The sequence below is a fragment of the Watersipora subatra genome, chromosome 2 (genome assembly GCF_963576615.1).
Source record: "Watersipora subatra chromosome 2, tzWatSuba1.1, whole genome shotgun sequence".
In the NCBI taxonomy this organism is placed as follows: Eukaryota; Metazoa; Bryozoa; class Gymnolaemata; order Cheilostomatida; family Watersiporidae; genus Watersipora; species Watersipora subatra.
The window spans coordinates 4,281,271-4,855,251 of NC_088709.1; the positions used below are offsets into that span (position 1 = coordinate 4,281,271).

The 573,981-nt window shown below is 37.4% G+C and overlaps 14 protein-coding genes, 1 long non-coding RNA gene and 188 other non-coding genes across 213 annotated transcripts; 58 read left to right on the forward strand and 145 right to left on the reverse strand.

The window, feature by feature from the left end:
* The first annotated feature begins 8,073 nt into the window (after window positions 1–8,073).
* On the forward strand, window positions 8,074–18,845 carry LOC137388711 (uncharacterized). The gene is made up of 5 exons (XR_010978004.1): window positions 8,074–8,383; window positions 9,058–9,124; window positions 12,244–12,321; window positions 18,068–18,136; window positions 18,451–18,845. It is a non-coding gene; the product is annotated as an uncharacterized lncRNA (long non-coding RNA).
* Window positions 18,846–34,355: 15,510 nt separating this feature from the next.
* Window positions 34,356–36,357, forward strand: LOC137387709 (transcription factor Sox-9-B-like). The gene is made up of 4 exons (XM_068074203.1): window positions 34,356–34,740; window positions 34,923–35,094; window positions 35,281–35,440; window positions 35,682–36,357. Exons 1-4 carry the CDS (start codon window positions 34,439–34,441, stop codon window positions 35,984–35,986), a joined length of 939 nt encoding a protein of 312 aa, XP_067930304.1. The 5' UTR covers window positions 34,356–34,438; the 3' UTR covers window positions 35,987–36,357.
* Window positions 36,358–51,680: 15,323 nt separating this feature from the next.
* LOC137387884 (keratin, type I cytoskeletal 9-like) lies at window positions 51,681–52,625 on the reverse strand. Its single transcript, XM_068074397.1, has one exon. The coding sequence runs from the start codon at window positions 52,623–52,625 to the stop codon at window positions 51,681–51,683; it is 945 nt and encodes a 314-aa protein (XP_067930498.1).
* A 7,141-nt stretch (window positions 52,626–59,766) lies between these two features.
* Window positions 59,767–79,989, forward strand: LOC137388772 (kinesin-like protein KIF28). The gene is made up of 20 exons (XM_068075222.1): window positions 59,767–59,811; window positions 61,243–61,449; window positions 62,457–62,589; window positions 63,205–63,396; window positions 63,713–63,932; window positions 64,456–64,657; window positions 66,373–66,616; window positions 68,006–68,133; window positions 68,337–68,502; window positions 69,030–69,168; window positions 72,273–72,409; window positions 73,580–73,728; window positions 73,965–74,108; window positions 74,324–74,470; window positions 74,923–75,069; window positions 75,281–75,406; window positions 75,760–75,912; window positions 76,213–76,296; window positions 76,849–77,114; window positions 77,506–79,989. The coding sequence occupies exons 1-20, from the start codon at window positions 59,767–59,769 to the stop codon at window positions 77,525–77,527; spliced, it is 3,051 nt and encodes a 1,016-aa protein (XP_067931323.1). The 3' UTR covers window positions 77,528–79,989.
* On the reverse strand, window positions 71,067–71,139 carry Trnat-cgu (transfer RNA threonine (anticodon CGU)). The gene has a single exon. It is a non-coding gene; the product is annotated as a tRNA-Thr (tRNA).
* Window positions 79,990–89,575: 9,586 nt separating the features above from the next.
* Trnat-ugu (transfer RNA threonine (anticodon UGU)) lies at window positions 89,576–89,648 on the reverse strand. Its single transcript has one exon. It is a non-coding gene; the product is annotated as a tRNA-Thr (tRNA).
* Window positions 89,649–90,518: 870 nt separating this feature from the next.
* Window positions 90,519–90,591, reverse strand: Trnat-ugu (transfer RNA threonine (anticodon UGU)). The gene has a single exon. It is a non-coding gene; the product is annotated as a tRNA-Thr (tRNA).
* A 1,194-nt stretch (window positions 90,592–91,785) lies between these two features.
* Trnat-agu (transfer RNA threonine (anticodon AGU)) lies at window positions 91,786–91,858 on the reverse strand. The gene has a single exon. It is a non-coding gene; the product is annotated as a tRNA-Thr (tRNA).
* Window positions 91,859–92,132: 274 nt separating this feature from the next.
* Window positions 92,133–92,205, reverse strand: Trnat-ugu (transfer RNA threonine (anticodon UGU)). The gene has a single exon. It is a non-coding gene; the product is annotated as a tRNA-Thr (tRNA).
* A 1,034-nt stretch (window positions 92,206–93,239) lies between these two features.
* On the reverse strand, window positions 93,240–93,312 carry Trnat-agu (transfer RNA threonine (anticodon AGU)). Its single transcript has one exon. It is a non-coding gene; the product is annotated as a tRNA-Thr (tRNA).
* A 275-nt stretch (window positions 93,313–93,587) lies between these two features.
* On the reverse strand, window positions 93,588–93,660 carry Trnat-ugu (transfer RNA threonine (anticodon UGU)). Its single transcript has one exon. It is a non-coding gene; the product is annotated as a tRNA-Thr (tRNA).
* Window positions 93,661–95,399: 1,739 nt separating this feature from the next.
* On the reverse strand, window positions 95,400–95,472 carry Trnat-agu (transfer RNA threonine (anticodon AGU)). The gene has a single exon. It is a non-coding gene; the product is annotated as a tRNA-Thr (tRNA).
* A 1,578-nt stretch (window positions 95,473–97,050) lies between these two features.
* Window positions 97,051–97,123, reverse strand: Trnat-agu (transfer RNA threonine (anticodon AGU)). Its single transcript has one exon. It is a non-coding gene; the product is annotated as a tRNA-Thr (tRNA).
* Window positions 97,124–97,411: 288 nt separating this feature from the next.
* On the reverse strand, window positions 97,412–97,484 carry Trnat-ugu (transfer RNA threonine (anticodon UGU)). Its single transcript has one exon. It is a non-coding gene; the product is annotated as a tRNA-Thr (tRNA).
* A 650-nt stretch (window positions 97,485–98,134) lies between these two features.
* On the reverse strand, window positions 98,135–98,207 carry Trnat-ugu (transfer RNA threonine (anticodon UGU)). The gene has a single exon. It is a non-coding gene; the product is annotated as a tRNA-Thr (tRNA).
* Window positions 98,208–104,174: 5,967 nt separating this feature from the next.
* Window positions 104,175–104,247, reverse strand: Trnat-ugu (transfer RNA threonine (anticodon UGU)). Its single transcript has one exon. It is a non-coding gene; the product is annotated as a tRNA-Thr (tRNA).
* A 279-nt stretch (window positions 104,248–104,526) lies between these two features.
* Trnat-ugu (transfer RNA threonine (anticodon UGU)) lies at window positions 104,527–104,599 on the reverse strand. The gene has a single exon. It is a non-coding gene; the product is annotated as a tRNA-Thr (tRNA).
* A 277-nt stretch (window positions 104,600–104,876) lies between these two features.
* Trnat-agu (transfer RNA threonine (anticodon AGU)) lies at window positions 104,877–104,949 on the reverse strand. Its single transcript has one exon. It is a non-coding gene; the product is annotated as a tRNA-Thr (tRNA).
* Window positions 104,950–105,404: 455 nt separating this feature from the next.
* Window positions 105,405–105,477, reverse strand: Trnat-ugu (transfer RNA threonine (anticodon UGU)). The gene has a single exon. It is a non-coding gene; the product is annotated as a tRNA-Thr (tRNA).
* A 1,769-nt stretch (window positions 105,478–107,246) lies between these two features.
* Window positions 107,247–107,319, reverse strand: Trnat-ugu (transfer RNA threonine (anticodon UGU)). Its single transcript has one exon. It is a non-coding gene; the product is annotated as a tRNA-Thr (tRNA).
* A 278-nt stretch (window positions 107,320–107,597) lies between these two features.
* Trnat-agu (transfer RNA threonine (anticodon AGU)) lies at window positions 107,598–107,670 on the reverse strand. The gene has a single exon. It is a non-coding gene; the product is annotated as a tRNA-Thr (tRNA).
* Window positions 107,671–108,125: 455 nt separating this feature from the next.
* On the reverse strand, window positions 108,126–108,198 carry Trnat-ugu (transfer RNA threonine (anticodon UGU)). The gene has a single exon. It is a non-coding gene; the product is annotated as a tRNA-Thr (tRNA).
* An 868-nt stretch (window positions 108,199–109,066) lies between these two features.
* Trnat-agu (transfer RNA threonine (anticodon AGU)) lies at window positions 109,067–109,139 on the reverse strand. The gene has a single exon. It is a non-coding gene; the product is annotated as a tRNA-Thr (tRNA).
* Window positions 109,140–109,247: 108 nt separating this feature from the next.
* On the reverse strand, window positions 109,248–109,320 carry Trnat-agu (transfer RNA threonine (anticodon AGU)). The gene has a single exon. It is a non-coding gene; the product is annotated as a tRNA-Thr (tRNA).
* Window positions 109,321–109,775: 455 nt separating this feature from the next.
* Window positions 109,776–109,848, reverse strand: Trnat-ugu (transfer RNA threonine (anticodon UGU)). The gene has a single exon. It is a non-coding gene; the product is annotated as a tRNA-Thr (tRNA).
* A 1,371-nt stretch (window positions 109,849–111,219) lies between these two features.
* Trnat-ugu (transfer RNA threonine (anticodon UGU)) lies at window positions 111,220–111,292 on the reverse strand. Its single transcript has one exon. It is a non-coding gene; the product is annotated as a tRNA-Thr (tRNA).
* A 278-nt stretch (window positions 111,293–111,570) lies between these two features.
* Trnat-agu (transfer RNA threonine (anticodon AGU)) lies at window positions 111,571–111,643 on the reverse strand. Its single transcript has one exon. It is a non-coding gene; the product is annotated as a tRNA-Thr (tRNA).
* A 289-nt stretch (window positions 111,644–111,932) lies between these two features.
* On the reverse strand, window positions 111,933–112,005 carry Trnat-ugu (transfer RNA threonine (anticodon UGU)). The gene has a single exon. It is a non-coding gene; the product is annotated as a tRNA-Thr (tRNA).
* Window positions 112,006–112,295: 290 nt separating this feature from the next.
* Trnat-ugu (transfer RNA threonine (anticodon UGU)) lies at window positions 112,296–112,368 on the reverse strand. The gene has a single exon. It is a non-coding gene; the product is annotated as a tRNA-Thr (tRNA).
* Window positions 112,369–112,658: 290 nt separating this feature from the next.
* On the reverse strand, window positions 112,659–112,731 carry Trnat-ugu (transfer RNA threonine (anticodon UGU)). The gene has a single exon. It is a non-coding gene; the product is annotated as a tRNA-Thr (tRNA).
* A 297-nt stretch (window positions 112,732–113,028) lies between these two features.
* Trnat-ugu (transfer RNA threonine (anticodon UGU)) lies at window positions 113,029–113,101 on the reverse strand. The gene has a single exon. It is a non-coding gene; the product is annotated as a tRNA-Thr (tRNA).
* Window positions 113,102–113,378: 277 nt separating this feature from the next.
* Window positions 113,379–113,451, reverse strand: Trnat-agu (transfer RNA threonine (anticodon AGU)). Its single transcript has one exon. It is a non-coding gene; the product is annotated as a tRNA-Thr (tRNA).
* A 456-nt stretch (window positions 113,452–113,907) lies between these two features.
* Window positions 113,908–113,980, reverse strand: Trnat-agu (transfer RNA threonine (anticodon AGU)). The gene has a single exon. It is a non-coding gene; the product is annotated as a tRNA-Thr (tRNA).
* Window positions 113,981–114,451: 471 nt separating this feature from the next.
* On the reverse strand, window positions 114,452–114,524 carry Trnat-ugu (transfer RNA threonine (anticodon UGU)). The gene has a single exon. It is a non-coding gene; the product is annotated as a tRNA-Thr (tRNA).
* A 1,371-nt stretch (window positions 114,525–115,895) lies between these two features.
* Trnat-ugu (transfer RNA threonine (anticodon UGU)) lies at window positions 115,896–115,968 on the reverse strand. Its single transcript has one exon. It is a non-coding gene; the product is annotated as a tRNA-Thr (tRNA).
* Window positions 115,969–116,246: 278 nt separating this feature from the next.
* Trnat-ugu (transfer RNA threonine (anticodon UGU)) lies at window positions 116,247–116,319 on the reverse strand. Its single transcript has one exon. It is a non-coding gene; the product is annotated as a tRNA-Thr (tRNA).
* Window positions 116,320–116,609: 290 nt separating this feature from the next.
* Window positions 116,610–116,682, reverse strand: Trnat-ugu (transfer RNA threonine (anticodon UGU)). The gene has a single exon. It is a non-coding gene; the product is annotated as a tRNA-Thr (tRNA).
* A 279-nt stretch (window positions 116,683–116,961) lies between these two features.
* Window positions 116,962–117,034, reverse strand: Trnat-agu (transfer RNA threonine (anticodon AGU)). Its single transcript has one exon. It is a non-coding gene; the product is annotated as a tRNA-Thr (tRNA).
* Window positions 117,035–117,323: 289 nt separating this feature from the next.
* On the reverse strand, window positions 117,324–117,396 carry Trnat-ugu (transfer RNA threonine (anticodon UGU)). The gene has a single exon. It is a non-coding gene; the product is annotated as a tRNA-Thr (tRNA).
* A 289-nt stretch (window positions 117,397–117,685) lies between these two features.
* On the reverse strand, window positions 117,686–117,758 carry Trnat-ugu (transfer RNA threonine (anticodon UGU)). Its single transcript has one exon. It is a non-coding gene; the product is annotated as a tRNA-Thr (tRNA).
* A 278-nt stretch (window positions 117,759–118,036) lies between these two features.
* On the reverse strand, window positions 118,037–118,109 carry Trnat-agu (transfer RNA threonine (anticodon AGU)). Its single transcript has one exon. It is a non-coding gene; the product is annotated as a tRNA-Thr (tRNA).
* Window positions 118,110–118,564: 455 nt separating this feature from the next.
* On the reverse strand, window positions 118,565–118,637 carry Trnat-ugu (transfer RNA threonine (anticodon UGU)). The gene has a single exon. It is a non-coding gene; the product is annotated as a tRNA-Thr (tRNA).
* Window positions 118,638–119,469: 832 nt separating this feature from the next.
* Trnat-agu (transfer RNA threonine (anticodon AGU)) lies at window positions 119,470–119,542 on the reverse strand. The gene has a single exon. It is a non-coding gene; the product is annotated as a tRNA-Thr (tRNA).
* Window positions 119,543–119,650: 108 nt separating this feature from the next.
* Trnat-agu (transfer RNA threonine (anticodon AGU)) lies at window positions 119,651–119,723 on the reverse strand. Its single transcript has one exon. It is a non-coding gene; the product is annotated as a tRNA-Thr (tRNA).
* A 455-nt stretch (window positions 119,724–120,178) lies between these two features.
* On the reverse strand, window positions 120,179–120,251 carry Trnat-ugu (transfer RNA threonine (anticodon UGU)). Its single transcript has one exon. It is a non-coding gene; the product is annotated as a tRNA-Thr (tRNA).
* A 1,010-nt stretch (window positions 120,252–121,261) lies between these two features.
* On the reverse strand, window positions 121,262–121,334 carry Trnat-ugu (transfer RNA threonine (anticodon UGU)). The gene has a single exon. It is a non-coding gene; the product is annotated as a tRNA-Thr (tRNA).
* Window positions 121,335–121,612: 278 nt separating this feature from the next.
* Trnat-agu (transfer RNA threonine (anticodon AGU)) lies at window positions 121,613–121,685 on the reverse strand. The gene has a single exon. It is a non-coding gene; the product is annotated as a tRNA-Thr (tRNA).
* A 455-nt stretch (window positions 121,686–122,140) lies between these two features.
* Trnat-ugu (transfer RNA threonine (anticodon UGU)) lies at window positions 122,141–122,213 on the reverse strand. The gene has a single exon. It is a non-coding gene; the product is annotated as a tRNA-Thr (tRNA).
* A 325-nt stretch (window positions 122,214–122,538) lies between these two features.
* On the reverse strand, window positions 122,539–122,610 carry Trnat-ugu (transfer RNA threonine (anticodon UGU)). Its single transcript has one exon. It is a non-coding gene; the product is annotated as a tRNA-Thr (tRNA).
* Window positions 122,611–122,889: 279 nt separating this feature from the next.
* On the reverse strand, window positions 122,890–122,962 carry Trnat-ugu (transfer RNA threonine (anticodon UGU)). Its single transcript has one exon. It is a non-coding gene; the product is annotated as a tRNA-Thr (tRNA).
* An 832-nt stretch (window positions 122,963–123,794) lies between these two features.
* Trnat-agu (transfer RNA threonine (anticodon AGU)) lies at window positions 123,795–123,867 on the reverse strand. The gene has a single exon. It is a non-coding gene; the product is annotated as a tRNA-Thr (tRNA).
* A 289-nt stretch (window positions 123,868–124,156) lies between these two features.
* Window positions 124,157–124,229, reverse strand: Trnat-agu (transfer RNA threonine (anticodon AGU)). Its single transcript has one exon. It is a non-coding gene; the product is annotated as a tRNA-Thr (tRNA).
* A 274-nt stretch (window positions 124,230–124,503) lies between these two features.
* Window positions 124,504–124,576, reverse strand: Trnat-ugu (transfer RNA threonine (anticodon UGU)). The gene has a single exon. It is a non-coding gene; the product is annotated as a tRNA-Thr (tRNA).
* An 832-nt stretch (window positions 124,577–125,408) lies between these two features.
* Window positions 125,409–125,481, reverse strand: Trnat-cgu (transfer RNA threonine (anticodon CGU)). Its single transcript has one exon. It is a non-coding gene; the product is annotated as a tRNA-Thr (tRNA).
* An 806-nt stretch (window positions 125,482–126,287) lies between these two features.
* Window positions 126,288–126,360, reverse strand: Trnai-gau (transfer RNA isoleucine (anticodon GAU)). The gene has a single exon. It is a non-coding gene; the product is annotated as a tRNA-Ile (tRNA).
* Window positions 126,361–127,192: 832 nt separating this feature from the next.
* On the reverse strand, window positions 127,193–127,265 carry Trnat-ugu (transfer RNA threonine (anticodon UGU)). The gene has a single exon. It is a non-coding gene; the product is annotated as a tRNA-Thr (tRNA).
* Window positions 127,266–130,582: 3,317 nt separating this feature from the next.
* Window positions 130,583–130,655, reverse strand: Trnat-cgu (transfer RNA threonine (anticodon CGU)). Its single transcript has one exon. It is a non-coding gene; the product is annotated as a tRNA-Thr (tRNA).
* A 1,714-nt stretch (window positions 130,656–132,369) lies between these two features.
* Window positions 132,370–132,451, reverse strand: Trnat-cgu (transfer RNA threonine (anticodon CGU)). The gene has a single exon. It is a non-coding gene; the product is annotated as a tRNA-Thr (tRNA).
* A 1,349-nt stretch (window positions 132,452–133,800) lies between these two features.
* On the reverse strand, window positions 133,801–133,873 carry Trnat-ugu (transfer RNA threonine (anticodon UGU)). The gene has a single exon. It is a non-coding gene; the product is annotated as a tRNA-Thr (tRNA).
* Window positions 133,874–134,345: 472 nt separating this feature from the next.
* Window positions 134,346–134,418, reverse strand: Trnat-cgu (transfer RNA threonine (anticodon CGU)). Its single transcript has one exon. It is a non-coding gene; the product is annotated as a tRNA-Thr (tRNA).
* A 2,317-nt stretch (window positions 134,419–136,735) lies between these two features.
* Window positions 136,736–136,808, reverse strand: Trnat-ugu (transfer RNA threonine (anticodon UGU)). The gene has a single exon. It is a non-coding gene; the product is annotated as a tRNA-Thr (tRNA).
* A 275-nt stretch (window positions 136,809–137,083) lies between these two features.
* Window positions 137,084–137,151, reverse strand: Trnat-ugu (transfer RNA threonine (anticodon UGU)). Its single transcript has one exon. It is a non-coding gene; the product is annotated as a tRNA-Thr (tRNA).
* A 1,367-nt stretch (window positions 137,152–138,518) lies between these two features.
* Trnat-ugu (transfer RNA threonine (anticodon UGU)) lies at window positions 138,519–138,591 on the reverse strand. Its single transcript has one exon. It is a non-coding gene; the product is annotated as a tRNA-Thr (tRNA).
* A 4,210-nt stretch (window positions 138,592–142,801) lies between these two features.
* Trnat-agu (transfer RNA threonine (anticodon AGU)) lies at window positions 142,802–142,874 on the reverse strand. Its single transcript has one exon. It is a non-coding gene; the product is annotated as a tRNA-Thr (tRNA).
* A 1,208-nt stretch (window positions 142,875–144,082) lies between these two features.
* On the reverse strand, window positions 144,083–144,155 carry Trnat-ugu (transfer RNA threonine (anticodon UGU)). The gene has a single exon. It is a non-coding gene; the product is annotated as a tRNA-Thr (tRNA).
* An 8,992-nt stretch (window positions 144,156–153,147) lies between these two features.
* Window positions 153,148–153,220, reverse strand: Trnat-agu (transfer RNA threonine (anticodon AGU)). Its single transcript has one exon. It is a non-coding gene; the product is annotated as a tRNA-Thr (tRNA).
* A 474-nt stretch (window positions 153,221–153,694) lies between these two features.
* Window positions 153,695–153,767, reverse strand: Trnat-cgu (transfer RNA threonine (anticodon CGU)). The gene has a single exon. It is a non-coding gene; the product is annotated as a tRNA-Thr (tRNA).
* A 1,369-nt stretch (window positions 153,768–155,136) lies between these two features.
* Window positions 155,137–155,209, reverse strand: Trnat-cgu (transfer RNA threonine (anticodon CGU)). The gene has a single exon. It is a non-coding gene; the product is annotated as a tRNA-Thr (tRNA).
* A 454-nt stretch (window positions 155,210–155,663) lies between these two features.
* On the reverse strand, window positions 155,664–155,736 carry Trnat-agu (transfer RNA threonine (anticodon AGU)). The gene has a single exon. It is a non-coding gene; the product is annotated as a tRNA-Thr (tRNA).
* Window positions 155,737–157,482: 1,746 nt separating this feature from the next.
* Trnat-agu (transfer RNA threonine (anticodon AGU)) lies at window positions 157,483–157,555 on the reverse strand. The gene has a single exon. It is a non-coding gene; the product is annotated as a tRNA-Thr (tRNA).
* A 1,541-nt stretch (window positions 157,556–159,096) lies between these two features.
* Trnat-ugu (transfer RNA threonine (anticodon UGU)) lies at window positions 159,097–159,169 on the reverse strand. Its single transcript has one exon. It is a non-coding gene; the product is annotated as a tRNA-Thr (tRNA).
* A 636-nt stretch (window positions 159,170–159,805) lies between these two features.
* Window positions 159,806–159,878, reverse strand: Trnat-ugu (transfer RNA threonine (anticodon UGU)). Its single transcript has one exon. It is a non-coding gene; the product is annotated as a tRNA-Thr (tRNA).
* A 249-nt stretch (window positions 159,879–160,127) lies between these two features.
* On the reverse strand, window positions 160,128–160,200 carry Trnat-ugu (transfer RNA threonine (anticodon UGU)). The gene has a single exon. It is a non-coding gene; the product is annotated as a tRNA-Thr (tRNA).
* Window positions 160,201–163,302: 3,102 nt separating this feature from the next.
* Trnat-agu (transfer RNA threonine (anticodon AGU)) lies at window positions 163,303–163,375 on the reverse strand. The gene has a single exon. It is a non-coding gene; the product is annotated as a tRNA-Thr (tRNA).
* Window positions 163,376–164,142: 767 nt separating this feature from the next.
* On the forward strand, window positions 164,143–164,215 carry Trnas-aga (transfer RNA serine (anticodon AGA)). The gene has a single exon. It is a non-coding gene; the product is annotated as a tRNA-Ser (tRNA).
* A 115-nt stretch (window positions 164,216–164,330) lies between these two features.
* Trnat-ugu (transfer RNA threonine (anticodon UGU)) lies at window positions 164,331–164,403 on the forward strand. Its single transcript has one exon. It is a non-coding gene; the product is annotated as a tRNA-Thr (tRNA).
* A 653-nt stretch (window positions 164,404–165,056) lies between these two features.
* Window positions 165,057–165,129, forward strand: Trnat-agu (transfer RNA threonine (anticodon AGU)). Its single transcript has one exon. It is a non-coding gene; the product is annotated as a tRNA-Thr (tRNA).
* Window positions 165,130–165,238: 109 nt separating this feature from the next.
* Window positions 165,239–165,311, forward strand: Trnal-aag (transfer RNA leucine (anticodon AAG)). The gene has a single exon. It is a non-coding gene; the product is annotated as a tRNA-Leu (tRNA).
* Window positions 165,312–166,870: 1,559 nt separating this feature from the next.
* On the forward strand, window positions 166,871–166,943 carry Trnat-agu (transfer RNA threonine (anticodon AGU)). The gene has a single exon. It is a non-coding gene; the product is annotated as a tRNA-Thr (tRNA).
* A 1,912-nt stretch (window positions 166,944–168,855) lies between these two features.
* Window positions 168,856–168,928, forward strand: Trnat-agu (transfer RNA threonine (anticodon AGU)). The gene has a single exon. It is a non-coding gene; the product is annotated as a tRNA-Thr (tRNA).
* A 289-nt stretch (window positions 168,929–169,217) lies between these two features.
* Window positions 169,218–169,290, forward strand: Trnat-cgu (transfer RNA threonine (anticodon CGU)). The gene has a single exon. It is a non-coding gene; the product is annotated as a tRNA-Thr (tRNA).
* Window positions 169,291–171,795: 2,505 nt separating this feature from the next.
* On the forward strand, window positions 171,796–171,868 carry Trnat-agu (transfer RNA threonine (anticodon AGU)). Its single transcript has one exon. It is a non-coding gene; the product is annotated as a tRNA-Thr (tRNA).
* Window positions 171,869–172,159: 291 nt separating this feature from the next.
* Trnat-agu (transfer RNA threonine (anticodon AGU)) lies at window positions 172,160–172,232 on the forward strand. Its single transcript has one exon. It is a non-coding gene; the product is annotated as a tRNA-Thr (tRNA).
* Window positions 172,233–172,521: 289 nt separating this feature from the next.
* Window positions 172,522–172,594, forward strand: Trnat-cgu (transfer RNA threonine (anticodon CGU)). Its single transcript has one exon. It is a non-coding gene; the product is annotated as a tRNA-Thr (tRNA).
* A 2,487-nt stretch (window positions 172,595–175,081) lies between these two features.
* Window positions 175,082–175,155, forward strand: Trnat-agu (transfer RNA threonine (anticodon AGU)). Its single transcript has one exon. It is a non-coding gene; the product is annotated as a tRNA-Thr (tRNA).
* Window positions 175,156–176,161: 1,006 nt separating this feature from the next.
* On the forward strand, window positions 176,162–176,234 carry Trnat-agu (transfer RNA threonine (anticodon AGU)). The gene has a single exon. It is a non-coding gene; the product is annotated as a tRNA-Thr (tRNA).
* Window positions 176,235–176,958: 724 nt separating this feature from the next.
* Trnat-ugu (transfer RNA threonine (anticodon UGU)) lies at window positions 176,959–177,031 on the reverse strand. Its single transcript has one exon. It is a non-coding gene; the product is annotated as a tRNA-Thr (tRNA).
* A 290-nt stretch (window positions 177,032–177,321) lies between these two features.
* Trnat-ugu (transfer RNA threonine (anticodon UGU)) lies at window positions 177,322–177,394 on the reverse strand. The gene has a single exon. It is a non-coding gene; the product is annotated as a tRNA-Thr (tRNA).
* A 280-nt stretch (window positions 177,395–177,674) lies between these two features.
* Trnat-ugu (transfer RNA threonine (anticodon UGU)) lies at window positions 177,675–177,747 on the reverse strand. Its single transcript has one exon. It is a non-coding gene; the product is annotated as a tRNA-Thr (tRNA).
* Window positions 177,748–178,615: 868 nt separating this feature from the next.
* On the reverse strand, window positions 178,616–178,688 carry Trnat-ugu (transfer RNA threonine (anticodon UGU)). Its single transcript has one exon. It is a non-coding gene; the product is annotated as a tRNA-Thr (tRNA).
* Window positions 178,689–178,977: 289 nt separating this feature from the next.
* On the reverse strand, window positions 178,978–179,050 carry Trnat-ugu (transfer RNA threonine (anticodon UGU)). Its single transcript has one exon. It is a non-coding gene; the product is annotated as a tRNA-Thr (tRNA).
* A 998-nt stretch (window positions 179,051–180,048) lies between these two features.
* Trnaa-ugc (transfer RNA alanine (anticodon UGC)) lies at window positions 180,049–180,124 on the reverse strand. Its single transcript has one exon. It is a non-coding gene; the product is annotated as a tRNA-Ala (tRNA).
* An 829-nt stretch (window positions 180,125–180,953) lies between these two features.
* On the reverse strand, window positions 180,954–181,026 carry Trnat-agu (transfer RNA threonine (anticodon AGU)). The gene has a single exon. It is a non-coding gene; the product is annotated as a tRNA-Thr (tRNA).
* Window positions 181,027–182,554: 1,528 nt separating this feature from the next.
* On the reverse strand, window positions 182,555–182,627 carry Trnat-agu (transfer RNA threonine (anticodon AGU)). The gene has a single exon. It is a non-coding gene; the product is annotated as a tRNA-Thr (tRNA).
* Window positions 182,628–182,992: 365 nt separating this feature from the next.
* Window positions 182,993–183,065, forward strand: Trnat-cgu (transfer RNA threonine (anticodon CGU)). Its single transcript has one exon. It is a non-coding gene; the product is annotated as a tRNA-Thr (tRNA).
* A 13,919-nt stretch (window positions 183,066–196,984) lies between these two features.
* Trnat-agu (transfer RNA threonine (anticodon AGU)) lies at window positions 196,985–197,057 on the reverse strand. The gene has a single exon. It is a non-coding gene; the product is annotated as a tRNA-Thr (tRNA).
* Window positions 197,058–199,677: 2,620 nt separating this feature from the next.
* On the reverse strand, window positions 199,678–199,750 carry Trnat-ugu (transfer RNA threonine (anticodon UGU)). The gene has a single exon. It is a non-coding gene; the product is annotated as a tRNA-Thr (tRNA).
* Window positions 199,751–200,239: 489 nt separating this feature from the next.
* On the reverse strand, window positions 200,240–200,312 carry Trnat-ugu (transfer RNA threonine (anticodon UGU)). Its single transcript has one exon. It is a non-coding gene; the product is annotated as a tRNA-Thr (tRNA).
* Window positions 200,313–200,785: 473 nt separating this feature from the next.
* Trnat-ugu (transfer RNA threonine (anticodon UGU)) lies at window positions 200,786–200,858 on the reverse strand. The gene has a single exon. It is a non-coding gene; the product is annotated as a tRNA-Thr (tRNA).
* Window positions 200,859–202,233: 1,375 nt separating this feature from the next.
* Trnat-cgu (transfer RNA threonine (anticodon CGU)) lies at window positions 202,234–202,306 on the reverse strand. Its single transcript has one exon. It is a non-coding gene; the product is annotated as a tRNA-Thr (tRNA).
* A 638-nt stretch (window positions 202,307–202,944) lies between these two features.
* Window positions 202,945–203,017, reverse strand: Trnat-cgu (transfer RNA threonine (anticodon CGU)). Its single transcript has one exon. It is a non-coding gene; the product is annotated as a tRNA-Thr (tRNA).
* Window positions 203,018–204,386: 1,369 nt separating this feature from the next.
* Trnat-agu (transfer RNA threonine (anticodon AGU)) lies at window positions 204,387–204,459 on the reverse strand. Its single transcript has one exon. It is a non-coding gene; the product is annotated as a tRNA-Thr (tRNA).
* Window positions 204,460–204,568: 109 nt separating this feature from the next.
* Trnaa-ugc (transfer RNA alanine (anticodon UGC)) lies at window positions 204,569–204,641 on the reverse strand. Its single transcript has one exon. It is a non-coding gene; the product is annotated as a tRNA-Ala (tRNA).
* A 652-nt stretch (window positions 204,642–205,293) lies between these two features.
* Trnat-cgu (transfer RNA threonine (anticodon CGU)) lies at window positions 205,294–205,364 on the reverse strand. Its single transcript has one exon. It is a non-coding gene; the product is annotated as a tRNA-Thr (tRNA).
* Window positions 205,365–207,080: 1,716 nt separating this feature from the next.
* Window positions 207,081–207,153, reverse strand: Trnav-uac (transfer RNA valine (anticodon UAC)). Its single transcript has one exon. It is a non-coding gene; the product is annotated as a tRNA-Val (tRNA).
* Window positions 207,154–207,799: 646 nt separating this feature from the next.
* Trnat-ugu (transfer RNA threonine (anticodon UGU)) lies at window positions 207,800–207,872 on the reverse strand. The gene has a single exon. It is a non-coding gene; the product is annotated as a tRNA-Thr (tRNA).
* A 637-nt stretch (window positions 207,873–208,509) lies between these two features.
* Trnat-ugu (transfer RNA threonine (anticodon UGU)) lies at window positions 208,510–208,582 on the reverse strand. The gene has a single exon. It is a non-coding gene; the product is annotated as a tRNA-Thr (tRNA).
* A 471-nt stretch (window positions 208,583–209,053) lies between these two features.
* Window positions 209,054–209,126, reverse strand: Trnat-ugu (transfer RNA threonine (anticodon UGU)). Its single transcript has one exon. It is a non-coding gene; the product is annotated as a tRNA-Thr (tRNA).
* Window positions 209,127–210,119: 993 nt separating this feature from the next.
* On the reverse strand, window positions 210,120–210,192 carry Trnat-ugu (transfer RNA threonine (anticodon UGU)). Its single transcript has one exon. It is a non-coding gene; the product is annotated as a tRNA-Thr (tRNA).
* A 455-nt stretch (window positions 210,193–210,647) lies between these two features.
* Window positions 210,648–210,720, reverse strand: Trnat-ugu (transfer RNA threonine (anticodon UGU)). The gene has a single exon. It is a non-coding gene; the product is annotated as a tRNA-Thr (tRNA).
* Window positions 210,721–211,735: 1,015 nt separating this feature from the next.
* On the reverse strand, window positions 211,736–211,806 carry Trnat-cgu (transfer RNA threonine (anticodon CGU)). Its single transcript has one exon. It is a non-coding gene; the product is annotated as a tRNA-Thr (tRNA).
* Window positions 211,807–212,444: 638 nt separating this feature from the next.
* Trnav-uac (transfer RNA valine (anticodon UAC)) lies at window positions 212,445–212,517 on the reverse strand. The gene has a single exon. It is a non-coding gene; the product is annotated as a tRNA-Val (tRNA).
* Window positions 212,518–213,163: 646 nt separating this feature from the next.
* Trnat-ugu (transfer RNA threonine (anticodon UGU)) lies at window positions 213,164–213,236 on the reverse strand. Its single transcript has one exon. It is a non-coding gene; the product is annotated as a tRNA-Thr (tRNA).
* Window positions 213,237–213,707: 471 nt separating this feature from the next.
* Window positions 213,708–213,780, reverse strand: Trnat-ugu (transfer RNA threonine (anticodon UGU)). The gene has a single exon. It is a non-coding gene; the product is annotated as a tRNA-Thr (tRNA).
* A 1,011-nt stretch (window positions 213,781–214,791) lies between these two features.
* Trnat-ugu (transfer RNA threonine (anticodon UGU)) lies at window positions 214,792–214,864 on the reverse strand. The gene has a single exon. It is a non-coding gene; the product is annotated as a tRNA-Thr (tRNA).
* A 1,000-nt stretch (window positions 214,865–215,864) lies between these two features.
* Trnat-ugu (transfer RNA threonine (anticodon UGU)) lies at window positions 215,865–215,937 on the reverse strand. The gene has a single exon. It is a non-coding gene; the product is annotated as a tRNA-Thr (tRNA).
* A 993-nt stretch (window positions 215,938–216,930) lies between these two features.
* Trnat-ugu (transfer RNA threonine (anticodon UGU)) lies at window positions 216,931–217,003 on the reverse strand. Its single transcript has one exon. It is a non-coding gene; the product is annotated as a tRNA-Thr (tRNA).
* Window positions 217,004–217,458: 455 nt separating this feature from the next.
* On the reverse strand, window positions 217,459–217,531 carry Trnat-ugu (transfer RNA threonine (anticodon UGU)). The gene has a single exon. It is a non-coding gene; the product is annotated as a tRNA-Thr (tRNA).
* A 1,015-nt stretch (window positions 217,532–218,546) lies between these two features.
* Trnat-cgu (transfer RNA threonine (anticodon CGU)) lies at window positions 218,547–218,617 on the reverse strand. Its single transcript has one exon. It is a non-coding gene; the product is annotated as a tRNA-Thr (tRNA).
* A 638-nt stretch (window positions 218,618–219,255) lies between these two features.
* Window positions 219,256–219,328, reverse strand: Trnav-uac (transfer RNA valine (anticodon UAC)). Its single transcript has one exon. It is a non-coding gene; the product is annotated as a tRNA-Val (tRNA).
* Window positions 219,329–219,974: 646 nt separating this feature from the next.
* Window positions 219,975–220,047, reverse strand: Trnat-ugu (transfer RNA threonine (anticodon UGU)). Its single transcript has one exon. It is a non-coding gene; the product is annotated as a tRNA-Thr (tRNA).
* Window positions 220,048–220,518: 471 nt separating this feature from the next.
* Window positions 220,519–220,591, reverse strand: Trnat-ugu (transfer RNA threonine (anticodon UGU)). The gene has a single exon. It is a non-coding gene; the product is annotated as a tRNA-Thr (tRNA).
* Window positions 220,592–221,602: 1,011 nt separating this feature from the next.
* Trnat-ugu (transfer RNA threonine (anticodon UGU)) lies at window positions 221,603–221,675 on the reverse strand. Its single transcript has one exon. It is a non-coding gene; the product is annotated as a tRNA-Thr (tRNA).
* Window positions 221,676–222,668: 993 nt separating this feature from the next.
* Trnat-ugu (transfer RNA threonine (anticodon UGU)) lies at window positions 222,669–222,741 on the reverse strand. Its single transcript has one exon. It is a non-coding gene; the product is annotated as a tRNA-Thr (tRNA).
* Window positions 222,742–223,212: 471 nt separating this feature from the next.
* On the reverse strand, window positions 223,213–223,285 carry Trnat-ugu (transfer RNA threonine (anticodon UGU)). Its single transcript has one exon. It is a non-coding gene; the product is annotated as a tRNA-Thr (tRNA).
* Window positions 223,286–223,558: 273 nt separating this feature from the next.
* On the reverse strand, window positions 223,559–223,631 carry Trnat-ugu (transfer RNA threonine (anticodon UGU)). Its single transcript has one exon. It is a non-coding gene; the product is annotated as a tRNA-Thr (tRNA).
* A 109-nt stretch (window positions 223,632–223,740) lies between these two features.
* Trnat-ugu (transfer RNA threonine (anticodon UGU)) lies at window positions 223,741–223,813 on the reverse strand. Its single transcript has one exon. It is a non-coding gene; the product is annotated as a tRNA-Thr (tRNA).
* A 1,736-nt stretch (window positions 223,814–225,549) lies between these two features.
* Window positions 225,550–225,622, reverse strand: Trnas-gcu (transfer RNA serine (anticodon GCU)). Its single transcript has one exon. It is a non-coding gene; the product is annotated as a tRNA-Ser (tRNA).
* Window positions 225,623–225,730: 108 nt separating this feature from the next.
* Window positions 225,731–225,803, reverse strand: Trnat-agu (transfer RNA threonine (anticodon AGU)). Its single transcript has one exon. It is a non-coding gene; the product is annotated as a tRNA-Thr (tRNA).
* Window positions 225,804–226,638: 835 nt separating this feature from the next.
* Window positions 226,639–226,711, reverse strand: Trnat-ugu (transfer RNA threonine (anticodon UGU)). The gene has a single exon. It is a non-coding gene; the product is annotated as a tRNA-Thr (tRNA).
* A 454-nt stretch (window positions 226,712–227,165) lies between these two features.
* On the reverse strand, window positions 227,166–227,238 carry Trnat-ugu (transfer RNA threonine (anticodon UGU)). Its single transcript has one exon. It is a non-coding gene; the product is annotated as a tRNA-Thr (tRNA).
* A 649-nt stretch (window positions 227,239–227,887) lies between these two features.
* On the reverse strand, window positions 227,888–227,960 carry Trnat-ugu (transfer RNA threonine (anticodon UGU)). The gene has a single exon. It is a non-coding gene; the product is annotated as a tRNA-Thr (tRNA).
* Window positions 227,961–230,393: 2,433 nt separating this feature from the next.
* Trnat-agu (transfer RNA threonine (anticodon AGU)) lies at window positions 230,394–230,466 on the reverse strand. The gene has a single exon. It is a non-coding gene; the product is annotated as a tRNA-Thr (tRNA).
* Window positions 230,467–230,569: 103 nt separating this feature from the next.
* Trnat-agu (transfer RNA threonine (anticodon AGU)) lies at window positions 230,570–230,642 on the reverse strand. Its single transcript has one exon. It is a non-coding gene; the product is annotated as a tRNA-Thr (tRNA).
* Window positions 230,643–231,823: 1,181 nt separating this feature from the next.
* Trnat-agu (transfer RNA threonine (anticodon AGU)) lies at window positions 231,824–231,896 on the reverse strand. Its single transcript has one exon. It is a non-coding gene; the product is annotated as a tRNA-Thr (tRNA).
* A 274-nt stretch (window positions 231,897–232,170) lies between these two features.
* Window positions 232,171–232,243, reverse strand: Trnat-ugu (transfer RNA threonine (anticodon UGU)). The gene has a single exon. It is a non-coding gene; the product is annotated as a tRNA-Thr (tRNA).
* Window positions 232,244–233,626: 1,383 nt separating this feature from the next.
* Trnat-ugu (transfer RNA threonine (anticodon UGU)) lies at window positions 233,627–233,699 on the reverse strand. Its single transcript has one exon. It is a non-coding gene; the product is annotated as a tRNA-Thr (tRNA).
* Window positions 233,700–233,989: 290 nt separating this feature from the next.
* Trnat-agu (transfer RNA threonine (anticodon AGU)) lies at window positions 233,990–234,062 on the reverse strand. The gene has a single exon. It is a non-coding gene; the product is annotated as a tRNA-Thr (tRNA).
* Window positions 234,063–234,336: 274 nt separating this feature from the next.
* Window positions 234,337–234,409, reverse strand: Trnat-ugu (transfer RNA threonine (anticodon UGU)). Its single transcript has one exon. It is a non-coding gene; the product is annotated as a tRNA-Thr (tRNA).
* Window positions 234,410–234,986: 577 nt separating this feature from the next.
* On the reverse strand, window positions 234,987–235,059 carry Trnar-ccu (transfer RNA arginine (anticodon CCU)). Its single transcript has one exon. It is a non-coding gene; the product is annotated as a tRNA-Arg (tRNA).
* Window positions 235,060–235,333: 274 nt separating this feature from the next.
* On the reverse strand, window positions 235,334–235,406 carry Trnat-ugu (transfer RNA threonine (anticodon UGU)). The gene has a single exon. It is a non-coding gene; the product is annotated as a tRNA-Thr (tRNA).
* Window positions 235,407–235,509: 103 nt separating this feature from the next.
* On the reverse strand, window positions 235,510–235,582 carry Trnat-agu (transfer RNA threonine (anticodon AGU)). The gene has a single exon. It is a non-coding gene; the product is annotated as a tRNA-Thr (tRNA).
* Window positions 235,583–236,763: 1,181 nt separating this feature from the next.
* Trnat-agu (transfer RNA threonine (anticodon AGU)) lies at window positions 236,764–236,836 on the reverse strand. The gene has a single exon. It is a non-coding gene; the product is annotated as a tRNA-Thr (tRNA).
* A 274-nt stretch (window positions 236,837–237,110) lies between these two features.
* Window positions 237,111–237,183, reverse strand: Trnat-ugu (transfer RNA threonine (anticodon UGU)). Its single transcript has one exon. It is a non-coding gene; the product is annotated as a tRNA-Thr (tRNA).
* A 1,383-nt stretch (window positions 237,184–238,566) lies between these two features.
* Trnat-ugu (transfer RNA threonine (anticodon UGU)) lies at window positions 238,567–238,639 on the reverse strand. The gene has a single exon. It is a non-coding gene; the product is annotated as a tRNA-Thr (tRNA).
* Window positions 238,640–238,929: 290 nt separating this feature from the next.
* On the reverse strand, window positions 238,930–239,002 carry Trnat-agu (transfer RNA threonine (anticodon AGU)). Its single transcript has one exon. It is a non-coding gene; the product is annotated as a tRNA-Thr (tRNA).
* A 274-nt stretch (window positions 239,003–239,276) lies between these two features.
* Window positions 239,277–239,349, reverse strand: Trnat-ugu (transfer RNA threonine (anticodon UGU)). Its single transcript has one exon. It is a non-coding gene; the product is annotated as a tRNA-Thr (tRNA).
* Window positions 239,350–239,926: 577 nt separating this feature from the next.
* Trnar-ccu (transfer RNA arginine (anticodon CCU)) lies at window positions 239,927–239,999 on the reverse strand. The gene has a single exon. It is a non-coding gene; the product is annotated as a tRNA-Arg (tRNA).
* A 274-nt stretch (window positions 240,000–240,273) lies between these two features.
* On the reverse strand, window positions 240,274–240,346 carry Trnat-ugu (transfer RNA threonine (anticodon UGU)). Its single transcript has one exon. It is a non-coding gene; the product is annotated as a tRNA-Thr (tRNA).
* Window positions 240,347–240,454: 108 nt separating this feature from the next.
* Trnat-agu (transfer RNA threonine (anticodon AGU)) lies at window positions 240,455–240,527 on the reverse strand. The gene has a single exon. It is a non-coding gene; the product is annotated as a tRNA-Thr (tRNA).
* An 814-nt stretch (window positions 240,528–241,341) lies between these two features.
* Window positions 241,342–241,414, reverse strand: Trnat-agu (transfer RNA threonine (anticodon AGU)). The gene has a single exon. It is a non-coding gene; the product is annotated as a tRNA-Thr (tRNA).
* A 470-nt stretch (window positions 241,415–241,884) lies between these two features.
* Trnat-agu (transfer RNA threonine (anticodon AGU)) lies at window positions 241,885–241,957 on the reverse strand. Its single transcript has one exon. It is a non-coding gene; the product is annotated as a tRNA-Thr (tRNA).
* A 625-nt stretch (window positions 241,958–242,582) lies between these two features.
* Window positions 242,583–242,655, reverse strand: Trnat-agu (transfer RNA threonine (anticodon AGU)). Its single transcript has one exon. It is a non-coding gene; the product is annotated as a tRNA-Thr (tRNA).
* A 290-nt stretch (window positions 242,656–242,945) lies between these two features.
* Window positions 242,946–243,018, reverse strand: Trnat-agu (transfer RNA threonine (anticodon AGU)). The gene has a single exon. It is a non-coding gene; the product is annotated as a tRNA-Thr (tRNA).
* A 19,944-nt stretch (window positions 243,019–262,962) lies between these two features.
* On the forward strand, window positions 262,963–263,035 carry Trnat-agu (transfer RNA threonine (anticodon AGU)). The gene has a single exon. It is a non-coding gene; the product is annotated as a tRNA-Thr (tRNA).
* A 651-nt stretch (window positions 263,036–263,686) lies between these two features.
* Window positions 263,687–263,759, forward strand: Trnat-ugu (transfer RNA threonine (anticodon UGU)). Its single transcript has one exon. It is a non-coding gene; the product is annotated as a tRNA-Thr (tRNA).
* A 109-nt stretch (window positions 263,760–263,868) lies between these two features.
* On the forward strand, window positions 263,869–263,941 carry Trnat-ugu (transfer RNA threonine (anticodon UGU)). The gene has a single exon. It is a non-coding gene; the product is annotated as a tRNA-Thr (tRNA).
* Window positions 263,942–264,048: 107 nt separating this feature from the next.
* Window positions 264,049–264,121, forward strand: Trnat-ugu (transfer RNA threonine (anticodon UGU)). The gene has a single exon. It is a non-coding gene; the product is annotated as a tRNA-Thr (tRNA).
* Window positions 264,122–264,592: 471 nt separating this feature from the next.
* On the forward strand, window positions 264,593–264,665 carry Trnat-agu (transfer RNA threonine (anticodon AGU)). The gene has a single exon. It is a non-coding gene; the product is annotated as a tRNA-Thr (tRNA).
* Window positions 264,666–264,954: 289 nt separating this feature from the next.
* Window positions 264,955–265,027, forward strand: Trnat-ugu (transfer RNA threonine (anticodon UGU)). The gene has a single exon. It is a non-coding gene; the product is annotated as a tRNA-Thr (tRNA).
* A 291-nt stretch (window positions 265,028–265,318) lies between these two features.
* On the forward strand, window positions 265,319–265,391 carry Trnat-ugu (transfer RNA threonine (anticodon UGU)). Its single transcript has one exon. It is a non-coding gene; the product is annotated as a tRNA-Thr (tRNA).
* Window positions 265,392–265,497: 106 nt separating this feature from the next.
* Trnat-agu (transfer RNA threonine (anticodon AGU)) lies at window positions 265,498–265,570 on the forward strand. The gene has a single exon. It is a non-coding gene; the product is annotated as a tRNA-Thr (tRNA).
* Window positions 265,571–266,040: 470 nt separating this feature from the next.
* Window positions 266,041–266,113, forward strand: Trnat-agu (transfer RNA threonine (anticodon AGU)). The gene has a single exon. It is a non-coding gene; the product is annotated as a tRNA-Thr (tRNA).
* A 470-nt stretch (window positions 266,114–266,583) lies between these two features.
* On the forward strand, window positions 266,584–266,656 carry Trnat-ugu (transfer RNA threonine (anticodon UGU)). The gene has a single exon. It is a non-coding gene; the product is annotated as a tRNA-Thr (tRNA).
* A 1,535-nt stretch (window positions 266,657–268,191) lies between these two features.
* Window positions 268,192–268,264, forward strand: Trnat-agu (transfer RNA threonine (anticodon AGU)). The gene has a single exon. It is a non-coding gene; the product is annotated as a tRNA-Thr (tRNA).
* Window positions 268,265–269,093: 829 nt separating this feature from the next.
* Window positions 269,094–269,166, forward strand: Trnat-agu (transfer RNA threonine (anticodon AGU)). Its single transcript has one exon. It is a non-coding gene; the product is annotated as a tRNA-Thr (tRNA).
* Window positions 269,167–269,976: 810 nt separating this feature from the next.
* Window positions 269,977–270,049, forward strand: Trnat-agu (transfer RNA threonine (anticodon AGU)). The gene has a single exon. It is a non-coding gene; the product is annotated as a tRNA-Thr (tRNA).
* A 108-nt stretch (window positions 270,050–270,157) lies between these two features.
* Window positions 270,158–270,230, forward strand: Trnat-ugu (transfer RNA threonine (anticodon UGU)). The gene has a single exon. It is a non-coding gene; the product is annotated as a tRNA-Thr (tRNA).
* Window positions 270,231–270,696: 466 nt separating this feature from the next.
* On the forward strand, window positions 270,697–270,769 carry Trnat-ugu (transfer RNA threonine (anticodon UGU)). Its single transcript has one exon. It is a non-coding gene; the product is annotated as a tRNA-Thr (tRNA).
* Window positions 270,770–271,059: 290 nt separating this feature from the next.
* Window positions 271,060–271,132, forward strand: Trnat-ugu (transfer RNA threonine (anticodon UGU)). Its single transcript has one exon. It is a non-coding gene; the product is annotated as a tRNA-Thr (tRNA).
* Window positions 271,133–272,145: 1,013 nt separating this feature from the next.
* Trnat-agu (transfer RNA threonine (anticodon AGU)) lies at window positions 272,146–272,218 on the forward strand. The gene has a single exon. It is a non-coding gene; the product is annotated as a tRNA-Thr (tRNA).
* Window positions 272,219–272,507: 289 nt separating this feature from the next.
* On the forward strand, window positions 272,508–272,580 carry Trnat-ugu (transfer RNA threonine (anticodon UGU)). The gene has a single exon. It is a non-coding gene; the product is annotated as a tRNA-Thr (tRNA).
* An 831-nt stretch (window positions 272,581–273,411) lies between these two features.
* Trnat-ugu (transfer RNA threonine (anticodon UGU)) lies at window positions 273,412–273,484 on the forward strand. Its single transcript has one exon. It is a non-coding gene; the product is annotated as a tRNA-Thr (tRNA).
* A 290-nt stretch (window positions 273,485–273,774) lies between these two features.
* Window positions 273,775–273,847, forward strand: Trnat-agu (transfer RNA threonine (anticodon AGU)). The gene has a single exon. It is a non-coding gene; the product is annotated as a tRNA-Thr (tRNA).
* Window positions 273,848–274,315: 468 nt separating this feature from the next.
* Window positions 274,316–274,388, forward strand: Trnat-agu (transfer RNA threonine (anticodon AGU)). Its single transcript has one exon. It is a non-coding gene; the product is annotated as a tRNA-Thr (tRNA).
* A 289-nt stretch (window positions 274,389–274,677) lies between these two features.
* Trnat-ugu (transfer RNA threonine (anticodon UGU)) lies at window positions 274,678–274,750 on the forward strand. Its single transcript has one exon. It is a non-coding gene; the product is annotated as a tRNA-Thr (tRNA).
* Window positions 274,751–275,393: 643 nt separating this feature from the next.
* Trnaa-ugc (transfer RNA alanine (anticodon UGC)) lies at window positions 275,394–275,466 on the forward strand. The gene has a single exon. It is a non-coding gene; the product is annotated as a tRNA-Ala (tRNA).
* A 289-nt stretch (window positions 275,467–275,755) lies between these two features.
* Trnat-agu (transfer RNA threonine (anticodon AGU)) lies at window positions 275,756–275,828 on the forward strand. The gene has a single exon. It is a non-coding gene; the product is annotated as a tRNA-Thr (tRNA).
* A 1,188-nt stretch (window positions 275,829–277,016) lies between these two features.
* On the forward strand, window positions 277,017–277,089 carry Trnat-ugu (transfer RNA threonine (anticodon UGU)). Its single transcript has one exon. It is a non-coding gene; the product is annotated as a tRNA-Thr (tRNA).
* Window positions 277,090–277,198: 109 nt separating this feature from the next.
* Trnat-agu (transfer RNA threonine (anticodon AGU)) lies at window positions 277,199–277,271 on the forward strand. The gene has a single exon. It is a non-coding gene; the product is annotated as a tRNA-Thr (tRNA).
* Window positions 277,272–277,740: 469 nt separating this feature from the next.
* On the forward strand, window positions 277,741–277,813 carry Trnat-ugu (transfer RNA threonine (anticodon UGU)). Its single transcript has one exon. It is a non-coding gene; the product is annotated as a tRNA-Thr (tRNA).
* A 1,197-nt stretch (window positions 277,814–279,010) lies between these two features.
* Trnat-ugu (transfer RNA threonine (anticodon UGU)) lies at window positions 279,011–279,092 on the forward strand. The gene has a single exon. It is a non-coding gene; the product is annotated as a tRNA-Thr (tRNA).
* Window positions 279,093–279,744: 652 nt separating this feature from the next.
* Window positions 279,745–279,817, forward strand: Trnaa-cgc (transfer RNA alanine (anticodon CGC)). Its single transcript has one exon. It is a non-coding gene; the product is annotated as a tRNA-Ala (tRNA).
* A 290-nt stretch (window positions 279,818–280,107) lies between these two features.
* Trnat-ugu (transfer RNA threonine (anticodon UGU)) lies at window positions 280,108–280,180 on the forward strand. Its single transcript has one exon. It is a non-coding gene; the product is annotated as a tRNA-Thr (tRNA).
* Window positions 280,181–280,476: 296 nt separating this feature from the next.
* Trnat-ugu (transfer RNA threonine (anticodon UGU)) lies at window positions 280,477–280,549 on the forward strand. The gene has a single exon. It is a non-coding gene; the product is annotated as a tRNA-Thr (tRNA).
* A 108-nt stretch (window positions 280,550–280,657) lies between these two features.
* On the forward strand, window positions 280,658–280,730 carry Trnat-agu (transfer RNA threonine (anticodon AGU)). Its single transcript has one exon. It is a non-coding gene; the product is annotated as a tRNA-Thr (tRNA).
* A 1,188-nt stretch (window positions 280,731–281,918) lies between these two features.
* Trnat-agu (transfer RNA threonine (anticodon AGU)) lies at window positions 281,919–281,991 on the forward strand. The gene has a single exon. It is a non-coding gene; the product is annotated as a tRNA-Thr (tRNA).
* Window positions 281,992–283,009: 1,018 nt separating this feature from the next.
* On the forward strand, window positions 283,010–283,082 carry Trnat-ugu (transfer RNA threonine (anticodon UGU)). The gene has a single exon. It is a non-coding gene; the product is annotated as a tRNA-Thr (tRNA).
* Window positions 283,083–283,916: 834 nt separating this feature from the next.
* On the forward strand, window positions 283,917–283,989 carry Trnat-agu (transfer RNA threonine (anticodon AGU)). The gene has a single exon. It is a non-coding gene; the product is annotated as a tRNA-Thr (tRNA).
* A 1,377-nt stretch (window positions 283,990–285,366) lies between these two features.
* Window positions 285,367–285,439, forward strand: Trnat-cgu (transfer RNA threonine (anticodon CGU)). The gene has a single exon. It is a non-coding gene; the product is annotated as a tRNA-Thr (tRNA).
* Window positions 285,440–288,403: 2,964 nt separating this feature from the next.
* Window positions 288,404–288,476, reverse strand: Trnat-agu (transfer RNA threonine (anticodon AGU)). Its single transcript has one exon. It is a non-coding gene; the product is annotated as a tRNA-Thr (tRNA).
* A 643-nt stretch (window positions 288,477–289,119) lies between these two features.
* Trnat-ugu (transfer RNA threonine (anticodon UGU)) lies at window positions 289,120–289,192 on the reverse strand. The gene has a single exon. It is a non-coding gene; the product is annotated as a tRNA-Thr (tRNA).
* A 7,366-nt stretch (window positions 289,193–296,558) lies between these two features.
* LOC137387001 (transmembrane protein 64-like) lies at window positions 296,559–310,461 on the reverse strand. Of its 5 annotated transcripts, none has more exons than XM_068073276.1 (7): window positions 310,382–310,461; window positions 304,942–305,025; window positions 304,733–304,796; window positions 302,294–302,780; window positions 300,845–300,985; window positions 299,872–300,030; window positions 296,559–297,012 (listed from the first exon to the last, which is right to left on the reverse strand). In XM_068073276.1, the coding sequence occupies exons 4-7, from the start codon at window positions 302,768–302,770 to the stop codon at window positions 296,767–296,769; spliced, it is 1,023 nt and encodes a 340-aa protein (XP_067929377.1). In that variant the 5' UTR covers window positions 302,771–302,780; window positions 304,733–304,796; window positions 304,942–305,025; window positions 310,382–310,461; the 3' UTR covers window positions 296,559–296,766. The 5 variants fall into 5 exon arrangements, with proteins under 5 accessions (XP_067929377.1, XP_067929376.1, XP_067929375.1 ...); XM_068073275.1 differs by having other exon boundaries at window positions 310,201–310,426; XM_068073274.1 differs by lacking the exon at window positions 304,733–304,796.
* Window positions 310,462–310,799: 338 nt separating this feature from the next.
* Window positions 310,800–357,762, forward strand: LOC137388933 (low-density lipoprotein receptor-related protein 3-like). The gene is made up of 15 exons (XM_068075434.1): window positions 310,800–310,912; window positions 312,384–312,513; window positions 312,708–312,788; window positions 318,923–319,112; window positions 322,763–322,947; window positions 325,891–326,016; window positions 326,104–326,217; window positions 336,540–336,756; window positions 336,987–337,105; window positions 339,895–340,044; window positions 341,381–341,503; window positions 341,734–341,859; window positions 348,727–348,859; window positions 353,612–353,816; window positions 356,300–357,762. Exons 2-15 carry the CDS (start codon window positions 312,477–312,479, stop codon window positions 356,606–356,608), a joined length of 2,115 nt encoding a protein of 704 aa, XP_067931535.1. The 5' UTR covers window positions 310,800–310,912; window positions 312,384–312,476; the 3' UTR covers window positions 356,609–357,762.
* Window positions 357,763–357,848: 86 nt separating this feature from the next.
* LOC137388934 (uncharacterized) lies at window positions 357,849–365,980 on the reverse strand. 2 transcript variants are annotated; one of them, XM_068075437.1, is made up of 6 exons: window positions 365,347–365,980; window positions 363,200–363,718; window positions 361,667–361,851; window positions 359,868–359,989; window positions 359,047–359,179; window positions 357,849–358,521 (listed from the first exon to the last, which is right to left on the reverse strand). In XM_068075437.1, the coding sequence occupies exons 1-6, from the start codon at window positions 365,828–365,830 to the stop codon at window positions 358,159–358,161; spliced, it is 1,806 nt and encodes a 601-aa protein (XP_067931538.1). In that variant the 5' UTR covers window positions 365,831–365,980; the 3' UTR covers window positions 357,849–358,158. The 2 variants fall into 2 exon arrangements, with proteins under 2 accessions (XP_067931538.1, XP_067931536.1); XM_068075435.1 differs by having other exon boundaries at window positions 363,191–363,718.
* A 7,190-nt stretch (window positions 365,981–373,170) lies between these two features.
* On the reverse strand, window positions 373,171–428,753 carry LOC137387193 (protein arginine N-methyltransferase 7-like). 3 transcript variants are annotated; one of them, XM_068073521.1, is made up of 15 exons: window positions 428,670–428,741; window positions 424,279–424,401; window positions 416,997–417,119; window positions 416,666–416,702; window positions 414,380–414,529; window positions 413,419–413,634; window positions 412,667–412,896; window positions 411,089–411,275; window positions 410,655–410,788; window positions 408,482–408,674; window positions 407,166–407,294; window positions 404,068–404,292; window positions 402,155–402,318; window positions 400,791–400,921; window positions 373,171–373,845 (listed from the first exon to the last, which is right to left on the reverse strand). In XM_068073521.1, exons 2-15 carry the CDS (start codon window positions 424,287–424,289, stop codon window positions 373,733–373,735), a joined length of 2,043 nt encoding a protein of 680 aa, XP_067929622.1. In that variant the 5' UTR covers window positions 424,290–424,401; window positions 428,670–428,741; the 3' UTR covers window positions 373,171–373,732. The 3 variants fall into 3 exon arrangements, with proteins under 3 accessions (XP_067929622.1, XP_067929621.1, XP_067929620.1); XM_068073520.1 differs by having other exon boundaries at window positions 424,279–424,384; window positions 428,670–428,698; XM_068073519.1 differs by lacking the exon at window positions 424,279–424,401 and having other exon boundaries at window positions 428,670–428,753.
* On the forward strand, window positions 419,664–420,617 carry LOC137387002 (uncharacterized). Its single transcript, XM_068073278.1, has 2 exons — window positions 419,664–420,002; window positions 420,360–420,617. Exons 1-2 carry the CDS (start codon window positions 419,664–419,666, stop codon window positions 420,615–420,617), a joined length of 597 nt encoding a protein of 198 aa, XP_067929379.1.
* A 160-nt stretch (window positions 428,754–428,913) lies between the features above and the next one.
* Window positions 428,914–434,744, forward strand: LOC137387107 (group XIIA secretory phospholipase A2-like). The gene is made up of 4 exons (XM_068073407.1): window positions 428,914–429,206; window positions 430,486–430,553; window positions 430,825–430,987; window positions 432,621–434,744. The coding sequence occupies exons 1-4, from the start codon at window positions 429,014–429,016 to the stop codon at window positions 432,740–432,742; spliced, it is 546 nt and encodes a 181-aa protein (XP_067929508.1). The 5' UTR covers window positions 428,914–429,013; the 3' UTR covers window positions 432,743–434,744.
* Window positions 433,361–434,560, reverse strand: LOC137387885 (ribitol-5-phosphate transferase FKTN-like). The gene has a single exon (XM_068074398.1). It carries the CDS (start codon window positions 434,558–434,560, stop codon window positions 433,361–433,363), a length of 1,200 nt encoding a protein of 399 aa, XP_067930499.1.
* Window positions 434,745–435,398: 654 nt separating the features above from the next.
* On the reverse strand, window positions 435,399–436,776 carry LOC137387545 (ribitol-5-phosphate transferase FKTN-like). The gene has a single exon (XM_068073999.1). The coding sequence runs from the start codon at window positions 436,752–436,754 to the stop codon at window positions 435,438–435,440; it is 1,317 nt and encodes a 438-aa protein (XP_067930100.1). The 5' UTR covers window positions 436,755–436,776; the 3' UTR covers window positions 435,399–435,437.
* A 45,698-nt stretch (window positions 436,777–482,474) lies between these two features.
* On the forward strand, window positions 482,475–509,487 carry LOC137387887 (bone morphogenetic protein receptor type-1B-like). The gene is made up of 9 exons (XM_068074399.1): window positions 482,475–482,583; window positions 500,448–500,581; window positions 502,885–502,990; window positions 507,161–507,385; window positions 507,651–507,802; window positions 508,531–508,665; window positions 508,763–508,949; window positions 509,144–509,247; window positions 509,350–509,487. Exons 2-9 carry the CDS (start codon window positions 500,456–500,458, stop codon window positions 509,485–509,487), a joined length of 1,173 nt encoding a protein of 390 aa, XP_067930500.1. The 5' UTR covers window positions 482,475–482,583; window positions 500,448–500,455.
* Window positions 509,488–520,471: 10,984 nt separating this feature from the next.
* LOC137387123 (nuclear receptor coactivator 7-like) lies at window positions 520,472–558,680 on the forward strand. 4 transcript variants are annotated; one of them, XR_010977868.1, is made up of 16 exons: window positions 520,472–520,620; window positions 522,913–523,001; window positions 534,963–535,070; window positions 537,625–537,771; window positions 540,670–540,849; window positions 541,667–541,851; window positions 545,442–545,598; window positions 546,230–546,680; window positions 548,026–548,194; window positions 550,791–550,986; window positions 552,551–552,667; window positions 554,336–554,488; window positions 555,592–555,761; window positions 556,022–556,173; window positions 558,100–558,302; window positions 558,335–558,680. XR_010977868.1 is itself a non-coding variant. In XM_068073432.1 (15 exons), the coding sequence occupies exons 1-14, from the start codon at window positions 520,500–520,502 to the stop codon at window positions 556,161–556,163; spliced, it is 2,385 nt and encodes a 794-aa protein (XP_067929533.1). In that variant the 5' UTR covers window positions 520,472–520,499; the 3' UTR covers window positions 556,164–556,182; window positions 558,100–558,680. The 4 variants fall into 4 exon arrangements, 2 of the variants coding, with proteins under 2 accessions (XP_067929533.1, XP_067929532.1); XR_010977867.1 differs by having other exon boundaries at window positions 558,100–558,198; window positions 558,247–558,680; XM_068073432.1 differs by having other exon boundaries at window positions 556,022–556,182; window positions 558,100–558,680.
* A 950-nt stretch (window positions 558,681–559,630) lies between these two features.
* LOC137387783 (23 kDa integral membrane protein-like) lies at window positions 559,631–573,882 on the forward strand. Its single transcript, XM_068074295.1, has 6 exons — window positions 559,631–559,848; window positions 568,094–568,330; window positions 569,585–569,788; window positions 570,429–570,524; window positions 573,304–573,390; window positions 573,703–573,882. The coding sequence occupies exons 1-6, from the start codon at window positions 559,777–559,779 to the stop codon at window positions 573,772–573,774; spliced, it is 768 nt and encodes a 255-aa protein (XP_067930396.1). The 5' UTR covers window positions 559,631–559,776; the 3' UTR covers window positions 573,775–573,882.
* The last annotated feature ends 99 nt before the right edge of the window (window positions 573,883–573,981 follow it).

Genomic DNA, 573,981 nt, shown 5'->3' on the forward strand with positions numbered 1-573,981 from the left:
ACTTGTAGGCTACAATAACTGACTGCTCAACATATAGCGGACTGTTTGCTGAACGCTAAAAAGGCTTTTATTGGATTGATCCATGGATAATCTTTTAATCGTTAGATTAATTACCATGTTGATCTCGTATCATTGAACTCAGTCGGTAGAAGAAAACTCCAAGGATATGGGGTATGCACTATCATGCAGCGATAGATATCGTTCTCATGTACCTCAGAGAGTACATATAGGCATCCCGTGTTATTACCCCAGTTACGGAAAAGGTCTCGAACCATCTCTGCAAGTGAAATGGAACCAGCTGATTTATGTATTTCTTGACAATGGTAACAGTGAATCTTTTTTTAACTAATTTATAGCAAATATGGATAGCAAACGAGCAAAAGACGGGAGAGAATATTTTATAAGTAAGGGGAAGGCAACACCTGTCCAACTAGATACACTTTGATACACATCAACAGCGAATATGTCCACATATTATGTCTTTCCTCTCAAGGAAATACCCTGTGATATACAAAGAGTCAGGTACAATGTATACTTTGTATGTGTATATGAAGATCATCCACCCATCTACTTGCACCATCATCAACATTATGGGGGCATTCAATTTCCAACGTGTACTCCAAATACCACATAGAGTTGAATGTGGTACACAATAAGAGTTCATTTAGCCTGACATGCATTTATAAACTAGGGGTTATTTTCAACATGTTACTTTTAGTGATGGGCTACTGATGCAGCAATTACTCTATGGATAATGTGCAGACGAATCCAATGGAGGGGTAAGTGACTAGAATATGAATGACTCTTGTTTACCCCTATTCTGTACAAGTTAATCATAGCGAATCAGGAGGCTCCCTAAATCCACACTGCGCAGTTATACAAAAGATAAAAATCCAGCCAAGCTTCAGCCTAGAGAATTTGTTGTTAAAACAGTTTTCTTAGCAGCAAGTTGGTCATAAGAGACTTTGATGGCTGACTCCATAACAATACATGCAAGCAGTTCATTAATCGGGTGCAACTTCTCATAAACTATCATGTATTATAAAAAATTTCTTGGTAAACAAAGTTACACATACAAGCCAGAAAAGGAAAATATATATTGTGTTGGTTGTCGATGCAGAAAAACATTTAATGACAATTTTGCCAAAATATGACGTAGAGAAGCTGACAGCTGAGAGGATGACATTAAATGAATTTTGTTAGGCGTATTTCCAAGAAAGAAGCGTGAGTTCCTTACACGAATATTCGTGCTGCCAAAGGGCGCTGACTAACTGTGTTACCGGAAGTAGTTTGGAGCAAGCAACTAGAGTAACACTGGTGCTGTATGGTTGTACGCAATATGTGTATCCATCTCCTCTGTACATCTTTTCACGCAGCCAAACTTACCAGCAATCTCTAGCTTTCTCCTTAATGCTGCCTTCTCATTCATACCATAACATTGCGCTGAATTACCAATACTTGTGCTTCATGAGTTTTCATGTTTTAGTTTGCACATGTCCGTGAAATACAGCAGTTATGCACACTTTATAGCATAAAGCTTTATAGCTTTGGTCTTAAGCCGCACTAATACTAATTGAGGTAAATTGGGATTTTGTGTAGGCCCTCTTCATCTTATAGCGGTGTAGAATTACAAAGCGATAAGCTGCCTTGATTCCAATGCTGTTGAATATCACCGCACAACGGGTTGTGATTAGCTGAGCATCACTGTAGAGAAGTTTCGATCCGTACAATATTCTTGAGATGAAATATGTTTTGATCAATCGCTGAAACATATTATTTTTTTATTTCTGATTTTTTGTGGTGGTAACATGTTTTTTACATTATCGTTGTGCATGGTATTTGATGCGGAACATATTAAATCTCTTAATGTTGTAATAGTATGCTTATCTGTCGGCTAGTTGGAGTGTATCATTAAATTTCTCACTATTCGGTCTTACATAACTTCGCGTGTTTACAGGCCATATTTGATTGCCTCATCAACTAGAGGTGTGTGACAAGCCTGCTTCTCACTAGGTAATGGCCTGTTTGTTGTTCTCAGCTATGTCACCATCATCGGTGAATAGACCATGTTTACCATGTTTACCATGGTAACCGTGTAACCAGATCTATGGAAAACTAATGTTTGTCGCTATAGATTAATGTACATACTTTGGGATGAGTCATGGCATACATTAATGTAGTAATCATGCGCACTTGAATAATTCTATAAATGGGCGGGAGTATAATTATAATTAAAATATTTAGATTATGTTTGTTATCGATTTCCAAGAGAATAAACCTAATGAAAGAATTTTTTGAATGATTTCCATATTTTTGGCATGATTCAAGCGGTCTTCCAGTCAAACGAACTTGCTTTATTTTAGACTTGATACCCACCTGAGTGACATGGCTGTTGTCATTTATGGTACTCCTCTAGGCCTACCAATGAGATACCGACGGAATAGTTACCATTGACAAGGAATAGTTACCACTGACAAGGAATAGTTACCACTGACAAGGAATAGTTACCACTGACAAGGAATAGTTACCACTGACAAGGAATAGTTACCACTGACAAGGAATAGTTACCACTGACAAGGAACAGTTACCACTGACAAGGAACAGTTACCACTGACAAGGAATAGTTACCACTGACAAGGAATAGTTACCACTGACAAGGAATAGTTACCACTGACAAGGAATAGTTACCACTGACAAGGAATAGTTACCACTGACAAGGAATAGTTACCACTGACAAGGAATAGTTACCACTGACAAGGAATAGTTACCACTGACAAGGAATAGTTACCACTGACAAGGAATAGTTACCACTGACAAATCTGTCTTGCGATACAAAGTTGTAGCAAAAAGTATGAATTACACAAAGCTCAACTTTTTACAAGTTTGACAAGCTTTACGTAACAATCAGTCATCCATCACCTTACTCTAAGTGACCAGCAGGTGCTTCCTGTGCCGGTGAGTAAAATAACATTCATACCTTCTTTGTAATGAGATACAATCAACCATAGACACATAGACACAAGACAAATAGACACATAGACACAAGACACATAGACACAAGACACATAGACATACAAGTTTTTTGTAATAGGTACAGACACTAGCTCAAATGTCTTTAATGCGAGGAACGAGCATGGATATATGCTAGGGATGAAGGTCACTCATTTGATATAGGCTTTTTTAAAAACTCTAATAGCAATAAGTGACAATGCAATACCATTTGAAGTAGTAAAAAAGTGGAATCGGCGAAGTGATTGCATTTCTTACTTCTTAAGCAAGAAAGCTTGTGTTGAGGTAGGCATATTGGAATGACTATGCTTTATCTCATATGAAAGCATTGCACTGCACCTGTTAGCTAGTTGAGAGGTCTTAGAGGTGGTGTGAGATGGAAATTTCACAAACTTTGCGCAGTGATAAACTTTTCATGGCTTAATTCATTCTAAAACCTATTTAAGAGTTGTCTCTCTCTGTCTTTCCTTTATACGTTGGACCATAAAATATTCGCAGACCACCTCTGCTTACGGCAACCTTTGGAATATTTCATACTGAATATATAAACAATTTTTAATTTTAGAACAGCTAAAAATAGACAATTTTGTTAGTTGTTGTTTGTTAGACAAAGTTTGGTAAAAAAAATAAAAACTTGGGTAATACTATTAGCTGCTAAAATAATACTATTTTAGCGGCTATCAGTAATTTAAAAGTTGAGTAATACTTAACTTTACTGTGTGTAGGTATACAACGGTAATACAACATACAGCATACCTAATGTTGTATGTTAATGCAACATACCTAAATGTGGGTATGAAGTAGTATAAACAGTCAAATATATCCAAAAACCAAAGTTGTCTCTAAAACTGAAAACCTCAATTGAGTTGGCAGTTTTTGATTTAGTTGTTGAATCACTTTAGGGTTCAAGTCGTGAATTGGAGAAAGAAAACTCCGATCGAGGTGAAGGAAGTTTATAAAAAGGAAACCATGTTAGTAATTTCTTAGAAAATAAACGGGTTTATTTTCTGTATGTCTAGTCTCATATATTATTTATCTTAATTCATCAAAGTTTTAATTGAAAATGCCATTATATCGTATTATATCATAATTGCATAATATTATAATAGATTTGAACATATCACATCACATGTAATTATAAATAAATAGTAAATTAAATACCTGGTCAGAATGTGATATTGTTACACCTACACCTTGATATTGTTATACTTTTACCCTGATATTGTTATATCTATACCTTGACATTGTTACACTTTTACCCCGATATTGTTATATGTATACCTTGATATTGTTATACTTTTACCCCGATATTGTTATATCTATACCTTGACATAGTTATAGTTTTATCCTGATATTGTTATATGTATACCTTGATACTGTTATACTTTTACCCCGATATTGTTATATGTATACCTTGATATTGTTATACTTTTACCCCGATATTGTTATATGTATACCTTGATATTGTTATACTTTTACCCCGATATTGTTATATGTATACCTTGATATTGTTATACTGTTACCCCGATATTGTTATATGTATACCTTGATATTGTTATACTTTTACCCCGATATTGTTATATGTATACCTTGATGTTGTTATACTGTTACCCCGATATTGTTATATGTATACCTTGATGTTGTTACACTTTTACCCCGATATTGTTATATGTATACCTTGATATTGTTATACCTATAGTCTGTTATTGTTATACCCGTAATCTGTTTTGTTATACCTCCCCCATATTGCTCACCCTACATGAACAAGATGCCATGGTTTGATAGTGGGTATAGACAATGACGACGAAGTCATTCCTAATATCAATATAGGTTGAGATCTTGAGATTTTAAATAATTCATAGACTTAGGCAGTAGCTAAACATCTGAAGGCCATATTATATATTCGGGGAATTACCAAAACTTGCAATCAGACTACTGAGTGTTGAATTTAGTTCTACAAAGTTCTCAAACAGAAGGAAATAATAATGTGTTATCTAAAGCACAAAAGTTCTTTTTATTAGCTGAATAAATAATAGGCTATATAGCTACACTTATAACACAAATTATTCATATTTGCATTGACCTGTTCTATGCGACAATTAGAAGTTGTTCTACAAAGGAAATTACTCCCAACTAAAATAAGGATTTTTGTCTCATATTGTAATTGGAAAAAATTTCCCGAATTCGCTGCTGCAGGACCTCTTCTAAGGCTTCACTCATCTGCACAGACTTTAAGATGTATAACCTGGCAATCGTGAGCTGATCAAGTTACGTATAACTAAAGAATTTTATTTGAAGACAAGTTTATAGCTGGAGATATACACGGGGTTCTTTTTCCTCCATTCAAACATTCATCCAACAATAGACTGAGAACCTGACTGACTTATGAGAGCCTCGGTCTTTAACCATAGCACCTTTAAAGAACCATTTGCTTATTGTACCGGCAGAATATAGGTTAGCGCTTTTTGTTTACATGTCACATTCCATTTTATTAGCATAGAGTGTTCATTTGGAGGTGACTACCTGTAGCAGGTGCTTCTTGTCATTGTCACGTCTTCAGCTGGATATAAGGAGCTAAATAGCTTCAAATTCGGCTAGCAAGAGTTGAAGAATTTTGCTCAGCATCTGAAAGATAAAACTAGAGCTTAACAGAGATAACTTAACTTAAAGATAAAACAAAAATACTTCATTTCTCATCAACTCTTGTTTTATCTGTTGTTTTATCTTGTTTTGATTTCCCGCAATCTGTGGTATACTAGTTCCACTGGGGTACTAACTTCAGTTTGTCATCTGTAGCTTTAAGCTGGCCACAAAACTGCAGTGGATAGTTTATTGAGCTAAAAAATGAAGCCAATAAATTTATTTAAATATTTCAATCTCGTGTAACCTCCTTTTTTCCAACTATAATCTTTTACTTAACCACTGAAATTCCTGCATCATAAATCGATGTCTGTAACTGAACGGTAGAAGCTACGATAATGAAAGCCTGCTAGACTATCATTCATAAGTAGGTCAGTGTCAAGAGTCAAAAGTCACCCTTCAATCCTATAGTTATTTTAGTAAGATATAAGTATGAATCAGACGCACGTGATTTACAGCGCATGAAGGCGTGAGAAAAACATTTCCTTGTCATTGAGGGGTTGAGAATGCACAGCATACCCAGAGATAGGACTCAAAGATAAGTTATAATATTCAAGGAGCTCAGGCTATAAGAGCACTACTAGTCACCGTGCTCAAATATATGTTTTTTTTATAAAATATGCTAGCAACAGTCAATGGCAGCAGCCACTCTCATCCCTTTTGCTGTGTTGGAGTGATACGTGATGCCTGTGATATTAGTATATCAGTGTTAGTATTCAAGTGGCCTTGTCTATAAATAGTACAAGTCTATTCCGCACGTTGCTTGGAGATCAGCATAAAGGTTACTATTAAGGATGGAATAATATTATAGGAATACTAATATAATAATAGAGAAATGAGGCCGAGCTAAGAAGGGCCAGTTTTTGTTGGGGCTACGGTATTGGCCACCATTTATATGATTGTGTTCATTGAGTTAGCACCGTGGCCACCATATTTGGCACACGGGTGGCGTATCGTGAAGCCTTGTTGAGAGAGTATCGCATCAATATCCGATTGCTTTGCATTCATAGTCTGCAATGCCAGTGGAGGGAGTCAGCTGATACGCTAGTTTGATGGCAATTTATGGGCGAGCACATGCCGAATGTAGGCATTGCGTAGGGGGGCATTCACCAGCAGGTGCTAGAAATACAGAGCTGGAATGCTTGTCTAATGCTATCGAAAATCTACAACTAATTGCATCAATACTAGCTGCCCGTGTTCTAATTTGCACATTTCTTTCTTATGCAACAGCCAGACTGGGTCATAGATGCAGTTTCCTTTCACTGGTAATTCTTTGGTCATTTACAGTGCAAATTTTAAATACTAAACACTGTGTTTTTGTGACGGTTAACTTAGTGTGTATACACTACATACTTGCCAGAACTCCAAGAATGTCCGGGTATAGATAGCAAAAAAGAGCATGTATTTCAATGCAACTGACACCACCTAGTTTGCGCTGCCGCGCAATCGCCATCAACCGTTCATATTATAGCTCAAGTCGAGACACTGTGAAGCACTTGTAGTTAGATAGCTGAGAGTTGGACACACAGGCAGATATATGCACTGCTGCCCGACTTCACCAGTTTTGCTGGTCATACAGCAGCTCGCCTACTCTACAATGCATCTCCAGATGAGTGAGCCTCGACTTGTTGCATGAGCAAATATGCATAACAATACAGAGACTGCCCCAGTATCTGTTGTTGCTGGGTGCGCAGCACAAAGCACGGCCAACCAAGCATGCAGCAGCAAATTTCATTCATCATTCAGCCAGTCTTGCTCTAAATAACTATAGGAATGCCAGGAATGTCAATAAGTATGCTAACCTCGTCTAAACCAATCATCTATTCAATTGACTAGCGCCTGACCAATGGGAGAGTAGTGGCTTTCCCTAAGTGGGCGAGGCTTAGATAACATAGTCTGCAGTGCGACCTAGTTTATCCATTTGCAGCACTTCTCAGCTGTCTATGGCCTCTACTCTGCGTCCGCCTGCGAGTCAGAGGCAGTAGGCCTATATATCTGTCACTCCTCTGGCGTCTTCAGGTCATCTCAAGGTAAGCTCAAGGCAGCCCGGCAGTAAGTTACTAAGTTAATCTTCTTCCTAACATAGGCTAGATTCCTACTAGGCTGTTTTGTCTGTCTTCGACAACGGGCTAGAGCAGAGATGTACTGAATCTTTACCAACTTTAAAATCAAGCTTGGGTCATGTAGTGTCAGTTTACTGACCTAAAATATGGACCCCCACGTAGAGAAACTAAGTTTTTATTTCAGACAGAAATCTAGCATTTGCTGGTGACATATCAGAATATACTTTATGTATCCTTTTGGTCTCGGCAAATGCCAGTGGTGTTAGTTACATGAACAGCACAAACTAGTCTTACGGTGAGCCAGTATTTTTGCAACAGTATAATCGACTAAAGTGTCTACTCTGGCCGTCACGTGACCTTGACTGTTAATAGTGTAAAGCTGGGGTGTTTTATCAGTTCGTAATTCACAGCTCGCCTGTTTCTTCATCCCCTTACGCCTCTATCTTCACTGACCATCATTGTTTACTACTCAAAGTACACCGATCACATGCCAGTTCCGGTGTAGACTGGCAAAGCACTCCAAACTGGTATATTTGTAGACATCCCGTGTTGACCATAGGATGAGAGGCCAACGGGTTGTATGCTTGACTGGCTTGGACTGACAAAGGGGACGATGTGTAGAAAGCTGATAAGATGTGACTGCTCCAATCTCTCGCCAGCGAAATGAGTGGGTATGACGACTTTTACCCTGTTAGTTTCTTCTAATTGTGGTCTTTATGACTTTCCCGCTTCTTTGACTTGATGCTGGCGCTCTGCTCACTCATACAGCGTACTGGTTTAAGGAATGCTCTGTAAAACTGCTGCTTGCCTCACAACATATGTTTCTCGACTTGAAGCGCCAGCCGCTCTGATTGATGTACTATTAGCCACAGCTGATAATTGAAGGCAATTAGACTGAAAAGGCAGCGTTCACACAGGTTTCCTTACTAACTTCTATTACGTAAGGTTGTTGATTCGGCTTTAGCAGTATCTACTCCTCACCAACCTGCTGACTGTAAAGCTGAACTCTCTTTGAGGCTATTGATTTCCTGGCCTGTGGCACAGTCTAATTCACCAGCCAGTCAGTCGCTGCTAGCATTATCTCCTTTCGAGCCTGAACATTCAGTTACTGTCTAATGCTACCTTTATGGCAGATTTAGGGAAAGGCTACATCTATGATACGTCAGAGCAGTTTGTTTAAGACACAAATCTAACCCTAAACGAATCTCTTAATGCGGCAGCGTGACAGCTTACAAAGTGTTTTATAAAGAGTAATGGCTACAGATTTATTGCATCAAAACCATGTTTATTAGAGGTGCATTATTTGTTAGTGGTAGTCTATGTATGTCTTGACCATCTTTTATAGAGCTGGCAGAAGAATAGAAAAGCTATAAAAGGTCAGGCTGGAACGATTTCGATTTCGTGCAGATAATGTAAGTTATTTGAATATCTATGAAAACACTTTTGCATGTCTTGAGGTTTACCAGGAGTTGTTACATATTGACAAGAATGGCAGATGATTTGGTAAACATGTTACTTCCTCTTCTCATCAGTAATTGGCATGGCAGTACAGGGTTGACCTGCCAGGCAACAAAACTGGTCTATCTCCTAGCAATCCCTGACCACAGGAACGTTATGCTGGTCGAGTGTCAAGTAAAATTGTTGGTTTAGCCTGTGCTCCCACACCGAGTATTCAAGTACCTATTGAGTCTTCTAACCCGCCCCAACCTACTTACAGGTAATCCAAGAACCTTACAATGGGTGATAATATGAAAAATTTGCAATGCTTCGCTTAGCTCAGGAATCTCACCTATGTATAAATATTTGGCATAGCTGGTTGAGATACTGTGGCTGGCAGTGAGTATTTGGGTCACAAGATCCTGGAATAAGTGTCATCTGAATGATGCCTATCCTATCCCCAGCTCTTACCTCACAGGCTACAGGCTATAGTCTCACAGGCTGCACTCTCACAGGCTGCACTCTCACAGGCTATAGTCTCACAGGCTATAGTCTCATAATCTACAGTCTCACATAAGCTACACTATCAGAGGCTACAGTCTCATAGGCTACAGTCTCACAGGCTACAGTCTCACAGGCTAGTCTCACAGGCTACAGTCTCACAGGCTATAGTCTCACAGGTTACAGTCTCACAGCCTAGTCTCACAGATTATAGTCTCACAGGCTATAGTCTCAAAGGCTATAGTCTCACAGGCTATAGCCTAACAAGATACATTCTCACGGGCTTTAGTCTCATAGGCTACAGTCTCACAGCTTAGTCTCACAAGGTATAGTCTCACAGGCTATGGTCTCACAGGTTACAGTCTCACAGGCTACGGTCTCACAGGTTATAGTCTCACAGGCTATAGTCTCACAGACTATAGTCTCACAGGCTATAGTCTAACAAGATACATTCTCACAGGCTTTATTCTCGTAGGCTATAGTCTACCAGGCTACAGCTCACAGGCTACAGTCATCTGCTGCCCCGAGTAAAACTCATCTAATACTAACTGTAATACAGTAATACTAACTGTAGGATGGCTTTTAGCTAATGCATTCCAGTACATAACACTTACTTATTCACAAAGATAATCCCTTGAGTTGTACCACGAGCTACTGCTAACACGCCTGAGATCCACAATTGCATCCTTGCAATGAGACTTCTGCTAATGACAAAAGCCTGTGAGACCATATTTTAACAGCGCCAAGGCTTATCTTCAATGCATTGTACAAACAGATGATTGTCACAGCTTTGGTTATAATCGCATCTCCTTTTACAATTTCCATTCATGTCATATCAGTCTGACATTTTCCTAAACATCCCTGAATGATTTCTTTATTTTACGATGTTTAGCTCTGGCTTATAATTCGGTCAGCCGTTTACCTACACTACAATGGTTACATTTTTACAATGACCCCCATTCAAGGACCGACCAATGGCGGATTGTCTGTTAAAGAATAATGGAAAGAGATAAGTAGGCAGCACTTAGCTAATTGCTCAGCAGATGCTCGGCCAGGAGAATTGCAGGAATTAGCGCTGCCAGGATGCTTATAACATAGCCATTAGCTCAACATTAATTCGTCGGCCTGCCGAGACCTCTAATTGAGGATTAATTAAGATAAAAAGTGCATGAGACGGGTGGTTTCTATTGGCTAGTAGGCACTCTGTAACTAACAGCTAGAGGAAAACAAGCCTCCGGGACCTTACCGCTAGTGATCGCTTGTAATTTAGCCTTAGCTTTCTAGATTTACTAAAATGGTTTGCAGTTTAGCCTTAGATCATAAATATACTAAAAATGCTTCCCATATCTCAAGTTCCTCTAGGTCGTGCATTTATTGGCTTCTCACCCAGTTAATATTTACAATGATTGAAAACTAAATGGCCCTTGACAAGCTGATGAGCGATCACAAATGACCTGAGAACTGCTTTGAATATTCAGGTGTTCAGGTCCAGAGGCTACCTCTTTCACATTATCAAGCTTTTTAGATTTTATAGAAGTGATGTTTTGAATTCACAAAATCAAACATTTATTGATAAAAAGGATATATAAAAGGCTCATCAAACTTATAATTACACAAATCAATTGATAAAGTCATTTCTTGCGGATTCTGATCCGAGTTGTTGTAGCTAGCATTTAGGTAGAAGCACCCACTTGAAGCCAAAGTGGCTTGTAATTAGCCCAGCTGTTGTCAAACTAAGTCTGGGCTGGCACTATAATAGGCCGGCTGGTAACCCAGAGCTGAAGGCCTCTTTATTAGTTATTCTCCCTTGTTTAAGGAAATGCTATGCCCAAAGCAGATGTTTAGGTGTTCTGATTACAATGCCTGTTAGTTGATTTGGCACCGTTATTCTGTTGCTTGATGGCTTGTCACAAACTAAGACCAGATGCTAACGAGGAAATTGGAGGCTAGAAGAAATGCTAAGTTGGTTTTAAGTATAATACAAAATCAAGAGTGCGGATGTGAAAAATCTTTTCAAAGCTTGTTTCCTAAAGATGTATGGCGCATAGCATTGAAAGCGTTCGAACATCTGAGTGCAAGTTTACCTTTGGCATAAAGGAATTGGAGCCAATACCTACTTTGCCAGTGGTTGTTGAAGTAGAAGAAATATTTAGGAGTTTCTTCAAATATCATGATGTAACAGTAGCAGACAACTCCAGTTAGCTAAGCTTCTTTTTTATGAATAGTTTGATTATAAATCTAATTTCCCATAAATAAGATAATTGGACTCGTTCCTTCCTGATGTGTCAGCACTGATTTCTTTAAAACTCTGACTTTCAGCTGACTCACTGACCTATCTATAGTTAAACTCAGATGCATTTTCATTACTGACTGCCTCCTAATTAAGGTGTAGAGAAAATGGCTGCTCTAGCTTTATCGCCTCCAGTAATATATGACTAGGAGTAAGGAGCTGTCCTCGAGTAGGATTAACTTTGATAGTATAACTCTATGGGAATGATCACTAAGTGCTGACAGTGATAACAGACGAGAAATGCTGCTGCATATTACCAAGCCTCTCCGCATCAATCTTTAATGCATTCCGTTGAAATTGCAGATGTCTTTTGTACTGTGAAGTGCCTGTCTGAGGGCCATTGATGGAATACGGGGATCAGCTGACCAGAGCAAACGTGAAGTAAGACTATTTCCTGCCCCTTAATCATTCTCCTCTTTCTCATCTCTCTCGCTACTCACTAACTTATATGGAGAGCACTAACTTGTTTAGGCATTTTACTTTCAAACGTTGATATGAGAGTTTTTAAGCATTGAAAAATGCTGCTAAATATGTTTTTGTCTTCTGTGAAACCTGAAAACATAAAAATGCGATGACACTGGTTAGTGGAATCCCTTGATCATCTTTCAATCGGTACAAAATTTGAGTCCAAATGTTTCATAACAGGAAGTGCATGGTCATTCATGACCGGAAGCATTCGGGGAGGGAGAGCCACCTTTCATGCAGCTCAGGGCTTATCTAATCTGACTTTTATGGAATCTGAACTTTGCAAAGGAAAGTAAACCTTTCTATAAAAAACTGGAAAACGTAAAGCAGAACAACATGGCTTGTAGCCTATGTAGACAAGGTGTATGAGATTTTATAAGTGAAACTTAATGCTTATTTTATATGTACACATCACCTTTAATAGTAAAAAAATATGCTTTTTATAAAAAAGATGTGCGGAGTTATACGCCCTCTACAGCTAAATCTTGCATTCTGTTTAAACCTTTCACTGCCATCCATGTACAAATTTAGCTATCGGCCTAGTGCCAGCCATTTTACAAAAAATTGCTGATATTGCTTCATGATATGTATACAATATTTTTTCAATTTCAAACTCTATCTAGATCATTTTTTGTAACATATTTCATTTTGCCAACATTTTAACTAACACTGCTATGCAAAAAATTCAATGTATCTATACTTTGTGCGATGATAAAGCTATGTGAAGCGATCACTACGAAGCTAAGACGATCCTCCACAATGTTCCTTACTCTTACAAAACTATTACTTTCACCACTATCCGAGTTACTGCTGCTACTTTAATTATCTGTATAACCACGAAAATCTACATCTGAATTGACTATGACATCATCGACATGAGTAATTACTTGTTTTCTGACTCGCGCGGTACTTAGCAAATTATACACAAAAATTGTCCGTTTTTAAGTTAGTAGTTCTCAAACAAAAGTTTAAAATTGCTTTGTTATTTTAGGCTAATTTTATAGAGATATCTTCAGACAACATTGTCAATATCATGAAAGTCCTAAAGACCGTGGGTTATGTCGTCAACGAATAATAAAATTAAGTTACTACGCAATTGCTGGGAAAGTCGCAAATATGCTTCTACGGCACTCGACCATAGAAAACACATTTATGCATTTATGGCATCGAAAGGGATAAGGAACAGTTGAACAATTGTGGTGAACTCTTTGCTTCTTTTCAATGTTTTTAAATAAACTAATAATAACTAGCAATATTTTGAACGAATCCAAAAGTATCTACATTTTTGAAAAATTTGCTGTTACTCATGTTTCTATACATATGACATCTCTAAGTTTTACTATAGCTTTATAATGCTGCTCTGGTTACACGTGTTAGTCATAATATTATCAGATAAGGCAACATCAAGGTGCTTTTCAAACTTTGCAAAGAATATTTTGAGTGTGAGCACCCTACAGAAAATGTGCTGGCACCACTATTAGTCTTTGCAGCCACTTGAACCTTTTCATACCTGGTGACCTAGCTTTAGTGGCCCAATTAAAAATGTTGACACTTGAGATCTGCCTTGTTAACCTCATAACTTGAAGCAATGAGATATCAAAATGATTTTAAATGATTTTATGATTTCTCTATGACATTCCTGCTTCTAGCTAATGGGCTGCAGCAACATACCCGATCTATACTATTAGGGTCATAATTATCACTCTTCTAGTTTATTTATAAGATGGCACCTGCACTTCCTGCCATTCCCACTATATACTGATTTATATGTCAGTGCAAAAGTAAACAAAGCTGGTAACTAATCAATTGATGAGCTTAGAGTTATCCTCTCTTGTTTGCAATACATTACAAAGAGAGACAAGTCTTAATATAAAAAACCATATCTTTTATGTAGGCGTAATGTGATTTTGTGTGTAATATGTAATATGGTTTTAGTTTAATGATTTGCTGATATATTTAAAGGCAAACTAAAGTTAACATAAACTTATTAAAGTTATAATTTAATAGTTATAAAACTATTGAACACATACTAAATTTATAAAGAAATGACCAATAGTTCAAATGGTTGAGTAGTATTTAACTTATTTATTTTATAGCTTTGGGATTTAAAATGTGAAAGTTTGAAGAACAAACAATAATAAGATTACACACTCACAGCAGCGATACTGTTTAGCCATGGCTCTTCCAGCAATCATGACGAGTGGAAGCTAAACACTCAACTCTTATAAGATTCCTCATAGTTAATGCTGCAAGAGAGTCAGGGCAGATTAGCTCTGTTCAGAGATAGAAGAGGTTGTCATGAATGTGTTATTCCATTCCCAGTACCATTTTAGCAAAATGCCGCAAGAGTAGACAACTCTCACTTTCATGCAAGTTTGAGAATATAATAATGAACATCATTTGATCCTTGAATTGACATCAATTCATTACTATCTGTTCACCGCAAACCTGAACCAAATCTGTCTTAATAATTGCTAAATGGTCACAAGGAAAATTTAATTTTCATTTTTTTGTTTTCAAAATAATAATACAGTTCACCCTCGAGATATGATGTTAATTCGCTCCAAGGTTGGCATTGTATGGTGAAAAATTCGTATATCGGGGTATAGAGACCATTGTAATTATAGAATGCAAACATCCCCTAGTAAAAATCGTCAAATTTTTTATAAAAGTGTGTACATATCGACAATTAGCAACAAAATAGTGTGTTAACTTTAGTAATTATAGTTACCTACAGTAACTGTATTGTATTTAGTGTATTTTAATGGTTATGATCTGCAATAAAATGCAAAATTATAATGTGTTTACCAAATGCAGTACGTATGGTAAGGAGTTCTTACCTTCAAAAGGCACGCATAACATAAACTTTGAAATCACTTCAATAAGTTTAGCTTGCTAAACCTACACTTAAAGCTAAGTTTTAGTATGTATTTTGAACTATTTTACTGAATTTCAACTTTTTATCACATAATTTTATCCCTCAGCAGTTCCTATCTTCACTTTCACTATAAAATATAGCGTGTCTGGTTGAAACCTTTTTCAACCTAAATCAATTGGGCCGAGCGATGCAGTTATAGAAAGCGGCCTCTCGCACACGTGACCATTTAATGGCTACCGAAAAGAAAAATAAAATTTTATTTGCCATACAGGACGTACATACCTTTGGAGTAACGTGGCTTCAGCAGGAACATGTAGCGAGTAAAGCAGAGAGGAGGCAAAATCGTATCAATGCTAATTATGTTACTGTACACTTGAAAATAAATTTAATACGTAATGAATTGGAATTTTTTTAGCAGGCTAAAAGAAGTTGTCCATTCCTGTCCAATTTTTCTACTGGTTTAAAAGAAAAGGTTGATGGTGCAATGCAGAAAATTGCTAGCTAGCTAACGCTTGTAAAAGGATCCAGAGAAGGTGGTACAGTAGTTTGTCTTGTATGAAATGTGCACAAGAATCAATGTAACCAAGCATACAAAGTTTGGACGTATTTATACTCTAGAGGACAGGGCTTTAGCAAGTTTCAGAAAGTAATGTGAATGCGTCAACTATCTTTAGTAGCTAGTTATATATGAGTTACATACATACGATGAATTGTATTTACGTAGTAGTGAACAGGCCGGACTGCAAAGACATGGTTGAACAAGAAAATAAAACATAAAATCAAAATGAAATAAATAAAACATAAAATGAAATGAATAAAACATGCCACAAAAATATAAATAATGATATACATGCCACACGCATTGGTTTTATGTACCAGTCCACATCAGTAAATTAAACACTTGAAATATTTCTCCCGATGTAGGTTTTTCTGTATCTTCTAGTTCCTCGGCCCATACTAAAGGGTTGCTCCTCTTTAATGCTGATCGCGTGCATGGCCTTCTAATTGTTTCAAATTGTCAATCGTAAGCTCCTCCTTGTGCTTACTTTAATAATAACTGCAAACTCTGGTTAGTTACGACCATATTCCTTGACAATATTAACAATATGGGCGCTTTCTTATTATTTATTTATGACTTCCAACTTTGTTCACATGGAAATAATTTTTTCTTCATTTTGTAACGTTTGTATCAGTCTCAGATTCTATAGCTAATGAATTAACTATGGATACTGGTAGTTATATACGTATGCTGACTAAAAGTTTATAGTAAAAGAGAGTATAACGCTGAAAATGAATATTTGCTCTCGCTTGTGTATTTTACACGAAATTTCCACGCGAAATGCTGTCCTGATAGAAGTCGGTCTTCGTATCTCTTCTAAACGTTCTGAAAATGTTTTCGGCAAACTGTATTTCGGTGTCTTTGTTATTTCGGCATGCGTTATTAGCACACCGACCGCCAAATTTAAACTCGGGCGAAACTTTTCTCAAAATCGTATGGTGAAATAAAATTCGTATAGTGAGGTGAAGATCTCACAATGTTCAACGTCGTAAGGTGAAAAAACCGTATATCAGGGTAATCGTATCCTGAGGGCGCACTGTAGTAATACTTGGAGATACATGTATAATAAAAGAAAAATGTGTCCAGCTTTATTTTTCTGTTCTACCTGCTTTAGTATTTGATTCTGTTAGTACCATAACAAAAACAATTACAAGGGAAACAACAGCCATCCACTATTTAGCAATTTTTAAACAAATTTATCTAGTTAGTTTACTTTGTATGCAAGCCAGCTACTTGTAGATGAGACAGCATGCAATAAAATATTTCTTATTAAAATTCTTGTTCAGTGTCGAGGATGGCAAACATTACATAATTAGTGGATTGTAGAAACTTAAGTGCTAGACTGTCATGAGAAGCAACTCCATCTGTAGTACAATACATCTATGTAAGCTCTGCACACATAAGAAGAATATTGACGCTCAGTAACAAATATTTCCATTTGGAGTTGTCTGTTCTAGATTTACAAAATATACATTTATGCATTGTTAAAGTGCCAATAGTGGATGTATGTCCTTCACTAGTTAAAAACAACACTAACACAATTGAAAGTTGTGTTCTCGTGTTCATACAACTTGTATTTTAAATATTGCTCTATTGAGCATGTTATTTGGCTGAAGTTCTATGAAAAGCAGGGTTGGGTCTTTCATGTCAAAAAATTTCATGGCATCTTCTAAACACAACAAAGTTTGAAATTGTGTGCAATTAAAACTACATAACATAAAGTAACTTAACAAATCCATAACAAATCTCAGATAGCGAGTCGGCTGAGACGAACGTCATTGGCTGCTGTAGCTTACCTATCTGCTATTTCCATATGTTCTCCTAACAAAGACTCCATAGAAAGCTACTTGTGAGAAATAGAATTTCAACATAACATCTGTTTGAACTAGTATGCAGCTTGAGCTGTAAATAGTTCTTACATTTTTCCACCAACTTACACCGGTTGTCGCATTTTGATACAGGAAAACTGACGCAAACTCCATACTTTGCGAGCAAAAGATGGATCCAACCAAACTATTCAAATAGCAAAACTATAAAAATGTCAACTAAATGATAGCACTTAGTAGTTTTATAAATAGATTTATTGTTTTAGAGTCGTAAGTAACAAACAGTAAACATCCGGGTCGGTGGAGTCAACTAGTAGAATATTGTATCACAGCGCTGACATCACTCACTGATGTGATTAACTCATAGATAGAAACTGAAACTCGCTCCTATGTTTATAGGCGTCCTTGACTTCCTGCACAAAAATTGCCAGTCTGCAGCTAGACAATATGGACACTGACTGTCAGCCGGTGAGTTTCTATGACTTTTCCTTGAATATTATAAATCTATGAACAACAGAACCGTAGAGAGGTTTTGTCTCTTACCATATAATTTGTACTCAGTTGTTCAACTTGAATTAATAAATAGTTTAAAAGCCAATCAGTGTAGAAGTAGAGCTATTTTAGTGATTCGCAAGCTACATATTTAAAAATTACATATTTTTATTAAAATTGGCTAAAAATTTCAATTCAGAGAATTAAGCTCTGGCAGTCAAGGACCACATGCATAAGTGTAGCTGATAGGTGATATAAATTCTATGATTGGGCAGACAATCTATTTTCAGTACCCTTGGATATTAACATCCCATGAAGGCGCAAGATGATATTGAGTGTTACAAAATCCCTTTCGCAATAGTTAGGGAACCCTAGCAGGAGAACTCTAGCGGCAAAACCCTAACAGGAGAACCCTAGCAGGGGAAGACTTGATGAATAGAGGAATTTTGCTAATCGAAGCATAGCTACAGATCTAGCTATCAAAGCATTGAACAGTGGCACTAAGGCTTTGTTGGATAATTGAAATAATGAGTCCTTTACTGTAATTGTCTTCACCTGCTCTTTCAACTTCATTTTCTGGTACAAAAGCCGTGACACTAAAATTAAAAATTTTTTGTCAGTAATACATTCTTATATTGGTGTAAGTCAAAACCACTTTTAGACTGGCCTCTATGGATCTGTACATTATGCGAAAATGTGCTCAAAGGCTGCCAACTTGGCATGTTATTGCTACTTTTGCGATATTCGCACCATATATTATATATATTATATATCATACTAACTATCCTACTACTATCATACATATATATATATATATATTATAATAGGTGAATGCCTGGCTAATAAAAAAGTCTTTGCACAGAAAAGTTATTTTTGTTTAACATATAACAAACAGTTACCACTCTAACTTTCAAACATATGAGAAAAGTGTTTTGTGCAGTTCAATTGAATTAGAAAAAAATAAAACAACTGTAAATGTTTTCAAACCTTTTCAAACAATTGTAACTTTTAAATTTCATATCATGAAAAAAATATTTCGTTGAAATAAATTGAGAGAAAAAATAAAACGGGTGTAAAGGAGTTTAAATATTATTGTGAAATAGTTAGCAAGTAATGACTAAATAACGTCTATTTTGCTACAATCACAAGAAAAGATTATTTGCTAGACAATTATATGATTTAAATTCATTTCAGTGGCATCAAGGCAACAATGTTGTATAGAGTCGTATAGAAACTCATAGCAATCATCTAATTCAAACACCCCCTGTTAAAGATCATTGAAATTTTATATACATAACTAAATTAAAAATTAGTAACAAAACAATATGTTAACCTTAGTAGCTATAGTTACCTACAGTAACTATAATTTATTTAGTGGTTATGATCTGCAAGGAAATGTAACATTACAATGTACTATGTGCTCTACAGAAAGTGAGGAGTTCTCACCTTCGAGACAGATGTATATCATAAATGTTGAATTTAGCTTACTAAACGCATACTTGAAGCTGAGTTTTAGTATGCATTCTAATAAACTAAACTTCAACTTTGTCGTACGCTAAAATTTTATCACTTATCTGTTTTCGGTTTAATATTTAATATAACTTATAATGAATAACGCTGAACTGAGATAGCAAGCAATCCTAGCAAGCAAGCAATAGCAAGACATAGTAAGCAATCCTTCTCACAACACCTGAAAGGCGTTGTGAGAAGGATCTCGATGACTAGCATATCGGCATTTTCATTATTTTGCTGTAATCAGTGCTGATTGACTGCCCAATTCTAATTTCAACTAAAATTTTTGCTGATATCATATAGCAGAAAAAAGTTGAAAAAATTTCGTCCTTGTATGGCGAGGACGAATGTCACTAGATCAAATTCAGTATGAAGGTGATTTTTCATTCTAAAACTTTATTGCTATAGCTAGACAGACGAACGACAGACAGAAGACAGACAGACAAACTTTGAGATTTATATCTATATATATAGATATACATGTATATATATATATATAGATATATCTATATATTCATATATATAGATATATCTATATATATATCTATACATATATATATATATATATATATACATGTATATAGATATACATGTATATATATATATATAGATATATCTATATATATAGATATATCTATATATTCATATATATATAGATATGTCTATATATATAAATACATATATATCTATATACATGTATATCTATATATATAGATTTATCAATATATATAGATATATCTATGTATATATATATTTCTCAAAGTTGGTCGTATGTCGTCTGTAGGTGCGTCCAGCTATAGCTATAGCGCATGCTGATTATTTTACCAATGCTGCCACGTGTTACAATGCACCTGTTAAGAAATATTGTTCGTAAGGTTCGATTACTATATCTGGGTTCAAGGCAAATTCTTCTCACGCGGACAATTATGTCGTCTCCGTATCGTCGTATTCAAAGTTTTGATGGATAGCTTCTGGTGGAACAGTAACCTTTTTTATACACACACACTTCTATGCAAGAATTTTTATTATTAATTCTACATAGTCAGGATTTTTATGTTGTTTTCTCAGTTCGTATCAATTGTATCATTACTGAATCATCTTTTATTGTAATCGTAGCAAATCCGACTGAATTTAGCTATTACTTGCTTATAATTTCACATTTACATCTAAACCTTTTTATAGTCGTTTTATCTTTTTTAGTTTATTTGACCTGCACATAACATTTTCCTGATGATATGAAGTTTAAAAGTTAAAATGGCAAATGTTATATGTTAAATACAAATCAATTTTTTGACCAAAAACCTTTTTATTGCAATGCAGGGTAGCACAGCTAGTATTCATACATAGTAAATAGCTTGAAAGTTTAGCTGTGTTCATATTTTAAGTGCCACTGACCGCGGAGGACTCCACATGCCCTGGATTTGTAATATTTAAGCATGTTTTATAGAAACAAAAGTTTAACAGCTACTATTACAATTACTATTAAAATAGCCATAACACTGATTGGCTGAATAAAATGAGATAGCAGTTTATCCAAATTTATATAAATGCAGTAATAGTTGTTATTTATAATGAACATTAGCTTATCTCAAAGATATTTCCACACAATCCTTGCGAAAAAGAAAACAACGTGGTAATGTTAACTATATGCAGTGTGTTAACTATATGCATTGTGTTAACTATATGCAGTGTGTTAACTAGATGTAGTGTGTTAACTACATGCACTGTGTTAACTATATGACGTATGTTAACTAGATGTAGTGTGTTAACTATATGCAGTGTGTTAACTATATGCAATGTGTTAACTATATGTAGTGTGTTAAACCATAACTGTCACGAACAACTTTTATCGTATTTTCTAGGTAAATCAGACACGCCGATTCCGATTTTGTACTCAAAATAAAGATTAGTCCACTAACCTTCAAAGTCATTTAAGCTTTTTTAAAGCGTTTCAATATCCGTTTCAAAAACAACACGATCGGCATTACAAGCTCCGCCCATAAATATGTGACGAAACCTAGCTTTTTCAGAAACGGAAGTTGGGAATGTTTAGTCCGATTTAGAATAATAGAGATGGGTGTCTTAAAACCCATTATTATCTAAATCCAGCCTGTAAAATAGTTTCAGTTTTTTATGAAACGGATATAAACTATTTAAAATTGCTCGCAGCTTGTTACATGACGTTTAAATGGGCTGGACGCCGAGAAAAATGAGCTCAAAAAGCGCGGTTTTATCACGAGCTAGCGTTGTTATTGCGCTTTTTAAATATGCAATGCTAAATAGCTTATCTACCTTTCAGAAAAGACTGATATTATTTTTAAGGCTGAATTTAGATATTAATGGATTTTAAAACACCCATCTCTATTATTCTAAATCGGTCTAAACATCCCTACGTAACTTCTGTTCCTAAAAAGCTAGGTTACGTCAAGTATTTATGGGCGGAGCTTGTTATGCCGATCGTGTTGTTTTCGAGACCGATATTAAAACGCTATAAAAAGTTCTTCATTACTCTGAAAGTTAGTGACCTAATCTTTATTTTGATTACAAAATCGGAATCAGCATGTCTGATTTACCTAGTAATTATGATAAAAGTTGTTCGTGGCAGTTATGGTTTAACTATATGTAGTGTGTTAACTATATGTAGTGTGATAACTATATGTAGTGTGTTAACTATATGCAGTGCGTTAACTATATACAGTATGGTAACTAAAGGCAGTGTGTTAACTATATTCAGTGTGTTAACTATATGTAGTGTGTTAACTATATGTAGTGTGTTAACTATATGCAGTGTGTTAACTATATGTAGTGCGTTAACTATGTGAAGTGGTCAGCTGAGTAGATGGTCAGTTATATGCCTATGATGGCGATACTTTGTGGTGATCATGTACCTGGACTACTGTGTGTCACGTACCTGGACTACTGTGTGTCACGTACCTGCACTACTGCTTGTCATGCACCTGTACTAGTGCATGTAATGTATCTGCACTACTGCTTGTCATGTACCTGCACTACTGCTTGTCATGTACCTGCACTACCGTTTGCAACTGCTCAGGCATGCCAAAACATTATAAACTGTCTCATCAGATGAATACTTACAGTTAAATTAAAGTTTTCTGTCCAAAAGACATAAACTTTGCCATTGTCACACTTGGGCCATGCTATGAGTCTTTAGCTCCGGAAATTCGCAAAACAAATGGAGTATTACGTGTCAAGGTTTATCAATGGCAGTTTTAAGAAATGTCTGTATTTGTATCATAGTTCAACTGAGAAGGTAAATTTATCAGACATGCTGATAAGATGCAGCTTACACTTGTCATTCAATGCACTATATTTCCATATATATATATATATATATATATATATATATATATATATATATATATATATATATATATATATATATATATATTGATTGATTGAAATGTATCCTACTTGGAACTAAAATCAGAGTGCTCAACATAGGATGGAGCAGTATAAATTGGAAAATTAAATAGTTTGCTTATCTTTCAGCTACTGTCAGTTTCCTGCTGGCGCATTCTTCAGGCTGTAAGCTTCAACTGTTGAAGCTTGCAGCCTGAAGAATGCGCCAGCAGGAAACTGACAGTAGCTGAAAGATAAGTAAACTATTTAATTTTCCACTATATATATATATGTATATATATGTATATATATATATATAATAATAATGCAGTATACAGTATATTTCAACTGCAACTTGCAACTGTTAAGCTTCAACTGTTGAAGCTTACAGCCTGAAGAATGCGCCAGCAGGAAACTGACAGTAGCTGAAAGATAAGTAAACTATTTAATTTTTCAATTTATATATATATATATGTATATATATATAATAATAATGCAGTATGCAGTATATTTCCATGGTGCAACAAGTTACAGCCATTTTAGATTTGTCAACTTCTCTAGTGAAAAAAACATTCTTTTAAATTAGGAAAGTTGCAGTCAGCTAGTGTTTATGAAGAAAGATGATCGATATTCTGAAAGGGTGATCTTGTCGAAACACAGAGTTGTGAGATTTGTCAGTTCATAAGATCGACTATTTTTAAGCAATTCCATGATGGCTTATTTAAGGGTATTTCTGGATGACAAAGTAATACCAGTAGTCGCGACGCCAAGGCTGCATCGAAGTGGGTTGCCAAACTCCAAAAATATTTTAATACATTTTTTACATTTTAGAAATGTTACATGAAACTTTTAATTTCTAACATTTCTTGCTTTCTGACATTGCATTAATATCTAGCTACTTGTGAATTGAGATTAACCTTGAAGTTGACCTTCCATGAGATTAACCTTGAAGTTGACCTTCCATGAGAAATACTTTAAATTGTATTGCGACGTCTGTATTAGTTCAACTTTTATCAATTACTACTGGCGCGATGTCAGTCTATGACTATGGTTTATCGACCTTTTTGGTGATCCAATTTGTGTAATGGAAGATGCTCATTTGCCAATATTGTTTGTCAATAGTCAGTATGCGTAAATTGGTCATTAGAGAACTATACAATCAGCAGGCCGTTGAGTGTGTCTCTGGATATAGAGTGTTGCTGTGCTGTCTCTGGCTATGAGCTCATTGACTAATTGCTGCACTTCTCATCTGCTGTCGAGTCTTTAGTTAATAAGCTAGGGAAGTGCAACCTTTTGCACTTTCATCAGTCAAATCAACTTACTGCCAATCACAACTAAAATCTTGGACCGCAGCAATTTCATTGAATTTCGTCTGATTGTCGTCAACTAAGGACACGAGTACGCTCAACGCTGACCGGATATATAGTGAATATTGTGTAACTAATTATGCTCACTGACCCAGGAATTAGTCATCACACTTGCTGCATCACTATAAAGTTTCTTCTAATGTCCTCGGATGCCCGGGTCAAGCAAAAAATGTTGTATGACACCCGCTAGCGGACAATGGAATATTTTTGAAAGCCTATTTTTTGTGTCTTTTTAATATTTTTTGTTTCTAATGAATTATTATCACATTAAAAAATGCTCTGTTTATTCTATAGCTGTTCTAAAAATTATACAATAAAAGTTATTCACTCTCTTATAATCACTTGCCAGTATGTTAAGTAAGTGACCTCATACTTTGGTAGTTATGCAACAAGTGGCATTTTGGTTACCTAGCATTTAACACCTATCTCATTCATATTTGTACCGTTTATTAACTTGTCTAGAATTTCAGGCTATCTTTTGTAGTAGAGCTAAGGCTAGGTACTGGTTAAACAATTTGAGTGTTTGGTTAAACTTTGGTTAGCTGATTAGGAGGCACTACCGGCCATCTCCGCATGCTCCCTGAGCACGGCACCGCCAAATAACAACCAGACAGGCCCGTCAGCAAAGAACATCCAATATCTATATCCTAGTTGCATGCTGCCTCAGTTACTGTTTGGTCTACCCGAGCGCAGCAGTTACTGTTATAGTTAGCTGTTTAATTCCATTACTGTCTGCTGCCAAGTACCGTGTTAAGATATGAAGCTAGTTGAGTTAACATAATACCAAAATATTTTACTGAGTGTCATCTTATACGCTGCCAGTAGATACTGCAATCTACTAGCATTATGTGATTCCATGACAGAACAAATATTTTAATCCGAGAATGTCATGTGAGCAGCTGGTGTTATTATTATAACCATATTTATTAGTCATATTTTTGTATTAAGCAATCGCTGACCATATGGGGGAGGCAAGTTCACAGGATATGATGACCGAATCAAGTCACATGCTGCATATTCACCGCTGAACTCTGAAATACAATTTGCAGAAATGGCTGCGGACAAGCTGCGAATATAAAGATAGTAATGAATGAATCAAATGCCTTGTATTTTTCTTTACAGGAAACCAGTTATTGTAGCAGCAATGACTACGCCATTATTCAAATGTGCCCCTATTCTGTAGTTAATTAAATGCTTACTATTCTCGGATTCATGCCTTCTATTAATAGAGGAGATGAGTATTTGAAGCAGGTATAACATGAATGTTAACTTCCGAGGGTTGCCTCGCTCTTAGCCCTAGTCAACCTCTGATGTTAATTGTGCCCAGCATGGAGTCGCGTGTGATGCACCACCGATGCGGCCGCTCTATCAATTGTAACGTCTTTTTGCTACCCCTTTCCATTAATTGTTACCATCGTTGCTTCACTTCCACTCATGCAAATTGGCTACAGGTTCTGGACCCCTGATGCCAGAGGACTATATACTCTACCACAGGTTTAACTATTCTAAAGATAGTAACCCCACGATTAATTATGTTGTGTATCAATGATCATTCACAAACAGACAACCGGGCCGCTTGTTTACTTTCAGAGTAACTACTTGAATGACTTTCTGTGTGCAGTACAATACAGCAGTGTATATGGCTAGCTTTACCCCTTCCTCAGCACTGGTCTAAATGCCAGATCTTTAGTTCACTTCTAAATCATCCATCACCTGGCTGCTCGTGGTGAGACCAGCATATCCTCTCTTCAATCAATCGGTTTTCATTTTGATCTAAGATTCCTTGAAAATATTCTGAGATCATTGTGAAAACTGATTAATCGATGAGATCGATCATCAAAGACATCTCATTCAGTCGTCAGGCTGTGCACAATGCAGCTAATATCCGGTATGCAGCCATTGCGTTCCTTAAATCAGGGATAAGGAGCTAGCGGCAAAGATTGCTTGGCGGCAGCTAGGCATCATGAAGAAATATATAAAATTGTATAAATATTATATATTAATTCTCTCACTTTTTAGGTTTGTAAGAATATTAGCGCTGATATGTTAGAAGCTCAAGGAAGTTTGCTCAAAAGAGATGCTTGCATAAATCGGCATCTTACATACAGTCCGCAAGTCCGCAAGTGTCACGATGAGATCATTTGATGATAAATGTAAATTCTAGTAACTTGATCGCAATGTTTATTGAAAATAAAAAAAGCTGATTACTGCTCGCCGATTCATCCCATAATTCTACAAATTCAACTCATTGCTTCTACTAAACACAATGGGAGCAAACAGCAGGTTTTTATTGAAATTTTGAAAAATAATAAAACTATTGAAAAGATGGGAGTTATTCCCTGATGAGCATTTAGTTTACTGATAAATTTCGTGACAATCTATTAATTGTGTTACCATGGTTACCATGGGTTACCATGGTTTATCAGGTGGGTAGTATTTGTAAATCCTTTAGTGTATCCAACCTAACAATTATCATAGTTGAGATAAATAAAGTTACCAATTATCATTTTAAGCATGAATAGGAACAAATCTACACTTTCAACTCAGTCATTAATACTCCTTATTAACCCTTTCGCTGCCGTAAACGCATTTACACGTCTTCTAGGGTCAACTGTCGTAGATGCATTTTTGCGACTTTTCCAGCAATTGCGAGGTAACATAATTTTATTATTCCTTTGACAGCATAACCCACGATCTTTAAGACTTTCATGAAATTGACAGTGTTGTCAGAAGATTTCTCTATAAAATTAGCCTAAAACAACGAAACAATTTTAAACTTTTGTCTGAGAATTTCAAATCTAAACACAAACATTTTTTGTGTGTAAGATCATTAAGTACGGCGCGAGCCAAAAAACAGGTAATTAGTTATGTTGATGACATTATAGCTAATTCAGATTCAGATTTTCATGATTATACAGATAATTAAAGCAGCCCTGTCTCATAGCGGTGAAAGTAATGGTTTTGTGAAAGTAGAAACATTGTGGAGGATCGTTTTAGCTTTGCATTGACCGTAGCTTCACATAGCTTTATCATAGCACAAATTATAGATCCATTGAATTTTTGCATAACAATGTTGGTTAAAATGTTGGCAAAATAAAATATGTAACAAAAATGTTTTAGATAGAGATTGAAATTGAAAAAACACTGTATATATATCATGAAGCAATATCGGCAATTTTCAGTAAAATGGCTGGCACTAGTCCAATAGCCGAATTTGTACATGGTTGGCAGTGAAAGGGTTATAAAGGTATACCGTAAGTCCTCATGCTCAAGCCGCGCGGCTTGTGCTCAAAAACAGATGACTCATGAAAGAAAAAATAATCCTCCAACAAGCCGCATATGCCCACAGACCGCGGCTAATGACTGAGGTTTTGTCATCCTTGACCCCTTAGAGAGCGAGAGTGTTGAGACGGGTTTCGCTATACCCCCGTTCTCTTGAATAAGAAAACAGGCTACATCAGTACATGTGAAAATAATTTTCTTTTACTTCTAAGTTCAAATTACAATTCCTAAACCCTTGCATCAAGAACTTACTTGCCATGTCTCAGCTAGATTTTTATTGCGTTGTTAGAGGGCTTCACGTTTATGGAAAGATGCCGGTCTAGAATGAAAAGGTGTTAATAACCTATGACTGTGGTGAGTTAAACTTGGGCGATAATTTCTTCTTTAGTCTTAAAGTATTCCATAAACATGACCTTGAAAATAAACGAGTAGGTCGCCAAAACCCCGTACATAAAAGTGTATCATGACTGCGATTCTATGGTTATAGCGCGGAACTGAGCAGAGACCGCATTTATCGAGAAGCCGTCCTGAGCCTCACGTAAGTTTTAAAAACTTGGCTTTAGCCGCTGCCTATGACCTTGAACCAGAAGCCGCGCCCAACGACAGGCCGCACGGCTTGAGCATAAGGACTTAGGGTACAGACATAGCAAAAGTCATATATTCTAGTAGGCTGCCCTCATGAACAACAATGATACCATAAAAGTTATGGAGTGGCTTAAAGTCTCAGGATTAATGGTTTTTTAATTCTTCTGGTTGTTGCACTGAAGAATAAACAATTTTAACTTGAAGTAATAATAAACTTGGTGAGACCTCAGGATTGTCTAATAAACTTGCTGAGGCTGCATAAGATTGAAACTTTTCATATTTTGTGATAAAAAAATTTTCCCATTCACTTATTTTTTCAATTTGCAGCTGAAGTTCATAACATGTGAGTGAGATACAAAGTCTTTAGCTTTTAGTTTGTATACTAAAAAATCTTGACATTAATTTACTAAAGTCGGCCATTTTTGAGCATTTTGACTGTTTAACTTCCAGTCATCGAGTATATTTGCCCTTTACAAAATGACAGCAATCTTATGTTTTCTTGTTAAAAGAGAAAACAATCTCGCTAACATTATATATTATAGGAAACTATACTATATAATGTAAACTAAAGTGTAACAACTATAAAGGACCAGAAGGATTACCATCAGGGTAGGTATTACATGTATCAATAATCAAGTATTACAAGCTACCACCATACATGACCTCAGAAAAATTTGAGATGCGAGTAGATTCATGAAATAAAGTTCACCTGGTTTGACAGCGCTTAGAGGCTAGAGTAACAATTGATAAATTGAGAGAGTGTTTGGTCAAGGAGTCTGTGCTTTTTTCTAGATGGTTTTAAATGGAGACTTGTGCGGAATAAATTGGACTCCTTCGTTGGAAAATTGAAATTCTCACTTACAACATTTATTTATAATATTGTTACTCATTGTGAATTCAGTCAATAGCCATAAATTACACATTAAATTAATCCTCATTTTCTCCTGGTTTCAAATATGTAAACACACCATCTGAAAAATTAAGTTTTTGAATGATTATGCAGACTAAATTTTGAATATTTTATGTGTATGACATGGAATGTGCCAATAAAAGTGTATGTGGTCGGATCATATCTGTATAGATTGTTATCTTCAACCATTAAAAAAATGAAATATTTAGAATTTAGCGTACATAATCATTCAAAAACTTAAGTATTTTAAAGCTGTTCGGTTTACATATTTAAAATTAGGACAAAATGAAGAGTACTGGTAATAGGTCCTATATAATTTATATAGGATAAATTATATAGGACCTGTAATTATATAATTACCAGGAAATGATCTCCTTTCCTCAGCCAAGAAAGGAGATCATTAACATAGGCTGAGTACCTGTGCCACCACTTTCAATTTGGAGGATGGGGGAGCAAGTGTTCTCCACTTATGATTGAAGCAACACCGTCTATAGTCATCTTGGTTAATGAATTATAACATATTATGTTAGAATTTAAATGGTCAGTTTATGTGGAGGTAGACTATTAGACTATCGAGCAATCATTAAATTACAAACAAGGAACTATAGCCTCAGCTCTATATAGCCTCAGCTCTAGCTCTAGCACTCATACATGTTATGGACAAGGAACTATAGCCTCAGCTCTAGCACTCATACATGTTATGGACAAGGAACTATAGCCTCAGCTCTAGCACTCATACATGTTATGGACAAGGAACTATAGCCTCAGCTCTAGCACTCATACATGTTATGGACAAGAAACTATAGCCTCAGCTCTAGCTCTCATACTTGTTATGGACAAGGAACTATAGCCTCAGCTCTAGCTCTCATACTTGTTATGGACAAGGAACTATAGCCTCAGCTCTAGCACTCATACATATTATGGACAAGGAACTATAGCCTCAGCTCTAGCACTCATACATGTTATGGACAAGGAACTATAGCCTCAGCTCTAGCACTCATACATGTTATGGACAAGGAACTATAGCCTCAGCTCTAGCACTCATACATGTTATGGACAAGGAACTATAGCCTCAGCTCTAGCACTCATACATATTATGGACAAGGAACTATAGCCTCAGCTCTAGCACTCATACATGTTATGGACAAGGAACTATAGTCTCAGCTCTAGCACTCATACGTGTTATGGACAAAGAACTATAGCCTCAGCTCTAGCACGCATACATGTTATGGACAAGGAACTATAGCCTCAGCTCTAGCACTCATACACGTTATGCTCGCACACATTTGCATGTAATTTTTTATAAACAAAAGCTTGATAATAATATAAAGAGAGCACATTTGTATCAATTCTTTTGTGTATTCGGAAAACGTTTATTGTTCCAATTAAGACTGGGGAACACTCATATGAACAGCATATACCAACCTCAAGTGTCAAAACGAACTGCTATATGTATAAGATATGTGTACAAAACTAACTGCTATATGTATAAGATATGTGTACAAAACTAACTGCTATATGTATAAGATATGTGTAAAAAACTAACTGCTATATGTATAAGTTATGTGTACAAAACTAACTGCTATATGTATAAGATATGTGTACAAAACTAACTGCTATATGTATAAAATATGTGTACAAAACTAACTGCTATATGTATAAGATATGTGTACAAAACTAACTGCTATATGTATAAGATATGTGTACAAAACTAACTGCTATATGTATAAGTTATGTGTACAAAACTAACTGCTATATGTATAAGATATGTGTACAAAACTAACTGCTATATGTATAAAATATGTGTACAAAACTAACTGCTATATGCATAAGATATGTGTACAAAACTAACTGCTATATGTATAAGATATGTGTACAAAACGAACTGCTATATGTATAAGATATGTGTACAAAACTAACTGCTATATGTATAAGATATGTGTACAAAACGAGCTGCTATATGTGTAAAATATGTGTACAAAACGAACTGCTATTTGTATATATGAAAAATTGACAAGCATACATGCTGTGGGCCTATAACATGTGTACAGGCTAATGATACATCTATCGGGTTATGTGCAATCTAAAGTAGTGGATGTGAGATATGTACAAAAATATAATCATTATATGTGTATAAAATAGGTAGGCCTACAAGTAAATGTGTTATATGCATATGTAAGTAGGTCTGAAAGTATATAATGTACTGCATGTCTACGAAAGTTGTGCAAAATTTTATTCTCAAGGCTTTAGAGTAACTGCAAGGCCTTTTTACAGCCCGGTGAAAGGTCGGCCTGACTGAAGGAGGAGGAACCAACTGAATGCACCACTGACCTGTAGAGTAGATACGTGCTTTAGCGACACACCTACATTACTAACAGATGCGACACTTTGATGAATAGATTGACCAATGAGATTAGCCATAACGTCTTTACTGGACTTTCTAGTATTGAAGTATAGCCAGCATATTTGTTGTCAATATGAAACGTCAACAAATTGTGATAGCTGCAATGTTTGTGCAGCTACAATGTTTGTGCAGCTACAATGTTTGTGCAGCTATTCGCTTTGCTATACTTTTTTAAAGAAAAAAATGTTCCACATTAATAGTAAAAACAGCCAAATAAAAAACTACTTTGAAAACTATAGAAAACTAATGAAGCTATAAAAAAGTATTTAATCATCAAATCAATTACATGAAATATTCCGTAAACAGCTCCAATAACAGTATAACAAAATAAAAATAATAACAACTGCAAATAACTCAACAACACCTCAGATCACCTCACCCTGAAGATCAGATCCTGGAACACCAACTGAGTATATGGCACTACACTGTACATTAAAAATATCACATCCCAATGGTGTGATCAAAGCTATAAAAATACCACTAACCAATAATGGTGGGCAATTCTGATGTACATGCAGTCTCTAAGGAGACATGACTAAATCTATCTTCCCTCCTTCCCCGACCTCTGACCCCGACTTCGGACACTGAAACTGTAACTAGGAGTGGTGTGCATCGCACCTAGCTTCTAGCGCAAGGTACCTTTCTACCTTTCTACCCTTCTATGTTGCAGAGCTATATAAATACAAGATTTCTTATCAGAAGCTATCCTCTATTAATAACTACTCTACATACTTGTACTATAAAATGAAAATATGTACCTCGGAGATACGGGGACTGCTCAGGCTCCCCATATTTGGAGCTGGAGCTCAGGCTCCAGCCACGAAGAAGCACGACAGAACAACGAGAAGCTTGATTAGAATTAGCTGTTAAATTGTCGAAGTATAAGAAAGGAGTGAGATATGTCCACGTCACTCTAAGCAACAAGAACTTTCATTGGATGCTTCCTTATATCTGTTACGAGTGAGAATATATTTCTCTACATATAAATAGTTGTCTGTGTGAAGTCCAGATGTCGCTGTCACTCGAAAATTAATTCTACATGAAACTGGCTTAAAATAAAAAGAATAAAATAGAATCGAAGCTATAATAATCAACTAATTTCTCAGTTTTATCCCCGCAGATGTTCGTTTTAAAATGACACATCAACAACTCGTTCCTACAAAAACCCATTTCATCGGTGTATGTAGCCAAGCCTTTACACTGCACATCAATTGAGTCCATCGCTCATGGTAGACTAGCATAAATTGTTGAGATGTAAACTCGTTGTTTGCAAACAGGAATATTTGAATAGGTTGAACTTTTACACGCTATTGGACCAATGTATGTGGAGATGTGGACAATATTGCTGTCCAATGGCCTTTTTATTGAAGAGATAGTTTATATTTTACAATTCAAAAATATTTTTAAACATTGTGAAGGGCTCAAAAATCCCTTTAAAAAAATCAATCTCGCAGCATTGGAATTATCCTGCATTTCATAGTTTACAAGCAGTCTATACATAGAAGTCTGTGGAGAAGTACATCTCACAAGTAAGCACTCATTTTCTTGGTACAAATATACCTGATCAAACTTTACAGTCTCATAGATGGGTCTAGAGAATAATTCTGTCCCTGCAGATCTCTATTCTGTCTCAAGAGCTGCACCCCCCCCCCACCCCCATCTATGCTGTGCACATGTAAGTTTGAGTCTCAAGCAAAAAGTATTTATTTAAAAAACGGACACATGGTGACGACCTTGACTTATGCAAATTTAGCACTGAACCTGTTGTTTGAAGAGCCTAGATTAGTCCTTAGACTAGGCGATCGCGAAAAAGTCTGAATGTGTGTATGGGAACACAACTCTGAATGTGTGTATGGGAACACAGCTCCTCGGTGGCATCGAAAACAGTGCAACTTGTTCAAGACCAACTGCCATTCAGTATGAGCTATATTCCTAAAATGGCTGTTGAACTGGTAGTTGTTTGTCACCTCCAGTCTCTCAGCAGTGAGTGATTCCACTAACAAATGATATATTTTTCTTCAAGTAGCCAAGATAGTCTTATAACTTATAGAGTGCTCGCGTTGATAAGCACCACTTTTCAGAAAGCGTAATGCTCGGTTTAAGCGATGTTATCCCAATTATATAGCAGATTTTAAAATAAAAAAGCGCTTGATGATTTGGTAAAAAGTAAACTCTTTTGCAATTGAGTGACCTTTGTCCTTTGAAGTTGTTAATAATCTCCTAGAGCATGGATATTTTGCTGGTTGTTATTCTATTTGAGAACTGAATTTTCTCATGTTGCCTTTAATAGGTTGACACTTTGAAAGTGCAGTGATATGGGTGAGTTGTTGGGCCTATCTAACAGGCTTAGGGGCTGCAGCATTGGGTGGTAGACCACAGAGAGGTTCTGTGATCTAACGCAGGCCATCTGACACTCTGGCACTTCGGGTGGTGGCTAGATATGGTTTGAACTGTTATTGAGGTCTCATTAGGAGGCCTGCTACCTGGTAGGATCAGCGGATCTTGCAGCTCCCTTCGCCACTGGTTTATTCGCGGCTAGTAAACATTCAATATCGTTGGACTAATTCAATTTAGCCGTCAAACCTGAGCGAGAGTTGTTTTCGAAAAAAGATTGATTAATCATTTTGCAGACATGAGGTGAGCATATGTTTGTTTCGGGCAACCTCAAGCACTGCGTGATATCATATATCAGGACATATCACCGCCTGCCCATTGGCTCCTTGAAGTGATTGCATTAGATAGGCCCTGCTAGTACGACAGCTATAAAACTCTCCGCTCAAATTCTCTATTCGTCAGTAGACAGAAGCAGCTACATCTAAATTCTTGTCACTAAAACTTTACAATCTCTACACTCAAAAATGGCGTCCGACAACAGCGAGGAATGCATGAGTTCCCCGGCGTTCAGCGATGATTCCTCTATACTCGGAGTAGATATGGAAGAGTCGGCTGGTATCCAGGAGGCAGTTAGTAATGTATTGAAAGGATACGACTGGTCACTCGTCACATCGCAATCAAAGGCAAATGAAAGACGAAAACCTCACATAAAGCGTCCCATGAATGCCTTCATGGTTTGGGCTCAGGCTGCTCGCAGAAAGCTCGCTGATCAGTATCCGCAACTACACAACGCTGAGCTTAGCAAGACTCTAGGAAAGCTCTGGAAGTAAGTTTGTAGCACCACACTTGTGCTGACTTCATGCCATGTAAAACAATATGTTCATGCTGACCTTGGGCTGTCTGTAAAGTTTGATTATTGTGATTATGACAGCTTGTAAGGGCATAACGGTATTTTATTATAGTAGTATGTTATTATAGTTGTATTTTATTTAGTTGTATTTATTTTAGACTATTGAATCATGCTGAAAAGAAGCCATTCGTTGAAGAGGCAGAAAAATTAAGAAAGCAGCATAAAAAAGACCACCCGGATTACAAATATCAGCCACGCAGACGGCGATCAAACGTCAAGGCACAGCAGTCAAACAATACAGAGTCTCCATGTTCCAATGTGAAGGATGAGGTGAGCTTTTAACCGTTCATTCTAGCAATTCTATTCTAGCTAACAAGTGTGTCAATGGCTGCCTAGAGTGAGCTCCAGACCTTCAGACACGATATATCTCTCATTACATTCACTGTTTGCCAAGTTTTACCTTCTCAAAATCTTTAGGAGAGCGAGCATTTCAGTTTTGTCTATTTTTGATCACAGTTGTCCAGAGATGGCTGCCCCAGTCAATCAGCTAGCGGTCTCCTCAGTATTGACATTTCACACGGGGTGCAATCACCCCCGACCCCTCCAAAGACTCCTCAACAAAACTCCTCTATGTTAGCTCAACACAGAATACAGGACTACAGAGTCCCTCAATATGGTGAGCTCAGTTGCTACATTGAATACATATCTGCTACATTGAATACATATCGTTTGTTTTCACCCAAACCAGTTGACTGAATTATACTTATAAAAATCTCTACTAGGGTTCCCAGCCCTGCTGCTTCTCCAGTTTGCCTGTCACCACAGTTTATGGCCGCAATAAAACTCTGGCTCAAACTGGAGTATAGACATAAAATATTAATTACTTTAAGTTAACTACGGTACCTCGTTTAATGTAGGTCAAACTGTGGAGACGTTCTATCAAGGCTCCCTTCCCAGCACCTCGTCAGTTGTCAACTTTGACAGCCAAGAGCTAGACCAGTACTTTCCTGATAAGTCTACACGAGTGTCTCAGCAAGCGGTGAGTCAGTGTCCAGGTTCTATGGCAGAACCAGCGCAACCTGAGTATACCACTTTGCAGCAGGTGCCCTACACTCCTTGTGACTTTCAGTCATCCTACCTGCAGCACGATGAGCCAGCGTATTACCCTCAACAAGCGGACAACTCCTGGCTGAGTCATGCTCCTTGGATTAAGCCTTACTAATGAGATATCAAACCTTCCATTGTACAGAATATATTTTTGTAACTTTTTAAATTCGTCCATATGGCAGCACCTTTTTTTATTATTTAAATTCTATCTATGCAACATTATCATTTTTTACTAAATAACTCAAAGAAAAAAAATTATTTATAATAATTTTTAGGGGATTTAAAGCTATTTAATATCCCCTACATACTGTATGCTGGCTGGACCAACATTTCTCTATGCACCCTGCCTACACCACGCGCAGACACTCTTGTAAATATCTCTGACAATCATATATCATATTTTCCATGTAAATACCGTAACATCCTATTTTATCTCTTGTTTAAACTTGTAAAATTATTCTATTGTACAAAAACTCTTGAATCTCTTTTCAACCATGAAAGCATGAATGTAGGACCTAATAAATTCCTTACAAACATGAGAACCTTTTCGGCTTTGTGAATGGCAATTGATTTAACCATTATACGCATGGAGATATGGGAGTTGCCTTTCCTAATTGGAGTATGCAACATTCACAACTATAAAACAGTTGTTTTATAAGTTCTATAAAACAGTAGCTGGTGCAAGATGGGCAACTGTGAAATATAAATGGTAAAATCTTCCTTCAAGGAAAATCAAGGTACAGCAGCATAAATTAGATATACTCAAACTTGTAGTTTTTCGAATCTCTAAGTAAGTTCTCATTCTCTCCATCAAATCCTATCGTTACATTCCCTTATCTGAGTACCTGTATGGGTTGTAGGAATTACTGATGATTTAAACTTTACCTTCAAACATAACTAGCTGTAGCAACAGAACCCAATTCATGTGAGATGTAACACTGTTGTCAGGCTGACACAAGCCAAAGAATTTTGTGAGAATTTACTGGCATCTTAACATTTTTATAATTTACATATAATTACTGTTGTACTTGTATTACAATATTATACTGAACGCTAATAGACACTGGCCATCCTCCAAAGAGAGGACACCTGCTGTGGAGTGACAGTACTTAATGACATTTAAGTAAATGCTGAGCACTGGTATAATTAAAGCTGACACTGATTCCCTAGGCCTGTGCAAGAATGAACACTGAATATACAAGCATTGCTTTTTAAATTAGTTTGTAAATATAATAAAAACTGCCCTGATCCCAACTTTTTTAAAATACCTTGTTCGGTGTAGACTCATAATGTGCACTGTGAAATCCCACTTCTTTCCAAGCAAGGCTGACTATCAACTAGCATCACTAAGTATATTCAGTAGGCAGCAGGTAGCTGGTCAAGGGTGCTAGTAGCGCTGACTTCTTAAGCATGAGAAACTTCATAGCGTTAGACTCACAGCTGGTCTAAGCAAGAGACCGTCTTTTATTAGTACCTAGGTTGAGGGAACTCCAAACTCCCTTCAAGTAGATGTAACGGCTAGACAAGAGGTTGAGTCTGGCAAGGAGACAGTTGTATGTTTAGTAGCGATACTGATGTCTGGTCTAAATTAACTAAGGGCATCTTATGAACAAATTTGTTTTAAAAAGTTTTAAAATTTATTACTTCGACTAAATATAATTTATATAAATTTAAATATTTAATTATATCAAATATTGAAATATATATTATTTTGTCAAAATATTTTTGTGAATCTTAGAGGAGGTCAAACCAGCAGCCAGTATTTGATATTAAATGCCCTACGACTTAAATATGTCACTTATTTTAGTTTAAATAAGCTTGAAGGAAATTTTATAATTTAACATTAAATTAAAATGCTAAATACGCATATAAGTATTCTAGTATATTCTAGTATATTCTAGTATATTCTAGTATAAGAGTGTCAGAAGGAAAAAGGACTGAAGCAATATTTTTGTAAGTGTAGTGCAATGTTGCATGTGCAATGCAACATGAGGAATGTTTTAGAAAATCTTTAGAAAAGTCAATACCAAAGTATTGTTCATATTTAATGTTTGCTTTATTATACAACTTTACACAGATGAAGACAGCTTAACAATGAGAATCACGATATTGTCTGATTCATTGCCTGTTGTAATAAATAGAGGCAGCAGTCATCGATCAAATCTCATTGTTATCATCAGTGAGTTAATTAGTCCAAGACTTCTTCTCCGTGTTTGTCTTTAACTCTTGTCACTTATGGAAATGAAGGCTGTCTCGGAGCCGAGAGATGCTGAAGTTCCCAGAGAGTGGCCCGCAGAAGATGAAAGACGATAATTAATAGAGGGAGTCACTATGTCTTATGTTTCCGTCCAGGTGATGAATGATGCAATTTCTGTAGACACCTCTGGCTTCCTTTTAACTAAATGTACACGCGGCCTGCGCGTTATAGCGAAAGCTTGACTCATGGACTTTGATCACAAGACAATGCATAAACATTGTCACCTATTGGTGTCTCTTCAGAGCTTGGCAAGTGCAAAGTTGATATCAATTGTGAATGCTTTGTAAATTTTAATTTTAATTTCATTTTTCAACCTATTAAAACAATAAGAACGATAAGAAATACAACAAGAATGAGACGCATTATCTACCAATAAGTATAAACCTTACAAACACAGATATCAGGTATTCAAGGCTTATGAACAATTATCTAATGTTATACCATCAAAACTCGCTGCAAATTAAGCCAATAAGAAATGAGTGCATTGAGGTTAAAAGCGTTGTCTATTATGCAAAGTTCTTTTTACTCTTAGAGTTTCCACTAAAGTCATACTCAAGTCAGTGGCAGCCCTGGCACTACTGTTAGACCTTTACCATAAGTAGGAGAGATGCGCATCCCATCTCTCAGCATCTAGCAGTCAGCAATGGACTCTACAGGCCATCCCTAACTTATTATAATACATTCCATTCTACTCTATTTCATCCCATTCTGTTCCATTCTGTTCTGTCCTATTCCGTCCTATTCCGTCCTATTTCATTCTATTTCCTTCTATTACATTTCATTCTATTCTATTCCATTCCGTTCTACTCTATTCTATTTTATATCCTATTCTGTTTTATTCTGCTCTGTTGTATTCTATATAGTCTAGTCCTTTCCAGTCCGTTCCATTCTGTTTTATTCTGTACATTAATTTATCTATCAAATTTTGCATACTTATATAAGCAAAACTTGAAAAATGGAAGAATGCACAGATACCTATCTGTATAGATATTTTTCAAAGTTGGTACGCGCATTTGTCCAGCTGTAGCTATTAAAACCTTGGAATAAAGAATCTGTATTGCAGAAGATTTGATCTCGCACTCTCCCTTTCCCCAGTCTATTTCCTTACCAATTAAGCCACACGAGCATGATAGAATCATTAGGTGATATATGTCGTTATATGGGTGCAAATATGCTACCGCTCTTCGTCACGACGCAGCGTGATGGCGCAACGCATGAAGAGCTACTGCTCTCCATGACGTTGCGCCAACGTCATGAGCGTCATGGCTAACAACATCATGGCTAACTATTTGCTCTCCAATGTCGTGAAAGCAAGTAGTTAGCTCTTATTAGTAAGCTTACTCAAATTAGCAATTGGGAATGTGCCAGGCTAATAGCAAGTAGCAGGCAACTGCATTACCTCTCAGTGTTTATAAGCTGATTTTAATACGCATGGGCATTCCGCTAGTACAAGTATATAATTAACTATTAATTAATTTTATCAAAGCCAAAAAATATCTATGAGAAAGTAAACCTCGAGGTTTGGTGCAGCCAGTTTTCTCCACAACTACGTAATCGAAACATTAAAAAAGATCTTTAGTTAGATATAAATACAAACACTCTAGGAGTTTCTAGCATTAATGAGAATTGTAAAACTTAACAAATCAAGACATGTTTGCTACCAGGTGTAAGTCATTAGCTATCCAAGTTTTCTTTGGTTATATTTTATGAAACCTTCTGCTTCAGCTACAACTGCAAACTAAAGATAATTATACTTTTTCATAGTGCCTTTACGAGAAGCTGTTTTATAGATTATGATACTTTTTTAGACAGACTAGAACTCTCTAGCAGGGTAAGACAACTCTGAGGCAGATGAGAAATAGCAGTGTTTAAAATCTCATGTGTTTCACCTTGAAGCGTAAAACAACAGCTGACGTAACCGCCAGACGGTTTCACAAGCAAGCCAACTTCTGCTCGTTGTATTATATACCACTTCAGTTAAGAAGAGGCCTGTCACTATCTTTTTTCTTTGTTGTCTTTTTTAAGATCAAGTTTGATGATCAAGTCGATTTTTGATCAGTACTTATTGGAAAGGTTTTATGTACATGTACATCTCTTTAGCAAAAAAAATTCTTTGGTATTTGACATGAGAAATTTAGACTAAAATTTTGTCTCATACTGTAAATAATGTAACTATTTTAGAACTCAGTTTTGCGTATAGTCCAGATTGAGTTAATGAAGGAGGCATTTTCTGTTAAAGTACCATTATAAGGGAACATTCTGTTTGGTGTACGATTACAAGTAACTCCAATTCTTGCTTTACAAACCTTATGTTGCATTGCTTCAAAGGTGACATAACAGGAGTAATGTTTGCAGGCGTTAGTCTATTGATTTCACTTTATGTTGCAATTAGAAAATAGGAAGACGGCTGGAAGGCAAAATAATCCATAAACTATTTTTACGGAAAGACGATTTCCTTTAGAGCAAACAGCCAAATTGTTCTCTTCTGCTGCATCTAAATATTGCCGTAAATTACTAGCTTAAGTTACTCAAATTCATTGGTTAAAGAAACTTAGCCAATGGTTACTACATTTCCTGCCACCATTTATAAGCTTTTTTAAACATTCAGCGGATGTATAGCATAAAAAGTAAGAAATATTTTTAATAATGTTTTAGCTAAGCCTTGAGCTTTTGAATATTTGAGTTATGCATTGGCTGGACACACACAGAAATAAACAAACACTTTCATTTAAAAGTTAGAATGGTAAATGTTGTAGATGTTGATTAAAAACCTTTTTATTACTCGTGCAATGCCGAACATTCAGTTAGTAGATGATCATCCATAAATGATATCTTGGCTACTTAAAGATGGTCAATCTGTTTTTCTCTCTATCTAAATGAAATAGAAAGATACACGAGCAGACAGACAAATGGTTTCTCAAATGCAAAGAAGATAGTAAATACTTGTGGAATACGTATAATAAAATGTATATCCATTTGTGATTAGCGAGTTATATAGCCTCACATTAGAGTAGGTCTGAATTGAATCGATAACCATTTTACTATAAGTTGTTATATAAGTCAATAATGGCAGCTCGTTCGGTCACAAATTGATATCTCATCGGGTAATAAGTGAACATGCATCTAAATATAACGAGTATTCAATTAACAGTTCTTTTTAGAACTGCGTCATAACTAATAATATTACTTTTGCAAACATTTCTATATTGCTATTAATGCTTTATTTTCATCTGGTCTATCTTGCTCAATGCTTAGATAAACCTGGAAGCAACACTACCTAACTACCTGACAACTACTTCTAACTACCTGACAACTACCTGTAACAACCTGACAACTACCTCTAACTACCTGACAACTACCTGTAACTACCTGACAGCTACCTCTAACTACCTGACAACTACCTGTAACAACCTGACAACTACCTCTAACTACCTGACAACTACCTGTAACAACCTGACAACTACCTCTAACTACCTGACAACTACCTGTAACTACCTGACAGCTACCTCTAACTACCTGACAACTACCTGGCAACTACCTGACAACTACCTCTAACTACCTGACAGTTGCCTACCTAAGATTAGTATATACGTTAACAATCTGCCATAGCAAATATACCTGATAATTAGGCCCTACCTAAAAATTACCTGACATTGGTGGGTAGGCTATATACTTGCTCTTACAATTACCTAATCGACCTTACAATTATCTAACATCTACCTGACAACAGTAGGTAAACTATAAATCTACTCTAAAGTATAAACATTGTTAGTTTTTTATGGAATAACGACTTACATGCAACATATTCAGCGATTTGTAGTAGCAAAAAATGAGAACATGTTGCAGGAATTGATGTCAGGACCATAAAAAGACTTCCAGTCACTTGTTTATGATTGGCAGATGTCATAGAAGTTTTTTCTTCTTAGAAAATTACTCTGAGGCGTGCAAAGCTGCTGGTTTAACTCAAACACTCCTGAGGGTAGGACTTGCAATCAAGCATACACTTTGAGAAACAGTAGTTGTTAGTTACATAGATAGCAATCTCTTGTGTGTCAATACAGAGCTACCAGCTACAGCTACAGTATTAGCTATCAGCGGGAGCCTGAGACGTGAAGGAAGATGCAGGGATATGCTAGCAGGGGCAGCTATAGGGTATGCCAAGCTTCTCAAATGGTTTTCCTCGGTCACTCAGTGTGTGAGTATTGAACTATGAGTCTCTGATATCTAATGATAATCTACTTTTATAACTGTTTGCACAGCGTCTAATCTTTCAGCTGTTTTCAGAGAAGAGTTATTGATGATTCAAACATCGAGAAGCAGCGCACGAGGTCAGCACAAGACAACACTGAGGGCATAGAGCCTGTGAGAGTTCCTTTTTATCTGGTGTGTTGGTAGTGGGAATCAGCCTGCTTGCAATCTGGTACGTCGTCGTCGTATATGTTTTACTTTTTTCAAACTGCTTTTAGTTTTTTAACTCTTTCAGTTTACTGATGGTAAATCTAGCTGACCAATATTGTTCCTGTTAGCTGTTGAGTGTTCTGCAGCTTGTATTTCATTGTATTGAGTATAACCAGTTCATCTGTGTGTCAGTTCACTCATAGTTGCAATGAAACAATGAGAGACACTAAGCAGGGTTTATCTTTATTACCTTCTCTGACATCACCTGGCAGCATCACTTACTAATCATCGTCACTAATTACAAGGGGAATTTTTTGCCCGTATTGAGTGACATTTAGCAGCCCATGACAATAGACTTACAAATGATACTGTCATTTGACAGTCGTGATACTAAAATTGTATTAATAAATGGTAGCTTGTGGACTGTACTGATTGTCCGATATGGGTTAATTAAGTCTAGAGAATTTTACAGTAAACTATATAATAGCAATGTTTTAGCGATTCCAATTTTTGTTTATCAATTTTATTCTATAACTAGAGTTTTTCACACAAACTTTGGCTGCTAAACATTAAAATTTTTATATAGAAAGCCAAGTGGTAAATACCAGCTTATTGCTACCATAGCCTGTTTTATAACTAATCATATTGGTCAATGCTCTCTGACCTAGCAATTTTCTCAAGTGATTGAACTGCAAGTCGTGTCTACGGTTATATAATACGAAACTATCAAAAGTATCAGCAATAGTAGTGGTTAGAAATCATTCAGGTACATTTTAGTAATATTTTCAAACTACTGCAGATACAGTCTACAGCTGCCTGTCACCATATTTAGTTATATATGTTTCTTATCTCTTCCCATCTCTCAATATCTCTGACTGTTTGGGGTCATCAGTAATGTAGGCCAAATGGTCTTCAGCCAAAAACCTGTTGTCCATATTTGTTGCTGCCGCGCTACACATACATGTATATGGAAATTTTTCAATATCTCATCCTAAGTCTGCTCTGGTTAACATGGTTGCAACAGATGATGACGCAAGCAAATATATATGTACTTCTGTAGCAGTGTTTCTAGAACAGGCACCTCTTTGTAGGAATGTCTAACCTTACATCAGTCAACTTTCAATTCTTCTTTAGGAATGTTATTCAATGGGCAAGGCATTCAAGTCTTTTGCTCATGAGAATACTGTTATACAAACTACTGCTATCTTGTTTCAGTTCATCAAATTTTATTTTATGGTTGTCAAAAGGCAGCGATAAACATGGTGAGTGCACACCCAAAATTCCTCATTTAGACCTGTTATAGGGCATCAAATGTGTGAGTCACTATTACATAAGCTAAACTTTATAGAAACGAAAAAGGAAATTCAAAATACTGTGATCAGTATATTATTTATTTTAAAATGGTCTATCAAAGCTTTTTATTAAGGTCACACTCTTGCATGCCTATCCTTTTGCAAGCGTGGGTCGATTACGGCGCAAATAACTTGGTTTGCATCTATAACCTCCCTTTCCTTCCCACCCCCACTCTCTGTTCTCCTACTGCAGGTAGAATGTAAGGTGAGAGCTTGTCGACAAGAGTACTTTACAGACAATAACCATATCAGTTATTTGTGAAAGGTCAACAGATCAAATGCTTGTTCAACAGTTAACAATCACTATGCCTCTTTTTACATTTTCCGCTCCTGTGTGTACACAAAGCTCAGTTCTCTATATTCCTTTGTCGAATAATTGTTAAAGGTTTTTAGAGAGGTATATTGTAGAGTAGGTATATGCAAAGTCTTATCATACCGTATGCAATATCTACTGATGTAATATATGGTATGACAGAGTTCAATATCTACTGATGTAATATATGGTAAAACAGAGTTCAATGTCTACTAATATAAGATATGGTGTGACAGAGCTCAATATCTACTAATATAATATATAGCAGAACAGAGTTCAATATTTACTGATATAATATATGGTATGACAGAGTTCAATATCTGGTGATATAATATACGGTATGACAGAGTTCAATATCTACTGGTATAATACATGATCTGACAGAGTTCAATATCTACTGATATAATATATGGTATGACAAAGTTCAATATCTGGTGATATAATATATGGTATGACAGAGTTTAATATCTACTAATATAATATATGATTTGACAGAGCTAAATATCTACTAATATAATATATAGTAGAACAGAGTTCAATATCTGGTGATATAATATATGGTATGGCAAAGTTCAATATCTGGTGATATAATATATGATCTGACAGAGTTCAACATCTACTGATGTAATATCACGCATATAGACTTAACAGTTACATATCTGTAGTTGAGTTCAACAGTTATTTTTAAAATTCACATATAACAACTTGAACAACAAGACTTTAGACAGTATAAACCAGCAACTGTTACGGTAACTGGTAGGTTTTTACGAGAAATACCAATATAACACAGCCAAAGACGAAGACAGTAACTTGACTGAGCTTCTAGCTCGTCAAGCTTGTAGTTTGACTGACTGGTAGCTTGTGATTGTTTGAGCTGTTTCAGTCACTAGATAGGCTGCTATAAATGTCATTAAGAGAGATCACTGTGTAAACTGTGAAAGAGTTATTTCCAAGTATTGCTCAACTGTTTTGGTATTTATCATTATTATGAACTTTATATAATGCAAGAAATGTGAACAAGTGCCACAGTATGGTACATGGTGTAATTTGTCTGTGGTTTATTGAGAAGGGAAATTATATGTAGGGTTAAGTTTCTTATGTATCAATCAGGCTTGATAACTTAAAGGCTCACTCAATGATAGAACTGGAAAGGCTCATCTAAATCAAGCCAGGTCAAGGCTAGAACTCAGTTTCAACCTGACTTAGATTGCTCCTAGGTTAGTCCATGGTAAATGCTAGGATTGAACTCAACTTTACAAAATTGAATGAAGTCAAATGGTTATCAAACCTCCAAAGGAAAATTGTGTTTATATTTTACCTTTATGGCTTCATTTTTTTTCATTATATCACATTTCATTACTAAATAGATCTCATACACATCATACTATATAAGATCCTATTATTAAAATTTATTCAAAGGTGATTCAAAGACAGACCTTCGCACAGAACTCTATGTTTGTATAACATATAAAGTCTGGTCAGTAATACACATCCATTCTCTCTACATATTGTGGAACTTACATGAAAACAATCAACATTGTAATTGTGAGACACACAATTCACTCCGTTAGCATAGTTACTAATTTATTACCCAGCATCCGTTTGCCTCACGGAACAGATTTCTGCAGCTCAGACTATGTAGGCCCCTATAACATGTATCAAATAAGTCATATGACTGCCTCATTTTACCTTGAACTTAGCTAAAAGTGACAGAGCAAACTTAATAGAGCAGTATTTAGTTGAACAAAAATTTGATCATTTAAAAATAACTGGGTAAATGTAGAAATGTGTTTTGGTCTCAGACACGCGACAGCTGGTCAATTCATAACTGCAACAGAGGTTTAAAGCCTCCTATATGACCCAAATGTTTATTGTTCTTTAAGGTTGACATAGAGAGGCCATCCCTAGAGCTGCATTAGAGAGATAGGATGAATAGGACAGAAGAAAGTAGAGTTCCCTCAGATGAAGATTGGTGGATAAAGCTACTAATTATAATAGAGGCCGGTCTCTGTCTGATCATATTAATGGGAAATGGACTCGTCATAGCGGCTTACATCAGAGTCAAGAGATTCCAAAGCAACATTTTAACTCATTTTCTTCTCATTCACCTCGCCATCTCTGACTTCATGGTTGGACTAGCCGTGGCCATGAAAATCATCTTTCATTACTTCTACAGCAGCATGCCTAGACTGTATAAATGTGTGTTGCAGTCTTCAGTTGTAGGTCAGTTTACGCGCTTGTATACACTGTGCTTGCATACATTGAGCTTGTGTACACTGTGCTTGTATACACTGTGCTTGTATACACTGAGCTTTGACTTATCAGGTTGTAGTAAACCTCAAGGAGTCAGTACACGTAGATGTTACAGTAGTAGGAGTGTGCCTGCGCTTAGCATTCTTTGCTTAGCCTTAGAGATGACGAGTCGAGTGCTATATAGGGGTAACCATTTGAACCTATCGATACAATCACTCTTCAAAAGGAATACCTGCTGTGCAAGTTTTTCATTGATTAATGTTTTATCTCATTTCCTGTCAATATTATTACTATTAAGTTTATAGGTTATAACTGTCGTGAAAAGACAGTTGGAATTCAAAATCATTACAATCAAATGTGTTAGCAAAAACCCTCGATGTAAATTAACTTATGCAATAGATTCAGGAGAATGTAGACAAGACACTGGTTTACCTAGAAAATATTGTAAATTAAAAACTTGTAGTTGTAATGGTCAACTGGCTATGTTCAAATTTATTTTATAACTGATACAGTGGACTTATTAATTTCAAGCATGGTGATTGTTGTTAATAATTCTTATGCATAAAAGCGTATAAGTGATTTATTACTCGACAGCTGTAGTGCAGATGTAGACTAATGTCATGGTCATTTAGTGAAAACACCAACTATGTTTGGCTGTAATATATTATTCTGTACCTCTCTTACTACGCCACTTATGAGCTGCTCGTAATCTGTCCTAGTTGTAAACAGCTCTGAATGGTATTACTAACTTACCAGAGTGTGTTCATTTAAAGATGTTAAAGGAAGTTTTTGATTTTACAGCTTAAAGAACTTGGGTATTTTTCGAGCGTTGTTGTGATAATTGTGACAAATCTTTAAATAATCTAAAAATCTCTAAAAAAAATGGAATAAGCTGATTGACAAAAAATTCTTATATTGAACACAAAAAGTAGAGTGAAGGTTTCTGAATTTATAGGTTTGCCATTTATAGCGATTTAGTCGCATTCTGAGAAATGGCTATGATAACTAGCCAGGAGCATCGCATCTGATTGTTTGAAGATAGTTCAAATATATGCAGTTATGATTGTCTTGATGATATGTTTTACAAAAGTCAATTTGTGAGGACTGCTGATCTGAAATTAATATCTTGCCGCAATTCTTTATAATTTTCCTAATGATTATTGGATAATACACTGTAACGCTCCAATGTATAGAATTTAATAAAGACAGTTTACAAGTAAGGATATCAACACCCAGTGTATTAGATTAACCGCTCAAATGAAATGAACTAGTAAGAGAAGGAAACCAATCACCTTTAACTCTCATGCGCAATAAAATAGGAGGAACAACTTGAAAGCTCACTCAATGGTGGGGAGAAGAACTATCTCAGGCCAAGTCAGAGCTATGACTTACTTCAAGCCTTTTTTAAATTAATTCTAGGTTAGTCGACGATAAATGCGAGAACGAAGCGCAAACAAAAAGGGTTGAATCAGATTGAATTGTTGTCAACCTTAAAAAAAAACATGTGTTTATATTGCACCTTAATGATTCTATTTTTTGTCATTATTTACATTTTTTTTGCTACATTTTTAACAGACTGAAGTAGATATCATATAACATTAGGTTGCATTGCTAAAATCTATTCAAAAGTAACCCTTTTCACAGAACACTATGATTAAGTTGATATATACCTGTATTGTTATTGACATATTGGTTGACATACTCTAAGTACATGCAATCTACTAGAGTGTAGTAAAGTAACTATAGTGTAGTTGCTCTCAAATATTTTGAACTTTGAGGAAATTTATATTTAGTAAGCACTATTTTAGGAACACCTCTTGCTGCCAGCTCTCTCTTCCTTCTACTAGTCACTGGGGAGAGATACTACTCTATCATGAACCCTTATCATAACCCAGAATCAATAAGGAGAGTAATGAAGTATGGATTAATACTGCTAGCATGGGTTGTGGCAGTTACAGTTATGACCGTTGTACCTCTACTCCTAGCCAGGGATATAGGACAAACACCAAAGGTAGGTCTTCATCCGTTGTACCTCTACTCCTAGCCAGGGATATAGGACAAACACCAAAGGTAGGTCTTCATCCGTTGTACCTCTACTCCTAGCCAGAGATATAGGACAAACACCAAAGGTAGGTCTTCATCCGTTGTACCTCTACTCCTAGCCAGGGATATAGGACAAACACCAAAGGTAGGTCTTCATCCGTTGTACCTCTACTCCTAGCCAGAGATATAGGACAAACACCAAAGGTAGGTCTTCATCCGTTGTACTTCTACTTCTAGCAAGGGTCATAAGACAAACACCAAAGGTAGGTCTTTATTCGTTGTACCTCTACTCCTAGTCAGGGATATAGGACAAACACCAAAGGTAGGTCTTTATTCGTTGTACCTCTACTCCTAGCCAGAGATATAGGACAAACACCAATGGTAGGTCTTCATCCGTTGTACTTCTACTTCTAGCCAGGGACATAGGACAAACGCCAAAGGTAGGTCTTCATTCGTTGTACCTCTAATCCTAGCTAGAGATATAGGACAAACACCAAAGGTAGGTTTCTATCCGTTGTACCTCTACTTCTAGCCAGGGACATAGGACAAACACCAAAAGTAGGTCTTTATCTGTTGAACCTCTACTCCTAGCCAGAGATATAGGACAAACACCAAAGGTAGGTCTTCATCCGTTGTACTTCTACTTCTAGCAAGGGTCATAAGACAAACACCAAAGGTAGGTCTTTATTCGTTGTACCTCTACTCCTAGCCAGGGATATAGGACAAACACCAAAGGTAGGTCTTTATTCGTTGTACCTCTACTCCTAGCCAGAGATATAGGACAAACACCAATGGTAGGTCTTCATCCGTTGTACTTCTACTTCTAGCCAGGGACATAGGACAAACGCCAAAGGTAGGTCTTCATTTATTGTAATTCTACTCCTAGAGCTAGGGACATAGGACAAATGCCAAAGGTAGGTTTCTATCCGTTGTACCTCTACTTCTAGCCAGGGACATAGGACAAACACAAAGGGTAGGTTTTCATTTTCACTTTCTTTGGCTCTCTTTGTTTTCCACTGAGCACCAGCCTTTCTCTCTAGATCACCTTTAGCGACCTGCAACAAACATAAAAGTAGGGTTCTTGCATGAGTTGGTAAAAGCTCATGTGATATAATGCACATAATTTCCTCAAATCTTTGCTCAATGACAACTAGGAGACAAATGCATGTATGTGTAGCAAATTATCAATAGCCTTCATTCCTACAGTGCTTGATACGAAAGGCTAACATAAACTTGACAACCAAAAGACGATAAAAAAGGTAAGCTATTAGGCCATGAGCTATTCATATTAAAATTTAGATAGTGACAAAAACGCATCCCTTTAGTAGCTTATTGTTTCCCAAAGGTTACATAGGTGAAGGTCATTCACAAGAGCTGCTTTAGCTGCGCTATCTACTAGTAGCATTCCCCGTATCATTCGACAGACGAATAAATGTGTGAGTTTAAATCGTATTTTACAATGTAGGCGAACTGCAAATCTAACTGTCTCAATAAACCAACAAGATAAATTCACTATTTTAACCATAATATAAATTGTTTATAGAAACTGATTTACAATCTATAGAATAACTTTAACCTAAAGCCTTCTATGAATAATTTCTTTTATTGCTACATCTAACATTGTGATTATTTTTTCAACGCCAAAGTTAGGTTCTCAAAATTCTTTAATAATTTAAACTAATTTGCCTAAATAATTTTGTTTACAGTACTTAGATTTATACTGGTGCTTCTGACTGTTTCTTTGGATCACGTTTGTGTGTGAAACAATCTCAGGCGCACCTGAAGTCTTGGTTCACAAATAACTTTAGAAAAGTTTCTTACCTTGGAGCATGTGAGGTGCCCCATGTCTTGCCTCCCTTCAGGGCTGTCATAATATTTGCTAAATGCATCTTGCTTGCTTATTACTCAAAGATAATAAATTGAATTTATTAAATAATTTTTGTTAAACATTAATTTTATTTTAATATAATGGAATATAGGAGTTGTCTTCTATATCGCTCACTAAAGCGTAGCACACTTGACCTTTCACGAATACTAGCCCCCGAACAGTTTAGAGTTCCACAAGAGATTGTTGCATGTGCCAATAAAGCAAATAGAATGTGTTTCATAATAATTTTATAATAATGGAAGTTGAATGATTAGAGCAGGTGCTAGTGTGTTCAGGCGGTGAGCATGTATGTCCAGGTTCAAATCTTGTATGGTACAATCTTTTTCCTAACCTCAAACTGTAGCTACAAATGCACAGATAAAAATAGCTTTTGTTATTATAAAGATTTGCAAAAATCTACACACTCTACAACCTGTCAGCAAGCTGTCAGCAAAAATGACTACATAAATTTTACCACTGCTCTTACGAGTTACATTGTCTTGCAGGACTGTGAGCTGGTGAATGGCGTGGCAGATGAGTACTGGAAGTATTTAGTACTCCCTCTCACTTATCTGCTTTTGCTGGCAGTTTCTCTTATGTATATCAAAATACTTATGGTTGCCAAGCAACAACTGGACAGGATTCAGGTGCTTGTCTCACAGGTAGGAGTTGTCACCTCGCGATAAAAATTACTAAAATTATACCTGGTCCCATAGCCTAGATTCCCTATTATTACAGGAGTGGAGACGTGTTCCAACCAATCAACCATAATATGGTGATGTTAAAAATGAGATACTGTAGTAGAAAATCTGATATGTGCAAACGTTTTTCCTCTGGTGACTTCAAGAAATTGCGTTATTTTTGACCAATAGAATGTTTTCTTTTTACACCTGCCATCAGCTACTGGCTCACTTTGCTAGGAAAGGCATTTTAAATCAGCGATGAGGGTTTCTCGACAGAAAACTTATTTCCTGCTAATTTTTTCAACGATCAATTGATTGGTTGGTCATTTAGGTTATATATTTGTATTTTTCATTTGTTTTGTTGATCAAATTGCTGTAAAGAATGTTTAATATTATGCATTTAATGTAAATATGTCATTAGAATTGTATTAAGTTAGATTTTAGTTTGTACAAAATTTTTCTTAATGTTACCAATGAAACGAAAACATTACACAAGTTTAAAAGGTCATAGTCAACGTATAGAGCTTTAATATAAAGATCAAAGGCATCCTTGAAATCAGCACAGCTTTTTAGCTAGTATATTATTGCCGGTACATGTAGTTGCTTTTGAATATACCGTATAAGGAATAATCTGGTCGACCTGTTAAGCCCAAAATCCTTTGTATCCCAGTGTACTGCCTCCTTTGTACCCCAGTGTACTGTCTCCTTTGTACCCCAGTGTACTGCCTCCTTTGTACCCCAGTGTACTGCCTCCTTTGTACCCCAGTGTACTGCCTCCTTTGTATCCCAGTGTACTGCCTCCTTTGTACCCCAGTGTACTGCCTCCTTTGTACCCCAGTGTACTGCCTCCTTTGTACCCCAGTGTACTGCCTCCTTTGTATCCCAGTGTACTGTCTCCTTTGTACCCTAGTGTACTGCCTCCTTTGTACCCCAGTGTACTACCTCCTTTGTACCCCAGTGTACTGCCTCCTTTGTATCCCAGTGTACTGTCTCCTTTGTACCCTAGTGTACTGCCTCCTTTGTACCCCAGTGTACTGCCTCCTTTGTACCCCAGTGTACTGCCTCCTTTGTATCCCAGTGTACTGTCTCCTTTGTACCCTAGTGTACTGCCTCCTTTGTACCCCAGTGTACTGCCTCCTTTGTATCCCAGTGTACTGCCTCCTTTGTACCCCAGTGTACTGCCTCCTTTGTATCCCAGTGTACTGTCTCCTTTGTACCCCAGTGTACTGCCTCCTTTGTACCCCAGTGTACTGCCTCCTTTGTACCCCAGTGTACTGCCTCCTTTGTACCCCAGTGTACTGCCTCCTTTGTATCCCAGTGTACTGTCTCCTTTGTACCCCAGTGTACTGCCTCCTTTGTACCCCAGTGTACTGTCTCCTTTGTACCCCAGTGTACTGCCTCCTTTGTATCCCAGTGTACTGTCTCCTTTGTACCCCAGTGTACTGCCTCCTTTGTACCCCAGTGTACTGCCTCCTTTGTACCCCAGTGTACTGCCTCCTTTGTATCCCAGTGTACTGTCTCCTTTGTACCCTAGTGTACTGCCTCCTTTGTACCCCAGTGTACTGCCTCCTTTGTAAAATATTGACATGAAAATGACCAGTGGTAATCAGACTATATCAACTGTCAGCAATGTAGACAATTTGGAGCAGCTATCGCTAAGGAGTTTCTAGAGTAAACAGAAAGGCATCATAACCAACAGAACCACATTCAAACATAAATTTTTTGTGGAGTAGTTTTGAGAAACAGTTTTGGTGTTTCAGTATTATTTGATTACTAGGAATTTATGAGGAATATAATTTTAACCTAAAAAATATAAGTATATCATTTTCTTTGGCAGAAAATTTTGCATCTGATGGACAAAATAACTAAAAATTTGTGTTTGCCTCACCTTTCTTTGTTTATTCAGCTGGTGCAAGTAATAATTAGATTGGTCTTCAATAGGATCTCACAACTCCCAACTAAATTGGTGAACCCAATGAAAATTAGGTAAATAATTTTTGCCAGTGTGTTAATTTCCCACTCAATAGCTTCCATCATAGCAGCTGTTATCTAATTTGATGGTTAAGATAATTGTATAGAGGTACAGATATAGTATAACTTTATAGATTAAGGCTATGTGTGTTTTATGATCCCAGTCTTTGGGTTGTAACTATTTCTCTACCTTCAACTACTTGTACAGTGAAACATTTATGTACAAAGTCAATTTGTACCTAAAATTGCTTTGTGAGTTAAAACTATCATCATCATCATATGTTGGAGCGAGTAATCTTATAAGAATATATTGTAATTAGTTTAATCCATTCCAAACTTACAATAACTCCTTAATAAATACTGTAGGTAATTAAGTGCAGCATTTAAACAAAGCATTATATCAAAAGTGCAAAAAATTGACTGAAATAAACTAAATGATATTTAAAACAACAAATTTAATTGTCAATAAAACGAGATGCTATGTTACTTTACCTTGGAGTAATTGGAATACCTTAAAGATGCACAGAGTTGCAGTCAAAGTAGGTGTAGAAATACGTAGAGTGACCTCCGCTAACATAATTCAGGGAAGTTTAAATTAACTTAATTTAGACGTTTATATTATTTTCATAATTTTGCACATTATATTTTTTTCAACAACTTCATTTTTACTTATGAAAACTGTTCAAAAATTTTTGAATGTTTCATGTTAAAAATCACTCAGAGTTAATCCAAACATTTGCTGGAATTTTTCTTTACATTTTGAAAAACCTGTATATTGAGGAGATCGCAAGTAAAGATCTGGCTGTAGGTTGTTGAAAACATTATTAATTTATCTTTCCATAATTTCCTATACCAACACGAGATATAGTTTTAATACAGGATGGCGATCAATAGTCCAGGTTAGCTAATCAAGCGCACAATTATATTGTGGTGAGGTACAAAGCCTGTTGATTGTAGGTACCTCAGTCTGACAAGAACCACATGAGAAACATGAAGCTTGTAAAAACAGGCTTTATGCTGCTAGGATTGTTTCTTGTGTGTTGGCTTCCCTTCACAGTGCTGCTGACGATGACACTAACAGGGAATGTTCCTCATGGTAGGATATGACTACAAGGTTATGTAATTGGATAAGAGCTTTTAGTGACAGCCCTGTGTGACAGCCCTGTGTGACAGCTCACTAAATGTCTGATTGATTTCCTCTTCTTCTTAATCCCGGCATGACAGCGACAAAATGCTTATCAAGCAGATAATTTCACTTTTCTGAAGGGTAATTCGCCCGTAAAACGATTTCTTATCATATAGCAGATGTGCGCGTGAGCAGTAATACAGGTCAATAGAAACAACCAAGTCTTGTCATTTGAGTAATCTTACTGGTTATACACTCAACTATCTACTCATCCTGGGTAATACATTATTACCCCATCATCATGTATTGCCTGAGGCTTGTTAAGAACTTAGTCTAATACAATGTTCAAAGTCTAGTAATATTAAGCGTTAATATAAATGCAGCTTAGATAATATTTGTCGCAAGACAATATTCATCACTAATATACTTAACTGATGTCAACTGATGACAGGTGTCTAATAAAGCCTCTGTTCCATTGCTCTTATGTTCAAATTGAGGAGTATGCTAGAAAATTTACTATCTTTAAATGTTTAGAAATAAAATCTTGTAGGTAAAGATAAATCTGTAGATTATCATAACAATAGTAAAAATAGTAACAATAGTAACACTAGTAATAATAGTAATAATAGTAGCAATAGTAGCAATAGTAATAATAGTAGCAATAGTAACAATAGTAATAATAGTAATAATAGTAACAATAGTAACACTAGTAATAATAGTAGCAATAGTAACAATAGTAATAATAGTAGCAATAGTAACAATAGTAATAATAGTAACAATAGTAATAATAGTAATAATACTACCAATAGTAATAATAGTAATAATAGTAACACTAGCAATAATAGTAGCAATAGTAACAATAGTAATAATAGTAGCAATAGTAATAATAGTAACTATAGTAATAATAGTAGCAATAGTAATAATAGTAGCAATAATAGTAATAATAGTCGTACTCAATAGTTCGACTAATACAATAGTCATAGAGTAATTATGCTGATACTCCACATTGGTCTATTTTAGGGCAAGCTAAAGTGGTGCTTAGATTCTGCACAGCGACACTGGCCATAATGAGCTCTGCGTTGAATCCATTTATTTATGCAGCTAGAATACGATGTTTTCGTCTAGAGATCAAAAGAATGCTACGATTACCGATAAAGTTTTCCGATAAATGCGAGACATATGAAATTAAACGGACATTTATGATTAAAAAATCCTCGATCATGCGCTATCAGCAGAATATTTCTGTCACTGATGACACAGTCAAAAGTGAGCGATCAACAGTATCTAATGATTCTGTGGAGTTGTTCACACCTACTGAGTCATCGGTATCTATTAGTACGGACTCAACTGTAGTAGATGTGCATTCTTCTTCTAAGGAAGAAAATAAAGTAGAGGAGCCAAGGCTTATTAACAATCAGTCAATTCTATTTCTATCTCGCTATGAGAAAACTGGCAAATTGAATGGCCAAACTCCTTCTCAACAATCCAGGAGGCTCCACTCCTCTCTCTATGCCAAATCACGGGTAATGCTGTCTAAGTCATCCCCTCTTTCTGCTAGTCACAAATGGACAACGAAGAGTAAAGTAAACAGGGCATCTACGATGTACAGGTCTACAGGGGCAAACAGAATCGGTTGGAATAGGAATAATCAGATAGAAGAGGAGGCAGGGAGTGATGAAGAGGAGGATTACATTGCTGTTACCGTCAAAAGAGTTGTACAGGACATTGAAGAGTCAGAAAAGACAAACGCTCGGAGTTGCGAGACGGACAAACCCCTTCAGCTAAAGCAAGGCAGAGAAGAAAGGAAGTTTCGTCAACACGCGACATTTAAAAAGAGTACAGAAGCAGACAAAAATATTCAACATCAAACCTCATTAAATTTTGCTGAAGGCAAGAACTTTCATAAAAACACTCAGCAGAGAGCAGTCCAATCTGAACCATCAAAAAGAAACTACAAAGATATAAATTTAATGCGAAACATGATACGTCAATCTTCAATAGCGTCTCAAGACGAAGAGACGTCATACGGAGCTGACAGCAGCACTCTAGAAGAGCTATTTAGTCATCATGACATAGCGCAGACAATCACCGGTACAGGCAGCAGCCTTGACCTTCGATTAAACGATGATAAGATAAGCTTCGCAGTTAAAGCTAAAAAGTTAGAAACGGCAAAATCGGCTCCGAGACATGTATCTTTCAGAAGAAGGTTTACCTCGACGAAGAAATACAAGTCCAGGTTTACAGTTAGCTCTGATAGCTCTCAGGTATTCAACAGGACACAATCATTGAAATCTCCTGTAACTTCCTCTAAAAACGCTATCCATGGTTCCAACACGGGCGCCTTTTAGTTCTGCTGAAATGTACATGATAATATTGACTGGTCTGTAGCGAAGATGCTAACACTTTTTTATAAACGGTAAGTTGATATCTCACGAATGATCAACAAATCTGGCAGTGAAAGCTTGGTTGCTTTTTGTTCATAAAACTGTGGAAAGAGACCTTGAAGAACAGTCAAAATCAAGATATACATCTAGATGTATGTACGCTCTCAATGTTTTTTATTACCATATATAGACATAAAAGCTGAGATAATTGGATGAGGAGTTACCTCTCTATGCTATGTGGAACTGAATTCTGTCAATCGCTTATCTTAAAGGCAGGTTTGACAAGATAAGGCTGAACTGACCTTGACCTTGAGGTTCCATGATCTTAGCTGATTAGACGTATTCATTATTGAGTATGTCTGCCCTTTTTGTCAAACATATGAAGCGATGCATGTTCACATCTTCAATTTGGTAAAACCATTTCCTTTTTCTGACTGGCATTCATTATACAAAAGCATTAAAATCTTCTCACCGGAGTCACAATAAATTACTGAGAGATAATAGAAGTCTAGATGTCAGCCTGAACTCTGTATGCCATATGTTGCCTACCAGAGGCATTGTGAAAAGCCAGTTATTCAAGTAATGTATTGTGTAAATGATGCATGTTAGAGTGTGAACTGTTAAAAGCAGGTATCCGAGGCTATTGAGTGTTTGAACAGTTGTAAATAAAGACAGGCTGGTAGTGAGTTACACTGAACACAGGGCAGCGCTAGTTATTGATCTGTCTTGTGGCTAATCATCGAATACAACTACGCAAAACTCCCACTGCATACTCACACTATTTCAGGAGCATCCCAAGAGTAAATGAACAGAAATTAGTTGACCAATGAAAGACTAGCAAAGCATGTAGGTCAGATAAACTTACACAAATGTTTGGTAGATTTTATCAGAAATTATCGGTATCCTATGAGAATATGATTGCATAAAATTTAAGAATTTTATTTAAAAACCAGAAAGCGGAAAATAAGATTTGTATTTTAATTAATCAATTATTTTGAAAATGCACCGTCTAAAGTTACTTATTCATCATGGATAGCTGATGTTAGTATCTAGGGCACTAGGGGGAAGGTGGAGATAAATACAAGCCTACATACAAACATATAGTATAGGTTTGATTCACTCTGGTTTGATTCACTCTGGTTTCGATGTCATTTTTCTATCCAATAGATTGTTTCTAGGCTTACCATACGAACAGTTTTTCAACAAATATGAGTTTACCTTTGCACACTAGCGACTTACCTTTGCACACCAGTGACTTACCTTTGCACACCAGCGACTTACCTTTGCACACCAGCGACTTACCTTTGCATACCAGCGACTTACCTTTGCACACCAGCGACTTACCTTTGCACACCAGCGATTTGACATTGCTCAAAGTACTACAGTGAAAGAGTACTGGCATTTGTTTATATTTATATTGAAGACAGAATTGTTTGGCTTTTTCTATTCAACTGTGCACTTGCAATATTCTATATATTAAATAAAAAGTTTCCATACCCTTGATTATAATTATAATAATCAGATATTAATCTCTGACTGCCTTTAATGCTGAACCTGTTTTGCTCTAAAATTGGGGCTTCCATTATACATGTATATGATAAATCCGGTAGATGTGAACCCACATCGGCAGATGCTGGCCAATGTGGCTGATACAGCAGATAAAGCAGATACAGCAGATCTAAAATTTGAGTCAGCATTTACTGAATATTAGCTAACAAATAGGAAGCCCAATTAAAACACTAAAAGATATGACTAACAAACATCCTGGACAGTAGTTATAAAGATTCACCAAGCAAAAATGATTGTTAAATATATAATAAAATAGTCGGGCACTATAGTACATAACAACAACACTTGCCCATTCACACTTAAATTGCAGAAAATAGTTTGACCCCAGCGTGTAAGTAACACAATATGAAAGGGTTAGGAATTGAATGACTCTGTCACGTTGTCCGTAACTGGCTGATGCTGGCTAACTGGCTGATGCAGTGTAGCAGATGATTAACCTTCTGCAAAGGTTATATTAGAAACAGCAGGCCTGGGTCTATTTTCATCTTCTTGTTTTCATCGCCTTATTTTTTGATTCACCTGTTTGAGGTGCTGCCAGCTATTTTTTGCAGCTCATCAGTGAGTCACTTTATAGTCGTGCCACTGCGAGTCGACTTGACCTCGCAAGGTCAGCATGCTGCTAGAACAATCATGACTTCAAGTTAATTTGTCGACCGACAAGTTAACGAAAATAAAATTAAAATCAATTTTTATTTTGAAATCTGCTCCCGTGCCACTAGTATGAATCAACTGAGTTGGCCTTAAAAGGACAAATAGCTAGCTCATGACATCATAAGGCAGGTGCTTTGAAGGATAAATAGCTAGCTGATGACATCATATGGCAGGTGCTTTAAATTTACTTCTACCTTCACTCTTAACATAATATATTTGATGAAGAGAAGAGTTCACAAAATGCAAATTTTAAGCAAAGTTTGCCCTACAACCAAGCCAGAAATATGGTTGAAATATTTTAAATAAAACGTATTTTGTAACAATGATATTGTTTACCAATAGTCAGCACATGCTATACGCAATATTCTGCATGTGTGTTATTGACACTCAGGTCTACTGCCAAAGAAAATGGTTGCATCAAGGATGTAGATTAAAAATGATTCTCGAAACACAACGATTTTGGTTTTTGGCTCCTATGCTAGCGACCGACCGCAGGTGGGATAAGAGTTTAAAACTTACTTATCTAAGCTTCACAACTACGATAGGTTTCCAATTATCTTCTTTTTTGTCATACTCAGCCTTTATAACAAACTGAAGTATTACATGTTAGACAAATCAGCACATATAGATTCATATCGCTTGACATCAGGCTGACCTTCAGGCTTCCTTACAGAGCTATAAACAAGAATAGTATTACTCTAATCATAGAAACACACCTCCTACAATTCTGTGATGCCTTTAACAATTGCCGTGACGTTAATGGTTTGTGTTTTGGTTACGGCTGCTGAAGGCCAATGGTTGCAGATGAATAGTGATTATTATAATGAAAGGCAAACGTATTGGATAAACTCATTATTTGCCTAGCAGCAACACAATAACCTCGTCGTCAAAACAAAAGGAACTCAAAAGGAGTATCGGTTATTGAAAGTTATAGCACAGACGCGCTGTTAGACTGCCACAGTGCAGCGGTCATATAGTTCAGTTGTTATAAGGAGTATTGAACCAGGACAAAAAAACTCGAAAAGAAGATGCCGGAAGAGTCTGTGAAAGTCGCTGTCAGAGTTCGACCTTTCATATCCTTCTACTTACTGCAATATCTCATATGACAAATGCTAAAGTGTGATTGTTGTGTATGCTCTTGTAATCTGGAAGGTCTATCTGTTAAGGTGAGGTATTCAGGTTATTTGAATAATGGTTAGATATGTACAGCCTGCTAGATCGACTAACACATGTTGGTATCTAATGTATAACATATGAGGATAGGTGAGTAGGTAGGTAGCCATGCAGGTGAATTGGTAGGTTGGTGGATAGGGAGGTAGGCTGAGATGTAGGTAGAGAGGTAGATAGATAGATCGTTATTTGGGTGGTCAGATAAGAATGTGAACAAGTATGTAAATAGGGTAAGTAGGGTGAATAGATAAGTAGGTGGGCATGTGGAAAGGTAGATAATTGTGTGGGTAGATAAGTAGATGTACAGGTGGGGAGTTTCTTAATTGGAAGGAGAGGCATGTGGATAAGGAGGTCGGTTAACAGGTGTATGGATCGGTAGCTTTCTACCAATGGGGCAAGCTAGCGATGATAGCAAGCTACAACTTGCTATTGATGGGTGTACGGATGGGTGAGTTGCTAGGTAAGTGTGTAGATAGGAAGATAAGTGGGTAGATAGGTAGGTAGATGGATGAGTATGTATAGAATAGTAAATATGTTAGTAAGTACATGTAAGTCAATAGATTGCTAGGTAGGTTAGTAAAAGGCTGAATGACAAATGTATAGGCTGAGTCGGCAAGAAAGCAGGCAAAAGCGCAGGTAAAAATAATAACGTACTTGACGGTCAAATAAAATACCCTGCGGCTGTTAGGAAGCACAGAAAAACTAGAGCTTCACGATATAGCGGTTTAATTGTTTGTAGGTGATTTTGAAGGACGATTTGAAAATTGTCACTATTTAAAGAGATATCTCCAATTTTATAAGATATATATAAGATAGCTCTAACTATCCTACACCTGACGATTTTTAAAATGTACTAGAACTAAAATGCTCGGGCCTTTTAGCCTAATACGCTCATTCCATGGCTTTCCCCGCATTCATGAAATAAATGTTTCTAATTATCACAAACACAAAACAGTCTCTTTTTAAGCTGAGATATAGAAATAAATACTAACAAAAATTTATAAGTTGTTTTACATAATAAAAATATTGCGATATATCACAATATGTTTCGATATATAATTATATCAATTTCAATATATTAATAATTCGATTAGATATTGCATATGTGTTATATCGAATCATCTGGAGAAACAGGTTTCCAACTGGCTAGTCTGACAGATTGCTAGACTGTGATAAATACGTAGTGAGTGCAGGTATATTTACCATAGGTAACCAAATAGACTTCAGCTTCTTAAGATTTGGAGTTTGCTTTCCTATTGATGTAGAGAGGAGATAAATTTCATTCTAAAGGTTATTAATACACAGCTGTTGTAAATCCTTATTGTCAAATATACAACAAAAGAGAGCGCGCGAGGAATGCAACATGCATCGTGAACATGAACGGCCCCGAAACAACACTCACGGATCCTAGCGGTGACGATGAGCCAAGAAAGTTTGCCTTTGATTTCAGCTACTGGTCTTTTGATGGGAGCAAAGATGATGGTAATGGGTATTACGGACCCGACCCGAGTCACCCAAATGGCAAAAAGTTCTGTGATCAGGTAAAGATATAAGAATGTACTACAAACCTAGATTGCTTGAGATGTGTAGTTGTTCATGATAACATTTACAGACAGTCCTCTTTACCTCCTGTATGCCGGTTGGTAATAGTTCTGAGAGAATTTCATAACTCTGAGAATGGCTCACATAAGTTACCCAGCTTTAGCCGGATAACCAGTCAGTCTTTCCGTACATGATGATGATGAACTCTATATAGAATTGAATAGGGAAATAAAAGCCTCTATTTGCAACAAGATCAAAGGGCGATATTACCGATGTAGAACATGTAATAAAACTATTGGTATTACAGGATATGCTAGCCGCCAACCACGGATATATATAGTATAAAATAGAATAGAATAAGTCGTGTTTTAGAATGCAAAAAAAATACAAATTAACTGTTCGCTAATTGAGGGTTAGTGTGAAAATTGTATGAAGTTCTCCTTCTTCCTGATTGTTTGCGGCGCTGTCTCCTCTTCACCAACCCTAAAGCACCAGCTCACGGTTTATAATAACACCACCAGTCATTCCCTGATAGAGGTGAATAGCTGAACTGCTGCCTGACTCGGGCTCTCTGTCCATACTACATCAAAATAACAGTCTGTTAGTCAGAATATCAAACTGGCTCATGTGCTCCCAGTTGTATAACGTTGAGTTGACTGTTTGCCGCATATTTTCATAATCTGGACAGTAGAATATATAGTGGGGGGGTTTCATCACGGCTCTATAATATTAGACAAGTTGAACCCATTTTAACATACATATTTGTAAGACTCCATATGTGTCACCCGGAGATATTTTATCTTATGCATTTGAAGGAAACATTTCAGCAACTCTAGCCATATAGGCAGCTTCAGTCAGAGTCGTATAATAGATGCTTCAAGTCAGCGGCTGTCTTAGCAGTACTTATCCATCAGCCATGCTCGACGGCAAAGAGGATATTCACCTGCATATCCTGACACAGAAAGCTAAGCAGGGATCAACTCTCACACTATCGGTCTATTTATAGAATACTGTGTTCGCTGACCTCGGAGTGGGTGTGCTGAATAATGCATGGGAAGGTTTCAACTCAACTCTATTCGCTTACGGACAGACAGGAAGTGGAAAGTCTTGGTCAGTGGTTGGTTACGGTATCAACAAAGGTAAATAATCCGGTATACGCCCAATAACCACCTTTATAGCACTATTAAGTATTAATAGCACTATTAAGTATTAATAGTGCTATTAATACTATAGACACATGATTAGTAGTTAGTTTTCTATTCATAGAACCTGTTGGCTAGAGATTCTAATATACTTATATTAATGATATCTTAACCATAATTTTGATTGACTTTTGTTAAAAGAAATTAAAGAATTATTAGACGAGTCAATTGAAAATAGCCAATCAAAAAATTTTGGAGTTATGCTTTGGCTGAGAAGACAATCCTTAATCATAGATGTAACTTCGCAGAGAGTTTGATGGCCTGAGTACTATATCTAATATTTAATCATATCATTTTATTGTTTCATTTATTTAATAGAATAATCAGAGTATTATATCCTATTGTTTCTTGGCTGCTCACTGTGCAAGACAGCAGTGCAAAAGTTATGTTTACACAGTTTGTTAAGCAGTGCTTAGTTTGGGTTATATTGTCCTCTACAACGGTTAAAACTAATTGTATAAATTGTGATTTTATCAGCCTGTTGCTGTCAATTTCATAGCACACTTTACCTAGAAGCACTTCTGATTCAGACATCTATTCAATATATTTCAGGAATAGTTCCTCTTTTCTGTGAGAAAATATTCACGCAGATTGATGAAAAGAAAGCAGCCGGTGACACGACAGAGTTTCAGATCATATTTAGCATGCTTGAGATATACAATGAGGAGGTGCGAGACCTTCTTGTAGAGTCCAACCCAAGAGGAGGCATGAGAGTACGAGAGAATCCAGCTACTGGATTTTACGGTAAAATATTGTTATGTAATTTGCAGTATGCCACATTTAATGTAGACTTAGATTTAGATAGGCTAGATATTAGCGTTAACGAATCGAAGATGATCTTTTAGGAAAGGGGTAGGTGGCATGTTTTAGTAAATTCTTTAGACAAAACTTGAGAAATGAAAGCAGAGAGATCACGAAATCGTCGCATATGATGAATGTAGACTGCGAGCATATGCTATTATTTCTAGCTTGCCCCATCTTAAAGCTACTCACCCAAATATAAGTTGTATGCCTACAATCAAATCCTTAAGTTGAAGCAAGTGTTTTATGTTTTACACAGCTCAGGGATTGACAATGTTTCCTGTGTCGAGCTATGCTAGTATTGAGAGCAAGATGGCCGAGGGAACAGAGAATCGGACAGTAGCGGCCACCCAGATGAATGCAACAAGCAGCCGAGCTCACACCATTGTATCCATTACATTCGTACAAAAGTACAAAAATGCGGCTGGTGCCGAGACAGCTAAGAAGTCAGTGGTGAATCTGGTAGATCTAGCTGGAAGGTAAACCTGACTGAATTACATATTTTATGATATTATATAATATCATCATAATATCATATAATATCATATTATATAATACCATATCATATATTATCATATCAAATATTATCATAACATATAATATCTTATCATATAATATCATATGATATAATATCATATCATATAGCGTAATGGAATGCCATGTAAAGTAATACTTGTAATATAATACAATATCATGGAATATAATATAGTAGACAACGTAACAGTATAATATAACATACCGTATATTATACTGTTCGATTCAATTCCTTGCAGCTCTAGAATGCTTACATGAAAACTTGAATGTACGCTTGTATGCTCACTAACTTTGTTGTAGTTAAGGCATGAGGATGTGGTAATGAATATTAACAATTGTATATTTAGTAACAAAGTGCAAGCCATGATTGCTTGCATACATGTACATGTATACATACACACATGTACATGTATATGTAACATAAATCATTCGTGTTAAAGTATCAATAAGAATCTCTGCACTTGCTAGTGAACGCGCTGAAAACACCGGAGCCACAGGAGACAGACTAAAGGAGGGGGCGGCTATTAATCAATCTCTTAGCAGCCTTGGAAACTGTATAGCGGCGTTAGCAGACAACTCTGGTGGTAAGAATGTGAGGGTGCCTTTCCGAGATTCCGTACTGACAAAACTGCTAAAGAATGCTCTCGGTGGAAACAGCAAAACTGTGATGGTGAGTGTTCGAAGTAGCAGCATCCCTGTGAGGTGAGTGTTCTAGGTAGCAGCAACCCTGTGAGGTGAGTGTTCGAGGTAGCAGCAACCCTGTGAGGAGAGTGTTCGAGGTAGCAGCAACCCTGTGAGGTGAGTGTTCGAGGTAGCAGCATCCCTGTGAGGAGAGTGTTCGAGGTAGCAGCATCCTTGTGAGGAGAGTGTTCGAGGTAGCAGCAACACTGTGAGGAGAGTGTTTGAGGTAGCAGCAACCCTGTGAGGAGAGTGTTCGAGGTAGCAGCATCGTTGTGAGGTGAGTGTTCGAGGTAGCAGCAACCCTGTGAGGAGAGTGTTCGAAGTAGCAGCATCCTTGTGAGGTGCGTGTTCGAGGTAGCAGCAACACTGTGAGGAGAGTGTTCGAGGTAGCAGCATCCCTGTGAGGAGAGTGTTCGAAGTAGCAGCATCCTTGTGAGGTGAGTGTTCGAGGTAGCAGCATCCTTGTGAGGAGAGTGTTCGAGGTAGCAGCATCCCTGTGAGGAGAGTATTCGAGGTAGCAGCAACCCTGTGAGGTGAGTGTTCGAGGTAGCAGCAACCCTGTGAGGTGAGTGTTCGAGGTAGCAGCAACCCTGTGAGGTGAGTGTTTGAGGTAGCAGCAACCCTGTGAGGAGAGTGTTCGAGATAGCAGCAACCCTGTGAGGTGAGTGTTCGAAGTAGGAGCAACCCTGTGAGGTGAGTGTTCGAAGTAGCAGCATCCCTGTGAGGAGAGTGTTTGAGGTAGCAGCAACCCTGTGAGGTGAGTGTTTGAGGTAGCAGCAACACTGTGAGGAGAGTGTTTGAGGTAGCAGCATCCCTGTGAGAAAAGTGTTCGAGGTAGCAGCAACCCTGTGAGGAGAGTATTTGCGGTAGCAGCAACCCTGTGAGGTGAGTGTTCGAGGTAGCAGCAACCCTGTGAGGAGAGTGTTTGAGGTAGCAGCAACACTGTGAGGAAAGTGTTTGAGTTAGCAGCATCTCTGTGAGGTGAGTGTTCGAGGTAGCAGCAACACTGTGACATGAGTTTTCGAGGTAGCAGCATATCTGTGAGGTGAGTGTTCGAAGTAGCAGCATCCCTGTGAGGAGAGTGTTTGAGGTAGCAGCAACCCTGTGAGGAGAGTGTTCGAGGTAGCAGCAACCCTGTGAGGTGAGTATTTGAGGTAGCAGCAACCCTGTGAGGTGAGTGTTCGAGGTAGCAGCATCCCTGTGAGGTGAGTGTTCGAGGTAGCAGTAACGCGGGTAACAACAAGGATAGCAGCAACACTGCGCACACCTTCAGAACACTCACAATTTTTACACCCTTTCCACCAGTAGTAAAGCACTAAGCAATGGGTCTAATGACAAAGTTGTATAACAGAAAGTACCGACTATGTTTAGTCATCTAGTAAACTTTCAATGACAATTATAATTCAGAGTGTGACGCCATTTCAAGACCTCTCTCCATCTATCTCGGGAAAGGACTGGAAGAACTTCTCTTGTATGGTGTACAAGAGAAGTTCTTCCAGTTGTGGATTGTGTACATTACAATACGCGCTAAGGCTAATCGCTTCACTGATTTAATGTCAAAGCTTTGATTGGCCAAGCAGAACTTTGACTGTTGGCACTTGAATCTCTGGGTTAAAGCAGTCGCTCGCTTAGTAGCAAAAACTAGATGAATAGTTTTACCTCTTTTCCTAGTAGCACGATTAGCGGCTACTATCATAATTTTAGATTGCAGCGATAAGTCCTGCCGACATCAACTATGCCGAGTCACTCTCGACACTCAGATATGCTGACCGTGCAAAGCAGATTAAGACGATTGCAGTCGTGAACGAGGACCCAACGGAGAAGCTCATAAGGGAGTTGCAAGAAGAGAATGACAAGCTTAAGCAGATGCTTGAGTCGGGAGGAATTGAGATACCTGAAGGCAATGGCGAGCATGGTATAGAGAAACAGGAAGGAATGTCCAAGGGAGGTGGGTCATCGGTTTCTGCTAGTCAGCTCTGACATAGGCCATAGGTCAGATCTGAAAGCTGTTTTGAACGCTCTTCTATTATAGATTGTCCACAATATAACTATGAATTGACAACTTGTTTATATTGAAAGGTTGAGTGTCAAAAAAGTATAAAATAATTAAGTCAAATTAATGTCAGTAGCAACAATTCTATTAAAAGTAAATAGTGTGGGTTCCCTTTTACGTTCAACATGACTTTAATTCTCTGAGGATACTTGTGCTATTTACCCTTTGTGGGCTAATGTCAGCAGGATTCATTTAAAGTTACAGTAAATAGAGTCATGTGTTTGTGGGTGTGTGCAGGTGTGTGCGAGCGCGTGCGAGCGCGTGCGAGCGAGCGCGGGTGCGTGCGGGCGCACATGCGGGCACATGCGAGTACGTGCGGGTGTGTGGGGGTGTACATGTGTGCTGAGATGCATGTGTGTGGGTGCAGATGTCTGTTGTTCTGAGGGATTTTTAATAACTTACCGATAACATTCACATTCATAAACAGGCTGGCTAGCCCATCCCTCTGTACACCTAAAAGAAAAGCTAAATCTCAAGCTGGCTCATATATTTACCGTAGAGGAATATGTCTGAAGGAGTTGTCCCATTTTTTCAGCTATTTTTTGAACTTGTGGAAAATTATGAGCCATGTTTAAGCTACTTTTAAGACTTCTAGACATGCGTGTACATTACTAGAGGCATGCATCGTCCAACTTATCTTATTGTCGTCTACAGATGATTTCTCGACATGCGTGTACATTACTAGAGGCATGCATCATCCAACTTATCTTATTGTCGTCTACAGATGATTTCTCGACATGCGTGTACATTACTAGAGGCATGCATCGTCCAACTTATCTTATTGTCGTCTACAGATGATTTCTCGACATGCGTGTACATTACTAGAGGCATGCATCATCCAACTTATCTTATTGTCGTCTACAGATGATTTCTCGACATGCGTGTACATTACTAGAGGCACGCATCGTCCAACTTATCTTATTGTCGTCTACAGATGATTTCTAAACATGCGTGTACATTACTAGAGGCACGCATCATCCAACTTATCTTATTGTCGTCTACAGATGATTTCTCGACATGCGTGTACATTACTAGAGGCATGCATCGCCCAACTTATCTTATCGTTGTCTACAGATGATTTCTAGACATGCCTGTACATTACTAGAGGCATGCATCGTCCAACTTATCTTATTGTCGTCTACAGATGATTTCTAGACATGCCTGTACATTACTAGAGGCATGCATCGTCCAACTTATCTTATTGTCATCTACAGATGATTTCTAGACATGCGTGTACATTACTAGAGGCATGCATCGTCCAACTTATCTAATTGTCGTCTACAGATATGGATGCAATGAAAAAAGAATTGGAAGAAGAATACCAGGAAGCACTCTTGGAAAATGAAAAGAAGATGGCTGAGATGCAGAAAAACTACGATGAGATGCTTAAGGAGGCCCAAGAGAAGGATGCAGTGAGTTTTGCTGCTGTTAGCCCGGAAACCTGACAGTTAGCCTAAAAACATGAATTGGTACTCTTTAAACAACACAAAAATGAGATGAGCTGATATATTACTTGTTATATGAGCATATGGTATAATTGCCGTCCATGAAAAAGACCCTCAACTCTTCAATAGGAAAACCTCTTCTTGTTTTATTATATTATATTATCATTTAGCCACGAGCAGAGGCCAAGGCGGCAGCAGCTGAGAAGGCGAAGAACCTGGACTACTTGACTAACCTTAACATGGATCCAGCATTGTCAGGCCACATAAAACACTTCCTGAGTGGAAACATGACAATTGGAAACAAGAGAGGAGAACCAACTGACATATGTCTTCCAGGTAGAACAGTAGATCAAAAATAAAGATTTAAGGTGGGTTACCAATAGTCTGGACTATAAAACTGTAGCATCTGAAAGCATTGTCAACACGCTAGAATAACACTTATTTATTTATAGCTAACGAGAATGTACTTGCAGAAGTATAGAGGGTTGTTGGCTGCTATGCACAAAGGCCACACTAGCTGTCTGTGCAAGGTAAAATAGCTTCCAGAAGATTTTTATAACAAGTCATCTCTTTACAGTTAGATGAGATAAATACCTAACAAATCATTTCAATAAACTATCATGAGATCTCCTGTGATGTAAACTGAGATCAGCTAAATAAAACTTTCAAAAGATTTGGAAGTATTTGATGGTCATTCTTAAAAAAAGTATTTATATTATTAGTGTGGTGAAACACCAAAAATACTAAGCATAGTATAAATGTATAAAGGTGTGTCAAAACCAATATAACACTAAAAATAGCCAAAGTCATCACAAGCAAAAGTCATTAAATGCAAGGGTTAATATGGCAGCATTCTTTGACAGGTCCAAGCATATTAGAGAAGCATGCAACATTGTCAGGTGATACCGGATCATACACAGTGGAAAAATGTGAAGAATGTGCGAGACTTCTGGTGAATGGTGAACCGCTACAAGAACCAACCAAGCTCAACCATCTGGACAGGTGAGAAAGAAATAAGATAATATTTGGTTAACTAGACTTAGGGTTAACTAGTCATAAAATTAACTAGACATAAGGTTAACTAGACATAGGGTTAACTAGACAAAGGGTTAACTAGACATTGGGTTAACTAGACATAGGGTTAACTAGACATAGGGTTAACTAGACATCAGGTTAACTAGACAGGGGGTTAACTAGACAGGGGGTTAACTAGACATAGGGTTAACTAGACATAAGGTTAACTAGACAGGGGGTTAACTAGACAGGGGGTTAACTAGACAGGGGGTTAACTAGACAGGGGGTTAACTAGACAGGGGGTTAACTAGACATTGGGTTAACTAGACATAGGGTTAACTAGACATAGGGTTAACTAGACATCGGGTTAACTAGACAGGGGGTTAACTAGACAGGGGGTTAACTAGACATTGGGTTAACTAGACATAGGGTTAACTAGACATAGGGTTAACTAGACATAGGGTTAACTAGACACAGGATTAACTATATTAACTATCACCCCTATTACTAGGGGTGATATTTTGTCGCTGCAAAAACTCAAAGCATAGTCAGCCTATTTTATAGGACGGGGTGGGAAAAGCAATAACCCCAAATTATGTAGACTGGCATAGAGACAAAAAATCTCAACAAGAACAGATGAAAACTTCATAAAGTAAAAAATAAACTACAAGTTCCTAGCCAATCATTGATATAAAACAGTTTTCTCAGGCCAAAGATGAAGATTGAAATTACGAGCTCTTATTAATAAAAAAGAGATTTTAAACATTCAGTTAAAGTGAGTACAAAATAACTTTGTAAAGCATAAGTCAAGCAGCACACCAGTGCTGCATAAAAATATGTAAAATAGTCTTTTGAGTAAAATGCTGACAAAATCCGCTTACTCAGCCACGAAAAATTGAATGAACACAGGGCCCGTTGAAGTGTATACTAAAAGTAGTTGCATTTAGTATACACTTCAACGGGCCCTGTGTTACAGCCAGTCTTACTCAGCAGTTGCAGAGTAAGACTGGCTGTTAAGACCGTTCTGCAGACCCTAAACCAAGCAATGGAAACAAAACAGCAGTAAATATTATCAAACGTACATTTTGCGCAGGAATCAAACTCATGACCTCCTGGTTACCAGACAGGCGCTCTGGCCACTGAGCTATGAAAGCTGTTGATTCAAAGTTTGTAAACCCAACCAAAACACATGGATAAAAAAATGTAAAATGAGTTAAAATGTGGTCTAACTACAAAACGATAAAGAAAAAAAATTATTTCAAGCCACCACTGAGGAAAGCTCATGGCCTCCTATGTACAAAACAGGCGCTCTAGCCACTGAGATATGGCAGCTGTAGGTGGAAGGGGCGTACACCAAAAGTCAAGGAATAGACCAAAATTAACAAAATACTTTTAAATACAATTAATACACAGCAAACTTGAATAATAAGTAGCTATTTCAAGCCAAAAATGAGGATAGAACTCATTTTTGAAAAAAATGTCAATTTCCAATTTCAACCAAACTTGCTAGGAAGGTTCAATTCAGCCTAATGGAGCTTTTCTAGCTGTTTGCTGTTTGCATAATAATGATCTTCTGTTTGTAAGACAGGTTTTCTAGCCACTGAGCTATGGTGGCTGTGGGTGGATGGGTGTACACCGAAAGCCAACGGATAGACCAAAATTAATAAAATACTTTTGAATACAATTAAGACACAAAAACTTTAAATAAAAAAGCTATCTTAAGCCAGCAATGAGGATTGAACCCACGACAGGCGCTCTAGCCACTGAGCTGTGGCAGCTGTTGGTGGAAGGGGTGTAAATCCAAACCCGACAAATGGACCAAAATTGATAGAAGAGTTTGAAATGAATATTTATTAACAACAAACCTTAATAAAAACAGTTTTCAAGGCCACCAATTAGGATTGAACTCATGACCTCCTGTTTACGAGACAGGCACTCTAACCATTGAGCTATAGCGGCTGTTGGTGTTAGGCATGTCAACCTAAACCTGACGGATAGACCAAATTTCATAAAATAGTTTAATATAACATTAATACACGACAAATAATTTGAATAAAAAGGGACTGTCTTACACCACCAATGAGGATTGAACTAATAACCTCCTGTTTACTAAACAACACCTCTAGCCACTGAGCTACAGCAGCTGCCGGTGGAAGGGATGTAAACTCAAACCCGACGAATAGACCAAAATTAATAGAATAGTTTTAAATACAATTAATACACATCTAACTTAAATAAAAAGTAGCTACCTTAAACCACTAATGAGGATTGAACTCATGACCTCCTGTGTACTAGGCAGGTGGTCTAAGCAGTGAACTATCACTGTTATTGGTGTAATGTGTGTAAATCCATTTCAGATGGTCAAACCAAAAACGAAAAGAATAAACAAAAATAGACTTGAAACACAACAAAATTACATAAAAAAAGCTCTGATAAGCCACCATTGAGGATTGAAATCACGACCTCCTGTTTACAAAACAGGCTCTCCAGCCACTGAGCTGTGGCGGCTGTTGAACCTAGTCTTAAAAACCCAACTCAGACTGTCAGACTAAAAATAAATAGAATACACAAAAACTCTATCGAAACACAACAAAATTACATAAAAAAGCCATATTAAGCCACCAATGAGGTTTTTATAGCAATGGAAAAGCTGCAATGAAAATATTTTGTTTGGTAATGTCCATAGTCGGTTATAACTAGTCTACTAATAATAGGCATTTAACTATAAAATAGCTGATCGTTAATGCTGTATTTTCTTGACAGTAAACATGATTATACTTTTCAGCAGCCTACAATTTTACCTCTATTGTTTGCTTCACTTCACGTCTCAGGTTTATCGACTCTCAACACATTAAACATATTAAATTACCTTCCTCCTTTTTGTTGTTGTATTAAATGCTTACCATACTTTTTGTTATTACTTCTTTACAAACATATTCGCCTTTATATAACACGCTGTTTCAAAATTGTAAGCCCTATATCTTCTTTAGCCTTAGCACCAAGTTGTTTTGAATCAAGGTCAGTTTCTCCTATGATAGTAACAGATTACGAGTGAAGTTTGCTAGTGTAGTAACAAGTTCTTTTGTTCTCAGAGTCATGTTTGGCACAACGCAGATGTATGTGTATATCTGCCATGGGAAGGCAGTTGACCTGCCGGAGTACTCTGATGCTATGGAGGAGATTGCGAAGAGCGCCGGCTTTGACACAGCTGATGAGGAAAAATCTCCAGGTATGAAACTGCACATACCAGTATGCTATGGCCACTCTGAACAGCACCAACTATTGCTAGGGACACTCTGAACAGCACCAACTATCGCTAGGGCTACTCTGAACAGCACCAACTATCATTAGGGCCACTCTGAACAGCACCAACTATCATTAGGGCCACTCTGAACAGCACCAACTATCACTAGGGCCACTCTGAACAGCACCAACTATCATGAGGGCCACTCTGAACAGCACCAACTATCACTAGGGCCACTCTGAGCAGCATCAACTATCATTAGGGCCACTCTGAACAGCACCATATATCACTAGGACCACTCTGAACAACACCAACTATCACTAGGGCCACTCTGAACAGCACCATATATCACCAGGACCACTCTGAACAGCACCAACTATCACTAGGGGTACTCTGAACAGCACCAACTATCATTAGGGCCACTCGGAACAGCACCATATATCACTAGGACCACTCTGAACAACACCAACTATCACTAGGGCCACTCTGAACAGCACCATATATCACTAGGACCACTCTGAACAGCACCAACTATCACTAGGGCTACTCTGAACAGTACCAACTATCGCTAGGGCCACTCTGAACAGCACCAACTATAACTAGAGCCACTCTGAACAGCACCAACTATCACTAGGGCTACTCTGAACAACACCAACTATCACACATACATGTTCTCTGAGTTTTTCTTTCACCTTCTGTTAATTGCTCCTAAATGGTACACATTTTATTATCAGCTAAATCTGTTTACATTTGTGTACCTCTGGTCCTTGTGCCAGGTATCGGGGTTTGAACCCTTTTGTTATAAGGTAAACTCACGCTTTGCATTTACGAGTCATGTACAAAAAATACAGGAATATTTGCTGTGGTAAATTACTTACAAGCCAGTACCAGTCAACGTTACTAATGGATGCCCCACTTCAGAGTATTAAGTACTGCCCCACTATATCTATTATCTACCAGGGCTAGTCCCCAACAAATACAATTAAAACCTTTATCCGCCAGGCACTATGGAAAAAAGTGTAATTACTTTGTGCTACTGTGTCAGTTGAAACACACATGAAGATGTTCATGTTAATTTTGTATGCCGTACTTGCTAATCCCTTAAATAGTTTACGTTCGTGTGTACTAAAGCAGTTGTATGCACTACTTTCACAGATGAATTGCTTCTGAAAGAAGATGTGTTGGAGATACTTCCTTCAGTGGAAGAAGCCAACTCCATTTCGGAAGAGATGGATAAAAAAATTACGTTCGAGGCCATGATTGTCTCCCCTGAAGCACGAGGTGTCATTGACGGTCGACCCGAAGTAAGTTTGGTTTTTAAACAATTCAGCTAAACAAAGTGAGTCAGATGACTAGCTAAGTTAGACAGCCTCGGCATTCTAGTTATACCTTCTTTTCATCCTTCAACTATAATCTGTGTACAGGTTGCTTAGTGACGGTGTGAACCAAACGACCTGCTAATAACCGTCCTAATAAATGCAGTTTCTTACCATCTTGTAGTGACTAGTGTTATGGCTCAGATAAGCTTTCTGTATTGTAGCTATTTGTACACGTTGTGAACATCGAGACTGGATTGGAATACTATTGGCCCCGAGAAAAATTCTACAACAGAAAGTTTGTCATGCAAGAACTCTTCAGCAAATATGATGATGATACTGATGACTTCAATGGCCAAATAGAGGATGTAGGTTACCGGATAAGTCATTTGCAATCTCAAGTAATAAGTCTGCACATCATACAAGAAATTGTCTCCTCATGACAATAAATTTGAATAAGTCTTGTTTGATATGTGAAGTTTGTTCCATCCACTACCAGGCTGCAGTCTAAGCTACAACCAGCTTTGTGATTGTTGTGAGATTATATTTCAGCGTACTTGACAGCATACTATATCACTTTTAGGAGAGAGACCCCTTCACTATGAACCCAAAAGAAGATGTTCATTTGGGAAGTGTGAAGGTTTATCTCCACTCTCTTTCTTATAACATCGAGATGAAGGAGCAGCTAGATATTATTGATTACCAATCTGAGCAGATTGGTGTTTGCAATGTAAGTGAAGAGTACTTACATTGATTTTTTATGAGAACAGTTGACTTTTTAATTGACCTTTGAACACTTTTTGAACCATATCATGGTCGGGATAGTACATCGCTAGACAACAAAGCAAATTGCAACAGACCAAAAAAACGCATTTTCATTATTCTAAATTTCACACATTTTATATAAATAACGCATAAATTTAATAAAAGCTTCATTAACTAACAGTATTTGGTGTTAACCATAAATATGAGCCATATTAGTTGTTGCAGGCTAATAAAAGCCTAATAGCATTTTGGAGTTGTCAAACTTTTATCGTATAATCATATTGAGAAGTAATCAAATTTTGAAACACGTCATAGGGCTCATATCAGGTTTGTAAACTGTACAATTAATGAACTTTTAGCAGCAGCTTATAAAAGGTTGCGTGCCAATGCGTCAATTGTCTTTCCTCACATATTCAGGTTGAGATTCACCCCTGCACCGCAAAAGGAAAAGTATTCAAACCAGAAGATGATGTGTTTGTTGATGATCCAAAGCAGCTCCTCGGCCAGGAATTCCACTTCAAAGTAAAAATAGCAGGAGCTCGTGGACTGCCCAAGAGATACAATGTAATTGGTTTCTTACTAGTACTATATTTATTAGTAACTCCATAACTTCTGGCTATAGAACCTCCTAAACTGCTGTATAATAATATAAAGCTTTTCTGTGTTTGTTAAGTTATAATAATTAGCTTCTAAAAGTTATCTAATTACATTAAAAATAATCCGAGTTCTAGCAAATCATGGATGATCAAGAAAGACTGAATCATTTTGTTTTTAGGAGATTTATGCGGAGTACAGATTAGTCACAGATGTGGATCCAGTAAGAACAAAGGCTATAGCTGGTACAAACAACCCTGACTGGAGGTTGGAGCATCAGTACGACTTTCCGTGTCTGACGGAGGAGGTAACTACTAATATTACACCTATTTTCTTATTCCTTTATAAAAACTTATGCTTGTTGTCGTTCGCTGCAAGAATGTATATGTAGATAAAACTGTGAAGTAATTGTTTGATTAATAACTTTGAATAGAATCTTTGGCTCAGCTCTGCAAAAATGACTTGAGAATTCCACACAAGAAAACAAGTTTAATAAAATCATATATATGTTGGTGTCTTGATGGTATAACAATGTCTAAGCCTCTGCTTCTTGTAGACACCACAATAGAGCTGGACAATGAAGCGATTTTAAAATTTCATTCTACTGACTGGATGGCAAGCAGCTATACAAGTGAACAATTGTGTTTGTTGGTCTTTTAGGAGCTCAAGTACTTGATGGAAGGGTCTTTTATGGTACGAATATGTGGAAAACAGAATGCTTCCGCCGCCACTCGGCAGTTAAACACTAAGAAAGAAGGAAGGAAGAAAAAGGCGGCTCGAGGACAAGTCACTTGTGCTGCAAAATCTGTTAAGGTCAGTCAAGTTTGCCAAATCTATCAAATTTATCAGGTTTACCAAGTCTGTCAAGTCACCAAGTTTGCCAAGCCTGTCAAGTCTATTAAGTATATCAAGTCTGTCAAGTAACAATTCTAAAAACCATAATTAGCATGTGCACGTATTTACGCACTTGCCAAATTTGGTGTTAAGATTTTCACAGGTTTGTGAATATCATGCGTCTTTATGCTTTTGACCAATCAGGTTAAGAATTATTCCAGAGAGTGCAACAACCTAATGTAAATATTTATACACTGTTTTTTCATTTATTCATTATAGAGAAAAGTAGATCCAAATAACATGAAGTTGCAACAGCATGCAGATGTGGCTGCCGCCAAAAATGACAAGCTGAACAGGAGATTGGTAGGTTCAATTACCGTGTGTATTCTTAGGCTACTATATAGGGGAGATAGAGAATACAATGCAGTGCAAGTGTATACCACGGCATGTTTTCACTGTTGTACTGTTGGCTAAGATTGGAAAATTCCTAACTGGTTACAATACCAACTTTTTCACTATTTGTGAAAATAATAAGAACAACTTAATAACTCTACTCCAAATCCATGCGTAAACTGAGCAAGCAGTAGTAAGCGTGGTTAGAGCGCTTGACAGCTAGCGTTTAATTTATACATAACCAAATGATCTGCACTTGATGGTAGAGAAAACCGGAGAGAGCTCCTGTAATGAAGGATTATGTAAGGTACCTACCATCGGAGACCATCACACTATGCAATTAATTGTTTGTAATCATAAACAAAAGCTGATGAATCATGCTATGTTCAATCCTACACCGCATCAAGACTTCAGGGGTGCACAACTCTCTATTATCAGCATACCTGCTTTTCCTATAAGCCCAACTATGGTCTAAACTCGATAAAAAGACTGCATATAAAGATATATTTATTTTTTTAATAGAACTGGCTCAAAGACCTACTCCGTGAGGCTAGCAAGAAATCAAAGAAGAAGGTTCCCACACGTCTTGTAATAGCTATTCTCGAAGCGAAGAACCAAAAAGAAGCAAGGAGAATCATAAATCGGATCGGAAAGCACAAGGGAGGAGGTAAACCCAGAGATAACTCAAAATCATCAGAACCTGATGAGCCGATATTAGAGAAAGGGGATGAGAGTCAGTTGTCATCAGACGAATCTGACGACGAGTCTTTCCTAAGGAACAAGAACATGTATGTCAACAGCCCCTTGCTCTGGCATGTGACCCATTGTATATGTCTCTGACCATTATAATTGGTCTGCGAGCGGTGGTCAGTTGATCCTCTACGCGGTAGATTTAAATGTTCCAAAATTATACACCAAATGCTGGGGTCACATTGCTTAGCAAAAGGCTCCTGTTGGCATGCATCGTGTAAGGCGCAATGGGTCACAAGTCAAAATACAAAAATAGAGTGACAAGTGTTGGTAAAACAAACTGCATTGAACTGACAAACTCTTGTTGCACTGGATAAGGCTGTGTTTGTTTATGTTATACCTCCAAACTTGACCCACCAATTTTATTTGATAATATGAACACGATTACTATTTATTTCAGATAACACAGTTTTATATCATCTTTTCCAGAACATTCCGACTCAGACTCTGAAGAAGAAGTGGATGTAGATGAACTCAAAGCTCAGTCCTGCGCTTGTACCGTGTCATAAACCTCTCTTATAGCTCTTCCACACACTCACCTGTGATTAACTGTCAAACTGCATTTAAGAAAAACAGGACTCTCCTTAGCCATATTGGCTGATTGGCACAGTCTACAAATCTACATTGACCCAATTTACATTGACTTTACATTTAGATTTGTCATAATTGTGTCACATCTTAAGATGGGGATACAGTATTTATCTATTTGCATTATGTTATCTTTATTATACTAAATGTATTATCTTTGTATCATAGAGGTGTTTGGTTAATTGATAACTCTGATACCATTGATGCCGTTGTGAATTTGAATCATAAAACCAGTTGAAAATAATAAAGCAAATGTTTTATTGCCATAAAAAATAATAGACTTGAAAAAATTTGATGATTGTTCATATTGATTTGTTGATGACTTGGCTCTTTCAATCCATTATATTTCAATAAACAGAACTATACTAAAGATAGCAAAAATATTATGTGCGTATATTGTCTGCCAGAATACGGCATCGACTAAGTGTAGAGATTTGATCTGACAAGGTGCCACACGACATGCACACCGCTTGCCACTATAGGAGGAATGTTTATAGACATATTATGTGAGTGTGATCGCGACTTGGATGTGACGAATTTGCATCTCTTGTCGGGAGAGTTAACTGTCTGAATACCTTTACTTTGCATAGTAAACAGAGATTCGCAGTCGTCATCATTGCCTTCTCTAACGTTCCTGTCTAACTCCTGTTTAGCGAGCAGGACTACGACGACCATGAGAATCAGCGTGACGCTCAGCTACAAGACATGATAGAAGACAACTGCTAGTAAGCTCTGCCTCTACGTTCAGTCACAGCTGACTCTAATGTGAACATGGTGGAGAAGTAATGTCGATAAGATCAGCCAACAAGTTATAGTTCAAACTGATTGAACGATTGCGCAAGATTACCTTTCTAGAGAGTATTCTGTAGAACATATACATATAGGACCAGGTGATCTCAAGCTCAGTAGAGTGTAAGCAGTGTCACAATATAATAGACCAAACGTGCTCAATACACTATGTACAGCACACCATCAATGGTTTCTATTGCTATGACTCCCGGGATGCAATTCAACATAGAAGTCAAGTACCGCTACATAATGCTATGCAAAGTTTGAAAAAATCATGATTTTTTTAAAAATCAACTAGTATTGACTAGTTATGCAATGTAGAAAAAGGGTTGAGATCAGAAGATATTATGGAAGGTATTGAACAGACAGAAAATGTTCATTCCATCGAAAGCAACAATCAGAATGCAGTTAGTCAAGCAAACGTTGCAAATATTTTTGTTCTATAAATGTTTGTTTCTGCATGTAATATAAGTATGGTTCGTCTATGTCCCTAGTATTCACTAGTGTCATTAGTTCACAAATATATATTTGTAGCATTCAATAGATTATCATCATATAACTTATAAATTTGCAGATTTATAGAATATTGTTTGACAACATCCTTTGACAACATCTAGCCGTTTTTATTTATAGTATACTAGCTGCATTACCCGCCTACAGGAACAGATTCACATGCAACATAAGGTTTATTGAGAGTTGTCTTTCATACTTTAAAACAACTCCAAATATGCAGTCTACTGAAAATGTTGTCCTAATCAGAGTATGCATGCACATATACATGTCAATGTTGGGGAAAACAATGGAAATCTGCAATGTGTCTTACAGCTAGATGCGTGTAAAATCTAGTAAATATTCTAGATTCTAGATGTGTCTAGATTCATGCATCCGTTCATACCCGTCTATATTTGCAGTTGACGGTCACGCACTTCTGCCGCTGAGCCCCCGCCTCGGCTAACCAGTCTTTACAAGCCAAGCCGTTGACAATCGCGCTCTTGCACTCGCCTCGCAATCAATCGCTTCGCACTCGCAATCAATCGCCTTGCAATCTTCAATCGGCCCGCACCTGCCTCGCAATCAATCGCCTCGCAATCAATCACCTCGCACTCGCCTTGCAATCACCTCCCACTCGCCTCGCAATTAATCGTCTCTCACTCGCCTCGCAATCATTCGCCTTGCACTCACCTTGCAATCAATCACCTCGCACTCGCCTTGCAATCAATCACCTTGCACTCGCAACCAATCGCCTCGCACTCGCAATCAATCGCCTCGCACTCGCAATCAATCGCCTAGCACTCAATCGCTTTGCAATCAATCGCCTCGCACTCGCCAACTCATTCATCTGGAAAGCCGCGCCTGGAGACTCTCGCTGTACTCGGGGTGAAAATGGTCTTCCGCGTATCCCCGAGTGACGCTATGGCCTCAAGCCTAGCTGTGCTACCCGGCGTTGCCCGGGTAGCAAAAAAAGTCTTTGCACAGAAAATTGATTTGGATTTAATATATAACAACAGTTGCCATTCTAACTTTCAAACTACATATCATGAAATAAGTGTTTTGTGTCATTGAAATAAATTAAGAGAGAAAATAAAACAACTGGAAAGGTTTTCAAACTTTGTCAAACAACTACAACTTTCAAACTTCGTATCATGAGGAAAAGGTTTTGTGCAGGACAACTGATTTAAAAATAAATAAAACAACTGTAAAGGTTTTCAAACCAACATAAATTTAAAATTTCGTAACTTTCAGCGACCTATATCTTTTGATAACGTATAAAGGAACTCAGTTCTCGCACATAATCAGTTCCAGAAGCTCGAGATCCGAAACAATTTTTACCATAAAAAATAAAATAATGTAAATTTTAATCCGCTTCAAGGCGAGAAAACAACTTCGGTAAAGTATTTTTTCAACATTTTACACCATAAGCTGTACTTGTACCCGGGTAATAAAAAAGTCTTTGCCCAGAAAATCTATTTGTATTTAACATATATAACAACATTTGCCATTCTAACAGTCAAACTACATATGTAACATGAGAAAACATGATAGGTAACTTATCATGAGAAAAGTGATATGTGTAGTTGAAATAATTTGAGAGAAAATAAAAGCAACTGTAAAGTTTATCAAACTTTGTCAAACAACTCTAACTTTCAAACTTCATATCATGAGGAAAAGGTTTGCTGTCAGTCTAATAAATTAAAAGAAATAAAACAATTGTAAAAGTTATTAGATGTAAATTTCAAATAATTAGCAAGTATTAGCTAAATTAAGTCGGTTTTGCAACAATTACCATAAAAGATGATACGGTAATGATACAATTAATACGAACTGAGAAAATAAAATAAAATTCGTGAATATGTTGAATTAATAATAACAATTCTTGCATAGAAGTGCGTGTATAAAAAGTTACAGTTCCACCAACAGCTATCCATCAATTCTTTGAATATGACGATACTAAAAATATGACAGAATATCGTAGTATTTTGTAGTTGAAATTTTATTAGAACAATGTCTGCCAAAAACAGTTGAATAAAAGAACAATATTAATAATAAAGATTGGAAACTAATCAAGTAATAATAACAGTGATAGGAAAATGAATAATGTTTAAACTTCAAACACGATACTCAATTTATGTTTAAAAGAATGCAAGTTGAAATAATAACAACGATGAAACAAACTTTAAAAAACTTATATTATAAACTTCAAAAGTCATAAGAAGTTTATAAATGTAATAAGAGAATTTAAATTTATATATCTATATATATATTTCTCAAAGTATGTAAATGTATGGAAATATAAGAGAGTGGGGAATAACTGATATTGCTATCTTACACAATAAATCTTACAGTAATCTTACAAATGTTTGTTGTAAAATGTGAAATTAATTACGAAAAAATAATTGGTTAGGTTTAAAAGGAAAGATGTGTAAGTTAATACATCTAGCTTTACAACCCAGCGTTGCCCGTGTAATAAAAAAACTGAACAGAAAATTGATTTGTATTTAACATATAACAACATTTGGCATTCTACCTAAAACAACTGTGAAGGTTTTCAAACTTACTTTGTCAAACAGCTTTTAAATGTCATATCATGAGAAAAATGTTTTGTGCAAGTCAAATAAATTTTAAAAATAAAACGACTTTAGAAGGGTTCAGATGTAACAGTGAAATAATTGCCAAGTAATAGCTAAATTGAATCTGTTTTGCTACGATTACAATATGAGATGATTCGGTAATGATACAATTAATACGAACTGAGAAAACAAAATAAAGTTTGTGAATATGTTGAATTAATAATAACAATTTTTGCATCGAAGTGTGTGTATAAAAAAGTTACTGGTTCGCCAACAGCTATCTATCAAAGCTCTGAATACAACGATACTGGTACGACGATATGTTATGTAAAAATAAAATATTGTAGTGTCTTTTGTCTGATCGAAGGTGAGAGAATTTAGATGCTATTCCTACTTGAGATAATTGTTCGCGTGAAAGGTAGTGACGTTAACAGCGGTATAGCAATTGAACCTTGAGAAAAGCCAGAAGTAGGGTTCACAAAAACCGCATCGTGTTTCATAGAGTTAATAAAATTTAATCGCCAAATTCTAATATCGAAAGAGTGTATTGTCGATATTGTTTTGCAGAAAAGAAATTAGCCCTAATACGTCAAGGACAAAAAAACATAGCGTGTCATGAAGCTAACAGAAAGCCACAGAGTTGTAATTATTACATCATTTTTGTGTGAAAACGGCAAACGATGAATAGGTTATGTATAGAGACGCACTAACCAGAGATTCCCGTCAATACGCCCTAGATACCTAGTAGCGGGTAATATTCCGAAAAGTACGGTGCTCTATAAGGGGGACACACAATCACACACACAGACAACGATTGCCGTTTATATAGTAGATAGTATGCAGTACAGTTTATGGTGTAAAATGTTAAAAAATACTGTACCAAAGTTTGGAACGGATTAAAATTCACATATATGAATTCCAATGGGAAAACCTGTTTCGGATCTCGACCAACTCAGTTTATGACCAACCTTCTGGAACGGATTGTGGTCGAGAACCGAGGTTTCACTGTGATATCATTTATTAAACAGAGTAGTGAGGGAACCAAACTGTATCAGTTATAGTTACTGCCTCACAATTAGTCCTACACATGTTGACCTACACATGCAGTCAATTATCACCATCACACTGCTAATTCATGACAGAGGAACATTTACAGAATTGTTACATGCACATCAAAACAGGATTGTTTGTCAAGAAACACTGATTTTTGCCAATTTATGAAAAATGAAAAGATAGTAATTTTCTCCCCGAATAACCATAATTTAAATCACGATTTTAATCAATAATTTAAATCATTTGATTTTCTGGTGATAACCCTAGCACCATGCAGGTCTATGAAACACAGTCTATAACCCTTGCACCATGCATGAAACACAGTCTATAACCCTAGCACCATGCAGGCCTATGAAACACAGTCTATAACCCTAGCACCATGCAGGCCTATGAAACACAGTCTATAACCCTAGCACCATGCATGAAACACAGTCTATAACCCTAGCGCCATGCATGAAACACAGTCTATATAGGAAGGTAATAGAAGTTCAACTAGAAGCAGAGGCTATAGAAAAAGGATACAAGTCAAACAGGTGGTGACTGACTAAGCAGCAACACACCAAAGGTTGTAACATCAGTCTCTATGCACTAGTTGATCTCTTGTTTACTAGAGATAAAAAGGAAGTGAATGAACGGTGTACTTAGCGACTGTGTACTTGTACTTATTTAATTGCTGAGTGAACAATTATTGAATAATAGCCTAATGGATAACTGCTAGGTCAAGCGAATGTGTACAATCTATTGCATCTACAAATGTTACTGAGGATGAGCATAATGTTAGATTCTTCAATTTACTTGACATGTATAAACAGGTGTTTGCCTTGACAACATACGCCTAGCGGAAATAGTGTACGGTACAGTTTAAGTAACAAGAACCTGTTAGGTACATTTTTGCTCCATACGATTGAGAGCAGCAAACTATGATCAAATTTAGGTTTGACGACAACACTTACAAAACTGCGGATAGAACTCGACTAAAGCAATATAGACCGTAGTAACCCACCTAATAACTAAAGCGTACAATACACATTAAAACACTTGACCCTAACATTTGCCCCTATCCAAGCTGTATTTTACTCACAGCGAATATGGGATATGCGAACCACGAATACACTGTATATATAAAGTATAAAATATAATAGAATAAGTCATATTTTAGAAAGCAAAAGAAATACAAATTAACTGTTCGCTGATTGAGTGGTGTAGTAGGTTCTCCTTATTCCATATTGTCTGTAGCCCCGGTCTCCTCTTCACCAAACACAAAGCCCTAAGTTACCGTTTATAATAACAGCACCAGTCATTCCCCAATAGAAGTGAATAGCTGAGCTGCTGCCTAACCAGAGCTCTGCACATACTACATCCAAATAATAGTCTGTTAGTCAGAATATCAAACTGGATTATGGGCTCCCAGTTGTATAACGTTGGATTGACTGTTTGCCGCATATTTTTATAATCTGGACAGTGGAATACATAGGGGTTGGGGTTTCATCACGGCTCTATAATATTAAACAAGTTGAACCCGTTTTAACATACATATTTGTAAGACTCCATATGTGTCACCAGGAGATATTTTATCTCATGCATTTGCAGGAATCATTTCAGCAACTCTAGCCATATAGGCAGCTTCAGTCAAAGTCGTATAATAGATGCTTCAAGTCAGCGGCTGTTTTAGCACTACTTATCCATCAGCCATGCTCAACAGCAAAAAGGATATTCACTTGCATATCCTGTCACAGAAAGCTAAGCAGGGATCAACTCTCACACTATCGATCTACATGTATTTATAGAATAGGCCCTACTGTGTTCGCTGACCTCGGAGTAGGTGTGCTGAATAATGCATGGGGAGGTTTCAACTCAACTCTATTCGCTTACGGACAGACAGGAAGTGGAAAGTCTTGGTCAGTGGTTGGTTACGGTATCAACAAAGGTAAGTAATCCGGTATACGCCCAATAACCGCCTTTATAACACTATTAAGTATTAATAGCACTATTAAGTATTAATAGCACTATTAAGTATTAATAGCACTATTAAGTATTAATAGCACTATTAAGTATTAATAGCACTATTAAGTATTAATAGCACTATTAAGTATTAATAGCACTATTAAGTATTAATAGCACTATTAAGTATTAATAGCACTATTAAGTATTTATAGCACTATTACGTATTAATAGCACTATTAAGTATTAATAGCACTATTAAGTATTTATAGCACTATTAAGTATTAATAGCACTATTAAGTATTAATAGCACTATTAAGTATTAATAGCACTATTAAGTATTAATAGCACTATTAAGTATTAATAGCACTATTAAGTATTAATAGCACTATTAAGTATTAATAGCACTATTAAGTATTAATAGCACTATTAGGTATTAATAGCACTATTAAGTATTAATAGCACTATTAAGTAATTATAGCACTATTAAGTATTAATAGCACTATTAAGTATTAATAGCACTATTAAGTATTAATAGTGCTATTAATACTATAGACACATGATTAGTAGTTAGTTTTCTACTCATAGAACCTGTTGGCTAGAGATTCTAAAATACTTATATTAATGATACTTTATACATAATTTTGATTGACTTTTGTTGAAAGAAATTAAAGAATTATTAGACAAGTCAATTGAAAATAGCCAATCAAAAAATTTGGAGTTATGCTTTGGCTGAGAAGACAATCCTTAATCATAGATGTAACTTCGCAGAGAGTTTAATGGCCTGAGTACTATATCTAATATTTAATCATATCATTTCATTCTTTCATTTATTTAATAGAATAATCAGAGTATTATATCCTATTGTTTCTTGGCTGCTCACTGTGCAAGACAGCAGTGCAAAAGTTATGTTTACACAGTTGGTTAAGCAGTGCTTAGTTTGGGTCATATTGTTCTCTACAACGGTTAAAACTAATTGTATAAATTGTGATTTCATCAGCCTGTTGCTGTCAATTTCATAGCACACTTTACCTCAAAGCATATCTGATTCAGATGTCTATTCAATATATTTCAGGAATAGTTCCTCTTTTCTGTGAGAAAATATTCACACAGATCGATGAAAAGAAAGCAGCCGGTGACACGACAGAGTTTCAGATCATATTTAGCATGCTTGAGATATACAATGAGGAGGTGCGAGACCTTCTTATAGAGTCTAACCCAAGAGGAGGCATGAGAGTACGAGAGAACCCAGCTACTGGATTTTATGGTAAAATATTGTTATGTAATTTGCAGTATGTCGCATTTAATGTAGACTTAGATTTAGATAGGCTAGATATTAGCGTTAACGAATCGAAGATGTTCTTTTAAGAAAGGGCTAGGTGGCATGTTTTAGTAAATTCTTTAGGCAAAACTTGAGAAATGAAAGCAGAGAGATCACAAAATCGTCGCATATGATGAATGTAGACTGCGAGCATATGCTATTATTTCTAGCTTGCCCCATCTTAAAGCTACTCACCCAAATATAAGTTGTATGCCTACAATCAAATCCTTAAGTTGAAGCAAGTGTTTTATGTTTTACACAGCTCAGGGATTGACAATGTTTCCTGTGTCGAGCTATGCTAGTATTGAGAGCAAGATGGCCGAGGGAACAGAGAATCGGACAGTAGCGGCCACCCAGATGAATGCAACAAGCAGCCGAGCTCACACTATTGTGTCCATTACATTCGTACAAAAGTACAAAAGTGCGGCTGGTGCCGCGACAGCTAAGAAGTCAGTGGTGAATCTGATAGATCAAGCTGGAAAGAAAACCTGACTGATTTACATATTTCATGATATTATATAATATTATCATAATATCCAAGTAAGCGCTCTAGGCACTGAGCAATGGCGGCTGCTGGTGATGGGGTGTAAACCCAAACCCGACACGTAAACCAAAATCAATATAATAGTTTTAAATACAATTGATACACATCAAACTTGAATGAAGAGTTGATCTAAAGCCACCAATGAGGATTGAACTCATGACCTCCTGTTTATTAGACAGGCACTCTAGTCACTAAACTATGGCGGCTGTTGGTGGTATAGGTGTAAACCCAAACCTGTCGGATAGACCGAAACTATTAGAATAGTTTTAAAAGCAATTATTACGCATGAAACTTAAATAAAAAATTGCTTTATTAAGCCACCAATGAGAATTGAACTCATGACCTCCTGTTTATTAGGCAGGCTCTCTAGCCACTGAGCTATGGCGGCTGCTTGTGATGGGTTGTAAACCCAAACGTGACAAGTAGACCAAAATTAATAGAATAGTTTTAAATACAATTGATACACATCAAAATTGAATAAAAAGGTGCAATCTTAAGCCACCAATGAGGATTGAACTCATGACTCATTAAAAAATCGTTAAACTTTTTAGCCTTAGCTCGAAGGAGCACATATCATTGTTTGATAATCATGACGAGCCTGTTGGTCACCTGTGATAATCAAAAAGTGCTGCAAAAATTATTTTCGAGCATTGGATCACGTGATCAGATTACGACTTGACGATTGAATAATGCCGAAACAAAACTGTAAAGTAGCGAGTATCTATATTTGATACGGGGTATTCGGTAAAACCCGAAGTGTTTGTCATAAACTAGTGCTACAATAAGTTTTATATTGAGCTTTTTATTGGCTTTTTAATTCACGTGAGAACATCACGTGACAAAACGATAACCAAACTGTAATGACTACGTCAGAGAAATAAACAGATTCCAATCTACGGCGGCTCTTCGTTTTTGAGCTTTTAGGAGCTTGTAATCACATTTCCACGTATTTGGCACCTACAACACAACAGAGTAAGACATGGTGAATCATTTGATACCAAATATCTGTAATGTGAATTTTGTTGCAAGTCAACCTTCAAGCTACAAAGAAGGGTCCACCTCAATACTATTGAGGCATTTACAATGAGGGCATCCTGAGGAACTTAAAAGCGCGTCTAAGAACCTTCAATCCAGCAAATTAATTTTATTTTTAGTTTCTTTCACTAATACCAGAAGTTTTAGAGAAGTGATGGATTTTTGCTTTGCACTATGCTGGGTTATCTATTTCTATATTTGTAAAGTATTTCTTAACTAATCTCTTGTTGATTATAATAACAGTTGAAAATAAAATCTGTAATAAAAACACTTGCCAAATCATGCCATTAATCTATCACCCATTGAGTAGCATTGATCCACCAATGCCTAGCCATAAATTGTAGATTGCATCTATAAACCAAGCCACAAAACATAATGATTGGTGTGATAATGGTTTCTTTTATCTTAGTTTATTGATGTCACAACATTAGGCTGTAATAGAACTATCTTTTAACCTTAAACCAAAACTGTCACGTACAACTTTTATCGTATTTATTAGGTAAGTCAGACACGCTGATTCCGATTTTGTACTCAAAATAAAGATTAGGCCACTAACTTTCAGAGTAATGAAAGCTTTTTTACAGCGTTTTAATATCGGTCTAGAAAACAACACAATCGGCACAACAAGCTTCGCCCTTAAATACGTGACGTAACCTAGCTTTTTAGGAACAGAAGTTGCGTAGGGATGTTTAGACCAATTTAGAATAATAGAGATGGGTGTTTTAAAATCTATTAACATCTAAACTCAGCCTTAAAAACAATTTCAGTCTTTTCTGAAAGGTAGATTAGCTATTTAACATTGCATATTTAAAAAAGCGCGATAACAACGCCGGCTTGTGATTAAACTGCGCTATTTGAGCTCAGTTTTCTGGGCATCTAGCCTATTTAAACATCATATAACAAGCTACGAGCAATTTTAAATAGTTTATATACCTTTCATAAAAGACTACAATTATTTTACAGGCTGGATTTAGATAATAATGGGTTTTAAGACACCCATCTCTATTCTTCTAATTTGGACTAAACATTCCTAACTTCCGTTCCTGAAAAAGCTAGGTTATGTCACATATTTATGGGCGGAGCTTGTAATGCCGATTGTGTTGTTTTCGAAATGGATATTGAAACGCTTTAAAAAAGCTTAAAGAACTTTGAAGGTAAAAGGACCAATCTTTATTTTGAGTACAAAATCGGAATCAGCATGGCTGATTTACCTAGAAACTACGATAAACGCTGTACGTGACAGTTATGGTTTAAATGAATAATAAATCGCGCGTGCTGACCGGGTCCGACCCGATCTTAACCCTCAATGCTGACCCTGAGTCTGGTCAAACCCTGCATTTCTTAGTCTCGTTCCAGATCTAGCTAAGAAAAACATTGATTCCATTTCCCTGATCAGATCAAAACTTCACAGGCTCACCATATTTAGTCATGTTTAGTTCAACATGATATTAGTCTATTCACCTAGCCAGGGTCTGGTTCTTTGAGTGGGTGGGCCATTTGCCCCCTTCTCCTTTCCCCCTACTCTCTTTTCCGCTTCTAACTTCTTCTTCTTTGGAGAAGGGGAAAAGAGAGAATGGGGATAGGAGAAGGTGGCAAATATAAAGCTGATGGCTCATGAATTGTGTGCAACAATTCATAGCTTTTATAGTTGTAATTTATGGTGGTTATCAGATATTATGACAGAAATGCTTTAGGTTACTGAATTATGTATCCAAGAAGGTTTTTATGTGACAATAAATGTGATTTTTTCAGCTTCTCCTCATTAGCTCCATTGTTAACAAGAGTGCAGTCAAGCATGAGATACAATACAATGACTTTACGTCATGCTATTTAAATCTGACAGGCTTTTTCCCTATTGACCAATCTAGGTTTAAATATCTATGGTGTAAACCCAAACCTGACCGATGGACCAAAACTATAAGAATAGTTTTGAATACAATGGATACTTGTCAAGCTTGAATAAAAAATAGCGATCTTCAGCCCCCAATGAGGGTTGAACTTATTACCTCCTGCATACCGCATAGGCAGTTTAGCCACTGAGCTATGGTGGCTGTTGGTGGAAGGGTTGTGAACCCTAACCCGACCAGTAGACAAAAAATAACAGAATAGTTTTAAATACAATTAAAAGACATCAAGCCTTAATAAAAAGGTGCAATCTTAAACCATCAATGAGGATTGAACTCATGACCTCCTGTTCACAAGACAGGCGCTCTAACCACTGAACTATGGCAGCTGCTTCTGAAAGGGCATAAACCCAAACCCGACCAGTACACCAAATTTAAAAGAATTGTTTTGAATACAATTGATACACATCAAACTCTAATAAAAAGCTGTAATCTTAAGCCACCAATGAGGATTAAACTCAAGACTTCCTCTTGACTAGACAGGTACTTTAACCAATGAGCTATGGTGGTTGCCGGCGGAGAAGGCGTAAACCCAAACTCTCGGGATAGACCAAAATTAACAGACTAATTTTAAGTACAAACAATAATCTGCATACTCAATAAAAAAGCAGCTATTTGAAAGCCATTAATGATGATTGAACTCATGACCTCCTGTTTACAAGACAGGCGCTCTAACCAGTGAGCTATGGCGACTGCTTCTGAAATAGAGTAAACCCAAACCCGATTAGTACACCAACTTTAAAAGGATTGTTGTAAATACAATCGATACACATCAAACTTTAATAAAAAGCTGTGAGGTTAAGCAGCTGTCATGAGTTGCTGTCAAGAAGTCATGAGTTGAACCAATGACGATTCAACTCGTGACTTCCTGTTTGCTAGGCAGGTACTTTAACCACTGAACTATGGCGGCTGTTGGTGGAAGGGGTGTAAACCCTGACCCGACAAGTAGACCAAAATTAATAGAAGAGTTTTAAATACAATTTATACACATCAAACCTAAAAAAAAAGTCCAATCTTAAGCCACCAATGAACACTGAACTCGTGACTTCCTGTTTACTAGACAGGTACTTTAACCACAAAGCTATGGCGGCTGCTGGTGGAAAGGGTGTAAACCCTGACCCGACAAGTAAACTAAAATTAATAGAAGAGTTTTAAATACATCTTATACACATCCAACCTTAAAAAAAGGTGCAATCTTAAGCCACCAATGAGGATTGAACTCATGATCTCCTGTTTACAAGAAAGGCGCTCTAGCCACTGAGCTATGGCGGCTGCTTGTAAAAAGGAGTAAACCCAAACCTGACCAGTACGCCAAATTTAAAAGAATCGTTCTAAATAAAATCGATACACATCAAACTCTAATGAAAAGCTGTAATTTTAAGCCACCAATGGGATTGAACTCACGATCTCCTCTTTACCAAACGCACACTTTAACCGCTGAACTATGGTGGCTGTTGGTGGCGGGCCTGTGACCCCAAAATCAACGGATAGACCAAAAATAATAGAATACTCTTAAATACATTTGATACCCCTCAAACTTGAATAAATTGTTTCAATCTCAATCCACCAATGAGGATTGAATTTATGATTTACTATTAACAAGACACGCGGTCTATCCACTGAACTCTATCGGCTGTTGGTGGAAAGGGTGTAAACCGAAACCCGACAAGTAAACCCAAACTAATAGAATAGTTTTATATACAAATTATACACATCAAACCTTAATAAATAGAATCACTCTTAAGTCACCAATAAGGATTGAACTCTTGACCTCCCGTTCACTAGACAGGCGCTCTAGCCACTGAGCTACGGCAACTGCTCACGACGGGCTGTAAAGCCAATCCTGGTCAGTACAACATTTTTAATAGATTAGTTTTAAATACAATTTATACACATCAAACCTAATAAAAAAATGCAATCTAAAGCCACCAATGAGGATTGAACTCATGACCTCCTGTTTACTAGACAGGCGGTCTATCCACTGAACTCTGTCGGCTGTTGGTGGAAGGGGTGTAAACCCAAACCCGACAAGTAAACCAAAACTAATAGAACAATTTTAAATACAATTTATACACATCAAACCTTAATAAATAGATGCACTCCTAAGTCACCAATAAGGATTGAACTCTTGACCTCCCGTTCACTAAACAGGCGCTCTAGCCACTGAGCTACGACAGCTGCTCATGATGGGTTGTAAACCCAATCCTGGCCAGTACAACATTTTTAATAGATTAGTTTTAAATACAATTGATACCCTTCAAACTTGAACAAAATTTTGCCATCTTAATCCACGAATGAGGATTGAACTTATGACTTATTGTTCATAAAATAGGTGGTCTAGCCACTGAGCTATGGCGGCTGTTGGTGGAAAGGGTGTAAATCCAAACTCAACAAGTAGACCAAAGTTAATAGAAAAACTTTAAATACAATTTTCACACATAAACCTAATAAAAAAATGCAATTTAAAGCCACCAATGAGGATTGAACTCATGACCTCCTGTTTACTAGACAGGCGCTCTAGCCACTGAGCTATGGCGGCTGCTGGCGCCATGGATGTAAACCCAATCCCTGCGGAATCTCTACCCGATACAATTATTACAAATCACACTTAAATAAATAGTAGCGATCTTCAGCCCCCAATGAGGGTTGAACTCATTACCTCCTGCATACCGCATAGGCACTTTAGCCCCTGAGCTATGGTGGCTGTTAGAAGTAGGCCTGTAAACCCAAACTCGACGGATAGACCAAAAATAATACAATAGATTCAATTACAAAGAATTCACAGCTAATATAAATGAAAAATAGGTACTGTAAGCCAACAATGAGGATTGAACTCATGTCCTCCTGTTCACAAGACAGGCGCTCTAACCACTGAGCTATGGCGACTGCTTATGAAAGGGTGTAAACCCAAACCTGATCAGTACGCCAATTTTAAAAGAAATGTTTTAAATAAAATCGATACACATCAAACTCTAATAGAAAGCTGTTCTTTTAAGCCACCAATGGGATTGAACTCATGACTTCCTGTTTACCAAACGCACACTTTAACCGCAGAGCTATGGTGGCTGTTGGAGGTAGGCCTGTAAACCCGATCTCAACGAATAGACCAAAAACAATACAATAGTTTCAATTACAAAGAATACACAGCGAAGTTAAATGAATATTAGCTATTGTAAGGAAACAATGAGGAATGAACTCATGACCTCCTGTTTACAAGACAGGCCCTCTAGCCACTGAGCTATGGCGGCTGCTGGTGCCATGGGTGTAAACCCAAACCCTACGGAATCTCTACCCGATACAATTAATACAAATCACACTTAAATAAAAAGTAGCGATCTTCAGACCCAAATGATGGTTGAACTCGTCACCTCCTGCATACCGCATAGGCACTTTAGCCACTGAGCTATGGTGGCTGTTAGAGGTAGGCCTGTAAACCCAAACTCGACGAATAGACCAAAAATAATACAATAGTTTCAATTCTAAAGAAATCACAGCAAAGTTAAATGAATATTAGCTATTGTAAGCCAACAATGAGGATTGAGCTCATGATCTCCTGTTTACAAGACAGGCACTCTAACCACTGAGCTATGGCGACTGCTTCAGAAATGGTGTAAACCCAAACCCGATTAGTACACCAATCTCAAAAGGATTGTTGTAAATACAATCGATACACATCAAACTCTAATAAAAAGCTGTGAGGTTAGGCAGCTGTCATGAGTTGCTGTCAGGAAGTCATGAGTTGAACCAATGACGATTCAACTCATGACTTCCTGTTTGCTAGGCAGGTACTTTAACCGCTGAACTATGGCAGCTGTTGGTGGAAGGGGTGTAAACCCAAACCCGACAAGTAGACCAAAGTTGATAGAAAAACTTTAAATACAATTTATACACATCAAACCTAATAAAAAAATGCAATCTAAAGCCACCAATGAGGATTGAACTCATGACCTCCTGTTTACTAGACAGGCGCTCTAGCCACTGAGCTATGGCGGCTGCTGATGCCATAGGTGTAAACCCAAACCCTACGGAATCTCTACTCGATGCAATTAATACAGATCACACTTTAAATAAAAGTAGCGATTTTCAGCCCCAAATGAGGGTTGAACTCATCATCGCCTGCATACCGCATAGGCACCTTAGCCACTGAGCTATGGTGGCTGTTAGAGATAGGCCTGTATACCCAAACTCGACGAATAGACCAAAAAATTATACAATAGTTTCAATTACAAAGAATTCACAGCAAAGTTAAATGAATATTGGCTATTGTAAGCCAACATTGAGGATTGAACTCATGACCTCCTGTTTACAAGACAGGTGCTTTAACCGCTGAACTATGGCGGCTGCTGGTGGAAAGGTTTTAAACCCAAAGCCGACCAGTACACCAAAATTAAAAAAATTGTTTTAAATACAATCGATACACATCAAACTCTAATGATAAGCTGTAATTTTAAGCCACCAATAGGATTGAACTCACGACCTCCTTTTTACCCAACGCACACTTTAACCGCTGAGCTATGGTGGCTGTTGGAGGCGTGCCTGTAACACCAAAATCAACGGATAGACCAAAAATAATAGAATACTCTTAAATACATTTGATACCCCTAAAACTTGAATAAATTGTTTCAATCGCTATCCACCAATGAGGATTGAATTTATGATTTACAGTTTACAAGACACGCGGTTTATCTACTGAACTCTATCAGCTGTTAGTGGAAGGGGTGTAAACCGAAACCCGACAAGTGAACCAAAAGTATTAGAATAGTTTTAAATACAATTTATACACATCAAACGTTAATAAATAGATGCACTCTTAAGTCACCAATAAGGATTGAACTCTTGACCTCCTGTTCACTAGACAGGCGCTCAAACCACTGAGCTACAGCAGCTGCTCACGAAGGGTTGTAAACCCAATCCTGGCCAGTTCAACATTTTTAATAGATTAGTTTTAAATACAATTGATACCCATCAAACTTGAACAAAATGTTGCCATCTTAATCCACGAATGAGGATTGAACTTATGACTTATCGTTCATAAGATAGGTGGTCTAGCCACTGAGCTATGGCGGCTGTTGGTGGAAGGGATGTAAACCCAAACCCGACAAGTAGACCAAAGTTAATAGAAAAACTTTAAATACAACTTATACACATCAAACCTAATAAAAAAATGCAATCTAAAGCCACCAATGAGGATTGAACTCATGACCTCTTTTTAAAAGGCAGGCGCTCTAACCACTTAGCTATGGCGGCTGCTTATAAAATGGTGTAAACCCAAAGCCGACCAGTACACCAAAATTAAAAAAATTGTTTTAAATACAATCGATACACATCAAACTCTAATGATGAGCTGTAATTTTAAGCCACCAGTGGGATTGAACTCACGACCTCCTCTTTACCAAACGCACACTTTAACTGCTGAGCTATAGTGGCTTTTGGAGGCGTGCCTGTAACCCCAAAATCAACGAATAGACCAAAAATAATAGAACACTCGTAAATACATTTGATACCCGTCAAACTTGAATAAATTGTTTCAATCTTAATCCACCAATGAGGATTGAATTTATGATTTACTGTTTACAAGACACGCGGTCTATCTACTGAACTCTATCAGCTGTTGGTGGAAGCGGTGTAAACCGAAACCCTACAAGTAAACCAAAAGTATTAGAATAGTTTTAAATACAATTTATACACATCAAACCTTAATAAATAGATGCACTCTTAAGTCACCAATAAGGATTGAACTCTTGTCTTCCCGTTCACTAGACAGGCGCTCTAGCCACTGAGCTACGGCAACTGCTCGCAACGGGTAGTAAACCCAATCCTGGTCAGTACAACATTTTTAATTGATTAGTTTTAAATACAACTGGTACCCATCAAACTTGAACAAAATGTTGCCATCTTAATCCACGAATGAGGATTGAACTTATGACTTATCGTTCATAAGATAGGTGGTCTAGCCACTGAGCTATGGCGGCTGTTGCTGGAAAAGGTGTAAACCCAAACCCGACAAGTAGACCAAAGTTAATAGAAAAACTTTAAATGCAATTTATACACATCAAACCTAATAAAAAAATGCAATCTAAGGCCACCAATGAGGATTGAACTCATGACCTCCTGTTTACTAAACAGGCGCTCTAGCCACTGAGCTATGGCGGCTGCTGATGCCATGGATGTAAACCCAAACCATACGGAATCTCTACCCGATACAATTAAAACAAATCACACTTAAATAAAAAGTAGCGATTTTCAGCCCTCAATGAAGGTTGAACTCATCACCTCCTGCATACAGCATAGGCACTTTAGCCCCTGAGCTATGGTGGCTGTTAGAGGTAGGCCTGTAAACCCAAACTCGACGGATAGACCAAAAATAATACAATAGATTCAATTACACAGAATTCACAGCGGATATAAATGAAAAATAGGTACTGTAAGCCAACAATGAGGATTGAACTCATGACCTCCTGTTTACAAGACAGCGCTCTAACCAATGAGCTATAGCGGCTGCTTATAAAAGGGTGTAAACCCAAACCTGACCAGTACGCCAATTTTAAAAGAAATGTTTTAAATAAAATCGATACACATCAAACTCTAATAGAAAGCTGTGAAGTTAAGCAGCTGTCATGAGTTGCTACCAGGAAGTCATGAGTTAAACCAATGACGATTCAACTCATGACTTCCTGTTTGCTAGGCAGGTACTTTAACCGCTGAACTATGGCGGCTGTTGGTGGAAGGGGTGTAAACCCTGACCCGACAAGTAGACCAAAATTAATATAAGAGTTTTAAATACAGTTTATACACATCAAACCTTAAAAAAAGGTGCAATCTTAAGCCACCAATGAGGACTGAACTCATGACTTCCTGTTTACTAGACAGGTACTTTAACCACAAAGCTATGACGGCTGCTGGTGGAAAGGGTGTAAACCCTGACCCGACAAGTAGACCAAAATTAATAGAAGAGTTTTAATTACAATTTATACACATCAAACCTTAAAAAAAGGTGCAATCTTAAGCCACCAATGAGGATTGAACTCACGACCTCCTCTTTACCAAACGCACACTTTAACCGCTGAGCTATGGTGGCTGTTGGAGGCGTGCCTGTAACCCCAAAATCAACAGACAGACCAAAAATAATAGAATACTTTTAAATACATTTGATACCCCTCAAACTTGAATAAATTGTTTCAATCTCAATCCACCAATGAGGATTGAATTTATGATTTACTGTTTACAAGACACGCGGTCTATCTACTGAACTCTATCAGCTGTTGGTGGAATGGGTGTAAACCGAAACCCGACAAGTAAACCAAAAGTATTAGAACAGTTTTAAATACAATTTATACACATCAAACATTAATAAATAGATGCACTCTTAAGTCACCAATAAGGATTGAACTCTTGACCTCCTGTTCACTAGACAGGCGCTCTAACCACTGAGCTACGGCAGCTGCTCACGAAGGGTTGTAAACCCAATCCTGGCCAGTTCAACATTTTTAATAGCTTAGTTTTAAATACAATTGATACCCATCAAACTTGAACAAAATGTTGCCATCTTAATTCACGAATGAGGATTGAACTTATGACTTATCGTTCATAAGATAGGTGGTCTAGCCACTGAGCTATGGCGGCTGTTGGTGGCAGGGGTGTAAACCCAAACTCGACAAGTAGACCAAAGTTGATAGAAAAACTTTAAATACAACTTATACACATCAAACCTAATAAAAAAATGCAATCTAAAACCACCAATGAGGATTGAACTCATGATCTCCTGTTTACTAGACAGGCGCTCTAGCCACTGAGCTATGGCGGCTGCTTCTGAAAAAGTGTTAACCCAAACCCGATTAGTACATCAATTTTAAAAGGATTGTTGTAAATACAATCGATACACATTAAACTCGAATAAAAGCTGTAATGTTAAGCCACCAATGAATACTGAACGCATGAGTTCCTGTTTACTAGATAGGTACTTTAACCACTAAGCTATGATGGCTGCTGGTGGAAAGGGTGTAAACCCAAACCCAACAAGTAGACCAAATATAATAGAAGAGTTTTAAATACAATTTATACACATCAAACCTTAAAAAAAGGTGCAATCTTAAGCCACCAATGAGGATTGAACTCACGACCTCCTGTTTACAAGACAGGCACTCTAACCACTTAGCTATGGCGGCTGCTTGTAAAAGGGTGTAAACCCAAAGCCGACCAGTACACCAAAATTAAAAAAATTGTTTTAAATACAATCGATACACATCAAACTCTAATGATAAGCTGTAATTTTAAGCCACCAATGGGATTGAACTCACGACCTCCTCTTTACCAAACGCACACTTTAACCGCTGAGCTATGGTGGTTGTTGGAGGCGTGCCTGTAACCCCAAAATAAACGGATAGACCAAAAATAATGCAATAGTTTTAATTACAAAAAATTCACAGCGAAGTTAAATGAATATTAGCTATTGTAAGCCAACAATGAGGAATGAACTCATGACGTCCTTTTTACAAGACAGGCGCTCTAACCACTGCGCTATGGCGGCTGCTTATAAAAGGGTGTAAAGCCAAACCTGACCAGTACGCCAATTTTAAAAGAAATGTTTTAAATAATATCAATAAACATCAAACTCTAATGGAAAGCTGTTCTTTTAAACCACCAATGGGATTGAACTCATGACTTCTTGTTTACCAAACGCACACTTTAACCGCAGAGCTATGGTGGCTGTTGGAGGTAGGCCTGTAAACCCAAAATAAACGAATAGACCAAAAATAATAGCATAGATATAAATACATTTGATACCCATAAAATTGAACAAACTATTTCATTCTTAAGCCATCAATGAGGATTGAACTCATGACCTCCTGTTTACAAGACAGGCGCTCTAGCCACTGAGCTATGACGGCTGCTTCTGAAAAAGTGTGAACCAAAAGCCGATCAGTACACCAATTTTAAAAGGATTGTTGTAAATACAATCGATACACATTAAACTCGAATAAAAAGCTGTAATGTTAAGCCACCAATGAATACTGAACTCATGATTTCCTGTTAACTAGATAAGTACTTTAACCACTAGAGGTGGAACGAGACACGAGACGTTTCGAGTATCGACCCGTCTCGTCTCGTATCGGTCTCGTCTCGACTTAACTATTGCCAAACTCGAGACAGGAAATAGAACTAATGCGCCTGCGCACGGTTGTTAGAAAATGGCTTCTTGCGGTAGCAACAACTCCATATATTGTAATGGATTGCGGGCAACTGCCTTTAAAGTTATACCCGGTCCGTTACTACTTGTTGCTACTGATTATGTTGGCCACTGAGTCTAATCATGTAGTCCGGACAACGACCCTGTTATTTTTTAGTTCGGTTCTGTGTCCTTAAAACAGATACCGGGTCGTATCTAATTACTTTTCGGATAATCCAATTTAATTAATAGAATTTTGCGGGTAAAATGTCTGTATTTTATCGTATCGTGTCTAAACACCAACTGCCCTTCATAAAATTCGGGCCTCTTTTACGTATATATTGCCAATCGCGGGTAAAACTTGCCCGGACACGGAGAAACGTACGAAAGGCCGTGTCGACCATAGTCCGTGTTCGGTTAACAATGACGTTTTGTTAGCTCAATATAAGAATATACATGTGCATGTATACAGTAATTAATATAATTTCATGAGTACAATTTAAATATAATTCACATACTACAGCTAATACACAAACAAAACTTAACATTAATGAAACGATAAGAATGAAAGTGTTATCAAGGTTCTTTTAGTTGCGGTATTTCTTTGTAGAGCGACGGCTATCGGTTTCATTACACATTACATTAAAAAGTAAGAACTATTCAATAGATGGTAAAATATACATGTACAAAGCAATATGTTTATAATAATTATGATCAATCAAGCACAAAATTCTTAGAATATATAACTTCGGTATTTTAGAGCTGTTTGTGTCACTTTTTTTACAAAAACTACATGCATATTGTAGTATTATTGCGTTTGGCTAAAGGTAGAATTGTAGAGTTGCGGTTTTATTCGTAGTTTATTGCGTTAACTTGCGCCCAGAATGATCACCGATGTCAAGGTCAAAAACTACGTAACATTACATAAGCAAGGAAAGACAACACTTAGAGTATAGCCAGCCTAGTTCCACTACATCTCCCCTTCTGGGATTAGAAACAAGCACCAAATGCAACTTAAAGTGTGTACAGCAAAAGATAGGGTATACAACAAAAATGATTATCAGTAGGATTTATCTCAGTACAAAAAAGTACATCATAGGATATATATGTCATAATTATCCGAGGGATGTTTGGTAGTTTTTTACAAGATATGGCGGTGGCTTGCGATCACGTCGCGGTCTACTGTTGATGTTCGGAGACTGAATGTCTTGCCCCTTTTCCGGTATATCCACTGGTCTACACTGTAGCTTAGCTGGTGTGATCACCTGAGTATCTGAGGGGACTGTCATTGGAACGAGGGCTGATCTATTTCGGCGTACTGTGTTGTCTGCTTCATTAGTTATAGTGTAGGAACGAGGAGCTACTTGTCGTAAGACTACTCCTGTGGCTTTCTGATCACGGATGTAAACCTGTTGACCTGGTTTCATCTCTGGAAGGTCTTTAGCACGATGACGTTTATTGTAATGCTCCGCTGCATACTTTCGTCTGTCCTTCTCCCGGCTGCAAATCTCTTGTTGATTGGCAAGAGCAGGCATAAGGTGATCCGGAAGGACCGGTATACGTGTTTTGAGGCGTCGGCTCATCAGAAGCTGTGAGGGAGAGGATCCATTTTCCAGAGGGGTTGATCGATAATTCAACAGAGCTGTGGAGAGGTCCCCTGTCTTAACCATTAGGCGTTTCATGGTGCCCACTGCGCGTTCAGCCTCACCGTTAGCTCGTGGATAGCGGGGTGATGAGGTAATGAGTGTAAAATTGTTGTCTCTTGCATATCGCTCAAAGCTTTGTGATGCAAACTGAGGACCATTGTCTGATACGATATAGTCTGGGAACCCATGTGTTGCAAAGACTTTGTCTAGGATGGCTACTGTGTTAGCAGAAGTCTGGTTCTTCGTGGTTTCATGAACCTCAATCCAACGACTATAGTAGTCTACAATCAGAAGGTAGACCTTCCCGTCTAATTCAAACAGATCCATCCCGAGTCTCTCCCATGGGCGATCAGGGAAGGAACTGGGTGCCAGTGTCTCTCTTGGGGTAGGCAGAACTTGTTGGCAGATGTTGCATTGACGAACTACCGCTTCTATGTCACCACTCATACCTGGCCACCATATATCTCTCCTTGCTCTCGCTCTACATCTCGCTATGCCCTGATGGCCCTCGTGTACGAGATTGAGCATCTCCAGCTGAAGACCGCCAGGTATTACAAGTCTCCCATCATAGAGCAACACTTCCTTATCTACAGTCAGATGGCCCTGATGATCAAAATAAGGTGTAAGTGATGGATGTTCACTTTTGTAGGCTGGCCAGCCACGTTGACAGAATTCTATTACCTTCCGCAGGATTGGGTCATCGTTTTGAGCATCCCGTATGCGATTCACAGATGAGTGCTTTGGTATGAACACCTTATTGAAGTATTCCACTTCATCAATGAACTGCACTTCGCTAACAGTAGTCGGCGCTCCATTAGTCCTTGATAGATAGTCTGCTACATGGTGTTTCGACCCTGGGATATAGGTAACTGTGGGAGAATACTTCATCAGACGAAGATGAAATCGAAGAACACGGGCCGGCATATCCGCAAGATTCCTTGAATTGAGCAGCGTGACTAGAGGCTTGTGGTCTACCTCTACGGTAAACATTAGCCCGTGTAAGTACTGGTTGAATCGTTCACAGCCCCAGGCTACTGCCAGCGCCTCTTTCTCGATGACTGCATATCTTCCTTCAACCTCCGTTAAGGATCTTGAAGCAAAGCTGACTGGTCGTCGTGTACCATCAGCTTGAATCTGAAACAAGGCCGCTCCTACTCCGCTGTTACACGCATCTGTGGCAAGTACTGTCTCCAGTTTTGGGTCATACGGAGCAAGAACTTTGTCAGAAGCCAGTATTCCTTTCAGTCTTGCAAATGCTTCCTGCTGAGCCGTGCCCCAGACCCACTCTCGGTTTTCTCGGAGTAACTGACGAATCGGTGCCGTGAGCTCCGCTAGATTAGGGATGAACTTCATTAGCTGATTCAACATACCGTTTAGGCGTCTGATGTCTGATTGGTTCTGAGGTTCAGGAAACTTTAAAATGGCCTTGGTCTTCTCTGTGTCAGGGTGTATACCCTCCCCATCTATGATATGTCCAAGAAATTGGACCGATGTCTGCCTAAATAGACACTTTTTCCTATTTAGAGTCATGCCTGAGTGAGCGATACGATTAAGAACCTTCCTGAACCGGTCATCGTGGATTTCCCTAGTAGCGGCATGGATCAGAATATCATCCATGTGAATTATTACGCCCTCGATATCACCTAGTAGTTCATTCATATATCGCTGAAAAACCTCTGGTGCGGCTGAAATTCCAAATGGCAGTCTGTTGAATGCATATCTACCAGACGGTGTAAGGAAAGTGGTCAGCAATCGAGAGTGTTTTGTAAGGTTGATCTGATGATACCCAGAATTGGCATCCAGACGAGAAAAAACCTTACTCTGTCCAAGTTTGGCCAGGCTGTCCTCGACACAAGCAGTTGGGTAAATCTCTCGCCTAACTGATTGATTTAGGTGGGACAGATCCACACATATGCGCACGGATCCATCTGGTTTTGGTACCGGCACCATTCCACTACACCATTCCGTGGCCTCCTTCACCGGGGATATAACGCCCATTTTTACCATCTCCTGGAGTTTATCTTTAACCTTCGGTAACAGAGGTTGTGGTACAGAGCGGGCCGTATATATACACATAGGTCGGGTATCTTCTTTGAGACTTATTTCGTAAGAGTAGTCCTTGACAAAACCCAGTCCATTGAAGACTGTAGGGTATTGCTGATATATTGTCTCTATGTCTGTCTCAACCTGGTACACATTGCATGTTAGCAGCCCAAGGTTTTTGCAGGCCTCCCGACTCAGTAGGTTGGTGTTCTGGTTAGCTATCACATATATAGTCTCGTTGGTAGATTTTCTGCCATATCTGAGGCACGCTGTAAAAGTTCCTAAGCAATTAATGCTGTGGTTTCCAGGACCACGAAGACGAGACCGGGCTTGGTCTAGATTGACCCTCTGAGCCATGGGTTCCGTAATTTTCATAACTGAAGCATCTGCGCCAGAATCGAGCTTGAATTTCACTGGTGTCTTATCAACTTCTATAGTAGCTGACCATCCTGGATGGTTGTGGACACTATCAATCTTGAGGTCCTCGCAGAACAGAGTTTCTTCGGCAGGGCCATCAGAGTCTGTTTCAGCCAAATTGATTCGCTTGGAATAGATCGCTGATCTGCAAGCCTTTCCCCAGTGGCCAACTTTGTTGCATTCCTTGCACCTATCTGACCGAGCTGGGCATTGAGACCTTGGATGTGTTGTTCCTCCACAGTAGCCACATGTGCCTGACTTGCCAACACTTGGTTTACTGACATGGGCTGGTTTTTGTCGTCGTGATGACCGGGAGACAGCTTCGACTGGTTTAGTTGGCAAATCAGAGGCGAGTGCTTGTGAGCTAATATCTTTCATCGCCCTGGCAGCCAATTCTTGTGATCTGCAGATTTTTACGGCCTCTTCCAGTGTGAGATTATTCCCGAAGGCTATCAGCTTTTTCCTAGTACAGTCTTCGCGGATGCCTAGAACAATCCTGTCGCGGATGAGGTCTGATTCTACATAACCGAATTGGCACTTCTGAGCCTTTTGGCGCAACTCAAGATAAAATGCCTCAAATAACTGTCCTTCAGTCTGTGACGTAGAGTTGAATAAATATCGATCATGGATGACATTACGTTCTCCGACACAGTATAAGTGTAAGATTTTAAGAATATCGTCCACTTTACACGAATCTTCCTCATACTGTGGGCTTGTTTCAATGATTTTAACCGCTTCAACGCCTACGCAATGTTTTAGCATAGCCACTTGGTATTCATTTGGCCGTTTGTTTAGCTCGGTTAGTATATAAAACGTTTTCCAGCTTGACACAAATGACCTGTAACTTTCCTCCTTGTCTTGCAGTAAGTCAATTGCAGCAGGCTGTTGTATGACAGGTTGATATACAGTTGACATGTTGCCGGTCGACTCAAAGCTCACAAAAACAGTTTGGTCAGTTGCTATATCTTCGGTACTTGAGTTCAATAATTGGCTCTCTGGTTCAACAGAAAACACTGGACATGGGAATCACCAAACCAACTCGCTGCCACCATGTAGTATTATTGCGTTTGGCTAAAGGTAGAATTGTAGAGTTGCGGTTTTATTCATAGTTTATTGCGTTAACTTGCGCCCAGAATGATCACCGATGTCAAGGTCAAAAACTACGTAACATTACATAAGCAAGGAAAGACAACACTTAGAGTATAGCCAGCCTAGTTCCACTACACATATCACTATTAAAATGTTGTATTTAAATCGTTTACACCAGGTGAAAATTCAATTTAAAAAGGAGTTTTATTAATTTTATATATATCAAGTAGCTAGTACTTGTGTAGTGAAATCATCACCAAATGCTCATTATTTTACTGTCTCGTGTCTCGAGTCTCGAATTTTTACAAGACAGTGTCTCGAGTCTCGTCTCGAGCTTAAAAAATCTGTCTCGTTCCACCTCTATTAACCACTAAACTATGACGGCTGGTAGTGGAAAGGGTGTAAACCCAAACCCGTCAAGTAGACCAAAATTAATAAAAGAGTTTTAAATACAATTTATACACATCAAACCTTAATAAAAAGGTGCAATCTTGAGCCAACAATGAGGATTGAACTCATGACCTCCTGTTTACAAGACAGGCGCTCTAACCACTGAGCTATGGCGGCTGCTCACGATGGGGTGCAAACCCAATCCCGACCAGTACAACAATTTTAATAGATTAGTTTTAAATACATTTGATACCCATAAAACTTGAATAAAATGTTCCATCTTAATCCACTGAACTTATGACTTATCGTTCATAAGATAGGTGGTCTAGCCACTGAGCTATGGCAGCTGTTGGTGGAAAGGGTGTAAACCCAAACCCGACAAGTAGACCAAAATTAATAAAAGAGTTTCAAATACAATTTATACACATCAAACCTTAATAAAAAGGTGCAATCTTGAGCCAACAATGAGGATTGAACTCATGACCTCCTGTTTACAAGACAGGCGCTCTAACCACTGAGCTATGGCGGCTGCTCACGATGGGGTGCAAACCCAATCCCGACCAGTACAACAATTTTAATAGATTAGTTTTAAATACATTTGATACCCATAAAACTTGAATAAAATGTTCCATCTTAATCCACTGAACTTATGACTTATCGTTCATAAGATAGGTGGTCTAGCCACTGAGCTATGGCAGCTGTTGGTGGAAAGGGTGTAAACCCAAACCCGACAGGTAGACCAAAGTTAATAGAAAAACTTTTAATACAATTTATACGCATCAAACCTAATAAAAAATGCAATCTATAGCCACCAATGAGGATTGAACTCATGACCTCCTGTTTACTAGACAGGCGCTCTAGCCACTGAGCTATGGCGGCTGCTGGTGCCATTGATGTAAACCCAAACCCTACAGAATCTCTACCCGATACAATTAATACAATTCACACTTAAATAAAAAGTAGCGATCTTCAGCCCCAAATGAGGGTTGAACTCATTACCTCCTGCATACCGCATAGGCATTTAGCCCCTGAAGTATGGTGGCTGTTGGAGGTAGGCCTGTAAACCCAAACTCGACGAATAGACCAAAAATAATACAATAGATTCAATTACAAAGAATTCACAGCGAATATAAATGAAAAATAGGTACTGTAAGCCAACAATGAGGATTGAACTCATGACTTCCTGTTTACCAAACGCACACTTTAACTGCAGAGCTATGGTGGCTGTTGGAGGTAGGCCTGTAAACCCAAAATCAACGAATAGACCAAAAGTAATAGCATAGATATAAATACATTTGATACCCACGAAACTTGAATAAACTATTTCATTCTTAAGCCATCAATGAGGATTGAACTCATGACTTCCTGTTTACAAAACAGGCGTTCTAACCACTGAGCTATGACGGCTGCTTCTGAAAAAGTGTTAACCCAAACCCGATTAGTACACCAATTTTAAAAGGATTGTTGTAATTACAATCGATACACATTAAACTCGAATAAAAAGCTGTAATGTTAAGCCACCAATGAATACTGAACTCATGAGTTCCTGTTTACTAGATAGGTACTTTAACCACTAAGCTATGACGGCTGCTGGTGGAAAGGGTGTAAACCCAAACCGACAAGTAGACCAGATATAATAGAAGAGTTTTAAATACAATTTATACACATCAAACCTTAATAAGAAGGTGCAATCTTGAGCCAACAATGTGGGTTGAACTCATGACCTCCTGTTTACAAGACAGGCGCTTTAACCACTGAATTATGGTGGCTGCTTTTTAAAGGGATTGTTGTAATTACAATCGATACACATCAAACTCTAAGAAAAATCTGTAAATTTAAGCCACCGATAGGATTGAACTCATGACCTCCTGTTTACCAAACGCACGCTTTAACCGCCGAGCTATGGTGGCTGTTGGAGGTAAGCCGGTAAACCCAAACTCGAGGAATAGACCAAAAATAATACAATAGTTTCAATTACAAAGAATTCACAGCGAAGTTAAATGAATATTAGCTAATGTAAGCAAACAATGAGGACTGGACTCATGACCTCCTGTTTACAAGACAGGCGCTTTAACCACTGAACTATGGTGGCTGCTTATAATAGAGTGTAAAACCAAACCCGATTAGTGCACCAATTTTAAAAGGATTGTTGTAAATACAATCGATACACATCAAACTCTAATAAAAAGCTGTGAGGTTAAGCAGCTGTCATGAGTTGTTGTCAGGAAGTCATGAGTTGAACCAATGACGATTCAACTCATGACTTCCTGTTTGCTAGGCAGGTACTTTAACCGCTGAACTATGGCGGCTGTTGGTGGAAGGGTTGTAAACCCTGACCCGACAAGTAGACCAAAATTAATATACGAGTTTTAAATACAGTTTATACACATCAAACCTTAAAAAAAGGTGCAATCTTAAGCCACCAATGAGGATTGAACTCATGACTTCCTTTTACAAGACAGGCGCTCTAACCACTTAGCTATGGGGGCTGCTTATAAAATGGTGTAAACCCCAAGCCGACCAGTACACCAAAATTAAAAAAATTGTTTTAAATACAATCGATACACATCAAACTCTAATGATAAGCTGTAATTTTAAGCCACCAATGGGATTGAACTCACGACCTCCTCTTTACCAAACGCACACTTTAACCGCTGAGCTATGGTGGCTGTTGTAGGCGTGCCTGTAACCCCAAAATAAACGGATAGACTAAAAATAATACAATAGTTTCAATTACAAAGAATTCACAGCGAAGTTAAATGAATATTAGCTATTGTAAGCAAACAATGAAGAATGGACTCATGACCTCCTGTTTACAAGACAGGCGCTTTAACCACTGAACTATGGTGGCTGCTTATAATAGGGTGTAAAACCAAACCCGATTAGTACACCAATTTTAAAAGGATTGTTGTAAATACAATCGATACACATCAAACTCTAATAAAAAGCTGTGAGGTTAAGCAGCTGTCATGAGTTGCTGTCAGGAAGTCATGAGTTGAACCAATGACGATTCAACTCATGACTTCCTGTTTGCTAGGCAGGTACTTTAACCGCTGAACTATGGCGGCTGTTGGTGGAATGGGTGTAAACCCTGACCCGACAAGTAGACCAAAATTAATATAAGAGTTTTAAATACAGTTTATACACATCAAACCTTAAAAAAAGGTGCAATCTTAAGCCACCAATGAGGATTGAACTCATGACCTCCTGTTTACAAGACAGGCGCTCTAACCACTGAGCTATGGCGGCTGCTCACGATGGGGTGCAAACCCAATCCCGACCAGTACAACAATTTTAATAGATTAGTTTTAAATACATTTGATACCCATAAAACTTGAATAAAATGTTCCATCTTAATCCACTGAACTTATGACTTATCGTTCATAAGATAGGTGGTCTAGCCACTGAGCTATGGCAGCTGTTGGTAGAAAGGGTGTAAACCCAAACCCGACAAGTAGACCAAAGTTAATAGAAAAACTTTTAATACAATTTATACGCATCAAACCTAATAAAAAAATGCAATCTAAAGCCACCAATGAGGATTGAACTCATGACCTCCTGTTTACTAGACAGGCGCTCTAGCCACTGAGCTATGGCGGCTGCTGGTGCCATTGATGTAAACCCAAACCCTACAGAATCTCTACCCGATACAATTAATACAAATCACACTTAAATAAAAAGTAGCGATCTTCAGCCCCCAATGAGGGTTGAACTCATTACCTCCTGCATACCGCATAGGCATTTAGCCCCTGAGCTATGGTGGCTGTTGGAGGTAGGCCTGTAAACCCAAACTCGACAAATAGACCAAAAATAATACAATAGATTCAATTACAAAAAACTCACAGCGAATATAAATGAAAAATAGGTACTATAAACCAACAATGAGGATTGAACTCATGACTTCCTGTTTACCAAACGCACACTTTAACTGCAGAGCTATGGTGGCTGTTGGAGGTAGGCCTGTAAACCCAAAATCAATGAATAGACCAAAAATAATAGCATAGATATAAATACATTTGATACCCACGAAACTTGAATAAACTATTTCATTCTTAAGCCATCAATGAGGAATGAACTCATGACCTCCTGTTTACAAGACAGGCGCTTTAACCACTGAACTATGGTGGCTGCTTATAAAAGGGTGTAGAACCAAACCCGATTAGTACACCAATTTTAAAAGGATTGTTGTAAATGCAATCGATACACATCAAACTCTAATAAAAAGCTGTGAGCTTAAGCAGCTGTCATGAGTTGCTGTCAGGAAGTCATGAGTTGAACCAATGACGATTCAACTCATGACTTCCTGTTTGCTAGGCAGGTACTTTAACCGCTGAACTATGGCGGCTGTTGGTGGAAGGGGTGTAAACCCTGACCCGACAAGTAGACCAAAATTAATATAAGAGTTTTAAATACAATTTATACACATCAAACCTTAAAAACAGGTGCAATCTTAAGCCACCAATGAGGATTGAACTCATGACCTCCTTTTACAAGACAGACGCTCTAACCACTTAGCTATGGGGGCTGCTTATAAAATGGTGTAAACCCAAAACCGACCAGTACACCAAAATTAAAAAAATTGTTTTAAATACAATCGATACACATCAAACTCTAATGATAAGCTGTAATTTTAAGCCACCGATGGGATTGAACTCACGACCTCCTCTTTACCAAACGCACACTTTAACCGCTGAGCTATGGTGGCTGTTGGAGGCGTGCCTGTAACCCCAAAATAAACGGATAGACCAAAAATAATACAATAGTTTCAATTACAAAGAATTCACAGCGAATATAAATGAAAAATAGGTACTGTAAGCCAACAATGAGGATTGAACTCATGACTTCCTGTTTACCAAACGCACACTTTAACTGCAGAGCTATGGTGGCTGTTGGAGGTAGGCCTGTAAACCCAAAATCAACGAATAGACCAAAAATAATAGCATAGATATAAATACATTTGATACCCACAAAACTTGAATAAACTATTTCATTCTTAAGCCATCAATGAGGATTGAACTCATGACCTCCTGTTTACTAGACAGGTGCTCTAGCCACTGAGCTATGGCGGCTGCTGGTGGAAAGGGTGTAAACCCAAACCCGACAGGTAGACCAAAGTTAATAGAAAAACTTTTAATACAATTTATACGCATCAAACCTAATAAAAAAATGCAATCTAAAGCCACCAATGAGGATTGAACTCATGACCTCCTGTTTACTAGACAGGCGCTCTAGCCACTGAGCTATGGCGGCTGCTGGTGCCATTGATGTAAACCCAAACCCTAAAGAATCTCTACCCGATACAATTAATACAATTCACACTTAAATAAAAAGTAGCGATCTTCAGCCCCAAATGAGGGTTGAACTCATTACTTCCTGCATACCGCATAGGCATTTAGCCCCTGAAGTATGGTGGCTGTTGGAGGTAGGCCTGTAAACCCAAACTCGACGAATAAACCAAAAATAATACAATAGATTCAATTACAAAGAATTCACAGCGAATATAAATGAAAAATAGGTACTGTAAGCCAACAATGAGGATTGAACTCATGACTTCCTGTTTACCAAACGCACACTTTAACTGCAGAGCTATGGTGGCTGTTGGAGGTAGGCCTGTAAACCCAAAATCAACGAATAGACCAAAAGTAATAGCATAGATATAAATACATTTGATACCCACAAAACTTGAATAAACTATTTCATTCTTAAGCCATCAATGAGGATTGAACTCATGACCTCCTGTTTACAAAACAGGCGTTCTAACCACTGAGCTATGACGGCTGCTTCTGAAAAAGTGTTAACCCAAACCCGATTAGTACACCAATTTTAAAAGGATTGTTGTAATTACAATCGATACACATTAAACTCGACTAAAAAGCTGTAATGTTAAGCCACCAATGAATACTGAACTCATGAGTTCCTGTTTACTAGATAGGTACTTTAACCACTAAGCTATGACGGCTGCTGGTGGAAAGGGTGTAAACCCAAACCGACAAGTAGACCAGATATAATAGAAGAGTTTTAAATACAATTTATACACAACAAACCTTAATAAGAAGGTGCAATCTTGAGCCAACAATGTGGGTTGAACTCATGACCTCCTGTTTACAAGACAGGCGCTTTAACCACTGAATTATGGTGGCTGCTTTTTAAAGGGATTGTTGTAATTACAATCGATACACATCAAACTCTAAGAAAAATCTGTAAATTTAAGCCACCGATAGGATTGAACTCATGACCTCCTGTTTACCAAACGCACGCTTTAACCGCCGAGCTATGGTGGCTGTTGGAGGTAAGCCGGTAAACCCAAACTCGAGGAATAGACCAAAAATAATACAATAGTTTCAATTACAAAGAATTCACAGCGAAGTTAAATGAATATTAGCTAATGTAAGCAAACAATGAGGACTGGACTCATGACCTCCTGTTTACAAGACAGGCGCTTTAACCACTGAACTATGGTGGCTGCTTATAATAGAGTGTAAAACCAAACCCGATTAGTGCACCAATTTTAAAAGGATTGTTGTAAATACAATCGATGCACATCAAACTCTAATAAAAAGCTGTGAGGTTAAGCAGCTGTCATGAGTTGCTGTCAGGAAGTCATGAGTTGAACCAATGACGATTCAACTCATGACTTCCTGTTTGCTAGGCAGGTACTTTAACCACTGAACTATGGTGGCTGTTGGTGGAAGGGTTGTAAACCCTGACCCGACAAGTAGACCAAAATTAATATACGAGTTTTAAATACCGTTTATACACATCAAACCTTAAAAAAAGGTGCAATCTTAAGCCACCAATGAGGATTGAACTCATGACTTCCTTTTACAAGACAGGCGCTCTAACCACTTAGCTATGGGGGCTGCTTATAAAATGGTGTAAACCCCAAGCCGACCAGTACACCAAAATTAAAAAAATTGTTTTAAATACAATCGATACACATCAAACTCTAATGATAAGCTGTAATTTTAAGCCACCAATGGGATTGAACTCACGACCTCCTCTTTACCAAACGCACACTTTAACCGCTGAGCTATGGTGGCTGTTGTAGGCGTGCCTGTAACCCCAAAATAAACGGATAGACTAAAAATAATACAATAGTTTCAATTACAAAGAATTCACAGCGAAGTTAAATGAATATTAGCTATTGTAAGCCATCAATGAGGATTGAACTCATGACCTCCTGTTTACAAGACAGGCGCTCTAACCACTGAGCTATGGCGGCTGCTCACGATGGGGTGCAAACCCAATCCCGACCAGTACAACAATTTTAATAGATTAGTTTTAAATACATTTGATACCCATAAAACTTGAATAAAATGTTCCATCTTAATCCACTGAACTTATGACTTATCGTTCATAAGATAGGTGGTCTAGCCACTGAGCTATGGCAGCTGTAGGCGGAAAGGGTGTAAACCCAAACCCGACAAGTAGACCAAAGTTAATAGAAAAACTTTTAATACAATTTATACGCATCAAACCTAATAAAAAAATGCAATCTAAAGCCACCAATGAGGATTGAACTCATGACCTCCTGTTTACTAGACAGGCGCTCTAGCCACTGAGCTATGGCGGCTGCTTATAAAAGGGTGTAAACCCAAACCTGACCAGTACGCCAATTTTAAAAGAAATGTTTTAAATAATATCAATAAACATCAAACTCTAATGGAAAGCTGTTCTTTTAAACCACCAATGGGATTGAACTCATGACTTCTTGTTTACCAAACGCACACTTTAACCGCAGAGCTATGGCGGCTGTTGGAGGTAGGCCTATAAACCCAAAATAAACAAATAGACCAAAAATAATAGCATAGATATAAATACATTTGATACCCATCAAACTTGAATAAACTATTTCATTCTTAAGCCATCAATGAGGATTGAACTCATGACCTCCTGTTTACAAGACAGGCGCTCTAACCACTGAGCTATGACGGCTGCTTCTGAAAAAGTGTGAACCCAAAGCCGATCAGTACACTAATTTTAAAAGGATTGTTGTAAATACAATCGATACACATTAAACTCGAATAAAAAGCTGTAATGTTAAGCCACCAATGAATACTGAACTCATGATTTCCTGTTTACTAGATAGGTACTTTTACCACTAAGCTATGACGGCTGGTAGTGGAAAGGGTGTAAACCCAAACCCGACAAGTAGACCAAAATTAATAAAAGAGTTTTAAATACAATTTATACACATCAAACCTTAATAAGAAGGTGCAATCTTGAGCCAACAATGAGGATTGAACTCATGACCTCCTGTTTACAAGACAGGCGCTCTAACCACTGAGCTATGACGGCTGCTTCTGAAAAAGTGTGAACCCAAAGCCGATCAGTACACTAATTTTAAAAGGATTGTTGTAAATACAATCGATACACATTAAACTCGAATAAAAAGCTGTAATGTTAAGCCACCAATGAATACTGAACTCATGATTTCCTGTTTACTAGATAGGTACTTTAACCACTAAGCTATGACGGCTGGTAGTGGAAAGGGTGTAAACCCAAACCCGACAAGTAGACCAAAATTAATAAAAGAGTTTTAAATACAATTTATACACATCAAACCTTAATAAGAAGGTGCAATCTTGAGCCAACAATGAGGATTGAACTCATGACCTCCTGTTTACAAGACAGGCGCTCTAACCACTGATCTATGGCGGCTGCTTATAAAAAAGCCAATCCCAACCAGATTTTATAAACCCAATCCCGACCAGTACAACAATTTTAATAGATTAGTTTTAAATACAATTGATACCCATAAAACTTGAATAAAATGTTCCATCTTAATCCACTGAACTTATGACTTATCGTTCATAAGATAGGTGGTCTAGCCACTGAGCTATGGCAGCTGTTGGTGGAAAGGGTGTAAACCCAAACCCGACAAGTAGACCAAAATTAATAAAAGAGTTTCAAATACAATTTATACACATCAAACCTTAATAAAAAGGTGCAATCTTGAGCCAACAATGAGGATTGAACTCATGACCTCCTGTTTACAAGACAGGCGCTCTAACCACTGAGCTATGGCGGCTGCTCACGATGGGGTGCAAACCCAATCCCGACCAGTACAACAATTTTAATAGATTAGTTTTAAATACATTTGATACCCATAAAACTTGAATAAAATGTTCCATCTTAATCCACTGAACTTATGACTTATCGTTCATAAGATAGGTGGTCTAGCCACTGAGCTATGGCAGCTGTTGGTGGAAAGGGTGTAAACCCAAACCCGACAGGTAGACCAAAGTTAATAGAAAAACTTTTAATACAATTTATACGCATCAAACCTAATAAAAAATGCAATCTATAGCCACCAATGAGGATTGAACTCATGACCTCCTGTTTACTAGACAGGCGCTCTAGCCACTGAGCTATGGCGGCTGCTGGTGCCATTGATGTAAACCCAAACCCTACAGAATCTCTACCCGATACAATTAATACAATTCACACTTAAATAAAAAGTAGCGATCTTCAGCCCCAAATGAGGATTGAACTCACGACCTCCTCTTTACCAAACGCACACTTTAACCGCTGAGCTATGGTGGCTGTTGGAGGCGTGCCTGTAACCCCAAAATAAACGGATAGACCAAAAATAATACAATAGTTTCAATTACAAAGAATTCACAGCGAATATAAATGAAAAATAGGTACTGTAAGCCAACAATGAGGATTGAACTCATGACTTCCTGTTTACCAAACGCACACTTTAACTGCAGAGCTATGGTGGCTGTTGGAGGTAGGCCTGTAAACCCAAAATCAACGAATAGACCAAAAATAATAGCATAGATATAAATACATTTGATACCCACAAAACTTGAATAAACTATTTCATTCTTAAGCCATCAATGAGGATTGAACTCATGACCTCCTGTTTACTAGACAGGTGCTCTAGCCACTGAGCTATGGCGGCTGCTGGTGGAAAGGGTGTAAACCCAAACCCGACAGGTAGACCAAAGTTAATAGAAAAACTTTTAATACAATTTATACGCATCAAACCTAATAAAAAAATGCAATCTAAAGCCACCAATGAGGATTGAACTCATGACCTCCTGCATACCGCATAGGCATTTAGCCCCTGAAGTATGGTGGCTGTTGGAGGTAGGCCTGTAAACCCAAACTCGACGAATAGACCAAAAATAATACAATAGATTCAATTACAAAGAATTCACAGCGAATATAAATGAAAAATAGGTACTGTAAGCCAACAATGAGGATTGAACTCATGACTTCCTGTTTACCAAACGCACACTTTAACTGCAGAGCTATGGTGGCTGTTGGAGGTAGGCCTGTAAACCCAAAATCAACGAATAGACCAAAAGTAATAGCATAGATATAAATACATTTGATACCCACAAAACTTGAATAAACTATTTCATTCTTAAGCCATCAATGAGGATTGAACTCATGACCTCCTGTTTACAAAACAGGCGTTCTAACCACTGAGCTATGACGGCTGCTTCTGAAAAAGTGTTAACCCAAACCCGATTAGTACACCAATTTTAAAAGGATTGTTGTAATTACAATCGATACACATTAAACTCGACTAAAAAGCTGTAATGTTAAGCCACCAATGAATACTGAACTCATGAGTTCCTGTTTACTAGATAGGTACTTTAACCACTAAGCTATGACGGCTGCTGGTGGAAAGGGTGTAAACCCAAACCGACAAGTAGACCAGATATAATAGAAGAGTTTTAAATACAATTTATACACAACAAACCTTAATAAGAAGGTGCAATCTTGAGCCAACAATGTGGGTTGAACTCATGACCTCCTGTTTACAAGACAGGCGCTTTAACCACTGAATTATGGTGGCTGCTTTTTAAAGGGATTGTTGTAATTACAATCGATACACATCAAACTCTAAGAAAAATCTGTAAATTTAAGCCACCGATAGGATTGAACTCATGACCTCCTGTTTACCAAACGCACGCTTTAACCGCCGAGCTATGGTGGCTGTTGGAGGTAAGCCGGTAAACCCAAACTCGAGGAATAGACCAAAAATAATACAATAGTTTCAATTACAAAGAATTCACAGCGAAGTTAAATGAATATTAGCTAATGTAAGCAAACAATGAGGACTGGACTCATGACCTCCTGTTTACAAGACAGGCGCTTTAACCACTGAACTATGGTGGCTGCTTATAATAGAGTGTAAAACCAAACCCGATTAGTGCACCAATTTTAAAAGGATTGTTGTAAATACAATCGATGCACATCAAACTCTAATAAAAAGCTGTGAGGTTAAGCAGCTGTCATGAGTTGCTGTCAGGAAGTCATGAGTTGAACCAATGACGATTCAACTCATGACTTCCTGTTTGCTAGGCAGGTACTTTAACCGCTGAACTATGGTGGCTGTTGGTGGAAGGGTTGTAAACCCTGACCCGACAAGTAGACCAAAATTAATATACGAGTTTTAAATACCGTTTATACACATCAAACCTTAAAAAAAGGTGCAATCTTAAGCCACCAATGAGGATTGAACTCATGACTTCCTTTTACAAGACAGGCGCTCTAACCACTTAGCTATGGGGGCTGCTTATAAAATGGTGTAAACCCCAAGCCGACCAGTACACCAAAATTAAAAAAATTGTTTTAAATACAATCGATACACATCAAACTCTAATGATAAGCTGTAATTTTAAGCCACCAATGGGATTGAACTCACGACCTCCTCTTTACCAAACGCACACTTTAACCGCTGAGCTATGGTGGCTGTTGTAGGCGTGCCTGTAACCCCAAAATAAACGGATAGACTAAAAATAATACAATAGTTTCAATTACAAAGAATTCACAGCGAAGTTAAATGAATATTAGCTATTGTAAGCCATCAATGAGGATTGAACTCATGACCTCCTGTTTACAAGACAGGCGCTCTAACCACTGAGCTATGGCGGCTGCTCACGATGGGGTGCAAACCCAATCCCGACCAGTACAACAATTTTAATAGATTAGTTTTAAATACATTTGATACCCATAAAACTTGAATAAAATGTTCCATCTTAATCCACTGAACTTATGACTTATCGTTCATAAGATAGGTGGTCTAGCCACTGAGCTATGGCAGCTGTTGGCGGAAAGGGTGTAAACCCAAACCCGACAAGTAGACCAAAGTTAATAGAAAAACTTTTAATACAATTTATACGCATCAAACCTAATAAAAAAATGCAATCTAAAGCCACCAATGAGGATTGAACTCATGACCTCCTGTTTACAAGACAGGCGCTCTAACCACTGAGCTATGACGGCTGCTTCTGAAAAAGTGTGAACCCAAAGCCGATCAGTACACTAATTTTAAAAGGATTGTTGTAAATACAATCGATACACATTAAACTCGAATAAAAAGCTGTAATGTTAAGCCACCAATGAATACTGAACTCATGATTTCCTGTTTACTAGATAGGTACTTTAACCACTAAGCTATGACGGCTGGTAGTGGAAAGGGTGTAAACCCAAACCCGACAAGTAGACCAAAATTAATAAAAGAGTTTTAAATACAATTTATACACATCAAACCTTAATAAGAAGGTGCAATCTTGAGCCAACAATGAGGATTGAACTCATGACCTCCTGTTTACAAGACAGGCGCTCTAACCACTGAGCTATGGCGGCTGCTTATAAAAGGGTGTAAACCCAATCCCGACCAGTACAACAATTTTAATAGATTAGTTTTAAATACAATTGATACCCATAAAACTTGAATAAAATGTTCCATCTTAATCCACTGAACTTATGACTTATCGTTCATAAGATAGGTGGTCTAGCCACTGAGCTATGGCAGCTGTTGGTGGAAAGGGTGTAAACCCAAACCCGACAAGTAGACCAAAATTAATAAAAGAGTTTCAAATACAATTTATACACATCAAACCTTAATAAGAAGATGCAATCTAAAGCCACCAATGAGGATTGAACTCATGACCTCCTGTTTACTAGACAGGCGCTCTAGCCACTGAGCTATGGCGGCTGCTTATAAAAGGGTGTAAACCCAAACCTGACCAGTACGCCAATTTTAAAAGAAATGTTTTAAATACTATCAATAAACATCAAACTCTAATGGAAAGCTGTTCTTTTAAACCACCAATGGGATTGAACTCATGACTTCTTGTTTACCAAACGCACACTTTAACCGCAGAGCTATGGCGGCTGTTGGAGGTAGGCCTATAAACCCAAAATAAACAAATAGACCAAAAATAATAGCATAGATATAAATACATTTGATACCCACAAAACTTGAATAAACTATTTCATTCTTAAGCCATCAATGAGGATTGAACTCATGACCTCCTGTTTACAAAACAGGCATTCTAACCACTGAGCTATGACGGCTGCTTCTGAAAAAGTGTTAACCCAAACCCAATTAGTACACCAATTTTAAAAGGATTGTTGTAATTACAATCGATACACATTAAACTCGAATTAAAAGCTGTAATGTTAGGCCACCAATGAATACTGAACTCATGAGTTCCTGTTTACTAGATAGGTACTTTAACCACTAAGCTATGACGGCTGCTGGTGGAAAGGGTGTAAACCCAAACCCGACAAGTAGACCAAAATTAATAAAAGAGTTTCAAATACAATTTATACACATCAAACCTTAAAAAAAGGTGCAATCTTAAGCCACCAATGAGGATTGAACTCATGACCTCCTGTTTACAAGACAGGCGCTCTAACCACTGAGCTATGGCGGCTGCTCACGATGGGATGCAAACCCAATCCCGACCAGTACAACAATTGTAATAGATTAGTTTTAAATACATTTGATACCCATAAAACTTGAATAAAATGTTCCATCTTAATCCACTGAACTTATGACTTATCGTTCATAAGATAGGTGGTCTAGCCACTGAGCTATGGCAGCTGTTGGTAGAAAGGGTGTAAACCCAAACCCGACAAGTAGACCAAAGTTAATAGAAAAACTTTTAATACAATTTATACGCATCAAACCTAATAAAAAAATGCAATCTAAAGCCACCAATGAGGATTGAACTCATGACCTCCTGTTTACTAGACAGGCGCTCTAGCCACTGAGCTATGGCGGCTGCTGGTGCCATTGATGTAAACCCAAACCCTACAGAATCTCTACCCGATACAATTAATACAAATCACACTTAAATAAAAAGTAGCGATCTTCAGCCCCCAATGAGGGTTGAACTCATTACTTCCTGCATACCGCATAGGCATTTAGCCCCTGAGCTATGGTGGCTGTTGGAAGTAGGCCTGTAAACCCAAACTCGACAAATAGACCAAAAATAATACAATAGATTCAATTACAAAAAATTCACAGCGAATATAAATGAAAAATAGGTACTATAAACCAACAATGAGGATTGAACTCATGACTTCCTGTTTACCAAACGCACACTTTAACTGCAGAGCTATGGTGGCTGTTGGAGGTAGGCCTGTAAACCCAAAATCAATGAATAGACCAAAAATAATAGCATAGATATAAATACATTTGATACCCACGAAACTTGAATAAACTATTTCATTCTTAAGCCATCAATGAGGAATGAACTCATGACCTCCTGTTTACAAGACAGGCGCTTTAACCACTGAACTATGGTGGCTGCTTATAAAAGGGTGTAGAACCAAACCCGATTAGTACACCAATTTTAAAAGGATTGTTGTAATTACAATCGATACACATTAAACTCGAATTAAAAGCTGTAATGTTAGGCCACCAATGAATACTGAACTCATGACTTCCTGTTTGCTAGGCAGGTACTTTAACCGCTGAACTATGGCGGCTGTTGGTGGAAGGGGTGTAAACCCTGACCCGACAAGTAGACCAAAATTAATATAAGAGTTTTAAATACAATTTATACACATCAAACCTTAAAAACAGGTGCAATCTTAAGCCACCAATGAGGATTGAACTCATGACCTCCTTTTACAAGACAGACGCTCTAACCACTTAGCTATGGGGGCTGCTTATAAAATGGTGTAAACCCAAAACCGACCAGTACACCAAAATTAAAAAAATTGTTTTAAATACAATCGATACACATCAAACTCTAATGATAAGCTGTAATTTTAAGCCACCGATGGGATTGAACTCACGACCTCCTCTTTACCAAACGCACACTTTAACCGCTGAGCTATGGTGGCTGTTGGAGGCGTGCCTGTAACCCCAAAATAAACGGATAGACCAAAAATAATACAATAGTTTCAATTACAAAGAATTCACAGCGAATATAAATGAAAAATAGGTACTGTAAGCCAACAATGAGGATTGAACTCATGACTTCCTGTTTACCAAACGCACACTTTAACTGCAGAGCTATGGTGGCTGTTGGAGGTAGGCCTGTAAACCCAAAATCAACGAATAGACCAAAAATAATAGCATAGATATAAATACATTTGATACCCACAAAACTTGAATAAACTATTTCATTCTTAAGCCATCAATGAGGATTGAACTCATGACCTCCTGTTTACTAGACAGGCGCTCTAGCCACTGAGCTATGGCGGCTGCTGGTGGAAAGGGTGTAAACCCAAACCCGACAGGTAGACCAAAGTTAATAGAAAAACTTTTAATACAATTTATACGCATCAAACCTAATAAAAAAATGCAATCTAAAGCCACCAATGAGGATTGAACTCATGACCTCCTGTTTACTAGACAGGCGCTCTAGCCACTGAGCTATGGCGGCTGCTGGTGCCATTGATGTAAACCCAAACCCTACAGAATCTCTACCCGATACAATTAATACAATTCACACTTAAATAAAAAGTAGCGATCTTCAGCCCCAAATGAGGGTTGAACTCATTACTTCCTGCATACCGCATAGGCATTTAGCCCCTGAAGTATGGTGGCTGTTGGAGGTAGGCCTGTAAACCCAAACTCGACGAATAGACCAAAAATAATACAATAGATTCAATTACAAAGAATTCACAGCGAATATAAATGAAAAATAGGTACTGTAAGCCAACAATGAGGATTGAACTCATGACTTCCTGTTTACCAAACGCACACTTTAACTGCAGAGCTATGGTGGCTGTTGGAGGTAGGCCTGTAAACCCAAAATCAACGAATAGACCAAAAGTAATAGCATAGATATAAATACATTTGATACCCACGAAACTTGAATAAACTATTTCATTCTTAAGCCATCAATGAGGATTGAACTCATGACCTCCTGTTTACAAAACAGGCGTTCTAACCACTGAGCTATGACGGCTGCTTCTGAAAAAGTGTTAACCCAAACCCGATTAGTACACCAATTTTAAAAGGATTGTTGTAATTACAATCGATACACATTAAACTCGAATTAAAAGCTGTAATGTTAGGCCACCAATGAATACTGAACTCATGAGTTTCTGTTTACTAGATAGGTACTTTAACCACTAAGCTATGACGGCTGCTGGTGGAAAGGGTGTAAACCCAAACCGACAAGTAGACCAGATATAATAGAAGAGTATTAAATACAATTTATACACATCAAACCTTAATAAGAAGGTGCAATCTGGAGCCAACAATGTGGGTTGAACTCATGATTTCCTGTTTACAAGACAGGCGCTTTAACCACTGAATTATGGTGGCTGCTTTTTAAAGGGATTGTTGTAATTACAATCGATACACATCAAACTCTAAGAAAAATCTGTAAATTTAAGCCACCGATAGGATTGAACTCATGACCTCCTGTTTACCAAACGCACGCTTTAACCGCCGAGCTATGGTGGCTGTTGGAGGTAAGCCGGTAAACCCAAACTCGAGGAATAGACCAAAAATAATACAATAGTTTCAATTACAAAGAATTCACAGCGAAGTTAAATGAATATTAGCTAACGTAAGCAAACAATGAGGAATGGACTCATGACCTTCTGTTTACAAGACAGGCGCTTTAACCACTGAACTATGGTGGCTGCTTATAATAGGGTGTAAAACCAAACCCGATTAGTACACCAATTTTAAAAGGATTGTTGTAAATACAATCGATACACATCAAACTCTAATAAAAAGCTGTGAGGTTAAGCAGCTGTCATGAGTTGCTGTCAGGAAGTCATGAGTTGAACCAATGACGATTCAACTCATGACTTCCTGTTTGCTAGGCAGGTACTTTAACCGCTGAACTATGGCGGCTGTTGGTGGAAGGGGTGTAAACCCTGACCCGACAAGTAGACCAAAATTAATATAAGAGTTTTAAATACAGTTTATACACATCAAACCTTAAAAAAAGGTGCAATCTTAAGCCACCAATGAGGATTGAACTCATGACCTCCTGTTTACAAGACAGGCGCTCTAACCACTGAGCTATGGCGGCTGCTCACGATGGGGTGCAAACCCAATCCCGACCAGTACAACAATTTTAATAGATTAGTTTTAAATACATTTGATACCCATAAAACTTGAATAAAATGTTCCATCTTAATCCACTGAACTTATGACTTATCGTTCATAAGATAGGTGGTCTAGCCACTGAGCTATGGCAGCTGTTGGTAGAAAGGGTGTAAACCCAAACCCGACAAGTAGACCAAAGTTAATAGAAAAACTTTTAATACAATTTATACGCATCAAACCTAATAAAGAAATGCAATCTAAAGTCACCAATGAGGATTGAACTCATGACCTCCTGTTTACTAGACAGGCGCTCTAGCCACTGAGCTATGGTGGCTGCTGGTGCCATTGATGTAAACCCAAACCCTACAGAATCTCTACCCGATACAATTAATACAAATCACACTTAAATAAAAAGTAGCGATCTTCAGCCCCCAATGAGGGTTGAACTCATTACCTCCTGCATACCGCATAGGCATTTAGCCCCTGAGCTATGGTGGCTGTTGGAGGTAGGCCTGTAAACCCAAACTCGACAAATAGACCAAAAATAATACAATAGATTCAATTACAAAAAATTCACAGCGAATATAAATGAAAAATAGGTACTATAAACCAACAATGAGGATTGAACTCATGACTTCCTGTTTACCAAACGCACACTTTAACTGCAGAGCTATGGTGGCTGTTGGAGGTAGGCCTGTAAACCCAAAATCAACGAATAGACCAAAAGTAATAGCATAGATATAAATACATTTGATACCCACAAAACTTGAATAATTTATTTCATTCTTAAGCCATCAATGAGGAATGAACTCATGACCTCCTGTTTACAAGACAGGCGCTTTAACCACTGAACTATGGTGGCTGCTTATAAAAGGGTGTAGAACCAAACCCGATTAGTACACCAATTTTAAAAGGATTGTTGTAAATGCAATCGATACACATCAAACTCTAATAAAAAGCTGTGAGCTTAAGCAGCTGTCATGAGTTGCTGTCAGGAAGTCATGAGTTGAACCAATGACGATTCAACTCATGACTTCCTGTTTGCTAGGCAGGTACTTTAACCGCTGAACTATGGCGGCTGTTGGTGGAAGGGTTGTAAACCCTGACCCGACAAGTAGACCAAAATTAATATAAGAGTTTTAAATACAATTTATACACATCAAACCTTAAAAACAGGTGCAATCTTAAGCCACCAATGAGCATTGAACTCATGACCTCCTTTTACAAGACAGACGCTCTAACCACTGAGCTATGGCGGCTGCTCACGATGGGGTGCAAACCCAATCCTGACCAGTACAACAATTTTAATAGATTAGTTTTAAATACATTTGATACCCATAAAACTTGAATAAAATGTTCCATCTTAATCCACTGAACTTATGACTTATCGTTCATAAGATAGGCGGTCTAGCCACTGATCTCTGGTGGCTGTTGGTGGAACGGTTGTGAACCCAAACCCGACAAGTAGACAGAAAATAAGAGAATAGTTTTAAATACAATTTAGAGACATCAAACCTTAATAAAAAGGTGCAATCTTAAACCATCAATGAGGATTGAACTCATTACCTCGTGTTTACAAGACAGGCGCTCTAACCACTGAGCTATGGTGGCTGCTTAGAGAAAGGAGTAAACCCAAACCCGACCAGTACGCCAAATTTAAAAGAATCGTTTTAAATAAACTCGATACACATCAAACTCTAATGAAAAGCTGTAATTTTAAGCCACCAATGGGATTGAACTCACGATCTCCTCGTTACCAAACGCACACTTTAACCGCAGAGCTATGGTCGCTGTTGGAGGCGGGCCTGTAACCCCAAAATCAACGGATAGACTAAAAATAATAGAATACTCTTGAATACATTTGATACCCATCAAACTTGAATAAATTGTTTCAATCTCAATCCACCAATGAGGATTGAATTTATGATTTACTGTTTCCAAGACAAGCGGTCTATTTACTGAACTCTATCGGCTGGTGGTGGAAAGGGTGTAAACCGAAACTCGACAAGTAAACCAATACTAATAGAATAGTTTTAAATACAATTTATACACATCAAACCGTAATAAAAAGATGCAATCTTAAGTCACCAATAAGGATTGAACTCTTGACCTCCTGTTCATTAGACAGGCGCTCTAGCAACTGAACTACGGCAGCTGCTCATGATGGGTTGTAAACCCAATCCTGTCCAGTACAACTTTTTTAATAGATTAGTTTTAAATACAATTGATACCCATCAAACTTGAACAAAATGTTGCCATCTTAATCCACGAATGAGGATTGAACTTATGACTTATCGTTCATAAGATAGGTGGTCTAGCCACTGAGCTATGGCGGCTGTTGGTGGAAGGGGTGTAAACCCAAACCCGACAAGTAGACAAAAGTTGATAGAAAAACTTTAAATACAATTTATACACATCAAACCTAATAAAAAATGCAATCTAAAGCCACCAATGAGGATTGAACTCATGACCTCCTGGTTACTAGACAGGCGCTCTAACCACTGAGCTATGACGGCTGCTTCGGAAAAAGTGTTAACCCAAACCCGATTAGTACACCAAATTTAAAAGGATTGTTGTAAATACAATTGATACCCATCAAACTTGAACAAAATGTTGCCATCTTAATCCACGAATGAAGATTGAACTTATGACTTATGGTTCATAAGATTGGTGGTCTAGCCACTGAGCTATGGCGGCTGTTGGTGGAAAGGGTGTAAACCCAAACCCGACAAGTAGACCAAAGTCAATAGAAAAACTTTAAATACAATTTATACGCATCAAGCCTAATAAATAAATGCAATCTAAAGCCACCAATGAGGATTGAACTCATGACCCGCTGTTTACTAGACAGGCGCTCTAGTCACTGAGCTATGGCGGCTGCTGGTGGCATGTATGTAAACCCAAACCCTACAGAATCTCTACCCGATACAATTAATACAAGTCACACTTAAATAAAAAGTAGCGATCTTCAGCCCCCAATGAGGGTTCAACTCATCACCTCCTGCATACCGCATAGACACTTTAGCCCCTGAGCTATGGTAGCTGTTAGAGGTAGGCCTGTATACCCAAACTCGACGAATAGACCAAAAATAATACAATAGTTTCAATTACAAAGAATTCACGGCGAAGTTAAATGAATATTAGCTATTGTAAGCCAACAATGAGGATTGAACTCATGACCTCCTGTTTACAAAACAGGCGCTCTAACCGCTGCGCTATGGTGGCTGCTTATAAAAGAGTGGAAACCCAAACCTGACCAGTACGCCAATTTTAAAAGAAATGTTTTAAATAATGTCGATACACATCAAACTCTAATAGAAAGCTGTTCTTTTAAACCACCAATGGGATTGAACTCATGACTTCCTGTTTACCAAACGCACACTTCAACCGCAGAGCTATGGTGGCTGTTGGAGGTAGGCCTGTAAACCCAATGTCAATGGATAGACCAAAAATAATACAATAGTTTCAATTATGAAAAACTCACAACGAATTTAAATGAAAAAGAGGTATTGTATGCCAAAAATGAGGATTGGACACATGACCTCCTGTTTAGAAGACAGGTTCTCCAACCACAAAGCTATGGTGGCTGCTTATAAATAGGTCTAAACCAAACCCAACCAGTACGACAATTTTCAAAGAATTGTTTTAATTAAAATCGTTACACATCAAACTCTAACAAAAAGCTGTAGTTTTAAGCCACCATTGGGATTGAACTCATGACTTACTGTTTACCAAACGTACACTTTAACCGCAGAGCTATGGTGGCTGGTGAAAGTAGGCCTGTAAACCCAAAATCAACGAACAGACCAAAAACAATAGAAAGGATTTAAATACATTTGATACCCATCAAACTTGAATAAATTGTTTCAATCTCAATCCACCAACGAGGAATGAACTTATGACTTACTGTTTACAAGACAGCCGGTCCAGCCACTGATCTCTGGTGGCTGTTGGTGGAAGGGTTGTAAACCCAAACCCGACAAGTAGACAGAAATTAATAGAATAGTTTTAAATACAATTTATACACATCAAACCTTAATAAAAAGGCGCAATCTCAAGCCACCAATGAGGATTGATTTCACAACCTCCTGTTTACGAGACAAGCGCTCTAACCACTGAGCTATGGCAGCCGCTGGTGGCAGGTGTAGAAACCCAAAACTTACAGAATCCCTACCCTATAAAATTAATACAAATCAAATTTGAATAAAAAGAAGCGATCTTCAGCCGCTAATGAAGTTTAAACTCATCACCTCCTGCATACCGCATAGCTTTTCTAACCACTGAGCAATGGTGGCTGTTGGAGGTAGGCCTGTAAACCCAAAGTCAACGGATAGACCAAAAATAATGGAGTAGATTTCAATACATTTGATACCCATCAAACTTGAATAAACTTTTTCAATCTTAATCCACTAATGAGGATTGAACTTATGACTTACTGTTTACAAGACAGGCGATCTAGCCACTAATCTCTGGTGGCTGACGGTGGAAGGGTTGTAGACCCAAACCCGACAAGTAGAACAAAATTAATAAAAAAGTTTCAACTACAATTTCTACACATCAAACCTTAATAAAAAGATAAAATTTTAAGCACCAATTAGAATTGAACTCACGACCTTCTACTTACAAAACAGGCGCTCTTACCACTGAGCTATGGCGGCCGCTGGTGGCAGGAGTGTAAACCCAAACTCTACAGAATCCTTACCCTATAAAAGTAATACAAATCAAACATGAATAAGAAGAAGCGATTTTCAGCCGCTAATGAAGATTAAACTCATCACCTCCTGTATACCGCATAGCTCTTCTAACCACTGAGCAATGGTTACTGTCGGAGGCAGGCCTGTAAACCCAACGTCAACAGATAGACTAAAAACAATAGAATAGTTTTATATATTGTTCATACTCAACAAATAACTTAAATAAAAAGTGACTGTCATAAAGCCACCAATGAGGATTGAACTCATGAACTCCTGTTTATCAAACAGGCGCTCTACCCACTGATCTATGACGGCTGCTCATAACGGGTGCAAACTGAATCCCACCCAGTACACCATTTTTAATATACCAGTTTTAAATGCAAATGATACACATCAACTTCATTCAAATGTTCCAAACTTAATCCACCAATGAGCGTTGAACTTATGACTTTTCGTTTACAAGGCAGGCGGTCTAGGCGCTGAGCTATGGCGGCTGCAGGTGGAAGGGGTGTAAACCCAAACCCGACAAGTATACCAAAATTAAAAGAAAAGTTTTAAATACATTTTATACACATCAAACCCTAATAAAAAGATTCAATTTAAAACCATCGGTGAGGATTGAACTCATGACCTCCTGTTTACAAAACAGGCGCTCTAACCGCAAAACTATGGTGGCTGCTTATAAATAGGTGTAAACCCAAACCCAACCAGTACGACAATTTTAAAAGAATTGTTTTAAATATAATCGTTACACATCAAACTCTAATAAAACGCTGTAGTTTTCAGCCACCCATGGGATTGAACTCATGATTTCCCGTTTACCAAACGCATACTTTAACTGCAGAGCTATGGTGGCTGTTGGAAGATGGCCTGTAAACCCAAAATCAACGGACAGACCAAAAACAATAGAAAGGATTTAAATACATTTGATACCCATCAAACTTGAATAAATTGTTTCAATCCTAATCCACCAACGAGGATTGAACGTATGACTTACTGTTTACAAGACAGCCGGTCTAACCACTGATCTCTGGTGGCTGTTGGTGGAAGGGTTGTAAACCCAAACCCGACAAGTAGACAGAAATTAATAGAATAGTTTTAAATACAATTTATACACATCAAAACTTAATAAAAAGGTGCAATCTCAAGCCACCAATGAGGATTGAACTCACGGCCTCCTATTTACAAGACAGACGCTCTAACCACTGAGCTATGGCAGCCGCTGGTGGCAGGTGTAGAAACCCAAACCCTACAGAATCCCTACCCTATAAAATTAATACAAATCAAATTTGAATAAAAAGAAGCGATCTTCAGCCGCTAATGAAGTTTAAACTCATCACCTCCTGCATACCGCATAGCTCTTCTAACCACTGAGCAATGGTGGCTGTTGGAGGTAGGCCTGTAAACCCAAAGTCAACGGATAGACCCAAAATAATAGAATAGATTTCAATACCTTTGATACCCATCAACCTTGAATAAACTTTTTCAATCATAATCCACTAATGAGGATTGAACTTATGACATACTGTTTACAAGACAGGCGATCTAGCCACTGATCTCTGGTGGCTGTTGATGGAAGGGTTGTAGACCCAAACCAGACAAGTAGAACAAAATTAATAGAAAAGTTTTAACTACAATTTCTACACATCAAACCGTAATAAAAAGATGAAATCTTAAGCCACCAATTAGAATTGAACTCACGACCTTCTATCTACAAAACAGGCTCTCTTGCCACTGAGCTATGGCGGCCGCTTGTGGCAGGAGTGTAAACCCAAACTTTACAGAATCCCTACCCTATAAAATTAATACAAATCAAACATGAATAAAAAAAGGGATCTTCAGCCGCTAATGAAGATTGAACTCATCACCTCCTGCATACCGCATAGCTCTTCTAACCACTGAGCAATGGTGGCTGTTGAAGGTAGGCCTGTAAACCCAAAGTCAACGGATAGACCAAAAATAATAGAATAGTTTTATATATAGTTCATACTCATCAATTAACTTAAATAAAAAGTGCCTGTCTTAAAGCCACCAATGAGGATTGAACTCATGACTCCTTGTTTGCTAGACAGGTGCTTTAACCACGGAGCTATGCTGGCTGCTGGAGGAAAGGGTATAACCCCCAAACCCTAGGGATAGATCCAAAATTAACAGACTAATTTTACGTACAAACAATAATCTGTATACCTAATTAAAAACCAGCTATTTGAAAGCCATTAATGAGAATTAAACTCATGACCTGCTGTTTACTAGACAGGGGTTTTAACCGCTGAGCTATGGCGGCTGCTTATAAAAGGGAGTAAACCCAAACCCGACCAGTATGCCAACTTTAAAAGAATTGTTTTAAATAAAATCGTTACACATCAACTTCTAATAAAAAGCTGCAATTTTAAGCCACCAATGGGATTGAACTCATGACTTCCTGTTTACCAAATGCACACTTTATCCGCCGAGCTATGGTGGCTGTTGGAGATAAATCCTGTTGTAAACCCAAAAACAACGGATAGACCAAAAATAACAGAATAGAATTAAATACATTTGATACCCATCAAACTTGAATAAATTGTTTCAATCTTAAACCACCAATGACGATTGAACTTATGACTTACTGTTTACAAGACAGGCGGTCTAGCCACTGATCTCTGGTGGCTGTTGGTGGAAGGGTTGTAAACCCAACCCCGACAAGTAGACAAAAATTAATAGAATAGTTTTAAGTACAATTTAGACAAATCAAACCTTAATTAAAAGGTGCAATCTCAAACCAACAATGAGGATTGAACTCACGACCTCCTGTTTACGCGACAGGCGCTCTAACCACTGAGCTTTGCGGCTGCTGGTGGCAGGAGTGTAAACCCAAACCCTACGGAATCCTTACTCTATAAAATTAATACAAATCAAACATGAATAAAAAGAAGCGATCTTCAGCCGCTAATGAACGTTAAACTCATCACCTCCTGCATGCCGGATAGCTCTTCTAACCACTGCGCAATGGTGGCTGTCGGAGGCAGGCCTGTAAACCCAAAGTCAACGGAAAAACTAAAAATATTAGAATAGTTTTATAAATAGTTCTTACTCAACAAATAACTTCAATAAAAATTGCCTGTCATAAAGACACCAATGAAGATTGAACTCATGAACTCTTGTTTATTAGACAGGCGCTCTAGCCACTGATCTATGACGGCTGCTGGTAAGGGGTGTAAACCGAATCCCGACCAGTACACTATTTTTAATATACTAGTTTTGAATGCAAATGATACACATCAACCTCGTTCAAATGTTCCAATCTTAATCCACCAATGAGCGTTGAACTTATGACTTTTTGTTTACAAGACAGGCGGTCTAGGCACTAAGCTATGGCAGCTGCTAGTGGAAGGGGTGTAAACCCAAACCCGACATGTAGACCAAAATTAATAGAAAAGTTTTAGATACAATTTATACACATCACACCTTAATAAAAAGGTGCAATCTTAATCCACGAATGAGGATTGACTTATGACTTATTGTTCACAAGACAGGTGGTCTAGCCACTGAGCTATGGCGGCTGTTGGTGGAAGGGTGTAAACCCAAACCCGACAAGTAGACAAAAATTAATAGAAAAGTTTTAAATACACTTTATAAACATCAAACCTAATAAAAAAATGCGATCATAAGCCACCAATGAGGATTGAACTCATGACCTCCTGTTTACAAACAGGCGCTCTAACCACTGAGCTATGGTGGTGGCTTATACATGGGTGTAAACCCTAACCCTACGGAATCTTTACCCGATAAAATTAATACAAATCACACTTAAATAAAAAGTAGCGATCTTCAACCCCCAATGAGGGCTGAACTCATCACCTCCTGCATACCGCATAGGCACTTTAGCCACAGAGCTATGGTGGCTGTTGGAGGTAGGCCTGTAAACCCAAAGTCGACGGATAGACCAAAAATAATACAATAATTTCGTTTACGAAGAATTCACAGCGAATTTAAATGAAAAGTAGGTATTGAAAATGAACAATGAGGATTGAACTCATGACCTCCTGTTTACAAGACAGGCGCTCTAACCTCTGAGCTATGGCGGGTGCTTATAAATGGGGGTAAACCCAAACCCGACCAGTACGATGATTTCAAAAGAATTGTTTTAAATAAAATCGTTACACAACAAACTCTAATCAAAAGCTGTAGTTATAAGCCACCAATGGGATTGAACTCATGACTTCCCGTTTACCAAACGCACACTTTAACCGCAGAGCTATGGTGGCTGTTGGAAGTAGGCCTGTAAACCAAAAATCAACGGACAGACCAAAAACAATAGAAAGGATTTAAATACATTTGATACCCATCAAACTTGAATAAATTGTTTCAATCTTAATCCACCAACGAGGATTGAACTTATGACTTACTGTTTACAAGACAGCCGGTCTAGCCACTGATCTCTGGCGGCTGTTGGTGGAAGGGTTGTAAACCCAAACCCGACAAGTAGACCAAAGTTGATAGAAAAACTTTAAATACAATTTATACACATCAAACCAAATAAAAAAATGCAATTTAAAACCACCAATGAGGATTGAACTCACGACCTCCTGTTTACGAGAAAGGCGCTCTAACCACTGAGCTATGGCAGCCGCTGGTGGCAGGTGTAGAAACCCAAACCCTACAGAATCCCTACCCTATAAAATTAATACAAATCAAATTTGAATGAAAAGAAGCGATCTTCAGCCGCTAATGAAGATTAAACTCATCACCTCCTGCATAACGCATAGCTCTTTTAACCACTGAGCAATGGTGGCTGTTGAAGGTAGGCCTGTAAACCCAAAGTCAACGGATAGACCAAAAATAATAGAATAGTTTTATATATAGTTCATACTCATAATTAACTTAAATAAAAAGTGCCTGTCATGAAGCCACCAATGAGGATTAAACTCATGACTTCCTGTTTGCTAGTCAGGTACTTTAACCACGGAGCTATGCTGGCTGCTGGAGGACAGGGTGTAACCCCCAAACCCTAGGGATAGACCAAAATTAACAGACTAATTTTATGTACAAACAATAATCTGTATACTTAATTAAAAACCAGCTATTTGAAAGCCATTAATGAGGATTAAACTCATGACCTGCTGTTTACTAGACAGGGGTTCTAACCTCAGAGCTATGGCGGCTGCTTATAAATGGGGGTAAACCCAAACCCGACCAGTATGCCAACATTAAAAAAATTGATTTAAATAAAATCGTTACACATCAAATTCTAATAAAAAGCTGCAATTTTAAGCCACCAATGGGATTGAACTCATGACTTCCTGTTTACCAAACGCACACTTTAACCGCTGAGCTATGGTGGCTGTTGGAGGCAGGCCTGTAAACCCAAAATCAACGGATAGACCAAAAATAATAGAATAGACTTAAATACATTTGTTACCCATCAAACTTGAATAAATTGTTTCAATCTCAATCCACCAATGAGGACTGAACTTATGACTTATTGTTCACAAGACAGGCGCTCTAACCACTGAGCCATGGCGGCTGCTTATACATGGGTGTAAACCCTAACCCTACGAAATCTCTACCCGATAAAATTAATACAAATCACACTTAAATAAAAAGTAGCGATCTTCAACCCCCAATGAGGGCTGAACTCATCACCTCTTGCATACCGCATAGGCACTTTAGCCACTGAGCTATGGTGGCTGTTGGAGGTAGGCCTGTAAACCCAAAGTCGACGGATAGACCAAAAATAATACAATAATTTCGTTTACGAAGAATTCACAGCGAATTTACATGAAAAATAGGTATTGTAAGCGAAAAATGAGGATTGAACTCATGACCTCCTGTTCACACGACAGGCACTCTAACCACTGAGCTATGGTGGCTGTTTATAAATGTTTGGGTAAACCCAAACTTGACCAGTACACCAATTTTCAAAGAATTGTATTAAATAAAATCGATACATATCAAACTCTAATAAAAAGCTGTTCTTTTAAGCCACCAATAGGATTGAACTCATGACTTCCTGTTTACCAAACGCACACTTTAACCGCAGAGCTATGGTGGCTGTTGGAGGTAGGCCTGTAAACCCAAAATCAACGGATAGACCAAAAACAATAGAATGGATTTAAATACATTTGATACCCATCAAACTTGAATAAATTGTTTCAATCTTATCCAGCAACGAGGATTAAACTTATGACTTGCTGTTTACAAGACAGCCGGTCTAGCCACTGATCTCTGGTGGCTGTTGGTGGAAGGGTTGTAAACCCAAACCCGACAAGTAGACAAAAATGAATAGAATAGTTTTAAATACAATTTGGACAAATCAAACCTTAATTAAAAGGTGCAATCTCAAGCCACCAATGAGGATTGAACTCACGACCTCCTGTTTACGTGACAGGCGCTCTAACCACTGAGCTATGCGGCTGCTGGTGGCAGGGGTGTAAACCCAAACCCTACGGAATCCTTACTCTATAAAAGTAATACAAATCAAAAATGAATAAAAAGTAGCAATCTTCAGCCGCTAATGAAGGTTAAACTCATCACCTCCTGCATGCCGCATAGCTCTTCTAACCACTGAGCAATGGTGGCTGTCGGAGGCAGGCCTGTAAACCCAAAGTCAACGGAAAAACTAAAAATATCAGAATAGTTTTATAAATAGTTCTTACTCAACAAATAACTTCAAAAAAAATTGTCTGTCATAAAGACAACAATGAAGATTGAACTCATGAACTCTTGTTTATTAGACAGGTGCTCTAGCCACTGATCTATGACGGCTGCTGGTAAGGGGTGTAAACCGAATCCTGACCAGTACACTATTTTTAATATACTAATTTTAAATGCAAATGATACACATCAACCTCGTTCAAATGTTCCAATCTTAATCCACCAATGAGCGTTGAACTTATGACTTTTTGTTTACAATACATGCGGTCTAGGCACTGAGCTATGGCGGCTGCTGGTGGAAAGGGTGTAAACCCAAACCCGACATGTAGACCAAAAGTAATAGAAAAATTTTAGATACAGTTTATACACATCAACCTTAATAAAAAGGTGCAATCTTAAGCCATAAATAAGGATAGGACTCGTGACCTCCTGTTTACTAGACAGGGGCTCTAACCTCTGAGCTATGGCGGCTGCTTATAAAAGGGAGTAAACCCAAACCCGACCAGTATGCCCACTTTAAAAGAATCGTTTTAAATTAAATCGTTACACATCAAATTCTAATAAAAAGCTGCAATTTTAAGCCACCAATGGGATTGAACTCATGACTTCCTGTTTACCAAACGCACACTTTGACCGCTGAGCTATGGTGGCTGTTGGAGGCAGGCCTGTAAACCCAAAATCAACGGATAGACCAAAAATAATAGAATAAACTTAAATACTTTTGAATACCATCAAACTTGAATAAATTGTTTCAATCTCAATCTACCAATTAGGATTGAACTTATGACTTATTGTTTACAAGACACGCGGTCTATCCACTGAACTCTGGCGGCTGTTGGTGAAAGGGGTGTAAACCGGAACCCGACAAGTAAACCAAAACTAATAGAATAGTTTTAAATACAGTTTATACACATCAAACCTTAATAAAAAGATGCAATCTTAATCCACGAATGAGGATTGACTTATGACTTATTGTTCACAAGACAGGTTGTCTAGCCACTGAGCTATGGCGGCTGTTGGTGGAAGGGTGTAAACCCAAACCCGACAAGTAGACAAAAATTAATAGAAAAGTTTTAAATACACTTTATACACATCAAACCTAATAAAAATGCGATCTTAAGCCACCAATGAGGATTGAACTCATGACCTCCTGTTTACAAGACAGGCGCTCTAACCAATGAGCTATGGCGGCTGCTTATAAATGGGGGTAAACCCAAACCCGACCAGTACGACGATTTCAAAAGAATTGTTTTAAATAAAATCGTTACACAACAAACTCTAGTCAAAAGCTGTAGTTATAAGCCACCAATGGGATTGAACTCACGACTTCCTGTTTACCAAACGCACACTTTAACCGCAGAGCTATGGTGGCTGTTGGAAGTAAGCCTGTAAACCCAAAATCAATGGACAGACCAAAAACAATAAAAATACAATACAATACATTTGATACCCATCAAACATGAATAATATGTTTCAATCTTAATCCACCAACGAGGATTGAACTTATTACTTACTGTTTACAAGACAGCCGGTCTAACCACTGATCTCTGGTGGCTGTTGGTGGAAGGGTTGTAAACCCAAACCCGACAAGTAGACAGAAATTAATAGAATAGTTTTAAATACAATTTATACACATCAAAATTTAATAAAAAGGTGCAATCTCAAGCCACCATTGAGGATTGAACTCACGACCTCCTGTTTACGAGACAGGCGCTCTAACCACTGAGCTATGGCAGCCGCTGGTGGCAGGTGTAGAAACCCAAACCCTACAGAATCCCTACCCTATAAAATTAATACAAATCTAATTTGAATAAAAAGAAGCGATCTTCAGCCGCTAATGAAGATTAAACTCATCACCTCCTGCATAACGCATAGCTCTTCTAACCACTGAGCAATGGTGGCTGTTGGAGGTAGGCCTGTAAACCCAAAGTCAACGGATAGACCAAAAATAATAGAATAGATTTCAATACATTTGATACCCATCAACCTTGAATAAACTTTTTCAATCATAATCCACTAATGAGGATTGAACTTATGACTTACTGTTTACAAGACAGGCGATCTAGCCACTGATCTCTGGTGGCTGTTGGTAGAAGGGTTGCAGACCCAAACCCGACAAGTAGAACAAAATTAATAGAAAAGTTTTAACTACAATTTCTACACATTAAACCGTAATAAAAAGATGAAATCTTAAGCCACCAATTAGAATTGAACTCACGACATTCTATTTACAAAACAGGCGCTCTTGCCACTGAGCTATGGCGACCGCTGGTGACAGGAGTGTAAATCCAAACTCTACAGAATCCCTACCCTATAAAATTAATACAAATCAAACATGAATAAAAAGAAGCGATCTTCAGCCGCTAATGAAGATTAAACTCATCACCTCCTGCGTAACGCATAGCTCTTCTAACCACTGAGCAATGGTGGCTGTTGGAGGTAGGCCTGTAAACCCCAAGTCAACGGATAGACCAAAAATAATAGAATAGTTTTATATATAGTTCATACTCATCAATTAACTTAAATAAAAAGTGCCTGTCATAAAGCCACCAATGAGGATTGAACTCATGACTTCCTGTTTGCTAGACAGGTACTTTAACCACGGAGCTATGCTGGCTGCTGGAGGACAGGGTGTAACCCCCAAACCCTAGGGATAGACCAAAATTAACAGACTAATTTTATGTACAAACAACAATCTGCATACTTAATTAAAAACCAGCTATTTGAAAGCCATTAATGAGGATTAAACTCATGACCTGCTGTTTACTAGACAGGGGTTCTAACCTCTGAGCTATGGCGGCTGCTGGTGGCGGGAGTGTAAACCCAAACCCTACGAAATCCTTACTCTATAAAATTAATACAAATCAAACATGAATAAAAAGTAGCAATCTTCAGCCGCGAATGAAGGTTAAACTCATCACCTCCTGCATGCCGCATAGCTTTTCTAACCACTGAGCAATGGTGGCTGTCGGAGGCAGGCCTGTAAACCCAAAGTCAACGGAAAAACTAAAAATATTAGAATAGTTTTATAAATAGTTCTTACTCAACAAATAACTTCAATAAAAATTGCCTGTCATAAAGACACCAATGAAGATTGAACTCATGAACTCTGGTTTATTAGACAGGCGCTCTAGCCACTGATCTATGACGGCTGCTGGTAAGGGGTGTAAACCGAATCCCGACCAGTACACTATTTTTTTTATACTAGTTTTAAATGCAAATGATACACATCAACCTCGTTCAAATGTTCCAATCTTAATCCACCAATGAGCGTTGAACTTATGACTTTTTGTTTACAAGACAGGCGGTCTAGGCACTGAGCTATGGCGGCTGCTAGTGGAAGGGGTGTAAACCCAAACCCGACATGTAGACCAAAATTAATAGAAAAGTTTTAGATACAATTTATACACATCTAACCTTAATAAAAAGGTGCAATCTTCAGCCATAAATGAGGATAGGACTCGTGACCTCCTGTTTACTAGACAGGGGCTCTAACCTCTGAGCTATGGCGGCTGCTTATAAAAGGGAGTAAACCCAAACCCCACCAGTATGCCAACTTTAAAAGAATTGTTTTAAATTAAATCGTAACACATCAAATTCTAATAAAAAGCTGCAATCTTAGGCCACCAATGGGATTGAACTCATGACTTCCTGTTTACCAAACGCACACTTTAACCGCTGAGCTATGGTGGCTGTTGGAGGCAGGCCTGTAATCCCAAAATCAACGGATAGACCAAAAATAATAGAATAGACTTAAATACTTTTGATACCCATCAAACTCGAATAAATTGTTTCAATCTCAATCCACCAATTAGGATTGAACTTATGACTTACTGTTTACAAGACACGCGGTCTATCCAATGAACTCTGGCGGCTGTTGGTGAAAGGGGTGTAAACCGGAACCCGACAAGTAAACCAAAACTGATAGAGTAGTTTTAAATACAGTTTATAAACATTAAACCTTAATAAAAAGATGCAATCTTAATCCACGAATTAATTGAATAGTTTTGAATATTATTTATACACATCAAACCTAATAAAAAATGCGATCTTAAGCCACCAATGAGGATTGAACTCATGACCTCCTGTTTACAAGACAGGCGCTCTAACCACTGAGCTATGGTGGCGGCTTTTACATGGGTGTAAACCCTAACCCTACGGAATCTCTACCCGATAAAATTAATACAAATCACACTTAAATAAAAAGTAGCGATCTTCAACCCCCAATGAGGGCTGAGCTCATCACCTCCTGCATACCGCATAGGCACTTTAGCCACTGAGCTATGGTGGCTGTTAGAGGTAGGCCTGTAAACCCAAAGTCGACGAATAGACCAAAAATAATACAATAATTTCATTTACGAAGAGTTCACAGCGAATTTAAATGAGAAATAGGTATTGAAAATGAACAATGAGGATTGAACTCATGACCTCCTGTTTACAAGACAGGCGCTCTAACCACTGAGCTATGGCGGCTACTTACAAATGGGGGTAAACCCAAACCCGACCAGTACACCTATTTTCAAAGAATTGTATTAAATAAAATTGATACATATCAAACTTTAATAAAAAGCTGTTCTTTTAAGCCACCAATGGGATTGAACTCACGACTTCCTGTTTACCAAATGCACACTTTAACCGCCGAGCTATGGTGGCTGTTGGAGATAAATCCTGTTGTAAACCCAAAAACAACGGATAGACCAAAAATAACAGAATAGAATTAAATACATTTGATACCCATCAAACTTGAATAAATTGTTTCAATCTTAAACCACCAATGAGCATTGAACTTATGACTTACTGTTTACAAGATCGGCGGTCTAGCCACTGATCTCTGGAGGTTGTTGGTAGACAGGTTGTAAACCCAAACCCGACAAGTTGACCAAAATTAATTGAATAGTTTTGAATATTATTTATACACATCAAACCTTAATAAAAAATGCGATCTTAAGCCACCAACGAGGATTGAGCTAACGACCTCTTGTTTGCAAGACAGGCGCTCTAACCACTGAGCTAAGGCGGCTGCTTCTGAATGGCTGTAAACTCGAACTCTACAGAAACCCTACCCTATAAAATTAATACCAATCAAATTTGAATAAAAAGAAGAGATCTTCAGCCGCTATTGAAGATTAAACTCAACACATCCTGCATACCGCATAGCTCTTCTAACCACTGAGCAATGGTGGCTGTTGGAGGTAGGCCTGTAAACCCAAACTCGACGGATAGACCAAAAATAGTAGAATAGATTTAAATACATTGGATACCCATCAAACTTGAATAGATTGTTTCAATCTTAATCCACTAATGAGGATTGAACTTATGAAGTACTGTTTACAAGACAGGCGGTCTAGCCACTGATCTCTGGTGGCTGCTGGTGGAAAGGTTGTAAACCCAAACTCGACAAGTAGACAAAACTAAATAGAATAGTTTAAATACAATTTAGACACATCAAACCTTAATAAAAAGGTGCAATCTAAAGCCACCAATAAAGATTGAACTCATGACCTCCTGTTTACTAGACAGGTGCTCTAGACACTGAGCCGTGGTGGCTGCTCACGATGGGGTGTAAACCCAATCCCGACCAGTACAACATTTTTAATAGACTAGTTTGAGATACATTTGATACCCATCAAACTTGAATAAATTGTTTCAATCTTAATTCACCAATGACTATTGAACTTATGACTTACTGTTTACAAGACAGGCGGTCTAGCCACCGATCTCTGGTGGCTGTTGGTGGAAGGGTTGTGAACCCAAACCCGACAAGTAGACCAAAAATAATAGAATAGTTTTAAATACAGTTTATACACATCAAACCTTATTGAAAAGGTGCAATCTTAAGCCATCAATGAGGATTGAACTCATGACTTCCTGTTTACAAGACAGGCGCGCTAACCACTGAGCTATGGCGGCTGCTTCTGAAATGGTGTTAACCCAAACCCGATTTTTACACCAATTTTAAAAGGATTGTTGTAAATACAATCGATGCACATTAAACTCGAGTAAAAAGCTGTAATGTTAAGCCACCAATGAGGACTGAACTCATGAGTTCCTGTTTACTAGATAGGTACTTTAACCACTAAGCTATGGCGGCTGCTGGTGGAAAGGGTGTAAACCCAAACCCGATAAGTAGACCAAAATTAATAGGAGAGTTTTAAATACAATTTATACACATCAAATCTTAATAAGAAGGAGCAATCTTGAGCCACCAATTAGGATTGAACCCTTGACCTCCTGTTTACAAGACAACCGGTCTAGCCACTGATCTTTGGTGGCTGCTGGTGGAAGGGTTGTAAACCCAAACCCGACAAGTAGACAGAAATTAATTCAATAGTTTTAAATACAATATAGACACATCAAACCTTAATAAAAAGGTGCAACATCAAACCACCAATGAGGATTGAACTCACGACCTGCTGTTTACTAGACAGGGGTTCTAACCTCTGAGCTATGGCAGCCGCTAGTGGCAGGAGTGTAAACCCAAACCCTACAGACTCCCTACCCTATAAAATTAATACAAATCAAACATGGATAAAAAGTAGCGATCTTCAGCCGCTAATGAAGATTAAACTCATCACCTCCTGCATGCGGCATAGCTCTTCTAACCACTGAGCAATGGTGGCTGTCAGAGGCAGGCCTGTAAACCCAAAGTCAACTGATAAACCAAAAACAATCGAATAGTTTTATATATAGTTCATACTCAACAAATAATTTAAATAAAAAGGGCCTGTCATAATGCCACCAATGAAGATTGAACTCATGAACTCCTTTTTATTAGACAGGCGCTCTAGCCACTGATCTATGACGGCTGCTCATAAGGGGTGTAAACCGAATCCCGACCAGTACACTAATTTTAATATACTAGTTTTAAATACAAATGATACACATCAACTTCATTCAAATGTTCCAATCTTAATCCACCAATGAGCGTTGAACTTATGACTTTTTGTTTACAATACAGGCGGTCTAGGCACTGAGCTATGGCGGCTGCTGGTGGAAGGGGTGTAAACCCAAACCCGACATGTAGACCAAAATTAATAGAAAAGTTTTAGATACAATTTATACACACCAAACCTTAATAAAAAAGTGCAACCTTAAGCCATAAATGGGGATTGGTCTCGTGACCTCCTGTTTACTAGACAGGCGATCGAACAACTGAGCTATGGCGACTTCGTATAAGAGGAAATAAACCCAAACCCGATGAGTACGCCAATTTTAAAAGAATTGTTTTAAATAAAACCGATACACATCAAACTCTAATAAAAAGCTGTAAATTTAAGCCACCGATGGGATTGAACTCATGAGCTCCTGTTTACCAAAGGCACACTTTAACCGCCGAGCTATGGTGGCTGTTGGAGATAAATCCTGTTGTAAACCCAAAAACAACGGATAGACCAAAAATAATAGAATAGAATTAAATACATTTGATACCCATCAAACTTGAATAAATTGTTTAAATCTTAAACCACCAATGAGCATTGAACTTATGACTTACTGTTTACAAGACCGGCGGTCTAGCCACTGATCTATGGAGGTTGTTGGTAGAAAGGTTGTAAACCCAAACCCGACAAGTTGACCAAAATTAATTGAATAGTTTTGAATATTACTTATACACATCAAACCTTAATAAAAACGTGCAATCTTAAGCCACCAACGAGGATTGAACTAATGACCTCTTGTTTGCAAGACAGGCGCTCCAACCACTGAGCTAAGCCTGCTTCTGAATGGGTGTAAACCCGAACTCTACAGAAACCCTACCCTATAAAATTAATACAAATCAAATTTTAATAAAAAGAAGAGATCTTCAGCCGCTATTGAAGATTAAACTCAACACCTCCTGCATACCGCATAGCTCTTCTAACCACTGAGCAATGGTGGCTGTTGGAGGTAGGCCTGTAAACCCAAACTCGACGGATAGACCAAAAATAACAGAATAGAATTAAATACATTTGATACCCATCAAACTTGAATAAATTGTTTCAATCTTAAACCACCAATGAGCATTGAACTTATGACTTACTGTTTACAAGATCGGCGGTCTAGCCACTGATCTCTGGAGGTTGTTGGTAGACAGGTTGTAAACCCAAACCCGACAAGTTGACCAAAATTAATTGAATAGTTTTGAATATTATTTATACACATCAAACCTTAATAAAAAATGCGATCTTAAGCCACCAACGAGGATTGAGCTAACGACCTCTTGTTTGCAAGACAGGCGCTCTAACCACTGAGCTAAGGCGGCTGCTTCTGAATGGCTGTAAACTCGAACTCTACAGAAACCCTACCCTATAAAATTAATACCAATCAAATTTGAATAAAAAGAAGAGATCTTCAGCCGCTATTGAAAATTAAACTCAACACATCCTGCATACCGCATAGCTCTTCTAACCACTGAGCAATGGTGGCTGTTGGAGGTAGGCCTGTAAACCCAAACTCGACGGATAGACCAAAAATAGTAGAATAGATTTAAATACATTGGATACCCATCAAACTTGAATAGATTGTTTCAATCTTAATCCACTAATGAGGATTGAACTTATGAAGTACTGTTTACAAGACAGGCGGTCTAGCCACTGATCTCTGGTGGCTGCTGGTGGAAAGGTTGTAAACCCAAACTCGACAAGTAGACAAAACTAAATAGAATAGTTTAAATACAATTTAGACACATCAAACCTTAATAAAAAGGTGCAATCTAAAGCCGCCAATAAGGATTGAACTCATGACCTCCTGTTTACTAGACAGGTGCTCTAGACACTGAGCCTTGGTGGCTGCTCACGATGGGGTGTAAACCCAATCCCGACAAGTACAACATGTTTAATAGACTAGTTTTAGATACATTTGATACCCATCAAACTTGAATAAATTGTTTTAATCTTAATTCACCAATGACTATTGAACTTATGATTTACTGTTTACAAGAAAGGCGGTCTAGCCACTGATCTCTGGTGGCTGTTGGTAGAAGGGTTGTGAACCCAAACCCGACAAGTAGACCGAAAATAATAGAATAGTTTTAAATACAGTTTAGACACATCAAACCTTATTGAAAAGGTGCAATCTTAAGCCATCAATGAGGATTGAACTCATGAGTTCCTGTTTACTAGATAGGTACTTTAACCACTGAGTTATGGCGGCTGGTGGTGGAAGGGGTCTAAATCCTGACCCGATAAGTAGACCAAAATTAATAGAAGAGTTTTAAATACAATTTATAAACATCAAACTTTAATAAGAAGGTGCAATCTTGAGCCACCAATTAGGATTGAACTCTTGACCTCCTGTTTGCTAGACAGGCGCTTTAGCCACTGAGCTATGGCTGTTGCTGGTGGCATGGGTGTAAACCCAGACCCTACGGAATCTATACCCGATAAAATTAATACAAATCACACTTAAATAAAAAGTGGCGATCTTTAGCCCCCAATGAGGGTTGAACTCATCACCTCCGGCATACCGCATAGGCACTTTAGCCACTGAGCTATGGTGGCTGTTAGAGGTAGGCCGGTAAACCCACACTTTACGGAGAGACCAAAAATTATACAATAAATTCAATTACAAAGAATTCACAGCGAATATAAATGAAAAAAAGGTATTGTAAGCCACCAATGAGGACTGAACTCATGAGTTCCTGTTTACTAGATAGGTAATTTAACCACTGAGTTATGGCGGCCGGTGGTGGAAGGGGTCTAAACCCTGACCCGATAAGTAGACCGAAATTAATAGAAGAGTTTTAAATACAATTTATACACATCAAACTTTAATAAGAAGGTGCAATCTTGATCCACCAATTCGGATTGAACTCTTGACCTCCTGTTTACTAGACAGGCGCTCTAGCCGCTGAGCTATGGCGGCTGCTCACAAAGGGGTGTAAACCCAATCCCGACCAGTACAACAATTTTAATAGACTAGTTTCAAATACAATTGATACTCATAAAACTTGAATAAAATGTTGCCATCTTAATCCACTGAACTTATGACTTATTGTTCACAAGACAGGTGGTCTAGCCACTGAGCTATGGTGGCTGTTCGTGGAAGGGGTGTAAACCCAAACCCAACAAGTATACCAAAGTTAATAGATAGGTTTTGAATACAATTTATGCACATCAAACCTTAATAAAAAAGTGCAATCTTAAGCCACCAATGAAGATTGAACTCACGACCTCCTGTTTACTAGCCAGGCGCTTTAGCCACTGAGCTATGGTGGCTGTTCACGATGGGGTGTAAACCCAACCCCGACCAGTACAACATTTTTAATAGATTGGTTTTAAATACAATTGATACCCATCAAACTTGAACAAAATGTTGCCATCTTAATCCACTAATGAGGATTGAACTAGTGACTTATTGTTCATAAGACAGGTGGTCTAGTCACTGAGCTATGGCGGCTGTTGGTGGAAGGGGTGTAAACCCCAACGCGACAAGTAGACCAAAGTTAATAGAAAAGTTTTAAATACAATTTATACACATCGAACCTAATAAAAAGATGCAATCTAGAAGGTGCAATCTTGATCCACCAATTCGGATTGAACTCTTGACCTCCTGTTTACTAGACAGGCGCTCTAGCCGCTGAGCTATGGCGGCTGCTCACAAAGGGGTGTAAATCCAATCCCGACCAGTACAACATTTTCAATAGACTAGTTTTAGATAGATTTGATACCCTACAAACCTGAATAAATTGTTTCAATCTTAATTCACCAATAACGATTGAACTTATGACTTACTGTTTACAAGACAGGCGGTTTAGCCACTGATGTCTGGTGGCTGTTGGTGGAAGGGTTGTGAACCCAAACCCGAGAAGTAGACAAAAACCATAGAATAGTTTTAAATACAATTTAGACACATCAAACCTTAGTGAAAAGGTGCAATCTTAAACCATCAATGAGGATTTGATTCATGACCTTGTGTTTACCAAACGCACATTTTACCCGCTGAGCTATGGTGGCTGTTAGAGGTAGGCCTGTAAACCCAAAATCAACGGATATACCAAAAGTAATAAAATAGATTTAAATACATTTGATACTCATCAAACTTGAATAAATTGTTTCAATCTTAATCCACCAAGGAGCGTTGAACTTATGATTTTTTGTTTACAAGACAGGCGATTTAGGCACTGAGCTATGGCGGCTGCTCGTAACGTGTGTAAACCGAATCCCCACCAGTACACCATTTTTAATATACCAGTTTTCAATACAAATGATGGACATCAACCTTCTTAAACTGTTCCAATCTTAATCCACCAATGAGCGTTGAACTTATGATTTTTTGTTTTCAAGACAGGCGGTCTAGGCACTGAGTTATAGCGGCTGCTGGTGGAAGGGGTGTAAACCGAAACCCGACAAGTAGACCAAAATTAATAAAATAGTTTTAAATACAGTTTAGACACATCAAACCTTAATATTAAGGTGCAATCTTAAGCCATCAATGAGGATTGAGCTCAGGACCTCCTGTATACAAGACAGGCGCTTTAACCACTGAGCTATGGCGGCTGCTTCTGAAATAGTGTTAACCCAAACCCGATTAGGACACCAATTTTAAAAGGATTGTTGTAAATACATTCGATACACATTAAACTCGAATTAAAAGCTGTAATGTTAAGCCGCCAATGAGGATTGAACTCATGAGTTCCTGTTTACTAGATAGGTATTTTAACCACTAAGCTATGGCGGCTGGCGGTGGAAAGAGTGTAAACCCAAACCCGATAAGTAGACCAAAACTAATAGAATAGTTTTAAATACAGTTTATACACATCAAACCTTAATAAAAAGATGCAATCCTAAGTCACCAATAAGGATTGAACACTTGACCTCCTGTTTGGCGGACAGGCGCTCTAACCACTGAACTATGGCAGCTGGTGGTGGAAGGGGTGTAAACCCAAACCCGACAAGTAGACCAGAAGTAATAGAAAAGTTTTAAATACAATTTTTACACATCGAACCTTAATAAAAAGGTGCAATCTTAAACCATCAATGAGGATTTGATTCATGACCTCCTGTTTACCAAACGCACATTTTACCCGCTGAGCTATGGTGGCTGTTAGAGGTAGGTGTAATGACCCTCTGTTTTAAAGGATTATTAACTATAAGTGCTGGATTGGTGGTTCAAGTAGTTGGTGTATGGTTTGCGAATTTAGAGGACTGTATTTCAGGTGTAGATTTAATGTCAAGTTTTAGACTGGTTTGTTTTAGCTGAAAACTTAAAAAAAGATATTTATTAAAAATTCAAACTTTCAATTGCAAAAACATAAAATATATGAAGGCTAATCAAGTCAATGGCTGATACTAATTGCGCAAGTCTAAAAATATAAAGAGTGATACAAGAGCAGAGTGATACGTAGAGCGTGAGTAAAATATGGAATTCGAATTGTTTCTGATCTACGCAGGCTTATATATGTTTGCCTAATCAGTCAGGCAATCATCACATCCGTAGATCACAGATGATTGGGCGCTGCAAAGCTTCCTAGGACAAAAGCGAGTAAGTACAAAGAAGCAGATAACAATTATGCTAAGCAGTAAAATAGCAGGTTCTAGGAAGTTTGAATAACAAATCGGCGTGTCAGGCTACCAAGAGTCCAGAAAGCTGTTTCCTAATCATTTCAAAAATGGTTAAATAAAAGGGGATGAGTTGTTCCGTAAGAGGTCTATAATGCTCTTACGACAGGATACATAAATGCTAATATAGAAGTTGATTAACATGATGAGTTCCTTTGTTTCACAATGACAGGTATTCATGGGCTGTGTAACTAAAGATTACAAATGCTGGGCGCTTCACACCTCCCCAGCCAATGAGTCTCTAGCTCTACATATAGCTTAGAGACCCATTCTGTTCCAGAATAGTAAAGAATAAAAAATGTATATAGGTATATATAGACAGTTAGAGTATAATAATTTGTGGTACACATTCCGTGTGGTGATGTCAGTGTAGTGTGGCTTCCATTGTCGGACAAAAAAATAATTGTATAAGAATCATTGTTCGTTCTTGGTAGTTGAAGTTTAAAGTGGTAGTATCTGGACTATTGGTAGTTTCTGGACTATTGGTAATTGACACGTCGGATTTGTCCTTCCTTTACAATAATGGTGCTGTGTCCATGCAGATCTACAATAACAGTGAAGCAGCAGAAAGTATGCAACTAATTAATATAATGTTATATTTGACTTTATAAAAGTAAACTTTATAATCCATATTTTTGCACTACCTCTGTATCAAAAACATTTTATTACTACTTCAAAACGGGGTAGGCTATCAGATAGGAATTATAAAGCTTTTACAAATCAATTCTAAATAAAGGGGTTGTCTACTCGACTCAATGAAATATAGTTCAATATAGATTATAGACTCAATAGCTTTTTTTTTCTTTTTTTTTTATTTGCCATGAGTTAAATGTAAAGTTAAATTTAATGTTTCCTCCTCTCCCCCCTTCAATCGCAATCTGCTGTGCAGATGTGTAGTTAGTGTTGGTTATTAATGTGACGGCATTTTGAAGTAAAGTAAATATCCGTAGAAACTCGCCAGGTGAATGAATGTGGTTATAGTCAGTGTCAATCCTCATAATTGTCGCAGAAATAGTGTTGATAGCTGTATCTTCCATGGTATAGTTGAGAGGGGGCAAATGTGGGAAGGCAACTCCTCCAAATATCTGTGTGTGTGTAGTTTCCTAAACATAAATCATTCTAGCGCCAGCACAACAGTTCTTGTTCCTTTTATATGCAAATGGTAACCAGTGCAGCTGCAGCTCAATGGGTCTCTTGACATTGTCATTAAACTTTTAGCAGTGGAGTTGGCCATTTTTAAATACAGGATAAAGTACCTGATTTAGGGGTTGCTTATAGAAATATCACAACCCCTGCCAAACTCCGGATGGGACTGGTATTCTGGCTACCAGCTAGCTCAGTTTGGCGGACTCCGGTGTCATATAGGAAGTATGTGTCGCGTCATGGCTTGAGCACTATCATTGTTTTTAGGCTAAAACTCAAAGCATGGTTACAAAATGCTTGAAAGGGGAAGGTACCAGAATGAGAAATAATCATCTTGCTTTTTAGGGGACCAGCTCGCATGTCATAGGAGGAAATTCCTGATAAGTATCAAAATAGCTAAATGGGAATACAAACAAAATTATATACTAGCAAAAATTGTGGTACTGCGCAATTCAAATTTAGAAAGTCGAATAAAATACTCAATGAATACTATAATCTCTATATCAAAATATATTTAGAAGAAAAAAAATAAAGCTGTTGTCTTACTTCTAATACTTTCCATTAGCAACTAAAGTATCTATTGGCGAGGGCGCAGGTTGTAACTATGCCCTACAGAGGGTACGGGTTCGTCGCTAGCTGGTGTTTGAACTATAGTGGTAGGCCGCTTTCTAGACACATACTCTGCAGGCGTGAAATGCTCTAGGGGCGATCTAGTTTTTTTTAGTCGTTCCAGATGAGCCATGAATTCGACGCCTATGGGGTCGCCATGGGCATCCATAATTTTAACATAAGCGTTCAACCCTCGAAGGCTGGTAATAATATATGGGCCATGGAAGCACCTTGTAAACTTTTTGACCTGGCCAGGTTCGGTCCGCGGAACCCATATGTACACGGTGTCGCCTATTTTGTATTCATGTCCCTTGACATTTAAATCGTGATAAAACTTGTAAGCGTGTTGGGCCGTTTCAATATTTTCACTCGTCAAACGCCATGCAGCTGACAAAAACTCTCGTGTTAATTCTGCCACATTTTTGTTTTCGTTATACGATCTCGGCATTGCTACTGGCATGCACAAATCAAATGGAATTTCGATTTCCCGTCCAAAATTGAGGTATGTCGGGCTAAAACCAGTGCTCGTATGAGTCGTGTTATTGTAGCTATGTACCACAAAAGGGGTGAGTTCGTCCCAGTCTGTCTGTTTATGATTTACCATTGCTGAAATCAACGAGCTATATGTTTTAAACCAACGCTCGATTAGACCATTACCAGCAGCATGGTATGGCGTGCACTCGTGCTTCTCAATGTTAAGCATTTTTGTTACTTCACTCATTAAAGAATTCGCAAATTCTGTTCCATTATCTGTTAGGAATATACTAGGAATTCCAAATGGCAAGATTACAGCAGCAATAAGCAATTTTGCAATAGTTGCAGTCTCCTTGTTCGGTATGGGAACAACCACTACAAACTTGGAGAAGCTGCACTGGAAGCCTAACAAGTATTTATTACCACTGGCAATGAGTGGAAGTGGACCTAGCAAACCTCCACTCACTCTCCAAAAGGGTCTTTCACAATCAATTGGCTTTAAATGATAAACAGGGGTGGTGTGCAAACGTTTTCGTTGGTTACACAGCACACATGCCTCGACAAATTCTTTAACAATCCTATTCATACCAAGCCAATAGTATTTTAGACTAATTCTACTCAGAGTTCTCTTGGCACCTACATGACAGCCAAACAGTCCATTGTGATAGGCCTGCATCAAATCTACCTGCATGCTTTCTGGTACGCAAAAAAGGGGCCTTGCACAGTTTTCTGGCTCAAAATAGTGTTATCATGCACCGAGTAATGATTTTTGTGCATTTGTAAGTGTTTATGTTGGTTGGGATTGAGGTTTTGTGGCCGTACACCGTAATCAATCAAGTTTATGATAGCAAAGAGAAAAGGGTCGCTTGACTGATTGCTCCTAAATCGTAGTAGGTCACTGGTAGATGCATTGAAATAAAGTAATATATATAAAGTAATATATGGTTCGGGGGTCGTCTGGAAGGTGGTTTAGCCTGAGTAGGGCACGCTTGGTGGTCATGGCGAGGGGTCGGCCCCCTTTGATGCTGTGGGTATTGTGGTGGCAAATACGTTGGAACACCGTAGTATTGGTTTGAATTTTGCCAACCATTGTTCAAAACAGGAAAATGATCCGGTGGTTTGTGGTTTTGCCCAAATTGTTCTTGTGGCCTATGCTGGGCAGTGTTATAAGGTGACCGTGTTGCAGCACCTGTACGACGCGATGCCAAACTAAATTTCTGCAGATGTTCATTTGAACCACAAGTATAGCAACGTCTTTCCGCTGTTTGTTTCGTCATAGCGTTATTTTGACCTCTGAACCCCTTTTTAGATCTCTCAAAATTTCGGTTTTGGGGTGGCATGTCGAACCCCATAGCTTCGGCAGCTTTCTTTTTGCCATTGCCTAGTCTATTAATTGCCTGTTGACCAGTCTCTACAGAACATGCCATTTTCACTAGCTTTTCTATTGAACTTTCTAAAACGGTGAGCATATTTTCTCTAATGCTATCACATAAATTAAGCTTAAAATGTAATGATACAAGTGGGTCGGAAAGGCGTGCTCCACTATTGGCCACCACCTGCCGAAACCTCCGGTAATAATCCTTAACAGGCTCACCCGGTTTCTGGTGAGTTACCGATACCTCCAGCGCAGCTTGATCAGAGCCCCGACTAGCATCTAGTTTAGTCCTAAGTCTTATGCACAGTCCACTAAACTCTATCGACTTATCATCGCTAATGATCTCGTCATAGTAAGTCTTGGGAATACCCTGTAGGTAGAATCCCAGCACAGCCGTTTTGCTGCTATTTGGCACTGAATTAAAAACACAACTTGTTTCAAATTTGCACAGAAAGTCTTGCCATGTCAATTCAGTGGAATCACCATTGAAACATTTTAATGAAAGTTTTAGCCAGTCTTTTGGATTTGAATTAAAAGAGTTTTCAGAAATAATTGACTTACTGTCTGCATCGTCTGCTTCATTGGATAGATCTCCCAAGGTCGGAGTTCTGGCGAGAGTTGTTTTGGCATCAGAGCCTGCGAGCAGCTTCAGCTTGTTGTTGAAGGAGATCGAACTTTCCTGCACAGTGTCGCTTAGTCGAGTTACCATATCTCCAAAAGTCCTTTCAAGTCGGTTTAGAGTTTCATCGACTTCCTCACGTAATTTACCTATACTCCGCTCTTGCTGAACTAACAACTTTTCTTCCAATTCCTCAAATCTTCCATTAGTTTCTTGTTTAAATGTTTTCAAGCTATTCAAAATATCCTCAGTCGTAGAAGCAGACATGATTTTTAATACACTTGTTAGGAAAGATTTTCACAATTAAAATTGAAATTTTCTGCCAGCTATCCGGTTCGCGGGACCATTGTAATGACCCTCTGTTTGAAAGGATTATTAACTAGAAGTGCTGGATGGGTGGTTCAAGTAGTTGGTGTATGGTTTGCGAATTTAGAGGACTGTATTTCAGGTGTAGATTTAATGTCAAGAATTAGACTGGTTTGTTTTAGCTGAAAACTTAAAAACAGATATTTATTAAAAATTCAAACTTTCAATTGCAAAAACATAAAATATATGGAGGCTAATCAAGTCAATGGCTGATACTAATTGCGCAAGTCTAAAAATATAAAGAGTGATACAAGAGCAGAGTGATACGTAGAGCGTGAGTAAAATATGGAATTCGAATTGTTTCTGATCTACGCAGGCTTATATATGTTTGCCTAATCAGTCAGGCAATCATCACATCCGTAGATCACAGACGATTGGGCGCTGCAAAGCTTCCTAGTAAGTAGGTAAGTAAGTACAAAGAAGCAGATAACAATTATGCTAAGCAGTAAAATAGCAGGTGCTAAGAAGTTGGAATAACAAATCGGCGTGTCAGGCTACCAAGAGTCCAAAAAGCTGTTTCCTAATCATTTAAAAAATAGTTAAATAAAATGGGATGAGTAGTTCCGTAAGAAGTTTATAATGCTCTTACGACAGGATACATAAATACTAATATAGAAGTTGATTAACATGATGAGTTCCTTTGTTTCACAATGACAGGTATTCATGGGCTGTGTAACTAAAGATTACAAATGCTGGGCGCTTCACATAGGCCTGTAAACCCAAAATCAACGGATAGACCAAAACTAATAGAATAGATTTAAATACATTTGATACCCCTCAAACTTGAATAAATTGTTTCAATCTTAATCCACCAATGAGCGTTGAACTTAAGATTTTTTGTTTACAAGACAGGCGATCTAGGCACTGAGCTATGGCGGCTGCTCGTAACGTGTGTAAACCGAATCCCCACCAGTACACCATTTTTAATATACCAGTTTTAAATACATATGATGGACATCAACCTTATTAAACTGTACCAAATTCAATCCACCAATGAGCGTTGAACGTATGATTCTTTGTTTACAAGACAGGCGGTCTAGGCACTGAGTTATAGCGTCTGCTGGTGAAAGGGGTGTAAACTGAAACCCGACAAGTAAACCAAAACTAATAAAATAGTTTTAAATACAATTTATACACATGAAACCTTAATAAAAAGATGCAATCTTCAGTCACCAATAAGGATTGAACTCTTGACCTCCTGTTTAGCGGACAGGCGCTCTAACCACGAAGCTATGGCGGCTGCTTCTGAAAGGGTGTAAACCCAAACCCGAATCGTACACCAATTTCAAAAGGATTGTTGTAAATAAAATCGATACACATCAAACTCTAATAAAAAGATGTGGTGTTACACCACCACTGAGGACTGAACTCATGACTTCCCGTTTACGAGACAGGCGCTCTAACCACTGAGCTATGGCGGCTGCTTCTAAAAGGGTGTAAACGCAAACCAGATCAGTACGCCAATTTTAAAAGAAATGTTTCAAATAAAATCGATACACATAAAACTCTAATAAAAAGCTGTTCTTTTAAGCCACCAATGGGTTTGAATTCATGACCTCCTGTTTACCAAACGCACACTTTAACAGCAGAGCTATGGTGGCTGTTGGAGGTAGGCCTGTAAACTCAAAGTCAACGGATAGATCAAAAATAATAGCATAGATTTAAATATATTTGATACCCATCAAACTTGAATAAACTGTTTCATTCTTAATCTACCAATGAGGATTGAACTTAAGACTTACTGTTTACAAAACAGGCGGTCTAAGCACTTAGCTATGGCGGCTGGTCGTAAGGTGTGTAAACCGAATCCCCACCAGTACACCATTTTTAATATACTAGTTTTAAATACAAATGATGCACATCAACCTTATTAAAATGTTACAATCTTAATCCACCAATGAGCTTTAAACTTATGATTTTTTGTTTGCAAGACAGGCGGTCTAGGCACTGAGCTATGGTGGCTGTTGGTGGAAGGGCTGTGAACCCAAACCCGACATGTAGACCAAAAATAATAGAAAAGTTTTAAATACAATTTAGACACATCAAACCTTAATAAAAAGATGCAACCTTCAGTCACCAATAAGGATTGAACTCTTGACCTCCTGTTTAGCGGACAGGCGCTCTAACCACTGAGCTAAGGCGGCTGCTTCTGAAAGGGTGTAAACCCGAACCCGATTCGTACACCAATTTGAAAAAGATTGTTGTAAATACAATCGATACACATCAAATTCTAATAAAAAGCTGTGGTGTTACACTACCAATGAGGACTGAACTCATGACTTCCTGTTTACTAGACAGGTACTTTAACCACTAAGCTATGGCGGCTGGTGGTGAAAAGGGTGTAAACCCAAACCCGACAAGTAGACCAAAATTAATAGAAGATTTTAAATACATCTTATACACATCAAACCTTAATAAAAAGGTGAAATCTTAAGCTACCAATGAGGATTAAACTCATGACCTGCTGCTTACAAGACAGGCGCTCTATAACCACTGAGCTGTGGCGGCTGCTTCTGAAAAGGTGTAAACCCAAACCAGACCAGTACACCAAACTTAAAAGAATTGTTTTAAATACAATCGATACACATCAAACTCTAACAAAAAGCTGTAATCTGAAGCCACCAATGTTTACTCAACTCATGGTTTCCTGTTTGCTAGACAGGTACTTTAACCACTGAGCTTTTGTGGCTGCTTGAGGAAAGGGTGTAACCCCAAACCCTAGGGATATATAAAATTAACAGACTAATTTTAAGTACAAACAATATTCTGTATATTAAATTAAAAATCAGCTATTTGAAAGCCATTTATGAGGATTAAACTCATCACCTCCTGCATACTGCGTAACTCTTCTAACCACTGAGCAATGGTTACTGTCGGAGGCAGGCCTGTAAACCCAAAGCCAACGAATAGACCAAAAATAATAGAATAGTTTTATATATCGTTCATACTCAACAAATAACTTAAATAAAAAGTGCCTGTCATAAAGCCACCAATGAAGATTGAAATCATGAACTCCTGTTTATTAGACAGGCGCTCTAGCCACTGATCTATGACGGCTGCTCATATGGGGTGTAAACCGAATCCCGATCAGTACACCATTTTTAATATACTAGTTTTAAATACAAATGATACACATCAACCTTATTAAAATGTTCCAGTCTTAATTCACCAATGAGCTTTGAACTTATGATTTTTTATTTACAAGACAGGCGGTCTAGGCACTGAGCTATGGCGGCTGCTGGTGGAAGGGGTGTAAACCCAAACCCGACAAGTAGACCAAAATTAATAGAAAAATTTAAATACAATTTATACACATCAAACCTTAATAAAAAGGTGCAATCCTAAGCCATAATTGAGGATTGAACTCATGACCTCCTGTTTACTAGACAGGCGCTCTAACCACTGAGCTATGGCGGCTGGTGGTGGAAAGGTTTTAAACTCAAATCCGACAAGTAGACCAAAATTAATAGAAAAGTTTTAAATACAACTTATACACATTAAACCTTAATAAAAAGGTGCAATCTAAAGCCATAAATGAGGATTGAACTCATGACCTGCTGCTTACAAGGCAGGCGCTCTATAAGCACTGAGCTGTGGCGGCTGCTTCTAAAATGGTGTAAACCCAAACCCGACCAGTACACCAAACTTAAAAGAATTGTTTCAAATACAATCGATACACATCAAACTCTAATAAAAAGCTGAAATCTGAAGCCCCAAATGATAATTCAACTCATGGCTTCCTGTTTGCTAGATAGGTACTTTAAACACTGAGCTATGGTGGCTGCTTGAGGAAAGGGTGTAACCACAAACCCGACAAGTAGACAAAAATTAATAAAATAGTTTTAAATACAATATAGACATATCAAACCTTAATAAAAAGGTGCAACATCATACCACCAATGAGGATTGAACTCACGACCTCCTGTTTACGAGACAGGCGCTCTAACCACTGAGCTATGGCGGCCACTAGTGGCAGGAGTGTAAACCCAAACCCTACAGACTCCCTACCCTATAAAATTAATACAAGTCAAACATGAATAAAAAATAGCGATCTTCAGCCGCTAATGAAGATTAAACTCATCACCTCCGGTATACCGCATAGCTCTTCTAACCACTGAGCAATGGTTACTGTCGGAGGCAGGCCTGTAAACCCAAAGTCAACGAATAGACCAAAAATAATAGATTAGTTTTATATATCGTTCATACTCGACAAATAACTTAAATAAAAAGTGCCTGCCATAAAACCACCAATGAAGATTGAACTCATGAACTCCTGTTTATTAGACAGGCACTTTAGCCACTGATCTATGACGGCTGCTCATAAGTGGTGTAAACCGAATCCCGACCAGTACACTATTTTTAATATACTAGTTTTAAATGCAAATGATACACATCAACCTCATTCAAATGTTCCAATCTTGATCCACCAATGAGCGTTGAACTTATGACTTTTTATTTACAAGACAGGCGGTCTAGGCACTGAGCTATGGCGGCTGCTGGTGGAAGGGGTGTAAACCCAAACCCGACAAGTAAACCAAAATTAATCGAAAAGTTTTAAATACAATTTATACACATCAAACCTTAATAAAAAGGTGCAATCTTAAGCCATAACTGAGGATTGAACTCATGACCTCCTGTTTACTATACAGGCGCTCTAACCACTGAGCTATGGCGGCTGGTGGTGGAAAGGTTCTAAACCCAAACCCGACAAGTAGACCATAATTAATAGAAAAGTTTTAAATACAACTTATACACATCAAACCTTAATAAAAAGGTGCAATCTTAAGCCATAAATGAGGATTGAACTCATGACCTCCTGTTTACTAGACAGGCGATCTAACCACGGAGCTATGGTGACTGCTTATAAAAGGAAATAAACCCAAAACCGACGAGTAAGCCAATTTTAAAAGAATTGTTTTAAATAAAACCAATACACATCAAACTCTAATAAAAAGCTCTAAATTAAAGCCACCGATGGGATTGAACTCATGACCTCCTGTTTACCAAACGCACACTTTAACCGCCGAGCTATGGTGGCTGTTGGAGATAAACCCTGTTGTAAACCCAAAATCAACGGATAGACCAAAAATAATAGAATAGAATTAAATACATTTGATACCCATCACACTTGAATAAATTGTTTAAATCTTAAACCACCAATGAGCATTGAACTTATGACTTACTGTTTACAAGACCGGCGGTCTAGCCACTGATCTCTTGAGGCTGTTGGTAGAATGGTTGTAAACCCAAACCCGACAAGTTGACAAAAATTAATTGAATAGTTTTGATTACAATTTATACACATCAAACCTTAATAAAAATGTGCAATATTAAGCCACCAACGAGGATTGAACTAACAACCTCTTGTTTACGAGACAGGCGCTCTAACCACTGAGCTATGGCGGCTGCTTCTGAATGGGTGTAAACCCGAACTCTACAGAAACCCTACCCTATAAAAATAATACAAATCAAATTTGAATAAAAAGAAGCGATCTTCAGCCGTTAATGAAGATTAAACTCAACACCTCCTGCATACCGCATAGCTTTTCTAACCACTGAGCAATGGTAACTGTTGGAGGTAGGCCTGTAAACCCAAACTCGATGGATAGACCAAAAATAGTAGAATAGATTTAAAAACATTGGATACCCATCAAACTTGAATAGATTGTTTCAATCATAATCCACTAATGAGGATTGTACTTATGAATTACTGTTTACAAGACAGGTGGTCTAGCCACTGATCTCTGGTGGCTGCTGGTGGAGAAGTTGTAAACCCAAACCCGACAAGTAGACCAAACTAAATAGAACAGTTTAAATACAATTTAGACAGATCAAACCTTAATTAAAAGGTGCAATCTAAAGCCACCAATAAAGATTGAACTCATGACCTCCTGTTTACTAGACAGGTGCTCTCGACACTGAGCTATGGTGGCTGCTCACAATAGGGTGTAAACCCAATCCCGACGAATAAAACATTTTTAATAAACTAATTTTAGATACATTTGATACCCAACAAACTTGAATAAATTGTTTCAATCTTAATTCACCAATGACGATTGAACTTATGACTTACTGTTTACAAGACAGGCGGTCTAGCCACTGATCTCTGGTGGCTGTTGGTGGAAAGGTTGTGAACCCAAACCCGACAAGTAGACCAAAAATAATAGAATAGTTTTAAATACAATTTAGACACATCAAACCTTAATAAAAAAGTGCAATCTAAAACCACCAATAAGGATTGAACTCATGACCTCCTGTTTACTAGACATGTGCTCCAGACACTGAGCTATGGTGGCTGCTCACAATAGGGTGTAAACCCAATCCCGACGAATAAAACATTTTTAATAGACTAATTTTAAATACATTTGATACCCAACAAACTTGAATAAATTGTTTCAATCTTAATTCACCAATGACGATTGAACTTATGACTTACTGTTTACAAAACAGGCGGTCTAGCCACTGATCTCTGGTGGCTGCTGGTGGAAAGGTTGTGAACCCAAACCCGACAAGTAGACCAAAAATAATAGAATAGTATTAAATACAATTTAGACGCATCAAACCTTAATAAAAAGGTGCAACTTTAAACCATCAATGAAGATTTGATTCATGACCTCGTGTTTACCAAACGCACATTTTACCCGCTTAGCTATGGTGGCTGTTAGAGGTTGGCCTGTAAACCCAAAATCAACGGATAGACCAAAAATAATAGAATAGATTTCAATTCCTTTGATACCCATCAAACTTGAAGAAACTTTTTCAATTTTAATCCACTAATGAGGATTGAACTTATGACTTACTGTTTACAAGACAGGCGATCTAGCCACTGATCTCTGGTGGCTGTTGGTGGAAGGGTTGTAGACCCAAACCCGACAAGTAGACCAAAATTAATAGAAAAGTTTTAATTACAATTTTTACCCATCGAACTTTAATAAAAAGGGGCAATCTTAAACCTTCAATGAGGATTTGATTCTTGACCTCCCGTTTACAAGACAGGCGCTCTAACCACTGAGCTATGGTGGCTGCTTCTGAAAGGGTGTCAACCCAAACCCGATTAGTACACCAATTTTAAAAGGATTGTTGTAAATACAGTCGATACACATTAAACTCGAATAAAAAGCTGTGGTGTAACACCACCAATGAAGACTGTACTCATGACTTCTTGTTTATTAGACAGGTACTTAAACCACTAAGCTATGGCAGCTGGTGGTGGAAAGGGTGTAAACCCGAACCCGGAAAGTAGACCAAAATTAATAGCAGAGTTTTAAATACATCTTATACACATCAAACCTTAATAAAAAGGTGAAATCTTAAGCTACCAATGAGGATTGAACTCATGACCTGCTGCTCACAAGACAGGCGGTCTATAACCACTGAGCTGTGGCGGCTGCTTCTGAAAAGGTTTAAACCCAAACCCGACCAGTACACCAAACTTAAAAGAAATGTTTTAAATACATTCGATACACATCAAACTCTAACAAAAAGCTGTAATCTGAAGCCACCAATGATGATTCAACTCATGGCTTCCTGTTTGTTAGACAGGTACTTTAACCACTGAGCTATGGTGGTTGCTTGAGGAAAGGGTGTAACCCCAAACTCTAGGGATCGACCAAAATTAACAGATTTATTTTAAGTACAAACAATATTCTGTATATTAAATTAAAAAGCAGCTATTTGAAAGCCATTACTGAGGATTGAACTCATGACCTCCTGTTTACTAGACAGGCGCTCTAACCACTGAGCTACGCCGGCTGCCGGTGGCATGTGTGTTAACCAAAACCTTACGGAATCTCTACCCGATAAAAGTAATACAAATAAAACTTAATTAAAAAGTAGCGATCTTGAGCCCCCAATGAGGGTTGAACTCATCACTTCCTGCATACCGCAGAGGCACTTTAGTCACTGAGCTATAGCGGCTGTTGGAGGTAGGCCTGTAAGCCCAAACTCGATGGATAGACCAAAAATAATACAATGGTTTCAATTACAAAGACCTCACAGCGAATATAAATGAAAAATAGTTATTGTAAGCCAACAATGAGGATTGAACTCATAAACTCCTGTTTACAAAACAGGCATTCCAACCAATGAGCTATGACGGCTGCTTATTAAAGGGTGTAAACCCAAATCCGACCACTAGACCAAAATTAATAGAAAAGTTTTAACTACAATTTATACACATCAAACCTTAATAAAAAGGTGCAATCTTAAGCCAACAATGAGGATTGAACTCATGACCTCCTGCTTACAAAACATGCACTATAACCACTGAGCTATGGCGACTGCTTCTGAAATGGTGTAAACCCAAACCCGATTAGTACACCAACTTGAAAAGGATTGTTGAAAATACAATCGATACACATTAAACTCTAATAAAAAGCTGTAATGGTAAGCCACCAATGAGGACTGAACTCATGATTTCCTGTTCACTAGACAGGCTCTCTAGCCACTGAGCTATGGCAGCTGCTCACGACGGGGTGTAAATCCATTCCGGCCAGTACAACATTTTTAATATATTAGTTTTAAATACAATTGATACCCATCAAACTTGAACAAAATGTTGCCATCTTAATCCACGAATGAGGATTGAACTTATGACTTATCGTTCATAAGACAGGTGGTCTAGCCACTGAGCTATGGCGGCTGTTGGTGGAAGGGGCGTAAACCCAAACCCGACTAGTAGACCAAAGTTAATAGAAAAGTTTTAAATACAGTTAAGACACATCAAACCTTAGTAAAAAGGTGCAATCTTAAGCCATCAATGAGGATTGAACGCATGACCTCCTGTTTACCAAACGCACACTTTAACCGCAGAGCGATGGTGGCTGTTGGAGGTAGGCCTGTAAAGTCAAAATCAACGGATAGATCAAAAATAATAGCATAGATTTAAATATATTTGATACTCATCAAACTTGAATAAACTGTTTCATATTTAATCCACCAATGAGGATTGAACTTAAGACTTACTGTTTACAAAACACGCGGTCTGAGCACTGAGCTATGGCGGCTGCTCGTAATGTGTGTAAACCGAATCCCCACCAGTACACCATTTTTAATATACTAGTTTTAAATACAAATGATGCACATCAACCTTATTAAAATGTTCCAATCTTAATTCACCAATGAGCTTTAAACTTATGATTTTTTGTTTGCAAGACAGGCGGTCTAGGCACTGAGCTATGGCGGCTGCTGGTGGAAGGGTTGTAAACCCAAACCCGACAAGTAGACCAAAATTAATAGAAAAGTTTTAAATACAGTTTAGACACATCAAACCTTAATAAAAAGGTGCAATCTTAAGCCATCAACGAGGATTGAACTCGTGACCTCCTGTTTACAAGACAGGCGCTTTCACCACTGAGCTATGGCGGCTGCTTCTGAAATGGTGTTAACCCAAACTCGATTAGTACACCAATTTTAAAAGGATTGTTGTAAATACAATCGATACACATTAAACTCGAATAAAAAGCTGTAATGTTAAACCGCCAATGAGGACTGAACTTATGACTTCCTGTTTACTAAATAGATACTTTAACCACTAAGCTATGGCAGCTGCTATTAAAAGGGTGTAAACCCACACCCGACAAGTAGACCAAAATTAATAGGAAAGTTTTAAATACAATTTATACACATCGAACCTTAATGAGAAGGTGCAATCTTGAGCCATCAATTAGGATTGAACTCTTGACCTCCTGTTTACTAGACAGGCGCTATAGCCACTGAGCTATGGCGGCTGCTGGTGGCATGGGTGTAAACCCAAACCCTACGGAATCTATACCCGATAAAATTAATACAAATCACACTTAAATAAAAAGTAGCGATCTTCAGCCCCCAATGAAGGTTGAACTGATCACCTCCTGCATACCGCATAGGCACTTTACCCACTGAACTATGGTGGCTGTTAGAGGTAGGCCTGTAAACCCACACTTTACGGATAGACCAAAAATAATACAATAGATTCAATCACAAAGAATTCACAGCGAATATAAATGAAAAATAGGTATTGTAAGCCACCACTGAGGATTTAACTCATGACCTCCTGTTTACAAAACAGGCGCTCCAACCACTGAGCTATGACGGCTGCTTATAAAAGGGTGTAAACCCAAATCCGACCAGTACGCCAATTTTAAAAGAATTGTTTTAAATAAAATCGATACACATCAAACTCTCATAAAAAGCTGTTCTTTTAAGCCACCAATGGGATTGAACTCATGACCTCCTGTTTACCAAACGCACACTTTAACCGCAGAGCTATGGTGGCTGTTGGAGGTAAGCCTGTAAACCCAAAATCAACGGATAGACCAAACCTTAATAAAAAGGTGCACTCTTAAGCCATCAATGAGGATTGAACTCATGATCTTCTGTTTACAACACAGGCGCCCTAACCACTGAGCTATGGCGGCTGCTTATAAAAGGGTGTAAACCCAAACCCGACCAGTGCGCCAATTTTACAACAATTGTTCTAAATAAAATTGATACACATCAAACTCTAATAAAAGGCTGTAATTTTATGGGATTAATGTAATGGGATTGAACTCTTGACTTCCTGTTTACCAAACGCACACTTTAACCGCTGAGCTATGGTGGCTGTTGGAGGTAAGCCTGTAAACCCAAAATCAACGGATAGACCAAAAATAATAGCACAGATTTAAATACATTTGATACCCATCAAACTTGAATAAACTGTTTCAATCTTAAATCACTAATGAGGATAGAACTTATGACTTACTGCTCACAAGACACGCGGTCTATCCACTGAACTCTGGCGGCTGTTGGTGGAAGGGGTGTAAACTCAAACCCGGCAAGTAAACCAAAACTAATAGAATAGTTTGAAATACAATTTATACACATCAAGATGCAATCCTAAGCAACCAATAAGGATTGAACTCTTGATCTCCTGTTTACTGGACAGGCGCTCTAGCCACTGTGCTATGGCGGCTGCTCATGATGGGGTGTAAACCCAATCCCGACCAGTACAACAATTTTAACAGATTAGTTTTAAATACAATTGATACCCATAAAACTTGAATAAAATGTTGCCATCTTAATCCACTGAACTTATGACTTATTGTTCACAAGACAGGTGGTCTAGCCACAGAGCTATGGTGGCTGTTGGTGGAAGGTGTGTAAACCCAAACCCAGCAAGTATACCAAAGTTAATAGAAAAGTTTTAAATACAATTTATACACATCAAACCTAAAAAGATGAAACCTTAAGCCACCAATGAGGATTGAACTCATGATTTCTGGTTTACTAGACAGGTACTTTAACCACTAAGTTATGGCGGCTGGTGGTGGAAAGGGTGTAAACCCAGAGCTAATAAAAATATGCAATCTTAAGCCACCGATGAGGAATTAACTCATGACCTCCTATTTACAAGACAGGCGCTCCAACCACTGAGCTATGGCGGTTGCTTCTGAAAGGGTGTAAACCCAAACCCGATTCGTACACCAATTTTAAAAGGATTGTTGTAAATACAATCGATACACATCAAACTCTAATAAAAACCTTTAATCTTAAGCCACCAATGACGACTCAACTCATGACTTCCTGTTTGCTAAACAGGTGCTCTAGTCACTGAGCAATGGTGGCTGCTCACGATGCGGTGTAAACCCAATCCCTACCAGAACAACATTTTTAATAGACTAGTTTTAAATACAGTTGATACCCATCAAACTTAAATAAAGTTTTGCCATCCCAATCCATGAATGAGGATTGAACTTATGACTTGTTGTTCACAAGACTGTTGGTCTAGCCACTAAGCTATGGTGGCTTTTGGAGGTAGGCCTGTGAACCCAAACGCGACGGATAGACCAAGAGTAATACAATGGTTTCAATTACAAAGAATTCACAGCGAAGTAAAATGAAAAGTAGATATTGTAAGCCGACAATGAGGAATTAACTCATGACCTCCTGCTTACAAGACAGGCGCTCCAACCACTGAGTTATGGCGGCTTCATAAAAGGGTGTAAAACAAAACCCAACCAGTACGCGAATTTAAAAAGAATTGTTTTAAATAAAATTGATACACATCAAACTCTAATAAAAAGCTGTAATTTTAAGCCACCAATGATGATTCAACTCATGACTTCCTGTTTGTTAGACAGGTGCTTTAGTCACTGAGCAATGGTGGCTGCTCACGATGCGGTGTAAACCCAATCCCTACCAGTACAACATTTTTAATAGACTAGTTTTAAATACAGTTGATACCCATCAAACTTAAATAAAGTTTTGCCATCCCAATCCATGAATGAGGATTGAACTTATGACTTGTTGTTCACAAGACTGTTGGTCTAGCCACTAAGCTATGGTGGCTTTTGGAGGTAGGCCTGTGAACCCAAACGCGACGGATAGACCAAGAGTAATACAATGGTTTCAATTACAAAAAATTCACAGCGAAGTAAAATGAAAAGTAGGTATTGTAAGCCGACAATGAGGAATTAACTCATGACTTCCTGCTTACAAGACAGGCGCTCCAACCACTGAGCTATGGCGGCTTCATAAAAGGGTGTAAAACCAAACCCGACCAGTACGCCAATTTTAAAAGACCTGTTTTAAATAAAATCGATACACATCAAACTCTAATAAAAAGCTGTAACTTTAAACCACCAATACGATTGAACTCATGACTTCCTGTTTACCAAACGCACACTTAAACCGCCGAACTATGGTGGCTGTTGGAGGTAGGCCTGTGAACCCAAAATCAACAGATAGACCATAAATAATAGAATAGATTTAAATACAATTGATACCCTTAAAACTTGAATAAATTGGTTCAATCTTAATCCACCAATGAGGATTGAACTTATGACTTACTGTTCACAAGACAGGCGGTCTTGCCACTGATCTCTGGTGGCTGTTGGTGGAAGGGTTGTGAACCCAAACCGGACAAGTAGACCAAAAACAATAGAATAGATTTAAATACATTTGATACCCATCAAACTTGAATAGATTGTTTCAATCTTTTTCCACTAATGAGGATTGAACTTATGAATTACTGTTTACAAGACAGGCGGTCTGGGCACTGAGCTAGGGCGGCTGCTCGTAAGGTGTGTAAACCGAATCCCACCAGTACACCAATTTTAATATACTAGTTTTAAATACAAATGATTGACATCAACCTTATTAAACTGTTCCGATCTTCATCCACCAATGAGCGTTGAACTTATGATTTTTTGTTTACAAGAAAGGCGGTCAAAGCACTTAGTTATAGCGGCTGCTGGTGGAAGGGGTGTAAACCCAAACCCGACAAGTAGACCAAACTTAATAGAAAAGTTTTAAATACAATTTATACACATCAAACCTAATAAAAAGATGCAACCTTAAGCCACCAATGAGGATTAGCTCATGACAACCTGTTTACTAGACAGGCGCTCAAGCAACTGAGCTATGGCGGCTGGTGATGGAAAGAGTGTAAACCCAAACCCGACAAGTAGACCAAAATTAATAGACTAGTTTAAATGCAAATTAGACACATCCATCCTCAATAAAAAGGTGCAATCTAAAGCCAACAATAAGGATTGAACTCATGACCTCCTGTTTACTAGACAGGTGCTTTAGCCACTGAGCTATGGTGGCTGCTCACGATGGGGTGTAAACCCAATCCTGACCAGTACAACATTATTAATAGACTAGTTTTAGATACATTTGATACCAATCAAACTTGAATAAATTGTTTCAATCTTAATTCACCAATGACGATTGAACTTATGACTTACTGTTTACAAGACAGGCGGTCTAATCACTGATTTCTGGTGGCTGTTGGTGGAAGGGTTGTGAACCCAAACCCGACAAGTAGACCAAAATTAATAGAAAAGTTTTAAATATAATTTTTACATATCGAACCTTAATAATTAGGTGCAATCTTAAACCATCAATGAGGATTTAACTCATGACCTCCTGTTTACAAGACAGGCACTCCAATTACTGAGATATGGCGGCGGCTTCTGAAAGGGTGTAAACCCAACCTTCTCCACCCGCCGCCGCCATAGCTCAGTGGCTAGAGCGCCTGTCTAATAAACCGGAGGTCATGAGTTCAATCCTCATTGGTGGCTTATAATAGCTAGTTTTTATTTAAACTTGCAGATTATTATTTGTCTGTAAAATTAGTCTATTAACTTTGGTTTATCCGTCGAATTTGGGTTTACACCCTTTCCAACAACAGCCGCCTTAGCTCAGTGATCAGAGTGCCTGTCATGTAAACGGGAGGTCATGAGTTCAATCCTCATTGGTGGTTTAAATTAGCTGGTTTTCGTTTAACTTTGCAGACACTTAATTGTGTTTAAAATTAGTATATTAATTTTGATCTATATGTCGAGTTAGGGTTTACACCTTTTCAACCCGCAGCCGCCATAGCTCAGTGGCTAGAGCGCCTGTTTAGAAAACAGGAAGTCATGAGTTCAATCCTCATTGCTGGCTTAAGATATTTACGTGTACTTTTTGTTAAATATTCATCTGTAATAGTTGTATTTAAAACTATTCTAATAGTTTGAGTCTCTCTGTCGGGTTTGGGTGTAGACCCCTTTGACCAACAGCCGCCATAGCTCAGTGGTGAGAGCGCCTGTCTTGTAAACAGGAGGTCATGAGTTCAATCCACACTGGTGGCTTAAAATAACTAGGTAGTTTTCAAGTTCGACATGTATCAATTTTATTTCAAACTAGTCTATTAAGTTTGGTCTACTTGTCGGGTTTGGGTTTGCACCCCATCATGAGCAGCCGCCATAGCTCAGTGGCTAAAGCGCCTGTCTAATAAACAGGAGGTCATGAGTTCAATCGTCATTGGTGGCTTAAGATGTTTAGTTATCATTTGAGTTTGCAGATTATTATTTGTAATTGAAATTAGTCTTTTAATTTTGGTTTTTCCGTCGAATTTGGGCTTACACCCTATCCAACAACATCCACCATAGCTCAGTGGATAGAGCGCCTGTCTAGTTAACAGGAGGGAATGCGTTCAATCATCATTGGTTGCTTAAAATAACTAGGTATTTTTCAAGTTTGACATGTATCAATTCTATTTCAAACTGTTCTATTAAATTTGGTCTACTTGTCAGGTTTGCGTTTACACCCCAACATGAGCAGCCGCCATAGCGCAGTGGCTAAAGCGCCTGTCTCGTATATGGGAGGTCATGAGTTCAATCCTCATTGGTGGCCCAACGTTGCAACTTCTTATTCAAGTTTGAAGTGTATCAATCGTATTTAAAACAGTTCTAACAATTTTGACCTATCTGTCGAGTTATTGTTTACACCTTTTTCATCTGCAGCCGCCATAGCTCAGTGACCAGAGTGCCTGTCTAGTAAACAGGAGGTCATGAGTCCAATTCTCATTGGTGGTTTAAAACAGCTAGTTTTTATTTAGCTTTGAAGACACTTAATTGTATTTTAAATTAGTCCATTACATTTGATCTATCCGTCGAGATAAAGTTTACACCTTTTCCACCAGCAGCCACCATGCCTCAGTGGCCAGAGCGCCTGTCTAAGAAACAGGAGGTCATGAGTTCAATCGTCATTGGTGGTTTAAAAAAGCTAATTTTTATTTCAATTTGCAGAATATTATTTGTATTTAAAATTAATCTATTAACTTTGGTTTATCCGTCGAATTTGGGTTTACACCCTTTCCAACAACAGCCGCCTTAGCTCAGTGGTTAAAGTGCTTCAAGTAAACAGGAGGTCAGGAGTTCAATCCTCAATGGTTGCTGAAGATCGCTACTTTGCGTTAAAGTTTGCTGTTAACAATCATATTTTAAACTATTCGATTGAAATTAGTCGGCTCGTTAAGTTTTGGTTTACATCCCATCATGAGCAGCCACCATAGCTCAGTGGCTAAAGCGCCTGTCTAATAAACAGGAGGTCATGAGTCCAATCGTCATTGGTGGCTTAAAATAGCTAGTTTTTATTTAAACTTGCAGATTATTATTTGTATTTAAAATTAGTCTATTAACTTTGGTTTATCTATCGAATTTGGATTTACACCCTTTCCAACAACAGCCGCCGTAGCTCAGTGGTTTAAGTGGCAATCAAGAAAACAGGAGGTGAAGAGTCTAATCCTCACTGGTGGCTTAAGATTACCGACTTTTGTTCAAGTTTATGTGTATCAATTTTATTTCAAAATATTCTATTGAAAGTCGTGTCTTGGTCGGGTCCAGGTTTAAACCCCATCATGAACAGCCGATGTAGCTCAGTACTTCAATTGCCCGTTGAGTAAACAGGAGGTCATGAGTTCAATCCTCATTGCTGGCTTAAGATATCTATTTTTTAAAAGTTTGATGTGTAATAGTTGTATTTAATACTATTCTAATAGTTTTAGTCTGCCCGTCGGGTTTGGGTTCACACCATTTCAACCAACATCGACCATAGCTCAATGGATAGAGCGCCTGTCTAGTTAACAGGAGGTCATGCGTTCAATCATCAATGGTGGCTTAAAATAACTAAGTATTTTTCAAGTTACATGTATCAATTTTATTTCAAACTATTCTATTAAGTTTGGTCTACTTGTTGGGTTTGGGTTTACACCCCGACATGAGCAGCCGCCATAGCTCAGTGGCTACAGTGCCTGTCTCGTAAATGGGAGGTCATGAGTTCATTCCTCATTAGTGGCTCATGATTGCTATTTTTTATTCAAGTTTGATGTGTATAAATCGTATTTAAAACTCTTCTATTAATTTTGATCTATCTGTCGAGTTAGGGTTTAAACCTTTTCCATCGCAGCCGCCATAGCTCAATGACTAGAGCGCCTGTCTAGTAAACAGGAGGTCATGAGTTCAATCCTCAATGCTGGCTTAAGATATTTACGTGTACTTTTTGTTAAATTTTCATGTGTAATAGTTGTATTTAAAACTATTCTAATAGTTTGAGTCTATCTGTCGGGTTTGGGTGTAGACCCCTTCTACCAACGACCCCCATAGCTCAGCGGTTAGAGCGCCTGCCTTGTAAACAGAAGGTCATGAGTTCAATCCTCAATGGTGGCTAAACGTTGCAACTTCTTATTCAAGTTTGAAGTGTATCAATCGTATTCAAAACTATTCTAACAATTTTGACCTATATGTCGAGTTATTGTTTACACCTTTTTCACCTGCAGCCGCCATAGCTCAGTGGCTAGAGCGCCTGTCTAGTAAACAGGAGGTCATGAGTCCAATTCTCGTTGGTGGTTTGAAACAGCTAGTTTTTATTTAGCTTTAAAGACAATTAATTGTATTTTAAATTAGTCCTTTACATTTGATCTATTCGTCGAGATAAGATTTACACCTTTTCCACCAGCAGCCACCATGCCTCAGTGGCCAGAGCGCCTGTCTAGTAAACAGGAGGTCATGATTCCAATTCTCGTTGGTGGTTTGAAACAGCTAGTTTTTATTTAGCTTTAAAGACACTTAATTGTATTTTAAATTAGTCCATTACATTTTATCTATCCGTCGAGATAAGGTTTACACCTTTTCCACCAGCAGCCACCATGCCTCAGTGGCCAGAGCCCCTGTCTAGTAAACAGGAAGTCATGAGTTCAATCCTCAATGGTGGCTCAAGATTGCTACTTTGTATTCAGTTTGATGTGTATAAATTGTATTTAAAACTCTTCTATTAATTTTGATCTATCTGTCGAGTTAAGGTTTAGACCTTTTCTACCGCAGCCGCCATAGCTCAATGACTAGAGCGCATGTCTAGTAAACTGGAGGTCATGAGCTCAATCCTCATTGCTGGCTTAAGATATCTACTTTTTTAAAGTTTTATGTGTAATAGTTGTATTTAATACTATTCTAATAGTTTTAGTCTGCCCGTCGGGTTTGGGTTCACAGCCTTTCAACCAACATCCACCATAGCTCTGTGGATAGAGCGCCTGTCTAGTTAACAGGAGGTCATGAGTTCAATCCTCATTGCTGGCTTAAAATAGCTAGTTTTTATTTAAACTTGCAGATTATTATTTGTATTTAAAATTAGTCCATTAACTTTGGTTTATCCATCGAATTTAGATTTACACCCTTTCCAACAACAGCCGCCGTAGCTCAGTGGTTAGAGCGCCTATCATATAAACGGGAGGTCATGAGTTCAATCCTCATTGGTGGCTTAAGATGTCTAGTTATCATTTGAGTTTGCAGATTATTATTTGTAATATAAATTAGTCTTTTAATTTTGGTTTGTCCGTCGAATTTGGGTTTACACCCTTTCCAACAACAGCCGCCGTAGCTCAGTGGTTAAAGTGCCAGTCAAGAATACAGGAGGTCAGGAGTTCAGTCCACAATGGTGGCTGAAGATCGCTACTTTGCATTAGCGCTAATAATCTTATTTTAAACCATTCGATTAAAATTTGTCGGCTCGTTAAGTTTTGGTTTACACCCTACATGAACAGCCGCCATAGCTCAGTGGAGCACCTGTCTAGTCAACAGGAGGTCATAAGTTCAATCCTCATTGGTGGCTTGAAATAGCTAGTTTTTATTCAAATTTGCAGATTACTGATTTTATTTTAAAATTAGTCTATTAAATTTGATCTATCTGTCGAGATAGGGTTTACACCTTTTTCACCAGCAGCCCCCTTGCCTCAGTGGATAGAGCGCCTGTCTAGTAAACAGGAGGTCATGCCTTCGATCCTCATTGGTGGCTTAAAATAACTAGGTATTTTTCAAGTTTGACGTGTATCATTTTTATTTCAAACGATTCTTTTAAATTTAGTCTACTTGCCGGGTTTGGGGTTTACACCCCATCATGAGCAGCCACCATAGCTTATTGGCTAAAGCGCCTGACTTATAAACAAGATGTCATGAGTTCAAAACTCATTGATGGTTTAAAGTAGCTATTTTTTCTTTGAAATTGCAGATTCTTATTTGTACGTAAAATTGGTCTATTAATTTTGATCTATCCTTCGAGTTTAGGTTTACACCCTTTCGATCAATAGCCGTCTTAGCTCAGTGGTTAGAGCGCCTGTGTTGTAAACAGGAGATCAGGAGTTCAATCCTCATTGAAGGCTTAAGATGTTTAGTTTTTATTTGAGTTTGAAGACTATTAATTGTGTTTAAATTTAGTCCATAAATTTTGGTTTATCCGTCGAGTTTGGGTTTTCACCCTTTCCAACAATGGCCGCCGTAGCTCAGTGGCTAGAACGCCTGTCTAGTAAACAGGAGGTCATGAGTTCAATCCTCATCGCTGGTTTAAGATATCTACGTTTTCTAAAGTTTCATGTGTAATAGTTGTATTTATTACTCTTCTAATAGTTTTAGTCTGCCCGCCGGGTTTGGGTTCACACCCTTTCAACCAACATCCACCATAGCTCAGTTGCTAGGAGCGCCTGTCTAGTAAACAGGAGGTCATGAGTTCAATCTTCATTGGTTGCTGAAAATAGCTACTTTGCATTAAAGTTGGCTGTTAACAATATTATTTTAAAGCATTCGATTAATACTTGCCGACTCGTTGGGTTTTGGTTTACAGCCCATCAAGAACAGCCGCCATAGCTCAGTGGCTAGAGCGCCTGTCTCGTAAACAGGAGGTCATGAGTTCAATCCTCATTGGTGGCTCAAAACTGCAACATTTTATTCAAGTTTCATGTTTATCAATCGTATTTGAAATAATTCTAATAATGTTGATCTAACTGTCGAGTTAGGGTTTACACCTTTTCCACCGCAACCGCCATAGCTCAATGACTAGTAAACAGGGGGTCATGAGTGCAATCCTCAATGGTGGCAATCAAGATAGCAAATTTTTATTCAAGTTTCACGTTTGTCAATCGTATTTGAAACAATTCTATTAATGTTGATCTATCTGTCGAGTTAGGGTTTACACCTTTTCCACCGCTCAGTGGTTAAAGTGCCTGTCAAGTAAACAGGAGGTGAAGAGTCCAATCCTCAATGGTGGCTTAAGATTACTGCCTTTTGTTCAAGTTTATGCGTATCAACTTTATTTCAAAATATTCTATTGAAAGTGGTGTCCTGGTCGGGTCCGGGTTTACACTTCATCATGAGCAGCCGCCGTAGCTCAGTGCCTCAACTGCCTAATGAGTAAACAGGAAGTCATGAGTTCAATCCTCATTGCTGGCTTAAGATATTTACGTTTTTTAAAGTTTCACGTGTAATAGTTGTATTTAATACTATGCTGATAGTATTAGTCTGCCCGGCGGGTTTGGGTTCACACCCTTTCAACCAATATCCACCATCGCTCAGTGGTGAAAATGCCTATCTTGTAAACAGGATATCATGAGTTCAATCCTCATTGGCGGCCTAAGATGTCGAGTTATAATTTAAGTTTGCAGTTTATTATTTGTCTTTGCAATTAGTCTTTTAACTTTGGTTTATCCGTCGTGTTTGGGTTTTCACCCTTTCCAACAACAGCCGCCGTAGCTCAGTGGTTAAAGTGCCAGTCAAGAAAACAGGAGGTGAAGAGTCTAATCCTCACTAGTGGCTTAAGATTACAGCCTTTTGTTCAAGTTTATGGGTATCAACTTTATTTCAAACTATTCTATTGAAATTGGTGTTCTGGTCGAGACCAGCTTTACACCCCATCATGTGCAGCCCCCGTAGCTCAGTTCCTAAACTGCCTGTTGAGTAAACAGCAGGTCATGAGTTCAGTCTTCAATGCTGGTTTAAGATATCTATTTTTTTATGTGTAATAGTTGTATTTAATACCATTCTCATAGTTTTAGTCTGCCCGTCGGGTTCGGGTTCACACCCTTTCCACCAACAGGCGCCATAGCTCAGTGGCTAGAGCGCGTGTCTTGCAAACAGGATGTTATGAGTTCAACCCTCACTGGGTGCTGAAAATAGTGAAGTATTATTTAAATCTTATGTGTATCAATTTTATTTCAAACTATTCTTTTAAATTTGGTTTACTTGTCGGGTTTGGGGTTTGCACTCACCATGAGCAGCCGCCATAGCTTATTGGCTAAAGCACCTGACTTGTAAACAGGATGTAATGAGTTCAATACTCATTGATGGTTTAAGGTAGCTATTTTTTACTTGAATTTGCAGATTGTTATTTGTATGCAAAATTGGTCTATTAATTTTGATCTATCTGTCGAGTTATTGTTTACATTTTTTCACCTGCAGCAGCCATAGCTCAGTGGTTAGAGCGCCTGTTTAGTAAACAGGAGGTCATGTGTTCAATCCTCATTGGTGGGTAAAGATGGCTAGTTTTCATTTAAGTTTGATGTGAACGAATTTTATTTCAAACTATTCTTTCAAATTGGGTTTGGGGTTTACACCCCATCATGAGCAGCCGCCATATCTCAGTGGCTAAAGCGCCTGTATTGTAAACAGGATGTCATGAGTTCAATCCTCACTGGTGGCTGAAAATAGTGAAGTTTTATTTAAGTCTTACGTGGATCATTTTTATTTCAAACTATTCTTTTAAATTTGGTCTACTTGCCGGGTTTGGGGTTTACACCCCATCATGAGCAGCCACCATAGCTTATTGACTAAAGCGCCTGACTTGTAAACAGGATGTCATGAGTTCAAAACTCATTGATGGTTTAAAGTAGCTATTTTTTATTTGAAATTGCAGATTCTTATTTGTACGTAAAATTGGTCTATTAATTTTGATCTATCCGTCGAGTTTAGATTTACACCCTGTCATGCAAGTGCCAAGTATTACTGGTACTTTGCCAACAAACATTATGCTTTTTAGCTAAAGCTTTATACAAGCTAATATTATATAGTACTGTCTCATTATAGCTATTAATAATGCTTGTAGCTTTTTACAAAGCTTTTCTATGACCAAACATATAAATACTTGGGTTTTCTGTTATCAAATCAGTTGTCTCTGGAGTGTGCAATAAACCATTTCTCTAATTTAATACTCTATTTAATTGCTTCCGTGCAGAAACATAACACACCCTTTTGACCAATAGCCGTCTTAGCTCAGTGGTTAGAGCGCCTGTGTTGTAAACAGGAGATCAGGAGTTCAATCCTCATTGAAGGCTTAAGATGTTTAGTTTTTATTTGAGTTTGCAGACTATTAATTGTGTTTAAATTTAGTCCATAAATTTTGGTTTATCCATCGAGTTTGGGTTTACACCTTCTCCACCCGCCGCCGCCATAGCTCAGTGGCTAGAGTGCCTGTCTAGTAAACCGGAGGCCATGAGTTCAATCCTCGTTGGTGGCTTAAAATAACTAGTTTTTATTTAAACTTGCAGATTATTATTTGTAATTAAAATTAGTCTATTAATTTTGGTTTATCCGTCGAAATTGGGTTTACACCCTTTGCAAAAACAGCAGCCTTAGCTCAGTGGCTGAAGCGCCTGTCTTGTAAACGGGAGGTCATGAGTTCAATCCTCATTGGTGGCCTAAGATGTTTAGTTATATTTTAAGTTTGCAGTTTATTATTTGTATTTGAAATAAGTCTTTTAACTTTGGTTTATCCGTCGAGTTTGGGTTTTCACCCTTTCCAACAACGGCCGCCGTAGCTCAGTGGCTAGAACGCCTGTCTAGTAAACAGGAGGTCATGAGTTCAATCCTCATCGCTGGCTTAAGATATCTACGTTTTCTAAAGTTTCATGTGTAATAGTTGTATTTATTACTGTTCTAATAGTTTTAATCTGCCCGTCGGGTTTGGGTTCACACCCTTTCAACCAACATCCACCATAGCTCAGTTGCTAGGAGCGCCTGTCTAGTGAACAGGAGGTCATGAGTTCAATCTTCATTGGTTGCTGAAAATAGCTACTTTGCATTAAAGTTGGCTGTTAACAATATTATTTTAAACCATTCGATTAATACTTGCCGACTCGTTGGGTTTGGGTTTACAACACATCAAGAACAGCCACCATAGCTCAGTGGCTAGAGCGCCTGTCTCGTAAACAGGAGGTCATGAGTTCAATCCTCATTGGTGGCTCATAATTGCAACATTTTATTCAAGTTTCATGTTTATCAATCGTATTTGAAATAATTCTAATAATGTTGATCTATCTGTTGAGTTAGGGTTTACACCTTTTCCACCGCAACCGCCATAGCTCAATGACTAGTGCGCATGTCTAGTAAACAGGGGGTCATGAGTGCAATCCTCAATGGTGGCAATCAAGATTGCAAATTTTTATTCAAGTTTCACGTTTGTCAATCGTATTTGAAACAATTCTATTAATGTTGATCTATCTGTCGAGTTAGGGTTTACACCTTTTCCACCGCTCAGTGGTTAAAGTGCCTGTCAAGTAAACAGGAGGTGAAGAGTCCAATCCTCAATGGTGGCTTAAGATTACTGCCTTTTGTTCAAGTTTATGTGTATCAACTTTATTTCAAAATATTCTATTGAAAGTGGTGTCCTGGTCGGGTCCAGGTTTACACTTCATCATGAGCAGCCGCCGTAGCTCAGTGCCTCAACTGCCTAATGAGTAAACAGGAAGTCATGAGTTCAATCCTCATTGCTGGCTTAAGATATTTACGTTTTTTAAAATTTCACGTGTAATAGTTGTATTTAATACTATGCTGATAGTATTAGTATGCCCGGCGGGTTTGGGTTCACACCCTTTCAACCAATATCCACCATCGCTCAGTGGCGAAAGCGCCTATCTTGTAAACAGGATATCATGAGTTCAATCCTCATTGGCGGCCTAAGATGTCGAGTTATAATTTAAGTTTGCAGTTTATTATTTGTCTTTGCAATTAGTCTTTTAACTTTGGTTTATCCGTCGTGTTTGGGTTTTCACCCTTTCTAACAACAGCCGCCGTAGCTCAGTGGTTAAAGTGCCAGTCAAGAAAACAGGAGGTGAAGAGTCTAATGGTGCGTTTACACTGGCCGATTTTGTCGTGCACAGACAAATTTGATGAGTCGGTGTCGGTAGGTGTGAACAGAAAAATCGGTGTCGGCACCGATCTGAAAGTCGGTGTCGGAGCTACCCAGCAGTGCCCGGTTACACCGACAAATCGGACGCTCATCAGCCAATCAGAAGCTAGGAGCCTCTGGTTAAATGAGCTTAGGCTTTAATGACAGTGCTAAGTTTATGAAACGAAAGGGCTAGGTTTAATGAGAGGCTAGAAGACTGTCATTAAACTTTCCCTCGTTCTCTTTTTAATAGTGAACCAGCATGGCTAGCAACGATGTGAACGCGAGAGTACCAAAAAATCAAGTTTCTTTCTTTAATTTAAATTAATTAAAAGTGAATAGCCAGTTGTACGACTACTACTAGTTCTACTACTAGTACTACTGTAAATACAACTGTAAAGAAATTTGCCGGCCCTTACTTGGCACGATTTAGATTATGTCATACAGAAATAAATTGCGTGTGATTTCATTCAATGTTTTATTAGCGAAGGAAATTCACTAGCTGAGGAGCGTACGGCCATTTGCTCTGTCTACTAAGTGAGCGTTGCTTCCTTATATACAATAAAATTGCCCGTTCCGGCTAACGGAACCGAGTGAGAACACCGGCTAGCAATGTTTAAATGGCCAATAATTAGGCCCGCTAGTGCGTTGATATGACAACATAAACGACGACAATTGATAGCATAACGAGTAACAAGGCCAACAATAAAAAGGCAATAAAGAGAGAATAAAAAGGACAACTCATATAACAAAATATTTACGGACATATAAAATATATACAAACAAATAATTACAAGAAGTGTAAAGTGTTGGCCCGGCGTCCATCACACTACTACTACCACAAATATACATTCACCATTCAATCTTCTTCATTATTCATTTTATTTATTTTAATTACTCGGACGAAAGAACTGTACGTACAGTTCTTTGCTCGGATTTTTATTGCCTCATCATTCATTCATTGCTTGGCATTCAGTAGTTGCTTGTAGCAGTAGTAGTAGGAGCAGTAGTAGTAGTGTAGTACTAGTATATAATTTTCCACATCAAGCGCGTTGATTTTTATGTGTACTCGTCTTCGCATGGTCGGGTGAAGGTCAGAACGGCGAAACGCTGTGATTGGCTGTTGGTACCGACAAAAATCGTTTGATCGTTGCAATGTAAAGTGGGAGTCGGTGTCGGCACCCATACGTGAAATGTCGGAGGTACCTGTCTGAGTCGGGGTATTGGCACCTAATCGGAGTCAGTGTCGGCCAGTGTAAACGCACCATAATCTTCACTAGTGGCGTAAGATTACAGCCTTTTGTTCAAGTTTATGGGTATCAACTTTATTTCAAACTATTCTATTGAAATTGGTGTCCTGGTCGGGACCAGCTTTACACCCCATCATGTGCAGCCGCCGTAGCTCAGTTCCTAAACTGCCTGTTGAGTAAACAGCAGGTCATGAGTTCAGTCTTCATTGCTGGCTTAAGATATCTATTTTTTATGTGTAATAGTTGTATTTAATACCATTCTCATAGTTTTAGTCTGCCCGTCGGGTTCGGGTTCACACCCTTTCCACCAACAGGCGCCATAGCTCAGTGGCTAGAGCGCCTGTTTAGTAAACAGGAGGTCATGAGTTCAATCCTCATTGGTGGGTAAAGATGGCTAGTTTTCATTTAAGTTTGATGTGAACGAATTTTATTTCAAACTATTCTTTCAAATTGGGTTTGGGGTTTACACCCCATCATGAGCAGCCGCCATATCTCAGTGACTAAAGCGCCTGTCTTGTAAACAGGATGTCATGAGTTCAATCCTCACTGGTGGCTGAAAATAGTGAAGTTTTATTTAAGTCGTATGTGTATCATTTTTATTTCAAACTATTTTTTTAAATTTGGGCTACTTGTTGGGTATGGGGTTTACACCACATCATGAGCAGCCACCATAGCTTATTGACTAAAGCGCCTGACTTGTAAACAGGATGTCATGAGTTCAATACTCATTGATGGTTTAAGGTAGCTATTTTTTATTTGAAATTGCAGAATGTTATTTGTACGTATAATTAGTCTATTAAATTTGATCTAACCGTCGAGTTTGGGTTTATACCTTTTCCACCAGCAGCCGCCAAAGCTCAGTGACAAGAGACTGACTTTCTAGTAAACAGGAGGTCATACTTTCACTACTCATTGGTGGGTTAAGATAGCTATTTTTATTTAAAATTTCAGATTAATATTTGTCTTTAAAATTAGTATATTAACTTTGGTTTATCCGTCGAGTTTTGGTTTACACCCATTCCAACAGTAGCCGCCCTGGCTCAGTGGCTCGTGTGCCTGTTGAGCAAACGGGACTTCATGAGTTCAATCCTCAATGCCGGCTTAAGATAGCTACTTTTTTTTAAAGTTTCATGTGTAATAGTTTTATTAATTACTATTCTGATAGTTTTAGTCTATCCATCGGGTTTGGGTGTACATCCGTTCCACCAGCAGCCGACATAGCTCAGTGGTTAGTGCGCCCGTTTTGTAAACTGAAAGCCATGAGTTCAATCCTTATTGGTGGTTTAAGACGGCTAGTTTTTACTTAAGTTTGCAGATTATTATTTGTATTTGAAATTAGTCTTTTAACTTTTGTATGTCCGTTGAGTTTGGGTTTTCACCCTGTCTAACAGCAGCCGCCGTAGCTCAGTGGTTAGAGTGCCTGTCTAGTAAACAGGAGGTCATGAGTTCAATCCTCATTGGTGGTTTGAAATAGCTAGTTTTTATTTAAGTTTGTAGATCATTATTTGTATTTTAGAAATAGTCTATTAACTTTGGTTTTTCCGTCGAGTTTAGGTTTACACCCTTTCCAACAACAGCCATCATAGCTCAGTGGTTAGAGCACCTGTGTTGTAAACAGGAGATCATGAGTTCAATGTTTATTAGAGGCTTAAGATGTTTATTTTTACTTGAGTTTGCAGACTATTAATTGTGTTTAAATTTAGTCCATAATATTTGGTTTATCCGTCGAGTTTGGGTTTACGCCCTTTCCACCAACAGCCGCCTTAGCTCAGTGGCTTGAGTGCCTGTCGAGTAAACAGGAGGTTATGATAAAAAGTAGCGATCTTCAGCCCCCAATGAGGGTTGAACTCATCACCTCCTGCATACCGCATAGGCATTTAGCCCCTGAACTATGGCGGCTGTTGGAGGTAGGCCTGTAAACCCAAACTCGACGAATAGACCAAAAATAATACAATAGATTCAGTTACAAAGAATTCACAGTGAATATCAATGAAAAATAGGTACTGTAAGCCAACAATGAGGATTGAACTCATGACTTCCTGTTTACCAAACGCACACTTTAACCGCAGAGCTATGGTTGCTGTTGGAGGTAGGCCTGTAAACCCAAAATCAACGAATAGACCAAAAATAATAGCATAGATATAAATACATTTGATACCCATGAAACTTGAATAAACTATTTCATTCTTAAGCCATCAATGAGGATTGAACTCATGACCTCCTGTTTACAAGACAGGCGCTCTAACCACTGAGCTATGATGGCTGCTTCTGAAAAAGTGTTAACCCAAACCTGATTTGTACACCAATTTTAAAAGGATTGTTGTAAATACAATCAATACACATTAAACGCGAATAAAAAGCTGTAATGTTAAGCCACCAATGAATACTGAACTCATGAGTTCCTGTTTACTAGATAGGTACTTTAACCACTAAGCTATGATGGCTGCTGGTGGAAAGGGTGTAAACCCAAACCCGACAAGTAGACCAAATATAATAGAAGAGTTTTAAATACAATTTATACACATCAAACCTTAATAAGAAGGTGCAATCTTGAGCCAACAATGAGGATTGAACTCATGACCTCCTGTTTACAAGACAGGCGCTCTAACCACTGAGCTATGGCGGCTGCTCACGATGGGGTGCAAACCCAATCCCTACCAGTACAACAATTTTAATAGATTAGTTTTAAATACAATTGATACCCATAAAACTTGAATAAAATGTTGCCATGTTAATCCACTGAACTTATGACTTATTGTTCACAAGACAGGCGGTCTAGCCACTGATCTCTGGTGGCTGTTGGTGGAACGGTTGTGAACCCAAACCCGACAAGTAGACAGAAAATAAGAGAATAGTTTTAAATACAATTTAGAGACATCAAACCTTAATAAAAAGGTGCAATCTTAAACCATCAATGAGGATTGAACTCATGACCTCCTGTTTACATGACAGGCGCTCTAACCGCTGAGCTATGGTGACTGCTTCTGAAATGGTGTAAACCCAAACCTGACCAGTACGCCAATTTTAAAAGGATTGTGGTAATTACAATCGATACACATCAAACTCTAAGAAAAAGCTGTAAATTTAAGCCACCGATAGGATTGAACTCATGACCTCCTGTTTACCAAACGCACGCTTTAACCGCCGAGCTATGGTGGATGTTAGAGGTAGGCCTGTAAACCCAAGGTCGACGAATAGACCAAAAACAGTACAATAGTTTCAATTACAAAGAATTCACAGCGAAGTTAAATGAATGTTAGCTATTGTAATCAAACAATGAGGAATGAACTCATGACCTCCTGTTCACAAGACAGGCGCTCTAACCGCTGAGCTATGGCGACTGCTTCTGAAATGGTGTAAACACAAACCTGACCAGTACGCCAATTTTAAAAGAAATGTTTTAATTAAAATCGATACACATCAAACTCTAATAGAAAGCTGTGAGATTAAGCAGCTGTCATGAGTTGCTACCAGGAAGTCATGAGTTGAACCAATGACGATTCAACTCATGACTTCCTGTTTGCTAAGCAGGTACTTTAACCGCTGAACTATGGCGGCTGTTGGTGGAAGGGGTGTATACCCTGACCCGACAAGTAGACCAAAATTAATATAAGAGTTTTAAATACAGTTTATACACATCAAACCTTAAAAAAAGGTGCAATCTTAAGCCACCAATGAGGACTGAACTCATGACTTCCTGTTTACTAGACAGGTACTTTAACCACAAAGCTATGGCGGCTGCTGGTGCAAAGGGTGTAAACCCTGACCCGACAAGTAGACCAAAATTAATATAAGAGTTTTAAATACAATTTATACACATCAAACCGTAAAAAAAGGTGCAATCTTAAGCCACCAATGAGGATTGAACTCATGACCTCCTGTTTACAAGACAGGTGCTCTAACCACTTTGCTATGGCGGCTGCTTATAAAAGGGTGTAAACCCAAAGCCGACCATTACACCAAAATTAAAAAAATTGTTTTAAATACAATCGATACACATCAAACTCTAATGATAAGCTGTAATTTTAAGCCACCAGTGGGATTGAACTCACGACCTCCTCTTTACCAAACGCACACTTTAACCGCTGAGCTATGGTGGCTGTTGGAGGCGTGCCTGTAACCCCAAAATCAACGGATAGACCAAAAATAATAGAAGAGTTTTAAATACAATTTATACACATCAAACCTGAATAAGAAGGTGCAATCTTGAGCCAACAATGAGGATTGAACTCATGACCTCCTGTTTACAAGACAGGCGCTTTAACCACTGAGCTATGGTGGCTGCTCACGATGGGGTGCAAACCCAATCCCGACCAGTACAACAATTTTAATAGATTAGTTTTAAATACAATTGATACCCATCAAACTTGAACAAAATGTTGCCATCTTAATCCACGAATGAGGATTGAACTTATGACTTATCGTTCATAAGATAGGCGGTCTAGCCACTGATCTCTGGTGGCTGTTGGTAGAAGGGTTGTGAACCCAAACCCGACAAGTAGACAGAAAATAAGAGAATAGTTTTAAATACAAATTAGAGACATCAAACCTTAATAAAAAGGTACAATCTTAAACCATCAATGAGGATTGAACTCATTACCTCGTGTTTACAAGACAGGCGCTTTAACCACTGAGCTATGGCGGCTGCTGGTGCCATGGGTGTAAACCCAAACCCTACGGAATGTCTACCCGATACAACTAATACAAATCACACTTAAATAAAAAGTAGCGATCTTCAGCCCCAAATGAGGGTTTAACTCACCACCTCCTGCATACCGCATAGGCACTTTAGCCACTGAGCTATGGTGACTGTTAGAGGTAGGCCTGTATACCCAAACTCGACAAATAGACCAAAAATAATACAATAGTTTCAATTACAAAGAATTCATAGCAAAGTTAAATGAATATTAGCTATTGTAAGGCAACAATGAGGATTGAACTCATGACCTCCTATTTACAAGACAGGCACTTTAACCACTGAACTATGGTGGCTGCTTATAAAAGGGGGTAAACCCAAACCCGATTAGTACACCAATTTTAAAAGGATTGTTGTAATTACAATCGATACACATCAAACTTTAAGAAAAAGCTGTAAATTTAAGCCCCCGCTAGGATTGAACTCATGACCTCCTGTTTACCAAACGCACGCTTTAACCGCAGAGCTATGGTGGCTGTTGGAGGTAGGCCTGTAAACCCAAACTCGACGAATAGACCAAAAACAATACCATAGTTTCAATTACAAAGAATTCACAGCGAAGTTAAATGAATATTAGTATTGTAAGCAAACAATGAGGAATGAACTCATGACCTCCTGTTTGCAAGACAGGCGCTCTAACCACTGAGCTATGGCGACTGCTTCTGAAATGGTGTAAACCCAAACCTGACCAGAACGCCAATTTTAAAAAAAATGTTTTAAATACAATCGATACACATCAAACTCAAATGATAAGCTGTAATTTTAAGCCACCAATGGGATTGAACTCACGACCTCCTCTTTACCAAACGCACACTTTAACCGCTGAGCTATGGTGGCTGTTGGAGGCGGCCTGTAACCCCAAACTCAACGGATAGACCAAAAGTAATAGAATAGTTTTGAATACATTTGATACCCTTCAAACTTGAATAAATTGTTTCAATCTCAATCCACCAATGAGGATTGAATTTATGATTTACTGTTTACAAGACACGCGGTCTATCCACTGAACTCTATCGGCTGTTGGTGGAAGGGGTGTAAACCGAAACCCGACAAGTAAACCAAAACTAATAGAATAGTTTTAAATACAATTTATACACATCAAACCGTAATAGAAAGATGCAATCTTAAGTCACCAATAAGGATTGAACTCTTGATCTCCGGTTCACTAAACTGGCGCTCTAGCCACTGAGCTACGGCAGCTGCTCATGATGGGGTGTAAACCCAATCCTGGCCAGTACAACATTTTTAATAGCTTAGTTTGAAATACAAATGATACCCATCAAACTTGAACAAAATGTTGCCATCTTAATCCACGAATGAGGATTGAACTTATGGCTTATCGTTCATAAGATAGGTGGTCTAGCCACTGAGCTATGGCGGCTGTTGGTGGAAGGGGTGTAAACCCAAACCCGACAAGTAGACCAAAGTTGATAGAAAAACTTTAAATACAATTTATACACATCAAACCTAATAAAAAAATGCAATCTAAAGCCACCAATGAGGATTGAACTCATGACCTCCTGTTTACTAGACAGGCGCTCTAGCCACTGAACTATGGCGGCTGCTGGTGCTGGTGTAAACCCAAACCCTACGGAATCTCTACCCGATGCAATTAATACAAATCACACTTAAATAAAAAGTAGCGATCTTCAGCCCCCAATGAGGGTTGAACTCATCACTTCCTGCATACCGCATAGGCACTGTAGCCCCTGAGCTATGGTGGCTGTTAGAGGTAGGCCTGCATACCCAAACTCGACGGATAGACCAAAAATAATACGATAGATTCAATTACAAAGAATTCACAGCGAATACAAATGAAAAATAGGTACTGTAAGCCAACAATGAGGATTGAACTCATGACCTCCTGTTTACAAGACAGCGCTCTAACCAATGAGCTATGGCGGCTGCTTATAAAAGGGTGTAAACCCAAACCTGACCAGTACGCCAATTTTAAAAGAAATCTTTTAAATAAAATCGATACAAATCAAACTCTAATAGAAAGCTGTTCTTTTAAACCACCAATGGGATTGAACTCATGACTTCCTGTTTACCAAACGCACACTTTAACCGCAGAGCTATGGTGGCTGTTAGAGGTAGGCCTGTAAACCCAAACTCGACGACTAGACCAAAAATAATACAATAGTTTCAATTACAAAGAATTCACAGCGAAGTTAAATGAATATTAGTTATTGTAAGCAAACAATGAGGAATGAACTCATGACCTCTTGTTTTCAAGACAGGCGCTCTAACCACTGAGCTATGGCGACTGCTTCTGAAATGGTGTAAACCCAAACCTGACCAGTACGCCAACTTTGAAAGAAATGTTTTAAATAAAATCGATACACATCAAACTCTAATAGAAAGCTGTTCTTTAAAGCCACCAATGGGATTGAACTCATGACTTCCTGTTTACCAAACGCACACTTTAACTGCTGAGCTATGGTGGCTGTTGGAGGCGGGCCTGTAACTCCAAAATCAACGGATAGACCAACAATAATAGAATACTCTTGAATACATTTGATACCCCTCAAACTTGAATAAATTGTTTCAATCTCAATCCACCAATGAGGATTGAATTTATGATTTACTGTTTACAAGACACGCGGTCTATCCACTGAACTCTATCACCTGTTGGTGGAAGGGGTGTAAACCGAAACCCGACAAGTAAACCAAAACTAATAGAACAGTTTTAAATACAATTTATACACATCAAACCTTAATAAATAGATGCACTCTCAAGTCACCAATAAGGATTGAACTCTTGACCTCCTGTTCACTAGACAGGCGCTCTAGCCACTAAGCTACGGCAGCTGCTCATGATGGGTTGTAAACCCAATCCTGGCCAGTACAACATTTTTAATAGATTAGTTTTAAATACAATTGATACCCATCAAACTTGAACAAAATGTTGCCATCTTAATCCACTGAACTTATGACTTATCGTTCATAAGATAGGTGGTCTAGCCACTGAGCTATGGCAGCTGTTGGTGGAAAGGGTGTAAACCCAAACCCGACAAGTAGACCAAAGTTAATAGAAAAACTTTAAATACAATTTATACGCATCAAACCTAATAAAAAAATGCAATCTAAAGCCACCAATGAGGATTGAACTCATGACCTCCTGTTTACTAGACAGGCGCTCTAGCCACTGAGCTATGGCGGCTGCTGGTGCCATGGATGTAAACCCAAACCCTACAGAATCTCTACCCGATACAATTAATACAAATCACAGTGGTGGCTTAAGATAACCGCCTTTTATTCAAGTTTGATGTGTATCAATTTTGTTTACAACTGTTTTATTGAAATTGGTGTACTGGTCGGCTTTGGGTTTACACCCCATCGTGAGCAGCTGCCTTAGCTCAGTGACTAGAGCGCCTGTCTAGTAAACAGGAGGTCATGAGTCCAATCCTCATTGGTTGCTGAAGATCGCTACTTTGCATTAAAGTTGGCTGTTAACAATATTATTTTAAACCATATGATTAAAATTTGTCGACTCGTTGGGTTTGAGTTTTCACCCCATCATGAACAGCCACCATAGCTCAGTGGATAGAGCGCCTGTCTCGTAAACAGGAGGTCGTGAGTTCAATCCTCATTGGTGGCTCAAAATTGCGACTTTTTACACCTTTACATCTTTCACACCCGCAGCCCCCATAGTTCAGTGGCCAATGCGCCTGCCATGTAAGCATGGTGTCATGAGTTCAATCGTCATTGGTGGCTCAATACTGCAACCTTTTGTTCAAGTTTGATTCGTATCAATCGTTTTTAAAAATATTCTATTAATTTTTATCTATCTGTCGAGTTATGGTTTACACCTATTTCACCCACAGCCGCCATAGTTGAGTGGCTAATGCGCCTGCCATGTAAGCAGGGTGTCATAAGTTCAATCCTCACTGGTGGCTCAAGATTGCAACGTTTTATTCAAGTTCGATGTGTTTCCATTTTCTTACCAACTATTCTGTTGATTTTGGTGCACTGGTAGGGTTCGGGTTTACACCCTTTCTTGAGCAGCCGCCATAGCTCAGTGCTAAAGCGCCTGTCTTTAAACAGGAGGTCATGAGTTCAATCTTCATTGTTTGCTTAAAAACCAAGTTTTTTTTAAGTTCGCAGATTATTGTTCGTATTTAAGATTAGTCCATTAACTTTGGTTTATCCGCCGAGATTGGGTTTACACCCGTTCCAACAGTAGCCGCCGTGGCTCAGTGGCTCGAGTGCCTGTCGAGTAAACAGAAGGTCATGAGTTTAATCGTCATGGGTGGCTTAAGATAACTACATTTTTATCTAAGTTTGACTTGTAATAATTGTCATTAAATCTATGTTAGCTGTTTTGGTCTAAGCGTCGAGTTTGGTTTTACCCCTCTTCCACCAACGCCCGCTTTAGCTCAGTGGCCAAAGCGCCTGTCTTGTAAGCAGGAGGTCATGAGTTCAATCTTCATAGGTGGCTTAAAATAACAAGTTTTTATATGAGTTTTCAGATTATTGTTTGTATTTAACGTTGGCCCATTAACTTTGGTTTATCCGTCGAGATTGGGTTTACACCCGTTCCAACAGTAGCCGCCATGGCTCAGTGGCTCGAGTGCCTCTCAAGTAAACAGGAGGTCATGAGTTTAATCCTCATGGGTGGCTTAAGATAGCTACTTTTTTATCCAAGTTTGACTAGTAATAATTGTATTTAAATCTATGTTAACAGTTTTGGTCTAAGCGTCGAGTTTGGGTTTACACCCCTTCCACCGACGCCCGCCATGGCTGAGTGGCTAGAACGTCTGTCTTGTAAACAGGAGGTCATGTGTTCAATCCTCATTGGTGGCTTAAGATTGCAACTTGTTATTTAAGTTTTATGTGTATCAATCGTATTTAAAACTATTCTATTAAGTTTGGTCTACTTGTCAAGTTTGGGTTCACACTTTTTCCACTACCTACCCCCGTAGCTCAGTGGCTAGAACGCCTGTCTTGCAAATAAGAGGTCATTAGTTTATTCCTCATACATGGCTTAAGATAGCTACTTTTTATTTAAGTTTTATGTGTAATAATTTTATTTAAAAGTATTTTAATCGTTTTGTCCATGCGTCGGGTTTGGGTTTACACCTTTTCAACCAGCAGCCGCCATCGCTCAATGGCTAGAGCGCCTGTCTTCTAAACAGGAGGTCAAGAGTTCATTCCGCATTGGTGGCCTAAAATAGTTGCATTTTATTTAGGTTTTATGTGTAATAGTTTTATTTAAAACTGTTTTAATCGTTTTGGTCCTTCCATCAAGTTTGGGTTTACACCCTTTCCCCCAACAGCTGCTCTGGATCAGTGGCTAGAGCACCTGTCTTGTAAACTTGTAAACAGGCGTTCATGAGTCCAATCCTCATTGGTGGCTGAAGGGCACTACTTTTTATTTAAGTTTGCTGTTAACAACATTATTTTAAACCATTCTATTAAAATTTGTCGAGTATTTGGCTTTGGATTTACACCTCATCATGAGCAGCTGCCATAGTTCAGTGGTTAGAGCGCCTGTCTTGTAACCGGGAGGTCATGAGTTCAATCCTCATTGCTGGCTCATGATGGTTAGTTTTTATTAAAGTTTGCAAATTATTAGTTGTATTTGAAAATTGTTTATTAACTATCGTTTATCCGTCGAAGTTGGGTTTACACCCTTTCCACCAACAGCCGCCTTTGCTCAGTAGCTAATTTGTGGGTCTTGTAAACAGGAGGTCATGAGTTCAATCCTCAGTGGTGGCTTAAGATAACCGCTTTTTATTCAAGTTTGATGTGTTTCAAAGTTATTTCCAACTATTCTATTGAGTTTGGTGTACTGGTCAAGTTTGGGTTCACAACCCATCATGAGCAGCTGCCATAGCTCAGGGGCTAGAGCGCCTGTCATGCAAGCGAGAGGTTACCACTGAGTATTGAACTCATCATCTACTGTTTATTCCACCAACGAGGATTGAACTCATGATTTCCCGTTTACTAGACAGGCACTTCAGTCACTGAGCTTTGGCGGTGCTCTTGGTGGGGTGTACATCCAAATCCGAACAGTACACCAAATTTAATAGAACAGTTTGAAATAAAATTTATACGCATCAAACTTGAATAAAAAGTTTCAATCTTAAGCCTCTAATGAGAATTGAACTCATGACATCCTGTTTACTAGACAGGCGTTCTAGCAACCAGGTTTGGGTAATTGATTTTATTTCAAATAGATCTATTTGCAAATTCAAATACCAATTACTATATTTATTTGATTTGGTATTTGGTTTCGAGAATTTCCAGTATTTGGTTTTTTATTTGGTTTTGGTTCTTAGATTTCTCAGTATTTGTTATTTGATTTTGTATTTGATTTTGAAATTTCCCAGTATTACTATTTGATCTGGTATTTAGTTTCAAGAATTTTTAGTAATTGGTACTTTATTTGATATTTGGTCCTGAGATTTCCCAGTATACTATTTTATTTGATATTTGGTTCTGTGACTTGCTAGTATTTACTATTTGATTTGGTTTGGAGAATTTTTAGTATTTGGTATTTTATTTGAAATTTTGTCCCGAGATTTCACAGTATTACTATTTTTTTGATATTTGGTTCTGTGATTTCCTAGTATTTACTATTTGATTTAGTATTTGGTATGTAGAATTTTTAGTATTCGGTATTTTATTTGATCTTCTGAGATAGCCCAGTATTTAGAATTTTATTGGTATTTTGTTGTGAATTTATAAATATTTGCTCATTTATTTGGTAATGTTTGGTATAATTGAGATTGTACAGTATCTGGCATTTGCTTTGGTATCATCATTTGGTTTATAATTGGCCAATATTTTTTCTGGTTTTTTGTTTAATTGTTTGGTCTGAATATTGCTGATGCTGACAATCCCTTTCCACACAAGCAACCACGATTGGAGGTAACTTACACAAAGCTTCTCGGCAAGAGTAAAGCAGCCCGGGCTAAGAAAGATCCTGCACTGACCATGGTCACAACATACCTAGAGTCAGCGCCTGAACGTGAAGCTGTTGACCCTATGGAGTACTGGGAGCCATCCAGCTCCAATACTTATCTAGCTACACACACCTAAAGTTACTTGGTTGTCCTCGCTAGCTCAGCCTCTGTGGAATGACTGTTTAGTTCTGCCGGACATCTCCTAAGACCAGAGCGCATGCGTATGGGGGACGATATAGGCACAGCTGCACATCCGCTCAAACTCGTTCTTGCAGAAGTCTGGCAATATTTAATGTTCAATAATGTATACAGCAGTTTACATTGTAACGCCACCTAATTAGTTCTAATCCTAACTAACTTGCATCAGCATACATAATTACCTTGACATAATAGTGTATTTTATTCTTTAGAACTCGCAATCACAATAAGCCATTCTGTATTTGTCTCGATTTTCTGTCAATAGTATCTCTATTAAATTTGAACTTACTATGAATAATGTAGTCCCTTTAAAATTATTGTCAATCATAAACAATTTTTTGTCAACATTATATTGATTCAATTTGAATGTAACATAAATATGTAATAAATAATGTATACATTTTTATATGGGCAGAGTTGGTGGATGTGAAGTGCTCATTTATTTTTAAATAATTTGATAATTCAGTCTGCAAATAAATTTAATTTGTTCTTGATATTTTCCAGTATTTAATATTTAGCATAGTTAGCAATGATGTTGATATTGAATTGACATTTCCCATTATTCTATTTGGAGTCGGCTCTGTAAGATTTTACATCATTTGGTTTTGAAATTTCCCGGTAGCCTACTGTTATTTGATTTGATTTCTAAATTTTTCAGTATTTAGTATTTTATTTGGTATTTGATTCGGAAATTTTACAATATAACTATTTGATGTGATATTTGATGTCGAGAAATTGCAGTGTTTGGTAATTTATTTGGTATTTTAATATAAAATTTCCCAATATCCCTATTTGATTTGGTATTTGGTACTGAGATTTCCAAGTATTTTATATTTTATTTGGTATTTCGTTTGAAAATTTTCAAGTATTACTATTTGATTTGGAATTTGATTTCAAGAATTGCCAGTATTTGGTATTTCACTTGGTAGATGGTTCTCAAATTTCTCAGTGGTACTACTTGATTTGGTATTTGATTTACAAAATTGTGAGTATTTGATATTTTATTTGGTATTTGGTTATGATATTTTCCAGTATTTGGTATTCTAATTGGTCCACCAAATTGGAGAATTACTCAACACTGCTAGCAACTGAGCTATGGTGGCTGTTGGTGGAAGTGGTGTAATCCCAAACCTGACGGAGGGAACAAAACAAATACAATAGCTTTAAATACAATTACTAGAACATCAAACTTAAATAAAAAGTAGCTATCTTAAGCCACCAATGAGGATTGAACTCATGACCTGTTGTTTTTGGCGGCTGTTGTTTTAAGCTGTAAACCCAACCCGGATGCTTAGACCAAATATGAATAGATTTATTTGAATTACAAGTAAAACACAAGAAATTCAAATGAAAAGAAGCTATCTCAATACATTAATGTGGATTGGACTCATGACCTCCTGTTTACTACACAGATGCTCTAGCCACTGTGCTATGGTGGCTGCTGTTTGAAGGAGTGTAAACCCAAACCCTATAAATAGACCAAAATAAATAGAATAGTTTGAAATAGAAGTAATACGCAGGAAACTAAAATAAAATTTAATTAGCGTAAGCCACCAATGAGGATTGAACTAATGACCTCCTTTCTGTTTACGAGATAGGTGTTCTAGCCAATGAGTTATGACCGCTGCTGGTAAAAGGAGTGTGAACCCAAATCTTATAAATAGACCAAAATTAATAGAATAGTTTGAAATAATAGTAATACGCCGAAAAGTAAAATAAAAAATAGCTATCTCAAGCCACCAATGAGTATTTAACTCATGACATCCTGTTTAATAGACAGGCACTCTTGCCACTGAGCTGTGGCGGCTGTTGGTCCAACATCTGTAAACCCAACCCATTTACTTGGACCAAAAATGAGTAAAAAACTTCATAACAAAGTCCCCATATAGCAAGTTTAAATGGAAAGAAGCTCGCTCGAGTCACCTGTGAGGATTGAACCTCAGGATTGAGGTCTCTTGTTTGATGATACAAACAACCACTGTTGTGGTTGTTTGTATCATCCTGGTAAACCTAACCCAAACACCCGCAGCAAAACCGTTTTAATTAAAAAAAAACTTTTTACGTGGTTTAAACATAAATCATTAGAACGCAAATAAGCTGTCTCCCAGTTTGCATGAGGCTATATGGCACAAAAAGTTGAATTACATAAAGCAGTTGCTAACAGTTGAACTATGAAAAGTCACAATTTTTTTAGCAATGGAAATGCTGCAATGAAATTATTTTGTTTGTTAGTGTACATAGTCGGTCATAACTAGTCTACTAATAATTAACATTCAACTATAAAATAGCTGGTTGTTAATGCTGTGTTTTTTTAATGGTAAGCATGATTATACTTTTTAGCAGTCTGCAATTTTACCTTTATCGTTTGCTTTACTCCAGTTCTCAGGTTTATCCTTTTTCAATACATTAAACATATTAAATTATTTTCCTCTTCTTTGTTGCTCTTGTATTCAATCCTTACCATAATTTTTGTTATTACTTCTTTACAAAAATATTTTCCTTTTTATAACACGTTGTTTAAAAAATGAAAGCCTTATATCTTCTTTAGCTTTGGCACCAAGTTGTTTTGAATCAAGGTCAGTTTCTCCTATGATAGCTACAAATTACGAGAGAAGTTTGCTAGTGTAGTAACATGTTCAGTCGTTGTCAGGGTCATGTTTAGCACAACACAGATGTATGTGTATGTCCGCCATGGGAAGGCAATTGATCTGCCGGAGTACTCTGATGCTATGGAGGAGATCGCGAAGAGTGCCAGCTTTGACACAGCTGATGATGAGAAATCTCCAGGTATGAAACTGCACATACCAGTATGCTATGGCCACTCTGAACAGCACCAACTATCACTAGGGCCACTCTGAACAGCACCAATTATCACTAGGGCCACTCTGAACAGCACCAACTATCACTAGGGCCACTCTGAACAACCTCAACTATCCCTAGAGCTACTCTGAACAGCACCAACTATCACTAGGGCCACTCTGAACAACACCAACTATCACTAGGGCCACTCTGAACAACACCAACTATCACTCGGGCTACTCTGAACAACACCAACTATCACTAGGGACACTCTGAACAACACCAACTATCACTAGGGTCACGCTGAACAGCACCAACTTGCACTAGGGCTACTCTGAACAGCACCAACTATCACTAGGGCCAATCTGAACAGCACCAACTATCATTAGGGCCACTCTGAACAGCACCACTATTATTAGGGCCTCTCTGAACGGCACCAACTATCACTAGGGCCACGCTGAACAGCACCAACTATCACACATACGTACATGTGCCCTTGAGTTTTTCTTTCACCTTCTGTTAATTGCTCCTAAATGGTACACATTTTATTATCAGCTAAATCTGTAAACATTCGTGTATCTCCGGTCTTTGTGCCATTTGGGTCTGAACCCTTCTGTTATAAGGTAAACTCATTTACCTTATAAAGTCATTTAGGTTTTGCATTTACAAGTCATGTACAAAGAAATACAGGACTGTTTACTGTGGTAAATTACATACCAGCCAGTACCAGTCAACGGTACTAATGACTGCCCCACTTCAGAGTATTATGTACTACCCCACTATATTTATTGTCTACCAGGGTTAGTCCCCAACAAATACAATTAAAACCTTTACCCGCCAGGCACTATGAAAAAAAGTGTAATTACTTTGTGCTACTATGTCAGTTGAAACACACATGAAGATGTTCATATTGTATGCCTTACTTGCTAATCCTTTAAATGGTTTAGGTTTGTGTGCACTAAAGAAGTTGTATGCGCTACTTTCACAGATGAAATGCTTCTGAAAGAAAATGTGTTGGAGATACTTCCATCAGTGGAAGAAGCCAACTTCATTTCAGAAGTGATGGATAAAAAGATTACATTCGAGGCCATGATTGTCTCCCCAAATTTTACGCCATGATTTACGCACTTGCCAAATTTGGTGTTAAGATTTTCACAGGTTTGTGAATATCATGCGTCTTTATGCTTTTGACCAATCAGGCTAAGAATTATTCCAGAGAATGCAACAACCTAATGTAAACATTTATACACTGTTTTTCATTTATTCATTATAGAGAAAGGTAGATCCAAATAACATGACGTTGCAACAGCATGCAGGTGTGGCTGCCGCCAAAAATGACAAGCTGAACAGGAGATTGGTAGGTTCAATTACCGTGTGTATTCTTAGGCTACTATATAGGGGAGATAGAGAATATAATGCAGTGCAAGTGTACCACGGCATGTTCTCACTGTTGTACTGTTGGCTAAGATTAGAAAATTTCTAACTGGTTACAGTACAAACTTTTTCACTAACTGTGATCAACTGGCAACATAATAACACTGCTTCAAATCCATGCGTAGACTGAGCAAGCAGCAGTATGCGTGGTTAGAGCACTGAACAGCGAGAGTTGAATTTATACATAACCAAATGATCTGCACTTGATGGTAGAGAAAGCCACTACGAGAGTTCTTGTAATGAAGGATTATGTAAGGCACTTACCATTGGAGACCATCACACTGTGCAATGAATTTTTTGTAATCATAATGAAAGCTAATGAATCAAGCTATGTTCAATCCTACACCGCATCAAGACTTCAGGGGTGCACAACTCTCTATTATCAGCATGCCTGCTTTTCCTATAAGTACAACATACAATATATAAAGATATATAAATTTTTGTTAATAGAACTGGCTCAAAGACCTACTCCGTGAGGCTAGCAAGAAATCGAAGAAGAAGGTTCCCAATCGTCTTGTAATAGCTATTCTCGAAACGAAGAACCAGAAAGAAGCAAGGAGAATCATAAATCGGATCGGAAAGCACAAGGAAGGAGGTAAACCCAGAGATAACTCAAAATCATCAGAACCTGATGAGCCGATATTAAAGAAAGGGGACGAGAGTCAGTTGTCATCAGACGAATCTGACGACGAGTCCTTCTTAAGGAACAAGAACATGTATGTCAACAGCCCCTTGCTCTGGCATGTGACCCATTGTACACAAGTCTCTGACCATTATAACTGGTCTGCGAGCGATGGTCAGCTGATCCTCTACGCGGTAGATTTAAGTGTTCCAAAATTATACACCAAATGCTGGGGTCACATTGCTTAGCAAAAGGCTCCTGTTGGCATGCATCGTGTAAGGCGCAATGGGTCACAAGTCAAAATACAAAGATAGAGTGACAAGTGTTGGTAAAACAAACTGCATTGAACTGACAAGCACTATGTTGCACTATATAAGGCTGTTTTTGTCTATGTTACACCTCCAAACTTGACCCACCAATTTTATTTGATAATATGAACACGATTACTATTTATTTCAGATAACACAGTTTTATATCATATCTTTTCCAGAACATTCCGACTCAGACTCTGAAGAAGAAGTGGATGTAGATGAACTCAAAGCTCAGTCCTGCGCTTGTACCGTGTCATAAACCTCTCTTATAGCTCTTCCACACACTCACCTGTGATTAACTGTCAAACTGCATTTAAGAAAAACAGGATTCTCCTTAGCCATATTAGCTGATTGGGTCAGTGTACAAATCTACATTGGGCCAGTTTACATTGACTTTACATTTAGATTTGTCATTATTGTGTCACATCTTAAGATGGGGATACAGTATTTATCTATTTGCATTATGTTACCTTTATTATACTAAATGTATTATCTTTGTATCATAGAGGTGGGTAGTTAATTGATAACTCTGATACTAATGATGCCGTTGTGAATTTGAATCATAAAACCAGTTGAAAATAATAAAGCAAATGTTTTATTGCCAAAAAAAATATATGTTTAAAAATATGATGATTGTTCAAAATGATTTCTGTATGACTTGGCTCTTTCAATCCATAATATTTCAATAAACAGGACTATACTGAAGATAGCAAAAATATTATGTGCGTATATTGTCTGCCAGAATACGGCATCGAGTAAGTGTAGAGATTTGATCTGACAAGGTGTCACACGATATGCACACCGCTTGCTACTATAGGAGGAATATTTACAGACATATTACGTGAGTGTGATCGCGACTTGGATGTGACAAATTCGCATCTCTTGTCAGAAGAGTTGACTGTCTGAATACCTTTACTTTGCATAGTAGACAGAGATTCGCAGTCGTCATCATTGCCTTCTCTAACGTTCCTGTCTAACTCCTGTTTAGCGAGCGCGACTACGACGACCATGAGAATCAGTGTGAGGCTCAGCTACAAGACACGATAGAAGACAACTGCTAGTAAGATCTGGCTTTACGTTCAGTCACAGCTGACTCTAATGTAAAATCATGTACAAGTAATCTCGACAAGATAAGCCAACAAATTATTGTTCAAACTGATTGGACGATTGCGCAAGCTCAGTTGAGTGTAAGCAGTGTGACAATATAATGAACATAAAATGCTCAATATACTACAGTACATCATCAATAGGTTCTATTTTTATGACTCCCGGGTTGCGGTTCAGCATAGAAGTTAAGTACCGCTACATAATGCTATGCAAAGTTTGAAAAAATCATGATTTTTCAAAAAATCAACTAGTATTGACTAGTTATGCAATGTAGAAAAAGGGTTGAGATCAGAAGATATTGTGGAAGGTATTGAACAGACAGAAAATGTTCATTCCATCGAAAGCAGCAATCAGAATGCAGTTAGTCAAGCAAATGTTGCAAATATTTTTGTTCTATAAACGTTAATGTTTGTTTCTGCATGTAATATAAGTATGGTTCTAAGTATGTCCCTAGTATTCACTAGTGTCGCTAGTTCACAAATATATACATGTGTAGCATTCATTAGATTATCATCATATAACTTATAAACTTGCAGATTTATAGAAAATTGTTTGACAACATCCTTTGACAAAATCTAGCCGTTTTTATTTATAGTGTATAGTATGCAGTACAGTTTATGGTGTCAAATGTTAAAAAATACTTTACCAAAGTTTGGAACGGATTAAAATTAACATATATTAATTCTAATGGGAAAACCTGTTTCGGATCTAGACCAACTCAGTTTATGACCAACCTTCTGGAACGGATTGTGGTCGAGAACCGAGGTTCCACTGTGATATCATTTATCAAACAGAGTAATGAGGGAACCAAACTGTATCAATTATAGTTACTGCCTCACAATTAGTCCTGCTTTGCTGACCTTCTGTAGCGTTAACCTACACATGCAGCTAATTATCACCATCACACTTGCTAATTCATGACAGAGGAACATTTACAGAATTGTTACATGCACATCAAAACAGGATTGTTTGTCATGAAACACTGATTTTTGCCAATTTATGAAAAATGAAAAGATAGTAATTTTCTCCCCGAATAACAATAATTTAAATCACGATTTTAATCAATGATTTAAATCATTTGATTTTTTGGTGATAACCCTAGCACCATGCATGCCCATGAAACACAGTCTATATAGGAAGGTAATAGAAATTCAACTAGAAGCAGAGGCTATAGAAAAAGGATACAAGTCAAACAGGTGATGACTGACTAAGCAGCAACACTCAAAAGGTTGTAACATCAGTCTCTATGCACTAGTTGATCTTTTGTTTACTAGAGATAAAAAGGAAGTGAATGAGCGGTGTACTTAGCGACTGTGTACTTGTACTTATTTAATTGCTGAGTGAACAATTATTGAATAATAGCCTAATGGATAACTGCTAGGTCAAGTGAGTGTGTACAATCTATTGCATCTACAAATGTTACTGAGGATGAGCATAATGTTAAATTCTTCAATTTAATTGACATGTATAAACAGGTGTTTGCCTTGACAACATACGCCTAGCGAAAATAGTGTACGGTACAGTTTAAGTAACAAGAACCCGTTAGGTACATTTTTGCTCCATACGATTGGGAGCAGCAAACTATGATCAAATTTAGGTTTGATGACAACACTTACAAAACTGCGGATAGAACTCGACTAACGCAATATAGACCGTAGTAACCCACTTGATAGCTAAAGCGTACAATACACATTAAAACACTTGACCCTAACATTTGCCCCTATCCAAGCTGTATTTTACTCACAGCGAATATGGGATATGCGAACCACGAATACACTGTATATATAAAGTATAAAATATAATAGAATAAGTCATATTTTAGAAAGCAAAAGAAATACAAATTAACTGTTCGCTGATTGAGTGGTGTAGTAGGTTCTTCTTATTCCATATTGTCTGTAGCCCCGGTCTCCTCTTCACCAAACACAAAGCCCTAATTTACCGTTTATAATAACAGCACCAGTCATTGCCCGATAGAAGTGAATAGCTGAGCTGCTGCCTGACCAGAGCTCTGCACATACTACATCCAAATAATAGTCTGTTAGTCAGAATATCAAACTGGATTATGGGCTCCCAGTTGTATAACGTTGGATTGACTGTTTGCCGCATATTTTTATAATCTGGACAGTGGAATACATAGGGGTTGGGGGTTTCATCACGGCTCTATAATATTAAACAAGTTGAACCCGTTTTAACATACATATTTGTAAGACTCCATATGTGTCACCAGGAGATATTTTATCTCATGCATTTGCAGGAATCATTTCAGCAACTCTAGCCATATAGGCAGCTTCAGTCAAAGTCGTATAATAGTTGCTTCAAGTCAGCGGCTGTTTTAGCACTACTTATCCATCAGCCATGCTCAACGGCAAAAAGGATATTCACTTGCATATCCTGTCACAGAAAGCTAAGCAGGGATCAACTCTCACACTATCGATCTACATGTATTTATAGAATAGGCCCTACTGTGTTCGCTGACCTCGGAGTAGGTGTGCTGAATAATGCATGGGAAGGTTTCAACTCAACTCTAATCGCTTACGGACAGACAGGAAGTGGAAAGTCTTGGTCAGTGGTTGGTTACGGTATCAACAAAGGTAAGTAATCCGGAATATGCCCAATAACCACCTTTATAGCACTATTAAGTATTAATAGCACTATTAAGTATTAATAGCACTATTAAGTATTAATAGTGCTATTAAGTATTAATAGTGCTATTAATACTATAGACACACGATTAGTAGTTAGTTTTCTATTCATAGAACCTGTTGGCTAGAGATTCTAATATACTTATATTAATGATACCTTATACATAATTTTGATTGACTTTTGTTGAAAGAAATTAAAGAATTATTAGATAACTCAATTGAAAATAGCCAATCAAAAAATTTTGGAGTTATGCTTTGACTGAGAAGACAATCCTTAATCATAGATGTAACTTATTAGAGAATTTGATTGCCTGAGTACTATATCTAATATTTGGTCATATCATTTTATTGTTTCATTTATTTGATAGGATAATCAGAGTATTATATCCTATTGTTTCTTGGCTGCTCACTGTGCAAGACAGCAGTGCAAAAGTTATGTTTGCACAGTTGGTTAAGCAGCGCTTAGTTTTGGTTATATTATTGTCCTCTACAACTGTTAAAACTAATTGTATAAATTGTGATTTTATCAGCCTGTTGCTGTCAATTTCATAGCACACTTTACCTAGAAGCACTTCTGATTCAGACATCTATTTAATATATTTCAGGAATAGTTACTCTTTTCTGTGAGAAAATATTCATGCAGATCGATGAAAAGAAAGCAGCCGGTGACACGACAGAGTTTCAGATCATATTTAGCATGCTTGAGATATACAATGAGGAGGTGCGAGACCTTCTTGTAGAGTCTAACTCGAGAGGAGGCATGAGAGTACGAGAGAATCCAGCTATAGGATTTTATGGTAAAATGTTGTTATGTAATTTGCAGTATGTCGCATTTAATGTAGACTTAATTGAAGATGATCTTTCAGGATAGAGGTAGGTGGCATGTTTTAGTAAATTCTTTAAGCAAAACTTGAGAAATGAAAGCAGAGAGATCACGAAATCGTTGCATATGATGAAGGTAGACTGCAAGCATATACTATTATTTCTAGCTTGCCCCATCTTAAAGCTACTCATCCAAATATAAGTTGTATGCCTACAATCAAATCCTTAAGTTGAAGCGAGTGTATTATGTTTTACACAGCTCAGGGATTGACAATGTTTCCTGTGTCAAGCTATGCTAGTATTGAGAGCAAGATGGCCGAGGGAACAGAAAATCGAACGGTAGCGGCCACCCAGATGAATGCAACAAGCAGCCGAGCTCACACCATTGTGTTCGTTACATTCGTACAAAAGTACAAAAGTGCGGCTGGTGCCGAGACAGCTAAGAAGTCAGTGGTGAATCTGATAGATCTAGCTGGAAAGAAAACATGACTGACTTACATATTTTATGATATTATATAATATTATCATAAAATCAAAACAAGCGCTCTAGGCACTGAACAATGGCGGCTGCTCATGATGAGATCTAAACCCCAACCCGACACGTAGACCAAAATTAATAGAATAGTTTTAAATACAATTGATACACATCAAACTTGAATAAAGAGTTGACCTTAGGCCACCAATGAGGATTGAACTCATGACCTCCTGTTTACTAGATAGGCACTCTAGCCACTGAGCTATGGCAGCTGATCGTGATGGGGTGTAAACCAAAACCCGGCAAGCAGACCAAAATTAATAGAATAGTTTTAAATACAATTGGTACACATCAAAATTGAATAAAAAGTTGCAATCTTAAACCACCAATGATGATTGAACTCATGACTCATTAAAAAATCGTTAAACTTTTTAACCTTAGCTCGAAGGAGCACATATCATTGTTTGATAATCATGACGAGCCTGTTGGTCACCTGTGATGATCGAAAAGTGCTGCAAAAATTATTTTCGAAGTATTGGATCACGTGATCAGATTACGACATGACGATTGAATAATGCCGAAACAAAACTGTAAAGTAGCGAGTATCTGTATTTGATATGGGGTATTCGGTAAAACCCGAAGTGTTTGTCATAAACTAGTGCTACGACAAGTTTTATATTGAGCTTTTTATTGGCTTTTCAATTCACGTGAGAACATCACGTGACAAAACGATAACCAAACTGTAATGACTACGTCAGAGAAATAAACAGATTCCAATCTACGGCGGCTCTTCGTTTTTGAGCTTTTAGGAGCTTGTAATCACATTTCCACGTATTTGGCACCTACAACACAACAGAGTAAGACATGGTGAATCTTTTGATACCAAATATCTGTAATGTGAATTTTATTGCAAGTCAACCTTTAAGCTACAAAGAAGGGTCCACCTCAATAATATTGAGGCATTTACAACGAGGGCATCCTGAGGAACTTAAAAGCGCGTCTAAGAACCTTCAATCCAGCAAATTAATTTTATTTTTAGTTTCTTTTACTAATACCAGAAGTTTTAGAGAAGTGATGGATTTTTGCTTTGCACTATGCTGGGTTATCCATTTCTATATTTGTAAAGTATTTCTTAACTAATCTTTTGTTGATTATAATAGCAGTTGAAAATAAAATCTGTAATAAAAACACTTGCCAAATCATGCCATTAATCTATCACCCATTGAATAGGATTGATCCACTAATGTCTAGCCATAAATTGTAGATTGCTTCTATAAACCAAGCCACAAAATATAATGATTGGTGTGATAATGGTTTCTTTTATCTTAGTTTATTGATGTCACAACATTAGGCTGTAATAGAACTATCTCTTAACCTTAAACCAAAACTGTCACGTACAACTTTTATCATTTTGACTAGGTAAGTCAGACACGCTGTTTCCGATTTTGTACTCAAAATAAAGATTAGTCCACTAATTTTCAGAGTAATGAAGGCTTTTTTACAGCGTTTTAATTTTGGTCTAGAAAACAACACGATCGGCACAACAAGCTCCGCCCATAAATACGTGACGTAACCCAGCTTTTTAGGGACAGAAGTTGCGTAGGGATGTTTAGACCGATTTAGAATAATAGAGATGGGTGTTTTAAAATCCATTAACATCTAAATTCAGCCTTAAAAATAATCTCAGTCTTTTCTGAAAGGTAGATTAGCTATTTAACATTGCATATTTAAAAAAGCGCGATAACAATGCTGGCTTGTGATTAAACCGCGCTTTTTGAGCTCATTTTCCTCGGCGTCTAGCCTATTTAAACATCATATAACAAGCTAAGAGCAATTTTAAATAGTTTATATACCTTTCATAAAAGACTACAATTATTTTACATGCTGGATTTAGATAATAATGGGTTTAAAGACACTCATCTCTATTCTTCTAATTCAGACTAAACATTCCTAACTTCCGTTCCTGAAAAAGCTAGGTTATGTCACATATTTATGGGCGGAGCTTGTAATGCCAGTAGTGTTGTTTTCGAAATGGATATTGAAACGCTTTAAAAAAGCTTAAAGGACTTTAAAGGTAAGAGGACCAATCTTTATTTTAAGTATAAAATCGGAATCAGCGTGGCTGATTTACCTAGAAACTACAATAAACGCTGTACGTGACAGTTATGGTTTAAATGAATAATAAATCGCGCGTGCTGACCGGGTCCGACCCGATCTTGGCCCTCATTGCTGACCCTGAGTCTGGTCCGACCCTGCATTCCTTAGTCTATTCCAGATATAGGTAAGAAAGCCATTGATTCCATTTCCCTGATCAGATTAAAACTTCACAGGCTCATCATATTTAGTCATGTTTAGTTCAACATGATATTACTCTGTTACCTAGTCAGAGTCTGGCTCTTTGAGTGGGTGGGCTATTTGCCCCCCTCTCCTTTCCCCCTACTCTCTTTTCCGCTTCTAACTTCTTCTTCGTTGGAGAAAGGGAAAAGAGAGAATGGGGATAAGAGAGGGTGGCAAATATAGCCCTGATGGCTCATGATTTGTGTGCAGCAATTCATAGCTTTTATAGTTGTAATCTATGGTGGTTATAAGATATTATGACAGAAATGCTTTAGCTTACTGGATTATGTTTCCAAGAAGGTTTTTATGTGACAATAAATGTGATTTTTTCAGCTTCTCCTCATTAGCTCCATTGTTAACAAGAGTGCAGTCAAGCATGAGATACAATACAATGACTTTACGTCATGCTAAGTCTGACAGGCTTTTTCCCTATTGGCCAATCTAGGTTTATATATCTATGGTGTAAACCCAAACCTGACCGATGGACCAAAACTATTAGAATAGTTTTAAATACAATGGATACTTGTCAACCTTGAATAAAAAATAGCGATCTTCAGCCACCACTGAGGATCTAAATCAAAACCTCCTGTTTACAAAACAGGCGCCCTAACCACTGAGCTATGGTGGCTGCTGCTTGAAAGGGTGTAATCCCAAACCCGAAGAGTAGACTAAGATTAGTAGAATAGTATGAAATAAAACGGTTACCACACACTAAAATTAATGAAAAAGAAATGATCCTCAGCCACCAATGATAATTGAACTCATGATTGCCTGTTTACAAGACAGGCACTCTAACCACTGATCTAAGGCGGCTGCTGGTAGCAGGGGTGTAAACCAAAACCCTACGGATAGACCAAAACTATTAAAATAGTTTAAAATGAAATTGATACAAATCAAACTTAAATAAAAAGTAGTCGGTGTAAGCTGTAGCCGAAGCCACCAATGAGGATTGAACCCATAACCTCTGGTTTACTAGACAGGCGCTTTAGCCATTGAGCTATGGTGGCTGCTTGAGGAAAGGGTGTACACCCAAACCCGAAGTATAGACCAAAAATAACAGACTAATTTCAAGTACAAACAATCATCTGCATACTTAATTGGAAAACAGCTATTGAAAAGCCATTAATGAGGATTGAACTCATGACCTCCTGTTTACAAGACAGGCGCTCTAACCACTGAGCTATGGCAGCTGCTTCTGAAAGGACATAAACCCAAACCCGACCAGTACACCAAATTTAAAAGAATTGTTTTGAATACAATCGATACACATCAAACTATAATAAAAAGCTGTAATCTTAAGCCACCAATGAGGATTCAACTCATGGCTTCCTCTTTACTAGACAGGTACTTTAACCAATGAGCTATGTTGGTTGCCGGTGGAAAGGGTGTAAACCCAAACTCTCGGGATAGACCAAAATTAACGGACTAATTTTAAGTACAAACAATAATCTGGATACTCAATTAAAAAGCAGCTACTTGAAAGCCATTAATGAGGATTGAACTCACGACCTCCTGTTTATTAGACAGGCACTCTAGTCACTGAGCTATGGTGGCTGTTGGAGGTAGACCTGTATACCTAAACTGAACGAATAGACCAAAAATAATACAATAATTTCAATTACAAAGAATTCACAGCGAAGTTAAATGAATATTAGCTATTGTAAGCCACCAATGAGGATTGAACTCATGACCTCCTTTTTACAAGACAGGCGCTTTAACCACTGAACTATGGTGGCTGCTTATAAAAGGGTGTAAACCCAAACCCGACCAGTATGCCAATTTTAAAAGAATTGTTTTAAATAAAATCGATACACATCAAACTCTAATAAAAAGCTGTAAATTTAAGCCACCGATAGGATTGAACTCATGACCTCCTGTTTACCAAACGCACACTTTAACCGCCGAGCTATGGTGGCTGTTGGAGGTAGGCCTGTAAACCCAAACTCGACGGATAAACCAAAAATAATACAATAGTTTCAATTACAAAGAATTCACAGCGAAGTTAAATGAATATTAGCTATTGTAAGCCAACAATGAGGATTGAACTCATGACCTCCTTTTTACAAGACAGGCGCTTTAACCACTGAACTATGGGGGCTGCTTATAAAAGGGTGTAAACCCAAACCCGACCAGTACGCCAAATTTAAAATATTTTTTAAAAATAAAATCGATAGACATCAAACTCTAATAAAAAGCTGTAAATTTAAGCCACCAATGGGATTGAACTCATGAGCTCCTATTTACAAAACGCGCACTTTAACCGCCGAGGTATAGTGGCTGTTGGAGGTTGGCCTGTAAACCCGAAATCAACGGATAGACCAAAAATAATAGAACAGATTTAAATACATTTGATACCCATCAAACATGAATATATTGTTTCAATCTTAATCCACCAATGAGGATTGAACTTATGACTTACTGTTTATAAGACAGGCGGTCTAGCCAATGATCTCTGGTGGCTGTTGGTGGAAGGGTTGTAAACCCAAACCCGACAAGTAGACCAAAATTAATAGAAAAGTTTTAAATACAACTTATTCACATCGAACCTTAATAAAAAGGTGCAATCTTAAGCCATAAATGAGGAATGGACTCATGACCTCTTGTTTACAAGACAGGCAATCTACCCACTGAGCTATGGCGACTGCTTATAAAAGCAAATAAACCCAAACCCGACGAGTACGCCAATTTTAAAAGAATTGTTTTAAATAAAATCGATACACATCAAACTCTAATAAAAAGCTGTAATTTTAAGCCACCAATGGAATTGAACTCAAGAGCTCCTGTTTACCAAACGCACACTTTAACCGCCGAGGTATGGTGGCTGTTGGAGGTAGGCCTGTAAAACCGAAATCAACGGATAGACAAAAAAAAATAGAACAGATTTAAATACATTTGATACCCATCAAACGTGAATATATTGTTTCAATCTTAATCCACCAATGAGGATTGAACTTATGACTTACCGTTTATAAGACAAGCGGTCTAGCCAATGATCTCTGGTGGTTGTTGGTGGAAGGGTTGTAAACCCAAACCCGACAAGTAGACCAAAATTAATAGAAAAATTTTAAATACAATTTTTACACATCAAACCTTAAAAAAAAGGTAATCTTAAGCCACCAATGAGGATTGAACTCACGACCTCCTGTTTACGAGACAGGCGCTCTTGCCACTGAGCTATGGTGGCTGCTGGTGGCAGGAGTGTAAACCCAAATCTACAGAATCCCTACCCTATAAAATTAATACAAATCAAACATGAATAAAAAGAGGCGATCTTCAGCCGCTAATGAAGATTAAACTCATCACCTCCTGCATACCGCATAGCTCTTCTAACCACTGAGCAATGGTGGCTGTCGGAGGTAGGCTTGTAAACCCAAAGTCAACGGATAGACCAAAAATAATAAAATAGCTTTATATATAGTTCATACTCAACAAATAACTTAAATAAAAAGTGCCTGTCATAAAGCCACCGATGAAGATTGAACTCATGAACTCCTGCTTATTAGACAGGCGCTCTAGCCACTGATCTATGACGGCTGCTCATAAGGGGTGTAAACCGAATCCCGACCAGTACACCATTTTTAATATAGTAGTTTTAAATGCAAATGATACACATCAACCTCATTCAAATGTTCCAATCTTAAACCACCAATGAGCATTGAACTTATGACTTACTGTTTACAAGACCGGCGGTCTAGCCACTGATCTCTGGAGGCTGTTGGTAGAAAGGTTGAAAACCCAAACCCGACAAGTAGACCAAAATAAATAGAATAGTTTTAAATACAATTTTGACACATCAAACCTTAATAAAAAGGTGCAATCTCAAGCCACCAATGAGGATTGAACTCACGACCTCCTGTTTACGAGACAGGCGCTCTAACCACTGAGCTATGGCGGCTGCTGGTGGCAGGAGTAGAAACCTAAACTCTATAGAATCCCTACCCTATAAAATTATTACGAATCAAACATGAATAAAAAGAAGCGGCTATCAGCCACTAATAGAAATTAAACTCATCACCTCCTGCATGCCGCATAGCTCTTCTAACCCCTGAGCTATGGTGGCTGTTGGAGGTAGACCTGTAAACCCAAAGTCAACGGATAGACCAAAAATAATAGAATAGATTTCAATACATTTGATACCCATCAAACTAGAAGAAACTTTTTCAATCTTAATCCACTAATGAGGATTGAACTTATGACTTACTGTTTACAAGACAGGCGATCTAACCACTGATCTCTGGTGGCTGTTGGTGGAAGGGTTGTAAACCCAAACCAATGAGGATTGAACTCATGAACTCCTGTTTACAAAACAGGCGCTCTAACAACTGAACTATGGCAACTGCTTCTGAAATGGCGTAAACCCAAACCCGATTAGTACACCAATTTGAAAAGGATTGTTGTAAATACAATCGATACACATCAAACTCTAATAAAAAGCTGTAATGTTAAGCCACCAGTAAGGACTGAACTCATGATTTCCTGTTTACAAAACAGGCGCTCTAACCACTGAGCTATGGCGACTGCTTCTGAAATGGCGTAAACCCAAACCCGATTAGTACACCAATTTTAAAAGGATTGTTGTAAATACAATCGATACACATCAAATTCTAATAAAAAGCTGTTATGTTAAGCCACAAATGAGGACTGAACTCATGACTTCCTGTTTGCAAAACAGGCGCTCTAACCACTGAGCTATGGCGACTGCTTCTGAAATGGCGTAAACCCAAACCCGATTAGTACACCAATTTTAAAAGGATTGTTGTAAATACAATCGATACACATCAAACTCTAATAAAAAGCTGTAATGTTAAGCCACCAATGAGGATTGAACTCATGACTTACTGTTTACAAGACAGGCGATTTAGCCACTGATCTCTGGTGGCTGTTGGTGGAAGGGTTGTAAACCCAAACCAATGAGGATTGAACTCATGAACTCCTGTTTACAAAACAGGCGCTCTAACTACTGAGCTATGGCGACCGCTTCTGAAATGGCGTGAACCCAAACCCGATTAGTACACCATTTTTAGAAGGAATGTTGTAAATACAATCGATACACATCAAACGCTAATAAAAAGCTGCTATGTTAAGCCACCAATGAGGACTCAACTCATGACTTCCTGTTTGCAAAACAGGCGCTCTAACCACTGAGCTATGGCGACTGCTTCTGAAATGGCGTAAACCCAAACCCGATTAGTACACCAATTTTAAAAGGATTGTTGTAAATACAATCGATACACATCAAACTCTAATAAAAAGCTGTAATGTTAAGCCACCAATGAGGATTGAACTCATGACTTCCTGTTTACTAGACAGGTACTTTAACCACTAAGCTATGGCGGCTGCTGGTGGAAAGGGTGTAAACCCAAACCCGACAAGTGGACCAAAATTAATAGAAGAGTTTTAAATACAATTTATACGCATCAAACCTTAATACAAAGGTGCAATCTTAAGCCACCAATGAGGATTGAACTCATGACCTCCTGTTTGCAAGACAGGCGGTCTAGGCACTGAGCCATAGCGGCTGCTGGTGGAAGGGGTGTAAACCCAAACCCGACAAGTAGACCAAGATTAATAGAAAAGTTTTAAATACAACTTATACACATCAAACCTAATAAAAAGGTGCAATCTTAAGCCATAAATGAGGATTGGACTCATGACCTCCTGTTTACAAGACAGGCGATCTAACCACTGAGCTATGGTGACTGCTTATAAAAGGAAATAACCCCAAACCCGACGAGTACGCCAATTTTAAAAGTATTGTTTTAAATAAAACCGATACACATCAAACTCTAATAAAAAGCTGTAAATTTAAGCGACCGATGGGATTGAACTCATGAGCTCCTGTTTACCAAAGGAACACTTTAACCGCCGAGCTATGGTGGCTGTTGGAGTTAGGCCTGTAAACCCAAAATCAACGAATAGACCAAAAATAATAGCATAGATTTAAATACATTTGATACCCATCAAACTTGATCAAATTGTTTAAATCTTAAACCACCAATGAGCCTTGAACTTATGATTTACTGTTTACAAGACCGGCGGTCTAGCCACTGATCTTAGGAGGCTGTTGGTAGAAAGGTTGTAAACCCAAACCCGACAAGTAGACCAAAATTAATAGAATAGTTTTGAATACAATTTAGACACATCAAACCTTAATAAAAATGTGCAATCTTAAGCCACCAATGAGGATTGAACTACAACCTCCTGTTTACGAGACAGGCGCTCTCCCACTGAGCTATGGCGGCTGCTTCTGAATGGGTGTAAACCCAAACTCTACAGAAACCCTACCCTATAAAATTAATACAAATCAAACATGAATAAAAAGAAGCGATCTTCAGCCGCTAATGAAGATTAAACTCAACACTTCCTGCATACCGCATAGCTCTTCTAACCACTGAGCAATGGTGGCTGTCGGAGGCAGGCCTGTAAACCCAAAGTCAACGGATAGACGAAAAATAATATAATAGTTTTATATATAGTTCATACTCAACAATTAACTTAAATAAAAAGTGCCTGTCATAAATCCACCAATGAGGATTGAACTCATGACTTCCTGTTTGCTAGACAGGTACTTTAACCACGGAGCTATGGTGGCTGCTGGAGGAAAGGGTGTAACCCCAAACCCTAGGGATAGACCGAAATTAACAGACTAATTTTATGTACAAACAATAATCTGTATACTTAATTAAAAACCAGCTATTTGAAAGCCATTAATGAGGATTAAAGTCATGACCTGCTGTTTACTAGACAGAGGCTCTAACCTCTGAGCTATGGCGGCTGCTTATAAAAGGGAGTAAACCCAAACCCGACCAGTACGCCAATTTTAAAAGAATTGTTTTAAATAAAATCGATACACATCAAACTCTAATAAAAAGCTGTAAATTTAAGCCACCAATGGGATTGAACTCATGACTTCCTGTTTACCAAACGCACACTTTAACTGCAGTGCTATGGTGGCTGTTGGAGGTAGGCCTGTAAACCAAAAATCAACGGATAGACCAAAATCAATAGAATGGATTTAAATACATTTGATACCAATCAAACTTGAATAAATTGTTTTAATCTTAATCCACCAACGAGGATTGATTTTATGACTTACTGTTTACAAGACAGTCGGTCTAGCCACTGATCTCTGGTGGCTGTTGGTGGAAAGGTTGTAAACCCAAACCCGACAAGTAGACAGAAATTAATAGAATAGTTTTAAATACAATTTATACACATCAAACCTTAATAAAAAGATGTAATCTTAAGCCACCATATAGGATTGAACTCATGACCTTCTGTTTACGAGACAAGCGCTCTTACCACCGAGCTATGGCGACCACTGGTGGCAGGAGTGTAAACCCAAACTCTACAGAATCCCAACCCTATAAAATTAATACAAATCAAACATGAATAAAAAGAAGCGATCTTCAGCCGCTAATGAAGATTAAACTCCTCACCTCTGGCATACCGCATAGCTCTTCTAACCACTGAGCAATGGTGACTGTCGGAGGCAGGCCTGTAAACCCAAAGTCAACGGATAGACCAAAAACAATAGAATAGTTTTATATATTGTTCATACTCAACAAATAACTTAAATAAAAAGTGCCTGTCATAAAGCCACCAATGAAGATTGAACTCATGAACTCCTGTTTATTAGACAGGCGCTCTAGCCACTGATCTATGACGGCTGCTCATAAGGGGTGTAAACCGTATCCCGACCAGTACACCATTATTAATATACTAGTTTTAAATGCAAATGATACTCATCAACCTCAGTCAAATGTTCCAATCTTAATCCACCAATGAGCGTTGAACTTATGACTTTTTGTTTACAAGACAGGCGGTCTAGGCACTGAGCTATGGCGGCTGCTGGTGGAAGGGGTGTAAACCCAAACCCGACAAGTAGACCAAAATTAATAGAAAAGTTTTAAATACATTTTATACACATCAAACCTTAATACAAAGGTGCAATCTTAAGCCACCAATGAGGATTGAACTCATGACCTCCTGTTTGTAAGACAGGCGGTCTAGGTACTGAGCTATGGCGGCTGCTGGTGGAAAGGGTGTAAACCCAAACCCGACAAGTAGACCAAAAGTAATAGAAAAGTTTTAAATACAACTTATACACATCAAACCTTAATAAAAAGGTGCAATCTTAACCCATAAATGAGGATTGGACTCATCACCTCCTGTTTACAAGACAGGCGATCTAACCACTGAGCTATGGCGACTGCTTATAAAAGGAAATAAACCCAAACCCGACGAGTACGCCAATTTTAAAAGAATTGTTTTAAATAAAACCGATACACATCAAACTCTAATAAAAAGCTGTAAATTTAAGCCACCGATGGGATTGAACTCATGAGCTCCTGTTTACCAAACGCACACTTTAACCGCCGAGCTATGGTGGCTGTTGGAGTTAGGCCTGTAAACCCAAAATCAACGGATAGACCAAAAATAATAGAATAGAATTAAATACATTTGATACCCATCAAACTTGAACAAATTGTTTAAATCTTTAACCACCAATGAGCATTGAACTTATGATTTATTGTTTACAAGACCGGCGGTCTAACCACTGATCTCTGGAGGCTGTTGGTAGAAAGGGTGTAAACCCAAACCCGACAAGTAGACCAAAATTAATAGAATAGTTTTGAATACAATTTATACGCATCAAACCTTAATAAAAATCTTGAGCCACCAATGAGGATTGAACTCATGACCTCCTGTTTACAAGACAGGCGCTCTAACCACTGAGCTATGGCAGCTGCTTATAAATGGGTGTAAACCCTAATCCTACGGAATCTCTACCCGATAAAATTAATACAAATCACACTTAAATAAAAAAGTAGCGATCTTCAACCCCCAATGAGGGCTGAACTCATCACCTCCTGCATACCGCATAGGCACTTTAGCCACTGAGCTATGGTGGCTGTTGGAGGTAGGCCTGTAAACCCAAAGTCGACGGATAGACCAAAAATAATACAATAGTTTCATTTACGAAGAATTCACAGCGAATTTAAATGAAAAATAGGTATTGTAAGCCAACAACGAGGATTGAACTCATGACCTCCTGTTTACAAAACGCACACTTTACCCGCCGAGCTATGGTGGCTGTTGGAGGCAGGCCTGTAAACCCAAAATCATCGGATAGACCAAAAATAATAGAATAAATTTAAATACATATGATACCCATCAAACGTGAATAAATTGTTTCAATCTTAATCCACCAATGAGCTTTAAACTTATGATTTTTTGTTTATAAGACAGGCGGTCGAGGCACTGAGCTATGGCAGCTGCTGGTGGAAGGGGGGTAAACCCAATCCCGACAAGTAGACCAAAATTAATAGAAAAGTTTTAAATACGCTTTATACACATCATACCTAATAAAAAGATGCGATCTTAAGCCACCAATGAGGATTGAACTCATGACCTCCTGTTTACAAGACAGGCGCTCTAACCACTGAGCTATGGCGACTGCTTATAAAAGGAAATAAACCCAAACCCGACGAGTACGCCAATTTTAAAAGAATTGTTTTAAATAAAACCGATACACATCAAACTCTAATAAAAAGCTGTAAATTTAAGCCACCGATGGGATTGAACTCATGAGCTCCTGTTTACCAAACGCACACTTTAACCGCTGAGCTATGGTGGCTGTTGGAGTTAGGCCTGTAAACCCAAAATCAACGGATAGACCAAAAATAAGAGAATAGAATTAAATACCTTTGATACCCATCAAACTTGAACAAATTGTTTAAATCTTAAACCACCAATGAGCATTGAACTTATGACTTACTGTTTACAAGACCGGCGGTCTAACCACTGATCTCTGGAGGCTGTTGGTAGAAAGGTTGTAAACCAAAACCCGACAAGTAGACCAAAATTAATAGAATAGTTTTGAATACAATTTATACACATCAAACCTTAATCAAAATGTGCAATCTTAAACCACCAATGAGGATTGAACTCATGACCTCCTGTTTACAAGACAGGCGTTCTAACCACTGAGCTATGGCGGCTGCTTATAAATAGGTGTAAACCCTAATCCTACGGAATCTCTACCCGATAAAATTAATACAAATCACACTTAAATAAAAAAGTAGCGATCTTCAACCCCCAATGAGGGCTGAACTCATCACCTCCTGCATACCGCATAGGCACTTTAACCACTGAGCTATGGTGGCTGTTGGAGGTAGGCCTGTAAACCCAAAGTCGACGGATAGACCAAAAATAATACAATAGTTTCATTTACGAAGAATTCACAGAGAATTTAAATGAAAAATAGGTATTGTAAGCCAACAATGAGGATTGAACTCATGACCTCCTGTTTACCAAACGCACACTTTACCCGCCGAACTATGGTGGCTGTTGGAGGCAGGCCTGTAAACCCAAAATCATCGGAAAGACCAAAAATAATAGAATAAATTTGAATACATATGATACCCATCAAACGTGAATAAATTGTTTCAATCTTAATCCACCAATGAGCGTTAAACTTATGACTTTTTGCTTACAAGACAGGCGGTCTAGGCACTGAGCAAACGCGGCTGCTCGTAAGGTGTGTAAACCGAATTCCCCCAGTACACATTTTTTAATATACTAGTTTTAAATACAAATGATGGACATCAACCTTATTAAAATGTTCCAATCTTAATCCACCAATGAGCTTTGAACTTATGATTTTTTGTTTACAAGACAGGCGGTCTAGGCACTGAGCAATGACGGCTGCTCGTAAGGTGTGTAAACCGAATCCCCACCAGTACACCATTTTTAATATACTAGTTTTAAATACAAATGATGCACATCAACCTTATTAAAATGTTCCAATCTTAATCCACCAATGAGCTTTGAACTTATGATTTTTTGTTTATAAGACAGGCGGTCGAGGCACTGAGCTATGGCGGCTGGTGGTGGAAGGGGTGTAAACCCAAACTCGACAAGTAGACCAAATTAATAGAAAAGTTTTAAATACACTTTATACACATCATACCTAATAAAAAGATGCGATCTTAAGCCACCAATGAGGATTGAACTCATGACCTCCTGTTTACAAGACAGGCGCTCTAACCACTGAGCTATGGCGACTGCTTATACATGGGTGTAAACCCTAACACTACGGAATCTCTACCCGATAAAATTAATACAAATCACACTTAAATAAAAAGTAGCGATTATCAACCCCCAATGAGGGCTGAACTCATCACCTCCTGCATACCGCATAGGCACTTTAGCCACTGAGCTATGGTGGCTGTTGGAGGGAGGCCTGTAAACCCAAAATCAACGGATAGACCAAAAATAATAGAATAGAATTAAATACATTTGATACCCATCAAACTTGAACAAATTGTTTAAATCATAAACCACCAATGAGCATTAAACTTATGACTTACTGTTTACAAGACCGGCGGTCTAGCCACTGATTTTTGGAGGCGGTTGGTAGAAAGGTTGTAAACCCAAACCCGACAAATAGAACAAAATTAATAGAATTGTTTTAAATAAAATCGATACACATCAAACTCTAATAAAAAACTGTAGTTTTAAACCACCAATGAGGATTGAACTCATGACCTCCTGTTTACAAGACAGGCGCTCTAACCACTGAGCTATGGCGGCTGCTTATAAATGGGTGTAAACCCAAACCCGACCAGTACGCCAATTTTCAAAGAATTGTTTTAAATAAAATCGATACACATCAAACTCTAATAAAAAGCTGTAGTTTTAAGCCACTAATGAGGATTGAACCCATGACCTCCTGTTTACAAGATAGGTGTTCTAACCACTTAGCTATGGCAGCTGCTTTTGAAAGGGTGTAAACCCAAACCCGACCAGTACACCAAAATTAAAAAAATTGTTTTAAATAAAATCGATACACATCAAACTCTAATAAAAAACTGTAGTTTTAAGCCACCAATGAGATTGAACTCATGACCTCCTGTTTACCAACCGCACACTTTAACCGCCGAGCTATGGTGGCTGTTGGAGGCAGGCCTGTAAACCCAAAATCATCGGATAGACCAAAAATAATAGAATAAATTTAAATACATATGATACCCATCAAACGTGAATAAATTGTTTCAATCTTAATCCACCAATGAGCGTTGAACTTATGACTTTTTGTTTACAAGACAGGCGGTCTAGGCACTGAGCTATGGCGGCTACTGGTGGAAGGGGTGTAAACCCAAACCCGACAAGTAGACCAAAATTGATAGAAAAGTTTTAAATAAATTTTTTACACATCATACCTTAATACAAAGGTGCATTCTTAAGCCACCAATGAGATTGAACTCATGAGCTCCTGTTTACCAAACGCACACTTTAACCGCCGAGCCTTGGTGGCTGTTGGAAGTAGGCCTGTAAACCCAAAATCAACGGATAGACCAAAAATAATAGAATAGAATTAAATACATTTGATACCCATCCAATTTGAACAAATTGTTTAAATCTTAAACCACCAATGAGCATTGAACTTATGATTTACTGTTTACAAGACCGGCGGTCTAGCCACTGATTTCTGGAGGCTGTTGGTAGAAAGGTTGTAAACCCAAACCCGACAAGTAGACCAAAATTAATAGAATAGTTTTGAATACAATTTAGACACATCAAACCTTAATAAAAATGTGCAATCTTTAACCACCAATGAGGATTGAACTACAACCTCCTGTTTACGAGACAGGCGCTCTACCACTGAGCTATGGCGGCTGCTTCTGAATGGGTGTAAACCCAAACTCTACAGAAACCCTACCCTATAAAATTAATACAAATCAAATTTGAATAAAAAGAAGCGATCTTCAGCCGCTAATGAAGATTAAACTCCTCACCTCTGGCATACCGCATAGCTCTTCTAACCACTGAGCAATGGTGGCTGTCGGAGGCAAGCCTGTAAACCCAAAGTCAACGGATAGACCAAAAACAATAGAATAGTTTTATATATCGTTCATACTCAACAAATAACTTAAATAAAAAGTGCCTGTCATAAAGCCACCAATGAAGATTGAACTCATGAACTCCTGTTTATTAGACAGGCGCTCTAGCCACTGATCTATGACGGCTGCTCATAAGGGGTGTAAACCGAATCCCGACCAAAACACCATTTTTAATATACTAGTTTTAAATGCAAATGATACTCATCAACCTCATTCAAATGTTCCAATCTTAATCCACCAATGAGCGTTGAACTTATGACTTTTTGTTTACAAGACAGGCGGTCTAGGCACTGAGCTATGGCGGCTGCTGGTGGAAGGGGTGTAAACCCAAACCCGACAAAAAGACTAAAATTAATAGAAAAGTTTTAAATACATTTTATACACATCAAACCTTAATACAAAGGTGCTATCTTAAGCCACCAATGAGGATTGAACTCATGACCTCCTGTTTGTAAGACAGGCGGTCTAGGCACTGAGCTATGGCGGCTGCTGGTGGAAAGGGTTTAAACCCAAACCCGACAAGTAGACCAAAATTAATAGAAAAGTTTTAAATACAACTTATACACATCAAACCTTAATAAAAAGGTGCAATCTTAACCCATAAATGAGGATTGGACTCATCACCTCCTGTTTACAAGACAGGCGATATAACCACTGAGCAAGGGCGACTGCTTATAAAAGGAAATAAACCCAAACCCGACGAGTACGCCAATTTTAAAAGAATTGTTTTAAATAAACCCGATACACATCAAACTCTAATAAAAAGCTGTAAATTTAAGCCACCGATGGGATTGAACTCATGAGCTCCTGTTTACCAAACGCACACTTTAACCGCCGAGCTATGGTGGCTGTTGGAGTTAGGCCTGTAAACCCAAAATCAACGGATAGACCAAAAATAATAGAATAGAATTAAATACATTTGATACCCATCAAACTTGAACAAATTGTTTAAATCTTAAACCACCAATGAGCATTGAACTTATGATTTATTGTTTACAAAACCGGCGGTCTAACCACTGATCTCTGGAGGCTGTTGGTAGAAAGGTTGTAAACCCAAACCCGACAAGTAGACCAAAATTAATAGAATAGTTTTGAATACAATTTATACGCATCAAACCTTAATAAAAATCTTGAGCCACCAATGAGGATTGAACTCATGACCTCCTGTTTACAAGACAGGCGCTCTAACCACTGAGCTATGGCGACTGCTTATAAAAGGAAAAAAACCCAAACCCGACGAGTACGCCAATTTTAAAAGAATTGTTTTAAATAAAACCGATACGCATCAAACTCTAATAAAAAGCTGTAAACTTAAGCCACCGATGGGATTGAACTCATGAGCGCCTGTTTACCAAACGCACACTTTAACCGCCGAGCTTTGGTGGCTGTTGGAAGTAGGCCTGTAAACCCAAAATCAATGGATAGACCATAAATAATAGAATAGAACTAAATAAATTTGATACCCATCAAACTTGAACAAAATGTTTAAATCTTAAACCACCAATGAGCATTGAACTTATGACTTATTGTTTACAAGACCGGCATTCTAGCCACTGATCTCTGGAGGCTGTTGGTAGAAAGGTTGTAAACCCAAACCCGACAAGTAGACCAAAAATAATAGAATAGTTTTGAATACAATTTATACACATCAAACCTTAATAAAAATTTGCAATCTTAAGCCACCAATGAGGATTGAACTCATGACCTCCTGTTTACAAGACAGGCGCTCTAACCACTGAGCTATGGCGACTGCTTATAAAAGGAAATAAACCCAAACCCGACGAGTACGCCAAGTTTAAAAGAATTGTTTTAAATAAAACCGATACACATAAACTCTAATAAAAAGCTGTAAATTTAAGCCACCAATGGGATTGAACTCATGAGCTCCTGTTTACCAAACGCACACTTTAACCGCCGAGCTTTGGTGGCTGTTAAAAGTAGGCCTGTAAACCCAAAATCAACGGATAGACCAAAAATAATAGAATAGAATTAAATACATTTGATACCCCTCAAACTTGAACAAATTGTTTAAATCTTAAACCACCAATGAGCATTGAACTTATGACTTACTGTTTACAAGACCGGCGGTCTAGCCACTGATTTCTGGAGGCGGTTGGTAGAAAGGTTTTAAACCCAAACCCGACAAATAGAACAAAATTAATAGAATTGTTTTAAATAAAATCGATACACATCAAACTCTAATAAAAAACTGTAGTTTTAATCCACCAATGAGATTGAACTCATGACCTCTGGTTTACCAAACGCACACTTTAACCGCCGAGCTATGGTGGCTGTTGGAGGCACGCCTGTAAACCCAAAGTCATCGGATAGACCAAAAATAAAAGAATAAATTTAAATACATATGATACCCATCAAACGTGAATAAATTGTTTCAATCTTAATCCACCAATGAGCGTTGAACTTATGACTTTTCGTTTACAAGACAGGCGGTCGAGGCACTGACCTATGGCGGCTGCTCGTAAGGTGTGTAAACCGAATCCCCACCAGTACACCATTTTTAATATACTAGTTTTAAATACAAATGGTGGACATCAACCTTATTAAAATGTTCCAATCTTAATCCACCAATGAGCTTTGAACTTATGATTTTTTGTTTATAAGACAGGCGGTCGAGGCACTGACCTATGGCGGCTGCTGGTGGAAGGGGTGTAAACCAAAACCCGACAAGTAGACCAAAATTAATAGAAAAGTTTTAAAAACACTTTATACACATCATACCTAATAAAAAGATGCGATTTTAAGCCACCAATGAGGATTGAACTCATGACCTCCTGTTTACAAGACAGGCGCTCTAACCACTGAGCTATGGCGGCTGCTTATACATGGGTGTAAACCCTAACCCGACGGAATCCCTACCCGATAAAATTAATACAAATCACACTTAAATAAAAAGTAGGGATTATCAACCCCCAATGAGGGCTGAACTCATCACCTCCTGCATACCGCATAGGCACTTTAGCCACTGAGCTATGGTGGCTGTTGGAGGGAGGCCTGTAAACCCAAAGTCGACGGATAGACAAAAAATAATACAATAATTTCATTTATGAAGAATTCACAGCGTTTGTTAAATGAAAAATAGGTATTGTAAGCCAACAATGAGGATTGAACTCATGACCTCCTGTTTGCAAGACACGCGGTCTAGGCACTGAGCTATGGCGGCTGCTGGTGGAAGGGGTGTAAACCCAAACCCGACAAGTAGACCAAAATTAATAGAAAAGTTTTAAATACAACTTATACACATCAAACCTTAATAAAAAGGTGCAATCTTAACCCATAAATGAGGATTGGACTCATCACCTCCTGTTTACAAGACAGGCGATCTAACCACTGAGCTATGGCGACTGCTTATAAAAGGAAATAAACCCAAACCCGACGAGTACGCCAATTTTAAAAGAATTGTTTTAAATAAAACCGATACACATCAAACTCTATTAAAAAGCTGTAAATTTAAGCCACCGATGGGATTGAACTCATGAGCTCCTGTTTACCAAACGCACACTTTAACCGCCGAGCTATGGTGGCTGTTGGAGTTAGGCCTGTAAACCCAAAATCAACGGATAGACCAAAAATAATAGAATAGAATTAAATACATTTGATACCCATCAAACTTGAACAAATTGTTTAAATCTTAAACCACCAATGAGCATTGAACTTATGACTTACTGTTTACAAGACCGGCGGTCTAACCACTGATCTCTGGAGGCTGTTGGTAGAAAGGTTGTAAACCAAAACCCGACAAGTAGACCAAAATTAATAGAATAGTTTTGAATACAATTTATACACATCAAACCTTAATCAAAATGTGCAATCTTAAACCACCAATGAGGATTGAACTCATGACCTCCTGTTTACAAGACAGGCGTTCTAACCACTGAGCTATGGCGGCTGCTTATAAATAGGTGTAAACCCTAATCCTACGGAATCTCTACCCGATAAAATTAATACAAATCACACTTAAATAAAAAAGTAGCGATCTTCAACCCCCAATGAGGGCTGAACTCATCACCTCCTGCATACCGCATAGGCACTTTAACCACTGAGCTATGGTGGCTGTTGGAGGTAGGCCTGTAAACCCAAAGTCGACGGATAGACCAAAAATAATACAATAGTTTCATTTACGAAGAATTCACAGAGAATTTAAATGAAAAATAGGTATTGTAAGCCAACAATGAGGATTGAACTCATGACCTCCTGTTTACCAAACGCACACTTTACCCGCCGAACTATGGTGGCTGTTGGAGGCAGGCCTGTAAACCCAAAATCATCGGAAAGACCAAAAATAATAGAATAAATTTGAATACATATGATACCCATCAAACGTGAATAAATTGTTTCAATCTTAATCCACCAATGAGCGTTAAACTTATGACTTTTTGCTTACAAGACAGGCGGTCTAGGCACTGAGCAAACGCGGCTGCTCGTAAGGTGTGTAAACCGAATTCCCCCAGTACACATTTTTTAATATACTAGTTTTAAATACAAATGATGGACATCAACCTTATTAAAATGTTCCAATCTTAATCCACCAATGAGCTTTGAACTTATGATTTTTTGTTTACAAGACAGGCGGTCTAGGCACTGAGCAATGACGGCTGCTCGTAAGGTGTGTAAACCGAATCCCCACCAGTACACCATTTTTAATATACTAGTTTTAAATACAAATGATGCACATCAACCTTATTAAAATGTTCCAATCTTAATCCACCAATGAGCTTTGAACTTATGATTTTTTGTTTATAAGACAGGCGGTCGAGGCACTGAGCTATGGCGGCTGGTGGTGGAAGGGGTGTAAACCCAAACTCGACAAGTAGACCAAATTAATAGAAAAGTTTTAAATACACTTTATACACATCATACCTAATAAAAAGATGCGATCTTAAGCCACCAATGAGGATTGAACTCATGACCTCCTGTTTACAAGACAGGCGCTCTAACCACTGAGCTATGGCGACTGCTTATACATGGGTGTAAACCCTAACACTACGGAATCTCTACCCGATAAAATTAATACAAATCACACTTAAATAAAAAGTAGCGATTATCAACCCCCAATGAGGGCTGAACTCATCACCTCCTGCATACCGCATAGGCACTTTAGCCACTGAGCTATGGTGGCTGTTGGAGGGAGGCCTGTAAACCCAAAATCAACGGATAGACCAAAAATAATAGAATAGAATTAAATACATTTGATACCCATCAAACTTGAACAAATTGTTTAAATCATAAACCACCAATGAGCATTAAACTTATGACTTACTGTTTACAAGACCGGCGGTCTAGCCACTGATTTTTGGAGGCGGTTGGTAGAAAGGTTGTAAACCCAAACCCGACAAATAGAACAAAATTAATAGAATTGTTTTAAATAAAATCGATACACATCAAACTCTAATAAAAAACTGTAGTTTTAAACCACCAATGAGGATTGAACTCATGACCTCCTGTTTACAAGACAGGCGCTCTAACCACTGAGCTATGGCGGCTGCTTATAAATGGGTGTAAACCCAAACCCGACCAGTACGCCAATTTTCAAAGAATTGTTTTAAATAAAATCGATACACATCAAACTCTAATAAAAAGCTGTAGTTTTAAGCCACTAATGAGGATTGAACCCATGACCTCCTGTTTACAAGATAGGTGTTCTAACCACTTAGCTATGGCAGCTGCTTTTGAAAGGGTGTAAACCCAAACCCGACCAGTACACCAAAATTAAAAAAATTGTTTTAAATAAAATCGATACACATCAAACTCTAATAAAAAACTGTAGTTTTAAGCCACCAATGAGATTGAACTCATGACCTCCTGTTTACCAACCGCACACTTTAACCGCCGAGCTATGGTGGCTGTTGGAGGCAGGCCTGTAAACCCAAAATCATCGGATAGACCAAAAATAATAGAATAAATTTAAATACATATGATACCCATCAAACGTGAATAAATTGTTTCAATCTTAATCCACCAATGAGCGTTGAACTTATGACTTTTTGTTTACAAGACAGGCGGTCTAGGCACTGAGCTATGGCGGCTACTGGTGGAAGGGGTGTAAACCCAAACCCGACAAGTAGACCAAAATTGATAGAAAAGTTTTAAATAAATTTTTTACACATCATACCTTAATACAAAGGTGCATTCTTAAGCCACCAATGAGATTGAACTCATGAGCTCCTGTTTACCAAACGCACACTTTAACCGCCGAGCCTTGGTGGCTGTTGGAAGTAGGCCTGTAAACCCAAAATCAACGGATAGACCAAAAATAATAGAATAGAATTAAATACATTTGATACCCATCCAATTTGAACAAATTGTTTAAATCTTAAACCACCAATGAGCATTGAACTTATGATTTACTGTTTACAAGACCGGCGGTCTAGCCACTGATTTCTGGAGGCTGTTGGTAGAAAGGTTGTAAACCCAAACCCGACAAGTAGACCAAAATTAATAGAATAGTTTTGAATACAATTTAGACACATCAAACCTTAATAAAAATGTGCAATCTTTAACCACCAATGAGGATTGAACTACAACCTCCTGTTTACGAGACAGGCGCTCTACCACTGAGCTATGGCGGCTGCTTCTGAATGGGTGTAAACCCAAACTCTACAGAAACCCTACCCTATAAAATTAATACAAATCAAATTTGAATAAAAAGAAGCGATCTTCAGCCGCTAATGAAGATTAAACTCCTCACCTCTGGCATACCGCATAGCTCTTCTAACCACTGAGCAATGGTGGCTGTCGGAGGCAAGCCTGTAAACCCAAAGTCAACGGATAGACCAAAAACAATAGAATAGTTTTATATATCGTTCATACTCAACAAATAACTTAAATAAAAAGTGCCTGTCATAAAGCCACCAATGAAGATTGAACTCATGAACTCCTGTTTATTAGACAGGCGCTCTAGCCACTGATCTATGACGGCTGCTCATAAGGGGTGTAAACCGAATCCCGACCAAAACACCATTTTTAATATACTAGTTTTAAATGCAAATGATACTCATCAACCTCATTCAAATGTTCCAATCTTAATCCACCAATGAGCGTTGAACTTATGACTTTTTGTTTACAAGACAGGCGGTCTAGGCACTGAGCTATGGCGGCTGCTGGTGGAAGGGGTGTAAACCCAAACCCGACAAAAAGACTAAAATTAATAGAAAAGTTTTAAATACATTTTATACACATCAAACCTTAATACAAAGGTGCTATCTTAAGCCACCAATGAGGATTGAACTCATGACCTCCTGTTTGTAAGACAGGCGGTCTAGGCACTGAGCTATGGCGGCTGCTGGTGGAAAGGGTTTAAACCCAAACCCGACAAGTAGACCAAAATTAATAGAAAAGTTTTAAATACAACTTATACACATCAAACCTTAATAAAAAGGTGCAATCTTAACCCATAAATGAGGATTGGACTCATCACCTCCTGTTTACAAGACAGGCGATATAACCACTGAGCAAGGGCGACTGCTTATAAAAGGAAATAAACCCAAACCCGACGAGTACGCCAATTTTAAAAGAATTGTTTTAAATAAACCCGATACACATCAAACTCTAATAAAAAGCTGTAAATTTAAGCCACCGATGGGATTGAACTCATGAGCTCCTGTTTACCAAACGCACACTTTAACCGCCGAGCTATGGTGGCTGTTGGAGTTAGGCCTGTAAACCCAAAATCAACGGATAGACCAAAAATAATAGAATAGAATTAAATACATTTGATACCCATCAAACTTGAACAAATTGTTTAAATCTTAAACCACCAATGAGCATTGAACTTATGATTTATTGTTTACAAAACCGGCGGTCTAACCACTGATCTCTGGAGGCTGTTGGTAGAAAGGTTGTAAACCCAAACCCGACAAGTAGACCAAAATTAATAGAATAGTTTTGAATACAATTTATACGCATCAAACCTTAATAAAAATCTTGAGCCACCAATGAGGATTGAACTCATGACCTCCTGTTTACAAGACAGGCGCTCTAACCACTGAGCTATGGCGACTGCTTATAAAAGGAAAAAAACCCAAACCCGACGAGTACGCCAATTTTAAAAGAATTGTTTTAAATAAAACCGATACGCATCAAACTCTAATAAAAAGCTGTAAACTTAAGCCACCGATGGGATTGAACTCATGAGCGCCTGTTTACCAAACGCACACTTTAACCGCCGAGCTTTGGTGGCTGTTGGAAGTAGGCCTGTAAACCCAAAATCAATGGATAGACCATAAATAATAGAATAGAACTAAATAAATTTGATACCCATCAAACTTGAACAAAATGTTTAAATCTTAAACCACCAATGAGCATTGAACTTATGACTTATTGTTTACAAGACCGGCATTCTAGCCACTGATCTCTGGAGGCTGTTGGTAGAAAGGTTGTAAACCCAAACCCGACAAGTAGACCAAAAATAATAGAATAGTTTTGAATACAATTTATACACATCAAACCTTAATAAAAATTTGCAATCTTAAGCCACCAATGAGGATTGAACTCATGACCTCCTGTTTACAAGACAGGCGCTCTAACCACTGAGCTATGGCGACTGCTTATAAAAGGAAATAAACCCAAACCCGACGAGTACGCCAAGTTTAAAAGAATTGTTTTAAATAAAACCGATACACATAAACTCTAATAAAAAGCTGTAAATTTAAGCCACCAATGGGATTGAACTCATGAGCTCCTGTTTACCAAACGCACACTTTAACCGCCGAGCTTTGGTGGCTGTTAAAAGTAGGCCTGTAAACCCAAAATCAACGGATAGACCAAAAATAATAGAATAGAATTAAATACATTTGATACCCCTCAAACTTGAACAAATTGTTTAAATCTTAAACCACCAATGAGCATTGAACTTATGACTTACTGTTTACAAGACCGGCGGTCTAGCCACTGATTTCTGGAGGCGGTTGGTAGAAAGGTTTTAAACCCAAACCCGACAAATAGAACAAAATTAATAGAATTGTTTTAAATAAAATCGATACACATCAAACTCTAATAAAAAACTGTAGTTTTAATCCACCAATGAGATTGAACTCATGACCTCTGGTTTACCAAACGCACACTTTAACCGCCGAGCTATGGTGGCTGTTGGAGGCACGCCTGTAAACCCAAAGTCATCGGATAGACCAAAAATAAAAGAATAAATTTAAATACATATGATACCCATCAAACGTGAATAAATTGTTTCAATCTTAATCCACCAATGAGCGTTGAACTTATGACTTTTCGTTTACAAGACAGGCGGTCGAGGCACTGACCTATGGCGGCTGCTCGTAAGGTGTGTAAACCGAATCCCCACCAGTACACCATTTTTAATATACTAGTTTTAAATACAAATGGTGGACATCAACCTTATTAAAATGTTCCAATCTTAATCCACCAATGAGCTTTGAACTTATGATTTTTTGTTTATAAGACAGGCGGTCGAGGCACTGACCTATGGCGGCTGCTGGTGGAAGGGGTGTAAACCAAAACCCGACAAGTAGACCAAAATTAATAGAAAAGTTTTAAAAACACTTTATACACATCATACCTAATAAAAAGATGCGATTTTAAGCCACCAATGAGGATTGAACTCATGACCTCCTGTTTACAAGACAGGCGCTCTAACCACTGAGCTATGGCGGCTGCTTATACATGGGTGTAAACCCTAACCCGACGGAATCCCTACCCGATAAAATTAATACAAATCACACTTAAATAAAAAGTAGGGATTATCAACCCCCAATGAGGGCTGAACTCATCACCTCCTGCATACCGCATAGGCACTTTAGCCACTGAGCTATGGTGGCTGTTGGAGGGAGGCCTGTAAACCCAAAGTCGACGGATAGACAAAAAATAATACAATAATTTCATTTATGAAGAATTCACAGCGTTTGTTAAATGAAAAATAGGTATTGTAAGCCAACAATGAGGATTGAACTCATGACCTCCTGTTTGCAAGACACGCGGTCTAGGCACTGAGCTATGGCGGCTGCTGGTGGAAGGGGTGTAAACCCAAACCCGACAAGTAGACCAAAATTAATAGAAAAGTTTTAAATACAACTTATACACATCAAACCTTAATAAAAAGGTGCAATCTTAACCCATAAATGAGGATTGGACTCATCACCTCCTGTTTACAAGACAGGCGATCTAACCACTGAGCTATGGCGACTGCTTATAAAAGGAAATAAACCCAAACCCGACGAGTACGCCAATTTTAAAAGAATTGTTTTAAATAAAACCGATACACATCAAACTCTATTAAAAAGCTGTAAATTTAAGCCACCGATGGGATTGAACTCATGAGCTCCTGTTTACCAAACGCACACTTTAACCGCCGAGCTATGGTGGCTGTTGGAGTTAGGCCTGTAAACCCAAAATCAACGGATAGACCAAAAATAATAGAATAGAATTAAATACATTTGATACCCATCAAACTTGAACAAATTGTTTAAATCTTAAACCACCAATGAGCATTGAACTTATGACTCACTGTTTAAAAGACCGGCGGTCTAACCACTGATCTCTGGAGGCAGTTGGTAGAAAGGTTGTAAACCCAAACCCGACAAGTAGACCAAAATTAATAGAATAGTTTTGAATACAATTTATACGCATCAAACCTTAATAAAAATCTTGAGCCACCACTGAGGATTGAACTCATGACCTCCTGTTTACAAGACAGGCGCTCTAACCATTGAGCTATGGCGGCTGCTTATAAATGGGTGTAAACCCAAACCCGACCAGTACGCCAATTTTAAAAGAATTGTTTTAAATAAAACCGGTACACATCAAACTCTAATAAAAAGCTGTAAATTTAAGCCACCGATGGGATTGAACTCATGAGCGCCTGTTTACCAAACGCACACTTTAACCGCCGAGCTTTGGTGGCTGTTGGAAGTAGGCCTGTACACCCAAAATCAACGGATAGACCAAAAATAATAGAATAGAATTAAATACATTTGATACCCATCAAACTTGAACAAATTGTTTAAATCTTAAACCACCAATGAGCATTGAACTTATGACTTACTGTTTACAAGACCGGCGGTCTAACCACTGATCTCTGGAGGCTGTTGGTAGAAAGGTTGTAAACCCAAACCCGACAAGTAGACCAAAATTAATTGAATAGTTTTGAATACAATTTATACACATCAAACCTTAATAAAAATGTGCAATCTTAAGCCACCAATGAGGATTGAACTCATGACCTCCTGTTTACAAGACAGGCGCTCTAACCACTGAGCTATGGCGGCTGCTTATAAATGGGTGTAAACCCTAATCCTTCGGAATCTCTACCCGATAAAATTAACACAAATCACACTTAAATAAAAAGTAGCGATTATCAACCCCCAATGAGGGCTGAACTCATCGCCTCCTGCATACCGCATGGGCACTTTAGCCATTGAGCTATGGTGGCTGTTGGAGGTAAGCCTGTAAACCCAAAGTCGACGGATAGACCAAAAATAATACAATAGTTTCATTTACGAAGAATTCACAGCGAATTTAAATGAAAAATAGGTATTGCAAGCCAACAATGAGGATTGAACTCATGACCTCCTGTTTACAAGACAGGCGTTCTACCCACTGAGCTATGGCGGCTGCTTATAAATTCCTGTAAACCCAGACCCGACCGGGTACGCCAATTTTCAAAGAATTGTTTTAAATAAAATCGATACACATCAAACTCTAATAAAAAGCTGTAGTTTTAAGCCACCAATGAGGATTGAACCCATGACCTCCTGTTTACAAGATAGGCGTTCTAACCACTTAACTATGGCAGCTGCTTTTGAAAGGGTGTAAACCCAAACCCGACCAGTACACCAAAATTAAAAAAATTGTTTTAAATAAAATCGATACACATCAAACTCTAATAAAAAGCTGTAATTTTAAGCCACCAATGAGATTGAACTCATGACCTCCTGTTTACCAAACGCACACTTTAACCGCCAAGCTATGGTGGCTGTTGGAGGCAGGCCGGTAAACCCAAAATCACCGGATAGACCAAAAATAATAGAATAAATTTAAATACATATGATACCCATCAAACGTGAATAAATTGTTTCAATCTTAATCCACCAATGAGCGTTGAACTTATAGCTCTTTGTTTACAAGACAGGCGGTCTAGGCACTGAGCAATGGCGGCTGCTCGTAAGGTGTGTAAACCGAATTCCCCCCAGTACACCATTTTTAATATGCTAGTTTTAAATACAAATGATGCACATCAACCATATTAAAATGTTCCAATCTCAATCCACCAATGAGCTTTGAACTTATGATTTTTTGTTTATTAGACAGGCAGTCTAGGCACTGAGCTATGGCGGCTGCTGGTGGAAAGGGTGTAAACCCAAACCCGACAAGTAGACCAAAATTAATAGAAAAGTTTTAAATACACTTTATACACATCAAACCTAATAAAAAGATGCGATTTTAAGCCACCAATGAGGATTGAACCCATGACCTCCTGTTTACAAGATAGGTGTTCTAACCACTTAGCTATGGCGGCTGCTTATAAATGGGTGTAAACCCAAACCCGACCAGTACGCCAAATTTAAAAGAAATGTTGTAAATAAAAACGATACACATCAAACTCTAATAAAAAGCTGTAGTTTTAAGCCACTAATGGGATTGAACTCATGACTTCCTGTTTACCAAACGCACACTTTAACCGCAAAGCTATGGTGGCTGTTGGAGGTAGGCCTGTAAACCCAAAATCAACGGATAGACCAAAAGCAATAGAATGGATTTAAATACATTTGATACCCATCTAACTTGAATGAATTGTTTCAATCTTAACCCACCAACGAGGATTGAACTTATGACTTACTGTTTACAAGACAGCCGGTCTTGCCACTGATTTCTGGTGTCTGTTGGTGGAAGGGTTGTAAACCCAAACCCGACAAGTGGACAAAAATTATTAGAATAGTTTTAAATACAATTTAGACACATCAAACCTTAATAAAAAGGTGCAATCTTAAACCATCAATGAGGATTTGATTCATGACCTCGTGTTTACCAAACGCACACTTTACCCGCTGAGGTATGGTGGCTGTTAGAGGTAGGCCTGTAAACCCAAAATCAACGGATAGACCAAAAGTAATAGAATAGATTTAAATACATTTGATACCCATCAAACTTGAATAAATTGTTTCAATCTTAATCCACCAATGAGCGTTGAACTTATGATTTTCTGTTTACAAGACAGGCGATCTAGGCACTGAGCTATGGCGGCTGATCGTAAGGTGTGTAAACCGAATCCCCACCAGTACACCATTTTTAATATACTAGTTTTAAATACAAATGATGGACATCAACCTTATTAAACTGTTCTAATCTTAATCCACCAATGAGCGTTCAACTTATGATTTTTTGTTTACAAGACAGGCGGTCTAGGCACTGAGTTATAGCGGCTGCTGGTGGAAGGGGTGTAAACCGAAACCCGACAAGTAAACCAAAACTAATAGAATAGTTTTAAATACAATTTATACACATCAAACCTTAATAAAAAGAGGCAATCTTCAGCCACCAATAAGGATTGAACTCTTGACCTCCTGTTTAGCGGACAGGCGCTCTAACCACTGAGCTATGGCGGCTGCTTCTGAAAGGGTGTAAACCCAAACCCGATTCGTACACCAAACTGAAAAGGATTGTTGTAAATACAATCGATACACATCAAACTCTAATAAAAAGCTGTGGTGTTACACCACCAATGAGGACTGAACTCATGACTTCCTGTTTACTAGACAAGTACTCTAACCACTAAGCTATGGCGGCTGGTGGTGGAAATGGTGAAAACCCAAACCCGACAAGTAGACGAAAATTAATAGAAGAGTTTTAAATACAATTTAGACACATCAAACCTTAATAAAAAGTTGCAATTTTAAACCACCAATTAGGATTGAACTCATGACCTCCTGTTTGCAAGACAGGCGGTCTAGGCACCGAGCTATGGCGGCTGCTGGTGGAAAGGGTGTAAACCCAAACTCGACAAGTAGACCAAAATTAATAGAAAAGTTTTAAATACAACTTATACACATCAAACCTTAATAAAAAGGTGCAATCTTAAGCCATAAATGAGGATTGGACTCATGATCTCCTGTTTACAAGACAGGCGATCTAACCACTGAGCTCTGGCGACTGCTTATAAAAGGAAATAAACCCAAACCTGATGAGTACGCCAATTTTAAAAGGATTGTTTTAAATAAAACCGATACACATCAAACTCTAATAAAAAGCTGTAAATTTAAGCCACCGATGGGATTGAACTCATGAGCTCCTGTTTACCAAACGCACACTTTAACCACCAAGCTATGGTGGCTGTTGGAGGTAGGCCTGTAAACCCAAAATCAACGGATGGACCAAAAATAATAGAATAGAATTGGATACATTTGATACCCATCAAACTTGAACAAATTGTTTAAATCTTAAACCACCAATGAGCATTGAACTTATGACTTACTGTTTACAAGACCGGCGGTCTAACCACTGATCTCTGGAGGCTGTTGGTAGAAAGGTTGTAAACCCAAACCCGACAAGTAGACCAAAATTAATTGAATAGATTTGAATACAATTTATACACATCAAACCTTAATAAAAATGTGCAATCTTAAGCCACCAATGAGGATTGAACTCATGACCTCCTGTTTACAAGACAGGCGCTCTAACCACTGAGCTATGGCGGCTGCTTATAAATGGGTGTAAACCCTAATCCTTCGGAATCTCTACCCGATAAAATTAATACAAATCACACTTAAATAAAAAGTAGCGATCTTCAACCCCCAATGAGGGCTGAACTCATCACCTCCTGCATACCACATGGGCACTTTAGCCATTGAGCTATGGTGGCTGTTGGAGGTAAGCCTGTAAACCCAAAGTCGACGGATAGACCAAAAATAATACAATAGTTTCATTTACGAAGAATTCACAGCGAATTTAAATGAAAAATAGGTATTGCAAGCCAACAATGAGGATTGAACTAATGACCTCCTGTTTACAAGACAGGCGTTCTACCCACTGAGCTATGGCGGCTGCTTATAAATGGGTGTAAACCCAAACCCGACCAGTACACCAATTTTCAAAGAATTGTTTTAAATAAAATCGATACACATCAAACTCTAATAAAAAGCTGTAGTTTTAAGCCACCAATGAGGATTGAACCCATGACCTCCTGTTTACAAGATAGGCGTTCTAACCACTTAACTATGGCAGCTGCTTTTGAAAGGGTGTAAACCCAAACCCGACCAGTACACCAAAATTAAAAAAATTGTTTTAAATAAAATCGATACACATCAAACTCTAATAAAAAGCTGTAATTTTAAGCCACCAATGAGATTGAACTCATGACCTCCTGTTTAACAAACGCACACTTTACCCGCCAAGCTATGGTGGCTGTTGGAGGCAGGCCGGTAAACCCAAAATCATCGGATAGACCAAAAATAATAGAATAAATTTAAATACATATGATACCCATCAAACGTGAATAAATTGTTTCAATCTTAATCCACCAATGAGCGTTGAACTTATGACTTTTCGTTTACAAGACAGGCGGTCGAGGCACTGACCTATGGCGGCTGCTCGTAAGGTGTGTAAACCGAATCCTCACCAGTACACCATTTTTAATATACTAGTTTTAAAGACAAATGGTGGACATCAACCTTATTAAAATGTTCCAATCTTAATCCACCAATGAGCTTTGAACTTATGATTTTTTGTTTATAAGACAGGCGGTCGAGGCACTGACCTATGGCGGCTGCTGGTGGAAAGGGTGTAAACCAAAACCCGACAAGTAGACCAAAATTAATAGAAAAGTTTTAAAAACACTTCATACACATCATACCTAATAAAAAGATGCGATTTTAAGCCACCAATGAGGATTGAACTCATGACCTCCTGTTTACAAGACAGGCGCTCTAACCACTGAGCTATGGCGGCTGCTTATACATGGGTGTAAACCCTAACCCGACGGAATCCCTACCCGATAAAATTAATACAAATCACACTTAAATAAAAAGTAGGGATTATCAACCCCCAATGAGGGCTGAACTCATCGCCTCCTGCATACCGCATAGGCACTTTAGCCACTGAGCTATGGTGGCTGTTGGAGGGAGGCCTGTAAACCCAAAGTCGACGGATAGACAAAAAATAATACAATAATTTCATTTATGAAGAATTCACAGCGTTTGTTAAATGAAAAATAGGTATTGTAAGCCAACAATGAGGATTGAACTCATGACCTCCTGTTTGCAAGACACGCGGTCTAGGCACTGAGCTATGGCGGCTGCTGGTGGAAGGGGTGTAAACCCAAACCCGACAAGTAGACCAAAATTAATAGAAAAGTTTTAAATACAACTTATACACATCAAACCTTAATAAAAAGGTGCAATCTTAACCCATAAATGAGGATTGAACCCATGACCTCCTGTTTACAAGATAGGTGTTCTAACCACTAAGCTATGGCAGCTGCTTTTGAAAGGGTGTAAACCCAAACCCGACCAGTACACCAAAATTAAAAAAATTGTTTTAAATAAAATCGATACACATCAAACTCTAATAAAAAACTGTAGTTTTAGGCCACCAATGAGATTGAACTCATGACCTCCTGTTTACCAAACGCACACTTTAACCGCCGAGCTATGGTGGCTGTTGGAGGCAGGCCTGTAAACCCAAAATCATCGAATAGACCAAAAATAATAGAATAAATTTAAATACATATGATACCCATCAAACGTGAATAAATTGTTTCAATCTTAATCCACAAATGAGCGTTGAACTTATGACTTTTTGTTTACAAGACAGGCGGTCTAGGCACTGAGCTATGGCGGCTACTGGTGGAAGGGGTGTAAACCCAAACCCGACAAGTAGACCAAAATTAATAGAAAAGTTTTAAATACATTTTATACACATCAAACCTTAATACAAAGGTGCATTCTCAAGCCACCAATGAGATTGAACTCATGAGCTCCTGTTTACCAAACGCACACTTTAACCGCCGAGCTTTGGTGGCTGTTGGAAGTAGGCCTGTAAACCCAAAATCAACGGATAGACCAAAAATAATAGAATAGAATTAAATACATTTGATACCCATCAAACTTGAACAAATTGTTTAAATCTTAAACCACCAATGAGCATTGAACTTATGACTTACTGTTTACAAGACCGGCGTTCTAGCCACTGATCTCTGGAGGCTGTTGGTAGAAAGGTTGTAAACCCAAACCCGACTAGTAGACCAAAAATAATAGAATAGTTTTGAATACAATTTATACACATCAAACCTTAATAAAAATGTGCAATCTTTAACCACCAATGAGGATTGAACTACAACCTCCTGTTTACGAGACAGGCGCTCTATCACTGAGCTATAGCGGCTGCTTCTGAATGGGTGTAAACCCAAACTCTACAGAAACCCTACCCTATAAAATTAATACAAATCAAATTTGAATAAAAAGTAGCGATCTTCAGCCGCTAATGAAGATTAAACTCAACACCTCCTGCATACCGCATAGCTCTTCTAACCACTGAGCAATGGTGGTTGTTGGAGGTAGGCCTGTAAACCCAAAGTCAACGGATAGACGAAAAATAATATAATAGTTTTATTTATAGTTCATACTCAACGATTAATTTAAATAAAAAGTGCCTGTCATAAATCCACCAATGAGGATTGAACTCATGACTTCCTGTTTGCTAGACAGGTACTTTAACCACGGAGCTATGGTGGCTGCTGGAGGAAAGGGTGTAACCCCCAAACCTTAGGGATAGACCGAAATTAACAGAGTAGTTCTATGTACAAACAATAATCTGTATACTTAACTAAAAACCAGCTATTTGAAAGCCATTAATGAATATTAAAGTCATGACCTGCTGTTTACTAGACAGAGGCTCTAACCTCTGAGCTATGGCGGCTGCTTATGAAAGGGAGTAAACCCAAACCCGACCAGTACGCCAATTTTAAAAGAATTGTTTTAAATAAAATCGATACACATCAAACTCTAATAAAAAACTGTAGTTTTAAGCCACCAATGAGATTGAACTCATGACCTCCTGTTTACCAAACGCACACTTTAACCGCCGAGCTATGGTGGCTGTTGGAGGCAGGCCTGTAAACCCAAAATCAACGGATAGACCAAAAATAAAAGAATAGAATTAAATACATTTGATACCCATCAAACTTGAACAAATTGTTTCAATCTTAAACCACCAATGAGCATTGAACTTATGACTTACTGTTTACAAGACCGGCGTTCTAGCCACTGATCTCTGGAGGCTGTTGGTAGAAAGGTTGTAAACCCAAACCCGACAAGTAGACCAAAAATAATAGAATAGTTTTGAATACAATTTAGACACATCAAACCTTAATAAAAAGGTTTAAGCCACCAATGAGAATTGAACTCATGACCTCCTGTTTACTAGACAGGCGCTCTACCCACTGAGCTATGGCGGCTGCTGGTGGAATGGGTGTAAACCCAAACCCGACAAGTAGACCAAAGTTATTAGAAAAGTTTTAAATACAGTTTAGACACATCAAACCTTAATAAAAAGGGTTAAACCACCAATGAGAATTGAACTCATGACCTCCTGTTTACTAGACAGGCGCTCTAGTCACTGAGCTATGGCAGCTGCTGGTAGCATGGGTGTAAACCCAAACCCTTTGGAATCTCTACCCGATAAAATTAAGACAAATCACACTTAAATAAAAAGTAGCGATCTTCAGCCCCCAATGAGGGTTGAACTCATCACTTCCTGCATACCGCATAGGCACTTTAGCCACTGAGCTATAGTGGCTGTTGGAGGTAGGCCTGTAAACCCAAACTCGACGGATAGACCAAAAATAGTAGAATAGATTTAAATACATTAGATACCCATCAAACTTGAATAAATTGTTTCAATCTTAATTCACCAATGACGATTGAACTTATGACTTACTGTTTACAAGACAGGCGGTCTAGCCACTAATCTCTGGTGGCTGTTGGTGGACGGGTTGTGAACCCAAATCAGACAAGTAGAACAAAAATAATACAATAGTTTTAAATACAATTTAGACACATCAAACCTAAATAAAAAGGTGCAATCTTAAACCATCAATCAGGATTTGATTCATGACCTCGTGTTTACCAAACGCACACTTTACCCGCCGAGCTATGGTGGCTGTTAGAGGTAGGCCTGTAAACCCTAAATCAACGGATAGACCAAAAGTAATAGAATAGATTTCAATACATATGATACCCATCAAACCTGAATAAATTGTTTCAATCTTAATCCACCAATGAGCGTTGAACTTATCATTTTTTGTTTACAAGACAGGCGATCTAGGCACTGAGATATGGCGGCTGCTCGTAAGTTGTGTAAACCGAATCCCCACCAGTACACCATTTTTAATATACTAGTTTTAAATACAAATGGTGGACATCAACCTTATGAAACTGTTGCAATCTTAATTCACCAATGAGCATTGAACTTATGATTTTTTGTTTACAAGACAGGCGGTCTAAGCACTGAGTTATAGCGGCTGCTGATGGAAGGGGTGTAAACCGAAAACCGACAAGTAAACCAAAACTAATAGAATAGTTTTAATTACAATTTATACACATCAAACCTTAATAAAAAGATGCAATCTTCATTTACCAATAAGGATTGAACTCTTGACCTCCTGTTTAGCGGACAGGCGCTCTAACCACTGAGCTATGGCGGCTGCTTCTGAAAGGGTGTAAACCCAAACCCTAGGGATAGATCAAAATTAACAGACTAATTTTAGGTACAAACAATATTCTGTATACTAAATTAAAAAGCAGCTATTTGAAAGCCATTAATGAGGATTGAACTCATGACCTCCTGTTTACTAGACAGGCGCTCTAACCACTGACCTATGGCGGCTGCCGGTGGCATGCGTGTTAACCAAAACCCTACGGAATCTCTACCGGATAAAAGTAATACAAATAAAACTTAATTAAAAAGTAGCGATCTTCAGCCCCCAATGAGAGTTAAACTCATCACTTCCTGCATACCGCATAGGCACTTTGGCCACTGAACTATAGTGGCTGTTGGAGGTAGGCCTGTGAACCCAAACTCGACGGATAGACCAAAAGTAATACAATGGTTTCAATTACAAAAACCTCACAGCGAATATAAATGAAAAATAGGTATTGTAAGCCAACAATGAGGATTGAACTCATGACCTCCTGTTTACAAGACAGGCGCTCTAACCACTGAGCTATGGCGGCTGCTTATAAAAGGGTGTAAACCCAAATCCGACCAGTACGCCAATTTTAAAAGAATTGTTTTAAATAAAATCGATACACATCAAACTCTAATAAAAAGCTGTTCTTTTAAGCCACCAATGGGATTGAACTCATGACCTCCTGTTTACCAAACGCACACTTTAACCGCAGAGCTATGGTGGCTGTTGGAGGTAGGCCTGTAAACCCAAAATCAACGGATAGACCAAAAATAATAGCATAGATTTAAATACATTTGATACCCATCAAACTTGAATAAACTGTTTCATTCTTAATCCACCAATGAGGATTGAACTTATGACTTTTTGTTTACAAGACAGGCGGTCTAGGCACTGAGCAATGGCGGCTGCTCGTAAGGTGTGTAAACCGAGTCCCCACCAGTACACCATTTTTAATATACTAGTTTTAAATATAAATGATGCGCATCACCCTTATTAAAATGTTCCAATCTTAATCCACCAATGAGCTTTAAACTTATGATTTTTTGTTTGCAAGACAGGCGGTCGAGGCACTGAGCTATGGCGGCTGCTGGTGGAAGGGGTGTAAACCGAAACCCGACAAGTAAACCAAAACTAATAGAATAGTTTTAAATACAGTTTAGACACATCAAACCTTAATGAAAAGGTGCAATTGTAATTACCCTCTGTTTTAAAAGGATTATTAACTATAAGTGCTGGATTGGTGGTTCAAGTAGTTGGTGTATGGTTTGCGAATTTAGAGGACTGTATTTCAGGTGTAGATTTAATGTCAAGAATTAGACTGGTTTGTTTTAGCTGAAAACTTAAAAACAGATTATATTTATTAAAAATTCAAACTTTCAATTGCAAAAACATAAAATATATGAAAGCTAATCAAGTCAATGGCTGATACTAATTGCGCAAGTCTAAAAATATAAAGAGTGATACAAGAGCAGAGTGATACGTAGAGCGTGAGTAAAATATGGAATTCGAATTGTTTCTGATCTACGCAGGCTTATATATGTTTGCCTAATCAGTCAGGCAATCATCACATCCGTAGATCACAGACGATTGGGCGCTGCAAAGCTTCCTAGGAAGTAAGCGAGTAAGTACAAAGAAGCAGATAACAATTATGCTAAGCAATAAAATAGCAGGTGCTAGGAAGTTGGAATAACAAATCGGCGTGTCAGGCTACCAAGAGTCCAGAAAGCTGTTTCCTAATTATATCAAAAATGGTTAAATAAAAGGGGATGAGTAGTTCCATAAGAGGTGTATAATGCTCTTACGACAGGATACATAAATACTAATATAGAAGTTGATTAACATGATGAGTTCCTTTGTTTCACAATGATAGGTATTCATGGGCTGTGTAACTAAAGATTACAAATGCTGGGCGCTTCACACAATCTTAAGCCATCATTGAGGATTGAACTCATGACCTCCTGTTTACAAGACAGGCACTCTAACCACTGAGCTATGGCGGCTGTTTCTGAAATGGTGTTAACCCAAACCCGATTAGTACACCAATTTTAAAAGGATAGTTGTAAATACAATCGATACACATTAAATTCGCATAAAAAGCTGTAATGTTAAGCCGCCAAAAAGGACTGAACTCATGAGTTCCTGTTTACTAGATAGGTACTTTAACCACTAAGCTATGGCGGCTGCTGGTGGAAAGGGTGTAAACCCAAACCCGACAAGTAGACCAAAATTAATAGAAGAGTTTTAAATACAATCTATACACATCAAACCTTAATAAGAATGTGCAATCTTTAGTCACCAATTAGGATTGAACTCTTGACCTCCTGTTTACTAGACAGGCGCTCTAGCCACTGAGCTATGGTGGCTGTTGGTGGCATGGGTGTAAACCCAAACCCTACGGAATCTATACCCGATAAAATTAATACAATTCACACTTAAATAAAAAGTAGCGATCTTCAGCCCCCAATGAAGGTTGAACTCATCACCTCCTGCATACCGCATAAGCACTTTAGCCACTGAGCTATGGTGGCTGTTAGAGGTAGGCCTGTAAACCCACACTTTACGGATAGATCAAAAATAATACAACAGATTCAATTACAAAGAATTCACAGCCAATATAAATGAAAAATAGGTATTGTAAGCCAACAATGAGGATTGAACTCATGACCTCCTGTTTACAAGACAGGCGCTCTAACCACTGAGCTATGGCGGCTGCTTATAAAAGGGTGTAAACCCAAACCCGACCAGTACGACAATTTTAAAAGAAATGTTTTAAATAAAATCGATACACATCAAACTCTAATAAAAAGCTGTTGTTTAAGCCACCAATGGGATTGAACTCATGACCTCCTGTTTACCGAATGCACACTTTAACCGCAGAGCTATGGTGGCTGTTGGAGGTAGGCCTGTAAACCCAAAATCAACGGATAGACCAAAAGTAATAGCATAGATTTAAATACATTTGATACCCATCAAACTTGAATAAACTGTTTCATTCTTAATCCACCAATGAGGATTGAACTTATGACTTACTGTTTACAGAAATTAATAGAATAGTTTTAAATACAATTGATACCCATAAAACTTAAACAAGATGGTGCCATCTTAATCCACGAAGGAGGATTGAACTTATGACTTATTGTTCACAAAACAGGTGGTCTAGTCACTGAGCTATGGTGGCTGTTGGTGGAAGGGGTGTAAACACAAACCCGACAAGTAGATCAAAGTTAATAGAAAAACTTTAAATACATTTTATACACATAAAACCTTAATAAAAAGGTGCAATCTTAAACCACCAATGACGATTGAACTCACGACCTCCTGTTTAGGAGACAGGCGCTCTAACCACTGAGCTATGGCGGCCGCCGGTGGCAGGAATGTAAACCCAAACTCTACAGAATCCCTACCCTGTAAAATTAATACAAATCAAACATGAATAAAAAAAAGCGATCTTCAGCAACTAATAAAGATTAAACTCATCACCTCCTGCATACCGCATAGGCACTTTAGCCACTGAGCTATGGTGGTTGTTAGAGGTAGGCCTGTAAACCCACACTTTACGGATAGACCAAAAATAATGCAACAGATTCAATTACAAAGAATTCACAGCGAATATAAATGAAAAATAGGTATTGTAAGCCAACAATGAGGATTGAACTCATGACCTCCAGTTTACAAGACAGGCACTCTAGCCACTGAGCTATGGCGGCTGCTGGTGGAATGGGTGTAAACCCAAACCCGACAAGTAGACCAAAATTAATAGAAAAGTTTTAAATACAGTTTAGACACATCAAACCTTAATAAAAAGGGTTAAACCACCAATGAGAATTGAACTCATGACCTCCTGTTTACTAGACAGGCGCTCTAGTCACTGAGCTATGGCAGCTGCTGGTAGCATGGGTGTAAACCCAAACCCTTTGGAATCTCTACCCGATAAAATTAAGACAAATCACACTTAAATAAAAAGTAGCGATCTTCAGCCCCCAATGAGGGTTGAACTCATCACTTCCTGCATACCGCATAGGCACTTTAGCCACTGAGCTATAGTGGCTGTTGGAGGTAGGCCTGTAAACCCAAACTCGACGGATAGACCAAAAATAGTAGAATAGATTTAAATACATTAGATACCCATCAAACTTGAATAAATTGTTTCAATCTTAATTCACCAATGACGATTGAACTTATGACTTACTGTTTACAAGACAGGCGGTCTAGCCACTAATCTCTGGTGGCTGTTGGTGGACGGGTTGTGAACCCAAATCAGACAAGTAGAACAAAAATAATACAATAGTTTTAAATACAATTTAGACACATCAAACCTAAATAAAAAGGTGCAATCTTAAACCATCAATCAGGATTTGATTCATGACCTCGTGTTTACCAAACGCACACTTTACCCGCCGAGCTATGGTGGCTGTTAGAGGTAGGCCTGTAAACCCTAAATCAACGGATAGACCAAAAGTAATAGAATAGATTTCAATACATATGATACCCATCAAACCTGAATAAATTGTTTCAATCTTAATCCACCAATGAGCGTTGAACTTATCATTTTTTGTTTACAAGACAGGCGATCTAGGCACTGAGATATGGCGGCTGCTCGTAAGTTGTGTAAACCGAATCCCCACCAGTACACCATTTTTAATATACTAGTTTTAAATACAAATGGTGGACATCAACCTTATGAAACTGTTGCAATCTTAATTCACCAATGAGCATTGAACTTATGATTTTTTGTTTACAAGACAGGCGGTCTAAGCACTGAGTTATAGCGGCTGCTGATGGAAGGGGTGTAAACCGAAAACCGACAAGTAAACCAAAACTAATAGAATAGTTTTAATTACAATTTATACACATCAAACCTTAATAAAAAGATGCAATCTTCATTTACCAATAAGGATTGAACTCTTGACCTCCTGTTTAGCGGACAGGCGCTCTAACCACTGAGCTATGGCGGCTGCTTCTGAAAGGGTGTAAACCCAAACCCTAGGGATAGATCAAAATTAACAGACTAATTTTAGGTACAAACAATATTCTGTATACTAAATTAAAAAGCAGCTATTTGAAAGCCATTAATGAGGATTGAACTCATGACCTCCTGTTTACTAGACAGGCGCTCTAACCACTGACCTATGGCGGCTGCCGGTGGCATGCGTGTTAACCAAAACCCTACGGAATCTCTACCGGATAAAAGTAATACAAATAAAACTTAATTAAAAAGTAGCGATCTTCAGCCCCCAATGAGAGTTAAACTCATCACTTCCTGCATACCGCATAGGCACTTTGGCCACTGAACTATAGTGGCTGTTGGAGGTAGGCCTGTGAACCCAAACTCGACGGATAGACCAAAAGTAATACAATGGTTTCAATTACAAAAACCTCACAGCGAATATAAATGAAAAATAGGTATTGTAAGCCAACAATGAGGATTGAACTCATGACCTCCTGTTTACAAGACAGGCGCTCTAACCACTGAGCTATGGCGGCTGCTTATAAAAGGGTGTAAACCCAAATCCGACCAGTACGCCAATTTTAAAAGAATTGTTTTAAATAAAATCGATACACATCAAACTCTAATAAAAAGCTGTTCTTTTAAGCCACCAATGGGATTGAACTCATGACCTCCTGTTTACCAAACGCACACTTTAACCGCAGAGCTATGGTGGCTGTTGGAGGTAGGCCTGTAAACCCAAAATCAACGGATAGACCAAAAATAATAGCATAGATTTAAATACATTTGATACCCATCAAACTTGAATAAACTGTTTCATTCTTAATCCACCAATGAGGATTGAACTTATGACTTTTTGTTTACAAGACAGGCGGTCTAGGCACTGAGCAATGGCGGCTGCTCGTAAGGTGTGTAAACCGAGTCCCCACCAGTACACCATTTTTAATATACTAGTTTTAAATATAAATGATGCGCATCACCCTTATTAAAATGTTCCAATCTTAATCCACCAATGAGCTTTAAACTTATGATTTTTTGTTTGCAAGACAGGCGGTCGAGGCACTGAGCTATGGCGGCTGCTGGTGGAAGGGGTGTAAACCGAAACCCGACAAGTAAACCAAAACTAATAGAATAGTTTTAAATACAGTTTAGACACATCAAACCTTAATGAAAAGGTGCAATTGTAATTACCCTCTGTTTTAAAAGGATTATTAACTATAAGTGCTGGATTGGTGGTTCAAGTAGTTGGTGTATGGTTTGCGAATTTAGAGGACTGTATTTCAGGTGTAGATTTAATGTCAAGAATTAGACTGGTTTGTTTTAGCTGAAAACTTAAAAACAGATTATATTTATTAAAAATTCAAACTTTCAATTGCAAAAACATAAAATATATGAAAGCTAATCAAGTCAATGGCTGATACTAATTGCGCAAGTCTAAAAATATAAAGAGTGATACAAGAGCAGAGTGATACGTAGAGCGTGAGTAAAATATGGAATTCGAATTGTTTCTGATCTACGCAGGCTTATATATGTTTGCCTAATCAGTCAGGCAATCATCACATCCGTAGATCACAGACGATTGGGCGCTGCAAAGCTTCCTAGGAAGTAAGCGAGTAAGTACAAAGAAGCAGATAACAATTATGCTAAGCAATAAAATAGCAGGTGCTAGGAAGTTGGAATAACAAATCGGCGTGTCAGGCTACCAAGAGTCCAGAAAGCTGTTTCCTAATTATATCAAAAATGGTTAAATAAAAGGGGATGAGTAGTTCCATAAGAGGTGTATAATGCTCTTACGACAGGATACATAAATACTAATATAGAAGTTGATTAACATGATGAGTTCCTTTGTTTCACAATGATAGGTATTCATGGGCTGTGTAACTAAAGATTACAAATGCTGGGCGCTTCACACAATCTTAAGCCATCATTGAGGATTGAACTCATGACCTCCTGTTTACAAGACAGGCACTCTAACCACTGAGCTATGGCGGCTGTTTCTGAAATGGTGTTAACCCAAACCCGATTAGTACACCAATTTTAAAAGGATAGTTGTAAATACAATCGATACACATTAAATTCGCATAAAAAGCTGTAATGTTAAGCCGCCAAAAAGGACTGAACTCATGAGTTCCTGTTTACTAGATAGGTACTTTAACCACTAAGCTATGGCGGCTGCTGGTGGAAAGGGTGTAAACCCAAACCCGACAAGTAGACCAAAATTAATAGAAGAGTTTTAAATACAATCTATACACATCAAACCTTAATAAGAATGTGCAATCTTTAGTCACCAATTAGGATTGAACTCTTGACCTCCTGTTTACTAGACAGGCGCTCTAGCCACTGAGCTATGGTGGCTGTTGGTGGCATGGGTGTAAACCCAAACCCTACGGAATCTATACCCGATAAAATTAATACAATTCACACTTAAATAAAAAGTAGCGATCTTCAGCCCCCAATGAAGGTTGAACTCATCACCTCCTGCATACCGCATAAGCACTTTAGCCACTGAGCTATGGTGGCTGTTAGAGGTAGGCCTGTAAACCCACACTTTACGGATAGATCAAAAATAATACAACAGATTCAATTACAAAGAATTCACAGCCAATATAAATGAAAAATAGGTATTGTAAGCCAACAATGAGGATTGAACTCATGACCTCCTGTTTACAAGACAGGCGCTCTAACCACTGAGCTATGGCGGCTGCTTATAAAAGGGTGTAAACCCAAACCCGACCAGTACGACAATTTTAAAAGAAATGTTTTAAATAAAATCGATACACATCAAACTCTAATAAAAAGCTGTTGTTTAAGCCACCAATGGGATTGAACTCATGACCTCCTGTTTACCGAATGCACACTTTAACCGCAGAGCTATGGTGGCTGTTGGAGGTAGGCCTGTAAACCCAAAATCAACGGATAGACCAAAAGTAATAGCATAGATTTAAATACATTTGATACCCATCAAACTTGAATAAACTGTTTCATTCTTAATCCACCAATGAGGATTGAACTTATGACTTACTGTTTACAGAAATTAATAGAATAGTTTTAAATACAATTGATACCCATAAAACTTAAACAAGATGGTGCCATCTTAATCCACGAAGGAGGATTGAACTTATGACTTATTGTTCACAAAACAGGTGGTCTAGTCACTGAGCTATGGTGGCTGTTGGTGGAAGGGGTGTAAACACAAACCCGACAAGTAGATCAAAGTTAATAGAAAAACTTTAAATACATTTTATACACATAAAACCTTAATAAAAAGGTGCAATCTTAAACCACCAATGACGATTGAACTCACGACCTCCTGTTTAGGAGACAGGCGCTCTAACCACTGAGCTATGGCGGCCGCCGGTGGCAGGAATGTAAACCCAAACTCTACAGAATCCCTACCCTGTAAAATTAATACAAATCAAACATGAATAAAAAAAAGCGATCTTCAGCAACTAATAAAGATTAAACTCATCACCTCCTGCATACCGCATAGGCACTTTAGCCACTGAGCTATGGTGGTTGTTAGAGGTAGGCCTGTAAACCCACACTTTACGGATAGACCAAAAATAATGCAACAGATTCAATTACAAAGAATTCACAGCGAATATAAATGAAAAATAGGTATTGTAAGCCAACAATGAGGATTGAACTCATGACCTCCAGTTTACAAGACAGGCACTCTAGCCACTGAGCTATGGCGGCTGCTGGTGGAATGGGTGTAAACCCAAACCCGACAAGTAGACCAAAATTAATAGAAAAGTTTTAAATACAATTTATACACATCAAACCTAATAAAAAGATGCAATCTTAAGCCACCAATGAGGATTGAACTCATGACCTCCTGTTTACTAGACAGGTGCTCTAGCCACTGAGCTATGGCGGCTGTTGGTAGCATGGGTGTAAACCCAAACCCTACGGAATCTCTACCCGATAAAATTAAGACAAATCCCACTTAAATAAAAAGTAGTGATCTTCAGCCCCCAATGAGGGTTGAACTCATCACCTTTTGCATACCGCATAGGCACTTTTGCAACTGAGCTATGGTGGCTGTTGAAAGTAGGCCTGAAAACCCAAACTCGACGGATAGACCAAAAATAATACAATAGTTTCAATTACGAAGCATTCACAGCGAATTTAAATGAAAAATAGGTATTGTGAGCCAACAATGAAGATTGAAATCATGATTTCCTGTTTACAAAACAGGGGCTCTAACCACTAACTATGGCGGCTGCTTATAAAAGGGTGTAAACCCAAACCTGACAAGTACGCCAATTTTAAAAGAATTGTTATAATTAAAATCGATACACATCAAACTCTAATGAAAAGCTGTAATTTTAAGCCACCAATACGATTGAACTCATGACTTCCTGTTGACCAAACGCACACTTTAACCGCCGAGCTATGGTGGCTGCTTCTGAAAGGGTGTAAACCCAAACCCGATTAGTACACCAATTTTAAAAGGACTGTTGTAAATACAATCGATACACATCAAACTCTAATAAAAAGCTGTAATGTTACACCACCATTGAGGACTGAACTCATGACTTCTTGTTTACCGAACGCACACTTTAACCGCCGAGCTATGGTGGCTGCTTCTGAAAGGGTGTAAACCCAAACCCAACAAGTAGACCAAAATTAATAGAAAAGTTTTAACTACAATTTATACACATCAAACCTAAAATAAAGATGCAACCTTAAGCCACAAATGAGGATTGAACTCATGACCTCCTGTTTACTAGACAGGCGCTCCAACCACTGAGCTATGGCGGCTGGTGGTGGAAAGGGTGTAAATCCAAACCCGACAAGTAGACCAAAATTAATAGAATAGTTTAAATACAATTTAGACACATCAAACCTTAATAAAAAGGTGCAATCTCAAGTCACCAGTAAGGATTGAACGCTTGACCTCCTGTTCACGAAACAGGCGCTCTAGCCACTGAGCTATGGCAGCTGCTCACGATGGGGTGTAAACCCAATCCTGGCCAGTACAACATTTTTAATAGATTAGTTTTAAATACAATTGATACCCATCAAACTTGAACAAGATGTTACCATCTTAATCCGCGAATGAGGATTGAACTTATGACTTATTGTTCATAAAACGGGTAGTCTAGCCACTGAGCTATAGCGGCTGTTGGTGGAAGGGGTGTAAACCCACACCCGACAAGTAGACCGAAGTTAATAGAAAAGTTTTAAATACAATTTATACACATCAAACCTAATAAAAAGATGCAATCTTAAGCCACCAATGAGGATTGAACTCATGACTTCTTGTTTACTAGACAGGTACTTTAACCACTAAGCTATGGCGGCTGGTGGTGGAAAGGGTGTAAACCCAAACCCGACAAGTAGACCAAAATTAATAGAAGAGTTTTAAATACATCTTATACACATCAAACCTTAAAAAAAAGGTGAAATCTTAAGCCACCAATATGGATTGAACTCACGACCTCCTGTTTACGAGACAGGCGCTTTAGCCACTGAGCTATGGCAGCTGTTGGTGGCAGGAGTGTAAACCCAAACCCTACGGAATCCCTGCCCTATAAAGTAAATACAACTCAAACCTTAATAAAAAGTAGCTATTTTAAGTCACCAATGAGGATTGAACTCATGACCTCCTGTTTACGAGACAGGCACTCTATGGCGGCTGCTCACGATGGGGTGTAAACCCAAACGCGACCAGTACACCAACTTTAAAAGAATAGTTTTAAATGCAATTGATACACATCAAACTTGAATAAAAAGCTGTAGTCTTAAGCCACCAACGAGGATTGAATTCATGACCTCCTGTGTACTAGACAAGCAGTCTAAGCACTGAGCTATGGCGGCTGCTAGTGGAAGGGGTGTAAATACAAACTCCACAAGTAGACTTATTTAAATAGAATAGTTTTGAATACATTTGACACATTTCAAACTTAAATAAAAAGCTGTAATCTTATGCCACCACTGAGGATTGAACTCATGTCCTCCTGTTTACTATTCAGGCACTCTAACCACTGAGCTATGGCGGCTGCTCACGATTGAGTGTAACCCCAATCCCGACCAGTACACCATTTTTACTAAACTAGTTTTAAATACAATTGATACCCATTAAACTTGAATAAAATGTTGCAATCTTAATCCACCAATGAGGATCGAACTTATGACTTATTGTTCACAAGACAGGTAGTCTAGCCACTGAGCTATGGCGGCTGTTGGTGGAAGGTGTGTAAACCCAAACCCAACAAGTAGACCAAAATTAATAGATTAGTTTTAAATACAATTGATACTCATCAAACTTGAATCAAAAGTGGCAATCTTAAGCCACCAATGAGGATTGAACTCATGACCTCCCGTTTACTAAACAGGCGCTCTCACCACTGAGCTTTGGCTGCCGTTGGTGGAAGGGGTTTAAACCCAAACTCAACGGATAGACCAAAATTAATAGACTTATTTTAAAAACAATTAATTTAATACAAATACAAATATAAATACAATACTAAGTTTAAGTACAAACAATAATCTGCAAACTTAAATAAAAAATAGCTATCTCAAGGCACCAACGAGGATTGAACTCACGGTGTCCTGTTTACAAGACAGGCGCTTTATGGCGGCTTCTATGGCGGCTGTTGGTGGAAGGGGTGTAAACTCAGACCTGTCAAGTAGACCATAATCAATAGAATAGTTTCAAATACAATTGATACACATCATGCTTGAATAAAAAGTTGCAATCTTAAGCCACCAATGAACATTGAACTCATGACTTCCTGCTTACCAGACAGGCGCTCTAGTCACTGAAATATGGTGGTGTTTGGTGGAAGGGGTGTGAACCCACACTCAACGCATAGACCAAAACTGTAAACATAGCTTTGTTAACTATGTTAACAGTGCTAGTGATGAGAGTATACAGTGCTAGTGATGTGAGTATACAGTGCTGGTGATGAAAGCAGACAGTGCTAGTGATGAGAGTAGACAGTGCTTATGAGGAGAGTATACAATGCTAGTGATGAGAATAGATAGTGTTAGTGATGAGACTAGACAGTGTGAGTGATTAGATTAGATAATGCTAATGATGATAGTAGACAGTGTTAATAATGACAGTAGACAGCGCTAGTGATGAGAGTAGACAGTGCTAGTAATAAGAGTAGACTCTGCTAGTGACGAGAGTATACAGTGCTAGTAATGAGAGTAGACAGTGCTAATAATGAGTGTAGACAATGCTAGTAATGAGAGTATACAGTGTTAGTTATGAGAGTATGCAGTGCTTGTGATTAGAATAGACAGTTCTAGTGGTGAGAATAAACAGTGCTAGTGATGAGAGTAGACAATGCTAGTGATGAACGTAGACAGTGCTAATGATGAGAGTAGACAGCGCTAGTGATGAGAGTATACAATGCTAGTGATGAGAGTGTACAGTGCTGGTGATGAGGGTATACAATGCTAGTGATCAGAGTAGACAATGCTAGTGATGAGAGTAGGCAATGCTAGTGATGAAAGTAGACAGTGCTAGTGTTGAGAGTAGACAGCGCTAGTGATGAGAGTAGACAGTGCTAGTGATGAGAGCATACAGTGCTAGTGATGATAGTAGGCAGTTCTAGTTAAGAGAGTAGACAATGCTAGTGATGAGAGTAGATGATGCCAGTGACTAGAGTATACAGTGCTAGTAATGAGAGTAGACAGTGCTAATAATGAGTGTATACAATGCTAGTGATCAGAGTAGACAATGCTAGTGATGAGAGTAGGCAATGCTAGTGATGAAAGTAGACAGTGCTAGTGTTGAGAGTAGACAGCGCTAGTAATGAGAGTAGACAGTGCTAGTGATGAGAGCATACAGTGCTAGTGATGAGAGTAGGCAGTTCTAGTTATGAGAGTAGACAATGCTAGTGATGAGAGTAGAAAGTGCTAGTGATGAGAGTAGACAGTGCTAGTGATGAGAGTAGACAGCGCTAGTGATGAGAGTAGACAGTGCTAGTGATGAGAGTAGACAGTGTTAGTGATGAGAGTAGACAGTGCGAGTGATTAGATTAGACAATGCTAGTGATGACAGTAGACAGTGCTAATAATGACAGTAGACAGTGCTAGGGATGAGAGTAGACAGTGCTAGTGAACAGAGTAGACAGTTCTTATGAGGAGAGTAGACAATGCTAGTGATGAGAATAAACGGTGTTAGTGATGAGAATAGACACTGTGAGTGATTAGATTAAACAATGCTAGTGATGATAGTAGACAGTGCTAATAATGACAGTAGACAGTGCTAGTGATGAGACTAGACAGTGCTAGTAATAAGAGTAGACTGTGCTAGTGATGAGAGTATACAGTGCTGGGGATGGTAGTAGACAGTGCAAATAATGAGTGTAGACAGTGCTGGTGATGAGAGTAGACAGTGCTAGTAATGAGAGTATACAGTGTTATTTTTGAGAGTGCGCAGTGCTTGGGATTAGAATAGACAGTTTTAGTGATGAGATTAAACAGTGCTAGTAATGAGAGTAAACTTTGTTGGCGATGAGGGTAGACAGTGTGAGTGATGAGAGTAGACAGTGCTAGTGATAAGAGTATACAGTGCTAGTGATGAGAGTAGACAGTGCTAATGTTGAGAGTAGACAGTGCTAGTAATGAGAGTATACACTGCTAGTAGTGAAAGTTTACAGTGCTGGTGATGAGAGTATACAAAGCTAGTCATGAGAGTAGACAATGCTAGTCATCAGAGTATAAATTCCTAGTTATGATAGTATATAATCATGTTTATTAATTATTGGTTATGTTGGATTGTACCTAAGCAGAACTGCATTAGGAGACTTGACTATTTACAAGTGTGGTTGGTTATAATACAAAAGGGACCTGAGTACTATTCAATAATCTTCACCCTAACAGGCGAGTATCTCCTTTCAGCCATTACCAACCAAAGTAGCAAAAGGAAAGTCTAGTGAGTTGACAACAACTCCAACTGCTATACAGGTAGGAGCCAAATTGGTCTGCTATTATGGTTCCTAAGTATTATGCCCAAAACTACGGTGGCGGATCGCGGTCATAAAGAAATTTCGTAGTCTTGACGCGAGATGTTTATAATCTCGAGTCGAGATTTTACCGAGGAAAGGTGGAGCTTAATCTGGAAGGGCAAAGTCTTAGTTGGTGAGAAATTGAGTCAGTAATCTTTTTGTTTTGTTTGACAAAATAAAACATATGCATTTTAACTGTGACTTTACATTCAGTGTGGTTACTTCTAGTAAATGAATAATATTTGATAATTAGTTTGTTAGCAGTCAGGCATGTTTACTATACTGGCTACTAACAAATTGTAACTTTTGTGAATAAGTTGTAGGAAATGGCCTCTTAAAATTTGTAATGACCTAAATATGTTCATCTGTTTTTATAGTTAATATTTTACAACATATTTTATAAAATATTCTAGCATAAATTATAATGTTCACTTTTGCTTGTTTCTAAATAACTTTTGCTTGTTTTTAAATAACTTTTGCTTTCGTTCTTACAATAACTACAAAACAGCTTGAAAGAGTTTTCAAAAAATTGACACGATGATGTTGGCTCATCTTGCTCTATACTGTCTTTTTTCACTTTTAAAGAGAGCATTACTACCTTTAAAAATCACAAATGAATAGAAGTAATAACGGAAACAAATAACTTTGTTTCTATTCAAAGATAATCATCGATTTCTTCCTTTGTTCACCACTAAAATACTACTCACACTGGTCTTCTTAGAGTCATTGATTTGTAAGACCAAAATGGAATGTATGAAATACTGTTTAATATTATTAGAGCAAACCAACAACTGCCTGGCTTACATGTCTACTGAGTTACAAAACTAATGCGTATTACAAACTTTGAATGTCTTCATATATCATAATTTACTTTGGATGTCGAGGTGAATATTTGCTAGAACTTTATACCAACATCAAAGAGTTTGTGAGCCAAAGTAATTGTTAGCTGTTGGACTACACTAAGTGTAATAACTGTTATCAAACACTGTTGAATATGTACTAGTTTTTGACATTGACCACCGTCATTATCTTGTATTTGTATCTAGCCTTTGTCATACTTTTTGTTCATATTGACTTACTCACCTGTTATGTAATTGTTATGTAATAATCCTTTTACTCTTTTGTCTCACTTATGTAGTAAGTCAGTTGCTGTTTAGCTTTCAAATATACAAGATTAACAGGTTATGGGCCCAGACAGACAAGCAAAGAAGCTGTACATGAGTTTGATTCCAGAAAAAGGGCGATCGGCTATTATACTGACTGACCAACGACTGGTGAACCAGGAGTTAAACAATTGATACCATGAACAGTGAAACAAGGACTACTGAACCAGAACTTAGATTCTACCTCTCATTCTACAATGGATAGTGATAAATGGACAATAGATAAGTTGGACAGTCAGAACTATCAGACATGGAAGTTCCAGATGAAACACATTTTTCTGCTAAAGGATCAATACGATATTGTGGATGGTACTGAGAAAGCATCAAAAGGTTCGGCTGATCAAGCGCTGAAAACTGTTTTTAAATCCAGGTATCGTAAGGTTTTCTCAGTAATTGCTCTATTTGTTAGTACTGAACTTCTCTACTTAATAACAGATACAGAAGCACCTGATGTAGCACGGAAGTGGCTGCAAACCCATTTTGAACGTAAAAATGACAATGGCTGTGTAGGCAATGAATTTAAATTTATCGCTCATCATAGCAATATATTTTCATTGCACATTAACTCATCCTGGCTAATTGACTCTGGAGCATCGTGTCATATGACACCTAACAGGGAAAGTTTTAATAGCTACAAGAAGCTAGAACAGATAGCAATGGTCAGCTTAGGTGGTGGTCGAACAGTTGAAGCTGTGGGAGTTGGTGTTGTAAAAGCGATGCTAAAGCTCAATCGTAGAGTTCAATGTGCAGTTGTATTTTACAATGTACTTCATGTCCCTCAGCTAGCAAGCAATTCATTTTCAGTTCGAGCTGCCACTCAGAAAGGCTACACCGTTCAGTTCGGCCATACTTGATGTTGGATTAAAGATGCTAGTGGTCGAGTTAGGGCCATGAGATCACTAGCTAATAAGCTGTTCAGTCTTGACTGCGTACAAACTGAAACTCAATATGCAAACACAGCTAGCGCAGAGATTTGGCATCAACGTCTAGTACATGTGAACAACTCTACTATGAAAAAACTGAGCAAAAGAAATATAGTCTGTGCTACAAGCTTACCTGCAATGAATATTTCCTTCTGTGAAGGCTGTGCTCATGGGAAGATGACTCGTAAACCCTTCAAACCTGTGCAAGATATCAAGGCTACCCAGAAGCTAGAACTAATGCATTCTGGCATTTGTACAATAGAAACAGAATCAATTGGAGGTAGCAACTACTTTGTTACCTTTAGAGACGATTTTTCTAGATGCTGTGCTGTGTATTTTCTTAGAAACAAATCTGAGGTACCTGAGAAGTTCAAAGAGTTAGAAGCACATACAACCAACCAATCTGGAAAAACCATTCAAACACTGAGATCAGATAGAGGTGGTGAATACTTGTCTCAAGAATTTACTGACTACTTGAAATCTAAAGGTATTCATCATGAACTCACATCAGCCTTCTACCGGGAACAAAATGGTGTTGCTGAGCAAATGAATAGAACTCTGTGTGAAGCAGCACGTTCAATGTTGTGCCATGCTAAATTGACAAAGCAATACTGGGCTGAGACCATTTCTACTGCTACCTACGTTAGAAATCGGCTTCCCATTTCCTCACATAAGAATGATCTCACACCGTATGAGAAGTGGTATGAACGCAAACCCAACATAGACAATTTAAGGGTGTTTAGATGTAATGCTTATGCTCATGTTTCAAATCAACTACGACAGAAACTTGACAAGAAGGGCCAGAAACTAAGGTTTATAGGATACAGCAAACAGTCAAAGGCATACCGCCTGCTTGATGAATCAACTGGTAAAGTCACCACTAGGCGAGATGTGGTATTTGATGAAACAAACTTTACAAATACCGTTAAACCATCATGTGACCAATATACAAAGCAGAAATCTATTCTTGTTGAACATTCAGTAAATGAACAGACAACTCGAAACCTATCTGGGCAATGCATTGGTGAAGGGCAACAGCGACGCATATCTGCTCGCGAACGTAGACCTCCGGTTCGCTATGGAATTGATGAGTATGTAAGCCAGGCTCAACATGTCGCTCATAAAGCTGGTCACATAGTTGAACCAGAGACTTTCTCAGAGGCAAAACAAAGCTCTCAACACAAGGAATGGATAGAAGCTGCTAAGTGTGAGTATCAGTCACTGATAGATAATAATACCTGGAATCTTACAGAGTTACCTCGAGGACGTAGTGCTGTTAGATGCAAGTGGGTGTTTAAAGCTAAACATCGAGGTGACGGAACCGTAGAGCGATTCAAAGGTCGACTAGTGGCTAAGGGTTGTTCACAGCAGCATGGAATAGACTATCATGAGACATTCTCACCTGTTGTTGGTTTTGCAACAATTCGTACGCTACTGGCATATGGCCTTAGTCGCAACATGTACATTCATCAAACGGATGTTGTAACTGCCTTTTTGAATGGCAAACTTGATGAAGAAGTCTACATGTCTCAACTAGAAGGTTTTATTAAACCTGGATCTGAACATCTTGTGTGTAAACTCAACAAGTCTATTTATGGACTGAAGCAATCCCCTAGATGCTGGAATCTTGCTCTAGATAGTTTTCTGAAATCTATAGATGTTTGTCAGTCTACTACTGGCCCATGTGTATATGTTAGAGATAGCAATTCAGGCATCAAAACTATAATGGCTGTATACGTTGACAATCTCATTATAATGAGTGATGACGATGCATCATTAATGCAAGTGAAGCATGCTCTCTCAAATCAGTTTAAAATGAAAGACTTAGGACCACTGCACTATTGCTTGAGGTTAATATTGATCAACATGAATCTTCAATATCTCTAGATCAACAGTACTATCTCCAGCAAGTCATCAATCGCTTTGGTATGCAAAACTCCAACCTGGTATCCACACCTGCAGACATTAATGTTAAACTCATAAAATATGATGGAATCAGTAAGCCTGTGGATTCAAGAAAGTACGTGTATCAAGCAATGGTTGGTTCACTTTTATATGCTTCAGTTGCAACACGTCCAGATATAACACAAGCAGTAAGTGAAGTGTCAAACTACAACTCATGTCCAACAGAAGCTCATCTTACCGCTGTAAAGCGAATCATACGCTATATCAAAGGAACACTGACAACTAAACTTTGCTACAAGTCAGACGAAGCTAAAGTCATCGGTTATTCCGGTGCAAACTGAGCTGGAGACTTAGATAATCGACGTTCTACTTCAGGTAATGTGTTCCTAATGTCAGATGGAGCTGTAAGCTGGCAAAGCAAACGTCAAAATACTGTAGCGGTCTCAACCTCAACGGCAGAAGCTGAATACGTCAAGTCTCGTTATTTCATGCAACACAAGGAGCAATGTGGTTACATAAGTTACTCAATGACATTGATGGCAAGGATGCTCATATGCCTACAGCATGCATGGTTGGCAATCGAGCAGCAATCGCTATAGCTAAGAACACTGCAACAAAATCTCGAACAAAACATATTGACATCAAATATCACTTTCTGAGAGAAGCTGTTGCAAATGGACACATTCTTATAAATACATTAAAATACTCATTAAATTCATTCACTCACTCATTCATTAAATACTGTCCATCTGCTGATATGACTGCCGATATCTTAACTAAACCCCTATGCAGAGACCGTTTTGTAGTACATCGGCAGAACATGGGGCTAACAGATTAATAAGTGTGCATGTCAAAACTATGTGGGAGTGTTGAATATGTACTAGTTTTTGACATTGACCACCGTCATTATCTTGTATTTGTATATAACCTTTGGCATACTCTTTGTTCATATTGACTCACTCATCTGTTATGTAATTGTTATGTAATAATCCTTTTTGCTCTCTTGTCTCACTTATGTAGTAATTCAGTTGCTGTTTAGCTTTCAAATATACAAGTTTAGCAAACACTAAGTATACAAAAAGTACTATGTATAAAGAGTCATTAATAGAAAGAAATACCTGAGACACTTCAGTCTCTCTCCGCTCACCCTAATCGGCATTGACCGATGGAATGGACTAGAAAGAAACAAAGGGATTAGTATGTTCTGTTTTAATATACGTAGTTTGTTGCAAAATGCTAATAAAAAGCTTTTTTGCATATTTCTATTTTATGCTTTAATACAGCTTTATTTCCCTAAAATGATTTGCTAGACTTCCGTAAAATTTAAATTTGATAAATTATGTAAACCATTTCATAATCTAAATATTGTATGGTAATAGTTCTTGACAAATGAGTCAACAAACTTTGGTTATAAACAGGTTAGGTTCAGTCTCCAGTTTATGAAGTAATGGAAAGTGATATAACCAATAGCAAAACAGAGAGTTATGGCACCGGCCTTGTTTAGTTGTCAGCAAGCAACCATAACATTCTATATTGAGCTTTGCAGGTACAACCTTTGAGCATGTTTAGAGTTGCCCTCTCCACCACTGCAGCAGTCGAACTTGACAAATCCTATTATAAGGAGTTTCAGTAGTTGTAATATAATTTATTTTTAATAAAGTTTGGTAGACCTCAAATTCTATAATTACGGGATTGTAAGTAAAGTGAGTATAGCTACACATGACAAGGCACAGTCCACTACTCCATGACTCTAAGCATTCTCATAAAACATAATGTTGGCAGCGTACATGAAATACAGGTCACAATCAGCAGCCATACAATAATAATTGTACAGTTAATAAGTTTTAAAAGCTGATATGAGAAGCTCTGGCAGAAAAAATCGTTGTGTCAGAAGAACATTTTTTATATGATAACTGAAGACAAGTGATGGTAAATATTAGTAGGTTTCAAGCAATAAATGAATTGGCACACAAGTTGGAAGTTTGATGAGTTATTATTTTGTAAGAATATCTACTCATCGATGCCCCGTACATACATCACTATTATCAACCACCTTCTTTTGTCTATCAATTCTTCAGCTACTTCTCATGTCTGTCACTGCTTGTTACATTACTACCTGCTTTCATAAATGACCTGCTTGTGACAGACACCTGTCTCCATCAGTCAACACCTGTCATCCATTGACATCAGCTGAGTCAGCTCTAATAAATAGTGATCAACAATGGTGAGTCAGTCACCTAGTGAAACTAGTGTATGTATTTTAGCACTAATCTGTATAGCTTGAGAAACAATTCTCTTTAAGGATGGTCTAGAATACCAAACCACAAATAACAATAAAAAAACTCCAGCACCGGTAAAGAATATCTTCCCTCTTGGCATGGTTCCTTATACGCAAAGTAGATTTCAATATGATAGCAACGTTATTAGTACATGTTAGCCATGTAGCCATAAGCAACTTGCTGCTAACAGTGTTGACATGCGTTCACAGCCTAATTCAACATCTAGTGTTGTTCAGATCGATGATTGGCTGCGCATACAGGGTAATCTATCCTTTTCATCAATACAATTCCTTGCACGTGGCTCACCGAGGAAAACAAGACAGGGCATAGTTAAAACCTTGTACTGATTGTAAGAGGGACTGTCCTCTTTTAGATTGTTTAATGACTGAGGCCTAGCTCATGCTGCATCAGAATAGCTTGAGATTCTATCGAAGGCATCCACTCAAATGTGTAAAATGAAATAGGATGGGATGGTTAGTACAAAGTTCAAGCTCTAAACCTCAGGCTGCTATTCACACTCATGTATACTGTGGTAGATCAGTGAACTTTAATTTCTGTGCTGACTAACAAAGCATCAAATAGTCCCACGACCAAATGAGCGGAGCGAATGTTTGAGAGTTTTTATGATAAATGCATGTGCACACAACTCACGAAAATTATTCATCAACAACGTCGCAAACCCTTGTAACGAAATCTCATCAACAAATTTAACCATTTTTTGTGAAGTCGTTTATGTATAATAACGATACAAAGCACGTAAAAACATATTTAAATATGTTACCAAGTCTTTGAAAATTGTCGACATATTCCTAAACCTTATCCATCTGATTGGATTATACTCAAATAGACAGATTAATTTGGCTGAAAATCGTTATTAAAACTTGCTAAGCCTTACTTTTATCAAAATTAAGACCGGCAATTGAAACGCCGAGCGACAGAGAATAGAACGATTAAGTCGTGCGCATTTCATGAAAACATCACGTGCACATTTCACCAGTCTATAGCATTGTCGGATTGCCGAAGGTTTCTGTAATTAACGTAGGAGTACTGAAATCGTTTCTTATTTGTCGATTTCAAAGTAACTGACATTTTGAAAACTTTTGAGTACTTTAGTATTCTAACTGATGGCCAAAGCAGTGTAAGTAAAGGAAATGACGAGGCTATTTTTTCTAACGATTCTTATGAGATTATTACAATATTTAATTATAAGCTTGGATGACTATTGAAGTGTTATAGTCACACTAACAACATCGATGATGGACAATATGTTACTGTTATTATTTTTTCTAAATAGTTTTGTTAAATAGATTTTCTAAAAATCTATATAAATATCACAACTTCTTGATACTGTTAGCTATGACGTTTTGAAATGTAAATTAATTTTAAATAAATATAATAATCTACAAATTTAAATAAAAACAAGCTATCTGAAGCCAACAATTATATTACAGTTATAATATAATTGTAATATATTTATATTACAATTATATTATAATATAAAATTATAATATAATTTTATATATATATAAAATTATATATATATAATTTTACATATATAAAATTATATATATAATTTTATATATATATAAATTATATATATTATTTAAAATATATATTAAACAATATATTAATATTATTTAATATTAATATTTGCTTATTAATATTATTTTGCTTAATATTATTAAGCAAATAATATTAGGTTATTATAGCTTAATTAATCTATAACTTATTAAACTTATAGATTTAATAAGTTTTAAATACAACTATTACACATGAAAAGTTTAAAAAAGTAGCTATCTTAAGCCACCGATGAGGATTGAACTCATGAGCTCTTGATTACGAGACAGGCACTCTAGCCACTGAGCTATGATGGGTGTTGGAGGTAGGTGTGTAAACGCAAAGTCAACAGATAGACCGAAGTTAATAGACTAGTTATAAATGTAGTTGATACTCAACAAATAACTTGAATAAAAAGTGGCTGTCATAAGCCACCAATGAGGATTGAACTCATGACCTCCTTTCTGTTTACGAGATAGGTGTTCTAGCCAATGAGGTATGACCGCTGCTGGTAAAAAGAGTGTAAACCCAAATCCTATAAATAGACCAAAATTAATAGAATAGTTTGAAATAAAAGTAATAAGCCAAAAAAAAAAAATAGCTATCTTAAGCCACCAATGAAGATTGAAATCATGTCATCCTGTTTACAAACAGGTGCTCTAGTCACTGAGCTATGGCGGCTGTTGTTTAAAGCTGTAAACCCAACCCGTACGCTTAGACCAAATATGAATAGATTTATTTGAATTACAATTAAAACTCAAGAAATTCAAATGAAAAGAAGCTATCTCAATACACCAATGTGGATTGAACTCCATGACCTCCTGTTTATTTGATAGGCGCACTAACCAGTGAGCTATGGTGTCGGTTGGTCCAACACCTGTAAACCCAACCCAGGTACTTGGACCAAAAATGAGTAGAAAACTTCATAACAAAGTCCCAATATAGCAAGTTTAAATGGAAAGAAGCTCGCTCGAGTCACCTATGAGAATTGAACCCATGGTCTCTTGTTTACAAGATAGGTGCTCTAACCACTGTTGTGGTTGTTTGTATCATCCTGGTAAACCTAACCCAAACACCCGAAGCAAAACCGTTTTAATTAAAAAAAAACTTTTTATGTGGTTTAAACATAAATCATTAGAACGCAAATAAGCTGTCTCCCAGTTTGCATGAGGCTACATGGCACAAAAAAATTGAATTACATAAAGCAGTTGCTAACAGTTGAACTATGAAAAATAACAATTTTTTTAGCAATGGAAACGCTGCAATGAAAGTATTTTGTTTGGTAATGTACATAGTCGGTCATAACTAGTCTACTAATAATAGACATTCAACTATAAAACAGCTGGTTGTTAATGCTGTGTTTTTTTAATGGTAAGCATGATTGTACTTTTTAGCAGTCTGCAATTTTACCTTTATCGTTTGCTTCACTCCATTTCTCAGGTTTATTCATTTTCAATACATTAAACATATTAAATTACTTTCCTCTTCTTTGTTGCTCTTGTATTAATTTCTTACCATAATTTTTGTTATTACTTCTTTACAAACATATTCGCCTTTATATAACACGCTGTTTCAAAAATGAAAACCCTATATCTTCTTTAGCCTTAGCACCAAGTTGTTTTGAATCAAGGTCGGTTTCTCCTATGATAGCAACAAATTACGAGTGAAGTTTGCTAGTGTAGTAACATGTTCAATTGTTCTCAGTGTCATGTTTGGCACAACACAGATGTATGTGTATGTCCGCCATGGGAAGGTAGTTGATCTGCCGGAGTACTCTGATGCTATGGAGGAGATCACGAAGAGCGCCAGCTTTGACACAGCTGATGATGAGAAATCTCCAGGTATGAAACTGCACACACCAGTATGCTATGGCTACTCTGAACAGCACCAACTATCACTAGAGGTACTCTGAACAGCACCAACGATCACTAAGGTTACTCTGAACAGCACCAACTATCATTAGGGCCACTCTGAACAGTACCAACTATTATTAAGGCTACTCTTAACAGCACCAACTGTCACTAGGGCCACCCTGAACAGTACCAACTATCATTAAGGCCACTCTGAACAGCACCAACTATCATTAGGGCCACTCTGAACAACACCAGTTATCACTAGGGCTACTCTGAACAGCACCAACTATCATTAGGGCCACTCTGAACAGCGCCAACTGTCACTAGGGCTACTCTGAACAGCACCAACTATTCTTAGGGCCACTCGGAACAGCACCAACTATCATTAAGGCCAATCTGAACAGCACCAACAATCACTACGGCCACTCTGAAAAGCACCAACTATCACTACGGCTACTCTGAACAGCACCAACTATTATTAGGGCTATTCTGAATAGTACCAACTATCATTAAGGCCACTCTGAACAGCACAACTATCACTAGGGCTACTCTGAACAGCACCAACTATCATTAGGGCCACTCTGAACAGTGCCAACTGTCACTAGGGCTACTCTGAACAGCACCAACTATCATTAAGGCCACTCTGAACAGCACCAACTATCACTAGAGGTACTCTGAACAGCATCAACTATCACTAAGGCCACTCTGAACAGTACCAACTATTACTAGGGCCACTCTGAACAGCACTAACTATCACTAGGGTCACTCTGAACAACACCAACCATCACTACGGCCACTCTGAACAGCACCAACTGTCACTAGGGACACTCTGAACAGCACCAACTATCATTAGGGCTACTCTGAACAGCACCAACTATCATTAGGGCCAATCTGAACAGCACCAACTATCATAAGGGCCACTCTGAACAGTACCAACTATCACTAGGGCTATTCTAAACAGCATCAACTCTCACTAGGGCTACTCTGAACAACACCAACTATCACTAGGACCACTCTGAATAGCACCAACTATCATCAGGGCCACTTTGAACAGCACCAACTATCACACATACATGTGCCCCGAGTTTTTCTTTTACCTTCTGTTAATTGCTCCTAAATGGTACACATCTTATTTTCAGCTAAATCTATTAACATCCGTGTACCTCTGGTCCTTGTGCCAGCTATTGGGGTGTGAACCCTTTTGTTATGAGGTAAACTCATGTTTTGCATTTACAAGTCATTCACAAGGAAATCCAGGAATATGTGCTGTGATAAATTGCTTACCAGCCGGTACCAATCAACGGTACTTATGACTGCCCCATTTTAGACACGAGTATTAAGTACTGCCCCACTATATCTATTGTCTACCAGGGTTAGTCCCCAACAAATACAATTGAAACCTTTATCCGCCAGGCGCTATGGAAAAAAGTGTAATTACTTTGTGCTACTGTGTCAGTTGAAACACACATGAATATGTTCATGTTAATTTTGTATGCCGTACTTGCTAATCCCTTAAATAGTTTATATCCGTGAGCACTAATGCAGTTGTATGCACTACTTTCACAGATGAAATGCTTTTGGAAGAAGATGTGTTGGAGATCCATCCATCAGTGGAAGAAGCCAACTCCATTTCAGAAGAGATGGATAAAAAGATTACATTCGAGGCCATGATTGTTTCCCTTGAAGCACGAGGTGTCATTGACGGTCGACCTGAAGCAATGATATACAACACCCTGTATATCATTGCCTGAAGTGAGTTTGGTTTTTAACCAATTAAGCTAAACACAGTTAGTCAGCTGATTAGTTGACTTAGACAGCCTTTGCATTCCGATTACACCTTTTATAAATCCTTCAACTATAATCAGTGTACAGGTTGTCTCCTCAATTGTCTCCTCATGGCAATATATTTGAACAAGTCTTGTTTGATATGTGAAGTCTTTTCCATCCACTACTAGGCTGCAGTCTGGGCTACATGGGTAGTTTTGTGATTGTTGTGAGTTTATATTTCAGCGTACTTGACAGCATATTGTACCACTTTTAAGAGGGAGACCCGTTCACTATGAACCCGAAAGAATATGCTCATTTGGGAAGTATGAAGGTTTATCACGATTCTCTTATAACATCGAGATGAAGGAGCAGCTAGATATTATTGATTACCAATCTGAGCAGATTGGTGTTTGCAATGTAAGTGAAGAGTACTTACATTGATTTTTTATGAGAACAGTTGACTTTTTAATTGACCTTTGAACACTTTTTGAACCATATCATGGTCGGGATAGTACATCGCTAGACAACAAAGCAAATTGCAACAGACCAAAAAAACGCATTTTCATTATTCTAAATTTCACACATTTTATATAAACAATGCATAAATTTGATAAAAGCTTTATTAACTAACAGTATTTGGTGTTAACCATAAATATGAGCCGTATTAGTTGTTGCAGGCTAATAAAAGCCTAATAGCATTTTGGAGTTGTCAAACTTTTATTGTATAATCATATTGGGAAGTAACCGAATTTCGAAACACGTCATAGTGCTCATATCAATTTTGTAAATTATACAATTAAGGAACTTTTAGCAACAGCTTATAAAAGGTTGCGAGCCAATGCGTCAATTGTCTTTCCTCACATATTCAGGTTGAGATTCACACCTGCACCGCAAAAGGAAAAGTATTCAAACCAGAAGATGACGTGTTTGTTGATGATCCAACGCAGCTCCTCGGCCAGGAATTCCACTTCAAAGTAAAAATATCAGGAGCTCGTGGACTGCCCAAGAGATACAATGTAATTGGTTTCTTACTAGTACTATATTTATTAGTAACTCCATAAACTTCTGGCTATAGAACCTCCTAAACTGCTATATAATAATACTAGAAATTCACCTATCATAGAGCCCACGACCAAAGTGAAATTAGAAAAAAGAAAGGGTACTGCTGGTTGAGAAATGCAATATTAGCAGTCAAATGGCACTGCAGTGCAATAGGATAACTGCAATGGTAGCTGTAATTTACTGGGTGTTATTGTGTACAACAACAGCAGTAATGAAAGGAAAATATTATATGTTTATATCTCTCCCCTGCAATAGGAGAAATGTAATACTAGAAGTAAAATGGCAAGCTGCTGTGTAATATACATAGTTTGAAAGTTGGTTGTGTTGAATGCAGAATGGTTTTGACAGTGATCTGTAAACAAAGTGAAGAAATTGGTCATGATCACAGAAACCATGGTTAAGTCGGGTGTGTGAGATTTATAGTTATTTAAACTAGTAGAAGGAGAAAATTCTCAGTTATTTTGCAAAAAAAATTGATTCCAGCCTAATAACAGCAATTTTATGGTCAATAAACTGAATGCATGTTCACCATTAGTGCGAAAACATAGTTTTCAAAAAACTGGTGTTAAAGTTTGAGAAATGAAAACCAATGCACAACTTTGTTTACATTTCAAAACGTATTAGCAACCAATATCAAGAGTTGTGATATTTATCTAGATTTCTGTATTTAAATTCAAAAAATTATGCTAAATTTAAAAATCTAAACAGATTTTAGTTGGTTGTCATAGAAGTAGCTGTATATCTATAAAGAAAGTGTAGGCCTATAACTTAATTTTTGCAGATATTAAAAATGGCTTGGCAGTACCGCGATATTGGGCACAGCCATAGCATCATCAACAAAATCTTTAGAAAAATAATAACAGTTACATATTGCATACCATCGGTCACTATATACTTCCATCTTGTAAATTCAAATGATTATTCTTATAATTAAATCTTATAATAATCTTATAAAATCGAATAACCATTCTTATAATTAAATATTGCAATAGTCTTATAAGAATCATTGTTAAAAAATATCATCGTCATTTATGTTACTTTCACTGCTTTGGACATTAGTTGAAATACCAAAGTATTCATTATAAGTGTCCAAAATGTCAGCTACTTTGAAATCGGCAAAAAAGAAATGATTACTTTTCAGTACTTCTACGTTAATTACAGAAACCTTCGGCAATTGGACAATGCCATAGATTGGTGAAATGTGCATGTTTTTCTCGTGAAATGCGCGTGACTCAATTGTTCTACTTCTCTGTCGCACGGTCTTATCGGCGTTTTGTTGGCCGGTCTTAATTTTGATTAAAAAAGGCTTGTCAAGTTTTAATGGCGATTTTAGGCCAAATTAATCTGTCTATTTATGAATAATCGATCAGATGGGTTAGTTTTAGGATATTGTCTACAAATTTCAAAGACCTGGTAACATATTTAAGTAGGTTTATATGCGTTTTGTATCGTTATTATACTTAAACGATGCCATAGAAAAATAGTTAAATTTGTTAATGAGATTTGGGCATAAGGGTTTGGGACGAACGTTCATGAATAAATTTCGTGAGTTGTGTGCACATATGCATTTATCATAAAGCCCCCAAACAATCGCTTCACTCGTGTTTGGTCGTGGAATAAAGCTTTTCTGTGTTTGTGAAGTTGTAATAAGCTGTTAAAAATTATCTAATTACATTAAAAATAATCCAAGTTCTAGCAAATCATGGATGATCAAGAAAGACTGAATCATTTTGTTTTTAGGAGATTTATGCGGAGTACAGATTAGTCACAGATGCGGACCAAGTAAGAACAATGGCTATAGCTGGTACAAACAACCCTGACTGGAGGTTGGAGCATCAGTACGACTTTCCGTGTCTGACGGAGGAGGTAACTACTAATATTATGCCTATAACTTTATTCCTTTATAAAAACTTATGCTTGTTGTCGTTCGTTGCAAGAATGTAGAGAAAACTGTGTAGTAATAATTATTAATGATTTATAACTTTGAATAGAATCTTTGGCTCAGCTCTGCAAAAATGACTTGGGAATTCCACACGAGAAAACAAGTTTAATAAAATCATATATATGTTGGTGTCTTGATGGTATAACATTGTTTTAGCCTCTGCTTCTTGTAGACACCGCAATAGAGCTGGACAATGAAGTGATTTTAAAATTTCATTCTTATGACTGGATGGCCAGCAGCTATGTATGTGAACAATTGTGTTTGTTGGTCTTTTAGGAGCTCAAGTACTTGATGAAAGGGTCCTTTATGGTACGAATATGTGGAAAACAGAATGCTTCCGCCGCCACTCGGCAGTTAAACACTACGAAAGAAGGAAGGAAGAAAAAGACGGCTCGAGGACAAGTCACTTGTGCTGCAAAATCTGTCAAGGTCAGTCAAGTCTATCAAGTTTATCAAATTTACCAAGTTCATCAAGTCTGTTAAGTCATCAAGTCTGCCAAGCCTGTCAAGTCTATTAAGTCTATCAAGCCTGTCAAGTAACAATTCTAAGCACTATAATTAACATCTGTACATATTTACGCACTTGCCAAATTTGGCGTTAAGATTTTCACAAGTCCTTGAATATCATGCGTCTTTAAGCCTTTGAGCCAATCAGGCTAAGAACTATCCCAGAGAGTGCAACAACCTAATGTAAATATTTATACACTGTTTTTTCATTTATTCATTATAGAAAAAGGTAGATCCAAATAACATGAAGTTGCAACAGCGTGCAGATGTGGCTGCCGCCAAAAATGACAAGCTGAACAGGAGATTGGTAGGTTCAATTACCGTGTGTATTCTTAGGCTACTATATAGGGGAGATAGAGAATATAAAGCAGTGCAAGTGTACCACGGCATGTTCTCACTGTTGTACTGTTGGCTAAGATTAGAAAATTTCTAACTGGTTACAGTACGAACTTTTTCACTACTTGTGATCAACTGGCAACATAATAACACTGCTTCAATTCCATGCGTAAACTGAGCAAGCAGCAGTATGCGTGGCTAGAGCACTGAACAGCGAGAGTTTAATTTATACATGACCAAATGATCTGCACTTGATGGTAAAGAAAGCCACTACGAGAGTTCTTGTAATGAAGGATTATGTAAGGCACTTACCATTGGAGACCATCACACTGTGCAATGAATTTTTTGTAATCATAAACAAAAGCTAATGAATCAAGCTATGTTCAATCCTACACCGCATCAAGACTTCAGGGGTGCACAGGTCTTTATTATCAGCGCACCTGCTTTTCCTGTAAGCACAACTATGGTCTAACCTCAATAAAAAGACTGTATATAAAGATATATTTATTTTTGTTAATAGAACTGGCTCAAAGACCTACTCCGTGAGGCTAGCAGGAAATCGAAGAAGAAGGTTCCCACACGTCTTGTAATAGCTATTCTCGAAGCGAAGAACCAAAAAGAAGCAAGGAGAATCATAAATCGGATATAAATGATATAAATATTAAATAAATTAAATTTGGAGATATAAATGTTATACCTCCAAACTTGACCCATCAATTTTATTTGATAATATGAACACGATTACTATTTATTTCAGATAACACAGTTTTATATCATATCTTTTTCAGAACATTCCGACTCAGACTCTGAAGAAGAAGTGGATGTAGATGAACTCAAAGCTCAGTCCTGCGCTTTTACCGTGTCATAAACTTCTCTTATAGCTCTTCCACACACTCACCTGTGATTAACTGTCAAACTGCATTTAAGAAAAACAGGACTCTCCTTGGCCATATTGGCTGATTGGCACAGTGTACAAAACTACTTTGCGCCAATTTACATTGGCTTTAAATTTAGATTTGTTTAGATAATTGTGTCACATCTTAAGATGGGGATACAGTATTTATCTACATGTATTTGCATTATTTTACCTTTATTATACTAAATGTATTATCTTTGTATCATAGAGGTGTGTGGTTAATTGATAACTCTGATACTAATGATGCCGTTGTGAATTTGAATCATAAAACCAGTTGAAAATAATAAAGCAAATGTTTTAATGCCATAAAAAAATATATGCCAAAAAATTTGGTGATTGTTCAAAATGATTTCTGTATGACTTGGCTCTTTTAATCAATAATATTTCAATAAACAGGACTATACTGAAGATAGCAAAAATATTATGTGCGTATATTGTCTGCCAGAATACGGCATTGAGTAAGTGTAGAGGTTTGATCTGACAAGGTGTCACACAATATGCACACCGCTTGCTACTATAGGAGGAATAATTACAGACATAGTACATGAGTGTGATCGCGACTTGGGCGGGACAAATTCGCATCTCTTGTCAGAAGAGTTGACTGTCTGAATACCTTTACTTTGCACAGTAGACAGAGATTCGCAGTCGTCATCATTGCCTTCTCTAACATTCCTGTCTAACTCCTGTTTAGCGAGCACGACTACGACGACCATGAGAATCAGACAAGACACGATAAGGGGGTGTGCAGGTGTGGGCGGGTGTGTGCGAGTGCGCACGGATTTGTCTAGGTGTGTGCGGATGTGTGTGCGGATGTGTGCGGGGGTGTGCGGGTGTTTGTGCGGGTGTTTGTGCGGGTGTGTGCAAGTGTTTATGGGTGCGTGTGACCAACACTATTAACTTAATAGTGTTGGTCTATCCGTCGAAGTTGGGTTTACACCCTTTCCACTAACAGCCGCCATAGCTCAGTAGCTAGAGCACCTGTGTTGTAAACACAAGATCATGAGTTCAATCCTCATTGGTGGCTTAAAAAAGCTAGGTTTTAATTAAGTTTGATGTGTATCAATCGTATTTAAAACTATCCTAACAATTTTGATCTATCTGTCGAGTTATTGTTTACACCTTTTTCACCCGCAGCTGCCATAGCTCAGTGGTTAGAGCGCTTGTCTAGTAAACAGGAGATCATGAGTTCAATCCTCATTGGTAGCTTGAAATAGCTAGTTTTTATTTATATTTGCAGGTGGTTATTTGTATGTAAAATTAGTCTGTTAACTTTGCTTTATCCGTCGAATTTGGGTTTACACCCTTTCCAACAACAGCCGCCGTAGCTCAGTGGTTATAGTGCCTGTCAAGTAAAACGGAGGTGAAGAGTCCAATCCTCACTGGTGGCTTAAGATTACCACCTTTTGTTCAAGTTTATGTGTATCAACTTTATTTCAAAATATTCTATTGAAATTGGTGTCCTGGTCGGGTTCAGGTTTACACCCCAGCATGAGCAGCTGGCGTAGCTCAGTGCCTCAACTGCTTGTTGAGTAAACAGGAAGTCATGAATTCAATTCTCATTGCTGGCTAAAGATATCTACTTTTTATAAAGTTTTATGTGTAATAGTTGTCTTTAATACTATTCTAATAGTTTTAGTCTGCCCGTCAAGTTTGGGTTCACACCCCTTCCACCAACAGCCGCCATAGCTCAGTGGTTAGAACGCCTGTCTAGTAAACAGGAACTCATGAGTTCAATCTTCATTGCTGGCTTAAGATATCTATGTTTTTTAAATTTTTATGTGTAATAGTTGTATTTAATACTAGTCTAATAGTTTTAGTCTGCCCGTAGTGTTTGGGTTCACACCCCTTCCACCAACAGCCGCCATAGTTCAGTGGCTGGAGCGCCTGTCTTGTAAACAGGAAGTCATGAGTTCAATCCTCATTGGTGGCTAAAGAAGGCTAGTTATCATTTAAATTTGATGTGTATCAATTTTATTTCAAACTATTCCTTTTAATTTGGTCTACTTGTCGGGCTTGGGGTTCACACCTCATCATGAGCAGCCGCCAAAGCTGAGTGGTTACAGCGCCTGTCTTGTAAACAGGAGGTCATGAGTTCAATCCTCATTGGTGGCTGAAGATCGCTACTTTGCATTAAAGTTGGCTATTAACAATATTATTTTAAACCCTTCGATTAAAAATTGGCGACTCGTTGGGTTTGGGTTTACACCCCATCATGAACAGCCACCATAGCTCAGTGGCTAAAGCGCCTGTCTTGTAAACACGAGGCCATGAGTTCAATCCTCGTTGGTGGCCTAAGATGTCTAGTTATAATTTAAGTTTGCAGTTTATAATTTGTATTTGAAATTAGTTTTTTAACTTTGGTTTATCCGTCGAGTTTGGGTTTTCACCCTTTCCAACAACAGCCGCCGTAGCTCAGTGGCTAAAACGCCTGTTTAGTAAACAGGACCTCATGAGTTCAATCTTCATTGCTGGCTTAAGATATCTACGTTTTTTAAAGTTTTATGTGTAATAGTTGTATTTAATACTATTCTAATAGTTTTAGTCTGCCCGTCGGGTTTGGGTTCACACCCTTTCAACCAACATCCACTATAGCTCAGTGGCTAGGAGCGCCTGTCTAGTAAACAGGAGGTCATGAGTTCAATCCTCATTGCTGGCTTAAGATATCTACGTTTTTTTAAGTTTTACGTATAATAGTTGTATTTAATACTATTCTAAAAGTTTTAGTCTGCCGTCGGGTTTGGGTTCACACTCTTTCAACTAATATCCACTATAGCTCAGTGGCTAGAGCGCCTGTCTAGTAAACAGGAGGTCATGAGTTCAATCCTCATTGGTGGCTGAAGATCGCTACTTTGCATTAAAGTTGGCTGTTAACAATATTATTTTAAACCCTTCGATTAAAAATTGGCGACTCGTTGGGTTTGGGTTTACACCCCATCATGAACAGCCGCCATAGCTCAGTGGCTAAAGCGCCTGTCTTGTAAACACGAGGCCATGAGTTCAATCCTCATTTGTTGCTCAAAATTACCACTTTTTATTCAAGGTTGATGTGTATCAATCGTATTTAAAACTATTATATTAATTTTGATCAATTCGTCGAGTTATTATTTACACCTTATCCACCCTCAGCCGCCATAGCTCAGTGGCTAGTGCGCCTGTCTTGTAAACAGGAGGTCATGAGTTCAATCCTCAATGGTGGCTTAAAATAACTAGGTATTTTTCAAGTTTGATGTGTATCAGTTTTATATCAAACTATTCTATTAAACTTGGTCTACTTGTCGGGTTTGGGGTTTACACCACATCATGAGCAGCCACCATAGCTCAGTGGCTAAAGCGCCTGTCTGGTAAACAAGAGGTTATGAGTTGAATCCTCATTGGAGGCTAAAGATGGCTAGTTTTCATTTAAGTTTGATGTGTATCAAATTTATTTCAAACTGTTCTTTTAAAATTGGTTTACTTGTCGGGTTTGGGGTTTACACCCCATCATGAGCAGCCACCATAGCTCAGTGGCTAGAGCGCCTGTCTTGTAAGCAGGATGTCATGAGTTCAATCCTCACTGGTGGCTGACTAAGATGACTAGCTTTCAATTAAATTTGCAGATTTGTATTTGAAATTAGTCTTTTAACTTTGGTTTATCCGTCGAAATTGGGTTTACACCCTTTCCAACAACAGCCACCATAGCTCAGTGGTGAGAGCGCCTGTCTAGTAAACAGGAAGTCATGAGTTCAATCCTCATTGGTGGTTTAAAATAGTTAGCTTTTATTTAACTTTGCAGACGCTTAATTGTATTTTAACTTAGTCTATTAAATTTGATCTATCCGTCGAAATATGGTTTACACCTTTTCCACCAGCAGCCACCATGCCTCAGTGAATAGAGCACCTGTCTAGTAAACAGGAGGTCATGAGTTCAATCCTCATTGCTGGTTTAAAATAGCTAAATTTTATTTAACTTTGCAGACACTTAATTGTATTTTAAATTAGTCTATTAAATTTGATCTACCCGTCGAGTTAGGGTTTACACCTTTTCCACCAGCAGCCACCATGCCTCAGTGGATAGAGCGCCTGTCTAGTAAACAGGAGGTCATGAGTTCAATCCTCTTTGCTGGCTGAAAATCACTACTTTGCATTAAAGTTTGCTGTTAACAATATTATTTTAAACCATTTGATTAAAGTTTGTCGACTCGTTAAATTTGGGTTTACACCCTACATGAATAGCCGCCATAGCTCAGTGACTAGAGCGCTTGTCTAGTAAACAGGAGGTCATGAGTTCAATCCTCATTGGTGGCTTGAAATACCTAGTTTTCATGTAAATTTGCAGATTACTGATTGTATTTTAAATTAGTCTTTTAATATTGGTTTATCCGTCGAATTTGGGTTTACACCCTTTTTAACAACAGCCGACGTAGCTCAGTGGTTAAAGTGCCTGTCAAGAAAAACGAAGGTGAAGAGTCCAATCCTCATTGGTGGCTTAAGATTACTGCCCTTTGTTCAAGTTTATGTGTATCAACTTTATTTCAAAATATTCTATTGAAATTGGTGTCCTTGTCGCGTTCAGGTTTACACCCCATCACGAGCAGCCGGCGTAGCTCAGTGCCTCAACTGCCTGTTGAGTAAACTGGAGGCCATGAGTTCAATCCTCATTGCTGGCTTAAGATATCTACTTTTTTTAAAGCTTTATGTGTAATAGTTGTATTTAATACTATTCTAATAGTTTTAGTCTGCCTGTCGTGTTTGGGTTCACACCCCTTCCACCAACTGCCGCCATAGCTCAGTGACTAGAGCACCTGTCTTGTAAACAGGAGGTCATGAGTTCAATCCTCATTGGTGACTGAAGATGACTAGTTTTCAGTTATGTTTGATGTGTATCAACTTTATTTCAAACTATTCTTTTAAATTTGGTCTACTTGTCGGGTTTGTGGTTTACACCCAATCATGAGCAGCCACCATAGCCTCTTGGCTAAAGCGCCTGACTTGTAAACAGGATGTCATGAGTTCAATACTCATTGATGGTTTAAGGTAGCTATTTTTAATTTGAGTTTGCAGATTGTTATTCATATGTAAAATTGGTCTATTAATTTTGATCTATCCGTCGAGTTTGGGTTTACATCTTTTCCACCAGCAGCCGCCAAAGCTCAGTGACTAGAAAGCCTTTCTAGTAAACAGGAGGTCATGCTTTCACTACTCATTGGTGGAGTAAGATAGCTATTTTCATTAAAATTTTCAGATTATTATTTGTCTTTAAAATTAGTCTATTAACCTTGGTTTATCCGTCGAGTTTGGGTTTACACCTTGTCCACCCTCAGCCGCCATAGCTCAGTGGTTAAAGTGCCTATCAAGTAAACAGGAGGTGAAGAGTCCAATCCTCACTGGTGGCTTACAATTACTGCCTTTTGTTCAAGTTTATGTGTATCAACTTTTTTTCAAATTATTCTATTGAAAGTGGTGTCCTGGTCGGGTTCAGGTTTACACATCATCATGAGCAGCCGCCGTAGCTCAGTGCCTCAACTGCCAGTTGAGTAAACAGGAGATCATGAGTTCAATCCTCATTGCTGACTTATGATATCTACGTTTTTTAAAGTTTTACGTGTAATAGTTGTATTTAATACTATTCTAAAAGTTTTAGTCTGCCTGTCGTGTTTGGTTCACACCCCTTCCACCAACAGCAACCATAGCTCAGTGGCTGGAGTGCCTGTCTTGTAAACGTTAGATCATGAGTTCAATCCTCAATGAAGGGTCAACATTGCAACTTTTTATTCAAGTTTGATGTTGATCAATCGTATTTGAAACAGTTTTATTAATGTTGATCTATCTGTTGAGTTAGGGTTTACACCTTTTCCACCGCAGCCGCCATAGCTCAATGACTAGAGTGCGTGTTTAATAAACAGGGGGTCATGAGTTCAATCCTCAATGGTGTCTCAAGATTGCAACTTTTTATTCAAGTTTCATGTTTATCAATCGTATTTGAAACAATTCTATTAATGTTGATTTATCTGTCGAGTTAGGGTTTACACCATATCCACCCTCAGCCGCCATAGTTGTAAACAGGAGGTCATGAGTTCAATCCTCATTGGTGGCTAAAGATGGTAGTTTTCATTTAAGTTTGATGTGTAACATTTTTATTTCATACTATTCTTTTAAATTTGTTCTACTTGTCGGGTTGGGGTTTACATCTACTCATGAGCAGCTGCCATAGCTCAATGACTAGAGCGCATGTTTAGTGAACAGGGGGTCATGAGTTCAATCCTCAATGGTGGCTCAAGATTGTAACTTTTTCTTCAAGTTTCACGTTTATCAATGGTATTTGAAACAATTCTATTTATGTTGATCTGTCTGTCGAGTTAGGGTATACACTTTATCCACCCTCAGCCGCCATAGCTCAGTGGTTAGAGCACCTGCCTAGTAAACAGGAAGTCATGAGTTCAATCCTCATTGGTGGCTTAAAAGAGCTAGTTTTTATTTAATCCTGCAGATTAGTATTTGTATTTGAAATTAGTCTTTTAACTTTGGTTTATCCGTCGAGTTTGGGTTTTCACCTTTCCAACAACAGCCGCCGTAGCTCAGTGGTTAAAGTGCCTGTCAAGTAAACAGGAGGTGAAGAGTCGAATCCTCACTGGTGGCTTACAATTACTGCCTTTTGTTCAAGTTTATGTGCTACAACTTTTTTTCAAAATAATCTATTGAAAGTGGTGTCCTGGTCGGGTCCAGGTTTACACATCATCATGAGCAGCCGCCGTAGCTCAATGCCTCAACTGCCAGTTGAGTAAACAGGAGATCTTGAGTTCAATCCTCATTACTGGCTTAAGATATCTACGTTTTTAAAGTTTTATGTGTAATAGTTTTATTTAATACTATTCTAATAGTTTTAGTCTGCCCGTCGGGTTTGGGTTCACACCCTTTCAACCAACATCCACTATAGCTCAGTGGCTAGGAGCGCCTGTCTAGTAAACAGGAGGTCATGAGCTCAATCTTCATTGCTGGCTTAAGATATCTACGTTTTTTAAAGTTTTGGGTGTAATAGTTGTATTTAATACTATTCTAAAAGTTTTAGTCTGCCCGTTGTGTTTGGTTCACACCCCTTCCACCAACAGCCCCTTTTACTCAGTGGCTAGAGCGCCTATCTAGTAAACAGGAGGTTATGAGTTCAATCCTCATTGGTGGCTGATGATCGCTATTTTGCATTAAAGTTGGCTGTTAACAATATTATTTTAAACCATTCAATTAAAAATTGTCGACTCGTTGGGTGTAGGTTTACACTCCATCATGAACAGCCGCCATAGCTCAGTGGCTAGAGCGCCTGTCTAGTAAACAGGAGGTCATGAGTTCAATCCTCATTTGTGGTTCAAAATTACAACTTTTTATTCAAGGTTGATGTGTATCAATCGTATTTAAAACTGGTCTATTAATTTTGATCCATTCGTCGAGTTATTGTTTAAACCTTTTCCACCCGCAGCGGCCACAGCTCAGGGGGTTGAGCGCCTTTCTTGTAATCATGAGGTCATGCGTTCAATCCTCATTGGTGGCTTAAAATAGTTAGGTATTATTCAAGTTTGATGTGTATCAGGTTTATTTCAAACTATTCTATTGAAAATGGTGTACTGGTCGGACTTGGGTTTATACCCCATCATGAGTAGCTGCCATAGCTCAGTGGTTTGAGGTTCTGTTTTGTAAGAGAGAGGTCATGAGTTTAATAATCATTGGTGGCTTAAAGTAGCTAGTTTTCATTTAGGTTTGTAGATACTATTTGTATTTTAAAATAGTCTTTTAACTTTGGTTCATCCGTCGAGCTTGGGTTTAGACCCTTTCCACCAATAGCCGCCTTAGCTCAGTGATTAGAGCACCTGTGTTGTAAACAGGAGATCATGACTTCAATCCTCATTGGAGGCTTAAGATGTTTAGTTTTTATTTGAGTTTGCAGTCCATTAACTTTGGTTTACCTATCGAGTTTCGGTTTTCACCCTGTCCAACAGCAGCCGCCGTAGCTCAGTGGTTAGAGTGCCTGTCGAGTAAACAGGAGATCATGAGTTAAATCCTCAGTGGTGGCTTAAAATAACCGCTTTTTATTCAAGTTTGATGTGTATCAATTTTGATTACAATTTTTTTATTGTAATTGGTGTACTTTTCTGGTTTGGGTTCACACCCCATCGTGAGCAGCCGCCATAGCTCAGTGGTTAGAGCGCCTGTCTAGTAAACAGGAGGTCATGAGTTCAATCCTCATTGGTGGCTTGAAAAAGCGAGGGTCTAATTAAGTTTGATGTGTATCAATTTTATTTCAAACTATTCTAATAAATTTTGTCTATTTGTCGGGTTTGGGTTTACACCCCATCATGAACCGCCGCCATGGCTCAGCGGCTAGAGCGCCTGTCTTGTAAACAGGAGGTCATGAGTTCAATGCTCATTGGTGGCTCAAAATTACAACCTTTTATTCCAGTTTGATGTGTATCAATCATATTTAAAACTACTCTAAAAATTTTTATCTATCTGTCGAGTTAGGGTTTACACCTTTTCCACCGCAGCCACCATAGCTCAATGACTGGAGCGCATGTCTACTAAACAGGGGGTCATGAACTCGATCTTCAATGGTGGCTTCAAGTAGCTCGTTCTTATGTAAATTTGCAGATTATCATTTGTATTTAAAATTAGTCTATTAACTTCGGTTTATCCGTCGGGTTTGGGTTTACACCCTTTCCAACAGCAGCCGCTGTAGCTCAGTGGTAAAGTGCCTATCAAGTTATGAGTCATGAGTTCATTCCTCAATGCTGGCTTAAGATATCTACTATTTTTAAAGTTTTATGTGTAATAGTTGTATTTATTACTATTCTAATAGTTCGAGTCTATCCGTCATGTTTGGGTGTAGACCCCTTCCACCAACAGCCGCCATAGCTCAGTGGTGAGAGCGCCTGTCTTGTAAACAGGAGGTCATTAGTTCAATCCTCATTGGTGGCTTCAAGTAGCTAGTTCTTATTTAAATTTGCAGATTATTATTTGTATTTAAAATTAGTCTATTAACTTGGGTTCATCCGTCGAGTTTGGATTTACACCTTTTCCAACAACAGCCGCCTTAGCTCACTGGCTAGAGCGCCTGTTTAGTAAAAAACAGGTCTTGAGTTCAATCCTTATTGCTGGCTTAAGATATCTACTATTTTTAAAGTTTTATGTGTAATAGTTGTATTTATTACTATTATAATATTTTGAGTCTATCCGTCATGTTTGGCTGTAGACCCCTTCCACCAACAGCCGCCATAGCTAAGTGGTGAGAGCGCCTGTCTTGTAAACAGGAGGTCATGAGTTCAATCCTCATTGGTGGTTAAAGAATGCAATTTTTTATTGAAGTTGGATGTGTATAAATTGTATTCAAAACTATTCTATTAATTTTATCTATCTGTCGAGTTAGGGTTTACACCTTTTCCACCGCAGCCGCCGTAGCTCAATGGCTAGAGCGCATGTCTAGTAAACAGGAGGTCATGAGTTCAACCTCATTGGTGGCTGAAAATATTGAAGTTTTATTTAAGTCTTATGTGTATCATTTTTATTTCAAACGATTCTTTTAAATTTGGTCTACTTGTCAGGTTTGTATTTTGCACCCCATCATGAGCAGCCGCCATATCTCAGTGACTAAAGCGCCTGTCTTGTAAGCAGGATGTCATGAGTTCAATCCTCACTGGTGGCTGAAAATAGTGAAATTTTATTTAAGTCTTATGTGTATCGTTTTTATTTCAAACTATTCTTTCAAATTTGGTCTACTTGTCGGGTTTGGGGTTTACACTCCATTATGAGCAGCCATCATAGCTTATTGGTTAAAGCGCCTGGCTTGTAAACAGGATGTCATGAGTTCAATACTCATTGATGTTTAATGCAGCTATTTTTTAATTGAATTTGCAGATTGTTATTTGTACGTAAAATTGGTCTATTAAAATTGATCTATCCGTCGAGTTTGGGTTTACACCTTTTCCACCAGCGGCCACCAAAGCTCAGTGACTCGAGCGCCTTTCTAGTAAACATGAGGTCCTGCTTTCACTACTCATTGGTGGCTTAAGATAGCTATTTTTATTTAAATTTTCAGATTATTATTTGTCTTTAAAATTAGTATATTAACTTTGGTTTATCCGTCGAGTTTGGGTTTACACACTTTCCACCTACAGCCGCCTTAGCTCATTGGCTTGAGTGCCTGTCGAGTAAACAGGAGGTCATGAGTTAAATCCTCAGTGGTGGCTTAAAATAACCACGTTTTATTCAAGTTTGATGTGTATCAAATTTGTTTACAACTAAATTATTGAAATTGGTGTACTGGTCTGGTTTGGGTTCACACCCCATCATGAGCAGCCGCCATAGCTCAGTGGCTAGAGCGCCTGTCTAGTAAACCGGAGATTATGAGTTCAATCCTCATTAGTGGCTTAAAATAGCTAGTTTTTATTTAAATTTGCAGATTATTATTTGTGTTTAAAGTTAGTCTATTAACTTTGGATAATACGTCGAATTTGGGCTTACACCTTTTCTAACAACAGCCGCCGTAGCTCAGTGGTTAAAGCGCTTGTCAAATAAAACAGAGGTAAAGAGTCCAATCCTCACTGGTGGCTTAAGACTACCGCTTATTGTTCAAGTTTATGTGTATCAAGTTTAGTTCAAAATATTCTATTGAAATTTGTGTCCTGGTCGGGTTCAGGTTTAGACCCCATCATGAGCAGCCGCCATAGCTCAGTGGCTAGAGCACCTGTATTGTAAACAGGAGGTCATGAGTTCAATCCTCATTGGTGGCTAAAGTTGGCTAGTTTTCATTTAAGTTTATGTGTATCAATCGTATTTAAAACTATTCTAATAATTTTGATCTATCCGTCGAGATAGGGTTTACACCTTTTCCACCAGCAGCCGCAATACCTCAGTGGCTAGAGCTCCTGTCTAGTAAACAGAAGCTCATGAGTTCAATCTTCATTGGTGGCTGAAGATCGCTACTTTGCATTAAAGTTTCCTGTTAACAATATTATTTTAAACCATTCGATTAAACTTTGTCGACTCGTTGAGTTTGGGTTTACAACTCACCATGAACAGCCACCATAGCTCAGTGCTAGAAGGCCTGTCTCGTGAACAGGAGGTCACGAGTTCAATCCTCATTGGTGGCTTAAGATGTCTAGTTATCATTTAAGTTTGCAGATTATTATTTGTAATTGAAATTAATCTTTTAATTTTGTTTTATCCATCGAATTTGGGTTTACACCCTTTCCAACAACAGCCACCGTCGCTCAGTGGTTAAAGTGCCTGTCAAGAAAACAGGAGGTGAAGAGTTTAATCCTCGCTGGTGGCTTAAGATTACCGCCTTTTGTTCAAGTTTATGTGTATCAACTTTATTTCAAAATATTCTATTGAAAGTGGTGTCCTGGTCGGGTCCAGGTTTACACCCCATCATGAGCAGCCGCCGTAGTTCAGTGCCTCAATTGCCTGTTTAGTAAACAGGAAGTCATGAGTTCAATCCTCAATGTTTGCTTAAGATATCTACTTTTTGTTAAAATTTCATGTGTATTAGTTGTATTTAAAACTATTCTACTAGTTTGAGTCTATCCGTCGGGTTTGGGTATAGACCACTTCCACCATCAGCCGCCATAGCTCCGTGGTGAGAGCGCCTGTCTTGTAAACAGGAGGTCATGAGTTCAATCCTCATTGGTGGCTTAAAAAAACTAGGTTTTAATTAAGTTTGATGCGTATCAATTTTATTTCAAACTATTCTTTTAAATTTGGTCTACTTGTCGGGTTTGGGTTTACACCTCATCATGAGCAGCCGCCATGGCCCAGTGGCTAGAGCGCCTGTCTTGTAAACATCAGGTCATGAGTTCAATCCTCAATGGTGGCTCAACGTTGCAACTTCTTATTCAAGTTTGAAGTGTATCAATCGTATTTAAAACTATTCTAACAATTTTGACCTATCTGTCGAGTTATTGTTTACACCTTTTTCACCTGCAGCCGCAATAGCTCAGTGGCTAGAGCGCCTGTCTAGTAAACAGGAGGTCATGAGTCCAATTCTCATTGGTGGTTTAAAAAGGCTAGTTTTTATTTAGCTCTGAAGACATTTAATTGTATTTTAAATTAGTCCATTACATTTGATCTATCCGTCAAGATAAGGTTTACACCTTTTCCACCAGCAGCCACCATGCCTCAGTGGCCAGAGCGCCTGTCTAGTAAACAGGAGGTCAAGAGTTCAATCCTCATTGGTTGCTTAAAATAGCCAACTTTTATTTCAATTTGCAGACTATTACTTGTATTTAAAATAAATCTATTAACTTTGGTTTATCCGTCGAATCTGGGTTTGCACCCTTTCCAACAACAGCCGCCGTAGCTCAGTGGTTAAAGTGCCTCAAGTAAACAGGAGGTCAGGAGTTCAGTCCTCAATGGTGGCTGAAGATCGCTACTTTGCATTAAAGTTTGCTGTTAACATTCTTATTTTAAACCATTCGATTAAAATTTGTCGGCTCGTTAAGTTTTGGTTTACAGCCTATATAAACAGCCGCCATAGCTCAGTGGCTAGAGCGCCTGTCTAGTAAACAGGAGGTCATGAGTCTAATTCTCATTGGTGGTTTAAAACAGCTAGTTTTTATTTAGCTTTGAAGACACTTAATTGTATTTTAAATTAGTTCATTACATTTGATCTATCCGTCGAGATAAGGTTTACACCTTTTCCACCAGCAGCCACCATGCCTCAGTGACCAGAGCGCCTGTCTAGTAAACAGGAGGTCATGAGTTCAATCCTCATTGCTGGCTTAAGATATTTACGTTTTTTAAAGTTTTACGTGTAATAGTTGTATTTAATACTATTCTAATAGTTTTAGTCTGCCCGTCGTATTTGGTTCACACCCCTTCCACCAACAGCCACCATAGCTCAGTGGTTAAAGCGCCTGTCTTGTAAACAGGAGGTCATGAGTTCAATCCTCATTGCTGGATTAAGATATCCACTTTTTGTTAAAGTTTCATGTCTAATAGTTGTATTTAATACTATTCTAATAGTTTGAGTCTATCCGTCGGGTTTGGGTGTAGACCCCTTCCACCAACAGCCACCATAGCTCAGTGGCCAGAGTGCCTGTCTAATAAACGGGAGTTCATGCGTTCAATCCTCATTGGTGGCTTAAAAAAGTTAGTTTTTATTTAATTTTGCAGATTATTATTTGTATTTGAAATTAGTCTTTTAACTTTGGTTTATCCGTCGAGTTTGGGTTTTCACCCTTTCTAACAACAGCCGCCGTAGCTCAGTGGTGAAAGTGCTTATCAAGTAAACGGGAGGTGAAGAGTCCAATCTTCACTGGTGGCTTAAGATTACAGTCTTTTGTTCAAGTTTATGGGTATCAACTTTATTTCAAAATATTCTATTGAATTTGGTGTCCTGGTCGGGACCAGCTTTACACCCCATCATGAGCAGCCGCCGTAGCTCAGTTCCTCAACTGCCTGTTGAGTAAACAGCAGGTCATGAGTTCAGTCTTCATTGCTGGCTTAAGATATCTATTTTTTTATGTGTAATAGTTGTATTTAATACCATTCTCATAGTTTTAGTCTGCCCGTCGGGTTCGGGTTCACACCCTTTCCACCAACAGCCGCCATAGCTCAGTGGCTAGAGCGCCTGTCTTGCAAACAGGATGTTATGAGTTCAACACTCACTGGTGGCTGAAAATAGTGAAGTATTATTAAAATCTTATGTGTATCAATTTTATTTCAAACTATTCTTTTAAATTTGGTCTACTTGTCGGGTTTGGGGTTTGCACCCACAATGAGCAGCCACCATAGCTTATTGACTAAAGCGCCTGACTTGTAAACAGGATGTAATGAGTTCAATACTCATCGAAGGTTTAAGGTAGCTATTTTTTACTTGAATTTGCAGATTGTTATTTGTATTTAAAATTGTTCTATTAATTTTGATCTATCTGTCGAGTTATTGTTTACACTTTTTCACCTGCAGCCACCATAGCTCAGGGGCTAGAGTGCCTGTCTAGTAAACAGGAGGTCATTAGTTCAATCCTCATTGGTGGTTAAAGATGGCTAGTTTTCTTTTAGGTTTGTTATGTATCAATTTTATTTCAAACTATTCTTTTAAATTGGGTCTACTTGTCGGGTTTGGGGTTTACACCCCATCATGAGCAGCCGCCATATCTCAGTGGCTAAAGCGCCTATCTATCATGAGTTCAATCCTCACTGGTGGCTGAAAATAGTGAAGTTTTATTTAAGTCTTATATGTATCATTTTTATTTCAAATGATTCTTTTACATTTGGTCTACTTGCCGGGTTTGGGGTTTACACCCCATCATGAGCAGCCACCATAGCTTATTGGCTAAAGCGCCTGACTTGTAAACAGGATGTCATGAGTTCAAAACTCATTGATGGTTTAAAGTAGCTATTTTTTATTTCAGTTTGCAGATTGTTATTTGTACGTAAAATTGGTCAATTAAATTTGTTCTATCCGTCGAGTTTGGGTTTATACCTTTTCCACCAGCAGCCGCCAACGCTCAGTGACAAGAGACTGACTTTCTAGTAAACAGGAGGTCATGCTTTCACTACTCATTGGTGGCTTAAGATAGCTATTTTTCTTTAATATTTCAGATTAGTTATTGTCTTTAAAATTAGTATATCAACTTTGGTTTATCCGTCGAGTTTTGGTTTACAACCATTCCAACAGTAGCCGCCGTGGCTCAGTGGCTCGAGTGCCTGTCGAGTAAACGGGACTTCATGAGTTCAATCCTCAATGCTGGCTTAAGATAGCTACTTTTTTTTAAGTTTCATGTGTAATAGTTTTATTAATGACTATTCTGATAATTTTAGTCTATCCATCGGGTTTGGGTGTACATCCCTTTCACCAGCAGCTGCCATAGCTCAGTGGTTAGAGCGCCTGTGTTGTAAACAGGAGATCATGAGTTCAATCTTCATTAGAGGCTTAAGATGTTTAGTTTTTATTTGAGTTTGCAGACTATTAATTGTGTTTAAACTTAGTCCATAAATTTTGGTTTATCCGTCGAGTTTGGGTTTACACCCTTTCCACCAACAGCCGCCTTAGCTCAGTGGCTTGAGTGCCTGTCGAGTAAACAGGAGGTCATGAGTTAAATCCTCAGTGGTGGCTTAAGATAACCGCCTTTTATTCAAGTTGGATGTGTATCAATTTTGTTTACAACTATTTTATTGAAATTGGTGTAGTGGTCGGGTTTGGGTTTACACCCCATCGTGAGCAGCTGCCTTAGCTCAGTGGCTAGAGCACCTGTTTTGTAAACAGGAGGTCATGAGTTCAATCCTCATTGGTGGCTCAACGTTGCAACTGTTTATTCAAGTTTGATGTGTATCAATCGTATTTAAAACTATTCTAATAATTTTGGTCCATCTGTCGAGCTATTGTTTACACCTTTTCCACCACCAGCCGCCATACCTCAGTGGCTAGAGCGCCTGTCTAGTAAACAGGAAGTCATGAGTTCAATCCTCATTGGTGGCTTAAAATAGCTAGGTTTTTATTAAATTTGAGAACAATTATTTGTATTTGAAATTAGTCTTTTAACTTTGGTTTATCCGTCGAGTTTGGGTTTTCACCCTTTCCAACAACAGCCGCCGTAGCTCAGTGGTGAAAGTGCCTGTCAACTAAACGGGAGGTGAAATGTTCAATCCTCATTGGTGGCTTAGGATTACAGCCTTTTGTTCAAGTTTATGGGTATCAACTTTATTTCAAAATATTCTATTGAAGTTGATGTCCTGGTCGGGACCAGCTTTACACCCCATCATGAGCAGCCGCCGTAGCTCAGTTCCTCAACTGCCTGTTGAGTAAACAGCAGGTCATGAGTTCAGTCTTCATTGCTGGCTTAAGATATCTATTTTTTTTAAGTTGTATGTGTCATAGTTGTATTTAATACCATTCTCATAGTTTTAGTCTGCCCGTCGGGTTCGGGTTCACACTCTTTCCACCAACAGCCGCTATAGCTCAGTGGCTAGAGCACCTGTCTTGTAAACAGGATGTTATGAGTTCAATCCTCACTGGTGGCTGAAAATATTGAAGCATTATTTAAATCTTAGGTGTGTCAATTTTATTTCAAACTATTCTTTTAAATTTGGTCTACTTGTCGGGTTTCGGGTTTGCACCTACCATGAGCAGCCGCCTCAGCTTATTGGCTAAAGCGCCTGACGTGTAAACAGGATGTAATGAGTTCCATACTCATTGATGGCTTAAGGTAGCTATTTTTTACTTGAATTTGCAGATTGTTAATTGTATGTAAAATTGGTCTATTAATTTTGATCTATCCGTCGAGTTTGGGTTTACACCTTTTTCACCAGTAGCCGTCTTAGCTCAGTGGTTAGAGCGCCTGTGTTGTAAACAGGAGATCAGGAGTTCAATCCTCATTGAAGGCTTAAGATGTTTAGTTTTTATTTGAGTTTGCTGACTATTAATTGTGTTTGAATTTAGTCCATTAACTTTGGTTTATCCGTCGAGTTTGGGTTTACACCCGTTCCACCAACAGCCGCCTTAGCTCAGTGGCTCGAGTGCCTGTCGAGTAAACAGGAGGTCATGAGTTAAGTCCTCAGTGGTGGCTTAAAATAACTGCCTTTTTGTTCAAGTTTGATGTGTGTCAATTTTGTTTACAACTATTTTATTGAACCTGGTGTACTGGTCAAGTTTGGGTTTACACCCCATCGTGAGCAACTGCCATAGCTCAGTGGCTAGAGTGCCTATCTAGTAAACGGGATGTCATGCGTTCAATCTTCATTAGTGGCTTAAAAAAGCTTGGTTTTAATTAAGTTTGATGTGCATCAATTTTATTTCAAATTATTTTATTATATTTGGTCTACTTGTCGGGTTTGAGTTTACACCACGTCATGACTGCCGCCATGGCTCAGTGGCTAGAGGGCCTGTTTTGTAAACAGGAGGTCAAGAGTTCAATGCTCATTTGTGGCTCAAAAGTGCAACTTTTTATTCAAGTTTGATGTGTATAAATCGTATTTAAAACTATTCTATTAATTTTGATCAATCTCTCGAGTTATTGTTTACACCTTTTCCACCCGCACCGGCTATAGCTCTGCGAGTGTAGCGCCTTTGTTATAATCAGGAGGTCATGCGTTCAATCCTCATGGGTGGCTTAAAATAGCGAGGTATTATTCAAGTTTGATGTGTATCAATTTTGTTTCAAACAATTTTATTAAATTTGGTCTACTTGCCAGGTTTGGGTTTACACCCCATCATGAGTAGCTGCCATAGCTCAGTGGCTAGAGCGCCTAGAGCGCCTGTCTTGTAAACGGGAGGTCATGAGTTCAATCCTCATTGGTGGCTTAAGATGGGTAGTTTTCATTTAGGTTTGCAGATTATTATTTGTATTTGAAATTAGTCTTTTAACTTTGGTTTGTCCGTCGAGTTTGGTTTTTCACCCTGTCCAACAGCAGCCGCCGTAGCTCAGTGGTTAGAGTACCTGTCAAGTAAACAGGAAGTGATGAGTTCAATCCTCAGTGGTGGCTTAAGATAACCATTTTTTATTCAAGTTTCATGTGTTTCAATTTTATTTTTAATTATTCTATTGAATTTGGTGTACTGGTCGGGTTTGGGTTTATACCCCATCATGAGTAGCTGCCATAGCTCAGTGGCTGGAGGTCCTGCTTTGTAAGCGAGAGGTCATGAGTTCAATATTCATTGCTGGCTTAAGATATCTACGTTTTCTAAAGTTTCATGTGTAATAGTTGTATTTATTACTATTCTAATCATTTTAGTCTGCCCGTCGGGTTTGGGTTCACACCCTTTCAACCAACATCCACCATAGCTCAGTGGCTAGGAGCGCCTGCCTAGTAAACAGGAGGTCATGAGTTCAATCTTCATTGGTTGCTGAAGATCGCTACTTTGCATTAAAGATGGCTGTTAACAATATTATTTTAAACCATATGATTAAAATTTGTCGACTCGTTGGGTTTGGGTTTACTCCCCATCATGAACAGCCGCCATAGCTCAGTGGCTAGAGCGCCTGTCTCGCAAGCAGGAGGTCATGAGTTCAATCCTCATTGGTGGCTCAAAATTGCAACATTTTATTCAAGTTTCATGTTTATCAATCGTATTTGAAGTAATTCTAATAATGTTGATCTATCTGTCGAGTTAGGGTTTACACCTTTTCCACCGCAGCTGCCATAGCTCAATGACTAGAGCGCATGTCTAGTAAACAGGGGGTCATGAGTTCAATCTTAAATGGTGGTTCAAGATTGCAACTTTTTCTTCAAGTTTCATGTTTATCAATTGTAATTGAAACAATTCTATTAATGTTGATCTGTCTGTCAAGTTAGGGTTTACACCTTATCCACCCGCAGCCGCCATAGCTAAGTGGCTAGAGCGCCTGTTTTGTAAACGGGAGGTCATGAGTTCAATCCTCATTGGTGGCTAAAGATGGCTGGTTTTCATTTAAGTTTACATGTATGTGTAACAATTTTATTTCATACTATTCTTTTAAATTTGGTCTACTTGTCGGGTTTGGGGTTTACATCTAATCATAAGCAGCTGCCATAGCTCAATGACTAGAGCGCATGTCTAGTAAACATGGGGTCATGAGTTCAATCCTCAATGGTGGATCAAGATTGTAACTTTTTCTTCAAGTTTCATGTTTATCAATCGTATTTGAAACAATTCTATTAATGTTGATCTATCTGTCGAATTAGGGTATACACCTTATCCACCCTCAGCCGCCATAGCTCAGTGGTGAGAGCGCCTGTCTTGTTAACAGGAGATCTTGAGTTCAATCCTCATTGGTGGCTAGAGATTGCTGGTTTTCATTGAAGTTTGATGTGTATCAGTTTTTCTTCAAATTGTTTTTTTAAATTTGGTCCACTTGTCAATTTTGGGTTCACACCCCATCATGAGCAGCCGCCATAGCTCAGTGGCTAGAGAGCCTGTCTAGTAAACAGGAGGTCATGAGTTCAACCCTCATTAGTGGCTTAAAAGAGCTAGATTTTATTTAAACCTGCAGATTAGTATTTTTATTTGAAATTAGTCTTTTAACTTTGCTTTATCCGTCGAATTGGGGTTTTCACCCTTTCCAACAACAGCTGCCGTAGCTCAGTGGTTAAAGTGCCTGTAAAGTAAACAGGAGGTGTAGAGTCCAATCCTCACTGGTGGCATAAGATTACTGCCTTTTGTTCAAGTTTATGTGTATCAACTTAATTTCAAAATATTCTATTGAAAGTGGTGTCCTGGTCGGGTCCAGGTTTACACTTCATCATGAGCGGCCGCCGTAGCTCAGTGCCTCAACTGCCTAATGAGTAAACAGGAGGTCATGAGTTCAATCCTCATTGGTGGCCTAAGATGTCGAGTTATAATTTAAGTTGGCAGTTTATTATTTGTAATTAGTCTTTTAACTTTGGTTTATCCGTCGAGTTTGGGTTTTCACTCTTTCCAACAACAGCCGCAATAGCCCAGTAGTTAAAGTGCCTATCAAGTAAACCGGAGGTGAAGAGTCCAATCCTCACGGGTGGCTTAAGATTACCGCCTTTTGTTCAAGTTTATGTGTATCAACTTTATTTCAAAATATTCTATTGAAATTGGTGTCCTGGTCGGGTTCAGGTTTACATCCAATCATAAGCAGCCGCCGAAGCTCAGTGCCTCAACTGCCTGTTGAGTAAACAGGAGGTCATGAGTTCAATCCTCATTGGTGGCTGATGGTCGCTACTTTCCATTAAAGTTGGCTATTAACAATATTATTTTAAACCATTCGATTAAAATTGTTGACTCGTTGGGGTTGGGTTTACACCCCATCTTGAACAGCCGCCATAGTTCACTGGCTGGAGTACTTGTCTCGTAAACAGGAGGTCATGAGTTCAATCCTCATTGGTGGTTCAAAATTGCAACGTTTTATTCAAGTTGGATGTGTATATATCGTATTTAGAACTATTCTATTAGTTTTGATCTAGCTGTCGAGTTATTGTTTACACCTTTTTCACCCGCAGCCGCCATAGCTCAGTGACTAGAGCGACTGTCTAGTAAACAGGAGGTCATGAATTCAATCCTCATTGGTGGTTTAAACTAGCGAGTTTTTATTTAACTTTGTAGACACTTAATTGTATTTAAAATTAGTCTATTAATTTTGATCTATCCGTCGAGATAGGGTTTACACCTTTTCCACCAGCAGCCGCCATACCTCAGTGGCTAGAGCGCCTGTCTAGTAAACAGGAGGTCATGAGTTCAATCTTCATTGGTGGCTGAAGATCACCACTTCGCATTAAAGTTTGCTGTTAACAATATTATTCTAAACTATTCGATTAAAATTTGCCGACTCGTTTGGTTTGGGTTTACACCCCATCAGGAACAGCCACCATAGCTCAGTGGCAAGAGGGCCTGTCTTGTGAACAGGAGGTTATGAGTTCAATCCTCATTGGTTGTTCAAAATTGCAACTTTTTATTCAAGTTTGATGTGTATCAATTTTATTTCAAACTATTTTTTCAAATTGGGTCCACTTGTCGGGTTTGGGGTTTACACCCCATCATGAGCAGCCGCCATATCTCAGTGGCTAAAGCGCCTGTCTTGTAAACAGGATGTCATGAGTTCAATCCTCACTGGTGGTTGAAAATAGTGAAGTTTTATTTAAGTCTTATGTGTATCATTTTTATTTCAAACTATTCTTTTAAATTTGGTCTACTTGTCGGGTATGGGGTTTACACCCCATCATGAGCAGCCACCATCGCTTATTGGCTAAAGCGCCTTACTTGTAAACAGGATGTCATGAGTTCAATACTCATTGATGGTTTAAAGTAGCTATTTTTTATTTGAAATTTCAGATTGTTATTTGTACGTATAATTGGTCTATTAAATTTGATCTAACCGTCAAGTTTGGGTTTATACCTTTTCCACCAGCAGCCGCCAAAGCTCAGTTACAAGAGACTGACTTTCTAGTAAACAGGAGGTCATGCTTTCACTACTCATTGGTGAGTTAAAATAGCTATTTTTATTTAAATTTTCAGATTATTATTTGTCTTTAAAATTAGTATATTAACTTTGGTTTATCCGTCGTGTTTTGGTTTACACCCATTCCAACAGTAGCCGCCGTGGCTCAGTGGCTCGTGTGCCTGTTGAGCAAACGGGACTTCATGAGTTCAATCCTCAATGCCGGCTTAAGATAGCTACTTTTTTTTTAAGTTTCATGTGTAATAGTTTTATCAATTACTATTTTGATAGTTTTAGTCTATTCATCGGGTTTGGGTGTACATCCCTTCCACCACCAGCCGACATAGCTCAGTGGTTAGAGCGCCTGTCTTGTAAACTGGAAGCCATGAGTTCAATCCTCGTTGGTGGTTTAAGATGCTAGTTTTCACTTAAGTTTGCAGATTATTATTTGTATTTGAAATTAGTCTTTTAACTTTTGTTTGTCCATTGAGTTTGGGTTTTCACCCTGTCCAACAGCAGCCACCTTAGCTCAGTGGCTAGAGGTCCTGTTTTGTAAGCGAGAGGTCATGAGTTCAATAATCATTGGTGGCTTAAAGTAGCTAGTTTTCATTCAAGTTTGTAGATCATTATTTGTATTTTAAAATAGTCTTTTAACTTTGGTTCATCCGTCGAGTTTGGGTTTACACCCTTTCCACCAATAGCCGCCTTAGCTCAGTGGTTAGAGCACCTGTGTCGTAAACCCGAGATCATGAGTTCAATCTTCATTAGAGGCTTAAGATGTTTAGTTTTTACTTGAGTTTGCAGACTATTAATTGTGTTTAAATTTAGTCCATAAATTTTGGTTTATGCGTCGAGTTTGGGTTTACACCCTTTCCACCAACAGCCGCCTTAGCTCAGTGGCTTGAGTGCCTGTCGAGTAAACAGGAGATCATGAGTTAAATCTTCAGTGGTGGCTTAAGATAACCGCCTTTTATTCAAGTTTGATGTGTATCAATTTTGTTTACAACTGTTTTATTGAAATTGGTGTACTGGTCGGGTTTGGGTTTACACCCCATTGTGAGCAGCTGCCTTAGCTCAGTGGCTAGAGCGCCTGTTTTGTAAACAGGAGATCATGAGTTCAATCCTCAATGGTGGCTCAATGTTGCAACTGTTTATTCAAGTTTATGTGTATCAATCGTATTTAAAACTATTCTAATAATTTTGGTCCATCTTTCGCGTTATTGTTTACACCTTTTCCACCACCAGCCGCCATACCTCAGTGGCTAGAGCACCTGTCTAGTAAACAGGAAGTCATGAGTTCAATTCTCATTGGTGGCTTAAAATAGCTAGGTTTTATTTAAATTTGCAGACAATTATTTGTATTTGAAATTAGTCTTTTAACTTTGGTTTATCCGTCGAGTTTGGGTTTTCACCCTTTCCAACAACAGCCGCCGTAGCTCAGTGGTGAAAGTGCATGTCAAGTAAACGGGAGGTGAAGAGTCCAATCCTCATTAGTGGCTTAAGATTACAGCCTTTTGTTCAAGTTTATGGGTATCAACTTTATTTCAAAATATTCTATTGAAGTTGGTGTCCTGGTCGGGACCAGCTTCACACCCCATCATGAGCAGCCGCCGTAGCTCAGTTCCTCAACTGCCTGTTGAGTAAACAGCAGGTCATGAGTTCAGTCTTCATTGCTGGTTTAAGATATCTATTTTTTTTAAAGTTTTATGTGTAATAGTTGTATTTAATACCATTTTCATAGTTTTAGTCTGCCCGTCGGGTTTGGGTTCACACCCTTTCCACCAACAGCCGCTATAGATCAGTGGCTAGAGCGCCTGTCTTGTAAACAGGATGTTATGAGTTCAATCCTCAGTGGTGGCTGAAAATAGTGAAGTATTATTTAAATCTTAGGTGTGTCAATTTTATTTCAAACTATTCTTTTAAATTTGGTCTACTTGTCGGGTTTGGGGTTTGCACCCACCATGAGCAGCCGCCTCAGCTTATTGGCTAAAGCGCCTGACTTGTAAACAGGATGTAATGAGTTCAATACTCATTGATGGCTTAAGGTAGCTATTTTTTACTTGAATTTGCAGATTGTTATTTGTATGTAAAATTGGTCTATTAATTTTGATCTATCTGTCGTGTTAGGGTATACACCTTTTCCACCGCACCCGCCATTGCTCAATGACTAGAGTGCATGTCTAGTAAACAGGGGGTCATGAGTTCGATCCTCAATGGTGGCTCAAGATTGGAACTCTTTCTTCAAGTTTCATGTTCATCAATCGTATTTGAAACAATTCTATTAATTTTGATCTATCTGTCGAGTTAGGGTTTACACCTTATCCACCCTCAGCTGCCATAGCTTAGTGGAAAGAGCGCCTGTTTCGTAAACAGGATGTCATGAGTTCAATACTCATTGATGGTTTAAAGTTGCTATTTTTTATTTGAATTTGCAGATTGTTCTTTGTATGTAAAATTGATCTATTAATTTTGATCCATCCGCCGTTTTTGGGTTTATACCTTTTCCACCACCAGCCGCCAAAGCTCAGTGACTAGAGCGCCTGTCTAGTAAACAGGAGGTCATGAGTCCAATCCTCATTGGTTGCTGAAGATCGCTACTTTGCATTAAAGTTGGCTGTTAACAATATTATTTTAAACCATAATGATTAAAATTTGTCGACTCGTTGGGTTTGAGTTTTCAACCCATCATGAACAGCCGCCATAGCTCAGTGGGTAGAGCGCCTGTCTCGTAAACAGGAGGTCATGAGTTCAATCCTCATTGGTGGCTCAAAATTGCAACTTTTTATTCAAGTTTGATGTGTATCAATCCTATTTAAAACTATTCTATTGATTTTGATCCATCTGTCGAGTTTTGTTTACACCTTTTTCACCCGCAGCGGCCATAGCCTCATTGTCGGGTTTGGGGTTTACACCCCATCATGCCCAGCAGCCATAGCTTATTGGCTAAAGCGCCTGACTTGTAAACAGGATATCATGAGTTCAATACTCATTGATGGTTTAAGGTAGCTATTTTTTATTTGAATTTGCAGATTGTTATTTGTACGTAAAATTGGTCTATTAATTTTGATCTACCTGTCGAGTTTGGGTTTACACCTTTTCCACCAGCAGCCGCCAAAGCTCACTGACTAGAGCGCCTTTCTAGTAAACAGGAGGTCATGCTTTCACTACTCATTGGTGGCTTAAGATAGCTATTTTTATTTAAATTTTCAGATTATAATTTGTGTTCAAAATTAGTACATTAACTTTGGTTTATCGGTCGAGTTTTGGTTTACACCCATTCCAACAGTAGCCGCCGTGGCTCAGTGGCTAGAGTGCCTGTTGAGTAAATGGGATGTCATGAGTTCAATCCTCAAGGCTTGCTTAAGCTAACTATTTTTTTTCAAAGTTTCATGTGTAATAGTTGTATCTAATACTATTCTAATAGTTTTAGTCTATCCGACGGGTTTTGGTTTCCATCCTTTCCACTAGCAGCCGCCATAGTTCAGTGGCTAATGCGCCTACCATGTAAGCAGGGTGTCATGAGTTCAATCGTCATTGGTGGCTCAATATTGCAACCTTTTGTTCAAGTTTGATTTGTATCAATCGTGTTTAAAAATATTCTATTATTTTTTATCTATCTGTCGAGTTATGGTTTACACCTTTTCCACCCACAGCCGCCATAGTTGAGTGGCTATTGCGCCTGCCATGTAAGCAGGGTGTCATAAGTTCAATCCTCACTGGTGGCTCAAGATTGCAACGTTTTATTCAAGTTCGATGTGTTTCCATTTTCTTACCAACTATTCTGTTGATTTTGGTGCACTGGTAGGGTTTGGGTTTACACCCTTTTTTGAGCAGCCGCCATAGCTCAGTGCTAAAGCACCTGTCTTTAAACAGGAGGTCATGAGTTCAATCTTCATTGATTGCTTAAAAACCAAGTTTTTATTTAAGATTGCAGATTGTTGTTTGTATTTAAGATTAGTCCATTAACTTTTGTTTATCCGTCGAGATTGTGTTTACACCCGTTCCAACAGTAGCCGCCGTGGCTCAGTGGCTCGAGTGCCTGTCGAGTAAACAGAAGGTCATGAGTTTAATCGTCATGGGTGGCTTAAGATAACTACATTTTTATCTAAGTTTGACTTGTAATAATTGTATTTAATTCTATGTTAACAGTTTTGGTCTAAGCGTCGAGTTTGGTTTTACACCCCTTCCACCAACGCCCGCTATAGCTCAGTGGCTAAAGCGCCTGTCTTGTAAGCAGGAGGTCATGAGTTCAATCTTCATAGGTGGCTTAAAATAACAAGTTTTTATTTAAGTTTTCAGATTATTGTTTGTATTTAAAATTAGTCCATTAACTTTGGTTTATCCGTCGAGATTGTGTTTACACCCGTTCCAACAGTAGCCGCCATGGCTCAGTGGCTCGAGTGCCTCTCAAGTAAACAGGAGGTCATGAGTTTAATCCTCATGGGTGGCTTAAGATAGCTACTTTTTTATCTAAGTTTGACTAGTAATAATTGTATTTAAATCTATGTTAACAGTTTTGGTCTAAGCGTCGAGTTTGGGTTTACACCCCTTCCACCGACGCCCGCCATGGCTGAGTGGCTAGAACGCCTGTCTTGTAAACAGGAGGTCATGTGTCCAATCCTCATTGGTGGCTTAAGATTGCAACTTGTTATTTAAGTTTGATGTGTATCAATCGTATTTAAAACTATTCTATTAAGTTTGGTCTACTTGTCAAGTTTGGGTTCACACTTTTTCCACTACCTACCCCCGTAGCTCAGTGGCTAGAACGCCTGTCTTGTAAATAAGAGGTCATTAGTTTATTCCTCATCCATGGCTTAAGATAGCTACTTTTTATTTAAGTTTCATGTGTAATAATTTTATTTAAAACTATTTTAATCGTTTTGGTCCATGCGTCGGGTTTGGGTTTACACCTTTTCAACCAGCAGCCGCCATCGCTCAGTGGCTAGAGCGCCTGTCTACTAAACAGGAGGTCAAGAGTTCATTCAGCATTGGTGGCCTAAAATAGTTGCATTTTATTCAGGTTTTATGTGTAATAGTTTTATTTAAAACTGTTTTAATCGTTTTGGTCCTTCCATCAAGTTTGGGTTTACACCCTTTCCACCAACAGCTGCTCTGGATCAGTGGCTAGAGCACCTGTCTTGTAAACAGGCGTTCATGAGTCCAATCCTCATTGGTGGCTGAAGGGCACTACTTTTTATTTAAGTTTGCAGTTAACAACATTATTTTAAACCATTCTATTAAAATTTGTCGAGTATTTGGCTTTGGATTGACACCTCATCATGAGCAGCTGCCATAGTTCAGTGGTTAGAGTGCCTGTCTTGTAACCGGGAGGTCATGAGTTCAATCCTCAGTGGTGGTTTAAGATAACCGCTTTTTATTCAAGTTTGATGTGTTTCAAAGTTATTTCTAGCTATTCTATTGAGTTTGGTTCACTGGTCGAGTTTGGGTTTACACCCCATCATGAGCAGCTGCCATAGCCCAGGGGCTAGAGCGCCTGTCATGCAAGCGAGAGGTTACCACTGAGTATTGAACTCATCATCTACTGTTTATTCCACCAACGAGGATTGAACTCATGATTTCTCGTTTACTAGACAGGCACTTCAGTCACTGAGCTATGGGGGCTGTTGGTGGAAAGGGTGTAAACCCAAACTCAACGGATGAACAAAAGTTAATAGACTATTTTTAAATACAACAAACATTCCGCAACCTTATATAAAAACTAGCCTCCTTAAGCCACCAATGAGGATTGAACTCATTATCTCCTCTTTACTAGACAGGCGCTCTAGCCACTGAGCTATGGCGGCTGCTCATGATGAGACGTACATGTAAACCCAAACCCGACAAGTACACCAATTTCAATAGAATAGTTGGAAATAAAATTGATACACATCAAACTTGAATAAAAAGCGATAATCTTAAGCCACCACTGAGGATTGAGCTCATCACCTACCGTTTACTCGAAAAGCACTCTAGCCACAGAGCTACGGCGGCTGTTTGTAGAAAGGGTGTAAACCCAAACTCGACGAATAAAACAAAGTTAATAAACTAATTTTAAGTACAATTAAAAATCTGCGAACTTATGTAACAACTAACTATCTTAAACCACCAATGAGGATTGAACTCATAACCTCCTGGTTACAAAACAGGCACTCTTGCCACTGAGCTATGGCAGCTGTTGATCGAAAGGGTGTAAACCCATATCCGCTGGATAGACAAACACTATTAACATAGTTTTAAATAAAATTGATACACATGAAACTTGAATAAAAAGTTGCCATCTTAAGCCACCAATGAAAACTTAACTCATGATCTCCTGTTTACTCTATACTACAGCGGCTGCTGTTGAAAAGGGTGTAAGCCCAAACTCAAAGGATAAACCAAAGTTAATGGACTCATTTTAAATACAAATAATATTCTGCAAACATAAATAAAAACTATTTATTCTTAGGCCACCAATGAAGATCAAACTCATAACCTCCTGTTTACAAGACAGGCGCTCTAGCCACTGAGCTATGGTGGTTGCTCATGATGGGACATGAACCCAAACCCGACCAGTGCACCAATTTCAATAGACTAATTTTAATTACAATTAATAATCTGCAAACTTAAATAAAAACTAGCCATCTTAAGCTACCAATGAGAATTGAACTCATCACCTCCAATTTACAAGACAGGCGTTCTAGCCAGTGAGCTTTGGTGGCCGTTGGTGGAAGGGGTGTAAACCCAAATGCGACGGATAGACCAAAATTAACAGACTATTTTTAAATACAAATAATATTCTGCAAACTTAAATAAAAAATATCTTTCTTAAGCCACCCATCAGGATTGAACTCATGACCTCCTGTGTACAAGACAGGCGCTTTAGTCACTGAGCTATGGCGGTGCTCTTGATGGGGTGTGCATCCAAATCCGAACAGTACACCAAATTTAATAGAACAGTTTGAAATAAAATTGATGCACATCAAACTTGAATAAAAAGTTTCAATCTTAAGCCTCTAATGAGAATTGAACTCATGACATCCTGTTTACTAGACAGGCGTTCTAGCAACCAGGTTTGGGTAATTGATTTTATTTCAAATAGATCTATTTGCAAATTCAAATACCAATTACTATATTTATTTGATTTGGTATTTGGTTTCGAGAATTTCCAGTATTTGGTTTTTTATTTGGTTTTGGTTCTTAGATTTCTCAGTATTTGTTATCTGATTTTGTATTTGATTTTGAAATTTCCCAGTATTACTATTTGATTTGGTATTTAGTTTCAAGAATTTTTAGTAATTGGTATTTTATTTGATATTTGGTCCTGAGATTTCCCAGTATACTATTTTATTTGATATTTGGTTCTGTGACTTGCTAGTATTTACTATTTGATTTGGTTTGGAGAATTTTTAGTATTTGGTATTTTATTTGAAATTTTGTCCTGAGATTTCACAGTATTACTGTTTTTTTTTATATTTGGTTCTGTGATTTCCTAGTATTTACTATTTGATTTAGTATTTGGTATGTAGAATTTTTAGTATTCGGTATTTTATTTGATCTTCTTCTTCTGAGATAGCCCAGTATTTAGAATTTTATTGGTATTTTGTTGTGAATTTATAAATATTTGCTCATTTATTTGGTAATGTTTGGTATAATTGAGATTGTACAGTATCTGGCATTTGCTTTGGTATCATAATTTGGTTTATAATTGGCCAATATTTTTTCTGGTTTTCTGGTTAATTGTTTGGTCTGAATATTGCTGATGCTGACAATCCCTTTCCACACAAGCAACCATGATTGGAGGTAACTTACACAAAGCTTCTCGGCAAGAGTAAAGCAGCCCGGGCTAAGAAAGATCCTGAACTGACCATGGTCACAACATACCTAGAGTCAGCGCCTGAACGTGAAGCTGTTGACCCTATGGAGTACTGGGAGCCATCCAGCTCCAATACTTATCTAGCTACACTCACCTAAAGTTACTTGGTTTTCCTCGCTAGCTCAGCCTCTGTGGAAAGACTGTTTAGTTCGGCCAGACATTTCCTAAGACCACAGCGCATGCGTATGGGGGACGATATGTTTGAGGCACAGCTGCACATCCACTCAAACTCGTTCTTGCAGAAGTCTGGCAATATTTAATGTTCAATAATGTACACAGCAGTTTACATTGTAACGCCACCTAATTAGTTCTAATCCTAACTAACTTGCATCAGCATACCTAATTACCTTGATATAATAGTGTATTTTATTCTTTAGAACTCGCAATCACAATAAGCCATTCTGTATTTGTCTCGATTTTCTGTCAATAGTATCTTTATTAAATTTGAACTTACCATGAATAATGTAGTCCCTTTAAAATTACTGTCAATCATAAACAATTTTTTGTCAACATTATATTGATTCAATTTGAATGTAACATAAATACGTAATAAATAATGTATACATTTTTATATGGGCAGAGTTGGTGGATGTGAACGTGCTCATTTATTTTTAAATAATTTGATAATTCAGTCTGCAAATAAATATAGCTTGGTTTTGATATTTTCCAGTATTTAATATTTAGCATAGTTAGCATAATGATGTTGATATTGAATTGACATTTCCCATTATTCAATTAGGAGTCGGCTCTGTAAGACTTTACATCATTTGGTTCTGAAATTTCCCGGTAGCCTACTGTTATTTGATTTGATATTTGGTTTCTAAAATTTCCAGTATTTGGTATTTCATTTGGTATTTGATTCGGAAATTTTACAATATAACTATTTGATTTGATATTTGATGTCGAGAAATTGCAGTGTTGCAATTTATTTGGTATTTTAATATAAAATTTCCCAATATCCCTATTTGATTTGGTATTTGGTACTGAGATTTCCAAGTAATTGATATTTTATTTGGTATTTCGTTTTGAAATTTTCAAGTATTACTATTTGATTTGGAATTTGATTTCAAGAATTGCCAGTATTTGGTATTTTGTCTTGGGATTTTCACGTATTACTGTTTGACTTGATATTTGGTTCGAACAATTGCCAGTATTTGGTATTTCACTTGGTAGATGGTTCTCAAATTTTCCAGTGGTACTATTTGATTTGGTATTTGATTTACAAAATTGTGAGTATTTAATATTTTATTTGGTATTTGGCTCTGAGATTTTCAAGTATTTGGTATTTTATTTGGTATTTGGTTATGATATTTTCCAGTATTTGGTATTCTAATTGGTCCGCCAAATTGGCGAATTACCCAACACTGCTAGCAACTGAGCTATGGCGGCTGTTGGTGGAAGTGGTGTAATCCCAAACCTGACGGAGGGAACAAAACAAATACAATAGTTTTAAATACAATTACTAGAACATCAAACTTAAATAAAAAGTAGCTATCTTAAACCACCAATGAGGATTGAACTCATGACCTGTTGTTTTAGGCGGCTGTTGTTTTAAGCTGTAAACCCAACCCGGATGCTTAGACCAAATATGAATAGATTTATTTGAACTACAATTAAAACACAAGAAATTCAAATGAAAAGAAGCTATCTCAATACATTAATGTGGATTGGACTCATGACCTCCTGTTTACTACACAGATGCTCTAGCCATTGAGCTGCGGCGGCTGCTGTTTGAAGGAGTGTAAACCCAAACCCTATAAATAGACCAAAATAAATAGAATAGTTTGAAATAAAAGTAATACGCAGGAAACTAAAATCAAATTTAATTAGCGTAAGCCACCAATGAGGATTGAACTAATGACCTCCTTTCTGTTTACGAGATAGGTGTTCTAGCCAATGAGGTATGACCGCTGCTGGTAAAAGGAGTGTGAACCCAAATCTTATAAATAGACCAAAATTAATAGAATAGTTTGAAATAAAAGTAATACGCCGAAAAGTGAAATAAAAAATAGCTATCTCAAGCCACCAATCAGTATTTAACTCATAACATCCTGTTTAATAGACAGGCACTCTTGCCACTGAGCTGTGGTGGCTGTTGGTCCAACATCTGTAAACCCAACCCATTTACTTGGACCAAAAATGAGTAAAAAACTTCATAACAAAGTCCCAATATAGCAAGTTTAAATGGAAAGAAGCTCGCTCGAGTCACCTGTGAGGATTGAACCTCAGGATTGAGGTCTCTTGTTTGATGATACAAACAACCACTGTTGTGGTTGTTTGTATCATCCTGGTAAACCTAACCCAAACACCCGCAGCAAAACCGTTTTAATTTAAAAAAAACTTTTTACGTGGTTTAAACATAAATCATTAGAACGCAAATAAGCTGTCTCCCAGTTTGCATGAGGCTATATGGCACAAAAAGTTGAATTACATAAAGCAGTTGCTAACAGTTGAACTATGAAAAGTCACAATTTTTTTAGCAATAAAAATGCTGCAATGAAATTATTTTGTTTGTTAGTGTACATAGTCGGTCATAACTAGTCTACTAATAATTAACATTCAACTATAAAATAGCTGGTTGTTAATGCTGTGTTTTTTTAATGGTAAGCATGATTATACTTTTTAGCAGTCTGCAATTTTACCTTTATCGTTTGCTTTACTCCAGTTCTCAGGTTTATCCTTTTTCAATACATTAAACATATTAAATTATTTTCCTCTTCTTTGTTGCTCTTGTATTCAATCCTTACCATAATTTTTGTTATTACTTCTTTACAAAAATATTTTCCTTTTTATAACACGTTGTTTAAAAAATGAAAGCCTTATATCTTCTTAAGCTTTGGCACCAAGTTGTTTTGAATCAAGGTCAGTTTCTCCTATGATAGCAACAAATTACGAGTGAAGTTTGCTAGTGTAGTAACATGTTCAGTCGTTGTCAGGGTCATGTTTAGCACAACACAGATGTATGTGTATGTCCGCCATGGGAAGGCAATTGATCTGCCGGAGTACTCTGATGCTATGGAGGAGATCGCGAAGAGTGCCAGCTTTGACACAGCTGATGATGAGAAATCTCCAGGTATGAAACTGCACATACCAGTATGCTATGGCCACTCTGAACAGCACCAACTATCACTAGGGCCACTCTGAACAGCACCAATTATTACTAGGGCCACTCTGAACAGCACCAACTATCACTAGGGCCACTCTGAACAACCTCAACTATCCCTAGAGCTACTCTGAACAGCACCAACTATCACTAGGGCCACTCTGAACAACACCAACTATCACTAGGGCCACTCTGAACAACACCAACTATCACTCGGGCTACTCTGAACAACACCAACTATCACTAGGGACACTCTGAACAACACCAACTATCACTAGGGTCACGCTGAACAGCACCAACTTGCACTAGGGCTACTCTGAACAGCACCAACTATCACTAGGGCCAATCTGAACAGCACCAACTATCATTAGGGCCACTCTGAACAGCACCACTATTATTAGGGCCTCTCTGAACGGCACCAACTATCACTAGGGCCACGCTGAACAGCACCAACTATCACACATACGTACATGTGCCCTTGAGTTTTTCTTTCACCTTCTGTTAATTGCTCCTAAATGGTACACATTTTATTATCAGCTAAATCTGTAAACATTCGTGTATCTCCGGTCTTTGTGCCATTTGGGTCTGAACCCTTCTGTTATAAGGTAAACTCATTTACCTTATAAAGTCATTTAGGTTTTGCATTTACAAGTCATGTACAAAGAAATACAGGACTGTTTACTGTGGTAAATTACATACCAGCCAGTACCAGTCAACGGTACTAATGACTGCCCCACTTCAGAGTATTATGTACTACCCCACTATATCTATTGTCTACCAGGGTTAGTCCCCAACAAATACAATTAAAACCTTTACCCGCCAGGCACTATGAAAAAAAGTGTAATTACTTTGTGCTACTATGTCAGTTGAAACACACATGAAGATGTTCATATTGTATGCCTTACTTGCTAATCCTTTAAATGGTTTAGGTTTGTGTGCACTAAAGAAGTTGTATGCGCTACTTTCACAGATGAAATGCTTCTGAAAGAAAATGTGTTGGAGATACTTCCATCAGTGGAAGAAGCCAACTTCATTTCAGAAGAGATGGATAAAAAGATTACATTCGAGGCCATGATTGTCTCCCCAAATTTTACGCCATGATTTACGCACTTGCCAAATTTGGTGTTAAGATTTTCACAGGTTTGTGAATATCATGCGTCTTTATGCTTTTGACCAATCAGGCTAAGAATTATTCCAGAGAATGCAACAACCTAATGTAAATATTTATACACTGTTTTTCATTTATTCATTATAGAGAAAGGTAGATCCAAATAACATGACGTTGCAACAGCATGCAGGTGTGGCTGCCGCCAAAAATCACAAGCTGAACAGGAGATTGGTAGGTTCAATTACCGTGTGTATTCTTAGGCTACTATATAGGGGAGATAGAGAATATAATGCAGTGCAAGTGTACCACGGCATGTTCTCACTGTTGTACTGTTGGCTAAGATTAGAAAATTTCTAACTGGTTACAGTACAAACTTTTTCACTAACTGTGATCAACTGGCAACATAATAACACTGCTTCAAATCCATGCGTTGACTGAGCAAGCAGCAGTATGCGTGGTTAGAGCACTGAACAGCGAGAGTTGAATTTATACATAACCAAATGATCTGCACTTGATGGTAGAGAAAGCCACTACGAGAGTTCTTGTAATGAAGGATTATGTAAGGCACTTACCATTGGAGACCATCACACTGTGCAATGAATTTTTTGTAATCATAATGAAAGCTAATGAATCAAGCTATGTTCAATCCTACACCGCATCAAGACTTCAGGGGTGCACAACTCTCTATTATCAGCATGCCTGCTTTTCCTATAAGTACAACATACAATATATAAAGATATATAAATTTTTGTTAATAGAACTGGCTCAAAGACCTACTCCGTGAGGCTAGCAAGAAATCGAAGAAGAAGGTTCCCAATCGTCTTGTAATAGCTATTCTCGAAACGAAGAACCAGAAAGAAGCAAGGAGAATCATAAATCGGATCGGAAAGCACAAGGAAGGAGGTAAACCCAGAGATAACTCAAAATCATCAGAACCTGATGAGCCGATATTAAAGAAAGGGGACGAGAGTCAGTTGTCATCAGACGAATCTGACGACGAGTCCTTCTTAAGGAACAAGAACATGTATGTCAACAGCCCCTTGCTCTGGCATGTGACCCATTGTACACAAGTCTCTGACCATTATAACTGGTCTGCGAGCGATGGTCAGCTGATCCTCTACGCGGTAGATTTAAGTGTTCCAAAATTATACACCAAATGCTGGGGTCACATTGCTTAGCAAAAGGCTCCTGTTGGCATCCATCCTGTAAGGCGCAATGGGTCACAAGTCAAAATACAAAGATAGAGTGACAAGTGTTGGTAAAACAAACTGCATTGAACTGACAAGCACTATGTTGCACTATATAAGGCTGTTTTTGTCTATGTTACACCTCCAAACTTGACCCATCAATTTTATTTGATAATATGAACACGATTACTATTTATTTCAGATAGCACAGTTTTATATCATATCTTTTCCAGAACATTCCGACTCAGACTCTGAAGAAGAAGTGGATGTAGATGAACTCAAAGCTCAGTCCTGCGCTTGTACCGTGTCATAAACCTCTCTTATAGCTCTTCCACACACTCACCTGTGATTAACTGTCAAACTGCATTTAAGTAAAACAGGACTCTCCTTAGCCATATTGGCTGATTGGCACAGTGTACAAATTTACATTGTGCCAATTTACATTGACTTTACATTTAGATTTGTCATTATTGTGTCACATCTTAAGATGGGGATACAGTATTTATCTATTTGCATTATGTTACCTTTATTATACTAAATGTATTATCTTTGTATCATAGAGGTGTGTGGTTAATTGATAACTCTGATACTAATGATGCCGTTGTGAATTTGAATCATAAAACCAGTTGAAAATAATAAAGAAAATGTTTTATTGCCATAAAAAATATAGACTTGAAAAAGTTTAATGATTGTTCATATTGATTTGTTGATGACTTGGCTTTTTCAATCCATAATATTTCAATAAACAGGACTATACTGAAGATAGCAAAAATATTATGTGCGTATATTGTCTGCCAGAATACGGCATCGAGTAAGTGTAGAGATTTGATCTGACAAGGTGTCACACGACATGCACACCGCTTGCTACTATAGGAGGAATATTTACAGACATATTACGTGAGTGTGATCGCGACTTGGATGTGACAAATTCGCATCTCTTGTCAGGAGAGTTGACTGTCTGAATACCTTTACTTTGCATAGTAGACAGAGATTCGCAGTCGTCATCATCGCCTTCTCTAACGTTCCTGTCTAACTCCTGTTTAGCGAGCACGACTACGACAACCATGAGAATCAGCATGAGGCTCAGCTACAAGACACGATAGAAGACAACTGCTAGTAAGATCTGGCTTTACGTTCAGTCACAGCTGACTCTAATGTAAAATCATGTACAAGTAATCGCGACAAGATAAGCCAACAAATTATTGTTCAAACTGATTGGACGATTGCGCAAGCTCAGTTGAGTGTAAGCAGTGTGACAGTATAATGAACATAAAATGCTCAATATACTACAGTACATCATCAATAGGTTCTATTTTTATGACTCCCGGGTTGCGGTTCAGCATAGAAGTCAAGTACCACTACATAATGCTACGCAAAAATCAACTAGTGTTGACTAGTTATGCAATGCAGAAAAAGGATTGAGATTAGAAGACATTGTGGAAGGTATTGAACAGACAGAAAATGTTCATTCCATCGAAAGCAACAATCAGAATGCAGTTAGTCAAGCAAATGTTGCAAATATTTTTGTTTTAAAAACGGTAATGTTTGTTTCTGCATGTAATATAAGTATGGTTCTTTTATGTCACTAGTTCATGAATATATATTTGTAGCATTCAATAGATTATCAACATATAACTTATAAATTTGCAGATTTATAGCATATTGTTTGACAACATTCTTTGTGGTAATCCGATCTTGAATAGATCGTCACTTGTAACTTCTCTTCTATCGCACATAAAAAACTAGTTTTGGCTGCAAACTGTAGAAAAAATATCAATGAGTGCAATGTTCTTTTTTGCAACATTTTTAAATATAAACATAAAATGAAAATATGTCTTCAAATTTAGAATGAAATAAAAATTGAAAGCTCCAACAAATTGCAAAGCAAGACGCAGGCTATAATATCATCGCAGGTAATTGCAAGCAATAAATAACAACTGGTAGCGATATTTCTCGGTTTCTCAATGCATATTAATTAAGAGATCGTTGACATGTTGGAGGTAAATTAGCATATTTATTGCATTCAAAATTTTCAGTATCGGTCCACTGGAAAAAGAGGGTAAAATATAAGTGACATTTGCTAAAAAAGCTAATTTTATTATCTCAATGTTCTGATGAGTCATCTGAAAAATACAATGCCAGCCTCTGTTCGACAGCCACTATTGAGAAAGGGTTGAAAAATAGAGTGCCATGGCGTTCAATTAGAGGTTTTATGGTAGGTAGATGGAGTAGAGCTGCTAGTAGTTTCACACAAAGTGCAAATGAGAGATAGAGACATAGAAATACACAATAAAATATGTATTTAGGCGCATTCTTGTTTGGTGTGTCATTTATTAATACAGTGGAACCTCAGTTCTCAAACGCTTCGGTTCTGTCGGACCAACTCAGTTTTCGACTGAAAAATTTGAGATTTGTTTGTCGTGGATCTCGACCATAAATTTGGTTCTTGACCGAACCGGAACATGCGCATTTGAATTAAACGTTCAAAACAGCTTCGGAAACAGCATGTTTACACGTTTAATGACGTTGTTATGAGCCACTTTCGGAAGGTTTTCAAAAAAAGGGAGAAGTTTTGTGTCACTAATTCTTTCCAAAATCTGGGAGAACGCCGCCTCTACCGAAGAGATTTTTTAGGCACACAACTCTGGAGGAGGAATCTTCTTCAAAGATGTGAAGTAAACGTGCCAAAACTTTTTCTATTTTCTTTTTCACGCAATTTTTGATGTAACTGATCTGTTGCGTTTTTTCGCTGTTTTATAATCAATTTCTGCAATTTTTGGTATTGTACCGTAACCTTCAATGTTTTTAATGTTTTAAGAGCAAAGCATACGAAATGTTTACTTTTTGGTTTCTTTTTTCATCATCATAGATAGAAAATCTTTTATTAAAGTTAAACATGATCTATATCTACCCGTTATAGTATGTAATCTACAGTACAGTTTATGGTGTGAAATGTTAAAAAATACTTTACCGAAGTTGTTAAATCGACTTAGAACAGATTAAAACCTGCATATATTAATTCTAACGGGAAAACATGTTTCGGATCTCGAACAATTCAGTTTTTGACCAACCTTCTGGAACGGATTGCGTTCGAGAACCGAGGTTTCACTGTTATATGATTTATTAAACAGAGTAGCGAGGGAACAAAACTGTATCAGTTATAGTTACTGCCTCACAATTAGTCCTACACATGTTGACCTACACATGCAGTCAATTATCACCATCACACTGCTAATTCATGACAGAGGAACATTTACAGATTTGTTACATGCACATCAAAACAGGATTGTTTGTCAAGAAACACTGATTTTTGCCAATTTATGAAAAATGAAAAGATAGTAATTTTCTCCCCGAATAACCATAATTTAAATCACAATTTTAATCAATGATTTAAATCATTTGATTTTCTGGTGATAACCCTAGCACCATGCAGGCCTATGAAACACAGTCTATAACCCTAGCACCATGCATGAAACACAGTCTATAACCCTAGCACCATGCATGCCTATGAAACACAGTCTATAACCCTAGCACCATGCATGAAACACAGTCTATAACCCTAGCACCATGCAGGCCTATGAAACACAGTCTATAACCCTAGCACCATGCATGAAACACAGTCTATAACCCTAGCACCATGCATGAAACACAGTCTATAACCCTAGCACCATGCATGCCTATGAAACACAGTCTATAACCCTAGCACCATGCATGAACCACAGTCTATATAGGAAGGTAATAGAAATTCAACTAGAAGCAGAGGCTATAGAAAAAGGATACAAGTCAAACAGGTGATGACTGACTAAGCAGCAACACACCAAAGGTTGGAACATCAGTCTCTATGCACTAGTTGATCTCTTGTTTACTAGAGATAAAGATGAAGTGAACGGACTGTGTACATAGACTGCATAGACTGAGTGATAAGGCTTGCAAGCCACAATCTTACCTGCAGACTGAGGAGCAGCCAAGCAGTAGTTGAATTATCATTGTTGAAGACCTCCGCTATAGATCGGAACCTTGACCCCATATAAGAGTAGGCAAATTGCGTAAAGGAGAGTCCGAGGGTGGATGAGATTAGATATGGTCCTGACTTTATTCCCGACACCTGTAAGCCAGCGCGACAACTTTAAACAAGTGATAAAAGTCCAGCCACTATTTAAATGCCCTCATGATGGATACCTACAAGCACTCCTTAGATATGTACTTGCTGACCAGCCATAATAACTTGGTCCTGTAACGTCTGCTACAGAATAATGTACTTGGATGCCGTATCAAGCAGCCGCTGCCAGTTATTAAGTATTACAACTGAGATGCATGATAAGTTGACTTAGACAAATTGTTTCTCTTATAAAGACTGACAGACAAGCCTGACAGATAACCTTTGACTCACCTTTCACTGGAAACAAACTAGTATGTACAACTAGTACTGGTCGAGTAGTCACATAATCTATATCTATCCAACATTTAAGTTGATTTTGTACAACAACACAATTTATTCAAAATTTAATTGCTGAGTGAACAATTATTGAATAATAGCCTAATGGATAACTGCTAGGTCAAGTGAGTGTGTACAATCTATTGCATCTACAAATGATACTGAGAATGAGCATAATGTTAGAGTTCTTCAATTTAATTGACATGTATAAACAGGTGTTTGCCAAGACAACATACACCTAGCGAAGATAGTGTATGGTACAGTTTAAGTAACAAGAACCCGTTAGGTACATTTTTGCTCCATACGATTGAGAGCAGCAAACTATGATCAAATTTAGGTTTGATGACAACACTTACAAAACTGCGGATAGAACTCGACTAACGCGATATAGACCGTAGTAACCCACCTAATAACTAAAGCGTACAATACACATTAAAACACTTGACCCTAACATTAGTCCCTATCCAAGCTGTACTTTACTCACAGCGAATATAGCATTTTGGAGGCCAAATGGAATAGGGGTGAACCTCATGAGAAAAACTATTTTGTATCCATTACGACCAGATAAAACATCCAGCAATGCCCTGGCTTGTGCACCCATCACATAGTTCCTCTCCACATAACTCTACAATGGTAATTAGTAATTACTATGTCTGCTAGTATGATGATAGTAGGGAGAAAATAAGACATACTAGCTGAACACGGGCGTTGCACGAGTTTTAAGAAACAGCTTATAAACAGTGACAGGTAATGTAATTGCCTGCTTCTAGCCATTAGCCTGGCACATTGTCAATGACTATACAACTTAAATTATTAATTTTTTGTATTTGTTAATCTAAAAACATGCTGAAGAGTTTTCTAAATGTACTCATAAAAGAGTGAACATATGAATATATGCATCATTGTATTTTCTGTCTATTCTCAGCAGCCCATACTATAGTGAAATTGTTTTTAGGCTCATTTTCATTCACAAAAACAAATTTTTTGGCCCTAACGCCCCTTAGGAGTGGTGAACCCAAAAAATTTTGGCCTAAAACCTGGGAATATCAAAAAACCAGAAACAAAATTTCAAACTATTTTACATGTATTATCAGAAAGTTGATTTCAATAAGGAACACACACAAACACATACCGTAAAACCTCTATTTGAACGCCACGGCGCTTTATTTCTCAACCTTTTCCAATAGCTTTATTAGATGTAGCGTTTGAATACAGAGTGGTGCTGTACTTAGACTCAATTGTCCGAATTTTGGGAAGATAAATTTAACCCCTTGACGGGCGAAGCTATGCTAGTGTAGCCTATATTTTGCACTCTCCTGCGGGTGGATCGACATAAATGCTGTCGGACTCAGCCTTTTTGCTCTACCATTTTTTATATACATCAAAGTATCCGACAGAGTTAAACAAAGACCTACTTGAATTATAAAATATTAGTGAGATACGGTTATTAATTATTTCAATTGTGCCGCTTTCCAAGGTGTGAAGACAAGACTGTAAAGCTTTGGAATTAAAAAAATGGAAATAACGTTTTTTTAAGTTTGAAAGACGTGTTTAATGTTTTAACATTAGAATACGTTATGACAATGGCTGCTATTACGGTGTTCCTGAGGAGTTGTCTCATCGTTATGACAATGGCTGCTATTACGGTGTTCCTGAAGAGTTGTCTCATCGTTATGACAATGGTTGCTATTACGGTGTTCCTGAAGAGTTGTCTCATCGTTTATCAAAACGCTTTAAAGTCATCAGGTAAACCCCAGTAAGGATGAATCTGAGAACAATGGATAGGATTCAGACCTTAGTGACTTCGAATATATGCACATATACAAATATCTTGAAGGTTGAACAAAAAGAAAAGAATTGCAGAGGAATAAAGTTTATAGAATGCCGAGTGTTATTCCAAGTTAAACATATAGAATAGGATGAGTAGACAAACCTTACAGAACCTACGCATGACAAAATGGGCGCAGAGAATTGCATATGTTGAGCAGGCAGACGTCATTAAAGCACCATATACGAATCCGTAAGTATAGCCACAGGCTATGTTCAAGAGTAGGTAGCCTGACATAATGGGAAATGCTGCCAAGGAAAACATAACCCCGAAGAGCACCGCGCTCTCCCATCGATTGAGTGAGTCGAGGTATATGAGCATGTCTATCACATACTGCCTTCCCAAGACCGCTGATACCAAGACCAGGGTGAGTACTATCAGGGTGGGAAAGGATGCCTTTATTAGGGACATGTGACTAGATATTCTGGGAGTTAGTACTGATGAATTAGAATTGTTAACATCTAAACAGGTGTCGGTTCCAGTCATTGTAGAAACACTCTGCTGGCTCTTTTCAATATCGTCATCAGTGACAGTGGACATCCACTTCTGGCAGAACGAACGCCGGTTTGTTTCTGCAGTCATCGTTATTGACCTAGGAAAGATCGCACACATATTTACACAACTAAAACAGTCTAGGTCTAGTATGACACATGGTGCCTAAAGAAATGTAGCAGCCAAGGCAGCATAGGTGACAAGGCTAGCAATACGACTAGCTATACGACTAACGATACCACTAGCTATACGACTAACGATACCACTAGCAATACGACTAGTGATACACATCATATGACTAGTGATACATGCCGTATGACCAGTGATACATGCCGTATGACCAGTGATACATGCCATATGACTAGTGATACATGCCATATGACTAGTGATACATGCCATATGACTAGTGATACATGCCATATGACTAGTGATACATTCCATATGACCAGTGATACATGCCATATGACCAGTGATACATGCCATATGACCAGTGATACATGCCATATGACCAGTGATACATGCCATATGACCAGTGATACATGCCATATGACCAATGATACATGCCATATGACCAGTGATACATGTCATATGACCAGTGATACATGTCATATGACCAGTGATACATGTCATATGACCAGTGATACATGTCATATGACAAGTGATACATGTCATATGACCAGTGATACATGTCATATGACCAGTGATACATGTCATATGACCAGTGATACATGACATATGACTAGTGATACATGCCATATGACCAGTGATACGTGCCATATGACCAGTGATACGTGCCATATGACCAGTGATACGTGCCATATGACCAGTGATACATGCCATATGACTAGTGACGCATGCAATATGACTAGTGATGAAACTAGCGATACGAATAGCAACATGGCTAATAATATTGCAAGTGATATGACTAGCAACATGGCAAGTGATATTAGTAGTACTAGAGTTGTGAGTTTGAGCACAATTCGTGACTTTTCTCCTATTCATTTATTGATAACTGAATCTGTTTGCGTTACACGCACTACCTTTACACGTTGCTAGTGAATCTGTTAGAGCAAATTACGGTAGATATGTTCGGTTCAAAAAGGTCACATATGAGGATAATGCATATCCCAATCTAATGGCTCAGATACTGGGAACAGATATACTATGTTCCATGGGTCAGATACTAGAGTCAGATGTATCATCATCTCAACAGTTCACTTAGCAGAATATAATTCAGTATACTTTAATGATCCGTATACCAGTAAAGTTGCAAAGGAATAGTTGCAGTGAATATTATCAACGTCTAGTAAACCAATATAGATAATTTATTACAACGCAAATTGTCACTTCAAATGTTTAAATTAGCCCATAACTATGTGACATACTTTTTAAACTGACAAGAATGCGATGTACTTGACAATTTTCCAGATTTATGTGATGAGAGATGCTGGATTTACTTCCTAGTAATGAACAAATTTTCATGAGTCAACTTTTTAATAAATCCATTGGCATGAGCTATACGAAACCAATATCTGTTTATTTAAATAAGCACAAACATGCATGATTGTGATGTCTTAAAGAAACTATGGTCTAACCAAAATGGCCAAAACTTTTAACAGAACTAAGGGCTATACATTGCGTTTAGCATAAAGATAGTACAGAGTTATTACAACCGCATGAAAATTGCTATAGTTTTTATCTACAACAAAAACAGTTTAGTCTACAGAATCTGCAGATATATCAATCAAGATGACTAACTGACATGCCAGTCAAGGTGACTAACTGACATGCCAGTCAAGGTGACTAACTGACATGCCAGTCAAGGTGACTACACTTTTAAATATGTAATGTTAAATAGCTTATCCACCTTTCAGAAAAGTCTGAGATTCTTTTGAAGGTTGAATTTAGATAATGGGTTTTAAGCCACCCATCTCTAACATTCTAAATCGGACTAAACATCCCTAACTTCCATTCCTAAAAAGCTAGGCCACGTCACATATCTATGGGTGGTTTTGGAGACGGATATTGAAACGCTTCAAAAACCTTCATTACCTTGAAAGTTAGTAGATCAATCTTTATTTTGAGTACAAAATCGGAATCAGCGTGTCTGATTTACCTAAAAAATCGATAAAAGTTTTACGTGGCAATTATGGTTTAAATGAAATCTTTTTGCATTAACACCTGCTAAAATGTTAATCTATAGATACAATTAAATTATAGTTTATAATCTGTGACAGATAGACAAACCCTTGTCTGCACACCTTTGATGAGAAAGAGAGAGAGAGCTGAACAAGCCCAGGTAATTAGCACAATTACATCGTAGAGCCTATTCTCACACCAACAGCCTGTAAAACAAACCATATAAAATGTCGCCATGAGTAGCAACACATTTTATGTTTTAAAACTGATTATTATGAATAAATAATAATAATACTGATACTAATACTTAAAATTGATTATTATGCCAACACAAAATATAAGCTGGGCTATATCTCAGATTTACGTGTTTGATGAAGATAAAATACAAAAAAAATTCTGTTTGAACATTATTGGAAAGGACATCTTCAAGTGGCCTATTACAAGAGTTAATCTTGGTCATATGTTATCCAAGACGTTGACACGAGTCAATATGACCGATATGACAGAATAATGATGCTATACGTTCATCTACTCATCACTTCGATGTGATACAAACAGGCCAACCCTATCTGTGAGCCTAGTATCCAGAACAACTAATTCCAATATCATGGAAAATATTTGACCAACAAAACAGAATAAATTTAAAAATAATCAACATGAATTTGCATAAAAATGCTAGATATGAGTCAGATCAGAATGATCGAAAAATGGCTTACATCGTGAAAAAAATGAATTGAGGACAATTGAAACCAGGTGAATAAGCAACAATAACTATCTAATTGCTTTCTAAGTGCTGCAGAAGCTTATCACAAGCAATAAATAAAAAACATTATACATTGGTAATTATTTTGTTTGCAATCTTAATAAATAAATAGCCTGTCCTCTCGTAACAATAATACTCATCATTATGTCACATACATGTTATGTCACGTAACTAGCATTATAGCTTGCATAGGTCGCTATATATATACTGTATATATACAGTATATATATACTTTATATATACAGTATACATACAGTACATATACAATATATATACTGTATATATCTATTTCTCAATGTTAGTATGTGTGTCTCTCCCGCTATAGCTATTAAAATCTTGGAGTAAGGAATCCATAAAGCAGAAGATTTGATCTCGAACCCCCCATTCACAAATCCAACACCTTTCTAAGCCACACGAGCTTAATAGATCGTTGGGCAATATTTGTTGCTATATGGGAGCAAATAGGTTACCGCTTTCGGTCACGACGCAAAGTCATAGTGTAGCGGTAGCTCTTATTATTAAGCTTACTCAAATTATCCACAGGCAACATGCCAGGCTAATAATAAATGGCAGGCAACTCTCATTATTTATAAGCTGATTTTTAATACCCGGCAACACCGGTGAGCACAGCTAGTATAGTATACATACAGTATATATATACTGTATATACATACAGTATATATATACTGTATATATACTGTATATATAGCATATATACAGTACATATACTGTATATATATAGTATATAATACATATATAGTATATTTACAGTATGTACCGTAAAACCTCTAATTGAACGCCACCTCTATTTGAAAGCCACCTCCAATTGACCACCACCCTCAGAGAAGGGTTGAAAAATAGACCACCACACTCCAATTCAACGCCACCTCCACTTGACCGCCACTTTGACATAAGATATTTACGAGCCCATAATATCAACTAATCAGTAGAAAAGTGTCCACAAAATCATATTAATAATGAATCGCTTATACCAATATCAGTTAATTTTCTCGTTGTCCAATGCTAAAGCTTTTCGTTTTTTTTGTTAAAACTCTGAAAGCAACACCGTAGCAATAATCAATAATAGTCTCAGGCTAGTAGTAGCTCGCTACATTTATAAAAAAGCCTAAATTTACGATGATAGAAGAACTTTCAAAGCAACACTATAGAAATATTTACTTTCTAAGGCTAATAGTAGTTCTTGATGAATGCGGTGCTAATACTTGGAAGGATATGCATATAAAAACCAGTTCGCAATTTTTGAACCAAAGGTTGCGCAAGCAAACTTTTATGCGTTGCATTAGTGCTAAAAGCAGCGCGTTAAAGTTTTGCTCTGCCAAAAAATTGTTTGGACACTAATATCAACTAGTTCAACAGTGCAGAAGAAGAGATGAGGCCAGAAAATATTGTGGAAGGTATTGGACAACTAGAAAATGTTCATTCAAATCATGTTCATCAAAATCAACAATCAGAACGCAGCTATTCGAACAAACAATGAAAATATTTTTATTTTAAAAATGTAAACTTTTGTTTCTGCATGTAATATAAGTATGGTTCATTTATGTAACTTGTTCATGAATATATGTTTGTATTATTTGGTGAATTATTGATGTATAACTTATAAATATGCAGATTTATAGCATGGTATTTAATAGCATCCTTGTGGCTATCTTAACACAGCTTACAATAGATCGATGCTCCTAACTCCACTTCTATTGTACATAAAAAGCTAGTTTTGGCTGCAAACTGTAGCAAACATATCAGTGAGTGCATTGAGCTTTTATTCAACAATGTTAAATATAAATATAAAATAAAAATATGTTTTCAAAATTAGAATTAAATAAAATTTGAACATTCCGACAGACTATAATACCATCGCAGGTCAATTGCAAGCAATAGATATCAACTGGTAGAGATATTTATCAGTTTGTCGATGCACATTTATTAAGAGATCTTGGACAAGTTAGAAGTTGGCAGATTTATTGCGTTCAAAATGTTTAATATCGGGACACCGGAAAAAGAGGGCAAAATATTATAGGGCTAAATTTATCTTCCGAAAATTCTGACGAGCCAGTTGAAAAATAGACCGCCAGCCTCTATTTGAACGCTGCCTCCAATTGACGGCCACCATAGAAGAGTTTGAAAAACAGAGCCCCTTGGTGTTCAATTAGAGGTTTTACGGTATATATACTCATGCTACAAACAGTACTGTTTCGCCTATTGAAGCCTCATCAGTGCAGCTCAAAGCTGGCAAGGAAGACAAATCCCATTAGTAAATACTGAAAGTACTAGCTTGCTCAAATTAGCCATTAGCAATGTGTCAGGCTAATGGCAAGTGGCAGGCAAACTCACTGTTTATAAACTGATTTTTAATACTCGTGCAACGCCGGGAATTCAGCTAGTATATATATATATATATTCTAGTGGAATTTCCGACATTACACGGGTCTTGAAAATCCGCTTATAAACGGTGACAAGTAATGTAGTTGCCTGCCACTTGCCATTAGCCTGGCACATTGTCAATGGCTAATTTGAGTAAGCTAGTACTTTTGAGTACTTACTAATATGAGCCGTAAGAGCAAGCATAAACTGACGGAGCGTCGCGCAGAGCAGTATGTGTATTTTCACCCCCATAGCAACATATATCGCCTCAGAATTCGATACATCTACCGCAGCTTAATTGGTCAAATACTTGCCTGAAAAACAGGAGGTCCCGAGATCAAATCCAGCAAAAAATGGATATTTCATTCCTAAATTTTAAAAGCTATAGCTGGACGAATGAAAACACACACACACTTTGAGATTTATATACAAATGTATATATATGTATATATATATATATATTTATATACAGATGTATATAAATACTGACCGAATGCCCGATGTTGCATGGGTGTTATAAAACAGCTTATAAACCGTGACAAGTAGGACTACTGTAGTTGCCTGCTACTTGCCATTAACCTGGCACATTGCCAATAGCTAATTTAAGTAAGCTAGTATCTGTATTGCTAAACTTACCAATAAGAGCTGTGAGAGCAAACTTCAGTGACATTACGCATCATGCAGAGTTGATATAGGCCTACGTATATTAACCCAGATAACGACTCATTACTTAATGAATCCATTGTACCTCGCATAGCTTAATGCGTTAATTTGCCACCTGGTGAATTAGAGGTTACGAGATCAAATTTTGGCGATACAGATTCATCATTTCTAGATACTAATTGCCATAATTGGACAGACCAAACGATGACAAACATTGAGATTTATATACATGTATATAGATAAAAAATATAGCCTACATATACATGTGTATATATATATATATATATATCTATATATATATATATATATATATATAGGTTGAATCACAAGGTAAGACTAGTTGTTACACCAGCAAAGTCCAGTCAAACAAATTCAAAATTTAGGTGACCAACAAGGCCATGCACACACAACTAGTATTCTGAACAAGAACAAATTATCTACACAGCTGAGTGAGTTGGTTATGTACTCATGCTGACCAATAAGACTAGCGAACTTGTTTTTAATGTCTGACAGTTAATCTGTCATTTCATCATTCTAATCATTTTAATAATCAGGCTTAATGATTTACACGCTGTAAAGCTGGCCAGTGATTCTCAGCCTAAGCTCATCATAAATCATGGTCTCTGGTCCATGTCGCCTTTTTCTCAGTGCATTACATGGCAATCCTTATACTGCACAAATTTTGTTTCTCTCCTACATACTTCCCCCAGGCCCGTTATAGGGCCACAAACCCATATATAACTAAACTTCCAATCCATCGATAAAAAACAAACTAACCATAAGCTATTTGTAGTCCCCAAAAAAAACTAACAACATGTGCATAGTAGTGAAGATAAAACATAATGGAAAACACATTTTCTACATACAAACAAAAGAACGAACATATAAAACAAAGACGAGCAAGTAAATAGTGTTGTGGAAGTCAGTGCTGACTAGCCACTTTCAAGCGAGTTCTGCGTACAAGTTGACTTACACCGAATGAGTAATAGCTCTCATGCACAACTTTAATTGTTGCAAGCAAAGTGTCTGGTGAATAATGGCTCTTTATTTACACAAGCTCTATAAGCATGAAAAGATAGAACAATTAGATACAATCCACTACAATTAAGCGTAACGCTGGAATGAGTTACAAATAATAAATACTTAAACAGTTACAATTGTAAATGTAAAAATGTTAAGATATATACATGTATACACAAAGCTGCACATAGGTAGGTTAATGTTACCACGCTGTTGTTAACGAAGATTAAGAACGTAATTCTCAGCCGTTAAGTTTCGTCGTTCGTAATCTGTATCATTTGCTCTGTGCTTTCTATTCTTCCTCATTAGGGTATCTTCTCTTGTTGCATATCCTTACCCCTCCTGCTTAACACTGGCGCATCTTTGCATATATATGAAGAACTGGGTGTTAATCTATGGGCTTTCTGCGCAAGTTGACCTTTGGGCTAATCCGAGAATAGTTAAACACTTATGATCATTAGAAAAAGCTCAGCTCATTAAATCCATCACAATAGCTAGAAAATTTAAATAGCAAACGTAATGTACCACAGGGCACTTAATCGCTACAACTTACGTCTTCTATAGGACAAAGAATGAAATATTACAGTGATATGTATGGTCCACTATGTAGTCCTTTGACCGCGTATTGTCAAACCAAATATGGTACGGAAAAGCTTTCCGTTGTAAAATTATTAGCAATTACTTGATAACAACATATTATCTTTCGTTTGCATAAATTAGAAAAGTATATCTACCCCATATCTACTCGGTTGATTTTGAACGGCTTGAGATAGCCAAGTTGTTGTCATTATAAATTGACTCACAGGATTCGCTTACGAACTTCTCTTTTGTCAACGATTCCATTTAACTCGTGTAGCAATCTATTTTTAGAATTCATGTAATAAGGCCCATCGCGACGACACAATCAAAACTTTTTCTCTCAACAGCATTTATGCACGATTGTTCAAATTCTTGTTTTATAAAACACAATAAAAAGTCGTATTTGGGTAAACGCCAAAACATATTACGAATAAATTTTACCTGACTTAGTTTTTTTATCGAGCAGTACGGATGCGGTTATTGTAACATGGCCCGTACGCAGAGCCAGTAGGTAATTAGTTTGGTCGACGCTGTACTATGTCCTTCATACATTGTGGACGTTTTTCTGTCGTACCATAATTTGGGAAATGGCTCAGTCACAAACGTAAACACAAAAGACTAATTTCTGAACGCTGATCGGTGTAAATTCGCTAAATTGTGCTACCCAGGAATATATTTTATACATGGTATTTATTGGAACTACTTTAAATTTTGCTCGTCGAGTATATTATCTTAAAATATGGTGATAATAGGAGGAAGTTTGTTGATTTAGCTTCCCCTTTGGTTGTGTCATAGCCGATCTGGTACGAGTAAATCAACTTTAGCTTAGTCGGTTACATAATAGTTCACTTTATACAACAAAATCTTTTGTAAATATTTTATAAACGCTGCGCTACTCATCAAGCTTGTTAATGTGTAAGTTATTGGGCTCATAATCACAAAGTATGTTCCTTCTTAATCCGCAATGATAGAGCTTAATTAGAAGGCGAAAGTTCAAAGAAGCACTGAAAGAATTTGGAGTGGGAACACGGACAGCATAGTATACATGTACTTGTTTCAAATAGCCCACAGAAGTTACTATTTGCCAGCGTATCTCCATTTTCTAAAGTGATACAAATATAGTTGTTTACGACATGAACCCTGTCTAATCTAACAACTCATTTTTGTTCAGAGAATATACAATGATGCCATAAATATGTCATTTAGTATGTTGATTATAATATTGATGTTGACATTAGGGGCAGGGTTGTAAACTATAATGTTGATGAAGCTTTTAGGATGGGTCAAGGGGTGGGTCAAGGGGAAGGCGGAAAGGAAATAAGGGAGGTGTGAGAGACAGATATAAAGAGAGCAAAAAGGATAGAAGAAAATAGGGAAAAAAGGGTGAAGAGATTGGAAACGATGAAGAGGAATGAAGGGAAAAGGAGCAATTCACTTCTTTCTCATACTTGTCATAGTGTTATCATTTTTGTAATAGATCAAAAAGCACACTATATGATGACGCATTATCAATCATTGCTTAATCTAAAATAGTCAGATTTTAGCTCCAAATATGCCTTGTAAGCAACAAGCTAATCTTCTAGCGCTTGCTTGGATATAAACCACAAAATAAGTGTTCTGTGTACAAACAAACAGTTTTACATGGCCTACCATTCTTGTAAAAGAATCTTTGCTTATCAGGAATATTGCAAATAAGATATATATTACTATTCAACTATATTACTGTTCGACTTTAAACAGCTTTGACTTTCATGAAGATTCATATCATTGTTATACCAGATATTGACAGAGCATTTTCTCAGAAAATACGTGAGATTTTATCTGGTAGTGTTTAAAAAGGACAGCATATGGCAATGGTTTCTCTGCCTATTTGCTATAAAGCTAGATATTTGGATCAGAATTATGATGAACAATTAATTTGATCACCACAATATTTCGGGCTTGAATACATTCATAATTGACAGGACTTTGTATATTCATACGTTTTAGTATGGCTGTTAATGACTGTATATCTGTTTATAGGCATTGATAAACCTTTGTTATATTTTCTATTAACTTTTCTGTTACATTCCAATGTAATTTGTACCTCCCTGACTAGTACATTCATATTTATATAATTCATATTTACACCATTCATTCTACTCAGTTTATTTTTAGGTGATTTAAGTGATTAGCATCAATAGCAAGCAATTGGTGAAGTATCATAACAAGTGCATGACTGGTGAATAAAGAATATTTACTTGATTCAACATGCAGCTTATTCAGCTGTTCTATGCAAAGTTTATAGGTGAGAAATTTTACTAAGTTAACTCTCTTTTGTTATCTTTCTATCTGTGCTAATTTTCCATTACCATATTTTATGTTTACCATTCATAACCGATACAGAACTATATATAAAGGTGTGAAAACATTCGTTGCTTTACTCTAGAGTCTCGTAACTATTATAGTTTGGAACTAATTCAAATGCTCACTTACTTGCAGTTACTCATCTACTTCTCAGTTATATACAAGTAGGCCAGTTGGCTGCAACTTCACAATGTTCCGGTACATTCCTATCACCAGGTAAGTGAGCTCAGGATGAAGTCCTATTTTTGTCACATCTACATATGCATATGTAAAGCAGCCAATCCTTTTTCCAACTGCTCAGCCTTATCGCTGTGAAGGGTAGTTTACGTAATCTAGTTTAAAATGATTTGTGGCGTTAATTACCATGTTTAGCCAATGGTATTTGCAGGCGGTAAACGCGTTTGAAAACTTTTAAAACGTCAGACAGTAACTAAAAAGTTAAAGTTTATGTTATTGAATTTTTATGTAATGATCTTTTGTTAATATTTATATGTGTATATGTATATATAGTTACAGTAAACGATCCTACAACGTGAATAATCCGTTCTGAGAACGTTCGTGTTATAGAGGTTTTACGTTATACGAACAGTAAAATACATGTAGACAACATGTCTTTTTTGTTATTATTTTCACTTGGTTTAGAGTTCTTGATAACAGTAATTTTACTTTAAATGAAGGAGAGTGCATACCTTTAATGTCAGTTTAAATCTTTTTTTTTCTACACAGCAATATCGATGTAGTAAAGAAAAGAAATTGTGTATGATTGTATAAAATATAGTAAAACACCTGTTCATGTTTTACTATATTAAGAGCTGTGTCTGTTTGTCTGTTCGAAGTCATGGTTAGAGTTTAGGATAAACTCTAACCATGACATCTAACATCGCTTTCAACGATACTCCAACTTGTGACCTTCATCTTGGTCGACCGTCACTGCAGCACCTGCACCAATTGATCGTCTTTAGGTATTTCTGAATAATTGTACATCTACTTATTACCTGCTGTTTATCGGCATACCTGACGATCTCTCATGGCACACTAGACTACAATGGTCCTAGTATATACAATAGAAATACTTCTATATGTCATTTTCTTGCCCAAATGTGACAGAAAAAGAAATTATATTTTAAGGCCAACTATGGGATTCTCCTTATTCAAATCAAATTTGAGAACTTGCACCGACTTGACGCTTTTGTTATAAGAAATATTTTACATAATACAAAGCAAAAGCTACATAAATTCTTAACGTTTTGTGGAATTCATGTAAAAGGACGTTTACGTTGTAGGAGAGTCCACTGTACTCTAGTTACGCTATGAGTTTTCTAATGCAAGAATCTGTATATATGATTATTTGTGAGGTATTTCCTAATAATTATTTGCTGGTTTAAGATTTGAATTGTGCACACCAGGTGCAAGATTTGAATTGTGTACACCGGGTGCAAGATTTGAATTGTGTACACCGGGTGAAAGATTTGAATTGTGTACACCGGGTGCAAGATTTGAATTGTGTACACCAGGTGCAAGATTTGAATTGTGTACACCAGGTGCAAGATTTGAATTGTGTACACCAGGTGGAAGATTTGAATTGTGCACACCGGGTGCAAGATTTGAATTGTGCACACCGGGTACAAGATTTGAATTGTGTACACCAGGTGCAAGATTTGAATTGTGTACACCAGGTGGAAGATTTGAATTGTGCACACCGGGTGGAAGATTTGAATTGTGTACACCGGGTGCAAGATTTGAATTGTGCACACCGGGTGCAAGATTTGAATTGTGCACACCGGGTGCAAGATTTGAATTGTGCACACCGGGTGGAAGATTTGAATTATGTACACCAGGTGCAAGATTTGAATCGTGTACACCGGGTGCAAGATTTGAATTGTGTACACCGGGTGCAAGATTTGAATTGTGCACACCGGGTGGAAGATTTGAATTGTGTACACTGGGTGCAAGATTTGAATTGTGTACACCGGGTGCGAGATTTGAATTGTGCACACCGGGTGCAAGATTTGGATTGTGTACACCAGGTGCAAGATTTGAATTGTGTACACCGGGTGCAAGATTTGAATTGTGTACACCAGGTGGAGGATTTGAATTGTGCACACCGGGTGCAAGATTTGAATTGTGCACACCGGGTGCAAGATTTGAATTGTGTACACCAGGTGCAAGATTTGAATTGTGTACACCAGGTGCAAGATTTGAATTGTGCACACCGGGTGCAAGATTTGAATTGTGTACACCAGGTGGAAGATTTGAATTGTGCACACCGGGTGAAAGATTTGAATTGTGTACACCGGGTGCAAGATTTGAATTGTGTACACCAGGTGGAAGATTTGAATTGTGTACACCAGGTGGAAGATTTGAATTGTGTACACCAGGTGGAAGATTTGAATTGTGCACACCGGGTGCAAGATTTGAATTGTGTACACCAGGTGGAAGATTTGAATTGTGTACACCAGGTGGAAGATTTAAATTGTTAATACCAGGTGGAGGATTTGAAATATCAGTAATTATTTGGCATACATATGATTTTATTCAAATCTGTTTTTACTGATTTGATTTTAGGTAGAACAGCAATTTAGACACATCTCTGTATCCGTAAAGGTTGATATGCAACAAAATTCCCATTACAGTTATTTGGTATCAAAAGGTTTACCATGTCTTACTCTGCTGTGTCGTAGGTGCAAAATATGTGGTAATGCGATTACAATCTCTTAAAAGCTCACAAACGGACACTTAATCGCAGCCATCACAAAAACGCCGTAGCTTAGAATCTCTTTATTTGGCTGACGTACTCCAGTTTGGTTATCATTTTGAGATGTGATGTTGTCACATGAAATTAAAGGCCAATAAAAGGCTCGATATGAAACGTCTCGTAGCACTAGTTTATGACAAATACTTCGGGTTCTACCAAAAAGCCTGTATCCAATATAAATGCTCGCTACTTTACAGTATCGTTTCAACTTGGTCTAATCCTCTAGTCGTAATCTGATCATATGACCCACACTTTCTGCCAAGTCGCAGTTTCTGCAGCATTTTTCGACTAACGCAGGTGACCAACAGGCTCCTCATGTTTATCAGAGGATGATATACACTCCTTCGAGCTAAGGTTAAACGAAACGAGATTTCAGTGCTCAAAGTCACAGCATTATGATGATGACGAAATAGACTTGTAAGGACAATAGACATGGTTTTATTAAATGCGTGAAGTATATTTGTGAAAATATTTCTACGAATGAGGTGGCATAAAAGTGTAAGCAGAAGCCATTTTGTACAACGACGTCCCATTTGAGCCGCTTTGGAAATTGATTCCAACCTACGGCATTTTCGTAATGGCTGCAATGAACTGTTCGTTTTTGAGCTTTTAAGAGCTTGTAATCACATTTCCACATATTTTGCACCTACAACACAGCAGAGTAAGACATGTTGAATCTGTTGATACCAAATAACGGTAATGTGAATTTTGTTGCAAGTCAACTTTGAAATTTTTGTCCCTCATTAGCATAGATTTTATATTATAGATAGGTTTTATCATTATTTTCTTGGATATCCATGTTAATAGATGTTGTTTGGTCATTTGAAAAATAAATATAATTGTGCAGGTCTGGACCAACTCAGAAAAAAACACCTTGTTTTTTATATATAAAGATAGCAATATATCTTACAGTTGACAAATCTAGTCAAATGGTCTACTTTCACCTATATTTGCTGCAATTCTGACATTGTTAGATGTGAGCTACTATAGTGTTCACATTCAATAAGTACTGTAGTTGCAATTCTGACATTGTTAGATGTAAGCTATTATAGTGTTCACATTCAATAAGTACTGTAGTTGCAATTCTGACATTGTTAGATGTGAGCTACTATAGTGTTCACATTCGATAAGTACTGTAGTTGCAATTCTGACATTGTTAGATGTAAGCTACTATAGTGTTCACATTCAATAAGTACTGTAGTTGCAATTCTGACATTGTTAGATGTGAGCTACTATAGTGTTCACATTCAATAAGTACTGTAGTTGCAATTCTGACATTGTTAGATGTGAGCTACTATAGTGTTCACATTCGATAAGTACTGTAGTTGCAATTCTGACATTGTTAGATGTAAGCTACTATAGTGTTCACATTCGATAAGTACTGTAGTTGCAATTCTGACATTGTTAGATGTTAGCTACTATAGTGTTCACATTCGATAAGTACTGTAGTTGCAATTCTGACATTGTTTGATGTAAGCTACTATAGTGTTCACATTCAATAAGTATTGTAGTTGCAATTCTGACATTGTTAGATGTAAGCTACTATAGTGTTCACATTCGATAAGTACTGTAGTTGCAATTCTGACATTGTTAGATGTGAGCTACTATAGTGTTCACATTCGATAAGTACTGTAGTTGCAATTCTGACATTGTTAGATGTAAGCTACTATAGTGTTCACATTCGATAAGTACTGTAGTTGCAATTCTGACAATGTTAGATGTAAGCTACTATAGTGTTCACATTCGATAAGTACTGTAGTTGCAATTCTGACATTGTTAGATGTGAGCTACTATAGTGTTCACATTCGATAAGTACTGTAGTTGCAATTCTGACATTGTTAGATGTAAGCTACTATAGTGTTCACATTCGATAAGTACTGTAGTTGCAATTCTGACATTGTTAGATGTGAGCTACTATAGTGTTCACATTCAATAAGTATTGTAGTTGCAATTCTGACATTGTTAGATGTAAGCTACTATAGTGTTCACATTCGATAAGTACTGTAGTTGCAATTCTGACATTGTTAGATGTGAGCTACTATAGTGTTCACATTCGATAAGTACTGTAGTTGCAATTCTGACATTGTTAGATGTAAGCTACTATAGTGTTCACATTCGATAAGTACTGTAGTTGCAATTCTGACATTGTTAGATGTGAGCTACTATAGTGTTCACATTCGATAAGTACTGTAGTTGCAATTCTGACATTGTTAGATGTGAGCTACTATAGTGTTCACATTCGATAAGTACTGTAGCTGCAATTCTGACATTGTTAGATGTGAGCTACTATAGTGTTCACATTCGATAAGTACTGTAGTTGCAATTCTGACATTGTTAGATGTGAGCTACTATAGTGTTCACATTCGATAAGTACTGTAGTTGCAATTCTGACATTGTTAGATGTGAGCTACTATAGTGTTCACATTCGATAAGTACTGTAGTTGCAATTCTGACATTGTTAGATGTAAGCTACTATAGTGTTCACATTCGATAAGTACTGTAGTTGCAATTCTGACATTGTTAGATGTGAGCTACTATAGTGTTCACATTCGATAAGTACTGTAGTTGCAATTCTGACATTGTTAGATGTGAGCTACTATAGTGTTCACATTCGATAAGTACTGTAGTTGCAATTCTGACATTGTTAGATGTGAGCTACTATAGTGTTCACATTCGATAAGTACTGTAGTTGCAATTCTGACATTGTTAGATGTAAGCTACTATAGTGTTCACATTCGATAAGTACTGTAGTTGCAATTCTGACACTGTTAGATGTAAGCTACTATAGTGTTCACATTCGATAAGTACTGTAGTTGCAATTCTGACATTGTTAGATGTGAGCTACTATAGTGTTCACATTCGATAAGTACTGTAGTTGCAATTCTGACATTGTTAGATGTAAGCTACTATAGTGTTCACATTCGATAAGTACTGTAGTTGCAATTCTGACACTGTTAGATGTAAGCTACTATAGTGTTCACATTCAATAAGTACTGTAGTTGCCATTCTGACATTGTTAGATGTGAGCTACTATTTGCTGTGTTTGCTGTGACTTCCTTTATCACATGAGGTGAGAGACACTCATACAAATGTGAATGTATTCAGTAAGCAATAGAGCACTGATTGATGGATGTCATCAGTGTCTGCTCTCTACTCGCTTCCTCGTCACAGCACTTGAGTGCTTCTCGAGGCTTCCTACTCATGTACCTTTCTATAGCTTGTGGCCATTGGCATTGCTCGCTTTTAATTTTTAGCTGTCTTACAATTATAAATAAAATCAGTTTTATATCGACGAATTTCCTTGTAAATACTGAACAATTATCTCTCACCTCACAAGGTAATTCATTGATATAAAACTGATTTTATGTTGTATTGAATTTATAATGTATACAATCAGCATATATAATATAATCAACATTTTATTATATATAATGTTGAATTGATAACTGCTTGTATGCAAGGTTTGCAACTTTTCTCCATTTTCCCTTCAGTCGCATGTCATCTTGTCTCTCAATACATTCGGACAGTGCCAGTTAGACATCATCCGCTGTCTATAGCTTTACTAGCTACATCTGTATGTTCTGGTCTGCTCTAGTGTCGTCAGGCCACCATTACACAATCGAACATAGTTGGGACAGTTCGTGGTTTGGAGATAGGTTGGTTAAGCTCGCCGTACCAGACTGTCTCAGAAAGTCATCCTGGCAGGCCAGCGCCGGCGGAGCAATCACATTCAACCTCACCTATGTTCTCGAGGACCTTCCTCATGACGGATATGTTATTGTCAGGTGAGGAACTAAAGCAGATACTGTGTGTTACAGAAGTACCTGGTTTTACCTGTGCGGTTGAGGGTTTTGAATGATTATACAATCATACCATTTTAGTAAGGACAACTTATCATACTGTACACCTGATGATGTGCACTTGTTGACGGCTGTCAATTATCATTGACTAATTTATCTGCAATTTTTATGCAACAGGTTTTTATTTGAGAAGTTTGTAGTTTCCAACAAAAATTTTAAGATGATATACTGTTCAACATTTTTGTAATTATTATTATCACGGTTTATTTTAGTAGTATAATTTAAAGCTACAATGCATCCGAAACGTAATGCATATTGTCGTTTGAAAACTTGGTGCGATTATGAATTGCCTTTGTAGAACTACTTGATAAATGGCTGATATGTTTGCTAGGTGCAAGAATTTGAAAGTTTGGAAAATGTTAATGCCAAAATGAAAATTTCCTTCCATTATGTAAGCCGTAGAAGTATTATTTAAATTTTTATGTATGTTGCTAGCTAGATTGTACGACATTTGTGGAATGTATTAGATAGTAGCTGTTGTACAATTTCTAGAAGAAAGAGTACAATTCATGATGAATAACAGTGTACAATCTGTCTTAGATAGCTCTTGATTGAACTCCAGCTTCACGTAGTCATCTCAGTAATACCCTCACCACCAGACTGGATTAGCTTTTTGCCTTTTTGTCTCTTTGTAATTCATGGAAACTGCGATTATAATTTTTGATATAAATGTTAAATAAATTAACGCGATGTAGCTGTATCTTTAGATGAAAGTGCTCAATAAAATTGAAGTTTATGCAGTCCATTCAGTGTATACATACATGTACAAAACTATTTATTAGCAGAATGTTTTAAATCGAAGAAAAGGTCTTAGATTTTTTATAATATGAATTATATAATGCATAGACTATTTGACTTATCTGTAGCTCATTGAACTTATGACAAAGAAACTTTCTTATATAGCCAGGGAGGGCGCATTACTCCCCTGTAGGTAAAGGCTAAATTATTAAAATATTAAAAATCTATTGATTTGTAGAACAATTTTATAACTTTAATTTTAGTAATATGAATAAACTGTAATATATCTAATGTACAGTAGATATAATATATAACAATATATAATATATATGATATGCATGCTGAAGCATTAGTTTTCACATAATAGGCCATTCTAGTTGTTTTTCCATCCTCTCTCATTGCTGATCTTCTTAAATATGTCCAACTGCTATACTTGTACAGTGCACCCTCGAGATACGATTACCCTGATATACGATTTTTTCACCTTACGAAGTCAAACATTGTGATATCTTCACCTCGCTATACGAATTTTATTTCACCATACGAATTTGAGAAAAATTTCGCCTGAGTTAAAATTTGGCCGTCGGTGTGCTCATAACACACGTCGAAATAAAAAAGACACCGAAATATGGTTTCCCGAAAAAATTCTTAGAACGTTTAGAAGAGACACGATGATCGACTTCTCTCATATCCGCGTGGAAAATTTCGTGTAAAATGCACAAGTGAGAGCAAATATTCATTTGTAGCGTTATTATACCTTTTACTCTAAACTTTTAAGTCAGCATACGTATATAACTACAAGTATCTACATTTAATTCGTTATCTATGGAATCTGAGACCGATACAAACGTTACAAAACAAAGGAAAATTGATTTCTATGTTAACAAAGTTGGATGTCGTAAATAAGAAGAAGGGACCCGTATTATCAACATTGTCAAGGAATATGATCACAATCAATCAGCATTTGCAATTATTATTAAAACAAGAACTCCATTAAAGCAAGCACAAGAAAGAGCTTTCGACTGAAGATTTGAATGAGCTAGGTCATGCACGTGATCAGCATACAAAAGGAGCAACCATTTAGTAAAGGCGAGGATGTAGAAGATACAGGAAACCCGCATTCGCAGAAATATTTTATGTGTTTAATTTACTGATGTGGACTGGTACATTAAAACAATGCATGTATAATATATATTATTTATCTCTTGTGTGGCATGTTTTTCATATTTTATTTGTTTCCTTTTGATTTTATGTTCTATTCTCTTGTTTAACCATGTCTTTGCATATGGGCTTGTTATCTTCTACGTGAATACAATTCATCGTATGTATGTATGTAACGCATATAACTAGCTGCTCAGGATAGTTGACGCATCCACATTACTTTCTGAAACTTGCTAAAGCCCTGTCCCCCCATAGGGTATAAATACTTACAAACTTTGTATGTATGGTTACATTGATTTTTGTGCACATTTCATACAAGACAAACTACTGTACCACATTCTCTGGATCCTTTTACAAGCGCTAGCTAGCAATTTTCTCGTTGAAAAGGTAGAAGAATTGGACAGGAATGGACAACTTCTTTTAGCCTGCTAAAAAATTCCAATTCATTACGTTTTAAATTTATTTTCAAGTGTACAGCACCATAATTAGCATTGATACGCTTTTGCCTCAACTCTTTTACTCGCTACTTGTACCAGCTAAAGCCACGTTACTCCAAAGGTATGTACGTCCTGTGTAGAAAATAAAATTTTATTTTTCTTTTCGGTAGCCATTAAATGGTCAAGTGTGTGAGGTGCCGCTTTCTATAACTGCATCGCTCGGCCTTATTGATTTAGGTTGAAAAAGGTTTCAAACAGATAGGCTAAAGTTTATAGTGAAAGTGAAAATAAGAACTGCTGAAGGATAAAATTTCGTGATAAAAAGTTGATACATACTAAAACTTAGTTTTAAGTTTAGCAAGCTAAACTTACTTGAAGTGAATTCAAAGTTTATGTTATGCGTACCTTTTGAAGGCAAGAACTCCTTACCGTACGTACTGCATTTGGTACACACATTATAATTTTGCGTTTTATTGCAGATCATAACCATTAAAATACACTAAATACAATACAGTTACTGTAGGTAACTATAATTACTAAAGTTAGCATACTATTTTGTTGCTAATTGTCAATATGTACACATTTTTGTAAAAAAAATTGACGATTTTGACCAGGGGGTGTTTGCATTGTTTAATTACAATGGTCTCTATACCCCGATATACGAATTTTTCACCATACGATGCCAACCCTGGAACGAATTAACATCGTATCTCGAAGGTGCACTGTACTGCTATATCTACAAATTCAAATGCTGACACTGGTATGCCTCACACTAAAAGCAATACTTAGTGTGGTGAAATTTTTGTTGCTACTTTTACCAGTGTTTATATTATGAGCTCAGTAAGTGAGTCAAGACAATTGTGTTACATCTGTCAACTTATTTTCATTTATTACGTATAATAAGTTCCAAATTTATAATTTATTCCTCTCATCATTTTTTCATGTTTATTCCAGATTTTTCTTCCATCTTGGAAACAACTTTCCAGATTCTGTTTCTTTTTGTATATTTTGTCTCTATTAGAATTTTTTTTGGAAATTCCTAAGGATGCAGCTGAATCACGAACAAGTTGATATGTTATGGAAAGTTACAGCGTGCCATCATTTCGGAAAATCCAAGAGTTAATGCGAGTCGTTATTTTGGAAAATCCAACTACTACCTTAATTCATCATTTTAGACAGTCCAAGCAGTTGCTTCTATCTTTCTGCTTCTCATCTTGAAGTATCATCTGTTATTTACAGTGGGAATATAACTGGACACGGGAGCATTTATGTCTCTGATGAGCACCAATCTACTACCCAACCCAACTTCGTCTTTTACGCCTCCAGAAGCAGGTCTAAATTAACAGTTCTGTATATTAATGATGACTGGCAACCGGGGGAAGGACCCTTCGTAGATGTCTTCTATGCAGCCGAAACACATTCCTGTTAGTTGCTTCTATGATTGTACCATATTGGATAAGTACTTCCATTAGGTGATGACATCAGAATTTTCATAATAGCTTTACAGTTTGTTATGTGCCTTGTATTACTGTATATTGTTTGGTAGAGAGGTACGTGTAACAAAATTTTACAAACACATCTATCATAGGGTACACGCTAAGTATTTGCTTGGTCTTACGCGTATTCATGAACTTGGAGTTATCTTCCCAATACCGGTTCCAGTGATGTGTGGCTGACACATTAATTACTTTGTTGAAGACTTGCAAATGAATTCAATGAACCGAGTGTGTCACAAGGCAAGCATTTGCTTGTCATACCAAACCAAGGAATAAAAACCTTGCTAAAAACCAAGGAATAATTTTAAAAAGTATCGGGTTATTACTGTTGCCCTCGCCACACATCGGCTTCTCTGCTGTCAATGTACCCTATTTAATTCAATTACCTTGTTTGTAGGACAATCCAGGTAAAAACTATTGCATTTCCTATAAAAATCCTGGGGTAGGGGATTAGAATCTGAGCAACCAAATTGTAACCAAAGTGTAACCAATTGTGCACTCCCTATTTATAGGGAGTTGCGTACTCCCTCTATGTAGGGAGTTGTGTACTCCTTATGCAAGGAGTCCAAAAGCATCATAACTATGGCATCAGATTTGGTTATCATATCGATCTATATGGTTGTGCCATTTGTAAAAGTCATTAGACAGTTTGGTAGATCCATGACAGTCAATATGCGTGGTATTGCTTAGCTTTCTATGACAAGGGTAAGCTGTTACTTAGTCTACCTGCCTCTAGGTTGGCAGGTTCCGCATGATGATATGGATAATATATTAGTCAAGAAATAACCACATCTAGTGATGTGAGTCAGGCTATCCCCTCAGTGACTCACTCATAGAGCCACTCAGACATGGATACGAGTGGAATGAATGTGTTAGATACATGTGTCTGTCGATACATGGTAGCTGATGTTGCTCCGTGAGGCCTTGTGCCATGCTCTCAGCTCGGCACTGCCTCTTGCGGAGGCACGGCATATGGCGCCTGCTACTTGTCGACAATCCAGAAATGCAATGGTTACCCTGATTGCCCTAACGCCGCTGATGAGAGTAACTGTGATCTTATCTCCCTCGGATCAGGTAGACTGAACTGCTTTGTGTTTCTTTTGTAAAGAGAGAACAGAGAGTTAGCACACGATATTAAGTGTTAAACCTTTCTGTTCCACAACTAGCAATTATTATAGATTAAAACTTTTCATTAATAAATGGAAACAGCAGTTTTATTACTGTAGATAAAGTATTGTCTCTGTTCACAGAGTTACACTGATAAATAACTACTAGTCCATATGTGGGTAAGATTTTTTATGATAAAAAAGATGTCGTTTTCTCTCCCAAGTGTGGCAAAAGATATTCAAGCGATATTTTTAAGGCTAACTACGAGCTTCTCGTTATTCAAGTACCTCCCATTAATATTTGACTGAAAATATATATTAACATGCAATTTTACAAAAGGTTCTTTATTTTCATAATGTTCATGCTTTATCCTGTCATAAACTGTACAATATAGTAGATATTAACTTAAAAATGGGATTAAAATAAATGTTTTGTTGGTCGTTGATGTCGTGATGGTAATGTGTCCGCAAGTATCATTCAGTTTTATTATTGTTGTTCTTTGTATATATATAAAATATAAATTTTAAGATGTTCTAAAAAAGTGAAACAACTTTTGTTACAGTTTAGATATAATTTGTAAGCATTTTAATCTCCAAGCAGTAGTTTTACCATTATTAACACCTGCAAGACAGCTTCACGCTGGTCATTTAAATTTGCCATGATAGTAATAGGCTCGCTTGTAAAAATTATTATAATTATCTCACTGCCCCATCTAGACAAACCTTTAGTAAAATAGAACATTTAACACTTTTAGTGGTTTTTCACAATAATAATTGGCCTTGAAACACCAGCATTGTAAACAAACTTTAATCATGACCATGACACTCTATTTTAATTATTGTTATCACACTATCGGCGCTAACTTAAAATTATCATGGTCTCGATCTTCAACAATAAAAAAAAGACTTTCATACTTCATTTGCAAAATGAAATATGCAAAAAATTGTAGGACAAATAATTATGAATTATTTCCTGTTGGTTTCACTAACATAGACTGGCTTTAGGCCTACACTTTTTTAAATATATATTAATACTGATGAGAGTATGTATGAGCAGGGATGATCGTCACAGTTATTATATTTTGATGTACGTATAGCGTAAATCCTCTATTTGAACGCCATTTTACGCTATTTTAAAACTTTTTACAGTTTTAGATGTATAAGATGTTGTGTTATGACATACAAAAAGTTTGAGAAAGCTTGAAAAACCTGGAAAATTCACCAACTTTTATGCAAGATTCTCATAATAGAAAATCTTAGCCATGTACATGTATGTATAATCTTAGCCATGTACATGTATGTATAATCTTAGCCATGTACATGTATGTATAATCTTAGCCATGTACATGTATGTATAATTTTTTATTGTATTAGTAAATCATCAGAAAATGATGTTTTCATTACATGCAAAAACAAAAGAGAGAGGACAGAATTCAGGAATTATTGAGTGAGTTGAACAAAAGTGTTTCAAAAGCTGGTAATCTGATAGTATTTGGGGGGCTAGTGAATTATAGGTTGTAGTAGCAGAAAGTTCCCAAACTAAAAAATGCGATGGTGGATGTAGTATGTTGATGTTACGGAATAGAAAACAATAATTATCATTTGTGGAAAGATAAATACATGTATTTACTAGTAACACTTGTGGTTTTGCCATGCGTGTTTTCTGACTTGTCTATAGCTGCTGACACCCATATGCTAAAATGTTATCTTTTTATGGCCCAAGAGTTGAATATTTACCATCTACTGCCTTGTATGTTATGAGCAGATTGTGCAGAGCCGTGGAGAAAATGCCCTGTGACAGTCAACCATGAGTACATCTGCCTGCCGAAGGAGTGGGGGTGCAATGGCCGCGAGGAGTGCGATGGAGCCATAGACGAGTCTGACTGCAACAGTAAGTGCAGCAGCTATACGATGAATATTTCTCTAACATCTCGCACTTGTCTGCCATTTGTTGACGGTGTTGGATCTGTGTCTTCAGGTTGCTGTACGCAGCTGGATTACGGAAGCCAGTGCATGGCGCCAGACAACTGCATGTGTGTGCAATACAGTTCTACAAGCTATCGTTCAAAGCAAAGTATCAGAGGCTGCAATGGTAAGGAGGTGATCCCTGTTGTGCTGGGGGCTATTAACATTGGTCCGAGTGCTATTTACATTGGTCAGAGGGGTATTTACATTGGTCAGAGGGCTATTTACATTGGTCAGAGGGCTATTTACATTGGTCAGAGGGCTATTTACATTGGTTTGAGGGCTATTTACATTGGTCCGAGGGCTATTTACATTGGTCCGAGGGCTATTTCTTGTAATCACTGCTGTTTTATGCCTCAAAGATCCGTCTTTCATAGCATCTATTGAGAATTTTAAATATACAAAGGGGTGAAGATATGGTGTGTAAAATTAAGCTTTTCTATGATGTGTATTTTTTAATGTTTCATCTTACAAAACAATCCTTTTATGAGTCAAACATGGCACTCATCAAAGGATACCAATGCCATGAGTGATACGCGATAAAGTCACAAAAATATTCTCAATAGATAACCCATAAGTAATGTAGTTGGCGATCAGAAAATTAATAACGTTAGTGCGAGGCTTTGTAGTTTTTGTTCCTGTCCAATATCACCGAGATTGGATATTTTACCAGAGAAACTTCTGACTTGCTGCTATTCACAGGCAAAGGTAGAATGATACTTTTCTGCTAAATGTGAGGGCTTTCATACTAGGAACTGGTATGATCTCGTGACAGCCATCCGTCCTGATTGGTCTATTCTAAAAGGGTGTATATAAATGCATCGTAGTGTTTGTTGGTTGGTCTGTCGTATGTTCAGTTATAGCGATAAAATTAAATGCGATAGAATTGCACTCAGAATCCCCAGTTTTGCAAACAGGCGTGGTAATCACTACACCACGCGGCCACCTTGCCATACTATGGAATAATTGTAGACATACTTATTACACATCCCAATCTTTAATGGCGACTGATTAAGATATGCACACTTCATCTGCACGCCTGAACTATTAGCAGAAAAATATGTGCCCAGTCTTCCCCAAAATGCCATAATTACATGTACATTATATATAGCATAAACTAAATTAAACATGCTAGCACACATAAAAATAAACGCCTTCATCTAAAAGTTAGAATGGTAAATGTTGAATGCTGTACGTTTATTACAAATGAATTTACTGGGCAAAAACTTTTTTATTACCCATGCAACGCTGGGCATTCAGCAGTTATTCGTAATTAACATTTTACTAGCATCTGCTTATATATTTTTCAATAGCCTGACTAATATCTCTTTTTGTTTGGATCTTCGTCAACACCTTCTCGTGACATAGTCTTCTGGTCACGCAATCCTGCCAATTATTCCTGTTCTAATCTACATGTACTTCAACACCTTTTGATATCCTATTAAAGTTTGCCTGTTGTTCATATTAATTCAATGCGTAACAAAACAATAAACAACGGTCCTTGTAATAAAATTGATTTTAATATTTTTCATTTTTCTGAAGATGCGACTGGGCTAGTAACACTCATTTCAGCATTATACTGTAGGCAATTATACTGTGGGCAATTATACTGTGGGCAATTATACTGTGGGCAATTATACTGTGGGCAATTATACTGTGGGCAATTATACTGTGGGCAATTATACTGTAGGCAATTATACTGTGGGCAATTATACTGTGGGCAATTATACTGTGGGCAATTATACTGTGGGCAATTATACTGTGGGCAATTATACTGTGGGCAATTATACTGTAGGCAATTATACTGTGGGCAATTATACTGTGGGCAATTATACTGTGGGCAATTATACTGTGGGCAATTATACTGTGGGCAATTATACTGTGGGTATAGTATATATAATATAGCGTATTGCTCTTATTAATTCTAATTGATTTTTCACTTTATAATGCTTCACTTATAATGAATGCTTCACTTTATAATGAATGCTTCACTTATAATGAATGCTTCACTTATAATGAATGCTTCACTTATAATGAATGCTTCACTTATAATGAATGCTTCACTTTATAATGAATGCTTCACTTATAATGAATGCTTCACTTATAATTTCACTTATAATGAATGCTTCACTTTATAATGAATGCTTCACTTTATAATGAATGCTTCACTTATAATGAATGCTTCACTTATAATGAATGCTTCACTTATAATGAATGCTTCACTTATAATGAATGCTTCACTTTATAATGAATGCTTCACTTATAATGAATGCTTCACTTATAATGAATGCTTCACTTATAATGAATGCTTCACTTTATAATGAATGCTTCACTTATAATGAATGCTTCACTTATAATGAATGCTTCACTTTATAATGAATGCTTCACTTTATAATGAATGCTTCACTTATAATGAATGCTTCACTTATAATGAATGCTTCACTTATAATGAATGCTTCACTTATAATGAATGCTTCACTTATAATGAATGCTTCACTTATAATGAATGCTTCACTTATAATGAATGCTTCACTTATAATGAATGCTTCACTTATAATGAATGCTTCACTTTATAATGAATGCTTCACTTATAATGAATGCTTCACTTATAATGAATGCTTCACTTATAATGAATGCTTCACTTATAATGAATGCTTCACTTTATAATGAATGCTTCACTTATAATGAATGCTTCACTTTATAATGAATGCTTCACTTATAATGAATGCTTCACTTATAATGAATGCTTCACTTATAATGAATGCTTCACTTATAATGAATGCTTCACTTTATAATGAATGCTTCACTTATAATGAATGCTTCACTTATAATGAATGCTTCACTTATAATGAATGCTTCACTTATAATGAATGCTTCACTTATAATGAATGCTTCACTTATAATGAATGCTTCACTTATAATGAATGCTTCACTTATAATGAATGCTTCACTTTATAATGAATGCTTCACTTTATAATGAATGCTTCACTTTATAATGAATGCTTCACTTATAATGAATGCTTCACTTATAATGAATGCTTCACTTTATAATGAATGCTTCACTTTATAATGAATGCTTCACTTATAATGAATGCTTCACTTATAATGAATGCTTCACTTATAATGAATGCTTCACTTTATAATGAATGCTTCACTTATAATGAATGCTTCACTTATAATGAATGCTTCACTTATAATGAATGCTTCACTTATAATGAATGCTTCACTTATAATGAATGCTTCACTTTATAATGAATGCTTCACTTATAATGAATGCTTCACTTATAATGAATGCTTCACTTTATAATGAATGCTTCACTTATAATGAATGCTTCACTTATAATGAATGCTTCACTTTATAATGAATGCTTCACTTATAATGAATGCTTCACTTATAATGAATGCTTCACTTATAATGAATGCTTCACTTTATAATGAATGCTTCACTTATAATGAATGCTTCACTTATAATGAATGCTTCACTTTATAATGAATGCTTCACTTTATAATGAATGCTTCACTTTATAATGAATGCTTCACTTATAATGAATGCTTCACTTATAATGAATGCTTCACTTATAATGAATGCTTCACTTTATTAATGAATGCTTCACTTATAATGAATGCTTCACTTATAATGAATGCTTCACTTATAATGAATGCTTCACTTATAATGAATGCTTCACTTATAATGAATGCTTCACTTATAATGAATGCTTCACTTATAATGAATGCTTCACTTATAATGAATGCTTCACTTTATAATGAATGCTTCACTTATAATGAATGCTTCACTTATAATGAATGCTTCACTTATAATGAATGCTTCACTTATAATGAATGCTTCACTTTATAATGAATGCTTCACTTATAATGAATGCTTCACTTATAATGAATGCTTCACTTTATAATGAATGCTTCACTTATAATGAATGCTTCACTTATAATGAATGCTTCACTTATAATGAATGCTTCACTTATAATGAATGCTTCACTTATAATGAATGCTTCACTTATAATGAATGCTTCACTTTATAATGAATGCTTCACTTATAATGAATGCTTCACTTATAATGAATGCTTCACTTATAATGAATGCTTCACTTATAATGAATGCTTCACTTATAATGAATGCTTCACTTATAATGAATGCTTCACTTATAATGAATGCTTCACTTATAATGAATGCTTCACTTATAATGAATGCTTCACTTTATAATGAATGCTTCACTTATAATGAATGCTTCACTTATATTCACTTTATAATGAATGCTTCACTTATAATGAATGCTTCACTTATAATGAATGCTTCACTTATAATGAATGCTTCACTTATAATGAATGCTTCACTTTATAATGAATGCTTCACTTTATAATGAATGCTTCACTTTATAATGAATGCTTCACTTATAATGAATGCTTCACTTATAATGAATGCTTCACTTTATAATGAATGCTTCACTTATAATGAATGCTTCACTTTATAATGAATGCTTCACTTTATAATGAATGCTTCACTTATAATGAATGCTTCACTTATAATGAATGCTTCACTTATAATGAATGCTTCACTTTATAATGAATGCTTCACTTTATAATGAATGCTTCACTTTATAATGAATGCTTCACTTATAATGAATGCTTCACTTTATAATGAATGCTTCACTTATAATGAATGCTTCACTTATAATGAATGCTTCACTTATAATGAATGCTTCACTTATAATGAATGCTTCACTTATAATGAATGCTTCACTTTATAATGAATGCTTCACTTTATAATGAATGCTTCACTTATAATGAATGCTTCACTTATAATGAATGCTTCACTTATAATGAATGCTTCACTTATAATGAATGCTTCACTTATAATGAATGCTTCACTTATAATGAATGCTTCACTTTATAATGAATGCTTCACTTTATAATGAATGCTTCACTTATAATGAATGCTTCACTTATAATGAATGCTTCACTTTATAATGAATGCTTCACTTATAATGAATGCTTCACTTATAATGAATGCTTCACTTTATAATGAATGCTTCACTTATAATGAATGCTTCACTTATAATGAATGCTTCACTTATAATGAATGCTTCACTTATAATGAATGCTTCACTTATAATGAATGCTTCACTTATAATGAATGCTTCACTTATAATGAATGCTTCACTTATAATGAATGCTTCACTTATAATGAATGCTTCACTTATAATGAATGCTTCACTTATAATGAATGCTTCACTTATATAATGAATGCTTCACTTATAATGAATGCTTCACTTATAATGAATGCTTCACTTATAATGAATGCTTCACTTATAATGAATGCTTCACTTTATAATGAATGCTTCACTTATAATGAATGCTTCACTTATAATGAATGCTTCACTTATAATGAATGCTTCACTTTATAATGAATGCTTCACTTATAATGAATGCTTCACTTATAATGAATGCTTCACTTTATAATGAATGCTTCACTTATAATGAATGCTTCACTTATAATGAATGCTTCACTTTATAATGAATGCTTCACTTATAATGAATGCTTCACTTATAATGAATGCTTCACTTTATAATGAATGCTTCACTTTATAATGAATGCTTCACTTTATAATGAATGCTTCACTTATAATGAATGCTTCACTTATAATGAATGCTTCACTTATAATGAATGCTTCACTTTATAATGAATGCTTCACTTTATAATGAATGCTTCACTTTATAATGAATGCTTCACTTTATAATGAATGCTTCACTTATAATGAATGCTTCACTTTATAATGAATGCTTCACTTATAATGAATGCTTCACTTATAATGAATGCTTCACTTATAATGAATGCTTCACTTTATAATGAATGCTTCACTTATAATGAATGCTTCACTTATAATGAATGCTTCACTTATAATGAATGCTTCACTTATAATGAATGCTTCACTTTATAATGAATGCTTCACTTTATAATGAATGCTTCACTTATAATGAATGCTTCACTTTATAATGAATGCTTCACTTATAATGAATGCTTCACTTTATAATGAATGCTTCACTTATAATGAATGCTTCACTTATAATGAATGCTTCACTTATAATGAATGCTTCACTTATAATGAATGCTTCACTTATAATCACTTATAATGAATGCTTCACTTATAATGAATGCTTCACTTTATAATGAATGCTTCACTTTATAATGAATGCTTCACTTTATAATGAATGCTTCACTTTATAATGAATGCTTCACTTTATAATGAATGCTTCACTTATAATGAATGCTTCACTTTATAATGAATGCTTCACTTTATAATGAATGCTTCACTTATAATGAATGCTTCACTTTATAATGAATGCTTCACTTATAATGAATGCTTCACTTTATAATGAATGCTTCACTTATAATGAATGCTTCACTTTATAATGAATGCTTCACTTTATAATGAATGCTTCACTTTATAATGAATGCTTCACTTTATAATGAATGCTTCACTTATAATGAATGCTTCACTTATAATGAATGCTTCACTTTATAATGAATGCTTCACTTTATAATGAATGCTTCACTTTATAATGAATGCTTCACTTATAATGAATGCTTCACTTTATAATGAATGCTTCACTTTATAATGAATGCTTCACTTTATAATGAATGCTTCACTTTATAATGAATGCTTCACTTTATAATGAATGCTTCACTTTATAATGAATGCTTCACTTTATAATGAATGCTTCACTTTATAATGAATGCTTCACTTTATAATGAATGCTTCACTTTATAATGAATGCTTCACTTTATAATGAATGCTTCACTTTATAATGAATGCTTCACTTTATAATGAATGCTTCACTTTATAATGAATGCTTCACTTTATAATGAATGCTTCACTTTATAATGAATGCTTCACTTTATAATGAATGCTTCACTTTATAATGAATGCTTCACTTTATAATGAATGCTTCACTTTATAATGAATGCTTCACTTTATAATGAATGCTTCACTTTATAATGAATGCTTCACTTTATAATGAATGCTTCACTTATAATGAATGCTTCACTTTATAATGAATGCTTCACTTTATAATGAATGCTTCACTTTATAATGAATGCTTCACTTTATAATGAATGCTTCACTTTATAATGAATGCTTCACTTTATAATGAATGCTTCACTTTATAATGAATGCTTCACTTATAATGAATGCTTCACTTTATAATGAATGCTTCACTTTATAATGAATGCTTCACTTTATAATGAATGCTTCACTTATAATGAATGCTTCACTTATAATGAATGCTTCACTTATAATGAATGCTTCACTTTATAATGAATGCTTCACTTTATAATGAATGCTTCACTTATAATGAATGCTTCACTTTATAATGAATGCTTCACTTTATAATGAATGCTTCACTTATAATGAATGCTTCACTTTATAATGAATGCTTCACTTTATAATGAATGCTTCACTTTATAATGAATGCTTCACTTTATAATGAATGCTTCACTTTATAATGAATGCTTCACTTTATAATGAATGCTTCACTTTATAATGAATGCTTCACTTTATAATGAATGCTTCACTTTATAATGAATGCTTCACTTTATAATGAATGCTTCACTTTATAATGAATGCTTCACTTATAATGAATGCTTCACTTTATAATGAATGCTTCACTTTATAATGAATGCTTCACTTTATAATGAATGCTTCACTTTATAATGAATGCTTCACTTTATAATGAATGCTTCACTTTATAATGAATGCTTCACTTTATAATGAATGCTTCACTTATAATGAATGCTTCACTTTATAATGAATGCTTCACTTTATAATGAATGCTTCACTTTATAATGAATGCTTCACTTATAATGAATGCTTCACTTATAATGAATGCTTCACTTATAATGAATGCTTCACTTTATAATGAATGCTTCACTTTATAATGAATGCTTCACTTATAATGAATGCTTCACTTTATAATGAATGCTTCACTTTATAATGAATGCTTCACTTATAATGAATGCTTCACTTTATAATGAATGCTTCACTTTATAATGAATGCTTCACTTTATAATGAATGCTTCACTTTATAATGAATGCTTCACTTATAATGAATGCTTCACTTTATAATGAATGCTTCACTTTATAATGAATGCTTCACTTTATAATGAATGCTTCACTTATAATGAATGCTTCACTTTATAATGAATGCTTCACTTTATAATGAATGCTTCACTTATAATGAATGCTTCACTTTATAATGAATGCTTCACTTATAATGAATGCTTCACTTTATAATGAATGCTTCACTTTATAATGAATGCTTCACTTATAATGAATGCTTCACTTTATAATGAATGCTTCACTTTATAATGAATGCTTCACTTATAATGAATGCTTCACTTATAATGAATGCTTCACTTTATAATGAATGCTTCACTTATAATGAATGCTTCACTTATAATGAATGCTTCACTTATAATGAATGCTTCACTTTATAATGAATGCTTCACTTTATAATGAATGCTTCACTTATAATGAATGCTTCACTTTATAATGAATGCTTCACTTTATAATGAATGCTTCACTTTATAATGAATGCTTCACTTTATAATGAATGCTTCACTTATAATGAATGCTTCACTTTATAATGAATGCTTCACTTTATAATGAATGCTTCACTTATAATGAATGCTTCACTTATAATGAATGCTTCACTTTATAATGAATGCTTCACTTTATAATGAATGCTTCACTTATAATGAATGCTTCACTTATAATGAATGCTTCACTTATAATGAATGCTTCACTTTATAATGAATGCTTCACTTTATAATGAATGCTTCACTTATAATGAATGCTTCACTTTATAATGAATGCTTCACTTTATAATGAATGCTTCACTTATAATGAATGCTTCACTTTATAATGAATGCTTCACTTTATAATGAATGCTTCACTTTATAATGAATGCTTCACTTTATAATGAATGCTTCACTTATAATGAATGCTTCACTTTATAATGAATGCTTCACTTTATAATGAATGCTTCACTTTATAATGAATGCTTCACTTATAATGAATGCTTCACTTTATAATGAATGCTTCACTTTATAATGAATGCTTCACTTATAATGAATGCTTCACTTTATAATGAATGCTTCACTTATAATGAATGCTTCACTTTATAATGAATGCTTCACTTTATAATGAATGCTTCACTTATAATGAATGCTTCACTTTATAATGAATGCTTCACTTTATAATGAATGCTTCACTTATAATGAATGCTTCACTTATAATGAATGCTTCACTTTATAATGAATGCTTCACTTATAATGAATGCTTCACTTATAATGAATGCTTCACTTATAATGAATGCTTCACTTTATAATGAATGCTTCACTTTATAATGAATGCTTCACTTATAATGAATGCTTCACTTTATAATGAATGCTTCACTTTATAATGAATGCTTCACTTTATAATGAATGCTTCACTTATAATGAATGCTTCACTTTATAATGAATGCTTCACTTTATAATGAATGCTTCACTTTATAATGAATGCTTCACTTTATAATGAATGCTTCACTTATAATGAATGCTTCACTTTATAATGAATGCTTCACTTTATAATGAATGCTTCACTTTATAATGAATGCTTCACTTATAATGAATGCTTCACTTTATAATGAATGCTTCACTTTATAATGAATGCTTCACTTATAATGAATGCTTCACTTATAATGAATGCTTCACTTTATAATGAATGCTTCACTTATAATGAATGCTTCACTTTATAATGAATGCTTCACTTTATAATGAATGCTTCACTTATAATGAATGCTTCACTTTATAATGAATGCTTCACTTTATAATGAATGCTTCACTTATAATGAATGCTTCACTTATAATGAATGCTTCACTTTATAATGAATGCTTCACTTATAATGAATGCTTCACTTATAATGAATGCTTCACTTTATAATGAATGCTTCACTTATAATGAATGCTTCACTTTATAATGAATGCTTCACTTATAATGAATGCTTCACTTATAATGAATGCTTCACTTTATAATGAATGCTTCACTTATAATGAATGCTTCACTTTATAATGAATGCTTCACTTATAATGAATGCTTCACTTTATAATGAATGCTTCACTTTATAATGAATGCTTCACTTATAATGAATGTTATAATGCTTCACTTATAAATGCAACCTCACTTTATGCATCAGTAAAAATGTTTAAATGAATTCTAATAATTATGTTGATTACGGCTTCAGACCTGCCTGTGCTTGACTTCTGCAAGCTAATTTGTGCAATGTTAATAGCTCGGATTGACTATTGCCGGTATCTAGCCACTCACGACATGATGTGCTCAGTGGTTCAGGTGAAAATGAAGGGTTGTCTACTGATGCATTTGTTATTTTTAGGTAAAAGTGAAACAGTCAGACTGAACAATGAAAAACGTAGCGACCTGCAGAGTCTTCCATTCTGGCCAATGCTCATACCCTATAATATAACATTTATATGGACACAGGCTACACTTCCTGCTGCCGCTTCTATTGCTATTACATTCACGACTATAGTTGTAAGTCAAGGAGATACTGTGAGGCTCCGAGTAGGAATCGTACTCTATGATCTCAGCGAGTAAGTTTATGGTTAGGTCTGCTTAATCCTTACGATTGTTTGTTCAACAACATGTCATACCAGTCGAAGTCATACATTAGCCCTATAACTAGCGTTTCTAGAAATGCTTGCTCGTATTATGAGGCAATTGGCTACCTATTGAAATTACATTCGTAGAGGGGATAGTTCTAGCGTTTTGAGATGTTGCAGCTATAGCTTTGTGTGAATTGGTGTCTGATTCTCTATTTCAGCATGACCTCAGGTGCCCAGAAGACTGTGTCACTAGAAGGTGTTGATGAGGCTCCAATGCTAAACATTGTCATGATGTCACCGAGCTCTGTGTATAACTTTAGTTATGCCTTTGTCGCAGGTAGGCACTAAATCAATTGACGCAGGTAGGCACTAAATCAATTGTCGTAGATAGGCACTGAATAAGTTTTCACAGGTAGGCTCTAAATCAGTTGTCGCAGGTAGGCTCTAAATCAGTTGTCACAGGTAGGCTCTAAATCAGTTGTCGCAGGTAGGCAATGAATCAGTTGTCACAGGTAAGCATTGAATCAGTTGTCACAGGTAGGCAATGAATCAGTTGCCGTAGGTAGGCTCTAAATCAGTTGTCACAGGTAAGCAATGAATCAGTTGTCGCAGGTAGGCACTGAATCAGTTGTCGCAGGTAGGCAATACATCGGTTTTCGCAGGTAGGCAGTGAATCAGTTGTCGCAGGTAGGCCCTAAATTTGCTGTTGCAGGTAGGCACTAAATCAGTGCTCTATTAGTTCTATAAAACACGATGCTTTTTCGGTTTTCCATAAGGTTCAATCGCTATATCCGCGGTCAAGGTCAATTTTTTTTCACTCGGACACTTGTATTATCTCTGTAGGAAGAGCCTCGACGTTATCTCACCGTTTGGTCAGACAAAGCCAGTACGATATCTCATTTTTACATTTGTACCAGTATCGAGAGGTACCAGTATCATCGTATTCAAAGCTTTGATTGAATAGCTTCTGGTGGGACAGTTACATTTTTTATACACACACACTTCTATGCAAGAAAGATTATTATTAATTCAACATATTCAGGATTTTTATTTTGTTTTTTTTAATTCGTATTAATTGTATCATTACCGAATCATCTTTTATTGTAGTCGTAGCAAAACCGACTTAATTTAGCTATTACTTGCGAATTATTTCACATTACATCAACACCCTATTATAGTTGTTTTATTTTTTTTAATTCATTTGACTTCCACAAAACATTTCCCTCATAATATGAAGTTTGAAAGTTACTATTGTTTGACAAAGTTCGAAAACCTTTACAGTTGTTTTTAGTTTCTCTCTTAATTTATTTCAACTACACCAAACACTTTTCTCATGATATTTAGTTTGATATTAGAATGGCAAATTTTGTTATACGTTAAATACAAATCAATTTTCTGTTCAAAGGATTTTTTATTACCCGTGGAAACGCCGGGTAGTACAACTAATTACTAGATAAAGTTATTACTGTAGTTTGATTATGGCTCTGGCTGGCTTGCATTAGTGCCCAGTCACTCACGCTGTGATGCACTTGGTAGTTCAGGTGAGAATGAAAGATTGTGTCCATTTAAAAATGTCACAATTATGTGTTTTATAAATGTTACCAAATGCTCTAAGTTAGGATATGTGAATCCTGCACCGATATAGTGCTCTTTAAATCAACACTAAATAGCCTTATCAGGGTTAAGCTCACATGCACTGAGCTCTCTCTCATATACTCATTGAGCTCTACCCATGGACTCATTGAGCTCTACCCATGGACTCATTGAGCTCTAACCATGGACTCATTGAGTTCTAACCATATACTCATTGAGCTTTACCCATGGACTCATTGAGCTCTAACCATGGACTCATTGAGTTCTAACCATATACTCATTGAGCTTTACCCATGGACTCATTGAGCTCTACCCATGGACTCATTGAGCTCTACCCATGGACTCATTGAGCTCTAACCATATACTCATTGAGCTCTACCCCATGGACTCATTGAGCTCTAACCATGGACTCATTGAGCTTTACCCATGGACTCATTGAGCTCTACCCATGGACTCATTGAGCTCTACCCATGGACTCATTGAGCTCTACCCATGGACTCATTGAGCTCTAACCATGGACCCATTGAGCTCTAACCATATACTCATTGAGCTTTACCCATGGACTCATTGAGCTCTACCCATGGACTCATTGAACTCTAACCATATACTCATTGAGCTTTAACCATATACTCATTGAGCTTTACTCATATACTTATATACTCATTGAGCTCTAACCATATACTCATTGAGCTCTACCCATGGACTAATGTACCTCTAACCATATACTCATTGAGCTCTAACCATGGACTCATTGAGCTCTAACCAGATACTCATTGAGCTCTAACCATATACTCATTGAGCTTTACTCATATACTCATTGAGCCCCATTGATACATTCCTCGAGCTCTACTGATACATTCCTTGAGCTCTACCGATAAATTCCTTGAGCTCTACTGATACATTTCTTGAGCTCTACTGATACATTACCTGAGCTCTACCGATACATTCATTGAGCTCTACCGATACATTCATTGAGCTCTACTCATATATTTATCTGTTCATTAAGGTTGTTAGGCATTTTTATAAGTCCATAAATCTTTAACACCTTAGTAGTTTTCTGAGGGGTAAGTGTCCATGCTCATTTCTCTCCTTGGTTGTCTGAGGAGTAAGTATCCATGCTCATTTCTCTCCGTGATTGTCTGAGGGGTAAGTGTCCATGCTCATTTCTCTCCTTGGTTGTCTGAGGAGTAAGTGTCCATGCTCATTTCTCTCCTTGGTTGTCTGAGGAGTAAGTGTCCATGCTCATTTCTCTCCTTGGTTGTCTGAGGAGTAAGTGTCCATGCTCATTTCTCTCCTTGGTTGTCTGAGGAGTAAGTGTCCATGCTCATTTCTCTCCTTGGTTGTCTGAGGGGTAAGTGTCCATGCTCATTTCTCTCCTTGGTTGTCTGAGGAGTAAGTATCCATGCTCATTTCTCTCCGTGATTGTCTGAGGGATAAGTATCCATGTTAATTTCTCTCCGTGGCATTGCAGATATTGTCTGTGATATTTGTCACAGATGTGTGCAACTGATTGCTGTTGTATGACTTGTTAAGGTGGTTCATTCGGTGCTGCACCACAGGATACCATCTACGTGAAATCATGCCAGTATGGCAAGTTGTACTTTAGGAAGGACCAGCGTTGCGATGGGCTACTGGACTGCCCCAATGGGAAAGATGAGCTAGGCTGTGGCTCCTTGCATGATGGTAAGAAAAACAAAAGTTTTATGAACTGATTGAATATTCTATTTGGGTGGATTGTATAGACGCATTGCATAGACGGATTGTATAAGTGGATTGTATAGACGCAATATACTGAATGATGAGTGTAGGTGAGCTGATTGATGAGTTTAGGTGAGCTGATTGATGAGTGTAGGTGAGTTGATTGATAAGTGTAGGTGAGCTGAGTGATGAGTGTAGGTGAGCTGAATGATGTGTGTAGGTGAGCTGAATGATGAGTGTAGGTGAGCTGATTGATGAGTTTAGGTGAGCTGATTGATGAATGTAGGTGAGCTGATTGATGAGTTTAGGTGAGCTGATTGATGAGTGTAGGTGAGTTGATTTATGATTGATGAGTGTAGGTAAGCTGATTGATGAGTTTAGGTGAGCTGATTGATGAGTGTAGGTGAGCTGATTGATGAGTTTAGGTGAGCTGATTGATGAGTGTAGGTGAGTTGATTTATGATTGATGAGTGTAGGTAAGCTGATTGATGAGTTTAGGTGAGCTGATTGATGAGTGTAGGTGAGCTGAATGATGAGTGTAGGTTAGCTGATTGATGAGTGTAGGTGAGCTGATTGATGAGTGTAGGTGAGCTGATTGATGAGTGTAGGTGGGCTGATTGATGAGTGTAGGTAAGCTGAATGATGAGTGTAGGTGAGCTGAATGATGAGTGTAGGTTAGCTGATTGATGAGTGTAGTTGAGCTGATTGATGAGTGTAGGTGAGCTGATTGATGAGTGTAGGTGAGCTGATTGATGAGTGTAGGTGAGCTGAATGATGAGTGTAGGTAAGCTGATTGATGAGTATAGGTGAGCTGATTGATGAGTGTAGGTGAGCTGATTGATGAGTGTAGGTGAGCTGAATGATGAGTTTAGGTGAGCTGATTGATGGCTGTAGGTGAACTGATTGATGAATGTAGGTGAGCTGAATGATGAGTTTAGGTGAGCTGATTGATGGCTGTAGGTGAGCCGAATGATGAGTGTAGGTGAGCTGAATGATGAGTGTAGGTGAGCTGAATGATGAATGTAGGTGAGCTGAATGATGAATGTAGGTGAGCTGAATTATGAATGTAGGTGAGGTAAATGGTGAGAATGAGTGGTATCTAAATGAATATTTGAAAATCTGAATAAATAATTTGAACAGGTTATTCAGTTTGAAATCGGTCTACTTTGTTTGTGATATACTGTGATATATTGTGGAATCGTGTGCATCTCAGGCTTGGAGATATCTTGCAGTGAACATTGCAACACTAAGTGAAGTATTAATAGCATGGTTGGGTGAAATGCACTTCTAGCATTCACATATTTTTACATTTATATTTTAGGAGTATGTGCCAAAAACGAGATTATGTGTCCATTAAATGGTAACACGCCCTCCTGCTTTACTATGAAGCAGAGATGTGATGGCCTTCAGGACTGTGATTATGGCTATGATGAGGAAGGCTGTGGTAGGTTCAGTTCTGGTCTTGTTATAGCAGTAGTTATGCTCTTGTTATAGTAGTACAGTTATGATCTTGCTATAGTAGTACAGTTATGTTCCTGTTATAGTAGTACAGTTATGTTCTTGCTATAGTAGTACAGTTATGATCTTGCTATAGTAGTACAGTTATGTTCTTGCTATAGTAGTACAGTTATGTTCTTGCTATAGTAGTACAGTTGTTTTTGTATCCTGCTGTAGATTCTACTTTATGTGGCACCCATAATGGCACTTTTCTCTGCTTCAATTTGCTGTGCATACCAGAGACCGGAATTTGTAATAAATCAAGAGACTGCTCTGATGGAGGAGATGAACAGAACTGTGATGGTATCTATTTATTTCATTGATCTTGTTCAATGTTGATTGCTGGCTGTACGTCGCTCGCTACAATCTACTATTGTCTGATCTGGCATTATGCAGTACAATTTTTGCTAACTTCTATAATAGATGTCTGTAGCTGGTAGGTAATTTACTGTAACATTGATCGAGAGTGGATTTGCAACATGACAGTTAGCCGACTGTCTCGATGATTCCCCTACATTTGAACGTTTTCATTCATTTGAAACATGAATAAAGCAAATTTTAACTATAATTTTGTAACGCCACAAGCTGAACTACATTTTTGCTTTGGAATTTTGTATTTGTTCTTGAAAGCATTTTCGAGTCTAATAAGCTGACGCCTAGCCCTAATTCCAACCTGCTTGTGGGCTCCAAGAGTAGCACTCCGCATGATTCCGCAGTAAGTTTTTAGTACATCGGTTCAGTAGTACTTGGTACGCTGATACTGCTGGTCTTCTTGGTTTGACGCTGGTCAAGGCTGGCTGGAACAGATACGTCCCCTTCTATTGAACGTGGTTTGAAGGAACATAGTTTAAAGGTTTTCGATTGACCACTGTAATAGTTTGCTTGAATTACTTATGACAAACTTGGCGATATATTTACTATGGGCTAGTTTTTTCCAAATTCACATTGATTCAGTATATATATACTGTATATATTCTGTATACATACGATATATATGTGCTATATACATATAGCACATATATTTACTGTATGTATACAGTATATATACCGTGTGTATACATACTGTAAGTATATATGCTGTATGTATACATACAGTATATATAAATATATTATATACATGTATACTGTATATATACATATATACTTTATATTTTTGTATTTACGTATTTAGATGTGCATATATACATGTGTTTATACGTATGAACATATGTGTATATATATTCATGTAGGAAGGTACATATATATACTTTCCTACACATTTTACTGTCTGTTGGTTGTCGTGTCTTGCCACTTTTGCTTCATATTTTACAATTTTATAAGGCAAACTTTAGGAAGTTGGGTTTGTGACTTTTTATTGCTATGAAGGCTTGTTTTTGAGCATTTTGTTCGATTTTGTCATCTAGTTTGAGTCTGGAAGCTATTTTTGGTCCATAGATGGGATTTCTTGTAAGTCTGTTTCTATCATTTTCTTCTATAGTTTTTACGATTGTGTTTAACACCTGGGTTTGAATAGTTTTAGTTTGTAGTAATTAATAGTTGATAGTAGTAGTTAATATTTGATAGCAGAAGTTAATAGTTGATAGTAGTAGTTAATAGTTGATAGTAGAAGTTAATAGTTGATAGTAGTAGTTAATAGTTGATAGTAGAAGTTAATAGTTGATAGTAGAAATTAATAGTTGATAGTAGTAGTTGATAGTAGTAGTTGATAGTAGAAGTTAATAGTTGATAGTAGAAATTAATAGTTGATAGTAGTAGTTAATAGTTGATAGTAGTAGTTAATAGTTGATAGTAGAAGTTAGTAGTTGATAGTAGTAGCTGATAGTAGTTGTTAATATTTGATAGTAGTAGTTAATAGTTGATCGTAGTAGTTAATAGTTGATCGTAGTAGTTAATAGTTTATAGTAGTAGTTAATAGTTGATAGTAGAAGTTAATAGTTGATAGTAGTAGTTAATAGTTGATAGTAGTAGTTAATAGTTGATAGTAGAAGTTAATAGTTGATAGTAGTAGTTAATAGTTGATAGTAGAAGTTAATAGTTGATAGTAGTAGTTAATATTTGATAGTAGTAGTTAATAGTTGATCGTAGTAGTTTATAGTTGATAGTAGTAGTTGATAGTAGAAGTTAATAGTTGATAGTAGTAGTTAATAGTTGATCGTAGTAGTTAATAGTTGATCGTAGTAGTTAATAGTTGATCGTAGTAGTTAATAGTTGATAGTAGAAGTTAATAGTTGATAGTAGTAGTTAATAGTTGATAGTAGTAGTTAATAGTTGATAGTAGAAGTTAATAGTTGATATTAGTAGTTAATAGTTGATAGTAGAAGTTAATAGTTGATAGTAGTAGTTAATATTTGATAGCAGAAGTTAATAGTTGATAGTAGTAGTTTATAGTTGATAGTAGTAGTTGATAGTAGAAGTTAATAGTTGATAGTAGTAGTTAATAGTTGATCGTAGTAGTTAATAGTTGATCGTAGTAGTTAATAGTTGATAGTAGTAGTTAATAGTTGATAGTAGAAGTTAATAGTTGATATTAGTAGTTAATAGTTGATAGTAGAAGTTAATAGTTGATAGTAGTAGTTAATATTTGATAGCAGAAGTTAATAGTTGATAGTAGTAGTTTATAGTTGATAGTAGTAGTTGATAGTAGAAGTTAATAGTTGATAGTAGTAGTTAATAGTTGATCGTAGTAGTTAATAGTTGATCGTAGTAGTTAATAGTTGATCGTAGTAGTTAATAGTTGATAGTAGTAGTTAATAGTTGATAGTAGAAGTTAATAGTTGATAGTAGTAGTTAATAGTTGATAGTAGTAGTTAATAGTTGATAGTAGAAGTTAATAGTTGATAGTAGTAGTTAATAGTTGATAGTAGAAGTTAATAGTTGATAGTAGTAGTTAATATTTGATAGCAGAAGTTAATAGTTGATAGTAGTAGTTTATAGTTGATAGTAGTAGTTGATAGTAGAAGTTAATAGTTGATAGTAGTAGTTAATAGTTGATCGTAGTAGTTAATAGTTGATCGTAGTAGTTAATAGTTGATCGTAGTAGTTAATAGTTGATAGTAGAAGTTAATAGTTGATAGTAGTAGTTAATAGTTGATAGTAGTAGTTAATAGTTGATAGTAGAAGTTAATAGTTGATAGTAGTAGTTAATAGTTGATAGTAGAAGTTAATAGTTGATAGTAGTAGTTAATATTTGATAGCAGAAGTTAATAATTGATAGTAGTAGTTTATAGTTGATAGTAGTAGTTGATAGTAGAAGTTAATAGTTGATAGTAAAAATTAATAGTTGATAGTAGTAGTTAATAGTTGATAGTAGAAGTTAATAGTTGATAGTAGTATTTAATAGTTGATCGTAGTAGTTAATAGTTGATCGTAGTAGTTAATAGTTGATAGTAGTAGTTTATAGTTGATAGTAGTAGTTTATAGTTGATAGTAGTAGTTAATAGTTGATAGTAGTAGTTAATAGTAGTAGTTAATAGTTGATAGTAGTAGTTAGTAGTTGATAGTAGTAGCTGATAGTAGTTGTTAATATTTGATAGTAGAAGTTAATAGTTGATAGTAGAAATTAATAGTTGATAGTAGTAGTTGATAGTAGTAGTTGATAGTAGAAGTTAATAGTTGATAGTAGAAGTTAATAGTTGATAGTAGTAGTTAATAGTTGATAGTAGTAGTTAATAGTTGATAGTAGAAGTTAGTAGTTGATAGTAGTAGCTGATAGTAGTTGTTAATATTTGATAGTAGTAGTTAATAGTTGATCGTAGTAGTTAATAGTTGATCGTAGTAGTTAATAGTTGATAGTAGTAGTTAATAGTTGATAGTAGAAGTTAATAGTTGATAGTAGTAGTTAATAGTTGATAGTAGTAGTTAATAGTTGATAGTAGAAGTTAATAGTTGATAGTAGTAGTTAATAGTTGATAGTAGAAGTTAATAGTTGATAGTAGTAGTTAATATTTGATAGCAGAAGTTAATAGTTGATAGTAGTAGTTTATAGTTGATAGTAGTAGTTGATAGTAGAAGTTAATAGTTGATAGTAGAAATTAATAGTTGATCGTAGTAGTTAATAGTTGATCGTAGTAGTTAATAGTTGATCGTAGTAGTTAATAGTTGATAGTAGAAGTTAATAGTTGATAGTAGTAGTTAATAGTTGATAGTAGTAGTTAATAGTTGATAGTAGAAGTTAATAGTTGATAGTAGTAGTTAATATTTGATAGCAGAAGTTAATAGTTGATAGTAGTAGTTTATAGTTGATAGTAGTAGTTGATAGTAGAAGTTAATAGTTAATAGTAAAAATTAATAGTTGATAGTAGTAGTTAATAGTTGATAGTAGAAGTTAATAGTTGATAGTAGTAGTTAATAGTTGATCGTAGTAGTTAATAGTTGATCGTAGTAGTTAATAGTTGATAGTAGTAGTTTATAGTTGATAGTAGTAGTTTATAGTTGATAGTAGAAGTTAATAGTTGATAGTAGTAGTTAATAGTAGTAGTTAATAGTTGATAGTAGTAGTTAGTAGTTGATAGTAGTAGCTGATAGTAGTTGTTAATATTTGATAGTAGAAGTTAATAGTTGATAGTAATAGTTGATAGTAGTAGTTGATAGTAGAAGTTAATAGTTGATAGTAAAAATTAATAGTTGATAGTAGTAGTTAATAGTTGATAGTAGAAGTTAATAGTTGATAGTAGTAGTTAATAGTTGATCGTAGTAGTTAATAGTTGATCGTAGTAGTTAATAGTTGATAGTAGTAGTTTATAGTTGATAGTAGTAGTTTATAGTTGATAGTAGAAGTTAATAGTTGATAGTAGTAGTTAATAGTAGTAGTTAATAGTTGATAGTAGTAGTTAGTAGTTGATAGTAGTAGCTGATAGTAGTTGTTAATATTTGATAGTAGAAGTTAATAGTTGATAGTAATAGTTGATAGTAGTAGTTGATAGTAGAAGTTAATAGTTGATAGTAGTAGTTAATAGTTGATAGTAGTAGTTAATAGTTGATCGTAGTAGTTAATAGTTGATCGTAGTAGTTAATAGTTGATAGTAGTAGTTGATGTTTGATAGTAGTAGTTAATAGTTTTGTTGGCTGTGACTAGTATGTTGGTGTCTTTAGCGATTGTCTTGAAGTCTTTATTTAGATTTTCTTTAAAAGGTTTGATCATTGGTTTGAAGTTTAGAGTCTGGATTAGCGGTATTAGTTCAGTTTCAGAGTTAGGGATTCGTTCATGACTTCCGCACTTTCTCTTAATTTGACTTTTAAAGTGACAAAAACAGTGGGTTTTGAATCAGGTTAGCATAAAAGTTTGCTTTTCATCTCATTTTTCTTATCAGCCTCCGCCAATCTGTGTCATTTCAATCAGTCTAATGTTAGAACACATTGCGTTAGAAATAGGGACATTTTTAGTAGAGTAATGTAAGTTCAAGCTATCCGTAACTAGTTAATTAGTAATTAATTATCTAGAGCATAATTACTTACATGAAGTTAATAAGGTGTGTTCAGCGTGAAGTCTGAAGGTAAGTCTAAAAGAAGTTTGTAGAATTTGTAGTGTAAGTCTGTGTATATGTACACATAGTCTTGAAGGTCCTTTCAATCACTAAATTGTCTGATGCTATCTAGAGGTGGAATGAGACACGAGAGGTCTCGAGTATCGACCTGTCTCGTATCGGTCTCGTCTCGACTTAACTATTGCTAAACTCGAGACAGGAAATAGTACTAAAGCGCCTGCGCACAGTTGTTAAAACATGGCTTCTTGCGGTAGCAACAACTCCATATATTGGAGTTGTTGGATTGTAATGGATTGCGGGCAACTGCCTTTAAAGTTATACCTGGTCCGTTACTACCTGCTGCTATTGATTATGTTGGCCACCGAGTCTAATCATGTAGTCCGGACAACGGCCCTGTTAATATATTGTAGTCCGGTTCTGTGTCCGGGTCGTATCCAATTACCCTCGGGACAATCTGATTTAATAAATAAGACTATTGCGGGTAAAATATCTGTATTTTATCGTATCGTGTCCAAACACCAACTGCCCTTCATAAAATTCGGGCCTCTTTTATATACTACCAATTGCGGGTAAAACTTGCCCGGACACGGAGAAACGAACGAAAGGCTGTGTCGACCATAGTCCGTGTTCAATTAACAATGACATTATTGTTAGTTCAATATAAGAATATACATGCACATGTATACAGTAATTCATATAATTTCATGAGTACAATTTAAATATAATTCACATACTACAGTTAATACACAAACAAAACTTAACGTTGATGAAACAATAAGAATAAAAGTGTTATCGTGTGTTCTTTTAGTTGCGGTATTTCTTTGTAGAGCGACGGCTATCGGTTTCATGACACATTACATTAAAAAGTAAGACCTATTCAATCGATGGTCAAAATATACATGTACAAAGCAATATGTTTATAATAATTATTATCAATCAAGCTCAAAATTCTTAGAAATATATAACTTCGCTATTTTAGAACTGTTTGTGTCACTTTTGTTTACAAAAAATACATGCATATCACTATTAAAATGTTGTATTTAAATCGTTTACACCAGATGAAAATTCAATTTAAAAAGAGGTTTATCAATTTTATATGTATCAAGTACGCTAGTCCTTGTGTGGTGAAATCATCACCAAATGCTCATTATTTTACTGTCTCGTGTCTCGAGTCTCGAATTTTTACAAGACGGTGTCTCGAGTCTCGTCTCAAACTTGAAAAACCTGTCTTGTTCCACTTCTAATGCTATCGGAATTAGACAATTTACCAGCTCGTGCCTCCTTAATTTCTAGTGGTTTACTATAATGGTTGAAGTATGCATTTAGTTTTGAATACAATGTAAGTACTCGTATTACAGAAGGCAACGACTCCAAAATATTTTTTCAGAGAATATTTGATATAGGAAAGAGTCTGTGGTGCAGGTTGCTATTTCTGTGGGTTAGCTATTTAAAACAGCGCAATAACTCAACATATTAGGCAACAAGGTAAAGCGTGCTACAGAGGAGTGTTCATGCAAATCACCCTAATATAATGTTGTTGGGCGCACTAATAAGTCTTATATCTATCAAATCTGTTTGGGTTCAGCTCGACAAAACTACCGAAAAGAGGCATTCACATTGCACTTTGGACTGTAGAACTCTCCGTAAGCTGTCACATCCTCGTACCCAGAGCATCTCTTATTTACAGTTACAAGTCTAAATGTCATCACAGCTTCTGTGATTGGTTCCCTCTCCTGTGCTCTTATGATAGTCATTGCTGTCGGCTGTTCTTATAGACATCACTACCAGAGAATGTACGACAGCAGTCACCAGCGATCTAGGTATGATTGTTTAAGTCTTTTTGTCTTGGGCAAACTTTTATATGATGAAGGGAATCATCGGTAAGCTAATTAGAAATTGTACTAGACTATAATGGTTAGTCATTTAATCTTTAGTGCATGCAAAGGTTTTAACGTTTTACCAGTTTTAGCGTAAGGTTACTCCTTCATGAAGTAATTTGGAGTTGTTTACTACGGATATTGGAGAGAAGATAACTCGTTAGTAATTCGCAATAAGTTTTTCTAAAAACATCTTTAATCAGTTTCAAGGTAATGTATCTGTGAAATTTCCATTAAATTGTGCAATAGTATTTTTGGTGTGTGAGTGCAACATTAGAAAGAACCATCTTCACTTACCCTCTGTTTCTCATATGTTTTGGAAAGTGACCAGTGAAGCCATTAGTTTGATGGTTACCTTGTTAGTTGGAAGGAAGCCAATATTGTTATGAACCAACGCAATTGCTTTCGCTTGGTTTTCCTAATAAACTGTCAGAGAAACATGAAGTCAGCCATGCTGATGTGAGAGTGCCATGCTGATGTGAGAGTGCCATGCTGATGTGAGAGTGCCACGCTGATGTGAGAGTGCCACGCTGATGTGAGAGTGCCATGCTGATGTGAGAGTGCCATGCTGATGTGAGAGTGCCATGCTGATGTGAGAGTGCCATGCTGATGTGAAAGTGCCATGCTGATATGAGAGTGTCATGCTGATGTGAGAGTGCCATGCTGATGTGAGAGTGCCATGCATCTGCGGTGTTGCAGGTGCAACTGCTGTGTGGCAGTGCTGCTGCTGTGTGGCCATGTAGCCCTGTGGTTAATGTTCACTTTATGTGGTTAGTGTCCACTTTATGTGGTTAGTCTCCACTTTATGTGGTTAGTGTTCATTTTATGTGGTCAGGCTATTTACATTTAGGCTCCAAATGTATTTATCAGAAGCTAAAAATTCAATTTGTAAAACATTATTAGTCTAAACGTATACTTTTAAATCATTGTTTATGCCTGTCAGGAGATGAATGTTTTGATCCCTTACATGCCAAACAGTGACATCGTACAATCATAGCATAAATATTGTAAAATATTTCTACATAAAGCGCTGAACGTCCTGACGTCTTCGTCAGTTTGTCGCAGCATCAAAGACCTTGTCAGAGCTCACCTAGTTTATGGGACTTGAGGCTGATTACGCATAGGCACTGTCTATACTGGAATATATTCCTTGCCTTGCTCCTCGCTTGTAAACAACTCACTCGTATTTGCAAAACACTTTTGAATTATGTACATATTGTTTTTTTTACATTAAATCACTTTCTTAACAAACGGCACGAGGCACCGGTCTACGCTTGCCCAGGCATTGACAAAAGTGAAGTGAAAGGGGCTTAGATTAGTTTTTGTTGTAGCAAGTTCAAAGGGGATTAGCTTGCCTAACGCATTCTTTGGCTCCTTCTACAACCTTGAGGTCAGATGTGTACCCTCTGTGGGACATCCCTCACTATTCACTGTCCCATAAAATCTCGTACGACTAACTTTTTATCCGCAAGCTTTCAGTACAATGTGCTACTCGGGCGAGACGGTTCCTCTGCGAATGGCGATGTTTGTGCTTGTTGTCAAACCCGTTGACTATTGAGAAAACGTTGTGACTTGCTTACTCAAAGCTGTTTATCGATAGGAACATTGGTTTTATTTACAGTAGACGCTCCTATAACGTATGTATACCTCCCATAACGTCTATTCCAGACAATGTAGATAATTTATGGGAATTTTTTGCTTCGTATTACGTAAAAAATTCCATCTTACGTAAAGGGCCAAGTCAGCAAACATTCTCAAATTCGAGTTGAATAATGATAATATCATAGTTAACCTTGAAAATATCACTTTCCCTCTTGTCGCACTTGGGGGGATATGGCTTTTTCCATGTAGAATCGTCTCTATATATATTCGAATCCTGACGGTTTAGTTCGTCGTGAGCAATCGTCAGGCATGTCAGTAAAGCACAGAGAAAAAGTAGCCGCGGAGTTATACAGATATACTTAAAGGCGATTGATTGGGGCTGATGTTAGAGTGTCGACATCCCAAGCTAAATGTCACGAGTTGCAGTCTCGTCAAAAGGTATATTTTATACTAACATCGAACCCTGGCGATGGATAGATGGATGGACCGACGCTGCACACATGATAACAAAAATTTTTTTTGCTTTATTTTAAACATGAAATATTGTTATTATTCTCCTTTAAAGAATAGAATGCGCTGTCTAGAAGAAAAATGGTGAGGGAATCGATGAAAAGTGAGCTCTTTCCTTAACTTATTGTAAAGTTACCGCAATCATGGACTATAAACCTAGTGAAAGGGAAAGTGATAAGAAAAGTTAGATACAAATCTTTTAAACCAAACAAAGTTGTTGATATTAACCAATAATACTACTGTTACGGTACAGTGATTAAATTGAAACATCAAGTATAATCTTTTTCCTTTTTGAAGGACTAAAGGAGTGAGTATAGGAAGATCTTGGAACGGGTTAGGCAATCACATGTATTTTACTGCTCCTATAACGTCAATGTTCTTGGAACAGATTGTTTCCATTTTAGGAGCGTCTACTGTACCTTGTTACTTCCACCAGTAATCTGAACTCCTTGGCTGCCGAGTTATTTGCGGTGCTTATTAACCCGGTTACTCTTGGGTGTCACGGCCCACTGCTGATCTTTATCGCTGTCAGAGTGCTGTTTTTATGTCAACTAAATTCCCCTCAACTAATATAGGCTATGGTGGGGAACTGCTAAGACATCGTAGCACTAATTTATAAGGATTTTCATTAGTTACTAATAATATATATTTCTTTGTGATACTCTGACCATTTCGTTGCTGTTTCATAGACATAGCTGGCCTACCATTGCGTAGCAGAGCATGTTGTGTAACGGGATATAAACAGGTGTGTTTTGAGTTGAAAGATGCGTTGCGGTAATCATCGGACAAGCAAACGTCAGTTGGTCTGTAGTACCAATGGAGAATCAGCCGCTAATGGCTTGATAGGGTGCGTCCCAGCCTCACAGTCATGTTTTTGTTTTGATGGCCTGGTAATAGTGATGGATTTGTTTACCCATTGACTCTCGTATCATGATATTGCCTCGTATCATGATATTGCCTCGCTGGCTTTCACTGAGCCGAGACTTGCATGGAGACAACTCGGTGATTTGCCTGAGGTTTCCTTGTTCTTTGAAAAATTTCAAATATTTTGACTAAATTTTCGTTAAACAATTTCTGTCTATATTTATGCGCTATAACCTTTGAATACTGCCAAATAACAGCATCGTGCCAAGACTTGAAGCACCTGTACTACATGGCATATTCTCTTGGAACAAGTTTTTGCAAATATTCACCTGCCCATTTATAAACTATCAAAGTTCGTAAATATTTTAACGGTAGGTGGATCGGGTCATGTAAGTGCCTTCTTTAGCTATGGTTTCCATGAATATAGTGCATTCTGTTGAACTGTTATATATGTACTTGGCATGGTTATTATATACAACTATCTAGAATATCTACTCACCTTTGTTTCTCTACTAACAAAAGAATCACAACTTCAGTCTTACTCAGGAAGGAAAGCTGTTATAGATTGTAATCGTATATCGTTTGTGATAGGACTGAGTATCGATCATTCTATCCTTAAATTTTTCTCTTGTAAATTGATGAAATGATTACCAAAATATTCAACATTTTGGACACTGAGGTCGTCAGGTAGAAAGGTCGTTGCTTTCTACTGCCAGGGTTTACGGGTGGCCAGCTGACTGTTGGAATTCCTCCCCTCTAGCTATCAAAAGGCTTTAACCTTTCACTTTAAAGCATATTTGAAAACCATAATCACTATTCTCGTATATAACTGCAAGCTTTGCTAGAACAAAAACTGTTTGAACTATCAACCGGTTCTATCAACTTTTGTTTTTTTAATTCTGTTTTAAAATCTTTTGACGCTTTTATCTTCTCCTAAGAATGTTCAAAGGATTCGCATTCAAAGAATTTGAAATGAATAGTTAAAATGTCTGCTCCAAACATCTCATGATTTCGGATATAATTGCTGCAGCTGGTTGTCTGATTCGAGTGAACATAAGGAGTCCATGGTGGCTTCACAGCTGGGGCCGGCTCCTGCGCGGCATTTCATCTGCTCTGACCGTTGGTAATACAATCGTGTTTCTCCACCTCACACGGGTAATTAGTGAGTTAGCCAGGCGCAAGAATACTAACGGATTTAAATTCAACTTCAGTCTTGTCACAGCAGTTTCTTGTATATTGTAACTGCGCGCTTATTGATGTGATTGCGTGCATTCATAACAAGCCTTTCATGTTTGCCGACTCGAATTCACCGCTGGGCACTAAAATTGCAAACAGTCCTTTGATGTTAAGCCTTTAATCCACTGATACACTTGCCATACTCAAATGTCTTTATCTAGCTGATTACCTTCGAAGGCGTGAAACTCGTTTCGCGGTGGATAGTCATTCCTCTTTTCTGCAAAGAATTAATATTTTCAATTAATGCATTTCGCCGACCTCGTCTGCGAAGCCATTTAATTTCGGTTTGACAATCATTTTACATCGCATTGGTTTGAAGTGAACCAATGAGGTGTGTGCCTCATTTCATCGGTTGAAAGTTTCATTATTAATCATATTAGCTTAAAATGCTTATCGTTGTATATTGAATGCTGCGCCTCACAAGCTATGGCAGCAGGCTGTTCGCTAAAGTGCTTATGGTAAATTTGACCTCTCATCTCCTAGGTACGAGTCTCCTATGACCCTCATAACCAATGAGTTGATGAGGAGAGCCGCTCCACCTCCATATGCAGAGGCAATGCAACGTTCTCGGCCGTTTGAGGAAGTGCGGAGTGAGTACCATGCAGCCTTAGAACTAAGACAGAGGGAAGAGGCTGCACGGGACTCGCAGGCAGATTTGGAAGAGCAAATGAGTGTCGCTTCCGCCTCTGTGAGTTGTTATTAGCTGCCGTCACTCCCTTCCTGCTGCCTCTTGGATTATGTAACCACTCACACCTTATCCCCACCCCTGCTATCACTCACCTCCTATCACCACACCTGCTAACACTCACCTCCTATCTACACACCTACTATCACTCATCTCCTATCTACACACCTACTATCACTCACCTCCTATCTACACATCTACTATCACTCACTTCCTATCTACACACCTGCTATCACTCATCTCCTATCTACACACCTGCTATCACTCATCTCCTATCTACACACCTGCTATCACTCATCTCCTATCTACACACCTGCTATCACTCATCTCCTATCTACACACCTGCTAACACTCACCTCCTACCATCACACCAGCTAACACTCATCTCCTATCTACACACCTGCTATCACTCACCTCCTATCTACACACCTGCTAACACTCATCTCCTATCTACACACCTGCTATCACTCATCTCCTATCTACACACCTGCTAACACTCACCTCCTATCTACACACCTGCTAGCACTCACCTCCTACCACCACACCAGCTAACACTCATCTCCTATCTACACACCTGCTATCACTCACCTCCTATCTACACACCTGCTATCACTCATCTCCTATCTACACACCTGCTAACACTCACCTCCTATCTACACACCAGCTAACACTCATCTCCTATCTACACACCTGCTATCACTCACCTCCTATCTACACACCTGCTATCACTCATCTCTTATCTACACACCTGCTAACACTCATCTCCTATCTACACACCTGCTATCACTCACCTCCTATCTACACACCTGCTATCACTCATCTCTTATCTACACACCTGCTAACACTCATCTCCTATCTACACACCTGCTATCACTCACCTCCTATCTACACACCTGCTAACACTCACCTCCTATCACCACACCTGCTAACACTCACCTCCTATCTACACACCTGCTATCACTCACCTCCTATCTACATACCTGCTATCACTCACCTCCTATCTACACACCTGCTATCACTCACCTCCTATCTACACACCCGCTATCACTCACCTCCTATCTACACACCTGCTCTCACTCACCTCCTATCTACACACCTACTATCACTCATCTCCTATCTACACACCTGCTATCACTCATCTCCTATCTACACACCTGCTAACACTCATCTTCTATCTACACACCTGCTATCACTTACCTCCTATCTACACACCTGCTATCACTCACCTCCTATCTACACACCTGCTATCACTCACCTCCTATCTACACACCTGCTATCACTCATCTCCTATCTACACACCTGCTATCACTCATCTCCTATCTACACACCTGCTGTCACTTACCTCCTATCTACACACCTGTTATCACTCATCTCCTATCTACACACCTGCTATCACTCATCTCCTATCTACACACCTGCTATCACTCATCTCCTATCTACACACCTGCTGTCACTTACCTCCTATCTACACACCTGTTATCACTCATCTCCTATCTACACACCTGCTATCACTCATCTCCTATCTACACACCTGCTATCACTCATCTCCTATCTACACACCTGCTGTCACTTACCTCCTATCTACACACCTGCTATCACTCATCTCCTATCTACACACCTGCTAACACTCATCTCTTATCTACACACCTGCTATCACTCACCTCCTATCTACACACCTGCTATCACTCATCTCCTATCTACACACCTGCTAACACTCATCTCCTATCTACACACCTGCTGTCACTTACCTCCTATCTACACACCTGTTATCACTCATCTCCTATCTACACACCTGCTATCACTCATCTCCTATCTACACACCTGCTATCACTCATCTCTTATCTACACACCTGCTAACACTCATCTCCTATCTACACATCTGCTATCACTCATCTCCTATCTACACACCTGCTATCACTCACCTCCTATCTACACACCTGCTATCACTCATCTCCTATCTACACACCTGCTATCACTCACCTCCTATCTACACACCTGCTATCACTCATCTCCTATCTACACACCTGCTATCACTCACCTCCTATCTACACACCTGCTATCACTCACCTATCTACACACCTGCTATCACTCATCTCCTATCACTCACCTCCTATCATGACATCATGCTATCACTCATGACACTTGCTGCCACTAACCAAGCTTGCTGTCACTGAATGTCCATCCTCACAGTTGTTCTAGCTATTCTCGTATTTCACTCTTACGCATTTGCAAAATTTTTCTTCTCCTTTCATTGCTATTTTATGCATTCTTGTTTCCCAACCAAAATTGCGTGAAGCAGTTCTACACTCCTGGCTGAATAGAGCAAGTCAGGTATTGGTAAAAGCCTATTCGCTTTTGTTGCGGGTGTTTAACATCAGTTCGGAATGCCTTTTGCATAACTAAACCTATAAACAGATGGGCAGTGCGGTAGATTACGAATAAAATATCATCTGATGTCTATTGCTATCTATTGCTATTGTCTCTAGGGAATGCTTGATGCTGAGGAAGGTCACCTCCTCGATCTTGAAGATAACACCGGTCGACATAATCGTAACAAGCCTCCAGAAGCGAGTCTGTCAGGTGACGATCAGACTAGAAATGCAAGCATGACCTTAGAACCCAAGTCTGATGATGAAACAGCGGGAAGTAGCAGCTCACCCGCCTCAGTCACAAGTGCAACTCAAATTAGCCTCCCACATAGCGACAGACAGGATTCACGTCGTGTTTCCATAGACTCAGATGTTTCAATTCTTTCTCAGGATTCAGAAGATGTAGCTCTGCTCAGTCTACAGTGAGCAACCATTTATGTTGTTGCTTTCATCTACAGGTGGCGCAGAACTGTTGACAATTGTCTAGATCTTACCAAGCTTTCTACATTTGAGTTTTTACGTTTGATGGGTTTGTCATTTCTGTAATGACAGTGTAATCACAATGATTCTATGTGTCAAAAATGTCCGTTGTAGGAGTTGTTATTCCTTTGAAGAAACACTCGCAAAGAAAATTTTAATGCAGTATCAGAAATTATTTTTAACTCGAATTCTAACTTGCTGTATAGAAGACATATTAGATTCATAGGCTAAATAACTGCCAAGTGCTTATTACACTGTTAACCAGTCTAGCCACTGATAGTCCTATGTTAAACTGTTGTTAACTGGCTCAGTTACTAAGAGTACCATGTTAAACTGTTAACTGGCCCAATTACTCATAGTCCGAGGTTAAAATGACAGCTATACACCTACTAGGTTACTTTTCATCATTTAGGAGTCAGCAGTTATTTTTTCAGTTGTGTTTTGTATTTATGCTAAAGTTAAATCATGGTAAATTTCTGCGACTGTCTACAGTAGTAACTTCATCATACAGTTTTGAATGTATACTGGATTAGCTGACCGCAGTTGGTCTTTGATGATAGTGACTTCATATACAGAAAACCCTTGATGAGTTTGATAAGAAGGTTCTTTCAAAGGCTAGCTAAAATTTTGGAATTTTATTGCGAGTCCACACCTGAAAAAGTACAGAGAGGGTCTGTCTCTGGAGCATGGATCTGCAGTGAATGTGTGACATGTCTTCTGTTACAGTAGTAGCCAGATTTCTTAGTGCAAATTTCTATTTCCATTGTTGATCTTTATATCCTTTACACGCTTGTTTTTCTAAAATTATTGTTACAATAATGATGCGTTTATGCGAGGCCTTTTTTCAAACATTGCTTCAGTTGTCTCTTGTTTTCCTTTAAAAATTTTTCTCAATGGAAATAGAACTGCCCTTATGTACCCCGAATTCCGATGTACCTTGCAATATTGTGCATTTTGCTCGAAACTAACATCTAGATTTGTGTAATATAAACATATTATTGGTAGTCTATTTATTTACAAGCTTGCTGCATAGAGACATATTTTCATAGTTTATTGTTTTATTTCACAAATGATATTAAAAATATAAAAATTATTCTGGAGTTTGAGTGTTCAACTACTAACAAACAGCTTTGCACAACATCTCCATATTGGTGGCATAGCATAATACTTTATTTACAAATCACTTCATCAAGCCACCTATCTACTAGGAAGAATAATTCAATGGTTTGATTGTCTTGCACATTTCAGTAGGTTTAAGATGAAGGGGAAGAAAGTAAGATTTGTGATAGCAATGACTTAGGGTGCGCATGTGTTACACAAGTGACTGCACATGTTCAACATTCATGTCAAAAATAGAGCTTGAAATAGCTAAAACATGATTTCTTTTAGGTGCAAAGAATTCATAATGCTAGCTGATTTTGAAAGAAAAAATTCTTTGTAGAAAACATTAAATATATAAAAATATAGTTTATTAAAGAGTATGAGCAGCGCCCACGTTACGTAGTTGGTAGACTATTCGAAGATATTTCGTGTGAGTCATCGCCAGAAGACACTTCATCCACTATTTGAATGTTTGCGGAGCTCGAACTTTCTCTTGAAGCTAAATAGTTACTTTGTACATCGTCACTCTCCGCAGACTGTAGAAGCGCTGAATTGCCGCCTGCTATGTATGTCCTTAACCAGACATCGAGGGGTATGTCCTGGCAACCTCTGTACCACTCCCTTAATTCATCATCAGAAAATGGAGGCTCGACATTGCATGGTGCTCCAAAGAGTGTGAAAGAATTGGACACGCCGCTGTTTCTGTTCATATTTAGCCCTATATCTGGGGTCGATAGGAGCATTGTACTTTTGATTTGCTGCAAAGTTATATACAGAGGATGAGAAAGGGGCAGTGTCTTATAAGATTATAGCGGTGAAAATGAAAACATCTGCTAGAAACACTCCTAGGGCACGCTTAGCTATCCTTGCTCAGCAAGCTATTTCTTTTGGCAAGCAAGCATAATCTTTCCAACCTAGCAAGGATCAATGAATTTGTATTGAGCTATGAACATTTTCAGAGAATGTCTCATAACACAGATGAGCCTTGGATCAGTGCTTAGGACATTTTATCACTACTGCATTCCTAAAATATTTAATATTTTAGGAATGCAGTAGTGACAGCAAATTGCTACCAAAAATTCCATTGTGTCAGACTGTTTGCTGGCTTATGACTGTCCAACTCTCCATAGGCTCTAGTTGTTTCCCCGGAAAAGCAATGCTACGATCCTTTGATCAATTTGGCAAGTCATTCAACCTAAGGAGCTATGCATAGTTATAACTAGTATACATAGTATTTGTTATTGTGAACAACTGAAAAATCATTAGGAGTTATCTTTACTTACCTGGAAAGCCTCCTCTGTGCAGGTTCGTGAGTGATCTAGCCTCGTCCAATGGTCAGTGAATGTACTTAAGTACGAATATTCATTTTCCTTTCCAGATGCATATACCACCACATTCGGATGGCTTGTTGATTTTCTACAAGCGGAGTACAGCAAGCTTTTAAATGTTTGGAAACATTCAAAATTTCTTGTGATAATTTTAAATCCATATTTTGTTGTTGACTTGTAGCTAGATTGGTTTCAGTATTAAGCACAGTCTTAAGGTATGGCCACACGTGCCGAAAATTTGGGAAGTTTTGGTCGAAATCATGAAATAGACGAAAACCACAAAAATATTCGTCCGAAACTGAGATAATTGTCAAAGCTGTGCATGATCACAAAAATCGTTGACGAAACGCTTTCAACTGACTGAACATATTATTAGCAAGCGCTATTTTAGCGGCTACCGCAATTTGTTTAATCCGAGACACATCGCAACACACAAAAAAAATACCAACGTTATACCAATCTACCAACATAGAAAATACAATGCAATTAACTAGATTGCGCTAAACATGGCACACTTTTTAATCAGTTGCATTCTAATTGCTGCGTGTCCTTAGAAGTGTCTCATGCTGAATAAATCGTGAAAGCTGCTAAAATCGCGCTCGCTAATAATTTGTTCAGCCAATGAAACCATTTCATCGACGATTTCAGTATGCATGTGCAGCTTTAACAATTCTGTGAGTTTCGGACGAATATTTTCGTTTTGCATCTGTTTCGCGATTTCGATTGAAACTTTGAAAATTTTTGGCCTGTGTGGCCGTATCTTTATACCAACCAACCTAATAGCCTTGCTCAGTTCTCCAGAAAAGCTTTGATCAGCAATAATCTGCACAGATGTAGCTCGACATCCATTGAGATCTCCTAGCAGCTCCTCGACACTGTATTGTTCTTCATCCTCTAACTAAAATAATCTAGACAGTTCAGGTATCCCAGGGTAGCTGTTAAGAATGTGGTAGGGAGGAAAGTTGTACGGAGCAGAATTACAAAAATCTCAAGGTGGTCCAGGCACCTCAAGTGAGACAAGCAAAATATCTCTGAAAATCCTATTAATTAGCATTATTGACTGGTTGAGCTCGAGTCCGTGCATCAACATCCACGCCCACAACCTTCAACTTTGGCGCACATAAATCGATTTGCTACTGGTCTTTAATAAACAAAGCTATACCCTGTGAAACATTTTCTTTTCACTGTCTCCATAGAAAAGACATTAAAATTAGCAGAATTTGCCGCCTGACAACCGATGGAACTAAGATAACTTCAACAATAATCTCTAGCGCTCCGATAGATTGTTTAATCTATTGTCACTAGGTATCACTTGTAAAGGTAAGATAAAAGGCCGCAAGTGCGTTTTACTACACTTCGGACACCATTATGCTCTTTGAAATTGTAAACTTACCTACCCAGCCATACGCTACATATTAGTTGGTAGCTAGAAAAGTGTTCAAAAATATATTTACGGCTCTTGAAATACCAGCTGGCTATTTGCTATGTCGTTAAGGATATGCCTACAGGTGTAACCGAGTGAAAAGCTGCAGATCTCCACTTTACCCATGAATACAATGCTATGGCCAAGGCTAGTAATCAAAGATACAAAAGTGTAGGATAACCTACAATAACCTACGATAACCTACAATAATCTACGATAACCTACAATAACCTACGATAACCTACAGTAACCTATGATAATCTACAATAACCTTCGATAACCTACGATAATCTACAATAACCAACGATAACCTACAATAACCTACAATAATCTACGATAACCTACAGTAACCTACGATAATCTACAATAACCAATAATGACTTAGGATAATCTACAATAACCTAGGATAATCTACAATAATCTATGATAACCTACAATAATCTATGATAATCTACAATAACCTTCGATAACCTACGATAATCTACAACAACCTTCGATAACCTGCAATAACTTACGATAACCTATGATAATCTACAATAGCCTACAATAACCTACGATAACCTACAATAATCTGTGATAACCTACAATAACCTACGACAATCTAAAATAACCAATAATGACTTAGGATAATCTACAAAAACCTACATTGGTAAACTTCTAGGATAATCTACAATAACCTAAGATAATCTACAATAACCTACAATATTCTACAATTACCTACAACAACCTACGATAATCAACAATAACCTGGTTGAAAATTATTTCTTATTTTGTTTACAAAATATTCCTCATCGAGATCTATAGTAAGACAAACAACATAAGCTCAAGTGAAATTGATAACAAGATACATGCGTTAGATTCTCTCACTAGGCTTTAGCTGATGTACAATTAGAATAGATTGCCCATTGTTTACACATAAACAATAAAGGAATTTAAGGCACTCAGTCTAGTGAGTGCAGGCATTAGTCACACATGACAGTCAAGAAAGAGAAATGGAGAAGTATCTCGTTGAAATCAAGGCAAGGTTAGGGCTAATCATGTTGTACGTGCAAAAACACAAAACCTTAAGAGTGAATTTTGTAAATGAAGTAAGTCATTAGTGGGATGAGCTAAACCCAAAATGGCAGCTAATAAAGAAGCTAGTTTACGTACGAGGCCGTTTTTGTTGACATCCCAAAGAAGCATTGTGCCATCTGTCTTCGAAGGACTATTAAGGTAGAGAATGAGACTGTCAACACAATGAGGCTTGTGACATATATTTCGGATATGCAGCCTCATCGAATATTTCATGGCAGCTGGAAAAATCTCGGTGTCGAGACTGTCTGCACCATCTTCTTCTGCAAATGTAAAGGCAGCAGTTAGCATGACGCTTTACCTTCAAAGTTCACGAAGATATGTGAGGACCTAACATAAAACGTATGCGCATATTTCTTGAAGAATCTAGACTCTACGCCGATCCAGCGAATAGAAATGAGTGTTTGAAGCCGAGATTATCTAACCAAAATAGGTAATTGCTATAAATGTTCACCACGAGATCAAATAAAAGCGTGAAGAAATTATTAAAATCACAATTTTTAGCCTACAAGTTTCGGTTTTCGAGGGTAAACAGTTTTCTGCAATTATTAAGCGGGAAGCGTGGTGCTTACAGAAGATAGACTTCTTTGAAATCAAGAAATCATAGCAAATCGAAATGCATAAATGGTTGGATTAATTTCAAGGTTAATTCAAGGTTATTGGCATGCACTATATCAAGGAATAATACGTTTTAACCTGGGAGGTCAGAGATTGTTTAAATACATGAAGTATCTGTTGTGTAAATACAGATTTGTTATTCTCTAGAGGTGCACGTAGCAGCCATCAGTTATGAGATATCATATGATACAGGCATGAAGCACTGCAATCATGCATGGTGTGTGTTTAGAATCATAATTATAGATAATAGAAAAAGATAAATATCACTGGACGGTATCTTCAAACATGAGCAGAGTTTTTAGACAGGCGATTACCGGTAGAGAAGGGTCGGCCTGCCTCATCCTCCTGTACGTAACCACCAGATTATGTAACAGCTTCAATCAGGGTTTAGCTTGAGGCCCTCGGGCCAAAGCAGGCTGCAGTTATTCGCATCCCTTTTATGCGGGTTGCAGTTTTATATCACGTAATTATAAATGCCAACTTCAACACTGGTGTTGTTTCAGGTAAATCTAGGAGGTTTTATCAAAGACATTTATGCATACCTGGGTAACTTTGTTCAGCAAAATAGCTTGCTTTAAATGTTACCAAAATCACTTGATGAGGGAAAAGATTAGAGGAATTTCAAAAGATTGATGACTTACGGCTTTGGCATGCGCGTAAACAAACGATATAATCTAACACTTCACTATACCACTTTGCACTTTGCTCAATCTTTGATCTATCTTGTAGCCAAAAGTCGTTGGTTAGACGCCATCAGTATTTTTTAAAATTGACTAAAACAGCAGAACATGTTTACTACAAACTATTTTTACCAGTTTTATTACTAATAATGTTAACTATAGCACCAGATTGGTTCCTTGTTAGAAAGTTAAATGCAGAACAAACCAACCGATGAGGTCAAAGGCCAAGTGAGGTAAAGCAAGGTCAAGCAAGGCGGAGTCTACAAAATGAGAAAGCAGGTAAAAAGCGGGTAACAACATTCACCTTGAATACCTCGATGCATTCCATTAGCAAAAAATATCTTCACTGACTTCTGCTCAAATCCATTTCTTCGCAGAAGATGATAAATGTTAACTATGTTCTCACTGTGTCTATTCACGCTAGTCTGTCGGTTCCAACCACCTGATATCAAAACCGCCTTGTCACAGCTCTCGAACATTCGACAGCTCATACCAACTGTTTCATGTGTTGTCTCGCAGCGCCTTGTGTTGTCTCTGATTGGATTGCATACAAGGTTGAGAGTTTCATTGGCTGGCCGCAGAGACGGGCACAACGAATACTCAATGAGGTCTTCACGGCACAGCAGTGATTGTTCATAACCTTGTGAGATTCCTTCTATTATCTCTGGTTCTTTATCATTTTCCGAGTGAACTAAGGGAAGGAAATTCACTTCACATCTTCGCACCATTTTTCGAATTTGCCGACTCGTCATAGAATAGCTGCTATCTGCAAACCGTCGTTGCCAATTGCGACAGCGATGCTTTTCTGCCAGCTTCATGCACTCGCTATTTCCTAAAATAACCAATGATAACCAGTTGCTTAAAGACTGATGATTTTCAGCCTCCCTATCAACAGCAAGTACACCAGTACAGTTATGCGTCTCTTGTAATGTAAACTTCCATGCGTGTAGAGAGAGGTTTGTGTTTACATTTGGTTAAATCTCAATCACATTTCCTGCATGGGCAATGATCTTTCCGCGAGTCAGGATGTTTATAAATAACATTAGTTAAAGTGACCATGGTGTGCACGACTCCAATGTACATAAATGTTCCTTTGATCTTAATCCATAACAATACCATTAGTGGAAAAAACTATTATCACTATCATCTGATACATAATGGCTGAAGGGTACTGGAAGCCAAATGAAGTGATGATGCAAGCCTCTATACCTCTCTGAATGAGGCTCTTTCTTCTAGCAACATCTGGAGAGTGAAACAGAGTTGCTGCTATAACATGTACGATTGCACGTGTGTTTAAGTATAAACAAATCTCGGCAGGGGCATCCATTTGCGCTTGACTTAAAAAGCCTGGGTGTAGATAGCATCAGAGAATTAGCAGTTAGCCAATGGCGGTTTCTTTAAATGGCAGCAGTTTTAAAACGCAGATTTGTGTGTTTATGACTTTACAAGATGCGCAATTATTTTACTTTTCTTTTGAAGTCTTACAGAGGAGGGAGAATAAGTGTTTTAAGAGAACATAGGAGAGTATATAGAGATATACGTAGCTACACGAGTATACCGAGGGGAACATAGAGATATACGTAGCTACACGAGTAAACTGAGGGGAACATAGAGATATACCAACCTACACGAGTACACTGAGGGGAACATAGAGATATACGTTTCTACATGAGTAAACTGAGGGGAATATAGAGATATAGGTAGCTACACGAGTACACTGAGGGTAATATAGAGATATACGTAGCTACATGAGTACACTGAGGGGAACATAGAGATATACGTAACTACACGAGTACACTGAGGGGAACATAGAGATATAGGTAGCTACACAAGTATACTGAGAGGAACATTGAGATATATGTACATACACGAGTACACTGAGGAGAACATAGAGATATACGTAGCTACATGAGCACACTGAGAGGAACATTGAGATATGCCTACCTACATGAGTACACTGAGGGGAACATAGAGATATACCTACTTACACGAGTACACTGAGGGGAACATTGATATATACCTACCTACAAGAGTACACTGAGAGAAACATAGAGATATGCGTACTTACATACAAGTATTTAAGGCAATATACAAATATATACATTCCTAGATAGGTTTGCTGAGGGGAAACATAATATATGCATATCTAAAAAAATGTACTGGGGAAAAACATAGAGATATACGAATCTACATACGAATAGTGAGAGGGAATATAGAGATATGTATAGCTCTCATGTGAGTTTTGAGAGAGAATATATAGATATACATGTATACGTACCTACATAAATGCAGCGATGTCACTCGTATGAGAGCTGACTATGTATATACTTACAGGTAAGTTCTGATAAAGAATATATAGATATATATGTACCTACATAAATGACATGATGTCGCTCACATGAGAGCTGATTATGTACTTACACATAAGTTCTGAGAGAGAAAATATAGATATATACGTACCTACATAAATGCCGTGATGTCGCTCGCAAGAGAGCTGACTATGCGTTTTGTCGATAAAGAATACAAGAACCAAATGCCCAAAGTTTGCATCTGGGTGTGGGTCGAGTGCAAGTATAGCGTGATGCGCCCCAGCTCTTGATAATCCACCATCTGGAAGCATGGCTATAAAGTGTCCTTCCGTCATGTTTGCTGCCTGAGCTGCGTACACAGCGACATTGCGTTTTCGCACATTCAAAAGGTGATTGCACTCACGTTGGGAGGTAAAATATACTTGACTGCAGTTGAGTGACTTTATAAAATTGAAGGCACTGTCTGCCCAATGAAGTCTCCGCTGATATTCCAGTATGGTAGTCAGCGATACCGTTGTTGATGTTCTAACTGCTGCAGTGTCATTTAGAGATTCTGATATGTTAAGAAAAAATCCGTTAGCTGTGTAGGAATATAAAAAGGAGAGATTTATAGTCCAGAGCAGGAGTTGAGCCATGCTGAAAGGCTGTATGAGAAGCTGTATGAGAGGCAGTATTCACGCCCGACGCTCACTCGTACATTATTTGAAGCAATCGCTGGAAATACATCAAATATATATTGAGTCTCTGGCATAAATAATCAGATCAAAGAAGCCGCCCGTCTCTAGAAGAGCAACCACACGCTCTCTATACGCTCTCCATACACACAGCCCTTGATAGTTTACAAACAATTATCCTCCTCTATTGGTCGCATTGACATTGGCGATGACTGCAATTGGCTAATTCCTTTCAAGTAGATGATTGGACAGAGGCACGCTTCAAAGGTATATTATGGATCCAGAGAGCAGGCGTATCTCTAATGGCTTACAGTTCTCAAAGCAAGAAACTGCCTTGTCTGCAGGCGTCAAGTGGCAAGGGGATGCATGCTGTTCAGCTCAAATTAAGCAAACACTAAAAAACAATAAACCATAACCTTTTTGCCTCTTTTTAGCATACCAATAGTCAATCCATAAAATATACAAACATAATTCATCAGAAAGATGAAATGTCAGGAACTTTAAAAGCTGGTGGTAACCTTGCCATGACTTACTAGAGAGCAATAATCAAGTACAACAGAAAGGTGATGTTGAACAAGCCTGCATTGACAATGGTTGAGAATGATTTGGTTTCGCTAAATACCAACTGGCCATCTGGTTTGCCGTGCTCTATAGGATAAGGGCTACTCGAAAGACACGGCTTGGGCTTATTGCAGAGTTGAACACTTGATAAGAGAAGTCGAGAAGGCCTTTCCACTACAAAGACAGTACAATACCTCTGCCCTGACAGATGCTACATCAAAGGAAAATACAAATTGCTTAATCCAAAACAAGCACAAATAGCAATCTATTCCTATCTTTGATGTATCAATTTTGAAAGGTGTGTGCACATGTGCTCACGGATGGCCGCGAGTGGATCTCTGCCGACAATGTTGATACTTCAGGTGGTCTCCAAACATACAGTTGTTAATCTTCAAAGATCATAAGAAAGGCGAAGCTGTAATCTACTCAATTGTCTTCACCTCATGAATATTACACAAAACTGAAAAATGCCCTGCACGACTGTCGTGCCGCACTGCACTAACCAAGTAAAATAAAAGTTCATAGCATGTGGGTTTTCATATGTCCTGATGCCTGGCAAAACTTTGAAACATCATGATGGCGAGGCATGGCGTTTAGAATGCATGAAACTCATCACTGCAGAACTTGTCATTTCTTGGTCACCCGTGTTAGGTTACCAGCAGTTAGTCTTATAAAGATCTTGCTGTCTGGCGCGAGGGTTGTCTATGCCTCAGCAGCTCTTCGCCAACCAATAATTGCTAGGCAAAAAATATGAGTGACACTTGAAAAGATGAGAAGAGATGATGAGAGGCTCAGACATCGGAACTCTGGCAGTAAACAGCATCGACAGCCAACATTGCTCGTCATAAACACTTGCAACACTCTCCGCCACTTTCAAGAACTTAGTCAAACACAGCAATGTTTCTCAAACAGATAAAACTAACAAACTTTTCTTTGATCATTCAAATCAATCTGACGCTCCTCATGCTTACCCAAAGCTGTTAGAGATGCTGTTCTTGGCAGGAATATGAAAAAACGAATAAGGAAAGGTCTCATAAGCCTCTCACCTATCAACAGCTTGACTATCGTCCCATTGAAAAATTGATGTTAAACTTTGATATCATAGTAAGATATGTACCTTCAAAGCGATGTTTGTGAGGGTTTGACCAGATCAAAAACAACCGGAGAAGGAATGGAGCTTGCCACGCTATACTCTCTGCCAGATGTTGTGATCTAATGGAGAGGTGATATGAAGGTGACACGACACTGTCACACCAGCTTGCACTGATCAAAGCTCCACAAGACAACAAACCACTCAGGAACAAATGTGCAGCTCTCATCAGAAATACAATATATCATGTTTCAAAAATAAACAACTTCACAAGCCGAACAAAGATAACAAAGCATTTTAGTTTGCTTTGGCTTTGTCCAGACCATAAAAGTGTACTTTTGTCGTTAGGAGTTGTCTTAGCTATGCAGTTGTGATCTTTGCAGTCTAAAAGGATAAAACTGGTAAGCAGTAATAATTTACATGGCATGAAGTCTTAAAGCAAATGGTGCTTTTTTGTAGATATCAATTGTGTAGCTCTTTGCTCAAAAAGGTAAAAAAACTTACTGAACTGGTCGCACTGATTGTATGTAAGACTCCATTACACATCGGTAGCAATGGTGATGGCAAGGGTTAACTTTATCAATATTATCCACATATTCAAATAAAAATATTTCCGAATGTGAACCTATTGACTATTGACTGGTCGTAACCATGGACTTGTCATGACTATAGTCTACTCGTAAATGTGAACAGACTGTCAGTGTGAACTGATTGTGACTAATTTGCAACGACTATAGCCCAGTTGTGAATATGGGCTGGTCAAATAAGTTCTAGTAATAGCGGTATATGACCTTATTTGGTGCCCAGCACAATTTGCTTGACTAATATAAAACTTGACAAGATGCTGACTTGAAAAATACGTTCTCGAGCTCCTCCTCGCAGTTTCTAACATGATTTTCCATTACAGAGGGTCTTAGAGTATACTAAAAGACTGGCACACAATTTTACAGTAGATTTCACAAGCTAAATACATCAAAAGAGATATTAAAAAATGTAGCTTAAAATAGATAAAATGATTAATATAAAATTTTACACCTCATTTTACCAGGTAGGGAAAGGAAATGAAGGAATGAGTAACATACATCCACTCCGTGTCAATCTGACATTGAGTGAATGATGAGGGCAAGTATTACCTAATAATTCTATAGAATTAACTTTACAACTGAACATAGCTGTTATATCAAAGATGCGCACTAAGCTAAAGGGCCTCGAAGCAATGTTACATTTATTCATGAGTAGACAACTCCAGATACCATTAAAATGCATTCATTCGAGTTTGTTGTTTTGCTTTTTACAATATCAGCAAATCTTCCCAGTTTGCCCATGTTTGTGTAGGAATCTAGGTACTGTAACAATGTGGTAGAAAATTTGATTTTGATGTCGATTCCAACTTACGAAGCAAAATTAAACATTTTTTTATGGTTTGACCATGTACATAGAGCCTTAGTTAGCCTGGCGAAAGAAGTTATCCGAGTTGATAAAGTGCGCCTTTTTTCACGCAACACCGGTGGTCTACCTGCTAACATTTACTTCTCCCTGTGCTATTGCACTGCCTCTCATGAACTAGACAAAATGCCTTATCTAGAGCCCGACTTCACTATCGATTCTTGCACAGCTTTATGTGAAAAACTACAATTTGTGAGTCAGGAAAGCTTCTAAAACTATGGCTTACCAAGTGTAAATACTTCATATTCAATCCAAGTATTGACATTGATGAATCCAAGTGTAATTTACTGTTGACACTCGTAGCTCGAATCATAGTCGAACGTGAAACTCAGTTGAATTACGAATGCGAAGTACGCATTCAAAAAGTGATGGAGTATTTACGCAAGGCCGCTGAGTGGATCTCTGTTTACCCAGCGTGAACTGAGCTAAGCTCGGAGCAACATGCGATGTCGGGTTGACCCTTGTATGTCACATTACAATTCTTAATGAGAATGGACACAGTTGCTAACCGTGAATGAATGAACATATTTATCTCAGTCCAGTTGGCTAATAGCTTCCACAAATAAACAAAACGCTCTTTCGCCGGATGCTCTGTAACAAAAGCAAGTGTGAAAGTGGAAAACACCGCGCCTGATGAACCACAGCAATGTTAGCACCACCATTGCTACATCTGTCAGATGTTAAAACAATGAAATGACAACTTCTATAGTGGCTCTAAACCTTGATGGACTTACTGAATCCCCTCAGTTTCATATGTACTTTCAGGAAACCCTTTTTTATTGAACAATGAAATATAATTTTTTCAAATTCAAGACTGGTATATGTTCACTGGCGCAACGTGTTCAAGAAAAAAAAACAATGCATAAACTCGCAACAAATTACATATATTTTTATACATGCAAATCAGTGTGAATTCTGCTGCTGCCCTTTGAGAGGTCTCTACCAACCTTCTGAGACTGACTCACCGAACGCTTGGGTTTGATCCAACCCGGATGAAGAACCACTGTTCTAGAGTAACTGATGGTCAGGGCAATGGAGGATTTCAGCACATAATTTTTGTGCATGTATATACTGTGTAGCGCATTAAAAACCAGTTGTGTAGTTTATAATGCTCTAGCCTAGATTTCCAAACGTATTGTTCACCTTTCGTTTACATGTAAGGTGATACTTAATGTATTAGCCTTCTGCCGAATGAGAAGTATAATAAACTAATTATTAATTTATTGTCATAACTAAGGTTTCTTTCACAAGAACTCAATTACATATTTGGTGGAGATTTGAACAAACATGTACTTAATACAACCATATTGCATTGATTAACAACCAATATTAAATATAGTCTCATGCAAAAACATCTAAGCTTGAAGACTAAATTCTATGGCAATGCAATTTATAAAAAGCCACTTTACAGTTGTATCTGTACGAATGTTACAGAATGATACGCCACAAATGTGCTTCTTATCATGTTTACCATTCTCCAATTAACTGTTAACTTCTACAGTTACTGTTAACTTTTACAGTTGCTATTAACTTCTAACTAAATAAATGCGCACAGAAGCCTTGCATAAGTTTGTTGAGAAAAGCAAATGAAGGGGCCTATGTCCACATCCATATATTTGGTCTAACAGAGTCCCAATATTACCCTCTAGCCATGTCTTTTAATGTTGCAAACATCACAAGCTTCTAAATTTTACAACAAAGGAAAATAGTACGCCTTTGGTTATGCTTTGTTGTATCACAACCAAACAAACTACTTTGCAGATCAAAAAATTTGTTTCCTTTCAGGAGTGAAAAAAAGGAGTTCAACGAACCTTACAAAAGCTGTAATTGAAGCTTATGCTTGGAGCATCCTTGCAGCGTTACAGACATGTGCTCTGACCCGAAGATGGCCATAAATTACTCTCATAACTCATCAAAGACAAATGAGGGTTACTCCTGCGCAAGAGGAAGTTGAAAGGGGGTAAAGACTCAAAGCTTTTAGCATCTTTTCCAGGTACAGCCTGTATGTGTCAGCATGAAATGTATCACAGACTGCAATATTCTTGATAACCATTTGATGATGTCAGACGAAAGATTCTAAATGAATTATACTTTGTACGAGGCACATATACATGTAAGAAAAATGAGAAGGTTGCATCATCACAGAAATTTTACAGATGCGTTTATTACAATGAGGTATTTAAATGTGTGCTTTGTCTTTGCGATGAAAGCAAGCCTCAGTCCACATTCACTGTTTCCATGATGCGGATTATGCAGATTTGGAGTTGTGCACACGTTGAGTTACCGTGCAATAAGTGTTTCAATGGGCACTTGTGTGTTGTAGATTAACGCAGGCGCTGTGTAAAAATATAGAATTCTAGGTCAGAGGTCCTAGCGAAGCACTCCTTTCTCGCTTAGCAGCACGCTTCCGAAATAGGAACGACAGAAGTAGGAAATGTTTACAATTGAATAGTTTGCACAGTATTTTCTTGCCCATTATTCACAGGCGTGAAACATTCAACGAAACTTTGCGAGTAATAAAACTCGCGTGATTCGCATGTTTTTGCCATTGCAAACTTGTGGATGACCCACATCATGGATACACTGTGATTGACCAACAAGTTATGGATATTTCATTTTGGTCCATCCTCTACATTCCTCTACAAATGAAATTGCATGCGCTAAAGGAGGAAAAGGCGAGGTGAAGAGGGAAGGCGCCAATCCGCTACTGGCGCTCAGCAGCTGCTTATAACTGTAAAACATCAGGTACTTTTAGCTAGAGGCCAGAGTGTCATATGTATGTAAGTGCCAAGCATGTAAGTGTCATGTATGTTAGTGCCAGGGTATGTAAGTGTCACGTATGTAAGTGTCATGTATGTAAGCATGTATGTAAGTGTCATCTATGTTAGTGCCATGTATGTAAATGACATGTATGTAAGTGTCATGTATGTAAGTGCCAGGGTATGTAAGTGTCATGTATGTAAGTATCATGGTATGTAAGTGGCATGCATGTAAGTGTCATGTATGTTAGTGCCAGGGTATGTGAGTGTCACACATGTAAGTGTCATGTATGTAGGTGACATGTAAGTGCCAGGGTATGTAAGTGTCATGGTAAGTGTCATGCATGTAAGTGTCATGTATGTAAGTGTCATGTATGTAAGTGCCAGGGTATGTAAGTGTCATGTATGTAAGTATCATGGTATGTAAGTGGCATGCATGTAAGTGTCATGTATGTAAGTGTCACGTATATAAGTGTCACGTATGTGTCATGGTAAGTGTCATGTATGTAAACGCCATGTATGTAAGTGCCATGAAATGTAAGTGTCACACATGTGACACTTACATGTCAAAGCCAAAATGAAAATGAGAGCTGTTGAGTTTATTAACATGTGGTAATAGCCAACAGTACATCTAAACCATTTCTAACAACGAAGACATCATGATTCCCAAGTACTAGTTAAGAAGATATACCTAGAGGTTAAGCTTTTTCTTGAATGTGGGCAGAATATCCATGTACATATATTCTTCGACACGTGTAGGTCAATAAAAGTTCAGACCTCTGTCTAGGGGTCCACATTATACCGCCATAATATATCTTCAGAGAATTACAAGTATATTATGTAAGGTGTAGAGGGTAGCCCTAGGCGTGTACAACCGTAATTAGTGCATAGTTTCTTGAGTGAGCACATCACTCACGCCATATGACAGAAAAAGAAATACCATTTTGCCCCTCGATAAACAGCCAAGTCCGGCATGCTAGGAGGATGTTGGAAGAAAACAAAAACAGCTTGCAATTTGAAATATACCATCGTTGCGTATGAGTTATGTCTTTGATATTGAGCTTGAATCTGACAGCTAATGTGTGAAGAATTTTATAGCATTGCTAACACGGCTGGCAGGCCTTGCCAACACCGCAGTCCATTATGATGCTTGCGCTATCTTGCATGGTCACTTCATAAAAATGCACAGCCAACCAACAGCAAAGCGTGTCACCGCTTTGTCAACAGCAAATATTTGCTGCAACAACAATTTTTCATGCTCGCAATACGTAACTTCTTTACAAACAGAACAACCACAGTTTCTTGTCAAAACAAAACAGTTTAACAGTTTTTTTGCAAACTTATATTTTCCTTATTCAGACTATCGTCCGGCACCAACACAAGACTGACAATAAACATGATGAGGATGATGAGCACCATGCTCATCATCCTCATCATGGTGACAATAAGCTGTCACCATGATGAGCTATAGTTGTACATGGAAGGATCATAGAATGTGGTTGTTATGAAAAAAGTTGTATTTGCAGAAAGAGGAACAACTACCAATACAGATCTTGAAGAAACGATGGCTGTATTGGGAAATAGTATCGCAATAACATATTCGCTGAGAGATTTAGGTATTACCTATAGAATATCCTCTTATCGTAAAACAGATACTTTAAAAGCAGTATTTTTCCCAGCAAAAGACAAAAAACACACAAAGTAACTGCGAGTAGATTGGCTGACACATGGCGTCGGCGCTATTCTGAAAGTACAACATTCAATTCTCGCTATCAACACAAGAATCCGAGGAAACTGGCTCAAGCGCCTGAGTCCATGACGACCAAACACTTCAGATAAAAAGAATACTTTTATTTTTCTAGGCCATCCGTTGCCTATTTTTTCCAGATGATCAATGAGAAGTTATTTGTGCTATAGGGCAATAAGTGAGCAGTTAGTATGCATCCCATCACTTTGTAGTTGCTATCAAGACACCTGGTCATACTTGCAAGCACCTTATCACTTCTGTCAACTCACTGAGAAGGTAACCCGCAGGTCTGCATCAGCTACGTGATAATCGGCGTCGAATTGAATGCCATCAGATGGTTTGACTGTTGATGACTTGATGGGCAGGTAAACAGCTGTAAAGCAAATAACTTGTCTAGTTATGCCTGCTTATACAAATATGTACGACTGACTATGCTCGCACTTGTCGATAAGTAACTCGTTATGATGGCTGCGTGCCAAACAAACAAATTGCTATGTAATAGAGAAAGTAATGAGGTGCCAACTAAAAAGGTTTAATTATGACCATGTATAAAATACAACACAGATAGGAGAAAAGGCATCTTATATAAGCAACTATCAGTGACTGCGGTTGCTTGAAGATTTGTAGGAAATATTAAAATCGAGTCAGAACCTATATTTGTAGTTGCTGATGGGAGATGATAAGTCGAGCTTTTGCTGCATAATAACAGCAATTTGTGTAAATTTCGTAGCATCAGCTACTGTAATATTTCTACTTTGATGCTGTATCAAGTTGAATTTATTATGCTAACCTACAGTTTTTTGAATAAAACATGTAGCTAGAAATATTAAATTTTATTTGAATAATTTCAAATGCCCGATCAAATAAGGTACAATGTTTATTAATAACTTTTATTATGTGATTTTGTGGCAGATAAGAATGTGTTATGCAGGGGTTTATCATTTGTGCTGTTGCCTGCCAGGCTATATGAGCTGTTGCCTGCCAGGCTATATGAGCTGTTGTGAAGCATAAACCAGAATGGGAATTAATGCACCCTGCCACAAGTTTGTATTTAAAAACTGGATGTCTGATCTTCAAACCAAGAAAAATACCAATTTCAAACGGAAACAGACGGAGAATTAGTTAAATTGTGATGGAGACAACAAAGAAATATACAACCTGTTTACTCAACATTTGAACTGAATGCATTTTACAATACTGGTTTGGATATGCATTCAGTGAGCTTTGGTAAACGAGGATAAATTTATATGAGAAGAGTTACCTACTCTTTTCTTCAGTGATGGTTCAAGTGATAGAAAAGACAATTCGAAATTCTGGGTTTTGTCTGCGTGGTCTATTTTATCAGAGTTACAGACACAACAGGTGGAAAGGAAAAATAAAACATAATGACTATAAAAATACCAACAGAGCGTTTAATGATTTGTGGGAATGACTAGGCGCAATTGCGCAATAACACCGCTGCTAGTAGGGGGGTTGTGCCTAAGTTGGCATATGTGAGCAGTTGCAAGTGCAGCAGAACCTCCACTTAAGAAATCAGTTCGTTCTGGACGATGTTTCATAAGTAGAAATACGTTTTACCATATGGCCCAACAAAACTTTTACCAGGCCCAACAAAACTTTTACAAGGCCCAACAAAACTCGGACATAATATTTGTATAAAATATAAATAAAGATTAAAACTTGTAACGAATACATGTTACAATTATATTGCAACACTATGAAAAGAAAAAGTACACAGAGAAAAAGGAACAGAAAGATAAAGAATAAAAGCTACGAACAGTACGCTTTTTACCTTTGGTGTAAGTCAACTAGACTTGCCAAATAGAAGACCGTGGAGAGTGGGAGGACGAATGACAGTGAATCAAAGTTATCAAAAAAAGTGTTAGAAGTGAGCATTGAACCACGAACGAAAACAAGCACTTGTGCTTTACTGACTTTCGCTAGCAAATGAAATTGAGTGAAACACATTGCCCATACCTATGGGGAACAAACGGGCCCAAATACAAAACAAACAAACGAAAAAAACAAATGGACCAAAATAAGGCCTTTCAGTATTTGATCTAGAAACATGTTTTGGAAGTTACAGCAATATTTCTACGAAATTTGATATGTAGTTTGGTAAGTAGTTTGGTAAGTAGTTTGGTGAGTAGTTTGGTATGTAGTTTGGTATGTAGTTTGGTATGTAGTTTGGTGAGTAGTTTGGTATGTAGTTTGGTATGTAGTTTGGTATGTAGTTTGGTATGTAGTTTGGTGAGTAGTTTGGTAAGTAGTTTGGTATGTAGTTCGGTATGTAGTTTGGTATGTAGTTTGGTATGTAGTTTGGTATGTAGTTTGGTGAGTAGTTTGGTAAGTAGTTTGGTATGTAGTTTGGTGAGTAGTTTGGTGAGTAGTTTGATATGTAGTTTAGTATGTAGTTTGGTGAGTAGTTTGGTATGTAGTTTGGTATGTAGTTTGGTGAGTAGTTTGGTATGTAGTTTGGTATGTAGTTTGGTATGTAGTTTGGTATGTAGTTTGGTAAGTAGTTTGGTGAGTAGTTTGGTAAGTAGTTTGGTATGTAGTTTGGTATGTAGTTTGGTATGTAGTTTGGTATGTAGTTTGGTATGTAGTTTGGTAAGTAGTTTGGTATGTAGTTTGATAAGTAGTTTGGTATGTAGTTTGGTGAGTAGTTTGGTAAGTAGTTTGGTAAGTAGTTTGGTAAGTAGTTTGGTATGTAGTTTGGTATGTAGTTTGGTATGTAGTTTGGTATGTAGTTTGGTGAGTAGTTTGGTGAGTAGTTTGGTATGTAGTTGGGTATGTAGTTTGGTGAGTAGTTTGGTAAGTAGTTTGGTAAGTAGTTTGGTATGTAGTTTGGTATGTAGTTTGGTATGTAGTTTGGTATGTAGTTTGGTATGTAGTTTGGTATGTTTTTTGGTGAGTAGTTTGGTATGTAGTTTGGTGAGTAGTTTGGTGAGTAGTTTGGTAAGTAGTTTGGTAAGTAGTTTGGTAAGTAGTTTGGTATGTAGTTTGGTATGTAGTTTGGTATGTAGTTTGGTATGTAGTTTGGTGAGTAGTTTGGTGAGTAGTTTGGTATGTAGTTTGGTATGTAGTTTGGTAAGTAGTTTGGTATGTAGTTTGGTATGTAGTTTGATATGTAGTTTGGTAAGTAGTTTGGTGAGTAGTTTGGTAAGTAGTTTGGTATGTAGTTCGGTATGTAGTTTGGTGAGTAGTTTGGTATGTAGTTTGGTATGTAGTTTGGTAAGTAGTTTGGTGAGTAGTTTGGTAAGTAGTTTGGTATGTAGTTCGGTAAGTAGTTTGATAAGTAGTTTGGTGAGTAGTTTGGTATGTAGTTTGGTATGTAGTTCGGTATGTAGTTTGGTATGTAGTTCGGTATGTAGTTTGGTAAGTAGTTTGGTGAGTAGTTTGGTAAGTAGTTTGGTGAGTAGTTTGGTATGTAGTTTGGTATGTAGTTTGGTATGTAGTTTGGTATGTAGTTTGGTAAGTAGTTTGGTATGTAGTTTGGTATGTAGTTTGGTAAGTAGTTTGGTATGTAGTTTGGTAAGTAGTTTGGTATGTAGTTTGGTATGTAGTTTGGTATGTAGTTTGGTATGTAGTTTGGTAAGTAGTTTGGTATGTAGTTTGATATGTAGTTTGGTGAGTAGTTTGGTGAGTAGTTTGGTATGTAGTTTGGTATGTAGTTTGATATGTAGTTTGGTATGTAGTTTGGTAAGTAGTTTGGTATGTAGTTTGGTATGTAGTTTGGTGAGTAGTTTGGTGAGTAGTTTGGTGAGTAGTTTGGTATGTAGTTTGGTGAGTAGTTTGGTAAGTAGTTTGGTAAGTAGTTTGGTAAGTAGTTTGGTATGTAGTTTGGTGAGTAGTTTGGTGAGTAGTTTGGTATGTAGTTTGGTATGTAGTTTGGTGAGTAGTTTGGTATGTAGTTCGGTATGTAGTTTGGTATTTAGTTTGGTATGTAGTTCGGTATGTAGTTCGGTATGTAGTTTGGTATGTAGTTTGGTATGTAGTTTGGTAAGTAGTTTGGTATGTAGTTTGGTATGTAGTTTGGTGAGTAGTTTGGTGAGTAGTTTGGTGAGTAGTTTGGTAAGTAGTTTGGTAAGTAGTTTGGTATGTAGTTTGGTGAGTAGTTTGGTAAGTAGTTTGGTAAGTAGTTTGGTATGTAGTTTGGTATGTAGTTTGGTGAGTAGTTTGGTATGTAGTTTGGTAAGTAGTTTGGTATGTAGTTTGGTAAGTAGTTTGGTATGTAGTTTGGTAAGTAGTTTGGTATGTAGTTTGGTATGTAGTTTGGTGAGTAGTTTGGTGAGTAGTTTGGTATGTAGTTTGGTATGTAGTTTGATATGTAGTTTGGTATGTAGTTGGGTATGTAGTTTGGTGAGTAGTTTGGTATGTAGTTTGGTATGTAATTTGGTATGTAGTTTGGTGAGTAGTTTGGTATGTAGTTTGGTAAGTAGTTTGGTATGTAGTTTGGTAAGTAGTTTGGTAAGTAGTTTGGTATGTAGTTTGGTAAGTAGTTTGGTATGTAGTTTGGTAAGTAGTTTGGTATGTAGTTTGGTAAGTAGTTTGGTATGTAGTTTGGTATTTAGTTTGGTATGTAGTTTGGTATGTAGTTTGGTATGTAGTTTGGTAAGTAGTTTGGTATGTAGTTTGGTAAGTAGTTTGGTATGTAGTTTGGTGAGTAGTTTGGTAAGTAGTTTGTTATGTAGTTTGGTATTTAGTTTGGTATTTAGTTTGGTATGTAGTTTGGTATGTAGTTTGGTAAGTAGTTTGTTATGTAGTTTGGTATTTAGTTTGGTATTTAGTTTGGTATGTAGTTTGGTATGTAGTTTGGTATGTAGTTTGGTATTTAGTTTGATATGTAGTTTGGTATGTAGTTTGGTATGTAGTTTGGTGAGTAGTTTGGTATGTAGTTTGGTAAGTAGTTTGGTATGTAGTTTGGTAAGTAGTTTGGTATGTAGTTTGGTAAGTAGTTTGGTATGTAGTTTGGTAAGTAGTTTGGTAAGTAGTTTGGTGAGTAGTTTGGTATGTAGTTTGGTATGTAGTTTGGTATGTAGTTTGGTATGTAGTTTGGTATGTAGTTTGGTGAGTAGTTTGGTATGTAGTTTGGTATTTAGTTTGGTATGTAGTTTGGTATGTAGTTTGGTATGTAGTTCGGTATGTAGTTTGGTATGTAGTTTGGTAAGTAGTTTGGTAAGTAGTTTGGTATGTAGTTTGGTAAGTAGTTTGGTATGTAGTTTGGTAAGTAGTTTGGTATGTAGTTTGGTAAGTAGTTTGGTATGTAGTTTGGTATTTAGTTTGATATGTAGTTTGGTATGTAGTTTGGTATGTAGTTTGGTGAGTAGTTTGGTATGTAGTTTGGTATTTAGTTTGGTATGTAGTTTGGTATGTAGTTTGGTAAGTAGTTTGTTATGTAGTTTGGTATTTAGTTTGGTATGTAGTTTGGTAAGTAGTTTGGTATGTAGTTTGGTATTTAGTTTGATATGTAGTTTGGTATGTAGTTTGGTATGTAGTTTGGTGAGTAGTTTGGTATGTAGTTTGGTATGTAGTTTGGTAAGTAGTTTGGTATGTAGTTTGGTAAGTAGTTTGGTATGTAGTTTGGTAAGTAGTTTGGTATGTAGTTTGGTAAGTAGTTTGGTAAGTAGTTTGGTGAGTAGTTTGGTATGTAGTTTGGTATTTAGTTTGGTATTTAGTTTGGTATGTAGTTTGGTATGTAGTTTGGTATGTAGTTTGGTAAGTAGTTTGGTATGTAGTTCGGTATGTAGTTTGGTATGTAGTTTGGTAAGTAGTTTGTTATGTAGTTTGGTATTTAGTTTGGTATTTAGTTTGGTATGTAGTTTGGTATGTAGTTTGGTATGTAGTTTGGTAAGTAGTTTGGTATGTAGTTCGGTATGTAGTTTGGTATGTAGTTTGGTAAGTAGTTTGGTAAGTAGTTTGGTATGTAGTTTGGTAAGTAGTTTGGTATGTAGTTTGGTAAGTAGTTTGGTATGTAGTTTGGTAAGTAGTTTGGTATGTAGTTTGGTATTTAGTTTGATATGTAGTTTGGTATGTAGTTTGGTATGTAGTTTGGTGAGTAGTTTATTATGTAGTTTGGTATTTAGTTTGGTATGTAGTTTGGTATGTAGTTTGGTAAGTAGTTTGTTATGTAGTTTGGTATTTAGTTTGGTATTTAGTTTGGTATGTAGTTTGGTAAGTAGTTTGGTATGTAGTTTGGTATTTAGTTTGATATGTAGTTTGGTATGTAGTTTGGTATGTAGTTTGGTGAGTAGTTTGGTATGTAGTTTGGTATTTAGTTTGGTATGTAGTTTGGTAAGTAGTTTGTTATGTAGTTTGGTATTTAGTTTGGTATTTAGTTTGGTGAGTAGTTTGATATGTAGTTTGGTATGTAGTTTGGTATGTAGTTTGGTATGTAGTTTGGTATGTAGTTTGGTGAGTAGTTTGGTATGTAGTTTGGTAAGTAGTTTGGTATGTAGTTTGGTAAGTAGTTTGGTATGTAGTTTGGTAAGTAGTTTGGTATGTAGTTTGGTGAGTAGTTTGGTAAGTAGTTTGTTATGTAGTTTGGTATTTAGTTTGGTATGTAGTTTGGTGAGTAGTTTGGTATTTAGTTTGGTATGTAGTTTGGTATGTAGTTTGGTAAGTAGTTTGTTATGTAGTTTGGTATTTAGTTTGGTATTTAGTTTGGTATGTAGTTTGGTAAGTAGTTTGGTATGTAGTTTGGTATTTAGTTTGATATGTAGTTTGGTATGTAGTTTGGTATGTAGTTTGGTGAGTAGTTTGGTATGTAGTTTGGTATTTAGTTTGGTATGTAGTTTGGTATGTAGTTTGGTATGTAGTTTGGTAAGTAGTTTGGTATGTAGTTTGGTATGTAATTTGGTAAGTAGTTTGGTATTTAGTTTGGTATGTAGTTTGGTAAGTAGTTTGGTATGTAATTTGGTATGTAATTTGGTAAGTAGTTTGGTATGTAGTTTGGTAAGTAGTTTGGTATGTAGTTTGGTAAGTAGTTTGGTATGTAGTTTGGTATGTAGTTGGGTATGTAGTTTGGTAAGTAGTTTGTTATGTAGTTTGGTATTTAGTTTGGTATGTAGTTTGGTAAGTAGTTTGGTATGTAATTTGGTATGTAATTTGGTAAGTAGTTTAGTTTGTAGTTTGGTAAGTAGTTTGGTATGTAGTTTGGTATTTAGTTTGATATGTAGTTTGGTATGTAGTTTGGTATGTAGTTTGGTGAGTAGTTTGGTATGTAGTTTGGTATTTAGTTTGGTATGTAGTTTGGTATGTAGTTTGGTATGTAGTTTGGTATTTAGTTTGGTATGTAGTTTGGTATGTAGTTTGGTAAGTAGTTTGGTATGTAGTTTGGTAAGTAGTTTGGTATGTAATTTGGTATGTAATTTGGTAAGTAGTTTAGTTTGTAGTTTGGTAAGTAGTTTGGTATGTAGTTTGGTATTTAGTTTGGTATGTAGTTTGGTATGTAATTTGGTATGTAGTTTGGTGAGTAGTTTGGTATGTAGTTGGGTATGTAATTTGGTAAGTAGTTTAGTTTGTAGTTTGGTAAGTAGTTTGGTATGTAGTTCGGTATGTAGTTTGGTGAGTAGTTTGGTATGTAGTTTGGTATTTAGTTTGGTATGTAGTTTGGTATGTAATTTGGTATGTAATTTGGTAAGTAGTTTGGTGAGTAGTTTGGTATGTAGTTTGGTATTTAGTTTGGTATGTAGTTTGGTGAGTAGTTTGGTATGTAGTTTGGTGAGTAGTTTGGTAAGTAGTTTGGTGAGTAGTTTGGTATGTAGTTGGGTATGTAGTTTGGTGAGTAGTTTGGTATGTAGTTTGGTATGTAGTTTGATATGTAGTTTGGTATGTAGTTGGGTATGTAGTTTGGTGAGTAGTTTGGTATGTAGTTTGATATGTAGTTTGGTGAGTAGTTTGGTATGTAGTTTGGTATGTAGTTTGGTATGTAGTTTGGTATGTAGTTTGGTATGTAATTTGGTAAGTAGTTTGGTAAGTAGTTTGGTATGTAGTTTGGTATGTAGTTTGGTGAGTAGTTTGGTATGTAGTTGGGTATGTAGCTTGATATGTAGTTTGGTATGTAGTTGGGTATGTAGTTTGGTGAGTAGTTTGGTATGTAGTTTGATATGTAGTTTGGTGAGTAGTTTGGTATGTAGTTTGGTATGTAATTTGGTAAGTAGTTTGGTAAGTAGTTTGGTATGTAGTTTAGTATGTAGTTTGGTATGTAGTTCGGTATGTAGTTTGGTGAGTAGTTTGGTGAGTAGTTTGGTAAGTAGTTTGGTATGTAGTTTGGTATGTAATTTGGTAAGTAGTTTGGTAAGTAGTTTGGTATGTAGTTTAGTATGTAGTTTGGTATGTAGTTCGGTATGTAGTTCGGTATGTAGTTCGGTATGTAGGTCTGTGTAAGCAGTTTCTACTGTAGTTGCTCATTCGGTTTTTTATCTTTCTCCTTGTTTTTAAAAAATAGAATATAGAGGAAACGATAAGCCACAAATTTTGTATTGAAAAAACCTCGACCATCAGCGAGTGAGAGTTGAAATCGGCTTTAAATTTCCTAGCTATTTTTTAGATCTCATATAAATTTACTGGTAGGCTACTCAGATATGGATTCCTGATTCTAAATTCAATTCCGATTCAACGATTCTAAACTCTATTATCTATCCTTGACCTGACGCAGCTATGCAAGTTATAGAGCTTCAAACCAATTTTAGAGAATCTGAGAACCGGGTCATATATTGTGTGACATATATATACTAGAAATTCCCCTGTCATACAGCCCATGACCAAAGTAATATTGGAAAAAAGAAAGGGTACTGATGGTTGAGAAATGCAATATTAGCAGTCAAATGGCACTGCAGTGCAATAAGATAACTGCAATGGTAGCCGTAATATACTGGGTGTTATTATGTATAACAAACAGCAATAATGAAAGGAAAAGATTATATGTTTATATCTCTCCCCGCAATAGGAGAAATGCAATATTAGAATTAAAATGCACTGATATTATTAGAATAACCAATATTATTAATACAGTCATACTTCAACTTACGAGCTTAATGCGTTCGGAGACTGAGCTCGTATGTCAATTTACTCGCATGTTGGTGCAATTTATTTATATATAGAACAATTAAATATATATTTATTGGTTTCCATACTCTGTAAAATGCAAATAAAACACTCAAAACAAGATATTGTAACAGAAAGAACATGTTGGTTATTGTCCTAACTTAGCATTTGCTTTCAAAAAGCAACAAATAAAAAATAATGCAAGGAAATGTGTTAAATTAAAATGTAAAATTAAATACATACAATAGCAGCTAACGCTAGCATTTGCCAGAGAGAGATATATAAGTTATCCTTCATTACAACATTTGACTGATAAATTTGGATTTTATCAATGTCTTAAAAGACAAACTTAGAAGCAAATCTAAAAGCAAACTTTCATTTTTAACTTGACGTAATTAAAATTTCTTCGGCGTTCATAGCTTGAAGTTTCTCGCTAGTTAGCTAATTTTTCCTTTGTTTCGCTTTCACGACTAGCCGGCCGTTTTAAGATGAACCTATCTAAGGACGTTTGCCTTTGTCGCCCTTTCAACATGTCGCGATTAGGACGAACACAGGCGTCGTCACAGGTGTCGTCACGTCGTTTAATGCGCGACCACTATCCAACTTGTCCGAATGTCAATTTTTATAGTTTTGATAGATAGCAACGGCCTTTTCAAATAGCTTCGTTTCAGTTACGCTGTCACCGGCCAATTGTTTATCTTATATCCAATGCCTGAGCGGTCTCTCCATCAGCGGTGGTGAAGATCGCCGCGCCGTTTAGAAACTACGGTTAGTACTTTTGCGAGCTAAATGCCCTGAATATAATCCTTCTGTTTGATAATTGTGGATGTATTTCTGTCCTATTGTTGAGCTAGCTCAATCATGCATACACATTTCGCATATTTTTCAATAATTTTCCGTTTAATATCAATTAATATCATTTGCTTTTTCTTTGCATTATTTTTCATTTTACTGGCAAACTTTCGGTCTACGCACAGTACTTTTAATTCACATAATTCTGCACTGAAAAGCGTGCACAAAAACACGGTACAAAAGTATAACCTGCGCAGTTGAAAAATACAGATTGATGCTGTTGTCATAAAACACCTCCGGCATACTTGGCAACTGACTCACGTGCTCGTATCTCAAATATGGCTCGTATGTTAGTGCTAAAACTTGCTTAAAAGCTGGCTCGTATCTCAAGTTTCTCGTACGTTGGAGCACTCGTAAGTTGAAGTATTACTGTATAGTAATACAGTAATAATAGAAAACCAATGCGCAATTTTGTTTACATTTCAAAACGTCATAGCTAACAATATCAAGAAGTTGTGATATTTATATAGATTTTTAGAAAATCTATTTAACAAAACTATTTAGAAAAAATAATAACAGTAACATATTGCCCAACATCGGTCACTATATACTTCGATCTTGTAAATACAAATGCTTGTTCTTATAATTAAATCTTATAAATTCAAATAATTATTCTTATAATTAAATATTGCAATAATTTCATAAGAATTGTTAGAAAAAATATCATCGTCATTTCCTTTACTTTCACTGCGTTGGACATCAGTTGGAATACCAAAGTACTCATAAGTGTCCAAAATGTCAGTTACTTTGAAATAGGCAAAAAAGAAACGATTACTTTTCAGTACTTCTACGCCAATTACAGAAACCTTCGGCAATTGGACAATGCTATAGACTGGTGAAATGTGCACGTTTTTTTCGTGAAATGCGCACGACTTAATGGTTCTTTTCTCTGTCGCTCGGAATTTCGTTGACCGGTCTTAATTGTGATAAAAATAAGGCTTGTAAAGTTTTAATAACGATTTTAGGCCAAATTAATCTGTCTATTTATGTATAATCCTATCAGATGGATAAGGTTTAGGAAATTTTCTACAAATAATAAAGACATAACATATTTAAATAGGTTTATATGTGTTTTGTCTCGTTATTATACTTAAACAACTCCATTGAAAAATGGTTAAATTTGTTGATGAGATTTCGGTACAAGGGTTTGCGACGGCCGTTGATGAATAATTTTCGTGAGTTGTGTGCACATATGCATTTATCATAAATCTCCCAAACAATCGCTTCGCTCGCGTTTGGTAGTGGGCTAAACTTGATCATATATTGTCTGACATACATATGAACCTGATCATATATTGTGTGGGCTTCTCAGCAGTCTAAATCACAAATCCTGGAGTGAGGGGCAATGAGCACCTTTGGTTGATATAGCGCCATAACAGGCACCTTTGGTTGATATAGCACCATAACAGGCACCTTTGGTTGATATAGCGCCATAACAGGCATCTTTGGTTGATATAGCACCATAACAGGCACCTTTGGTTGATATAGCACCATAACAGGCATCTTTGGTTGATATAGCACCATAACAGGCACCTTTGGTTGATATAGCACCATAACAGGCATCTTTGGTTGATATAGCACCATAACAGGCACCTTTGGTTGATATAGCGCCATAACAGGCATCTTTGGTTGATATAGCACCATAACAGGCACCTTTGGTTGATATAGCACCATAACAGGCATCTCTGGTTGATATAGCACCATAACAGGCATCTTTGGTTGATATAGCACCATAACAGGCACCTTTGGTTGATATAGCACCATAACAGGCATCTTTGGTTGATATAGCATCATAACAGGCACCTTTGGTTGATATAGCACCATAACAGGCATCTTTGGTTGATATAGCACCATAACAGGCACCTTTGGTTGATATAGCACCATAACAGGCATCTTTGGTTGATATAGCACCATAACAGGCACCTTTGGTTGATATAGCACCATAACAGGCACCTTTGGTTGATATAGCACCATAACAGGCATCTTTGGTTGATATAGCACCATAACAGGCACCTTTTGTTGATATAGCACCATAACAGGCACCTTTTGTTGATATAGCACCATAACAGGCACCTTTTGTTGATATAGCACCATAACAGGCACCTTTTGTTGATATAGCACCATAACAGGCACCTTTTGTTGATATAGCGCCATAACAGGCACCTTTGGTTGATATAGCACGATAACAGACACCTTTGGTTGATAAAGCACCATAACAGGCATCTTTGGTTGATATAGCGCCATAACAGGCACCTTTGGTTGATATAGCGCCAAAACAGGCACCTTTGGTTAATATAGCGCCATAACATGCATGGCTGAAAACTGAACAAAAAGGAGCGGTTCAAAAGTGCATAAGTACACAGAATGTATTTCAGTGATTTTAAAATTTTGTATGCGTGACGTTCGGCTACATCCCTCTATCATTCAAGACAATAACTGAGTTTGGAGCTAAACGTTTTATTTACCCTACAGGATGAAAATATTCGCGAAGTTAAGTTTCGCACAAATTGCCTTTTACATGCATATTCGCAGATTAATTTATTCGTGGATGAACACACTCTCTATTAAGAGTTAACTCTATTGTAGCTAGCAATAGAGTTAACCCTTCGAATGCGTACACCGCGCGTTTAGGTTTTTATTTAGCTGACAACTACGAGTCGATCATGCAAAGGCAGCTAAACTATAAATTTCTTGCTGTGCCCAGAGGTTTTCACGAATATTCATCGCTTTGGAGGCCTTTGATGAACCAACAACTTGTGGTAAGTAACGAGTTTTTTTAAAACCATGTACTAAATTACTAATTGAATTTTACTTTGGTTCTTTGGTAAAACGGAATATTTATTTTTTCCATCCCTACTGCTTCGTTATTTGCTTTAGTGTGAGAGAGGAGCCAATAATCTGCACAACCCATTTGCAGTAAAGCTAATAAACGCAGACTGCGCAACGGTTGGTTATCTACCTCGTGAAATAAGTACAGTAAGCAGCTTTTTCATCATACGCGGAGGCACAATGACTGCAAGGGTGGTGGATGTCATTCCTAGAAGATCACCAACCATTCAGGAAGGTCTTGAAAATGAGGTAGAAATGACGGCAGCAGCTAACGAGGAGAATATGTTTTAAAAAAGGAACAAGAACGCTTTTACGATCACAAATTTTTGGCCAACTGGCAAAGCGTTGCAATAGTAAGCCACGAGGAGAGTTCTGATGATAACTGCCTTACCAGCCATGTAGTAGCGAGAGAATCGCCTTTAACATCTACCCAAGAGAGTGACAGCGATATAGCGCTGCTATTACCAAAATAACTAGTCAGAGAGCACCATTACATGCTAGTATTTATTGTACTTATCGAGCGTATCAGTTCAATTTTATTGCCAGACAACCGCCATATGGGCCAAACTGTTTTTATTTACTCCATTCATTGTTTGTAAAATTTTATTTGTATTTGAAATGTTGTATTTGTACACTCAATATTGTAATTAATCTATATATACATTTATACAATATGCTAATTCATAAGCTAAGCATAATTCAAGCTAAGCTATAAATTTTTGGCTTCATCCAGAGGTTTTCATGAATGTTCATCGATTTGGAGGCCTTTGGTCAACCAGGAACTTGTGGTAAGTTATGAGTTTTTTCAACGTAAAGAACTGCAGTAGATTTTTTTTGATGATGATTCCGTTTCGAATAACTTGTGACAACCTTGAACAATTTTGTAAAGTGTGATGCATTGGCAATGGGATTAACTCAAAGCCGCGGCGATAATTTTAAAAAAAATGGAACTCGGCTACGTTTACTACTTCTGCCTAGCGACTAGTTTTTAATTTGAGGCAGTAGTTATTCTCCCTTGTGTTTAAAAATAGAACTAATTATTCGCGAAATTTAATAATTCGCGGAATCGCGAACTATTAAATCTATCGAATATTTTCATCCTGTAGGGTATGTATTAGTTTTAAAAATTTTGAGGCAAAAATTGAGATTTAGCAACTAAGCTTCACATAAATAATGTCTGTTAATAAAACTTATACGAGCACTTTGAGTCAAATTAATATCTACTTACACTACCAGAAACTTGATTGATGATGTTTTTATGAAGGCCGGGTTGAAATCTATAATAGATTTCTATAATATAATTGTGTTTTAGAAGGTTTTTATGACTGTACAAGTTGTTCTATCTATATTTATAGCTATTTGTTTCTGTTAAACCAGTTTTTATTAACTTCGTTCGGTCCATCACCGATTACACAAATATCTCTGTTAGCAAATTCATAAATCACTAAATTCATAAGTACATGTAGGCCTATATATACTATCAATAAGATTTTTTGTAGTAAGCAATATCCATGTTTTAGTGATATATTCACAAACTGTTCATTGAATTGGTACATAATTTTTTGCTAATGTGCTAGATGAGCCAAGTTTAAAGGTGGACTTGCAATAAAATTCACATTAAAGTTATTTGGTACCAAAAGATTCACCATGTCTTACTCTGTTGTGTTGTAGGTGCCAAATATGTGGAAATGTGATTACAAGCTCTTAAAAGCTCAAAAACGAAAAGCTGCCGTAGATTGGAATCTCTTTATTCAGATGACGTAGCCATGAAATTTGGTTATTGTCTTGTCACGTGACGTTCTCTCGTGAATTGAAAGGCCAATAAAAAACTCGATATAAAACTTATCGTAGCACTAGTTTATGACAAACACTTCGGGTTTTACCGAAGACCCTGTATCAAATATAGATGCTCGCTACTTTACAGTTTTATTCGGTTTGGTCTAATCGGCAAGTCGTAATCTGATCATGTGACCCAATACTTCGCAAATAATTTCTGCAGCACTTTTCGATTATCACAAGTGACAAACAGGCTCGTCATGATTATCAGACAATGATATGTACTCCTTCAAACTAAGGCTAAAAAATTAAACGAATTTTCACGGTAAGTTATAGGATATCACTGTTAAAAGTGGCAAAAGTGACAACATTATGATGACGATAAAACAGACGCGTAAGAACAATAGACATGGTTTTATTGAATGCGTGAAGTATATTTGTGAAAATATTTCGACAAATAAGGTTGCATGAAATGTAAACAGAAACCATCTCACATAGCTACGTCACATTTGAGCCGTTTCGGAAAGAGAATCCAAACTACGGCGGTCTCAAGTGGCTGCGATTTTCTGTTCATTTTTGAGTTTTAAGAGCTTGTAATCACCTTTCCACATATTTTGCACCAGCAACACAACAGAGTAAGACATGGTGAATCTTTTGATAACAAATAACTGTAATGTGAATTTTGTTGCAAGTCAGCCTTTAACTTTACCTATGCTTATTTATCCATTTTAATAAATATATTGCTTTATCACTTGTAAAAAAAATCAAATTTTTCGTCTATCAACTACTGATAATGGATTGAACAACATAACCGTAGGAAAACTCTGATGGACAGCAACAAACTTTTTTACAGCCTATACAATCTCTTTAAACACAAACCCCATTGCCCTTTAACCTGTCTCGAATAAGCTTTAGAATCAAAAAATCACATCAAAATGTATTACAATCTAGGTTGAACATATATTGATTATAACGTCACTGAGTAAGCCAATAAATAGTAAGATTCCTCGATATACACTTTATACCACTTTATGCAAGAATAGAATATCGGAACAGTTTCTTGTTGATGTGAGATCAAAACAAAAACAGAAGTGAAGCGGACTATAGAAATAGATAAGTGCTCAAGTTATTCAAGGAGTCAGAACATCATCACATGTGTGTGTATTGTTATGTGAAGGACATGCAATACGGTAACAGGCCTCGGCTTTTACTATTTTAAAATTTCTTTAATCAGTAAAAATTTTACAGAAAATTTTTTACCTTATTGCAAACACCAAGCCATCATTATACAGTACACTCCTACAACGTCGATAATACTTTTCGAGACTGTTTACTGTTTACATATAGGAATTCTACATTATATGAACTGTAAAATACGTGCGAATAACCTAATCCGTTCAGTCTAAGATCATCTCAAACTCACCCATGTTTGCCTTTCAAATATGAAAAAACTAAACTTCACTTTTTAATTGAATGATTGTACAATAACCGTGGTACTGTTGGTATGTATCGACAACTTTTCTCTTTTTATATCACTTTCTCTTAGTTTAGGGTTCATGATTACAGCGATTTTACATTAAGGAAGCGAAGTTAAAGGAAGCGCACACCTCCGATGTCAATTTAAATCAATTTTTTCCCATTCTAAACAGCAGCGTCAATGCTGCAAAAAATAGAAAATACTGGATGTCTAAAATAAAGTAAAACAAAAATACAGATTTACTACTGTAAAAGCGGCGTTTGTCTGTCTATTTGTCTTAAGCCATTAGGTTAGGGTCCTTAAGGTTAGGATAAAAGATTACCTTCAACGAGACTCCAACTCGTGACATTCAGCGCGGTCGACCAACAATCTAACACCTGCACCAATCGACCGCATTTATGAATTTCTGAATAATTATGCACCTACTTATGTCTCCCAGCACGCTACACTGCAAGGGAACTAGTACATCTATATATGTATGTTCTCAAATCTGATTTGAATAATGAGAGTCCCACAGGTAGCATTAAAAATATTATCTTCTCTTCTGTCGCATTTGGGAGAAAAAACGATGTATAGCAGGTATCTGTTATTGATATATATATCTAGGTCTTTGTTATATATATACAGCCAGCTCAATGCCAGGAATCAAGTCATGACAATAAATACCTACGCACTGCCAGTAATAAGATATCCAGCAGGCATAATAAAGTGGACTAAGGAAGCCATCAAGGAAACAGATATAGCAACTCGTAAACTGCTGACCATGCATGGAGAACTCCACCCAAAATCTGATACTACTAGATTGTATCTCGATAGGAAAGATGACGGTAGGGGACTCAAAGGTGTACAGCAGACAGTGAAAGAAGAACAAAGCGTCAAAGCCTATGCAGCCTCCATGGCCACTTCAGATAAGTTGCTAGCTGAATTTCAATCGGCTGCTCTGACAATGGAGCTTCACCCTGATGATGAGGAAATTGACTGGCACATGAAACCTCTTCATGGTGCTTACCACCGACAAATATCTCAGGTTGGCGATCTTCACCAGACATATATGTGGCTGAACAAAGGAAACCTAACGGCCAATACAGAGTCGCTACTCATGGCAGCCCAGGAGCAAGTGCTCCCAACAAGGCAACTCCAAATAAAAATCTATCACACTAGAGACGATCCTAGATGCAGACTGCAAAGATGCACCTGAGACCAGCCAACACATCATCAGTGGATGCAAGCAGCTAGCAGGAAGCGCATACACTGAGCGGCATAATCGTGTCACAGGTGTTGTGTATAGAAGTCTATGTGATGAGTATGGCCTTAATAAACCACAACACTGGTGGGAAGCTACTGGTAAGGTCAATGAAAATGACCGCGCTAAGAGCCTCTGGGACTTCTACATCCGGACTGATAAGCATGTCCTAGCAAACCAACCAGATATAGTGGTGGTGGACAAGGAGAACAAGAGGGCTACTATAATAGATATAGCAATACCCAATAACTGCAATAACCAATACCCCCAGTACCCAATAACTACAATATAGTCAGCAAAAAAAAAGAAAAGGTAGAGAAATATCTCCCTTTTGGAGAAGAGATTGAAAAATGCTGAGATGTAAGGACAACTGTAATTCCAGTAGTCATTGGGGCACTGGGCGCAATAACACCGGCGCATAAAATGTGGCTTGCCTAGATACCGACAGCAATTAACTCAGGTGAGTTGCAAAAAAGTGCGCTAATGGGAACAGCTAAGATCTTGAGGCGAGTGCTCAAACTCCAAGGTCTGTGGTAGGAGACCCGAGTTAGAGCAGAAATTACCACCCATATGGGTTACCGGGGTTAGGAAACAATTTTTTTTCATATATATAACAAAGACCTAGAAATAGAAATATATATTATATATATCTATAAATTTACATTATATATATACTATATATTTCTCAAAGTTGGTCGTCGTATGTGTATTCGTAGGTTTGATTGCCTGACTATAGATCTTAAAATCTTGGAATGAAGATTCCATACCGAAGAAAATTCGATCTCAGACCTGCCGTTCACCAGTCTGACGCCTTACCCACTAAACTACAGAAACCGAATTGCTAGCTTGCCAATATATGTCATTATATGAGAGCAAATACCTAACTGCTTTGCGTACGACGCGGGTCATAGCCTAACATCACGAGAAGCTGTTGCTCACATTATTAAATGTACTGGCTAATAGCGCGCAGGCTAATAGCGAGCAACTCTCACTACTTTTCTATTACCCGAGCAACGCCGGGTAGCACAGCTAGTATATATACATAACAGAGACCTGCTATACGTCGTTTTCTCTCCCAAATGTGACAGAAGAGAAAACAATATTTTTAAGGCTATCTGCGGGACTCTCATTATTCAAATTAGATTTGAGAACTTGCACCGACTTGACACTTTACGTTATATGGAATGTCTTATGTAATGCAAAGCAAAACCTTCACATATGGGTAAGATTTTTTATTACGAGAATCTTGCATAATTTGGTAAATTTTTCAGTGTTTCAAACTTTAAATTTTAGAATATCAGAATACAACATCCTAGCTATCTAAAAGTATATAAAAATTTCAAACTGGCTATTGGTTTATGATACATAGACAATTTTGTGACGTCTCGAGATGCAAGTACATGCGATACAAGGACAAAATGATAGTCATAAGACACTAATAAACTCGGTAGCACAGCATGGTGTGACATCCTATGTTTACTGACTTGCAGGAATATAGTACAATGTTTTGATATTTGCATTCTTCATCTCTCAGCTTGTCTTTTCTCCTCAGTCATATTGTAATAATAATTACTACACTGTCGTTTTTGGCTTATTCTTTCTGTTTTTTGTGAAGCTTTTGGTAACTTTTACCTTCTTTCAGTTTAGGTGGCACTTTTCTTAAAGGTCCATTTGAAATGGCCCTTGCTAGCTGCACTACTAGCATATTATACAAGGTAGACTGCATAACTATTATTGTACTTTATTCCTAAACTCATCTAAGTAAAACATTATTGCTTAGTCGATGTATAGAAATTAACACCATATCCATTATTAAATAAAAGAGGATTAATTCAAATAAAATTGCATCAACATGTACATGGTGCAGTCAATAAATTTATTTATATTTATTGAATAACACTTAAAAATTTATTTTTATATCTATATTATATATTTTTATACCGATTCCACTAACTAAAAATTAGCTTGTGACTGATTAAATTGTTGATAGCTAACATTTGAAACAGTATGAAAAATGAATATGTACTAACAGCTGTTATAATCTAAGCCTAGGTAATATTTTAATGTGGTGTTGTGCTATTGACATTAATTAATAATATAACTGGTATTAATAATATTATTTCATATTTATAATATAACTAGCTGGTACCACTTGGCGTTGCCCAAGTAATAAAAAAGTCTTTGCAAAAAAATTTATTTGTATTTAACATATAACAACATTTGCCATTCTAACTTTTAAACTTCATATCATGAAGCAAATGTTCTGTGTAGGTCAAATAAATTAGGCAAAACAAAACAACTATAAAAGAGTTTAGATGTAAATGTGAAATTACTGGCAAGTAATAGCTAAATTAAGTCTGTTTTGCTAGGATTACAATAAAAGATGATTCGGTAATGATACAATTAATACGAACTGAGAAAACAAAATAAAAATCCTGACTATATTGAATTAATAATAACAATTCTTGCATAGAAGTGTGTGTGTGTATAAAAAAGATTACCGTTCCACCAGAAGCTATCCACCAAAACTTCAAATATGACGATACTGGTACCTTTCGATACTGATACAAATGTAAAAATGAGATATCGTACTGTCTGTCTGACCAAACGGTGGGAGAATGTGGAAACTCTTCCTATAAATGTCTGCGTGAGAAGAATTGGCCTTGACCCCAAATATAGTAATTGAATATTGCAAAAAATACTTCTCTACAGGGGCATCGTAACGCGTGGGTGCAGTAGTAAAATAATTAGCGTGTGCATACCTCTATAGGATAAATGATAATGGCTTAGATTATTACGTCTTCTATGGCTCAATGGTAGAGAGTCTGGTTTTTAAGCCTACGGTAGCAGTTGCCCGGGTAATAAAAATCAGCTTAAACAATTAGAACAAGAGTTGCCTACCACTTGCTATTAGTCTCGCACATTGCCAATGAAAAATTTAGTAAGCTTACTAATGACAATCATTTACTTGTATATATATATATATATATATATATATATATATATATATATATATATATGAAGACTTTAATAGAAGAACGATCAATGTCACAATTGTTCAAAATTGAGATATAGCCATTTTTAAGTTTACAAACTTTTTTTGGAAAGAATTATAACTTATATCAAAGAAACCTTTTAGCTGGTGGTCAGTAAAGATGTTACCTGGCATTGTGATCAACAAAGAAGCGGTAGACATAATTTAGGGTGGCACAACATGGCCTAAGTTAAAACCACTACACGGACATTGATCGATTTACTTTGGAAATCATTGACAACTCTCTACGCATTATGTTTTATTAGGTGATAATGTTACAATGTTATAATATTCTAATTTTAAACGCTATATTGCAGTAAAATATGGGGTTTCTACCATCCAAATTTCAACCAAACAAAAATGAACATGTCACAATACTACAACAACAACTTTTTTTAATGTGTCCTAGAAAAACTGCAATATTTTGTTTTGCATTACACTATAAGCTTTTGCACACACACTTCTTTTGTGCTTATTCGTACTCTTCCGATATCCCCCTTTACTCCCACTGCCTCTGTCCATTGTATCAAGTTATTAACACTTTCACTCCCGCTGCCTGTGTTCATTGTATCAAGTTATTAACACTTTCACTGCCATTCATGTACAAATTTAGCTATTGTCCTACTGCCAGCCATTTTGCTGAAAGTTGCAGATTTTGCTTCATGATATGTATACAAATGTTTTTCAACTTGAACCTCTATCTAGAACGTTTTTGTTAAATATTTTATTTTTGCACACTTGTTAACAAATAGTGCCATGAAAAAAATTCAATGTATCTACACTTTGTGCATCTTTAAAGCTATGTGAAGCTACGATCGCCACAAAGCTAAAGCAATACTCAACAATGCTTTTTTTATTCTTACACAACTATTTATTTCACCACCATTAAAGTCGGTGCTGCTACCATAGACCTATTAACTATAGTTACTATACATTAGTTAATAGGTTAACAGGTATATATTAATAGGTTAATAGGTCTATGGCTGCTACTTGAGTTGTCTGTGTAATCATGAAAAACTGAATCTGAATTAGCAATAATGTCATCAACATACGTAATTATCTGTTTGGTAACACGGGCGGCACTTGAAAACTTACACAAAAATGTTTGTTTTCAGGTTGGAAATTCTCAAACAAAAATTTAAATTTGCTTCATTGTTTAGGGTAATTTTATAGAAAAATCTACAATAATCAGCATGAGCAATTCTCTGTTTTCTAACTTGAGAGGTACTTAAGAAAGCCATAATAACACTACATTGTTCGAACGTCCGAAAAAAAAAACGATCGTTATAAGTTGGAAATCCTCAAATATGCGTTGCTATTGGCTGAAAGTAAACACATGACTGGAAAATGATCATTGTTGCTGTGTAGCCCTTGGACATTGATCATTTTTGCAAAGAGCTAGTTTATTTTAAGCAAGAATATCTCTGGACCTTGATCATTTTTGCTGAAACTTGGTCACAGAGACTAAACTTTGTGGCCAGAACTATTCAAGAGAAGATAAATCTAGTATTTTGAGAAAATGTGACATTGATCGTTCTTTCGTTGAGGTCTACGTATACTTTACATATATCAGCTAGCTAACAATCCAACATCTGTGGACTAATGGGTATTGTGTCGGACTGGTGAATGGGAGGCTCCAAGTTGAAATCATTTTCAGTACGGATTTTTTATTCCACGATTTCAATAGCTATAGCTCAAGGAACACACATAAACAGATACTTTGAGAAATATATATAGATAACTATTTAGATAATCCCACGACCAAATGAGCAGATGCGAAGTTTGGGAGTTTTATGATAAATGCATGTGCACACAACTTACGAAAATTATTCATCAACAATGAGACGAACCCTTGTATTAAAATTTCATCAACAAATTTAACCATCGTTTTTGTAGATTAGTTAAAGTATAATAACGATACAAAACACATATAGGCCTATTTAAATATGTTACCAAGTCTTTGTAAATTATCAAAATTCTCTAAAAACTTACCCATCTGATCGGATTATACACAAATAGACAGATTTATTAGAACGACAATTGTCACAAAACGCTTGAAAAGCTTGGTTTAATAAAAGTTAAGACCGGAAATTAAAACGGCAGGCGACAGAGAATAGAACGATTAAGTCGTGCGCATTTCGCGAAAAAATTACGTGCACATTTCGCCAGTCTATGGCATTGTCGACGGTTTCTGTCACTAACGTAGGAGTACTGAAATCGTTTCATCTTTGCCGATTTCAAAGCATCTGACTTTTTAGAAACATTCGAGTACTTTGGTATTCTAACTGATGTCCAACGCAGTGTAAGTAAAGGTAATGACGATATTTTTTCTAACGATTCTTATGAGATTACAATATTTAATTATAAGTTTGGATATTACTCTTGATACTTCTTGATATTGTTAGCTATGACGTTTTGAAATGTAAACAAAATTGTGCATTGGTTTTCTATTATTACTGTATTACTATTACTAAGTTTGGATATTCTTTTTGATACTTTTTGATATTGTTAGCTATGACGTTTTTAAATGTAAACAAACTTGCTCATTGGTTTTCTATTAGTACTGTATTACTATATTAATAATATTGGTTATTCTAATAATATCAGTGCATTTTACTTCTAATATTGCATTTCTCCTATTGCAGCGGGAGAGATATAAACATATAATCTTTTCCTTTCATTATTGCTGTTTGTTATGACCAAACACTTTTTTAAATAGATTTTCTAAAAATCTATATAAATATCACTTCTTGATATTGTTAGCTATGACATTTTGAAATGTAAACAAAATTGTGCATTGGTTTTCTATTATTACTATATTAATAATATTGGTTATTCTAATAATATCAGTGCATTTTACCTCTAATATTGGCCAATATTGCATTTCTCCTATTGCTGGGGGAGAAATATAAACATATAATCTTTTCCTTTCATTATTGCTGTTGGTTGTATATAATAACACCCACACCCAGTACATTACAGCTACCATTGCAGTTATCCTATTGCACTGCAGTGCCATTTGACTGCTAATATTGCATTTCTCAAGCATCAGTACCCTTTCTTTTTTCCAATATCACTTTGGTCGTGGGCTGTATGACAGTGGAATTTCTAGTAAATATAAACGGTAATTTAAAATCTAATAGAAAATGAATGTAATACAATATATATAAAAAGCATCAAGTCTTGTTAGATATTATATTTAAAAAATACTATTCAATTTCATGTAAAAATAAAAACATTATAATTCAGAAATGATATAATCTTTATATTAATTTTGTTAAAAAAGAAATTAGTTAGCGTCTTTTTAGTGTTAGCTTTACCGCTATTAACTATCTTACTATTGACTATCCATTGTTAGTTAGTTAGTTAGCTAGTTAGCTAATTTAGCTAATAACAAGTGACAAGAATATTTCAAAAGCATATTAACTTAATTATTAGTGTAAGGCAAGCACCAAGTTTACAGTATATTACATAAACACTTTAATTTTATAAGCTATGACTGATATGCTGAGATATGACTGCTATGACCTATAGTAAATTTGTGTCTGAAGTTTTATAGGTATTTAGGAAGAGATATTTGAGCTCCATGTAGGTACCGATATTGATGCCATCACCACCTGCTTAACTTGTCAGTTGTGTAAAGGAGCAAGCGCTTTTTCATGTTGTTGTTGTTTTTAGAGCAAAATATTTTACATATTGCGCAATACCTAGGAGAATTCTTTGAGGTCTTCCACCTTAAATTCACTCCATTTATGCTGGCTCAAGTGATTAGGCTGTTGTCATGGCAACTGTAGTACTACCAGAATTAAGCAAGTGTGGGCAAACTGAGATACGACTACCTAAACTTTTAAGCCCAAACTATATTTAGACTTTAAGAGCTATCAACTTTTTTCAAAAATAGATAAATCAATTTTGTTCCATTACTCATATTGCTGTAATAATCTAACTGTCTTCGGTCAAAAACAATGCAATATATGGTTTAAGTTGGAGGTAGATAACTCTTTTGTTGAAATGAAAACCATAAAAATATTAGATTCGGTTCATTACCCATTTGTTGTAGTTATTTCAGGTAAGCCGCTCTTATGCATCTAGGTAATGATTGTAAAAGTAGCTCAGAGTCTATCATGTGAAATTGCTTCAACATTATTTAGATTTTGGGACAATAAATCCTATCAACTGTCTGTTTATAACTACAACAGAACGCTACTAAAGTATTTACAGCAGCGGTAATACTAATACTATTTACTTCATCATTTTAGCAACAGAATTATAGTGAACTTTGTGACACCTCATACACTTTAATACGCATGGGGTGTTTATTTTCATTCTATCTTTAGTCTCATGATCTAATTTGCTTTGAACAGCATTGAGTCGGTGATAGTAAAGTTCATATCTATCTATATATCTATCTATATATCTATCTATATATCTATCTACCTAGAAGCCTAGCAGCTTACTCCAATTTTCTATTGGTAATGTGCCAGGCTAACAGCTTAAAAGTTACAGTTGTTTGAAAAAGTTTTAAAACCTTTACAGCTGTTTTCATTTTTTTCTTAACTTATTTAAACTACACAAAACACTTCGCTCATGATATGTAGTTTGAAAGTTAGAATAGTAAATGTTGTTACATGTTAAATAAAAATCCATTTTTTGTCCAAACTTTTTTATTACCCGGCAACGGCGGGTAGCACAGCTAGTATATATATATATATATTGATCTTAGCTGGGAACAGCTAAGATCTTGAGGCGAGTGCTCAAACTCCCAGGTCTCTGGTAGGAGACCCGAGTTGGAGCAGAAATCATCACCCATATGGGTTAACCGGGGTGAGGAAACAATTTTATATATACAGTCAAACATGGATAACTCGCCCACGGATAGCTCAAACACATGGTTAATTCGAACAGTTTCTTTGGTCCGTTCCCACGTAATGATAAATTGCTATAGATAACTCGAACTCAACGCTGTTAACTCGAACTTTTTTTTGCCCAACGGCTACCGAAACAGTTGTTATCGCTTTAGAAAATCACTTTATTCCAAGCCATAGAGGTAAACCTCATCTTAAAGTAATTCATAAGCGTCATTATTACCACTATCGGCAAAATATTTTTGTCAACGACTTTTCTAAAGGTTTGGTGAAATTTGATTTATACCAAACATCCGCTTAGCGATCGCCCTTTGGAAGCAAGGAAAGTGGTATTCGTTAAGAGCAACACTCCGAGGCAGTTCAATTAGAAGTTTTACGAGGTTTTACGGTACATTGTATATCACTCCATCACTCACGCTTTTTGAATAGATACTTATTGAACGTACATGTATTCTGTTTAGGTCAAATGATGAATAGTTTTCCGACGTTGATTCCGTGTTGAATCAACGTCGGAATGTTGAATGTTTAAAACGTCTTAAAAATTGTTGTAATTAAACGTATACGTTGTCTCAGCTTGAAAAACTATTCATCGTTTGACCTAAACACAGAGTACGTGTGTACATTCAATAAGTATCCATTCGAAAAGCGTGAATGATATACAATGTACCGTAAAACCTCGTAAAACTTCTAATTGAACTGCCTCGGAGTGTTGCTCTTAACGAATCCCAGGTAAAGAAAGGTAATCTTTGCATAAACTTCAAGAAAAATCAGCAAAATTGATCGTGGGTAAAACGCTCAAAAGAAAAAGATGTCTTTTCTTTTGAGCATTTCAACAACGATCACGTTTTGCCAATGTCAATCTAAAAAAACGTCATGGCAATAACATCACCTCAAACAGCAAATCAATCTCAAGTGATAGAAAAATCTCTATACTTTTTGATAAATACGTTTTAAACTTTACATTAGAAGCATTTAATTTGAAACAAGCCATTTGTGCTTTTGATTTATATTATAGTTTGTATATGTACATGTATCTACTAATAAATAAGTAAATACATGGACTTGTGACAGTGCTCTGATAACTTGAACGCTCTGATAATTCAAACACTTTCTCTCGGTCCCGTGAAGTTCGAGTTATCCATGTTTGACTGTATATATATACTCATGCTACAGACAGTACTGTTTCGGCTATTGAAGCCTCAATAGCTGAAATACAAATAATAAATATATATATCTATCTATATACATATATATATATATATATATATATATCTATATACATATATACATATATATATATATATATATCTATATATCTATCAGTCAGTCTATATATCTATCTATATATGTATCTATTTATCTATCCATTTATTTATCTAAGAGTCAACTTCAAACCAGTACATTTTCTGACCTCCAGGTTTCATTGCTGAAACGCTTCTGGTTCTGTTGCTCAGCCTTTTCAACTCATTTTTCCTCCTATTTAGTGAGCAATTTTACGTGACCCACTTTAGAATTGCTTGTTTTTTGGGATATCCTTGTGATGCAAGTATAAAACAACAACATGTTTACAGCCTCAGCGGTTTAAAGATATATTCACCGGGTAAATTACCACCAATTTGGCAAACAAACGTAATAGTGCGAAGTGTATAAAGAAGGGCAATACATTAAATAGGAAGTGGAAATGTTGAAAATGAGTTGGTATTTTTTCTATGTAGAGAGAAGAGTCATCTCCTCATCTTTATCAGTTTGTTCTGTCTAAATTTTATTCCTTGATTGTTCAGCCACCGAAACAATTAGACAAGACTATAGACTATAGAACTGTCAGACTGATCGTGACTACCTTAGTAATTGGCTGCGATGCCATCTTGTGTACCGGAATCACAACAAAAACATCTGCATACAGCGGCTGAACACTAAAGGTAACACGAGAGAGAGAGAGAGCGACTGAGTTGACAACCGAGTCGTTCAGTCAGTTTTCCCTAATTTACCGCAGCGTTTTGATTACAAATTTTTGTTTAGCATTGGAAGCAAAAAAGATCTGAAATTTCCTATTTGAACTCAAATGTGTATGATATATAAGATGTTAAAAAACTGAATTTGGAGTGCACGAATGACCTTTGGATGGCCTCTGGATATTCAGGCAGGTTTCAAAATGAGCCAGTTCATGTAGATAAGTGGTAACTGGTGTTTTTACCTTGTTTACGCTCCATATTCCAACTGGGGTATGATCCGACCTTGCAGTCTCCCTCAACTCCAAATGAAACTGAGTTCTCACCGTCTAGATTGTAGATCATCCAGAGGGCAACTCCATTCCATTCACCCTTGCTGGAAAGAGATTTGCACACGAGGTTTACGCCACATATTCCAAATGACAGATGGAGAGACACCAGTTGAAGGAAAAACAATTGAAGGAGAACCTTAATAAACCTCAAATACCTGAATATTCTTGTTTAATAAAGTGCATCAATGCTTGTACACTGAAGACTTAACTGCTCAACAGAAATATGATAGAAGCCATTCTTTTGCATATATAAAATAATCACTATAGCATACCAGATGTCTATACTCTACAGTAGACCAGATGTTTATACTCTACAGTAGATCAGATTTCTATAATAATCTACAGCAGACCAAATGTCTATACTCTACAGTAGATCAGATGTCTATACTCTACAGTAGACCAAATGTGGATACTCTACAGTAGACCAGATGTCTATACTCTATAGTGGGCCAGATGTCTATATTCTACAGTGGACTAAATACCGATACTCTACAGTATATCAGATGTCTATACTCTACAGTAGACCAAATGCCTATACTCTACAGTAGACCAGATGTCTAGGGGAAAAATAGCTTAAACTCATCGTAGGTCAATTTGGCAGCAATAGATAGCAACTGGTAGAGATATTTTTCAGCTTCCCAATGCATATTTATTTAAAGATCTACGACAAGTTGGAGGTAAGTTACAGCAGAATTCTTGCGTCTAAAAGAGTTAATAGTGCTTCGCCGAAAGAGAGTGCAAAATATAGGCAAAATTCGCTTCGCCTGTGAAAGAGCTAATTGTATCTTCGCGAAATTCTGATGAGCTATTTGAAAAATACAACACTACCCTTTATTTGAATGTCACCTCTAATAAAGCGCCACTATAGGGGAAGAGTTGAAAAATTGAGTGCTATGGCGTTCAAATGAAGGTTTTACGATATTTTGTTTTTCGTGATAAAAATGAACTGAACAAGTACAGGTGTGCTAGTAAGACTGCCCATGTTCTATTGCGACAAGTCAAATGAGCCTCATGTGTAGAGTTCACTGATTTAGGTTGCTGTCGACAATCATATATGAGAGTTATCAAATGGGGACTAGCTGCTATTCGTGGTCAAGTATCTTACGCAGAATCTAAATGAAACTTTCAAAAGGTTGTTGTAGAGAAACCTTGTAATTATCTCGTACCCAATGAATTTTTATGCTTGCCTTGGAGAAGTACAATGTGTAGTATGAGGCGAATGCAGGATGGAATGGACAAGAGGATGCATAGTAGAGGTCTTAAAAGAGATTCCTCACCATTCTATAGGGAAAATGCCGGTATGAGAGATCACATGATCAGCCTCATGGCATGTCTGTTTAAAGTCAAATTCTAGTATTGTCTTTAGAGGACCAAGCGCCTTGCACGGATACTCCCAAAGAGAGTGCTGTTCAAGACGATCATCTGATTTCTCTCTTGACCTCTGCAAAATGTCCGCTACACTCTTGATTGCATCATGTCTGAGAGTTATACAGGCTTATGTAATTTCTTAGTAAGGGTAATACCATAAATTCTGGTGTATAAGTTGATAAATTGACACCAAATTTCAAGCTTAAAAATTTATTCTCGACTTTGACAGCAGTTATGTTTTTCATGACACACATTTTCATATATTCAAACTCGAGAAAACCACTGCCAATCAAAAGATGATATGATATACAGACATACCTTGACATACGAGTGTCCCAACATATGAGAAACTCGAAATACAAGCAGAATTTTTAGCAAGTTTCTTCCTTAAAACGCGAGTAAGATCTCTGAGATACGAGCATAAGAGCAGGTTCTCGATGACCACTAAATGGCCGAGTATGTGAGAGGCCGCTTTCGAGAACAGCATTGCTCGATTTTTCTCCTCAAATATGTTTGAAATCGGTTACAAAAGGCTAGCTAAACGTTATGGAGAACGATAGACAAAAAGACCGGAAACGAATAGTAACAAATTAAGATGACAAAATTAAGTTTAGTAAAAGATTACAAATTAGCTTCAAGTGTGAGTTAGTAAGCTAAATTTATTGAAGTTGAATTCATAGTTTTCCTACGTGGGCGTCACAAAAGTTTTGTGTACCGAATGCGTTGCTGTTTATCTGAGTCTCTCTCAGAATGCCGTTAGCCACTACGTCTGTCACGAAGGTTAAAGCTTCAGTAGTGTACACAGTAATATTACATTTTAACAACTAAATGAGTATTTGTTATTTTGTTAGCGTAGGTTCCGAATTACAACAAAACCTGTAGTTTTTTCAGTTTGGTAACGGAATAATCTATAGTTGACGTAGTGTAGTTATTAGTTAGTTTTAGTTATTTTACATAAAAAAATAGTGCTGTGAGACACGAGTAAATTGACGAACGAGCTCAGTCCCAGAATGCATTATGCTCATATGTCAAGGTATGACTGTATAGAAACTTATTTATAAAATAGTAAAATACTAGTAGTCATACTCAACATGAGATGGATCAAACACAAAGTCCCATTCATCGCAATTCAAATTACCATTGTAAGGATCATCTTCTGGAATGATAATTTTTTCCAAGTCAATGACAAAGAATTGGAATAGGTTTGGTTAATCGAGTGCCCCAACATAGTGCACATAGTCTAAGTTAGACTAACCCTGTAGCTCTATCACAACTTCTACCGACACACTGTCCATCTCATGTAATATCAAGGCTAACCTAATGGTGACAAAAGAATAAAAACATCTTTTTACTGATTTTTACTTTATTTATCTAGTTTAAAAAAAAATTTTAAAATGAAATTTTTACATACATTTAGATCATGAAATTTTTAATCCTATATTCTATTACCTAAAGTATTTATCAGTAAGTTTTTTTGGGCTGTGTGCAGTGAATTAAACAAACTACGATGTAATTTTACATGGCTATTCGCTCAAACATATGAGTTTTGACATATGAAGCAAATATAAGGAAAAATTAACATTGTATGTTGAGGTTTGATGGTATTACCCCATGTAAGGAATTCTTCAATACCTTATCCTACTATAGCTATAAAAAGGATTTGCATGGCTTGCAGGACCTGCTGCAGTGCTTCTCAATATACATGTATGTGTGTTTGTTCACACCTTCCTGTTCTCAAGACGGTCTTAGTTTACAATCTTATTACCAATGTTACATGTGACATTTAAACAAAAAATCAATAATAACACTCGCTATATTGAACCTCAATCATGCTGTCGTAAAGGTTGAGGTCAAATCCCTCGCACTCCTTCACTGGCTGTCTTATCTTGTGAAGATTATCAAACTGAACAGCCATGCCTACGAGATGGGCAGAGATAGGAAACACATCTACTGACTGGGACAGTCGCGACCGAGTATACCAGAAGCGCAGATCATTCCAGGGAAGAAATGATCGACAAAAATATGGCTCTCCCACGACAAGGGTAACCTGCAAAGAAGAACGCAACAATACTCGCAATGGATAAAGTCGGAAACACATGAGTTGCCATGAGTTGACATGAGTTGACAGTTGTTCTGACGTAGATATGGGTCTGTCAAAAACCTTGTAACTTTGTATGAGTGGACAGTATAGCAAGTTTTCCAATAATTATTGATTACCTTTAGCGATAGCATTTCATGTAATTTGTTTCAGTAGACAACCCTGAGATCAAAATTTCAAATCTAGTTTCAAGAAACATTGAAATTTAGTTGTTGTAACAGTAGTTATTGAACTATGCTGCTTGGTATAAGACTCGCCAAGCTGATGACTGAGTGTTGATCGAACTCTCTGGTCTAATCATTTAGTTCAACCAGAGATCCTTTATATTTAGCAGCCTTTAAAACTGCTGTGATATCATGAGTGTATAACGCAATGGCAATGGATAAAATTTTGACAAAATATCGGTTTTTTTTACATAAAAAACCTATTTTTGAAGTTATTGGCATTTAAGAACTTTAGGCTGAAAACAATGCTGCAATGTTAATGATGTCAAATATTTTTCTGATATGAATCTTGAAGTAAAGCTATATATATATATTAAATATACTTAATATATGTGACCCCGGCAGTCAGAATGTACAATCGTGCGGTAATTGGATTGTTCACAATAGAGCGCAACGCGTGCTATATGCTATTATATGACTCACCGTCACTATTTTAGTAAACAATGGTTTATAGTGCATTCAACCCTGCTCTTTCACGTGGTCTTGTTTATTTTTGTGTCTGACCAATCATAAAGCCAGAATTGCCATTTAACTCTACCCATATCGGTGGTTGCTAAGGAATTTGTCATAACCCAAGATCTTAAGTATAGACTTTAATTGCGGGTGAGCGCGCGTTTGTGGCCATTTTCTGTTTCAACGCCTCAGACTAAAACAAAATAAACTATCGCAAAAATTACGGCTCGTTGCTGCTATTAATTTAGATGAGTATTTCTACTTAGAATCTGAGTCAGCTGCCTCAGATTATAGTGAAAGCGATGATGAGGGAGGATTGTGATAATAGGGCAACCTTAGAAATACAGCTGCTTACGCAATATGTGGCTGCTAACGATAAGGAGAGTAACAGCGATCATCCTAATTAATTAAAGTACAGAGAAAAACGATCAGCCTATCACTGCTGATAACTTTCCCATTATAGCTGTTGACATCAAACTAATAAGTTGATGCATCTGGAAGGAATTCTGCACTAGTTTTATGTCATCTAAACAAATAAGCCTCGTTAGAACTGTGTATCAAGGATTACTGAAGGACATATTTGATATGGTTTTGTTGGGACAAACTGCTACTAATATAACAAGCAAACCCGTTGAATGGGCTACAATAAATCTCTGCAGTGTACTCTGTGTTACAATGTGTGAGTGTTAAACTACATAAAAATAGCTCTAGATTGAATGGTCACTTGATGAGTTGGGTTGATATTTCCGCATCTTGATGCCCTCCGTGGTCACCTTTCGTTGACCTTACCTTCTGTATAGATGAACAATTTTGAATACACTTCCAACATTTTGATAAGTCGTTGGATTGTCATTATATGCAGTCATAGCAATATAGCTTGATGAGAAGTGCCCAGTTGGAAGCATTCCCTTTTAATGTAAATCTCCAAGAAGGTGAGCTTTTAGCCACATATATTGCTGACCTTACCCTGACCTTTAAAAGGTCAACCGTCAATCAAATTTAAATAAAAATGTGACCATCATATTTTTCAGGGTTTTAATGTGTAGAATGCCAGGTTTCATCAATATAGGTTGAGATTAAGTGGTCTGTTGCTATGGCATTTTGATTTGTAAACAAATACCATGATTTACGATTCATGAATCGTCAACCTTATTCTGCCTAAACTCAAAACAACAGTTTTAGTTCATCGTGAGACATTTTCTACTAAATCTTGCATAACCTGGGCATACATAATCCGATTTACAAAATTTAAATTGCATTAAAATCCTCAGAATTTGCTGATTTTGAATCTGTAAATAACTCAAAAATGTTGTTTTAGCACGATTGTACATTCTGACTGCCTGGGTCACATATTATATATATATATATTATATCTCAATGCTTGTCTGTCCAGGTTTGCAGTTGTAGCACTAAAGTTTTAGGAATGAAAAATCTGCTGTGCACTAGATTTGAACTTGGAACCTCCAGTTCTGCGACCAGGCATTTATCCAATACACTACGCTGTCCAACTAGCTATACTATGAAATAGCTTGTGCATATACTTATTACATCTGCCGATCTTCGTTGGCTTTACATGTAACACTTCATCTAGTCTACCAATAAAATAAAAATTGGAGATGGAAAACAAAACTATCCACGGAAAGGTCTCCTGGTTGGGTCATATAGGGAGAAGCTATGATGGAATCTACTATTCATTTTGAGCTTACAGGTTCAGAGCAAATATATCAAATAAAGACAACAGCTTATTGTAATCATTTAAGCAATTAAAAGCAAGTGTGATACAGAGCCTATAATAAATAGAAAATATAAAACACTTTATGTGATGAACTCAAATGTTCCGATACAACCTATTCTGAGCCGGGGCTACTACATTCAATCACAGAGTAGTAAAAAGTACCTGAAAACACCTGCAACTTATCATTATTCTATTAACATTGGGCTAATTTTGAGTCGGAAAGAAAATGGAAGCAAAAAATGGATAACTTGAAATGAATGAAAACAAAAAACATGAGCAGGTAGATAGGAAATAAATAAGGAACTCTTGTTTGCCATTAATAGCCCTTCAAGTCTCATGAGGATACTAAGCTAGCGGGGCATCATACTTGGCCTCCAACTAATGCAGTCAGTAATTGATGTGTGCCTGACCTGAGACATTGCTTCCACAGAAAGTTCCTCTTCCCCATAAAGGTATATCTTGTCAGACAAATCATTGTAAGATATGACCGATTTGGCCAAATTTGCTGCACCAACAAAGTCGCATTCCTGTGTGTACACCTGCCATAGCAAACACAAAAAAAGAAAAACTGATTCTGAAATAGCACATCAAACCAATAATGAAGAAAAGATCACAAAATTTTGTAAGTTTTATCAAGGCAAAAAGTTTTCATAATTTACCAGCGATCACTAATGAAGATACATCAGCTGGTGAAAGAGCTGACAACTTCCTGATACAATTATCAGGAAGTTTTTTCAGACCTTTCAAGTACTGCCCCAAATCACAGACCTCTCAAGAACTGTCCAAAATCTCAGACCTCTCAAGTACTGTCCCAAATCTCAGACCTCTCAAGTACTGCCCCAAATCACAGACCTCTCAAGTACTGTCCCAAATCTCAGACCTCTCAAGTACTGTACGAAACATATTGAGCTAATTCTACCTCGTGGTAAGCAGAATACAACTTGATTTCAGTTTTCGACCCAAAAGCCGTTCCTGAAAGCTGTTCAAAGAGCAATTTGTTCAAAAATTAAAAAGAAATTCTCATCACAAGTAAAATGTATATTTATCAGTTTCAAGACTAAAAGGTTACTTTTTCAACAGGTTTTACTTTACCTTACACCATCAAATGTATCTTAAGGTATTACAAAAGTATACAGAATTTCTTAGAAACGCTCATCAAACAGAATAAACTAGGCTGGAGAATGCCTTGCCTTATCTGTAGCAGCTCCATTCGTCAGCCACATTGTCTGAGATTTTTGTGTAGAATAAAAATTGTAGAAACAGCTTGAGTGTTTTAGTCTAATAAAACAAAATATTACACTACGCAAAACATAAAATAGTCAGTATTTTGTAAACCACATCAACCACGTCCGCATACAACAATTGAACACTAAAGATAAGCAAGAGTTGGCAACCAGCTAAATCATCAGGTTTATTTGGCTCTCTCCGGAATGTCCGAGCTCTAAATTTTTGTTTAGCAAAAAATCTTTAATTTTTTTGCTTGAACTCCAAAATCAGGGACATTCAAAAATTGAAATTGAACCGTATTCTGTTTCTAAAGTTTTCAAAGGAGATTGCTATCATAATCCGTATGAAACCAGACTAATTAGGTGATAAATATAGACACTTTTGTGACTGTGGAGTGACTGATGCCTTAATTATCAAAAATAAACTCCGCTAAAAAACTATTAGAACTGCAAGCTTTCGTGTGAAAGTCTGTGAGATATCAAAAGGATGTATGATCTACCTTTTTAGCACCAAGTCTTGCCAGCAGGTAGGGAAGAAAAGAGCACTCGCTGACACACAATACTACGGTGCTGTCATCGACAAGCCGATGTAGTGTCGAGCTGTACTTCGATATAGTAGACACATTGCCCAACATAGCCAGACGTGATCTTGTATATGCGCACGGTAAGAGGCCTGATGAACTTCCTATCACCCTGCACAAAAAACAGAATTCTACAATCACAAAAGAGTTAGTATAAAAATAGGTAAGATGAGAGGCTTGCGCTTGGGTTAGATCTATCGCCGGCATACCAAAATTCATCGACTGCTTATCTTACCTGAGGAATGAGATGAAATCATAAGTTGTAGAACTACACTCTTGAGAAGACAGACATTTGCTAAGAGGGTTGTCAATGGCACTCAAATAAACCAGGTCACGTCAGGACTACTCATTACACAGGTATGGATGAGTCAAATTGGCATGACAACATCTTTAAAAATTTGTGAGAAATTATACATAAACAGATTATCAGTTCGCGTGATTAAAGGGTTACTTCAAAAGAGCTGATATAGAAACTTCAAAACATGTTTTGATATTTTGGAAAGCTTCTGAAGTTAAAAATATATAACACTTCTAACGCAACTGCTGATATCAAAAAGTAATTATACCAGGCACCACTCAATTGATCTCTGTAGATCTAAGGAGTTACCCTTCCTATTTTTCACATGATAAGGAATAGATAGCGTATAATTCTACTCTAAGTTGCTATAAGGCATAATGGTAGGCACAGTATGTTTGTAGATCAATTACAAAGGGTTTGGCCTTTTTCCTTTTCACTCAGCATAAAACATTTACTTTTGCTTTCTAGAAGAGTGTAAAATAGGTTTAAGAATAGAGAGCAGAACGCATGTGTGTGTCTGTGTGTCTATCACAGATGTACAGTCGACTCCTGATTCTTCTCACTTCACTTGCCCAGGCTCTTAATTGTGTGCGAGTGTGTTTGTCCGAGGAATGACAAATTTGACCGGTAGGTGGCTCTCGCAACAGACGTCGTAAGCGAAGCATGCGCGTGAGTTTTGCGCGTGACGTACTGTAATTTATCTTTATTATTACTTCTGTTAATATTCCCGAAAAACCTTTAATTTAACGCCACCTCTAATCAAATGCCACTTTTATTTGACCACCACCATGAGAGATGGGTCAAAAATAAAGCGGCACTCTCTATTTGAACGCCACCTCCATTTGACCGCCACTTTGACAATCTTTGATCTTTACAAACCCATAATATCGATCGAGCAGTAGAAAAAGTTGCATTAATAATGAATCATTTACATCAATAACAATTAATTCTTTTGTTGTCCGACTCCAGAAATTTTCATTTTTTTTCGGTAAAACTTTGAAAGCAACACCATAGAGATAATTGATAACTGTCTCAGGCTAATAGTAGTTCCTTGTTTAATGTTGTCTTGATACTTCAAAGTATATGTATATAAAAACGGTTTACATTTATGATGGTAAATGAACAGCTAGTTTAAGGGTCAAGGTTGCGTTTTGCGAGCAAAACTTTTACGCATTGCGTTTGAGCTAAATGCAACGTGCAAAAGTTTTGCTTTGCCAAAAAATTGTTTGGACGCTAATATTGACTAGATCAGCAGTGCAGAAAAAGAGTTGAGGTCAGAAGAGATTGTGGAAGATATTAGACAACCAGAAGATGTTCGTTCCATCCAAAGCAACAATCAGAACGCAATTATCCGATAAAACAATGCAAATATTTTGTTTTAAAAATGTTAATTTTCGTTTCATTTGTTATTATTACTGTTATTAGTATTATACTGTATCCTATTACGGATATAACCATATCTTACTCTCTCATGTATACTGTATACTGTATATGCGTATTGTAGCACATTGTAGCCTAGGAGCATGTGTGCGGACAATATAGGTTGTATAATGTACAGTACTGAACCGGACTCAATGTTCAATGTCTGGACTTGTTCAATGTCTGAACATGACCCAGTCTGTTAGTCTGAACAAACGAGGGTTACCTGTACAAGGTAGTCAGACCATGTCATGATTCCCGTTATAACTGTAACTGCACTACTTAAACCACTCTTGACAATTATCAGGTAGAACAAAGTGTAGAACTTAAATGCGGAGAGTCAATCAAAGAATACACACAAGTGGATGATCTTACGGAGAATTTAGAGTGGAGATATCAAAGTCTAGACTGTACTCGTCATGCTTGGCATCGAGTACGTACCGAGCATCTTGTACAACCGGAAGGGAAAATGATGGATAAAATATGGCTTGCATCCAATGATCTCTCCACTACAAAAAATATGGCGTATGTCACGTACATCCGATGTATGACTATTTCGCGTCGTGACTGCTCGCTGTGAGAGACTTGTGCCATTTTTATAAAAAAAATGCCAGAAAGATTTATAACTAATAAAAAATCGTTTATCACAACATGTTCGATTCAATTTGTGTGTTTAATGCATCAGCAAGGAGACAAGTTGCTACCATACAGTATCACAAGTCAAAAACTTTCATACATAGGGTACACAGTCCAAGAGCTTTCCCCTGCTTTTCCCAATATAAACCCATTCTCTGCCAGAGTAACGTCACCTGTATTTTATCGAAAGGTAAAGGGTGCTCCCAGTGAGGAGCACAGGACAGTTGAACATCACCCCGCATGTCCATGTCAAGGTCCCACCACATGAAGAAAGCGTGACACACTCCATCTCTATCCACTTTAAACTCAATTTGAGTATGAGACTCTAAGGGTAATTTTTCGCGTCCGCAAAAATCAAACCTACAACCAAAGTTTACGGATGGTAAACCTTCAGGAAGGCACATTGATGGAGAGGTGGCATTAGTTTCTTGTCTGTAAATATCCTAGTTGTAGATCTGGGGCCTTGACTTGCCATATAACCAGCATGAGGCAAGGCAAAAATTCTTGAAATAATTCTTATTTTTGTCATCTTACATTTCATTTGGAGTTGCATTCTTTTTACGAAAAGTTTGTAAAAGGAGATAAATCATATGACAGATATACCAACAGTTATCGTGAGGTGCATTTTAATACGAGTGGGAAAACCTTATTTATCTCGTATTCATGGTTACATTATGGAAATATATGCTGAATGGACTACATGAATTGAAGCGTTACATGAATAGGTTGTTGTTCGGGCCATTATTACAAGTAGCTTGCAGAAGCCATCCGCAAAACATGCTTAAAATGTTGCCAAGCAGAAATGTAGTGAGAGTTCGAATGAGAGTCAAACAAGAAGCAGTAGGCTAGGTTTAATCCTTTGAACACTAACAGCCGGTTTTCCGGCATTCACAAGGCTTTGTTTACAAAAGCTGTTTCTCAGTAACAGCGTAAACCAATCAAAATAATTTTTGCACAGGATGTTAGACCAGAAATTTCCCTTCCATTTGTAACAGTTTTCAAATATCTTTACCTGCTTCCTTCGTTTTGATAACAATTTTTATTAGAACAATATCGCGAAAAAATCAATACAGCTGGTTAGTTGGTAAGTCATAGATGATTTTGATGCAAATAAAAAATTTTATGATACTAATTATAATTTTCCACTATATTTTGAGTCATGAAATGATGATGAACAAGTGCTAAATAGATATGTTGTACTGTAAATGTTTTTAAAAGTTTTATAAAATCGTACAAACTTTTATAGTTTTAGTCCAAATAATGGTGAAGTACTGTTTTTTTCTGTTTGATGACATTTGCTGTGGGTTGCCCAACTTTTTTACTAGTGTTTTACTAAATATCGTTGTATTATGTTAAATACATGTTTAAATACATTTAATAAAAGTTCAAAAACTTAAGATCGTCGGACAGATTGCCACGGTTACTGACACTAATTGACAGAAATGGCCAGGGTTTAAAGGGTTAAATCAAACTCCAGTCAGACTAAACTAATTAGTTTTAAAGCCATTTATAAATAATCACTATAATAATCATAATTAGAGTAAGCAAAATCCAACACAATAATAAATGGAATGACCCTGTGACCTTATCAGATTGGACAGTCAATTTATACTAAATAGCCAGTTGAAAGATTTCAAGAGAACTAAAATAATGTGAAAACCGGCGATCTAGAAATACGTCAAATACTTTTGCAGAAAATGCGTTGATCAACGTTACTGGATAAACTCAGCAGGGACAACTACTGTATATACCTGAAGACAATCTGAGGCAATGCCAAAACATCGAAGAGATGTTGAGGAAGAGATGACAGCTGCAGGTCGAACAGAGGAGGGTAGATGTACTTCTCAATGCCAGGTGGTAACCTGATAGGCTCAATTGTCTCTGGCATACTTAGAGTCAGTCTGTTGAAGGAGGAGAGGAAACTGGAGTCAACTGGTTGGATGTACATCCTGGCAGCGCTGGGCACAACTATGCTGTTTGGCTATAAATACCAAGTAGACCACTGTGAGCTGATGGACTTTACCAGAGTGACCCGCAGGTTTGTACAACCATACAGAGCGGATACTGTTAACAAGTATAATCAGCACAGCATAATTCAGATTATTCAAGTAAATACTGGTTTGTAAGCCAAACTGTAACTTGATTGTTAATATTGAAAAAAGCTTTTAAATGTAGTTTACTAGGTGGACATCATGACATAACGAAAAGAGCCTGATCAGCTTGATGAGACTTTGCTAACAGGTTCTGTGTTTGAATGCTGTTTAATTGTATGAGAAATTGTGGGAACAGAGCTGGAATTGGTGACATATAGAAGGTATCCATGCTAGCTGGTGCCGACTAGAATGAACGCAACCTTAGAAGCATGTTGAGATGCTACGCTCTTAGTATACTTTGTAGCCTGCGCTCCAATAACCGAGCACCGTACATAAGATTTAAAGAAAATCATGGACATATCACGAATTAGGATCAAAAAAAGCACTTTCTGCATGAGGACACGACTCACCTCTAAAAGGTGCTCCAAAGCATGCCTAAACGTGGAGAGAGCCCCCTCTCCTATCAGCTCTGTATCAAATACCTCCGTGACGAGAATATTTGCCTTGTGAGGCATGTCATCGGGCACACTTACTGCTGTCGATCTTTTTTTTATCAACACAATTTTGTCTGCCATACCGTTAGCAGCGATGACTTTGGCAGCACATTTCGCTGCAGGATCAAACTCCTGCAATAGTTACAAAACTTCTACAAGCTAACTCAGCCATCAATCAATTTAAAGACAGCGCGTTTAAACATTACCTAAATTATTGCTAGCGGGTTCATTATAGACTCTCTCTGAGCGCGGAGTGTTCAAACACATCAACAGCATTATAAGAATGTGGAGAATACTATACTACAGAATACCATACTATAGAATATTAGCGCATATACTTACGCAGCCCTTGCGAAAATACTAGCACGCTGTAAGTTCAAGTAACAAGCTGGCTTCAGACGAAGGGCACGGCTCTTATTATAGTAAGTTACTAACTTTACTGGCTGAAGTTACTCAAATTCATTGGATAATTATTCTATTACCATGCCATGCTGAGCATTCAGCTAGTTGTCATATATTATTAAATTAACTGGCAGCAAGGCTTTATGTAACCATAGCAAGGAACTATGGCATGGAACTACATATATGATATGGAACTATGATATTGAATATGGCAAGGAACTATAACATGGAGCTATGACATGGAACTATAGCATGGAACTATGGTATAGAGCTTTGGCATAGAACTATGACATAGAACTCTGACACGAAACTATGGCATGGAAGCATAATAATCTGCGTACATGATGTGAACATTCTGAGAAACAATAAAACTGGGCTCATTAATGAAAGTAGCAATAAACTGCTGCCTATAATCAATATTCAAAACACTATCAATAAACTAGTTTTATACTGCTATCGTCAAGATAGTACTCACCTCACACGCATGCACACTATCAGCGCCATTTCTAACAGCCATCATAGACAAGAGACCAGTGCCTGTGCCAATGTCCAACACATTGCACGGCCTGCCTTGAGCTCTCATGGACTTTATGGCTGCCTGTAGCCCAGCTTCATATTTTTTATTCTAAAGTTATATAGTACAATATATATCGCCAAAAGTTATCTTTGTATATTTGCAGGTTATTTTCATATCACTAGGGGTTATCCTTAAATCATTAGGAGTTATTCTTATATCACTAGTAGTTATCTTTATATCATTAGGAGTCACCCTTATAGCACAAGTAGTTATCTTTACATCACTAGGAATCACCCTTATATCATTAGGAGTCACCTTTTATCACTAGTAGTTACCCTTATATCACTAGGAGTCACCCTTATATCATTAGGAGTCACCCTTATATCACTAGTAGTTACCCTTATATCACTAGTAGTTACCCTTATATCACTAGGAGTCACCCTTATATCATTAGGAGTTACCCTTATATCACTAGTAGTTATCCTTATATCATTAGGAGTCACCCTTATATCACTAGTAGTTATCCTTACATCACTAGGAGTCACCCTTATATCATTAGGAGTTATCCTTACATCACTAGGAAATATCAATATTCACGCGAGGTCATGTTTATACCATTGCGGGGAGCAGAGAAGGAGATGTGGAGCTGACCGGCTATGTATTTTATAGACCTCCTAAAAGGACAGATAACCTTAGTTTAATCAAGTCAAATTTATAACTGCTTGCCATACTCCTACACATGCAGTAACAGAGGTAAAGGACAAGAGCAAATTACTGTTTTCTGGTTACGTAGCGGATTATCTACTTAGCTAACTAAAACAGCCAAGTGTCGATAGACAACACATTTTAACGACAATGGTCCACTTGTATAGGAATTTGCAAACAAAAATTGTTTAAGATAGCCTACAGCAGAAATCGCTATGGGTGCATTATTATTGAACATTTTTTACTAAATAATTACTCGTAAAATTTTGTTTATCGGACAAGCCAGCCGAATATTCAGTAAAAAGTTGCTAAGGATTGCATTAGATTTGCCTATATAGTGAAGAGTCTCCTAAAGCAAAGCAAAGTTGGTTGATTGAACAAACAACCTTGACAAACCAAATACTCACTAACATTTAAAATTATTGGATAAGCCAAAACTCTGTCTCTTATTGTAAGTACTCAGTTGTGTAATTTGAAGATATGACTAGATATTAAAGAGACTGCAGAAAGTATAACAGAGCATGGCGTAGAGGCACAACCTTTTCAAGATACACACAAAGCCCAATATATAAGATATGGACTCACACGCTCAGTGTCATGCAACATATCATAAGATACACACAAAGCACAATATATAAAATGGACTCACGCTCAGTGTCGTGCAACATGTCATAAGATACACACAAGGCACAATATATAAAATGGACTCACGCTCAGTGTCGTGCAACATGTCATAAGATACACACAAGGCACAATATATAAAATGGACTCACGCTCAGTGTCGTGCAACATGTCATAAAATACACACAAAGCCCAATATATAAGATGGACTCACGCTCAGTGTCGTGCAACATGTCATATGATACACGCAAAGCCCAATATATAAGATATGGACTCACACGCTCAGTGTCGTGCAACATATCATAAGATACACACAAAGCCTAATATATAAGATATGGACTCACACCCTCAGTGTTGTGCAACATGTCATAAGATACACACAAAGCACAATATATAAAATGGACTCACGCTCAGTGTCGTGCAACATGTCATAAGATACACACAAGGCACAATATATAAAATGGACTCACGCTCAGTGTCGTGCAACATGTCATAAAATACACACAAAGCCCAATATATAAGATGGACTCACGCTCAGTGTCGTGCAACATGTCATATGATACACGCAAAGCCCAATATATAAGATATGGACTCACACGCTCAGTGTCGTGCAACATGTCATAAGATAAACACAAGGCACAATATATAAGATGGACTCACACGCTCGGTGTCGTGCAACATGTCATAAGATACACACAAGGCACAATATATAAGATGGACTCACGCTCAGTGTCGTGCAGCATGTCATAAGATACACACAAGGCACAATATATAAGATATAGACTCACACGCTCGGTGTCGTGCAACATGTCATAAGATAAACACAAGGCACAATATATAAGATGGACTCACACGCTCGGTGTCGTGCAACATGTCATAAGATACACACAAGGCACAATATATAAGATATAGACTCACACGCTCGGTGTCGTGCAACATGTCAGCATATGCAGACCTGCAAACAGATAATGAATAATGAAACTGCAGACACGGAATTGATGAGTGATGGTTAGGAAAAATGCAGATATACTCAAGAGCTTACGGCAGCTCAACTTTTATAGTCACATTTGAAGAAACATTTTTGTTCATTCAGTACAACCTAGTGGTTGTACTCAAAATAATAAATGCATGCTACTAAATGCAAAAGACTAAAGACATACACTCAGTTTAAGTATAGCCCTTGTAGACCGTGTGTCCGTCATTGTAACTAAAAAAATACTTCTTTGAACTCGAAAACCACTAAACTCACCGTGCAATTTCTTGATTATAATCATAGCTTTCATCATGCATGACCCACTCAACTTTGCCCGTAGTCGGATTGAATTTGGATGTAAACACACTCTTCATTCGTCGACATGCGCCCAATGTACAACTGTAACGACAGAAAAAGGCTTAGATACCACCATAAATGGGATAGTCAAGATATATTCAAATTATATTAACCTTTTCCAGCCCAATGGAATAACTCTGATGCACAAATTCAGGAACATATTAATCAATAGCCAGTTCACAAGTAACAGACTCAGTGTTACTTAAAGGTTGACTTGCAACCAAATTCACATTACAGTTATTTGGTACCAAAAAGTTCACCATGTCTTACTCTGTTGTGTTGTAGGTGCCAAATATGTGGGAATGTGATTACAAGCTCTAGAAAGCTCAAAAACGAACAGTTAATCACAGCCATCACGAAACCGCCGTAGATCGCAATCAGTTTTTCTCTGATGTAGTTAATCCATTTGGGTATTGTTTTAACACGTGATGTTCTCACGTAAATTGAAAGGCCAATAAAAGGCTCAATATAAAACTTCTCGTAGCACTAGTTTATGACAAACACTTCGGGTTTTACCGCAGAACGCCGTAGATTGTAATCTACGGCGTTTTTATGATTTTCCCGACACCTTTATTTGAATGCTTCCATGGGAGAAAGGTTGAAAAAGAGTGCCACCCTTTAACTGGACGCTACTTCTATTTGACCGATACTATTTGACGTTTTTAATCGTCACCAACTCATAATCACAAGTGATCAATAGAAAAGTGTCCACAAAACCGTACTAATAATGACTCGATTACATCAATAACAATTAATTTATTCATTGTTTCTGTTCGTATCGAAGACCATTTTCCAAGTCTTTAGGTTTCTCATTAGAAACTTTGATTGCAACACCATAGAAATAACTAGTAAATGCATCAGGCTGATAGTAGTTCTTTGTTTAACGCAATCGTGATACTTCGGATGCTTTGGACGACTTAGCTAACCAAGCATCTGGCTAAAAGTTGATCACTATTTTTGCGAAGTTTTCTAGATAGCAACACGTAAAGGTTTTTCTCTGCTAAAAATGTTTAGAAGCTAAAATCAACTAGTTCAAGTCAGCAGACATTTTGGAAGGTATTGAACAGTTAGAAGATGATAAAATGGTTTCATACGAAAGCAACAATCAGAACGCAACTTGCCAAGCAAACAATGCCAATATTTTTGTTTCAAAAATGGTAATTTTTGTTTCTGCATGTACTATAATAATTAGTCCAGTGCCTGTGATGCTGAATTGTAAAATAGCAGAAAATGGCTAGCAGAAGTTTTTTGATTACTTCAAAATGATTAATGTAGCATAAATTAACTAAACTAAAGCTTTTGGAAACTGAAAGCTTGCCATTTCTAGTGAAAATGTTAAAAATACAGTTGTACTATTTCGCAACGCGCAGTCATGATTTCATAATTACTACGCCCTGTTAAACTGTGAGTGATCCGGTTTCTTATTATTAAAGAAAGTAGTGCGTACAGGCCCGTATTTTCTGGGGTGGCTGAGCCGCCTTAACTTTTTAGTAATTTTTAACGGCTAAGTACTAAGAATTGCAGTCGGAGCTCATTCACTTGGAATTTCCAACTACTAATTATGAGCGCTAGTAGCGCTCTAGTGCAACTAGCGATGAGGCTCACTAATCTAGTATTGGTTTTGCCTGCCACTGATGCAGTAAGTGAGAGATCATTTTCTGCATTGAAGCAAATCAAAACAGCGATGAGAAGCACTATCGGGCAAGCTCGTCTAAATAATCTGCTAATATTACACATATATAAAGATGTTGAAATACATGTAGATACAGAATCAGTTGTAAAAGATTTCTGCCATGGACACATTGAGAGAATAAAAGCTATTGCAATAAAGAAGTAATAGCTCTCGTTTTTTCAATGTTTTTTACAGAAATCTGTATTGTCATGAGTTTTATATCATTCGTTGAATAAAGAAAACGTTTTGCCTACCATGAACCATAACCAATATATTTATGTAGATGTCGATGATTACAATTGATTGCATTTATGCATACTTTGAGGGTTGTTGATGCCTAAAAGGTCCAGAGCTTCGAGGTACCGCCCCGTATCCCATTGAAGAGGGGGGCTAACACCGCCCCATAAACCTCCAAGTGTTCATAACTAGTCATCTAACATTTGCAGCCCCAACTTGCAACCAGGGAATACAGGCCTGAGTGCGTAGGCTGCATGCATGCTTGCAAGATGAAATGGAAAAAAGGCTGCTACCTCATATGCTTTTCACTGTCAGAAATCAGGAAATGACAACTGTAACTTGATTGTTTTATCATCAAAGTGGCTCAGCACTGCTGAGGCATATGCTCAGCAGTATATTAACTATTACGAGGGTCAGTCAACAAGTAGTGGGAATTTTCTCATAACTTTTGTTTTATTTTATCTAATAATTTAATATTTTCTAGACTTTTATAAATGGGAGTTGTCATCACTGACTAAAAAATTCATCATATTAGTGATTCAACTTTTGATATTATTTATATTCAAAATGGCCGCCAAGCTGAAAACATGCACACTCATAGAGCAGAGCTGTTATAAGATTTTTGGGAGCTGAAGGTGTGAAAACAAGAGTCATACACAGAAGAATGAAACAACAATATGGGGAAAGCTGTATGGCACAAACAAACAGCTATAATAGGTGGGTCAATGAATTCAAGAATTCAACTCATTACTGATGAGCCAAGAAGTGGTAGACCAGTGGATGTTTCAACTTCAGACACAGAAGCTGAGGTGGAAAAGCTGATTAAATCTGATAAAAGACTCGCTATAGATGATGTTGCCGAGACCATGGACATTTCACATGGAGCTGCACACAATATTGTCCATAAGAAGCTAGCTTTCAACAAAGTCAGCGCATGCTGGGTACCGAAGATGCTGACTGATGATCACAAAGCGCAGCATGTTATGGCTGCCAGACAGTGCATGAGAAGACTCAGACTGGAAGAAGATGGTTTCCTATCTAGGGTTATAACCACAGATGAAACCTGGGTGTATCATTACGAACCGGAATCAAAACGACAATCAATGGAGTGGAAGCATACAACCCCTCCTGTAAGGAAGAAGTTCAAGTCCTAGAGGATGACACGGAAAGTGATACTCACAGTATTCTGGGATAGAAAGGGTCCTATAACTTTGGATTTCAAAAGCCAAGGTAACACTGTTAACTCTGAAAACTACTGTGACCTCCTGGCTGTGGTGAAGCAAAACATAAGGAACAAGAGAAGAGGCCTCCAGAATAGAGATGTGTTCCACCAGGACAATGCCCGCCCACATACTGCTGCCCGTACAATGGCCAAAATTGAAGAACTGGGCTGGCAGATGTTGCTACATCCTCCTTATAGTCCAGAACTAGCACCAAGCGATTTTCATCTTTTTGGTCCATTAAAGAACCACATGAGAGGCAAGCACTTCACTACTGATGCAGCCGTCACGAAAGCTGTGCGCGAATGGTTTAAAACCCAGCGGCCAGAATTTTATTCTGAAGGAATTGAGAAACTTCCAGGAAGGTGGAACAAGTGTATAGAAAAAGAAGGGGGTTATGTTGAAAAGTGAAAAAAAACTAGCTATATCTTATTGTAATAAAATGTTATGACAAAATTCCCACTACTTATTGACTGACCCTCGTATAATGAGCCACAAAGCAGTTTATCCACTCTATTTGCAAAGATCTTCTAAGGGACTGGGAGCATCATCATCTTCTACCACCACCAACACCCCTCAAGATGATATCACTATCAGCTGCCATGAGAAATGCTACAGCCATTTCACTCACAAAAAACATTACAATCAGCTCAAAGGAGAACTGAGGGGAGTTGAGTAATACTATCTCAAACAACAATCTGGCACAGTTTAGTTTTGTTTAGTAAGTTTTGCTACACTAAAAGAGGATCAGATGGTTGTTGTCCTAGTTAAGGCTTATGTATATATGAGATGCAACTGTTTTACGCCAAGTACACAAAAGTCTAGTGTGTAAGTGTAAAATGATTAAATTCTTAAAAATAAATAAAACAACTGTAACTTTCAAACTTCATATCATGAGAGAAAGGTTTTGTGCAGGACAAATAAATTAAAAATAAATGAAACAACTGTAAAGGTTTTCAAACCACTGTAAATTTGAATTTCATAACTTTTAGTGACGTGTAAGGCTGTTTGAAACCCGAAATAGTTTTTCTCATTAAAATAAGATGATCTAAATTTGTTTTTAATTTAATGGTCCTGCACAAAACCTTTTTCTCATGATATGAAGTTTAAAAATGACAGTTGTTTGAAAAAATTTAAAAACTTCCACAATTGTTTTTATTTTCTATCTTAATTTATTTCAATTACACAAAACACTTTTCTCATGATATGTAGTTTGAATGTTAGAGTGGCAAATGTTGTTATATGTTAAATAAAAATAAATTTTCTGTCCAAAGACTTTTTTATTGAACCATTTAATTATTTTAATTTTTCATTGTAATCATAGGTAAACAGATTATACTTAGCCATTATTTGCTAATGATTTCACATTTACATTTAAACACATTTACAGTTTTACTTTTCTTCCTAATTTATTTCAACAAACACTTCTTTCATAATATGAAATTTAAAAACTGTAGTTCTTTGAAAAATCTTGAAAACTTAAACAGTTGTTTTCTTTTTCCTCTTTATTTATTTGGACTGCTTAAAAATGTTTTCTCATGATATGAAGTTTAAAAGTTAGAATGGTAAATGTTGTATACGGTATGTTAAATAAAAATAAATTTTCTGTCCAAAGACTTTTTTATTACCCAGGCAACGCCGGGTAGTACAGCTTGATAACTAAATCCTATAATCAAGTTATCAATACGTATGTATTGTTATTTATCAAATCTCAATGAAAACCACCATTATTTGTTGAAGTTGTCTCCCTTGTGTCTGTAGAAAATACATTTAATAGCATGCATAATAAATGCATCTATTCACTTGTAATAGTTCAGTGACTAGGTATGAAATACATTGATATAATCAACTTGTATATAAAACAAAGTTAAATAGTTGTTTAAAAGCTTTTAGGTCACCTTAGACTGTCACGCACACAATACAGGGGTAAATGGCAAATGTCGCCGCAAATAAATTTAACGCTGATCGAATATTGGCAAGGTTCGCCGTTCCGACAAAATGAATTTCTAAAGACATACATTACAGCTATCTTTTGGAACAGTCAAACCCTGTTCTGCTTTTGGGTTTCTAAACGAAAAAAATTCAACAATTCAGCATCACAGGCACTGGACTAAATGGTTTGTTTGTCACTTGTTCTTGAATATATATTCGTAGCAATTGATAGATAATTATTAGAAAACTTATAAATTGCAGAATTATAGCGTATTACTTGATAGCATAATTTCGGTTATCTGAACTCAACTTACAATGGATCGGCACACGTAATTCCTGTTCTAATGTACATAAAAAGCCAGTTCTGGCTCGTACTGCAGCAAACATATCGAGGAGTGCAATGAGATTTTATGAAACCTTGCTAAATATAGTTATGTTTTAAAATATGTCTTCAAATTTAAAATGAAAAAAAAACTTCAAAGCTCCAACAAATTGCATCGCAGGGTATAAGATCATCGTAGGTTAATTGCAAATAATAAATATCAGCTTCCTCGTGCATATTTATTTGGATATCTAAGACAAGTTGGAAGTAAGTTGGCAAAGGGTAGATGTGGCACTGCCCGAAGGAGAGTACAAATTATAGGTGACATTCGATTCGCCCATAGATGGGTTAAATTTATTTTATCAACATTCTGCCGAGGCGTTTGAAAATTACATTACATTAAATGTGAACGTCACCTTTTCAACTCTAAAGGGTTGAAAAATAGAGCGCCATGGCTTTCAAATAAAGGTTTTATGGTATGTTAAAACATTAGAGTCAATAACGCTCAAAGTTTAAAAAAAAAATTAATAGTCAGACCATTACTTATGGTCACCTTAACATACATGTACAATTTTGCAACCCAATGTAACAGCATCGCAAGCAAAAGTAGAACCTAAACTAGTACAGTAAGTTCACGACCTCTGTCCACAATCACCAAGGCTACACTGCTGTCCGCCTGTCTCTAAAGTAATCATAAAATCCTTTGTATTTATTACGCCCATACCAATTTATGTTGTTTATATTTTTTTGCATCTCTCTATGATGCTCTGTATTATTACAATGCGTAATTATACGCAGTAGTTAAAAAAGTGTCCTCACAATTCTGAGGTATGTAATCAATTACTTTTATAAGAACATTTGATCCGGCATACTAGTTTTAACATTTGACGCTTTCGAAAAAAATTAATTAGTATGTGAAGGTTTGACTGCCCTTATAAATGATAGAGCCAACATAACTGAACTAAGCCTTTTCTGAGAGAGTAAAACTCCAGAAGCTTGAATTTGAGTGAGTACACTATCAACTTGAAGCAAATAAATATACCTATGATGGATACATGCTGCAAAACCCTACATATATCCAGAATTGAGGTATCGCATAAGATAGTCAAAAAGTTATTTTACTGAATGTCAAGTTGGGTAGAAATTTTGTGAAACTATTTGCTTGGAAGTCGAGGAAATTTCAACGTCTCCATGAAAGCAACAGAAAAAAAAACTTCGGTATTTTGAATTAACATTATAATGCAATTCAATGATCCTAAAAACTCCAATTGCGTTTTGGTCAGGCCTCTATGTCAAGCCAATGTCTTGGCAAAAAGCTTCACAAAAATAGATAATTTTACATTGTAAGGGATTTTAAAAGGTACGTTTTCTGCTTACGCTTGTACAGTAGGTGCTCCTACAACATAAATAATTCGTTCCATGAATGTTTAGGTTATAGAAATTTTAAATTATACGAGCTGCAAAATATATGAAAATTGCCTAATCCATTCCAAGATCTTTCCAAAAGCACCAATTTGGCAATAGAATACAAAAAGGATAAATTAGACTTTACTTTTTAATTTGCGAGCTGTACTGTAACTGCAGTATTATTGGTTTGCATTGACGAATTTTCTGGTTTTATAGACCATGATTGCAATTATTTTACATAAAGTTGACGCAGAGTGCACATATTCGATGTTCATTTACAACGATTTGCTTATTTTTTCTAAACAGCAAAGTCTATTCTGCAAAGTAAAACTAATAAAAAATATTTTATACGTCTACAATAAAGCAAAACTAGAAAATATTTTACTACGAAAAGAGCTGTGGGCCTACTACCTGTTCATCATCTATCTGTATTCAGGGGTAAAGGTTGTGATAAAGGATAACTTTCGACGAGACTCCGACTTGTGACATTCAGATTGATAGACCGACGCCATAACACCTACATCGATGGATCGCCTTCAAGTATTTATGAACAATTGCACAGCTATCTATTTTCTGTTTTGTCTACACATCTGACAATCTGTAACAGCAAACTGGACTGTCATGAAAATTGTATATATAATTGATAGAACGCTATACACATGTCGTTTTTATTCTCTCAATTGCAGCGAGATATGTTACTATTCAAATCGAATTTGAGAACTCGTCTAACTTGACACTTTGTGGTATAAATTTTTTTTACAACTACGAAGCAAAAAATTTACATAAATTAGTTGCGTCATCTGGAATTGACATTATAGGAGGTATACATTACATGGGGCAACTACTGTATTTACAAACAGAGTGATTTTATTTTGATAAGTAAACTTGACTAATAATTTTATAATGCACAATGCCAGTTGTCTAATGAGTATTGGATTTCCCTAAGAGTAATGCTGATGCTTGTTCAACATGAAAAAAGACTAATGACACAGCTATAAAGTCAAACAGATTATCATATTTATTACATTATATAAAAACTGATTAGTAAAATGGATTAAGATAGGATTGCCCAATTGCATATAAAACTGCCACACTGCAATGTCAAGGCATTTTTCTATATAATTGTGCTGCTTCTCAACTACAAGACGTGTTTTCAGTTGCTAGTTGTTGCTATGTATTTTCATGTGGATATCAATGACAAAATCTAGGTTGGTTCGTTACATATCTGCGTTCATACTCCTTGTTTATTTCGTATGAAAACTGATTAGTATAAAAGTATCCATATAGCAAAAGCACGAGTACAGGGTAATAGTAACACTATAAAGTAAACTTTTTGTCAATCAACTTTATTCAACTTAATCGACACAAATACATACCCGTTTGTTAGCTTTGGGAATAACTACCATCGTGGAACACGAATTGATAGGAACACTAACAAGTGACACAACACTTTTAAAAACCATAGCAACCAACTCACTTTTAACACTAGATAACGGGTGTAGGGCAAGAACCTAGGGGCATTGATGGCAAACAGTTTGCAGTCAGTGCACAATTCTATGCCTGAACCAGCATTTCAAGCTTGTCAATAGATGTCATTTTTGTCCATACCCCCAAACTGTGTTCAGTTAACTCTACAAGAAGTAATTCAGTTTCTTCCACTTGACTAGCACTAGACTCAGGCTTCGACCTACCATCTTTGCAAAATGACTAACTTTTCTACAGGACTTACACATGGAATTTCTAGGCAAAGCATGTTCTTCTTGTATGCGCCAAATAGCCACATATGCTGCACAAACCATTACTTTGTTTAAAAGTGTTACCATTTGTCATGATATTGCTCCTATGCTTGGGCCTGCTGGCACTTCAGAGTTCTAGAGATGGCATCAACAGCATCAGCTAATTCTTTGATATGCTAATCCACTTCCTCGAATTGCATAGCCATTTTGATGACAATCCCTTCAGCCAACTGATCTACATTTATCTCTTGCATTCAAGTTAGTTTGTATTAGTGTTGAAAATGCCAACTACTATTCGGTCTATCATCTGCTGTTCTATTGAAAAACTGTCTATCAGCAAGGTCATTGAGCACTTGAAAATATTGTGCAATCATCTTTTTTGGTTGCTGACAGAACCTGACCAACCTAGCCCTTTCAGAGCTAATGTACTCAAAGAAGGCAAAATTTGTCTGAAAGGAGCAACTAATCTTTTGGAGTTTTCTTCAAACATATTTAGTCCATTGAATATGCTCTCACTCCCGCTTCCCATGCAATAGTGAAGCCTGTCAATGTGTAACTAATCATTTTCTTCGTTGAGCTTTTATACTGCTCGATATCAGTTCAAACAGGAAAACCGTTTGGTCCAGGTTGCTGGATCAAAATCGGATCCCTTTGGAGGAACAGATTTTGCCATGCTGTGTCAATGAAAACATCCGAATATGTAGAACTTCGCACTATTCTGGGAACCATGTTATATATTTGCATGAGAATCCCAACGATGAAAGCAAAGTGGTTCATTAGATGCGTTCGTGCTTCTGTCTATTTCAAAATAGAAACTGACTTCAATGAGAACATAATTCAACATATCTTTACAGAAATAGCGTGAGTACAGAGAAACAGTATCACACGTATCAGCCGATAAAAGCGTATTATGGTAATATACAACATTTGTGTATCATCTGCTTGCTAGATGCTTGTATCGCATGCGTATCAGCTTGATGCAACAAGTTAGCAATACTTTTGAAAAACAGTTTCAACATTATAATGATTAACTCAAGGATTTAAAAGAATTAGCTTCAACACCTCAGTAACTATCGGGGAAAAGTTTGGGAGCACTCAGCGATACCCCGCTAGCTACTGAGGTATTGAAGCAGGACGCTAAGCTAGCAGCAACCACTTCGAAAACAGCAATCGGACAGTCTCAAATGAATAGGGACTTAAAGACAAGTTTTGAGAAACCATAAGGTGAGTTGTACAAGACATGATTTCAAACTTGGAATATTTTGACACGATGGGTGGTCCTGTCAATTGGTTTAGTTTTTGTGTGTGCTGCTCATCGATTTGGTGAGATATTTAGATGCATACTTTTGTTTTTGATTATAACTACGTTGACCTTTGTTGTTTTGTGTGTGTGTGTTCTGTGTGTGTAGCCTACGACTCGGCTTCGGCAATATCCCACTAAAAGATACCTGTGTTCTGCTCAGAGGTGTCCTTTAGCGGGATATTGCCGAAGCCGGGCCGTAGTCTACATACACAAAAAAAACAAAGGTCCACGTAGTTATGAGCAAAAACAAATGTATCCACCCAAATATCGCACCAATCCGATAAGCAGCACACACAAAAACTAAACCAATCGACAGAGCCACCCATCATGTCAAAATATTACAAGTTTCAAGTCATGTCTTGTACAACTCACCTTATGGTTTCTCAAAACTTGTCCAAGTCCCTATTAATTTGAGACTGTCCGATTGCTGTTTTAGAAATGGTCGCCGCTAGCATAACCTAACGTCCTGATTCAACATCTCACTTAACTATCGGGGCATTGCTAAAAGAGGGAAGCAAAAAGTTCGGGAGCACTCAGCAATGCCCCGATAGTTACTGAGATGTTGAATTAGGACGCTAGGCTAAGCCAGCGGCGACCATTTATAAAACAGCAATTGGACAGTCTCAAATTAATAGGGACTTTGGGACAAGTTTTGATAAACCATAAGGTGAGTTGTGCAAGACATGACTTGAAACTTGGAATATTTTGACATAATGGGTGGCTCTGTCGATTGGTTTAGTTTTTGTGTGTGCTGCTTATCGGATTGGTGAGATATTTGGGTGGATACTTTTGTTTTTGCTCATAACTACGTGGACCTTTGTTGTTTTTTTTTGTGTGTGTAGAGAGGCCTGCCAACCCAAGAGTGGGGCAATGCGTGAGATTTGGTTTTGGGGCAATTGATGTATCAATGATAGTATATATAAAATTGTGGAAATTGGGGCAAAAATCTCACGCATTTTCATTTTTTCTTTGAGGTGATTGCGTGAGTCTCACGCCCAATGCGTGAGAGTTGGCAGATATGTGTGTAGACTACGGCCCGGCCTCGGCAATATCCCGCTAAAGGACACCTGTGGTTCTGCAGGTCATTGTTGTACTAGTCATGTGATAACACAAACTTACTTTTTTAATAATGAACAGATTTATGTAGTTTCATAACACATTTGGCTAAATATTTTGCTATTATACAATACTCCTTGTTAGTACAATAGGGTTACATAGTAGAACAACGCACGATTGCGCACAGACCTGCCAACCCAAGCGTGGGGCAATGCGTGCGATTTAATTTTGGGGCAATTGGCGTATCAATGATAGCATATATGAAATTTTGGAAATTGGGGCAAAAATCTCACGCAATTCTCACGCATTTTCATTTTTTCTTTGGGGTGATTGCGTGAGTCTCACGCCCAATGCGTGAGAGTTGGCAGGTATGATTGCGCAGATGATAGGTCGAAAAATCAACAGCATATAACCAATATCGACCTTGCGTTGGATGAAAGTAGTATGAAATCACCTGCACCACTGCTTTTTCTGGTTTATAGATCCACTCATATGCAACATATCAATTAGAGAACTTTGCAGCTATGTCTGAGTAGAGCCAAATCAAGGAGGCTAGACTGAACTAGGGGGACTAGTAAAGAAACACCATCGTGAATCACACTTAAAACGTTCTACTTCAGAAGACCTACGAAATATCGGTCATAAAATTTATAATACAAGTATTTTGAATAGAATATACACGAGAAGATGTAGATTAATTTTTTCACCTTTTCTGTGTCGCGTAGTTATAATGAGATATAGCAGCGATAGGACGCCTCATGGGTTTTGCACGTGGTCACTCTATCAGTGCCGTAACTAGGTAAGCGGTATTGCTGTGACAGACCGCTGATTGGATTGACAGTGGTAGACTATGCTTAAATGATTTTCGTCATTAATAATTTTTATAAGGCAACTGCGATAAAAAAAAAGGATTACAGAGTATCGGTCTAAAGAATTTATGTTTATGGCTCGTCATTTCCGGTTGGGAATTTTAGATTGCATGTTGTTATGCCAGCACTTGTACGCCACACTTACACGTTGCAGGACATATTAGGGACTTGTTCGGTCCATAATGCTGCGCATAGTGATTGAATATTTGATTTTTTCATTGCACCTATTCGCACCAATTTCTTTTATTGCTTGCAAACAACAATCGTTCGCAGACTCTTTAAGAGATATTAGTGATGTAGTCGACAAGGTAGCGTCTATCGCAAACAACTTGGATTTCTCTGGAAACAATAATTGCAAATATACGTGCTTATACGGTAAGCAGTGTTTAAAGTTTGGTTGGTTTTGTGTTTTAATTATTGTAATCACAAATTGCCCTCTGCTTAATGAGTCCTCTGCTCAGGAGTAAAACAATAGAAATTAAAGGCAACGTGTAGTACCTGAATAATGGGCATGTTTAACTAGAATCTTGGTGTTGTGTTTTTGTAGGAGACGCAAACCGGTTAGTAACTATGAGAGAGAAATGTTTAGATATGAACAACTCGTACAAATAAATTTCGAACGTTCAATCAGTTGTTTGTCATTATGTGTCCCAGAAATACTAATTCGATATTCTTACACAAACAGGAAAACACAACTTTGCCTCAAACCTATAACACAAATTACAAACAGCATCTAAACATCAGGGGGATAAATCCAAGTAAGGATACACTCAGATTACTCCATAATTGGTTTTTGTGGTCCAGTGCTCGCATTAAATTGAAGCACAGGAAGAACAACTCCAGTATTGCTTGAGATGTTTTGCTGTAGAAGTGATAGTATAACGGTTTTACAGATAAGAGCGATCCTAACACTACTAACTAGAAAGTTTAGGTTTTAACTTTTTATATAAATGCTCCACAACAAAATCTTCAAGTTTAATAGTTCAAGTAAATGCTAATAGACTTAAGAGTAATATTTGTGTAATTTGACTGAAGAAACGTAAATTAGAAAATGTAAATGTTGGAAGTGATACAACATCTGATCTGAATTACCAAAATGTTCTATATCAATCTACATATTGTGCTCCGTAGTTTGTGTTCGTGTTGCTAAGCGTTTAACTGATGTAGAAGTCAATACCGCTTTACGAATGTAAACTTAACTCTACATTATCTGGTTGCTATCGCGTAATTTGTGATCAAACACTTGTCCTGTCTAGAACTAGATCATATAAATAACAATTTAACATTTTTTTATTGAACGATTTATAAGATCTGCATTGCAGAAGAACGCATGTTGCAGAACCAAATAAGTTTTACCCGAGAAAATAATAAGATAGAAGTTAGTTAGATCAGTGGAGCAAGAACTATGGTTGAGTCAAGGTTGCACCGGTGAACATCATTTTACTCGTTTGTAAAAATGCTCGGAAGGACCTAGTTTCAGAATTAGCATGTCTATCTTTTTATTGTGTCTTCTGTCAGGCAATATGTGCTGCGAACACATTGCATCTACACTAACAATTCTTGTATTTAGTTGACTTTAGCTATGCGACCTTCTTCAGTTTCGTATATGGTCTTGTATGACATCTTTTATTAAACGAACTTGGTTATCTTGTAGGCCAAGTTGCAGTGCCAAACAAAGCTTATGCACCCGAGGTCAATGGCTGTGGCACATTTGGCATCGAGGTAACCTTATTTTTTTTAGTGTAAACTAATTATTCCTGAGATATTTTACTCTGCAGCACAAGGATGATATCATATTTTACTCATATTTTCATGTGGTTACTGTTTATTTGGTATTCATTTTACACTATTAGTATTCTTACTCGGCGACAGAAATATTTTTAGCTTTATGACATTAAATTTACACAAAATCAAGCGACTCATCAGTATTAGCATGACTGTAGTTGGCTACCAATTATTTTACATCCATAACTAAGCTATCTGTGGTATATAGGTCCGCCTCACTGAATATCCTGGTATAACACAGTGTTGTAATGACCATGATGTGTGCTATGCCATTTGTGGAAAGGACAAAGCTCAATGTGATGTTGAGTTGCAACGTTGCGCTCAAAGGGTCTGCTTACAGGCAACCGAAGGTGGAATTGTTGCTAATCAAGGTAACTTGTGCCAGCTTCACTGAGTTGTGACAAATGTGTTTGTAGATATAACACCCCATGCAAGTTCATAAGCTGAATGTTTGATTACTTGTATTTGTATCAAGTATCAGTGATTAGAATTCATAATAAGATGAAGTTATTTTGCTGATGTGTGTTACAGAAGACAAATAACTAGAATTGGTTTAGATTTACGAATACTTGAAAAATAAGTGTCTTATTGGTAACTGTTTGGTGCTCACCAGAAGCTCACTTACAAGTCGTGACCATAAGTATGTATAAACAGCCCTCATTTTGTGACATCAATTAGGTTTTTGTTATTTTGCCACCACTCTGTGCCATCCAGACCAGTCAATATAAATATCAAATGATTCCTCAGAAGATTTTCTATCCTTTAAAACATTCATCTAAAACAAAAACTATATCAGCAGTCTCTAGTAAAACTAGAGTTTTTAGAGCAAAATTTGGAGTCAATCTCTGAGACTAATTCCTCAGTAAATATTGTTTTATTGTTAAAAGTTTAAATCTCATTGGAAAGATTTGATTCTCAGTTATATAATGATGTGCAATATGCATGGCTTCAATAGATTAGTTCAAACTTTTGCTAAATGGACTAACTAAGGCAGGGATGTTAATACTTTTGGCCACGACTGTATATCTGTTCCTATTAGACGTTCCCGACAACGAAGGTGACTACTGTTTTAAACAAGAAACATATTTGTAAACTTTAAAATGCTACCAATTTCTCTAAGTATTTCGCTATATGATAAAACTAGAGGACTTATCGTGTAATGTAACAGTGAGCACCTTTCTATGCAATATAGATACTACATTGCCCGTTAAAAATGACATTACAAATGACCTCTGAAGTTGTTCGGAGGTCATTTATCTCTAAGTGACTTTTTATCGTAAGTTCACAAACTCATCATAAGAACCTTTTTTGAAAATGGAAGGGGTCAAAAAAAGTTTCAATTTCAATCTGCTTGAACAGTAATGATTTTGGCTGACTTCTGAAATATTATAGTCATAACCAATCCGCTCAACATAGGTGATCTCTGAGAGTGGCAATAACTAGTGGGTCTACACTCTGTAGCAAATGTTGTAAATTTATGCCATGCTGTTTTCTGATGCATGATTACAAGCAGTAGGTTTTTAGCTAATAGCTCCTTGATTCATCATTATTTGTAGGAATTAGAATTTTTAATGTTTTCGAAATGTAAATTTTGAGAAAACTTACAAATGTATGTACATACCACTCTAGCAAAAGCTTTTAACAGTCTGTAGTGAATGACAAAGCCACACCCCTTTAGCTATTGTTCATCACATTTTGTCTTTCATTATATGATTTTTAGATGCGTTTTAACTAAATGTCATTGGAAATTGACATTGTTGACCAACATCCACTATTGAGCCCGCTACTTTTCAGTATCCATAACATAGTATTGATATCTATCAAGCAGTCAATTATTAAATCATTTATAATTTTTCATCGAAAAAATGGAACATTGAACCAGCGCTATTGAACAATCATTGCCAGAGCAAGAAAGTCAAAAACCTGTCCACCAAGAAAGAATGTCAATGTAGTTACGCAATTATGTTTAGGCTGCGAAGCCTTATATACAGTTTCCTTTCACAGCATGCAAAACCCTGAGTGAGATGCTATATGAAGCAACATCTATGCTGGGCTGCCAGCCATATAAAAGTGCGCAAGAAAAAGCATGTATCTGTGTCAGCACAGATTACAGAAGCGAGCTTTAGCTGGCTCTTGCAGCTTTTGTGTCTTTCAAGAACTCAATTTCATCTATTGTGATATTCTGCTTATCATGACAATCTTGTTATCTTCTTCATTCTTAACTGAGCACCTTAGAGCACTTGCTACTTGCTACTGGCAAGATGATACATTTTTAAAAGATAATTTATAAATTTCTCTTCTATACTCCAAGCATACACTGCTGGTTTTTGATTGTCTGTATTTCAACCTTTCTCTAACAGATCTGAAGTTTGTTTATTTTAAGCAATGTTTTAGAAAGTGAGACTTAATTGTTTTTACTATAGCAATCAGAGGTGATTTTATAAGATTACTATTTTCATGCAGGGCTCATATTTAATTGTAGCATACAATCATTAAAATTTCAGTACACTAATTTTGTTGCAATGTTTTATTTAATGTACAGTGTGATCATGGATTAATCTATTTTTCTAGTTTTTGGTTTATATCTTAATCAATTTTTACCTGACCAATAAAATTCGAAGTGTACAAAAAATTTTTTTGTAATCCTAGCAGTATTTTAAGATTATTTTTATGGAATGTTGACATAATATTATTTATACTGGAATGTGCAATAAAAACCAAGGATATAACCATGTCATGCATCATTATAGCTCATCCCTAGTTAAATCAAGACTTAGTCGTTTTCCTTTTTGGTCCCAGAGCTGAATGGCCTCGTCCATTACGTCTTTGTGCCATCTACCATTGGAAATAATGCCAGGAGACATTGTCCAATCCCAGGTTTTGAGCGGAACAAGCAAATTGTCACCAAGTAAACTGCGCAAATAGTTATTTGTGTCACAGGGTATGCGTACTTTAACACCTTCCAGCGAACTCCAACATAGCTTAAATTTGTCAAATGTGTACTTGTACTTGTTGCCTGTTTTAGGATCTGTGCCTCCATACCACATTTTTCCAGAACTTGTATCCTCATAAAAAAAAGATATGACAAGCTTGAAATCTCCCATGTTGAATGCAAACTGCAAGCTGTCTTCAGGAAAACCAAACTTTTCCTGCACAAAAAAAAGTGAGGCTCGAAGGTTAGCTAGTAGATCATCAGCGTAGTTAGTTATATAGACTCCAATATCTATATTAATACCAAACGGAATGGTGCTACACTGCTGATACCAACCAAGTAAGGTAGCATTATTTATCCAGAAGGGTATGCCATATCCGTCTAATCGAGATCGAATCAAGGCTAAAGTCTTTGTTGACCTTTCTCTGTAGGTTGTAGCATTGAGGCCTAATAACTTAGGGTATTTTTGTAAAAAGGTCTCCGATCTTGATTTGTTGCAAGGTATAAAGAAAGACTGTTCATACATGGCTAGAAACCGACTAGGATAATGAGGCATATACATCTCAATTCCATCAAGAGTCACCTTGAAGTCGTAATCAAATTCGTCCAGTGCACCCTCCGTTTTTGTAAACTCCATTCCAAATTCATCTTCTTCATCAGGACCATACCACCACCAATTATTTTTATGATGTAGAATCACAATATGTATAGCATGATTTTCGTGGTAACGTAAGTTAATGTGAGTCGGTATATCAAGGAAACGTTGCATGGTCACTCGTATTGCATATCCAGATGATTTTAGTTTTGGAAGAACTCCAGACTTGAGCGACTGGAAATCGCTTTCACGCACTGCAAATGTGTAAATATGATTTCTACAAAGATGTTTACATGGGCTGTAGTTGTTGCGTGCTTCTTCCAATGTTTCCTCAACCAAGGCCTTCAAGACCCATGAATCGACCATAATACAATGAACAGATTCTGCATCACAGTGACCTAAGAAATCCTTTATCATTATGTAAGCACTAGACTGCTCCCTCGCTATTTGAATCGGATGCAAACGCGGTGCTTTGTACATCAGGAAGCACTGGATAATAATGAATCCTCCAATAGCAGCCAAGAATAGGCGAGGCTTCGTGATACTATTGCAAGTCATGCTGTAGGGTCAGTTTACTGGTCAATCAGTGGGACAAGTTTCAGATCTGCAAATCAAAAGGGTAATATGTTAAAATAACTACAAAAAATATTTGATTCAATAATGACAGTCTATGATACTGTTCCGTAGATCTTTTCTGATGTCAACAAAATGTTCAACATAGAATAAGGCCTTGTGCATAAATAAATGGCCTTTAATAGCCATAGAGCTATACCAAAATTTTTTGATATTTAATATTTCATGATCGTTTCCTGCATCTATTAAGTTTTTAGGAATTTATGGATGAGATGTAAAAGAAAGAGTGAAACTACGAACACAAAACCTTGCACCTATAAGATGACCAGTCATATATCGGATTCGCACCCTTACAACAACAATGCCTTACAACACAGCCCTTAGGGGTGCTCAATGCCAATAGACAAGCATAATTCCAATGTTTCAGACGGGTTATTTTTACATATTTTTTAAATAAATAGAGTGTTTTGAATTTCACTCTACAATGTATTTAAAAATATTGTTATATTACATTTTGGTTGATTGTGAGACTTTTTGCCGGCTCTCCTAAGTGAGTTTGCTAAAACATTAAAAAGATGATGTTGAGGCAGCACAGACACCTTTCATGTTATATTGAGATTAGTTTGCCACTAGAAAGTTAACATACTGTAACATGATTTATCTGAAAACAAGAAGCATGCAAACACGTAATAAAATGTTCAAAAATGTATGCAATCAAATGTTATGATTCGTCCCTATACCATTCTAATGGGATACGCTTTCCTTCTTTATCCCATAGCTGTATAGCGTCATTCAACTGATCATCCTGCCACTCGCCATTGGGTTCTACGTTTGGAGGTGACTTATTCCACTCCCATTTGGTGACTGGTTCAATCCAGCTGTCACCATAATTGGCTCGAATGTATTGTTCAGTATCACATGGCACTCGTACTTTCATGCCGAAAAACTCTGTCCAACATAATGTGAATTTGTCAAATAAATACTTGAACTTTTCACCAGTGTTATAGTCAGTTCCTCCATTCCACATGGTGCCACTTGTTTCATCCAAATAAAAAAAGAAAATGTCAAGCTTGACATTACCAATGTGAAAAGCATACTGCAAACTGTCCTCCATCAGACCAAACTTATGCTCGAGTCTTAATGATGAATTATGCAATATGTTTAGCAGGTTCTCTGGGTGATCTTTAATAAAAATTCCAATGTCCACATCGAGGCTATATGGAATAATATCACACTGACGAAACCAGCCTAACAAGGTGCCACTACTCAGCCAAAATGGTGTACCAATTGAATCCAATCGAGTCTTGATTATCTTCAGAGCATTGATAGCATCAGATCTAAATTGCTCAGCTTTTTCGGTAGTATCTTTACCATACCATTCATGAAATACTTCTGCTCTTGTCGTGTTGCATCGTAAGAACTTAGATTTGTCATACACCTTGAGAAAATGCTGCAGTGAATCCGGTATCAAAACATCAATTTCATCTATGGTCACTCGACCGCAATTAAATTCATCCAAGACTCCTTCACTTTTCATGAAATCAGATACAAAAGGTGTTTGCTTGGTTGAATCATACCACCACCATGTCTTCATTTGATGCAATACAGCAAGATGAATTAAGGGTGTATCTTTATGAAGCAAATGGATATGTGTCGGAATCCCAGTTTGTATGAACTCGCTAGATGATATTAGTATTTTATATCCCAATCGACTCATTATTGGAAGTACCTCCATTTTCAAGGCTTTATAGTCCGTATCATGAACAGCAAATGTATAGAACCGATTTTGGCAAAGATGAGCGCATCTATCATAACCCTTTGCAGGAGTATAGTTCAAGTTGCTCAATGTCTGATGATCAAGTAGAACACAGCGTATTTTAAATGCTTCACATTTTACTAAAAATTTCTGTAGTGTAGTTAGTCGCAAATTATGAATTGGTTGAAGATGTGGCATGAGCAGAGCTAAGTATAATTGGATGGCAGTAAAGCACGCTGTAACCAGTCCCAAGCCCAATGTCACTTGCTTCTTTGTTATCATCGCAAATGGGTCGCAGTCAGTGCACTCCTGAAATGCACATGTTCCATAGTTGATGCAGAAGAAATATTGAAATAAGCATGACTTGTTATGAATCTACCACGACAAAATTAGCCAAGAAAATTTCACAAAAATATATAGAAAACAAAAGAATCAAAACTAGTAGCTATTAAAACAACTGACTACAAGAGCTAAAAAAACTGTCTATGCTATGAGCAACCAGTCAGACCAACTTTGCAATAACATAGCGAGTAATACATGAGTGATGAAAACAACAAGCAATTAACTGAGCCAACGATAGCTCATGAGACATCAAAGTTTCTGCACGAATTATAAGTTAGCGTTTATTATAAAACAAATAAAATGCTGCAAAATGTTTGTCTTGGCAAGAATGCTAAAATAAAAATATTGGTAATTCAACTTTTGATTCTTTATTGTTGAGCCAGCCGGCTGATGGCATCTTTTTAAATTGTCAATTCATCAAAAAATATTTGAGGAACTTGAATATCAATGAAATACATGTGTTTTATTTACAGCACTAAACTGGCAAAACATGTGAAAACTATGTACTTGTATTGAGATTAATGTAATTCACAAACTTACCCAAAAACTTAGCTACCTATACATTGAGTTTAAATTTTAGACAAGTATAGATGAGGATTAGAGTTGGAAAGTGATTGAAATATGGGCATGCATATGTGACTCTATAATGCTTCAAAATGTAAAGGATTCATCTATTGTTTAACTCATTAGGTAACCAAAAACAGATTCTCCTGTAACTGTATTATTAAAGGCTGCAAAGAAGAAATGAAAGCAATTTTTTAAAACGCAAGCTTGAAAATGTAAAAACTCCCCAGCTTATTAAAGTTTTAATACTATGTCTTTGACGTTTTTCTTCTCAACTCAAGGTGACTATGCCTTTAAAGATGTGGTTGCGTCAAAAAGGTCAATTTAATGAAATTAAGACCAATAAAAGGCTAAAACATCAGCTATAATTTGAAGTCATTTTTGTCTTTCTAGACTAACCCTGTACAGAGATACATGCGTTTGAATGAGGCCATCTTTTAAAAAGCTCAGATTCCGGCAGGTGCTTCATTCGTGACATACGAGTGATACATCTGAAAAGAGTCCACGAGCGATAAATATAAGATCGCTTCATTAGCCAATCATCAGCACGAATTTTTTATATAGGTAGTAATAAATGTTATTACTCGTAAAAGGCTTTGTCTGTGATCTCAAATTTAGGGATTTTACTCTATCATTAGATCGCATGGACATCGATATTCACTAAATTAATTAACATCGGTACTTTAATGAATTACTTGATTGACACATTTTATTGACGAACACCAGAATGGTAAAAATTGCTGTAAAGTTACTGCGAAGGTGACTCCGAGTTTTCTGAGCATCAGGTGGTTAAAGTGCTACAGAGGAAGATAGGAGAATAGAGGTAAATTTATCTTTTACTTTGAGTCTCCTATAGATATACTGTTGTGGTCACAATCAGATTATATTTCCCTGTTTGAGGTTATAATGTAATTTCCTGTGCGAGATAGGGATGCACAGTGAGTTCTTGATGGCTTCTTTTTAATCCGTAGCATCTAGCAATACAATGGCTTAGATTGATGAATATACTAAAGGTAATAATTTTAGTACTCACGAATACATTTACTAATTAATAGAATTATAACTTTTTGCTATCACCAATCATTGTTTTATAATTTTTTATTGTTTCACCTTGTTATATTCGCTTTAAATTTTCTTTGGCAGTTCTAGCTAGTAAATTAGATTTATTATTTGACTTTAGATGTTCACTTCTCACTTGTAGAAAGTGAAGAAAATTGATTGATCAATGCACATCTTTAACTTCCAGAACCAAAGCTTCGAATCGTTGGCTTGGCAAACTTATGCTTTTGTTAAACATTTATTTATTTTTAAAATTTGACGCAACCACATCTTTAAAGCACATAAATTAGAGTTGCCCCGATTTCAACATCGGAATCAGTATCGGTGCCGATATGGGTATTAAGTATCTGAATCGGTATCGGCCGATCTTTTCTTAAAAATCGGACACTTCAGATACTTTTTACATATCAACTATTTAGCAGAAACCTGTATTTTAGCCTGCTACTTTAATAACAAATCATCAGCTGCAAGCTCCTTGCTTTTATCTAATGATTTCCAAGCCTGTCACACAATCTATTTCCTTTCTATACCTCTATAGCCTAATAAACATCCACACAGCTGCGCAATATTTTGGCTTTAGTCAGGACGTACTCACTAAGTGCGGTATTTCCCGATTACAGCGATATGATTTGTTGCAGCCAATCACGAACAAGAGAGCCATAACGAGCAACAAGAATGCGGTGTAATGTTTTTATTTACTAGCACTGCGAAAGTAATTTGAGCAGTTGATGCATAAAGTTATCTATCTCTCTCTCTCTTGATCCTAACGATATGATGTACCGCTTGTATCGCATAAAATAATCTCAGTGGCTTATCGGTGTTTAGCCTGCCCTCCATCATCTGTAGCGTGCGAGTCCTTCAGTACGACTGGCTACATCGATAGTGATAGAAGATAAAGACATCTCACTGAGATAATTGAATCACTAACGGTAATTAAAAGACGCATTTATTTGCTTTAGACTTAGACAGGCGCAGCAGTTTGTTCAGCAGTAGAAGAGAGACTTCATTATCACAGAGAAAGCTGTACCACTAACTGTAATTACCATTAATAATAACATATTTCAAGAAACAGGGACTGTTCTGTTATTAGATGCACGGTATGTCAGTATGTGAATATATATTCATGTATATCTTTTTTCATAAATACAAACAAATAAATACATTAATATTTATATTTTCTTTGCATTATATTTATACTTGCATAATAAAATGAACAACTATCTATGCAACACAAAAGAATTTGAATCGGTATCTGAATCGGATTATTTTTCATTAAGAATCGGTATATCGAATCGGTATCTGAATCGGCTGGTGAAATTAGAATCGGGGCATCTCTAACATAAATTACATAATTGTTTTATTGTATATTTCAATACATCAGAGTCTTGGCTTTCAAATGAGCTATTGTTTGCCATGGTGAGACAGATATTGGTTGGTTTTTATAGGATTTCCCCAGACCTCTACCGCAGAAATGTTTACTGGCATAAGTGCGGAAATTGTGAAGTCACAATTTTCATATGCGTTGTTGTGTGCTATTACCGCCTATTTTATTGCTTACCGCTTATATTTATCAACTACGATAATGACGCTAGTGTCAGGCAAAGATAGAACAACTCCAGAGAACCGATTAAGATGACAAAGGAATCAGTGTCATTACTTCTTCATGTACAGATTATTTCAATGATAAATAACTCAGATTCCAAGCACCATACTATGTTTTCCCGATGATATTATGCACTAGCCCTCTCATTTTATTGTGATGTTGAGGGTCGCGACTGAGACTAATTAGTTTCGAGCATTGCGTGATCTCGCGAAAGTGCGATTGACATATAGTCCTAGGGCCACGCAACCGCAGGTCACAATTTAATCGATGTGATTTATTTACCTTTATCAACGACAGTACATTTATTGAAGCATAATTAATTAACCCAGAACATGTGTTTGTATTGGTCGGGCGTTAGCACGATCCCGGGCATTGTTGATTATCTAGAATCCTAGTTTATTATTAGCGCCCTCTGGGTTTAACAGCACCGATTGTCACAAAAAAGCGCAGCCTCAATGGCAACGAAAGGGATCAACTACCTAAGGCTAAATAATAATTGTGACATCACATTTTGAGAACCTGAACCAAGTGTTTTCTTTTTGCAGGACATACTTTTGACATAGTTTTTCATAGTTCTATTATTCTTTGTGTATTGAATATAGGCTCATTCGAAAGCCAAGACTCTGATGTATTGAAATATATAATAAAACAATTATGTAATTTATGTGCTTTAAGTACCAAAGTATACAGCATTGCTTTGTTATTTCCACTACCTGCTTCTTTTAATAAAAAATTCATATCGCAAAGTTACTTTCTGGGACTAGCCTAACAAAGGTTTCTTTTGTGCAGATAGTGGTGCTTTCATACCTGCATGAAATAAAGTTGATCAGGTTAGTTGAACCTCAGTTTGAAAACTTCTGTGCATTCGCTTACTGATTTACTCTTACTGTAATGTACATGTAATAATTTCATTTACTATTTAAATAAATGCAATAAATATAAAGATGACAAGTTTTAGTTTTTGATTGCTTAACAAGTGAGTCTCAGATATAAAAGAGATATCGTGTATGTCAGAATTTTCTAATCCTGCAACCCAACAACGGCTACTTATGTGCTGTTTGCATAACCTAATATCATATTAGTCTTTTAGAATAAAACTTGAAAATAACAGCAAAGAAAATTGAAAATTCATAAAGCTTTAAGCTAATGACTCTTAACAGACCATAAAACCTGTATTTGAATGCCACCTTTATTTCTATGCTACCTATATTTGATTGCCACTATGGGAGAAGGGTTGAAAGATATAGCGCCACCCTTAAATTGAACACCACTTCTATTTAAATGCCACTTTTATTTGAATGCCACTTCTACTTGACTGTTTGACATTCTTAATCTTAACGAACCCATAATAGCAAGTGATCAGTAGAAAAGTGTCTACAAAAACCTTACTAATAATGACTCGATTACATCAATAACAATCAATTTGTTCGTTGTTTCTGTTCATATCAAACTCCATTTTTCAGCTCCAAGTCTTTAGGTTTTTTCGTTAAAAACTTTGATTGCAACACCATAGAAATAATTAGTAACTGTATCAGGCCAATAGGAGTTCCTTTATTAACACCGTCTTGATCCTTCGATGTATGTGGAAAAAGTTTTCACATTTATAATCGAAAATGTGCTACTAAATATTTTGAGGCCAACATTTTGAGGCGACCTATTTCGATAACATACGGTTTTTCTTTGTTTACGCTGTAAGTTTCTATTCAAAATGGCATCGCGGAAAAAGTTTTGCTCTCCTAAAAAACTGTTTGGCATGTTTGGACGCTAATATCAATTAGCTCAGATGAGCAGAAGAGGAGTTGAGGTTAGAAGATATTGTGGAAGGTACCGAACAGCCAAAAAGATATGAAATGGTTTCAAATGAAGGCAATGATCAGAATGCAACTGGCTGAGCAAATGATATTAAAATTTTTGTTTTAAAAATGGTAATATTTGTTTTAAAATGTTAATTTTTGTTGCTGCATGTATTATAATTATGGTTTGTTGATGTCACTTGTTGATGAATATATATATTTGTAGCATTTGATAGATTATTATAGACCTTCTAAATTTGCATATTTATAACATTATTTGATAGCATGATTGTGGTAATCGGAACTCAGCTTACAATGGATCGACAGTCGTAACTTCTGTTCCATTGCACATAAAAAGCCAGTTTTTGGCTGTGAACTGTAACCAACATATCGATGAATGAAATGAGCTTGTTAAATATAATTATAAAATGAAAATATACCTTCAAAATTAGAATGAAAAAACTTTAGAGCTCCAACAAATGGCAACGCAGGCTATAAGATCCTCGTTGGTTAACTGCAAGCGATAGATATCAATTGGTAGAGACATGTATCAGCTTCCTCACGCATATTTGTTTAGATATTTACGACAAGTTGGAGGTAAGTTAGCAAATTTTTTGATTCGAAAAGGGTGTATGTCGCACAGCCTGAAGGAGTAAAAAAAATAAGCGATATTTGATTTGCCTGAGAAAGGGTTAAATTTATCTTCTCAACATCCTGACATGTTGAAAAATACAACGCCGCCCTTTATTTGAACGTCAGCCCTAATAAAGTACCACTCTAAGGGAATGATTGGAAAATAGAGTGCCATGGTGTTCAAATAAAGGTTTTACGATAGTTGCTGGTTGCCCTCCAGACGTGTCACTGGCAATCTATAAAACAATAATGCTACAACTACCGGTATATGTTATTAATGAAAATATCTTTATCACCATTCAGTCAATGGATTTGTAAGCCATAATAGCATTATGTTTGTAAAAACTATAAACAAAATGTTCAAGTCTTGAAAAGACTTCAGGCCATTGAGATGAAAACCGAAGTTTGCCACGTTTTAATCAAAGAAGGTAGACATAATTTGAATTTAAACTAAATTTAACTTATAAATGATCCACAAACTAGTAATAATAATAATAAGGACTCAAACCTTTATAGAAAGTTAACGAAAATCTCTGAAACGCTCACCAAAAGTTCTTGAGATGTAGACATTTATAAAAGCAAAACGTTTTACAGTAAAAAAAACAAGAAACAGCAATTTAGACCGGAAATTCGCTATATGTATTCTGTAAATTGAACATAACGCCCAGCAGATAGAATGCGTGTTATTGATACTTCAGTGACTTCTTTTTATTTGTTTGAGAATAATTAAGATATATTGTGTTTAAGTTGATGTGTTACTGTCCCTATTGTACAACTAATAACTGACTACTCTATTAGCTCTTTATGCTCAAAGGGTTGTACAGGTTATCAGGCAGGCGCATACACATGTTCTTGTTCTCAACTAACACGCCAACAATATAGTCTTAACTCATAGCCTAAATCACTCTAAGCATTAGTTACCAAAAATGAAATAAAGTCAGCGCATTTTTGTACGCATTAGTAATCGGTTGATAAATCTGAAAGCAGCGAAACTATTTCGTATACCAATATGCCATGCAACAATTTCAATTATTTGAAAAAGTAGGTTATTCTTGAACACCGTTGAACTTCGTTAACAAAGAAATCTAGCTACTGGGCTCGCGTTATCTCATTCATGCAGCCCGCTTGCGAGAGGAAATTAGCACCCCAAAAACTCTCGTGAGAGAAGTCAAGAAAGCGCGATTGTACCGCGATATATGACATCACAACCAAAGCCGTATAGCTTCAAAGTCCTGCATCAAGAACCGGAAACGACAATGCTGTTTCCAAACAAACCCGATCGACATACTGATCTCTAATGGAATATTCTTACCTCGCTCTCAACATCTCACTTTTTTGCATTTATTTTATTTCTTTACAAAAAAAGTTGTAGTTTATTGTAGAAAATTTTGTTTTCTTTTAAATGGTGTATGATACAACAATCAATTTTAAAGTAACTGCCAATGAGAGTAATATTTGTAGGTTAATGTTGCGGCCTTTCCATTATAACTTATATAAAAATAGAGCTCCCATAGAGGCTTCCGCTGGCCACGAAACTCTGTGAAACTATACGGCTCTGATCAAAACAAGGAAGTAGCTTTGTTGATATTTGGTACTCTGTCTTCCAAGCTTCAGTTCTTGATTGAGCAATTGTTTATAGAAAAATGCAATCTCGCTGCAGATTATGTAAATTTTGGGAACTGATCATCTTTTTTCTCAGCACCAAGAACAAAAGTTAACTTAGTTTTTGTGTGTTCACTGCCATTGAATGGAGTGAACTTATACTCTCACTTTGGGTGGTAAGCTATAAAAAACCCCTTTGGCTCGGCTGATCTAATAAGGATTTATTTACAGTGATGAATGAATAGCACTGCTGCTATCCAACTGGTGCAGAATTTTTACATGCCACAACTCACTTGCACATCCGCATTTCACCATGTGACTTGAAACAGATCAGTTGTAATAGCAAGTAACAATATCAAACCAATAGTTCTTGATCAAATCAAGTCAGCCGTGACCTATATAGACAATTCTTGGCGCAAATGCAGGCATCGACTCATCAAGAGGCTCAGTTTTATCATCAAGCTGTATCAATAAATATAAGTAGGACAATTGGCCAGGCTGTGTCTTTATATCTTTTTACAAATCCCAAAAGCGTCGTAATCCTCACTATTGCTACAGCATAAATTAGTAGAGTGATTAACAATGTCTGGTGTTAACCATTAAAAAGACTCATGTTCGTGCCTCATCCAGGAATCATGTCCGCTTTATGATGTGGCGGATTAGGTGATAAAATGTGAGATTAAGTTTGAAAATACTTACAATGTATATCCAGAATGTTCATTGTATTTTTCCAATAAGTTTTAATATAAAAAAACCTTATTTGGAAATACTCAGTTAGATGCTATTCAGACTGTACGAGGATGAAGTCTCACACCTAACACGCCTAAAATAATAAAACAAAATAATGCAAAGGGGTGAGCTTCCATGTCATATATGGGAGATGCTGGAACATTTTCTGATGTAGTAATGGTATCTTCTTGAGCCACTTGCAACTGATCATCATTCAGTGTGTCATAAGATTTACTACAATAATAACAAAAGAAAGTGTTACTAACAGAAAGTATCCAAAAGTGTTAACTAACAAATGAGACTTGAGATGTACTCACATGCATCTTATCAACAATAATGAAAAGTAATTCCAAAAACTGATCAATAAAATTGATTGAATGATAAAAGATTTAAGAAGATGGTTTTTTAGATTAATAATATTTTACACCTATGTTCCATTCAAACATGTGGATCGGACAGCTGTGAATAAAAATGCATGGCCTGCTGACATTCTCACAGAGCTTTGGAGGTGTAAACAAGAAACCATTATCATTCATAAGACATCATCATTTATAAATTTTGGTGTGTACAGTTAATTAAAAGCGCAAGTCACAGCCATAGACTATTCTATACCTATAAACATACCGGTATCATTTCTTGGAGTGAGTTTTGCCTAAAAAATGGTTCTTTCCATACAGAATGATAAACTATGTGGGGCAGGATGGTTCTTCTTGGTTTTTTTCCCATAAGCATGTTCAGGTTTCCTATGGAAACCTCCACATTGGCTCGTTGTTGTGCCGAGTGGCCTTTTTCTTCTGGCCACTGCTGAAGGCTGCACTCCAATTTCAGTCCTGTAATTATTAAGATATTTGTTCTTTTTCATGTGAAATATGTTTTGTGTTATGTCTTACATGGTATAAATCTGATGATACCTCGATTAATCACAAAAATTTATCCAGAATATCTGATGAGGAGTGTCTGACACCAGCCAAACTATTAGTCCAAAAACCGCTGGGGGTGGGCCTAATAGTTAGGCATGTATCAAACAGCTATCAATATTGAATACCATGTGAGGCATGCTTGTACATTAATGTATAACTGACTGATTTGTTACCTAAACTATGGTAATACTACACCCTGCCAATTCACCCTAAAATTCACCTCCTTTGCGTAAAACTATCCTTCTCCTAAAGACAATGGTGTTTTCAGGAGAGTGATTTTCTGACTCGCTGTACGGGCCTTCCACCGTTCAATGAAGGTCTCAAAGGCCGGACCATACATAGCCGCCTCATAGTAGTTTTCGAGTTTATCCGACATGTCCTTGTAGAATGCATCAATAGCTGCTTACCTTAAAAAAAAAACTCAATAATATGCACATGATGTGCATATTATAAACAGCAATATCTCCCAGTGTTATGTAATCTTGTCTTTTAACTATTGAATCATCATTGTTCACACAGAGTATTTACTTCGGCATGAATCATAAAATGTAAAATCATTTGAGAAGAAAAAATCATTACTGAATAAACTGAGCAGGAGAGTAAACACACCACTGGAGTAATGAAGCAAGAAGCAGAAGGTGGTAAGTTTGTTGAACAGAGAACATAGGACACGGGGCTTCTGACGTGATTTTATCAAATCAATCACAACAGTGGCAAATAATAACCATCAGGTATGTTATGCCATGATGATTGCTGATCTGTTATAACAGGCATGTGTGACAAAATAGTTTATAAATGAAAAACATGTATAAATATGATGATCATGTGCCTTGTCTCGAGACCTACCATTTCTGGCGCTGTAGTTCAGAAACCTTTGGTATCACATCTACTTCTGAATAACTGTTCTCGCTAGAACGATAAAAACAAAACAATTGCTCACAAAATGTAACATATCAAGCCACCTAATGAATTTTAGTGTTTGAGTAATCAAACCCACATATGACCAAACTTTATATTGTATAACACAAGTAGGTTCTAGTTGAAAAAGATTATTTATAAATTCGTACTGCAAGTTGTTCGAATGAATTCTTGGTCTCAAAAAATTCCAATCTTTAGTAATAGTAAGCTTTATGGCTAGCTTTTGTTAGTCATACATGACCACTCCATTTTACGAAGCATTGATGGTTAATACTAGGCCAGTACCTTTTAACAATCTCTTCATATTCAAGATGTTCTTCTACTTCTCCTTCTGTATTAATCGTTTTATTATCTATAAAAGTATTGTGGTGGAGCGGCTCCAACCAGCCATTCTGTGCTTTCTGACCTGTAAAATAGTTTAGGATGTTTTATGAGAGTTCACTGTGAATAGTCAAACTTTACATCTAACAAGGCTAAGCAAACTAGTTGACTTCTTATCATTTTAAACAGTAATTAGTCCCATGGTATTACCTGTTGAAAGCCAAAACAAATCCTTTCTTTGGTGCTGGAGTGGCTTGTAGTGGTGTTCATTTGTTCCACGTTCAAATGCACTCACCATCACAGCCCACAGGTGCTTACAGACGTTTCCTGTGTTGCCATAAGTGCAGCTACACAAACCTAGGTCAGCCTGGACGAGTCTCTTGGTCTTCCCTATGACAACCTCATACTGGTCACCCACCTTCTGCAAAGACCAAGTAAGTTATATATACATAAAAAACCGTAAGGTCATTATTGCAGAACTTACTATACTTGAAGAACACTTAATGGAAATATCTAGACTTAAAAATTGCACTCCAGTTATCCTGGGAGACTTCAATTGTGATCTACTGCCCACTGCCTCAGACCAAAGCAAGAGAAAAAAGATGTTGGAACTTTTAGAAGGACTAAATTTAAGACAAAATATCACAAGCCCCACGAGGATAACCCTCCCTGGCAAAACTCTCTTGACACCATCATCACACGTAAGAACCTGTCCCCACTGAAAGCAGATGTTATCCCAAACAGCACCAGCGATCACGACATAGTTTTTATAGAGATAAACTTATCCCTGCATTGTTAGCCTCATGAAGTTCAGTAACTTTCTGCTCCACGAAAAACTTCAACCAAGAGAATTTCTTGAATGATCTCTATCTAAGCAATAGGACTGCATGCCTTCAAGAAATCCGACACAAGACATCTCCCATGTAACCAGACCTGCCAACCCAAGAGTGGGGCAATGCGTGAGATTTGGTTTTGGGGCAATTGATGTATCAATGATAGTATATGTATAATTGTGGAAATTGGGGCAAAAATCTCACGCATTTCTCACGCATTTTCATTTTTTCTTTGGGGTGATTGCGTGAGTCTCACGCCCAAAGCGTGAGAGTTGGCAGGTATGCATGTAACTCAACTTACCCTACTCTAAAATTACGTCCAATAACAGAAATTGAACTACTCCACCTCATGTACCACTTGCTACTCACATGCTTTATTATTGCTGATAAAGTTGCAGGTCGTTTCCTTCTGTGTTCTGATTCAAGCTTGCTGAAAGAATCTTTTCTCCAAGATGGGGAAGATGCAAGTTTAGTGTACGAGTTTAAAACGCATAGTTCAGAGCGCGATAACGAGCGTACTTGCCGGGTAAACCCAACAACCCATTATTCGTACCTCCCGCGCGCGTTCTCATTTGGGGTGCTAATTTCCTCTCGCGGCCGGTATATGAGCGGATGTTGATACCCGATCTTAAGTAGGACCTTTACATGTCTTTGTACTCAGTAGTGCTGCACGATAACACGATATGTTTCGATATGACGATATCTTTCAGTGGATGATTTTATATTTGGTCAGTTTTCAAGTCGATATGAATATCGAAGCCGATCTTTTATCGAAATATCGGCTTATTTTATTTTGCAAGAACGGAGTTGTCTATTTTCGTTATTGTAACGAGGGGACAACTCCTGTTTTTCAATCTATATTAACTAATGTCCTCTCATATCGTTCATGTTAAAGCCTAACACTATGTATCGAAAGAAGACAACTCTAATGTTCGATATTTTTCGGTGTTCGATATATTTTGAGACCAAATAATCGAATGTACATGCAAAGATATCGTGCAGCACTAGTACTCAGGGACACAGTCCCTATACGACACTGTTTGTCATTAGCCTTTTCTCGCACATGTACTCACAAATCATCTACTGTACGTCGTAACTTGTAGTTTTAGTATGCCCTTGACATTGGCTGAAAAACAATTACATGTATTATGCTAAAACGCTGCTATTGTCAATAACAAAGCTTTCGATTAGAGCTCTCACAAGTACTAAAAATTCAGTATAGTATGATTTTTACATGTTTTGCTGTTTTAGCTTTAACACCATTACTTTAAGCTATAATAGTTTGCATTCCTATACTGTAATGGAAATGGAGTGGAGATAAATAAATCCTTTAGTGCATATCTACTGTTAGTGTTTGGTTTTCAAACTAGATTTATTTCTTAATTACTATTGACAGAACACTAGTTATTTATTATTTGTCAGAGATTTGTAAATATATTATGACTGTCTCAGGTATTGTTGTTGTGTTTGTGGCGAGTCCACTATTTTGATCAGTACAAAAATAAAGGGTTCCGGTCTAAACTGAAATCACGAGTGTTCTGATTTATTAAACTGAATAGTTTCTCTGCTAGAATTAATGCACAACAGCCTCAAACAAACAATCTAACATGGTGGCAGCGTAAATAGTTACCCACTCGTCTATTATGGATGGTATTTCGCCTCTGGGTCAGATTGATTTGAGATCTAAGGACATTGCTGGTGAATGGAGAAAATGGTCCAGGGCTTTTGAGGATTATCTTCTAGCTATTGATGTGACTGCAGGGTCTTTGGCTGCTGAGAAACGAAAGTTAGCTTTGTTTCGCCATGTCGGTGGGGAAGATGTACGTGAAGTGTACAGTCAAATGGAATTCACTAAGGTGGTAGATGGTGAGACTAAGGATATAGATGAGGGTACAGAAGGCAGGAAATTGAAGGATGTCCTAAAGAGATTCCGTGAGTACTGTAACCCGAGATCTGGCATTGTAGTCTCCAGGTATGAATTCCATAACAGTTCCCAGAATGGTGAGACTGTAGATGTTTATCTCATGAGGCTGAGGCGTTTGGCAGAAAGTTGTGATTTTGGTGATCAACGTGATTCCCTCGTGAGAGACAAGCTGCTGTTCGGACTGGATGATAGCAAGACTATAGAGAAATTGATGAGAGAGTCCGATGAGAAACTTTCGTTAGATTTCGTTATCAGGGCTATTCGAGTAGCTGAGGCAGCTAAGGTGGCAAAGTCGAGTGAGAAATTGTTTGCTGATGTGAATGCGATTGCTCTTGGAGGTAGACCAAAAACAGGTCGTCCAACTAATATGGACCGAAGAAAGGCTAAGGTACACTGCGGAAAGTGTGGGAAAGAGCATTTCCCAAACAGATGCCCTGCGTTTGGTTCTAAGTGCTACAAGTGCAAAGGAAAAAATCACTGGGCTAGTGTTTGCAGAGGTGAACCAGCTGTTGATGAGTTGTCTGAGGATAAGAATAACTCTACTCAAGAGGTCTATTTTGGAGAAATAGTGCAGATAGATAATGTTGACACAGGTTCGTGGTATTCGGTTCTCAATGTTGGTAAGAGAGAGAAGTCTAAGCAGTCTGTTAAGTTCAAGCTTGACACTGGTGCGGCGTTGAGTGTATGTGGATCTAAACATGTGATTGGTCAGATGAAACCGACTAACAAAAGGTAATTTGGACCAGGTCGAACACCACTGAAATGTCTGGGAGTTATTAGTTCTCTTGTCGGCACAGGTGATCGTGTTCTTTCAGAAGACATCTACGTGGTCAATAATCAGACTGTACCGCTTCTGAGTAGAAAGGCCTGTGAGAACCTTCAGCTGATTACAGTAGACAAGGAAAAGTGTGCAGTTGAATCGGTGACCGTGAGCAAACAGCTGTTCCGAGGTCTAGGAAAAGTCGCTAGAGAGTATTCTATCACTATGAAAGATGATTCAAAGCCTTTTGCTATCAACGTCCCCCGTCCTGTACCTTTTCCGTTACGCGATAAAGCTAAACTGGCCATAGAAGATATGGTACAGCAGGGTGTAATAACAGCCGTGGAGGAATCAACTCCGTGGGTAGCGCCGATGGTGGTAGTACCCAAACCAGGTCAGGACAAGGTTAGAATTTGCACGGACTATACTGAACTAAACAAGTTTGTTATGAGAGAAATTCACCCCATGGCCACTGTCGAAAATAGTCTGGCTTCTATTGGTCAGGCGAAGATCTTTTCCAAGATCGACGCCAATAGTGGCTTTTGGCAGATTCCGTTGAGTGCAGAGTCCAGCAAACTTACAACATTCCTGACTCATCAGGGACGATATCGATATCTTCGGTTACCTCAAGGTCTATGTAGTGCACCAGAAATCTTTCAAGCAGAGATGAGCAGAATACTGAAAGATATAGCAGGCGTAGTCATTCATATGGATGATATTCTTGTGTTTGGTCAAACTAAGGAAGAGCATGACCCGAGGCTGAGAGAGGTTCTGGGTAAAATCAAAAAGGCAGGTCTCACATTGAACGAGTCAAAGTGCGCGTTTGGAGTGAAACATGTGTCTTTTCTGGGGCATCTGATCGATGAGCAAGGTATACACGCTGGCCCTAGAATACAGGGAATTTTGGATTTCCCAACGCCTACCGATGTTAAAAGTGTGAGCTTTCTTGGCCTAGTGAATCAGTATGCCAGGTTTTCCTGCCGCCTAGCAGAGGTGAGCAAACCCATCCGTGAGCTCTTACAGAAAGACATTGTTTGGACATGGGGAAAGGCACAGGATGATGCTTTCCAAGGCATCAAGGAGCTGTTCAAAGAGCCTCCTGTGTTAGCTGCTTACAACTCGCATAGAGAAACCATCATATCAACGGATGCGAGTAATCATGGACTGGGTGCCACTTTGAGTCGAGTTCAGGATGATGGTTCAAGACGATTGGTTGCAGCTACGAGTCGGTCATTGTCTGAGACAGAGCAGCGCTATGCTGCTATCGAGAAAGAAGCGCTTGGGGTATGTTGGGCGATGGAAAAGTTTTCGCATTACATACTTGGTATGAAGAGTGTGGTTATCGAAACAGACCACAAACCCCTGATCAGTCTCTTTGGCAACAGATTCTTGGACAAGTTACCTCCCCGAATCCAGAGTTTCAAGCTGAGACTGCAACGTTTCCAGTATACTATCCAGCATATTTCTGGTGTTCATAACTCCTCAGCTGATGCGCTGTTTAGGTTTAGTATCTCAAGAGGAGAGGAGGTTGATGAGCTAAGAGAGGAGGAGGCCACACACTTTGTTAACGAAACGGTGGTATTGAACGGTCTGGATAGTCGACTGGAGGAGATGAAGGCTGCTCAAAGGGATGATGGTAGTCCAGAAGGTAGTCAGTCTGGTGAAAGATGGATGGCCACACTATTTGTCCTCAGTGGACAGCGCTCTGAGACCATACTATGATCGCAAGGAACTTCTAACAGTGAATAAGGGCTTCCTTATGCTTGGAAGTAGGATTGTAGTCCCTCTCTCGGATCGTTACGGGGTGCTTCAGGACATTCACCAGGGCCATTTGGGGATCAACAAGTGTCAATCTAGAGCGCGGAACAGTGTATGGTGGCCGTCTATGGCCAAGGCTATCGAGGACGTGGTATCTCAGTGTCAGGTCTGTAAAACTGAGGCTAACAAAGTTGTTGAACCACTGCGACCTATCGCCACTCCTTATAGACCGTGGCAAATAGTAGGAACTGATTTGTTCCAGTTCAAAGGAGCAGTGTACTTACTGGTAGTCGACTATTATTTTAGGTATCCAGAAGTAGCACTCCTCAATGATGGTACTACCTCTAGAAAGATCATCACCCATCTAAAGAGCTTCTTTTCCCGGCATGGGATACCGGATGCAGTAGTCTCGGACAATGGTCCGCCATATGCTAGCACAGAATTCTCCAGTTTCGCTGCAGAGTATAAGTTCACTCATGTCACTAGCAGCCCCCACTATGCCCATGGTAATGGAGCTGCTGAGCGTGCAGTTCAGACCATAAAGAGGATGCTTCAGAAAGACTCGGATCCATATCTGGCAATGTTGTCATACAGAGCGTCGCCTATCATTGGTGGTTTTTCTCCTGCAGAGCTACTGATGGGTAGAAAGCTCCGAACCACTGTGGTCACCCATCCGGACAACCTAAGACCTCAACTTCCAGACCACGAGGTGTTCAAGGCTAGAAATGATGAGTATAAGGAGAATTCGAAAGCCTGTCACGATGATGCCCACAAAGCCGTTCCGCTTCGCCCGGTAAACAAGGATGCTTCGGTGGTAATGAGAGCCACTCGTGGTGAAGGAGTTGTCATCACTCTGTCCGATGATCTCACTAGATCTGCTGTGGTCCAGATGGATAATGGTAGTCGCCTACGACGCAACCGTTCTGATATTATCTCACTGGCTGCTAATCCTGAGACCCCTTCACCTACTGTCACGAGAGTCTCGCGATCCGGTAGAATCGTTAAACCCCCGCCATACCTCTCGGACTATCAGCTCTGATGAGCCGCTCATAGCCAGCACGCTGAGACGTTGAACACAATCAATTATTCGTTGTTTTATTTTTGTTTATTACCTTCATATTAATCTCGGGGTGAGATGTTGTGTTTGTGGCCAGTCCACTATTTTGATCAGTACAAAAATAAAGGGTTCCGGTCTAAACTGAAATCACGAGTGTTCTGATTTATTAAACTGAATAGTTTCTCTGCTAGAATTAATGCACAACAGCCTCAAACAAACAATCTAACACCCTCAAGATACGATGTTAATGCGTTCCAAGACTGGCATCGTATGGCGAAAAATCGTATGTCGGGGTATAAGAACCATTGTAATTATATAATGGAAAAAATGCAAGGTAAAAATCGTCCAAAATTTTATAAAAATGCGGTACATATTGAAAATTAGTAACAAAATAGTATGTTAATTTATGTTTTAGTATGTATTTTGAATTAGTTTACTGAATTTCAACTTATTATCACGAAATTGTATCCTTCATAAGTTTCTGTCTTCACTTTCATTATAAAATTTAGCGTGTCTGGTTGAAACCTTTTCCAACCAGAATTCAATAAGAAAGGCCGAGCGATGCAGTTATCGAAAGCGGCCTCTCACACACCTGACCATTTAATAGCTGCCGAAAAATTTTTTTTATTTACTATTATACAGGACGTACATACCTTTAGAGTAACGTGACTTTAGCTGGTACATGTAGCGAATAAAGCAGAGAGGAGGTAAAAACGTATCAATGTTAATTATGTTGCTGTACACTTGAAGGTTAATTTAATACGTAATGAAATGGAATTTTTGGCAGGCGAAAGAAAGTTGTCTAGTCCTGTCCAAATTTTCTTCTGATTTAAAAGAAAAAATGCTGGTGCAATGCAGAAAACTGCTAGCTAGCTAACGCTTGTAGAAGGATCCAGAGAAGGTGCTACAGTAATTTTTCTTGTATGAAACGTGCACAAGAATCAATGTAACCATACGTACAAAGTTTGTACGTATTTATATACTAAAGGACAAGGCTTTAACAAGTTTCAGAAAGTAATGTGAATGCATCAACTATCTTGAGTAGCTAGTTATATGAGTTACATACATACGATGAATTGTATTCACATAGGAGATAACAAGCCCATCTGCAAAGACATGGTTAAACAAGAAAATAAAACATAAAATCAAAAGGAAACAAATAAAATGAATAAAATATGAAAAACGTGCCACAAAAGAGACAAATAATATATATTATACATGTATTGTTTTAATGTACCATTCTACGTCAGTAAATTAAACACTTGAAATATTTCTGCCAATGGGGGGGGGTTTTCTGTATCTTCTACCTCCTCGCCCTTACTAATTGGTAGCTCCTTTTGAATGCTGATCGCGTGCATGGCTTTCTAACTCCTTCAAATCTTCAGCCGTAAGATTCTTCTTGTGCTTGCTTTAATGGAGTTCTTGTTTTAATAATAATCGCAAATGCTGATTGGTTGCGATCATATTTCTTGACAATGTTAATAATACGGGTGCATTCTTTTTATTTACGACATCCAACTTTGTTGACATAGAAATCATTTTTCCTTCGTTTTGTATCAGTCTCAGATTCCATAGCTAGCGAATTAAATGATATACTCGTAGTTATATACGTATGCTGACTAAAAGTTGATAGTAAAAGATATTATAACGCTACAAATGAATATTTCCTCTGCCTTGAGTATTTTACACGAAATTTTCCACGCGGAATTCTGACATGAGAGAAGTCGATCATCGTGTCTCTTCTAAACGTTCTGAAAATGTTTTCGGCACACTATGTTTCGGTGTCTTTTTTTGTTTCGAAGGGCGTAATGAGCACACCGACTGCCAAATTTTAACTCGGGCGAAACTTTTCTCACAATCGTATGGTGAAATAAAATTCGTATAGCGAGGTGAAGATCTCACAATGTTTCACTTCGTAAGGTGAAAAAATCATATATCAGGGTAATCGTATCTCGAGGGTACACTGTATAACCAAAACAAGTGCAAGCCATGAACAAATTTCAGTTGATACAACAAACTTGTTAGTGTCATCACCCGTTCGTCCACTTCAGAGACAAGTCACTAATAGAGCGCATACGGCTTAAATCTGCTAGCTATTTTTGTTGATCTTGTTCTTTGCCAGGTTGGTTTCTGTGTGCCGTGAGATACTGGTACTTCTTCATCTGCCAAATTTTCAAGGTCATTGTTTGAACTTGGAAACTCTGCGATAGGGATATTTACACTTTCATCTCATGAATCGGTTTGTGAAGCGGTAGGTGTATTTGCCTGAACAGCAATAGATCTTCTGCTCTTTTCATCAGCCTTGTCATGATTTTGAAGGTAGATTTTGCTTTTCCGTTAGATTGCGGATGCCCAGGAGAAGCAGTTTGATGAAAACCCACTCCTTTTTGAAGACTGCGAACTCTGCAGACATAAACTGCAATCCGCTGTCTGACTGAAGTTGTTAAGGTTTGCCATACTTAAAGAATGCTTTCTTGCACAACTTAATCACGTCTTTTGATTGAAGTTCTGACAGAGGCTTATACTCAACCAAATCTGAGAAGTAATCTTACAGCAACTGATAGTCCTTGATTTTATGAGTGAGGATGACTATCCCTACTTTAATTCATGGTCTCTCTGGGATGTCATGTTGCTTTATAGTCTCTTGTTGGTGTGAAGGTGCATACTTCACACCATCTTTTCGTTTGGATTCGGATATCCTAAGCTAGGTTGGGCCAATACACAGCACTTCTAGCTCATCTGATCATCGCTATAGTCCTTTGATGACTGGTGTGTAGTCTCTTGAGAATCTCTGGTCATATAGCAGTGGGCACCCCCAGCTTTTTGGTAATTAGCAATTTGATCTTCTGGAACGCTCTTTCTTGTTGCTTCTGCCACACAAACTCCGGCGGTTAACCTAATCAAACCCTTCAGGGGTTCACACTCAGCTGAGCAGTGTGAGATAAATTTGAATAAGTAATTGATATGGCCTAGAAATCATTTCACCTCATCACTGTCAGTTGGAGATTGCATAGCTGATATGGCTGCAGTCTTTCTGTGATCAGGTTTGACAACCTTATTGATTATCCCATGGCCAATGTAGGCTCTTTTATTAGAAATTGGCGTTGTTGTAACTTAAGCTGTTGTAAACCAAACTTAACTATATCTACTCTGGGACCTAAACACCTCAACATGATGGCGACATCAGATTTCTCATCTGCCCTGAGAAAAATTTCAAATTCTTCTTTAGACCATGTGTGCTGGTTAGGCAAGTCGGAGCCATTCTGAATAGGTTTACATGCTAGGAAGTTTACGCTCATACTCATGATGAAGAGTTAGTTTGACGATTGGTTGGTTTCTGGCGATCTGAGTACCTTCTGAGTATCAGTTTCAGCGTCTTATACCATCACACTGCGTTGTTCAACGTTCTCACTCAAGGCACCATGTTTGTTGTTATTTTGTAGCGTGTGTGATGTTGTTGGTATTGTGTTTGCGAGATATAATCAGCATGACAATTTAAAGTTCAGTACTTCAATGTAATGTCCACTCAACTACAAACAGAAATGACATGAACTCAACAATAGGGACAAACTGATGAAACATGTACATATAAAATGCAAGTGTAACTCACAAACACAGGGGATTAAAATTTAACTGCTGCATTGTAGGAGAGAAGCAGTAATCACTAAGTATAACTGAGCTATGCTGTTTGATGAAGTAATCTTCATGCGGTAGCTGAGTAAATATGGCTAATTCACTGTACGCTTTGAGTGATGTAAAGTAGTTTGCACAGCAGCTAATTAGTTTGTTTTTTTTGTGGTTTAGTTTAACCTCACATGTATCTCAAATCTTTAATCTGTAATATCATGACTTTTGATTAGCTGCACTAAATGTCTTAGAAATTCAATGTTTTTTTGTTTGATTATTTATCTTTTTATCAGTTTCTGCGCACCTCAGCTTTACATGTTGATATTTTGGCGTGTGTGCGTGTTCGGGATGATAAATATCACATATTTATTTACCAGTATTAAGCATAAAGTAAAGCAGTCGGTAGGAGTTGCATACTGCTTAGTGCAGTATAGCCTGTGGTCTAGAGTGTGTGACCTGTGAACATTAGGTTAAGGTTCAATTTCTAAACAAAGTCATCGGTGGTTATAAGGTTGGCACCAAGCTTAAATTCCTCACTGCAACTGGGCATGTCTCTAGTCAGTGAAGTTTCCTTCTAAGACACATCTAGCCGAGATCATTGTAGCTTTTACAAGCTCAGCTTTTCTTGCAGCAAGCAATGCAGAGCTCATACTCAATTTTTATGAAACTATCTTCACATAGAGTAAAGTTATGTTAATTAATTTATAAGTTTGTCGCTAAGTCAGTCATCTAGTTTCATCCAAGGTCATCTAGGCATCTATGTTTTTGAATTATGATGACTAAAGGATGGTGTCATCTATAATTCCAATGATAACGTCATGCTTTCAACTCTGACTTAGTATTAGCAGACGAATGAGAAAGACAGTGGCAAATTGGCCTTCACCGTTAACTAATGGTGACAAAGTGGCACATGGATCACTTTTGTTGCCAGCATTTTTTTAAAGGTTGTTTAGTTTGCATACTTTGCTCTGCAATTACAACATAATACAATTATAATAATATAACATAATATAAAGTTGGATGAAACTACTGATATGGTAACAGCTAAAGTTATATGAAGCTGACTATTATTGTGGGAGTCTTCGAAACTGCTCATTCACTTACCAAAAAGATTGCTTTGATTTAGGACTCTTTATCCTAAAGAAATCAAGCATAGTGAAGAAGTATAAAACCAGGTTTTGAAAGTAGGATTAGGCCGTCTTACATGTGGATCCTTTTGATTGCATAATGTATGTAATGCAGCAGTTGCGAACATTACAAGTAGGATGGATTCCATGGGCAATAAGGGATAACAAGTATTTATGTTCTTATATTTTAGACAAATTCCTTTAAAAATTCATCATGGTACATCTAGCATGCTATATAACCTGAAGGCTCCTCACGATATGTACATCTACATTGGTATATGACTTACAGTCTTTTCATTATATGCACATCCACATTGGTATATGACTTGCAGGCTCCTCATGATATGTACATCTAAATTGGTGTATGACCAAAAGGTTCCTCATGATATGTACATCCCCATTGTTATATGACTTACAGGTTACTCACGATATGTACATCCACATTGGTATATGGCTTAAAGGTTTCTCATAATATGTACATCCACATTGGTACATGACTTATATGTTCCTTATAATATGTACATCTACATTGGTGTATGACCAAAAGGTTCCTCATGATATGTACATTCACAATAGTATATGACTTACAGGTTCCTCACTATATGTACATCTACATTGGTATATGTTCTGGAGGTTCCTCATGATATGAACATCTAAATTGGTGGATGACCAAAAGGTTCCTCATGATATGTACATCCACATTGGTATATGACTTACAGGTTCCTTATGATATGTACATCTACATTGGTGTATGACCAAAAGGTTCCTCATGATATGTACATCCACACTAGTATATGACTTACAGGTTCCTCACTATATGTACATCTACATTGGTATATGTTCTGGAAGTTCCTCATGATATGAACATCTAAAATGGTGGATGACCAAAAGGTTCCTCATGATATGTACATCCACACTGGTATCTGACTTACAGGTTCCTCACTATATATACATCTACATTGGTATATGATCTTGAGGTTCTTCATGATATGTACATCTACATTGGTATATGACTTAGAGGTTCCTCATGACATGTACATCTCAATTGATGTATGGCCAAAAGGTTCCTCATGATATGTTCATCTACAATTATGTCAATAAGAATAATTCCTTGAACTCTGAGTGTGATGACATTCTGCTTCCCAAACATAACTGTCTGATAAGGTAAAGAGCCAAGTGGTATAAGTCTTTAGCCTTTCTGCCGTGTCCCAGACACCCCAGGTGCCACCAGTGCCCCAGGTGCTGCAGGTGCCACAAGTGCTCCAGGTGCTACAGGTGCCACAAGTGCCCCAGGTGCCACAAGTGCTGCAGGTGTGACAGCACCCAGCTCTTTTCAAGTTTCACCGCTTAACATTTATTGCGTAAGACATATTGCGTAAGAGGAAACTTTCCGATTCTTGCTTGGTACTAGCTTTAACAGAACCATAATTCTTGCACTCGTTGCTAACCTCACCGTTTTAATAGGATTTTTAAATTATCTGTGCCGTCAAGAAGAAACATGTACTTTCCTATTAGTTATAGAATCAATGAATGTTAATGTCAATTATGATCTGTTAGCCAGTATTGAAGCAAATAAAAAGAAAGTTGGGGTGTAGCTTAAGTCTATATACATTTAGTCAATTAGAGATTGAATGCTATCCCAAAATACCACTATTTACCTTACCATTATTCAGAGCAGAAATGTTTAAGCTGATGAACACCACTCCATTTTACTAAAATGTTTAAGCTGATGAACGCCACTCCATTTTACTAAAATGTAAACAGCGGTAAATGCGGTTTCTAGTTCCTTGCCGCTTTCTATTAGTTCATATTAGTTTATCAGCATTCTTTCACAATGCTCAAATAGTTTACCCAAAAATAAGCAAATATGCAGACAAGGCAACAGCTAAAACGCATCATGGGATTTTCCTGACAGCGACTTTTCAGGCTAAACTCCACTCCTACATTCCATCTATTCAGACCGCTCTTCAGAAATCATTCCTTAATCATCATGACTTACACATCATTCGTCACAATCCTACTACACACCATTCACTACAATCCTACTACACACCATTCACTACAATCCTACTACACACCATTCGCTACAATCCTACTACACACCATTCGCTACAATCCTACTACACACCATTCGCTACAATCCTACTACACACCATTCACTACAATCCTACTACACACCATTCACTACAATCCTACTACACACCATCCGCTACAATCCTACTACACACCATTCACTACAATCCTACTACACACCATTCACTACAATCCTACTACACACCATTCACTACAATCCTACTACACACCATTCACTACAATCCTACTACACACCATTCGCTACAATCCTACTACACACCATTCACTACAATCCTACTACACACCATTCACTACAATCCTACTACACACCATTCGCTACAATCCTACAACGCACTATTCGCTACAATCCTACAACACACCATTTGCTACAATCCTGCTACACACCACCTGCTACAATCCTACACATCAATTCTTCCACATCAACCCCTCCACTTCATGCCTTCACTTCACCAGCTAAGCACTGCCACCCCACAAACAAGCCCCACAAAGACCAGACTACATCCACATCATCTCACGAACAAGCAAACCATTTTCACCGACTAACCACAAGTGGCTATGGCCCAGATGGCGAAGATAGAAAACTTTTGCATTTTAATAAGTTTTGATGATTAGCAAGTTTTACATGTAGGTATTAAGAGAAATTGAAAAAGGCAGGCAAAAATGTTATAGACGAGATGAATTTTATCCTAATTGTTTGGGGAATAAATCAGCTGTGAAATACTGAGCATGTCACTGCTATCTCTAATACCTGACAGCTCATGTCATATGTTGATCTATGGCCAATGTATGGCTATTACCAGCAATATGCCTGATAAACCTGGTTTGTTATGACAACTTCTCACAAATAGAAATCAGCCATAAAAGGTAAGTTCAAGAAGCTATAGTCGAGTATCTAGCTGTACCTCTAGAGTGTCTAGCAGTACTGGCAGATGGCAAACACTACTAGATCTCTTGTTTGCTTTTGTAATATTTGTGGGCAGGGTGACCACGGGACATGTAAAACTAACTACAAGGTTTGTAGCAACTGTTCATGGTAGTACTGCTAGTAGTAGCTATGATAGTAATAGTCATAGAAGTAGTAATAGTCATAGAAGTAGTAATAGTCATAGTAATAGTCATAGTAGTAATAGCAATAGTAATAGCCATAGTAATAGTAGCGATAGTAATAGTCATAGTAGTTGTAGTGATAATAATAGCCATAGTAGTAGTAGTGATAGTAATAGTTATATTAGTGATAATAATAGCAATAGTAGTGATAGTAATAGTTATAGTAGTGATAATAATAGCAATAGTAATAGTTATAGTAGTGATAATGATAGCCATAGTAGTAGTAATAGTTATAGTAGTGATAATAATAGCCATAGTAGTAGTAGTGATAGTTATAGACTTATAGTAGTGGTAATGATAGCCGTAGTAGTAGTGATAGTCATAGTAGTAGTTGTGATAGTAATAGCCATAGTAGTAGTAGCGATAGTAATAGTCGTAGTAGTGATAGCAATAGTCATAGTAGTATTATTAGTAGTGGTAGTCATGAGATAGTAAAACAACAGAAAGCATAAGGTAACTTCAAACTCTTGTAGCTCTATGATTAATAAATATTCATTTATAAAGATTGGAGAAACTCGTAAAGTTTCAGTTTTTATAAAGTAACAACTTATGAAGTATGTTGTAGCTGACACCATTAGCAGATATAAAACTCTGTTGGCACTTATACTATATTTACAATCCAGTCACTCACGCCAGTCTCTCATTGTATTGCTACATCGAATTACTTTTCTCATCTTCGAGTTTACACGATCTTTGTCATCTATTTTACACAATGCATTCAGTTAAAGAGTAGATTTATTTTAAAGGTTGACTTGCAACAAAATTCACATTACAGTTATTTGGTATCAAAAGATTCACCATGTCTTACTCTGTTGTATTGTAAGTGTCAAATATGTGGAAATGTGATTACAAGCTCTTAAAAGCTCAAAAACGAAAAGCCCCCGTAGATTGGAATCTCTTTATTTCGATGATGTAACAACGAAATTTGGTTATCGTCTTGTCACGTATGTTCTCACGTGAATTGAAAGGCCAATAAAAAGCTCAATATAAAACTTATCGTGGTACTAGTTTATGACAAACACTTCGGGTTTTACCGAAGACCCTGTATCAAATATAGATGCTCGCTACTTTACAGTTTTGTTTTGGTTTGGTCTAATCGGCAAGTCGTAATCTGATTATGTGGCCCAATACTTCGCAAATAATTTCTGCAGAACTTTTCGATTATCACAGGTGACCAACAGGCTCGTCATGATTATTAGACAATAATATGTACTCCTTCGAGCTAAGGTTTAAAATTAAACGAGTTTTTACGCAAGGCTATAAGATATCAGTGCTAAAAGTGACAGCATTACAATGATGATAAAACAGACGCGTAAGAACAATAGACATAGTTTTATTGAATGCGTGAAGTATATTTGTGAAAATATTTCGACGAATAAGGTTGCAAGAAAGTGTAAACAGAAACTATCTCTCCCAACTACATCACATTTGAGCCGTTTTGGAAAGGAAATCCAAACTACAGCGGTCTCGTGTGGCTGCGATTTTCTGTACGTTTTTTAGCTTTTAAGAGCTTGTAATCATCTTTCCACATATTTTGCACCTACAACACAACAGAGTAAGACATGGTGAATCGTTTCATATCAAATAACGGTAATGTGAATTTTGTTGCAAGTCAACCTTTAAGGGAATTCTGCTGCTGGGCTGTATCCAGCATGCTCCTGAGGAATTCTCACACCTTTTGCTTCGGCTTTCTTTAGATCACTGCTATTACCGTAGTTTGATTTCTCATGATCAACTCGTACGGCTGAGAACAGAGAAAGTCTTTGTTATTTACAGCTCTAGTCACATCTAGAACAAAGGCTACACCTGCTCTAATTAAAAAATGGCATTAGTAAATAATGCAATAGTCAGGCATCTCTTTGGTCACAGCCATTTCTTTGATCAGTTGCTATATTTTCAGTAGATTCATTGTAATATCGTATAGTGTATATACACATAGATATATATAAATATAACAGCTGTACTACTCGGCGTTGCCCGAGTAATAAAAAAGTGTTTACAGAACATTTATTTGTATTTAACATATAACAACATTTACTATTCTAACTTTCAAACTACATATCATGAAAGAAGTGTTTTGTGTAGTTGAGATAAATTAAGAGAAAAAATAAAACGCAAACGGAAAGGTTTTTTAACCTTGTTAAACAACTTTAACTTTCAAACTTCATATTTTGAGAAAAATGTTTGGTGCTGGTCAAATAAATTAGGAAACAAATTAAAACAACTATAAGTGTTTAAATGTAAATGTAAAATCATTAGCAAATAATAAATACAAATATAATATGATCTGTTTTGCTACAATTACAATGAAAAATTCTTTGGTATAACAGTTGTATGATTTTAGTTTGTTTCAGTGTTGGCATGTGAAAAATTGGCATGCCAACTTTTGCTTACCATTGTTGGTATGCAAAAATATTGTAGGCAATAATTATAGACGTACTGAGTGGTATTAAAACCCATAGTAATTATTTAATGCAAGCACAGTAAAAATCATCATCATTAAAAACTAGTAACAAAACAATATGTTAATCTTAGTAACCATAGTAACTAGTAACCATAGTAACTACTAACCATAGTAACTACAATGGCTTTAGTGGATTTTGTGGTTATGATCTGCAAGATAATATAACATTACAATGTGCTACGTAGAGAGTTCTTACCTTCAAGACAGACGTGTAAAATAAATGCTGAATCTAACTTAACTGAATTTAGCTTACAAAACAAATACTCTAAGGAAGTTTTAGTATGCATTTTAGTGAACTTCAAACTAAAAGTTCATCACTTTTAACAATTCTATCATCTGTTTGCGAACCTGTTTTTACCATAACGGATGACTCTGTAGCTATTAAATAGCTATAGCAGACATCCTTACAGACGATGATGACAAACATTGAGATATATACATGTATATACTAGCTGTTTTACCTGGCGTTGCCCAGGTAATAAAAAAGTGTGTGCACAGAAAATTGTATTTAACATTTAGTGAACTTCAAACTTTTAACTAAAATTTTATCATTTATCTGTTTGCGAATCCATTTTCACTATGAGTATAAAGTTGAAATTGCCAAGGCGAGCAACGTATATTTTTTGATAATGTATACAATCAGTACACAAATCGCCAAAATTTAAATTTGAGTAAAATTATTGTTGATATCGTTCGACAGAAAAAATTCGCATTAATAAAAAATAACAGAAAAGCATCATGTTTCCTATAAGTAAGCAAAAAATAATTTCTAACAGGGGCTTCATAACGTGCATACGCAATGTTCAAAAATACGTCATTTAGCATGTGCATACGCTGTGCGGTATATGATAAAGAACGCGATAAATAAGCTTTGGATAGCTCAGTGGTGGAGCGTGTCAATTTGAAACTTTCGGTTGCAATCTCCCTTGAGTTCAAATCCATCAGATTGTGAAAGTTTAATTCCAAGATTGTAATTGCTATAGCTGGACAGACACAGATACACAGACAAACTTTGAGAAATATATACATAGATAGATGTACATATATATATATAAAAAAGTATTTTATTTAATTCTCTGCTAATTTATGTGGTGTATTAATATTTATATGTATATATCTCAAAGTTGGTCGTGTGTGTATCTGTTGTTGTGCATGTCCTCCAGCTATAGCTATTAAAATCTTGGAATAAAGAGTCCGTATTGCAGAAGATTTGATCTTGGACCCTTTGGTTAACCAGTCTGATGCCTCACTAATTCAGCCACACAAGCTTGATGGATTCATTAGGCAATATATTGTAAAGGTTTGTGCGACCTTCACTTTCCTCCACTAGTACAAGGCTCGTGCATGAGTACAATACATATATTTCTGCTTAGTTCATCAAGGTTTACAAGAAAGAATCAAGTAACAGGCAATGAACAGGCCCAGAACAGCTCTGCTCTTCTACACAAATGTTCGAGCTTATATAGCTAGTAAGCTCCACCTCCGTTCCACTTGGCTGGACCCTGCATGCATCTGGCTTGGCTTGGCTGAACTCCGACCTCATTAACACGCCTGACTGAACACAGCTTGGCTGGCTTAACTCAGCCTTATGCTCAGCTCCCAGTGGACCACATTCCACAACACTTCCCCCATTGGTGACCATGGTCTCCAATCTAGACCTTGGGAGAGAGCCTACGGTAGCCACGTGGCAGACCTCCTCTCCTGTCAGGGTTTTGTCCAGGTCCTCCACATCCGTGTCTGAAGCAGCTGCCCTCGAGCAGCTCGATCTGGCCTCAGCGGTCGCCTTCTCCCACTCCCGATCTCCCTGGTCTGCTGCCACAAAGACTGGCTTCGGTGCACTTAGGCCTTCCTCAGCTTCTTTCAAGCTCCGGGTGACCGAAGCCAATAGTTCTGGCAAAGACGCATCACATGCGTCATCCAAGTTCTCCAACAAACTGAGGGCGTTCGGGGTGAGCGAGTGCTCCAACAGAAAGGCCCTGGTAGCAGCCGTGAGAACTACCTGGTTGTCCCCTTGTCCCACCTCCAGGTCGTTTGCCGGTGGCTCTATCAAGTAGCACACCCCGTTCCCGTACCGGTCCGGCCTTCTAGTAGTCCGGGCCGGCCTTGGGTTGTGGCGGACAGGTTCTGATGAAGTCTCCGGTGTCGAAGCTGTTCCGGTCTCCTCGGGGTTTGATTTCGGTTCTCTCGGAACTTCTTCTAGTGTGACCAGATTGGCTTCTACCGAACTTGGAGAGCGTCCTTGGCGTCCCTGGCATTCTCCTTCCTCCGGTCCGGGCGGGTTTTCTCCCGGAGTTACCTCCTGTCCTTGCTTTTCAGCAGCCTCCAACAGCAACCTTTCCCAGTTGCGGGGGGCATTATCGGCACAGGGTCCACTCTGGCCTTTTCCTGCCTTTTCTCCAGCCTGCTGTGTCGAGCTTCCTTCATGTTGGGACCCCTCCTTCGCTCCAGAGTGGCTGGGGCCTGTCCCAACCTCTCTGGGTAAGCATGATAGGGTTTTAGCCTTCCTTCGCTCTGGATGGAAGACTGACCCTGCCGTTCCACCCGATATGTGTGGTTCTCCCAGGCTTTCAGGACCTGGTATGGTCCCCTGAATTTCGCCTGCAGCTTGGGATTTTTTCCCCGTCTCCAGCGTTTGTTCGTGAGCCATACCTAGTCGCCTGGAGTGTACAGCAGTGGCTCTTCTCTGCCTTCTTGCCGCACCTCCATTTGGCTTCGCCGGAGTGCCTCATGCACTGTCTGCAGTTTCTGCTGCACCTCCAGAGCGTGCTCGTGGGCAGGAAAGAACTCGGTCGGTGGAGGGTGGCTTTCCAGCTAGTCTGGCGACCTCAGCTCCCGTCCTAACATTAGAATGTTGGCCGTTTCTCCAGTTGCGGAGTGGGGGGGGCTCTGTATGCCCTCATCAGCTGGAGGAGCAGTAGGTCCCACTCATCCTGTCCCCGAGCCAGGAGGAGCGCCCTCAAGGAGTCTCCGAGTCCCCGGTTATTTCGCTCCAAGATTCTACTTGCCTGTGGATGATATGGAGTCGTGTGGGTCTTATCCACGTTCCAGAGTTGGCACAGTTCGGCCATCAGTTGGCTCTCGAACTGCACCCCCTGGTTCGTGTGGATCTGCTCAGGCAATCCCAGGTAGCAAAAAACCCGCTCATCCAATGCGTTGGCGACCACCGGGACCATGGCATCAGGTAGTGCCAAGGCGTCCTCCCACCAGGTGAAGTGGTTGGTGAGGACCGGCACCCACTTGTTCCCCCTTGGCGTAACAAGAAATGGCCCCACCAGATCCACGGCCACCTTCTGCCAGGGTCGTCCTGCGTAGAGCCTCCTTTTTCCTCTGGCCACCTTTGTCCCTCCATGCTTTGCGGCCTGGCACACCTCGCAACTCTTGATAAGCCGTCTGACTGTGGACATCAGTCCGAGCCAGTACCACGTCAGTTGGAGGCAACCTGTCATCCTTCCTACTCCAAAGTGAGCCAGGGCCTGCGTTTGCTACACCGTGGTTTCCCGCATGGCCGGGGGGAAGATGGCGCACTATCAGGCGTGGCCCTGCGGGGCCACGCGTGCTACCAGCACGCTGTCCTGTCGTATGCGCAGAGAGCCCTGCATGTGATGCAGGATGTCTAGCTTTCTGCTCCCCTTCTCCAGGTGTTCTGCTGGCACCTCCTCTCCTGTGGCAATGGCACGGTACATGATGGCCACTGGTCCCTGTCCAGTAGCCTGTGTCCTTGCCAGTTCACCTTTTGGTCCTGTCACTCCTGTCGGGGCTGATAGCCCCTCAGGGGAACCTCCGGTACCCAGGTTCAATCTCGCCACTTTTTGGGCGGGAGTCCCGTGCGGGTTTCTGGCTGGCCCCCCGGAGTATGCGACGTTGACTAGGATCGGTCCCGCTCTATCGAGGGCGGGAGTCCCATCCAGGCAACTAGTCGGTACCCATACGGCTAACGCCCCTTGTTCCTTTGCCAGCTTCTTTCGTGAGGGGGCCCCGTCCCTCTGTTCAATGCTTGCGCATTGCCGGCAGTCCTCGCAGGTTTGCCTGCTCAATCCATCCGCATTCCCGTAGCGAGTCCCTGAGCGGTGCTCCAGGATGTAGCGGAACTCCGCCAAGATCTCAAGCCACTGGGCTACTTGGTTTGAAGGTTCCCTCCTCCTGCATAGCCACCGGAGTGATGCGTGGTCCGTCCATAGGAGGAACTCCTGGCCATATAGATACGGCCGAAAGTGTTTGACCCCCTTTACTACCGCAAGTAGCTCCCGTCGAGTGACGCAGTAATTGCGTTCCAAGGGGGTGAGGGTCTTGCTGTAGTAGGCAATGACTCTCTCGCAGCCCTCCTGTACTTGGGACAGCACTGCCCCACTCCACATCCGCTGATATCCGTGTCCAGGATGTACTGCCTCACAGGATGTTCCCTCACTCCGCGCGAACTCGGCCACTTTGCTACTGCCTCCACCTTGTCGGGGTCTGTAGAGACTCCGTTCTGGCTTACTATGTAGCCCAGGTAGCGGACCTGGGGTTGCAATAGCTTGCACTTGGAGGGCTTCAACTTTAGTCCGGCCTTGTGGAGTTTCTGGAAGACCTCCTCAGCCGATGTAAATGCGTATTGAAATCCGGGATGATGACGATAATATCATCCAGATATAGCAGCAGCGTTCTCCAGTGGAGGCCATGCAGAACGCGTTCCATGAGTCTTTGGAAGGTGGCGGAGGCGGATGTCAGTCCGAAAGGCAACACCTTCCATTTCAACAGTCCGGACCGTGTCGAGAAAGCCAACTTCTCCTGCGCCTCTGCATCCAGGAGTACCTGCCAATACCCGCTCACCAGGTCGGGTGTGCTATAATAGCGACTGCCGGACAGGCTGTCCAGGCTGTCATCGATCCAGGGTAGCGGGTAGGCGTGACATGGCTGCTCGTGACGTGACGTAGGCTGCTTCGTGACGTCGTTGAGACGCCGGTAGTCAATGCAGAAGCACCACTTTCCATTCTTCTTCCAGACCAACACCACAGGGGAGCTCCAAGCTCCTCCGGCTGGCTTGATGAGTCCTCGTTTGAGCAGATCCTGGACCTGCCTCTCGGCCTCTGCCTCCTTCTTCGGTCCGAGTCTGTCGGGGGGTTGTCGGATTGGCCAAGTGCCCTCTTTAAGTGGAATAGAATGTTCCACCTCCGAGGTCCTTCCCACGTCGTCGTCACCCGTTCTGAACACTGTGGCATACCGACGCAGCAGGTATGCCAACCTTGACATTTGTCCCATGTCTTCACAGTTCGGCCGGGCCGCCCGGAACAATTCCTCAAGGTGAGCCGACACTCCATTGATTGAAGTCGGACTGGCGTCACACAATAAGGGATCGTCGTCCTTGACCTATGGGATCTCCACTCCTGTGTAAGTGCCGATAGTAGCTCTGGACCGGAAGGTCAAAGGTCGCTCCGTAGTGTTCATGCAGCGGGTGATGACCTGTCTCTTGGGTCCCGGCTGGTTCAGGCTACTGGCTACTGAAGGTCCGCCAGGAAGTCCTTTGATTAGTCCCATGGAGCAATAGTTCTGCGTGGTGATGCAACAGTGTATCGCCGCCTCTGTCCGGGCGGGAACGACTACCCCCCTCATCACATGTACTTTGCTCTGTAGCAGCCGCCTATGCCGGTCCGTGCAGACAAGCTGTCTGCCATCCACTCGGACCATCGGTTGCTCAAACTCGAGAGCGCATTGATGGGCCACGAAAAACGTCATTCCGAGTAAGGCATCTTCGCTCAGTCAGCCAACTACGAAGACTTCCTCTGTCTTCACATCCCTCAAGCAGATAATCAGGCAAATTATCCCATAGAAGGGGAGCCGTGTTCCTTCAGCCAATGGTCCGTGGCTGTCACTCTCTTCGAGTCGGTTCCGCACGGCTCCTGGCAATCGATCAAATATTTGTTTATTGATCAGGTTGGTGGTGCATCCGGTGTCCACCAGAAACTGGATGGGCCGCCCTTCCACTTTTAGCTGGTGGAGTGGGGTCGGCTGAGGGCTTCACCCTGGTGGGATCCTCCAGGACATCCTCCGTGAGGCCTGAAAGGCTTCCTTTCCGTGTTGGGGCGAGGTCGGTCCTTCGGGCCATCCCACGTCCGGAGTAAATCTGCTGCTCCCATGATTGCCACCCCCAAGGTAGAGAAGGGGTTGGCCTTACCGCTTTTAAGGCAGGCTTCCGACTGTCTGGTCCAGTTGGGAATGTTCTCAGTGTCCGGGGTGGAGGGGATTTGGGGGTCACCCTCTTGCGTTTTGCGTTCGCACGGAGGGGCGTAAGCTGTGTCCGAGACAGGGGTCTGTCCAGACTAGTCTCACCCAAGGACTGGTAATAGTTCCGTGTCACCACAGGCCCTTCCTGTGCACGAACTTCCTTTGGCCTAGTCCTTGCTGGTTGAAACCAGCCGTCAGCCGCCGTCGAGTCCCGCGAAATCCTATTGTTTTTCCGTGTTTGCTTGGCCTTGACACAGCCAGTAGTCGGAGCTACTGCTGTGGCCGTCCTTCGTTTCCCGAAGCCGGTTTGGTGTGGCGAGGGCAATTTTTCCGTACATGCCCCGGTTGGCCACATCCCCAGCAAAGAGTAGCTGGCTGGCTCCTCCTCTCGGTTTGAGTGCGAACCTGTTCCTGGAGCTGTTCCACCTTGTCCGCGAGAGTTTGGACCAGCCAGGCTAGTTCTCCTATAACATCGGTCTTGGCCGAGTTCACCTGGTTAGAGGCTCCTCTTTCCAGGGCTCGTACCAAAGATCCGGTGGGTCTACGCTCGCCTCCTTGAATTTGGAGGTAGTAATTCCTGGCCCATACAGCGTCCGCCAGAGTGGGTGTAGGTATGGCCAACAGATGTGTCTGCAGGGCAGGGTCCCTCAGCGAGCTTCAAAAGGTCTCCATAACCATGCTATTTCGGTGGCGACTCGGTAGGTCCCCATACGCAATGTGCACCAACCTCTCGACCTTCATAGCATGCTCCTGCAGCATCATCCCTTCCTCTCGCCTAAGGGTGTTGAGCTGGCTCAGCGCCTGCCTGGCGGATAGCCCGAATCTTGCCCGGAGAGCATTGAAAATGGCCTCCTGGTCATCGGCCCGCCCTCAGTCCTCAGCCTGTTCGCCCAGTGCTTCCCGGAGGTTCAAAAACGTTGCTCCATTCGTCAACTGGTTAGCGTCGGCTACATCTGTGAAGCGAGCAATAAAATACTCCACATCTCCTTTCCCAGTATACTGGGAAGTCCTGAAGCGTGATGCCGGTTCATGAGCTCTTGGCATCAGTAACACCCACTCTAGTGCCTCGACTAATCAGTCGGGTCCCAGGTCAGCGCTCTTGGCTCTCCTGTTGGCCATGTCTGGCTTCCAGTAGGTTTCTGCTTTTCTCCCAGAGCAGTGCCTCTACTGTGTTCGCGGCCGCTGGCTTCTTTCTGGGTTTCTTCCCGTAGGAAGTTCTTTTAGTAGGAGCACACCGCTTCCTCAGGCAAGTCCAGTCTGGGCCCTCAGCAGGTTTCTGCCCCTGGAGCAGTGCATCTACTGGGTCCGATTGGCAGGCTTTCCTTGGCTCTTCCTGGATTTCTTCCGGTAGGAAGTTCTTCCAGTAGGAGCTTGCTGTCTTTTCAGATAAGTCCTGTCGGAGCCTTCAGTAGGTTTCTGCTCCCGGAGCAGTGCATCTACTGAATCCGATCCTGTAGGGCTTTCCACAGCTCTCTCTGGGTTTCTTCCTGTTGTCAGGAAGTTCTGCCAGTAAGAACGGTGTCGCCGTTTTTCAGGTAGCCCAGTTCATCCAGAGTCCAGTGATCCAGATGCGAGTCCTGTGGTGAAGTTCTTGGGATCGTTACCAATCCCACCGCTGCCACCAGCGTAAAGGTTTGTGTGACCTTCACTTTCCTCCACTAGTACAAGACTTGTGCATGAGTACAATACATATATTTCTGCTTAGTTCATCAAGGTTTACAAGAAAAAACAAAGTAACAGGCAATGAACAGGCCCAGAACAGCTCTGCTCTTCTACACAAATGCTCGAGCTTATATAGCTAGTAAGCTCCGCCTCCATTCCACTTGGCTGGACCCTGCATTCCTCTGGCTTGGCTGAACTCCGACCTCATTAACACGCCTGACTGAACACAGCTTGGCTGGTTTAACTCAGCCCTATGCTCAGCTCCCAGTGGACCACATTCCACAACACTATGTCGGTATATGGGAGCAAATACACTACCGCTTTCCGTCATGACGCATTTGTGATGGCGTTACATCATGAGAGGCGGTAGCTCTTATTAGTAAGCTTACTCAAATTATCCATTAGAAAGGTGCCAGGCTAATAGCAAATGGCAGGCAACTTTCATTATTTCTCATTGTTTATAAGCAAATTTTCAATACCCGGGCAACGCCTGGTAGCACAGCTACTATATATACATATATATATAAACTATAAATTCCTAAGAATTATGAACTAGTATTACTAAAATTAGAGTGCTCAACAATATATTGGAGCAGCTATATACTATAAAATTATTTAAAAGCGATACTTATCTTTTTTCTCAGCTACTGTGAGTTTCATGACTTGCTCAGTCATCAGGCTGTGTTTAAAAATACAACACAGCCTGATGAATGAGCAAGTCATGAAACTGACAGTAGCTGAGAAAAAAGATAAGTATTGCTTTTAAATAATTTATTAGTATATATATGTATATATACATATATATACATTGTATATATATATATATGTATATATACATATATATAAATTATATATATATATATATATATATATATATCAGCTGTGCTGCCCGGGTAATAAAAAAGTCTTTGGAAAGAAAATTTAGTTGTATTTAACATATAACAACATTTGCCATTCTAACTTTTAAACTTCATATCATGAGAAAAGTGTTTTGTGTGTTTGAAATAAATTAGAGAAAAAATAAAAACAACTGAGAAGGTTTTCAAACTTTATCAAACAGCTGTAACTTTCAAACTTCATATCATGAGGAAATGGTTTTGTGCAGGACAACTAAATTCAAAGTAAATAAAACAACTAAAGATTTTCAAACAACTGTAAGTTTAGAATTTTATAAATTTAGGTTTAGACGTAGATGTTAAATAATTAGCAAGTAATAGCTAAATTAATTCGATTTTGCTATGATTACAATAAAATATTACTTTGTAATGATACAATTAATACGAACTGAAAAAAACAAAATAAATGTCCTGAATATGTAGAATTAATAATAACAGTTTGAAATACTTTCATGAACTTTGAATACTACCATACAGAGACGAGTCCACGTAAGAAGAATTCGCCTTGACCCCAGATATAGTAATTGAACCTTACAAAAACATTTCTTAACAAGGGCATCAGCATTAGCAAGTGTATGGGTTATGAGGTACGTGAAAACATATTTGATCAATATGCTGTTCTAGCTCAGTGGTAGAGCGTCCGGATAAAAAACCTATCGATCCATTCCTTGTGAGTAGAAATCCATCAGAACGTGAAATTTTAGTATTAAGCTGTTAATAGCTCTAGCCGGAGAAACACACATACTTTGAGAAATATATATACACTAGCTGTGCTACCCGACGTTGCCCGGTTAATAAAAATCAGCTTTTAAAGCACATAAATTACATAATTTTTTATTGTATATTTCAATACATCAGAGTCTTAGTTTTAGAATGAGCTATTGTTTGCCATGGTGAGACAGACATCGGTTGGTGTTTATAGGATTTCCCCAGAGCTCTACCACGAAAAAGTTTACTGGCATAGTCTCGAAAATTGTGACGTCACAATACTCATATTCGTTGTTGTGTGCTCTTACCGCTTATTTATCAACTACGAAAGTGACGATAATGACGCTAGTGGCAAGCGAAGGTAGGACAACTCCAGAGAACGAATGAAGATGACAAAGGAATCAGTGTCGTTAGTTCGCCATGTACATATTATATCTATGATAAGTACCTCAGACTCCAAGAACCATTCTAGATTTTCCCGATGATATTATGCACTAGCTCTTTATTTTTAATGCGATGTTAAGGGTGACGACTGAGACTAATTAATTTCAAGCATTGCGTGATCTCGCGAAAGTGCGATTGACATTTAGTCCTAGGGCTACGCAACTGCAGGTCATAATTTAATCGATGTGATTTCATTACCTTTATCAACGACAGTACATTTATTGAAGCATAATTTATTAAGCCAGAACATGTGTTTGTATTGGTCGGGCGTTAGCACGATTGCGGGCATTGTTGATTATCTAGAATCTTAATTTATTATTAGCGCTCTCCGGGTTTAACAGCACCGATTGTCACAGAAAAACGCAGCCTCAAAGGCAGCGAAAGGGATCGACGATCTAAAGCTAAATGAGAATTATGATGCCACATTTTGTGTACCTGAACCAAGTGTTTTTTTTGCAGAACGTACTTTTGACACTCCGTTTTCATAGTTCTATTATTCTTTGTGTATTGAATATAGGCTCATTCGAAAGCCAAGACTCTGATGTATTGAAATATATAATAAAAAAATTATGTAATTTATGTGCTTTAAACAATGAGAAGTAAAGAGAGTCGCCTGCCCCATTTGCTATTAGCCTGGTACATTGCCAATGAAAGAGTTGATTATGCTTAAAGGTTGACGTGCAACAAAATTCACATTATTGTTATTTGATATGAAAAGATTCACCATGTCTTACTCTGTTGTGTCGTAGGTGCAAAATATGTGGAAAAGTGATTACAAGCTCTTAAAAGCTCAAAAATGAACAGAAAATCGCAGCCACACGAGACCGCCGTAGTTTGGATTCTCTTTCCAAAGCGGCTCAGATGTGATGTAGTTGTGAGAGATGGTTTCTGTTTACACATTCTGCAACCTTATTCGTCAAAATACTTTCACAAATATACTTCACGCATTCAATAAAACTATGCCTATTGTTCTTACGCATCTGTTTTATCGTCATCGTAATGCTGTCACTTTTAGCAGTGATATCACTATCGCTCGATTAGCCTTAACTTGAAGAAGTACATATCATTGTCTAATACTCATGACGAGCCTGTTGGTAATTGTGATAATCGAAAAGTGCTGCAGAAATTATTTGCGAAGTATTTGGTCACATGATCAGATTACGACTTGCTGATTAGATCAGGCACCAGGCCGAAACAAAACTGTAAAGTAGCGAGCATTTATATTTGATACGGGGTCTTCGGAAAAAACCCGATTTCGAATCACGAAAATTTCGTGGCTATGTCCTCGAAATAAGGAGATTCCAATCTATGGTGGCTTTTTGTTTTTGAGCTTTTAGGAGCTTGTAATCACATTTTCACATATTTTGCACTTACAACACAAAAGAATAAGACATGGTGAATCTTTTGATACCAAATAACTATAATGTGAATTTTGTTGCAAGTCAACCTTTAACAATGAGAGCCAACAGCTTTTCATGACATTATGCTATGCACTTTTATATATGCTCCTAGCATTGAGCACTTCTACATATGCTCCTAGCATTGAGCATTTTTATATATGCTCCTAGCATTGAGCACTTTTCAGTAGAGGTTGCACCCAACAATTTCACTATATTAACAGGTTTATATTATATATATTATACTATATATGTTGTATATATAACAATGCTCAAACTTTGAGATATATATATATTTATTATCTATATATGTAAGTCTCAAAGTTTGTAGTCTTTTGTTTGGTGTATCTAGCTAAAGCTATTGGTATCTAGCACTTAGAAGAATCCATCTCGCAGTAGATTAGATCTCGGAACCTCCCTTTAACCAGATGATAAGCTAACCAATTGAGCTACACAAGATACATTGGATTCATTGGGCAACATGAGTAGTCATTTAGAATAAAATAATCTGAATAACGTCTATGACTCTGAATAACGTTACGGTGCAACGTCACTAAAGCTTGCACTCACGGCACTAATTAGTAAGTTTAGCAATACAAATATTAGCTTGCTCAAACTACCCATCGGTAATGTGTGAGGCTAATGGCTAATGGCAAGCAACTATTAAAGTGACAGGTACTATAATAGTACCTGTCACTTCTTATAAGCTGTTTGTTAATACTCGTGCACTGCCGAGCATTTGGCTAGTATATATAACTGAATATTTGTCATCATTCGTTGACGTCATCGAAATCTGTCTTTTCTTGTCCGTTCAGTTATAGCTATCAATATCTAGGAATGTAAAATTCGCGCTATGCTGGATTTGAGCGCACAAAGTTTTCAACTCACAAAGCTACAAGTTTTCAAAGTTTGTAAACACGTACATCTAATCACAAGACTATGTAGTCCATTGCATCGCTTTTACCATATTATACTGTATACCCATTGCCTAATCATCTGTTTTACTACAATTATTACGATGTTTTCATCGTAGCTTGTAGTCTACATGCTTTTTAAGAAATTTTAGAAAATATTTTGCTATTGCACTGCTGAGCTATCGCCAGCATTTATTGAATTGAGACTTCTACATGCTTAAAACACTAATCATGACTCATCAGTTCTTCGTCTATAGCCTGTGTTTTGACATGGTATATACAAACTGTGCAGCAGTAACGGGGTTGTGTTGATAAAATTTACTACCAATAAAATCTACTATATAAACTACATATATGGCCTCTCGCCTTTCCAACGTAAGGCATTACATCTAGAGCATTTTTGGACATTCGTCCCATAAAAAGTTCGGCGCCTGGTAGCAACTGCTGTAGTTAGTTCATCTTGCTGTCGTCGCCGTTTCATCTGCTCTGGAAATTCAACTCGCCGAGCAGCGGCTGTAGCTAGTGCATCATGTTCTTGTGGCCGCTGCATCTGCTCGGAGGTTTCTGCACGCCTGGCCGCTGTAGCGGCTGCTCTGAGCCGCTTGTCTCGCTAATGGGTTGGCTCAGCAGTCTCTGCACTTCTAGCAGCTGCAGCATCTATTCTGGCCTGCTCTCAATGTAGCTGTGTTTTTTCAGCGGTTTCTGCACTTCTAGCAGCTGCAGTAGCTATTCTGTTTCGTTGTAGGCGTAGCTGGGTTTGCTCTGCAGTTTCTGCACTTCTAGCAGCTGCAGTAGCAGTTCTGGTCTGTTCTCCCGTAGCCATGTTTGCTCAGCAGTTTCTGCTCGTCTAGCTGCTGCTTTGCGAATTTGGTCTCTTTCTCTTTGGGGATCAATCTGTTCTTGCGTTTTGGCAGTAGGCTTTTTGGAAGGCATTGTGCTGCTTCAAGCGTTTCTAAAAGTGAATGAGATGGTGTGCTTTTTTATAACATACCCCCTGCTTTCTTTTTCTCACCGTCGCCTATCGCAACGCTTGGAGTACCCGTGCAAGTTCTGTAGTAAATGTAGTTCTGTAGTATTCGTAGCTGGAAAAAAGTAAATGTAACTCGGCTGCGGAAGGAAATAAGCATGTTTTCTATCACGAATAGTGGCAAATCCAACGTTTTTATGTAGTGGATATGTTGCAATTCATAGACAATACAACATTGAATGAGAAGTACTTACCTTTTTGAAATAGAAATTTAGTAGGTAAGACGCAGTAGCAGTGCCCGTGCAAGTCCTGTAGTAGCTGTAGTTCTGTAGTACTCGCAGCTGAAAAAAAAGTAAAAGTAACTCAACTGCGAAAGGAAATGAACATGTTTACTATCACAAACAGTGGCAAATCCAACCTTTTTAACCCTTTCACTGAAGTAGACTAATTTATGTGTTTTCTGTGGTCGACCGCCGTAGACACATTTTTGCGGCTTTCCCAGCAATTGCTAGTAACTGAATTTTATTATTCGTTGATAACATAATCAACTATCTTTAGGACCTTTATGGTAGTGATAATGTTGTCCAAAGATTTCTCTGTAAAATTAGTCTAAAATTTAATTTTAAATATTTGTTTGGGAATGTCCAACATGAAAACGAACATTTTGGGGTTTTGGAACATAATGGTTTTGTAAGAATAAGGAGCATTGTAAAGGATCGTTTTAGCTTCGGAGTTTCACATCGCCTTATCAATGCACAAAGTATAGATACAATGAATTTTTTGCATAGCAGTGTTTGTTAACATGTTGGCTAAATGAAATGTTGTAGATGGAGTTTGAAATTGAAAAAATATTGTATACATATAATGAAGTAATATTGCCAAAATGGCTGGCAGTAGGCCGATAGCTAAATTTGTACATGGACGACAGTAAAACGGTTATGTAGTGGAGGTGTGGCAATTCATAGACAATACAACATTGAATGAGAAGTACCTTACCTTTTTGAAATAGGAATTCAGTAGGCGAGAACAACTCTTTTTTCAGTAGCCGCAAGAAACAAACATTCACGTGACCTTCCTGGTATACGTTGGCAGTAAATATTAATTACAGTTAATTTACTACTCAATAATTTATTTAATGAGTAGTAAATTTTGTTTAATTTACCACTAATATTTACTACAAACTTAATTTTACTACTTACTCATATTAATTCAGTTGGCTTCGTACGACCGAATCGAAAAAAGGAAAGACCGTAGGCTAAAAACATGCTAAAAGTGTTAAGCATCCATAGACCCCATTTTCTGCCACCTGTTGTCCCGAAAATGCCCTGTGGCTACCAGAATATAGCGGCTAATAGTCCGAAAGTATGGTATTTACTACTCATACTAATTCAGTTGTCTTCATACGACCGAATGGAAAAAAGGAAAGACCGCTCTATAAGGCGGATAAACAGACACACAGACTGCCGTTTATACAGTAGATTTACATTTTACTACACTACTTTTCCTTGATTCTGATTATAACACAGTTTATAGTAAGTTCTTGGCTTTTACCTTGTATTCCACAATCATTAAGTATCATATGGATATGGGTATACAGTATATGGTAAAAGCTAGGGGATGGTAAGAACTGCGTAGCTTTGTGGTTAGATGTGCGTATTTTTTAATGTGTGTTGCAATCCTCGTAAGTTCAAAACTAGCATGGAGCGAACTTTACAATTTTAGATTAAAATAGCTATAGTTAGATAGACAGAACAACAGACGATAACAGACAGATGACAAACTTTGAAATATATATATAGATAATAACTGCAATGCTTCAGTAAGTACATATTTCTAGACGTACTGCCCCTATAAGTGTATATTTATAACTGTAATGCTTCAGTAAGTACATATTTTTAGATGTACTGCCCCTATAAGTGTATATTTATAATGTAATGATTCAGTAAGTACATATTTCTAGACGTACTGCTCCTATAAGTGAATATTTATAACTGTAATGCTTCAGTAAGTACATATTTCTAGATGTACTGCTCCTATAAGTGTATATTTATAACTGTAATGCTTCAGTTAGTACATATTTCTAGACGTACTGCTCCTATAAGTGAATATTTATAACTGTAATGCTTCAGTAAGTACATATTTCTAGACGTACTGCCCCTATAAGTGTATATTTATAACTGCAATGATTCAGTAAGTACATATTTCTAGACGTACTGCTCCTATAAATGTATATTTATAACTGTAATGCTTCAGTAAGTACATATTTCTAGACGTACTGCCCCTATAAGTGTATATTTATAACTGCAATGATTCAGTAAGTACATATTTCTAGACGTACTGCTCCTATAAGTGTATATTTATAACTGTAATGCTTCAGTAAGTACATATTTCTAGACGTACTGCTCCTATAAGTGTATATTTATAACTGTAATGATTCAGTAAGTACATATTTCTAGACGTACTGCCCCTATAAGTGTATATTTATAACTGTAATGATTCAGTAAGCACATATTTCTAGATGTGCTGCTAATATAACTGTATATTTATAACTGTAATGCTTCAGTAAGTACATATTTCTAGACGTACTGCTCCTATAAGTGTATATTTATAACTGTAATGATTCAGTAAGTACATATTTCTAGATGTGCTGCTTCTATAAGTGTATATTTATATCTGTAATGCTTCAGTAAGTACATATTTCTAGACGTACTGCCCCTATAAGTGTATATTTATAACGTAATGCTTCAGTAACTGCATATTTCTAGACGTACTGCCCCTATAAGTGTATATTTATAACTGTAATGCTTCAGTAAGTACATATTTCCAGACGTGCTGCTCCTATAAGTGTATATATTTATAACTGTAATGCTTCAGTAAGTACATTTCTAGACATACTGCTCCTATATATATATATATATATATATATATATATATATATATATATATACGAGGTCTGATCCAAAAGTTCCCGGAATTGAGTTGTATACTTGTGCATATTCACACGATGGAAAAACCCATTGCAGGGTTGGCTGGAAAACACCTCTGGAGTGTTGTCACAAAATTTCAGGTTGCTATGACAATGCGTTCTCATGTGAGCTAACGATATGTCAAGGTCTGTCCGGTGCTTCGGTATTTTAAAAAATTTTTTTATCATCATGTCTAATAAACAGGAACAGCGCATTTGCATTAAATTTTGTGTGAAATTAGGAAAAACAAGGATATTACGACCTTTAAAATAAAGTTTTGATCATTCTTGAAAGCTTCCTTAAAATCGTTGCAAGCGTGCATCCTGAGCTCGTTTTGGTCATCAGTCAGCAAGCTTGGCACAAACTTTGCTGCGACTCGTTTAATCTGTTAAAAATTGTTTAAATTGTCAGTTAAAACTTTTTGAACAGTTCCAAAAATAGGTCCAGTCTCTCAAAATATCTCTAATGGTTAAACGTCGATCTGGCATGACTAGTGACCTCACACTGTCAATTTACGAGCAGGTTCTTGCCGACGCTGGTCTGCCAGACCTCACGTCATCTTCAGTGCTGTCTCTACCTTCACAAAAACTTTTGTACCACTCAAAAATTTGTGTTCTTTATAGACCAGCATCTTCAAAAGCAATAGTTAACATTTCAACTGTCTGAGTACTTGTTTTCCCTAATTTCGCACAAAATTTAATGCAAATACACTGTTCCGATTGATTAGGCATGACGATAAATTTGTTAAAAAAAAAGACGGAAGCACCGGACAGACCTTGACATATTGTTAGCTCACATGAGAACGCATTGTCATAGCAACCTGAAATTTTGTGACAACACTCCAGACGTGTTTTCCAGCCAACCCTGCAATGGGTTTTTCTATCGTGTAAATATGCACGAGTATACAACTCCAGTCCGGGAACTTTTGGATCAGACCTCGTATATATATATATATATATATATATATTTCTCAAAGTATGTCCCTATGTTTGTCTGCATTCCGGCTATAGCTATTAGTAGAATAACTAGCGGGACAACAATGCTGACGCAACGTCATGGAGTACCGTCATTAGAAGCCTAGCAGCTTACTGGAATTTTCCATTGGCAATGTGCCAGGCTAATAGTTTGAAAGTTACAGTTGTTTGACAAAGTTCTAAAACCTTTACAGTTGATTTTATTTTTCTATTAATTTATTTCAACTACACAAAACATTTCTCTTCATTCTCATTATATGAAGTTTGAAAGTTGGCATGGGAGATGTTGTTATATGTTAAATACAAATAAATTTTCACATCAGACCTTTTTATTACCCGGGCAACGCCAGGTAGCACAGCTAGTAAGTGTATATTTATAACTGTAAGGCTTCTGTAACTAATTGACTTTATAACTTCATAGGCTTTGTTAAAGCTAAGAAGCTGTGTAAGAAGTGTGGAGTCTAACAAATGCATGTATTTGCTAGATCGCAAGGATAATTATTATCATTTTAACTAGCCAATTCTTTACCACCTGGTCACTGGTTTTCTCAACTCATTTTGGTATATACGCCCCTGCAGTCAGAGTGCAACTGTCTGAGCTGTATTATGTAACCTAGTCAGTCATACTGGCAGCAACCATAGTCATAAGTCAATCATACTGGCAGCAACCAATCTGTTGAAAGGGCCCTCTTTCTTGCAAATGAAAACCCTACATCAATGGCTGCAATTACATCAGCATAAAAAGTTTTTCGTGGCAAGATGACTTTAGTACTCAGATAGTAATGAAGTATTGCAGACCTTCATAGACACATCACAACACTTGGCATGACCTTCATAGACACATCACAACACTTGGCATGACCTTCATAGACACATCACAACACTTGGCATGACCTTCATAGACACATCACAACACTTGGCATGACCTTCGTAGACGCATGACAACACTTGGAAGTCAAAAAGTAGAAATTGAGTCATTGTTAGGAAGAGAAGGATAACTACGAACACATCCTTTGGCATTGGACACACAGTAGTAAAGATACTTCAAATTGGTTGAAGCAAAACATAAATTTTTGTGTGAGCTAACTACACTAAAATATAGGAGCAGGGTAACTAGCCCCATGCAGTCACATGGCATCTATAGTAGTTGTATATATAGTAGTTGTCTATCCCATTTCGTCTTTATGTACAAACATTTCTTGACCAATCTTCATTGAATCATTCTGTTTTCAGACGTTGCTTGACAACTACTTCTTTTTTATTAACTAGTAGTTAGGTTTTGTCAGAGCTGGACAGACAAGACTTAATTCAATAGTTAAGAGTTGTCAGTTCAATCTAACGAAACGTGACAAAAGTACGTCAAAGTCATAAAGCTTAAATAAAATTGAATGCCTGCAATGTCAAAGCAAGTAGCAGTAGTCGTCTCTCTATAAGCCATTTCAGTCAAGTAGTGACTACCAGCCCATCACATAAACCCAAAAATTTTAATCAGGATGTTTTCATTTCCTAATATTAATATTGGGACAGAGTCTCAAATAGTTCTTTCGACCATCAATCTTTATTTTTTCCTTATACTTACTGTATTTTTATTTCATTTAGTGCAATATTGCGACGAGAAGGAGAGGGCTTGTCAAAAACTGCATTTACAGAGAGCAAATAGGAAAGGCTGAATTTTACACCTCATACGGTTCATGGCTCTGCAATACCACCCTGTGCAACAATGATAGCCTGTTGCTTCAATCCTCAGGTTGGTCTGATATGCAAGCTGTTTAACAAATTCCTGGTTCACTCTGTGCCCAAAAATGATAATAAGTTGATGGCTCCTACTGTAAATATGAACATTGCCCTAGTAGACACATTTAGCCCTAGTAGACCCACGTAGCCCTAGTAGACACACGTAGCCCTAGTAAACACATGTAGCCCTAGTAAACACATGTAGCCCTAGTGAACACATGTAGCCCTAGTAAACACATATAGCCTCAGTAGACACATGTAGCCCTAGTAGACACATGTAGCCCTAGTAGACACATGTAGCCCTTAGACACATGTAGCCCTAGTAGACACAGGTAGCCTTAGTAGACACAAGTAGCCCTAGTAGACACATGTAGAGCTAGTAGACACATGTAGACCTAGTAGACACATGTAGACTGAGTAGACACATGTAGACCTAGTAGACAAACGTAGCCCTAGTAGACACACGTAGCCCTAGTAGACACACGTAGCCCTAGTAGACACACGTAGCCCTAGTAGACACACGTAGCCCTAGTAGACACAGGTAGCCCTAGTAGACACATGTAGACCTAGTAGACACATGTAGCCTTAGTAGACACATGTAGCCCTAGTAGACACACGTAGCCCTAGTAGACACATGTAGCCCTAGTAGACACAGGTAGCCCTAGTAGACACATGTAGACCTAGTAGACACATGTAGCCTTAGTAGACACATGTAGCCCTAGTAGACACACGTAGCCCTAGTAGACACATGTAGCCCTAGTAGACACATGTATCCCTAGTAGATACAAGTAGCCCTAGTAGACACATGTAGCCCTAGTAGACACATGTAGCCCTAGTAGACACAGGTAGCCCTAGTAGACACATGTAGACCTAGTAGACACAAGTAGCCCTAGTAGACACATGTAGCCCTAGTAGACGCATGTAGCCTTAATAGACACATGTAGCCCTAGTAGACACATGTAAACCTAGTAGACACACGTAGCCTTAGTAAACACATATAGACCTAGTAGACACATGTAGACCTAGTAGACACAGGTAGCCCTAGTAGACACATGTAGACCTAGTAGACACATGTAGCCTTAGTAGACACATGTAGCCCTAGTAGACACACGTAGCCCTAGTAGACACATGTAGCCCTAGTAGACACATGTATCCCTAGTAGATACAAGTAGCCCTAGTAGACACATGTAGCCCTAGTAGACACATGTAGCCCTAGTAGACACAGGTAGCCCTAGTAGACACATGTAGACCTAGTAGACACAAGTAGCCCTAGTAGACACATGTAGCCCTAGTAGACGCATGTAGCCTTAATAGACACATGTAGCCCTAGTAGACACATGTAGACCTAGTAGACACACGTAGCCTTAGTAAACACATATAGACCTAGTAGACACATGTAGACCTAGTAGACACAAGTAGCCCTAATAGACACATGTAGCCCTAGTAGACACATGTAGACCTAGTAAACACATGTAGCCCTAGTAGACACATTATATTGAATTTGCTAGTTTATATAATTTTCAAATATTCCAAGTGTCTTAAAGTACGTTTATAAGGTTAATAGAATAAAATAATTTTAATAAGGATACCTGTATATGTTTATGTGTATAAGGAATCACCAACATTTTGAAATGTTGTACATTCCATAGTTTATTAAAACTCATTTGATTACTCAAGCAGTTGAAAAATGGTCTAGAATCTATATAAGGGCTAGACGAATGCTCGGCGTTGTCATGGTAATAAGAATATTTTTGCAAAACAAATGTTTTTATTTAACATACACAACATTTACCATTTTAATTTTGAAACTTCATATTATGAATTCAAGTGGTTTGTGTTCAAATAACTTTAGAGAAAACATAAAGCAACTGTAAAGGTGTTTAAATGGGAATTAATAAGCATGCAATGGCTAGATAAAGTCTGTTCTACTACAATGATTACAGTAAAAGAATGATTTGGTACTTATACAAATAATACGAACTGAGAAAACAAAATAAAAATCATGAATATGTTGAATTAATAATAACAAGGAGTACATGAGAAGTTTGTTTATAAAAAGGTTTCATCGAAATTTTGAACACAACTGTACTGGTACAAAATGAGATATTGGCATCATCTGAAGATATCACTGAAGCAGTGAAGTGCATGAGGGTTCCATGTCTGACTCGAATGAAAGAGAATGTAGAGGCAAATCCTATTCGTGATAATGCAACATGAAACTGTCCATGTGAAAAGTTTTTAGTATTTTCAGTTTTTGGCGATTGACCTTAGGAATATTTGGTAAATGAAGATTTTGTTGAAAAGATAATGGTCGAAACGGTTGTTGCCGACAGACTATTAGTCGAATTCATAGACAATTAGTTGAAATTAAAGACTATTGAAAAGATTTGTGTTATTAGTTAGAACAGTATCAATTTGCTATATTTCTTAAAAATTACCCATCTAGCCATAAAATCACAATTATTCCATCTGAAAAGATTTCACTATATAAGTAGCATGTAAAACAAATAAACGCGTCGGTAAAGTTGCAGTAGCTTTTAACAAACCAATTTTTGCATAACAATTTCAACCGTGGACCAATGGAGCACACTATATGCTATACATGTACATATTATTAAACCCAAATGCCGCAAAATTTTGTAATAAAAAAAGGTTGAATGTGTATCAAAATTGTGAGTGCAGTATTTTTATGGTGCGGCATTAATAACATAGCATATGTTTAGCTGTTAGAGCTAGTACAAAATTATAGAGCTAAACTAACACTAAGTTGAATATAAAGTTAGCTAACAGGTAAAAACTCACTAAGAATATTATTATTAATAATGTGGCAAATATGACATACAATATTTGACATTATATGTGTATTTCAACCTATAGAATTTCAGCAAAATCACCTTAAACCAGAATAGTTGCTAGTAGAACCAGAAATTGAAAATGTGTAAGTTGAAACAGTACATTTAAAAATGACAAATAAAAAAAAGTAATGAATATAAGGTTGTTAAAAAATCTTCTGTTATACTATAACATGTTATACTATAACATGTTATAGTATAACATGTTATACTATAACATGTTACACTGTAACATGTTATAGGGCAAGGCCAAGCATGGTGTCACACACAAAGGCAATTTTTTTTGCCTTTCGCAACCATAATTTTTAGTTAATTAGCGAGCACACATGTTCAGACATGTGGAAACACAAAAGTTTTCATAATGAAATCTTCTCACATGAAGATATTGAGCATGCAAGTAGGTTTTTCCCATATTATGTATGACGCGCGGGACAATTGATCATATCCTCTCAAACTTTACAATTCATTATGAAATAATTTTTACTTCCATTTTATAATCAATACAAGAGTGGATTTTCTAGCCCAGGTATTTTTTTTGAGCAAACGCAAATTTTTCCTTGTAATTCAGGCGAGCAAAAATTAGTTTGTCCCGCGCGTCACAATTTTAGTGCATTTAGTTGCAGCCCGTTCTTCCTACGCTATCTGATAAAAGTTTTTTTATTTAAAATGCGATTTTAGACTGCTATAGTTTAGCCCAACTCGCCAATTTGCTGAAAATACTGTACGTTTTTGTTTTATAGGTACATGGAAGTATTTTAGGCGTTCGGAGTTTAGGCGTTCTCTTTGATACCCTAGCATGTGAAAGTAATGCTAGCTATTCCAAGTCTAAAAAGCCAGTTTCTTTGAGAAAAATAATGAATTAGAATTATTTTATGTTTTGTAACTCAGAATCTAGAGCTTGTCAATATTAGCCTACTCTTCTGATACACACACCTAGTGTGCAAATCACGAGGTAATCTTTAAACCAAATGTGTATTTTTAAAGTACGGTTACGAAAATTCTCTTTCACTCATGCATTGAATTTTCAGTTAGTAGAGAAAGTAGGTTTCCCATTATAGATACTGTAAGACTTTTTTCTGAACTAGCATGTATTCTAATGACTGGCAAACTGCTGTTAACATCATGCCACACTTCCTGTCCATAAGCGACGAAAGCTTCGAAAACACCTGCTGAACTACATGTTGAGTGACATCTTTGAGATTTTTAATGAGGAATATCCAGATGTCAAAGATCGAGGTGAGCTCTAGTAAATTTAAAGAGTTGGGCCCAGTAAATTGCAAACCAGTTTCTAGACATGATCAAATTGTCTGTGCTTGAAAATACTGCAAAAATGCGGAGTTAGCTCTACTGGGACTGCGGCAGACAAGTGTCTGCTCTTTGGAAATGCCTACTACTGTTCATCAGCTACTGAAAAGAACTATGCGTAACATGGAAAATGAATCGTGTGTGAAGAGGGAATGCGACTCTTGTGGCTGTTTCAATCAATAGTTTGGTTGTTGGCGCTAAAGAGCATGTGAATTTCTATCAGTGGAGAGATGGTGAAAACGATCTTCCTAGCTTCGACCTTCGAGCTTCCTAAACAAGCTCGAAGATCAGATGCCATCATCTGACTTGCTTGTGCTGCTGAAATACCAACTGATATCACTTTCCCTTTATATGTACATATACACTTCTAACCATCAGCACAAGTCGATCAGTTACCTCAAACAGAATTTGAAAAATGGGGCAGTGATCATTCACAAAGACTTCAGTGAGAACTTAAACTGTAAGCAAGCAACCGAAATCCAGAGCACCTACTACACCACAATAAGGGTGACGGTGTTCACTGTCATGATTCATTATAAGCTGGATGGAGTCCTAGCCCACAAATGCTGTGCAATAGTTAGTGATAGCCTAGAACACACTAAGGATGCTGTTTACACGTTTAATAGAGAACTTGTGAAATTTCTGAAAGCAGAAAATAGTAACTTGCAACATATTCATTATGTAAGTGATGGATCCGCATCGCAAATCAAAAATCGTCACAGTTCAGAACTTGACTAGCCATAAGGAAGAAATGGGTATGCCAGCTGATTGGAGTTTTTGTGAGACATCACATGGCAATGGTGCAGTAGATGGTGTTTGAAGCATCAAACAACAGGTTCTGATGGCAGTATATTGAGGATGGTATGTCGTAAACTTGGCAAAGTCATTTGCAGAAGCTGCAACAATAATAACTTCCAAATCAGTGAAACTAATGAAGGTTTTCAACATCTCAGAAATAATGATCACTAACACAGCAAGGATCTGCAAAGAACGCTGGTCCACTTCACTTCCAATACATGGCATTTGATCTTGCCATCACATAGCAATTAAAGAAGATGGTGATGTTACTCTGATGGAATGGTGTTCTTCCACTTTACAGCCAGTTCCATCCACACCGAGCAGCGAACCTAATCAAATGGTAACCACAGGAGATACTTCACAAACATTGACTCAGTCATTATGACAAATGTTGGTTGCAATGGCCTATGACTCTGGAGTGAGCATTGGAGAAATTCTCACAGGGGAAGCTAATGAAGGTAGCTATACTATAAAGTACATACACCGTGCACGCAAGCAGTTCACGTGGCCAAACCTCAAGGACATAAGAACGACCCTCAGAAATTTTCTTCCTAAAGTATTTCCAGTTATTGTACCAGCAGCAACTACCAGCATGACCCAACATGTTATAGTATATACTATAACATGTTGGGTCATGAAAATGCAAAGAATGTTCCAAAAATTCTTGATAGTCAAGTGATTTCAGTTTGCCAAAAGTTGTGTTTTTAAGAACCAAACCATACTTTATATACACTGATCTTTATTGATGCCAATATACAACACATTTGGTGACGAGGATTGAATATTACTAAAGTAGTATCATGGCGGAGATGAACTTTAAAGCTCTTACACTACGGAGTGTCTGTAGAAAACAGCTAACATTAGAAAACCGACATATATTTAAACAGAAGCTCAAACTGTACCTGATTGCTACTTGGGTACTCAACAGGAAAAAAGCCAAAGCTATAGCTATTCTGTTAACCCTAGAGGTGAGGTAGAGCTAAGTTGCTACACACAATCCATCTGGCCTGGCTGACAACCATGAAGAAACATCTGATGACATATTCACTGTCAGGCTTGATAATCCTTTTTAGCGGCGAGCGAATTTACTGATTGAGCGTTACGAGTTTAGGTCAGCTAAACAAATAGTAGAAGAATCTATTAACGCATATCTTGTACATTTAGCGGGGTTTGTACAACAATGTGCTTTTACAGAAAATACCATACATGAACATCTACATGACCAGCTCTTTTGCGGGTGTTGCGATGCGCAGTCAAGGGAGGATTTGTTCAGAAATGCCAAACATGCGATTGACCGAGCTAAAGCTGATGCATGGGCTCATGAAGCAACAAGAGAGCGGATGATGATTTTCAACCAAGCTAACCAGGTTAATTTCAGGCAAGCAAGAGAAAGCATGTAATGCCTGCAGAGAAATGATGCTTCAGGTGTGTCATATACGCAGTCGCAACAATAATAACTCTGAACCACGGAAAAATAGTGATAAAAACAAAGGCTGTTACAGATGTGGCTATAATCACATAGCCGACAAATGCTTGGTCCAAGAAGCAGAGTGCTATGTATGCCACAAAGGGGTCACATAAAGCCTATGTGCAAAAAAAATTTGGTTAGAAGAAAATATGTCAAAGCAATAGTGACTAGTATTACTAATACAGATGAGGCTTGCACCATGGGTGGTGAGCAGCAACAACCTGATGAACCAGAACAGAGTCTAGTCTACGTAACCTCCGAGGTAATGGCAACAGTGGATAATACTGGTATAAACCCAAATATGACTGTCTCGTGTGTAATCAATGTATTATGTATTATCATTTAAGAAAATTGATACCAGTTGCTCTACTATACTCATACCTGATTATAGTTATTGTTTTAAATTTAAACATGAACCATTGTAAGCATCTAATAACCAGTAACAGAATAACCAGTAGCATGTAAAGGCTCAATGCTGGCAAAGGTGCAATATGGCGACTGGAAAGGCGAAATGTACCTGTATGTTAAATCTGGAACCAGGTGTGCCCCTCTGGGTAGGGATTTGATGCGAAGTCTTCCGATGGTTTGGCCATCCATTTTGTGCACTGGAGGAATTGGAAGGGTGAGTGGTGGAGATAGCCTCTCCTTAGATGATGTGTTGCTAGTCACTCCAAATTGTTTAACCCAGGTCTAGGTAATCTAAGAAAGAAAAACAAAATTACATCTAAAAGTAGCTTTGGGAAAAAGCATGTAGGATTGCATTGGCTCTAAGAAAACCAGTAGAACAAGAGATTGATGGTTTAACTAGCGAGGGTATTATGGAGCCAGTAGAGTCTAGTGAATGGGTGTCAGGGTTGGTGCTTGTAATAAAAAAACATGACAAAATTGGACTGCGGAAATTCCAAGCCTACCCTTAACCCGAGCTTGTAGGATTTGTCTCCTTCCCAAATACATATGGATGATATTTAGCCCAGTTATTTGGTAGTGTAATGGTCCTCTGACTTAAGGATTATTAACTATAAGTGCTGGATTGGTGGTTCAAGTAGTTGCTTTATGATTTGCGAATTTAGAGGACTGTATTTTAGGTGTAGATTCAATGCTGAGAATTAGACTGGTTTGTTTTAGCTGAAAACTTAAAAACAGATTATATTTATTAAAAATTCAAACTTTCAATAGCAAAAACATAAAATATATAAAGGCTAATCAAGTCAATGGCTGATGCTAATTGCGCAAGTCTAAAAATATAAAGAGTGATACAAGATCAGAGTAATACTTAAAGCGTGAGTAAGATATGGAATTTGAATTGTTTCTGATCTACGCAGGCTTGTATATGTTTGCTTAATCAGTCAGCCAACCGTGATATACGTAGATCACAGACGATTGGGCACTGCAAAACTTTCTAGGCAGTAAGCGAGTAAGTACAAAGAAGCAGATAACATTTATGCTATGCAGTAAAATAGCAAGTGCTAGGAAGTTGGAATAACAAATCAGCTTGTCAGGCTACCAAGAGTCCAGAAAGCTGTTTCCTAATTATATCAAAAATGGTTAAATAAAAGGGGATGAGTGGTTCCATAAGAGGTGTATGATACTCTTATGACAGGATGCATAAATACTAATATAGAAGTTGAATAACACTATGAGTTCCTTTGTTTCACAATGATACGGTATTGATGGGCTGTCTAACTAAAGATTACAAAGGCTGGGCACTTCACAGTAGCAAGTTTTTCACTACACTTTATCTCTACTATACTTGATATCTCGGCTGCTTATAACCAGATAGAAGTAGATCGTGCATATAAGGATCTGTTAACTATTGCAACTGTTGTACAAATTTCAATGATTAGCATTTGGGGTGCAGACAGTACCAGCTATCTTGCAGCTTGCCATAAAACAAGTTTTGTGTGAGCTATTTTTGTGTATGTTAAGGTTTACTATGATGACATTTGTGGTCACAAGGGTATCAGTGAAAAAACATAATTAAAATTTGGGTGTGGTCATGCATAGACTGAAACAATTTGAGTTGAGATGTAATAAATCAGAATGCAAATTGATGTTAAGCTCCGTTCAATATCTAGGTCACATCATTGATGATGTAGACATCAAACCCATGCCCAGTAAGGTAAAAGCCATCATCCAAACTAAAGCCTCCAAAAAGGAAAAGAAACTTCAATACTGTATAGGCTTACTGGGGTTAAATAGAAAATTCATCCCTAAGTTTTCAGAAATAGCAAAGCCTCTGACGGATTGGTGAAAAAAAGACAGTTGCGCACTAATTAAGTGCTCATGCCTAAAGGGCTTTTGAGAACGCTAAACAACTATTAATATCCAGTGGATATTTAATGCACTCTGATCAAACCAAGCCAGTAGTACTAACCTGTGATGCTTCTTAAAAAGAGGATGGCTACTATGCTGTACACATGGAGGAAGATATCAATGTAGGCCCATACAACTTGCAAGCAGAGTCCTGACAAAAGCAGAGCAAGGGTATTCTCAATTAGAGCGGCAGTTGTTTGCGCATAACCTTCCAGCTACCAGAAATAACCCATTCTTCAAAAAAATGCTTCTTGGGATACAGCAGAAAAAATTGAAATGACCCAATCTTTTATAGAGTGCTTCTTAGAATGCAACAAAAAACACTAAAAATGAACCAATCTTCAATAAAGTGCTTCTTAGGATGCAGCAGGAAACAATACAAAATGCGGCATCTGATAAAATGCAAGTTTTTGTACGTAAAAAATGGAATGTCAATGGTTGGTGGAATATCAATGGTTGGTGAAATGTCAATGGTTGGTGGAATGTCAATGGTTGATGGAATGTCAATGGTTGGTGGAATTTCAATGGTTGGTGGAATGTCAATGGTTAGTGGAATGTGAATGGTTGGTAGAATATCAATGGTTGGTGGAATGTCAATGGTTGGTGGAATTTCAATGGTTGGTGGAATGTCAATGGTTAGTGGAATGTGAATGGTTGGTGGAATTTCAATGGTTGGTGGAATGTCAATGGTTGGTGGAATGTGAATGGTTGGTAGAATATCAATGGTTGGTGGAATGTCAATGGTTGGTGGAATTTCAATGGTTGGTGGAATGTCAATGGTTAGTGGAATGTGAATGGTTGGTAGAATATCAATGGTTGGTGGAATGTCAATGGTTGGTGGAATGTCAATGGTTGGTGGAATGTCAATGGTTGATGGAATGTCAATGGTTGGTTGAATGTCAATGGTTGGTGGAATTTCAATGGTTGATGGAATATCAATGGTTGATGGAATATCAATGCTTGATGGAATGTCAATAGTTGGTGGAATGTCAATGGTTGGTAGAATGTCAATGCTTGATGGAATGTCAATAGTTGGTGGAATGTCAATGGTTGGTGGAATATCAATGGTTGGTGGAATGTCAATGGTTGATGAAATGTCAATAGTTGGTGGAATATCAATGGTTGGTGGAATGTCAATGGTTGGTGGAATGTCAATGGTTGGTGGAATGTCAATGGTTGGTGGAATGTCAATGGTTGGTGGAATGTCAATAGTTGGTGGAATGTCAATGGTCGGTAGAATGTCAATGGTTGGTAGAATGTCAATGGTTGGTAGAATATCAATGGCTGGTGGAATGTCAATGTCAGGGTTTGTGAAAACTATCAAACAAGAGTCACTATTGTGCATAGGAGAGAACCCAACAGATCGTGTACACTCGTGTCTAGATTGATTGTTCTTGGCTTACAACAACTGTCCACGTAACGGTACTGGGGAGTCGCCTGTTATCTGTTTATAGGATAGAAGATTACCATTAGCTTTGAACTTTATTAGACCTGCAGTAGTAGAAGACTATATCATCATTAGGGGTTGGGTAGAAAAACACTAAGGTTTCAATTAGGCGAATTACACTTGGTACAAAGTTAGGTACGTTAAGAAAAATTGCAAAAATGCATGGTTAGGTCATATAAAGAGCAGTTACAATACCGAGTAGAAATCAACAGTAAAATTTGGAAGAGAATTTTTTACCAATTGAACCCTACACTGGCAAATACTCGGTGTGAAGAATTAGACGCTTTGTTTGCGGATTATGGTTTGTCTCTACCGTCTATTGCAGTTTCGGAAGGCGTGCAGGTGTCTGGCATTTTCAGCATGAGCATAGAAACACTCAAAACTTTTCATGTAATACCCAACTCCCCTAAGGTGCTTTTGGGTAATGGAGGAGACAACTCACAGTCGCCAACCGCTCCTGTTGCACCTCGAGCAAAACTGGCTCAGCCACTTCGACAATCAAGTCATTTGTGGCATCCCGCTAAGCAATTAATAGAATAAATGTGAACAGACACGTTTATATTAATTTCATACTAGTTGGACTATCACCACCAATTATTTAAGGTTGACTTGCAACAAAATTCACATTACAGTTATTTGGTATCAAAAGATTCGCCATGTTTTACTCTGTTGTGTAGTAGGTGCCAAATATGTGGGAACGTGATTAAAAGCTCCTAAAAGCTCAAAAACGAACAGAAAATCGCAGCGACACGAGACCGCCCTAGTTTGGATTCGTTTTCCAAAACGGCTAAAATGTGACATATGTGTGGGAGATGGTTTATGTTTACGCTTTCATGCATCCTTATTCGTCGAACTATTTTCACAAATATACTTCACGCTTGCGGTAAAAACCATATCTATTGTTCCTACGCGTCTATTTTATCGGCATCGTAATGCTGCAACTTTGAGCACTGATATCTCAAAACATAGCATAAAAATATGTTTAATTTTTTAAACTTAGCTTGAACGATTGCATATCATCCTCTGATAAAATTGGTCGAAAAATGCTGTAGAAGTTGTTGGCGCCATATGGCGGGAATTGTAAGTCACATGATCAGATAATGTGAGTTTCAGTTCAAGTTTGATCTATCGCAAATAACAGATACGCTTTCTCGTATTAAACTTGTTAATTTCAATTCGTCATAATCTCTAACGCGCCACATCGTGGTTGTGCAGCTGGCAAGCTGAGAAGCACTTTTTTTTAGCCAAGAGCAGAGAAAAGACCAGACCTTTACCGGGCGTGGAGCAACTGGGTGAAGCTGGATGTGACAAACTTTATTTATTCGCCTGCTTACTCTTACCTTTTTTTTCGTCATTTCAAAGACAACATGTTTTCTAACCGGTTTGCATACTCCACATGCCACCAAAGCATGTGAGTAATTTATTTTATGAACCACTTGTATTAGTACTGGTAACTCGGGTTATTTTCTAGTATTCTCCTAATACTACTGTATTAATCTATATTTAATATTACAATATTAATGTCATTTAATTGTGATATGATATTATTAGTATTTTATGTTTTTAATTACGTTTATTATTCTTATTATAATAACAAAACTAATTCATACTGTATATCTATCTGTAAAACGTAATATATTAATCTATAATTCATCAAATAATGTTATAAGTTTCACGATTAATTTCGCCAAATTTCTTAACCCCACTCACTTATAAATATGTTATATAAAATAGTTATTGTCATTTTGTGGTATCATCGTTAATAGCATATTAGTATTATTAGATGATTATTATTAGTATTAGATGATGAAGAGTTTGTGCCAACCACTGAAGACTGGGAAGAGTTTGAGCGCTATGTTGGCCAGCGTCAAACACTCTCCAATTACATGTAAGATAGAGCTGAACTTAACCAAACTTGACAAAATGTAAAGAATATCCATAGAGTTATTGCACACATTTTTATGTTTACAATATCATAGATTCTGATAAGGTTTTGTAAAATCTGTGTCATGATTGCATGGCTATAAATTTATTCTTTTTCTGATCAAGCAAATATGATATAATAACAGGAAATGATGTTGTACAAATCTTATTGCAAATCAACTATTGTGTTGTGATTTCAGACCCGAATCCTCCTTCAAAGTGGAGAAAATAATAGTAAGTGTGACAGCACTCCAGCGACTATTTCACTGTCACGCCTGCGCCCTCCTCTGCTCATTCACGATGGTGCGAGAAGGTGGATGGGTAGAGTTCAAGGTTATATGTGCCTCCTGTCACCAATCGTACACTTGGGAAACAACTGCCAGGGTGAACAGAGCTCACGTCATCAACCCCCTGCTGGCAGCTGCATTACTCTTTTCTGGCAGATGCCTTACGCAGAACCTCCGTTTTCTGTCGCTCCTGAACATCGCGATACCAAGCCACAGTGTTTGCCTCTACCAACAAAGAGAATACTTACATGGTGTGAGCGTTAATATTTACCCATAAACTTGGAAAATGTGAGTAAAAGCTAGGCACACTAATTGAATAACGACATTTAGAAACAATTTTTTTTTAAATGAAAATATGTCATCCTTCAAGCGAAATATATTATAATTTGAAATTCTGATTCTTCACCATAATATAACACAAAAAGGGGGAAGAGGATTCTACATTCTTAGACTAATGATAATGAGACAAATTAATCTTGTATAATGAAGTTTTACAATATTTTACAGTGTATTGCTGAGCAGTACACTCTGCATAATGAGGGATTGATGGCAGCAATCGATTGGGAGCTTGATTAGGCAGGTGACAGTAGATGTGATAGTCCGGGGCATTGCGCACTATACGGGGCTTACACTACGATGGATCAGAGCTGCGGTTTAATAGTCAGCAGCCATCTTGTCAAGGTAAAACTTTGACAGTTTTTACTTCACAGCCTGACAAAAACCGAAATTCTTTTAGTAGTTATTAATACATAAACATGAAGTTGCTGATCTAGCTAAATAATTCATTCAAATAATGTGAAAGTGATTGTTGGTCGTAACTTTTTTACTTTGCAGTCAACGGAGACCACCAGCTCTAACACCATGGAGCTGGAAGGCTTCAAGCGATGCCAGTCCGATCTAATTTCCCACGGCTTGATAGTGAGGTTCATTACAACGGATGTTGTTACAAAGGTTGTGTGCATACCGCAAGCTTGTGTTTTGGCTTATGCCGCAAATTCGTCACGGTGAGCGACGAATTTACGGTATAAGCCTCTACCTGCCTGCTTTGTGTCTAAGATTCGGGCTCTTTTCCCACCAACGAATGATGAAGAAGAGTTTGCAGACTTGCAAACAAGATTTGCGGCATAAACCAAAACACAAGATTGTGATATGCACAAAACCTTTTTTGAGCATTTGGCGATGGCTCTCCAAATGGGAATAGATCATCTACCAAAACAATTATTAAAAAACAACAATTGCTGATCATCAAAATAATCTCGATCTTTATATAATAAAATCATAAAACTAATACGCTCTCTACTGTAGTAAGTGTACAAGCCAAATATAACAATTCTCCTTGTGTTCCACGAGTTCAGAATATGTGTGTTCAACCGATGCATTAAATGTGTAACACAAGAATTGTAGATAATGCCTGACACATTAGCATAGCTTTGGTGTTATTGGCATTAAATAAAAATCCAACTCACTATGATATCACAAGTAATTATTCTACTCCAACTCAAGGGGTGCAGGCGCCACAAGTTCGTCCACACCAGGATGCATACACAGGCATTCATGCTCCCGCGGTCATTGAGACGATGCGTAAACTCAGCATCATGGCAGCACAAACATTCGGGAAGAGATGGCATGTTTTGACAGCGCTTGCAGACACACCACTCTGTAGCCGGTGGTATTAGCTCCTAAAGAAATGAACAGATATGTCTATGCAACCATAGCTAATACATCAGGTCGATGTTATCCAACAGTATATCAGTGCAGCACTAGATTTAAATATTAAAATTGTTAATGTTGTCATTTGAGAAAAAGCTGTAATTATTTTTTTGCAATATGAAGCGATAATTATCATCATTAAAATCATATACATGTATATAATAATAATATTCGTTCTATCACTCTCAAGCTAAAACTATTACTACTAGCTAGCTTGGCACATAAGAACTGGCTAGTGGCAGTGCTTACTTGCTGGGAAGTTTGATTCTGTTGAAGATCTTCTTCAGATGGAGCGTCAGGCTCGAAACGCCAGGGTCCTAACTGTTCAGAATTTGACATTTTTTATGATCGCAACTCGGACATGTACACGTATGATGAATAGTCGGACGGAATGACCAAGCTGAAACTGTAAAGTAGCGAGCATCTATAATTGATACGAGGTCTTAGGTAAAACCCGAAGTGTTTGTCATAAACTATTGCTACGGTAAGTTTGATATTGAGCTTTGTATTGGCTTTTCAATTCACGCGAGAACATCACGTGACAAGACAATAACCAAAATCCACAGATACGTCATCGAAATCAAGAGATTCCAATCTACGGCGGCTTTTTGTTTTTGAGCTTTTAAGAGCTTTTAATCACATTTCCACATATTTGGCACCTACCACACAACAGAGTAAGACATGGCGAATCTTTTGATACCAAATAACTGTAATGTGAATTTTGTTGCAAGTCAACCTTTAACTAATTGGTGGAGATTTCATACCCAGATACTCACTATAATTAGCCATGTTGTATACTCACTATAATTAGCCATGTTGTATACTCACTATAATAAGACATGTTGTATACTCACTATAATTAGCCACGTTGTGTATTCACTATAATTAGCCATGTTGTATACTCACTATAATTAGTCATGTTGTATACTCACTATAATTAACCATGTTGTATACTCACTATAATTAGCCATGTTGTATACTCACTATAACTAGCCACGTTGTGTATTCACTATAATTAGTCATGTTGTATACTCACTATAATTAGTCATGTTGTATACTCACTATAATTAGTCATGTTGTATACTCACTATAATTAGTCATGTTGTATACTCACTATAATTAGTCATGTTGTATACTCACTATAATTAGTCATGTTGTATACTCACTATAATTAGTCATGTTGTATACTCACTATAATTAGTCATGTTGTATACTCACTATAATTAGTCATGTTGTATACTCACTATAATTAGTCATGTTGTATACTCACTATAATTAGTCATGTTGTATACTCACTATAATTAGCCATGTTGTATAATCACTATAATTAGTCATGTTGTATACTCACTATAATTAGCCATGTTGTATAATCACTATAATTAGTCATGTTGTATACTCATTATAATTAGTCATGTTGTATACTCACTATGATTGGCCATGTTGTATACTCACTATAATTAGCCGTGTTGTATACTCACTATAATTAGCCATGTTGTATACTCACTATAATTAGCCATGTTGTATACTCACTATAATTAGTCATGTTGTATACTCACTATAATTAGCCATGTTGTATAATCACTATAATTAGTCATGTTGTATACTCACTATAATTAGCCATGTTGTATAATCACTATAATTAGTCATGTTGTATACTCATTATAATTAGTCATGTTGTATACTCACTATGATTAGCCATGTTGTATACTCACTATAATTAGCCGTGTTGTATACTCACTATAATTAGCCATGTTGTATACTCACTATAATTAGCCATGTTGTATACTCACTATAATTAGCCATGTTGTATACTCACTATAATTAGCCGTGTTGTATACTCACTATAATTAGCCATGTTGTATACTCACTATGATTAGTCATGTTGTATACTCACTATAATTAGCCATGTTGTATACTCACTATAATTAGCCATGTTGTATACTCACTATAATTAGCCATGTTGTATACTCACTATAATTAGCCATGTTGTATACTCACTATAATTAGTCATGTTGTATACTCACTATAATTAGCCATGTTGTATACTCACTATAATTAGCCATGTTGTATACTCACTATAATTAGCCGTGTTGTATACTCACTATAATTAGCCATGTTGTATACTCACTATAATTAGCCATGTTGTATACTCACTATAATTAGTCATGTTGTATACTCACTATAATTAGCCATGTTGTATACTCACTATAATTAGCCATGTTGTATACTCACTATAATTAGCCATGTTGTATACTGACTATAATTAGCCATGTTGTATACTCACTATAATTAGCCATGTTGTATACTCACTATAATTAGTCATGTTGTATACTCACCATAATTAGCCATGTGGTATACTCACTATAATTAGTCATGATGTATACTCACTTTAGAACAGGTGCTTGATATTTGGTGTTTTTTACGAGGAGACGAGTCGTTACATCGTAGATTGTTGGGTTATGAAAATGTAATTATTCGTATCGCTATATGTTCTGAAGAATTTCGGTGGTTATGAGATTTCGGTTGCCTTCTGCTTTAAAAAATAAAAACATACTTGATATAATTACACTGCTCCATATTGATGCCAATATACAACACTTTCAAAAGATAAACAAATGCGAAAGGGAATATTAACTAACAATGAAAAGCACATACTTAGCTTGTAACTTGCAAAGGCGCCTAGAAGTTAAAGTGGTACAACTGCGATAAGCTGAACCTATGCAATGCCCAACCAATAAATTTTACATAAGATATGTACATGTATTTAAGGTTAGGACAGCTTAGCGTATCGGGCAGAACATTTACCTACAGATACAGTGGTTCCGCATTAAAAGCCAGTAATAAATGGTTTTCTCGTTGCTAGATTTAGCTTGCTACAGCTGGACACACAAATGACAGACCAACAAAAGGCAAACATTGAGATTTACATACATGTATATGGAGTTGATATTTATAGATTATTAGGTAATAAAAAAGCCTTTGCACAGAAAATTTACTTTTAATCAGCATACCGATAAACCACATTTACGATTTTAAGTGAAGGTGTTGGTTTACTTTGTGTACTGTGTTTATTTCTGTATCCTGTGTTTATTTCTGTGTACTGTGTTTATTTCTGTGTAATTCATTGTGTACCTTCTGCAGTGTCTACTACAGCTCTACACTGATAGCAATAGTCTTGAAATAGTTTAAGTATTTTTTTTTGGTATGGCTTCACGCATAATGCTAGCTAAAGTGTTAAGCGTGAAACCATGAAAGATTGGCAGGTGTAATAAGTATGTGCCCAATTTATTCCATAGTATAGCCAGTTGGACAGCGTAGTGTATTGGTTAAATTCCCATCGCAGAACTGGCAATTACAAGTTTGAATCTAGTGTGAAGCGAATTTTTCACCAAAAATTTGTAACTAGACACGCGGACATACAAACGGAATAGAAACAAGATACAGACATACACTTAGATTTATATATATAAGTTAAACATACAGAAAAGGTTTTCTGGATCATTCAGTACTAAAGCTGACTATATAAAACAAGATTATCTATGCAGCTGGAAGATAATGCAGGGTGTGGTTATGCACTTTCCATTTGAACTATGTAAATGTAACTTTTGTATGTGAGAAAACCATTTTCCATTTCAACTTAAATTAGCTTAAGTTAAATTTTATTTACCAATGGTGTAAGTAGGAAGCTTGTCTGAACAGCATTTAAATGGTGTTCATTGTGAACTAGCAGAGCTCTGAATGTAATTTGATTAGAGAAATTGTTGCTTGTTTCAGACAATTCAATGGCTTCGAATGGACAGGAATTCCCTCAAAAGGTTGTCATAGCGACATCTGTAATGGTCGGAGTTTTCCTAGCTGCTGTTGTACTATTCTTCTGTAAAGGTATATGTGAGAGGAGAACTAAAATGGTAGGTGCTTTTTTATGGTTATTGCTAGTTAGCGCAACTGGAGGATCTTATAATGAGTAACCTGTAATAGTTTATGAAATTTCTTTCTCATATATTCTGAATTTAAAGTAAATAGAAATTTCCCTATCATACAGCCCACGACCAATGTGATATTGGAAAAAGAAAGGGTACTGCTGGTTGAGAAATGCAATATTAGCAGTGAAATGGCACTGCAGTGCAATAGGATAACTGCAATGGTAGCTGTAATGTAGCCTACTGGGTGTTATTATGTACAACAAACAGCAATAATTAAAGGAAAAGATTATATGTTTATATCTCTCCCTGCAATAGGAGACATGCAATATAAGAAGTGAAATGGCAAGCTGCTGGGTTATATATATATATATATATATATATATATATATATATATATATATATATATATATATATATATATATATATATATATATATATATATATATATACTCATGCTACAGACAGTACTGTTTCGGCTATTGAAGCCTCATCAGTGCAGCTCAGAGCTTTGGCAAGGGACACAAATCCCATTACCAATGAGAGTTGACTTCCTGCCACGAAACAACTAAGTTGCCTCTCAGACTTTAAAAAAGTCAATGTGCTGACACCAGAGTGCTCAAATCACAAAAGAGATGAGCTTTGCACAAAGGCTACTAGTGCCGCACCTCTCACAGAGTGCTCAACCAAACCGAAGTGAGGGAGCATATACATATATATATGTATATATATGTGAGGGAGCATATATATACATAAATATAAATATATATATATATATAAATATATATATATTTATATATATATATATATATATCGCTGGGGGGCTGTATATCATTGGTCATAGCAACCAATATCAACAAGTTGTGATATTTATCTAGATTTCTGTCTTTATATCTAAAAAAATGATGCTGAATTTAAAAATTTCTACAGATTTTAGCTGGTTGTCATAGAAATAGATGTATATCTATAAGAAAATGTACGCCTATTACTTAATTTTGCGGATATTAAAAGCGGCTTGGCAGTACTGCAATATTGGGCACAGCCGTAGTACCATCAATAAAATCTTTCGAAAAATAATTGCAGTAAGATATTGCACACCATCAGTCACTATATACTTCGATCTTGTAAATTCGAATGATTATTCTTATAACTAAATCTTATAAAAACAAATAATTATTCTTACAATTAAATATTGTAATATTTTTATAGGTAATTTTGTAAGAATCATTAGAAAAATATTATGGTCATTTCCTTTATTTTCACTGCTTTGGACATCAGATGGAATACTTAAGTTCTCATTATAAGTGTCTAAAATGTCAGAGTCCGGTAGAATCGGCAAAAAAGAAACGATTACTTTTCAGTACTTCTACGTTAATTACAGAAACCTTCGGCAATTGGGCAATGCCATAGACTGGTGAAATTTGCACGTTTTCCTCGTGAAATGCGCACGACTTAATGGTTCTACTCTCTGTCGCATGGCCTTATCGGCGTTTTGTTGGCCGGTCTTGATTTTGATTAAAAAACGTTTGTTAAATTTTCATAGCGATTTTAGGCCAAAATAATCTGTTTATTTATGTATAATCCGATCAGATGGGTAAGGTTTAGGATATTGTCTACAAATTTCAAAGACTTTGTAACATATTTAAATAAGTTTATATGTGTTTTGTATCATTATTATACTTAAACGACTCCATTGAAAAATGGTTAAATTTGTTGATGAGATTTCAGTACAATGGTTTGCAACGGTGTTCATGAATAATTTTCATCAAGTTGTGTGCACATATGTATTTATCGTGAACCTTCCAAACAATCGCTTCGCTCGTGTTTTGTCATGAGATAAATTTTCACATCTTGAAACATTTCATAATTTAAAGCTTTCTCAAAGCTAATCTATAAATTCATTAATGCTAATCTATAAATTCATCAATGCTAACATATAAATTCATCAATGCTAACATATAAATTCATCAATGCTAACATATAAATTCATCAATGCTAATCTATAGATTCATCAATGTTAATCTATAGGTACATCAATGTTAATCTATAGATTTGTCAATGCTAATTTATAGATTCATCAAAACTGATCTGTAAGTGTATCAATGTTAATCTATAGATTCATCAATGCTAATCACTATGTTCATCAATGCTAGCCCATAGACTAATTCAGGCTTTTGGACTGTTTATAGGCAACAAAGATGAGCTAGGGATAGCTAATGGTTCCCAGGCTCCTAAAAGGTCATGTAAAAAAATACTGTCTCACACTTTACATTTTTATAAATTTCTGCAGGATAAATCAGATTTACCATCCTTTGAAACAGAAAGCAGTGGGTATGGAGCGCTAAAACTCTGCAAGAGAACCATAGCAAAAGACTTGATTCGCCAAAATCTAATAGGTAGTTGCGGGGTACCACTCACTTACTCATAATTGTTACTATTATAGGTGTGATGTAGCCTATTAAGTCCTTGTTCATTATTGTTATTATTATAGGTGTGATGTAGCCTATTAAGTCATTGTTCATTATTGTTATTATTACAGGTGTGATGTAGCCTATTAACTCCTTGTTCATTATTGTTATTATCATAGGTGTGATGTAGCCTATTAAGTCCTTGTTCATTACTGTTACTATTATAGGTGTCATGTCGTCCATTGGGCCTTGTTTTAAGTGTGCCACCAAAGATCGCTGGCAGCTTCATCTTGCTGTTTTGTATTTCTGTAGTATACACTTCGGTATATATTTCTATATATATATATATATATATATATATATTATATATATATATATATGTATATATATATATATTATATATATATATATATATGTATATATATATATATATATATATATATATATATATATATATATATATATATATATATAGAAATATATACCGAAGTGTATACTACAGAAAGTGTATACTATATATATATACATATATATATATACATGTATATGCTTTCATGTTACTGTATTTATGTTTGACAGCACCTTTCTTACTATATGTTTGCTCTCTGCTAATAAAGTTCTCAGCGTTCCCTCTGCGTCATATGAACTAGTTTCTCATCAGCACTCGGTATTATCTTTATTCTCAGCTCGCTACTCCGGCCATACATTCTACGATCATTGGATTGCTTTGCACCTTGGACCTGGGCCTTCACTCATGAATTCCGCAAACCAGTTGCTAGTATTTCTGTTGCTTTTCCTTTATCTTCTTATTAAGTTCTTACTTATAAGGGCAGCCTCGCCTATTATCTGAAAAAGCTTCTGGTTCTTGTAATCAATGGTCATGTCTGGCCAGTTGCTTCCTTGCTCATCCAGTATTCAGTCTCAGCACAACTTTCCCTCTTTATTTTCTAACACAGTGCTCTTTTCTAACCTTAACCTGTACCAGCATTGGTCATCACCCAGCAGATTATTTACTCTTTTATCCAGGCAGTCATCAGAATCTTTAGCACATTAATGTGTCTTGTCAGATACTCGTTTCCTACAAAAAGCTGGCATTGTGATGTTAAATGCATCACTCTTCCAGGGAATTTCCTGCACAGCTTACATGATCTGATTCAATGTCAAGGCCACTGCTCTGCTTTCATGATCTGGTCTTGACAATTTGTTTTAACATATTGATAATTGCTGCCACTTTCCTTGGGTCTATATTGCATTTCATGCACTTGTATCTCCCCTTTTTCTTGAGGTTTGTAGAATTCACTTTGAATGTACCAATTACTCTCTACCAATTACTCTCTACCAGTTACTCTCTACCAATCACTCTCTACCAATTACTCTCTACCAATTACTCTCTACCAATCACTCTCTACCAATTACTCTCTACCAGTTACTCTCTACCAATTACTCTCTACCAATTACTCTCTACCAATTACTCTCTACCAATTACTCTCTACCAATCACTCTCTCCCAATTATTCTCTACCAATTACTCTCTACCAATTACTCTCTACCAGTTACTCTCTACCAATTAATCTCTACCAATTACTCTCTACCAATTACTCTCTACCAATTACTCTCTACCAATCACTCTCTCCCAATTATTCTCTACCAATTACTCTCTACCAATTACTCTCTACCAGTTACTCTCTACCAATTAATCTCTACCAATTACTCTCTACCAGTTACTCTCTACCAATTACTCTCTACCAATTACTCTCTACCAGTTACTCTCTACCAATTACTCTCTACCAATTACTCTCTACCAATTACTCTCTACCAATTACTCTCTACCAATTACTCTCTACCAGTTACTCTCTACCAATTACTCTCTACCAATTACTCTCTACCAATTACTCTCTACCAGTTACTCTCTACCAATTACTCTCTACCAGTTACTCTCTACCAATTACTCTCTACCAATTACTCTCTACCAGTTACTCTCTACCAATTACTCTGTACCAATTACTCTCTACCAATTACTCTCTACCAATCACTCTCTACCAATTACTCTCTACCAGTTACTCTCTACCAATTACTCTCTACCAATCACTCTCTACCAATCACTCTCTACCAATTACTCTCTACCAATCACTCTCTACCAATTATTCTCTACCAATTATTCTCTACCAATTACTCTCTACCAATTATTCTCTACCAATTATTCTCTACCAATTACTCTGTACCAATCACTCTCTACCAATCACTCTCTACCAATCACTCTCTACCAATTACTCTGTACCAATTACTCTCTACCAATTACTCTCTACCAATCACTCTCTACCAATTATTCTCTACCAATTATTCTCTACCAATTATTCTCTACCAATTACTCTCTACCAATTACTCTCTACCAATCACTCTCTCCCAATTATTCTCTACCAATTACTCTCTACCAATTACTCTCTACCAGTTACTCTCTACCAATTAATCTCTACCAATTACTCTCTACCAGTTACTCTCTACCAATTACTCTCTACCAATTACTCTCTACCAGTTACTCTCTACCAATTACTCTCTACCAATTACTCTCTACCAATTACTCTCTACCAATTACTCTCTACCAATTACTCTCTACCAGTTACTCTCTACCAATTACTCTCTACCAATTACTCTCTACCAATTACTCTCTACCAGTTACTCTCTACCAATTACTCTCTACCAGTTACTCTCTACCAATTACTCTCTACCAATTACTCTCTACCAGTTACTCTCTACCAATTACTCTGTACCAATTACTCTCTACCAATTACTCTCTACCAATCACTCTCTACCAATTACTCTCTACCAGTTACTCTCTACCAATTACTCTCTACCAATCACTCTCTACCAATCACTCTCTACCAATTACTCTCTACCAATCACTCTCTACCAATTATTCTCTACCAATTATTCTCTACCAATTACTCTCTACCAATTATTCTCTACCAATTATTCTCTACCAATTACTCTGTACCAATCACTCTCTACCAATCACTCTCTACCAATCACTCTCTACCAATTATTCTCTACCAATTATTCTCTACCAATTACTCTCTACCAATTATTCTCTACCAATTATTCTCTACCAATTACTCTGTACCAATCACTCTCTACCAATCACTCTCTACCAATCACTCTCTACCAATTACTCTGTACCAATTACTCTCTACCAATTACTCTCTACCAATCACTCTCTACCAATTATTCTCTACCAATTATTCTCTACCAATTATTCTCTACCAATTACTCTCTACCAATCACTCTCTACCAATTACTCTCTACCAATCACTCTCTACCAATTACTCTCTACCAGTTACTCTCTACCAATTACTCTCTACCAATTACTCTCTACCAATTACTCTCTACCAATTACTCTCTACCAATCACTCTCTCCCAATTATTCTCTACCAATTACTCTCTACCAATCACTCTCTACCAATTAATCTCTACCAATTACTCTCTACCAATTACTCTCTACCAATTATTCTCTACCAATTACTCTGTACCAATCACTCTCTACCAATCACTCTCTACCAATCACTCTCTACCAATTACTCTGTACCAATTAATCTCTACCAATTACTCTCTACCAATCACTCTCTACCAATTATTCTCTACCAATTACTCTCTACCAGTTACTCTATACCAATTAATCTCTACCAATTACTCTCTACCAATTACTCTATACCAATTACTCTATACCAATTACTCTATACCAATTACTCTATACCAATTAATCTCTACCAATTACTCTATACCAATTAATCTCTACCAATTAATCTCTACCAATTGCAATCACGCCATAGCTCACGGTCATCGCTCTATTGTTATAATCACTCTATAGTTCATAGTCATCACTCTATTATTATAGTCGCTTTATAGCTTACAGCCATCATTCTGTTGTTATAGTCACTCTATAGCTCACAGTCATCACTCTTTTGTTATAATCGCTCAATAGCTCACAGTCATCACTCTTTTGTTATAATCGCTCAATAGCTCACAGTCATCACTCTATTGTTATAATTTCTTAATAGCTCAGTCATCAATCTGTTGTTATAATCACTCTATAATGTCATCTCCTCTTCAGCATAACTACTGTGCCATATCGTAACGCATAGCCAACAGCTAACACAACTTTTAGGTGAAGGAAAATATGGAAAGGTTTACAAATGCAGCCATTTTACCACAGAATATGCTGTTAAAGTTTTCACCTCTCAACATGGCTTGATTGGCTGGTCACAAGAAAAAAAAATTTATGCAGAAGTCAATTTACACCACGAAAATTTGCTTGGATTCCTGGCCGCTGATGTGGAGTCGTGCTCATCCGTCATTCAATATCTCATAGTGACTGATTATCACCCAAATGGTATGACAAACTTTTTTGTTTTTGATTACACCTTTTTCTTAGCATATTATAAATTTTAATGTCTTAGCTGCCAAGTATTACATAAAAAGAGAACAAGTAGCTTTGTCAGCAGGAATATATACACTAGCAGACGTCTTTTATAGCGCGCAGTCTTACGATATATTTTACTTGCTGTATATCTTGTTATTCTTTTCTGATAGAAATGCAGCACGTCTTTTATCTGCAACTATGTTTAATCTGTTACCAATCTTTACTGTCAAACTAGGTTCACTCTATGACTATCTTAAAGCAAAGAAGTCTTTGGATATTGTTGCGGTGAGCCGCATACTGCGCACAATCATTTCTGGCTTGACATATCTCCATTCAGAAATTAATGGCCAGCCCTATAAAGAACCTTTAGCTCATAGAGATATCAAGGTATGTAGTTGTATGCCTATATACAATTCATAGAGATATTAAGGTATGTATTTGTATGCCGATATACAATTCATAGAGATATCACGGTATTTATTTGTATGCCTATATACAATTCATAGAGATATCAAGGTACGTATTTGTATGCCTATATACAATTCATAGAGATATCAAGGTATTTATTTGTATGCCTATATACAATTTATAGAGATATCACGGTAGTTCGAATACATACATACAATTCAGTGATATTAAAGCGTTCCCAGTTAGTGATCATATCCAAGTTTTTACAATCATCTATTCACCTCTGAGAGAGCAACCACTTCCACTGTCTGCATCACATAAAATTTATCACTTATTGCGTGGCCTTTAAAGATACACGTACCACTTCAATTTTGGTTTTAAAAACTCTTTCTTTAAGCGAAAGATTGGTAGCCAGTTTTAACTTACATTGTTATGCACTCTAATTGTAAGTTATTATTTCTTAAACTGGCCAAACAAAGTTAAGCAAAATTAATATACAATATGAAGTTACTTCAGAATAAATCTGAATTACTTAAAGAATTCAGTGCAGCTCTCAATAGACATTAAACCAAAGATTAAGTTGAGGCGAAGCGTCGGCGCAGATTACAACAGCAAAAACATTTGTGTCAATATGTTTGACTTCAAGTACTACACTAACTACTACTGCACTGAGTTGTGTCAACTGTTGTGTGTGCTGTTGTGCATAGACCAAGAACATTCTTGTGAAGAATGACGGCAGCTGCTGCATCGCTGACCTTGGAATGGCAATAACATCGAAGGATATCGCCAACTGGAGAAAGATAAAGTCATTGATGCAAGACGGCGATGAAAGTGTTTCTCAGGTAATCTGAAAGACAAGGATGACAGCCTCAAATAAGTATTGTTGAGAAATGTTATGAGAATTGACATAACATAGCTTATTGATATGGCTAATTTTAGTTCATACAGGTGGGAACTAAAAGATACTTGGCTCCAGAGATTTTAAACCTTTCAATTCACAGTGACAGTCTTCAAGCCTTTCAGAAAGCGGACATCTACTCTTTTGGACTCTTACTTTGGGAGGTTCTTGTCAACAGTAGTCTATGTAGAGTTGAACATGCTCCAGGATTATATCCTGACAAAGAAGGTAGAGATATGATCCTATAAACATAATATACCAGTATGGCTAACCTTTCTAATCCGTTGAGACAGAAAAGAATCGAGTCCCAGTTTATGCAACACCGTATTTCAAGAAGCCCGAGCAAACTTTTACTTTTGATTTATATGATGTAGCTTGTTTGAACTTAAGCATGGTCAACGCTTAGTCTTGACTCCTTTTAGGGACACTTTACCATCTGCCGTATGATGAACTGGTCATGAACAATCCCTCGTTTCAAGATATGAAAGAGGTCGTTGCAGACAAACAGATGCGTCCATCTACAACGGTACGTTACACCCATCTACCACAGTAAGTTACTGTATGGATATGGTGTCTACCTATTTCACATATTTCAGCATGTGACTACTCAAATCTGTATTTCATGTAGTATGGAAGAGATGCTCCTCGAATGGTCCACCACCTGCAGACTATTATGGAGGAGTGCTGGTGTACTGAGCCTATAGTGAGGCTGTCAGCTCTCAGAATTCAGAAAAACATCAACATTATTGATAATCAACCTTGCTGAGCCTAGAGACAGTCAACACCTAGAGACAGTCAACACCTAGAGACAGTCAACACCTAGAGACAGTCAACGCCTAAAGACAGTCAACGCCTAGAGACAGTCAACGCCTAGAGACAGTCAACGCCTAGAGACGGTCAACGCCTAGAGACGGTCAACGCCTAGAGACGGTCAACGCCTAGAGACGGTCAACGCCTAGAGACGGTCAACGCCTAGAGACGGTCAACGCCTAGAGACGGTCAACGCCTAGAGACGGTCAACGCCTAGAGACGGTCAACGCCTAGAGACGGTCAACGCCTAGAGACGGTCAACGCCTAGAGACGGTCAACGCCTAGAGACGGTCAACACCTAGAGACGGTCAACACCTAGAGACAGTCAACACCTAGAGACAGTCAACACCTAGAGACAGTCAACACCTAGAGACAGTCAACACCTAGAGACATTCAACGCGTGCAAAGCTGCAGTTTTGTGCCGGTGCACTTAGTGCGTTATTAGCTCTTTTTCTGACTGTCAGTTTATTTCAACCTTCTGAAAAATATGATAACAATCGAACAGATAGTCCCGAGAGGCCTTTTACTTGTGTAGTTTGTAACTAAACATTCAAATCATATAATCTCTACATCCTAATATAACTTTCTCAGCAGGCATCTTTGCATCGCTTATATACTATGTACATAAAAATGTAGTTTTTATTGGGCCTATCCTAAAAAACGGCGAGTGAGGGAGGCTGATCAATTGGTCATTGGCGTGAGAGCGTGATACAATAATGATTAGTTATACAAGCTATTTATTTGTGTGATAGACAAAAGTAAACCATGAAATGAACTAAACGAGGTGATCATACAAAGGCAAAGGTCTGCCAGAATAGTAGGTAATTAATAAGATAGCCTATAAAAGCACTAGCAACAAATATAATTATTTGTATAAATAAAATGCAATACAGTTTATCTCATCCAAATACAAGCCCTGCGGCCTACAATAGTGCAAGTGACTGCTCAAGATTCCTGCCATATGGTGGCCAGACCTGCCATACAGTTGCCAGACCGTCATCTCAATGGTGATGATCCAGACATGTTCATATCTGTGTACTCAGACTGCATTTCCAGCAGAGTGTGAGCAAATTTATTCCATTCATCCATCCGTGGTGTAGCCAATTTCTAGAAAACGCAATGCAACTTTATCTCACACATTTTTAATTACATGTGCATCTTTAGCCAGTGAAAAGGTTCCAAAAGTCTCTGAAGTTGCCAATGACTGCATATTAAATGAGTTGAGTTGTTTGACTTGATATTACATGAGTGAAGCTGTCTAGAACTATCTAGAGAGTTAGTGGAGTTGTCTATGGCTGTATGTTGAATAAAAGGTATTCTACAATAGGCAGCTGAACAAAACTGGGCTACTCTCCTCATCGATTCCGCACAACCATTACTAATGTTTCATCATGCAGACATTGGTCACTCCATTCTAACTTCACGTAAATTAATTGCTTGGATTGCTTGGCAGATGGATTATAAACAACAGACTCCCTGTTTTATGCAGTAAATGATTACGTACTTTGATTGGCCATAAATTGCTCACACTCTCTGTTCAAAGTAGAAGCTGATGATGACAGAGAGTTGGCAAACACTATAGTTTCTGTAGAATACTGTTTAAGTAAAACTTGAGAAGCATTAAATATACGTTCGCCGTTTTCTGCATAAATGACCAAATGTTACCATACAGGACAATATTATTCACGAAGTCATATTTCACGGAAGCTGTCTTTTTGTGCATTTTTGCGGAGGAACACATACACAAAGGAATTAATCTGTGAATCCAGCTAACAATAGAATATAAAACCTTCACATGCGTACAGCAGGTTAACTTTATGTATTCTACAGTACATGTAACTGTACCTGCACTGCAAATCATATACATGTAACTGTACCTGCACTGCAAATCATATACATACCGCAATGCCTAAATCAGAATAATCACTTTCAATGTCATGAGTATTAGAAGTTGTTGGAAGTGATTTCATGGTAGGAAATGGCAAGAGAGACTTGAGATAATGACACTATGCTGAGTTCTGAAGAAATTGTGACACGCTGAAGTAATTTTGTAAAGAACGGCCATGTATTTGCAATTCAATGGGTGCAACTCAGACCCCACGCGATTCTCATAAATGGGTGCAACGCCAATCCAGCGACTTTTATAAACGAGTTTGAAACTCAACTGACTACGACTGGCAACAAGTATTTAATTTCAGGTAGAAGTTATTCTCTCTTTTTAAAAAGCTAACAACTAATTATTCGCAGATTTTGACTATCAACGGAATTGTTTTCTTGCTGACAAAACAAGTACAAAACTGTTTTGGAGTTTATATTTAGCACTAAATCGCTGATCAATTTTGTTAAATTTAGAAATGGCAGCAACATTCCATTCAAACAAGAATAAAAATTGGAGCTTTTAATACGATGTTCTGCTGACAGCATTGAGTTTCTTTTGGAGCACAAGAAAATAATACCTGCACATGCATTTGGATTCGTCTTTTCACCATTTGTTTTGGCCTCACATAAACAGAGTTGTATTTGTAAGATAAATACAGATATAACTAAAGAGGAGGTAATGTAATGAGAAGCAGAGTCAACTTAAGCGCATGTTGAGACAAATTTTTAAAAGGCAAGATAGCAATAATAACATTAAGAAGATTAAAGAAGGGTAAAAAGATTAAAATATTTATATATATATGTTAACACATTTCCAAGGGTCTAGTAATACAAATAATAAACAAATGAAACTACATAAGAAAACTGTTCAGCGGAGGTGTGTGGCACGATAACCAAGTTTTGTGTTTTTATATCTCTGTGTGCTTACCATGTATTTTAGAGAGAGCCCATATTATTAAATGAGTGTTACATGTATATCTATCACAACAGTCAATTGGTAGAACTAAATAATGAGAGGGGAATGTTTGGATATCGTTAAAGGTTGGCTTGCAACAAAATTCACATTACAGTTATTTGGTATCAAAAAATTCACCATGTCTTACTCTGTTGTGTTGTAAGTGCCAAATATGTGGAAATGTGATTACAAGCTCTTAAAAGCTCAAAAACGAAAAGCCGCTGTAGATTGGAATATCTTTATTTCGATGATGTAACCATGTAATTTGGTTTCCGTCTTGTCACCTATGTTCTCACGTGAATTGAAAGGCCAATAAAAAGCTCAATATAAAACTTATCGTAGTACTAGTTTATGACAAACACTTCGGGTTTTACTGAAGACTCCGTATCAAATATAGATGCTCGCTACTGTACAGTTTTCTTTCGGCATTATTCAATCGTCAAGTCGTAATGTGATCATGTGACCCAATACTTCGCAAATAATTTTTGCAGCACTTTTCGATTATCACAGGTGACCAACAGGCTCGTCACGATTATCAGACAATGATATGTACTCCTTCGGGCTAAGGTTAAAATGTTTAACGATTTTTTACGGCAAGTTATAAGATATAAGTGCTAAAAGTGACAGCATTACAATGACGATAAAACAGACGCGTAAGAACAATAGACATAGTTTTATTGAATGCGTGAAGTATATTTGTGAAAATATTTCGACGAATAAGGTTGCATGAAAGTGTAAACAGAAACCATCTCTCACAACTACATCACATTTGAGCCGTTTTGGAAAGGGAATCCAAACTACGGCGGTCTCGTGTGGCTGCAATTTTCTGTTCGTTTTTGAGCTTTTAAGAGCTTGTAATCACCTTTCCACATATTTTGCACCTACAACACAACAGAGTAAGACACAGTGAATTTTTTCATATCAAATAACAGTAATGTGAATTTTGTTGCAAGTCAACCTTTAATATCAATAACCATCAAAATCTTTATTTTTAATTTCAGAGGTGTCTCATTCATTTAAGCCTCAGTGTCTAGATAAAATGGTGAATAATTTACTCTGTGCAATAAAACCTTTTTTTGATAGCGTCATCTTGCAAAACTTGTTTGTAGTTACTGGTATGTCTAGTTAGTTTATTGAATGCTGTTAAAATTACTCTACACAATCTCACTGTTTATAAGCAAGAATTCACATGGTTTTTCCCATTAATTTTAGGTAATTTTTCATTAGTTTACGCAATGCTGAGCATGGCAATAAATTTTTAGCAAAAGCAGTACAGGGTTCCCTCAGGATACGATGTTGATCCGTTCCAGGTTTGGCATCGTATGGTGAAAAATTCGTATGGAGGGGTATAGAGACCATTGTAATTATACAATGCAAACCTCCCCTTGTAGAAATCGTCAAAATTTTATAAAATATGTATATATTGAAAATTAGTAACGAAATAGTATGTTAACTTTAGTAATTATAGTTACCTACAGTAACTGTATTGTATTTAGTGTATTTCAATTTTTATGATCTGCAATAAAATGCAAGCTTATAATATGTGTACTAAATGCAGTACGTACGGTAAGGAGTTCTTAACTTCGAGAATTGCGTATTATATAAACTGAACTCACACTTAAACTTAAGTTTTCCCACGAGCAAACGAGCGGAGCGATGTGTGCAAGTTTTTATGATAAATGCATGTGCACACAACTTGCGAAAATTATTCATCAACAATGAGACGAACCCTTGGCTAGAAATTTCATCAAGAAATTTAAGCATCGGAATGTAAAGTCGTTAAAGTATAATAACGATACAAAACACATTTAAACCTATTTAAATATGTTACCAAGTCTTTGTAAACCGTCGGTATTATCTTTAAACTTACCCATCTGATCGGATTATACACAAATAGACAGATTTATTTGAACGAAAATTCCCACAAAAAGTTTGAAAAGCTCGGTTTAATAAAAATTAAGACCGAAAATTGAAACGCCAATAAAGCCGTGCGACCGATTGTAGAACTATTTAGTAGTGCGTATTTCACGAGAAAACCGTGTTCATTTCACCAGTCTATGGTGCTGTTTACTTGTAATCGAATTTATTCGAAGGTTTTTGTAATAAACGTAGACCGTTTGAGGCGTAGACCGATTTACAGGTACGAAATTATGGTACACCGTTTATCAGCCTATGTTTTTTGTCCAATCACCGAAGGTTTCATTATTTAAAACGTTAGCCGAAATTCTTTACAACTTACGTACCAGCTAGGGCCGAACTACAACGCCCGTTTATGACGATAACATTTTTTTTATTTTGCTGCAGTTTTATACGCGTGAATGCTCCTACTGGCTTTCTGTTAAAGATCGCTTATCAAAACCTTTCTACATTCAACGCAACCAACTTTCAAACTGTGTATAGTACACAGTTTACATACATTACAGTAAATTAGGCCTACAGCTTTATAACACTTTTATAACAGCTTTTATTTTGCTGCAGTTTGCAGAAATCTTCGAGACGCATTAACGCTCATAGGTTTTCTATTATTGCTGTATTACTATATTAACAATATTGGTTATTTTAATAATATCAGTGCATTTTACTTATAATATTGGCCAACATTGCATTTCTCCTATTGCAAGGGAGAGATATAAACGTGTAATATTTTCCTTTCATTGTTGTTGTTTGTCATGACCAAACACTTTTTAAATAATTTTTCTAAAAACCTATATAAATACCACTACTTCTCGATATTGCTACCTATGACGTTTTGAAATGTAAACAAAATTGTGTATTGGTTTTCTATTATTACTATATTAATAAAATTGATTATTCTAAGAATATCAGTGCATTTTACTTCTAATATTGGCCAATATTGCATTTCTCCTATTGCAGGGGGAAAATATAAACATCTTTTCCATTCATTATTGCTTATTGTTGTATATAATAACACCCACACCCAGTACATTACAGCTACCATTGCAGTTATCCTATTGCACTGCAGAGCCATTTGATTGCTAATATTGCATTTCTCAACCATCAGTACCCTTTATTTTTTTGCCAATGTCTCTGGCCATCTCTTTGGTCGTGGGCTGTATGACAGTAGAATTTCTAGTAGTATGTATTTTTCATTATTTTATTCTTTATCAGCTTCTGTCTTTTTGTTTCAATATAACACTTAGTGTGTCTGGTTAAAACCTTTTTCAATGTAATTTAACAAGAAAGGCCTAGTGATGCAGTTATCGAAAGCGGCCTATCGCACACTTGACCATTTAATGGCTATCGAAAAGAAAAATGAAATTTCATTTACTATACAGCACGTACATAGCTTTGTGAAGTAACGTGACTTGAGCTGGTACATGTAGCGAGTGGAGCAGAGAGGAGGCAAAGACCTATCAATGCTAATTATGTTACTGTACACTTAAAAATAAATTTAATGCGTTATGAAATGGAATTTCTTTAGCAGGCTAAAAGAAGTTGTCTAATCCTGTCCAATTTTTCTACTGGTTTTAAAAGAAAGTTTACAACTTTTGGGTCCTGAAAAGCAAAAATAGCCAGGAAGACACAGCTTTCCTGCTGGTGCAGAGGGTGCTCTAACAAAGCAAACTTACTTGGTGCAATGTAGAAGATAGCCTACTTGATCAATTATTGAGGATAATGCTTGCTGGTGCATTGTGAATGCCACTACAATACAGAAAATTGCTAGCTAGCTAACGCTTGTACAAAGATCCAGAAAAGGTACAGTAGGTTGTCTTGTATGAAATGTGCACAAGAGTCAATATAACCATACATACAGAAGTTTGTACGGATTTATACCCAAGAGGACAGGGCTTTAGCAAGTTCTAGAAAGTAATGTGGATGCGTCATCTGTCTTGAATAGCTAGTTATATATGAGTTACATACATACGATGGTTTGTATTTACATAGTAGAAAACAGGCCTGCAAAGACATGGTTAAACATGGAAGTAAAACATAGAATCAAAATGAAATAATTAAAACAAAATTAAACATAAAATGAAATGAATAAAACATGAAAAACAAGCCACACAAAGAAGATAAATAATGATATACATTATACATGCATTGTACAGTATTGTTTTCATGTACCAGTCCACATCAGTAAATTAAACACTTGAATTTTTTCTGCCTATGTAGGTTTTTTGTCTCTTTTACTTCCTCGCCACCACTAAATGGTTGCTCCTCCTGAATGCTGATCTGTGCATGGCTTCCAACTCCTTCAGGTTGTCAGTCGTAAGTTCCTCCTTGTGCTTGCTTTAATGGAGTTCTTGATTTTAATAATAATTGCATTTGTTGATTGGTTGCGACCATATTCCTTGGCAATATTAACAATACAAGCATCTTCTTCCTATTTATTTATGACCTTCAACTTTGTTGAAGAGGAAATCATTTTTCCTTCGTCTTGTAACGTTTGTATCGATCTCAGATTCCATAGCTGACGAATTAAATATAGATACTTGTATTTATATATGTATGCTGAATAAAGGTGTATAGTAAAACAGAATATAACGCTAAAAATGAATATTCGCTCTCGCTTATGTACTTTTCACAAAATTTCCCAAATTGAATGCTGACTTAAGAGAAGTTGGGAATCGTGTCTCTTTTAAACGTTATAAATAAATAACCTATTATAACTAATTATAATAGTTAATAGGTTATAGTATTATAACCTATTATAACTAATTATAATAGTTAATAGGTTATAATAGTATCACCTATTAGCTATTATAATTAGTTATAATAGGTTATAATATTATAACCTATTAACTATTATTAGTTATAATGGTATAACCTATTATAACTAATAATAATAACCTCTCTAACTAATTATTAGTTATAAATATAACTAATTAATATTTAGTATGATCTTGCAAGATCTGATTACCCTCAAACTCTGTAGTGAACCTTGATTTGTTCTATTAGAAGGATTGTCAGGATAGTCCTAACTTTTTGTAGTTGTCCATTTGTTGTTTAGAGAGGACAACTCCATAATGTGTTAGCGTAGCCATGTTCATAGGCTCAATCTATTAAAGCTCTGTTATCACTAAAATTGAGATGCTTTATGTAAATGTTAGGAAGTTCATGAGTTCAATTCTCAGTGACCATTATTCTTTTTTTCTAGTAAGGTTTTGCAAATAGACATTACATAAATAATGTTAAAATGTCGGTCAGGGTAAAAAGTGAATTGCCACATCACCTTTTTTTCTTATAGTTTGCTTGTTTAGTAAAGCAGGATAACCACACATGTTTATAGCAGAAGTTGAAACCTACATTCATTGACATATATAACTTTAGCATTTGTATGGTACCTGCAGTAATTCACAAGTTCGATTTGCTTCTAGCATTATTCTAACACCTGCGACTTGTTTAGACATATGGTATATGTATTGGTGTCAGAATTCCAATAGAATTTGGTAGGTCTGCATAGATGAAGTTCATGCAACCTGTGAGAATATGTTCATGTGAGATTAAATTCATAATATTAACATTAGCTGTTAATATCATATCATTTAGTTTAGTAGCTGTGTTTATGTCCAGTTCTGTTTACTTTTATAGTGGAGATGTGAGTTAGTAAAACCTTTTAGCCGGGTGCTAGCCAACTGCGTTTTTCACTTAAATGGCAGCCTGTGGTTCAGATTTGTTTGGATGTCTTCCTTCCTTAAGCTGTTTAGAATGAAGAGATGACAGAGACTTTATTCATGCATTACAAATCCAACAGCTAAAGTGATATATTTATCTCCGTATTTACATAGCCATATGATGTATGAATGTCACCTCTTTACTGTTATCATACAAGCAGCTGCGTATGTTGAATAATCAGGAATAATTATTGTACCCAGCTTCTCACCTTGACCTTTTGTTGAGCCGTACTCGCGCTAACCTTCCTGTTGTTACGCTGTGAAAGGACCTGTCAAAGGATAGATTAATAATAGGTCAATTATATGTATTTCTTCTTTTGTTACTGAGAGTGCAATGGCTCTTCAAATAACTTGCTGTTTGCTAAGAGGGTCATGCAATTAAGTCTTAACCTTTCCTCTGGTTCACTAGCTCAAAGAAGTTGATGGAATTAATCCATTTGGCTGTCATTTACTCAGAGACCGATGGCTGACCCAAGATGTTTACATTTTCCTCTGTATTCAAATATTTATTCAAAAACACAAACTGCAGAGCCAGACACTCAAGTTTAAATTTTAGCCCTATATACATGTAGTTAATTTTATCTCTGTTAGCTTCAGTCGTAAGATATACTCACAAGCATTCACACCCTCAGATTTGTATCAAAGGATACACATTAGAAACACATTTCTACCTAAAAGCCATATTCTGTATCCTCTGTGTATCATGGCTCGTCTCCAAAATCAGTTTATAATACGTTAAATTGTTCAGTTTACGCTGCAATTTCAGGTCATCAATTTTTGCGTTGGTTTACTAATTTAATTTTGAGATACTTTTCCAACATGAACCAACATTGTGTGGAGTCATATGAAAGGTTCGTGATTCCAATGAAGTATTGCGTCAACTTGCTAGCCTTTTAAATTCATTGATTATTTATGATAGTAAATTTTTTTCGGCTCACCTACTAGGCCACGACAATTGGTCTTCCTCGTGGTATAGTATTTATAATGGTCACTGTTTACTCATGAGATTTGGCACAGGAGCAATTATGGTTAGACGCCCTTCCTAACACCCACAATGATCCTTGTGGGACTCAAACCATCCATATACATGTACTGATCATAATTTTGTACACTATTCATTGAGCCATTGTATCTTTGCTTAGATATCATTACATTCCTATAATGACATCCATCTATTCCTTTCTGTGCTAAAAATAGAGCACTAGAGTCTGCTGTAACTCAGATAAACAGATGCATTCTGTTGAAGTCTTGTATGCGCCGTTGTTAGTTGGCATGTTCTTCCTGTTTAAACTTTAACAACCCTTCAAAACCTTACTAGTTACTAACTATGGTCGGTATTAGAAACTACTAAAATTTATATTATTTTTACATCATAAAATTGTATCAGAATCTGAGTGTCGGAAAATTTGTTTTTCACAAGCTTCAGCAAATAGAAACTAGCCAAAAACCTAATTTTACCATAATCCCAACTTCACGCTGATACTAAAGTCAACAATACCCTTGCCATGAGTGTATTCCATGTTATGTGTTATTTACTGTAGAGTATTTTAGGACTTATAGACAGCTAGACACACTCATACTGACACATGGTTCTGAGGCTAATCGATACCTGTAGGAAGCATACTAACAGTTGTAGAACATAACCAACGTGTTTGAGGAGTATTTGAATCTGTGAGGGTTAGTATAGGTCTACGTAAAAGTGTCACAATTTGATGTAAGGCAGCGACGCTCGCATTCAATTGTCTGCTGCAATATATTGTTCACAGTCGAGGTTAGCTCTATTGTTGAGATGTTTGTAGCGGAATCAATAGTTGATTGTAGATTGTAATGTATCACTCAGCCTACGTGAGTGCATTATCAACACTCCTTTTAAAATAAATTTTCATAAAATATGATCCCTTTAGTAACACCCCTATTCAATTTTTTGTACCTAGTCAAGGAGATAGCATTGTTTTTGTGTGAGTATAGTATGTACAGATTCGGCGGTTTACGTGTGTGCTACTTGCAAATACAATAATTAGACAATAGCAAGTAAGGTCAGCGTTAGCTGTTTTGTAGCCGAATACCTTGACCATCTAAACTTTTAATCACACTTTCTCAAACATCAATAATGCTGTGTTAAATGACAGCAATCATTCTATGTAAATGTTTATTACCTACTGCTGTTGCTGCCGGATACAATGATGATGTTAGTATTGGTATGCATCTTTCCAACGGCTAAGCAATGACCCGAAGATGCAATAGCTGTTTATTTATGGAAGCTCTCGCCTTGCCTACATTTCAGCGCTTGAAGCCTGCCCTGGTCAATTATGATTGCCTCAGTTGATAGGAACGGGTGCTTTCCTCGATCAACAAAACTAACCAATCAAAACAAGGCGCTAGACTCCACACGTGAACAGGCTGTATAGAAGGCAACACCAATGCCGACTAAATTCTATTACTCTCACAACGTGGAGGTGGCATCAACTCAAGCTCAGTGACTGCTCGAGATCCTCTGAGATGTTGAGCCACGAAGCTGCCATGTTGCTGCCGAGTGTTCTGGAAAAGAATCAACAGTTTTCTCTAGATTTTCTTGCTTTATCCGGGCTGCAGATGCCAACAAGACAACCGTCTCTACCAGGTAGGCCCACCTTTGCTGAGCCATACACAGCCATGTTACACCATGATACTTGCATTTCTCAGCTTGCCTTTAAGAAACACAACTATTAGTCAAATTGTGATTAGCTGTATCTAGAGCTAGTGAAGCATCCTCTGCTACATGAGCAATAGTACAGCTGTTCCAGCATTACCACTTGTAACACTGAGTTTATGCAGAGGAGCGAGTGGGGAAGGGGATTATTATATCTTCAGGAGATTAGCATTAATATTCATCTAGCAGGGCGTAAAAGCAGATGTTCGGTGAAGGCAGACGGGCTCTATCAGTTGGTCAGAGATGCATTCACGTTCTGGTCAAGGGTCAATGTGTTTCCATGCTTTGAATGAGTTCGGAGTTGCCTGCTGCTGACGAATTCGAACCCTATCGTGCCAGTGATTCGGATTTGCACGATAGATCTTTCCAAAATAGACGATGTCTCCCTCAAAATAAAACTTATTAAAGTAGGCCCACTTTCTCGCAACGAATGCCTTCGTGTGAATTTAGCAGAGTGAAATGATGAAATTTAGCGCAGTGAAATGATGTCAAATGCTTTGAATTTTGCTGTTTCTGTTATTTAGAGTTGAAAACACATGCTATGTGTTTCACCATTCAAAACACGGTGTATGTCTAGAACATTACGGTTCACTGTATTAGTAGAGCTCCGGTTCACTGTATTAGTAGAGCTCCGGCGTGACCAGATGTGATAAACATTAACTTTATGACCCTTCTTGACTTTGGAAGGTTTGCTTGTTCTTTGAATACAAGAAGAGCATTTGCCAGTCAACTTCTTATAGCGGGTGCATCTACATACCATCAGCCATTGTACTATTACGGATGGCTGTAGCGTAGTGCACTGTGTCAGATATCGTCAGTCATGCATCTATCATGCATCAGCCATGCGTAACAAGCATAGTCGACTCCTGCATTGGTTATTTAGAAATGGTATTCACACTCAATTGTTTCACTACCAGTTTATTCCAAAGAGGCCCTAGCCATCTTGTTTCAAACATCAGTTGCTGTATAAGATGTTTGTATATTTGGGTGAAGTTTCAACGATATGTAGACATTCCGATGTGGACTGCTTGCTGGTGAGACAGATTTGAGAACTCTGTGTGATCAACCCTGGCCAAGCGCACCCCTGTTAGTCTGCTCATATGAGAGAAGTGGAATAAAAAATTAAACAACTCTCTGTACACCTTTTAATGTAACTGCAAAAATTGTATTCCACATTAATGATCGACTTAAAAAATATTTTAGTAAATTTTATTAGAAAGTATTTGATTATTTTAGCTGCTATCAAGTGTAGTTGATTTTAATCTTGAAACATCCTGGCAATCAGATTATCTCAAACATCTAAAGCAATCGCGAATAATAAAAAAATACCGGTACGTTCTAATAAAATCTACCAAAATTTTGTCAAAGTTTATCTCTAAGCCATACTGTTAAATTTGACACAAAACATTAAAGGTTTATATCAGTAGAAGAGTAATAAGTGTAAGCAATGGTATCGGTGAAAGTCTTAGTAAACTTTATAGCAGAGTGTACAAAACTGCACAGAGTACAAAGTAGTACAAAGGAGTTGTACAAAGTACAAAGGAGTTGTAGAAATGGAATAAATGATTAACTTAGCACAAATCTATTAATACAAGTAAAAAGGAATTTAATTCAATTTATAATTCTCTTTTTGGAATAATTACACTATTCTTGACATAAGTTTCACCATCAAATTTTGCACTGTACTGTACTAGGTTGTACAGCACTGCACTACACAGTACTGTACTATACTGTACAGCACTGCACTACACTGTACTGTACTGCACTACTCTGTACTGTACTACACTGTACTGTACTGCATTGTACTGTGCTACACTGTACAGCACTGCACTACACTGTACTACTCTGTACAGCGCTGTACTGCACTACACTGTACTGTACTACACTGTACTGCACTACATTGTACTGTACTACACTGTACAGCACTGCACTACACTGTACTGTACTATTCTGTACTGCACTACACTGTACTGCACTACACTGTACTCCACTGTACTGTTCTGCACTCTTCTTCACTGTACTATACTGCACTGTACTCTATACTGCACATTAACATGCACGCTACAACAGCATATGTGTGTACAGTCACTGTAGACCATGTTATTATTTGCTACTGTGATTATTTCAAATCGCACGGCCGTGATCAGGCGAGGCTCTCATCATATCAACTCGTGTCCCAAACCAATGCATAGTTAAAATGTCTGAAAGTTTATTGTTGTTTAGAGAGACGTGTCTCCGTGGATGAAAATGATGGGAAGGCAGCTGTGAAAAAAGGATGTCAAAAGCAGCCACTTAACACCAGAGTGCACAAGGTACCCTTAGAGTTCCTGTCCTAGCTGTATAGACTGAATGAGTGCACAAGGTACCCTTAGAGTTTCTGTCCTAGCTGTATAGACTGAGTGAGTGCACAAGGTACCCTTAGAGTTTCTGTCCTAGCTGTATAGACTGAGTGAGTGCACAAGGTACCCTTATAGTTCCTGTCCTAGCTGAATAGACAGAGTGGAACTAGAGCCATGGGAGTTGCTGCCATGATCGCTGCCATGATTATGCATACTTGCAATAAAGCTGGTCTGTAGTTGTTATTAAAGTGAAGTGTTTACTTTGTCTGAGTTTAAATTAATTCTTTGTAATGAAAAGAGGCAGACTCCTTTCAGCTTCTTTCCTTGTCATCAGTGAGACGGCTGAGTAGTACAACACCTATCCCTACACCTGTTGGCTCTGTTTTAAACGTGGGATGTCATCAGTCAGAATGACCGATTGTGTTATTTGTGTTAATCCCACAATACTTCAGTGATCATCTATGTCACACATGTGTCAAACTCACCTTGTAATCAGACCTGGCCTGCAAGATCATTTTACATTATTGTTATTCGTGGCCCATCCGTATGGAGCACTGATGACATAATACTTCACAGAACTACAGATCCCATAATGCATTGCTTCAGCTGCCTCCCTGCGTACTTATCCCGTCAATTTAACCTGAAGTTTGTTTCAAAGTGATATTCCTGTTTGTTTTTATCCATATTTAGATTCCAAAAACATCTATTCTTAGTAGGCCAATAAATGTTTATCCTGTTCTGCCCGCGACCTAGGTCGTGTTTTGAAATGTGGCCCCTTCTACAATTGAGTTTGACATCTCTGATCTATGATAACAATGTTCACGCTGTCATAAACTCATTGGCGTTTGCATCAGTAAATAATGAACGTCATAGCGCTCTCATTATAAAATGCTGTCGGGAAACGATAAATACTAGTCTCGCAGCAACGGTCATGAGCGAAAATGTAGATCAAGCAATTCGAGACGACCAATCACCATCACTGAAACGGTGCATGTTGCAATGGCTGTACTGTGTAACAGTTGCGGATGCTCGGCGAACTGTCGGAAAGCTTGACAGTCGCAATCTTTCACGGCGCCCACATTGCCCCGATGATGCCATCGGTCAATGGTGCACAGTCAACCAAAAATCACTGAGAGGACAACTCCGACATCTGCGATATTGTGTAAAGCAGCCCTAAATACAGTTCTTATTCTGAGATGGTGCTCTTGTATATTTATTAACCCTTTCATTGCCATCAATGTACAAATTTAGCTTTCAGCCTTCTGCCAGCCATTTTACTGAAAATTGCTGATTCTGCTACATGATACATGTATGTATACAATTTTTTCCATTTCAAACCTTATCTAGAAAATTTCTGTTATATAGTTTATCTTGCCAATATGTGAAAAAACAGAGCTATGCAAAAAATTTAATATATCTATACTATGTGCATTGCTAAAGCTATGTTAAGCTGCGTTCGCTTCGAAGCTGTAACGATTCTCTACAATGTTCCGTACTCTTACAAAAATATTACTTTCACCACCATCCGATTCAGTGCTGTCACCTTTATTATTTGAGTATTTAATTAATTTTGAATCTGAGTCGGCTATAATGTCATCAACAAACGCTATTCTGTTTCTAGCACTGGAGGCGCTTACGAAAGCCATGTTACACGTAAAAAGTTTGATCGCCCGAAAAAGATGTTCATTTTTGACTTATAATTTGCTTGGCGAAGATAGGCTTATTTTTTAGAGAATCATTCGGACATCACTCTTAGCACCTTAGAAATACTAATGATCATAGGCTATGTTGTCACGTATCATCAATATTCAGTTACTATGCAACCGCTGTAAATTTTGCAAAAATGAGTTCACAGCAATTAATCATAGAATTTTGCATAGACTTATGCATAAAAATTGTAGAGATGTAGCTTGCTAGTTTCTGTCAATAAAAGGCATGATTCTGATTATGAACAAGTAAAGCTCTTGCTAGTCAACGAAGGTCACCATGAGTGTCACTTTTATTTGCGCCTCACAAGAGACTGGTTTTCTGAGTGCTGATGCTGGTGCATATTAGACTATCAGAGAAGACATTTAGTTGCATAACTGTTCTATCTGTCCTTCAACTGCATAGTGTCAGCATTTCCAATTGAAAAAGACAACAGATTTTGTCTGTCAAAGAATAAGTGTACAGCGTATTCCAGCTGTAGCACAAGTCTTGCATAATGCTCTTGATTCTTTTCGTCCAGGTCAAGTGTGGAGACAAGTTGACCAGTCTTGCAGCCCTCTGTGACACGACTCCTTCGGTTTTTAAAAACCTAAATAAAGTAGCCCAGCGCAGTGAAAGGGTTCATAATGACAATAGTAGTAGTTGAGAACACTGAACATCACTCTATGCAATAGAGTTATATATATTTCTAGCCTTGTCGAAAATAGTCACGCCTAAGCTGAATGAGTGGCATTCACAAATTTGTTTCATTTCGTCTGTTTCTTTATAAAAGACTCATTAAAAACCTCTTTTCTAACCCAAGTTCTGAGGCTAACAAAGGCTATTTGACTGAGTATATGGGTCGCTTTGTGAACAGCCCTGAAGGCTTGGGCTGCACTCGGCGATGAAACACATAGCCCGAATGTAGGGTAGATATTTGCTGTGGCTCCCATACTAACACTACAGAATGGCGGTCATGTTGACAAATAGATTGATAAATGACAATTAACTGCAGTCGTATGAAGACCATGACGTACTTGTTAAATTTTAACTTGCTGTGAGTGAAGTTTTATAAGCATATTTGATATTTAAATATAGATCACAAACAATATGTGATAGAAATAGCATTCGTGTAGCTATTTGCATCGCTTTTATTTTGTTTAACGGAAAATGCTGCGTTTTAACGATGAGAACAGTCATGTCCAAAAATACTTTTGGTTCATGACTTGAGTCAAACTACAAAAAAAACTCGCATTTCAACAGATTAAATTACCTAAAGAGTTATCCGAACGTTTCATAAATAGTTCCAATTCACACTAGTGGCTTTCATATGTTTTTTACGGTAATAATTTCATTGTTCATATATGAATAGATGTATGTGTGAAGCCTTGTCATCAGACTAAAGGGAGTTGTCATCGGTGTAAAGGGAGTTGTCATCGGTCTAAAGGGAGTTGTCATCGGTCTAAAGGGAGTTGTCATCGGTCTAAAGGGAGTTGTCATCGGACTAAAGGGAGTTGTCATCGGTCTAAAGGGAGTTGTCATCGGTCTAAAGGGAGTTGTCATCGGTCTAAAGGGAGTTGTCATCGGTCTAAAGGGAGTTGTCATCGGTCTAAAGGGAGTTGTCATCGGTCTAAAGGGAGTTGTCATCGGTCTAAAGGGAGTTGTCATCGGTCTAAAGGGAGTTGTCACCGGTCTAAAGGGAGTTGTCATCGGTCTAAAGGGAGTTGTCATCAGTCTAAAGGGAGTCCTCTATGAAACTATCTTGCATCGAGAAGTAATAAACAGGAATGGAGCTTATATCCCCTGCAAGCAGCTATTTCAATCAGTTGCAGACATATCAGTTTTATCTCTATCAAAGTAGACCAACAGTTTGTTTTGACACAACGTGTCAAAATGCATTTGTTCTCGTGGTCTACAGGTAGATATATAAATACATACGCATATTATTGGTGTGTGTAATCAGGTCTTTTCAAGGCCTCTTTGGATTCCTTATACGAACCCTTGGTTCGTGTGACGAAATACCAGAAATATATCTACTAAAGACTGAGTTACATGATATGCATCCGTTAGTCCTACAAGTATTCATAAACATTGAATTATCTTCTATCTGCCACTTTCAGCGCTGTTCTACCCACATAGTTATTACTTCTACCTGCTACTTTCAGCGCTGGGCTACCCACATAGTTATTACTTCTACCTGCTACTTTCAGCGCTGGGCTACCCACATAGTTATTACTTCTACCTGCTACTTTCAGCGCTGGGCTACCCATATAGTTATTACTTCTACCTGCTACTTTCAGCGCTGGGCTACCCACATAGTTATTACTTCTACCTGCTACTTTCAGCGCTGGGCCACCCACATAGTAATTACTTCTACCTGCTACTTTCAGCGCTGGGCTACGCACATAGTTATTACTTCTACCTGCCACTTTCAGCGATGGGCTACCGACATAGTTATTACTTCTACCTGCTACTTTCAGCGCTGGGCTACCCATATAGTTATTACTTCTATCTGCCACTTTCAGCGCTGGGCTACCCACATAGTTATTACTTCTATCTGCCACTTTCAGCGCTGGGCTACGCACATAGTTATTACTTCTACCTGCCACTTTCAGCGATGGGCTACCGACATAGTTATTACTTCTACCTGCTACTTTCAGCGCTGGGCTACCCACATAGTTATTACTTCTATCTGCCACTTTCAGCGCTGGGCTACCCACATAGTTATTACTTCTACCTGCTACTTTCAGCGCTGGGCTACCCACATAGTTATTACTTCTACCTGCTACTTTCAGCGCTGGGCTACCGACATAGTTATTACTTCTATCTGCCACTTTCAGCGATGGACTACCCACATAGTTATTACTTCTACCTGCTACTTTCAGCGCTGGGCTACCCACATAGTTATTACTTCTATCTGCCACTTTCAGCGATAGACTACCCACATAGTTATTACTTCTATCTGCCACTTTCAGCGCTGGGCTACCCATATAGTTATTACTTCTACCTGCTACTTTCAGCGCTGGGCTACCCACATAGTAATTACTTTATTGAAGAAATGTGAAAAGTTTACTAAACAACTTTAGCATGAGTACTTACACAGAACATGAGTATTGCAAGGCGAGAGTTCGGTTATTGTAACCTAAAAGTATTAACATACATGTATTTGTAAAGATCTCAGGCTGTGCTTTTTGCTTATACATTGCCCATGTACACTTATTCACTGTCAATAGATCAAATTCAACTCTTGTGTGCCGTATGCTACCCCAAACAAGGCAAAACTCTCTAGTTCTCCTAAATTTGGGAGGATGTATCATGTAGCCTATCTCTATGTGTACCCGATCATGTTTCCCTATGTGTATCCCTATGTGTACCCGATCATGTTTCCCTATGTGTATCCCTATGTGTACCCGATCATGTATCCCTATGTGTGTCCCTATGTGTATCCCTATGTGTACCCGATCATGTATCCCTATGTGTGTCCCTATGTGTATCCCTATGTGTATCTGATCATGTATTCCTATGTGTACCTGATCATGTATCCCTATGTGTATCCCTATGTTTGTCCCTATGTGTACCTGATCATGTATTCCTACGTGTACCTGATCATGTATCCCTGTGTGTACCCGATCATGTATCCCTATGTGTGTCCCTATGTGTATCCCTATGTGTATCTGATCATGTATTCCTATGTGTACCTGATCATGTATCCCTATGTGTATCCCTATGTTTGTCCCTATGTGTACCTGATCATGTATTCCTACGTGTACCTGATCATGTATCCCTGTGTGTACCCGATCATGTATCCCTGTGTGTACCCGATCATGTATTCCCATGTGTACCGGATCATGTATCCCTATGTGTACCCGATCATGTATCCCTATGTGTACCTGATCATGTATCCCTATGTGTACCTGATCATGTATCCTTGTGTGTACCCGATCATGTATCCCTATGTGTACCCTATCATGTATCCTTGTGTGTACGGAACCTGAAAGTACCCAAGCTCTAACTCTTTCACGCTCTGTACAGGCCAGACAGTTAGTATGAAACACATCAAGTAAGTTATCAAGCTTGTAGTATATTTACTAAATCATTGCATGTATATAGAAGCCATCATTAGTCAGGCAATGTAGTTTAATTTTTCCACAAACAAGTTGTTAAACTTTTAAAAAGTTTAAATGAAAGTTTTTTTCATAATATCATTAGTAGAATCTATTCGAATCTGCTCAATCCCATACAATTGGTGGGTATTTCTATTTATGAATCGGTGAGTCAAGTTTTAATATTTTTTGAGAGCCAGTATGTAACCATGGCTTAGTTTTGTCAAGCTGTTGATGCTTGACTCATGCTAGACGCATGCTCTCGACTCCTGTCCTGCGTGTTGCTTGTTGTCTATCTACCGGCTGCATGCCGCTGTCTTATCAAGCCGCTGCACGGCCTGGACATTGCCTCAGATAAACCGATGTGATAAACTATTGTCTCGAGGTAATTTGTTATGTTGACGAGTGGCTGTAGATGCCAGGACTAGAATGTTCCAGTGCCAACCAGTTGATTGACTAGGGTACTTGTATACGAGTGCCAAGCAACCCAGTGAGTCGTCAACTGCATGATAGTTGTTTATTATCTCGCAACCTGCTGCTAGATGTCTGCAATAACTTCGCTATGGAAGATGAAGTCTTCCTGCTGGCTATTAATTATGAATTTACATAAAATTTTAGTATCAGAAAATATTGGTAATTTTTTATCATTTGCGATTGTTTTTGATGTTGGAGGTGATCTGAGTGACAGGATGTATATAGATTAAAATTGACAAACTTGATCGCGGTTACAATGCTCAGATCAAGCGAAAGTGCGATTATGACACGTATAGTCGCAATCACTATATCTCCATGACACACATTATTCACAAATTTGAGCCAATCTGCAAGCTATCATCATCATGGAAATAGCATAAATCGCCAACTAAGCGAGTTTTGCGACTCACAAAACTTTATCAAATCCATCGTGCTTGCGAATGATGGAAACCGGCACTTGCCAATGATGCGCATTAAAACATCGTGCCAGCTATTCAACTTTAAACATTTTCAATAATTCCGTTCGTCCTTTCTTGATTGTGTTTCATGTGTTTGCATCGCTAACACATGCGTCGCTAATTATTAACTTATAGCATACAATTCCTTACCTTTTTCCAACAAGACGCTGGAGTCAATCCACATCATGCGAATGTCTATAGAAACACATAATTCGAACTGTAACACAACTGGAGCACAACTCAAAATCCGTCGTCATGGAAACATAGTGAAAGAGACCAACAGGATATAGATGCGTAACGCTGCAATTTCAACGCAATAGTCGATATCAACTATTGTAACTACAGTAACTAGTGTCGTCACTTTGCACATAGTTTTTTCGTCTTCAACGTTTATCCGCAAGTGTTTAAAGCGTATTCAACTAAATTCTTTTCTTTACTTGCTGACATAAAGCTATGCAATGAAATGCTATGCTGACACTGGCTGCCTTGCATAACATTTTCATTGCAGCCTGCATTAGCTAGGGCTAAGGAGACATACCTCTGGTCTTGTCAGTGTTTAGTCAGATGTTTAACATCTACTTATACTTCGTTGCTGGCACAATGCAGGAGCACAGGCTCATCACTTAATCTCTATTCTAGCATTATTTAGATTGTTTCATGAAATAGGGTTGAATAATCTGACATGCGTGGCAAACAGCTGCATACACAGCTGAGTGAGTCAATAACAAACAAAATATTCTAGTTATTGCTGTCGTAACTGTCAACTCATCTAGTAGGAGCTTAGCTGAGGACCTCTATGTTCTCAACTGGATTGGAAATTTATTATTGCATCAATAGGGCCGATCATTGTAATCAAAGATTTTTCAGAGTACTGTCTAAAATAGTCAAATACTAGTCAGAAACAAGTCTTAACCCGTGATATAATTGTTGGGAGTTGTTATTCAGCCTCAATTCTTCAATTTTTTATTGCTAAGAAAGTTCAATATATCGCATGCCGTTGTCTATCGTCACAATTACCATTATATTACCTACAGCAAAGTGTAATATTAGTGAATTAGGGCTTTATTTGTAACAAACTTGTTTAAATGTCAATAAACCTCTTGCAAATCTCCGTATTTAAACTGCTCAAATTTTTTTTCAATTTTTCGGACATGCGCTATATATCCATATCTGGTTTATTGCGCCTTCAGCAGCGTCTACTCATCAGCATTTTAACAACCTATCACGCAGAGGCAAGCAAGGGGAGACAAATGCTTATTTGGTTTTTGCATAGAAGTATGACCAAGTTATTACTGCATAATTTTTTTGTATTCAGGCTTTTTGAAGAGCTTTCATGGCTATATAACCAGTATCTCAATTAAATTTTGTTTCCAAGGTTGGTGAGATAACTCCCTAAGAAGGTTTTGGAGCTGCTTTTCTCATTTACATATGCGGTCTTAAATAAGATCATTTCAAACTTGCTGATCCTGCTGTGGTTAAAAGACTTCCCAGTAGTAAATATAGACATGCCATGTGAGTTTGCAAGAGTGATCATGAGTCATCCTTCATTGTCCATTAGCATGTGTTATGTAGTGCATTGCCAGAATCTGGCTTCAAAGTAGTGATTTGTGATTTTTATTATCCAAATAAAATGTTTTTTGAGGTTCTCAACTAGGGATAGCATATATAGCTTGGAAAGGTGTGATCAACTATCGTTGGAGTTGTCCCACCGATAGCTATCGAATTATCAATGAGCGGACAGAGTTCACCGATAGTTATCACGTGACTTGGCAGCTGGTAAAATTATCGTGCCCGAAAAGATCGAGGATTGTGGGAAGGGATAGGAAAAGGAAAAGCTGCAGAAAAACCTACAAAAACTACAGGCAAACTCGAATAACTCAAACTTCACGGGACTGAATGAAAGTGTTCGAGTTATCAGAGCGTTCAAGTTATCAGAGCACTGTCACAAGTCCATGTATTTTTTAGTAGATAAATGTACATATACAAACTATATATAAATCAAATGCCTAGATGGATTGTTTCAAATTAAAATGCTTCTGTTGTAAAGTTTAAAAAAAATTCATCAGAAAGTATTGAGTCTTCTCTATCACTTGAGATTGGTTTGTCATTTTAGGTGATGTGATTGCCAGGAGGTTTTCAGATTAAAATTGGCAAAACTTGATCGCTGTTGAAATACTCAGAAGAAGAGACATCTTTTTCTTTTGAGCGTTTTAACCAAGGTCAAGTTTGCCGATTTTTTTTAAAGTTTGTTCGAAGGTTAGCTCACTTTTCCTTGCTTTCGGAGGACCATCGCAAAGCAAATGTTTGGTAAAATTTGATTTTTTACAAACCTTTAGAAAAATCGTTAACAAAAATATTTTGCCGAACTACTAAAAGTTGAGGTTTATCTCTAAGGCTTGGAATAAAGTGATATTCTAAAACGATAACCACCGTCGCAGTAGCCGTTGGGCAAAAAACTGTTCGAGTTACCCAAGTTGAGGTCGAGCTATCTAAAGCAATTTATCATTGCGTGGGAACAGACCAAACAAATCCGTTCGAGTTAACCATGTGTTCGAGTTATCTGAGTTTGACTGAATCTGCTAAACTATCGGGTTAGATTCTTTTCTATTATTCGATAACGCTATGTAAGTTTTGGATGTTTCGATAGGCTAAAAATAGGCAGCATATTCATATCGAGAAGACAACTATCAAGCAGTCGACTATCGTGCGACCCTATTCTCAACGTGCGGAGGTGAATGGAGACAAGTGTTGAAAAGTTACCGCGCTAGCGAGTTGGCTAATCTGAATAAAGCTGCCCCTGTCTGTCAAGTTGGGACCAAATAGAGAATGTTGAACGGATAGACTTTGCTCTCTCCTCAATTGTTGTTGTCTTTGACAAGCATTTTAATGAAATCATTGTGTCTCAAAGTAGCTCTTTACTGATAATAACTTTATTTTTAGAAATTGCTCCGTACTACAAATACTCTATATGGGGTTTAATTACTCAGCAACGCTTGGGATAATATGCAAGTAGAAAAGCCTAGTACCTACAGCCGCGGTGGGCATACCTCTCCTCCCTCTCACACTCTTATGTTTTGGCTAATGTACAAAGGGATTGCTGGCTATGCAGCGCAGGCCACCAATATTTAAACTCATAGCTTGTCAACAAATTTTGCTTAGTTGTGATCATTTTCCAGTTTATCACAATTGATTACAATGTTAGCAACTTCTTCTTGAGGTTATTTAGTAAGACAAGTTAGCAATAATAATTATATTTTTGAATTTATTTTAGTTCATATTTTTGTTTGTAAAAAGTTTTTATTTCAACAAACTGACGTGAATGGCTTTAGGAGAAATTGTACCTGCGAGCTTGTACCTGCGAGCTTGTACCTGCGAGCTTGTACCTGCGAGCTTGTACCTGCGAGCTTAAACACAGACCGGGTGTTTCTAACAGCAGCTGAGTTTGTAAGTTTGTCTGAAGGATGCTTCCTGAAATCCGTTCTTTGAAGAATAATTCTTGGAGGAGATCATTATCTCCTTTCTGTTGGAGTTATCATTCCAATATTATAAATATAATAATAAACTATAATAAACATAAACTATTATTTTATGTGTTTATTTGTATTGCTATATTTTTTTCAAAAATGAATGCTGCATATTAGCAACAAAAAGTCCAATAAGAAATACTTTAAGTTCATGACCATAAAATCAAACCATAGAAGAAAGGGATTTGATTCACAAAAGGATTATCTGTAGTATTTCAATAGCAGTTTCAATTTACACTAGTGACCTTCATATATCTGTTGTAAGTGGAATTATATTGGTTCATATAAAATTGTTGTTTGTGTGAATTCTCCTTGTCATCGTTCAAAAGCGAGTCATAAATGAACTCAGCTTGCTAATAAATATAGTCAGTGTGTGTAGCACCAAGAATATTTAAAAGCATTAAGCACTTTTCATGTTGCCAAATTGGGGTAATTCTCATTGTTGTAGATGTATTAGTAGAAGAGAAGTTGGTATAAACCATAGAGTATTGAGTGTTATTCTTTTTTGTTACTTCTATGATTGTCTCCTCCCTAAAATTCTACTGTTGGTAATTGATCCGGGCTCTATTCCTAAAGCTTGTTCTGAGAAATTTTTCTATACTATAGAAAAGCAGTAAGGATTCCGATTGGCTTAAAAGGTGCAGGTAGGAATGCTATAGTCCAAACATGAACAAGGTCCGACCCATATTTTCAACCACTATCTATACCGTGAGACTGCTTGAAAAGTGAATTATGTCGAATTGCCAAATCGAATTACAGTTACAATCAGTGTAAATAATTCAATCGACTTCAAGCCTAGAAAACAAACTTTTTAAGCATCTTTACAGTATCTAATGTATGTTAAGATACAATAATTAATAATATAGTATATTAATATATAAAATACACTGAATCCCGCATGAATATTCCATTAATAGAGAAGGCTATGCTGGTGAATATATCGCTGTATCTGTTGCAGCTTGCACCTGCCTTGTTCCCTCAGATTTCTGTATTGAATAGAAAGTCTAGAGACATAGTTTGTTAGCTTGTTCTAATGAAAATAAGAATAGGATAGAATATAATCTACCACACGAAATGCAGTCGGTAAACCGAAACAGTTAAAGTCCAAAGATAATGAGAGAGAGATAATCAGCTGGCAGTAGTTTCACGTCATCAGGATTCCTTGGATAATCTCGGTTCTATTTGAGCTCTAAATATTTGTTTAGCATCTGAAACAAACAGGTCAAGAATATTTTGGTCGAGCTTCGGTATAGTAGAAATCTGAGAGAGTTAAAATCAAGCTGGGATTATATTTAAAAAATAATATAAGCATTAAGACAGACTGGAAGGGAAAATGACTGCATCAAACAAGACTTTTGGTAGCTCTAGGAGCAGAGCTACGGGTTTTCTGTCAATAAAAGGCATGATTTTGATCATGTATAAGTAAAGCTCTTGCTAGTCAACGAAGGTCACCATGAGTGTCACTTTTATTTGCGCCTCACAAGAGACTGGTTTTCTGAGTGCTGATGCTGGTGCATATTGGACTATCAGAGAAGACATTTAGTTGCAAAACTATCTGTCCTTCAACTGCATAGTGTCAGCATTTCCAATTGAAAAAGACAACAGATTTTGTCTGTAAAAGCATAAGTGTCCAGCGTATTCCAGCTGTAGCACAAGTCTTACATAATGCCCTTGATTCTTTTCGTCCAGGTGAAGTGTGGAGACAAGTTGACCAGTCTTGCAGCCCTCTGCGACACGACTCCTTCGGTTCTTAAAAACCTAAATAAACTCGCAAGCGACTTCCTCTATCCTAATCAGGTATGATACACTCAGTCTATCACTTCACGTGTTCAATTCCTTGGATCGCTTGATATTGATGAATATAACAATCAACCCGCTAGAGCCTGCCTGTATCACGGCGACCCTCTTCCTAGAACTTCTGTCCTCAGGCACCGGCTGTCCTCACCGTAGCCCGCTATCTATCTTCACCCGGTATCAGGTCATCAGCCCATAACTTATCTCTTGTGGTTGAGTTCTACAACAGTCCGTTCTGTTTTTGTCATCAACTGGTGGCAAGACTGGCAAGACAAGGAAACAGATGTGTTGGTAGATCAACAACTGGTTTGCAGACCAGCTTTATCTAGATCTGCAGTCGGTTTACCAAAGACCGACCTTATTGATATGTTGTTATGGTATATATCATAGAGGACCAGTTAGCATTGGTGATGCATTTTAGAAATGTCTGAAATCTTAGAGATCCATATTCACATCATCTCCCCTTAATCTTTCAATATTGTATAATAATATAGGCCTATCATATAAATAAAATGACGTGATACATGTACATCTATTACAAAGCCTCAATCAATCATTCAATATAACTCCTAGGATACTGTAGCTACTTTTACAGTAGAGTAACTTTTTAGTAGTAGTTTTATCTAATAGATAACTGTCTGTCTTAGATAACTTCCTTTAAATTGTGCCCAAAAAGTTTACTTTTTTTGTGCTTCCTATCATCTCTGAATATGTTTATGACGCAGAGTTTAGCCTGGTCTTGACAACATAAAAACTTGTGGAATCCAGTATTTTTCAAAAAAATGTATTCTATTATTTAAAGGTTGACTTGCAACAAAATTCACATTACAGTTATTTGGTATCAAACGACTCACCATGCCTTACTCTGTTGTATTGTAGGTGCCAAATATGTGGAAATGTGATTACAAGCTCTTAAAAGCTCAAAAACGAAAATCCGCCGTAGATTAGAATCTCTTTATTTCTCTGACGTAGTCATGAAATTTGGTTATTGTCTTGTCATGTGATGTTCTCACGTGAATTGAAAGGCTAATAAAAAGCTCAATATAAAACTTATCGTAGCACTAGTTTATGACAAACACTTCGGGTTTTACCGAAGACCCCGTATCAAATATAGATGCTCGCTACTTTACAGTTTTGTTTTGGTTTGGTCTAATCGGCAAGTCGTAATCTGATTATGTGACCCAATACTTCGCAAATAATTTCTGCAGAACTTTTCGATTATCACAGTTGACCAACAGGCTCGTCATGATTATTAGACAATGATATGTACTCCTTCGAGCTAAGGTTTAAAATTAAACGAATTTTTACGCTAGGCTATAAGATATCACTGCTAAAAGTGACAGCATTACAATGACGATAAAACAGACGCGTAAGAACAATAGACATGGTTTTATTGAACGCGTGAAGTATATTTGTGAAAATATTTTGACAAATAAGGTTGCATGAAAGTGTAAACAGAAACCATTTACCACAACTACGTCACATTTGAGCCGTTTTGGAAAGAGAATCCAAACTACGGCGGTCTCGCGTGGCTGCGATTAATTGTTCGTTTTTGAGCTTTTAAGAGCTTGTAATCACATTTTCACATATTTTGCACCTACAACACAACAGAGTAAGACGTGGTAAATTTTTTTATATCAAATAACTGTAATGTGAATTTTGTTGCAAGTCAACCTTTAAGACTTTTTAGTATTATTGAAGCAATAATACTAAATATATATGGATGACTTGCTGATGAGTCAGGTTAGGATAGGCTCTTTACAATTAAGGTTGTTATATGAACCACAGTTACTTTTCGCTCATGAACTTCTAGCCTGTGATAACTGTTTCAGGTTTGCGAAGGGGCAAAATTGCTGAGTTTTAGCGTTTCATAAGTAGCTCAGTCCACATTCATTAGACAAAACTAAACAAAAGATTGTTATCTACAGTTTTTTGTTTTCTAAATATGAGAGTTGTTTCATTTCTTATAATTATCAGATATATATTGTACTGGTTGTACCAGCTGTCTAACATGTTTAGTAAGTATAATAGTCATGAACACTGCAGCACTTGTAACATGGTTAATAGATACAACAGAAGTGAACACTTTACTAATGCACAACTAGAATCATTTGGTTAGTCAATACCAATGTGTTGTATTAACCAACTACAGTTTATTGCCTGATATTCAATTTCATAATCAAGACTCAAACTTCTATGGAGGTCATGGATATAGAAATTTTATGGATGCATGAGTAATCATCACATATTGAGATGATTAGATGAAGTTGTCTGCTCATACCTGATCTCACAGATGCATGGAGTTTACCAAATCCCTTCTGCATATGTATCAAAACTATAACATTGTTTATATTCATTTGTCACTAGTTTTTTCAAAATATCAAAGTGCTGTCCCTTCCTCCGTGCCCTTATGTTTATTATCAACATTCTTCTCAGAGCTTGTTCGGTATGCAATGCTCCGAGTGTGCCACGGTGCTAGGTATGCCTAGTTACAGCAGGAAACCTCTAGCCATTTAGTATCACAAAATAAAATAGTTATAGAAAGGATCTGTTGCAGATACTATTTCTCCCGGTGATAGGGAGTTGCTCCTCACCCGCTCATGGTGATTCCGCAAGTAGCAATGGTGATGCATCGAGTGACAGCGACTTTCACAGTAGCTACAGTTGTGAGGAAGATCGAGCCATCTCTGGCTCCAGTTCTAAGGTAGGGGGCGTGTCAAGTTCAGCAATTAATAACATGTGTTATTGTAGTTCTTAGTTCATGAGTGCTACTCTCTTAAATGTTGATGAAAGTTGAAATCATAACTATAATTTGAAATGTTACAGTGTGCCTCAACGAATCTAAAATTTAAATTAAACTTCTAAATTAAATTTTGTTGCTTTAACAAAAACTTGAGCTTGCTAAGCGACAGAAAACAAAACATAATATATTATATATAATGTATCATATAATGTCATATACTTTGCTAGGCTGAGCTAAGCGAACCAAAACACACGCGATGTAAACCAAAACCTTGTTACCCTTGTTATACTTACTATAGTTCTTTTGTTAGAAATATCTGCTTATATTTATCTACTCTAGTTTATCTGCTTACCTTAGGACACTTATATTTTGCTAGTATTTAGTTTCGTGAGTAGCATACAGAGTAAAATTTCGCTGCAACTTAATTTCACAGCTCTGATGAGTGCGAAAATATAGTGATGTGAAAATAAATACAGTGGAACAAACATAATTAGATTCCTCAGGTTCGGTTCACCGATAAGAAAAAAACTTTCAATTTGGGACCAGCATGTAATTGTAAACCGCAGATAGAATTGTGTGGCCGAGATTGATAATGCAATTTGATCAGTTGCTGCCATTTGTTTCTTGGACTATCAATGAACAAAGCTATTTAATTCCGCGTTTTCGCTCGTTCGTTATGACAGTTTAGTTTCACTCATTAAATTTTCGCGAGAGGATGACTCCGCGAAAACGCGAAAGTTAGATGAGGCGAATACATAAGTGTCCTAGGGTATATTTATCTACTCTAGTTTCTGCCACTGATGTGTGATGGCAGACAATATGTTCAAATGAAAATGTGTGCAGCATCGATTGTATTTAGAAAGCTCTACAGCTTGTTAATATTAGCTGGTAGCAATGCAGAAACGAAGAAGATTCTAGAACTCTGCGTTGTTTAGATAGATAGAGGCATCTTTGCTGTCTTTATTACTTCTAGTTACAAGTTAGTTGATCAACTTGGCTCAGTTGATTGTTACTAGCTAGCGCTGACTAACTGACCAAGGCTCTATCACTAGTGCAGCAGTACTTCTGTTATGTTCATTAGTGTCTCCAGGGGTATGGCACGCCTTCCTGTCTTGCTCTTATGGCCCACTAAGCTAACCTAGACAGACTAGCGCATTCCTGGCTGGCTATTGAATGTTACTTAGGCATGTATGATGTAACATGTTACATATTTAAATAACAGCAGAAGTTATTTATTGTGATGTGAACAGAAGTTATATATAGTTACATCAACAAAAGTTATCTATATATATTTCTCAAAGTACGTGTGTGGATATGTGTGTAGGCACTATGTGTGTCCCTCCAGCTATAGCTATTATTAGAATAGCGTAGCTGGACAATGCTTAAAGGTTGACTTGCAACAAAATTCACATTACAGTTATTTCGTGTCAAAAAATTCACCATGTCTTACTCTGTTGTGTTGTAAGTGCCAAATATGTGGAAATGTGATTACAAGCTCTTAAAAGCTCAAAAACGAAAAGCCGCCGTAGATTGGAATCTCTTTATTTCGATGACGTAGTCACGAAATTTGGTTATCGTCTTGTCACGTATGTTCTCACGTGAATTGAAAGGCCAATACAAAGCTCAATATAAAACTTATCGTAGCACTAGTTTATGACAAACACTTCGGGTTTTACCGAAGACCCCGTATCAACTATAGATGCTCGCTACTTTACAGTTTTGTTTCGGCATTATTCAATCGTCAAGTCGTTCTCTGATCATGTGACCCAATACTTCGCAAATAATTTTTGTAGCACTTTTCGATTATCACAGGTGACCAACAGGCTCGTCATGATTATCAGACAATGATATGTACTCCGAGCTAAGGTTAAAAAGTATAACGATTTTTTACGGTAAGTTATAAGATATCAGTGCTAAAAGTGACAGCATTACGATGACGATAAAACAGACGCGTAAGAACAATAGACATAGTTTTATTGAATGCGTGAAGTATATTTGTGAAAATATTTCGACGAATAAGGTTGCAAGAAAGTGTAAACAGAAACCATCTCTCACAACTACATCACATTTGAGCCGTTTTGGAAAGGGAATCCAAACTACGGCGGTCTCGTGTGGCTGCAATTTTCTGTTCGTTTTTTAGCTTTTAAGAGCTTGTAATCACCTTTCCACATATTTTGCACCTACAACACAACAGAGTAAGACATGGTGAATCTTTTCATAACAAATAACGGTAATGTGAATTTTGTTGCAAGTCAACCTTTAAGCAACTTCATGGCGTCCGGTCGTTAAAAGCCTAGCACTTATTAACTAACTTACTAGAATTTCCCATTGGCAATGTGCCAGGCTAATAGTGGTAGGTAAGCAAATAAGCAAGTGGTAGGCAACTCTCATCACTTCTCATTGTTTATAAGCTGATTTTCAACACCCGGGCAACGCCAGAAGGCACAGCTAGTACACGTATATAGCAATGTCAGTAGAAGTTATACATGTATATAGTTATGTCAATGTATTCAACGTTGTATGATTATCACCAGACCAACTGAACAGGTTTAAAGACTATCTTATCAGTCATTGATCCAGCACAAACGGAATACGTGTATTGCAAATGATAATATACTGGCTCATGCTTGTAGTTCAAATCTAACATGTTCAAGTGCTTGAACATTTACTGACTTACATTTTTTAAAGTTTTTTATCAGTATTTCATGTGTAAGATTTTCTTGGGCCCCCAAAGTCATCCCTCAGTTGGCAATGAATGTCCTGTATGACGCACCATCGCTGGTTGGTAGACAGCAGCATACACTTTTACCATCAACATTTTGATTATCTTAGAATGCAGTGGAGTCTTAATTTTTGTAGAAATCATCTATTTCAAGCAGTGATGGCGAACATAAGACCTGGTCACCACCAACAAGACGAGCAACGTTTGACAAAGGTTATGCTGAAGCCTTTAGATACAGATCAGTCGGTGCAAGTCCTCTGTCAGCAGATAGTCAGCGATACATTAGACTGTCTTCTTCATACATTGTTCCTGAAAAGGTAGCAACAACTTCTAAGTCAAGGTCTGTCTGCTGTTAGTTTAGAACAGGGCAGTTTTAGACAGGACATGTTGTTTGGGATATCATTTTGATATCCCAACAACATGTTGTAGGTTCAAACCTCAGTCTATTGAAATGAAGCTCTAACATCTAAATTTTGACTCAAGTGTAAACACGATGACCAACTACTACTAGCCTTGACTCAAGTGTAAACATGGTGACTAACTACTAATAGCTTTGACTCAAGTGTAAACATGGTGACTAACTACTAATAGTCTTGACTCAAGTGTAAACATGATGACTAACTACTAATAGCTTTGACTCAAATGTAAACATGATGACTAACTACGAATAGCCTTGACTCAAATGTAAACATGATGACTAACTACTAATAGACTAATATCAAAACTCATGATTTTTAAGCACTGGGGTTTCAAATGAATTATCATGACTTACCTTTACTGTAAAAAGCTCTGATGTAAGCTCAAAAATTTCATAGATATTCTACTTGAAAATTATTTAATAGCATACCAAAATACTTAAAGTTTAAAGTATTTAAATGACATATTATTTTAAACAAATACTTAGTAAGACAATGAAAGATATGATGCAAGCATTTATTGCTGTTGGTAATACCAAGTGACTCCATTTCATAATAAGGAGTCGTTTTCTTGAGAATTTTTTTAAGTCTATGTGATGTAAGTTCACATCTGATCATGTCTACACCCAACTTGTATACCAAATAAGGAGACGAATTCACACCACACTTATGTACAGAAATTTATGATTCAATTGTTTCATGACTCAAACTACTTTAGGATGAAACTGTGAAAGGTACGCTGCTGGTGACCCCGAATGCTGCCATGTTTGACCCATATGTGTCGGATCCGTTAGTGATAGAGAGAGGCGTTGAAGAATTTGGTATGATTGCTAAAATGGATACAATTGTGTCTGCAGCCATATATAAGGACAGCAAGGCTATGCACAACCTCCAACGTCTCAAGTAAGCCTATCAAATAAACACTATTATATGTTGGAGTTTTCTCCTCAATGGTATTACATCTTTGGTCAAATGCGGTGCATTCTGGTTTCATGTACTAACTGCAGTGTTTGTGTGTTACCGCTTCTTGTAACATTTTGACTCAAGATATGTGACTATACATGCATTTCATCTTAAGGGTGTGCCAAGTGGAATTACATAAACTTGAAATACCTCTCAATTTTTTACCCGTGTTCGATTTTGCTTGGCGTTTCAACGGTATTACCAAATCGTAACGCTGCATATTAACTCATTAAAAATTGCTTGAAAAACAAGGAATCTGAATTTTTGATGTGAAATTATTTTACAATAAAATTGATCTCTAAGAATGTTAATAAGCTCAATTACATTTCTGGAGAAGCCTGTAAACACAAATTTTCAGAAATTGAGAGACTTGAAGTCAACATCATAGCTTACCAGGATTGCCATTGTTTTCAAAAAGTGCTTAACAAAAGGCTCTTTTAATTAAAGAAGGATTCTAGCCTTGGAACTTCAAATTTATGTACAGAACAAAATTAGAATTGTGATCTGAATCTATATTGAAACTCATAGTTGAAAGCGTGTCAGGCATTGCTCGGTGATTGTTATTGTATGTCTGTTACTGCAGTGCTCTGTCTCTTTTTGTCACATGTGAATGTTATGAGTTAGTATTGACAAGGTGTGAGCTAGATATTATATATTATCAAGTCTTAAATATACTCTTTACTAAATTTATTAATACTCTTGACTGGTTTTAGGTAAATGTTGAAGCGCTCTAAAAATAGATAGTGCAATATGCCCATTGTGACGACTATAGTTAATATTCATAGACATACTTAGTATTTATTGACATACTCCGTGTTCATAGATATACTCCGAATTTATAGACATACTACATTTTCATAGACATACTCTGCATTTATAGACATACTACATTTTCATAGATGTACTCCGCATTTATAGACATTCTACGTTTTCATAGACATACTCTGCATTTATAGACATACTACGTTTTCATAGACATACTCTGCATTTATAGACATACTACATTTTCATAGATATACTCCGCATTTATAGACATACTACATTTTCATAGATATACTCCGCATTTATAGACATACTAGGTTTTCATAGACATATTCCGCATTTATAGGCATACTATGTGTTCATAGACATGCGCCGTAAATTATAAACATTCTCGGTATTCATAGACATACTCAGTATTCATAGACCTACTCGGTATTCATAAACATACTAAGTATTTAAAGTTTTTATATATACAGTCAACCCTGGACTTGTGATCACCTTTGCATGAAAATTTTTTGGCATACGACGTAAATATTTAGGAAATATTTGTTTCAACATGAGGAAGTAATTTTCAACATCCAAAAATTTTTCAAAATCTGAAAGTTTGATAAGTAAAAGAACTAATAAAACAATCTAAAACAAAATGAATAAGTACGTAAGTGAGTAAGTCGTGTGATGAATTTCTACCAATCACTCTACAACCAAACCTGCGCATTGCTGAACCTTTTGTTGAGGATACTTACTCTGACATCCAATGGTTTCGATATAGGAAGCAGACAACTCCCATCTAGGAAGCAAACAATGGAACTAATTAACCTCGCTTAACGAGGTTTGACCATTTATAAAAGTAAACATAGAAGAAAATGTTTGTTTGCACAAACTGAATATATATATATATATCCTAGATGAATATATATATATATTCTAGATGAATATATATATATCCTAGCTGAATACCCGGCGTTGCACGGCTAATAAAATTCAGCGTTGCACAGGGTACCTGGCACCGCATCGGTCATTTCCACTCCACCTAGGAGGTAGACAAATGATGCATTACCCATTTTTCGAGGTGGCGGGCTCCCCAGTGAGCATATCAACCACTAAATTTTATACAATTTTCAATGTCTAAAAATTTGTTGTTGTACACAAAGTTTATTATGTGAAAATGAAAATAGAAATTCTCTAAAACTTCATGTCATGACAAGGTGTCTTGTGCAGTCCAAAAATGTTACAGCAAAACAAAGACAACCGTAAAAGTGTTTAAATGTAAAATAATTAGCAAGTAATGGCTAAACAAATTATGTTCTTGTACAATGAATGCAATACAAGATTGGAAATTAACCTAGTGGTAATAACAGAGATGGAAAATGGAAAATTCCAGTAAGCTGCTAGGCTCCTAATGACCGTACTCCATGAGTTGCATCAGCATTGTGGTCCAGCTACAGTTATTCTAATAATAGCTATAGCCGGAATGCAGACAGACATACGGTCATACTTTGAGAAATATATATATAGATTGAAGAACAACTGATAATTATGATCTCATACAATAGCACAGTAACTATGTTTGTTCTAACATGTGATTGATTAAATTCAAACTCTGGGAATTTGAAGAAGAAAATGTGTAAGACACAAAACCAATACTGTGATTAACTTTCGTGGTGAACTCTATATTCATCTGTTGAGGAAAAAAAATTGCTATTATGTACTATATCCATATTAAATTTAAATAAGCATTATTCGAACAAACGACATTTAAAATGAAATTTTAAACAAATGAACAAACGTTTTAAATGAAATTGATTAAAGATAATTATGAAGAAAATTAGTTTTAATTAAAATAATTAAAGAAGGAATGTATAATCATCATCTGCCTCAATTGAGAGAGTTTTTAGTAATTTTGGTACTGTCCAGACAGAGTTGCATAATTTAATATTGCAAGTTCTCGCGATATTGACATGTAATTTGAAAATTAATGTTTAATCATGCACATCTATTGTACATTATATATATTACAATATGTGCAAATTTTTTCTGGAAGTAAAGTTATAAAGTCGCTTTATAAATCAATAAATTTATAATATATTCAATTTAGCAAACTTTAGCTCAAGTTTTTGGTAAACTGTAAATATTTATACTTTTACCTGCTTTATCCCACTTAAAACCTTTTTTTCATGATGGTAATTACCATCGGCATTTACCACTTAGAAAATAATGTGCCAACCCTGAAAATATCACCATGTTTTCTTATTATTTAGGTTTATTGTTTATAGCTGCATTTTCCGGTTAGTAACTAGTCATAATGTTTTGGTCTTGTGATATTCGGCAGTACGAGTCTATTTATGGAGCAATCTGATTGAAAAAGATGAGTGTCCTTATTTTTCAAATATATTACTTAGATCGGCAGATTCTCTTAAAACATCTTGCACCACCAACAATATTAGCTACGTATAAGGAAAGACAACTCCAAGTATTTAACACAATGTTTTGTGATTACTATTACACCACATTAGTGGCTCAGTCTGCCAGCAAAATGAAACCTCACAGTTTGATGGAGTTTAGGCTAAGCACTATGTACTGCCAGTGTAAATGGTTTCCACTTTGCTGAGAGCAACAACAGGTTCACTACTATCAACTGTTTGAGAGGAGATCAAATTTTAGTGATAGCTAAAAAATATTTTGTTTGCTAAAACTCATTTGTGAGAAGAATACCAACATATATATGGACGAGGGTGTGGAGACTCATTCCTACATCATTCTATTTGAAGGTTGGATCCAACCGCTAAAAAGCCATCCATCTACCATCTAAGTAGCCTTGGATGTAATGAAGACAGACAAGGAGACTCTACATACAACACTGAAACCATGGAATCCACTGCAGGTCAACCTTGTCTCTGCAGGTCACTAGAAGAAAGGCAAGAATATGTTTGTTTTCACTGTTTTATTTCTTCTCACATAATTTTGGTTGTATTCGCGTAGTTATGTCTTTTATGGTTTTCAGGTTGAGTTTTGGTTGCATCTGTTTTATTGCTTCCATCATTTCTCATCAAAGTAATAAAGTAATGCATATTACACGGTGTGACAGCACTAGTGGTCATACTGCCGTACCTCCCCTTTAAACTTTGGTAAGATTAATCAAGCGCAAATGAAACAATCAGGCAGTGCACAGTCTATTGGGACAACTGTGAAATACTGAGTGGGAGTTGTGGGACATTGTTGTGCTTCAAGCATGCATTTTCTGGACCAGTAAGGGTAGTTGAAAGTGACATGAGAATTATACAAAGTTTATCCAGTTATAAATTACTGATATTTTATTTTTTATTGAAGCACAGGCTAAATTTAAAAAATGCTACTCTGCTGCCATTTTTCGTTGCGGAGTGGTTTTTGCGAAGCTAATGTCGGTTCTAATATTTCGGAACATTTTCAATTTTACTCCCAGTTTGCGCCAGCCTTTACTCTGCCAGGATTGATGAGCAAATGTTTGCCCCTTCAAACACTCCGTTTCTATTGTAACATTTCCATCATCTACAACTTCTCTGTTCGCTTTATCAGAGAGTCGCATGGTGACAGCCCAGAAGCTGGAGCTACCAAAGTGGTTTTTGATCTGATGGATGATGAAGTGGATGAAAATGAAGAACCTGTCGGGCAGCAAGCGACTGACTGTTCCATGAAGACAGTGAGGTTTCAACGAAATCAAGTCAGGCCTTGTACTGGTGAAAGAGAGTCGTGTGATGGAGGACTTTTAAATCTTTCTTATGAGTCAAAACATGAACACAGCAGCAATAGTTTGACAGCATCAGATAATCCTTCTAACAATTTTTACATCGACTCTAAGTGTGGAAAGTTCGCTCCAGATTCGAGCGCTTCTCTCCACAAATGCTTCGAGAATCACTGCCATACTTGTTCAGAGCCGTACACAATTTTTAACAACAAGGCCAAGTGTCCTCTGTACATCAAAGCTGGTGTGGGACGAGAGGAAAAGCCTCACTTGTTCAAGCCTATTTGCGGTATGTAACCATTTGTGTTGTCTGCAAGTCATTCTTATCAAGCTAGTTGCAATAGTTTACATCGCAACTAGACCCTTCAGCAGCCTATTTGATTCAGTCAGTACCTGGTATGTAACTGTACCTGGTATGTAACTGTACCTGGTATGTAACTGTACCTGGTATGTAACTGTACCTGGTATGTAACTGTACCTGGTATGTAATTGTACCTGGTATGTAACTGTACCTGGTATGTAACTGTACCTGGTATGTAACTCTAGCCTATTTAACATATCGGTATTAATATGAGTAGGAAGTTTGAAGGTAGAAGTACAATAATAAGTTTTGAGCTTTTTTGATGATGTTATCGTCCATGTAGGTGTGAGCGACTCCCTTACTTCAGTTCACTCTACTTTCAGCAACAAACATTGGCATGAAATTCGCTAAATGTCTCCTGGACTATGTTACAGCTATAATATGCTACCCTAGGGCACTTATGTATTCGTCTCATCTAACTTTCGCATTTTTGCGGAGTCATCCTCTCGTGAAAATTTCATGAGCTAAACTATCATAACGAACGAGCGAAAACGCGGAATTAAATAGCTTTGTTCATTGATAGTCCAAGAAACAAATGGCAGCAAGCGATCAAATTGCATTATCGCTCTCGGCCACACAATTCTACCTGCGGTTCACAATTACAAACTAGTCCCAAATTGAAAAAAAAATTTTCCCGGTGAACCGAACCTAAGGAATCTAATTATGTTTGTCCCACTGCATTTATTTTCTCATCACTATATTTTTGCACTCATCAGAGCTGCCAAATTAAGTTGCAGCGAAATTTTACTCTGTATGCTACTCACGAAACTAAATACTAGCGAAATATAAGTGTCCTAGAGTAAGCATATTATAGCTGTAACACAGGTTGTAATACACCTAGCTTACATCACATGCGTGTACCTCGTATACACTTAGCATACGCAACATACATGTACCTTGTATACACCTAGCATATTTGTACATGTACTGTACCTTACAAATACAAGGTGTTCCCCCATCTTACGACTAGCCTGGATGCTCGATGTTTCTAAGTAAAGCTTAGCATATTTTTCTTGCTTTAAATTAATTTTCAATGCCAAGTTGATTAGATGGGGCACTCATGTTGTTGATAAAACAAACGTTGCCAAAACACGGAACCATCTTTGAGAAGAACGCCATCATATGCCATCTAGACTTGGAATTGTCATAGCTTTGATTTCAAGAGTTGACAACTCAATGATTGCTTGAGGTGTTTAGTGGTGTTTGATTTTTGACCGCAATGATTGACTCGAGTATTCCTTCTGAGTTTGATGAGTTCTTGCTTTGGTTACAGATCTCGTTGCGAGTGCCAACTCTCTAGATTCAGTTTGCCAGCCATTCTACTTGTGTTTCCAAGTGGGTGAAAGACTAGAGCAGTGCAGAATCACTGACACGTGTCCCATAGAGGCGTATACAAAGAAGAGAAAGAGACCCGAGTACTGGTTCACCATACCGAGTGATCTGTAAGTAGTAACATCTTTTGATTGTGTTATTACTAACTAGAGATTTTGGAGTTTCTGCTATCATTTTAGGTTCTAGTGTACTGCACTGATAGAGGGCTGAGCAGGTATAAGTTAGTGTGTTAGGTATAAAGGGGTATAAATCTGCCTGGCTTTTCCCTCGAGCTTGTGAAACCGTGCTGAAGAGATTATTGATGTAGCTGCCAACAGCCAAAATGCCGTGTGTTATAAATCAAGCCTTAGTGCTCCTTTGGTTTTACTGCTTCACTACTGTCACTATGACTGTCATCTCTCTACTGTTACTATGACTGTCATCTCTCTCCTGTCACTATGACTGTCATCTCTCTACTGTCACTATGACTGTAATCTCTCTACTGTTACTATGACTGTAATCTCTCTACTGTCGCTATGACTGCCATCTCTCTACTGTCACTATGACTGTAATCTCTCTACTGTGACTATGACTGTCATCTCTCTACTCTTACTATGACTGTAATCTCTCTACTGTCACTATGGCTGTAATCTCTCTACTGTCACTATGACTGTAATCTCTTTACTGTCACTATGACTGGCATCTCTCTACTGTCACTATGACTGTAATCTCACTACTGTCACTATGACTGTAATCTCTCTACTGTCACTATGACTGTCATCTCTCTACTTTTACTATGACTGTAATCTCTCTACTGTCACTATGACTGTAATCTGTCTACTGTCACTATGGCTGTAATCTCTCTACTGTTACTATGACTGTAATCTCACTACTGTCACTATGACTGTCATCTCTCTACTGTCACTATGACTGTCATCTCTCTACTGTCACTATGACTGTAATCTCTCTACTGTTACTATGACTGTAATCTCTCTACTGTCACTATGACTGTAATCTCACTACTGTCACTATGACTGCAATCTCTCTACTGTCACTATGACTGTAATCTCTCTACTGTCACTATGACTGTCATCTCTTTACTGTCACTATGACTGTAATCTCACTACTGTCACTATGACTGTAATCTCTCTACTGTCACTATGACTGTCATCTCTCTACTGTTACTATGACTGTCATCTCTCTACTGTCACTATGACTGTAATCTCTCTACTGTCACTATGACTGTCATCTCTCTCCTGTCACTATGACTGTCATCTCTCTACTGTCACTATGACTGTCATCTCTCTACTGTCACTATAACTGTAATCTCACTACTGTCACTATGACTGTAATCTCTCTACTGTCACTATGACTGTCATCTCTCTACTTTTACTATGACTGTAATCTCTCTACTGTCACTATGACTGTAATCTGTCTACTGTTACTATGACTGTAATCTCTCTACTGTCACTATGACTGTAATCTCTCTACTGTCACTATGACTGTCATCTCTCTACTGTCACTATGACTGTAATCTCACTACTGTCACTATGACTGTAATCTCTCTACTGTCACTATGACTGTCATCTCTCTACTCTTACTATGACTGTAATCTCTCTACTGTCACTATGACTGTCATCTCTCTACTGTCACTATGACTGTCATCTTTCTACTGTCGCTGTGACTGTAATCTCTCTACTCTTACTATGACTGTCATCTTTCTACTGTCACTATGACTGTAATCTTTCTACTGTCGCTATGACTGCCATCTCTCTACTGTTACTATGACTGTGATCTCTCTACTGTCACTATGACTGTCATCTCTCTCCTGTCACTATGACTGTCATCTCTCTACTGTCACTATGACTGTAATCTCTCTACTGTTACTATGACTGTAATCTCACTACTGTCACTATGACTGTAATCTTTCTACTGTCACTATGACTGTCATCTCTCTCCTGTCACTATGACTGTCATCTCTCTCCTGTCACTATGACTGTCATCTCTCTACTGTTATTATGACTGTGATCTCTCTCCTGTCACTATGACTGTCATCTTTCTACTGTCACTATGACTGTAATCTCTCTCCTGTCACTATGACTGTCATCTCTCTACTGTCACTATGACTGTAATCTCTCTACTGTTACTATGACTGTAATCTCTCTACTGTCACTATGACTGTAATCTCTCTACTGTCACTATGACTGTCATCTCTCTACTCTTACTATGACTGTAATCTCTCTACTGTCACTATGACTGTAATCTCACTACTGTCACTATGACTGTCATCTCACTACTGTCACTATGACTGTAATCTCTCTACTGTCACTATGACTGTCATCTTTCTACTGTCACTACGACTGTAATCTTTCTACTGTCGCTATGACTGCCATCTCTCTACTGTTACTATGACTGTCATCTCTCTACTGTCACTATGACTGTCATCTTTCTACTGTCACTGTGACTGTAATCTCTCTATTGTCACGATGACTGCCACGATGACTGTCACGATGACTGCCACGATGACTGCCACGATGACTGTCACGATGACTGCCACTGATCCTTGCTGTGTATGCAGTTGAGGTTCTGAGGGTTACTGAAGGGTTTTTAGCATAATGCTGTTGAGATGTGTTCCTGAATTTCATTGTCTCTTCGCACATTCACATCTGTAGTGATATTTGTGTGGCTCCGAGTCATAGCCAAAATAAATTTTTGTTTATTATTCAGGGTTGATTCTCTTTACAACTTCTTTGTGCAATGGCGGCCAGAACTTTATGGTGAAGAGATAACTGATCCTGCCATCCTGTGCAGCAAGGGTTTTGTTTCCATACCGGAGAGTTCAGTGTCTCGTATTTCATCCTCTATTCCTCGATCCCCCATGGTTCGCCAGCTCAGTCACGCTAAACTTGTCAAGAACTGGGAGGTGTGTGCTTATTCTTTCATGTATCTGTGAGGATGAAAGGTGTGTGTTTATTCTCTCATATATCTGAGATGATGAGAGGTGTGTGTTTATTCTCTCATATATCTGAGATGATGAGAGATGTGTGTTTATTCTCTCATATATCTGTGAGGATGAGAGGTGTGTGTGTGTGTGTGTGTGTTTATTCCCTCATATATCTGTGATGATGAGAGGTGTGTGTTTATTTTCTCATGTATCTGTGATGATGAGAGGTGTGTGTTTATTCTCTCATATGTGTTTAAACATGGGAGGTGTGTGTTTATCATCTTGCACATAGGTTATGCTGCACAGGTACAGCTTAAAACAGTTTAAGGGTTTTTTTCCGGTTTAGTAGACTTTAACAAGCACCCTAAGAATTGTTTCTCAAAGTGATGCAAAAACATATTTTGAAATAAGGTTTGCTCAGTTACAAAATACAGTAGACGCTCCTACAACATAAATAATCCATCCCAGGGCTGATTATGTTGTGGGGATTTTACATTATACAAACAGTGAAATACATGCAAATTGCCTAATCCGTTGTAAGATCTTTTCAAACTCACCCTTAGGCCATACAAAAAGGAAAAACTTGACTTAACTTTTTTATTTACTGATTATCGTAACTGCATTATTATTGGTTTGCATCGACAACTTTTCTCCTTTTTCTTATCACTTTTACTGATTTTATAGACTGTGATTGCAGTAATTTCACAATAAGTTGATGGGGAGCGCAGTCGTCAGCGCTCATTCACAATGCCTTGCTTATTTTTTCTAAGCAGCAAAGCCTACTTTGCAAAGTAAAACTAATAACAAATACTTTATACGTCTACAATAAAGCAGAACAATAAAATATTTCTACTATAAATTAAAAGAGCGGTACTACCTGTTTGCCGTCTATCTCTATCCAGGGGTGAAGGTTAGATTAAAATATAACTTCCGACGATACTCCAACTCGTGACGTTCTGATTGGTAAACCGACGCTGTAACATCTACACTAATCGATCGCCTTCAAGTATTTATGAGCAATTGCGCAGTTACATATTTTCTGTTTTGTCTACACATCTGACAATCTATCACGACAAACTAGAATGGCATAGAAATTGTACTTATAATACATATAACGTTATACGCACGTCGTTTTTCCTCTCGCAAGTGCGCCGAGATAGATTAACATTCAAATTGAATTCGAGAACTCGCCCGACTTGGCTCTTTACATTATATGCAATTTTTACGTAGTACAAAACAAAAGCTTCTCTCAAGTTCTTGTCTAGCTCTACTGCGTGATCAATAAAATAGCATAAAATATTATAAATAATTATAATATAAAGAATAATCTAGTTGAGTTCATATGTTACTAAACTTAGAAGCAATCTTACCAGGCAATTATCAGTTAAGTGAAACAAACTGAGCTGCATCTAAATTATTAGCCGTTTTGTTGACTTGAGTAGTACTTGTTTTCTGGTAAATTTTGGAGTTGTTTGTCTATGAAAAGACAACTGCTTCATTATACTAGTGCATATATATATCGATGTGGTGAATATTTTTCAAGGTACTAAGCGTGGATGAGATGGCGAGAAGACAATCCTTGTTGGACATACAAAAGTATGTGCCATTCCCCGATATGACTAGCAGCAGCCTTTTGCTATCTGATGAGCACATAAAAAAGGTATAATGTAGCTGTGTATTTAGTGTCTCCTGTGATTGAATAAGCAATGCAGTGCTGCAAGTATATGTGAAGTTAGATGGAAGTCATAGTATGTCTCATTACTAATGTATTCATAACAGCGCAAATCATAGTGGAACATTATGTGATTTCACCGTTACTCAAAGATGGTTCCATTTTTAAGCTCTATACCAGAATTCCATGCGTAAATTGCGTTACAATGTTTGTATTACTGGAGGAGTGCCAATATTGGCACTCTTCCAGCACTCTGATCCCCATCTAAATTATCAGTGGTTTGTCTTGACTAAGTGTTACTCCGTTTTTTGGTAAATTTTGGAGTTATCTGTCTATGGAACAATAGTTGCGACGTTATACTAATATAGCAATAATCTTACCGGGTTAAGATTATTGCTATGTTAGTATAATGTGTGTATTTTCTTGTATATCACACGCTATACGCATAGTGAGCGATGACTTGCCGCTGTAGACTTCTGTCAGCTATTTAAGACTGTTGGAATTGCGGCTATCTAAAGGATTAAAGGCTAAATATGCCTCACATATCATAGCACGAAGAGAGAGACTGTCACATGTCATAGCACGAAGAGAGAGACTGTCACATGTCATAGCACGAAGAGAGAGACTGTCACTAAGCTATATTCACTCACTGCTAACCTTGGATTTGTAGCACAAAGCTATATTATTATTCATCTTTTTTCTGGTCCAACATTATAGATTTGCTGTCAGATCGGCCTCGACTTTATCCACTTTTGTCTAGTTTGATGATATCAACATCGGCTGACCTTAAGCAGTATGTCTAGGGAGTCGTTAAGGGAGTTGTCAAGGGAATGTGCTCAGAGCACTCCAATATTTTTCGCATACACTTGAGTTGGATGGGCTCATTTTCAGATGTTAAAGATATGTAAGACATTACAGATGCTGTTATTAATATAATGCTAAACATATTAATAATATAACATACTTAATATATTTTACATTAAATACTAATTGGTTACTTGTATGTTGCTCGTACAACTGGAAAAAAACAGCTTTGCCAAAAATCAGTTGAACCAGTTCAATTTTGCTCTTCCACTTATCTTCTACGATCTGCTGAGCTCTACACAGATGTTCAGTCATCAATGAGACTACGCCCAGAATATTTGTATTTATCCTTCCACACAAGTGACAAACATCATTTTCTATTTCGTGCTACCAACGTACTACATCCACCACTGTATGTTTCAGTCTATGAACTTTCTGTTACTACAACCTACAATTGACTAGCCCCACTCCCCAGCAATACTATCAGATTATCAACTCCTAAAATATGTTTGTTCAACTCACTCCATAATTTCTGATTTTTGTGTCTTTTCACTTTATTTTGGCATGTAATGAAACACATCATTATGTTAATGATAACTAGTGCCACTAACAAGTTATACATACAGTACTAAGTGAGTGTTCAGAGACGCATGATAGCATGAAATGTGTCTTGTTTCTTTACTATATAGCTCTAGATAACCAAACTTAAAGCTCCAGTAAGGCTTTACTGCTCTAAATCATGATAGAGAGCGAGTCTATAAAATATTTTAAATAACATATAATACTATATTAATAATATTGTTGACTCAGTCATGTCACTTATGATTTTGACATACAGCTGCTGTGTTTCAGTTAACCGCTGTTCTACCAGCCAGAGTAGAGGGTCACCAGTGGCGACTAGCTTACTGCACGGAAGAGCATGGCTTTAGCCTGAGCACCCTCTACAGGAACATGAGTAAGGGTGACTCCGCAACTGTTCTTGTTATTCAGGATGAGAATGATGCGGTAGGTTCCTCTTTCATTGCCTTGTAACATTTTCCGACAGCTTGGCAGTAGTTTATTGATTTACCGGTGTGTTTACTGGTGAACATTGTGATTTTGTACAGCAGTGACTCGCAGGATGCTATTAAAGAGATGAACTAATGAGAATATATTGTTAATCTATTAATCTTTATATATAAATCTCAAAGTTTGTCGTTCAGTCTGTCTGTTTGTCCAGCTATAGCTATTAATATCTAGCAATAAAAAATCTGTATCGCAGAAGATTTGATCTCAGAATCTCCTGTTCACCAGGCGATAAATTAACCCATTAAGCTATGCGAGATGCAATGGATTCATTGGTCGATATGAGTGGTTATCTGGGTTAAGCTACACATAGCGACTCTGCATTACCCCACCACATCACTAAAGCTTCTCTCACGGCTCTTATTAGTAAGTTTGACAATTCGGATACTAGCTTACTCAAATTAGTCATTGGCAATGTGCCAGGCTAATGGCAAGTGGCAGGCAACTACATTACCTGCAACTATTTCTAAGCTGTTTTTTAACACCCGTGCAAAGCCGGATTCGGCTAGTAGAACATAAAAGAGACATATACTACTAGTTAGTATAGGTTGCCAATAGGAAAGAGAACAGTGACAAGAGTACAAAGTTGATATCTAATTTACTAAGAGACACCTGCTGCTGCTCTTCAACCCTATCTCATTCAGCTTACAACTTGTCATGTTCTTTGCATACAAGTATCAACTTGTTCAGTATTTACAATGTTCATGATGGGTGTGTTAGCGGCTGCCTACCAACCAGTCATGGTACATTTTTCAGGACAATCATTGCTAATTGAAGGATAACTTTGGGGTCCAAGAAAATCTGGCTCATAAAATACTTAGGAGAATGTTTTAGAAAAAGTAATATTCAAATATGTTCAAACATCTCAACATTTGAGGTACAAGCATGAGCCAGCATATCCTCATTTTCAATACGCTTCCATTTGTGCTGGATCAATGCCTGATAAGATAGTATTTAAACCTGTTCAGTTACAAGCAGTACGAGTCTCTTAGTGGTGTTATATAACATACAATGTGTGTTTGGCACTGATCTGATTTTTATAGGTCTTTGGTGCATTCTCATCTGCATCTATTCAACACCGAGAGCATTTCTATGGCAATGGAGAGTGCTTCCTCTTTAGTCTCGTGGATGGTTTTAAGATGTACAGGTGGACAGGCAAGAACATGTTTTGTGTGCGAGGTGATCTACAGGGCCTCACACTTGGCACCGGCAGGTGATTGTTTACTCTTGTATATGTACTTGTTTGTAGTTTAGTGATGCAAACAGATATTTTTGACACTATTGATCTGGGCAAACCTAATCGAAAATCAGTATATATATGATTACTAATGTTCGATTAGGTTTGCCCAGATCTGTATGCATAAATCTTTTTTTGCATTTTATTTTGAAATAAACAAAAAAATTTTTTTGCATATTTATATGTAAATATATATATATACAGTGTAGTATATGTAGTGTACATATTGTTATCAGTGCGACGTGTGGCCTCTGGCTGGATGCTGCCCTCTACCATGGTCGAACTCAGCACTGTGACACATTTGATAATGAGCCACTTACGGGTGCTCAGGAAGACTTTATTATCAAGGGCATGGAGGTCTGGAGCTTGATGGATTAGCAGTTTTAAGGTAGATGAGGTAACTCCTAAATCTAAGTGCTTGATCAATCATATCTGTGAAATCGATGCCAGAGGTGCTACATAGTCATAGATACGATATTGTTCAATCCATCTTGAGAGCTACAGCGTATTCCTAAGTTTTCACCTTTCCTATTATCTAGATATTCCATTATTTCTCTTTTTAAGGCACCTTCAGTAGCATAAAAGCCCCAGTCCAATATTAGTGCAGCTGCAGTCAGCGCTCCAATCGTTAAAGAAAAATCAATTTATATATACACTTTGAAGGCTAACATTGTACATATAAGCGGGTCCCCTGATAAGTATTGAATAAGTCCTAAGATGAGTATTGACAACTTTCAATCAACTGTGAAAACTTTTAGGATAACACAACTCCTTTTAAACTGAATATCATATCGAAGCCGCAAGCTTGTGGAACTCAATTAAACAAACTAAAATCAAATGTAGTAATTTTTTGCTCTCTTTCAATGATGTGATGTTTTGGAGGTTGGAGAAACAATAGTTGATGTACACTGAGCCTATTAGTCTGTGTATATACTTTTATGAATAGAAAAACAAATATTTTTACTGTAAAGCTCTTTATGTTTAGGAGAAAAAGTTTCTATTTCTGTCTATTTTTCATCTTCTTTACCAAGAACTTCAGTCAGTATGTCAACATGTAATGTTCCGTCAGCAGCCATTTTTCCTTTTTTGTTTGGTTGGAACTGCCCTCAGTATTTTGGCAGAAAACTAATTAGTCAATCTACTTTAAACTTTGAAATTACACTGAAAATGTCTACCACACCGGCCCGCCGAAATTTCTAAATCTGACATAACCTAGAAGTATAGAAAAACAAAGCGAAGCTATGAAGCTAAATTTACCAGGGCTTTGCAACTGGTTGGAAAACATTTCACCGAGTTATCTGGGGCCCTATCTGGGCGCTCAAATTATCTGTTTGTAAGTTGTCTCAGACTATGACTTGTGCACTGTGCACAGACTAAAGATTTACGGTTATTTTGGCGTAAATTTTGTCAAATAGCAAAGCTAATATTGACTAATTTAGCAGAGTAGAAAAAGAGTTGAGGTCAGAAGACACTGTAGAAGGTATTGAACGAGCCAGAAGATAAAATCATTCCATTCGAAAGCAACTTTGAGAACGTCACCTGCCGAGCAAACGATGCAAATATTTTGGTTTCAAAGGTGTTTATTTTTGTTTTTGCATGTATTATAACTATGGGTTGTTTATGTCACTCGTTTTTTAATATATATAGTTGTATCATTTGATAGATATATATACACATATGTATACTATATTTAATTTATAAGCTTGCAGGTTCATACCATATTATTTGATATCATCTTTGCGGTTACATCGACTCGGCTTACAATGGATCGACGCTCATAACGCTTCTTCAATTGCACATAAAAAGCCAGTTTGGCTGAAAACTCTAGCAAATGTATCGATGAGTGCAATGAGCTTTAATGCAACCTTGTTAAATATAGTTATAAAGGATAGTTATAGGGTAGCATATGTACACACACCACTATTCGTATCCGCCATTGTTCATAACAAAAATGTTCATAAGTAAGGTAGCGTCTGTACTTGACTGTGTACTAATACTCTAGTGAGAGCAGTGATTTCACCTTGACTGTGTACTAATACTCTAGTGAGAGCAGTGATTTCACCTTGACTATGTACTAATACTCTAGTAAGAGCAGTGATTTCACCTTGACTGTGTACTAATTGTACAAGTTCATGGCCAAAATTAATCATTAGAAACTAGATCTTTATCTCGTATTCACACAAGATTATATAAGAATCCTCTACTCTTCTCTACTGCTCAGCTAATTCAAGGACAGTAGTTTGAGCTCAATCAGTTCTGATACATGTACTTACCTTTAACCGTTGTCTTTTCAAAATGTACATGTTCATTGTAGGTACAGCGCTTATAAAACTGGGAAGGAAATGATCAGCCTCAACAGATCTGTTACGAATCTGATGATTAGTCTACTTGTAGTGGTTCCATAGATGGAATAATCTATGGATGGACCGATCTATGGATGGACCGATCTATGGATGGACCGATCTATAAATAAAACAATCTATGGATGGAACAATCTATGGGTGGAACAATCTATGGGTGGAACAATCTATGGGTGGAACAATCTATAGATAAAATGATCAATTACTGCATATGACCATATTTAGCTACCGAAAGTGTAGACAGATTTTACATTTGTTTATTATTTTTCCTTGTTACTTTGATCCGTAACAAAGTTACTCAACTGTCTAAGTGTTATTTTTGGAAGATGCTGCGGTATTTCATATGCAGAGCTTGAGTTCTTTTTTATAAACTTTCAAATCTTCATATTCCATTTTTTTCATTTATTACTCCTCTTTACCTCCATAATACTTTTAACCTTTGGAATTTATTCACATATTTAAATTGTTTTTTATATAGTGCTCACTTCTCATCAGTCATTCCTTTTATGGCTTTAAATACAGTAATTATAACATACATAGACATGAGTATTCAAGCTAGTTGCGCATAGGTAATCAGCTAATGTGTCTATTAGCAAAGGCCATAACCGAGACACTAATAAAAGTCGTGTTAATCACATAGGATTAAAGCTTATGGTCTAACAGAAAATAAAACAGTTACACGAATAGACAGCTTAAAGTCTGCCAACTTCATACTATTACTTGTTAACTTACTAGCTAGTTGACAGAAGGTGCTATTCCTTCATGACATTGGTAATAAAGGTGTCAGCGACATCTAGCAACAGGTAGTCATCTGGGTATTAAGGTCGCGAATATTCGGGTGCCTCACTAGCTGTTATACGGAATGCTTGCATCTTTTTCTGTTTTTTCTGTGAAATTAAAAGTTTTAGCACACTACGCTTGAGGAACTGAAGCTATTTTCACATCGCATATGAACTCGTTATATCACAGTCAGAGCAAACATGTTTCAGACATCAGTGAACTTATGCTGACTAAAACCAAGTTGCTAAACGTTCAATTATCTGACTCAGCAACCATTCATGAGTCTTTCATCTCATTTTCCCTTCGTTCAGCTGTCAATTGCCATCATATCTGTTCTATTATATTTCGTATCTGAAGCGTTCCTTTTACTGCACCAGTGTCCATGAATATCTGTCAGTTTTTCTCAATCTAGGAACGGATGGCCATCAAGTCTTATAGCTTCCCCAATATAATGTTGCCGTAGCTGCGAAGATTACTAAAGAATCTTTGATCATAAACATAAACCAAAGGTTATGTCTGTATCTTCTGGGCTCTGACACATGATATGAGTTCTTTTTGGCTAGCTTCGGATCAATTGTTCACCGCTTGCATCAAGCTAACAAGCATGCTTCACAAGGCAGAGTAATTATCCTCACCAGCCAATCACAAGCGAAGCATTTGCTTGACTGGCTAGCTTTAAGCTCATGACGTGGGCTTCCAGTCGCATTCGTCAAGCTGATAACTTATAGTGTTAAGCCGCTGTAGACGTATCGTGTAACGAAGCACAGGAAGTGTACCAACAGGTGCTTACGAAGGCAGTCTAACGACAATACAGGTATAAGCCTAACGAGTAGAAAGGTATAAGAAGTAACATGGGTTCAGAGCCGGGGCTTATGGGTAGGATGGCTCGATATCTCTTCATAGGATTCAATGCTCTCTTCACGGTAAGTTCAGAGATTTTGTGTTTCGCTCTCACCTAATTATGGTCACATTTCTGTACAAGAAAACTTGCTTCTGCATTTGCCTGTTGAATGTGATATTCACCGGCTAGCCTAGGTTCATGTGAGGAACATGTAGATAATGGAAGCTATGAGTTTTAGTTTACAACCTAACAAGCTGTCATAAGGAAAGCTAGTGGCAACTGTTTGCGATTGAGCTTAGAGCATCGTTATAATCAGTTATGCAAACCTTCAAAACTGCCCTAATAATGAGTGTAATGCCTGACTCGGACCAATATTTCTGGAAAAATCATGCGTTTCAATTTGCAGGAGCAGCTGTGTTCCTCATTATTTGTGATACCACCATTTTGAAAGAGCGCACGACTTCGGGCGAGTTGCATTTTGGCCAATTTTAAGAAATCACATGATAGGACAACCGTAGGGCATCACAAGGCAATGCTCTTGTGGAGTGAGCTCAAGGTTTAGTTACATTGTTGCGATTTCAAAGCTATTTGGGTCCCATCAATCGTCTTCACAGCAAGACGCAGTTCCTCACACCCCATATATACGACATTGGTCTGAATCAGTCATAAGACACTTCTCATCCTATGGGTGTTGTGCAACGGTCATACATCACGGACTGAGTGATGAGTCAACCTATCAACTCTCTATTAGAGATTACTAGATATGCTCTAGCGTGCTAGTAGCGAAACTCTGTGAACTATACGGATAGGAATAGCATATTGAATGGTTGTCACTAGCAACTAAATGCGGATACAGCTTTGCCTGCTGTTCATATTCTAGTTACTAGCTGCGAGCAGTCAATACAATCAGCAGTCACAATGGATACTTTTGTTTGGAGAATAAAAATACAAGCACTGAATTCAAACATACCCTCAATAAACTGGCTCATCTTTCAAATGTTGTTAAACTGAAAGCGCCTCAGTGAATAGTTGTTGTCCGCCATTAGTCTAGTGCAGTGGTTCATAACCTGGGTTCCATCGAACCCTAAGGGCTTCTCTCTAGCGCAGTGGTTCATAACCTGGGTTCCATCGAACCCTAAGGGCTTCTCTCTAGCGCAGTGGTTCATAACCTGGATTCCATCGAACCCTAGGGGCTTCTCTCTAGCGCAGTGGTTCATAACCTGGGTTCCATCGAACCCTAAGGGCTTCTCTCTAGCGCAGTGGTTCATAACCTGGGTTCCATCGAACCCTAGGGGGCTTCTTTCTAGCGCAGTGGTTCATAACCTGGGTTCCATCGAACCCTAGGGGCTTCTTTCTAGTGCAGTGGTTCATAACCTGGGTTCCATCGAACCCTAAGGGCTTCGATGAGTCGGTCTCAGGAGTTCGGTGGATGTTTCTCAAACACAACAGTATACGACACTGGTTTGCAAGGTTTTGTCTGTATAAAAAAATATGCAGTTTGTTGTGAGTTCATGCATTGTATTGATTTTGCTCTTTAAACACAGTGATGTTAATACAGTTAATTTTGTACCTGTCTTGAATTTGAAAAATCATAATCTATTTTTTAATAAAGAAAAGTTCAATGAAAGTGCATATAAAACTGATAAGGTTCAGCAAGTCCAATATGATTAAGAACCACTGCATTAAAAAACTTTCACCTTCCTACAAACCACACAAGTTCCTTCCACACAAACCACACAAACCACACACACCTTCCACACAAACCCCATAAATTTGAGTCATACCAGAAGTAGATACTTAAATTTAAACTACCGGTACAAACGCCACTGTAAAACTTCAAAGCAGACATTAAAAAGGATGCACGCAGAAATTTTAAACTAGGTTGTAAGTTATAAAGCAAAGATGGGTTATGTTAGTATTACAAATGCCTTCATCCACATTTCTTTATTCCGGTCTGCTCTGCAGAGTAGGTGCTGGAAGCTGGAATGAGTTGGTCTCCAGTCATCTGTAATCTTTTGGCCGATCTGTAGGAGTTATTGTCAAACCGTGCATGCATGACCAGCAGCTGGTTTATGTATGGTATAATAGCAGTGCCTAGTGTGTCACTCTGAAGGGGCAGATATCTCTCCAATGAGAATCACATGGGGTCTTATCACTGTCTAAATATTCCAATAGATAAGTTATACAAACAAACACTTAGCGGTTTTGGTAGAACAGATATTAGTGAATCCAGTGCTTTTAGGATAATATAGACCAGCCTAGGGCACTATGAACAGTTTTACGTACATGTTCGTAACAAAGTTAACTTATGCATAGCATGTTGAAGAGGAGAATACATTATTATGTTCTGCATTAGAGAGGAAGACACCATTTATTGTTAGTTCTTTGAGGGATAATAGGGAGTTGTGTGCTCATGAGCACAGAGTGCAAGATGAGAACATGTTTGTGCTGTATCCAGTTGTTTGAGCATTCCATTCCAACATAAATTCAAAACCAAAGAGTCGCGTAACTTATGGCTGGGTCACAGTGAGGTCACAGTGAGGTCACAGTGAGCAGTAGCAATGTCGCACTACTTGTTAGTTGAATCGCGAGCTCTTGTAGGTCTCTTTCACTATTTCTTCTGCTGTAAGGTTTTGTAGGCATCTACCAGTTTCTTTTTTATCAGCGTCAAGGGAATTCACTTCTCTACTACTCGAGTGCCTGCTAAGCATTGTCAATACCCAGTATAACAGTAGTATAACCATATTAGTATAACCCATTAGTATAACATATAGCGCAGCAGAGGTTTTCAATCTAGCTTTGATATAGGATATAACAATATCAAGCAAACGATAAGCAATAGGTAGATAAGTATCAAACACTTTTTGGTACCCCAATTGTGCTTTAGCTGCCATATCTCTACAACTATATCCATCATTATGTTTCCATGACACAATTATTATTATTATTATATTATTATTATATTATTATTATATTATTCCGCAAGTTTGTTCCATCTGTAGAAACGGTAGAAACGGCAAGAATATGCAAGTTAAGCGAGTTTTTTTACTCAAAATTTAAGGAATATTTCATGTTTGTGAAAGATGGAAATGACATTTACTAAATAAGTGCAAAAATACTGCGCAAGCTATTCCATTTTAAACATTTTCCACACTTGATTCGTTTTCTATTTTGAGTCGAGCAGTACCAAATGCGCCACTTTGATCTCCAGCTTGGAAATTTTCATCTTTTTTTAACAAAGCATCAGCATTAATCTGCAACTTGCTGTCAGTTGAAACACTTATCACACGGTAATGCGATGTGCACACAACTACAAATGTCAGTTGAAACACTTATCGCACGGCAATGTGATGTGCACACAGCTACAAATGTCAGTTGAAACACTTATCACACGGTAATGCAATGTGCACACGACTACAAATCCGCATCAGCTGCACAATGGAAACATAGTGCACTAAGACCTGTCAAGAGCAGTCTACCTGCTGCAGCTTATCAGCTGCAGCAGGTAGGTTGCCTTTAGGTGAGAGAAACACTTATTCGACATCATCCAGTGTTTACACAACTCTCTACTTAGATTATTGGGTTGAACAAAAGTAAGAAAGAAAGCACATTTTATATGAATTCAAAGTCTACAGCTTCATGCTAAGCTTGGCACTAAGTCTAAGTCTAAGTTTAGTGAGTATGTGTAATGTTTCTATGTAAGTATCTATGAGAGTATACTCTGTGAGTATCTATGTAAGTATCTATGTAAGTATCTATGAGAGTATACTCTGTGAGTATCTATGTAAGTATCTATGAGAGTATACTCTGAGTATCTATGTAAGTATCTATGAGAGTATACTCTGTGAGTTTCTATGTAAGTATCTATGAGAGTATACTCTGTGAGTATCTATGTAAGTATCTATGAGAGTATACTCTGTGAGTATCTATGTAAGTATCTATGAGAGTATACTCTGTGAGTATCTATGTAAGTATCTATGAGAGTATACTCTGTGAGTATCTATGTAAATATCTATGAGAGTATACTCTGTGAGTATCTACGTAAATATCTATGAGAGTATACTCTGTGAGTATCTATGTAAGTATCTATGAGAGTATACTCTGTGAGTATCTATGTAAATATCTATGAGAGTATACTCTGTGAGTATCTATGTAAGTATCTATGAGAGTATACTCTGTGAGTATCTATGTAAGTATCTATGAGAGTATACTCTGTGAGTATCTATGTAAGTATCTATGAGAGTATACTCTGTGAGTATCTATGTAAGTATCTATGAGAGTATACTCTGTGAGTATCTATGAGAGTATACTCTGTGAGTATCTATGTAAGTATCTATGAGAGTATACTCTGTGAGTATCTATGTAAGTATCTATGAGAGTATACTCTGTGAGTATCTATGTGAGTATCTATGTAAGTATCTATGAGAGTATACTCTGTGAGTATCTATGTAAGTATCTATGAGAGTATACTCTGTGAGTATCTATGTAAGTATCTATGAGAGTATACTCTGTGAGTATCTATGTGAGTATCTATGTAAGTACCTATGAGAGTATACTCTGTGAGTATCTATGTAAGTATCTATGAGAGTATACTCTGTGAGTATCTATGTAAGTATCTAAGTAAGTATCTATGAGAGTATACTCTGTGAGTATCTATGTAAGTATCTATGAGAGTAGACTCTGTGAGTATCTATGTAAGTGGATAATGAGAGTATACTCTGTGAGTATCTATGTAAGTATCTATGTAAGTATCTATGAGAGTATACTATGTGAGTATCTATGTAAGTATCTATGAGAGTTTACTCTGTGAGTATCTATGTAAGTATCTATGAGAGTATACTCTGTGAGTATCTATGTAAGTATCTATGAGAGTATACTCTGTGAGTATCTATGTGAGTATCTATGTAAGTATCTATGAGAGTATACTCTGTGAGTATCTATGTAAGTATCTATGAGAGTATACTCTGTGAGTATCTATGTAAGTATCTAAGTAAGTATCTATGAGAGTATACTCTGTGAGTATCTATGTAAGTATCTATGAGAGTAGACTCTGTGAGTATCTATGTAAGTGGATAATGAGAGTATACTCTGTGAGTATCTATGTAAGTACCTATGAGAGTATACTCTGTGAGTATCTATGTAAGTATCTATGAGAGTATACTCTGTGAGTATCTATGTAAGTGTCTATGAGAGTATACTCTGTGAGTATCTATGTAAGTATCTATGTAAGTATCTATGAGAGTATACTCTGTGAGTATCTATGAGAGTATACTCTGAGTATCTATGTGAGTATCTATGAGAGTATACTCTGTGAGTATCTATGTAAGTATCTATGAGAGTATACTCTGTGAGTATCTATGTGAGTATCTATGTAAGTATCTATGAGAGTATACTCTGTGAGTATCTATGTAAGTATCTATGAGAGTATACTCTGTAAGTATCTATGTAAGTATCTATGAGAGTATACTCTGTGAGTATCTATGTAAGTATCTATGAGAGTATACTCTGTGAGTATCTATGTAAGTATCTATGAGAGTATACTCTGTGAGTATATATGTAAGTATCTATGAGAGTATACTCTGTGAGTATCTATGTAAGTATCTATGTAAGTATCTATGAGAGTATACTCTGTGAGTATCTATGTAAGTATCTATGAGAGTATACTCTGTGAGTATCTATGTAAGTATCTATGTAAGTATCTATGAGAGTATACTCTGTGAGTATCTATGTAAGTATCTATGAGAGTATACTCTGTAAGTATCTATGAGAGTATACTCTGTGAGTATCTATGTGAGTATCTATGTGAGTATACTCTGTGAGTATCTATGTAAGTATCTATGAGAGTATACTCTGTGAGTATCTATGTAAGTATCTATGTAAGTATCTATGAGAGTATACTCTGTGAGTATCTATGTAAGTATCTATGAGAGTATACTCTGTGAGTATCTATGTAAGTATCTATGTAAGTATCTATGAGAGTATACTCTGTGAGTATCTATGTAAGTATCTATGAGAGTATACTCTGTGAGTATCTATGTAAGTATCTATGTAAGTATCTATGAGAGTATACTCTGTGAGTATCTATGTGAGTATCTATGTGAGTATACTCTGTGAGTATCTATGTAAGTATCTATGAGAGTATACTCTGTGAGTATCTATGTAAGTGGATAATGAGGAGGTAGTTTCTTACTCAGAGAGAGATTCTACGTATAATTTATAATTGTCTTCTTTAGCAAACGAAGACGATTTTCCTTACTTGATTGCAGGTCACAACATTGAATGATTGCAATTGTTAAATTGTTCTTTACAGGGAAGGGCTACTTTGAGCGGCAAGAAAATCCAGCTTTTATAGTTAAACCTTTTGACAAGTTCACGATACACCTTGGTGTAAAAAAACTTGCGTATAATGATAGCGATATAAACCGACACGAGCTGGCTTACTATTTATTCACCCATCAGATTTGAATCGAGAATTGTTAACTTGCAGACATTATAGTTAAATGGACCCCAAACACCTAAGGTCTAGGGCAATCCTCAGTATTTGTAGAACCTAAATGGAGATGCCTTAAATGAATGACAGGAGTTGTCTATACTACTAGAAAGACAACTACAATCCTATAAGTTGCTTGGTGGCACATTTGAGAGTAATTCATAGACCTACGAAAGTCAGAACATGTTTCGACAGTTTGCAACTAAAATACCATTTAACTGGCTCATGTTGTAACATTTAGTGCAGGATCTGAAAATAAATTGTATCTCCTGATATTGCTGAAATATCTCAAAAAGATATAAATATTTAATTACGAATAGGATAGTCTTTGAGTTGAATAATTTTTTGATTCAAAATTTTAGTATATTCGGTGCTAGATGCGAAATTTTATACTTTGCTCACAAACTAAGATTTTAAGCATTTCCTGTATAGTTTCTGTTGAATAAGTATTCTAAAAGAAATATTGTTGTAGTTAGATGAGTTACAGTGGACGCTCCTATGACGTAAATTCCAGATAGCATAAAACATTTATGTGAAGTTTTTGCTTTGTACTACGTAACAAATTTGATATAACGTAAAGTGTCAAGTCGGTTGAGTTTTCAAATTCGATTTGAATGTTAAATTTATCTCGCCGCACTTTTGGAAAAAAAACGACTAATTATAGCGTTATATCTGTTACATATATGACTACCGTGACATTCTAGTTCATCGTAATATATCGTCACACATGTCGACAAGAAGGAGAATAGGATAGCTGCACAATTGTTCATAAATACAAAGGTGATCGATAGGTGCAGGTGTTACAATGTCGGTTGGAATATCGTCCAATGTTATCTTTTATCGTAACCTTGACCCTTGAATACAGATAGACGACGACCAGGTGGAGCCGCTTTTTATAATAAAAATATTTTGTTGTTTTGGCTTATTGTACACGTAAAAAAGTATTTGTTATTAGTTTTACTTTGTAGAAAAAACTTTATTGTTTAGAAAAAATAAGAAAATTGTTGTAAATGAACACCGAAAATATGCAGTCCCTATTAACTTGTTGTAAAATTATGGTCTGTAAAACCAGTGAGATTGATTATAAAAAGGAGAAAAGGGGAGGGGTGATGCGGTTGGCCAGTCACTCATGGGGTTATTCAGAAAAAAAAAACATCGTTTCTCACATTACGCTCAGTAGGACACCATAGTCCCGACCTTCCAAGTGCTCCATGGAACAATGGCTATAATCATCCACAAATTTGATTAGTAGACACTGTTTCTGAAAGCTGTCCAATGAACCACCTCATAGGATTACCTGTTCAATAGGATGACTGACTCCTAATGTCCAGGGTGCATTCAATATCACAATATTGTTAGATCACATCATGCACAATAGACATAGATTTCAAATGTTATGAAGTATGCATGCAAAGTAGTATGTATAGCAGGTATAGCAGGTATGGCATATATAACAGGTATGACAGATATAGCGGGTATAGATACAAAAATACATAAGAACATCGAGCGTAGGAATGAAAAAAAAATTTTGATTAGTGACTAAAATTAGCTGTTACAAAAAGCCATTGATCCAAATCAGACAGACACCTGTCACACTCTGTCAAATGTTTTGCAGAAAGTATCTACACGTAAATATCAACAAAAACAAAAAATTAATTTATTTAGTCTGTTTTCTGTGACCCTGCTGATCTCTCGACCTGATATCACGCGATTTTTTTGAGTGATAATTTTATGCTCGATTCAATATGCATGTATTAAACAGTGAATACAAGATTTCATGCGTGGAGCTGTTGCTCTGGTTAGATACCATTCAGTTACAAAAGGCACCTATTTATAGATATTTGGGCTAGGCTTGATCATAGCTGGCTCGTATGGAGTAGCCCAAGCAAAGACTCTACCGTGGGACAAGATAAAGGAGTACTTGGTTGGAGCACCAGATAGTGATGAGGCAGCAACAAGGTCAGCGCTTATCGGGATTGCTGCAGTTGTTATAGTAATGGGTCTCATCACCATGTCCATTTCCTCTTGTGGCTGGCTGGGGGCATGCAAACAGAACACTTGCTTACTGTTCACGGTAAGTGTCGCATGCATTCTTAGAAGTAAGTGTCGCATACATTCCGTAGACGCCAGTTTTTTTTGACAGTAACTATCACATGCATTCTTAGAAGTAAGTGTCACATGCATTTCATAGACACTTATTTACTGTTAACAGTAAGTGTCGAATGCATTCCTTAGACAACTGCTTATTGTTGACGACAAGTGTTGCATGGATTAATTAACCACCTGTTTACTGTTGACGGTAAGTGTCACATAGATTCCTTAGACACCTGCTTACTGTTGACGGTATGTGTCACATAGATTCCATAACCGAGTACTTCAGATGAACAAGCTAGAAATATTGTTGAGGAAAGATTTTCTGAATCTTTCATCAACAACCTGTGGCAGTACACAATGATTTTTATAACTGATCAGAAGCCCATATGAAGGAGTGTTGTGGTAACAAAAATTCATTTGATAATTCCATTTTAGTACGACGACGACAAATTTTTATTAGATATGAATTGTTTTCAAGTAACTGGTATGAAAGATTTTCCAGCTCATGGACTTTACTTATAAGGTACTTCGCTGGTAATGTCATACCATCTTACCTGCATTTTACTCGCATATTATCTGCAAAAAATTGTTCAGTTCATTGAGGAGTTCATTACTCACAGGAGTCTGAATAAAATTCTGAAAGTGCTACAAATCTAAAAAGAAATACCACAAGACTATTTATCAACATTAAAATTTTCTGTTGTGATTAAACAAATTGGTGAGTGATACGATATGTACTGAATAAAATATCTGTTTGAAAAGAGGATCACTAAGTCATTAGGTCGCTAGGTCGGTGTCAGATTAATAAATTTAAGTGCTCCTCAAAAGTGTTTGAGATATAAGCGCTTAGCCAAAAATCAATCTTTAGGTTTTTATCATGTACATAGACATGTATATGCTCATATACTTGTATATGTACATATATGTATGCAATAGCTTGATGCAAGAATGTCAGCTGCATATTGTAAATGAACAAGATCATGTGGATTTTGTCTTTACAGTTCAGTGTCTTTACAATTCAGTGTCTTTACAATTCAATGTCTTTACAATTCAATGTCTTTACAATTCAATGTCTTTACATATCAATGTCTGTACAATACAATTCACCGTTTTTCCAAACACATTGTCTTGTCCAATCTTTACAGTAAAAATTACTTGGAGTTGTTTCTCCATGTCTCTGCTAACCATGAGTCTGCTAACACATATTTGCCATATATTTCATCCGTTGTTTCAGTTCTCAGTGAGCATGGCCATTATCATACTGCTGGAGTTTATCCTCGGCATTGCTGTGCTAGTCACTGTGAAAAACTTCACCAACCCTGAAAATAAAGGTTCTCTAGAAGCAATTATAAAAGAGGCTGAAACGGAGTATAATAACCGTGGTAACAACACAAGCACGCCAGCTGCTGATGCCTTTGATTTCCTCCAAGCAAATGGGGTAAGCTTCAAGATACTAAATTATCAGACAGAAACCTGGCTTGGCAAGTGTCTGGCAGGTGCTTGCGAGGCTTACTGTGTGTTAGTCACAAGTTGTTGTCAAACCTCTCATGATGAAAAGCATGAGCTAAGTAAATTATTTTATGGAGTTGAGATGCGATTGACTTAGGGGAGAATGATAATTGCTTCATCTGTTTATGTAGTTCTGGTAGTTTTGGTAGTTTTGGTTGGTTTCACAAACTTCGGCTAGATGCAATCATTATTGGTTGGTTTTTTTCTTTCTGGCTGCTATTACATGGCACCACAGCCATCAACTACTTCATTATGCGTCTTAAACAAACAAATAGGGAAAAGAAAACTGCGCAGAATCTTTTTCAGTGACTAAGAATATAAAAATGTGAAACCAACATTTGCGCATGAAGAAATAATATAAGCTAGAAAGCAAGATGGAATTGCTGAGCGAATGTTACAGCTGCGACGAGAGTTTATTGCCAAAAGAGGTGTGTATAAGAGGACAGTAGTTGTCTTCATTTCCTTGCCCTTCTGTTGCTGATAGTTTTTTTAGATTAGATGTCAGTAGTTGTCCTCTCATGTGCATTTAGCATTAGAACTCAGATGCGCAAATATTTGGTTTTATATAGACTTGCTGTGGAATCTATGGGCCAGACGATTATACGATTATCCCCATACCAGCGACTTGCTACAAAGATGGAAACACAAAAACTGACCCGAGTAGTGTAAGTAATCATGCTCAGAACTCACTCAGTAGCGTAAGTAATCATACTCAAGACTTACTCAATAGTGTAAGTAATCATACTCAAGACTTAATCAGTAGTGTAAGTAATCATGCTCAGGACTCACTCAGTAGTGTAAGTAATCATACTCAAGACTTACTCAATAGTGTAAGTAATCATACTCAAGACTTACTCAGCAGTGTAAGTAATCATACGCAAGACTTACTCAGTAGTGTAAGTAATCATACTCAAAACTTACTCAGTAGTGTAAGTAATCATACTCAAGACCTACTCATTAGTGTAAGTAATCATACTCAAGACTTACTTAGTAGTGTAAGTAATCATACTCAAGACTTACTCAGTAGTGTAAGTAATCATACTCAAGACTTACTCAGTAGTGTAAGTAATCATACTCAAGACCTACTCAGTAGTGTAAGTAATCATACTCAAGACCTACTCATTAGTGTAAGTAATCATACTCAAGACTTACTCAGTAGTGTAAGAAATCATACTCAAGACTTACTCAGTAGTGTAAGTAATCATGCTCAGGACTTACTCAGTAGTGTAAGTATAAAGGTGTCAGCTGTGATATTAGTGGAAGGTATGTATAAAGGTGTCAGCTGTGAGAGTAGCGGAAGGTATGTATAAAGGTGTCAGCTGTGAGAGTAGCGGAAGGTATGTATAAAGGTGTCAGCTGTGAGAGTAGTGGAAGGTATGTATAAAGGTGTCAGCTGTGAGAGTAGCGGAAGGTATGTATAAAGGTGTCAGCTGTGAGAGTAGCGGAAGGTATGTATAAAGGTGTCAGCTGTGAGAGTAGTGGAAGGTATGTATAAAGGTGTCAGCTATGAGAGTAGTGGAAGGTATGTATAAAGGTGTCAGCTGTGAGAGTAGTGGAAGGTATGTATAAAGGTGTCAGCTGTGAGAGTAGTGGAAGGTATGTATAAAGGTGCCAGCTGTGAGAGTAGCAGAAGATGTGTATAAAGGTGTCAGCTGTGAGAGCAGCAGAAGATGTGAATAAAGGTGTCAGCTGTGAGAGTAGTGGAAGGTATGTATAAAGGTGTCTGCTGTGAGAGTAGTGGAAGGTATGTATAAAGGTGTCAGCTGTGAGAGTAGTGGAAGGTATGTATAAAGGTGTCAGCTGTGAGAGTAGTGGAAGGTATGTATAAAGGTGCCAGCTGTGAGAGTAGCAGAAGATGTGTATAAAGGTGTCAGCTGTGAGAGCAGCAGAAGATGTGAATAAAGGTGTCAGCTGTGAGAGTAGTGGAAGGTATGTATAAAGGTGTCTGCTGTGAGAGTAGTGGAAGGTATGTATAAAGGTGTCAGCTGTGAGAGTAGTGGAAGTTATGTATAAAGGTGTCAGTTGTGAGAGTAGCGGAAGGTATGTATAAAGGTGTCAGCTGTGAGAGTAGTGGAAGGTATGTATAAAGGTGTCAGCTGTGAGAGTAGTGGAAGGTATGTATAAAGGTGCCAGCTGTGAGAGTAGCAGAAGATGTGTATAAAGGTGTCAGCTGTGAGAGTAGTGGAAGGTATGTATAAAGGTGTCTGCTGTGAGAGTAGTGGAAGGTATGTATAAAGGTGTCAGCTGTGAGAGTAGTGGAAGTTATGTATAAAGGTGTCAGTTGTGAGAGTAGCGGAAGGTATGTATAAAGGTGTCAGCTGTGAGAGTAGTGGAAGGTATGTATAAAGGTGTCAGCTGTGAGAGTAGTGGAAGGTATGTATAAAAGTGTCAGCTGTGAGAGTAGTGGAAGGTATGTATAAAGGTGTCAGCTGTGAGAGTAGCGGAAGGTATGTATAAAGGTGTCAGCTGTGAGAGTAGCGGAAGGTATGTATAAAGGTGTCAGCTGTGAGAGTAGTGGAAGGTATGTATAAAGGTGTCAGCTGTGAGAGTAGTGGAAGGTATGTATAAAGGTGCCAGCTGTGAGAGTAGCAGAAGATGTGTATAAAGGTGTCAGCTGTGAGAGCAGCAGAAGATGTGAATAAAGGTGTCAGCTGTGAGAGTAGTGGAAGGTATGTATAAAGGTGTCTGCTGTGAGAGTAGTGGAAGGTATGTATAAAGGTGCCAGCTGTGAGAGTAGCAGAAGGTATGTATAAAGGTGTCAGCTGTGAGAGTAGTGGAAGGTTGGTTGCTGCTGATTGATTGGTTGCCCCAATTGATAGCATTGGCCACTTGAATTGATTGCATTAGCCACTCAAATCAATAGCATTAGTTATTTAGAGTATATAATTACTAACCTATGTAGGCCAAAAATTTGTCATTTGCTGCGTTTCCATCTGTCTCACTTAATTCTGTAGCAGAGACGCGATTTGAATGAGACCAAAGGCTATGACATTTTCAAATGTTACAGGATCATAAATTTTGGTTTTCTAATTTTATGCAGCGTTTTGTTCCTGATATCACGATAACATTATATCCTGATATCACGATAACATTATATCCTGATATCCCGATAACATTATATTTAGATAACATTATATCACGATAACATTATATCACGATATCAAAATATTCCAATATCACAAAATCCTGATAATATCACGATATCCTGATAATGTCACGATATCCTGATAATATCACGATATCCTGATACTCCAACATCATCATATACCGATATCACAATGTCACTATATTATGATATCACAACAATCCATTATCAAAATCCCTTGATATTCCGATCCTGCAATATTGGCATTACATTAGATGCTAAAGTAGAAGAAATGTGTATAAAGGTTCTCTGAAACCTGCTGCTATTGGCTGTGACATATTCGACCCACTTTCTTTTAGGTTGGCTGTCTTGAAGCATACTCTGACATGCTAAAGAATATAGCATCAGGAGTGGGAGGTGTTGCTATTGGGTTCTGCGTTATTGAAGTGAGTATATTGTGGAGTAACGGTAAATTGTTAGTGTTCAGACATACCCAATTTATGTTACCTTAATCATGAGCCTAGCTCATGAAGTCACATATGATTACTAAATGACTGTAGACTTCCCTGAGCTGCAATATAGTATGCAACATGCGATACTAAACTGCAATATAGTATGCAACATGCGATACTAAACTGCAATTTACTTACCTGAGACTGACTGTGGAACAAAAAAGTAAACTGTTTTGCTCTACAGTCAGTCTCAGAAGTCCTTAGCATGCAATATAAAATTGTTTTATTATCAAATCTTGTTTTTAGATATTTGGACTTGTCATCTCCTGTTATCTGGCTTGCAACATGAGGAAAGGAACTCCGTATGAGCAACATTAATGGATGAGGGGAGACTATTTCCATTTAATACACTATAAATTTATATCTCTTTAGAACTTATTTACCTTTCAAGATCTTCTAGCTATTAATAAATGTCTTACATTTCCATTGTTTGTGATGACCTTGTGAAGGAGGACTAAACTCGTACTTGTGAAGGAGGGCTAAACTCCTACTTGTAAAGGAGGGCTAAACTCCTGCTTAGTTGGC

Excerpts from the sequence above, each read along its gene's own strand:
- LOC137388772 (XM_068075222.1), top strand. The coding sequence starts at position 59,767 with ATGCCGGAAGAGTCTGTGAAAGTCGCTGTCAGAGTTCGACCTTTC. Across the intron at positions 68,134-68,336 it reads AGGCCCAAGAGAAGGATGCA|CCACGAGCAGAGGCCAAGGC; the intron begins GTGAGTTTTGCT and ends ATTATCATTTAG. Across the intron at positions 68,503-69,029 it reads AACTGACATATGTCTTCCAG|GTCCAAGCATATTAGAGAAG; the intron begins GTAGAACAGTAG and ends ATTCTTTGACAG.
- LOC137387709 (XM_068074203.1), top strand. The coding sequence starts at position 34,439 with ATGGCGTCCGACAACAGCGAGGAATGCATGAGTTCCCCGGCGTTCAGC. Across the intron at positions 34,741-34,922 it reads ACTCTAGGAAAGCTCTGGAA|ACTATTGAATCATGCTGAAA; the intron begins GTAAGTTTGTAG and ends TATTTATTTTAG. Across the intron at positions 35,441-35,681 it reads CTACAGAGTCCCTCAATATG|GTCAAACTGTGGAGACGTTC; the intron begins GTGAGCTCAGTT and ends CGTTTAATGTAG.
- LOC137387887 (XM_068074399.1), top strand. The coding sequence starts at position 500,456 with ATGGCTTCGAATGGACAGGAATTCCCTCAAAAGGTTGTCATAGCGACA. Across the intron at positions 507,386-507,650 it reads GACTGATTATCACCCAAATG|GTTCACTCTATGACTATCTT; the intron begins GTATGACAAACT and ends CTGTCAAACTAG. Across the intron at positions 508,666-508,762 it reads GCGATGAAAGTGTTTCTCAG|TTCATACAGGTGGGAACTAA; the intron begins GTAATCTGAAAG and ends GGCTAATTTTAG.
- LOC137388933 (XM_068075434.1), top strand. The coding sequence starts at position 312,477 with ATGCAGCTTATTCAGCTGTTCTATGCAAAGTTTATAG. Across the intron at positions 326,017-326,103 it reads AGACGAGTCTGACTGCAACA|GTTGCTGTACGCAGCTGGAT; the intron begins GTAAGTGCAGCA and ends CTGTGTCTTCAG. Across the intron at positions 341,860-348,726 it reads AGATGAACAGAACTGTGATG|TTACAAGTCTAAATGTCATC; the intron begins GTATCTATTTAT and ends TCTTATTTACAG.
- LOC137387002 (XM_068073278.1), top strand. The coding sequence starts at position 419,664 with ATGGGGAAAGCTGTATGGCACAAACAAACAGCTATAATAGGTGGGTCA. Across the intron at positions 420,003-420,359 it reads AGTGCATGAGAAGACTCAGA|AAAATTGAAGAACTGGGCTG; the intron begins CTGGAAGAAGAT and ends CGTACAATGGCC.
- LOC137387193 (XM_068073519.1), bottom strand. The coding sequence starts at position 428,722 with ATGAGGCGTCCTATCGCTGCTATATCTCATTATAACTACGCGACACAG. Across the intron at positions 414,530-416,665 it reads TGTTGCACGACACCGAGCGT|AATAAAAAATATGAAGCTGG; the intron begins GTGAGTCTATAT and ends ATATAACTTTAG. Across the intron at positions 411,276-412,666 it reads TTGCCTCAGATTGTCTTCAG|GTTTGATTTTTGCGGACGCG; the intron begins GTATATACAGTA and ends CTTTGGTTGTAG.
- LOC137387545 (XM_068073999.1), bottom strand. The coding sequence starts at position 436,754 with ATGATAACAAAGAAGCAAGTGACATTGGGCTTGGGACTGGTTACAGCG.
- LOC137388934 (XM_068075435.1), bottom strand. The coding sequence starts at position 365,830 with ATGGCTCAACTCCTGCTCTGGACTATAAATCTCTCCTTTTTATATTCC. Across the intron at positions 361,852-363,190 it reads AATGCATCGAGGTATTCAAG|AAGAAGATGGTGCAGACAGT; the intron begins GTGAATGTTGTT and ends TTACATTTGCAG. Across the intron at positions 359,990-361,666 it reads ATGTCAACAAAAACGGCCTC|TTAGAGGATGAAGAACAATA; the intron begins GTACGTAAACTA and ends AGATTATTTTAG.
- LOC137387107 (XM_068073407.1), top strand. The coding sequence starts at position 429,014 with ATGCTGCGCATAGTGATTGAATATTTGATTTTTTCATTGCACCTATTC. Across the intron at positions 429,207-430,485 it reads CAAATATACGTGCTTATACG|GCCAAGTTGCAGTGCCAAAC; the intron begins GTAAGCAGTGTT and ends GTTATCTTGTAG. Across the intron at positions 430,988-432,620 it reads TGGAATTGTTGCTAATCAAG|CATGCAAAACCCTGAGTGAG; the intron begins GTAACTTGTGCC and ends TTCCTTTCACAG.
- LOC137387123 (XM_068073432.1), top strand. The coding sequence starts at position 520,500 with ATGTTGAGCCACGAAGCTGCCATGTTGCTGCCGAGTGTTCTGGAAAAG. Across the intron at positions 520,621-522,912 it reads AAGACAACCGTCTCTACCAG|AGAGACGTGTCTCCGTGGAT; the intron begins GTAGGCCCACCT and ends ATTGTTGTTTAG. Across the intron at positions 550,987-552,550 it reads AACTTGTCAAGAACTGGGAG|GTACTAAGCGTGGATGAGAT; the intron begins GTGTGTGCTTAT and ends ATATTTTTCAAG.
- LOC137387884 (XM_068074397.1), bottom strand. The coding sequence starts at position 52,625 with ATGTCAATATTTTACAAAGGAGGCAGTACACTGGGGTACAAAGGAGGC.
- LOC137387783 (XM_068074295.1), top strand. The coding sequence starts at position 559,777 with ATGGGTTCAGAGCCGGGGCTTATGGGTAGGATGGCTCGATATCTCTTC. Across the intron at positions 569,789-570,428 it reads ATTTCCTCCAAGCAAATGGG|ACTTGCTGTGGAATCTATGG; the intron begins GTAAGCTTCAAG and ends GGTTTTATATAG. Across the intron at positions 570,525-573,303 it reads CAAAAACTGACCCGAGTAGT|GTTGGCTGTCTTGAAGCATA; the intron begins GTAAGTAATCAT and ends ACTTTCTTTTAG.
- LOC137387885 (XM_068074398.1), bottom strand. The coding sequence starts at position 434,560 with ATGATAAAGGATTTCTTAGGTCACTGTGATGCAGAATCTGTTCATTGT.
- LOC137387001 (XM_068073274.1), bottom strand. The coding sequence starts at position 302,770 with ATGACTGCAGAAACAAACCGGCGTTCGTTCTGCCAGAAGTGGATGTCC. Across the intron at positions 300,031-300,844 it reads TCCAAAATGCTATATTCGCT|GTGTCGGGAATAAAGTCAGG; the intron begins GTGAGTAAAGTA and ends GCTGGCTTACAG. Across the intron at positions 297,013-299,871 it reads GGCTGCTCCTCAGTCTGCAG|CTGAGCCTCATGCTGATTCT; the intron begins GTAAGATTGTGG and ends CGTGTCTTGTAG.